Source organism: Tursiops truncatus, chromosome 5, assembly GCF_011762595.2.
Source record: "Tursiops truncatus isolate mTurTru1 chromosome 5, mTurTru1.mat.Y, whole genome shotgun sequence".
Classification (NCBI taxonomy): Eukaryota; Metazoa; Chordata; class Mammalia; order Artiodactyla; family Delphinidae; genus Tursiops; species Tursiops truncatus.
This window is the reverse complement of record NC_047038.1, coordinates 63433363-64010078: the sequence shown is the minus strand read 5'-3', so window position 1 is coordinate 64010078 and position 576716 is coordinate 63433363. Positions and strand designations below refer to the sequence as shown.

General features: G+C 38.3%; 9 protein-coding genes, 2 long non-coding RNA genes, 2 other non-coding genes and 2 pseudogenes across 36 annotated transcripts in view; 11 read left to right on the top strand and 4 right to left on the bottom strand.

Annotated features, from left to right (window-relative positions):
• PDS5A (PDS5 cohesin associated factor A) overlaps positions 1-33257 on the top strand; it is a 127276-nt gene extending 94019 nt beyond the window's left edge. For 3 of the 5 annotated variants that reach the window (XM_019928308.3, XM_019928306.3, XM_019928307.3), the window contains exons 20-34: positions 1568-1691; positions 2504-2662; positions 5130-5198; positions 6744-6880; positions 10198-10321; positions 10649-10853; positions 11357-11471; positions 15197-15329; positions 15892-16011; positions 18499-18561; positions 19299-19444; positions 20677-20785; positions 24893-25245; positions 30829-30979; positions 32075-33257. In XM_019928308.3, the coding sequence (XP_019783867.1) occupies positions 1568-1691; positions 2504-2662; positions 5130-5198; positions 6744-6880; positions 10198-10321; positions 10649-10853; positions 11357-11471; positions 15197-15329; positions 15892-16011; positions 18499-18561; positions 19299-19444; positions 20677-20785; positions 24893-25245; positions 30829-30979; positions 32075-32110 (2044 nt within the window). In that variant the 3' untranslated portion in view covers positions 32111-33257. The remainder of the gene's footprint in view (positions 1-1567; positions 1692-2503; positions 2663-5129; positions 5199-6743; positions 6881-10197; positions 10322-10648; positions 10854-11356; positions 11472-15196; positions 15330-15891; positions 16012-18498; positions 18562-19298; positions 19445-20676; positions 20786-24892; positions 25246-30828; positions 30980-32074) is intronic. The other 2 variants (XM_019928309.3, XM_019928310.3) reach the window with 2 other exon arrangements.
• A 26453-nt stretch (positions 33258-59710) lies between these two features.
• On the bottom strand, positions 59711-140951 carry UBE2K (ubiquitin conjugating enzyme E2 K). 3 transcript variants are annotated; one of them, XM_033856948.2, is made up of 8 exons: positions 140696-140951; positions 101767-101823; positions 99745-99838; positions 95517-95575; positions 85481-85563; positions 67305-67404; positions 64044-64172; positions 59711-63716 (listed from the first exon to the last, which is right to left on the bottom strand). In XM_033856948.2, the coding sequence occupies exons 1-8, from the start codon at positions 140756-140758 to the stop codon at positions 63642-63644; spliced, it is 660 nt and encodes a 219-aa protein (XP_033712839.1). In that variant the 5' UTR covers positions 140759-140951; the 3' UTR covers positions 59711-63641. The 3 variants fall into 3 exon arrangements, with proteins under 3 accessions (XP_033712839.1, XP_033712841.1, XP_073661268.1); XM_033856950.2 differs by lacking the exon at positions 101767-101823 and having other exon boundaries at positions 140696-140947; XM_073805167.1 differs by lacking the exons at positions 99745-99838; positions 101767-101823 and having other exon boundaries at positions 140696-140940.
• LOC117312495 (U6atac minor spliceosomal RNA) lies at positions 91972-92097 on the top strand. Its single transcript, XR_004526822.1, has one exon. It is a non-coding gene; the product is annotated as a U6atac minor spliceosomal RNA (small nuclear RNA).
• LOC101321695 (polyglutamylase complex subunit TTLL1-like) lies at positions 129371-130862 on the top strand (annotated as a pseudogene).
• Positions 140008-188658, top strand: LOC141278773 (uncharacterized). The gene is made up of 4 exons (XR_012331968.1): positions 140008-140020; positions 147259-147521; positions 188166-188442; positions 188597-188658. It is a non-coding gene; the product is annotated as an uncharacterized lncRNA (long non-coding RNA).
• Positions 188659-227705: 39047 nt separating this feature from the next.
• Positions 227706-273087, top strand: SMIM14 (small integral membrane protein 14). The gene is made up of 4 exons (XM_019928316.3): positions 227706-227809; positions 257760-257808; positions 267526-267668; positions 269926-273087. Exons 1-4 carry the CDS (start codon positions 227735-227737, stop codon positions 269956-269958), a joined length of 300 nt encoding a protein of 99 aa, XP_019783875.1. The 5' UTR covers positions 227706-227734; the 3' UTR covers positions 269959-273087.
• UGDH (UDP-glucose 6-dehydrogenase) lies at positions 267537-328851 on the top strand. 4 transcript variants are annotated; one of them, XR_012331962.1, is made up of 13 exons: positions 284043-284211; positions 293492-293593; positions 296092-296292; positions 296404-296601; positions 297068-297215; positions 299651-299745; positions 301254-301384; positions 301887-302020; positions 302439-302530; positions 302645-302755; positions 305239-306534; positions 307397-307497; positions 328810-328851. XR_012331962.1 is itself a non-coding variant. In XM_019928315.3 (12 exons), the coding sequence occupies exons 2-12, from the start codon at positions 284050-284052 to the stop codon at positions 305347-305349; spliced, it is 1485 nt and encodes a 494-aa protein (XP_019783874.1). In that variant the 5' UTR covers positions 267537-267668; positions 284043-284049; the 3' UTR covers positions 305350-306567. The 4 variants fall into 4 exon arrangements, 2 of the variants coding, with proteins under 2 accessions (XP_019783874.1, XP_004315118.1); XR_012331963.1 differs by having other exon boundaries at positions 328807-328851; XM_019928315.3 differs by lacking the exons at positions 307397-307497; positions 328810-328851 and adding an exon at positions 267537-267668 and having other exon boundaries at positions 305239-306567.
• Positions 314569-328890, bottom strand: LIAS (lipoic acid synthetase). Of its 3 annotated transcripts, XM_004332229.4 has the most exons (11): positions 328745-328890; positions 327468-327640; positions 326418-326511; positions 325426-325506; positions 324101-324257; positions 323957-324014; positions 321990-322118; positions 319684-319829; positions 318969-319039; positions 318134-318245; positions 314569-314910 (listed from the first exon to the last, which is right to left on the bottom strand). In XM_004332229.4, the coding sequence occupies exons 1-11, from the start codon at positions 328787-328789 to the stop codon at positions 314858-314860; spliced, it is 1119 nt and encodes a 372-aa protein (XP_004332277.3). In that variant the 5' UTR covers positions 328790-328890; the 3' UTR covers positions 314569-314857. The 3 variants fall into 3 exon arrangements, 2 of the variants coding, with proteins under 2 accessions (XP_004332277.3, XP_033712837.1); XR_002175012.3 differs by lacking the exons at positions 314569-314910; positions 318134-318245 and having other exon boundaries at positions 319684-319825; XM_033856946.2 differs by lacking the exons at positions 323957-324014; positions 324101-324257; positions 326418-326511.
• A 486-nt stretch (positions 328891-329376) lies between these two features.
• On the top strand, positions 329377-333441 carry RPL9 (ribosomal protein L9). The gene is made up of 7 exons (XM_073805163.1): positions 329377-329530; positions 329620-329735; positions 330318-330413; positions 331390-331522; positions 332387-332467; positions 332972-333086; positions 333364-333441. The coding sequence occupies exons 1-6, from the start codon at positions 329485-329487 to the stop codon at positions 333076-333078; spliced, it is 579 nt and encodes a 192-aa protein (XP_073661264.1). The 5' UTR covers positions 329377-329484; the 3' UTR covers positions 333079-333086; positions 333364-333441.
• A 5002-nt stretch (positions 333442-338443) lies between these two features.
• On the bottom strand, positions 338444-373197 carry KLB (klotho beta). Its single transcript, XM_019928321.3, has 5 exons — positions 372345-373197; positions 352405-352915; positions 349343-349611; positions 341750-342893; positions 338444-338850 (listed from the first exon to the last, which is right to left on the bottom strand). The coding sequence occupies exons 1-5, from the start codon at positions 373080-373082 to the stop codon at positions 338468-338470; spliced, it is 3045 nt and encodes a 1014-aa protein (XP_019783880.3). The 5' UTR covers positions 373083-373197; the 3' UTR covers positions 338444-338467.
• Positions 361577-361716, top strand: LOC117312494 (U4 spliceosomal RNA). Its single transcript, XR_004526821.1, has one exon. It is a non-coding gene; the product is annotated as a U4 spliceosomal RNA (small nuclear RNA).
• A 7909-nt stretch (positions 373198-381106) lies between the features above and the next one.
• LOC101336324 (bifunctional methylenetetrahydrofolate dehydrogenase/cyclohydrolase, mitochondrial pseudogene) lies at positions 381107-383387 on the top strand (annotated as a pseudogene).
• A 13126-nt stretch (positions 383388-396513) lies between these two features.
• On the top strand, positions 396514-480635 carry RFC1 (replication factor C subunit 1). 5 transcript variants are annotated; one of them, XM_033856939.2, is made up of 25 exons: positions 396514-396836; positions 413032-413160; positions 417620-417695; positions 420584-420706; positions 440777-441018; positions 441863-441940; positions 445231-445308; positions 446469-446556; positions 447589-447863; positions 448599-448706; positions 449757-449936; positions 451293-451397; positions 454989-455388; positions 456973-457082; positions 458776-458890; positions 460394-460485; positions 460694-460831; positions 471094-471189; positions 471312-471410; positions 472603-472757; positions 472884-473001; positions 475265-475410; positions 476738-476951; positions 478047-478238; positions 479259-480635. In XM_033856939.2, the coding sequence occupies exons 1-25, from the start codon at positions 396834-396836 to the stop codon at positions 479334-479336; spliced, it is 3438 nt and encodes a 1145-aa protein (XP_033712830.1). In that variant the 5' UTR covers positions 396514-396833; the 3' UTR covers positions 479337-480635. The 5 variants fall into 5 exon arrangements, with proteins under 5 accessions (XP_033712830.1, XP_033712829.1, XP_033712835.1 ...); XM_033856938.2 differs by having other exon boundaries at positions 456970-457082; XM_033856941.2 differs by lacking the exon at positions 396514-396836 and adding an exon at positions 415308-415401 and having other exon boundaries at positions 456970-457082.
• A 1659-nt stretch (positions 480636-482294) lies between these two features.
• WDR19 (WD repeat domain 19) lies at positions 482295-566323 on the bottom strand. 9 transcript variants are annotated; one of them, XM_019928324.3, is made up of 37 exons: positions 566218-566318; positions 563804-563895; positions 563451-563516; positions 560185-560310; positions 555533-555648; positions 551768-551883; positions 548175-548255; positions 546893-547005; positions 546447-546620; positions 541509-541579; positions 540876-541048; positions 540678-540792; positions 539705-539811; positions 538433-538555; positions 528743-528892; positions 524573-524720; positions 524239-524443; positions 521490-521649; positions 520953-521063; positions 517267-517376; positions 514331-514388; positions 512255-512395; positions 512092-512174; positions 511531-511614; positions 510139-510285; positions 509682-509806; positions 507285-507397; positions 505670-505738; positions 501423-501500; positions 499194-499290; positions 498390-498514; positions 495643-495724; positions 493715-493865; positions 491955-492078; positions 491115-491191; positions 490668-490792; positions 482295-482608 (listed from the first exon to the last, which is right to left on the bottom strand). In XM_019928324.3, exons 1-36 carry the CDS (start codon positions 566221-566223, stop codon positions 490681-490683), a joined length of 4029 nt encoding a protein of 1342 aa, XP_019783883.1. In that variant the 5' UTR covers positions 566224-566318; the 3' UTR covers positions 482295-482608; positions 490668-490680. The 9 variants fall into 9 exon arrangements, 7 of the variants coding, with proteins under 7 accessions (XP_019783883.1, XP_019783885.1, XP_019783886.1 ...); XM_019928326.3 differs by lacking the exon at positions 560185-560310; XM_019928327.3 differs by lacking the exons at positions 563804-563895; positions 566218-566318 and adding an exon at positions 560567-560657 and having other exon boundaries at positions 563451-563485.
• On the top strand, positions 492075-498645 carry LOC141278771 (uncharacterized). The gene is made up of 2 exons (XR_012331966.1): positions 492075-492252; positions 493432-498645. It is a non-coding gene; the product is annotated as an uncharacterized lncRNA (long non-coding RNA).
• Positions 566324-576716: the final 10393 nt, after the last annotated feature.

Genomic DNA, 576716 nt, shown 5'->3' with positions numbered 1-576716 from the left:
TCTTCAGTGTCAGTGTGGTGGTTAAGTGCATGGATTTGGAACAGAAATGTTTATCTTTTTTAAAAAACAATTTCCATTTTATTTTATTTCATTTATTTTTTTTCATTTTAACATCTTTATTGGAGTATAATTGCTTTACAATGGTATGTTAGTTTCAGCTTCACAACAAAATGAATCAGTTATATATATACATATGTTCCCATATGTCTTCCCTCTTGCGTCTCCCTCCCTCCCACCCTCCCTGTCCCACCCCTCCAGGCGGTCACAATCATTTATTTTATTTTTTAAATTTTGGCTGCGTCGGGTCTTAGTTGTGGCACGTGGGTTCTTTGTTGTGGCACATGAGCTTCGCTCTAGTTGTGGCACGCGGGCTCCAGAGCGCATGGGCTCTGTAGTTGGCAGCGCACAGGCTCCGTAGTTGGCCCGCTGCACGTGGGATCTTAGTTCCCTGACCAGAAATGTTTATCTTTAAATCTCAATTCCACCCTTTCCTATCTCTGTCACCTTAAGAAGCTTACATAAATAATATGTTTGTGCTTTAGTTTTCTCATCTGTTTAATGATCATAATAATAGTCTTTGGGTGATTGTGAGGATTGATTTAATTAATCCATGTTTGTTTTGTTTTGTTTTGTTTTAAAAACACCACTTAGAAGGGTGCTTAGCACAAGTACTCAATAACTGTTAGAAGTTTTTGTTACTTTTCTACCTATGTATTGTCTATATCCTTGCATACTCTCTTTCACTGGTATGTTCATTTCTGTTTTTTAATGTAACTTGGCCTTTTGCTACTTTATTTCCCCCCATGATTGCTTTAAAAATAACTGAACAGGGGACTTCCCTGGTGGTCCAGTGGTTAAGAATCTGCCTTCCAATGCAGGGGACACGGGTTTGATCCCTGGTCAGGGAACTAAGATCCCACGTGCCCTGGGGCAACTAAGCCCATGAGCCGCAACTGCTGAGCCCCTGCACCACAACTAGAGAGCCCACACACTCTGGAGCCCATGCACCACAACTAGAGAGCGCTCGCACTGCAACTGCGCCCATGCACTCTGGAGCCCATGTGCCACAACTAGAGAGAAGCCACAACAAAAGATCCTGCATGCTGCAACTAAGACCCAACACAGCCATAAATAAATAAATATTTAAAAAAACAAAAACAGAAAAACACTTGATTCTTAAAAAAATATAACTGAAGGGAATTGTGAAAGGGAAGTGGAAAATTTAGGAATATTTTCTCAGAAGATAAATGTAAAAATATAGCATGGGGCAATTTTAGATTATAAATTAAGGGTGGCTTGTTTATTTCTCCATATTCATGAGGTGGCTTTAAAATGAAAATTGTCTTCTGTAGTAGCCCTTTTTTTTTGAGGCATTGTATTTCTGGGATTATACTTGGGGACAGGGAAGGAGTTTTAGATCTTTTTATAGATCAGGTAATTTAGAAGAGAGGCTTTCTACCAGCATACATCCAGATAGTTACTGCAGATGAAGTAGGAGACAACCAGAAGAACTACTTGTGGTTTATGGGCTTTTTTTTTTTTTTTAACTGATTATTATTTTTTGCAGGACCTTAATTCCCATCTTACATCAGAAAGCAAAGAGAGGTACTCCCCACCAAGCAAAACAGGCCGTTCACTGTATACATGCCATATTCACAAATAAAGAAGTACAGCTTGCACAGATTTTTGAGGTATATATAATTACATAGGATGTGTTGTTGATTTTTATTTTCATGCTCTGTGGTTTGATGAAGATAGAAAGTTGGTTTTTTAGCTATTTAGTCCCACTCTAGAATATAAATTCCATGGGAGCAGGGACTCTTTGTTTTATTCAGCACTTTAGATATTCCCAGCCTTTAGATCAGACTATATAACCAAATACTACATATTGAAAGATGTTTGGTGTGTTTTGTGTTACAACATTTTACTTAATTTTAGCTTCATTGGCTCAGTGGTCCATTTAGTTTAAGAAACTATCAGTAGATGACTTTGAACCACCCAGTTTAAAATTCTGGACAATCCTACTTGAAAATTCGTTCTGTTTGCCTTTCCTGATGTATGATCCTTTGCCTGATTCCACTACTGGAAAAGTATTCCTATTATAAATTGGATACTATATGAACAGAACCCATGAACTCTTATTTTTTATGATCCATGGTCATTTAAAATGTTCCCACAGGTTAAGAAATTCAACAACATAACAAAACTATTGTACATGACTTGAAAATAATGCTGATTTGACCATGCAGGAATTTTCTTGCTTTTACTTCTACCTTATATGTGGGATTTACTTTTTTCTTTTATCTTTGTTTACCTTTGAATCTTATTAAATTTCGGTAGGTGAAATAAGAATCAAGTGTCTAATATGATTGAAGTTACTTTTGATCATCTCATTAGAACAGATTTTTTGGGGCATGATAAATTCAGGAACATTTACTGTTTCTGTACAATGTCTAGATATTTATAAAACAAACTAGTAATTTTGACTGTTTTATTTTTATAGCCACTCAGTAGGAGTCTCAATGCTGATGTACCAGAACAACTTATAACTCCATTAGTTTCATTGGGCCACATATCTATGTTAGCACCAGATCAATTTGCTTCCCCAATGAAATCTGTAGTAGCAAATTTTATTGTGAAAGATCTGCTAATGAATGACAGGGTAAGTTTCTCATTTAATTAAATTTAGAATCATAAGATTAAGACTGTTTACATCTTTATTTGTCACAGAAACAACACTTCTGCTTCTATGTATGATTCTCTTTTACTTTAAAATTATTATATATTTTACCTCCTTATTTACTTACTTAAATTTCCAAATGACATCCTGCTGTGTAGCTATTATTACTAGAACTTAACTTTTCTTTAAGAAAGAAAAAAATGAGAACATGAGATAGATGAATCATGAAGTAAAAAATATAAGTCAAACACTATGAAGGACAATTAACTAGAGTACTAGAATTTTGTTTTATCAAATATTGTTTAAAGTATAAGTGGAATTGTATTTGACTAGCTTTTTGAAATATAAATTACATTGCACTTTTGGCACTAGATTATGTATTCTATTTTAGTTATTGAAGTGTGTGTGTGTGAGCATGCACACATGCGTGCACACATACTGATGAATTAGCTTTGGGTTGGAGCTTTGGGATGTATAGCTTGGAAAGGCTCCCCAAGTGATTACTGAAACACGTGTCTGATTAAGAATCACCACTTTACCAAACAGATCTAAATTAAAGAGTTATTGAATGAAGACACAAATCAGTCTACCTGCTGGATCATTGTGGATGACTTTCAGTGCAGTACTAACTTATCCAATTTATCTAGTCTTTCTAAATGGTCCAGTAGCCTTTGAACACTCAGTATTGGAACTTAAAAAAAAAATACTTGCCAGCGCACTCCTTACTCTTTTCCCTTCCTCCATTTGGATGTGATAGGGATGCAAGAGCATGGCCAAAGCCTCATTTCCTACTCCATACATCTGTTCTTTGCACTACTGATAGATTTGGCTGGCAACAGATGTGAAATTTGACACTTCTTAGATGATGACTTGATTGTTGATAAATTCTATTTTAATATAGTTCTCTTTTTTTGTGTGTAGTAAAATATAAATAATATAAACTTTGCCATTTTATCCCTTTTTAAGTGTACAGTTCTCTTACATTATATACACCCACATTCTTGTTGTTGGGTATTTTTTGTTTAAAAAACAAACAGAAGTTTAATAACATGTGTACCTCCTGTATACACAGAGGATAACCCAGGAAAGCCAAGCAACTCTCAACAATGGCCCAAGCCACCACCTACAATATACACCCACATTGTTGTGTAACCATTGCCACTATTTCCAGAACTTTATCATCTCAGAGAGAAACTCTGTATCTGTTAACCAGTAACTCCCCATTGCCTTCTCTCCCCCCAGACTCTGGTAACCTCTATTCTATTTTCCTGCTTTATGAATTCGCCTATTCTAGATACCTCTTATCATACAATATTTATCCTTTTGTGTCTGGCTTATTTCTCTTAGCATAACAGTTTCAAGATTAAGCTATGTTGTAGTATGTATCAGAACTTCATTTTATGCCAGAATAGTATTCTATTGTATGTGTAACTTACATTTTGTTTATCTTCTATTGATGGACCCTTGGGTTTTTTCTACCTTTTGACTGTTGTGAGTAATGCTGATATGAACATTTGAGTCCCCAAAGTCAAATCTTTGGGGTATATACCTAGGAGTGGAATTGCTGGGTCACATGGTCATTGTATGCTAAACTTTTTGAGGGACTGCCAAACATTTTTCCACAGTGGCCGTACCATTTTACATTCCCAGCAGCCATGCTCAAGTCTTCCAGTTTCCTTACATCTTGGCCAACACTTATTCTTTCCTGTTTTTTTTTGATAATAGTCATCCTAGTAGGTGCAAAGTAGTATCTTGTGGTTTTGATTTGTTTCCCTCATGACTAATGATGTTGAGATTTTTTTTCATGTGCTTAATGGCTGTTCTTTGGATATTGAGTCTTTTGCCCACTTTTAATTGAATTTGTTGTTGTTGAGTTGTAAAAATTCTTTATATATTCTGAATATTAGATCTTTGTCAGGTATTTGCCAAATCCAGGATTATAAAGATTTTCCCCTGTACCTTCTTCTAGGAGTTTTTTAGTCTTAGTTCTTAAGTAAAGATCTTTGATCCAGTTTTTTGAGTTAATTTTTATATATGATATAAGGTAATAGTCCAGCTTCATTCCTTTGCTTGTCGCTGTATCTAGTTTTTCCAGCACCATTTGTTGAGGAGACTGTTCTTTTCCCAATAAATGGTCTTAGCACTTTTGTTAAAAATCAGTAGACCATATATGTGATATATGTGAGGTTTTCTGGGTTTCTGTTTCATTCCATTGGTCTATATGTCTATACTTATGTAGGTACCAGCCACATTGTCTTGATTCTCATAGATTTGTAGTTAAGTTTCAAAATCAGGAAGTTTGAGCCCTCTAACTTTGTTCTTCTTTTCAAGTCCCTACTTGGTGACTTTCTGTGGGTTTCCTAGAGCACTGCACTGTTAAGCATGAAAAACTTAATGAGCAAAATTTAAAATTTTTTTCTAAAAGTTAAATTTATTCAATTGTCTATAGTCAACAGGTGAGAAGAATGGGAAATTATGGTCTCCAGATGAAGAGGTTTCCCCTGAAGTACTAGCAAAGGTAAATTTGTGTAGGTCTTAATAACTTTTATGTTGAGATAAAGAACATTTATAGATACCCTTTTTTTTTAAACCTAACAGTTAATAAGCATTTTAAATGAGGTACTTTATTTTTAAATCAAAAGTTGTGGGCTTCCCTGGTGGCGCAGTGGTTGAGAGTCCGCCTGCCGATGCAGGGGACACGGGTTTGTGCCCCAGTCCGGGAAGATCCCACATGCTGCAGAGCGGCTGGGCCCGTGAGCCATGGCCGCTGAGTCTGCACGTCCGGAGCCTGTGCTCCTCAACGGGAGAGGCCACAACAGTGAGAGGCCCGCGTACTGCAAAAAAAAAAAAAAAAAAAAGTATGTTTCTCAAATTGTAGTTGTCATTGACTTATTTACATATAGGTGTATGTCAGCATGTTCTTTAGACCTTCCTGCCTTGCTAAGATAATTTCAGTGAGGCTGTTTTACATAGAGATTGTAGAATATTGATGCTCAGAGCACCTCAGGCCTAGCCTCATTACCAATGTCTGTCTACAGGCATAAGAATATTAACTTGGCAAAAACAGATGGCTGTCATCATATTGTAAACTTCTGATAGATGTAAATTATCCCTCAGGAAAGCTAATTTTTAAAGTGGTAGTCTTGGGATTTAAAACAAGACTTCTTCATTATCATCTTACTTGATTGATAATCTGTTTCACCTTGTAGCTTCACAGTTCGCATTTATTCCATCAGTTCCTTTTTCCAGGTTGTCAGTAAATATAGTAAATAATATCTACATTCTTTAGCTAGTTCTTGCATGTATTCCATAACAATCTTTTGAGTATAAGCCACCAAGCAATTATGGCTACAAATAATTATGAAATCTCCTAGTTTTTTAATCAAAATAGTTTTTCAGTACTACAAAAAATATTACAGTCTATCTAAATAGTTATTTTTAATCACTGTAATCAGTATAGTTCAGTTATTTTTAAACAATATATTTTTAAATGATTTGAAAAGCAATTGTTCAGGTGTGAAAAGTCTGAATTCAAGGAGCCAGACCTTGGGCAAGTTATCACAGTAATGTGTCTAAGTTGCCTTATTTATTGGAAATAAGAATACCTCTCTCGGGGCTTCCCTGGTGGCGCAGTGGTTGAGAGTCTGCCTGCCGATGCAGGGGACACGGGTTCGTGCCCCGGTCCGGGAAGATCCCACATACCGCGGAGCGGCTAGGCCCATGAGCCATGGCCACTGAGCCTGCGCTTCCGAAGCCTGTGCTCCGCCACGGGAGAGGCCACAACAGTGAGAGGCCCGCGTACCAGAAAAAAAAAAAATACCTCTCTCATAGAGTTGTTTGGGAGATTAAATCAAGTAATATATGTGTAACTCTGGGGAAAGTACCTGGCATAGATTAAACAGAATAAGTATTAGTTCTCATTGTTATTATCCTATAGGCTTGTTTAATAAAACATGTCTTCCGGCAGCTAAGTAATCTCACTAATCTAATTAACATAAATTAATCTAACCTTTAAGTGGAATTTTAAGTTGCTTTCTTTTTTTAGCATGTTAATATTTTATAGGTACAGGCAATTAAACTTCTGGTAAGGTGGCTGTTGGGTATGAAAAACAACCAGTCTAAATCTGCCAATTCAACTCTTCGGTTATTATCAGCGATGTTGGTTAGTGAGGGTGACCTGACAGAGCAAAAGAAGATCAGGTGAGATTTTTCTTCCTTTCCAGGTTTTTTTAGCTCAAGATGTTGGTAGAGCTTACGTAGGAATTATTTACTTAATATTGACTGTTGTAATTGCACTATGTGCTTTGTGTTTAAATTTTACATACTTATTTGGGGTTTATATCTGAATAATGATCATGTATTTTTCTTCATCCCTAAAGACACCTTTCTCCAGTAAATTTTTAGTAATAATCACTACAGCATTGTTACAGTTAACTTCAACATTTGAATCAGTTAAACAAATATTTGTTGAATTACTACTCTTTGCAAAACACTATGAAAAGCATTGCAGCAATAACAGATAAAATTCCGTTCCTGCCTTTAAGGAACTTACCCTAGTATAGTGATTGAACAAGTAGAGTGTCTTGATGCCACGAAGGGAATAAAAATTTCAGTGTAGGTTCAAAGAAGAAAGAGATGCAGCCTCCTAATGGTTTGCAGAAGACTATACAAGGTTCTGCAAATGCCAAAGAAAAATGTTTCATTTCTACACCTGTTCACTCTTCAAATCTGTGAGATCACCATTTCTTCTTTCTGTTCCTTTTAAGATGAAAATAAAAGCCGAATTTTTTTATTTACTAGGGTCCAGCTGAAATAACTGAAAAGTTCTACTTGCGATGGATTCTTACTTTAAAATTTTTGTTAGAGGATAGATTTAACTATGTATTTATGCTTTCAGTATTTATTGAGCACTATCATGCCAGGTACTACCAAGCCTTTTAAAGATACAATAATCTCTCCCTCTAAGGGATATGCATTCTAGTGGAGGAGATAGGAAATGCACAATTACAGTAGAGATGCTGAATGCTCTGATAAACTGAAGAAAACTAAATAAACTAAATCAAAAATTATTTTTATCGTAAAATAAGCCAAGGGTAGCTTTGCATGAACAGATTGAAGAGTAGAGATAATGAGAAGTTTTAAATTTGGGGAAACGATGTACAGTGTACAGCAAAGGCTTAATAATGAGCTCTTACAAATCAATGATAAATAGGATCCCCAATAAAGATGAAGATTATATATTACCAGTTTACCTTTAAAAAAGTGTTTGACATCACTAAATACAATAAGTACAATTTTAATTTAAGTGGAACCTCTTGTCTGTCAAATCAGCAAAAAGTTTTTTAAGCAATCATCACTCCATGGGATCAGGGAAATGGGTTCCCTCATAAATCCTGTGAATATAAATGGGCACAGTCTTGGCAGGACAGTTTGGCACTTTGTTTCTAAGTCCTTAAAAATGTTATCCATTGACTCTTTTTTTTTGACTCTTTATTTTTACACTCATGAAATGATAAAAGAATCATACAAAAATACATATACAAACATGTTCTTTCCAGCATTTTTTATCATCACAGAAGATAGGGGAATGGTTAACTGTGGAACACACATGTTATGAAATATTATGCAGATCTTAATTAGATGTTATGTATCCCATAGTTTAGCTTAGGCTCTGGAATCAGAAACTTATTCAACTCTACCTACGCTCCATTTACTAGCTGTGTGAACTTGTATAAGTCACTTTCCTAAGCCTCAGTTTCCTCATCTTACAGAGTTAAGTACACAAATAGTAGCATTAATTTTTTAAATTCCTGAATCATTTGCCTCAAAAGCCATTTGAAGGTTCCTCATTGTTACCAGTGCTCAGTTTGATGGTCATGTGGTCCAAGAGTGCCATGTTTTCTCCTCCTGTATGCTAAATAATAGTCCCTTGTGGATTCAGGGCAGCTTTCCACATTTCCTAAAGTCTTTGATTTATCAAAGCTATGTTATGTTCCTTATAACAGTTGAAGTAAGAAGACTATCCTTTCACCACCTCACTGTCACATTTTACCATTTAGGTTATAAAAGTTGACTGGGTGTGGGTGGGAGTGCCTGGACTCCTGGAGTCCCTTGGAAAACTTCCTGTTGCAAAGGAAAGTCTGCCTCAGAGACTAGTACCTGAGAGAGACTGGCTCTCACCTCCATATCCTTTCCTTTTAGATATTTGTCTGATGCCTCCCACTTTCTGGTACAGATCACCTCCTAATTCATAGCCCCCTCCATTTCATCAGACATTTGTAGGCTTAAGATTGATTTCTGTTATGTCTGTGTAAATATGTGTATGCATTTAAAAATTGTGGGAAATACAATAGATTTTAAATAAGTGATTTTTAATTTTTCAGGTTTTTTTAATATCAAGTTTTCTATGATGAATGTGAATGCCTCTTAAAATGAGAAATACAGTTCCTAATGTAAATGTTTCTTGCTAGCGTTGCAGTTAGTGCTGTTGTACGCATAAGCAGAGTTGCTTAGCTGTGGTGGAAGATCTAAGCTAGAGTGTAACTAAAAACGAAGGCAGACATAAAAAAAGAATGAAATTTTGCCATTTGCAACAACATGGATGGACCTGGAGAGTATCATGCTTAGTGAAATAAGTCAGACAAAGACAATACCATATGTTATCACTTATATATAGAACCTAAAAAATTAAAAGAAACTAATGAGGACTTCCCTGGTGGTACAGTGGTTAAGAATCTGCCTGCCAATGCAGGGGACACGGGTTCGAGCCCTAGTCCGGGAAGATCCCACATGCTGCAAAGCAACTAAGCCCATGCGCCACAACTACTGAGCCTGCGCTCTAGAGCCTGTGCTCTACAACAAGAGAAGCCACCGCAATGAGAAGCCCACGCACTGCAACGAAGAGTAGCCCCCGCTCGCCACAACTAGAGAAAGCCTGCGTCCAGCAACAAAGACCCAACACAGCCAAAAAGTTAATTAATTTGATTGATTGATTGATTAATTAAAGAAACTAGTGAATATAACAAAGAAGCAGACTCACAGATACAGAGAACAAACTAGTGGTTACTGTTGGGGAGGGGGAGGGGCAAGATAGGGGTACAGGCTTAAAAGGTACAAACTGCTATGTATAAAATAAGGTACAAGGATATATTGTACAACATGGGGAATATAGCCAAGATTTTATAATAAATATAAATGGAGTATAATCTATAAAAATTTTGAATCACTATGTTGTACACCTGAAATTAATATAATATTATAAATGAGCTATACCTGAATAAAATAAATTAAAAAATTTTAAATGAAGGCAGATAAATTTAATATCAGATAGTCACGATGATTTGAGCCTTCTGCCCTGTGTTGAATTGAAGGACTCAAAGTAACTTTCCCATATTTGTACATTATGTCATTTTAAGCATAAATTATGATAAAGACCTTAACAGTCAAAAAGGGATCAAAGAGTTTTGTGAATGATAATGGTTACAGGAAATGTTTATTTCTTTTTTGTTTGTTTATAGTAAATCTGATATGTCTCGCTTGCGATTAGCTGCTGGTAGTGCCATAATGAAGCTTGCTCAGGAACCTTGTTACCATGAAATTATAACCCCAGAACAGTTTCAGCTCTGTGCGCTTGTTATTAATGTAAGTAACAATCTTATTTTTGTCATTTACTTGGCCTTCAAAGTTAAATTTATTTACTTTCTATAGATTACAGATCCATTTGCTGTATGGATGTATGCACAAAAGGGATTGCTATTATTACTATTCTAACCAGTTAACTCCCCAAAATTGTTATTTACTCCCTCAGTATAATTATCTTTTTTATTTTTAAATGAAGACGTTAAAAATGCTTAAACTGTTTTTTTGTAAATGTTTGCCAATTTTTAAAAACTAAACTAGGGGTTTTTGTCATGGTTTTAAAAGTACTAATACTTTTATTTAAGTATTTTTGGTTTTGTGCTGCTGTAGGATGAGTGCTATCAAGTAAGGCAGATATTTGCTCAGAAGCTACATAAGGCACTTGTGAAGTTACTCCTCCCATTGGAGTATATGGCGATCTTTGCCTTGTGTGCCAAAGATCCTGTGAAGGAGAGAAGAGCACATGCACGACAGTGTTTACTAAAAAATATCAGTATACGCAGGGAGTACATTAAACAGAACCCCATGGCTACTGGTAAGTAACTTTCAAAGTGCTCAGTGTGCAGATATATCTTGTCAGTGTATCAATTTGTGGAGGGTTTTATTTCATATATTTCTATTATAGTTTATAATAACACTGGGACCTTTATAGAATGCTGTTGTTGTAGCTAAGATGTAAGTAAAATCTAAAATCCTGGTTTCTGAGTCCTAGTTATAATGCATAAAACTGTTTGGAGGAACTGCGTTTTTCCTTAGGGAATCTGTAGTGTGGCTTGATTTGAACACATTGCTCTGATGTCAGAGAGTAAAGAATTACTTTCCTAGCTTTGCCAGGGACTCAATCTTAAATTATCCTTTGTCTTCAGTAGCCTTCAAAATTGAAAAAAGTTATTTCAGTATCATCTAGATGTCATGTTGCCTCTAATTTAGAAATAACTGAGGGAAAAAATGTTAACTGAAGCGGTTAGAACGTAAATTAGGGAGGGATTTTTATAAAGGCTATTATTACTATTGTTAATAATAATGTTTTCACTTCAGAGAAATTATTATCACTGTTGCCTGAGTATGTAGTTCCGTATATGATTCACCTGCTAGCCCATGATCCAGATTTTACAAGATCACAAGATGTTGATCAACTTCGTGATATTAAAGAGTAAGTCATGTTGATTTTTAATAAGTCTAACAATTATTTTTCCTTTTTAAAAAATGCTAAACTTTTTCCTTTTACTATTCGCATTAGAATAAAAACATTTTTATGGTTTTATTCTTCTATTGTAAATTTTAAGTTTCATCTTACAAAATTGTTCCTATCTAATAAGTTCTATTTGGTTATTTTGTTTGTTTCCTGTTTGTTTGCAGTTAGCTTTAGCTGATTCTGTGACATAAGTTGATTTGGTCTTTATGTTATTTTTACCTTTGTATTAAGATGGGCTTCAATTACTTCAGTTTGATAATTTAGAAAGCCATGTAGTGAAAATTTCTCTCCTTAAAACTATACTTCAACCTCAAAAGATAATTCCTCAAAAATATGCACACACATACGAGATACTCTGTGGCAGGTCTATGGTAATACAAAATTAGATTTGTTACACTAGTCACAGAGAGATTTGTCTCTAGTGGAAAGACAGGCAGGTAAACAATTGCAAAACACTTGTTTAAGAAGTGTTTTTATGTAAAATAGAACTTTATATATGATGCAGGGTGAGTGAACAAGTACGAAGTAGCCTAGGATTGTCTACAAATGACCTCCAAGAAACTTTAAAGCAATGTCTATTTTCCCATTGCTGTGCTTTTGCTTTGCACGTTTAAATTGGTTCCCTCAGCTTGTATTTAAAGTACTATGATTTTTCTATGTGTGACATGAAGCCTTATCCCTAATCTTATTTGAGGTTGTAATCAACAGTTTATCTCTGCCTCCTGTAGCTCTTTCAGGAGACATAGGTTCTAGTCTTAGCTATCTGAGTAAAAACTTTACTTCTCTGCTTCAGTTGCCTTATCCATAAAATGCAAGATATGAAATAGATAATCCCTAAAATATCTTCCAATTCTAGTTTCTGTTTACTTAATAAATATATTTTATTTGCAAATTCTTTTTCCTTTTTTTTTTAAATAACTTTTATTTTGGGATTTTCCAGAAAACACATTCATAAAGTGAAAAAGTGATGTATGTATTTGCCTAGAACACAAGGTCTATGTTAAGGAACCTTTTTAGCCCTATTCAGTTGCAAGGCAGTCATGTGAAAAAGGGATTAGATTTGCGAGAGGCAACAGTGATGTGGGAAAAGTACTGAAGTCGTCAGTTAGGATTGAAATCACTGGCACATACTTTTTGGTTCTATCTAGCATGCAGTACTTTTGAGTATCTTTAAACATTTCATTTTAAGTTACCATGTAATCTGAAGTGTTCACTTTTCTTTTTCTAGTTAAGGTGTACAGTTTCTTAAGGTATACAGTTAGATCATTCATTGAGATGTTGTTTCTTAACAGAGGGTGTTATCGCTGTAAATTTCCCTTTTAGTACTACCAGTGCTGAATCCTATAAGTATGGTATGTTGTGTTTTTGTTTTATTTGTCTTAAGGTATTTTCTAATTTTTCTTGTGACTTCTTCTTTGACCCATTGGTTGTTTAAGAGTGTGGTTTGGGAATTCCCTGGCATGGTCCAGTGGTTAGGACTCTTCCTTTCACTGCCAAGGCCCTGGGTTCAATCACTGGTCAGGGAACTAAGATCTCACAAGCCACACGGCCAAAAAAAAAACATAGGAATGTGTGGTTTAATTTCCATATATGTGTGAATTTTCCAGTTTTCCCTATTTTCCTTCTTTTATTGACTTAGTTTCATGCCATTCTGGTCAGAAAAGATACTTTTTATTAAGACTTGTTTTGTGGCCTACCATACGGTCTGCCCTGGAGACTATACCATGTTCACTTGAGAAAAATGTATTCTGCTATTGTTAGTTGGAGTGTTCCATATATGTCTGATATCTGATTGGTTTATAGTGTTCAAGTTCTTTATTTTCTTTTTAGTTCCTGTCTGGATTTTCCATCCATTATTGAAAATAGGGTATTGAAATCTGTTATTGTGGAAACATGTATTTCTCCCTTCAATTCTGTCAATTTTTGCTTCATAGATTTTGGGGCTTTGTTGGCTAGGTTCGTATGTGTTTATAATAGTCATATCTTCTTACTGGTTTTACTTTCATCAATACAGTCCTTCTGGGTCTTTTGCAATCCATTTTGTCTAATTATAAAATAGCCACCAGCTCTCATTTGGTTACTGTTTGAATGAGTATATTTTTTTCATCCTTTTACTTTCAAATAATTTGTGTTTTTATATCTAAAGTGAGTCTCTTGTAGATAAGATATAGATGGATCTTTTTTCCCCCCCCTTAATGTACTCTGCTTCTCTGCTTTTTAATTGGGGGATTTAATCTATTTTCATTTAAAGTAATTACTGATAAGGAAGAAGTTACTTCTGCCATATAGCTGTTAGTTTTCTCTGTGTCTTACCTATTTTTTGTTACTTAATTGCTCCATAGCCTCTCGTTTTTGTATTTACAGTTGACCCTTGAACAACACAGGTTTGAACTGTGTAGAGGGTCAGCACCCCTAACTCTTGTGTTGTTCAAGGGTCAGCTGTAGTTGTTTTTTGTAGGGAAACTTTTTGATTCCTTGCTTTTGTGTATATTTTTTAGTTATTTTCTTAATGATTACACTTAACATCTTAAAGTTGTAACAGCCTAGTTAGAATAATAGCAACTTAGTTTCATGAGTATAGAGATAGTCTGCTTTTATACAACTTTATTCCACTCCCTTTATATTTTAATTGATAAAATTATATCTTTATACATTGTTTTATTTTACATATATATGATTATTATTTTATGCATTTTCCTTTTAAGTCATATATTTAAAAAGGAATTACAAATCAGAAGTTCAGTAATGCTGGCTTTATATTACCTATGTGATTACCTTTACCAGTGTTCTTTATTTCTTACAGCTTCAAGTTAACTGTCTATTGTTTTTTCGTTTCAGCCTGAAGGGCTGAGTTTAGTATTTCTTGTAAGACAGGTCTACTAAAAACAAAGTACATTAATCTATTTCCCCCTTACAGTAGTCTCTTAAGACATTTACATATACTATAGCCAAAGACGTATACAGAGATTATCATCAAATGTTTTTTCTCTCCTGTTGATGGAGTAAAACAGTAAGTCCATGGTGGTTGCCTGAGAATCATCATGGCAACTTAATAATAGGCTTTGATCCTATATTTGTCGATGTAAGCTCCCCAAGTGATTCTAATGTTCATCCTGATTTGGGATTCATTTTTACTTAGAAATTCAGGTGTCACCTTCAGACACTTTATGTATTAAATGAATATAAAGTAACAAGAAGAAAACAGCAAAAATGGTTTGAGATGTGACTGTTTAGCTGAATTACTGGTTACTATGCACACCAGCCTCATAGCATGTGAAATTCAGTTATGTCACAGTAGAATTACATACAAATCTTAGATCTTCTGCATACCTTGCAAATAGTCAAAATGGCAAGACTGTGCTGTATGCTGGTTCGCTTATCATTGCTGGATATTAATACACGTTATATCATCTAAATGTTTATTAAATACCTATAGAATGAATCTTTGCCTCATGAAACTGTCAGACTTTCTCATATTAAGCTATATGTTCATATTTGTTATTTGTGATATGATTCTATTTGAATTGAATATTATTAACAGGATATTTCTATTAATCATTAGAGTTTTCTCTGTATTATATTCTTTTATATTCAGACAACAGAACTTCCCAGTAAGCTATTAAATCCCTTAAGCAAAAGCACCTACAATCAGTCTCTTTACTAAATGAATGTTTGTCATTTAGGTGCCTGTGGTTCATGCTTGAAGTTTTAATGACAAAGAATGAAAATAACAGCCATGCCTTTATGAAAAAGATGGCAGAGAACATCAAGCTAACAAAAGATGCCCAGTCTCCAGATGAATCCAAGACAAATGAAGTAAGATATATATTAGGCCAGTGGGTATTAAGATATTACAGGAAAAAATATTATGACCCTTGTCCCACTTGTTTTTCCTAACTATTACATAATAAAATAGATTACAGAACATTTATTAAAAATACATACTTAGTTTTTACTTTATTTCATTAAATTGAATTCTATTATTTGAAGAACATTTATTACTTTGAAAAAGATATTAAAACTTCTACAGAGCACAGGAATAAGAACTAGTAAAATTTACAACTATGCTGTCTTAAGAACTTTTAGTAAGAGTTACAGACAAGTAGATATTCTTTTTGTATGTTTCCTTTAGTTTGGTTTATTGTTTTTAACACATACTTGGCATTCATGTTAAATTAAGATGAAGGGGTCTTTTTTGTTGTTGTTTACTAGGAGGCTACATAAGAAGAAATGCCAAATACAAATGCAGAATGTTCAAGGAATAAATAATAACCCCATATTATTGTTTTGATTCGATTTTATATATTGGTTAGAATTGGTACTTGTGGTTATTTTTCACTACTGAAAGGTATATGTGATTTTTTTTTTTCCTCCCTAGAAACTTTATACAGTGTGTGATGTGGCCCTGTGTGTTATAAATAGTAAAAGTGCTTTATGCAATGCAGATTCACCAAAGGATCCAGTCCTTCCGATGAAATTTTTTACACAACCTGAAAAGGTAATTTCTTCCCTTCATTTTTCTACCATACTAAACCTATTTAAATTTGTTACCATCAACCCTAGTGGCAAGTATTGGATTGTCTTGACTACAGAGTAAAAAAAAAAAAAAAAACCTCTGTGAGTTTATCAAGAAATGGGAGATTGTCTTCCAAAGCCTGAAAAATATCATTCTCACCTTACAGAGTAGAGAATACAAATCAAGCTTGGTGGTGGTGTTCCTATGTGAGCTATTCCTTCTGGATATTTCTAATATGTAAGAGGAATTTTCAAATTTCTTAAATTGTTTTCATCTCATTAAAACACTGTTAGTATTTTTTCAGACAAGAAGTAAACAAAATATTTGGTAGAGTATAAATATATATACATCTATATATGAAATAAAATGTTAGAATGAATGGAATTGGTCTTGGCAATTGACAGACCTGGATTCGAATCAACCATTTCTAATTTGAGGGACCTTACACGTGTTAACTCTTCTAAGCCTCAATGTCTTCATCTCTAAAATGCAGATGATGATAATACCTGTGAACAATTACTAATATACCTAGGTTTCTAAGAGTTTGTCACAAAGTAAGCATTTAATAAATGGTATTAATAATAAATAGTACATTTATTCTGCTGTCAGCAAATGAAGTTTTCCATGTAAGTAAATTTTTCAGCTAACTAAAGCTCTTTAAGTTTTTCCAGCTAATTTGGATTAAGAAACTTTTTCAAAAAGAATGCCTTTTATTACCCACTTTAAGGTGGTATTTTAAAGTTTAACTTTCCTGTGCTTTGTTTAAAAAAATATCCTTAATATTTTTAATTGGAAAAAATAAGGCATTTAAAATTTTCAACAAAAATTTTAATCAGACTTTGATTTAGTACTCAGAATTTACTCTGCCTGGTTTTGATAGGAATAATAAGGATTGCAAAGTTACTTCTGTTCTAATTGAATTTACTGGTCTTTATAAACACTCCTGAGTGACCTCCTGAATTTAAATTTACTTTATTGTTGACCCAGGGCTATCGTGACTGGAATAGTACCCAAATAGAATCTTCATACATCATCAAGAATTTAAATTGCTGTTTGTCACTACACCTGATTCTAATTGTTTTTTGTTTTGATATTGAAACTTAGAATGTCTTTAGCCTTCTTAATAATAATTTTTTTTTTTTTCTGTTTTAAATGATCAGCTTTCCTCATTGCCTTTTCTAATATGTTGCTTTTAATATGGTATAAATTCAGACAGGAGAAAACTAGGCATATTAAGATAGCTTAGTGAAGCTATAGTATATCTTCATGTAACAATATTTTTAGCTACATAAAAGCCTTTGTGGGGAAGAAAAGAAAGATACAGCCTTGCCTAGAATACATGCCAAAAGTGTTATTTCTTTTTATAGGCACATTTAAGCCTTCTGTTCTTTTCTGTGACACTAGTGTGAAGGTAAACTTAATAAAAGAAAAATAATTTCTTAAGTGCGATTACTTACAAATTAATGAACTTCCAGACAGCAGTAAGTCATTTTGCTTCCGTGAGACCATTGTGGTTTACTCGTGTGCTATTCCCAGGATAATTAACAGATAGAGGCACCATAGGATCAAATTGAACTCTTATACAGATGTAACTTTCAGAAGTATCATCAGTGTCCACATTTGGTTTAATTCATTTATTAACTAGTTAATATCACTGCAGCCAAAGAACATTACAATTGACTTAATTAGATTTTGATGGTGTATTTACCTTTATGATTTGGACAGTCTACTTATGGTTCTAGGAAACAAAACATTTTTAATTAAAGTAACAGATTTTTTTTCAGTAAGGATAATTTTCTTGAGATTCTGTGTGGGGTTCTTTTAGTGAATATTAAGTGCCTGATATATGCATAGTACCATTTTGGATGCTTTGGGAGCCCCAAAGAAGTAAATTTTAGGGACTTCCCTGGCAGTCCAGAGCTTAAGACTCTGTGCTTCCACTGCAGGAGGCGTGGCTTCAGTCCCTGGTCGGGGAACTAAGATCGCGTGTGCCACGTGGTGTGGCCAAATAAATTTTTTTAAAAAGTAAATTTTATAATAGAGTGGAGAACATAGTTCATTGAATAAACTGGAGACTGTTTGCCCTGAACCATATGAAAGAATAGAAATGTGTTTTATTTAAAATGTGATTTAAGGGAAATTCCCTGGCATTCCAGGGGTTAGGACTCCGTGCTTTCACCGACTATGGCCTGGATTCAATTCCTGGTCAGGGAACTAGGCTCCTGCAAGCCACGTGGCACTGCCAAAAAAAAATGTGATTTAAGTAATTTATATCTGACATTTGACTAAGTCTTGTGTGCCACTGAGTTAATTTTAAAACTAGACTTATGGTATGGTTCATGAAATATGCTTTGATGGTTTGATATGTTTCTTAGCGCAAATGAAACTGTTATGGTAAAGCAGAATACCTTGAAGTCTTGTATGGACAATAAATATATGTTTACTTTTTTTTGTTTGTTTTTTTGATAGGACTTCTGTAATGACAAGAGTTATATTTCAGAAGAGACAAGAGTACTTCTGTTAACAGGAAAGGTATTATGTACTAGATAATTGGGGGATCTTTATCTCATGTGCATATTACTTCTGCTAGTCTTAGAAATAACCTTTAAATGTCCCTCAGATTTTATAGTTCCTGATTCTTAGGGATCATGTTGTGGATTATAGCATCTAAAGCATTTGTTCTCTCAGGCTTTTTTTTTTTTGTCATGAACCACTTTAGAATTACAACCATGTGTTCTCACCAGTACTGATAGGCTTCAAGTTATTTAGAATTCACAAAGCAGATTTCCCTGAAAAATGATATAATAAATTTAGATGTGTAAGATAAAGATAATTTTAAAGTACTAATAAGTTAGACAGTTTATATTCTATAAAGGTAATATGACATCTAAAAGAGCAAAGGAAAATTTAGTATTTGATAAACAGTGTCTAAACTATTACTATATATACTCAGTAGTTTACCTGTAAGACATTTTATTGTGTCTTAATTATTATGTATTTCACTGTTTTAGGGACACTTTGTTTTGATTGAGCAACAGGAATAATTAAATATTGCATAGTTATTTTTAAGTAGAGGTAATGCTTTTGATTTGTAATTATGTTTAGATATAGTTTTACAGAATTATCATTTCTAATAAATTTAGGATTTAACTTTCCAAAGCAACAACAATTCCTGGCTGTAAGCGAAACAGTATCCCTTACATGTGTCTAAATTTGTATGTATTCGTTTCAGTAAGGTATAAAATAACATGCGTATATGTAATTTTTAGCCAAAACCTGCTGGAGTACTAGGTGCGGTAAACAAGCCTTTATCAGCAACGGGAAGGAAACCATATGTTAGAAGCACTGGAGCTGAGACTGGAAGCAATATTAATGTAAATTCAGAGCTGAGCCCTTCCACCGGAAATCGATCAAGGCAATTTTTTTCTCCAATTGTTTTTGTTACTATCACTCACTACTTGGTTCATCTTTCAGTTTCTTTTCTTAAAGCACTGTATCACAAAAATGGACTTTAGGAAACATCTTAGTAAAAAACAGTAGTGCTAAATTTTAGTATAATTAATGATGGAAATTGAGAGTGTCGTACACATTTTGAAACTGTTTAGCATTCTAAATGTGTAGAAAAGTTAAATGGAAAAACGTAAGAATTAGTAATATACTAAAACTAATTTACATGGGAGTGTGTGTGTTTAAATTTAACACTTAGGAGAACTGAAAATGTAACTCTTTAAATAAATTTAATTTATATGCTTTTTAATTTTTAACTCAAAATTAGTATAGCATGAGTAGAGATAACATTGTTAATAACATTTTCCACTTATTAAAGATTCCATGTTTGGGACTTCCCTGGTGGTCCGGTGGCTAAGACTGTGCTCCCAATGCAGGGGGCCCAGGTTCGAGCCCTTGTCAGGGAACTAGATCCCACATGCTGCAACTAAGAGTTTGCATGCCAACAACTAAGACCTGACACAACCAAATAAATATTTATTTAAAAGATTCCATGTTTAACATGTCAAGTGTTTACTGTCTTAGCTACTGCATAAAAATTTCCATCTGACCCTACTCTTACCAACACTAAATATTGAGGCTTTTAAAGATTTTATTCTAATTCATGAAATTTTAAGCATAAATTCAGTGGTGGTGTTTTAAACACATTTTTAGCAGTAGAATCCCAAAATATTAAAAAATTAACGTGGAACATCTGTGGTTTACATAGATGGTGGGGGTCAGACACCTCCCCTGTGGCCTCTTCTTGCAGCCCCTTCCCTTGCAGAGCATTAAGAACACAGACTGGAGAAAACTATACGCTCATCTGTTGTATTTTTGCTTTGTTTTAGGGTTTTCCACCCCCCAACAGATAGGCTTATAGAATAGTTGTGTTGTTTGTTCCTTGTCAACTACGCTTTCTATCTGGTGGTTTTAGGCAGTCATTTCTGTCTTACATTAGTAAGGTAAGATGGAAATCCAAAACTTGATATAGTAGAGCAGTAGTCTGTAACCACAGAAGATCTGAGTCTTGTTAACGTTACTTCACTTGGCCAGGCTTCTAAATCAGCCTAAGCCTCTTTCCTTATTGGTATAGTGAGAGAGTACACTTCCTATTCATATGGTGAAATAAAGAAGCTTTGGTTTATTTCTCTTCAACAGGGAACAGAGTTCAGAGGCAGCAGAAACTGGAGTTAGTGAAAATGAAGAGAACCCTGTGAGAATTATTTCTGTGACACCTGTAAAGAATATTGACCCAGTAAAGAATAAGGTAAATTTTAAAATTTAACAAGTGGGTTTTTCCCATGGAGATTCTTATTACAATTTTATGATGGGGTAAGAAACCCACAGTCTACACATTAATATATACTACATACTATACCTGTGTGTATACCACCCCCTGCTATACTTACTGGGCTTCCACTCTACAGAAGTGATTCTTTGTCCACTGTCTTCATTTACCAGAGTTTGTGTGGTCACCTTCTCCCAATACCTTGAAAGAATAGGAACTGAAGTGTTTTGAGACCTTGTTTCCAAAACTTCATTGACTCCCACCAGGGATCAACACTGTTTCTGTTGTCGTTTTAAGTTAAACTTAATGAGCTGACCTTTTAAAATATGTTTTTTATTTAACAGCTGCGTTCTTTGATGGTGTATCTTTTAATACTTTTAATACTTTTAATAATAATATTCCTAATTTTTTGGCAGGACAGAAAGGAGTATAACATTGGTAGGAGGATAACTTGCCTCAGTAAGAATGACCTAATACTATTATTTCTTTTTCTATAGAATCATGTTCTTGACATACTTTTTTTTTACCCCCCATATATTTATGGTATTATCAAATGTTTTAGGAGTTATCCTCAGGTACATAAAATATGGGACTATACAGTTATTCCACAGTAGCTGAACTTTTCCTATCCAAAATTATCATCTGAATTCAAACTAAATAGGTAAGGATACATTTTTTAGGTCAGTCTCTGACTATCCATACTCTTGCTGTTTGCTATCTGAACTTCATTATGTCAGTAAACTCAGGTAACAGGGAACCTCTCACTTTCAAAACTCTTAGAATTCAGAAACCAGTAGATTTAGATATTGTGGGATCCTTCTATAGAATTAAACATTGAACATAATCATGCTTAGATGCAGATATGCATATTGCCACAGATACATAAACATGCTTATAATATGTATTAAGAGGTGGTACAGGGATGCAAATATTTATCTAGTACAAACATCTATCTATAACCTTTTCAACCTCTGCTGTAGAATTGTATAGAAGATAAATTGGACATTTAAATTCTAATTTCTGAGGGGCCAAAATATTACTTTGATTGATCTGTAATATTATATTGTTCCAAACACTGTTTTAACTTTTTCATACTTCCAAAGAATGTTTAACAGATTCACTGTTGCCTGAAGAGACTGGGGTTGTATTTTGACAAAAGCCTGATAGCTTCCCAGTCAGATCTCCCAGAAGTTGATACGGTCATTTCTTTCCAGGGTCTGGTTCTCAGTCTTGCAGGCTCAAAACACTACCTTGTTGTACTGAAAGAAGATAAAGATCTAAGAGAGTGTTTCTTGGTAACCAATTTCTCAAAGAGATTGATGCATAAACCAATTTATTAGTTATGTATATAAAAATTATCCAGCAAATTGTATATCCATGTTTACAAATCAGAACATTTTCTCCTATTATTTACTCTGTGAGCAAAATCAAATGGTAATATGAAGAATGAATAAGGGAGGTGGTTAAAAGAAGAAATAACACATTAACATTCTGTGGAGCAGGCAGGCAGTACCACCAGTGTTGCCCTTTAGAGTCTTCTATTTCTTCATGCCTACAGCTGACAACTGATTTCCTCTTCATTTGGCTTTTGCATGAGTTCTTTATACATATGCACATAAATGTAATGTTCATAAATGTGTAAATATGATCATGTGCATGACATTTAATAGTCTTTTTTTCCCCTTTTAAACAGCCTTATCTGTGTGTTCCATTTTTTCTCTACAGTGTTATCATTTTCATGTTTGTATACACATAAATACTTCCTTTCCCTGTTCTTTGTCACTACAATGTTGCATTAAATTTACTGGTGATTTTATTTCTAGGGGCTAATAAGTTCTAGTAGTGGGAATGCCAGGTCAAGGAGTAAATATACTAGAGATTTTAGATATTTTCATATTGTTTTCTTCGAAAATTAGAACACTTGACATTTCTACCAGCAGGGTACTTTTTCTCTGTATACCCACTAACAACAGGTTTATAGTTCTTTTGAATTTTTTTCAGTTTAAAGTATCAAAACTAATGCCCCACTATTGTTTTAATTTATATTTCTCTGATGATCAGTATTTTTGTTGACCGTTTGGATGTACTCTTGTGTGAACTGCCTGTTCATATTTGCCCGTTTTTAAATTATCTTTTTCTTATTTAACTCAACTTTTTTTTTTTTTGGCCATGCCATGCGCCTTGCAGGAAATTCGCCAACCAGGGATTGAACCCAGGCCATGGTAGTGAAAGCCTGGAATCCTAACCACTAGGCCACCAGGGAACTCCCTAACTCAACGTCTGATAGTGTAGTAGTTCTACCTTCTTGTTAACATTCTTGCTCCCTTCCAATCTCATCACCAAATATAGCAGCCAGTGTGATCTTTTTAAAATATAATCTGGATTATGTTTGTCCTCTGTTTAAAGTCCATCAATGACTTTTATCAGCACTTAGAATAAAATCAGATTTCTTACATGTCCCATAAGGCATTCATGATCTGGCCCATGCTTGCTTCTCCTACCTTATACCAGTCTCACATCACTTCAAGTTCCTTCAATCTTCCAAGCTCTTTCCTTCTTCAGGTACTTCATGCTGCCTCTTCCATCTGTCTAAAATACTTCACTTTTCATGTGATAAGTCCTGCTTTGATATTATTTAATTAATATTCCCCAGAAGAACCAATGAGAAATTGATGCTTCCTGTTTTTTTTTTTTTTTTCTGAATGCCCTTTTCTTTAATCTCTTAGCATTTAGGGTAATCTGTACTTAAATGTTTGTTTACTCTTTAAAAAATTAGTCACCTACTATGCTAATCTGTTTGAGGACAGGAAAAATAAGAGTTTTGTTCCCCAATCTATGCCCAGCAGCCACTGCACCTAACAGGCATTCAGTTGAATGGTTTCTACTTCAAGTTTAACCACACTTAGTTTTTATTGACCCTTCTTATTTTGCCCAGGAATCTCCATCTTTCTCCAGGGTGCCTTCGCATATCTTTTCTCTGATCCATTTTGTATTGTTTTACAGTTTAAATCCTGTGGCCCACCTTACTCTTGTTCCCTTTTGATGATTTTTGTAACACGACTCTCCACATCCCAAGAGGGTGAAAGAAGTAGGAGTCATTAGCTCATCATCCTGGAAGGATGGATTTAAGTCTAGCTGCCCATGTTAAAGGCTCTGATACTGTCTCTTAAGATAGGGTTTACTTTAATGTTAATCCTCAACGTGAAACACTGATTTGTGGATTTTCTAACTTAAGATACTACTTTCACGAGTTTTCATTTAAGTAAATTTTCTTGAAACATGAAAGATTTATGTGTTTCCCTGGTCATTGAAAACATTTTTTGGGGAAATGAAAATTAATTAATTAATTGAAAAGATAAAGTCACTTTTTCGGTGAGGATAGTGTTCCTTTGTTTCCCTTGAATCAGTTAAAATTATTATAATTGACTCCTAAATATCATACATATAAAGGTCACTTTCATTCTGAAAATTATTATTCCTCCTAATGTCCATTATGTCTCATATTAAAATGGAATTTTATTACTTTGAACATTTTAGATGACAATATGTAATATATATGCCAAACAGAGGAAAAAAGAGAATGCTCAGAAAAAAGTAGAAGGTTAATGATTGATAAAGAAGAGACAAAAGTTAGAATGAATGAGTGGAGTGAGATATTAAAGAACTTTGTCACAGAACTACAAAGATTATTATAGTCAGATGCATCATAGAGAAAGAAAATAACATTGAATTATGAAAACATTCCCCCCTCTTTTGAAAAGTGATACATTAAGAGCATACCACAATAAAAAGGACCTTGTCATTTAAAATGGCTGTGAAAGCAAAACTGAGTAGGTTTTCTCTTATATAACTGCCTATGCACTTTAGTAAGCATTTATTGAGTATATTATATATGCCAAGCACTATGGTAGGCACCTCATTCAGTCCTTATCCTTGAGGAGTTTACATTCTTCATGGGATGTAAGCAGTTAATCAGAAGCCCTGGAATTCCAACTCTTTTCAAATACTTGCAGAATGCTTCTTTGTAGTATAGATCAGTGATATTTAAGGAATTTATGTTCATATAATTGTTTTCTGCTCTTTTAGGAGATTAATTCTGATCAGGCTGCCCAGGGCAACATCAGCAGTGACCGAGGAAAGAAAAGAACAGTAACAGCAGCTGGTGCAGAGAATATCCAACAAAAAACAGATGAGAAAGTAGATGAATCAGGACCACCTGCCCCTTCAAAACCCAGGAGAGGACGTCGACCCAAGTCTGAATCTCAGGGCAATGCAACCAGAAATGATGATATAAATAAACCTCTTAGCAAGGGAAGAAAGAGAGCCGCAGTCAATCAGGAAAGCCCTGGAGGTTTGGAAGCAGGTAATGCCAAAGCACCCAAACTGCAAGACATAGCCAAAAAGGCAGCACCAGCAGAGAGACAAATTGACTTACAAAGGTAACGTACACCGTTCTTTCTGAACTTTGAATTTAGACATCTGGTTTTAATCTTAGTTGCCAGTCACCCCCAAACACCTAGGCATTTGGGAGTGAAAACTGCCCCTGGTTTTCCTAAGTTATGGTGGCATTTGCTTTTATCTCATAACTTTCAGGACAACAATTTGAAGAAAGATCTCCTTTTTTCTTTGGTTAATTTTTAATTAGGATATGGTTTTTGATGTTTCTATTTATTAGCAAGGATAACATTGTCTTGGTGTCCCTCACATAGTTGCATGGGGTTTTCTAAATATAAACGGCTACCTTTTTGATACAGAGATCCCAGAGTGGAATAGATAGATGTCATGGCATGCTCTTTATTTCCACTTGTTACAGTAAATTTTAATATAAGTCAGCAACTTACCTCTCCCCCACCCTCCCTCACAGCTACTCATCTTTGATCATGTTGTGTTGGGATTTCAGATTTTCCACACTGTAACAGTGGTGCCCCAATGAGATCTAGAAGTTGGCTCCTTACTTGGTCTACAATTAGAACTTAGCTCTACACTGCTTCTTTTTCCTTATATACCTATACCTAATTCATCTCCCCCCTGAATTAGATTGTAAGATTCTGAGTTCCTTCTAGGAAAGAACCAGCTCTGATCATGTCAGGACACCCTCACCATCCTGCTTCAATATTTTTATAAAGTACAGTGTTGCTAAGGCATACGTGTTTGTAAGTACATTTTTTAAAATTACCATTTTTGAAATTTGGAAGTTTGAGGCTACTAGATTTTCTTACATTTTAAGTGTCTCTGAGTACCTTTTTCAACGTCTCATGGCAGCTGATCCAGGCCCAAACCTGACTAAGTAATGGGTGTTTCTTCTACTTAGCCACTTCTACTTTTATGGACTAAAAGTGTAGTAAGGAAAGCCAGTATTGGGGGCAAATTTATTATTTTTCTCCTCAAACCTGGACCTTTGACCTGGAACAACATACTTAACCTCGGCCTCCTTTTCTTCATCATTAAGGCAGTATAATAATACCTTCCTCAAAGGACTGTTCCAAGAATTAAATGGTCATTAAATATAAAGCACTTAACAAAATGCCTTGTACAGACTAAATGCTCAGTAATTATTTTAACCATTGTTTTGAATTCTAGTTGCTTTACCTCTTACTATATTTTTAGTTATACAAAAGCTGAACAAATTTCGTTGGAGATTGCCAGACTTCTCTTAAGGGTTTCTAGAATTCTAGCCATTCCTCACCCACATAAAATAGTACTGATCATCACACCCAGGCCACCTGAGCCACCTGACCTTACCTCTCATGTGCTGTCCTTTTGACATCTAACCAAAATATGCAGGCACTCACTTGGACCCTGAAAACGTTTTCAGTAGCAACCAACCTTGTCTCTGAAATTGAGCATTGTAAAACCCATTGCTCTGCTTTTAGTTAACACCATTTGCCCCCAAAGCATTAAACAAACCAACAAAAATGGCTTACATGCCAGAGACTGGTGTTGATTAAAAATGGCCTTGGGCCTTTTTAAAACTCTTAAAACATCTTTTTCAAGAGTGAAAAGACACCTTAGAAGTCTTAAGTATGCCATTTAGTAGATCAGTTGGGCAATGTGTTATCCAAAATATAGAATTCTTTGATGGTTTTATATTCTCAGTGAAGTTAGATGGTTAAATTTGGTGTTCATGATAACACTGTACTTCAGTAAAACAGATCAAAGACTTTGCGCACATATTTCAGAAACTTCTGGTTGAATTATTGACTACTAATTCGTGGCTAACAAAACATAGAAGGACATTCTGAAACTTTCTCCCAAGCTTCCTTTTGTCTTTTCCATTCTTTCCTGAATCTAATATACAACTCTGCCCTTAAATTCTAGCATTATGACTTCGGCTTGGAAACCTAACTTACTCCCGAAACTCTGTATTACTCATGATAGCCTCTTGCATAGGACTGAATGTATTATAGGCACATGAGCATTGTTCCTTATACTTCTCATTTGTTCTTCTAACAAATACAGACAGATTAAACTGCCAGCATTGCGCTGGATGTTGGCAGTACAAAAGTATCCAAAATGGATAGGTTCTCGCCCTCAAAGAATATATTTCTCCAGCTTGTCAATTCCAGAATAGAGCAGAAAACTTTCACTTTAAGTCTACTGATTGATAAAAGTATAAGAATTATTTTATTATTACTATGTAAAACAATGAAATTCTGACTTATGCCACAATATGGATGGGCCTTAAGGACATTATGCTAAGTGAAATAAGCCAGACCCCAAAGGGCAAATACTGTATGACTCCACTTCTGTGAGATACGAGAGTAGTCAAATTCATACAGACAGAATGAGGTAGTTGCCAGGGAGAGTGGGAGGAGAGAATAGGCATTACTATTTAATGGGTACAGAGTTTCAGTTGGAAGATGAAAATATTCTAGAGATGAATGGCAGTGATTTATGTTACGTATATTTTATTTCACTTAAAAAATTGCTACATAAGATGAATAATAGCTAACACTAATATAATGCTTATTATGAGCCAGGCTCAATTCTAAGCTCTTTGTTAACCTATTAAATGCTTAAAACATCTCTACATGGGTAAGTACTATCATTATCCCCAGTTTATAAAGAGGAGAGAACCAGGAATAGAGAGTCCATGTAGCTTTTGGTCCCTTTGCTTATATACATAGTGGAGGCAGCATTAAAACCAGGCAGCGTCACTCTGGAGTCCACACTATATTGTACTTTAAGGTAAAATTAAGTCTTAATTCTACAGGAACTATACCTGCACACAAAAGTAGTTTAACAGAGGATGCTTTGAAAATATATTTACTTCCATATTTTAAATAGCTAATGTAGTTAATATATGTGGTAGTTTCCATGAAATGGAAAATCTTTGCATATAGTTTATTATTTATAATTACTACATAAGAAGCTGGTTTATTTAAAATAATCGTAGGTTAAACCACACAACTATAGTCATCTTTTGAACCTATTTCAGAGTTCATGCAAACAAAAGCTAAAGTATTTTAGCTTCAGAGAGGGAAAAAACAAAGAGAGATCAGATGTTCTTGAATTCAAGTGGCAAACTTAAGTGAAGCCCCTAATGCTATAAGAACATTGAAAGACCGTAGTGAATATTAGGTAGAATAATGTATGGGGTATTTGCAATGGTGCTTGGCATATATATTGGTAGAAATAATAGTGATAATAAGGAAAGGTTGTTGAATGTATATTTGCCTTGCCAACCATCATTATGAAGCAAGTACAACCCTATGTTAGAGATAAGGGGGTTAGACCTAAAAAAATTACTTTCTCAGGCCACCTGGCCAGTGCTACACAGAACAGGGTTTTGAATCCAGGCTGTGTCCCTTATTAATCGCCTTACTGTACTGCTAACAGTGGCAGCTGCGGTTATGTTTCTCCTTTAAACTATGAACGTTCACAACTCTATTATTTTCTTTTTCTCTTAATGTGTAAAAGGAAATGTTTTAAGGTATAGTAACCACCAAGCGATGGAATAGACAGGCACACTAAAACAAAACTTCCTTGTTTGTGACTCAGCTGTTCTAACTATCCTTCAGCTTGAGGAGAAAACGTTGAATGGTCAAAATCCTGAAGGTGCCAGCTTTATTTTTATTTCATGGGAAACTATAGCTTTCACCTTCATACAAGATTCTAAACATACTTTTGATTAACCAAAGGTATTACCTATGATTGATTTGACATCTCACCTGTATTTTCCTGAGACCTGGTGAGGATCAGATACAGGTTAAAGCCACATGATTGAACAATTCTGAATACAGAGCTAATATAACACCTTGAATCATCCTGTTAAGGTTATCATTACACTTTGAACCATCTCATTAGTAAAAGAAGAAATAGGGTTGCCAAAGCTGAGAGCCAAGCACCACATTTCTGAGCTAAGGATGAACCCAGAATGGTAGGAACAGCTCACTTACTGCCCTGGCAACTTGAAGCATAGCCTAGAGTCCTTGCATTGTGGAACCAGATCTGGATCTGGATCACTGCACTAAAGTAGTTTACCCCCGGATTTTAAGCTTGACTGCAAGCCTTTGAGAAATAAGGCCCAGCACCCTTGTGCTTCTCTGTGGCCCTGCTTTCTAACACTATTTCATCTGTCTTTTCCTTTACCTTGCATTATTCTTCACACATTTTACTTGCTTGCTTTCTCACTTCCCTGATGGTCAGTTCCTGCGCTGGTCACAACTGTCCCTACATTAACATCTGAAAAGAGCCTTTCCTGACATTACGCTCCCTTCTTTACTCCATGTGCTCCTTTGTAGATCTGTCTGAATACAAGATGATCTCGAGGCGGTCAGTCTACACTGTATACTAGGACCACCTCCAGAAAACGCCCATTTTTATTACTTGGTATTTATACTCATCATATTGTATGATTTCAACTTTATTATTAAATAATTAATGAAAACCATTTTTGAGGCCCTAGTATCCAACCACAGTCTAGATGCTTTATGTTTGTAACCTCACTAATCCTTCAGCCCTGTAAAAGTAGGACCCTTGATAAATGGTAGCCTCTACAGTCATTTAAATACCATAGCAATCACTTATGTGTAACCCGTCTAGAATTCCTCTTACTAGGTCCTCTCACTGACAATAGGTAAATAATAATTTTTAGTATGACTCCTACTTATATACTTTATTAATTCAAGGATAGATATGTTATTCCACCAAAATACAAAAACTGTACAGAAATTTCCTGGCATAGAATTTACTTAATCTGGGAGTTCATACATTTTAACTTGTAAACTTACCTGTAGGATTTTTAGATCCCTCTGGATTTTTGCAGTAAATCTATTCCATCAGAGGGGTGTGTGTGTGTGCGCGCGCGCGTGCCAATAAATGTTCCTGTTTATATTTTGGGCTGCATTTGGAATTGTTACTTCTTTTCAGAAAATTCCTTGAATTTACCCTGTAAATTTATGAAAATCAGCCATTTGTATACTATAGTCAGGAAATAGTATCTGAACAACTGGACACTTAATGTTGGCTTCCTGAGTTTGGGAATGGAGGATTCATCATCATTTCAGTTATTTACTTGTTTTTCTTTTGTTTTTGAATTATTATTCAAATGGCAAACAATTCCAAATATTTTGCATTGAAAATGTGTTTTTATAGGTCTGCTGATTCTTGAGTATGTTTTATCTTTGAGGCCAAATTCTTCCATGAAAAAGAAAATATCAATTAACACCAGTGGAGACACAGTCCTTAAACTTGGGACTTAAGGGGAAACTGTGAATTTAAGGAAGTTACCTATAGGATAACAGACTATAGTTTTCCCATCTTTGGATTAATATGTTTTGCTTAGTATGCTTAATATTGGAGTGTTCAAGAGTCTTGGAATTTCTACTTTTTTTAAGCAAAGGATTTCCCGATTTCCTGTGCTCATTTGTATATTGAGAGTTTCCTCACATCACATCGGTTTGTATCTTAAAGTATCCCCTAAGTGTGTTTCCTCATGTATTAACAACCGTGTATTAGTTTAATATGAATATTCTTCAGTAACAAGTGAATTTTTATCAAAATAATATGAAATTTTTCAGAAGCCAAGTGCTCGGAAGTGATGGCGATTCACTTTGGGACATAGAATCAAGTCCAGGAAATTCTTCCAGTGATCTGGATCGTTTAAAAGTCTGTGAGAGCAGCCAGGAAGATACTGAGGACTCAGAGCTAGTAAAGGGAAGCTTCCTGAAGGTGCAGCAGGCAGCTTGTAGAGGATTCTTTGATATCATATTATTAAATTTTATCTATTATAACAAATTAATTTAATACTATGTAAGAATCTTAATCACTTATTAGCTTTCTTTGGTTAGCATTGTTATCTTTATTAGAAGGTATATGTTATGTTGGGGTTTGGGAATATAAGAAAACAGCCCCCTTATCTTTCTCTCCCAAGTTTGGAATTGTTAAAAAGGAGATACCATCTTAATACTGATGTGGCTGATTAAAAATGTGGAATGACAGGGAGTTCCCTGGTGGCCTAATGGTTAGTATTCTGGGCTTTCACTGCCCTGGCTCGGGTTCGATCCCTGGTGGGGAACTGAGATCCCACAAGCCACACTCCCCCCCACCCACCACCCAAATCTGAAATGACATAGGCCAGGTAACTACTAATGCCTTGCCCCTAAATTGAACAACCTCCGGCAGACCAGAACACACCTTTTGGAGGCAAAGGAGAAGAAATCTAGACAAGACCAAATTCCAGTATGCTCAGTTTTTCCTTCCCCCACCCTCTCACCCATTAGATGGGTTCTTCCTCCTCCCAGAGAGGAGTAGGTGAGGGGAGAAGAGAAAGAGACCCTATCCCACTACTTCATGCTTCCAGAGGTCATAATTTTCCCTCCCTATTAGGGAAATAGGATCAGTGGGGCATTTCTCTTAACAGAATTAAGCTAAATTTTCCTCCTTTTTTTAGTACACTAAAGAACAGAACTTATTTTGCTGCTTTTATTTGCCAGTTGTCTAGTAATTTTTCTACTACATAATTTTGAAAGTATTCATTAAAAATCACAATTACTTCAAATAGCTTTTAGTGTTTTATTGTAGTAATAAAACAGATTGGACACTGGGTAGCAATGCTTAATGGTTGAAAATAAAAACTTCTTCATTGGTATTGTGTTTTTATGTAATTTAGGGAAAGATTACTAAATCAACTAAAGTGTCACATGAACAATGAAAAAATATTTTCAGATTTTAGGTAATAACTATAGAAATTAAATAATCTGTGTATGGTTTGTTTTCCTGTTTATATCTTTTCTAACATTGCTTTCTTCTACTCCTATCCCCAAGGTAAAAAGAAAATTCATTTGCAAAGGGAGAAAATGAAGGCCAAACAGAAGCAGGCTCTAGCTTCTGCAAAAACTTGGATTCAGAATGACCCTGAACAGAAAATGAAGTTAACTTCAAAACACACTTTCTGCCTTGAAAACTGAAAAAAGCTATTACTTCCTTTTTTCACTTGACCACAAGTCCTTTGATGGAAATGTACAGCAGAAACTCTTGAGAGAGAGGCTAAAAGCAACTCTGTTCTACCCTCCCCCCAGACTTTTCTTATGAAAAGTCAATAATTAAGCAAATTGCTTAACACTTGGTTCCAGTTCCTGCATATCTGGAGTTTAACAGCATAATACACCATTAATTTCCATGCTGCAGTCTTTATTTTAAAGAAATTAATAGGATGTCCTTACACTGACAGTGAGAATTCATCAATTTTAGAGCCAGGAATTTCCCATGTTACACAAGAGAAAAATAGAAGTCTACTGAATTAATTTTTTAGAAGAAAAGAGATCAGATTAAATATTTCTTTGTTTTTCCTTTTGGAAACTTTTATGTATAATTCTTTCTGCCTGCCTACTTTTCTGCAAAATGAGATGTACAGATTTCAGTTCCCTGCTATGAAAAGTGATGTGGTGGCAATTTTATAAATGTTGCTTTCTGATTTTTATCAGAGTGAGAAAATAATTAAAATTATTATTGATTTCATATCACTTCATATTTTGATTTCCCCTCCATTTTAGTTTAATATAATTTGCAATAAATGTACATATTGTTTTTTGTTTCATAAAGCATATCACTTTAAAGTGGTTTTTACTCCTGTGATTATGTTGGAATATTTGGAATTTTAAAGGAGTAAAGACTGTCCAGCATTTGGTTTTATAATGTCTGTCACCAGATTTTTATTATTGATGTAAAAAAAAAAGTCAATTTTTTTAAATAGTTGGACTCTGGCAGCTTTGTAAGGAAAGTGGGAGGAGTTTAGGATTGCTATCAGTTTTCAGCATTGTGCTGTTGGGAAATAAGTGCTTTGCTTTTTGTCTGCCAGTCCGGGCTCCGTTTTTATGTTTATTTTAGAAAACAACTGTTGCATCAATATATTGTTTCTTGGCATTGTTCAGCATAGGTAATGTGTGCACTTTTTGTGTGCACATTCATATTTAAGTTTTTTGCATAAAATAAATGCTTCTAGATGTCATATGGTAGTCTTTTTTAATCTTTTTATATTATGTTTTCTTGTGAAATTTTTTATGTAAAAGGGCTAAAGTCATAAAGAAACAAAGAACATGATTACAGTCAACTCTCCATTATCTATATAAAATAGTGACTGCCTCAGGTTTTAGATTTTGCAGTAATCAATCATAAAATTAAAATAACGAAGGCATACCATAAGAGCTAATTCAGGAGGAACTTGAGATTGGTCCTTTCTCACGCCCAGAGTTATCACCTGCCCCCATTCTCCACTTTATGCCCTTCCCCCAAGCCCTATCTGAATGTGCTCAGTGTCCTTGCACATACCTATCATGGGTTCGAGGGCATAAACGTTTGTGTGATAACTTGGTCTTGACAGGCTGTAGTCTACGTGAGATGTAAAACAGTGAACGTGAGCTGTGTCAAAAAAAAAAAGATTATGTTAAATGTGAAATTTTCTGGTAGTAAATGTCACTTATGTTCTCATAGGTAATCAAGAGTTGGCTGTATACTGACTGAGTGAAAGATGGGTAATTCTTTTAAAATATGCATATACATACACATTTAAGTATTGGATGATGGCTAGCGAACAGTGGATACCAGTGATAGAAAATATCTTTGAAAGGGCAGAGAGCTCTACTCTTCCTTATTGCCTCTTCATAACTCTTTAGAAGTATAAAATATTGCCTCCGGCATGCTGAAAGAGTACCTATGCATAAGCATCAGAGAGGTCCCTCAAGCAATCAGTGGGCATGTTCTGTTTAGATTTTGAAGCTCTCTTAGAATCAGACAGCTTGATTCTTAAAGGCCACCAATTTGCCACCAATAAAAAGCACACTGGTAGGGCCTTCTGTCTCATTATCTCCTTTTAACTAATTACCCAGCATCATATCTGTCTAGATTACCTAGTGTGAAGTCATATTTAACATAATGTAGCAGACCATTCCCATCAGTTATGGCTGCTTAGATTTTTGCAAGAGAGGAGTTAGCTAAAAGGATCTGGTCCACAGACATATGTAAATGGCCCACCCCTGATTTTTTAATATAAGCAAGTATCTGGCACTAAGGGATGGGAGAGTAGGATGATAGACTGAGCTGATGGGGAGGGACTTGAATAAGGGAAAGTTGTCATTTTTCCTTTGAAAAAGGAAAAAGTAAAAATCCCTTAGGAATTTGGTATTCACATCTCAGAGAAATACAACACAAAGTGCAGACTTACATTTGAGAATTAATGTTAACCCTTTGTGTCTAGTTTGAAGCTTCTTGTATTTGTCTAAAACTACAAGCCAGAATTTTGTATCTCCTTTGATAAAAAGTGTGTATAATGTAAAGTAGTTTTGCATATTCTTGTGCTGCACATGGGCTGAATTTTTTAAAAAAATTTTTAAAGACTTGAAGAGAACCTTGTAATTTGTGTAAATGACAAGTGTAAAATCCTACCATAAAATGCTAAAAATATGCATTGTTTCAAATAAAACCAAGAAATGCAGCATTATATAGTAGTGTGGAACCCTGAATATTCATGAACCCCCTTGGTATGTCACAAGCTGATAAAATGTCTTTGCATATTTTGTTTAGATTCTGGAGTTTGCACATAAGGGATCAAATGCCACCTTCGAACTTCCTGACTACATACTCTGATCTGGCTTACAGTGACTGAGGGAGAACATAATAATTAATAGATGATAAATTCTTACGGACATTTGGGAAATTTTAGAAATTGTTTAAGAACTTAAAAGTGGCCTTCCATTCATACTGGCTATTGATACATCTATTTATCACAAATTCTGTATATGCACATTTAGTTCAAAAACTAGTTCACAGAGAGCAAACAGATTACATATATGTATCTGGAATAAGGTGAACAGAATGAGAAGAGAAGCTATCATGACTGGTTATGTATTTTACCCTGAATGGGATTATCTTTCCACACTTGGGATACTTCTATTCACATGAGTAACTGTCAACAGAAACCACTGGTGACCAACAAGTCTCCAACAGTCTGACGAGCTTTGCAGTGTGCCTAAATAATGGTGGCTCTGCCTACAAGAAGTTTAAAGTTTGCTACAAGCCAGCAACAGTGGAAATCAATGGAAATGAGTGTACATAAACACTCAGCCTGTAAACTAGAGCTCCAGCTTTTCATTCCCATTTAAGAGTAATAACCTTCACTTATTTTATCTTGTACCTATTTCAAAGTCCAACAGCAACATGTACAAAGTACCATTTCTAAGGAACATGGGCCAGGCTGGTTGGTGATCAGGACTTCAAATTTTGGGGTATTTCTCAAATAACGTTTTTTAATCAATGCTGATTACAACTTAAGGCACTTTCCTCCCCTTCCTTCTCTAGTCACTCCTTTCTCTAGCAAAGACCACGCATCCTTTTAAGAAACAGCACTGTATGCGTTCTTCCGGGAGAAGCTTGAAAAACAATCAACTGGAGGTCAGTTATACACAGAGAGAGTGCTGTAGTTCATGGTCCAGATCTGTGGAAGCCAGTAAGAAAGTGTAAGGGTGGGAGGTAACCATTCTGTACAGACTGGGCTTATTGGCAGGGGCTGGCATTAAAACACTAAGATGCGTGCCTTAGAAGGACTAGCAATATAAAGCAAATGGCACAACATGGGCATATATGGCTATTCAGGTGTCCATTGCCTGGACCTCATAGATGCTGTAGAAGCAGAAAATCCTTACCTTTTCTAGAGAAGTGTTAATTTTGACAACTGTTTTGAGCACGTAGGTCCCTAAAGTGGGCTGAGCAAGCCACCCGCGTCCGGATTAGCTGGACCTGATGCAGGAGTCAGTTCTCCAGACTGAGGGCCCCCTGGAAGGAGGTGACCGTAAGGGTGGGCTGGAGACAGATTAGAAGATGGCTCTTTCAGCAGCACGAACACCACTTGAGCACTTCCCTTGTACAAAACATTGCTCTATTCACAGACTCTGGAATACCTGGTCCCAGCCCTCAAACCTTGGTTGTCCACCATCCTGAGTGCACCCCCATCTTGCACAAATTCTGGTGTGTTGATAATTCCTGTGCCTTCTTTGGACAAACTTCAGGGATTGAGTGAGCTTCTCCAAGAATCAAATTTTGATGGGGACCCAGGCAGCAACCCCTAAAAGCACCCATTTTAGTTTTATTCTGAGCCTTTTTGAGAGATCACGCTGGTGGCCACCCAACCCAAAAAAAACGCCTGAAACCCTTTCCCTCCCAGGAAGGTCTTGACAGTTTTGCCATCTGGTTTCACCTGGCATGTGGTGGACTGTATCCTCCAAGATACAGCTGCAGAGACAAAAGAGTAACCTGCCCCTTTGCCACCCACCACAGGTTAAGAGCTGAAAGGCAGAAGGCTGGTACCCTTAAAAACTACCGTACTTGTGACCATTTTACGAGCAGGCTCTTTAAATGCTGTACATAGAATCAGCCCAGGAGTCCAGGGTCTCTGCATTCATTGCCCATTTGGAAGCTTGGCCTGCCCAGGGAAGCTTATAATTATGTGCAGCAGGGCCTGCCTCTTTCTAGAAGTCTATTACATCACTTGCAGTCTCCTAATTCCACCTTTTCATCACAATGGTAACATAAATGGCAATGAAGTGTTTGTTGTCCAAAGACCTGATCTTCAACTGATGCATGATTTCTCTCTTACTGATATTTTTGGCGTTGTGTTTTGAAGGTCACAGCTACCTAAATTTTACAGTTCCTATGGAAGGATGAAGGACATTACAAATATTCCACAATTAAGTAGAAAAAAGAAGAAAGCCACACAGCAACCAAGACAAGAAAAAGAAATAAAAGGTATTCAGGGCTTCCCTGGTGGCACAGTGGTTGAGAGTCTGCCTGCCGATGCAGGGGACATGGGTTCGTGCCCCAGTCCGGGAAGATCCCACATGCCGCAGAGCGGCTGGGCCCGTGAGCCATGGCCACTGGGCCTGCGTGTCCGGAGCCTGTGCTCCGCAACAGGAGAGGCCCGCATACCGGGGGAAAAAAAAAAAAAAAAAAAAGTATTCAGATTGGTAGGGAAGAGGTAAAATTGTCATTCTATGCAGATGACATACTATATATAGAAAACCCTAAAGACTCCACACAAAAACTATTAGAACTGATCAACAAATTCAGCAAGGTAACAGGACATAAGATTAACATACAGAAATTGGTTGCATTTCTTTACACTAACAATGAAATATCAGAAAGGAAATGTAAACAATCCCTATTAAAATCATGTCCAAAAAAAAAAAAAGAAAGAAAGCTTCAGGATAAACCTCACCAAGGAGGTGAAAGACTTATATGCTGAAAACTAGAAAACACTAATAAAGGAAACTGAAGATGATTCAAAGAAGTGGAAAGATATCCCATGCTCCTGGAGTGGAAGAATTAATGTTGTTAAAATGGCCATACCACCCAAAGCAATCTACAGATTTAATGGGATTCCTATCAAATTACCCGTGACATTTTTCATAGAACTGGAAAAAATAATCCTAAATTTTATATAGAACCATAAAAGACCCATAAATGCCAAAGCAATCCTGAGAGAAAACAAAAAAGCAGGTGGCATAATCCTCCCAGACTTTAGACAATACTACAAAGCTACAGTAATCAAAACAGTGGTACTGGGCTTCCCTGGTGGTGCAGTCGTTGAGAGTCCGCCTGCAGATGCTGGGGATGTGGGTTCGTGCCCCGGTCTGGGAGGATCCCACATGCCGCAGAGCGGCTGGGCCTGTGAGCCATGGCCGCTAAGCCTGCGCGTCCGGAGCCTGTGCTCCGCAACGGGAGAGGCCACAACAGTGAGAGGCCTGCGTACCGCAAAAAAAAAAACAACAGTGGTACTGAAACAAAAACAGACATATGGATCAATGGAACAAAACAGAGAGCCCAGAAATAAATCCACACACCTGTGGTTAATTAATCTTCGACAAAGGAGGCAAGAATATACAATGGAGGAAAGACAGTCTCTTCAGCAAGTGGTGTTGGGAAGGTTGGACAGCTGCATGCAAATCAATGAAGTTATAACACACCCTCACACCATACACAAAAATAAACTCAAAATGGGTTAAAGATTTAAATATAAGACATGACACCATAAAACTCCTACCAGAGAACATAGGCAAAACATTCTTTGACATAAATCATACCAATGGTTTCTTAAGTCCATCTCCCAAGGCAATAGATATAAAAGCAGAAATAAATAAATGGGACCTAATCAAACAGTATAACCTTTTGCACAGCAAAGGAAACCATGAACAAAATGAAAAGACAACCTACGGACTCGGAGAAAATATTTGCAAATGATGCGACCGACAAGGGCTTAATTCCCAAAACATACAAACAGCTCAATAACAAAAAAACAACCCAATCAAAAAATGGGCAGAACACCTAAATAGACATTTTTCCAAAGAAGACATACAGAGGCCAACAGGCACATGAAAAGATGCTCAACGTCACTAATTATTAGAGAAATGCAAATCAAAACTACAATGAGGTATCACCTCACACCAGTCAGAATGGCCATCATTAAAAAGTCTACAAATAATAAATGCTGGAAAGGGTGTGGAGAAAAGGGAACCCTTCTACACTGTTGGTGGGAATGTAAATTAGTGCAGCCACTATGGAAAACAGTGTGGTGGTTCCTTAAGAAACTAAAAATAGAGTTACCATATGATCCAGCAATCCCACTCCTGGGCATGTATCAGGAAAAAACTCTAATTCAAAAAGATACACGCACCCCTATGTTCATAGCAGCACTATTTACAATAGCCAAGACATGGAAACAACCTAAATGTCCATCGACGGATGGATAAAGACGTGGTACACAAACACAGACACACACACACAACGGAATATTACTCGGCCATAAAAAAAGAACGAAATAATGTCATTTGCAGCAACATGGATGGACCTAGAGATTATCATACTATTCAAAGTAAGTCATAAAGAGAAAGACAGGGCTTCCCTGGTGGCGCAGTGGTTGAGAGTCCGCCTGCCAATGCATGGGACACAGGTTCGTGCCCCAGTCCGGGAAGATCCCACATGCCGCGGAGCGGCTGGGCCCGTGAGCCACGGCCGCTGAGCCTGCGCGTCCGGAGCCTGTGCTCCGCAATGGGAGAGGCCACAACAGTGAGAGGCCCGCGTACCGCAAAAAAAAAAAAAGGAGAAAGACAAATACTGTATGATATCACTTATATGTGGAATCTAAAATACGACACAAATGACATATGTGTGAAACAGAAACAGACCCACAAATATAGAGACTTGTGGTTGCCAAGGGGAGGGCAAGGGAGAGATTGGGAGTCTGGGATTAGCAGATGCAAACTATTATATATAGAATGGATAAACAAAGGTCCTACTATATAACAGGGAAATATATTCAACATCCTGTGATAAACCATAATGGAAAAGAATACGAAAAGGAATATATGTATGTATGTATAACTGAATCACTTTGTGCTGTACAGCTAAAATTAACAGAACATTGTAAATCAACTATACTTCAATAAAATTTTAAAAAAGAAGAAAGCCATTGTGCAAACCCATGGCCTTCACTGCCATTTGGCTTTGGGGAGAACAGGGTTGCGAAAGTGCGAAGGAGAAGATTAGAAAGCTTTCTGGCTGTGTTCACTTTCATTTTAATATCCCTGCTTATAATTAATATTTTTTAACAGTAATAGTTGAGCAGAGAAACCCAGAAAGGGCTGGTGGCATTGCAACAATAGATTTTCTTCCCCTTAGAACAGCTGAATCATGAGAGCACTAATCTATCAGATGCAAGGAAACTTTTGCTCTGTAAATTCAGGCCTGAACCCTTGAAGGCTTGGGTTGAGTACCTCACAGTGTCAATCAAGTGGCAGGAACCAAGTGATGATGGAAATCTGCCTTAAAATAATTGCGAAGTCCAGCAGGTGTGGGAGGCCTTACCAGCTCTCCTGGATACTCAGAAGGGCAAGTGCCTCAGAGAAGCCCAGGTGGGGAAGGGGCCTCACCCTGTAGGATGCGAGCCTGGCACACAGGCCTTCATTCACGTTGGAACAGGATGATTAGGTGGAGAAGACCAGAATATTTTCCTACTTAGGAATTAAAATTAAAAGTTGCTTCCTTGGACTTCATAAAGTTCAGCACCACTGAGATGCTTTTTATTTTCCTTACTCCACAGAGCACCTTCCTTTCATGGGGCAAGATTCAGTCTGTCTCCTTGGAAATTGGCCGCTTAGTACTTTTCCCCGTAACCGTCAGGTCAGAGTGTGCTGGTCCTTCATTGCCTAGTCTGTCCTGGCTCTGTTTTAGCTATAAAGAAAGTGAGACACAGAAGAGGCTGTTTGTTTTGTCTAAGCTCTAGTCCCCCATCCCACACCCAAAGCTAATACTTAATAAATTACTAACTTATCAAAAGCTTGGATCTTTACATACACTGGCACTCACAATAATCTCATAACTACTATGTTCATCTCCATTACACATGCCATTGAAGCTCAGAGATGTGTTTAAAACAATAAGCCCAAGACTCAGCAAGAACGTGGAAATTTAAACCCACATAGTCTGACTGCACAACTCAGTGCTTCCTGCTTAAACTTTTCCACCAGGTTTCTGAGAGGCCCACAACCTCTCTGGAATCTGATGGTGAGTGAAATACAAAAGTAGAAAGAGAAGGATAATGAATACAAGATGGTGGGGAGCAGCTGGGATGATAGCACCTATTGCTTTCTGTTGCCTCCACGTACGCATTCAGCAGACAGTATCCTAAGGAAATCAAGGTAAAATTGAACAACAATCATTCAATTGGTGGATGCATGAACAAAATGTGATCTATCCATATATATCAAATTTATAAATAATAGAATACTACTTAGCAATAAAAAGGAAGGAAATACTGATCATGCTGCAACACAGATGAAGCTCAGAAACATTCTGCTAAGTGAAAGAGGCCAGACACAAAGAAGCATACATTGTATGCTTCCTTTTATATGAACTATCCAGAGAAGGCAAATCTGTAGAGACAGAAAGTAGATTAGTGACTGCCTGGGGCTAGGGTTGAGAGCAACAATTAACTGTAAATTGGCTCATGGGACCTTAGTGGAGTAATGAAAATGTTCTAAAGCTGTATCATAGTGATGGTTACACAGCTCAGTAAATTTATTGAAAATTATTGAATTATACATTTTAAGGGGGGTGTATTTTATGATATGTAAGTTGTACCTTAAAGTTTAAGATAAATGAGACATCTTCTCAAAAAAATGTTTAACTATACAAAACAAAGCAGCATCTACTTAAGTATCACATTGTTAAACCCACATTATGTCAAAAGCACCATTATTAACAATAATTGAGTTTACAGGCACACCACCTTCCCATCAGTGAGCTCCATTTCTCAGAGGGTTACTTGCTGGGGTTACTCCTGTTCTCAGTTAGGAGGGTCTGGAAACAGTTTTTTTCCATGGGACTGGCCTTATTAACCAAAGACTATTAAACATAGTCTTTTATTTACACAAAAGACTATGTGTAAACCAGAGGCCAGCATGTTCACAATGACTGATTATTTCCTTCTCTCTGCTTGGGAAGTCTCTGTGGGAAGCTGAGTTGAATGAGGTCTGGGAAGTGTAGACTCTACAAGAAGAGTTGGCTGGGTCATCTTCACGATCAGCCTCTATTAGCTGCAACTGCCTGCAGAACCTGCCTCTGCTCTGATGTACCTGGCACTGTGAGATCTTGGAAATCTCACAGGCCCTTTCACAACTCAGGTTTCTCACCTGTAAAATAATAACTGCTTCATAGTCATGAGGGTAATATACGGAGAAAACCTCACAGAATGCCTGGCCATAGGAATGCTTACATGCTCACAGCTGTTGTCACCATTCAAGCAGACTGGCAGCCCCAGCTATGGCCAGAACATCCTCGGGCAGCGATCGATGCTTCATTCTTGCTTGCTGCATCTGTTTTCCAGGTTCTGGGCCAACCACTCCACTTCTGTTAATCAATCTTTCTTGAACCAGGGAGAAAGTTTCCACTTCCTCACATTTCCATACCGTTCAGCCCCAAAGAGGCCACATTTACAAGTAAAACCTCATCATCATTTTTCAGACAGTCAGCATACTGAATGCCCTTTTTGGGTTTGGGGAACCCCCACCCCACAACTGACACCCCACGAGGCAGAGCCCATTTCCCTCCGCAGAAGCTGAAAACACCAACACTTACTTTCCTAGCCTCCCTTGCACCAAGGGCTCGGACATATGACCTGGATGCTATCAACCAAACACCTATAACCTGCTTTTGAGATGTGGACTGTGGCACTACAGAATGGGGACCATTCCACCCTAGAAATGGAGGGCAGCAGTATCCAACGCCCAGAATTGGTGGTATCAGTGCTATAGGCTGGCTGGGGTGCCTCAGGCATTGGCAGTGGAGGCTGTATCTTCACAGGACCAGTTCTATGATATTATTTTTGGCATTGCTTCTGGCATTGCTTTTGGCATTGCTTGGCATTGCTTCTCATCCTTATAAGATGAGAAACCAGAGAACTTGTACACTCTCTCTCCACCTGCACTAACTGAGGAAAGGCCATGTGAGGACAGAGCAAGAGGTGGCGATCTACAATCCAGGAAGAGGCCTCACCAGAAACTGGGTCAGCAGGCAGGAAAACATTTAAGGGGTGGGGCTTCCTCAATGATCCTGACCCCCTCTCAGCAGTAGGAGGCTCTAATGGCCTGGCTCCAGGATAGTTTTCCTCCTCTTCCCCATGGGACAGGGATTTTTTTCTTTTTCTTTTTCCAGCCTCATTTGATCTTCACCTGTACTCTGCGGTGAAAGGTTGCTCTCCTTCTCAAGCAGATACTGCTTTTTTTTTACCTGGCAGAGATGAGTTCAGGCAGGGCTTGGTTTCTTTTCCATAGCAGCAACTGCTCACCTCCCCCAGGCCTGAACTACCAAGAAAGTCTTATCTCTGGTCTCCACCGGTACCAAGTGTTCCTTGTGAGTGCCGATGGAGGACAGTGTAGAAGCGCCTACACGTAGGCATAACACTCCCCTTGTGTCTCAGGCACCTTTCTTTAGATTTCAGGCCATTGGGTTACTTCAGTTCTCTGATGGGTTGAAGAAAAGTTATGACTTTGTGGATTATCTGCCTGTTCTTGTTAGGGTGGGAACTACCCTCTTCACAGTTTTCTACATTCTAGGCAGAAGGCAGAAGCCTGAAGCCCCTAGATTTAAAATAATCAAATAAAGAAACTAAACTTCAAATATTGCAAATTTGCCATTCTACATGACAACTTGGAGTTTTTGTTTGAATTTTTTTTCTATTGAAGTCACTACAATCAACCCTGAAAAGCAAAAACACTGACAGTATTGCTATTTCTGGAATATTCTGTGATATGGGACTTTATGAATTTCTGACACACTATCCTTATGTTTAAGACTTTTCCTATAATTTGTTACAAGTTGCTTCATTCAATACTTTTCAAATTTAAAACAAAAAGTGTTCTTCACTCATCTATGAGTAAGGATAAATGACAAATCTGGGTATAATCTTTTCTGAACATTAACACAGAAAGATCAATTTTGACAATAAATTTGGAGAAGACTCAAAAAATAAAGATTGCAATATTCATTGTACATCAGACTAATATGTAGGTTCTTCCTTTATCTCAAAAAATATATTAATGTAAATTAAAACTATTAATCTATTACTTTTCCTCTTACTCTAGAATTTTAAATGATTATACATATATGAAGTTCAATAAAAGAAAATTTTCAGTTTTATTATTATTTCAATGATTACTGGAAATAATTTTGTAGAATAAAAGGTGTTAAAAAATAATGCACTTCCTCTTGTGCATTTCTAGTTGCTTCATCCATGTGGGACATGAACTGTGCAATATCAGGGGCTCCACTCACATGGAAAGAATAAATGAGGTTATGCAATAAGGCAATCTGTCTCTATATCTAATATTTTATCAAGTCTTTTTTTCTAAGAGTCAAAAAGTCCTCTCAAAGCCCTCTGTCCTGCTCTAATAAAGGGTTTCTTTTTGTGCTGTCATTATGGGTCTTTCCTGTATTGCGCATCCGGAGCCTGCGCTCCACAACTGTGCCAATCTCTGTGCTAGGGTTACAGGTAAAAAAGACATGACTCTAACCATTAAGGAGGAAAAGACTGAGATGAAAAAAAACTGTGCTAATACAGTGTGATGTGTGCTATAATAAAAGTTTACACGAAGTATAAGTGTTCTGAAAAAATTTACTGTGTCTGAATGAGAGGGAGTTCAGAGAGATGTAAGAGGGAAAGTTTCAGAAAAGTGACATTTAGTTAAAAAGGGATTTAATCAGCAGGGAGACAGGGTATTTCAGACTGGGTTGGAAGGTATAAAGAACATGGATTTGGAGGTAGTCTTAATTCCAGCTACATGATTTATTAATAATGTATATATGAACCTTAGGCAAGTCACATCTCAACTTGAGTTTCTCACCAGTAAAAATGAGAGGGATTGCCTAGAAGATCTCTATGACTCTCCCTACTTCCTACAGGGTATATTTACAGCAATCTACACTCTAGACAATAATTCCTTCAAAAGAGTAATAAAACATTTTACATCCAATGTATTTCTTTTTTTTTTTGCGGTATGCAGGCCTCTCACTGTTGTGGCTTCTCCCGTTGCGGAGCACAGGCTCCAGACACGCAGGCTCAGCGGCCACGGCTCACGGGCCCAGCCGCTCCGCAGCATGTGGGATCTTCCCAGACCGGGGCACGAACCCGTGTCCCCTGCATCGGCAGGCAGACTCTCAACCATTGCGCCACCACGGAGGCCCCCCAATGTATTTCTTGATTATAGAATCCACACATATTCTGTAGACCACTCTTCCCACAAAAAAGATAGTATTTTCCATCTCCCCAACATCTTCAATTTCTCTCTCCCTACTGGCATTTCTCCTTTTGTCACAAAGAAGTATCTGCGCACAAGTTTATCGTATCTTCGAAGAAAAGCAAACCTTCACCTGACTCTACTTGGTAATTATTTTAAACAGCCAAACTTCTGAAGTTTTAGCTCACCACTGTAACTTCTAGACTAGCTGTTAATCCTATCATATGATCAAAACTGCTCAGAGATTGCAAGAAAACAACAAAATGTCGAAAATATTGTCCGTATGAAATGACCAGCTCAAATCTGCTCCATCTTTCTGATGCCTTTAATGTTGCTGATGGTGCCTCCTTAGTTCCGTTTCCTCTGCTCCTCTTGATATTTATTTCTTCAGTACACACATAAGTCAATTCATTTGACATTCACTGAGTGCCTATTTTATGTCATGAGAGTAACAAGATCGTGTTTAAGGAGTTTACAATAAAAAAAAAAAGGAGTTTACAGGGAGTTCCCTTGCAGTCCTGTGGTTAGGACTCAGCGCTTTCACTGCTGTGGCCCTGGGTTCAAATCCCTGATCGGGGAAATAAGATCCCACAAGCCGTGCAGCTTGGCAAAAAAAAAAAAGAGTTTACAATCACTTGGGTCAACAACTAACAAGGATGTAAGGTAGGATGTACATAAGTACTAGAACGCTTACAAAGTCCTATGGGAGATGTGAGGTGGCATTTAGGGGTGGACTTGATGGATAAGATTTCAATTTATAGAAAAGGAAGAGAATCGTATCCAAAAGAAGAAACAGTAATTTTAAATGCACAGAGGCAGAAAGTACAATGTGTAGAGAAACATTACTATAGGGTGGGAATGGAAGTTCTTTTAATATAAACATATTTTTATGAAAAGAATAAATAAATGGTAGTTAAAGAAACAAAAGGCTTATAGTGAAAATAACAGTCTTTTGCCCAGCCTTTTTCAGTCTCTGGTTTTACTCTTTAGAGATAAGCTTTCTCGGCCATTTCTTTGGATATTTGCCATCGTATTTTAAAATAATGTACTTTGAATACTATTTCTTAGTTTATAAATTCTGGATATATCTACAATCTGCTCTGAGATGAAAATCTGACATTCTAAGAGCCATCCCCCTCATCTTGCAATTCAGATTTATCACTACATTTGGTTAAATTGATTATCAGTGTTTACTGCCTTGCAAATATTGCTCATAAAGTACCAAGTTGTGTAGTTTAATTGCTATATAGCAGCCCATACTGGAGTTCAAACCCTGAATAAGGCAGTTCTTAGCAGTGTTAACTTTGAGGAAGTTATTTTATCTTTCTGCCATTTCCTCATGTGTAAAATGAGCACAGGATCTACAAGGTTGTTTTAAAATCAGATTAGGGACTTACCTGGTGGCACAGTTGTTAAGAATCAGCCTGCCAAAGCAGGGAACACGGGTTCAATCCCTTGTCTGGGAAGATCCCACATGACACAGAGCAACTAAGCCCGTGCACTGCAACTACTCAGCCTGTGCTCTAGAGCCCGAGAGCCACAACTACTGAAGCCGCGCACACAGAGCCCGTGCTCCACAACGAGAGAAGCCACCACAATGAAGAGTAGCCCCCCTTCTCACAGCAACTAGAGAAAGCCCGCGCGCAGCAACAAAGACCCAATGCAGCCCAAAATAAATAAATAAAATAAAAATTTTTTTAAAAAATAAATAAAATAAAATCAGATTAAATAAATACATGTAAAAGTACATAGAACAAATACTGGTACTTAGTATATAGCCAAAAAATATTAGCTATTCCTATTACTGTGGGTTTTGTACTCGAGTTTATACTTGTCTTCCTCTTGTGCATTTCTAGTTGCTTCATCCATGTGGGACATGAACTGTGCAATATCAGGGGCTCCACTCACATGGAAAGAATAAATGAGGTTATGCAATAAGGCAATCTGTCTCTATATCTAATATTTTATCAAGTCTTTTTTTCTAAGAGTCAAAAAGTCCTCTCAAAGCCCTCTGTCCTGCTCTAATAAAGGGTTTCTTTTTGTGCTGTCATTATGGGTCTTTCCTGTATTACTCTTCCGGATTAGTTCCACTGTTTCTTTGACCCCAAGCATCTTTATTTTTGATATACTCTAATTTGCTACAGCCTATCTACAAGCAACTTCTTAAGATGGTGTGTATAAGTAAAATTTCTGAATATTTGAATGTTAAAAAAAAAAAGTTTAGGGCTTCCCTGGTGGCGCAGTGGTTGAGAGTCCGCCTGCCGATGCAGGGGACACGGGTTCGTGCCCCGGTCGAGGAAGATCCCACATGCCGCGGAGCGGCTGGGCCCGTGAGCCATGGCCGCTGAGCCTGCGCGTCTGGAGCCTGTGCTCTGCAACGGGAGAGGCCACAACAGTGAGAGGCCCGCGTACCACAAAAAAAAAAAGAAAAAAAACCTATCAGCGAGTAGCAAGTGACAATTAAGCTGCATCTTACGGAGTAGACTGGACATAAGCAACACACATCGGGTGTCACTGTCTCCCATCACCCCCAGATGGGACCATCTAGTTGCAGGAAAACAAGCTCAGGGCTCCCACTGATTCTGCATTATGGGGAGTTGTATATATGAGCATGTTATTGCCATTAACAAGCATGTTACAATGTAATAAAAATAGAAATAGAGCACACGATAAATGCAATGTGCTTGAATCATCCTGAAACCACCCCCCAACCCCCAGTGGAAAAACTGTCTTCAATGAAACCAGTCCCTGGTGCCAAAAAGGTTGGGGACCGCTGCTCTATTACATTTCTATTCATTCATTCATTCAACAAGTGCTTACTGATGACTGACCTATTATATTCTTCTATGTCCCAGGCAATGTTCTGCTAACTGGAGATAAAGTAGTAAGATAATCCCAATCCTCACGTTGAACAAAATTGAAAAGTGGGTTAATAGTAAGTGCCATAAAGTACCATAAAGAAAAATTAAGCAGGCAGGAGGAGACATGAATGGAAGTAAAAGCTGTTTTAGTTAGGATGGTCAGGGAAGGCCTGACATTAGAACAGCAACATAAATGAAATGATTAAGACGTGAGGATCTGGGGAAAAAGCATTCCAAGCAGAGAGAACAGGCTATACAAAAGACCTGAGGTTGCAAGAAGCCTGGTGTGTTTGACAAATACCAAGAGGCTAGTACATCTAGTATAGAATGCTCAAGGGAAACAAAGGGATAAGGTTGGAGGAGTAGTCAGGAGCAGACGGAGTGGTAATGTCACATAGAGTCATATTATGAACATGGTAAGGAACATGGATTTTATTCTAAATTAAGCCATTCTGAGCAGGTAAGTACTACTTTAAAATAACAATCTGGCTGCTGTGTAGCAGATGGACTGTAGGAGTTCAAGAGTGGAAGTAGGGACACCTACAAGTTTAATAGTCAAAGCAAATGTGATAGTGGCTTGGTTAGGAAAGTAGCAGACAGCAGTAAGTGGAAATCAGAGCCAGAATATATTTAAAGGTTGAGCTAATAAGAGTTGCTAATGAACATGGGCCATTAGGCAGAGAAAGGAATGAAGGATGATTTAGGAGGTTTTTGCTTGAGCAACTGGATAAATGATGTACCATTCAACCACCTAAGGAAAGATGAAGGAAGCAGCAGATCTGGGTTGTAATGGAGAGGGAAGAGGATTGTTTTTTTCTTTTTTTTGGCCACACCGCACAGCTTGCGGGACCTTAAGTTCCCTGACCGGGGATAGAACCCAGGCCCCTGCAGTGGAAGTATGGAGTCCTAACCACTGGGCCACCAGGGAATTCCCAGAATTCTGTTTTTAAACCTAAGTTTGAAATGTCCCACATAACGGTTAAAAGCACGCAGGTGAGTTGCACGCATGAGTTCAATTCCTAGACTGGATGGGGTAAGAGCCTATAAAGGCTTCCTTTTTCTCTTTAAGATGGAGACATAGAGTAAGTCTGCTACATATGAACGAGTTCTGTTCCAAGAGCACGTTGATAAGTCCAATTTGTTCCTAAGTCCAACAAAGTTAGACGAGGTACCCAATTAACACAATCAGCTATATAGTACTATACTGTAACAGGTTTAAAAATACTTTCCACACAAATAATACATAAAAAAAACAAACACAAAAACTAAGAAAACATTTTTAATATTACAGTACACTACCTTGAAAAGTACCGTAGTTACCAGCTACATCACTGCTGCTTTTATGCTTGCTTCCAGACATCCTGGGCTTGAAATAAAGATACTGTACTACTGTACTCTATACAGTACTGTAAAGTACACAAAAACACAACCACTTGCAGAGGATGCACACACGTGACAAAGTACGCCAGACACGTGAACTAACTTATAAGCCTGGACGTGTGAATGCATGTTCACATCTTTGAAAATTCGCAACTTGAAGGTTTGTATGTCGGGGACTTGCTGTAATACCCAGTTTGTACGTTAAAGTAAACAAAGAGAAATTAACAATGCAGGAGAAAGATGGGAGTAAAGTCCTTAAATAGATGAGAAGGAAGAGAGTATATAACACCAGATGCAGGTAGGAAGATAAACTTGATAATGAAAAGATTTAGTGCTCCTTGCTCTATCTCTCAATATAAAAAAATTAGTTAATTAGTTGTCAGGAATTAGAAGCTGTTGGAGATTTGAGGCAAGTAAGCTGTGCAACAGTCACCTCAGAGAGTGGAAGACTGAAATGATCAGAGAGATATAAGATTTTAGCTAGGTGCTAAAGGCCCACTTCAGAAAAGTGGTTATCAGTTCACAGTAACAGCACAACTGTTTTTCTCCAGGTAAAAAACAGCTATGCAGGTATATATAGGAGCTGACTATGCAGAGATGAAATATTGCAAGGAAGGTCAGGAAGCAAACGATAAGGGGATAATTATAGTGATGACCCATGGAATCTAAACTGGGTGAAGAAGAAGGTGAATACCAGTGAGTGTACCTGTCTCACCTTTAGGAATGTGGGGTATGGGATTAATGACAGTTACTGAACGGACTTCCCAGACCATCCAGTGGTTAACACTCCTCGCTTCCACTGCTGGGGGCGCAGGTTCAATCCCTGGTGGGGGAACTAGGATCTCACATATGCGCGGCACAGCCAAAAAATAAAAAAAAGTTACTGAAGATTTTAAATCAACCATATAAGTTATCACTTTAGATGGAAATGATCAAAACACACCAATTAAAAGACATGAGATTGTCACAGTGGATTAAAAAGCAAGATCCAACTATATATATGCTAGTGATAAGAAATCTACCTCAAAGACACAGATATATTAAAAGTAAAAGGATGGAGAAAGATGTATCATGCAAACACTACCTGCTGGAGTGTTTATATTAATTTCAGATAAAGTAGACTTCAAAACTAGGAACTGGGGCTTCCCTGGTGGCGCAGTGGTTGAGAGTCCGCCTGCCGATGCAGGGGACATGGGTTCGTGCCCCGGTCCGGGAAGATCCCACATGCCGCGGAGCGGCTGGGCCCGTGAGCCATGGCCGCTGAGCCTGCGCGTCCGGAGCCTGTGCTCCGCAATGGGAGACGCCACAACAGTGAGGGGCCCGCATACCGATAAAAAAAACAAACAAACAAAAAAAAACAACTAGGAATTGTATCAGAGATAAAGAGGGACCCTGGAAAATAACAGATGTCAATTCCTCAAGACAGAACAACACTAAATGTGTATGCATTTAAAACAAGTGAACTTCAAAACACACAAGGCAAAAATAAATATGAAAAGAAAAATACATAAATCCATCAACATAGTTGGAGACTTCAAAACTCCTCTCAGTAATTGATAGTACAAGTAGGCAGGAAATTAATAAGGACATAGATGACCTGAGCAACACTTTCAACTACCTTGATTAAGTGACATTCAGAATATTCCACTCAACCATGTCAGGTTATACTTCTTTCCAAGTACGCATGTAACACTCACCAAAACAGACCATATGTTCCATGCCATAGAGCAAATCTTAATAAACTTAAAATAATAAAAATCTGAAAAAACATATTATTGGATCCTAATAAAATTAAATTAGAAATAAATAACAGAAATATCTGGGAAACCACCAAATATCTGGAATTAAACAATATACTATCATCTAAGTAGCCCTTGGATCAAAGAGGAACTCTCAAAAGAATTTAAAAAATAATTTAATCTGAAAAAAATGAAAATATAACAGTAAAATCTGTGAGATGTATCTAAAGCAGTGCTTTATATTTTTTCTAATATAAGCATTAAGCGATTATATTAGAAAAAAAAGAAAGCTCTAAAATCAGGAACTTTAAGATTCTATGTTAAGAAAAAAGAGCAGGGACTTCCCTGGTGGCGCAGTGGTTAAGAATCCACCTGACAAAGCAGGGGACACAGGCACCCTGGTTCAGGAAGATCCCACAAGCCAAGAAGCAACTAAGCCCATGTGCCCCAACTACTGAGCCTGCACTCTAGAGTCCGCGAACCACAGCTACTCAGCCCACGAGCTGCAACTACTGAAGCCCACGCGCCTAGAGCCCGTGCTCTGCAATGAGAAGCCTGTGCACTGCAACAAAGAGTAGCCCCCAATCGCCTCAACTACAGAAAGCCCGTGCGCAACAATGAAGACCCAATGCAGCCAAAGAAAACCCCAAGAAACAAACAAAAAAAGAAAATGGAAGAGGAGAAAACCCTCTCAACTCATTTTATGAGGCCACCATTAGCAAAAACCAAAGGTAACAAGAAAACTAAAAACCAATATCCCTTATGATCACAGGTGCAAAAATTCTCAACAAAATATTAGCAAACTGAATCCAGCATCATATAAAAAGGATAATACATCATGACCAAGTGGGGTTCATTCCAAGAATGCAAAGCTGGTGCAACATTTGAAAATTAATCACCATTTAAACAGACTAATTAAGAAAAGCCTCATGATTATCTCAATAAATGTAGAAAAAGCATGACAAAATTCAACATCCATTAAGCTTATAAATAGAAGGAAATTTCCCTAACTTAATAAAGAACATCTATAAAAAACCTATGGCTAACATAATTATTAGGACAGGTTGAAAATGAAGTAAAACTGCCTCTATTCACAGATTACATGATTGTCAACATAAAAAAGTATAGCTATCAACTGAGGAGACTCTGGGGGAAACACTGGGCTCAGGGAGTAGTCAAGCTTCAATTTTATCGATGACAATTCTAAAAATTAGGGCACGGTGGAAGGAGGTGGAGAAATGGTCAGTTAGTAAGACTCAGTCAGATTAGGAATTAGTTTCTTACGGTTAAAACTCTATGTTTTAGGTCAAATAACCTTTGAGTCTTGAATTGGATGAATTAGATAAGCCAGATAAAAAGCACGATGTGATTAGTCTTGAAAAGCTCTAGAAGTTGTATAGTTACGATTATAGCTTCCTTCTTGGGATGGGTTCCTTAGGCAGTTTGTGGTGATAAAGTGTGTGACAGATCATGGAGGTCTTATAAGGAATGCTTTGGGTCTCCCTTAAATCCTGTCAGGACAGAAATAAATCTGAAAGAGAATCAATTTTTTTAAGTTTTTTTATTTATGGCTGCGTCGGGTCTTTTTTGCTGTGCACGGGCTTTCTCTAGTTGCAGTGAGCAGTGGCTACTTTTCGTTGCAGTGCATGGGCTTCTCACTGCTGTGACTTCTCTTGTTGCAGAGCATGGGCTCCAGGTATGCGGGCTTCAGTAGTTGTGGCACGTGGGCTCAGTAGTTGTAGCTTGCGGGCTCTAGAGCGCAGGCTCAGTAGTTCTGGTGCACAGGCTTAGTTGCTCCATGGCATGTAGGATCTTCCCCAACCAGCACTTGGACCGGTGTCCCCTGCGTCTGCAGGCAGATTCTTAACCACTGCACCACCAGGGAAGTCCGAGAATCAATTTTTTAACGTCATGATCTTTTTTTTTTTTTTTGCGATACGCGGGCCTTTCAATGTTGTGGCCTCTCCCGTTGCGGAGCACAGGCTCCGGATGCGCAGGCTCAGCGGCTATGGCTCACGGGCCCAGCCGCTCCGCGGCATGTGGGATCTTCCCAGACCAGGGCACGAATCCGTGTCCGCCATATCTGCAGGCGGACTCTCAACCACTGTGCCACGAGGAAAGCCCCATCCATGACCATTTAAAATTTTTTAAAGTTCTTATTTCCTAAAGGTCCTTTTTTCTTGTTAGTGTTGTATGGGTGCAAAGAATTCAATGTCAATTAAGAATAACTAGACTTTTAACTACTCTTCTGTTCCCTACATTGTTTCCTCCAATTTTTTTTTTCATCTTGGTTTCATGTTGAACGCATTTCTCAAATTTTTTATCTTAGTTTTTTGCATATGGTTAAGGGTGAGGCACTGAAAGACTGATTAAGAGTACTGTGACTATTGTTTATTGGCTACCATCAGATCATCTATCAGTTCCTTTCTTTCATTTTATTAATCTTACCCCAAACTATTTCACCTTTCTAGTCCTCTATGTACTGAAATGGCTGCTCAACGTTGCTGCACAGCTGGCATTATGGATTTCTCTTCATTTATCCCAGAAATAACAAGCTCTGGTTTGTATCTCATCTTTCTTTTGCATGGCTTACTCCTCCATTTTGGTGGAGTAGGTCATTCAAGTACTTACCAAGAAAGGGACAAAGAGAAGACAAAAAAAATCTTTGACACTTGGAATATATGAAAGTATCTTTATTCTACACTGGTACCTCTGCTGGGAATAGAACTCTTAGAAATAATTTTCACTCAAAACTTAGAAGTCATTGCTTCCCATAGCACTACTGAGAAACTTGATACCATTCTTATTCCCACTTCATTTTAGGGGCCCACTCTCCATATTCCAATCCCGTTTTTTAGACTTTCTCATTTCTCCTAATGTCCTGAAACAAAATATGCCTTATTATGGGTCTTTTCCCATTCACTGCATTCATTGTGCTGAGTGCTTTCAAAGTGAAGAGTGTCAAGTATCCTTGATTATTTTCTTGATCCTTTGCTTTATTCCATTTCCTTTAAGAAACTCCTAATAGATGTTGGACAATCTGGAGTGGACCTCTTAAAAAAAATCCATACTTTTGGATTTTTTAATCTTTCTTATACTCCTTAAACTTCAAATGTTTTAACTAATTTTTAATTTGAGCTATATTTAATTTACAAAATCTATTCTTTAAAGCATTCTGTACCTTCTTCATAGATACATAGATTTCTTACCTTTGAAAACATTCATTTTCAGGTTTTCTGTTATCAATCCTGTTTTGGTCTCGGTTATTAGTGCTGGATCAATCTTCAAAAATCTAGTGATTTCTGGGTTTGTTCGTACTTTGAAACTCACTTGGTGGGGACTCAACTTTCTCACTGGAAAATCTTCAAATGTCTGCATCCCTTTTGAGGTATTTTTCTAGGACCACTGAGTTTCTACAGAAAAGGATCCTCCCTCCTTTTCCCTTGAGACTTAATTGTCACCATTCTAGAAACTAGGAATATGCCATCCAAGTACACAGAATTTTATCTTATCTTCATTTTCAATCTATGACTGGTATCTCTCAGTCTGAAGACTTGTTTCAAATTCATAAGACAGAAATTCTCATTCCATGGTAAGAGGACAGTAGTAAACTATCTACCTACCTAACTGGGTAGAAAGGAATAGACTTTCAATCAACCCTACTTCCAGCTCAAAAGCTCACCCTTACATTCAGCAGTGTCTTTTTTCTCCCATTTCTAGGTTATTCTGAGTCTTAACGAGTAAATCAGCTTGCTTCTAAATAAGCATTCCTTCCATAATCAAATTTTTAGGTTTGAACTTCCTCTACTATGCCAAATCAGTTTCTACTCTTCAGTCTGCTTTCCATCTTCCATTCTGTGGCACTACAGATTTATACCTTTAGAAATGTCATTTCAGTGGAGTTTTAGGAGGCAGCTAGTATTAAACATTAGTGGTACCCATTACGTTAAGTCCAGGCAGCATAATTTCTAATAGAGAAAAATAGGAAACCATCCACACGTCTAATAGGGTAATTGATATGTATAATATGGTAGCCCTACTCAAAGACCTATTTATAACTATTTAAAGTATTCATGTAAAGAATTTTTAATTTTTTCTTTGTTTATTTAATTTTGGCTGCGCTGCGTGGCTTGCAGGATCTTAGTTCCCTGACCAGGGACTGAACTCAGGCCCCAGCAGTGAAAGCACCGAGTCCTAACCAACCACTGGACTGCCAGGGAATTCCCAAGAGTTTTTAAAGAACTGTGATTATCAGTTTTAAAAAGTCAAATATTGACAATTATATACTATTAATTGTGTAAAAACAGCACAGCAAGGAGACAATACTCCAAAATACTTAAGTAAACTCTAGGATGTAGAGTTAAAAGTTTTTTGAGTCTAAGGTTCCTGAAATTAGCACTTTACCACTAAAACTTTTTTTTTTTTTTTTTTTTTTTTTGCTGTACTTGGGCCTCTCACTGTTGTGGCCTCTCCCGTTGCGGAGCACAAGCTCCGGACGCGCAGGCTCAGCGGCTATGGCTCACGGGCCCAGCCGCTCCGCGGCATGTGGGATCTTCCCGGACCGGGGCACAAACCCAGGTCCCCTGCATCGGCAGGCGGACTCTCAACCACTGCACCACCAGGGAAGCCCCTACCACTAAAACTTTTAAAAATAAAAGTAAAGCAAGAGATATAGTGGATAGAAAACCCAAGTTCTCAGTCTGACAATGTCTTGTTATCTCTGGGCAAGTCAGGGCCTCATTTTTTTGTATCTGTAATTTGGAAGGGCTGTAGGATTTTCAGAACAAATTTAGAAGGCCAGGCCCAAACTGTGAGAGTTAACAAAGAAAAGATGCAGACTATTCAGAAGGCAGCATTTTGTAAATGTGATAAGAAGTGGAGTAGGAAAAGGAAATAAAAGCATGAATAGTTTAATGAAAAGAGATATGGAGGAAAGAATGGTTAGATAGTGCCAAAAAAAAAAAAAACAACAACTAAGACCTGTAGAAAGTAATAAACAGTATAAGGAGGTATCCTTGAGAAGAGAAGCAGCTTACTCAAAGGCCCAGTGAAGAGAATATCAATCTACTGAATCGAGTTGAAAGGGTTGGGGCTAGAATGTAGGACTGGCAACTTGAACAAATTAAAAGGATTACCATTTAGGGCCAAGGTCTTTGACTACACTCCCTACATGCATGTCTTCCCACCCAGACACTCTTTTCCCCTCCTACCCTCCCTTCCAAGGGAGGGAGGGTGTGATCAAGGTTCACAACCTTGATCTTTTACTACATCTTGCCTTTCTATCATAATCTCTCCCTCTCTCTTCATCTTTTAATTACTACCCCAATCTAGGTATCACAGTCTCCTTCTTTCAGTTTACTTTTGAATCTTACCTCTACCTCAGTTCCAACAGAATTTGTTTCAGTGAGTAAATGCCCCTTACCTGTACATGCACTGCAGCCAAAGTCACACTACTTTCTCAATGCTTTTGTGTATGCAACAGCCCTCCCTCAACCTAAATTCCATTACTAAGTGAAGATAAAGGTTAGGGATAAAAATAGGGAGTGAAGAGATACTAGGTATAACTGATGGAAGAGAAGTGTAATTAACTTACTGTTACAAAGCCTAGAGTTACTTAAAGAGGAATAAGCATATTGCTTAATGACCTGGAGATAACTCAAAAACAAAAATCAGAGATATTCAGAAGCTACTGTCTCTATGGATTAGTAGTAGAGGTAGGAAGAGGATCACACATTTTCCACTGTGGACTCTTCACCACTACTAATTTTTAAAAATACACGTTTATGGGACCTCCCTGGTGGCACAGTGGTTAAGAAACCGCCTGCCAAAGCAGGGGACACGGGTTTGAGCCCTGGTCAGGGAGGATCCCACATGCCGTGGGGCAGCTAAGCCCATGTACCACAATTACTGAGCCTGCGCTCTAGAGCCAGAGCACCACAACTACTGAAGCCCACGTGCCTAGAGCCCATGCTCCGCAACAAGAGAAGCCACCGCAATGAGAAGCCCACGCACCGCAACAAAGAGCAACCCCCGCTGGCCGCAACTAAAGAAAGCCCGTGCACAGCAAAGAAGACCCAATGCAACCAAAAATAAATAAATAAATTTTAAGAATGCACACTTATTATTTGGAAAAATAATTTTTTTAATGAAGAAAATCAACCATGCTAATAATCACCTCAGCAGACTATTATCCTGAATTTGTTTCCTTATTAAAATTTTGCCTTTGTTTTACCTCCAGGTCATGACATCTTAACTAACCAAAGATGAACTACCTCTTCTCCTCATATACACAGAAGTATGACATTATGCAATTAAGAACTAAAGTATCTGTAATGGAATACAATATTTAGGGCCAATTAGATTTTGCAGTCTAAAAGATCTTTTTCTATGGGTTGCATAAACCAAGAACAATGCTATTTATTCTATTCTTCCAAATATCAGAAAAAAAGTGTGCCTGGTGCATGTAAAGCAACTTCAGTAGAAGTCATGAAACCCTACAGTTGAACTTAGTTCATCAAAACATTCTATTCAATTCATACCATGAGGAGTGGTTTGGATATACTTCCCTTGGAATGAAGACCTCACTCTCACCTGAACTGGTTTTCCTTTTCATGCTTGCAAAGGATCCCTCCACATTTCCTATTTTTAAGGAAAACAAGAATAGCATTTTAGGTCTCAAAAAGCTACCAGGTTTAGTAGGCACATATAAATAACAATATTAAGGGATTGTCCCCCCCAAATAACCTGTGACTCTAGGTATCCAACTTATTTTAATCGATCTATTTTAAAAAAGGAGACTGGTAGGTCTCCTTTTCCTTAAAATTCTGTAATTCTATGAATATGGTTAGGAGATACCACTGGAACGTCATTAATCCTGTTCCTCAGTACTACTTACGACAGGAGGACATTCATCTATCAATACAATACAAATAATAATGAATGTATATAGCAAAGGAATATATATTTTTCACATACTAAAAATGAAGAGCTGAGGAATACAGTAACTAGAGAGCTGAATGTTAGCTGTGTAGGAGATAAAAGTCACTATTTGTTGCTCTTAATAAAAATTAGGTATATTCTGTACATGTAGCTAAGCTTTTACACTGTAAGGGAGAAACAGAGTACTAGGTATATTAACTAAGTATGAAACACTCTGAGTTTCTGAAATTTTGCCCCGTTTTATAGTGTTTGCCTTGTTTTATCTGTGTATCTTGAAAAAAGGCTCTACAAGTATCAAGTATCGTAAACTGAATATTTAAAACAGATTGCCCTTCTTGACTTTGGTCAACATCCTATTAAAAAGTAATTTATGATAAAAGATTAAGTAGATTTATAAAGTGCTTTAATATACTTTTACTGAAATTCAATGAGGGGAAATGAACATTACAATATGAATACTTGAGTAGATAGTATATTACTGTAGGAAATACTCCTAAAAACTTTAGAGAATTCATGTTAATTCTTTGATGAATGAAACAAAACACATACCAAGTGTTTACTATCATTTGAATTTGACCATCCTGTGCTAAGGATTAGCATGAGGACTCTCGAATTCCATTTGTTATCCTTGATTTTTAATATGTAAGGATATAGCTTGCTCCATGAAAAGAGCCCTTCATACTGGTATTCCAGTGAGAAGCAATTCCATCTCCAGGCTATAGTAACTCATAAGCCTGCTGAAAGCTGGTAGTAAATACCCTAGAGACACAAAGTTAACAATCAGTTTGCCATATGAAATAATACAAACCCTAACCAACACAGCCTCTTCTAATTATCAGTATCAATAGTGGCAGAAGTTATCCAGTATAACCCAGAACTTGCTGAAACAATTCAGAGTCCTTGTCACTGTATAGGCACCCTTTCCAGAAAGATTTGTGTGCTTACATGAAAATAAATATTACTTTCAGTATCAACTACCTCTGGATTACTCTAAATTTTGGATTAGAATCTAGCCAAATAGTGTTATATTTTCAAATAGTTTTAATTAGAATTTCAACCTATTTTAAAATTCAAAGCACTAATATAATTTATTGCATTTATCAACATATACTCATTACTGTAAAACGTGCCTAGTAGAAATATCTACTTGGTTGTTTTTCTTGTTTAAAGCAATGTGGAGGCTTAACTGCCTGTCTATTGATGAGCACCTAGAAAGAAGATATAAACCATTTTCAGGGGAAAACATGCATGCATTTATTTTTAAGAATTCCCAGTAAGGGGGAAAAAAAATTCAACATCTTTAAAAATGTGTTTATTTTTTAAAAAATCAGTTGTGTACAAAAGTGTTTCGTAGTTTTTAATTCTCAAGACAAATACCCAACCCTCCACCCCCAGCCCACCCTGCTTCAATAGTCTTTCTGGTAACCCACCCAATTTTCCCCTTACAGGAAGTTAACGGCTCAGAATAGATCCTCCTATAGAATTTATCATCACTAACAGATTGTTTAGAATAGAGATCTAGAGAAGCTAACAAGCAAGATTCTTTCTCAGTGAAGTTAATGAAAATCCCTATAATGGCAGTAGACTTCCAGCAGACACCACAACAAAGCACCATCAATTGCTGAAAGCTAAAAAATAGATATTATTTTCAATAGTATTTCATTTTCTATTGGAAAAGTCTTTAAATTACATTAAATAAGTCTCTTTCCCCCCAAAGAAATAGTCTAGCTTTTATTATGATGCCTGTAAAAAGTAGGTAACAGCAAGCACACAAGGATCATTTAACAGCACAGTGCAAATGATATGAATCCACTCACCCCCTAGGACCAAACCGATAAACTGTGCCACACCTGATTACATACAGCAGCATTGAATATATACATATATATGTATATATTCAATGCTTGGTTGAAATAACCAAGCAAAAGGTGACACATTCACAACTTACATTTAGGTGATGATCACAGGTTTATGAGGGTAGATCAGTCCAACAGAGCAGTAACAGAACAAATGGGACAAGTGAGATACTGACATTCCCCTACCCTTATGCCACAAGATTTTTGATCCATATTGCAACAGTGCAAACAGAATATGTGACATAATATGTAGACACGGCAGAAAAGTCACACTTGAAGAAAGGCTATTTATCAGTAAATACTTCAAGTTACCTTATTCCCCAAGTGACGGCAAATAGCTGATGTTAAGCATTTATTTTTAACTGGTACTAAAAGAATGGAAATGCAAATTTTTAAAATCAATGGTTTGTACCCTGGAATTGAAATTTCTTGAACTAGAAAAAGTGATTAAATACAACATCATTTTGTAAAACTCCATGAAATCAAGTTAACTGTAAACAGCTTCCTTTTCCTATCCAAACATTGTTTCCATCTAGGTACAAGAGTATACCTGGCTCCAACTCTTCCAAGCCCAAATCCATCTTTAAAACACCAAAAAAAAAAAAAAAAAAGTTTTTGTTTCCTGTGCTAACAAGGATCGTGGAACATTATTATATCCCTATAGGAGAGTTTTAAAAGCTCAAATCAGGCATACACTTAGAGCCAAGAACTGCTTTTCACATTGATAAACTTACAAAGCAGCAGTAATACGATATGCTGCATTCTGTAGTGCATAAATAAGCAATATCCAGTTTATCTGCCAATTTTTTCTTATACTTTAAAATTATTTTGCATAGTTTTAAGCACCACCAGCAATCACAAACGTGAAATACTTCCAAAAAAAGAAAAATTATGTATTTCATTCCATAGATAACTCTCCTCAGAAGCAAAATGGTCAGAATACAAACACACACATATATACTTGAACGTGTTATGTGTTTAAGTAAATCATAGTCACAATTCCAAACATTTGGGGGAGCCAACACAGAGCATCTGATTTAGTACCAGTTTCTCAAATATTTATATATCTTACCGTATACTTATTTGGGTCACAAATTGCTACTCATTCATTTAGTCATCTGTACTGAAATACTACATAACTAATTATTTGTTCTTTTAAAGGTCAGGCACATACTCAGGAAACAGACCTGATTACAGTAAAAGCCTATAGGAGTATCAGTGACTTGTAGCAAATCTGTCTGCCCTAAATGGGATAAAACTATTTATATTTTTTACCATAATTTTTGAGGCCTTCACAACTGACAAATCACAAATGATTGAGAATTATAAAAATAATTTCCATCAGGGTACCTCTTCCCTAGACCTGCACTTTTAATGTTCTTTTTCCGAACATATATAAGACCACAGAAAAGAGCAACTGCCTTTATTTCTATGTTTGGGAAATAAATCTACCTGTAGAAAAATAGGAAAAAAACAAAAACAAACAAACAAAACAACAGAAGGCGACAGTAGGAAATGTACCAGAAAAAGAAAGAGATTATCACATTAAATGTAAATGAGGTAAATTTTAGAAATGAAAAATTCATTATGAAGAACCTCTCATACAAAATATTGTACTTTTCAATTTCCTGGGCATTGGGGATGTTGAACTGTAGTTAGATGAGTAAACCCTAAGGGGCTAATGTGCATAAAAGTCATAGGCAAGGTATAGCTGCCTCCAAGAGCAAAGTATATAATGCTTGACCCTTAGTAAATTCTCAGTTCTTTCTCTCTCATTTGTCAAACCACAGGACAATTAAATATACCCTGATAAAATGGGCAAAGAGTAAACTGGGTAGAGGTGTCTGATATTTAAAATAATCCAAATATTACTAATATTACCAAGCCACCCGCCACTAAAAATAAAAATTAATTCTAACCAACAATGGAACAAAACTGTCCACATTTTCACACAATTCCAACCTTACTTCAAAAATATAAAGAAAAGTACATGGTTTTAGCTATTTAAAATAAATAAAGAAAAATCTTGTTTCCTTTGGCATCTTTAGAAAGTAACTAAACTACAACAAAAGGAGGTGATTGTATAAAGAAATTTATACTTAAGCAAACATATAGGGGAAAAAAACAGCAACTTGTGTTTAGTATGCAATAAAATCAACTACAAGAGTTTACTATTGATTAGGAAAGCCTTACAAGTTGTTGGAAGAACCTCCACATCTTAACATTACAATATATTTAATAATGGTTCTTTTATTGCTTCTAAGATTATTGAGAAGTCAAATGAAATTATGCTGAATTTATGGTTCAAAACTATTTTCCAAACACTTAACCATTATAATTTAGGATAAGTAACACTTGAAGAAAGCAAACCTTTTATAATATGACTTTCAGTATACAGCCTTACTTTAATTCACTCTGATTCCATTACATTTTTGTTATTTTTGCATTGGTCCTGAATATGTAATAATAACTGTGTTTCTACGTATAGAACAGCCTACACAAATCCATTTCACCCTTCATAAAATGGTCACATTAGTGTTTGAGCTTGCAAAACTAATAATTTTCAAACTTTTGAACTTAGAATGAAATGTAAGTTTAATACGTATAGAAAGTCTGACTATGTACAAGAGAAGGTAAAGTTTTCAATTCTCATATTATCAGAAACATCATAAAGAAAGCTAGATTTATAACACACTTCTATTCCTATGTGCATCTGAAGTATGTACAGTAAAACACCAACACAGCTTTCATGTGTCAATTGGGGGAAATGCACACAAGAGTGACTTTTAAAGGATCTGATAAAGCAATCTCTTATAAAGCCAAAATTAGGCTTAAAAAACTGCCAACAGTTGATTTCACCCTTGCAAGTTGTCAAAGAAAAATTTCATCAGTTTAAAAATAGAAAGATGTTAAATTCACTGAAAAATTAAGCTGGGTTCTTTCATTAAATCTGGGAATACTGCAACATCAAGTTTTTACTGTTTTTGCAAGAGAAACGAAACTAGCAGCTCCGTTTTTACATTATTACTTATATATGAAAGTTCTAAGAGTGAAGAATTGTGACAAAACATTCCAAATGGACAACCTAAAAATGGAGCAAGGGATACTGTCCCTCAGCACATTTCCCCACCAAAGAGAGAAATTTACTATTAGAATATTAGCTGTGTGTGGTAAGAGGGGAAAAACAGATATGGTGTCCCAGTCTGCTGACAAGGACAAAAAGGCTCTGAATAGGTCACCATCTTCAATTCTGAATAATCTCATATTTAAGAATTCTCAAATGCTTAAAATGGTGGTCTTTTCAGCTACCCATCCTAAGAAGTCAAGTACAAGCATGCAAGTAAATTCACAGGCACAGAGGATCCATGTTAAAAACAGTTAAGGTAGCTGTGATGCAACACCAACGATATGAATGGCCCTGACACACTCAAAATATTATCTTAATTATTCAACAAAATCCTGAAGCAAACTCTTGCTAGTCTTGGTACACTGCTAAACACTAAAGTAGCATGTTTTTTCCATGGTTTTAGCTTAGCTCAAAGAATTTTTACACTATTAAGTAAGAAAAAAATTAAAGTATTTCCCCTTTTTAAATTTACAGAGACGTTTAATTAGCTTTATTTACAGAGCAGAGATTTTTTTCAGTCTCCAATGGTGCCTAGATAACATCATTAGGCAAGAATGCCAGTTTAAAAGAAATCTACGCAGAATCCTAAAAATAACAGATGTTGATGCTCCTCAAGAAGGGGCAAGCTTGACTGTATCAGCAGCTCTATGTCTCAGTTACTCAGAAGCAATTCTGTTGCAGTCTCTACATCCCAAGATTTTGAAGACAAGGCCACTATTACTGCATTCTGTAGAAAAGAAAAGGGGACAAAATAAATAAATAAATAAAATCTCAAGGAAATATTTTTAAAATACTGCATCACCCACTGTCTTTATATTAAGAAACCACACCTTGTTTTTTCATTTTTAAGTTACCTTGCACTTCATAAAAAGAAGCTTCTAAAACCAATGACTGGAATCAGCCAAAAAAAAAAAGAAAGATCACTGGTTTTAATAACAAAGTTTGCTTATCAAAATTAGATTTAGGGTATTTTTTTGAGCCACTTTTGTCAGCCAAGGATTTGCAGCAATAATTTAATGAATAAGTAAAAATCAACATGCCTTTATGTACTTACCCTATCAAAGCCCATAGCACATAGGTTTTCTATTTTTTTGGTGTATTCTGGACTAGAAACTGGTGCTCCAGCATACACATGTGCCCAAAGTCGAGCTGTCTGTTTGAACATTTCGGGATTTTGTTTGTACTATATGGGGGAAAAAAATTGATTGGCATGACAATGCAGTTATAATATTCAATATAGTTAACTCATGTCCTAATTGCCTAACAACCTGATTTTTCTAAGTAAATGTAAATAAATGTAGATTCAATTTTTAAAATGTGACTGATTCACTTTCCACTGCAAACATACTATGTCACTCAAGAAAAGACTGTTTAACCTGAAGCTGTGATTCACAAGTTGCACTGAGGAAAGAAAAACAAAAGTAACGTTTATCAACTTTAATCCCCAATTTCAACAAAGTAGCAGAAAACTAATACTAAATGGAGTTATTAGAGTTGTCTCTAAACACTGTGCAGTGGCAAACATTACAGAGATAAACAGAATTACTAGCTTCTAAAATTATGTGGACATTAATAAATGTAACCAACTTCTGTATCAATCATAGCTCAGGCTAGAATACAACTTGACTTTGCTGTTTTGCTAGAGCTGTATTAGTGTACAGGGATTTAAGAAAACCCCATATGCAAAGTCCTAACTTACAGCACATGTTTTGAGATGATTATGAACTCACCATAGAGTACTTTTCAAAAGGTAAGATTTTCCATATGCATTGGAAAGAAGTAAATTTATTCTCAAATATTCTGGGACTACCATTAATTAATAAAGCCAAGTATAAATTTAAAATATTAAATTCACTTTAATATTTCTTAAGATGTTTTATACACATTAAATATTTCTATACATTAAAATGATAAATCTAGTTTCCACCATTATTAAAAGGAAATAAGTCAAACTACTGAACAGAGTTAGAAGAAAACTGAGTCCAACCTCAACCTTTGAGGCTCAGAACTCAATAGAAAATCAAAGCTCGAACTCAAGCCATGTTTCTGACTATCGAAAATGAACCAATAGCACATATATAACACGTTAAACCATAATTCTAAGCACTCTAAGGCAAATAATAGTAGAACACATTAACAAGGATATATACAACATAAGGAGTGACGAACTTTTCAAAGGAAAGGAAGAAGTTTCTAAGAGGAAATGTTTTCTTAGGCAGAGGGAAAATGGCAGACTGGGTGAAATGACATGTAGGAATGATACCATCTTGAACAGCGTGAGTTTGAAGAACAGTAAGAATTTAGGAGATGAAACTGGGTTTACAGACAGTTCAAATCATGGAGGAACTCTTCAAACTAAACAATTTGGACTTATCAAGTAGGTGATAGTAAAGCTACTAATAGGTTTTTAACAGTAAAGTGAAATAAGATTTACACTTTATAAAGCTAACTGCTATCAGTGCAGAATATGAGGGGAAGAAGAGGCTGAGGTAGGGAGCTCCATCAGAGCAGTAAAATGAGAAATTTTTAAACATGTGAATTAAGTCAATCAGAGAAGTATTACGACAGAGAGATACTGGGATACGAGAGAGAAGGAGACATAGAGAAGTACTCCAAGCCTGTGACTGGGATATATAAATAAGCTGATTATATTACAGAACGATGAACAGGTTCACAGGTTTAAGATTCTGCATTCAGTTTTGGGAATGCTGTACTAAGGTACCCATGGAATATTCATATAGAGCTCTCCACTTCCAAACAGGCTCTTGGGCTCAGGACAGAGGTCAAGCGTGAATATCGTTATCAACATACAGGTGGTAATATCAGCATGGATATGATCGTCCAAGTGAGCGTATAAAATGGAAAGTGAAAGAAACAGTGTAAGAACTGAGAAAGTATATTTAAAAGGGAGGAGAGGTAATTCCTTGGTGGTCCAGTAATTAGGACTCCACACTTCCACTGCAGGGGGCACGGATTCAATCCCAGGTTGGGGACAAAAACGCAGGGCGGCAGAGTGGAGAAAGAAGAGAAACAACTGTAGGAAGTAGGAGGGAACAACCACAACTACGAAGATGGGAAAAGAGAATAGTATCTCAGAAGTCAAGAAAAAAAAAATTTCTGGGTTAAAAAACAAAAATAACAGGGCTTCCCTGGTGGCGCAGTGGTTGAGAGTCTGCCTGCCGATGCAGGGCACATGGGTTCGTGCCCTGGTCCGGGAAGATCCCACATGCCACGGAGTGGCTGGGCCTGTGAGCCATGGCCGCTGAGCCTGTGCGACCGGAGCCTGTGCTCCGCAACGGGAGAGGCCACAACAGTGAGAGGCCCGCATACCGCAAAAAAAAAAAAAAAAAAAAAAAAAAAAATACAAGGCTCAATAAATCCTACTGGTTTAGAGCAGGGGTCCCCAACCCCCAGGCTGCGGACCAGTACCGATCCTCGGCCTGTTAGGAACCGGTGCACACAGCAGGAGGTGAGCAGCGAGCGAGCAAAGCTGCACCTGCCGCTCCCCATCGCTCGCATCACCACCTGAACCATCTCCACCCCACCCCCCACCACCGGTCCGAAGAAAAATTGTCTTCAACGAAACCAGTCCCTGGTTCCAAAATGGTTGGGAACCACTGGTTTAGAGTGTGGGTTGGCAAACTTTCTTAAAGGACCAGAAAATAATTATTCAGGCTTTCAGACAATACTGTCTCTGTCATAATTATTCAATTCTGCCACTTGTAGCTGTAAACAAATGAGGGTGGCTATGTTCCAATAAAACATTATTTACATAAACAGTCAGTCTGGCAGTAATTTGCTAACCTCTGCCTTGGAAATCAAAGATCACAACTGAAAAATATTTATTCCATTTGGCAATTACAAGGTTTTTGATAACCTTCACCATGCAACTACTCAGTGCCACAGTTGGAGCTGATTAACATTATCATGAGGGAAGGATCATCACTGAATTAAGAGACAGACAAATGGATACACACATGATAAAGCACATGAAGTAAAATGTTAATCATAGAATCAAGATGGTAGGTAGATATGTGGGTATTCACTGTGTAATTCTTTCAACATTGTGTTTTTGAAAACTTCATAATATGTTAGGAAAAAAGCATCTACCATATAAACAAACTACTGTGTTAAAAAAAATCACAAAATTAGGTTTTCACTATTAACATCTGATACAATAATCTCACAGCAAGAAAGGAAACCATTTCCAAATTTACTTTCAATAGACGTATGCTTCTGTTCTAACCACTGCAAACCACTAAAGTAAACACTCATAGGTAAGTACAAGAAAGTCGTTCAAAAGCAGCTACCTTACCTGATTTGCTACTACTGCATCTTGTGGATCATCTGGTTCTGCAGCTGCCAGTAGTGCTTGCAATGACAATAATACCGTGCGGAGAGTCATTGCTGCTGCCCTGAAATTCAAAATAGGAAGATATCCCAGTTAAGAACAAACCAAAATAGAGGTTTTCTGAATAAAACATGGAAACTACTGAAGCTAAAAATAATCTAGATTTTTATCTTAATCATATAATTAAGTCTTAGAAATTTATAATTATATATCTGCCTACCCTTTTTTTTTTTTTTTAAACAACAAATGAGTCATTCTATTTCTTAAGACACCTCAAATTGCCCTTAATTGGCTTAGTTTTTTTCGTATTGCCCGTGTTGTTGACATATCCTTCTGGTCAGCTTTATCTACTGACTTACTTTCTATCCATTTCTATAGACACAAACTTAAAATAAAGTGATAAAGTAACATGTGAAACTTCCTTTCTGTGCAATTCTAAAAACAAGATACCATCAAGCAAATATCCTTTATTTTCAAGAAAGCATAAAATTACTTGGAGGGCATTATGCTAAGTGATATGTCAGATAAAGAAAGACAAATACTATGTATGATAGCACTTAAACATGAAATCTAAAAAATAAAACTAGAGAATACAACAAAAAAGAAGCAGACTCACAGACAAAGACAACAAACTAGTGGTGAGCAGTGGGGAGAAAGAAGGAGGGAGAGGCAATATAGGGATGGGCTGTAAGAGGTACAAATTATCAACTATAAAATAAGCTACAAGGATATACTGTACAACATGGGGAATACAGCCAATACTTTATAATAATAATAAATATATATTATTTTGTAAGTATAAATGGAATATAACCTTTAAAAATTGTGTATCACTATATTGTACACCTGTAACGTATAATACTGTATACCTGTAATTAACATAAAATTGTACACCTGTAACTTATATAATATTGTACAGCACCTATACTTCAATAAAAAATGAAAGAAAATTAAAAAATCATTCTATAACATTCTAAAAAGGGAAAATTTTTTGCTTCATATACATAATATTCATGCCTCTAAATGTGTTTATAAAGCAAATATTTATCTAGAAAATGGTATCTACCTAACCAAAAAGGACTCTTAGCATTTCTGTTAAAAAATTACTTGACCACTTAATATACAAATATTTCTAAATACAATAGTGAAATAGCATAGTAGTGAACTATTTTAAAAGTTGAAGATTATTTTTTAAGATGATCATATGGTTTTTATTCTTCAATTTGTTAATATGGTGTATCACATTGATTGATTTGCGTATATTGAAGAATCCTTGCATCCCTGGAATAAATCCCACTTCATCATGGCGTATGATCCTTTTAATGTGTTGTTGGATTCTGTTTGCTAGTATTTTGTTGAGGATTTTTGCATCTATGTTCATCAGTGATATTGATCTGTAATTTTCTTTTTTTGTAGTATCTTTGTCTGGTTTTGGTATCAGGGTGATGGTGGCCTCATAGAAATGAGTTTGGGTGTGTTCCTTCCTCCGCAATGTTTTGGAAGAGTTTGAGAAGGATGGGTGTTGGCTCTGCTCTAAATGTTTGATAGAATTCACCTGTGAAGCCATCGGGTCACGGACTTTTGTTGGAAGATTTTTTTTTTTTTTTTTTTTGCGTACGCGGACCTCTCACTGCTGTGGCCTCTCCCATTGCCGAGCACAGGCTCCAGACGCGCAGGCTCAGCGGCCATGGCTCACAGGCCCAGCGACTCCACAGCATGTGGGATCTTCCCAGACCGGGGCACGAACCCGTGTCCCCAGAATTGGCAGGTGGACTCTCAACCACTGCTCCACTAGGGAAGCCCTGTTGGAAGATTTTTAATCACAATTTCATTACTTGTGATTGGTCTGTTCATATTTTCTATTTCTTCCTGGTTCAGTCTTGGAAGATGATACCTTTCTAAGAATTTGTCCATTTCTTCCAGGTTGTCCATTTTATTGGCATAGAGTTGCTTGTAGTAGTCTCTTAGGATGCTTTGTATTTCTGCTGTGTCTGTTGTAACTTCTCCTTTTTCATTTCTAATTTTATTGATTTGAGTCCTCTCCCTCTTTTTCTTAATGAGTCTGGCTAAAGGTTCAGCAATTTTATCTTCTCAAAAAAACAGCTTTTAGTTATATTGATCTTTGATAATGTTTTCTTTGTCCTATATCATTAATTTCTGCTCTGATCTTTACGATTTCTTTCCTTCTGCTAACTTTGGGTTTTGTTTGTTCTTCTTTCTCTAGTTCCTTTAGGTGTAAGGTTAGATTGTTTATTTGAGATTTTTCTTGTTTCTTGAGGTAGGCTTGTACTGCTATAAACTTCCCTCTTAGAACTGCTTTTGCTGCATCCCATAGGTTTTGTATCATTGTGTTTTCGTTGTAATTTGTCTCCAGGTATTTTTTGATTTCCTCTTTGATGTCTTCACTGATCTCTTGGTTATTTAGTAACATATTGTTTAGCCTCCATGTGTTTGTGTTTTTTACACTTTTTCCCCCTATAAATGATTTCTAATCTCATAGCATTGTTGTCAGAAAAGATGCTTGATATGATTTCAATTTTCTTAAATTTACTGAGGCTTGATTTGTGACTCAAGATGTGATCTATCCCGGAGAATGTTCCGTGTGCACTTGAGAAGAAAGTACAGTCGGCTGCTTTTGGATGGAATGTCCTATAAATATCAATTAAATCTAACTGGTCTATTGTGTCATTTAACTGATATAAATATCAATTAAATCTATCTGCTTCTATTGTGTTTCCTTATTAATTTTCTGTTTCGATGATTTCTCCATTGGTTAAAGTAAGGTGTTAAATTCCCCCACTATTACTGCGCTACCGTTGATTTCCTCTCTTATAGCTGTTAGCAGTTGCCTTATGTACTGAAGTGCTCCTATTTTGGGTGCATATATGTTTACAATTGTTAAATATTCTTCTTAGATTGATCCCTTGATCATTATGTAGTGCCCTTCCTTGTCTCTTGTAACATTCTTTAAAGTCTATTTTACCTGATATGAGTATTGCTACTCCAGCTTTCTTTTGATTTCCATTTGCATGGAATATCTTTTTCCATTCCCTTACTTTCAGTCTGTATGTGTCCTTAGGTCTGAAGTGGGTCTCTTATAGACAGCATATATTTGGGTCTTGTTTTTGTATTCATTCAGCAAGCCTGTGTCTTTTGGTTGGAGTATTTAATCCATTCATGTTTAAGCTAATTATCGATATGTATGTTCCTATTACCATTTTGTTGATTGTTATGTTTTTTTTTTTGGTTTTTCTTTGCAGTACGTGGGCCTCTCACTGTTGTGGCCTCTCCCGTTGTGGAACACAGGCTCCGGGTGCGCAGGCCTAGCGGCCATGGCTCACGGGCCTAGCCGCTCCGCGGCATGTGGGATCTTCCCGGACCAGGTCACGAACCCGTGTCTCCTGCATCGGCAGGTGGACTCTCAACCATTGCGCCACCAGGGAAGCCCATGGGTTTGTTTTTGTAGGTCCTTTTCTACTCGCATTTCCCACTTAGAGAAGTTCCTTTAGCATTTGTTGTAGAGCTGGTTTAGTGGTGTTGAATTCTCTTAGCTTTTGCTTGTCTGTAAAGCTTCTGATTTCTCTGTCCAATATGAATGAGATACTTGCTGGGTAGAGTAACCTTGGTTGTAGATTCTTCCCTTTCATCACTTTAAATATATCATGGCACTCCCTTCTGGCTTGTAGAGTTTCTACTGAGAAATCAGCTGTTAACCTTATGGGAGTTCCCTTGTATGTTATTTGCCGTTTTTCCCTTGTTGCTTTTAATAATTTTACTTTGCCTTTAATTTTTGTCAATTTGATTACTGTGTGTCTTGGTGTGTTTCTCCTTGGGTTTATCCTGCCTGGGACTCTGCGTTTCCTGGATTGGGTGGCTATTTCCTTTCCCATATTAGGGAAGTTTTCGACTGTAATCTCTCCAAATACTTTCTCGGATCCTTTCTCTCTCTCTTCTCCTCTGGGACCCGTATGATGAGAATGCTGTTGTGTTTAACGTTGCCCCAGAGGTCTCGTAGGCTGTCTTCATTTCTTGCCATTCTTTTTTCTTTATTCTGTTCCGCAGCAGTGAATTCCACTATTCTGTCTTCCAGGTCACTTATCTGTTCTTCTGCCTGTTATTCTGCTATTGATTCCTTCTAATGTAGTTTTCATTTCAGTTACTGTATTGTTCATTTCTGTTTGTTTGTTCTTTAATTCTTCTAGGTCTTTGTTAAACATTTCTTGCATCTTCTCGATCTTTGCCCCCATTCTTTATGAGGTCCTGGATCATCTTCACTCTCATTACTCTGAATTCTTTTTCTGGAATTGCCTATCTCCACTTCATTTAGTTGTTTTTCTGGGGTTTTATCTTGTTCCTTCATCTGGTACAAAGTCCTCTGCCTTTTCATTTTGTGTATCTTTTTGTGAATGTGGTTTTCCTTCCACAGGCTGCAGAATTGTAGTTCTTCTTGCTTCTGCTAAATGTTGAAGATTACTAAAGAACATGCCCATTTTCACCACACAAATTAGATAATTCTAAACCAGTCTTTTTGAACTGGATTCCTCATTTTAACCACAGAACAGAGAAAATTACTAAGTATTTTCTCGGTTTCCCCAAGGATAGTATATAAATAGTACCATCCTGGATGCTTAGGAAAAAACTTAATTTATTATCAGCAACAAATGTCTTAAGGAATGCGTCTTCTTCAACCGGTAGCAGCAACATCACTTGGGAACTTCTACAAAATGAAAATTCTTAGCCCTGTCCCAGACCTACTGAATCAGAAACTCTGGGGTGGCTTAACAGATACTCCAAGTGATTCTGATGCAAACTAATTTTTGAGAAATACTACTTCAGTGCATTACAGCTTAAAGTGAATTGAGAAAGGCTGTTCTAAACCAATATAATTAAACCAGTATCACAAACATGTCTATATTTTATCTACTAGAGAAAAATTACAATACAAATGGTTCTTAATCTAAAATGCTATCAGAATTGTCATTTATATTAAATTCCAGAAAATGCAAACTAATCTATAGTGACAGCAGATCAGTGGTTGCTGGGGAATGGGGGAGCAGGAAGGGTGGGAAGGAGCAATTACAAAGGGACACTCACTAGGAAACTTTTGTCTATGTTGGTTATGTTCGCTATCTTGATTTGTGATAGCTTCATGGAGGTATCTGTGCATTTATCAAATTGTGCATTTTTAATGTGTACAGTTTAAGATAAATCACACCTCAAAAAGCATTTTTTAAAGTTGTGTTTAAAAAACAAAGCTATCAGAATAAAAAATTTTATTGATCAACTCATCCTTTTAGAGAAGCTACAGAAATAGGAAAAACTTTGGTTATGATGTTTTAAAATTAGGTGAAATGCTAAACTAGCATTGAAAAGAAAAGAAAATTTTAAAAACTTTTTAAACCACTACACATAGTTATATGAAATGGAAATTTTTTTTTTTTTTTGGCTGCACTGCACGGCACATGGGATCTTAGTTCCCCAACCAGGGATCAAACCTGCGCCCCCTGGATTGGAAACATGGAGTCTTAACCACTGGACTGCCAAGGCAGTCCTGTGTAATGGAAATTTCTAATTCTGAAACAGGGCTGGGAAAATAGAAATTATTTTTCTAGACTAAATTTCTAAATTTCCTAAGAGTGTGCACAACTTATTTTCAACCAGAAGTTTTAAAATCTTTAGAATGGACAATATTCTTTTAAGACAGTAATCAAAACATAAAATTCCAAATTTAGTCCTTAAATGTTAATTCTTGTTCTACCATTCATTATCACTATTAACAAGATGAAATCTTTCTTACTTACTTACTCTAACTTCATTTTATATTTGGGTAATTGTACAGAGAATGTTTAAAGGCACATGCACATCAAGAGCTGCCCAGATATATCACCTTGAAGCTGACTTAAACCACTCAAAAAAGGACAAAAGTACAAAATATCACAGAAATAGGATATACAAAGCCGGCTACTCTAATATCCCAGTGGAATTAAGCATCCTGATTTAGAAATCTGTTTTTTTTCTTGGCCACACCACGCAGCAGGCAGGATCTTAGTTCTCCAACCACGGATCGAACCTGTGCCCCCTGCATTGGGACCACTGGGCCACAAGGGAAGTTCCGCAATTTAGAAATCTATAAAAATACTTTAAACAAAATATTAAGTTATATAATGTTTAATTGATCCCACATGATGCGTGGCATGGCCAAGAGAATAAATAAAATAAAATTATTTCAAGGAAATGTATCTGAATATGGAAGAAAAATCTTCAAAGAGTATTTAATTGTATATACTAAAACAACTATTAAACTCAATAATTTTAATTTACAATAAAAACAAATATGTTTACAACTCAACAAGGCAATAAACATTATTCTTTACAACTTAATGAGCTCTACTATTTACGATAGCCAGAACATGGAAGCAACCTAAGTGTCCATCGACAGATGAATGGATAAAGATGTGGCACATATACACAATGGAATATTACTCAGCCATGAAAAGAAATGAAATTGAGTTATCTGTAGTGAAGTGGATGGACCTAGAGTCTGTCATACAGAGTGAAGTAAGTCAGAAAGAGAAAAACAAATACTGTATGCTAACACATATATATGGAATCTTAAAAAAAAAAAAAAAAACCACGGTTCTAAAGAACCTAGGGGCAGGACAGGCATAAAAACGCAGACGTAGAGAATGGACTTGAGGACACTGGGAGGGGGAAGTGTAAGCTGGGACAAAGTGAGAGAGTGGGATGGACATATATAAACTACCAAATGTAAAATAGATAGCTAGGGCCCTGAACCAAGATGGCGGAATAGAAGGACGTGCTCTCCCTCTTGTGAGAACACCAGAACCACAACTAGCTGCTTGACAATCATCGACAGGAAGACATGGGAACTCACCATAAAAGATACCCCACATCTAAAGACAAAGGAAAAGCCACAAAGAGACGGTAGGAGGGGCGCAAGCACAGTAAAATCAAATCCCATAACTGCTGGGTGGGTGACTCACAGACTGGAGAACACTTATACCACAGAAATCCACCCACTGGAGTGAAGGTTCTGAGCCCCACGTCAGGCTTCCAAACCTGGGGTTCTGGCAACGGGAAGAGGAATTCCTAGAGAATCAGACTTTGAAGGCTAGTAGAATTTAATTGCAGGACTTTGACAGGACCGGGGGAAACGGAGACTCCACGCTTGGAGGGCACACACAAAGTACTGTGTGCATCGGGACCCAGGGGAAGGAGCAGTGACCCCAGGGGATACTGAACCAGACCTACCTGCTAGTGCTGAAGAGTCTCCTACAGAGGCCGGGGGAGGGGAGGGTGGAGGGTGGTGGCTGTGGTTCACCGAGGGGACAAGGACACTGGCAGCATAAGTTCTGGGAAGCACTCCTTGGCCTGAGCCCTCCCAGAGTCCACCATTAGCCCCACCAAAGAGCCCAGGTAGGCTCCAGTGTTGGGTTGCCTCAGGCCAAACACCAACAGGGAAGGAACCCAGCCGCACCCATCAGCAGTCAAGCAGATTAAACTTTTACTGAGCTCTGCCCAGCAGAGCAACAGTCAGCTCTACCAACCAACAGTCCCTCCCATCAGGAAACTTGCACAAGCCTCTTAGACAGCCTCATCCACCAGAGGGCAGACAGCAGAAGCAAGAAGAACTACAATCCTGCAGCCTGTGTAACAAAAACCACATTCACAGAAACATAGACAAGATGAAAAGGCAGAGGGCTATGTACCAGATGAAGGAACAAGATAAAAACCCAGAAAAACATCTAATGAAGTGGAGATAGGCAACCTTCCAGGAAGAGAATTCAGAATAATGATAGTGAAGATCATACAGGACATCAGAAAAAGAATGGAGGCAAAGATCGAGAAGATGCAAGAAATGTTTAACAAAAACCTAGAAGAATTAAAGAACAAACAAACAGAGATGAACAATAAAATAACTGAAATGAAAACTACATTAGAAGGAATCAATAGCAGAATAACAGGCAGAAGAACGGATAAGTGACCTGGAAAACAGAATGATGGAATTCACTGCTGCGGAACAGAATAAAGAAAAAAGAATGAAAAGAAATGAAAGCAGCCTAAGAGATCTCAGGGACAACATTAAACACAACAACATTCGCATTATAGGGGTCCCAGAAGGAGAAAAGAGAGAAAAAGGACCAGAGAAAACATCTGAAGAGATTATAGTCGAAAACTTCCCTAACATAGGAAAGCAAATACCCAGCCAAGTCCAGGAAGCACAGAGAGTCCCATACAGGATAAACCAAAGGAGAAACACGCCAAGACACATATTAAGCAAACTGGCAAAACTTAAAGACAAAGAAAAATTATTGAAAGCAGCAAGGGAAAAACGACAAATAACATACAAGGGAACTCCCATAAGGTTAACAGCTTATTTCTCAGCAGAAACAATACAAGCCAGAAGGGAGTGGCATGATATACTTAAAGTGATGAAAGGGAAGAACTGACAACCAAGATTACTCTACCCAGCAAGGATGTCGTTCAGATTCAATGGAGAAATCACAAAAGCGTTACAGACAAGCAAAAGCTAAGAGAATTCAGCATTACCAAACCAGCTCTACAACAAATGCTAAAGGAACCTCTCTAAGTGGGAAACACAAGAGAAGAAAAGGACCTACAAAAACGAACCCAAAACAATTAAGAAAATGGTCATAGGAACATGCATATCGATGATCACCTTAAACGTGAATGGATTAAATGCTCCAACCAAAAGACACAGGCTTCCTGAATGGATACAAAAACAAGACCAATATATATGCTGTCTACAAGAGACCCACTTCAGACCTAGGGACACATTCAGACTGAAAGTGAGCTGATGGAAAAAGATATTCCATGCCAATGGAAATCAAAAGAAAGCTGGAGTAGCAATACTCATATCAGATAAAATAGACTTTAAAATAAAGAATGTTACAAGAGACAAGGAAGGACACTACATAATGATCAAGGGATCAATCCAAGAAGATATAATAATTATAAATATATATAGACCCAACATAGGAGCACCTCGATACATAAGGCAACTGCTAACAGCTACAAAAGAGGAAATCGACAGTAACACAATAATAGTGGGGGACTTTAACACCTCACTTACACCAATGGACAATTCATCCAAACAGAAAATTAATACGGAAACAAAAGCTTTAAATGACACAACAGACCAGATAGATTTAATTGATATTTATAGGACATGCCATCCAAGAACAGAAGATTACACTTTCTTCTCAAGTGCGTACGGAACACTCTCCAGAATAGATCACATCTTGGGTCACAAATCAAACTTCAGTAAATTTAAAAAACTGAAATCATACCAACCATCTTTTCGGACCACAATGCTATGAGAGTAGAAATGAATTACAGGGAAAAAAACCATAAAAAAACACAAACACATGGAGGCTAAACAATACGTTACTACATAACCAAGAGATCACCGAAGACATCAAAATAGGAAATCAGAAATACCTAGAGACAAGTGACAATGAAAACACGACGATCCAAAACCTATAGGATTCAGCAAAAGCAGTTTTAAGAGGGAAGTTTATAGCTATACAAGCCTACCTCAAGAGACAAGAAAAATCTCAAACAATCTAACCTTACACCTAAAGGAACTAGAGAAAGAAGAACAAACAAAACCCAAAGTTAGCAGAAGGAAAGAAATCATAAAGATCAGAGCAGAAATAAATGAAATAGAAACAAAGAAAACAGTAGCAAAGATTAATAAAACTAAACCTGGCTCTTTGAGAAGATAAACAAAATTGACAAACCATTAGCCAGACTCATCAAGAAAAAGAGGAAGAGGACTCAAATCAATAAAATTAGAAATGAAAAAGAAGTTACAACAGACACAGCAGAAATACAAAGCATCCTAAAAGACTACTACAAGCAATTCTATGCCAATAAAATGGACAAACTGGAAGAAATAGACAAATTCTTAGAAAGGTATCATCTTCCAAGACTGAACCAGGAAGAAATAGAAAATATGAACAGAACAATCACAAGTAATGAAATTGAAACTTTGATTAAAAATCTTCCAACAAACAAAAGTCCAGGACCAGATGGCTTCACACGTGAATTCTATCAAACATTTAGAGCAGAGTCAACACCCATCCTTCTCAAACTCTTCCAAAACATTGCAGAGGAAGGAACATTCCCAAACTAATTCTATGAGGCCACCATCACCCTGATACCAAAACCAGACAAGGATACTACAAAAAAAGAAAATTACAGAGCAATAGCACTGATGAATACAGATGCAAAAATCCTCAACAAAATACTAGCAAACAGAATCCAACAACACATTAAAAGGATCACACACCATAATCAAGAGGGATTTATCCCAGGGATGCAAGGATTCTTCAATATTCCCAAATCAATCAATGTGATACACCATATTAACAAATTGAAGGAGAAAAATCATATGATCATCTGAATAGATGCAGAAAAAGCTTCTGACAAAATGCAACACCCATTTATGATTAAAAAAAACTCTTCAGAAAGTGGGCATAGAGGGAACCTACCTCAACATAATAAAGGCCATATACAATAAACCCACAGCAAACATCATTCTCCTTGGTGAAAAACTGAAAGCATTTCCTCTAAGATCAGGAATAAGACAAGGATGTGCACTCTTACCACCATTATTCAACATAGTTTTGGAAGTCCTAGCCATGGCAATCAGAGAAGAAAAAGAAATAAAAGGAATACAAATTGGAAAAGAAGAAGTAAAACTGTCACTGTTTGCAGAGGACATGATACTATACATAGAGAATCCTAAAGATGCCACCAGAAAACTACTAGAGCTAATCAATGAATCTGGTAAAGTTGCAGGATACAAAATTAATGCACAGAAATCTCTTGCATTCCTATACACTAATGATGAAAAATCTGAAAGAGAAATTAAGGAAACACTCCCATTTACCACTGCAGCAAAAAGAATAAAATACCTAGCAATAAACCTACCTAGGGAGACAAAAGACCTGTATGCATATGTATAAGACACTGATGAAAGAAATTAAAGATGATACCAACAGATGGAGAGATATACCATGTTCTTCGATTGGAAGAATCAATATTGTGAAAATGACTATACTACCCAAAGCAATCTACAGATTCAATCCAATCCCTATTAAATTACCAATGGCATTTTTTACGGAACTAGAACAAAAATCTTAAAATCTGTATGGAGGCACAAAAGACCCCGAATAGCCAAAGCAGTCTAGGGAAAAAAACGAAGCGGTAGGAATCAGACTCCCTGATTTCAGACTATACTACAAAGCTATAGTAATCAAGACAGTATGGTACTGGCACAAAAACAGCAACAAAGATCAATGCAACAAGATAGAAAGCCCAGAGATAAACCCACGCACCTATGGTCAACTAATCTATGACAAAGGAGGCAAGGATATACAATGGAGAAAAGACAGTCTCTTCAATAAGTGGTGCTGGGAAAACTGAACAGCTATATGTAAAACAATGAAATTAGAACACTCCCTCACACCATACACAAAAATAAACTCAAAATGGATTCGAGACCTTAACGTAAGACCGGGCACTATCAAATTCTTAGAGAAAAACATAGGAAGAACACTCTTTGACATAAATCACAGTAAGATCCTTTCTGATCCACCTCCTAGAGTAATGGAAATAAAAACAAAAATAAACAAATGGGACCTAATGAAACTTCAAAGCTTTTGCACAGCAAAGGAAACCATAAACAAGACCAAAAGACAACCCTCAGAATGGGAGAAAATATTTGCAAACAAATCAACGGACAAAGGATTAATCTCCAAAATATATAAACAGCTCATGCACCTCAATATTAAAAAAAAACAACCCAATCCAAAAATGGGCAGAAGACCTGAACAGACATTTCTCCAAGAAGACCTACAGATGGCCAAGAAGCACATGAAAAGCTGCTCAACATCACTAATTATTAGAGAAATGCAAATCAAAACTACAATGAGGTATCACCTCACACCAGTCTGAATGGGCATCATCAGAAAATCTACAAACAAATGCTGGAGAGGGTGTGGAGAAAAGGGAACCCTCTTGCAATGTTCGTGGGAATGTAAATTGATACAGCCACTATGGAGAACAGTATGGAGGTTCCTTAAAAAACTAAAAATAAGATTACCATATGATCCAGCAATCCCACTACTGGGCATACACCCTAGGACAACCATAATTCAAAAAGACACATGCACCCCAGCGTTCATTGCAGCACTATTTACAATAGCCAGGTCATGGAAGCAACCTAAATGCCCATCGACAGACGAATGAATAAGGAAGATGTGGTACATATATACAATGGAATATTACTCGGTCATAAAAAGGAATGAAATTGGGTCATTTGTTGAGACGTGGGTGGATCTAGAGACTGTCATACAGAGTGAAGTCAGAAAGAGAAAAACAAATATCGTATATTAACGTATGTATGTGGAACCTAGAAAAACAGTACAGATGAACCGGTTTGCAGGGCAGAAGTTGAGACACAGATGTAGAGAACAATCGTATGGACACCAAGGGGGGGATGCCGCGGAGGGGTGGGGATGGTGGTGTGATGAATTGGGCAATTGGTATTGACATGTATACACTGATATGTATAAAATTGATGACTAAGAAGAACCTGCTGTATAGAAAAATAAAATTAAATTAAAAATTAAAAAAAAAGAAAAGCATTGGCACAAGGAGAGAAAGTAATATTCTTCTTCAAGTAAAAAAAAATTAAAAAAGAAAAAGGAGGAAGCTCCCAATTTCTCCTAACATTATCATTTTTTCTTAATTTGCCGAAAATGTGGGATACATGTATATCTATAACTGATTCAGTTTGCTGTACACCTGAAACACAACATTGTAAATCAACTATACTCCAAGAAATTAAAAAATAAATAAATTAATTAAATTAAATAGATAGCTAGTGCAAAGCAGCCACATAGCACAGGGAGATCAGCTCAGTGCTTTGTGACCACCTAGAGGGGTGGGATAGGGAGGGTGGGAGGGAGACGCAAGAGGGAGGAGATATGGGGATATATGTATATGTACAGCTACTTCACTCTGTTATAAAGCAGAAACTAACACACCATTGTGTAAAGAAATTATACTCCAATAAAGATGCTAAAATAAATAAAGCTACTATGATAGGAAAAACAAACAACAACTTAATGAGCTCTCAGAAGAGTGAAGGTGGACCTTTGCCATGCCTTATATATAAAAATTAACTCAACACAGGGAACTATACTCAATATCTTATAACAACTTTTAATGGAAAAGAATCAGAAAAAGAATATATACATATATATGTATAACTGAATCACTTTGATGTGCACTTGAAACTAACACTACATTGTAAATTAACTATTCTTCAATGTTTAAAAAAATCAGAAAAAAAATTAACTCAAAATGGATGAAAGACCTAAACGTAAGACTAATTTTTTGCAGGGGGGCTGCACCGCATGGCTTGTGGGATCTTATTTCCCCAACCAGGGCCCCGGCAGTGAAGGCACTGAGTTCTAACCACTGGACCTCTCGGGAATTCCCAAGACTAAACTTATTATAAAACTCTTAGTAGAAAACATAGGGTGAAAGGTCCACGACACAGCAGTTGACCATGATTTCTTGGATATCAAAGGACAGGCAAAAGCACAGGCAACAAAAGAAAAAAATAGAGAAACTGGTCTATAACTACATCAAAATTAAAAACTCCTGTGCATAGAAAAAGAAAAATTTTTTTAAATCTTCCTAGGCAGAGAATACAGTCAATAGAGTGAAAGTCAATAGAGGAAAAGAATAGAATACAGTCACAGAATGGGGAGAAAATATTTACAAATCATAGATCTGACAAGGGAGTTAATACCTGAAATATATAAAGAACTCCTTCAACTCAACAACAAAAAACAAACCTGACCAAGAAAGGACTTAAACAAGCATTTCTCCAAAGATGATATACCAGTAGCCGATAAGCACATGAAAAGATGCTTAACATCACTAATCATTAGGAAAATGTAAATGAAACAATGAGATACCATCTCACATCCATTCAGACAGCTACTGTCAAAAAAACAGAAAATAACGGTGGCAAGGATGTGGAGTAACTGGAATCCTGTGCACTGTTGGTGGGAATGCAAAGGGACAGTTTATTCTCAAAACTGAAGGAAAAATCTAGAGCTGTAACTTTAGATTCAATTCGTAACAATCTCAATGAGCAAAGTTTTAAGTCTTCTGTATGCTTGAAAACTTTCATAATAAATGCAAGGGAGGTATTCATAAACCATTAAGAATTAATTAGCTAAAAAGAAGCCTAAATGAAAAGTTTTTAAAAGCTGAACACAAGACCAATGGCAAACAATGACAATGTTTTCATAATTAGCTGTAATAAAATTAACATTAAAACAAAACTTATTCTTTTGACCATAAATACTATAGAAACTATAACATCTTTGATGGTATAAAGAAATGTGTACACTTTTTGTTCTACATAAATTTTAAAACCTAAACTTGGTAATGTGAAAAAATACACAAACAAAAATAAAACTTTCTATTCCATTTATTTTGCTTTTCACAAACTGATTAAATTCATACTACATTAATATTTTTAGCATTTAATGTGTAAAATTAGCATAAATCTATTAAAAACAAATCCTAAAAGGCAAACAGAAGTATGAAATTTCAAAATGTGTTAGCTAATTTTAATTAATCAGTGGATAAAAATGAGTACTTTATAAATCTATCTTCAGTAAATTAATTTTGCTCAGATCTCAAAAATCAATAAGCACAGTTAATATGGCTAATATTCATTCATATGGATAGGTGGGGCCTTTAATATGTAGAGTAAGCACCAAATTGTGTGTATTGTTGACTAACTTGTCTGTTAAGGATCTTCCAGAAAATCATTAATAATCTATGTTCATTATTGAATGCTACTTAAAAATAACGGCAGCTTTTTTGTTATATTTTTTTGTTAAGGTATAATCAGAGTAAAATGCTTGACAGCTAGGTGAATTTTTATATATGTATACACCCGTGGTAACCACCAGCTAGATCAAAATACGTAGTACTTCCAGCACTCAGAAAGCCTCACTCTTGCCCCTGTTATTCACGACCCTACCTACCCACCACTGTCCTAGTTTCTATCACCCAAAATTAGCTTTGACTCATGTTGAATTTCATAAAATGAAATCATACAGTATGTACTCCTTTGTGTCTGGTTGTTGCCACTCCACATGTCTATGAGAATCATCCATGTTGTTTGTGTCAACATGCCTTTTTTTTTTTTAACTGCTATGTAGTGTTCCACTGCATGATTATAGCATTATATATCCATTCTCTTGTTTACAGACATTTGGGTGACTTGCAGTTTGAATAAATCTGCTATGAATATTCTTGTACAAGTCTTTTGGTGGACATATGCACTCATTTCTCTCGGATTTCTCTTGGATATATACCTAGGAGTAGAACTGCTGTGCCAATAGTGAAGGTGTATACTTATTTAGCTTTGGCAGATACTGCTGGTTGAGTGGCTGAACCACATTCTTACCAGCAATGCATGAGAACCATTTGCAAGTGTGTAGTGGCACCTAATTGTGATTTGAATTTGCATTTCCCTGATGACTAATGGTGCTGAGCGCAGCTTATCAACCATACAGATATTCTCTTAATGCCCGTTTGTGTCTTTTGGAAGAGCAGTATCAATGAGTGCAATTTTTATGTGTTGTCATTTTCTTCCCCAGGTAAACAGACACCTTTAGTCATAAGAGGTGTCGCAGAAAAACATAATATGGTTTCCACACAGGGTAAGTTACAAAGTTAAGAAATAACCCATACTAACATAAGTTGTTAAATATTAAAGGTAAATCACCATCCACATGTATTAATAAAGACCAAGGTTAACAAACTGTTTTCTAAGATAACTGTTCCAAATTAGCCTAAACATTGACATTTAGATATCCACTGAATGTCAATTTACTTCAGTAAAGGGGGGGATATCCACTGAATGTCAATTTACTTCAATAAAGGGGGGGATATCCACTGAATGTCAATTTACTTCAATAAAGGGGGGGGCTGACAAACCCATGGATATCCAATCTCACCTATTTTATCTGATGTCTCTGATATCTTTTAGTATTTCAATGATATAGATATGAAAAGACTAAATTCAGCTATTTGACCTGCCTTAGGAAATGGGAATAGCTGATAAAAAGTGTTCTGATACAAAATTTCAAGTTCTCTATATACACCATAATCTTTCAACTATTTATAGGAAGATAATCAGAAGTGGTAGTACTGCTGGTTTAACTGAGCAAAAAGAGAAGACAGTGGAAAATTTTAGTGTGGAGTTTTGTTTTCAAAGGGGTGGAGGTTTCATTCTGTCTGCTGAGAATAGCCTGAGTAAAGTCGGAAGCAGAAGGACAGGCTACTGTAACCGTCCAGGCAAGAGGCAATGCAACTTTGGACCAAGGTAGTAGTAATGAACTGCTGCTAAAATGTTGGCGGTTTCAACAAGAGGATTTGCAGATTTCTCTGGTATAAAGGTACCAGAGAAAGAAGAAAGAAGAAACAAGAATCATGATGAAGTTTTGGTCTTAGCAACTGCAAGGATGTAGCTGCCAAAACTTACATGGGGAAGAAGTAAATTTTGGGCTGGGGAAATAGTTCAGTTTCCAACATGTTTAAGTTTGAGATGTCCATTACATATTCAAGTATAGATGTTAAACAGGCAGCAGGACATGAGTCTAGAGTTCAGAAAATGTGAGTTGCAAGTAATATAAACAGTGAAGTTATGAAATCAGATGAGCTCACCAAGGAAATGAGTATAGACTGGAAAAAAGCAGACTTAGCCCTGAGGTATTCTCATGTACAAAGCTCCAGGAGATGAGGGAGGAACTAGTTGAGAAGTCTAGGAGTGGGAAAAGGAAGGGGAGAACAGAAGAACTGATGTCCTAGAAACCAAGTGAAAAAAAGGACAATGTCTCTAATACTGCAAATTTTCATTAATATCACTGAACAACAGAGCTATAAGGGGTCTTCGAGATGACTTTATAGATAAAAACATGGAGGCACAGAAATTCAATAAATTATGAAAAGTCACAAATCAAAAGAATGACAGAAGATAAAGTTAGGTCTAGTCCACAATGTTCAATGTTTAACAGTATGGAATACAGATCAAGAAACTGGATCCCAAGAGATGATCTACTGAGGGAGAGGCTTTACTCAGGTGTGCTATTAGAATGGAAAAACAAAACAAAACCAGCAACTCTTGTCTGTTTATCCAATTACTAAATATACCAAGTGACCCATATGCTAAATGCTGTCATCCTGTTTCAGCTTATTCAGGTTCATTTCTTTCCCTTTCTTAACAAATCAAACACATAACTTATTGTTTTCTTCCACCCCAATGTCTTTTTATATCTCGTCTTGGTTGTTCAATCCATACTGTTAGAATATGCCAGGCTCTAATCTAAGAGAAATACATAAAACAACTCATTTACTCTTCTCAACAGCCCTATGAAATAGGTATTAACCCCCAATTTTTTCCAATAAGGAAACGAAGGCAAAAGACCAGGTAATTTACTCAAGACCACAAAAATGAGTAAATTGCAGAGCCACGATTTTAACCTAGTGGTTAAACACTATACTGCCAAGATAAAATCATACAAAACATGTGAAAGCACTGTACAAATGACGATACCACCTACAAAGGTACTTCTTAGAATCTTAGAACCTTAATCGCACTCAATTAATACGTTTTAACGTTTTCGTTGTCTACGTTCCATCCAAGTCAGAGCTGATTACTACAATACTTAAATTATTTTAGTCTTTCACAAATATCTTTCTGAGATAGCAAAAAATCAAATTTACCAAAGCGACAAATAAAATCCAAGATTTTTCAAGATGGAAAGCTAGCATCTGACATTACCTAATAAATCACTATTTAAATATAGATTCCAATTTCAACTGTAACATATTTTCTCTTATGTACTTAAGAGACTTCATCTAGTTTTAAAATTATTGCCAAATAAAAGTATAATATATGCTTATGTTTTGAGGCAAGTACACATTTAACACTCTAAACAGTCTTAGAATTCATATGAGAGAGGGTTGAAGGTGAATTCAAAATCTCTTACCATTGATCTTTCAGGATATCCAAACAAATAGCCCCTGTGACGGAACTAATATTAGGATGCCATATTTTAGTGATAAACCGGACCTAGAATATAAAGCACATTTGAGTTTTAAAGTACAGAAGTAAAACATATATAGTTTAAGTAGAACTATAAGAAAATGAAATCCTCGAGCTAAAAAAAATGCTCATACTTACATCATTTTGCCTAAGTGAAGGGAAGGGTGTAGGAGACAAAGCATTCAGTGAGCCAAATGCTATCAATGACATACATTCTTTTTAAACCTTTTAATAAATGCTCAAAGAAACCCAACAATTAACTAGGTGTTTATAAATTACCTAGCATAGTGTTAGATGCTATGAGAAATTTAACATGGACTAAGATCCATTCAGGTAGATAAAGTAGTACAGAAAATCAAAATATAGATAGTAAATGGCAATTTTTCTAGAGTGAAGGGTGTAGAATAGGTTTGAAGGAAAAAGTAAGCAAAATCAGTACATGGAAACAGAAGTAGAAAGTGACTATAAGATTACTCCTGATTTTTTTGTAGCACTTTTTTTCTTAAATACTTTAAAAAAATTTTTGACAAATATTTAAAGGCCTACTATTATTTGCCAGGCACTGAGGCTCAGAGTTTAAGAAATTTACCCAATATCAAGTAAGTAGTTTACAACAGAAGATACAAACTCACACAATCTAATTTCAGATTCTGAGTGTACTTATTTAAGCATGAAAGAATAAGAAATCAACGATGTGAAAATGCTAACTCTATCATATCACCTTGAAATGAAATCTACTTCATCAGCTCTTACTTATGAGCTTTTGGAGGAGGAACAGGAGGAGGAGGAGGATTATACCTGACACATATATATGATAGTCATCTAGGTCAAAATTCTTTAACATTTAACAGATTAATTACTATGAACCAAGCTATGTTCTAGTACCTTGCAAAAATTAACTCATCAATATATGCTGTGATGAACTGGGAGATTGGGATTGACATTATACACTAATATGTATAAAATGGATAACTAATAAGAACCCACTGTATAAAAAAATAAAATTCAAAAAATATATATGCTCCAAATGTAAGCTATTTATGAAAAGAAGCTAAAAGAATTATCATGCTTCCACTTCTCTCCCTGTGACTTGTCTATACTATCTGTTCTTAATTCCTCACATATTCACTCACTAACTTACAAGCCATCTGAAAAAGCACTTCCATTCACTAATGACTTCAAAACACTTAAAACTAATGGAGACTTTCCACTCCTTGATCCTTTTTAATTCTTAAAATAACCTTACTGCTTTCAATGATATCTACTTCTTTCCATCCACAGAACACCATGTCTTTAAAGGAGACTATCATTCTTCACCTGGGTTACTGAACAGTTTTTGACTTTACTGCCTTCAGTTTTCTTCCCTCCAATCCATTCTCCACACTGAAACCAGAGAGCCCTTTAAAACAAACCTGATTCATGTCACTACTCTACTTAAGGCCCTTTAACAACTTCTCATTCCGTTTATGTAAGCCCACACTGTTAAACTGATTCTAGCCTCGCTCTCAAATCTCACATCTACCCTACATTCAATACAAGTGCTCAACAAGTCATATTTTTAAAAAAAAAAATTTTTTTTTTGGACTCAGGGTCTTCATACATTTCTTCTTTCAATAACACACCTTGATATCCTCTTCTCCTGGCTAACTCCTACTTATCATTTAAGTTTCAGCTTCCATAATCACTTCTTCCTGACCTGTCCTATAGCACCCTGTACTTTCTCCTGTGTCACAGTACTTGATCACACTTCTATCATCTCTTTCTTATTTGCCTGGTCTTCTCTAAAATGCATGGTGTCTATCCTGCTTAGTAGAGCATTCCAAGCATCTAAAGTGCCTCACACTGAATGAATGTGCAATAATATTTATTATATATATATATTTTTGGTTTGTTTGTTTTAATATTTTGGCGACGTCAAATAGCATGTGGCATCTTAGTTCCCCGACCAGGGATTGAACCGTGCCCCCTGCAGTGGAAATGCAGTCTTAACCACTGGACCACCAGGGAAGTCCCGAGGAAAACAGAATGTTAAATTACTACTGAAGATGTCAGAAGGTTTACAATTTAGGCAGATGATCTAAGGATGTGTGAATTGTTCTTGCTTTTTAAAGAAGAATCTTCAATACATGATTCTCTGAAGACTCTACATGAAAAACAAATATGCTTATATGCAGGATCAAGGAAATTATTAAACTATTTCTTTGTACTACAATCTACAGTTAGAAATAAATAACTTTGAATTTGCAGATAATCTAATAAAGAAATTAATTTTCAAGAGGCCACTCCATTATCTACCAGTACAGATGTAAGTAACTTCTATAAGTAGTTCTTTGTGTGGTTTTACACTCTTTTATCTATTCCTCTCTTTGTCATTCTTTATCATCAACTATCTCCTTTCTTAGATTTTTCACTTCTTTCTCAACTCTTAATATTACCAATGGTAACCACATATACCCCATCATTCTACGCTCAATTCATATCCATTGTATTCATCACATTCTCCCAGAGTACTACCATCCCCGACCTAAAGCAACAAAAATGTACAAAGAACTTGGAAGGGATGAGGTATAAAAGTAACAATACAAAGACATTTATTATGACCTACTTGAGTCATACTTGACTCAAATATGAGATGGTTTACAGTACTAAAATACTTATATGAATAACAATTCAAGTTTCCTTATTTTCACAAATGAAACTAATACTAGCACTGTCTGGGTAACTTGACAACACTCATTAGCTTTGAGGAGCACTCAAAGAATTTAGAAACAAAAATCTTAACACTATGTACACAGTGTTACCAGACTGAAATAAAGGAAGGGGACGATTCTTAGGGGACGATTCTTAGTTATTTATATTGGTACACCATCATCAGTAATCTTATCTCCTCCCACAGGATGCAGCCTATATTTATGCACTCTTTAGTTCAACAAATATTTTACCTTCCACCTCATGGTAGATGTGAGCTCTATTTCCATCAGGAATTTCCAGTTTCAAGTTTGGAACTCAAGGAAGTTACAATATTAAACCTGCTTTAACTAACTTATTGTACAAAAGAAAATGCTATTTTATTTTAAATATGCATGTGCAGAAGGGAAGACTCATTGAAGGCTATTAGCATCAGTATTTATACTCAATTTCATATATAAAAGTACTTATAACACAAAGGAAAAAGAGGAAAATTCACAACCTAATCTCCAATAGTAAGTTCGACAAATCACTGAGCTAGAGTTTTCCTAATTTAATGGGGTTTTCATTCGTAGAATATTATTACAACTTACTTAAAAATAAAGTATGTGGCCAACAAACACATGAAAGAATGCTCAACATCATTAATCATTAGAGAAATGCAAATCAAAACTACAATGAGATATCATCTCACACCAGTCAGAATGGCCATCATCAAAAAATCTAGAACAATAAATGCTGGAGAGGGTGTGGAGAAAAGGGAACACTCTTGCACTGCTGGTGGGAATGTGAATTGGTTCAGCCACTATGGAGAACAGTATGGAGGTTCCTTAAAAAACTACAAATAGAACTACCATATGACCCAGCAATCCCACTACTGGGCATATACCCTGAGAAAACCAAAATTCAAAAAGAGTCATGTACCAAAATGTTCATTGCAGCTCTATTTACAATAGCCCGGAGATGGAAACAACCTAAGTGCCCATCATCGGATGAATGGATAAAGAAGATGTGGCACATATATACAATGGAATATTACTCAGCCATAAAAAGAAACGAAACTGAGCTGTAATGAGGTGGATAGACCTAGAGTCTGTCATACAGAGTGAAGTAAGTCAGAAAGAAAAAGACAAATACCGTATGCTAACACATATATATGGAATTTAAGAAAAAAAAATGTTATGAAGAACCTAGGGGTAACACAGGAATAAAGATGCAGACCTACTGGAGAATGGACTTGAGGATATGGGGAGGGGGAAGGGTGAGCTGTGACAGGGCGAGAGAGAGTCATGGACATATACACACTAACAAACGTAGTAAGGTAGATAGCTAGTGGGAAGCAGCCGCATGGCACAGGGATATTGGCTCGGTGCTTTGTGACAGCCTGGAGGGGTGGGATAGGGAGGGTGGGAGGGAGGGAGATGCAAGAGGGAAGACATATGGGAACATATGTATATGTATAACTGATTCACTTTGTTATAAAGCAGAAACTAACACACCATTGTAAAGCAATTAAAAATAAATAAATAAATAAAGTATGTGGGCTTCCCTGGTGGTGCAGTGGTTAAGAATCTGCCTGCCAATGCAGGGGACATGGGTTCGAGCCCTGGTCCGGGAAGATCCCACATGCCGCGGAGCAACTAAGCCTGTGCACCACAACTACTGAGCCTGCGCTCTAGAGCCCGCGAGCCACAACTACTGAGCCCACGTGCCTAGAGTCCATGCTCTGCAACACGAGAAGCCACCACAATGAGAAACCCGTGCACCACAATGAAGAGTAGCCCCCACTCGCCACAACTAGAGAAAGTCCGCGTGCAGAAACAAAGACCCAATGAAGCCAAAAATAAATAAATAAAATAAAATAAATTTTAAAAATAAATAAAGTATGCATTGAATCAAACTTCTTCTATCCTATACTCAGCTGATTCAAAGATACATCTTCTCTGTTCAGAAGTAAACCTTCTGCTCTTCAGGTCAATAGTTTATTGCAGAGTAATAAAAAATACTCTGTAACCATGTTAAGATAAAACAATGTAAGTTTTCAACTGGGTGCAATTTTAGCTGCACAGTAGTGAGAACATGACAGTTAACGTCAATACTTTTACCTCAGAAGGCTTAAAATTAAACCTGAGGCTACATATTAAACATATGTGAACATAATTATGCAAGACATTTACACAAATATTCCCCACTCTTTCCATCATTATCTACCAGTCAAAATTCAAATCTAATATAGTAAATATCTAGAACATATTTATCAACATTAATTAGCATCTACTCCAAAAGCTTACGGCCATAAATGGGAGGAGTACCATATTTAAAAGAATACTAAATTCCAAGTATAACTAACTGGTAGAAGCCAGAGGGAGACAAATGTGGGTTGACTGAAGGAAGACCTTTCTAAATCTTGAAGTTACTTCAACATGGTATGGCTGGAATTAAGACAGTAGTGGCCTGAAGAGCAACATGAACTAGTAGCAAAAACATCAGACAGACCTCAGTTCTTATGTTTTTAGTCCATTTTTCTTGCTTTTCTGAAAAAGGTGGGAGGAGGAAGTGTTAATACAATAGTGATTTCAAAGATTAAATGAAATAATGTATCAAGTGCCTAAGACAGAACCAGAACTATGCAATCACTTTTGACTTACATTTACAGACTACAGAGGGAAATAAACACTTTTATTGAGACAATAATTTGCCCCCATTTAAAGTGCACAATTTCATGGTGGTTAGTACATTCACAGTTGTGCAACCATCACCAAAATCTAATTTTTGACCATTTCAACACCTCAAAAAGAAACTACAGGGACTTCCCCGGGGGTCCAGTGGTTAAGACTCCACACTCCCAATGCAGGGAGCCCAGGTTTGACCCCCGGTCAGGGAACTAGATCCTGCAAGCCGCAACTAACACCCGGCGCAGCAAAATAATTATTTATTTATTTAAAAAACAACAACAACAACTGGGCTTCCCTGGTGGCGCAGTGGTTAAGAATCCACCTGCCAATGCAGGGGGCACAGGTTTGAGCCCTGGTCCGGGAAGATCCCACATGTCGTGGAGCAACTAAGCCTGTGCGCCACAGCTACTGAGCCCGTGTGCTAGAACTACTGAAGCCCACGCACCTAGAGCCCGTGCTCCACAACAAAAGAAGACACCGCAATGAGAAGCCCGCGCACCACAATGAAAAGTAGCCCCCGCTCACTGCAACTACAGAAAGCCTGCTCACAGCAACGAAGATCCAACACAGCGAAAAAATGAATAAATTAATTAAAAATAAAATTAAATTAAAATAACGAATTGTATTTCTATAAACTGTAAATAAACAATTTGAAAATGAATTAATTTTAAAAAAAAGAAACTACGTAACCAACAGCAGTCACTCCCCATTCCTCCACACTCCTCCAGCCCTAGGCAACCACCAGTCTACTTTTTTTTCACTGTGATTTGCCTCTTCTAATGTTCATATAAATGAAATCATACAATGTGTGGCTTTTTGTGCCTGGCTTTTTCATTTAGCGTGATGTTTTGAAAGTTCATCTATTTTGTAGCACATATCAGCACTTTTATCACTTTTATAACCAAATGTGGTATGGATATACCACATTTAATTTTTCCATTCAGTTGATGGACATTTAGAGCACTTCCATTTTTTGGCAGTTATGAATAGTGCTGGTATGAACATTTGTGTGCAAGTTGTGTGGACACGTTTTCATTTCTATTGAGTAGATATCTAGAAGTAGAACTGCTATGTGTTGTATGAAAGGAGAGAAGGTTAGCACTGCCCTCGACAAGGATGGAAGAAGCTCTCGGGCCTGACAACATGCATATGGTTAAGGCACTGACACCTACTTTGTGGCATCTAACCATTTTTTTTTCAATAAAAAATAAATTTAAAAAAGAAATAAGTGTTGTAGAAGTAGAACTGCTAGGTCATAAGGTAACTCTACGTTTACCATTTTGACCAAAATATTTTTCAAAGCCAGCTCCAACACTTTACATTCCTACCAGTAACGTATGAGAATTTCAAATTAAAGAGGAAATTTAAGCATCAATGCTACTGTATTTTACAACGTTGCAGAGGGAAGCCAACAGACTACTTCAAGAAGGTCCTCTTAGGGTGGTAGTCACTGGTTAATGCTAGCTAATATTTACAGCATGCTTAGTCTGAGCAGGCACTGTTCTAAGTATTGTATTTCACTGAATCTCAGGTACCATCAATTATTCAATACACCATTATTTTATGTACCTTGAGAAAGAAAAAAACTCTGCCAATTAAGTTATAACATCTCATCCACTGAAAGATATATCCTGATTTCAGAGATGTTAAAAATATGAAAAAATATTTCATAGAATTATTGAAGTATTGTTTTTTAAATGGACTACTCTTTTAATCTTCATAATCCTTTCAAAGGATTTTACAAATGAGGAAACACACAGTGGTTAGATAGCTTGCCTAAAATCAAGAAGCCAGTTAAATGCCAAAAGTAAGATTTGAACTGTGGTTGATTATTTTTGTTCTTGGTGGAGTCATATTGACCGTTTCAGAGATTTTGCCCTTATTCCTTCCTCATTAGAAACAAGAAGTAGAGCACAGTGGGCCTTACAGGATCTAGTTTCTATTTAACCTCTAAGCCTCAGTTCCCTCATTCATTAAGACTGTTATGAAGACTTTCAGGAAAGGCATATAAAATTCCTAGCACAAAACAAGTGACAACTGCTACTATCATTATTTAATAGTAAAAATATAGTGGTTGAGAGCAGTCTCTCTTGAGATCTTTTCTTTCTTCCCTCATTTCCATTAAAATTTTTTTAGGCTTTGAGGTCATCCTTATCTCGAAACATTTTAAAATCCTCTTTTCTTAAATTTACAGTATTCTATAATTAAAGTAACCTCAAGTCACTACTCATTCTAATGATCACACTGACAACCAAGATTACCTAGTGGAGGGTAACTAGGGTAAGGATGAAAATTAAGTCACAAATGTAAGATGAAAGCTTAATAGTGGTCATCTCCAAGTGGTCATACTGGAAAAAAAAAAATGTTCTTTTAATTCTTCACTATTCAAATTTCTACAACAGGGGCTTCCCTAGTGGTGCAGTGGTTAAGAATCCGCCTGCCAATGCAGGGGACACAGGTTCAAGCCCTGGTCCGGGAAGATCCCACATGCCGCGGAGCACCTAAGCCTGTGCACCACAACTACTGAGCCTGCGCTCTGGGGCCCACGAGCCACAACTACTGAAGCCCGTGCACCCAGAGCCCATGCTCCACAACAAAAGAAGCCACCACAGTGGGAAGCCCATGCACCACAACAAAGGGTAACCCTGCTTGCCGCAAGTAGAGAAAGCCCACGCGCAGCAACAAAGACCCAACACAGCCAAAAATAAAATAAATAAATTTATTAAAAAAAAAAAATTTCTACAACAAACACAAACTACTTTTACAAAAGGCAAAAAAAAAAAAAAAAAATCAACCAGGCTTAAAAGGTAGAAACAACCAAAATGTCCATCGATGGTTAAAGGGATAAACAAAATGTGGTGGGTATGTACAAGGGAATACTATTAAGCCTTAAAAAGGAATGGCATTCTGCCACAACTTATAATATGGATGAACCTTAAAGATATTATACTAAGTGAAATGAGCCAGGTACAGAAGGACAAAAATCGTATGATTCCACTTAAATGAGGTACCTAGGGTAGGAAAAATTCATAGAGAAAAAATATAACAGTGGTTACCAGCATGGAATATCAGGGAGTTATTGTTCAGTAGGGAAGATGAAAATGTTCTGGAAATGGATGGTGGTGATACACAGAAAACAATGTGAATGTGCTTAAGTGCCACTAGACTGCACACTTAAAAATGGTTAAAATAGTAAATTTTATGTTATGTATACTTTACCACAATTTGAAAACATCAACCAGGCTTATCAGAAAATAGATATACATAAACAACAGGATAACAGGCACCTCAAACTGGTAGGTGACTCAACTTCACCCTGGAACTTCCACTGCTGTGTCTATATTCTTAAATGGGGCACAACCAGTAGGCTGAATGAATGAATTCTGGAACATTTTCTGAGTGACTACTATCATATGCTCAAGGGACACTATACTTTCAGGAGCCATAGAAAATACAAAGGTGTATTAAGCCGTGGTCTTTGACCTCAGGAGCACAAAAGCTAGTGAAAGATACATATCCCCAAATAATACAATACATTAATTGGTACTGTAATTGTGGTGGTACTATATAAATTACATAAAATGCTATTGGGAGTAGAGGGAGAAACATTTTGACAGGCACAGCGTAATGGAGAAAGTGATACTTTACCTAGACCTCAAAAGAAAAGTAGAATTTTAAATGACAGGGACAATGGTTCAAGTGAAAATGACAGGGAAGTGTGAAAGAATAAGCATTAACCTACAAACAGCAAATAATCTAGGCTGGAGAAAAAGAAACTCATATTGTGGGTGAGGGCAGCAGAAGATTAGGATGGAAAAAAAGACTAAGGTCAGGTTACAGGAGCTTTTAAATGCCCAGCTAAGGAGTTCAGACTATTAACAAGGAAAGAAAAGAAACATGATCAAAACTGCACTTTAGGAAGATTTATAGAACAACAGTGCAAAGAATGAATAGTATGGCAAAGATGAAAGGGTGATCAAATAATAGGCAAAACAGGCGCAGTAATAAAGCTGAATGCCTAAACTAAAATGGTGATGATAGCAAAAGTAAAGACATAAAGGAAGCAATTCAGTCAAAAAATAAGTTTAGGTTAGTTCCCCTTGTTATACACAATCCTAGATTATTGTTTCCTCTTTTAACATTCATCACAGTTGCAATGATTTGTTCATTTTTCCCCCCACTAGAACACGAGCTCCATGAAAGCAAGGACAGCAGTGTAAGTCTTACTTATTGCTATATTGGCACAAAGTACTCAAATAATTGTTGAATAAAGTCAGAGTACTCTCTTCCCTAAAAAATATACTTCTCTGAGGCAAATAAGGACTTGTATAAGGATTCTCTAAATTTGGGAACACTGTAAGTTTTTCCAGACCCAGAATTTAAGCCGTTGTCAGATATACATCCTATTCCTGTCTAAAACCATTACTAGCTGCCTCTGAGTAAGCTTACTTTCCATTCTAATTCCAGAAGCAAACCATCTGTCATTACCTGACATCTTGTCCATGCTAAATTTACACAGTAAACAACTAAAAAATTTGTAATTTTAATAAACACTAAAGTACATATTAATTAAAGGAGCCAAGAAAAAGTTCATGCACAAAAATAGGCTTACAATACCTTAGGGGGATTAAATGGATATGTTTCTGGTATTTTAATCTCTAGTTGATATCTTCCTCCTAAAAAATGGGGAAAACAGAAAGTTAACAGTGCTGCTCACCTCAAATATGTAAAGCCAAATATAGTGATAGAACTTTTCAAAACATATACTATTTTATAGTCAATTACAACAGATTCATTTTAAAGCTGAAACCCAAAAAGGAAATAAACAAAAGCACTAGTTTTTAATTTAAAGGTTATTTAAAGCATACAGAATACCCATTTTAAACTGATATTAGTTTATCAGTGAATAATTGGAGAGATGGATGAATACATTAAATCCACAGACGATCCAATGCCAAAGACTTCACTGGAACAATTACGTAGCACAGGTTCCATCTCTTTTTGTTTCCTTTAGTCCACACTGATAAGTGTTGCTAAATAACAGGAAAAAATGGAAAGAAAAAAGGAAAAAAAGAAAGAAGATAGGGAAGTATAAAGGCATAGGTGGTACAAAGAAAAAGGATACACAGATTACGCCAAAAACTGAAAAATCTACTTCTAGCTGGTTCTCTCAAATGCAAAAATGTCCCAAAGTTTTAATCTGGGACATTAAATTAAATGCCAACACTTCTTGTTAAAATTTAAAAAACAAAATTCAATAGTAAGACAAGAGGCAGGAATAAAGACAAAAACCTAGTCTCTTCCTGTAAATGGGTATACAAAGAGACTGTTCTAACCAGTAACATATAAACAGTAGGCAACATTCCATTTTGGTCTGAAGTTATCTTGAGCAACTAGCAGCTAAATAAGTATTTTTTTTTTTAAGTTTATCTAGCTTCCCATAACTAGGATATTAAAGGGGGAGGATAACTGCTTCTCAGGAAACTCTGAAGGGGGAATCTTGCACTGGATGGCAGACTGGATTTGAATCCTAACTCTACGGAACCTTCCAATTCTAAGATTTTATGATCCATTACCAAAGAATATTTATCATTCCAAAATACAGCAAATAAAACTGAGCTAGTGAAATATTTATATATGAAACTATGCCTGGGATTTGCTTCAAAATAATCAAGGGATGAATTACATCAAAGACTGGCCATGAAATGATAGTTATTAAAGCTGGCTGATGAGTGCCTGGAGGTTTTTACCTTCTGTATATATCTGAAATTTTCCATAATAAAAAGTAATAAAACAAAAACAGTAATTGTGCTCTAGGCATGCTACTGACTTCAAAATTCCGTACACTCAATTCTCAGTATATCCTGCCACTTCCTTCATTGTTAGAACAGATGAATGTGGATCTAAGAAAAAAACAAAAGAGCAATTCACTTGGTACCACTTTCTTCAAGCCCTTTTGGTGCCAATTCTTCTTTTCTTGCTTATTCCTTTTAATAGAATCCCATACTGACTAATGCACAAGTTGAACTAGATGCCTGAAGCACACAGAATACAGCAGCAGTGAAATATAAAGGAAAGAAGTAAAAAAAAAAAGAAACAAAAAAAGACAGGTAAGAGAAGAGTACCTCAAGAAATTTTTGTGTATACAGAGATAACTGTTTATATTCAGAGTTATAAATGCTAGCTTCAAATATAGGTATAATAAATTTAGCCTGAGTAATGTGTACATTCTTCTTTTTCATTCCTATGAATCTTACTTTTTTCATTAAATTCCAAATTACTGTCTCTATAACCTTTCATATAAAGTTTTTCCTTCTTGAATGTCCAAAACAATCTCTTAGGAGCAGTGTGAGAGCCCTGAAATACTATATAAATAATGCTGGACCCTAGAGTCCCCCAAATCCTATTTCTACTCCATATGCTATTGGTATGCTCTGTCTTGCATTATTTGACAACTTCAATATATAATCAATACAGCATTAACCACAGCATTATTTGATATATATCAGAGTAACACAACTAAGGGAGCTTTATGATAACTACATTATTATTATCATAACAGTTTTCACTATAAAACATTTACTTCTTGAAGAACAGCTTTTACTACTACACATTTATAATCTTTAAATGGGGAAGGGATGAATTTTTCAAAAAATACCAAGAATGATTCCATAAATTTAAAACAACTCTTAGGTACAAAGCCTCAAGAACTAAATTGTTCCTCTGCCACTGAGCCGTTAAGGCAAAAGAAGAAAATATGTACAATACGGTCATTTTAACTCAATCTGATTACTTTTAACACTACATAAAATAGCTACCTGATTTCTTAATGATGTTATTAACAATTTAACATTCCACATGTAAACTTTTGCCCTGGCTATTGAGATAAAACAACAACAACAAAAACCTTCAAAAAAAAATCCCTCAAAATTTAGCAAGAGTCCTGAGATAAATATTAGCAAAATATTTTACCCCTGTTCGTATTTCAAAAAAAGTATCTAAGTTTATGCCCTCAAATGTGCTTTTCTTAAACAAAATGAACAACTTCAATAGTTTTATGATAAAAAGAATACAATTTAAGTTTATCTACTTCAAATATATACCTAAGAAGCATATTAAAACTAATCTTATCAAACATTAATGTCTCATTTAGTGGCAGCAGCAGACATAAGCACTTAAAAATGACCAAACTTGTTTCTAACTAATGAATGTGGTATAGTTATAATTTAATCATCCTACAAATAAGTATTGTCCAATTTTTTAAAAATTCATGTACCTTTATTAAGGGTTGCTAAGAAGGTAATAAACATTCTGCCTAGTTCAGGAGATCTCTTGTTTATAAATATCAATTTACTGGAAGAGCTCCATGGTGATAATGCTACTGCCCTAATATCTTTCAAAAATACATCTAAACAACCTAAAAAGTAATTCAAGAATATTTATAATGTATGCCTTCAAGAAGAAGCTTGTATATCATTACAAACAATATCTGCTATTAAGGACGAACTTGATTTTTATAAGATAACTAAAGATCTCTTCTCCATCTAACAACTGTCAAAAGGACTAAATGAATAGCATCCATGAAAGCATCCAGATGAGGCCTGGCATACAGGAGGCACTCATAAAACAATATACAAAATTAAATAAGTCTAGCAATGGCTCATATGAACTATAAAACAGAAAATAAAATATTGTCATTTAAGATTTGGTAGAATGTGCTAAAGACATTCTAGGGTCTTTAAAACTTTGAATGAAAAGAGAAACACAGTCTAGAACGTTGAATTTTTCTGAAAAATTTTGGGTAACTGTTCATTACAGAATTGTAGAACCACTACATTCAAAGGAGACATAACCACCACTTCCAATATTCAATCAATCCTGATTTATTCAAGAGCAGAAAGTGATTAGAAACACAGGCTTTGGAGTCAATGGCTATTAGGACTCAAATCCCAGCTGTGCTGCTTAGATGTCTTAGCCAAGTTACTTAACTTTCCTGAGCTTAAGTTTCTTTATCTATGAAACAGTGATAACCGTACTTACCTCTTAAGATTGGTTATAAGGAGTGAATGAGAAAGTACACGTAAACCTCTAACAAGTAAGAACTCAATAAGTGCTACTACTACAAATTCCGTGACATGATTTCCATTAAACAAATATTTGAATGCTTATTATATGCAAGAATCTTGGTAATGCTATATAATCCAAATTTACAGTAACACTCACTACTGAAGATCTGCCTAATGAGGAAATAAAAAGCTATAAAGCTTCTTTCTGTATCTTACCACCCAATTCCATGGTCTAAAGTAGCTATAGACTTAGTTTGTAAACACAGAGTTCAGCAAAACTGTCTCCTTTCTATATGTCTTGAAACGATCACTCAAAGCTTTCCTGAATAAAGAAAATTAAATATTTGGAATACAGCCTGTATGAAGACATATGAGTAAATTACATGCTAAATGACAAACAGGGGAGAGAAGCTTTTCTTTAAAAATTAACATAAGTCAGAAATTTAAGGCAAGGTTTGTTTACAGATACCATATGAAGGGTAACTGAGAGTCCATATAAGTTAAAGTCTTAACATGCTATTTGTTTTATACTGTTAGATTCTAACATAATATAACCTGTAACTTGGCTCTTTGGAAAAAGAAAAAAATTAGCTAAAATTCAGTAAGAAAAATCAGTCTAGATAAGTATCTAAATTTATTATTTAAAAACTGCTGTATATATCCTTAAGCCAAATGAAGTTACCTTTCACGTAGTTTATAAATGCTTGAGATTATTCTGATTTAATGTTTCGGACAAGTTCTAATATGCACAATATTTTGATACAGAAAAAAGTACTTGCCTTCATATGGTGTGTCTGGAGGTCCTGCTATTTCTCCTCTTAATTCTGTAAAATTCTCATCTACAAGATCTACTTTAATTTGATTTTTGCTCGTCTTAAAAATAAACAGAAAATAAATGTTAGTTATATCAGCAAGAAAAAGGCCTATTTTTATTGAAGTATTACCTATAAAAAATTTTGAAACACGCTCTTTCATAAGCTTATCTGCTCTAGTAAAAATAATAGTCTGCTTTTCTAGAACGTAATTAGCCAATCTGAATATTTAAAACAAAAATACTAACAAATTTTAACTGCAATGTTTTTAATGACATAACACCACTTTGAACAACAGTACAATGTCTGGTTGACTTTACAGGAATGTTTTGAGAAAACTAGCAGACACCTTTATTTTATATTTGCTGAGTTCATGTGTGTTAGGTCCAAAGTGATAATTCTATTCATCTGTAGATGAACTCTGCAATTCGATACCCCCGGGCTACATGGGTTCTAGCCCCAACAGAAAATTCAAGATCATTAAAAACTATTTAGGCTATAAGCTCTCACTTAAATTTCTAGATGTTTAGGTTAACTGAAATACTACACCATCAACCAGGATGATGAAAGCTCTAAGTGTCTAATTAATATCGCTTTCCACAATAATTCCTAAAGCCTAAATGCCTCAACAGAATCTTCTAATGCCTTCCTCAAACTGTTTTTCTGCTTAGTTTACTTCAATGGCAATTACTTACTTCTCAAAACAGATTTTTGTATTTATCTACAGCTAATTATTTTGTACTTTACACTTCTCAAAGTACTGTCATATCAATATTATCACTTCAATCTCTCAATAATCTTTAACAATCCCTTCTCATAGTAAACAGTGATCATGATTCAGGAAACCTTCCAGTGGGATTCACTTTAACGCTCCCAAGTACCTGCCTGCAAATGGGCTCTCCGCTTACATTATGTAACCTACCCCAGTATCTTACTGGTCTATTCACCAAACACAATGATCCTCCCCTTTTCTCAATTTTTTAAAACATAAATCCTTAATATACAAAGCTCTCCTTTCATTTTTTGGTTAGGATTTTTATATTTATCTACATCTACTTATTTTGTACTTTACACTTTATACCTAAGTGACACATGTACTCTTATGAAAGAAAGCCCGACAAGATTTCAAAAGTAAATTTTTGCTTTTGAACCCACCTTCTTAAACTTGCTTACTGGATGAAACAGTGTAGGAATTATTGTTTTAAGGTCCCTGACTTCCTCCCCTCACCCCCAGGAGAAGATACCATCATTTTCACTTTCTCTGTACTAAACAGTTTAGTACCGAACGTTAAGTACAGAAAAAATACATAATTTAAAACTCAAATTTTAAAGATTTAATGACTCCTAATTTATCTTATCTTTTAATAAGAACATAGGATTAAAAAACTTACTTTATGCATTTTAACTAGTACTGGTTTATTTCATAACCTTTTTCTACATTTGGGATTGAAGTATTTCATATTTTTCTGAAGATAATTTTACCCCCAAATTAAATTTAATTATAAATATGCATAACGGGGAACTTCTTCCTGTGCCCTAAAAAAATCATTATCATCCTTGGTATTTTCAGAAGAGGATGAAATGTACAATTTTAGTAATAGTAAAATACTTTTTCCAGTAAGCACAGGAATTAATGTTAAAATGAAAATCATAGGCACCAGACGTTCGTTCACCGACCAATTTAAGAAACCAAAAGTGTAACTTACAGACATCTATTTTTCTCCCCTACGATTTCTAAGGGAAACAAGAGTAACCGAATCTTGCAAATCGTGAATGCTTTCAAACTTCTCTATAAGGTTCCCACAATATCCCCTTCCCCAAAAGAAGTAAATAATCCTAAAATGGCAGGATACTAAAGGACACTTACTACATTGAAGTTTGGGGAAGGGTAGAAAGAAGTAACAAATTAGAAAAGCTGCCTTCTAGATTGTCCCCAACTGTTTGTTTAGTAAAATGCTAAGTAAACAAATATTAATAAACAAATATTACCTCTGTCCTCATTCCCCCAAAATTGTAATTCAGAGAAAAGTGAGTCTTTTTTTCACTCTAGGGAAAGAACACTATTCGTGTATGAAAAATTTACTAAACAACTCAAGAAAATACAATCACCATGATGAATCCCATTATAAAGTATTCTATGTTCTAGGGTAGGGTTTTTATCCACAGATAACCAAAGATAAAAAGCAAATGGAAAGTTAAAGACAGATTTTTCACAGCTTAATTTTTCTACCACGCAACAATTATCATTTATTACATCCATACTTTAATTCAAACATCCAGTATTTCCACAATCCAAAACTCCAACCCCACTGCCCACACAAAATAACTTAAAATCCCACTTTAAGACTCAAGAACTGAAAGGGGAAAAAATGGAAAACAGCAAAATGACAGACAGTATTTTAAAAAATCATGGCCTTGGAAGTCAGACAGATGTGAGGTGATTCCCAGTTCCACCACTTATTTGTGATGTTAATTCAGGTAAGTCACCATCTAACTCTCAATTTTATTATTGTAAAATGAGAATACACCTCAGAATTAAATGAAAATTTCCTGGATAGAAGTAGCATAGTTACCCTTCTCCTAACACTATTAATTACAAAAACCTTTGATTTCAAAGCCCTATTTTATAAAATTTATTTCACAGGTCTGTTTCCAAACTAAGAATGGAAACTGTAATTTCTAAAAATAAATAAAATAATGTGTTTTCGATTTTAATGACTGCAACAACCAGGGAGGCTGAGGCTTTCGGATGAAACCTTGAATTGTTTTATCACTATACTATTTTTTCTAAGAACTGTTGGAAAGTTGCTTTACTATATTTTCTTCTCCCAACTTATCTGAACACACAGTGGGACCTCTGGTAGTCTTGATTTTTCTTACGTTTCCTTGTGGCTCCAATGCATTTCCAACACATAAAAGGAAAAGAGATGAACAAAAGCTACAGCTCCTAGTAAACAATTTTTTATTAAATATTTTATTAAGATATAACATGCATAAAGTATGCCAAACAGTACATAACACTGAAGTTAATTTGGAAGTGGTAGATAAACGAACATTACTGCTAATAAGCAACAGTGCAAAATTTAAAGCAATTCTAGTAGATTCTCAAGGCCAAGTGTCTTGATGAACTGACATAATCATCATCACAATATTCTTTCAAATAATTCCTGGGATCTACTACATGCCAGAAAGCAATCTCAACTGTCAGTGAAACAACTAAGTGACAAAACTAAGTCCCTACCCACTTGGAGCTTACATTCTCCTGGGAAAAACTAAAAATTGATAGATTTTATTGAGAAAGCACTAAGTATAAGCTACTGTTGTTTAACCTGTTTAAAACGTACTACCTATGTGACCTTGAGCAAGTTAACTAACCACTCCATACCTCAGTTTCATCCTCAGTCAATTGGGAATTATAATAGTACCTACTACATACAGTTCATGGGGGAATTTAATGAATACAATATTAATGCCTACCAAATAGTAAATGCTGAATGTATAGTAGCCATTTAACACTTCAATATGTTGACTTTTGATAATGATGTTGGAGCAGAAAACTTCTACATAAAGCAAATATTATACTTTAAAGGAATAATTTATCACTTTAGCCTCTCTTCTATTCATTCTGGAAAAAGTTTTCTAAAATATAATTTAAATCCAAATTTCAGATAAGCAAATATAATTCTAAATGACTCCTAAAGTTATAGATAATTCTCATATGCTATTAAAAAAACTATTAATTTGTTTCCTAGTCAAATCACTACTACCAAAATTCAGGAACACTGCTCATTATTATCATGTAAATAAATGTGAAATTCAATTCTTCCTCATTTGTTGGAAATGAGGCTTGTTTAACACTTGCCATTACTTTCTCATAATTTAACATAAATGACTTATGTTTCCCCTACTATTCTAGGGCTCAAGAAGAAACATTTCCACCTCCTAAGCAGTTAAAAACCTGAAACTTGGGACATTCACATTTCCAAAGCAGGGCTGACATGGAAACTAAGAGACTAGAAGAAAAATGGGAAACTGAGGCCATGGGGACACATTTGTGGTCCTTACTAAAAACCAAATTCTAGACCAGTGCTATCCAATAGAAATATAACGTAAGCCACAAATGTACTTTATTTTATTCCAGTTATTCATAAGTGATTGTATTTTTTTTAATTGAAATATAGTTGATTTACAATGTTGTGTTAGCTTCTGGTATACAGCAAAGTGATTCAGTTATACTTATATATGCTTTTTTTTAAAAATGGTAATTATATGACCATTTCTCTTTCTCTTTTCTTTTTTTTAAATTTATTTATTTATTTTTGCTGTGTTGGGTCTTTGCTTCTGTGCGAGGGCTTTCTCTAGTTGTGGCAAGCGGGGGCCACTCTTCATCTCGGTGCGCGGGCCTCTCACTATCGCGGCCTCTCCTGTTGCGGAGCACAGGCTCCAGACGCGCAGGCTCAGTAGTTGTGGCTCACGGGCCTAGCTGCTCCGCGGCATGTGGGATCCTCCCAGACCAGGGCTCGAACCCATGTCCCATGCATTAGCAGGCAGATTCTCATCCGCTGCACCACCAGGGAAGCCCATATATATGCTTTTTTAAAAAAATATTTATTTAGTTATTTGGCTGCGTCGGGTCTTAGTTGCAGCACTCCGGATCTTTAGTTCAGCATGTGTGATCTAGCTCCCTAACCAGGGATCAAACCCAGGGCCCCTGCATTGGGAGTGTACGGTCTTAGCCACTGGACCACCACAGAAGCCCCCATATATATTCTTTTTCATATTCTGTTCCATTATGATTTATTACAGGATATTTAATATAGTTTCCTGTGCTAAACAGTACGACGTTGTTATCTATTTTATATATAGCAGTTTGTATCTGCTAATCCCAAACTCCCAATTTATCCCTTCCACACCCCCTTCCCTTTTAGTAACCGTAAGTTTGTTTTCTATGTAAGTCTGTTTCTATTTTGTAAATAAGTTCATTTGCATCTTTTTTGGGGGGGGCGGGGGGCATGCAACTTGCAGGATCTTAGTTCCCCAACCAGGGCTTGAACCCGGGCCACTTCAGTGAAGGCACTGAGTCCTAACCACTGGACCTCCAGGGAATTCCCCATTTGTATCATTTCTTTAGGTTCCACATATAAGTGATATGATATTTGTCTTTCTCTGACTTACTTCACTTAGTATAATCTCTAGGTCCATCCATGTTGCTGCAAATGGAATTATTTCATTCTTTATATGGCGGACTAGTATTCCATCGTGTGTGTATATGTATATGTATATACACATCTTTTTTATCCATTCATCTGTTGATGAACATTAAGGTTGCTCCCATGTCTTGGCTATTGTAAATAGTGCTGCTATGAACACTGGGGTGCATGTATCTTTCTGTATTATAGTTTTATCTGGATATACGCCCAGGAGTGGGATTGTTGGATCGTATGGCAACTCTAGTTTTTTAAGGAACCTCCGTACTATTTTCCATAGTAGCTGCACCAATTTACAGTCCCACCAATAACATAGGAGGGTTCCCTTTTCTCCACACCCTCTGTAGATTTTTTAATGATGGCCATTCTGACTGGTATGAAGTGATACTTCATTGTAGTTTTGATGTGCACTTCTCTAATAATTAATGACGTTGAGCATTGTTTCATGTGCCCCTGGTCATCTGTATGTTTTCGTTAGAGAAATGTCCATTTAGGTTTCCTGTCCATTTTTTGATTGGGTTGTTTGGTTTTTTTGTTATTGAGCTGTATGAGCCGTTTGTATATTTTGGAAATTAAGCCCTTGTTGGTCACAACATTTGCAAATATCTTCTCCCAGTCCACAGGTTGTCTTTTCGTTTTGTTCATGGTTTCCTTTGCTATGCAAAAGCTTTTAAGTTTGGTTAGGTCCCATTTGTTTATTTTTGCTTTTAATTCTATTGCCTTGGGAGACTGACCTAGGAAAACACTGGTACAATTTATGCCAGAAAACGTTTTGCCTATGTTTTCTTCTAGGAGTTTTATGGTGTCATGTCTTATATTTTAAGTCTTTAAGCCATTTTGAGTTTATTTTTGTGTATGGTGTGAGGGAGTGTTTTACAAATGTATTTTTAAATTTTTCTAGTAATCACATTAAAAAGAGTAAAAGGAAACAGGAGAAATTAATTTTAATATTTACCTCCAATATATTAAAAATTATTTTAATATGTAATTAAAATTTCTGAGATACTTCACATTTTATAATACTAAGTCTTCAAGATTCAGTGTCTAACTTACAATTACAGCACCTGCAATTTGGAATGGCCACACTTCAAGTGTTCTAAAGCCACATGTGATAGGCAGATCCACAGAAACAGAAAGTAAAATACCGGTTTCTCAGGGAGGAGGGGAAAATAGGAAGGATCTGTTAATCAGGGATTCTTTTGGGGGTGACAAGAATGTTCTGGAATTATATACTTGTAATAACTGCACAACCTTGTGAATATACTAAAAACCACTGACTAATACACTTTTTAAAAGAGTAATTTTGGGGCTTCCCTGGTGGCACAGTGGTTGAGAGTCCACCTGACGATGCAGGGGACACGGGTTCGTGCCCCGGTCCAGGAGGATCCCACATGCCATGGAGCGGCTGGGCCCGTGAGCCATGGCTGCTGAGCATGCATGTCCGGAGCCTGTGCTCCGTAACAGGAGAGGCCACAACAGTGAGAGGCCCGCATACCGCAAAAAAAAAAAGAATAATTTTTTTTTAAACTTGAAGGAAAAGAAAAAATCACACATAGCTAGTGGGTACAGTACTGGACAGTGTAGCTCCAAAGAACCAGGAAATAATAGCCTCTCCAATTACAGAAACAGGGTGCCATTAAAATTTTACTTTCTGGACTTTTGTCATCACACTTCACACAATCTAGAATACAGAATAATTACAGTTCTGAACCTCCTAATTCCATGAATATTTATTAAGTACCCACCATTTGCAAGGCAAATAGGTACTGGTGGTAAAATCATCAACCAGAAATGTTCTCTAACCTACCTTATCCCCATAAATAGAGTTTTCATTATAAGGTATTAAACAACAAATTATATAATTTTTAAATGAAGGATAGGATATCATGAGTCATGATTAAGAAGAGGATTCCCTCAGGAAATCACCTTTAAACGATTTAACTTAGGCAATGACAGCATTTCAGGCAGAAAGTTCATCCTGTGCAAAGTAGAGGCGAGGAAGGACTTGGCATGTTTAGAAATTGAAAAGCCACCAATGTGACTAGAATACACAGAATAAAAGAGCAGAAATGAGGGAGGGAAAGTAGGCAGGAGCCAGATTACGCAGGGTCATGAAGAACAATAAGAAAAAAAAGTTGTGACAAGACAAACAGATTTGGGTCTTTTAAAACATCCTGGCTGCAGTGGGAGGGAAATGCCTGGAGGGAGATTAAAGCAGATACAGAGAAGAAGGTTAGGAATCCAGTGAGAGTGATTAGAAAGTACACTGAGATGAAGAGAAGCAGATGAATTAAGACTGGCAGGAGATAAAATTTATAGAACTTAGTTATTATATACTAAAACTGTATGATCTTAAGGAGGGAACAAGGATCACCCTACGGTTTTGATTTTCCACTGGGTGGATGGTAAAACAATAACTAAGATAAGGAAATGGGAAATTGAGGGGTCAGAGTTTGGGGAAGAGGGAAAATCAAAAATTCAGCTTTGGACATGTTGAAAAAAGATATTTACGAAAATCCAAAAGGCCAAGTAGACAGTTGAAAACTCAGGTCTAGAGTTCAGGAGTGAGCTTGGCTGAAGATATGGTGAACAAGAGGAAAATCCAGGATACTCTGTTATCACTGGCACCAAAGAAAGAAAAATGTTTCAAAGAGAAGAGCAGTTAGGGCTTCCCTGGTGGTGCAGTGGTTAAGAATCTGCCTGCCAGTGCAGGGGACACGGGATCGAGCCCTGATCCGGGAAGATCTCACCTGCCACAGAGCAACTAAGCCCGTGCACCACAACTACTGAGCCTGCACTCTAGAGCCCACAAGCTACAACTACTGAGCCCACACACCACAACTACTGAAGCCCGCGCACCACAACTACTGAGCCCGCACACCACAACTACTGAAGCCTGCGCGCCTAGAGCCATTGCTCCACAACAAGAGAAGCCACCGCAATGAGAAGCCCGCGCATCGCAACGAAGAGCAGCCCCTGCTTGCCACAACTTGAGAAAGCCCGCACGCAGCAACGAAGACCCAACACAGCCAAAAGTAAATAATTTAGAAAAAAAAAAAAAGCAGAGTAGTTAATGTTGCTGAGAGATTAATAATAATAACTAATACACCATATAAGCTGTATCCTAACTGACTTATATGTAATAATTCATTTAACCCTCACAACTTTATGTGTTTACCAATAAGGAAACTAAGACACAAAGAGATCACACACAGCTAATAATCAGAAAAGCCTGGTTCTAAAGATGATGCAGGAGCCAAGGCATATACATTCTATTTCACCAACTCTTAAGATACCATCAATTATAGGATGCCCCAGTGTCTGCCCAGTAAGAAATACATACCACCATTTACACTATGACACAATATTTACCATTTAGAATTTTTATTTTACACTTAACTCAAAGAGACTTTAGACTTTACATATATTACTATTAAGACTGCACAAAGAAAAAATAAGCAAAAATTATCTTCTTCACAGTGAAAGCCCTGAATGTGCACACACACAAACTTCCGAAAACACATACAAGAAATTGGCAATGGTGGATCTCTGAGGGTAGGAAAACAAAGAACTACGGATCTGAGGTAAATGGGAGACCATGGTGCTGTTTGAAAATTATTTTAAACACATACACATGTAACTTTCGCTCTGACTGAAACACTTTAAAAAGGCTGAGCAGCAGGGAGGTCTTTGCAAAGTGAAAAGATAAAAACACCCACTATTATTAACTGGATAGTCATGAATGGTGAGGAAATGGAGAGCATGATTAGAGAGAACTCCAAATGTTGGCTATAAAGGGGGAAGTGAGAAACAAAGCAGTAGTTTGGACGAAGAAAGAGGGCAGAAGGTGGGGTTTCTTTATAACATAGCCATTCAACAGTATGTTTAAATGCTCATGACACAGCTATGGTAGAGTTAGACGTTAAAAGTAAGGATGGCAGATAATGTAATGAAGAAGATGGAATGGGGTAGAATGGGTGAAATCCGAAATGAGAAGAATAAATGACTGTCCAAACTGAAAATCAACTACTCTTCTTAGATCCATCAGAGACTTGAAGTCACAGGGTCAACCACAGCCCCCATAACTGGAGAGACAAACGGGCAGAAAAAGACAAACCAGAACAAAAGCTCACAAGCATCTCTGCTTGAACCACTACCAGAGTATGAAAACCTAAATTGTAATTGACATTGCTGGAAACACAGTGGGGATAAATTTGAGAGTGAAAAACTCCCAGGGGGCCCTACCACTTTTGTGAATTTTCACCTCCAGGATTCCTACAAGGTTTTCACAGTGAAGATCAGAGAAAAATCCCCTCATGCTTCTGGCAAGGGAAGGGAGAAAGTAGCCATTTCTTTTATTTAGAAATAAGCCCAGAGTATTTGATTCTTCTTAACAAAGCCTGCCCGCAAGCGAAACTATTTCACCAGAGCATAACATCAATTGGGGTTTTAACAGATCTAACCAACCTGAGGGAGGGGCAATACCCTCCAGCCCCCTCTAGCCTGACACCTATAGCTACTGCAAATCGTAAACACAGCCTAAACCCTAGCTAGATAAACATAAAAGGTAACACTAAAGACCTACTTGTATAGTTCCTTTTCTAGTACATTATGTCTGGCTTTCAAGAAAAAAATTACAAGGCATACTCAAAGACAAAAAACACAGTTTAAAGAGGCAGAGTAAGCATCAGAACCAGACTCAGATATGGCAGAAATGTTGGAATTAGACTGGAAATTTAAAACTATGACTAGGAATTAGACTGGAAATTTAAAACTATGACTAATATGCTAAGTGCTGTAACAGAAAGAGTTGACAACATCCAAAACACATGGGTAATGTAAGCAGAGAGATGGACTCTCTAAGAAAGAATCAGAAGGAAATGCTAGAAATGAAAAAGATTGTAACAGAAAAAAAAAAAATGCTTTTGATGGACTCATTAGTACATAAATGTGGAGAAAGAATCAGTGAGCTAGAAGAAGTGTCAATAGAAACTTCCAAAACTGAAATGCAAAGGAAAAACACATGAAAAAGACAACAGAATATCCAAAAGGTGTAACATATGAATAATGGGAATACCAGAAGGAGAAGAAAACAAGAAATATTTGAAGCAATAACTAAGAATTTCCCTAAATTAATGACAGATACCAAATCACAGATCCAGGAAGCTCAGAGTTCAAACCAAAATCTATACCTAAGCATACCATATTCAAACTGAAGAAAATCAGAACAAAGAAAACATCTTGAAAGAAGCCAGAGGAAAAAAAACACCTTGCCTATACAGGAGCAATGATAAGAGTTACATTAGACTTCTCTTCAGATTCATGGAAGCTAGAGGAGAATAGAGTGATACATTTAAAATGTTAAAAAAAAAAAAGCCCCACCAACCTAGATTTCTATATCCAATGTAATTATCCCTCAGAAATCAACAATAAAGACTTTTCAGATAAACAAAAATTAAGGGAATCTATTGCCAGCAGACCTGCCTTGCAAGAAATGTTAAAAGAAATTCTTTAGAAAGAAGGATAATGATATCGATCAGACACTTTGAATGTATTTAAAGAAAGCAACAGCATTAGGAAAGGAATAAATGAAGATGAAATAAAATATGCACTACCCATGAAGTAATGTAGTATTATCTGGAAGAGCATTTTTTTGGGGGGGTTGTGCTACACAGCTTGCAAGATCTTAGTTCCCCAACCAGGGATCGAACCCAGGCCCCCCGTCAGTGGAAGTGCAGAGTCCTAACCACTGGACCACCAGGGAATTCCTAGAAGAGCACTTTTAAGTAAGTGTGTATGGTAATTCAAGGGTAAAGTTTTTTTTTTTTTTTTTAAAGCACAACTGCTACGCTAAGAGAAGAAAAAAAATAAAACTAGAATCATATAAAATGATCAATTAAAAACAAGATAAGGCAGAAAAGAGTGAAAGACAAAAAAAGAACAAGGGCAATAAACAGAAAACCATTTAAAAATATGGTAGGCATTAATCCAGCTATCAATTATGATCTTACATGTCAACGGTCTAAATAATTAAAATATACTGTTGAAGTAGATAAAAAACGGATTCAACTTCATGTTGTCTATAAAAAATCACTTTAAATACAAAAACACAGGTAACAAAAGTAAAAATAAAACAGACTACATCAAAATGAAAAACTTCTGTGTATCAAAGCATACAATCAACAGAGTGAAAAGGTAACCTATGGAATAGGAGAAAATATTTGCAAATCATATAAATGACAAGTGGTTAATATCCAAAATATATAGAGCTCTTAAACTCAACAACAAAAAACAATCTAATTTAAAAATGGCAAAGTGGGACTTCCCTGGTGGTCCACTGGTTAAGAATCTGTCTTGCAATTCAGGGGACGCCAGTTCGATCCCTGGTCAAGGAACTAAGATCCCACATGCTGCAGGGCAACTAAGCCCACATGCCACAACTAAACAGCCTGCATGCCGCAACTACATAGCCTATGCACACTGGAGCCCACGTGCCACAACTAGAGAAAAGCTGCAACTAAGACCACAACGAAGAGCCCGTGCACCCCAACTAAGACCCGACGCAGCCAATAAATAAATAAATAATGAATGAATGAATATTTTAAAAAATAAATAGGGAAACCATTAAAAAAAAATTTAATGGCAAAGTACTTGAATAGACATTTCTCCACAAGATATACAAATGGCCATCAAGTGCATAAAAAGATGCTCAATTCACTATGCAACTATTATTAGGAAAATGCAAATCGAAACCACAATGAGATACCACCTCGCATCCATTAAGATGGCCACTATCAAAAACACTGGAAATAACAAGTGTTGGCAAGGATGTGAAGAAACTGGAACTCTGTGCACTACTGGTGGGAATATAAAATGGTGTGGCCACAATGGAAAACAATATAATTCATCAAAAAATTGAAAACACACACACACACACACACACACACACACACACACACACACAAAAAGATAAAAAGGAAAACAGAATTACCATGTGATCCAGCAATTCCACTTCTGGGTACATACTCAAAAGAACTGCAGCAGGGTCTCAAATAAGATAATCTGCACACTCATGTTCGGGATTATTCAAAAAAGCCAAAAGGTGGAAGAACCCAAGTGCCTATTGGCAGATGAATAAATAAACAAAATGTGGTGTATACAATGGATTATTCAGCCTTAAAAAGGAAGGAAATCTGACACGTTACAACATGGATGCACCTTGAGGACATTATGCTAAGTAAAATAAGTCAGTCACAAAAAGATACTTTATGATTCTACTTACAGAGTCAGAAAGTAAAATGGTAGTTACCAGGAGCTGGGGGTAGAGGGAAAAGGGAGCTTTGTTCACTGGGTATAGACTTTCAGTTTTGCAAGATGAATACACTCTGGAGAGTGGATTCACAGCAACGTGAATGGTTAAGATGGTGACTTTTCTGCGTATTTTACAACATCACAATTTTGAAAAAAAAAGTAAAGGGACGGAGAAAAATATACTAATCCAAAGAAAGTTGTAGTGGGGATTTCCCTGGTGGTCCAGTGGTAAAGAATCTGCCTTCCAATGCAGGGGATGTGGTTCGATCCCTGGTCGGGGAACTAAGATGCCACACGCCATGGGGCAACTAAGCCTGCGCGCTGCAAGTACTGAGCCCACGCTTTCTGGAGCCCACTCACCACAACTAGAGAGAAGCCCGTGTGCCACAATGAAGAGCCCATGAGCTGCAACGTTTGATCCCACATGCCGCAACAAAGATCCCGTGTGCCACAACTAAGACCCAACGCAGCCAAATAAATAAATAAATAAATAATTTTTTTAAAAAAAAAGAAAATTGTAGTCATTTTAATTTCAGACAAAGTAGATTTCACAGCAAGGAAAATTACCAGGAATAAAGAGGGACATCACGTAATGATAAACAGGTCAATTATCCAAGAAGACATTAAAAATACTTAAACTGGGGACTTCCCTGAGGACTTCAATGGGGAACTAAGATCCCGCAAGCCGCTCGGCATGGCCAAAAACACAAAACAAAAACAACAAAAAACTTAAACTGTATGAGCATTAACAACAGAGTTTCAAAATACATAAGGCAAAAGCAATAGAACTACAAAGAGAGTTAGATGAGTCCAGTATTACAGCAAAAGACTAAAACACTCCTCTGCCAGTATTTGACAGATCCACAGGCAGAAAGACAGTAAGGACACAGCTGAACTAATTAGCACCAACAAACTGGATCTAATTGATAACCATAGACTATTTCATCCAACAGCAAGATACACATTCTTCTCAAGGTCACACAGAATATTTACCAGGTAAACCATATTTGGGGCCACAAAACACACCTTACAAATTCAGAAGAACAGAAATCATACAAAGCATGCTTTCAGACCACAATGGAGTTAAACTAGAAATCAATAACAGAAAGATAGCAGGAAAACCTCAAAATACTAAACAACACAGTTCTAAATAACACATGAGTGAAATAAGACATATTAAGAGAAATTTTTTAACATTTCCAACTTTGAAAACAAAAGTACAACTTAACAGAATTTGTGGGATTTCATGAAGTATAGTGCTTAGAGCAAAATTCACACCGAATGCATGTATTAGAAAAGAAGAAAAAACCAATAATCTAAGATTCTACATTACAGAACTAGAAAAAGAAAAAATTAAATACAAAGGAAGCAAAAGAAAAATTAATTTAAAGATTAGAGCAGAGGGACTTCCCTGGGGCACAGGTTCAATCCCTGGTTGGGGAACTAAGATCCCACATGCCGCACAGTGCGGCCTAAAAAAATAAAAATAAAAATTAGAGCAGAAATCAATGAAATTGAAAACACAAAGGAAAATCAACCAAACCAAAAGCTGGTCCTTTGAAACAATCAAGTATATTGATGGGCCTCTAGACAGGTTAACAACAACAACAAAAAAGAGCCAAGACACAAATTACTAAATATCAGAAATGAAAGAGGCCATCTCTACTAATCCCACAGACAAAGGAATAAAAGAGTACTGCGAATGATTATGCTCACATATTTGATAACCTAGATGTAGTGGACTGATTCTCTGAAAGACACACTCCGTCAAAACAAAAACAAATAGATACTCTGAATAAGGACTGTATTTATTAAGGAAGTTGAATAATTAATAACTTTCCAAAACAAAAAGCACCAGCTCCAGATGGTGTCAAAGATGAATTCTACCAAACATTTATGGAAGAAATTCCCTACAATCTCTTTCACAGAATAGTTGCAAAATACTTCCTAATTCTTTCTGTGAGGCCAGCATTACCCTAATACTAAAAGGAGACAAACACAGATGAAAGGAAAACTACAGACCAATATCTCTCATGAACAGGGATGCAAAAATCGTCAACAAAATATTAGCAAATTGATTCCAATAACATATAAAAATTATACACCACAATCAACTGGGATTTTTTTTTAACATCTTTATTGGAGTATAATTGCTTTACAATGTTGTGTTAGCTTCTGCTGTATAACAAAGTGAATCAGCTATATGTATACATATATCCCCACCAAGTGGGATTTAATCCCAGGTATATACAAGGCTGGTTCAACATTCAAAAATAGAATTAGTGTAATCCAACCAATCAACAGGCTAAAAAACAAAAACCACATGATCATATCAAAAGGTGCAGGAAAACCATGTGATGAAATCTAACACTCATTCACAATAAAAACTCTCCGTAAGTCAGGAATAGAGTGAAACTCTCTCAACTTGATAAAGAATATCTGCAAAAAAGCTACAACGAACATCATACTAATTGGTGAGAAACTCAACACTTTCCCAGTAAGATCGGGTACAATGTGAGGATATCCCCTCTTGCCACTCCTTTTCAACATCATACTTGAAGTTCAAGCCAATGTAATAAAACAAGAAAAGGAAATAAAAGGTGTACATATTGGGAAGGAAAAAATAAAACTGTCTTTGTTTGAAATAATCATCTCTGTAGAAAATCTGAAAGAACAGAGTAATTCCTAGAACAAGTAAGTGATGATACGAAGGTTGCAGGATACACGGTTAACATACAAAAGTCAACTGCCGTCCTACATACCAGGAGTAAACAAGCAGAATTTGAAATTAAAAACATAATACCGGGGCTTCCCTGGTGGCGCAGTGGTTGAGAGTCCGCCTGCCAATGCAGGGGACACGGGATCGTGCCCCCGTCCAGGAAGATCCCGCATGCTGCGGAGCGGCTGGGCCCATGAGCCATGGTCGCTGAGCCTGTGCATCCAGAGCCTGTGCTCTGCAACGGGAGAGGGCCACAACAGTGAGAGGCCCGCATACCTCAAAAATAATAATAATAATAATAAAAACATAATACCACTTACATTAACATCAGAAATTAAAAAAAGAAAAAAATACTTACGTATAAATCTAACAAAATATGTGCAAAACCTATATGAGGAAAACTACAAAACCCTGATGAATGATATCAAAGAAGAACCAAAAAAATAAAGGACACTACCCAATTTCAATACTTACTGTAAAGTTACAGACCTCAAGACAATGTAATATTGGCCAAAGATTTAACAAATAAGTCAATGCAATAGAATAGACAGCCCAGAAAGAGACCCACATAAATACAGTCAACTGATATTTAAAAAAAACAGCAAAGGCAGTACAATGGAGCAAAGACAGTCTTTTCAACAACAGTGCTGAAACAATAAGATATACACATGCAGGAAATTCCCTGGTGGCCTAATGGTGAGGATTTCAGCTTTTGCTGCCATGGCCTGGGTTCAATCGCTGGTGTGAGAACTGAGATCCCGCAAAAAACAACAACAACCAAAAAAAACCACACCCTAGGCACAGACCTTACACCATTCAAAAAAATTAACTCAAAATGGATCACAAACATAAATATAATATATAAAAGTATAAAGCATGGGTATGACTATGATTTTTTAAGATACAACACCAAAGGAACAATTCATGAAAGAAATAACTGTTAAGTAGGACTTCATTAAAATAAAAAACTGTTCTGCAAAAGACAATGTCAAGAGAGCGACAGACAAGCCACAGACTGAGAGACTATACCTGCAAAAGAAATATCCGATAAAGGACTGTTATCCAAAATACACAAAAAACTCTTAAACTTCAACAATAAGATAACAACCTAATTTAAAGATGGGCCAAAGCGGGCTTCCCTGGTGGCGCAGTGGTTGAGAGTCCGCCTGCCGATGTGGGGGACACGGGTTCGTGCCCCGGTCCGGGAGGATCCCACATGACGTGGAGCGGCTGGGGGCGTGAGCCATGGCCGCTGAGCCTGCGCGTCCGGAGCCTGTGCTCCGCAATGGGAGAGGCCACAACAGTGAGAGGCCCGCGTACCGCAAAATAAAAATAAAAATAAATTTATGCATTCTACAACTATTATCAAAAAGAGAATAAATAACAAGTGTTGGTAAGGACGTGCGAAAAGGGAACCTTTGTGCACTGTTGGTGGGAATATAAATTGGCCGCAGCCACTATGGAAAACAGTATGGAGGTTCCTCAAAAGATTTAAAAAAAAAAAATGGATCAAAGGGACTTCCCTGGTGGTGCAGTGGTTAAGAATCCACCTACCAATGCAGGGGACATGGGTTCGAGCCCTGGTCCGGGAAGATCCCACATTCCACGGAGCAACTATGCCCGTGCGTCACAACTACCGAGCCTGCGCTCTAGAGCCCTCAAGCCACAACTACTGAAACCCACACACCTAGAGCCCATGCTCCACAACAAGAGAAGCCACCACAATGAGAAGCCCGCACACCTGAACGAAAAGTAGCCCCTGCTCACCGCAACTAGAGAAAAGCCTGCGCACAGCAACAAAGCCCCAACACAGCCAAAATAAGTAAATAAATTTATTTTTTTTTAAAAAAAGGCCAAAGACCCAAACAGACACCTCACCAAAGAAGACACACAGATGGCAAATAAGCATATGAAAAGACACCCCAGTCAAGTCATGGGGAAATGCAAATTAAAGTGAGATACTGCTACACACCTATTAGAATGGCACAAATCCAGCACACTGACAAGAGCAAATGCTGACAAGGTTGTGGAGCAACAGGCACTCTCATTCATTACTAGTGGGAATAGAAAATTATACAGCCACTGTGGAAAACAGTTTGGCAGTTTCTTAAAAAACTAAACATACTCTTACCATATGATCCAGCAATCACACTCCTTGGTAATTACCAAAGGGATGTGAAAAGTTATGTCCACACAAAAACCTGCACACAGATGTTTATAGCAGCTTTATTCATGATTGCCAAAATGTGGAAGCCAACAAGATGTTGTTTAACAGGAGAATGGATAAACAAGCTGTTACATCCAATGAAATATTATACAGCAATAAAAATAATTATCAAGCCATGAAGAGACACGGAGAAAACTTAAATACACATTAGCAAGTGAAACAAGCAAATCTGAAAAGGCTATATATTACACAATCCCAACTCTATAACGTTCTGGAAAAGCAAAACTATGGAGACAGTTAAAAAATCAGTGGTTGTCAGTGTTTTGAGAGAGGGAAGGATGAACAGGCAGAGCACAGAGGATTTTTAGGGCAGTGAAAATACTCTGTACAATACTATAATGATAAATACATGTCATTATACATTTGTCCAAACTCACAGAATAAACAATACCAAGAGTGAACCCTAAGGTAAACTATGGACTTTGGGTGATTATGACATATCAATGTAGATTCAACCACTGTAAAAGATATATATGTTGGTGGGGGATGTTGATAATGGGGAAGGCTATGCATGTGTGGGGGCAGGAGGTATACGGGAAATCTCTGTACGTTCCTCTCAATTTTGCTGTGAACATGACAGCTATTTTTCTTTTCTAAGTCTTCAAGTTAAAAAAATGAGTACTAAACATTCAAGTGTTCACGATATGTAAAGAAAAAAATAGAACAGAAAGTATTTATTCTATGATTACCAACTACACAAATTTGCAGAATAAAAACTAAAAAGATTGTAAAAATGAAAAACAGCCTTTGCATGTTTCTGAGACAACTGGAGAAATCTGAATATGGACTTTATTACATGATATCGACATGTTTTGGTTAATCTGTTAGATGTAATAATGGTACTTCTGTGTAAGAATATATTTTTAAAGATATTAATACATGCTGAGAATATCAAAGACATTTATATGTGAAGCTATAGAGACAAGATAACCTAGATATGCTTTAAAATTCCCGAATAAAGAAAAGGCAAGATGAAAATTATCCTTGGGCCACTAAAGTATTTCCTAGACCTGGAGGATCCAAAATTATTTGTCAATCAATTACCATACCCACAGACACAACAGAGGCTTAAAATAAAAAGTTTGAGAGACAAAAATATTAGAATATTAACTGTTAAATAATATTAATATATCTAAATAACTAGAAGTTTAATTAGTTCATGGAAATGAAAGGCATTCTGTCAAAGTTGAAAGTTGTTTGTTAAAGTTTATGCAAATAAAAATGAAGATAAACATAAAATGGAAGCACAAAGTTACCAATTCCAACAATAAATTTACACGTTGCTGAACTCTTCAAATGTGTCACCATGTATCTTAAAATCAAAATCCAGGGCTTCCCTGGTGGCGCAGTGGTTGAGAGTCTGCCTGCCGATGCAGGGGACACGGGTTAGTGCCCCAGTCTGGGAGGATCCCACGTGCCGCGGAGCGGCTGGGCCCGTGAGCCATGGCCGCTGAGCCTGCGCGACCGGAGCCTGTGCTCCGCAACGGGAGAGGCCACAACAGTGAGAGGCCCGCGTACCGCAAAAAAAACAAAAACAAAAATACTCAAGTAATTTCTTCAGAAATATCATAATAAAACACTACAAAATAAAAACTTATTTTAAATTTTTATCAGTTAATGGCATTCTCTTGTCAAAATCTAAAGGACTATATAAAACTCTCTTACCAACTAATCAGGTGTCAGAAGGCTGTTCTTAGATCTCTTTTTCAAAAGTCTTGTGATTCTGCACAAGCTTTCCTTTACAACATCTATCATCACACAGAGCTAAAATAACTTTTAGTGTGTCTGTACTCTTGTTTGTATTTATGAAAGTTCATAAACTTGTAGACAAAAAATACTGCTTGCAGTATCCGTAAACAAAGGATGTTGCAGCCATCTAGCATTCAGCCACTGCACCCAGTCCTGACAGTGTACCCTTAGGGGACTCAGGATGGAAAAAAGCAGGATACATACAGGCCCTAAATAGTTAAGGTGCATATCAAAGGAACGATTTCAATGAGTCCAAACTCTCCCATCTTCCCATACATAGAAAAGTGTTAAATTCATTACCCTGAGATGTCTGGTTTTCTTTAATTAATGGTAATCTTTTGATGTTCCGACTACCTGGTTTTTGTTGCAAAACTCCTGTAAGTCCTGGCTCCTCCCTTACCTCTTTGGACCAGTTCCTCAGAGCAATCTGAGAGGCTATCTTCCAGGCTTAAGTCCTTGGAAAACCCGCCAAACAAAATGCAATTCTCAACTTCTAGGCTGTGTATTTTTTTTCAGTCGACAAACTAGAAGTTCCTATGTTTTCTGAATATGTAGATGCATAGAAAAAATTATTAAAGGTTCCTTCTGAAAGACAGGATTAGGATTGAGGGAAGGAAGGAAGGAAAGGGTGGATGGGTAACTAAAACTTTTACTCTGTATATTTCTGTTAATTGAAAAATTTTAACAATGAGACTCTGTACCCTTAAGTAATTTAAAACAACTTTTCTTTTAACCTTCCAAACTCCTATGTCACCTAAGAAAATTTAAGAAGGAATTTTAAAGGGTTCAAACTACTGACAGCAAAAAGGAAAAAAAAAACTAAACAACTGAACCAAACAAAAAGGAAGAAAAACGATGGAACCAGTGACTCAATGAAATAAAATAAAATAAAACCAAAAAGTCATGGGCTCAACTGATAAAATACAGAATAAGTAAACTAAAGGCAGGAAAGAGAAAGGAAACTAAAAAACGAGATAAACCGGGACTTCCCTTGTAGTCCAGTGGTAAAGAATCCACCTTCCAATGCAGGGGACGTGGGTTTGATCCCTGGTTGGGGAACCAAGATCCCACATGCCGTGGAGAAACTAAGCCCACGTATCACAACTACTGCGCCTGCACACCCTGGAGCCTGTGCAACACAACTAGAGAGAAGCCCAAGTGCCATAACGAATGCCACAATGAAGACCGGATGCAGCCAAAAAAAAAAAAAGGTAGAAATAAATAAATAAATAAAATTTTTAAAAACCTTTAAAAAACGAGATAAACCAAAAAAAGATATAAACCATATCCTGTGTTTACTACACATTAAAAACAGATCATAAATAATAAGTGAAATGTAATATATTAAATAAGAGATTTTTTTTTGATGTGGACCGTTTTTAAAGTCTTTATTGAATTTGTTATAATACTGCTTCTGTTTTATGTTTTGGTTTTTTGGCCATAAGGCATGTGGGATCTTACCTCCCCCGATCAGGGATTGAACCCACACCCCCCTGCATTGGAATGCGAAGTCTTAACCACTGGACCGCCAGGGAAGTCCCAAGAGATTTTTTTTTAATACCGAAACTGACAAAAATTTAGCAACCACTCTCTAAAAAGCCACCTGGTTCTCAAACATACATTCCACTTTACAAAAAATGATCCCACACTGTTTCAAAACAATGAAAGGGACAGAATGATTACAAACACGTTTTATAGGACAAACAATGGCTTTGATCCCCCAAACTCAGCCAGCACAATTCTGAACAAACACAGGTTAGTCTCACTAAAAAGATACACAATTCTCAACAAAATCTTGGTTAACATACCATAACAAACTTAAGTACTATTCACTATGACCAAGAGGGGTTTATTCCAAGAATTCAAGAATACAATTCCATGAAAAATTTTATCAAAAAGGTATTTGGAAATGCCTTTATTTGACAAATACAGATGTTAAAGTAACAAAGGATATATATCTAAAACTGAGGCAAAACTATGTTTTCCTTAAAAAAAGGGATAAGAATATTTGCCATCACTGCTACTACTTATAGTAATCCTTCCATCTAAACACAAACTCTTTTATAAAATCAAACATAGACAAATTTATTTTGCATAAACTTTTTTTTTTTTTTTTTTTTTTGCGGTACGCGGGCCTCTCACTGTTGCGGCCTCTCCCGTTGTGGAGCACAGGCTCCGGACGCGCAGGCCCAGCGGCCATGGATCATGGGCCCAGCCGCTCCGCGGCACGCGGGATCCTCCCGGACCGGGGCACGAACCCGTGTCCCCTGCATCGGCAGACGGACTCTCAACCACTGCGCCCCAGGGAAGCCCCCATAAACGTATTTTAACCACAATAATTTCAAACAGAAACCAATCTCAAATTACTTTCACAGCTATGACTTGATGTCCCCTGCCTCCAAAACTGTGAGAAAATGAATTTGTTTATGCCACCCAGTCTATGGTAATTTGCTGTGGCAGCATGGGCTAAGACATCCACACACTGATTAAAAAATGAGAAAAGGGGACTTCTCTGGTGGCGAAGTGGTTAAGAATCTGCCTGCCAGTGCAGGGGACATGGGTTCAATCCCTGGTCCGGGAAGATCCCACATGCCGCAGAGCAGTTACATCCGTGCGCCACAACTACTGAGCCTGCATTCTAGAGCCCACAACTACTGAAGCCCACGTGCTGCAACTACTGAAGCCCGCACGCCTAGAGCCCGTGCTCTGCAACAAGAGAAGCCACCGCAATGAGAAGCGCCGCTCGCCACAACGAGAGAAAGCCCACATGCAGCAATGAAGACCCAATGCAGCCAAAAATAATAAATTAAAAAATTTTAAAAAAAGAGAAAGAGGAAAATCATTTGTTGCCATAGGAGGTGACTATTAAACCAAATCTATACTCTGATAATAAACAATTTTCATCCCAGTTAATGATGGAAAGCTCTTCTTTCTAGAAGAATTCTAGCTAGGTAAATATGAAGTTGACAATTAGGAAAATCAATGGATGATGATCCTTTTCAGGTGAAAGGATACTAAAGAGTAAGATATTTGCAAAGGACCAAAGCATTAACTTCAGTTTACTTGCGAACTGCAAAAGGAATAAAACGTACCTTCACAAAGAGATCTTGTGGCTCTCACCTTAATCAAGTGATTACACAATTGACCCGACATCACGAACAGTGAGAAAACCTGATATTACACATATATTAACATAATTCAATATGAAGTACTGACATTACACTTGGAGTCTTGCCAAAAATGTTTAACCTGATAATCCAGTCAAACCTTTATACCTGAACTCCCAGTTGGTAAGAAATACAAATTAAAGCATCACCATGAGGAAATCTCCAGGATTAAAAATGGAGGTGTGTGCAGGAGAACCATCATAAATTTTAAAAGACTAAAAACTACATTCAGGGAATCCCCTGGCTAAGACTCAGCGCTTTCACTGCCATTACCAGGGTTCAATCCCTGGCTGAGGAACCAAATCCCGCAAGCCAAAAAAAAACCCCCAAACAAACAAACAAAAAAACTACATTCATATGCAATGTGTAAACCTTAAGCGGATCCTTCAAAACAAAAATCCAAAAAACTATAAAAGACATTTTTTTAAGTAACATGGGAGATATGGAAAAATATGAATATTCGATACTAAGGAATTAACAATTTTCTTACGTAGAATAATGATACTCTGGTTATGTAAAAGAATGCTATTTAGAGGAGATGCATGCTCAGCTTTTGGTAGTGAATTATCTTCATAACAGCAGCATTAACAATTGTTGAATCTAGGCAGTGATGACAGAAGCATACATTCTTTCAACTCTTCCACTTGAAAATTTTCTTAATAAAAAGTTAAATGAATTATTTGTTTTATTTTTTCTGCCACTTACTTGCCCATAGAATGTCTATTTCATAGAACTTGCTCAAGTTCACTGGATAAACTAGGGCTTGGTCAAATGTTTATCTAAATAAACAATGTTTTTCAAAAAAAAAAGTTAAATAAACAGATAAAATGGAACAGTTAATTTTTCTATCTGACTTTTAAAAAAAGGTTGTATTAATGGTGAGAATATGATGAAATGGGCTGCCTCATACAGTGCCAGTGCTAGAGCAATTTACACCCAACTTTCTAGAAAACACCTTGGTCATAAGTTCAGATACTATGACCTAGTAATTTTCTTCCAGTAATCTATCTTAGGGAAATAAACTCAGATTAAAAAGTATTATGGGGGCTTCCCTGGTGGCGCAGTGGTTGAGAGTCCACCCGCCGATGCAGGGGACACGGGTTCGTGCCCCGGTCCGGGAAGATCCCACATGCTGCGGAGCGGCTGGGCCCGTGAGCCATGGCCGCTGAGCCTGTGCGTCCAGAGCCTGTGCTCCACAACGGGAGAGGCCACAACAGTAAGAGGCCCACGTACCGCAAAAAAAAAAAAAGTATTATGGGACGTCCCTGGTGGCGCAGCGGGTTAAGAATCCGCCTGCCAATGCATGGGACACAGGTTCAATCCCTCGTCTGGGAAGATCTCACATGCCGCGGAGCAACTAAGCCTGTGCGCCACAACTACTGGGCCTGCGCTCTAGAGCCCGCGAACCACAACTACTGAAGCCCGTGCGCCTAGAGCCGGTGCTCCACAACAAGAGAAGCCACAACAAGAGAAGCCACCGCAATGAGAAGCCCGCACACCGCAATGAAGAGTAGCCCTCGCTCGCCGCAACTAGATAAAGCCCGTGCACAGCAACGAAGACCCAATGCAGCCAAAAATAAATAAATTTATTTAAAAAAAAAGTATTATGTAAAGATATGCCTTTCAGCAGGAAAGGCTATAACAAGAAAAAATAGAAACAACTTATAAATATTTGACAAAAGAATGGTTTAGTCAGGCACTACTAAATATTAATATATAAATACTATTTAATTCTAATACTCAAGTTAAACACTAAATATTTAAAAAGAATATTTAATGCCCTGAAGAAAACACAAGATATATTAAGAGGAAAAAGATATAAAACAATATACATACAAAGATCTTGATTTGATTAAAAGGATGTTTATATCAACAGCTATCTGTGGTTGATGAGAGACTGTTGCCTAATTTGTCATCTTTGTACATTTCTTCTCAATTCTCATAGAAGAGCAAGGAAACAGGATTAAGAATGCCTGTGTTCCCGACAAATACTAACAGACTGTAAGCGCTTATCCCCATAATCATACTCTTGATTTTGTCGTTACCTAAACCTGCACCTTCTCCGAAATCCACTTCAAGTTTCTCAGATTCCCAACCTCCGTGGATCAAATAAATTCACTTTGGTACTCCAAACCCAGCTATTAGCTGGCTTCATCAAAACAGAACCACTCTCCCTGACTCTCCCTCATTATCAGTCACCTTTAAGGTCCTCACTTCCTGCTTAGCCAGTTTAGATTCCTTGGGCATTCATTATAATCACTCCCTTGCAAATACTCTTGACAACCTTGATACCTTTCTTCCTGCAGTGTACTCATATGGCAAAGCCCTAATGCTAATTAAACTCATTCTCCAATAAACTAAAAAAAAAATTTAAAAAAACTTCCTGTGTCTGCCCCAAGCAGCACTGCTGGGGGAGGGAGCAGGGAACAACCACCATTAAGTGGTCTGATGTTCAAGTGAAAACCACAAATCCCAAATAGAAACTTAACATTGCCCTAAGTGTCTCTGCTCCTATTAAAGATTAATCCTTCCACTTATGTTAGGAACACCACCCCCTGTTCTTCTCAAGGACTTTGCACCTTCAGTTACTCCTCTCTCTAGCATAATCAATTTCTCCCATCCATCAACATACAAACATACTCTAATATCTACTAGAAATTTTTTTTAAAGATCTCTGAAGCCATGGTCTTCTCCAGCTCCCCCTCTTCTCTCCTTCCCTGTAAAAGCAAAACTCCTTTAAAAAGTTGACCATAGTTGCCAGTTCCTCATCTCACTCCTCTTAACAATCCACCCCAATAACACATGCACACCATTCCAATGAAAATATTCCAGTCAAGGTCACAATGATCACACTGCAAATTCAACGGTCATTTCTCCCATTTAAGCAGCATGACAAAGTTGACCACCTTCTTCTTGGAACTCTGTCTTCTCTTGGCTTCAATGACACCATGCTCTCCTTTGCTGGTTCTCGTCAATTCAACTTCAACATGTGCTACAGAACCAGGACAAAAACCAGATTTTGTCCTAGACCCCTCCTTTTCTAACCAAATTCTCCTAGAGTTAAGTTACCCAGTCTAAGCAGCAAATTATACCATCTATGTATCTATGATGCCAAATCTCTCTTCAGATCTAACCTCCAGACTCACATAACAACTGCTTAAATTCTTATCCTCCCCACCTCCAGTGTGCTCTTCCCACTCCTCAACTCAGAAATTAGCACCACCATCCATCTAGTTGCAAAGACAAAAATCTAGGTGTTTTTCCAGCTTCTTCATTATTTCTCTACACCATCAGCAAGCTCTGGTGACTCCACTCTTAAAACATAACCCAAACACTTCTCTTAAGCCTCCTCTATTCTACCCTAACCCCAAGCTACAATCATCTCTTGCCTAGGCTACCTAGAAAGGCTTCCCGAGTTCATTCCTGCCTCCTATCCCCAACCCCACATGGGAAGTGCCTAACAAATTTCCTTCTCCTTCCTTACTAACAAAACCCTCATTTTAATTGGGGAGCAATGTGCTCAGCTAATAAACATTTCCTAGCCTACCTTAAACCAAGAAGTGATTATGACACTGTGGCGAATAAAAAAATAAAAAGAGAGGTTACTGAATGGAACCTCAGATATCTCTTTTAAAGGGAGTGAACTCAGCTGGCGGTGCCTGGTGCCTTTCCCTTTTTACAATTCAGATAGGCTGCCTGGTCCTCTGATAGCCATTCTGAGAGTTTAGGGACAAGGGTCAAACTCCTAAGAATAGTAACCTGAAAGTTAGAAGTAGATTATTAACACTATAAAGCCCCTAACCAAACAACTTTGGGATACTTCCCCTCCAGACTTTTCCTATTTATTTCAATCACTACTACTGTTTCTTTTGTTACATCCAGCAAAACTCAACCTTTAAGTAGTAAACGTTTCCTCACTATCTTCAGGGTCAATTCATTCCCCACAGCAGCCAAAGTGATCTTTTAAAAACACGAATTCTGTCGTTTGCTTTAAATCCTCAAATGGCTTGTGTGTGATCTGGCTCACACCTACATCTCCAACTTCATCTTGCACCATTCTCCTCCCTCACCCACAATACTCCAGCCACAACAACCTCCTTTTGGTTGCTTACACACAGCAAATTCATTCCCACTTTAGAGCTTTTACACTAACAGTTTCCTCTGATCTGGACTGTTCTTCCCCAGTGACGTGCTTTTATCATTCAGATCTCAATTTAAGTTTACAATTCTAGGATAAGCCTTTTCTGAACACCCAATCAAAAACAACCAATTAATTTCATCTGGACAATATTATTATACAGCTCTGCACTGCATTTATTACTTATTTGTCTGTCTTCCCTTATCCCACTCATTACTATATCCCCAACACATATCATGGTGCCTACCATAGAGAGAGTCCTCAAATATCTGTTGAAGAGCTCTTGGTACTGATAATACAAAGATGGATGAGCCATGATGCCTACCCTTGAGAAGCTTGGAGTCTAATAGGGAAAAACAACTTCAAATGATTAAAAATTACAGATTTCGGTTTAAAGTCCCATGGGAATTGTATTCAATGCTCCCCCACCCCAAAAAACTCTAAATATGTATATATATGTACATAAATAGATAAAAAGAAAGGAAAACCAAAGTTAAGATGTATCTCTGTATATGTGAAATATTTCATAGACAAACATTTTTTAAAGAAAAGAATTATCTCTGGGAGTGAGATTACTGATAATTTTTACTTTATAATATAGTTCCCGGTATTTTTCAAAGTTTAATAAGTTTCTTACTTTTATATTCACAGAATTTTGACTATTTATTTAAAAGAGAAAAGCAATTAAATGGTTTACATTCTTGACTATATAATTATTAGCTTTCTATGTGCATGTAAGAGTTGATCATCCTAATATATGACTAAGTTAATTCCAATTTATCCTCCCAAGTATTAGTTTAAGGGTTATTCCCAAGGAACTCTTTCCCTGAGTTTAGGTTACCTCACCCTCACAGTTCTCCTTACTTAAACTCAACAAACATAACTAGCTGTTCAATGTCTCACCATCTTACTGGACCATAATTTACTCCGTAACAGCATGGACCATGTCTAGCTTATTAACAAACACAGGTGGCATTCAATAAATATTTGTTGAATAAATGAAGAAAAATGTAGAGTTAACTAAAGAGTTTAAACTAAACCACAGGATACAGATGATGTCATATATAATACTAAATAGATGCCCCCTGAGATCTTCAAAGGGGAAAACTACAAAATAAAGCAAAAAAGATTCTCTTCCCACCATCTTATTTCCCCAGTTTTGGGCTTGGACAGTATACCATCCCAATTCAGGACCTGACTACATTATCAACAGAAACCCAACTTCACTGGCGGCCACCTTTATCAACATATTCAATTCTTCCTAGTACCAGAAGCAGGATGAAAGGTATTACTTTCATAGTGCTTGGGGATTAGCTCCCTGGAGCTTAAGAAATACTGAACCTCATTCAGGAAAACAAATGCCTCCTGCTCACCAGGCAATGTGCTAAGCAATGGAGGATGGAAAAATCAGTAAGACAGGTCTATGTCCTCAATGACACACATTCACAGTTCCATCAGACAGATGGAGATAAAGCACGTAAGTAAACACCTAAGGATATAGTCAAAGTATGACCAAGCCAAGAGACATTAAAAAAAAGTCTGACATATATAACCTTCTAAAATCTCATCTAGCAATACACACTAAATTCTTGCACATTTGTACCAGCAAGAAACTGGAAATAACCAAATATCCAATGCACAGATGCATAAACTGCAGTATATTCTATACATATATTTTAAAAATAAAGGAACTAGTACAGAATGATTTAAGAAAAATGAAGCACAAAGTGTTTTATATCACTGCTGAAAAGCAACAGTATCAGACAACCCACAACTAAGTACACCAATCCCAAATAGGATGGTTCACATGAAACAAAGAAACCTAAAAGTAAAGCACTCCACAGTCACTTGAGAGAAATGGCTACATATGCTAGTTAGCCCTGCATTTGTAATCACTAGAAAAATCCACAATCACACAAAGACTAAAAATAATGAACAGAGTAACACAGACCTGTCCTAAACCTAGGCAAAGAGCACTTTCAGCAATAGCTCCAAAAGATTAGACACCTATCAAAGATTTGGGTGGGGGGGGGGGGCAGGTGTGGCATACTTTAAATGTTACTAAGCCTATTACATTTCAGGCACCATACTGGATGCTGAAGAGAAAAAGATGAATAAGAATCCTCAAGGAGCCCAATGATCTAGCAGGAGCAAAAAGACATATATACAATTACCCAAAATATAATAACTGCTCTAAAAAAAAACCCCAACAAAGTGATACTGGAGAAAAAAAAGTAAACTGTGGGTTCAAGAAAAGCTTATCAGGGACTCCCTGATGGTGCAGTGCCAATGTAGGGAACACGGGTTTGAGCCCTGGTCCGGGAAGACCCCACATGCTACAGAGCAACTAAGCCCGTGCACCACAACTACTGAGCCTGCACTCTAGAGCCCATGAGCCACAACTACTGAAGCCCTCGCACCTAGAGCCCGTGCTCCACAAGAGAAGCCACTGCAATGAGAAGCCCACGCACCGCAATGAAGAGTAGCCCCCGCTCGCCACAACTAGAGAAGCCCACGCGCCACAACTAGAGAAAGCCCACGTGCAGCAACAAAGACCCACTGCAGCCAAAAACAAATAAATAAATTTTAAAAAAGGAAAAAAAGAAAAGCTTATCAGAAATGGCATTTTAGGAGAAATAAGTTTTTCAAAAGGCAAAGAAAGGAGGTTAAGGACTTATTCCAAGCAGACAGAACAACTCAATATAGCTAAAGGCTGGAGGGAGAGTGAGGGTCTGAGGTATGTTCAGGCATACAACTTAAGTTGAGACTTGACAGGAAATAAGGAAAGGTAGGCTAGAACAACAGTAAAAAGGTTTTGACTTCAGGCAATAGGGCGTAGACAATGTAAAGGAAAATGACAAAATAACGTTTTAAAAATTAAATCCAGGGAGGCAGGGCTGGGCCGCGGTGCGGGGCCACCGTCCTCTGCGCTCCTGGGCGTTCCTCCGCGCTGTGAGCCCCACAGGAGGAAGTCACAGGAAAACAATCTGACATCAGATGAGAATCCAAGTCAAAACTGGGTGAAACTGAAGAGAAGTTGGACGTTCCCACTGGCTCCTTAAGTACCTATGGATTATGGCAGGAAAAGTGAAATGAGTCACTGATATCAAGAAGTCATCGCTGGGCTTCCCTGGTGGCGCAGTGGTTGAGAGTCCGCCTGCCGATGCAGGGGACACGGGTTCGTGCCCCAGTCCGGGAAGATCCCACATGCCGCGGAGCGGCTGGGCCCGTGAGCCATGGCCGCTGAGCCTGCGCGTCCGGAGCCTGTGCTCTGCAACGGGAGAGGCCACAACAGTGAGAGGCCCACGTACCTCAAAAAAAAAAAAAAAAAAAAAAGAAGTCATTGCTGATAAATAACTCTGAAAAGACAGGATGGGTCCAAGTGACAGAAAACGAGAACTGGAATTTTTACTGGAAGAGCAAGCAAACCATCCGCAATGTTTTTAGTGTCAAAACTGGCTACCAGCTCTCAAATGATCAAATAGTCAACCATTTCCCGAACCACTATGAACTGATGCAGAAGGATCTGATGGTGAAAACCATCAAGAGATACTGGAAAGAGCTGGAGAAGAAAGGGAGTCCTTTAGCAGAGAAGGACGAAAGTGGGAAACACCTCTACCTGGACTTCGTCCCTGTCACCTACATGCTGCCCGCCGACTACAACCTGTTCGTGGAGTTCAGGAAAAGCCCTTCTAGCACCTGGATCATGAAACCTTGTGGCAAAGCTCAGGGAAAGGGCATCTTTCTGATCAACAAGCTCTCACAAATCAAAAAGTGGTCCTGGGACAGCAAAACATCTTCGTTCATGACTCAGTACCAAGGAAGCCTACGTGATCTCTCTGTACATTAACAACCCGTTACTAATCAGCGGCAGGAACTTTGACCTGCGCTTGTATATTCTGGTGTCTACGTACCGCCCACTGCGCTACTACATGCATAAACTTGGATTTTGCTGCTTTTGCACAGTAAAATACACCCCGAGTACCAGTGAGCTGGATAACATGTTTGTTCATCTCACCAACGTTGCCATTCAGAAACAAGGGGAGGACTACAACCACATCCACGGGGGCACGTGGACCGTGAACAACCTGTGGCTCTACCTGGAGAGCATCTGAGGCAAGGAGGTGACCAGCAAGCTGTTCAACGAGATCCACTGGATCTTCATGCAGTCCCTGAAGGCCGTGGCACCCATGATGAACAACGACAAACACTGCTTTGAGTGCTACGGCTACGACATCATCATCAACGACAAGCTGAAGCCCTGGCTGATCGAGGTGAATGCTCCCCATCCCTCACTTCCAGCACTGCCAACGACCAAATCCTTAAGTATAACCTGATTAATGACACCCTCAACATCGCGGTCCCTAACGTTGAAATTCCAGACTGTAAATGAAACAAGTCACCCCCAAAGGAAGTCCTTGGCAATTATGAAATTCTGTATGACGAGGAGCTGGCACAAGGCGACAAGGCTGACCAAGGGCTGAGAAGTCCACCGGGCCAGTCGCTGGGGCCCAGAGGGGGCCGATCGAGAGACTCCAGGACAACCGTCCTCACAACCTGGAAGTGACCTCTAGTGAGATCAAGACTCCAGCCTGGACTTGTCACTGCACCCACCCTTGCTGAAGACCTATTTTGGAAATTTCCTTTTTCTAGAGCTTTTTTCCTTTCCTAAACCCTGTAATAAAGGCACTTCTTTGGAAGGTTAAAAAAAAAAAATTAAATCCAGTGGCATGGCGCCAGTTGAATTAGAAGTTGGGACAGACCAAAGGCAGAGAACTAAATGTAAATAAGCAAACTATTTTAATATAAATAGTCTATCTGAGAAATGAAAACCTGACCTAAGATGATTCACAAACAACGCAAAAGCGGAAACAAAGACTCAGGAGATAAATGGATGATGGAGGACGACGCAATCAGTAACTTACAAAGGACAGTAAGAGAAGTTGAAGAAAAACCAGAAAAGTCGTATCAGAGTAACCGAAAGGGGAAAGCTCTAAGATGGAATTGGAAATGTGGAAGAAAGAGGTACAAAATGGACAATTGCTGAAAAGTTACTTTTTGTTTCACAATTTAGAAGATATTGGTAATGCCTGAAAAAGTAGTTTCAATATGATATGATAGAGACAGAAGAAACCTGAGTACAGAAGTTAAGGAATGAATTAACTTTTAAGAACCAAATACAGGAGAATATCTTTATGATAACCAGAGTAGGAAAAGATTCCTTAAACAAAATACAAAAACCACACCATATAGGAAAAGACAGACAAATTTGGCTACTTTAGAAGTAAACTCAGTAAGATCAAAGATACAATAAAATTAAGTGAAATAAGCCAGCAGAACAAATAATGTATAATAATCAAATTCATAGAGAAAGAAAACAGAATGGTAACTGCCAGGGGTTGAGCACTGAGAAGTAAGGAGTTAGTGTTTAATGGGTACAGAGTTTCAATTTTACAAAAAGCAAAGTCTTGGAGATGGATGGTGGTATTGGTTGTACAGCAATGTGAACACACTTAATGCCACTGAAATTGTGCACTTAAATATATACAGGATGAGGGACTTCCCTGGTGATCCTGCAGTTAAGACTCGTCGCTCCCAATGCAGGGGGCCCAGGTTTGATCCCTGGCCAGGGAACTAGAGCCTGAATGCTGCAACTAAAAGATCCTGCATGCGACAACGAAAATGCCACGTGCCACAACTAAGACCCCAGTGCAGCAAAATAAATAAATAAATATTTTTTTAAAATACAATGAAAAGTTTTATGGGGCTTCCCTGGTGGCGCAGTGGTTGGGAGTCCGCCTGCCGATGCGGCGGACACGGGTTCGTGCCCCGGTCCAGGAAGATCCCACATGCCGCAAAGCGGCTGGGCCCGTCAGCCATGGCTGCTAAGCCTGCACGTCCGGAGCCTGTGCTCCGCGATGGGAGAGGCCACAACAGTGAGAGGCCCGCGTACCGCAAAAAAAAAAAAAAAAAAAAAAAAAAAAAAAGGGTAAGGAATGCAAACACTAATTTTACAAAAGAAAGCCTTATGGCCAATAAACACAAAAACATGCTTAATATCTCTACTGACAAGGAAAATGAAAATTAAAATAAGCTATCATTTCATATCCATCAGACTGACAAAAATCTAAACCTTCCAAATGTCAGGTCCCTAGAATTCTTACTTACTTCTAGAGCAAGTGTAAATTGATACAATCATTGGGAGAATAATGATGCAATATCAAGTCATGTAGAAGATGCAAATACACTCAGATCCTGAAAGTCTACTTCCTATAAAACCCTTATGTGCCCAAGAAAACAACTATAATAATGTTCAATGCATCCTTTTTTATAATCTCTAGAAGTTGGAACTATGCGCCATCAATAAGAGGATGAATTTTTAAAACTGTGACACGAAATACTCTACATAGTAGACACTTGAACAACGAGGGGGGTTAGGGATACCGACCCCCTGCTCAGACAAAAATCCAAGTATAACTTATAGTTGGCCCTCCATATACCCAGTTCCTCCACATCTTCACATTCAATCAACAGTGGATTGTGTAGTACTGCAGTATTTACTATGGAAAAAAATCCGCATATAAATAGATTCATGCAGTTCAAACCCATGTTGGTCAAGGGTCAACTGTAGTTTAAAACTGAAGAACTAAAAAAAAAAAAAATTTAAAAAAATAAAATTGAAGAACTAGAGCATATGCATCGTCACAGATAAATCTCAAAAAACAACGCTGAGAAGAAAAGTTGCAGGAGATGTAGAATATTATAAACCATCTATGAAAAAAAAATTTTTTTAAGTTTAAAATACTAAAAAGTGATTTTACACTCAAAAATACTGTGTTTATCAATAGTAAAAACAAAAATATGAATGGGGGGATATACTCAACCCCAGCATAGTGGTTACTTAAAGAAGGAAAGAGAACAGAATGAGCTTTGTCTGTATGTTTTGTTTTATTTCTTGGGGAGGTGGAGGAAGGGCTAAACCCAGTATGAGTTAAGATCTATTAAATCTGGACCATGGATATAAAGGTGTTCATATATTATTTCTTAACTTCTAAGTCTAAAATATAATTTTTTTAAACATCTTTAAAGATAATGGATAGGAAGCAAGCAGCAGATATGATTATACTCTATTCTTTCCACCATAACCAGTAAACAGAGTCAGAGACCTGGTTTTAAACCCCTGTTCCACCAAGTTACTCGACACTGAGGAAACTTACTTAATTTCTTCAGAGCTGCAACTTTCTAATCCATAAAACAAGAATAACACCCATCTCATAAGGCTGTGATATATATAAAATATCGGATAGTAGACATTCAACTACAGGTAGTTACTGTTTTAAATTTGCAGTAAAGGCACTTCCCTGGTGGTCCAGTGGGTAAGACTCCATGCTCCCAGTGCAGGGGGCCCGGGTTCAATCCCTGGCCGGGGAACTAGATCCCGCATGCATGCCACAACTAAGTAGTCCACATGCCGCAACTAAAGATGACGTGCCACAACTAAGACCCGGAGCAGCCAAAATAAATAAATAAATGTTAAATTTGCAGTAAAAGTAAAGAACGAAGGGAGGAAAAGGACAAGGGTTTTGAATGAAATGAACTTGTCTCACCTTTTCAGAATTACATAACAGAACATACGACAGATGTCACATGGATGTGACCACGACTTTCTAGTTTCCAAGACCCAACTTTAAAATAGGGATTTTACAAAGGAATTCAAGATTACACACCAGAGGATTAGCATATGGATTCCATGGTCCAGTTAAAGAAGACCAGAGCCATGTCAAGAAGTCCAAAATAATCCCATTACTCCATATTATATGAAAGGCTCCCAAATAATTTACTTCTTTTTCACTCAGAAAGGTCATTTTAACACAAACTTCTCTCCAATTTATAACTGTCTCCTAAAGAAAGACTAACCAACATCTTCAGAACAAAGCCCACATACATTCTTTTGTATTCCCCTTGGCCACCAGCCCCCAAAGGTTATTTGCACACAAAGAAACAATATCAGAAGTACTAAAGTCCCTCATCATGCTATTAAGCCTTTTCTGGAGGCAAATTCCCGTAGAGCTATCACTAAACCATTGAAGGAAACCTTTATGGTCCAAGGACAACAATAAGCAGAGTATGAAAGTACAGTTAATTTTGACATCTTAGCAGCTATCCATTTACTGAATGTTCCAAGCACTGCTCTAAGCACTGTAAAGCCTCTCTTGATCTCCCTATTTACAGATAAGAAAGCTGAAACAGTCAGTGCTGTAGGTATTAAGCAGAAAAGCCAGGACTGAACGCTGATCTAATTCCAAAGCCCACACTCTTAATGACTAAGCTAAACTCACTACATCATGCTTGGGGAAGTAAGTATCTCTGCCTCCTGGCAGACTTTTCTCACAGTAAGAGAGAAAAGCAAAATATATTTAAATACAATACTCAATATTGAACTGTCACCCACTGTTGTACTTAGTTTTATTAGCATTCAGCTTTTATATTGTTTATGAAAAGTATAGTCCCATAAAGCAACCATATATAATGGTTGGAGTAAACTGGTATGCCAAAAGCTTGGGTGAAGTTCACCATTAACCAGATCTGAGTCACTGAGCAACAATCAATCTCTCTAGGCCTCAGTTTCCTGATCTTATAGATGAAGTTTTTGACCTAGATCTAAGGTCTCTTTCAACTTTAACATTCAACACATTTTCTAAGACACTGTTAATGCATGCTTTGAACAAAGACTTTGAAAGTCATCTTTTGAAAACCTTTAAAATGAAATCATATAGTATATGCTCTTATGTCTATCCTTTTACTCAAATATACTCAAAGCAAAAAACAAAAAAACATACTCAGGGCTTCCCTGGTGGCACAGTGGTTGAGAATCCGCCTACCGATGCAGAGGACGCGGGTTCGTGCCCCGGTCCGGGAGGATACCACATGCCGCAGAGCGGCTGGGCCCATGAGCCATGGCCGCTGAGCCTGCGCGTCCGGAGCCTGTGCTCCGCAACGGGAGAGGCCACAACAGTAAGAGGCCCGCGTACCGCAAAAACAAAAACAAAAACAAAAAAAAACATACTCAAAGTTAGTCTGTGCTATTAAAAACCAAGAAAATGACTGGAAAGGGGTGGGGTGTGGGGATTCTGATGGTGCTGGTAATATTAATATTCTGTTTGTTTTGGGTGCTGGTCACACTTTATTGTATGTACTTTGTATATTACCATTTATTATTTTGATATGAAAAAGGTGGTTTTTTCTCCAAAGAAAACTTATGTGTTCTAATTCCACAACTATGTTTGTGTATATCAGAGCTGTGTAACCTTTTTGTTATAAATATATAAATGTGGTGCTTTGTGACCACCTAGAGGGGTGGGATAGGGAGGGTGGGAGGGAGACACAAGATGGAGGAGATATGGGGTATATGTATATATATAGCTGATTCACTTTGTTATAAAGCAGAAACTAACACACCACTGTAAAGCAACTATACTCCAATAAACATGTTAAAATAAATATATAAATATATATATATTTATATATACACACATATATATAAAAATGTGTTTCTTGCCTAATTTTGTCCATAACCCTGCTCCCTAGTTCCAGTTCAGGCATCTACAGAAGAGATCATTTACTTGTAAATTACAGTATTCCTGTAATTCCTTTATGACTGTCTCCTGAAATTCGAAGTCAGTCTTAACTTTCCTTTGGAACCTAGCTCAAGAACCTCCCTACATACACATACCCTCAGAACTCCCATAGCATTGATTTTTTGCATCTAACATTTTTATCTTCCTCCAACCAGGTAAGTCTTTTAGGGCTGTTGTCAATATGCTCAATAACTGCTGATAACATATTTACTGAGAAATAAGAATATATATTCTTTACAAAGGGGTGACCTGCAAAGGGATCCCAAATGCATCTAACTCTGTGCCTGACAGACAGAGATCAAAGCCTTTATAATAACCAAAAAAAAAAAAGAGAGAGAGAGAAGAGAAATGCACCCCAAAGAGTATTACTTGGACAGGCTTTTTGTTGTTTTTTTTTTTTTACCTCAAATCTATAACACTTTCCTTGCTCAACCTACACCCAGAACCTCTTAAGGCACACTATCTAAATAAGTTAAACTGATGTATAATTTACATAACTGTAAAAACATACCACTTTTCTATTAGTAAAAAACTGTTCAAATTCTGGTAACATTAGTTTATAGCAGGAAATTTCAGCTTTTTCCTTACATCAAAAAGGAAAACGTTTAAAAGAAAATGATGATAATTAATTGATAAGGGTCAAAGTCTTAAAACAAAAACAGAACATTCAAACCTAGTAGAGCCATGCTATATAATTTTTTGTACCTTTACTTCCCATTCATTCAACTTTTAGAGAAATTATACTACACATCCTACCTAGTTAACAGTCTTAAATGTTCTTCTAAAGAGTTTTGTCTACAGCAGTGGTTCTCAGCATTTGGCAAAGTCTGGAGACATTTTTAGTTGATATGATTGGCAGGGAGAGGGTAGGGAGGTGGAGGGAGGATTGCCTGTGCTATTGGCATCTAGTGCTATTAGTCAGGGATAGTGCTAAACATCCTACAATGCACAGGAGAACCACCCACAACAAAGAATTCATTATCTGCCCCACATAGTGCCAAGGTTGCATGGTCTATAGAAATCAAGAGACTTTCTTCTAAAGATTTGCAACTAGTTCTACACAGAATAATCAAATATATAAAATTTAAAATAAAAGATACAAAAATCCATTTAAATACTTAAGGAAAACGTATACAATAGTAGTTTTCATGAAACCAATTTGTTAATGCCATAGATTTAAATATTCCCTATGAGAATCCTAGAAAATCCTAGCTAGCAAAGTGCAGCTACAATATGAAAAAAACTACAGGTACCATACAGCACAAGAACAAGCAAGAGTATGTGCACTGATTTAAGGGCATTTTACTTCACTGAACATCAAATTTAAAAATATTTTCCATATTGAAATGCAAGTAAACCTTTAATTACAGGTAACACTTATTTTAATGTTTAAACTAACAAATTAGGTTGTGTTTAAATCCTTTAATCAGTAATACAAACCAGGTTCAATTATTTTTAAATAATTAAAAGTATGCCTACCTTTGGCAAGTCATGACAGCATAGTACAATATAAACACAAGCAGACTTAGATCTACATCTCAAAGCTACACATTTGCGGACAAATAATTTAACTTCTCTGAATCTCAATTTTCTCATCTAAGAAATAAGAAATCTAATTCAAAGACCTGTTCTTGAGAATTAGCAATAATGTATATAAACCAATGGAACTGAGAGCTCCTCTACAAATGGTGGTTAATTGTTAATCCAATAATAATTGATAGTAAATAATAATACAACCTATGAATACAGATTATAGTTTTATTCTATCCTCATAAGCAACAACTCATTTATGTAATTCAACTCAAAAAATAACCATAAAATGTACTTTAAATCAATTTTCCATGCCTAGCAACTTTGAAACATTACTTAAAATTCACACTCAGATTTAAATAAACCTGACACATAAAGGACAGACTTCCAAACACAGTTTCAGGAAAAAAGGCCTACATGGTTTATTTATTTTGAGTAAATAAAGTATTAGCATGACTCAAAATTCAAAAGGGATCTTTTGATGCCTGTTGCCCAAGACACCCAATGACAGAGAAGCAATCAATGTTACCAATTTCTCATTAATCCTTTCACCTATACAGACAAATACACTTATTCTCCCACTTCTGATACAAAGGGTGGCCTCCTCCCACTATTCTGCACTGTGCTTTTCACATTTAATTTATCTTGGAGGCTGTATTTTAACTAACAACACGCTCCAACAGTGGCCACTTAAAACTTCTTATGGCCCGAATTCAGCAAATGTCAGCTATCTTTACTAAGGCACTTAAAAGGGGAAAAAAAAATCCTTAAAATCAATCAGGAGTCTTAGTAAACACAAGCATATGAAATAAACTTTGGTAAAATGGAGATTTACATGAGGAAATACTTGATTAATTGACCAGCCACTCAAATACTGCATTTACCTACATAAAAAGGAAACACGTGGACGGTACTACAAGTTCTTCAATGAGTTGAAAATAATCAACATAATCCACTTATAGAACTGGACCTAGTAAAATATCAATTAAATAAAATATTGGCAAAAATAAAGCTATTTACTGGTTATATATTCCAATATCTGACCCTTTCCTAAATGTTCTTTTCACTTACTTTCTGGAATAAGTTTCATTCCAGATTTATAAAGGTACTGTCCTTAAAAAAATAAATTTTCCTGTTTGTATTTTCTGTTTTCTTCCTCTGAAACACTATGTCACTTGAAGCAAGGCTTCATCATCCCTTACTCAATATAGAGCTGTATTATTTTAACAATATGTATTACTATAGCAATACAAGATTTCTTTTAAGCATCAATTTAAGTACTAAGAATATCACGGTGAAAAGTCAACTCACATAATGCAGAGACTATATGAATTATAAGAGCAGTAACTTACCACTTTTAATTAATAGAAAATAACGCATTAAAGTCTTATATTAAGTGTCAGGCTTGTACAACCGTATCATAGAAGAAATGTTTTAGGCTACTGGCAACAATATTAGCTGCAAACTTTCATTAGGAAGATATATGTCAACTGTCCTGGAATATATTTTCTTATTAGAGAAAAACTTAGAATCACTGTTTCACTGTATATCAGTACAGGCATTTACGACTCTTTTTCTGCACTGTACCACAAAAATACAAAGTCATCCTTCCATTCAGAGTTTTGGCACTTGAACAAATACAGAGGTCAGAGTACATACACATGCTCTGTAAAACCAATCATTACTTATATACTATTACATTCAGTAAATCTGCTAGGATTTGGCATTTTTAAATAATTTTAAAGAATTTTCTCCATGTCTAACTGGAAAAATACATAATCACTTTAGACTCCAATAAAGTTCAACTGCTATCAGACTTACGTTAATAACTCATCACATACTTAAAATGCTGAATTTCACAAATCATTAAGATCATTAAAGTACCAATGTAAGAGTAAAATACAAATAGCAATAATACATCCAATAATGATATGTGACATCTTGAAAATAACCAGTCAGTATTTTTAAACTCCCTTTGTTGAATCCAAGGAGGAAAACAACCTAGCATTCTTCTTGATTTGGGTATGAAAAAAAAACTGTACTGATTCGTTCATAATTTTGAGTCAAATTACTAAAACACTTTAAATATCTTACATTAATAAGTGCGGCTAATACAAGAGTATCTAAAATTTCCAAAGGACTCAAGAGCAGGTTAAGACAAAAATTTTTTAATCATTTCAGATATAAATATGTTGGGATAAACCTACTTACTTAAAAAGGAAATATAACAATGTATTAATCTGCTGAAACCTCATGTTTTTTAATAGGGATGTTCTTCAAAAGTAAGAATCAAGTTAACTATGAGGGACAGCATAATGACAACTATGAGGGACATCATGGTGAAGTTTCATGGCACAACACAACAGTGTCACAGAGGCACTGTCTTGGGACACTCTGTAACTTGTAGACAGTATTTTGAAATAAGCTTCTCGTACACTCCATTATTTTATCCTAATCCTAGCTAAAAATATTTAAATGCCTTTAATACACCAAACAACTTGCCTTTACCCAGTCAAAAAGCTTTAGATGTCAATCGAAAAGAGGCCTAGATGTCGGGGTAAGTAGAAATGAGATAACGGTCTAATATGGAATTAATTTCCTATCTCAGGTGAAAATTCCCTTATCCCCCCACCCCCACTCAAAGAAGACAGCACCCCATTATGCCTTCTCTTCTCTCCCAATACCGAACTGAGAGGGAGTAACTCTGAACGTCCTTCTTTCATCAATACCTAAGGACTCGCATCGCTCCTTCCTTAAGGAAAGGACCGTGGCGGCCAGACCAGTTATAACCCAGAATACCCTTAAAAAGAGTGGGCCTTTGGGCAGCGCGGCTCTCCGGATCCAGTTACCACCTTTCCCCTTCCCCCAACCCACTTCCCGGGCTTTCTCAGGCTCGGCCTGCTCCCTCCCCACCCTACAGCCACACTTCCAGCTGTTGCCACTGCCTTGGGGCTCTCTCTAGAGCTCACACCCCGCCGATAAGCGCCCCTCCTCCATCCGCCCCCCTAGCCGTATTCCTCCCCAAACCACCCGCCCGCGAGACCGTCCATCCCAGGGCCCTGGGAGGGGAGGGGAAAACGGCGGAAGGAGGGGGAGACTGCTGCTTCCCCACAAGCAGAAGGGTGGCAGCAAAGCAGGCCACCCGGGGGTTACCAGGGATATTGGGGTCGCCACTGGAAGGGCCCTCCCGCCCTGGGCTGAGGTGGGGGACGTCCGGGAGTTCATTTCTGACCTCCTCGCTCTTCAGCACCTCCTTGAACTCCCGCTTGATTCGCTGCACCGCGATGTTGGCCATGTCTCCGCCCGCAGCTGATTCGTACCCGCCTCCTCCGCCACCGTTACGACCACCGCCACCGCCGCCACCTCTTCCTCCACCGCCTCCTCCCTCTGCGAGTCACACCGGTGCACACGAACGCGGCCAACGCCACCCCTGCCGCCGCGCTCTCCTGAGCGTGGAATCACCTCCGCGCCCGGCCACCAAAATGGCGCCGGGTCCGCGCATGCGCACGACGCTGACCCGGCCGGGCGGCGCAGCCGCTGCCGTCGTAGCCCCTTACGCCACAGTCGCGAACCCGCGCCGCGCTGCGCCGCGCCTCGCGTCTCTGCCCGAGCTGCGGCCGCGTGGCTCCGCCCTGCCGGCGTTTGGGGCCAGGAGGGTGCGGCTTCTGCGCCGGCCGGCGCTACCCAGGCCTCCCCGGTCTTCTCCGGCGCCTCCTCCTCCGTACGAACCAATGTGATATGGTCGAGGCTTCCAGAATTTAGCCTCTAACCGAAGGTTCGAATCCAACCTGACCGGTTCACGCGGCCCCACTCGGCTCAGAGCGCCGCCCTGACTCAGCCAGACCCAGAACCCACGGGATTAATGTAGTCGTGTGTGTCTAGTGTCTGAAAACACTGTCCCGGAACTCAGTCCGGCCCATTTTCTATTGGTAAAGAAAATCTACTGCGGTTCGTTTTTGTTCTGAAGCCATTATAATACTGTTACTACAATCATCCCAGGATCTTTCCAGGTATAACAAATCATTAAATTAAGTATGGTCATTGTTGGGTCTCAGTTGTATCTAAGACCGCTTACTCCACAGAGATGCCTGAGAGTTCAGAAGCCGGATGTTGATCTTTGACCTACTTAGATAATTGATGTCAAGCCGTGGAACTAAAACCATAGTTTTTAAACTTGAATGTACATCAGAATCCCTGGAGAGCTTGTTTAAAAACAAAAAAAAAAAGATTGCTGGAGTGTAGTGTGGGCCTAATAATTTGCATTTTTAACAAGTTCCCAGGTGCTTCTGCTCCTGCTGCTGGTTCAGGGACCACACTATGAGAACCACTGAACTAAGCCCTGTAAAAATAGTTTATAAAGTGAACAATGGAGAAATAGTTGCTTCTTGGGGACGAAGGGCAGCTTCTGTAAGCCTAGGGTCTACAACAGTGTCTGGAGCTAGTAGGCAGTCAATAAATATTGAATGAATAAATGAGTAAAGATAAGAGTAAAATGTTTTAAGTGGAAAGTAAATTTGAAAGTGGTTGCTAGGGCTTCCAGTAACTAATATGGTTTTGATGCTGAGGGATGCTTTGAATAGAGAACATTTTGTAATAAGTAATAACGTTTATTTAGAAGTTTATATTTCTTGCATTTCTTTCACCTAACCAATCAGTAAAGTGTCCTATTAGAAGAATATCATAAATACACCGTCTTAGCAAAAATTACCAAAATTGTGGCAGTAGAAAAGAAAATAGCCACTGGGGGTGAATCATTCAGTGGAGGCACATGGCAAAAAAGAATTTATTGAACTCCTGCCGCGGGAACCAAGAGAGGATTTTAAATTCCAGCTCTCCTCCATACCAGCTCTCTCGGCCAAACTTGGTTTCCTCTTCTGCAAAATAAGGAAGCTGAATGAGATGATCTCTTTCAAGTTTTAAGAGTTTAGAAATCTAAAACATCTCGAAACATTCCCGTAAATGGACTAATTAACTATAAAACCCTTCCAGCAGAGCCCCCTAGTGGTCCTAACAGGAACCGACTATACATGTGGGTCATGGCCCAATAAATTATTGGTATAATGTATAAATCATGCAATGCTATGTGAATTTGTGCTAGTACATTAAAAATAGTAATTTCGAAGTGTGCAAAAATTTTTTGAATACTTTACATTTATCACCTTCATTCAGTCCCCAATATTAATCTTGGAACTTCAAAGAAATTTACAACACTCAAATCACTGGGAGACTAATTAGAAGGGTATGCTAATTTCTTTGAGGAAGAGAGGTTTGGTAATTTTTAAATGCACATAATCATTGGTCCTGAAATTCCACTTTCAGTCCATTTTTACAGTCCTTCCAGAGAATGAGGCAACTGCATATAAACTGACCTGAGACGATCCTCAAAATACATTCTAAGGGAAAAAGAGCATTATGCTAAAAGCAATGTGGTATCCTGGATTGGACCCTAGAACCACAAGGACATAATTAGTGAAATCTGAATAAATTCTGTAATTTAGTTAGTAGTATTGTAGCAATGTTAATTTCCTAGTTTTGACATGGTACTATGATTGTGTAAGATTCTAACAGTAGTAGAAGTGAGTAGAGTATACAAGATTCTCTAAAATTTTCTGTAAATACAAAATTATTCCAAAAGAAAAATTTTATTTAAAAAAACCACTATTCAGTCCAGATTGTGTGTAGTATACCACAAAGTATGTGATGGAAGAAAGGAATATGCTTGTGAATCCATAAAATATCACTGGAAAAATACATCAGAAACTGACAGCATCATTGTAAAACAACTATACCCCAATGAAAATAAATAAATAAATAAAATAAAAATGTACAGAACATTAAAAAGAAAAAAAGAGAAACTGACAGCAGTGGTTATCTCTGAGAAAACAGCTTAAGTTCCTTGGGGAAGGCAAAGTGGGAGACTTTTCATCATGTATCCCATTGTAAATTTTACCTGTTCAAAACTAATTTTTAAAAAATGAGTTTCCAGTAATGCAGATTATAAGCTCTTCACTATTATGATCTAGTTCTGATTGCTTACTTCATTACATAATAAATTAAACAAATAATTATTGAATGCCTACTATGTGCCAGGCATAATCTAAGCCCTGGAGGCATACTAGTGAACAAGACCAAAAAAACCCTCGAATCGTAAAAGGATTTGCATTCTAGCAAGGATAAGGAAAAATTCATCTCAAAGTATAGTCTGGAGGCACCTGGGGGGCCCCTGAGATGTCTTCAGGAGTCAATGTGCAATGCCCAAACTATTATCATAATAAAACTAAGATATTATTTGCCTTTTTACTGTGTTGACATATGCACTGATGATGTAGAAGCAGTAGTGTGCAAAAAATTACTAGTAATAATTTTACTAATGCTATACACTCACTATTTGAAAATGCCAGTTTCACTTTAGAATGTCTTCAGTGAAGCAATAGAATTTTTTAAATTTATTTATTTTATTTATTTTTTTTTTTTGACTGCGTTGGGTCTTCATTGCTGCGCGCGGGCTTTCTCTAGTTGTGGTGAGCGGGGACTACCCTTCATTGCGGTGCGTGGGCTTCTCATTGCAGTGGCTTCTCGGAGCACGGGCTCTAGGCACGCGGCCTTCATTAGTTGTGGCGCATAGGCTCAGGCTCTAGAGCGCAGGCTCAGTAGTCTTGGCGCACTGGCATAGTTGCTCTGCCGCATGTGGGATCTTCCCAGTCCAGGGCTCGAACCCATGTCCCCTGCATTGGCAGGCGGATTCTTAACCACTGCACCACCAGGGATGCCCCAGAAATTATTTTATTAAACTTCAACTTTAAAGTACGTGTCAATATTCTATATGATACATGGGAAAGGTACATAAAGGACTTCTGCATACCAAAGTTCATAGTAAAGCACTTGTGCAAATGGTTGCGTTGCAAGCTGAACTTAGCCACTTTTTTCATGGAACACCATTTTTACTTAAAATAATGATTGAGACAAACTATGTTTATTAAGAGTTGGGTATTTGGCAGGCGTTTTATCAAAAATGAACAAGGTAAGCCTATCACGTCAAGGAAAACAACTGGCAGAATTTGTTGAAATGATAAAATTCAAGCTTTCAACTGAAAATTAGAGGGTTTTTTTTTAACCCATAAGAAAACTTTTTAATATGCGTCTTATTTTTTAACAAATTATATACAGGAAGTTCTACACATATAATGTATGTACATTATAAACCACACAGATATTTTTTAAATGATACAAAGGCAAATAGGTTCTAATATTTTCTTTTCCTAACTCCTAAGGCTTAGAAAATTAGAGTTTTAGAAAACATATCTGCCACTGTGACTTGACAGCTTCCCAATATGCTTAAAGACCTTTCTGATTAAGTTGGGTGATATTAATAAATGTGATTGCTAGAAATTATGCAATGAAGTATGTCAACGTTTGGAAGCTCTGCATAAGTTAGTGAGGCAATAGTTTCCAAATGACCAATGCATGATGTCACAAAATCATGCATGGGTAAAACATCCATTCAAGGATCAAGACAGACCAATGGATTTTAATGTAACAGAATACAAAAAGTTCATTCATAACATTTCAGATTCCATATTGTACCTAACCTTTGAGAAACTACCATTTGCCTAGATTTAGTTATCTGAAAAAAGTTATTAAAATATTCTTTCCCTTTCCAACTACGTATCTGCGTGAGGCTGGATTTTCTTCATGTACTTCAACCAAAACAACATGTGCAACGTATTGAATGCAAAGACATACATGAAAATCCAGCTGTGTTCTATTAAGCCAGGCATTAAAGAGATTTTGTTTGGGAAATATAGTTATTTTTCACTGAAGTTATACTATTTATATAAGCATGTATGGATTTTATTATAGTTATTAATAAATGTTTCAATAACTTCTCAGTTTTAATTTCTAACACAATGTTGTTTAACCCACATAAACAAATGCTTTTTGGAATCCTCAATATTTTTGAAGAGTGTAAAGGAGAACATCTGAGTATACCGTGCTGCTTAAGCATGAGATTTAGATCTAAAAAGTTTCCCAATTTCAGAATATATAATATATGTAAACATTATTTATGTGAACGTTGTGAAATTGGCTTTAGATGGATGGAGGAAAGTTCATCTGGTAACTCTTCTGATGTCTCTAACAGAACAATGTGTTTTGATGTGTTGAAGCACATAAAAAGAAATGTGACAAGGGATAATTGTGCTTAGCTGACCCCTGATAATACTCGCCTACATTGGAACTGTTCAAGTCTTCCTTTTTGTAGCTTCTGATAGTTACTATTACTGCTCTACAGATTCAAATTTCCTGTTCTAAATGCAGAGCAATATTTTTTTTTTCCTACAGCCCTTTCCTGACCTTGTGTTTTGCCAGCTTTTTGAGACTTTTTTCTTGCGTCTCTTACCAATGCCTATTCTATCCAAGTCTGTCATTTAACTCTCTTTTTGAAACACTCAGTCATAACTCTAAAGTCATTTTGCATTTTTTCTCCTCTTTCACTGAGTCCTTATGGTTCCCATCTTGTTAGCTCCTCTCCTTGTTACCCACCCCAGCTGGGGTGAGGAGCTCTAGCAGCAAGAGTAGAAAGCAGCATTTAGATCTGCAGTCAAACTGCATATTGATTGTAATGCACACTGTATTATCCCAAATATAGAGAATAGATCAGAAACCCCACCATTGTGGCTTTCAGAATATCTGCAGCATGGAGTAGAAAGCTTGTTTCAGTAGCACAGAATATGCTTCCTTGCCTTAAATTACTTATTGTTCCTGTCATGCACAGAAGTTCGTTAGGTGGGAGGTTTTTTAGGAAAGGACCTCATAATTCCACTCTGTCCAAGGAATATGCAGCTACAACTGGGACATGGCTATAGGACCTTCATACTCCACAGTCAATACACCAGCCACCGTTCTGGTAGACTGCCCTCTGCTGATCATCCCATTTGTTTTTGCTGAGTTCATGAATTCCTTTCTGTCCGCTAAACCAGAGGCCTCTCTTTTAGAGCCTAGAATCACTGGAGCCCCAATGCAAAACTCCCAATCCTCCAGAAGCTACTCTTCAAAATCCTCTTCCTCTGGTTGTCTCAAAGGCCATGAACTAGTCAACATGGGACTTCCTGCTAATTAAAATCCACAACTAGCTTCTACCTACTCAGCCCCTCAATTATGTCAATTATTTTTTTTTAATATTTATTTATTTAGTTGCGCTAGGTCTTAGTTGCGGCACTCTGGTTCCTCGTTGCCACATGCGGGATCTGGTTTCCTGACCAGGGATCAAACCTGGACCCCCTGCATTGAGAGCATGGAGTCTTAACCACTGGACCACCAGGGAAGTCCCACTTATGTCAATCATTTATCTTTCATTTAGAATACAGATTTTCACAAATCATATAAGCCTCATCAAATTAGCCAGATATTCTTTGTTTGCTCCTCCAAATCCACTCTCCAATGTTTTCTACTTTGTGTGCCTAGATGCTGGAAGTATGGGCTACCAAGTAGCTGTTACATGTAGAAAGCTTTCTTACCATCTGGATTCCAGTTGAGCATGGCCAGTGGAAGGCTCTGGCAGGAGATGAAGCCAAGGGTTAACAATGCTACCTTTCCCTACCAAAGCCCGCAGTTCTGATAGCTGTTTCCTTCAACTGCAGCTACAGCTACTGCTATAGCTCTTTCAAGATCCCAGTAATCATGCTCCCCTATCCTTTCAGGCCCGGAGGTGCCAAGAGCTCCCTGCTGTTGTTAGCCTTTGCCAGCTTCCTTTAACTTTTGTAAACAGTCTCTTTTTTTTTTTTTTTTCTTTTGCAGTACGCGGGCCTCTCACTGTTGTGCCCTCTCCCGTTGCGGAGCACAGGCTCCAGACGCACAGGCTCAGCGGCCATGGCTCACGGGCCCAGCCGTTCTGAGGCATGTGGGATCTTCCCGGACCGGGGCACGAACCCGTGTCCCCTGCATCGGCAGGCAGACTCTCAACCACTGCGCCACCACGGAAGCCCCATGTAAACAGTCTCTTAACAAACCCTTCTCAATATCCACCGGCTTCCAGCCAGGATCCTGTCTGATACACCAAGGTAAAACCGTAAGTTCTTACTCTCCTGGATGTTGTTATTATTGAGAAAAATTGCCTGTTGATCTCTCCTGCTCTACAGCCTCTACATCAGGATTACTTAGAGGAGCTCAGAGTTATAGCTTTCCCCACTAAGGTGAAACTCTGAAGGGCCAACTGAGGTATTACCCTAAGAACAATAGATAAATATCTTTCCCTTTATTGGTGCTCCCTGTAGTGGCGATTCACACCGACTTCCACCTCTTTATAGCTGGGCATTTCAACTGTGTGATCCTAGGGAGTGACTCCTTTCCAGGGTGAACAATCCAGCTTTATCTCTTTCCCTAGAGGCTTAGGGAAGCATATACAAAAGAATTCCCCCATACCCTCTGAAGTTAGCAAGCACCATGACTCAGACACTCTCGGGAGACCCTACAGTAACATAATGAAAATCATAATTGAAAGCAGCAGGAGACATATTTATCATATAAATATCTCAGCAAAAGCACTGTGCTCAGCATTTTTTTTTAATTTTAAATTTTATTTTATTTATTTTTTTATACAGCAGGTTCTTATTAGTCATCAATTTTATACACATCAGTGTATACATGTCAATCCCAATTGCCCAATTCATCACACCACCATCCCCACCCCCCAGCAGCTTTCCCCCCTTGGTGTCCATACGTTTGTTCTCTACATCTGTGTCTCAACTTCTGCCCTGCAAACCGGTTCATCTGTACTGTTTTTCTAGGTTCCACATACATGCGTTAATATACGATATTTGTTTTTCTCTTTCTGACTTACTTCACTCTGTATGACAGTCTCTAGATCCACCCATGTCTCAACAAATGACCCAATTTCGTTCCTTTTTATGACTGAGTAATATTCCGTTGTATATATGTACCACATCTTCCTTATTCATTCGTCTGTCGATGGGCATGTAGGTTGCTTCCATGACCTGGCTATTGTAAATAGTGCTGCAATGAACATTGGGGTGTATGCGTCATTTTGAATTATGGTTGTCCTAGGGTATATGCCCAGTAGTGGGATTGCTGGATCATATAGTAATCCTATTTTTAGTTTTTTAAGGAACCTCCATACTGTTCTCCATAGTGGCTGTATCAATTTACATTCCCACGAACAGTGCAAGAGGGTTCCCTTTTCTCCACACCCTCTCCAGCATTTGTTGTTTGTAAATTTTCTGATGATGCCCGTTCTAACTGGTGTGAGGTGATACCTCATTGTAGTTTTGATTTGCATTTCTCTAATAATTAGTGATGTTGAGCGGCTTTTCATGTGCTTCTTGGCCATCTGTAGGTCTTCTTTGGAGAAACGTCTATTTAGGTCTTCTGCCCATTTTTGGATTGGGTTGTTTGTTTCTTTAATATTGAGGTGCATGAGCTGTTTATATATTTTGGAGATTAATCCTTTGTCCGTTGATTCGTTTGCAAATATTTTCCCCCATTCTGAGGGTTGTCTTTTGGTCTTGTTTATGGTTTCCTTTGCTGTGCAAAAGCTTTGGAGTTTCATTAGGTCCCATTTGTATATTTTTGTTTTTATTTCCATTACTCTAGGAGGTGGATCAAAAAAGATCTTACTGTGATTTATGTCAAAGAGTGTTCTTCCTTTGTTTTCCTCTAAGAGTTTTATAGTGTCCGGTCTTACATTGAGGTCTTGAATCCATTTTTAGTTTATTTTTGTGTATGGTGTTAGGGAGTGTTCTAATTTCATTCTTTCACATGTAGCTTTCACATGTAGGTCCAGTTTTCCCAGCACCACTTATTGAAGAGACTGTCTTTTCTCCATTGTATATCCTTGCCTCCTTTGTCATAGATTAGTTGACCATAGGTGCGTGGGTTTATCTCTGGGCTTTCTATCTTGTTCCATTGATCTTTGTTGCTGTTTTTGTGCCAGTACCATATTGTCTTGATTACTATAGCTTTGTAGTGTAGTCTGAAGTCAGGGGGTCTGATTCCTCCCGCTCCGTTTTTTTCCCTCAAGACTTCTTGGGCTATTCGGGGTATTCTGTGTCTCCATACAAATTTTAAGATTTTTTGTTCTAGTTCTGTAAAAAATGCCATTGGTAATTTGATAGGGATTGCATTGAACCTGTAGATTGCTTTGGGTAGTATAGTCATTTTCACAATATTAATCCTTCCAATCCAAGAACATGGTATATCTCTCCATCTGTTGGTATCATCTTTAATTTCTTTCATCAGTGTCTTATAGTTTTCTGCATACAGGTCTTTTGTCTCCCTAGGTAGGTTTATTGCTAGGTATTTTATTCTTTTTGTTGCAGTGGTAAATGGAAGTGTTTCCTTAATTTCTCTTTCAGATTTTTCATCATTAGTGTATAGGAATGCACGTGATTTCTGTGCATTAATTTTGTATCCTGCAACTTTATCAGATTCATTGATTAGCTCTAGTAGTTTTCTGGTGGCATCTTTAGGATTCTCTATGTATAATATCATGTCCTCTGCAAACAGTGACAGTTTTACTTCTTCTTTTCCAATTTGTATTCCTTTTATTTCTTTTTCTTCTCTGATTGCCATGGCTAGGACTTCCAAAACTATGTTGAATAATAGTGGTGTGAATGGACCTCCTTGTCTCATTCCTGAGCTTAGAGGAAATGCTTTCACTTTTTCACCATTGAGAATGATGTTGCTGTGGGTTTGTCATATATGGCCTTTATTATGTTGAGGTAGGTTCCCTCTATGCCCACTTTCTGGAGAGTTGTTTTTAATCATAAATGGGTGTTGAATTTTGTCAAAAGCTTTTTCTGCATCTATTGAGATGATCATATGGTATTTCTTCTTCAGTTTGTTAATATGGTGTATCACATTGATTGATTTGCGTATATTGAAGAATCCTTGCATCCCTGGGATAAATCCCACTTGATTATGGTGTGTGATCCTTTTAATGTGTTGTTGGATTCTGTTTGCTAGTATTTTGTGATTTTTGCATCTGTATTCATCAGTGCTATTGCTCTATAATTTTCTTTTTTTGTAGTATCCTTGTCTGGTTTTGGTATCAGGGTGATGGTGGCCTCATAGAATTAGTTTGGGAATGTTCCTTCCTCTGCAATGTTTTGGAAGAGTTTGAGAAGGATGGGTGTTGACTCTGCTCTAAATGTTTGATAGAATTCACGTGTGAAGCCATCTGGTCCTGGACTTTTGTTTGTTGGAAGATTTTTAATCACAATTTCAGTTTCATTACTTGTGATTGTTTTGTTCATATTTTCTATTTCTTCCTGGTTCAGTCTTGGAAGATGATACCTTTCTAAGAATTTGTCCATTTCTTCCAGGTTGTCACTTTATTGGCATAGAGTTGCTTGTAGTAGTCTTTTAGGATGCTTTGTATTTCTGCTGTGTCTGTTGTAACTTCTCCTTTGTCATTTCTAATTTTATTGATTTGAGTCCTCTCCTTCTTTTTCTTGATGAGTCTGGCTAAAGGTTTAGCAATTTTGTTTATCTTCTCAAAGAGCCAGGTTTAGTTTTATTAATCTTTGCTACTGTTTTCTTTGTTTCTATTTCATTTATTTCTGCTCTGATCTTTATGATTTCTTTCCTTCTGCTAACTTTGGGTTTTGTTTGTTCTTCTTTCTCTAGTTCCTTTAGGTGTAAGGTTAGATTGTTTATTTGAGATTTTTCCTGTTTCTTGAGGTAGGCTTGTATAGCTATAAACTTCCCTCTTAAAACTGCTTTTTGCTGCATCCCGTAGGTTTTGGATCATCGTGTTTTCATTGTCATTTGTCTCTAGGTATTTTTTGATTTCCTCTTTGATTTCTTCAGTGATCTCTTGGTTATTTAGTAACGTATTGTTTAGCCTCCATGTGTTTGTGGGGTTTTTTATGTTTTTTTCCCTGTAATTCATTTCTAATCTCATAGCATTGTGGTCAGAAAAGATGCTTGATATGATTTCAATTTTCTTAAATTTACTGAGGCTTGATTTGTGACCCAAGATGTGATGTATTCTGGAGAGTGTTCCGTACGCACTTGAGAGGAAAGTGTAATCTGCTGGTTTTGGATGGAATGTCCTATAAATATCAATTAAATCTATCTGGTCTGTTGTGTCGCTTAAAGCTTTTGTTTCCGTATTAATTTTCTGTTTGGATGATCTGTCCATTGGTGTAAGTGAGGTGTTAAAGTCCCCCACTATTATTGTGTTACTGTCGATTTCCTCTTTTGTAGCTGTTAGCAGTTGCCTTACGTATTGAGGTGCTCCTATGTTGGGTGCATATATATTTATAATTGTTACATCTTCTTGGATTGATCCCTTGATCATTATGTAGTGTCCTTCCTTGTCTCTTGTAACATTCTTTATTTTACCTGTTTTTTTTTTTTTTCTTTTTTTGCGGTACGTGGGCCTCTCACTATTGTGGCCTCTCCCGTTGCAGAGCACAGGCTCCGGACACACAGGGTCAGCGGCCATGGCTCACGGGCCCAGCCGCTCCGCGGCATGTGGGATTTTCCCAGACCAGGGCACGAACCCATGTCCCCTGCATTGGCAGGTGGACCCTCAACCACTGTGCCACCAGGGAAGCCCACATTCTTTATTTTAAAGTCTATTTTATCTGATATGAGTATTGCTACTCCAGTTTTCTTTTGATTTCCATTTGCATGAAATATCTCTTTCCATCCCCTCACTTTCAGTCTGTATGTGTCCCTAGGTCTGAAGTGGGTCTCTTGTAAACAGCATATATATGGGTCTTGTTTTTGTATCCATTCAGCAAGCCTGTGTCTTTTGGTTGGAGCATTTAATCCATTCACGTTTAAGCTAATTATCGATATGTATGTTCCTATGACCATTTTCTTAATTGTTTTGGGTTTGTTTTTGTAGGTCCTTTTCTTCTTTTGTGTTTCCCACTTAGAGAAGTTCCTTTAGCATTTGTTGTAGAGCTGGTTTGGTGGTGCTGAATTCTCTTAGCTTTTGCTTGTGTGTAAAGCTTTTGATTTCTCCGTCGAATCTGAATGAGATCCTTGCTGGGTAGAGTAATCTTGGTTGTAGTTCTTCCCTTTCATCACTTTAAGTATATCATGCCACTCCCTTCTGGCTTGTATTGTTTCTGCTGAGAAATCAGCTGTTAACCTTATGGGAGTTCCCTTGTATGTTATTTGTTGTTTTTCCCTTGCTGCTTTCAATAATTTTTCTTTGTCTTTAATTTTTGCCAATTTGATTACTATGTGTCTCGGCATGTTTCTCCTTGGGTTTATCCTGTGTGGTACTCACTGCGCTTCCTGGACTTGGGTGGCTATTTCCTTTCCCATGTTAGGGAAGTTTTCGACTATAATCTTTTCAAATATTTTCTCTGGTCCTTTCTCTCTCTCTTCTCCTTCTGGGACCCCTAAAATGCGAATATTGTTGCGTTTAATGTTGTCGCAGAGGTCTCTTAGGCTGTCTTCATTTCTTTTCATTCTTTTTTCTTTATTCTGTTCCACAGCAGTGAATTCCACCATTCTGTCTTCCATGTCACTTATCCGTTCTTCTGCCTCAGTTACTCTGCTATTGATTCCTTCTAGTGTAGTTTTCATTTCAGTTATTGTATTGTTCATCTCTGTTTGTTTGTTCTTTAATTCTTCTAGGTCTTTGTTAAACATTTCTTGCATCATTTCAATCTCTGTCTCCATTCTTTTTCCAAGGTCTTGGATGATCTTCACTATCATTATTCTGAATTCTTTTTCTGGAAGGTTGCCTATCTCCCCTTCATTTAGTTGTTTTTCTGGGGTTTTATCTTGTTCCTTCATCTGGTACATAACCCTCTGCCTTTTCATCTTGTCTGTCTTTCTGTGAATGTGGTTTTTGTTCCACAGGCTGCAGGATTCTGTGCTCAGAATTTGATGCAACTACACTTTATTCTTTTTACAGTGATTTTGATGGGGACTTCCCTGGCAGTCCAATGGTTAAGACTCTGCGCATCCACTGCAGGGGGTGTAGGTTGGATCCCTGGTTGGGGTACTAAGATCATGCATGCTACACGGTGCAGCCAAAAAATAAAAATAAAGTCTTAATATAATTAATTTTAAAAAGTGATTTTGATGTGTTAACAGTAGTATGAGTTCTTATACATCTCTAACCTATTAGCATAACATTTTATTAAGTTGACATTAGGAAGGAAGTTAAAGAAAAAATAGTTTAAAGTAGCATTTTGTAACTTAGTATTCCACAGTTTTGTTTCTTTTTTGTTTGTTTTAATAAGTTTTTACATTTTTTAATATATATATTTTTTATTTTTATTTTTTAGCTGCGTCGAGTCTTCATTGAGGCATGCAGGATCTTTCCTTGCAGTGCACAGCCTCTTTCTTGCAGCACCAGGCTTCTCTCTAGTTGTGGTGTGCACATTTTCTCTTCTCTAGTTGTGGTGTGTGGGTTTTCTCTTCTCAAGTTGTGGCTCACGGGCTCCAGAGCACATGGGCTCTGTGGTTTGCAGCATGTGGGCTCTCTTGTTGAGGAGCACAAGCTTAGTAGTTGTGGCTTGCGGGCTTAGTTGCCCTGCGGCATGTGGGATCTTAGTTCCCCAACCGGGGATCGAACCCACGTACCCTGCATTGGATGGTGGATTTTTTACCACTGGACCACCAGGGAAGTCCCAGTATTCCACAGTTTTGTATTCTTGATTAAGGAAGCTACATTCTTACATTTCCCAAATGAAAAGTACAGGAAAGCACTTAGCTACTACAACAATTAGAGTTTCAAATATGTGTAGACTAGTATGTAGACTGAGCACACTTACTGCTAAATAGAATTATTTTTTAAAAACACAAAGCCTTATTCTTCACACTGGATAATTAGATTTTTAGATTTCTGTCATTTTATTTTATTTTTTAAATTAATTAATTTATTTTTGGCTGTGTTGGGTCCTTGTTTCTGTGTGAGGGCTTTCTCCAGTTGTGGTGAGCAGGGACCACTCTTCATCGCGGTGCGCAGGCCTCTCACTGTCGCAGCCTATCTTGTTGTGGAGCACAGGCTCCAGACGCGCAGGCTCAGTAGTTGTGGCTCACGGGCCCAGTTGCTCTGCGGCATGTGGGATCTTCCCAGACCAGGGCTCGAACCCGTGTCCCCTGCATTGGCAGGCAGATTCTCAACCACTGTGCCACCAGGGAAGCCCCTTATTTTATTTTTTAAAATAAATTTATTTATTTATTTATTTTTGGCTGCATTGGGTCTTCGTTCCTGCCCGTGGGCTTTCTCTAGTTGCAGTGAGCGGGGGCTACTCTTCATTGCAGTGCACGGTTGTCTCGTTGTGGTGGCTTCTCTTTTTGTGGAGCACAGGCTCTAGGTACACAGGCTTCAGTATCTGTGGCTTGCGGGCTCTAGAGTGCAGGCTCAGTAGTTGTGGCCCACGGGCTTAGCTGCTCTGTGGCACGTGGGATCTTCCCAGACCAGGGCTCGAACCCATGTCCCCTGCCTTGGCAGATGGATTCTTATCCACTGCGCCGCCAGGGAAGTCCCAGATTTCTATACAGGTTCTTGCTAGGCTTCCTTGCAACCTCTCATCTCAGGCTTTTTTATTTTTTGAAATTTTTGTGAAATATACAAACATAAAATTTACTCTTACCCATTTTTTAAAAATATTTATTTGTTTTTATTTTTGGCTGTGTTGGGTCTTCATTGCTGTGCGCAGGCTTTCTCTAGTTGTGGCAAGCAGGGGGCTACTCTTTGTTGTGGTACACAGGCTTCTCATTGCCGTGGCTTCTCTTGTTGCAGAGCACAGGCTCTAGGCGTGTGGTTTTCAGTAATTGTGGCACACGGGCTCAGTAGTTGTGGCTCGCGGGCTCTGGAGCACAGGCTCAGTAGTTGTGGTGCAGGGGCTTAGTTGCTCCATGGCATGTGGGATCTTCCTGTGCCAGGGATCAAACCCATGTCCCCTGCTTTGGCAAGCGAATTCCTAACCACTGCACCACCAGGGAAGCCTTACTCTTACCCATTTTTAAGTGTGCTGTTCAGTGGCATTAAATACATTCACATTGTGTAACCATCACCACCATACATCTCTGGAACTTTTTCATCATCCCAAATTGAAACTGTACATCCATTAAAAAATAACTTTCCATTCCTCTCTTCTTGCAGCCCCCAGTAACCGTTATCCTACTTTCTGTATCTATGAACTTGACCATTCTAGGTACCTCATGTAAGTTGAATCAGACAATATTTGTCCTTTTGTGTCTGTCTTATTTCACTTAACAATGTTTTCAAATTTCATCCACTCTGTAGCATGTATAAGGATTTCCTTCCTTTTTAAGACTGAAAAATTTAAGATTCCATTGTACATATATGTCACATTTTGTTTATTTGTTCATCATCCATCAAAGGACAACTGGGTTTTTTTCATCTTTTAGCTACTGTGCATAATGCTGCTATGAACATGGGTGTGCCAATTCTCTCTTTGAGACCCTGCTTCAGATCTTTTGAATATATACCCGGAAGTAAAATTGGTGGATCGTTTGGTAATTCTATTTAATTTTTTGAGGAACCACCATACCATTATCCACAGTGGCTGTGCCATTTCACATTCCCACCAGCAGTTCACAGGGGTTCAGATTTTTCTACATCTTTGTCAACACTCATTACTTTCTGTTTTCTTGGTAATAGCTATCCTAATGGGTGTGAGGTAGTATCACATTGTGGTTTTGATATGAATTTCCCTAGTGATTAGTGATGTTAAGCATCTTTTCATGTGCTTATTGACATTTGTATATCTTCTTTGGAGAAGTGTCTATGTATGTCCATTGCTTATTTTTGAATCAGGTTGTTTGTTTTGTTGTTGTTGAGTTGTTGGAGGTTTTTAAATATATATATGTATTTTGGATATTAATCCCTTATTCAGATATATGATTTGCAAATATTTTCTCCTATTTTGTGGGTCAACTTTTCACTAACTTGATAGTGTCTTTTGATGCAAAAAGTTTTACATTTTGATGAAGTCCAATTTTTTTTTTGTCACCCATGCTTTTGGTGTCATATCTAAAAAAATCATTGTCAAATGCATTGTCATAAGATTTTCCCCTATGTTTTCTTCCAAGGCTTTTATAGTATTAGCTATTTTATAGTTTTAGCTGTTTAACTGTCTTTGATCCATTTTGAGTTAATTTTTGCATATGGTGTAAGGTAAGGGTCCCACTACATTCTTTTGCACGTGGATATCCAGTTTTCCCAGTATCATTTGTTGAAGAGACAGTCCTTTCCCTGTTGAAGGGTCTTGGACTTGTCAAAAATCATCTCAAGCTTTTAACCACAGAAGGTTATTCTTATCTTTCTTCCCAGGCAAAGCCATATATTTGAAGAAATGACACTATAATTATCAGTATTTATGGATGCTCAAGTAACTATGACACAAGGGGTACATGGAGAAATAAGATATGGACTCTGGTCCTGAAACTATCAATTTGTTGGGGAAGATAGAGTATCTCATTAAAAGACAACTACAAATACAGGATAGCACATGCTAATTTTAAAATAAATGACACAGAAATTACATGTCTCGAGAGTTCAGAGGTTGTGGTTTTAGGAATGGATTTTAAATATGAAGTTACCAGTATGTACACAAATGTTCATAGCAGAATTTTTCATATCAACCAATAAAAATAGAAACAATGCAAATGTCCATCAGCTGATGGATAAACAATATGTGGATATATATATACACACAATGAAATAGTATTCAGTAATTAAAAGAAAGAAAGTACTGACACATGGTGTAACATGGATAAACCTTAATAACATTATGCTAAGTGGAAGAAACCAGTCACAATGGACCACATATTGTGTTATTCCATTTTTATGAAATGTCAAGAATAGGGAAATCCATACAAAGTAAATTACTGGTTACCTAGGTATGGAGGATAGTGGAGGAACAGAAGGGAGGAATGGAAAGTGACTGCTAATGGGCATGGCGTTTGTTTTGGGGGTGATGAGAATATTCTGAAACTGATTATGATGGTGATTGTAGGTTGAATCGTGTGGTATGCAAATTGTATCCCAATAAAGATGTTATTTGAAAAATAAACACAAATAAAAAACCTCACCAACCACATCTCTCTAGGGAAAAATACGAATTTTATCATATGAGATCATATACATCTCAATAAAGCAGTTAATAAAAAAGAAAGAAAAGATAGTAATCCAGAAAGAACTATAGTCTGGGCCAGATGACCTGTTTCTCTTAGGTTTATATAATCCTATCAGAAACAGTGCAAAAGAGTGTGAATTTTTAATATCTGAGGCAATGAGTAATTATTGAAAGTTTTTGATTAAGGTAATGAAATACTAAAACTGTGTTTTAGGAAGATTGATACTGGCAGCTCTCAGTAGGCTGGACTGGAATGGAGAGGGACTGGAAGAGGGAAGCCTGCTTGGGTGGCTGTTAAAATATTCTAGAACAGTAGTTTCCAAATTCTGTCCAACAGTGTCCGTATCACCTAGGAACTTGTTAGAAATGCAATTCTTGGTTCCCACCTCCGAGCTAGAATCAGAAACTCTAGATTAGGGTCCAGCAATCTGTGTTTTAATAAATCCTCCTGGTGATTCTGATGCAGGAAAATACTGAGAATATTTCTGCTCTAAGAGAAAAGTAATGGGTATCTGAAAGAAAGTGGTAATAATGTGAATGAAGAAAAGCTTATGATGTGTAGGTAATATATTTCCAGCCAGCTATTTGAAAATAAAGGCAAGAGGAAGGAAGGAAGCAAAGAAAATTCACAGATTTCCTTTGGTATCATTAACAGAAATAAGGAGGCGAGAAAGAGATGCAGGTATAGGAAGAAGACAAGGAGTTCAAATGTTTACATTCTGAGCTGATTTATGAAGCGAACACTGTTAATTGCCTATCCAAATTTATTTCCCTCACCTGCCCCATCCTCCTTCTTAGCCAAGTCCCTTTTTGTTCAAGCGTTCATCCTCCACGCAGCCGTGTGCTCAAGGGAGTCTAGGTCCCTCCTAAGACCTAAACGGCGACCTAATCTTAATTAGATTAGGCATAAGCATGTGCCATAATTCTGGCCAGTGAGCAATGAAGGGAAATCTGTGGGGGGTCTGAGATAGAAGGAGCTTTCTTCAAAAGGACTTAAAGCAGGGTCATTCCTTTTTCCCTGCCTCTGGGTTATAACACTGAGGTGGAACTCATGACTGTGAGGGTACTATTTAACAGTGATCTGGAAGTTCTAAACAGTTCAAAATTCCAAGGAATAAAAGGAACATTTTGAGTGCTTAGTTAGTGTTAGGCATGCTTCAGGTACTTTACACATGTGATTATGTTATTAAAATGTAAATTAGGGCATCCCTGGTGGCGCAGTGGTTGAGAGTCCGCCTGCTGATACAGGGGACACGGGTTTGTGTCCCGGTCCGGGAAGATCCCACATGCCACGGAGCGGCTGCGCCCGTGAGCCATGGCCGCTGAGCCTGCGCGTCCGGAGCCTGTGCTGTGCAACGGGTGAGGCCACAACAGTGAGAGGCCTGCGTACCGCAAAAAAAAAAAAAAAAATGTAAATTAACTTTTAATCTATAATAACCTCATTTTGCAGATGAGGAAACTGAAACATGGCAAATTAAGTAACTTGCCCAACACAAAGTTAAATACTAGGAAGTGAAAAAGACAGGATTCCCATAGGTCTTTGACTCCAGAGCCTACACCCTTAACTTCAATGCTTAAATTACAGTGATCAGAAAACAAGGGACAAGATTATAATTATTTGTACGTGCTCTGACTGTTTACAAAAGAAAGAAAAAGTATCAATTGGAAAATTTTTTGGAAATATTGAATTCAGTACATGTAAAAAATTAATTAGTGTAAATCTCAACTAAATAGAACTGGGAGATCAGAATAGGGAACTCTCACGCCCTGCAATGATAACAGAACCCAACAGGAAGGAGGAAGACTCCTTTTTTTTCCCCCGGCAAGGACTCAGCCAGTGAAAAGCTATGGACTCTCTGTTTACTACAACCCTCCCAAATCCTTTTGCATCCTATAAAAGTGTTCTCCTTCCCTTGCCATGAGGGGGACTGCATATGGTTGCAGATCCCAAATTGCAATCCTCTGCTGATCCCAAATAAACCCATCTTTGCTGAAGAGATATCTGGCAGAATACTTGTTTTAGGTTAACATTTTGGTGGCCCATATAGGGACCAGAGAAGACCCCAGAAGACTCTGGGGCTGGTGAGCAAAGAGGTGCAGTTCCTACAAATTGAGCCCATTGTACTCACTGCTTTTGTCACCGACCCTGAAGCTTGGAGGTACATCTTTCTCCAGGATCCAAGCTCACACCCTTTTTGCATTTTGAAGGTCCCCAGGTTTTTAAGGTTTTTTTCTTCCAAGTTAAGTCCTGGTTCTGTATTCGAGTACTTGTTTGGCACTTTGTTCTGATTTTTAGATCAGACTGTTTGAATCAAAGGTGGCTGACAATGCCTTCAGCCCATTCCTTTGGAAACAGGGGCTGCTTCATGGAAACTGTGCCAGGTTTTTCAGCTGGAAACTGGCTTTAAAAAGCCTTTGGTCTGGCTCCTCCAGGACCAAGCTGTTTCCTTAGAATTGACTGTGATTAACTTGCAAACAGTTTGAACTGAGCTGTTTGAACTGTAAGGTGTTTGAGCTGTTTTAAAATTATTCTTTAGGGACTTCCCTGGTGGCGCAGTGGATAAGACCACATTCCCAATGCAGGGGGCCCAGGTTCAATCCCTGTTCAGGGAACTAGATCCCGCATGCATGCTGCAACTAAGGAGCTGGTGAGCTGCAACTAAAGAGCCCACCTGCCACAACTAAGACCTGACACAACCAAATAAATAATAAAAAAAATTTTTTAATAAATTAAAAAAAAATAAAATTAACCTCTGAGAATTGAAATCCAAGTTATCTAAATATTTTGAGGGTGCTCCCTCCACAGGTTTCCAGCTGATTTTATGTTTAAGAACAATGGTCCTTGCCATGCTCATTTCTAACTAAATGGACTGACCTGACCAAAGGCAATTTAGAACATCAGTGACCATTATGGGGAGCTCTTGAAATTCTCAAACTTAATTTCCTTAAAACCAAATTTAATTAAAATAGCTCAAAAATTTCAAGAACTGAGTGGAATGGTTATTTCATCTGGTATTTTGAGGCTTCCCAACATTATCAGGAGTCTAAATTTGCCTCTGTAAAATAAAATTTTAAGATGAAATAAGGCAAACAATTAAAGACAAAATGACTCCCAAAGCTTCAGGCTCTTCTTCCTTGGCTTCTTTATTTCAGGCTCTGCCTCCAGTGCCATCTTGTCTCTCTCCTGCTCCACCTCTGGTGCCATCTTCCCACTTCCTTTCTATGCCACCTATACCTCCTCTATACCCTCAAATTCCCCCACACAAACTCTGTCACCAAACTTCCTCTTTTCTCTGAAACTTTTCCGACTCCCTTTTCCTCTGAACTTGTCAGAACCTATCCCTTTAAAATTAAGCCTTCTGAGGATCCAAATGCCAAATCCTTCATTTCTTGTATTCCCTAGACTAAAACTGAACTGCAAGCCATAGTCAAATATTTTCCCAAAGTAACTGAAGATCCTCACAGATTTGCTGAGGAATTTAATATTGTCATTCAAACTTATTGACCTGGTTTTTCTGACATATATCAGCTAGTTCATATGCTTATTGGTGAAGGACAGGCCCAGCAATTAGATGAAAACTGCTAATTGGGAAAATCCTGAAAGTTCTCTAGAATTACAACCAGGAGACCAGTCTGCTAACTTACTATATAATCAGGTTTGGGCAATTGCTAGGCAACCTCACCAAGCAGTTCCTAGAACTTTTCCAAAGCCCATTGATTGGAACAAAATTCAGGCTTGCACACAAAAGTCTGATGAATCTGTTCATGTCTACCACAATTGATTTCATATTATTTTTGAAAATCGGGTCTTCCATCATATGTTGATTCCACCTGGGTAGCTTTTAATTCTATGTTTATTAATTGGCCAAACCAGGACCTTTCCCTCTAGTAAAAAGGACCAGGATGGAATGGAAAACTATATCCACTCCATATTTAGTTAATCTGTCAAATCAGCTCTCTCACACTCTAGATGAGTCACCTGAAAGGAAGACCACCAAAAATCTGAATCTTCAACTGCAGCAAACGAATGCTTCTAAATGAAACCAAAACCCTCCTAGTTTCTGCTATTATTGCAAGGAGCAAGGACATTGGAAAAGAGAGTGTTACAAATGTAAGCACTTTAAGTGTCTCCAGTCCTCTAATCAGCCTTTCCAACATCCTCCCAATTCTCAATGACAGGGTTCTGAGGAACTACAAGGGTTCTTCCCAATTCTCCCTTTTAATTAGCTTGGAGAAACATTTCTCCAGATTGGGGATTAATCTCTTTCAGTTCTAACTGACACTGGAGCCACACTCTTGATGCTTGACCCCACTGCTATAAAACAGCCCCTGCCTCAGAGTACTAAAACAGTTCAAATAGTGGGGATCACTAATGAACCTCAAGAGATACCTGTCTCTGAACCTGTTCCCATTTGTTTAGGCCCTTTGAGAGATACACACCCTTTTCTCCTAATTTCTCCACCCTTACCCATTTATTAGGCTTGAGACTTCTTAGAGAAATATAGTGCCAGAATTTCTCTCTCCCAAAAGTACGAAATAATTCTAGAATTTGACAGTAGTTATCAAAATAACCCACCAGGTGAATTAAATGATCCTTTGACATTTTTAATTTGTTCTATCTCTGACAGTACTAGAACAGATTCTGGAAGCACCTTCCTAATGAACAAAATTTCCAGCTGATGTTGGCAGAATTCATAGCTCACTTCCCATCCCCATTCAAATACATCCCTCAAAACCTCTTCACAGAATTAATTAATACTCTGTGTGTAAAGGAGCCCTTCAAGGCATACAGCCAATAATAGAAGATTTTAAGGCTCACAGCCTCATTATCCCTTGTACTAGCCACTGTAACAACTCCCAATTTACCAGTGAGAAAACCTAAGGGCTGAGGGTACAGGTTTCTCCAGAACCTCCAAGCAATAAACAACATCGTTATCAACACCCTGTTTTTCACAGCCTCAATACTGTTACTAACTTGCATTCCCACAGGATGTAAATTCTCTGCTGTAATTGATTTATGCAGTGCATTCTTTAGTATTTCAGTTGATGAAGCTAGCCAATATCTTTTTGCCTTTGCTTGGGAAGAAAAACAATTCACTTGGACAGCGATGACTCAGGGTTTTACTGAGAATACTTGTGTCTCGAAGATCATGAAGGCTGATTTGGATGATATAAAGTTCCCTAGAGGCCCTGCTTTGTTGCTGTATGTGGATAATTTGCTCTCCTTCTCAAGCCTCCTCACAGGAAGGCAGCATTCATTTACTAAATTTTTTTTTTTTTTTTTTTTTTTTTTGCTGTACGTGGGCCTCTCACTGTTGTGGCCTCTCCCGTTGCCGAGCACAGGCTCCGGACGCACAGGCTCAGCGGCCATGGCTCACGGGCTAGCCGCTCCGTGGCATGTGGGATCTTCCCGGACCGGGGCACGAACCCATGTCCCCTGTATCAGCAGGCGGACTCTCAACCACTGCGCCACCAGGGAAGCCCCATTTACTAAAACTTTTAGGCTTAAAAAAAAAAACAAAAAAAAATTAGCTTTAAAGGGACATAAGATAGCCAAAGAAAAATTACAGTTTGCCCAAACCCAGGTTTGATACTGAGGGCATCCGAAATCAAAACAAGGGTTCCACCTAGATCCAGATAGATTTCATGGTGTTCTAAGTGTCCCCAAACCCAAAACTAAACGCCAACTGCAAGGTTTTCTTGAGCTATTTGGTTATTGCTGAAATTGGATTCCAAATTTTTCTCTTATGGCAAAACCTCTATTTTACTAAACAATAACAACCTCGACCCAATTTTATGGGAAGAATGGGACCACAGGCTTTAAAGGAGAGTTTGATGAACCCACCTGCCCTGGGCATCCCAATGATCAGATTCCCCTTTTCCTTTTTGTATATGAAAGGTAGAGACTTCCCTGGTGGCGCAGTGGTTAAGAATCCGCCTGCCAATTCAGGGGACACAGGTTCGAGCCCTGGTCCGGGAAGATCCCTCATGCCTGGGAGCAACTAAGCCCGCGAGCCACAACTACTGAGCCCACATGCTGCAACTACTGAAGCCTGCGCTCCTAGAGCCCATGCTCCACAACAAGAGAAGCCACTGTAATGAGAAGCCCATGCACTGCAATGAATAGTAGCCCTGCTTGCCACAACTAGAGAAAGCCTGTGTGCAGCAGCAAAGACCCAACCCAGCCAAAAATAAATAAAATATAAAATTACTTAAAAAAAAAGAAAGAAAAATAAAGTAATGTCCTTGGGGTACTCACCCAAAAATACAGGGACCACCATCAACCCGTAGAGTATTATAGCCAGCCATAGGGAACACACGGATACCTCCCTCATTGCCTTAGAACAATTACAGCCACCGCCCTGTTGATTAAGACCAAGAAAATCATCGTGGGATCCCTTTTAACTATTTTTATACCTTATGAAATAGAAATTCTCCTGAATTCTTATCACACTCAACATTTCTCATCAACCACATTACCTCCTATGAGGTCCTTTTGTTAACTGCTCCTCACAAAGCTCTTTTACAATGTAGTGACCTTAACCCTGCTACTATTTTCCCCTTTGTCACTGATGAAGTCCTTCACAACTGCTTAATGCTGATGGATCACCTCCTGACTCCTCATAATGATCTACAAGAAACTCTTGTAGGTAATGCTGACTTTTTATAGTTCACAGATGGTTCTTATTTAAAAGGTCAAATGATGGCAAATGTTGTGCTGGGTATACTATTGCAACTCCTTTGATGTTGCTGAAGCAGCATTTTTACCTAAGGCTACTTCAGCCCAACACGCTGAATTATATGCTCTTACATGGACTTGTATTTTAGCCAAGGATAAAACTGCCTGTATGTATACTTATAGTAGATATGTTTTCAGAGTAACTCATGATTTTGGAATGCTGTGGAAGCAATGTGGCTTCCTTCCTTACAAAAATAAAAATGGCCCCTAAGTTCAGGAATTATTAGATGCAATACTTTTACTTGCCCCTTTAGCTATTAATTACTAACATTTCAGGGAATTCTAAACTTGACTCTTTGGAAGGTAAGGGAAATTACCTTGCTGATATTTCCACAAGGAATGCTGCCCTTAAAGGGACCAACAGCAGCCAAAGCTCTGTCATTGTCCATAGGGATATTACCCCAAATGATAACTTCGAAAAACTGGCTAGAAGAGGCCAGCAATTGGCCTCAGAAAAGGAAAAACAAGATTGGAAATTCAACAATTGTTGGTTTGATAAAAAAGAAAAAGCTCTGGTTTGGACTAAATAACAACCCAGTCCTATCAGAGACTCTAAAATTTCCACTCCTCACCACTGGACATGAATTAAACCATTGGTCTACTGACAAAATGATAGCCTTCTTTTTTTTTTTTTTTTTTTCGCGGTACGCGGGCCCCTCACTGTTATGGCCTCTCCCGTTACGGAGCACAGGCTCCGGACGCGCAGGCTCAGCGGCCATGGCTCACAGGCCCAGCCGGTGCATGGCATGTGGGATCTTCCCGGACCGGGGCACGAACCCATGTCCCCTGCATCAGCAGGCGGACTCCCGACCGCTGCGCCACCAGGGAAGCCCCATGACAGCCTTCTTGAATCACCATTGATGGGAAAACATTAACAGGGCCACAAAAAGTGCCTGACTCACTTGTCCCATTTATCCGAAGTACAACCCAATGAAGTCTGTTTGTACTGCTCCCAGACGTTTTGAAGTGCCCGATGGACCATTCAAGTTCTGGCAAATGTATTTCATACAACTTCCTCCTTCTCATGGATATAAATATATTTGTAGTCATGGTCTATTTGTTTTCACACTGAACTGAAGCCACCATTACAGTATCATACAGAATAGTTTCACTGGCCTAAAATATCCTCTGTGAATGAAGTGACGAATAAATGAATGGCTGTCATAAGCCCACGTGGTCATTGGCTCTGAAACAAAATTACCTCAGTTTGAATCTCATCTCCCCACTTACTAGCTGTGTGATCTTGGACAAAATGACTTAACCTTTCTGTATTTCAGCTCCCTCATCTGAAAAGGCTATAATTGTTACCTTATAGGATTGTTATGAAGATTTAAAATCTAGCACAGACTTCTCCTTCCTGGGAGAAATGGAGCAGATGTACTTTTCCCTATTCCTTCCACTAAATGCAACTAAAATCCCTGGATATTCTATATAAAACAAAATATAAGGAGACTCTAAGAAATGTAGAGGGAAAGCAGACCAGCTAAAGATGTCAGGACCCAAGGAAGAATATAGTGGTGAGTTCCTTGGGTTTTCTTTTCACCAAATATATTCCAGTCTGGATACTGGAGAAGCCAGCAGCCTGGAAACACCAATGGTTGCAGACAGAAAAAAAAAAAAAAAAAAAGCCCCAAGAGAAACCTGCTGTCTCCAGCCAAAGGACCAGGAAAGGGGCAGTCTAGCAAAACAGAAAACCTTTAAACAATAACTGCTTTACTTTAGGCAAACATCACAGAAAAGAACTGAGGCTCCACCCACACAATCTCCCATAAAGGCCCAGTGGGGAGCCAAGACTTCCACTCTTTCCAGGCTGTAATGAGTCATCCCACACCCCCTGCCAGGGTAGTAACAGAGAAAGCCAAAGGGAGAGCCATGACTTTCATCTCTGCTTGGTGGTAAAGACCACCAGATCCTCCCCGCCCCAGCTGTCAGTGGAGACCTTATGGGGAGCCTGGACTTTCATCCGCACCCAAGGCACCCATCCTCCTCCTTGCCCAGTGATGTCAGAGTAAGCCTAGTAGACAGCCAGGACTTTCACCACCTCTCAGTGGTAACAATGCCATATGCCCCTCCACGGAGTTGGCAGAGGCCGCAGAGGGAGCCAGAACTCCCACCCCAATTCAGCAGTAATGAAATGCCCCTCCCTCCACCGAGGGTATCACAGAGGAGAGCCAAGACTTCTCACACCTGGCAGTGATGAGGTAGCAACCTCCTTTACCCACCAGAGCAGCGTCAGAGGAGCCTTGCTAAAACACAAGCTCTAAATAAGATCTAGAGTCTTATTAGAACATCCCAAATGCCCAGGTTTCAGTAAAAAAATCACTCATCATACCAAAAACCAAGAAAATCTCAAAGCGAATGAGAAAAAGACAATTAACAAATGCCAACACCAAGGTGACACAGATGTTAGAATTAGTTAACAAGGATTTTAAAGCGGCCATCAATTGCAATTATAAGCATACTTGAAACAAATGAAAAAATAGAAAGTTTCAGCAAAGAAATAGAATGTCTTAGAAAAGAAATAGGTTATAAAGGAGACCCAAACGGTAATTTAGAACTAAAAAATACAATAACCCAAATAAAAATCTTGATGGATGGGCTCAACAGAAGAATGGAAATTTGAAAGAAATAACCTAGCCTGAACAACAGAGAAAATGGATTTTTAAAAAAATTAACAGATGAAACCTGGAGATATATGTATACATATAGCTGATTCACTTTGTTATACAGCAGAAACTAACACAACACTGTAAAGCAATTATACTCCAATAAAGATGTAAAAATGAAAAACAACAACAAAAATTAACAGAATCTTGAGGACCTGTGAGACTATAACAAAAAATCTAACATTCATACCATCAGAGCCCTGAAGGAGAGGAGGCAGACAATAGGGCTAAAAAAGCATTTGAAGAAATAATGGCTGAAAATCTTTCAAATCTGGCAAAAAAACATAAACATGCAGTTCATGACTATATGACTGAACTCCAAACAGGATACTTAAAGAAATTATGTCAAGGCACATCATAATCAATCTTCTGAAAACTGAAGACAAAGAAAAATCTTGAAAGCAGTCAGAGAGAAATGAAACATTACCTATAGAGGAGAACAATTGGAATAATAGCAGATTTCTCATCAGAAACCACAGAGGCCAAAAAGAAGGCTCACAAAACTTTTGATGTGCTGAAAGAGAAGAACTGTCAACCCAGAATTCTGCATCCAGAGACAATATCCTTCAGAAATGAAGGATCAATTGAGACAACCTCAGATGAAGGAAAACCAATAGAATATGACACCAAATTCACCAAATTAAACCTACCCTAAGACAATGGTCAAGGGAAGTTCTCTTCTAAACAGAAAGAAAATGATAAAAGAAAAAATCTTGGAACAACAAGAAGGAAAAAAGGGCTTGCTTCCCTGGTGGTGCAGTTGTTAAGAATCCACCTGCCAATGCAGGGGACATGGGTTCGAGCCCTGGTCCGGGAAGATCCCACAAGCCACAGAGCAACTAAGCCCATGCGCCACAACTACTGACCCTGCGCCCTAGAGCCGGTGCTCTGTAACAGGAGAAGCTACCGCAATGAGAAGCCTGCGCGTTGCAACAAAGAGTCGCCCCCGCTCGCCGCAACTAGAGAAAGCCCATGCGCAACAACGAAGACCCAACGCAGCCAAAAATAAATAATAAAGTAAATAAATTTATTTTAAAAAATGAAGGAAAAAAGAACACTGAAAGAGCAAAAATATAGGTAAATACAGTAGACTTTCCTTGTCTTGGGTTTTCAAAGTTATGTTGGGCAGTTGAAGCAAAAATTATAACACTGTCTAATGTCATTCTCAATGTATGTAGAAGAAATCATTAAGGCAATTATAAACTGGGGAGAATAAAGGTACATAAAGGGAGGTAAGGTAAAATGTCAACACCAATAAATTTTCTCCATATGTGTGAGAAGATGACATATAACTATGCACACACATTGTACTGATGTGAAATTCCTGGTTTTGTTGTTGTTCAATAATTATATGAGGTAACCATTGGGAAAAACTGGGTGAAGCATATGTGGGACTTCTCTGTAATGCAACTTCCTGTGAATCTACAATTATTTCAGAATTAAAAGCTATTAAAAAGTTAACATACAGGGACTTCCCTGGTGGTCCGGCAGTTAAGACTCCGCACTCCCAGTGCAGGGGGCCCGGGTTTGATCCCTGGTCGGGGAACTAGATCCCGCATGCAATGGGAAGAATACCTTTTAAAAGATATTTGTATAGTGAACAGCCTTGGAAGAAAGAGATAGTGTCTTCCTCTGGGGCAGAGGGCAGATTTGTTTCCTCTGCAGTATAATCAGACAATAATATGATACTGTCACTCTCCAAGGCAAAGGTTGGGCAGATTTGCTTGCAGCCCATTATAAAAGATTGGGAGGGGTTTTTTGTTTTCTGTTTTGGTTGGGGGGTGGGGTACAAAATGAGCTGTATGAACAAGAAGCTTATGCAGCCTGCTATGCTGTGAGTAATAAAATCCTCTATCTGTAACCTGGGAGTCTCATGTCTTCTGCTAGATCCATGAACTGTGTGGGCAAAATCTGAGCCTCTACAGTTTGTAACACTATGCACAGAGGTGAATTCTGGGAAATGTAGCTTAGCTAAATTGACAACACAAATCCAATGCAGAGGACCAGAGGGAGAGAGGGTGCGGGGGGAGGAGAGACACAAATGTGGCAAAAAGTTAGCACATGGTGCATCCTGAGGAAAGCTATGTCAGTATAAACGGTACTAGTCTTTCAACTGAAATTTACAAAATAGAGGAAAAAATTCACTCAGACTGCTATGTGAGACAGTAGAGTGGGAAGAGTTGAAGCAGGGGTATTAGTTAGGAAGTCTCAAACAGCTATCCAAATCACAAACCAGAAATCTAGTAATAATACTTCGGTCAGGACCTAGACTAATAATCTCCTAAATGGTGATCCTGCCTTGAGTCAAGCTCTCTACGAGTCATCCTTCATCTTGCTGCCAGGATGATTTTCAGAGATCTTTCTCTGACCAGTCATTTCCCCACTCAAAACCCTCTCATCCAGGGCAAGGTTCAAATTCGTGTACATGGCATATATGGCATCACAATCTGTACCTCACACTCCATTTACACACTGCACTAGAACATTGGTCATCTTTGTTTCTACACACATCATGTTCTTTACATGGCGTGTCTGCTGTCTGGAATGTCCTTTCCACCTTCTTGCTGCATACTTATTCACTCTTTCATATCTGTGACTGCAACATTCACTGGTGTTCTGTGACACTTTCCTGAACCTCACAATGAGAATATCCTCTTTTGCACTATTTCACTCCCTTGCACATGCTTCACTTGTTTCACACATCACACACTGTTGTATTTTTTATTGACAAGGCTATCTTCCCAACTAGGCTTTGAGTGCCTTAAAGTCAGAGACTGACTCATAGTTATAATCCGATGCGAAGGACAGGCAATATGTGTGGCAGCTGTTCTAGAACAGTTCATTGAAGTGAACTGAAAATCCTGCCACATTAAGAGAATTTAGGAAAAGCAGAGCAGACATAAAATGCTGAACATAAACTTTGCAGTAGCTGAATCCTAACATGCCCACCCAAAGAGTCAGCTCTGAGTCACCTCTTTTGAGTTTCAAAATCACATAAATGAGGCTTCCCTGGTGGCGCAGTGGTTGAGAATCTGCCTGCCAATGCAGGGGACACGGGTTCGAGCCCTGGTCTGGGAAGATCTCACATGCCGCAGAGCAACTAGGCCCGTGAGCCACAACTACTGAGCCTGCGTGTCTGGAGCCTGTGCTCCACAACAATAGAGGCCGCGATAGTGAGAGGCCCGTGCATCACGATGAAGAGTGGCCCCTGCTTGCCACAACTAGAGAAAGCCCTCACACAGAAACGAAGACCCAACACGGCCAAAAATAAATTTAAAAAAAACCCAAAAAACAAAAAACTTGTATGACCAGCATATATAATTTTTTAAAAAATCACATAAATGAAGCAACTGAACGTAGAATCTAACCACTTACTTTGAAGAGGGTTTCTTGCTAGTTATTTGGGGAAATACAAAATTATGTAAATATCTTTTTTTAAATAGAAAACCTGTGGATATTCAAATCAAGTATTAAATTGCAAGGCTATCTTATCTCTCCAGAGAGAATGAATAACTTGCAAGGGGGGAAAATGGTCTAAACAAAATTTCTATTATTAATATACAATAGTATTTCTTTTTTTTTTTTTTTTTTTTGCGGTACGTGGTCCCCTCACTGCTGTGGCCTGTCCCGCCGCGGAGCACAGGCTCTGGATGCGCAGGCCCAGCGGCCATGGCTCACGGGCCCAGCCGCTCTGCGGCACGTGGGATCCCCCCAGACCGTGGCACGAACCCGCGTCCCCTGCATCAGCAGGCAGACTCTCAACCACTGCGCCACCAGGGAAGCTCTACAATAGTATTTCTTATTTTTCCTGTATTATCATTTTGTACTTTCTGAGAGATGGAACTCAATTTCTATTTCTACCATTTAAACGGGCTTCCATTTAAATCTAAAAAAAGCCGAATGCAGAGAAACAGAGAGAAGAGTGGTGGTTACCAGGGACTGGGGGATATGGGAAATGGGGAGATATTGGTCAAAGGGTACAAACTTCCAGTTATAAGATTAACAGGTTCTGGGAATCTAATATACAGCATGGTGATTATAGCTAATAATACCATATTATGTACTTGAAAGTTGCTAAGAGAGTTGATCTTAAGTGTTCTCACCAGAAAAAAGAAATGGTAATTATGGCGCAGGATGGAGGTGGTAGCTAACACTATGGTGATTATCATTTTGCAATATATAAATGTATCAAATCATCAGGCTTGTACACCTTAAACTTATACAGAGTTCTATGTCAATTATATCTCAATAAAGCTGGGAAAAAAAGGCCTTCACTTTAACAATAAAGTTGTTGAATTGCTGTCTGATACTCTACATTTTAGAGAAAATGTTATAAATAGAATATAGTTATTATTTCATAAAAGAACAGCTATAAAAATGCTTTGAAATAGGTAAAATATTTTTAAAAGCAAGGTTTTGTACTAAGCTGCCTATGATGTATTTTAATAAATTAATCCCAAAATACTAACTTGTAATAATAGTGTTTAACAGCACTAATACAGAAAACTGATGTTCTGAGCAAGAAGAACGAGGAACAGAAGTTGTAATGATAACAGATGACAGAGGAAAAAGCAGAATTCATCAGCTCCTACTTTGCTTTCATTTTCCATCACTGAGAACTATCCTCAAATTGGAAAGGGTAGGACCTACATGGGAAAGAGGGAATTATTATTATTATTTTTTGGCCGCACCATGCAGCTTGTGGGATCTTAGTTCCCCGACCAGGGATTGAACCTGGGCCCTCTACAGTGAGAATGCAGAGTCCTAACCACTGGACCGCCAGGGAATTCCCCTCATTTTCTAAAAAAAGAAACTGTAAGCCCGTGAGCACATTTTTCCTTGGCAAAATTCTGGAACGGATAATTAAGCAAATGCTTTGTGAATCTTTAGAAAAGTGGTAAAAACAAGGCCCAGCTTGAATTCACTAAGAAATAGGTGGATGTTGCTGATAGGTTTCCTACTCTCCCTGGTCTGACCCCTGCATGGTCGTACAAGGGAAGAAAGTGGGCCTTGGAGTGGAATGAGGCTGAATTTCCAAACACAGCTCCACCACTTACCAAAAGTGAGGCTTGGACACAAGTTCTCTGAGCCTGTCATGTAACCCAAATGTAATGGAGCTTCTTTGGGCTAACTCTGCTCTCATCCAGGGCCTTCTTGGAGACCAATCTCACACACATGGTCTTACCACAAAACAACAACAACAATCCAAACTTTGAAGGCATTGATAAATAATGGGGATTATATTATATATGACACATCAAAAACTTCATAAAAATCCCCTTATCTAACCTGACCCTTTCCCTAAGTTCCCCCTAGGGAATCTACATCATCTCCTTCACTTCTAACTCCCTCAAAAGAACAACAACAACAAAGATACTCCACAGCTTCTCCACTTATACATCTGCTTTCCCACCAGTCAGTAAAAGAACAATACTTAGAAAAATATGTGGTTAACCAAAACCAAACTACATCCATGTATGCCCTAGGGAGCCTGAATTATTCTACCATAGCAAAAATTAAAATAATAATGCCTACTTCACAGAGTTTTTGAGAGGACTATATTTAAAATAATATATGAAAAAGGCTTAGACTGGTCACTCAGTAAGTATTCATCACTATTATTTTTCATCACTACTCTCACTACTGTGGTAGATCAAGAAAATGGTGTGAACCTTGTTTTTTGAGGCATTTGACAAATCTTCACAAGTAAGGAGGGCTGGATGATAGCACAGTTTGTTGGAAGTTCAAATGATTTCTACAAGGGTGAAATAGAAGTGTCCAGCAGTTTGTCAAAGCCCTCCATAGCCCCATCCTGTTAATCATCTTCATGAATCACTTAATATGAATGAGCATACTGGAAGCTCATTATCAAGTTTACAGATAGTACAAAATGGGGGGTGTTTAATAGGTGATAAGCTAAATGACGGAATGAAGAATCCAGAAGATCTAAAAAGGCTGATCCAAAAGGTAATTTAATACGGGTTAATGTAAAACTGAGTTGTGTGTTTAAAAAAAACCCTGCTGCTTAAAAACAGAATGGTGAGGCTTGGATTTACTTGTATATCAAGTGAAAAACAAAAACAAAAAAAACCCCAGGAAAGTCTTCTTGACTACAAGATCAAAATGAGCATTCAGTATTGCATGAAAGTTAAACAGCAACTACAGCCCTACAAATAGAATGCAAAGAGAGGTGTCTGATTTTGAGTTACATTCCCACTTCCTGTAGCATAGAGTAGTGGTGTCATAGCCTCAAGATCCCAGCTTCTAGTCTTGGCTCCGAGCAATCATTACCTGTGTGACTTTGACAAGTTGGTGAACCTTTCTGGGAGCTCCTTAATCTTGAAATTCAAGAGAAGTAGGGAGGAAAGTTTAGACTAAATTATTTGTTATTGTTTTTTACATCTATTTATTTATTTATGGCTGTGTTGGGTCTTCGTTGCTGCACACGGGCTTCTTATTGTGGTGGCTTCTCTTGTTGCAGAGCACGGGCTCTAGGCATGCGGGCTTCAGTGGTTGTGGCACACAGGCTCCGTAGTCGTGGCTCACAGGCTCTAGAGCGCAGGCTCAGTAGTTGTGGCGCATGGGCTTAGTTGCTCTGTAGCATGTGGGATCTTCCCGTACCAGGGCTTGAACCCATGTCCCCTGCATTGGCAGGTGGATTCTTAACCACTGTGCCACCAGGGAAACCCCCTGGACTAAATTATTTCTGAAAGAACTCTGGCCATGAAGTTCAATTTCAATTATTTAATTCAAGTAGTTTAAGTAATTTAAACTAATTTACCTTAGGAGATTAACTGCCACTTTAGATATGAGGGATATATTAGTGGTTATAAGTGATATAAACCCAACTAAAATTATTTTAGGTAAAATGGAAGTATATAGGCTCTCCGAATGTGAAGAATGGTTCATGAAATCATGAGAATAACAGAGAAGCTGGACTTCAGGAACACTGATGTCCACACAAAGAGAATTTGGTTCTGAGGGAAGTAAGGTTTGAAACTGGTTAGCTGATGTAGATGGGAAAGTCAGCCTGGAGTGATAATTTAGGGAAAAAGGGAGAGGCAACAGGAACTAAGCTTTGTTGAATGTCTACTATGCGTCAGGTTCTACACTAATCTATTTCAAGTATGCTATCTTCTTTAATCCTTACTTTTATAGAAACTGAAATTCAGAGTGGTTTAAGAAACTTGCCTGAAGTTAAGTAGTAGAACCAAAGAAATGGCAATGGCCAATGTAGTTTTTAGTGGTGTGGCCTAAAGATGCTTGACTAACAATGTGCTTGTAGATGTTGCTTAATGATGCTAGCATAGGGAATTCCCTGGCAGTCCAGTGGTCAGGACTCCAAGCTCTCACTGCCAAAGGCCTGGGCTCCATCTCTGGTTGGGGAACTAAGATCCCGCAAGCTGTGTGGCAAGGCCAAAAATAAAATTAATTAATTAATTAAAAAAAATAATGGTAGCACATTTATAGTGCTTACTGTGTAAAAATAACTATTCTAAGTGCTTTATGTATGTTAACTTTTAAAAAAATATTTTATTTATTTGGCTGCACCTGGTCTTAGTTGCAGCACTCGGGATCTTCACTGCACTATGTGATATTCTTCACTATGACCAGAAGGGGAAGTCAAATACAGCAACATTTCAAAAATGATTTTCTCTTTCTCTTAGTTATGGAATAACAAGCTTCTTATTTTTTTACTTTTCAGTTTTTTTCAATTTACTTCAATGAAAAAGTATTCCCTGTATTCAGGAAAAACCTACAGCTTTAAATATATGTATATTTCTTTTTTACACTTATAATTGTCTTGCTTCTACCCTGGGGTGGACACACTCTATTTTGAAGGTCAACATTGCATTCTGGGATTGAGTTGAAAAGGTCATTAACTAGGAGAACAGTAGAAAACAAACACTGCACCAAGGAATTGGGACATAATGCTTCTCTCTAACATCATGCACACATTCTAGATACGAATAAGGGTAAAGGTGAAAAGCAAAAGGAAGTACGAATGCCAAATGAGTTTATCCCCATTCTATTGGTAAGAAAGAATAGGTTAATTGATATTGGGTAGACAATTTGAAATCTCTGCCTAGCAATTGAGACCTAAGAAATTATCTAATTCATACTCATTTTGCAAATGAGAAAACTGAGGCCTGGAAAAGTTTGCCTCCAGTCACATAGCTTATTAATTATAACAAGTTGGAGTAGAAAGAGCATGGGCTTCTAGAGTCATATTCTGGCTCCACCACTCCCTAATTGTGCAAATTTTGGGTCAGGTTATTTAACTTCTCAGAGTCTCAGTCTCTTCATTTTCAAAATGATAGTAATCTTACCTATTGCAATTGATTGTTGTGAGAATTAAATGTATAAGTACATAGCTAATCCCAAATAGACAGTTGGTGTTCAATAAATTTTATCTTCAAATTCCTTCTGGTTATTTGCAAAGCAAGGTCACCATCTATAACTCGTAGAGATTGTACAGTATACTGCTTTGAATAAAGAAATTTGTAAGACTCAAATATTGAAATGATACCCTTGTTATAAAACAGTGGTGCTGGAAACATTTTAAAGAGTATGCAGGACAAAGAATTAAACGTATTAAAAAAATTTTTTTAATTATTCTTATTTTTAAAATATTTATTTAGGCTGCTCTGGGTCTTCATTGCAGCATGCAGGATCTTCGTTGCAATGTGTGGGATCCCTCAGCTGCAGCATGCGGGCTTCTTAGTTGCGGCATGTGAACTCCTAGTTGCGGCATGCATGTGGGATCCAGTTCCCCCACCAGGGATCGAGCCCGGGCTCCCCTCATTGGGACCGTGGACTCCCATCCACTGGACCACCAGGGAAGTCCCCATATTTTAATTTATATATATTGTTAATACCTATGATGGTTAATTTTATGTATCTATTTGACTGGGCCACGGGGTGCCCATATATTAGGTCAAACATTATTCTAGCTGGGTATGTGAGGGTGTTTCTGGATGAGATTAACATGCAAATCAGTAGACTAAATAAAGCAAATTTCCCCCTAATTTAGAGAGTGGGCCTTATTTAATCAGTTGAAGGCCTGAATAGGGCAAAAAGAGTGACCTTCCCTCAAGTAAGTGAGAATTTTTCCTGCCTACAGACTCAAACTGAAACATCAACTCTTCCTGGGTCTCTAGTCTTCCAGCCTTTGGAATGGAACTGAGACATTGACTCTCCTGGTTCTCAGACCTTTGAACGTGGACTGGAAGTACACCAGCTCTCCTGGACTTCCAGTTTAACTACTCACCCACCCTGCGGATCTTGGGACTTGTCAGCTCCCATGATTACATGAGCCAATGCCTTGTAATAAGTCTCTTTATAATTATAAATAATTATACACACACATACATCCTAACGGTTCTGTTTCTCAGCAGAGCACTAATATCATACCAGAGGTATACACGTGCACATACCTATTCCTCATGTTTTCATAACAGTCAACAAGTAAGTATCCATTTCAAGGAATGCTTATGCAAATCCACAAGAAATTGGGAAATACTGAGCAACAGTTAACGTCTCACATCTGATAAACCTCTTAAGAATATATCCGCCTCTCTGAGAGCACTGCTCTTCTCCAGAAGAACATGGCTAGTTCCAGGAGAAGTAGAGGTGACTTAGGAGCAGCAGAACCAAAGAATACATGTCAATCAACTCATTCCTAAGAGGGTTACCTTGAGGGATAGAAAGTTTGAGCAACTCTTTTTTAAACTTTCCTATTCGTGGTGGCCTCAAGCAACCAGCTTTTGCAATGCTCTATCTATGGCATTCTTTTTAGTGGACTTGGCAATATCATGGATCTGTCTCTTCACTGGTTGGTGACTGGTGGCAGCTGGATAGGGAATCCATTAAATAGAACACATTTTTCTAATCCTTTCATACGTTTGGTGTAAGTGCTATCATCAATTCAACATTAAATCAATGTTTTATGATTCTGGCTTTTAAATCGCTAAAATAGGGATAATAATGCCATCTATATATTTTTAAATATGGTAGGAAAATTATAAAAAGTAAAAACATTATAAAGTATTATAAGTTAATACTTTTACTTTTCAGATGTGTTGAAATGGTGCAAACACAAAACATTGCAAACACTAGAAGGCACTATTTCTCTACTGAGGCAGAAAATGTTCTACCACAAATTTCTTGTGTACTAAACTCCTTCTCTTGTCTATTTCCTTTTCAAGAACAAAAAGTGCAGTGTGAGAAGCTTTAAAATATACATTTCTACAATGTACTAAGCAGTGTACAGAAAAGGGAAAAGGAGAACTAGTGATATAAAGGACACAAAGAAAAAACGTAAATCCAATAAAAAGAAGACAGAAACAAAAAAGCTGCAAAAGACGATAAAGGGGAAGACAGATAATGAGAAGAAAATGAGGTCAAAGCAAGTTTCTTTCTTTTTTTTTTTGCGGTACGCGGGCCTCTCACTGTTGTGGCCTCTCCCGTTGCAGAGCACAGGCTCCAGACGCGCAGGCTCAGCGGCCATGGCTCACGGGCCCAGCCGCTCCGCGGCATGTGGGATCTTCCTGGGCCGGGGCATGAACCCGTGTCCGCTGCATCAGCAGGCGGACTCTCAACCACTGCGCCACCAGGGGAGCCCAAAACAAGTTTCTTTATACAATATAATATGGGAACCGTTTTCCATGTCATAACTCTTTGTCATGTTATATTTAAAAACCCTAATTTATAATTAATCAGTGGCTCTCTAGGTCTGTGCTGTCTTCCCTTTCCAATCTTCTCACCCATCCTGTTTCTCTTAACTGCACCTTGCAGGGAGGATACTGGGAATGCATCAGAATCTATAATGAAGACAAGAGTGACTGAGGGGTTTGGAATTAACCGTGGAAATGCGAGTGCTGTTTTGATAGTACTGGCTTGTAGGAAGGAAAGTAGACAAATGTCCTACTTATCCCTCCCTAAAAAAATTGTGTCTGAACAGTTGGTTCAGACTTACAAAAAAAATTGAGGGGATTGTGAATAATGGAGAACTAAACAGTCCTGGACTATTTGGTTAGAGGCTTTTTTAAAAATTTAACTTTTGGGACTTAAGGTTTCACAATAGCTTGAGGTTCATTTGTTGTTGTTGGTGGTGGTGGTTTTATTTTTCTCTCTTCCTCTGAAAGGATGCCTTCTTCACCTTTTAAATGTTTTTTTAAAAATATTTATTTATTTATTTTGGCTGCACTGGGTCTTCGTGTGGCATGCGGGATCCTTAGTTGTGGCATGCAGACTTCTTTGTTGCAGCATGCATGCGAGATCTAGTTCCCCAACCCGGCTCCCTGCATTGGGATTGCAGTCTTACCCACTGGACCACCAGGGAAATCCCCACCTTTTAATTCTTGACAATTAAAGGAATCCAGGAGGAGGCAGCGCAGAGCTGCCTGGCTGCTGAGGATCTGACCTAGTTTTAAAGAGTGATCTTGAGGTTGGCTTCTACTAATCTATCTTTGAAATCAACTTAGAAAAGTAAACAGGAACTGAAAGTCACATTTGTCAAATCAAATATTGTACATTTAAGGGCCAAGGCAATCATGTTTGATTGAGACTCAGGAAATTTTACTAACTGTGCTTTGAGAACAAGGAAATCGAAGTGCCTCATTTAACACATTTAGATTGGAGGTTAAAACCCCTGGCCAAACAATTTCTCAGCAATAAATACTCTGTTAAGCTATGAGCTCTCAGAGAATCATGTCTTGCATCTTATACACCTCAACTTGTTTTTGTACTCACAAAGCCTAGTATATATCAGGCACTCAATAAATGGTAGTTGAATGAATGAACATGAAAACATTCTCCTGGAGTTAGGCATTCAGGCTATCAACTGTTTTGTTTTGTTTTGTTTTCCTCCGATCTTTTTTGTCCTTGCTTTCATTGAACCATGCTCTTATGTTGGAAAGTATTAATTAACAATCTCTTTCTCACCTCTTATCAGGAAGAGTGTTTGAATCCAAAGAACATAATTGAGACTAGTGCCAATCTCTGAGTTAGAGGGAGAGAGGAGACTTTAATAGCCAGTAAGTAAATTTGTGGTGCCCTCAAGTTCCTTGGAGGAGTAGGAAAAAAAATTGGGAAGTTATTAACTCAACTGGGGGTCTTGATGACAGAGGACACATTCTTTCTTCAGTATGAATTTAGACTTTGATGCCTTCAAGAAAAATCATTAATGCAAGTCCTTGGGAGATATTCTCACCTCATATATGACCAAGGGACTGGCAGTGTTAATGCTCACCTAGTTGAAGTTCAGAAAGTTCTTGTCTAGCAAGAGAAAATTAGTATTGATGTGCAATATAGTCAGTCTTCTTATAGTGATTTGTGCTGCCTTTCTTCTGCTCTTGTAGTCCCTCTTTGAGACCATAGGGCTAGACTAGGGAAGATTAAGGGAGAAGGGTCCAGGGGATGAATCTCTTCCTATGGAAGGAACAAGAGCAGGTTTTTCCCCGCCCAGGAATAGGGTGGGGTTTGTAGGACTGAGTATCTTAAAGAGGGGGTACTTGGGGTAGGGGAAGGGGCAGAGCCTGGAATTTCCTGTTAGGAATGGAGGGGAGAGCCCAAAGAGGACTCCCTCCTAATGAAATCTTTGGGTGCTTTCCCTTTTGGAATGCAAGGGAAAGTTGAAGTTAGTTGATATGTTAACTCTTGCCTCTCCTATAGTATGATTTTCTATATAAATAATTAATTCCTATTCCAGCAGAGTCTGTTGTATTTATATGTGGAGGCTGAAGGGACAGGGTAGTGAGAAGGAATGGGCTCTTCTACCATATCCTTTTTAAGCACTCCAGTAGAGATAGGGTATAAGCCCAGCAGGTGGACTGTGGCTGTTGACTAGAGACCTCAAATCTTTGCCAAGTGGACCTCTTCTCATGATATGAGTGATCCAAGAAAGACCAACACAGAAGTGAGCCTTTACGACCTAACCTTGAAGTGCCATACCATCACTTCTGCCATGGTCACATAGACCAACCCTGATGCATTGTGGGAAAGCATTACAGAAGGGAGTAAATACCAAGAGACAAGGATCATTGGGGACTAGCCTGGAATTTGGCTACCGCAGATGAAATTCCTAAATTTATTTGATCATAACATCTTTTTTGAAAATAATAATTTCCTGGGGCTGTTATTCTATGGAACACATTTTAGGAAATGCTTTTATAGGTAATGGAAATCCATTGGAGTTTCTACAAGATTATGACATGAATCTATCTATGGTTTGGAAGATTACTGGCAGAAACATGCTGAATGAATCTAAGGAAGAGGAAAGATTAGAGAGATTCCAGTTACGAGGTTTTACAGTGTTGTAGATGAGAGGTGATGGAAGTGGGGAATGGGAATTGGGGAGGAAAGGAGGAACCAAGGTGAGATATATTGTGGAGGCAGAAACAACAGAACAATGTGATTGCGAAAGAGGGAGGCATCCAAAATGACTTGGATTTCTGGCTTAGGTGATTAGGACCATAGTAAGTCCATTAACTAACATTGGAAATACAGAATGAGGATCAGGTTTGGGAGAAGCTTTGATGAACTCACTTCGAGATATCTTGAAATTTTGTGTAAGTAAGCCTATTTACAGTAAGGAGCCTATTTACATGAATACATCAATTAACACATTTTGGGCCACAAACAACAAAAACCCCTATTCAAAATGGCTGAAATGATAAAGACAGTATTCGGCTCACAAATTGGAAATCCAGAGGTGGGATTGGCTTTAGGGGCGACCTAAAGTGTCTCCAGTTCCATTTCCCAGTGATTCTCTTGGCTCTGCTCTCTTCCCTATGTCAGCTTCTTCCTTAGGCTGGTTTTTAAGAAAACTGCAACTATTCTGGCCTCACACCTGCACATGACTATACTGGAGAAAAAAGGGCCATCTCTCCCCCTGAACTGGTCTTTCCTCATTTGTCAAAGCCAAGATTGAATCTTATGTCCAGCATTAATCAGTCCCTGAGGCCAGAAGAATTCTTTGTGCTCATGTAAACCAATTACTGGCAAGGTGGTTGGATAGGATTCTTAGACCATAGAATCATTCTTAGACCAATGAAACCTGCCTCTGGAACTAGGGTGTAATGGATATAGAGGAGATAAAGTCCACTGGAATGAGTCCAGTAGGCAATTGGAAATGTGATTCCAGAGCACAAAGAGTTGCAGATTTGGGAATCATTTGCACTGATGTTAATTTGAAGACTTGGCAGAATTTGAGATCATGTAGGGTGACATTGTATGGTAAGAAGAACAAGAGAACGTTGAGGAGCAGTTACATTAAAGGGTCAATGCTTAGTGATGGCAGCCAGCAAAAAAAGTGAGGCGTGGCCAGAGAGGCAGGTATTTGTGGAACCAGGGTAGTAACAGCTTCTCTGTAGCCATGAGAGAGGCAAAAGAGTTTATTTTTCATTTGTTTTTTCTTACCTCTCCAACTCAGTAGTTCTTCATAAGCAAATATGCCATGTCATTTATTTCCTTTCCTCTCTCACAATGTCTTTCAAAGTCTCATATATATGGCAAATGCTCAGTAATTATCTGTTGATTGATTTTTTTTTTATGATGGAAAATTTGGCTAAGAAAGCACATTTTATGTATAGGGAAAAGTGTAACCAAAAGCAAGAACATTTGAAGAACTCTGGATTTAATTAAACTCAAACATTGGTGTCATATTTAAAAAATTGTTTTTGAAACTAAAAGTTATTTTTGTGCTAGTAAAACCACTAGGAAGCATCTCCTGAGTATGCTGCTGTCTTCAGAAACATTGTTTAAAACATTTACTAAAAATATGACAAAATTTTTTAAAATGTAAAAGTTTGCATTTGGAAAAAAGTCCACCTTATGTAATGTGAATTTAGTGGTTCTTCTGTTGCTTTTCTCCTCTCAGAATATGAGTTTAAATGTGTACATTTTGCATATAAGTAAGATAAGGGCAAAGAAGCACCTCTTTATCAGACAGTTCAGCCTCTGTTTTAAAAACTTTTATTTTGCATTATCTAATTTTATCATGCAATGCCTTCTCAACATTTGTGTAGGCAGGGATTGTTTTGCTTCATTGAAGGGAATGGGCACCTGATAAAATCCCCAGCACACTAGGAAGCATCAGGAATCACACTGGGAATTAATGAAACTTTTGATTTATTGACTGATTGATTCTTTAAGATTCTAGCGTCTATGCCATGCACAGTTTACAATTAACACTGGATGATGATGATAATGGTGAAGAAACTATTTTATAAAAGTGGAAATTTAATTGGCGCTGTGACCTATAAATTATGCACAACTTATATAAAAAAAGAGGTAGAATAAATTCTTTATGCTGAATTCTGCATTTGAAGTAATCACTTTTGGGTAACTAAAGTCTAGTAAGCTGCTTTATTTTCAGAAATTCTTTCTCCATTGTTGCCCCTAGCCACTCAGCACAGGTCATGAAACAATGGCCTGAAACAATGTAGAGACAAGAGTTTTAGAGAACAGAGATTAAAAGCTCTGGCTCTGAAGTCAGAAAGTTGGAGTGGAAGTTTTAAATTCCAGTTTTAAATTTCTCAGTTTCCTCATCTGTAAAAAGGTAATAATGTTATCTATTGCATTATTGTGAGAATTACACACAGCGTGAAAGCCGGACATCAAAAATGTTCAGCTATTGCTGGCTAGTGACTGTTAGGTTTTATTTTAGACTGTCCCTGATGATCTATCTACTCCATTTGCAAGTAATTCGTGGACATAGTCATCCATAATTTAATGGCAATTGCTGCTTATGTGATTTCCAGTATTTGGGTGGAGAACTATTTATCAAAGCCAAGGACTCTGTGTTCTGTTTCTGTGTCATGTTTATTCAGTCATTAAGTAACCACAGTGTCTTGTCTTTGGCCTTATATTACTCAGTATCTATGATTTAATTGTTGAAAATGATATCTGGACCCAAATTATGTTTGTAAGTCAGGTCAGTCTTCCAGTAGAGAAAGCAGGCCTCCGCCCATATAGATCATCTGCTCAGAAAACTGCATCCTAGATTTTGTTCCTGGTTCAAATACAAATCCCTGGGTTTTTATAGTTTTAGAGTAAGACTTCTTTGTTCTTATACTGTACTTTCAAACTATTGCCAATATAATCTCTTTTTCATTCTTGTCATTTGGATCTAACTGATCTTATGCTGTCTCAAAACTTTTGCCCTAGCCCTAGATAACTTACATTCAAGAACTGAGAGTTCTGTGGGAGGTATCTGTTTCCAACTTCTTCCCATTTCAATTCATGTTGGATGCTACAAAGTATTTCATCAGACATACCAACTTATTCATGAATACCTCTCCTTAAACTTCCCCGGAGTCTCATTTAATTAAATTAATTAATTCGTGTATTTATTTATTTATTTTTGGTCACACCATGCAGCTTGTGGGATCTTAGTTCCCTGACCAGGGATTGAACCCCGGCCCACAGCAGTGAAAGCACAGTCCTAACCAATGGACCGCCAGGGAATTCCAATCAGAGTCTCATTTTAGACATAAACCATGGTGTCCTTAGCTCGGAGTTAGGGGAGACTGTAGGATTATATGTTTTAAATATCATAAAATCATTCGTTGGAATCTGACCATACTCTTGGCCAACCACACTGTGATATCATAGCAGTTGAAAGTTTAGCCAAGTATTTTAATTTCAAATAAACTTCTATGTGTTGAAGATGGTTCTGACTGGAATTGGAGCAGCCAGTGTTGACTCTCCTCTTAAGTAGTGGCGGGTCTAGAGTCGAAATATTCTGCCTATTATTTTTTCTCCTAATTAGGTAATATTATATCCTTTTGTCATCCTTTCTTATCTTTTAAACAGAGCCCCTGATAATAACCTAACCTGTATGGGCTTATTGTCTTAGAATACTTTATTTAATGTGTAATATCTATACGTGCACTAACAGTAGTAGTTAAATAGAGTTTTATTGCTAAAGAAGATTCAAAGGACTCAAAATGACAATGCTTGTAAATTTACAGTTTAAGGGCTTCCCTGGTCGGTCCAGTGGTTAAGATTCCGTGCTCCCAATGCAGGGAGCCCAGGTTTGATCCCTGGTCAGGGAACTAGATCCACATGCCACAACAAAGATCCTGCATGCCGCAATGAAGACCCAGCACACCCAAATAAATAAATAAATATTTTTTAAAAGATAAAACTATAAATTTACAGTTTATTACAGGAAAAGAATATATCAATGACATAAAAGTAAGGATTGCATCCCTGCAAATGCTGACTCACTGTAAGGGGTCCAGAGAGGCCAGGTCTTGCTGCTTTGTTCACCTTCTGTAAGAGTTGAGGTCAGATGCAGTGGTTGGGAACCACTGATGTGAACACAGAATACCTTGAAAGCAGAAAGCCCCAAATGGAGTCTTAGGTGGAGTTTTTTGTATTTTCTGGTCACATAGACAAATTCCTGCCAAATAACCTGTCTCAACAGCAGAGCTGAAACCAGGTGTAAAACACTGATCTCACTGATATTAATAATCAATGTTGACAAAGTGGTACAAACTGCAACTACCCCGAAACTCCTCTGACCCATGGTTACAAAACAACACCGTTAATGAATATGTTTCATGCCTTGACCAGGGTCAGTGCCATGCAGGAACTTTAGCAAAACAGTTCAGGCTGATTCCTGACCTGTTGAAGTAAGGTTCACAGTAAGGTTTACCTGTCACAGTAAGGGTCACCACCCTAATCTGTGGTCAAGACCTTTCTACGACAAAACAATTATCCTTAGTTTGACAGAAATTAACTTGCCTTACAATCAGAATGCACACACAGATTCTAAACATTTGCAATAATCAGTGAGGAGTTGGTACAGATTTAAACAGAAACTAAACCATTCAATAAGAACAGCATAACTTTTCTCATACTTTCATAATGATTTTATAATTCTTTTGCCTCCCTGATCTATAGCTATCTGAACTTTAAGGAATACATCTGCTGAATGATTAAGAACCATGATCAATCTACCATTAATTAAGTTAACATCTTCCTTAGGCTAATTCTTCTCCATAAGAATAATGTCCTATGAAACAAAAATCAAAAGACATAGCCACATTAGTATTTTTCTATGTAGTCATAGTTAGAGATCTCCTTTTTCATTCATTTTGAGAATGTAGACTATTTCTGGATGTTTGTTTTTCATTCAGCTCACTTCTTGGCTCTTCAAAAGGGAAAAGGTTTTTTCAGGGTCTTTCTCCCCAACAGGCATTGAAGTCCAAGCTAAGACAGAATATTATTCTTTTGTTTTAAGCCTCATCAGAATTGCTGGATTTTCCCTTTTGTAAAACACATTTATTGGCTCCTTTCCTCTCAGCAATAGTTTCACCTCTCTTTCATTAATCATTAATTTAAATCCAAACCTTTCCTCCCTGAAATAGATCCCTGTGGTTCAACCACTGGGCTAGTCCATTTGACTTGTAGCAAGATGAGACATGGCTGGATTTCCCTTTCAGTCCATACCTAATTGTAGGGGGTCAGATTGGGTAAGTAGAGAAAAGGGAGCTATCCTGTCCACCAGCAACAAAACATTGGTACAGTTAGCCCCAATGTGGCAAAGTGGGGGAAGGGATAATCTATCCCACCAATCTCTTTGGAATTCTTGCATTATGTTCAAATTAATAGCAACAGTATCTTGTTTTACATTATCAGCCTCTGGAGCCCTTAATTACACACCTAGTCTAGAGACTACGAATTTGGCATTTGTTATGGACTGAATTTTGTGTAACCCCCCCAAATTAATATGTTAACCCCTACTCCCAACGTGATGGTATTAGGAGGCGAGGTCTTGGGGAGGTAATTAGGATTAAATGAGGTTATGAGGGCAGAGTTCTCCAGAATGGAATTAGTGTCCTTATAAGAGTCACGTGGGAGCTTGCTGCTCTCTGCTCTCTGCCTTGTAAGGATAGAAGCAGGTGCAGTTTGCAGCCTGGAGGAGGGTCCTCACCAGAATCTGACCATGCCAGAACTGTGATCTCCAACTGCCAGCCTCCAGAACTGTTGTTCATAAAGCATCCAGTCTATGGCACTTTGTTATAGCAGCACAAACAGACTAAGACAGCATTGAAATCAAGAAAATTATGGAAGACTTGTATTTAAATTCCTGCATCATTCCTCATTCTCTTTTCCCTACTTCCACTGTAAAAGCATAACAATTTATCTAATGGAGACATGACGTTAGTCAACTTCGTGTTAAGTTGCAAAATACAAACTATAGGTTTGTAGACCAATCCTTCAATCCATCGTCACCCCTACATCTTTTTAAGCAGTTGTGTTTAGTTCAATTGTCTATTAATCTACCACTTTGAGGGTGATAAAGAATATGATAAGTCCAGTCCACTGAACGTAATGTTTCTTTGCCCATTTTAGTACCATGTGGGCAGAGAAGTGAGTGTCTTGATCCAAGGAAATGTGACTAGGAGGGCCAAACTGGTACGATATTTTTGTTCTAACATTTTTTTTTTTTGGCTGCACCACGTGGCATGTGGAACTTCTCCGACCAGAGGTTGAACCCATGCCACCTGCAGTAGAAGTGCAGAGTCTTAACCACTGGACCACCAGGGAAGCCCTATTCTAACTTTTTGATAGTATTGAAAACATTGGCTTCAGTCACTGGGTATGCAAAGCCAAACCCAGAATATGAATCAGGTTCTGTCAATACCCATCTAAGTTCCCCTAGGGCAATAGATAAAGGGTCAATATTACCTACTTGCCAGCTATGAACTGGACATTCTCCCTTGGGAATACTTCCCAGGGCTAATTGCAAACACTGCTTTTCTGATAGCAAACAGAATAATTATTATTAATGGTTTAAGCTTCAGTAAGGGGCACTGGTATATTTGTCATTTGGTCCATCGATGCATGGTTTGAATTCCCCCATGTCAACTCATTTCATGGACCCAGGTTGCCACTTCAAGTGGTCAAGCTAAGTCATCAACTTGTTGATTCCTTGCATAAGGCTTCTTTGCTGAGCATTCACATGTCCCACTTTGGTTTGCTCTTAGAATTTACATAAAGATTTTCAAAGAGCAGTACCCCTTTTATCATCCAGTTATCTATGGCCCACTTGCCAGACCAAATTGCATATCCATTGGTCAAGAGTCAGTACACACTCAAAAAATAGGACATTTACTTGTATCTAATTCTTCTATCACTGACAGGAATACATCCTATAATTTAGCTCCCTGGACCAAGTTGTTCTTATTTTCCCTCATGAGAATTTTACTATCTGCTGGACACCAAACCACAGCTTTCCTTACTGAGCCATGACCTTCAATTCTGGAACATCTATCTGTGAACCAGGCAAATTGCCTAATATCCTTGAAAAATTGGTTGAAGTGAGGGGCCCAATTCCACAACAGCAGCAGGCAAAGCCAGGTGTAGGTTACTCTAAAGGCTCCCATTTTGCATCTTCAACTAGTGTTGGCCAAAAAGTCGATGAATGTATCATTTCTTTTTAAATTTTACCTAATAGAGGAGAAATTTCCATTCAAACATACCTACACCAATTATACATTCAGGTAGAGGTGATACTTTCACATAAATTTAAAAAATCATACATTCTACATTTCTTTTTTTTTGGCCACACTGCACGGCATGCGGGATCTTAGTTCCCTAACCAGGGATCGAACCCGTGCCCCCTGCATTGGGAGTGCAGAGTCTTAACCACTGGACCACCAGGGAAGTCCCATACATTCTAAATTTTAACCATATTTTAATTTTCATTCCTTTTACAGTAGCATGCCATATCCCTTAAATTAATTCTATCACCCTAAGGGGCTGATTAGCAAGCCTAACCAGTATTGTACATTGTGCACATATATTCAATGGATCTAAAAGTTTATTCTTTACTCCCAAGCCATTTTATATAATCTTGGTGTTCAACTGATATACCAAATTGTCATCTTGAGCTGAATACTGTGAGAAAAAAGAGCTCATAAATCAGTGGCTGGATAAAATACCCTATAGACAAACATTTTTAAATTAGGGGTGGAGGTTGCATAGACCACTCGACTCCATTAATTACACCTTTGGATTTCTTATTGATAGGAAGGATTCTCAAAGATTGCGAGTATGTAAAGCTGTAATAGGATTTGATCAGAGAAACCACTGGGAATAATATAGTATTTTTTATAGAGATTTGACCTTACACAATTGTGGAAACTGGTTAGATAGTTTATGTATGGCTTTTGCTTCTAGGTCTGGTGCTGGACCTGATGCTAGCATGGCAGGAAGTCAAGAAGGAAAGATGGACATGAAGTGGGGAAGAACAAAGACAAGCTGGAACCTGCCTTGGTCCCTTACCACCTCTAAGCCTCTAACCTTAGTGATTCAGATGACCTGCAATAGAAGCTAGTATCCTTCATTATGAAGCTAAATGTACAGTTGACCCAGGAGTAGAGTTGGAGAAACTGATGAAGGAGATCCAGCAGGAGATGGATTGCTGTGGACCCAGCTGCTGCCTCACATCTCCAAAGTGAGTCAAAAAATCAGTGACAACCTGTGTGAGCTACAGCAGTACCTGATACTCTGCACTGACCCTCTGAGTGTAAAAAGATGACGACAATGGTGAGTTGTATGGTATGCGAATTATGTCTCAAAAAAGCTGTTTTTTTTGGTTTTCTTTTTAGATAGCTGCTGTTTTACTGCTGCCTTCTTAAATCTCGCACAAAACGTCTTTTATTGTCCAGGCTAACCTTGTAAGTATGTAGGGGAGGGAATTTCTGGGAATCATAGCTCCGCTTAAATAAATTACCACTGTATAAACCTGCTGCAAATGTTTTCTGTTCGGTTATATAAATTTTTTAATTTAGTTAATTAATTAATTTATTTTGCTGCACTGGGTCTTCGTTGCTGCACGTGGGCTTTCTCTATTTGCAGCGAGTGGGGGCTACTCTTCCTTGCGGTGTGCGGGCTTCTCATTGCGGTGGGTTCTCTTGTTGCAGAGCACAAGCTCTAGGTGCACAAGGTTCAGTAGTTGCGGCTCGCGGGCTCAGTAGTTATGGCTCACAGGCTCTAGAAGGCAGGCTCAGTAGTTGTGGCGCACGGGCTTAGTTGGTCCGTGGCATGTGGGATCTTCCCGGACCAGGGTTCGAACCTGTGTCCCCTGCATTGGCAGATGGATTCTTAACCACTGTGCCAAAGTCCCAGATTATATAAATTGTGTTTAAAAATGTAAACTTTGAAGCTAGATGGAGAATCCATGCTCTAATTCTAATAAATTCATCATTGGATGTCAGTAAAAGGTTCTCTATCAATATCTTTGCACTTTAAAAAATGGTGTGCTTATAAAGGTAATTATAGGACTAAATAACATGGGAAAGCGTTAACTAGTACTAAAAGTTATATTTGTAAATACTTACACTTTTTTTTTTTGTCCCTAAGAATAATACAAGCTATCTATTATTGTACCAGGAATCGTTATTTTTCAAAAAGCAAATACAGGGCTTCCCTGGTGGCGCAGTGGTTGAGAGTCCGCCTGCCGATGTGGGGGACACGGGTTCGTGCCCCGGTCCGGGAAGATCCCACATGCCGCGGAGTGGCTGGGCCCGTGAGCCATGGCCGCTGAGCCTGCACGTCTGGAGCCTGTGCTCTGCAACGGGATAGGGCACAACAGTGAGAGGCCCGCGTACCGCAAAAAAAAAAAAAAAAAAAAAAAAAAAAAAGGAGTACATATTGTATGAATCCATTCATAATATATAAAATTCTAGAAAATGCAAAATAATCTGTAGTTACAGAAACTAAGATCAGTGATTGCCTGAGGGGGAGAGACTCGGATGAAGAGGAAGGAGGGATTACAAAATCAACACTTGGGTGTTCTACATAAATTAGTTTCCTTGGTTGTGGCAATAGTTTGATGGATGTATACATATGTTAATTCTCATCAAATTGTACTCTTTAAACATGTGCAGTTTCTTATAAGTTAATTTTATCTCACTAAGATTGTAAAAAAAAAGAAATCCTTGATCTTTTGCACAGAGTTATAAAAACTTCTTGGTGAAAATTGGTATAGTTTTAGTGAACCTCACTTCATACAGCAGACTTATTTATGAAAACTTGCAGTAAGCTAAATATGGATAAACAAAGTAACATTTTTAAGCATCAAGGAAGTTCTTTATGCAGAGAATTCTTTTTTTTTCTTTTGAATTAAAAAATTTACATACAAAATTGTGTGTAATTGTGAGTGTGTGGGTACATTTCTAGGAGATTTTATACACCCATAAGTTCTTGTAACTACCACCACAGACAGTCTAGAAAACAGTTGAGCACCTGAATGAATTCCCTCCCGCTGCCCCTTTGTATTTACATCATTTTCCACACCCAGTCTTGCCTACCACTGACCTGTGTGCATTATATCTGTTCCTATATTTTAGCTTTTTTCAGAATGTCATATAAAATGGAAACATACAGCATGTAATCTTTTAATATTGGGTTCTTTCACTTAGCATAATGCATTTGAGATTCATCCATGTTGTTGTGTGTATCAGTAATCCATTCCTGTTTATTGTTGAGTAGTATTCCATTGTGTGGAAGAACTACAGTTTATTTATCCATTTATCTATTGAAGAACAAGTGGATAGTTTCCAGTTTGGGACACTTATGTATAACAATACTTATACAGAGAATTATTTTACAAATTAAAAACTCTTTGCAGTGTAAATAATCGTTATTTCCTTTAATAGTTTTGTAAAATTTAGCCTCTAATGTATCAAACTTCCTTCAAGAGGGGCACCTTTTTTTTTTTTTTTTTCTTTTGGCTGCGTTGGGTCTTCGTAGCTGCACACGGGCTTTCTTCATTGCAGAGAGCGGGGGCTACTCTTGTTGCGGTGCGTGGGCTTCTCATTGCGGTGGCTTCTCTTGTTGCGGGGCACGGGCTCTCAGTGCGCGGGCTTCAGTAGTTGAGGTGCATGGGCTCAGTAGTTGTGGTGCACCAGCTTAGTAGCTCCGCGGCATGTGGGATCTTCCCGAACCCGTGTCCCCTGCATTGGCAGGTGGATTCTTAACCACTGCGCCACCAGGGAAGCCCTGGAATCTTTATATCTTTTATATCTTGACCTGGGTGGCGGTTACATGGGTATTTACATATGTAAAAATTCAAGTTGTATACTTAAGTTTTTTTTTTTTTTTTTTTTTTGTGGTACGCGGGCCTCCCACTGCTGCGGCCTCTCCCGTTGCGGAGCACAGGTTCCGGACGCGCAGGCTCAGCGGCCATGGCTCAGGAGCCCAGCCGCTCCGCGGCATGTGGGATCTTCCCGGATCAGGGCACGAACTCGCGTCCCCTGCATCGGCAGGCGGACTCCCAACCACTGCGCCACCAGGGAAGCCCTATACTTAAGATTTTTAACGTGGATTCCCAGTTGTCCCAGCACCAGCACAGAACTCCACACAATGGTTTGCTCATAGAAGGCGCTCAATTTAATTGAACTGAACCAAGACTGCAACAGCAAGACCTGTCCTTCTACAAGCACTCAATAGGTGTTTGTTATCATTGCAGACTGTGATGACTATTTGTGGACTGTGAACCTTCTTCCTGGTCCAAGAAACATTTGCCTGGAAGTCAGTTACATAATGATTAACTAAAGCTACAGTTATTCCAAGTTAGTACTTTCTCTTTTTCTCCTTGAGATTTTTAACTCAAAATGGAAGATTTGGGCAGGAAATGGAACATGTTTTCTTTTTACAATAGGTCATGTTCATGATTTCGGTTTTATCAAAATATTGGTTGTAGATAACTGTGCTATGATGTCTCTCATTTCCTTTCCACCCTTTCTCTGCTTTAAATTAGCTTGTCTGTGCCTCTTCCTCCAAGAGTTTGCTCACATGTGATATTCCCTTTTCAGCCCCCAGCCCCCAGGAGTAAACTAAGCTAGGCCAATTGGCTTTTCTCTCCCCAGAATTTGGAATTGGGATTTAGAAACCCCAGAAGTCTCTTTGGCTGCTTGAAATGGGTAATATAAGGCTGGTACGGGTATGAATTGTATATGCATTTGTGCATATATGTGGTAATGGGCCATTGTCTAGGACCATGCTATACCATGCAGTACCACTTGACTCTTGGGAATCTTTTCACCATTCCAAACAGTAGAAATAAAGAGTGCCCCACCACTCTGACACCTCCCTCTCTCAGCTTTCCCTGCTCTCTCATGTCTCTTTTTCTATTCCCTAGCAGCACCAGGACAATGGTTTGGCAATTTTTAGTCCAGAGGCTATCACCAATCTCAACTCATTGAAGCTGATAATGGTTCAGAGGGTTCAAGCACCCCTACTTTATTAGTGATTCTTTTGGTGACTCCCTCCCCAGTCTTAGAGAAGGGGAAAAATCTCTACCCTCTTTCACAATGTAAGGAGAGGAATAACCTCTCTTTAGAACACTGTCTTCTCCCCAAAAGGCAACCTTCACTTGTTCTGTCTTCCCCTTATGTGAGGGAGGGGAGAGTGGTGCAGGTAGTGATGATTTTCTTAACTGGTACCTCTCACTGGGCCCAGTGGGGAAGGGATAGACTCCAAAAGCTGATGGTTCTTCAAACATAGAATAGGTAGCATTGTGTATTCTTAGCTTTGGGCTCAAAAACAGGATCTAATTTCACTTAAAATGAAAAAAGTCCCTGACATAGACAATGATATGAGTTGGACTCCTTTCCAATGCTGTTTCTTATAATTAGCAGCATAAGTGAATCATTTCTGGTAGTGACTTGCAAATATGTGCATAAGACAAATTTTACAAGTTTCAGTACTGGTTGGTTTTTTAATAGTCTAGTTCATTACTGTTTACAAAGCATTTTCACACATATTGTGCCATTTAATTAAGTGTCTGGGCTGTCACTGATCCACAACCCTATCCAGAGATTACACTGGAACCTTCCAGAGCACCCCTGATATCCTAGTTTACTTTCCAATTACCTTTCCTCCTCAAGGTGCATAGCCTCCTTTCCAGATCCAAAATAATTCTAGTCAGAGCTGATCATAGATTAAAGCCTGTCTCAGGAAAGAACATCTTTTCATCAATTTTATTCTCCCATTAATTTGGGATTTAGGTTATTTTTAACAATTGCATTGGAATCCATTTCAGGATTTTTGTACTGTCTGCATATCTACCTTTATTTATCTTTGTTACAATATAAGAAAAAGCACAAGGCCCTGTGGAATTCCTGGGCTTCTTGACCCCTCCATGATTCTATTTCCTCTTTTTTTTTTTAATGTTTATTTATTTATTTGGCTGCACTGTGTCTTAGTTGTGGCATGAGGGATCTTCCGTTGCGGCATGTGAGATCTAGTCCCCTGATCAGGGATTGAACCTGGGCCCCCTGCGTTGGGAGCATAGAGCCTTAGCTGCTAGAACACCAGGAAAGTCCTATTTCCTCCTCTTTTTAACTCTTACAACCTTTGCTAGTATGCCATTTGGATTGTGGCTGAAGCTAAAAGAATGTGGATTTAATCACATAAAGAGATAATATAATGGTTAGGAAGAGGCATTTAAAATCCTCCTGTAATACTTGGGGGTCCTTCAAGATTTACAATCCTAAATATCACATTAGGAGAAAAAATATCCTGATAGCAGAAGGTGATATCCTTTTAAACTTTAGGGAAAAAGATTGAAATACCTTTGTGACGGATTAGATGGAGATTGGGGAATAAAAATAGACATAGTTTAATGAATTCCAGAACTCAATTATCTCTTTGTGTGTGTGTGTGTGTGGGTGGGTATGGGTGTGTGGGTGTGTGTGTTTAAAATGCTCCAGAGGATGAAATAAGTAATATTTCTAAAAAGAAGAAATGTTGAAGCGCAGTTGGCAACAATACTGAAGCTATCACATCTGTTTCTCCACACTTATTATTAAACATTATCCCCAAGGTCAGAGCACAAATAGTTTGCCTTGTATTTATTTCATCCTAAATGTCTTTCTTTCTTCCCATAAAATTTCTGAAGTCTTCCTTATTTTCCTTCAGGAGGCCCCCTTCTTCAATTTTTTATTACACAAAATCTTGAAAAATCATTCTATTACTTTCTTAAAAATTGGTACATAGGATATTGTCAATATATCAATTACTATATAGCAAACAATGAATATATAAAATCTTGTTTGCCTTTGAAGTTTTAAATTATGAAAATACAACTCATGTTCTCTAGCTTCAGGAAATAGTAAGATAGCAATGAAATGTCAAACTTTTCAAAATATAGGAGTAATTTGATTTATTCCTATGACTATAAAAGTGAACATGCTTTCTCAAGATCTATTTCTACTGAATTTAAGTTGTATAACTACCTTCAACAGTGAAGGTTTTACACCGAATAATAAAACAGCTCTACTGTGAATTTGAACTGCCTCATTAACTTTACTGGAGTAGTATTTTTAACCAAAATTAATTCCAAACAAATTAAGAGTTTAAATATAATAAATAATTCAGAAGTTAGAAGACATTTGAACTAAATATTTATTAAATGTTTGGATCTGAATGTTCTTTGTAGGCCTCAGGATTTTCATATTCATAAATGTGCCCCTAGTGCCCAACACACAGTAGGTATTCAACAAATACCTACTGAAATGAAGATAAGCTTCTAGCTCAGAAGTAAAAAACAAACAAACAAACAAGACTCTCAAAGGAAAATAGGAAGCAATTGACTAAATTTTTAAAATTTAATCTTAGTACATTAAACTTATAATTAATAAAATGAAAAAGAAGATAGTGAAATGTAAGAGTATTTGAAGAAAATTTGAGAGATGAAAAGTAGAAATCTTTATTTAAAAAATTCCATTTGGGCTTCCCTGGTGGCGCAGTGGTTGAGAGTCCGCCTGCCGATGCAGGGGACACAGGTTCGTGCCCGGTCCGAGAAGATCCCACATGCTGCTGAGCCTGCGCGTCGGTAGCCTGTGCTCTGCAACGGGAGAGGCCACAACAGTGAGAGACGCGCGTACCGCAAAAAAAAAAAAGAAAAAAAAAAAATTTCCATTTATAATAGCATCAAAAAGAATAAAATATTTTGGAATAAACTTAACCAAGGACGTGAAAAACTAATACACTGAAAACTAGAAACCACTGCTGAAAGAAATTAAATACACAAATAAATGGAAAGACATTCTGTGTTCACAGATTGGAAGATTTTATATTACTAAGATATTGATACTATCCAATGATACTATAGATCAATGCAATTCCTATCAAAATCCCAATGACATTTTTTTTGCAGAAATAGAGAAATTTATCCTAAAATTCAGATGGAATCACAAGAGATCCTGAAGAGCCAAACCAATCTTAAAAATAAAAAGAACAAAGTTGAAAATCTCACATTTCCTGATTTCAAAACTTACTATAGAGCCATGGTAATCAAAATAATGTGGTACTGGCATAAAGATGGATATATATATAAACACAAATGTAATAGAATAGAGAACCTAGGAAAACAACACTCACATATATAATAAAATGATTTTTGACAAGGGTACCAAGATCACTCAATGGGGAAAGAACAGTCTTTTTAAACAAATGCTGGGAAAAATGAATATCCAAATGTAAAAAATGAATTTGGACCCTTACCTTATACCATATATAAAAATTAGCTGAAAGTTGATTAAAGACCCAATGCAATAGCTAAACTATAAAAATATTAGAAGAAAACAGGGGAAAAGCCTCATGGCTTTGGATTTGGCAATAATTTCTTGGAGATGATACCAAAAACACAGGCAACAAAAGAAAAAATAAATTAAATTGGACTTCATCAAAATAAAAGATAAATTGAACTTCATTGAAATTAAAAACTTTTGTGGACATTATCAACAGAGTGAAAAGGCAACTCACGGAATGAGAGAAAATATTTGCAAATCATGTATCTGATAAGGGATTAATATCCAGAATAAAGAACTCGTACAACTTAACAACAACAACAAAACAACCAATTAAAAAATGGGCAAAAGGGACTTCCCTGGTGGCACAGTGGTTAAGAATCCTCCTGCCAATGCAAGGAACATGGGTTCAATCCCTGATCCAGGAAGATGTCACATGCTGTGGAACAGCTAAGCCCATGTGCCACAACTACTGAGCCTGTGCTCTAGAGCCCGTGAGCCACAACTACTGAGCCCACGCACCACAGCTACTAAAGCCCGCATGCCCTGGAGCCCGCACGCCGCAACTACTGAGCCCACGCACTGCAACTACTGAGCCTGCGTGCCTAGAGCCTGTGCTCTGCAACAAGAGAAGCCACTGCGATGAGAAGCCAGCGCGCCACAACGAAGAGCAGACCCTGCTCGCCACAACTAGAGAAAGCCTGCGCGTAGCAACGAAGACCAAGTGCAGCCAAAAAAAAAAGAAAGAAAGAAAAATTGGGCAAAGGACTTGAACAGATCGTTCTCTGAAGAAGGTATACAAATTGACAATTAGCACATGAAAACATACTAATTATCAGGAAATACAAATCAAAACCACAATGAAATACCAACTCACACCCATTAGGATGGCTAATATTAAAAAACAAAAACAGAAAGTAACAAGTGTTGGTGAGGATGTGGAGAAATTGGAACCCTCATGCACTGCTGGTGGGAATGTAAAATGTGTGCAGCTACTGTGAAACAGTATGATTATTCCTCAAAAAATTAAATACAGAATAACCATATGATCCAATAATTTCCCTTCTGGTTATATACCCAAAAGAATTGAAACCAGGGGCTTGAACAGATATTTGTACAGCCATGTTCATAATAGTGTTATACACAGCAGCCAAAAGGTGGAAGCAAGCCAAGTTTTAATCAACGGATGAATGAATAAACAAAATATGGTGTGTGTGTGTATATATATATGTAACATGGATGACCTTAAATTATGCTAATTGAAATAAGTCAGTCATAAAAGGATAAATATTGTACAAGTCCCCTTATATGAAGTACCAAAAGTAGTCAAATTTACAGAGACAGTAAGTAGAATGGTGGTTTCCAGGGACTAGGAGGAAAGGAGACTGGGGAGTTACAGTATAACAGGCACAGAGTTTTAATTGGTAAAGATGAAAATGTTCTGGAGATAGATGTTGGTGATAGTTGCACAACAAGATGAATGTATTTAAAGTCACAGAACTGTACACTTAAAAATGGTTAAGATGGTAAATTTTATGTTATATATATTTAACCAGTTAATGGATTGACTTGTGTCCACCCAAGTTAATATGTTGAAGCCCTAACCCCAATTGTGACTATTTGGAGATAGGGACTTTAAGGGCATAAGTAAGGTTAAATGAGGTCATAAGGGTAAGTCCTAATCCAGTAGGAATAATGTCCTTATAAGAGAAAGAGAAACCAGGAGTGCCTTTGCATTGGAGGAAAGGCCATGTGAGGACAAAGTGAGATGGTGGTCATCTGCAAGCCAGGAAGAGAGGTCTCACCAAAAATCAACCCTGCCTTGATCCTAGGGATTTCCTGCCTCCAGAACTTCAAGAAAATAAATATCTGTTTTTTTTAAAAAAATAAATTTACTTATTTATTTTTTTTTTGGCTGTGTTTGGTCTTTGTTGCTGTGTGCAGGCTTTCTCTAGTTGCGGCAAGCAGGGGCTATTCTTCGTTGCAGTGCGCGGGCTTCTCATTGCGGTGGCTTCTTTTGTTGCGGAGCACAGGCTCTAGGCGCACGTACTTCAGTAGTTGTGGCACATGGGCTCAGTAGTTATGGCTCGTGGGTTCTAGAGCTCAGGCTCAGTAGCTGTGGCGCACAGGCTTAGTTGCTCTGCAGCATGTGGGATCTTCCTGGACCAGGGCTTGAACCTGTGTCCCCTGCATTGGCAGGCAGATTCTTAACCACTGCACCACCAGGGAAGCCCCTAAATAGCTGTTGTTTGAGACATCCAGTCTGTGCCATTCTGTTATGGCAGCCTGAGCAGACTAATAGAACCACAATTTTTTTAAGTTAAAAAAATTATTAATGATATTTTGAATTGTAAAAATAATGCAATGATATGAAAAAATTCAAATCATACAAAGGGTAAAAAAATCATAAGGAAGCCTCTCACCCCATCCCCAGAGTAACCAATGCCAATAGTTATAAGAATATCTTCCAGAATGCTTTTATGAATATATAAAACATATATTTATATTATAAACACTTTCTTCTTCTAGCAAGAATCAAAGTAGGGTCTGGTTCAGAAAGGGAAGATACCTTCAAGTTTGTTAATGCCTAAAACATAGTTTAACATATTCATCCATTCCATCCATTGTATATTTAGATTATTTCTAGATTTTTTTCCCTCCATCATAAAATGTGATTAACTTCCTTATAGTCACTTAAAATTATTTCTGTTCTCGAGTTTTTTAGATCCTAACATACAATGCAACATTTAGCCTTTCCATTACCATTGTTTACGTAGGTTATTTCCCTATTTTTCTCCCATCATATAAATGTAATTCATATCTCTACAATGTTACTCTTTTAAATTATTTCATTAAGTTCCTAGTAATGAAAATCGGTCAACAGATGTGATACTTTTATGGAACTTGGTATATATTGCCAAACTGATTACTTGCCAACTTACATTTCTACAGCAGTTTTAACAGTACCAATATTAGATACTCCTCTTTAAAAATATCTCCCTCTCAGGCTTCCCTGGTGGCGCAGTGGTTGGGAGTCCACCTGACGATGCAGGGGACACGGGTTCGTGCCCCAGTCTGGGAAGATCCCACATGCCGCGGAGCGGCTGGGCTCCTGAGCCATGGCCGCTGAGCCTGCGCGTCCGGAGCCTGTGCTCCGCAACGGGAGAGGCCACAACAGTGAGAGGCCCGCGTACCGCAAAAAAGAAGAGAAAAAAAAAATCTCCCTCTCTGCTAAAAAAAAACTCCCTAAAGTAGTAGTTAAAAAAGGAAATCTTAATTTGCATTTTTGATTACTACTGAGATTGAAGATTTTCAAATATCTATTAGTCATTAGTATCTCCTTTTTGTGTGTAAACCATCGACTCATACTCTTTACTCATACCTGTATTAGAGGCATTAATATCTTTCTTATTGATTTGTATGAGTCCTTCATACATTAAATTACTCCTTTATCTATCAATATTTATTCCAAATATTTCCCAGTTGGTTTCTGTCTTTTAATTTTATGTGTCCATCCAACAAATATTCACTATCTACTATGTTCCAGGTACTATGGTCGGAATTCTACGTTATTTTCTAAATTACTTTATATAGAGAATTACACACATACTTTTTCATTCTTCCATTGTTTAAAGTTTTGAAAGGTTGAACTTAGATCAGGGCAAAAACCCACATATGATTCTGTATCACTGTCTGCGTGTCAGAGCTGGGCCTTTCTATCTCTCATGAGATTGCAAGCAGATGTGGGGCAAGGAGTCATTGAATGCTTGTTTGGGGTTGCAGGATGAGCCCAATCAAGGTAGTTCACTCACATGGGGGTAAAGTGGTGAAGCTGTTGGTGGAGGCTTTTGTTCCTCTCCACATGGGCCTCTTCATACACAGGTCTGCTTGAGTGGAGTTTCGTGGAGCCTAGCTTCCTCCAGAGCAAGCAATCCAAGAGAATGAGGTGGAAAGCTGCAATCAGTGCCCTTATGACCTAGCCTCAGAAGTCACACACCTTCAGCTGTATTCTACAGGTCAGAGTAGCCTTCATTCAAAGGGCTGGAGGAGTATATATTTCCAGAGTGGAGAATCACTGGGGGTTTTCTTGGAAGCTAGCTACCAAAGATCCTAACATCTTGATTTTCCTGTAATTTACTTTATAAAGCAAATACTGATAATTTTGCAATATTGTGTACCAGTCCAATTTTGCAGCATACTGTTCTTTTAAACACAGCTGTGTTTTCAAACACATATGTGCGCATGGGTGCACCCAAGTATTTGAGACTTTCTGTTCCACAATTAATGTTCCACAGATTAAAGACCCTCTATTACAAGGTCAGCCTATGAACTTCATTAGGGCACTAGATTCCACTTCAAACTCTGAAATTTGAGTAAACAGAGTTCAAGAGTGCAGAGTAACAGCCAAGTAGCTGGACTTCTATCTACTTGTAATCTGTTAATTAACTAGGAAACACTTTGAGTCTTACCAGAAATTTTCATTTTCTAGAAAATTTTACCTGCTTTAATTAAAAAGCTCTTCTCTTTGTTTACCTACCTTTATCTAGAACAGGATTTTCTAAGTCCATGTGGCATTTTATGAATATTTTATTTTAAAGGCACAGCAATTATTCCCACGTAGGTTATTCTACAAGAACTCAGGGCACAAGGAGACTTGGCAAAATAAGCAGCCAGACATCCCCAAAAGATTGTCCTCGGGTCTTGCCTCCAGCTTAGTCCCAGGTCCCCTCCCGGATGCCTGTTACCACATATGCTCTAGAGCTGTTCTGTCTCATACGGTGGCCACTAGCCACACCCTACACTTGCAATATTGAAAGTCTGAATTGAGCCTTGCCCTAAGTGTAAAATACACACCCGATTTTGAAGATTTAGTATGAGGTAAACATTAGTATGTCATTAATAATTTTTATATTGATTATATGTTGAAACTAATATTTTGGATAATTAGGTTAAATAAAGTGTACTATTAAAATTTTAAAAAAAGCTCTAGCAGATGATACTAATTTGCTGAAGGTGATTCAGCTAGTTCAGGTGATTAACCAAATACTGAGGTAGAAGGCCAGGTTAGATGAAAAGGTCAACTCAGGGTAAGGAAGACAGTTTCTTACAGCTAACCTTCACCTCTCCTGCAGGATAGGCAAATAGGCACCTTCGTGAAATCTTTGTTTGGAACTCACACTTTCATTTTACCACTAGTCCCTCTTTAAAGTCTGTCAATTCATGGACCCAAGAAAACAACAGAGTAGCCCTTAAGTTTTCCCAAATTGGGAAATCTCTTGGGCCCCAGTTGTTTAGCAGGGAAACTAAGAAGGTTAGAATGAGAGAGTAGGAAGCACCAACTTAGTTTACAAAGAAATGAGGTTCTTACACCACAAGTATTATCCTTATTTCAATCCCTAAGGTCAAAGCAACAAAGGTTTAAGCTGACTGCCTCCCAGTTCCCCACTATCTCTGGATCAGCCTTTAATACTCGTCTTGAACTGATTTTTAGTCAGCTTTCTGGATGCACTGTTAGGGAGGGTACAGGGGAATAACTGCCACGTTTGACGTACTGTTGTACATATAAGACTAAATCCTGATCCCCAATTTTCACCTGGGCCTGAGTGATCGAAAACAATCTCTACATGTCTCAGAAGACATCAACTTGCGCCCACGTCTACCAATACCCCCGCTATTCTAAAGACTCCGGCCGAGGAAAGCCATCAGCTTAGGCAAAGGGAGACACACTGCAGAGGACGTTGTCCACGACAGACGACACAGAGGACACACTGGCCACTTCAACAGACACGTGGCCTTCCCTCTCCACATCAGAACGCTCGGCTCCACCTCTCCCACCCGGAACTACAACCCCCGCGCTCCACGCCCGCACGAACCGCGTGACGCTCGCGCCCGCCCCGCCTACCCGGACCTACTGGGCAGGCGCAGGGCGCGCGCATGCTCGGCAGGCCGGCTGCTGGGGGCTTCGGGATGCTGCAATCTGTTGCGCCGCCACCCGCGGAAGCCGGCAGATCCGGGTCTTGTGGCTAAGAGTGACGTGGTCAGTCGAATCAAAACAGAGGAGGGGAGGAAGCAGCGGCCAGGAGCGGCGGCGGCAGGGACGACCGGAGCAGCTGCTGTGTTCCGGAAGCTTCAGGCGGTCTTTCTGCCGAGGCTTGGTCCCGGCCCCCATCTTCCCCGCCCTATCGGTTGTTGTCTGGGCGGGTGAGTGTCTGCCCCTTCTCCCACCGCCGTTTGCCGGCCCACCTTTCCCTCACCCCGGTTTTTCCTGGTGGCTACTCAGGCTCTGGGGGACTGCGGCAGCTGTGGCAGAGCGGGGCTGCTTCTCGGGCTCGGTGCGTCCCCGGCTGGGCTGGCGACTCTGCACCTGGAGAAGCCCGCTGCTGCTGAGCCCGCGTCCCCCGGCGAAGAGCGAGGCGGAGAGCCTGAAATTTGGCTTTCTCTGCAGGAAACCAGAGTCGGGACTTGGCAGGGAAGTGGACGGTAGCCAGGGATGGTTTCATTTTTAGGGCAAGCAGTAAACTCGGGTGGAGGCGTATAATGGAGTAAAAAGAAGAGAGAGAGTCGTAGCTGGAAGGAAAACCCCACAAACCTTGAAATTCACACTATATAATTTACCTCTGTTACTCAGCCTTTGCCGGGTTTGATGAAGTCACTAGGATACCTCCTTTGTTGTGATTAATGAGACTAGAGAGCTGCCGTCCAGAAAGCGGGAGCTTTTAGCCCTTACTGTGTTGTGAATTTGAAGGATTCCATTTTTCTATTTGTTCAGTAAGTGGAACCAGAGCCGACAGTAAAGAGGTAGCACCCTTTATTGGAACAGATGAAGTGCGATAAACTGGTTACCAGAGTACCTGAAGTCTTATGTTGCCATTTAAAGCCAGTTTTCCAAAGTGGCTGTTTCTGTGTGTTTTTTAGCCAAGATGATGTTTGTTAGCCGTAGAGAATCAATAGGATGTTTTCAGTTGTCCTAGTTTGCAAAATCGAAGATGCGGCCTTAAGAGAATGTCTTGGCTTTGCAAAAAGTCGGATGAGCTTCCTGCACGTAATACCTGTGTTTAAAGAGATCTTCCAGTTTTTGTGTTATTGTTAGAAACCACTGGCAGCTGTACGTAGAATAACTTGGCGTAAGACCTTTCAGACGTAGTCTCGAGACCCTTAGGAGGCGTTCTCGCTGCCCAATCTGTGGAGCTTGCAGAAGGCTTGTGTTCCCTTCCACTTTAGATGACCGGCCACGCAGATTCCTCTAGTGTAGCTTGCTTCCAGCCCTGCCGCTCTCCGCACTTTTCCACCGCAGGAACGAGACCGGAAGACCAAACCTCCCTTTTGTCCTAACTTAGTTTTAAAAAAGAATATTTTTCCCCAGAGAACTCATTAATTGAGGTGTTTCTTTAGCAAACGGCAGGAAAGAAAAACAGAGCTATGTGCTAAATTGATTGTCACTTATCAAATCCAGGTCTTAGGAATTTAGACTACTCCCTTGAAGGGTATGTCCTTGTGTGGCATAACATGGACCTCTTCCTAACAAATTTCTTCCTTCCTTGTGTGCAACTGGGATCTTTTTTTCTTAACACCACAGTTGGAATCCTGCTGATTTACACACAAACGAAATTATGTTTTCTTGAAGTTCTTTTTTTTTTTACCTTTAATGCTAACCTATAACTGAATATTTTTGTTTATATGAAATAATTTGTGATAATTGGAGAAAATGTTGATTAAAGCAGATAAGCAAAAAAAAGAAGAAAATAAGTCATCAATATTCTTGCCATCCAGAGATCACCAGAATGTCAGTAGTGGTTTTATATCCTTCCAGACTTTTTTGCATTTATGTATTTTATACAAAAATGGTATCATACTGCATATGCTTTTCTGTAACCTGCTTTTCCACATAGTAGTACTTCATTTTTGAGTAACAAAGTTTAAATTTTTGCAGATAGGGACTTGTAGACCTTAACTTTTAGGGAATATTCACTGTATGTTTGCCACACCATAATGATTAAAATCGTGCTTCTAAAAGATTTCCTTTCAAATCTCTTATGATGATATTGTAAGATTTATGAAATTAATATGCACTGTGTGACAAGGCTTTGCTTGTTTAACTCTTGAAAGAGCAGGCACAGAATAGCCTGAGATGACAATATGGAAGTTTAAAAAGTTTGTTCATTTAGTGATCTGATTCAGGTAAAGGTTTAGTTCTATTCCATAGCTGCTATATACTCATATACTGACCTGCTGTCCAGGCTTCTGGGAGTAAGATCCTAAAAGATTTTGCTTTACTTTACACACTTAATATTCTTTATTAACATTGAGTCTTCGATGTATGCCCATTTAGTCCAGTGCTTTATCAGTGGTGCCAAAAGAGAAGAAAGTTTCCCCTTCACCTCAATTTCAAAGGATAAGTACATACTACAAAGTGTCCTAAACATGCTAATAACGTATTGGGTTCTGTTAGTCATAAACTTAGCTAAATTTGCCTTAAATTATAGTGTTCAATATATATTCTGGATTTGTCCACTTCTTCCCATCCCTACTGCTACCACCTTTGCCAGCTAACCATCTCTCACCTGGCATACTGCAGCAACCTCCTGGTCTCCCTGCTTCCACTTTGGCTTTCCCCTTGCCACAGCCTAAGGGATCCTTTAAAATGTAAATCAGATTGTGTCACGCCTCTGTTGAAAAGCCTCTCATCACGTTCGGAATGAAATCCAAACTCTACCAAGGTTTGCCAGGCAGTACATGTTTTGGCACTGCCTTCCTCTCTTATCTTGTATCCGAATGCCTAGATTAGTACCCAGGAGCCTGGTCACGTGGCACTAGCATTGTCCTAGGAACTTGCCAGGCTTGTTCTTGCCTCAGGGCATTTGCATTTGCCGTACTGTGTGGATTAGATCTTTTCCCAGATCTTCCCATGGCTGATTCCATCGTGTTATTCAGGTCTCAGTTCAGCTTCTCCTTCACGGAGATTGCCCCCACAATTATCTCACCGTTCTCTCTTCTTTATTCCATCACTGTCTGGAATTTCATTATTTTTTGTATTCTGCCTCCTATACTAGAAGTTAAACTCTGGGAAGATGGGGACCTTGTCTGTCCTTTTCACTGCAAAGTAGGTGCTCAACGCATGTTGGTTGAATGAATAAACCTGAACACACCTGCATCACTCTTGAACGTACTGTCTATTTTAAACCAGTTCTTTCTATGGAAAACCCCTTATTTTCAGCTTCTTTTTGTAGGGCTGTACCTTGATTCTCCAACTTCAGTAGTTCCTGATGTTCGGGCCAGAGAACAGTCACATTCTACTTTAGACCTATGGAACTAATCCGTGGGAGGAATTGGTCCCAGGTATCTGAATTTTCAACAAGCCCTTTAGGTGATTTGAATGCTTGTCAAAGTTTGAGAATGTGTTAATATTTTAATGGCTTTTCTCTGGGAGATTTCTTCTTGCTCTATAGTAGTAATGATAGCTGTCATTTTGGGGAACACTTTGTGTCAGGTACTATGCTAAAAACTCTAAGCATGTTTTTCATTTAACTGTGGAGCAATTCAGATGTAGGCATTCCAGCTCCCACTTTACAAATGAAAGAACTGAGACACAGTAAGTAGCAGAAAGTTGGATTTGATCCCATGTCTGTTTTCTTAATCACTGTACCCTACTGCCTCTGAACTACAGTGTTTAGAACTGTACACAGTACTTTGGTTTTGATAGGCCATGTTTTTGTTAAGGCCAAAGTAATGTTTTTTGTCCTGTTTCCAGTCGTGTCCTTAATGAAGTCCATTGTTCTGTTGGTCTTTTTGCCTGAGGTTGCATAGCTGGTAGATGATCTCAAGAAACATTCTGCAAAGGTCTTCTTGCTTTGTTGTATTGAATTTTCAGAGCCTACCAGGTTTAAAGTAAATTTGGATTATTTTCTCCTTCCTATGCATTACCTTGCATTCCACACCCCAGAAATCCATCTATCACTTTTTACCTGCTGGTGTAGTCATTTGAATTCTTCCTACATTTTTTAAATTGATTTGGGTGTTTTAATATTTGGACAGCCATTGGATCATCATAAAGTGAATAGATTTCTCACTGCAAGACCTCTTTCCAAATGAGTAAAAAAAAAAATTGATTGATGCATTAATTTGGAGCAGTTAATCCAGAGAAATACCAGTTGTCTTTAGTCTCTTCCTAGTCTTGAAGCCTGACTAACTATGTTTATCTGTCGAAGCTCAGGTCATACATGACCTTTAGCAGAGCTCTATCCTAATCCACCTCAGGATTCTGTAAAGAGCCCTTTGTGGCTCCCATCACTTCACCTTCCATATTATCAGTAAATTGTCTGTGGCTCTCTGGCCTATTCTATTGGGAGGCCCATGAGGTCAGGGAGAACCAATTAAGCAATCAGTAGGCTTGCTGATGGAATAAATAAATGAAGAAAAATCACAACTCTACCTGCATCTATAAAAAGCAGTACAATGCTAAAAGGAAGTACAGTATTTGTAATAATCTTTTCCCATATAATGTAATAAGACTTAGAACAAAAACTTCAATAAAAGACACTGAATTGTCTAAATTGATAATTAATAGTGATATATTAGTATACGAGTTGTAAAGATTTTGAAGAAAATTAAAGACTCCCGACTGTTACATTGTGGCTTATATTAGGATTTTTTTAAGATTGTAAAACTTCTTAGACAAATATTACTGCAGGCTTGTGAGTAAAGGTATTCTTTTGGTGTGTGTTTATGTGCATATTCATATTTTGGCCCATACAAAAAGTGCTAATCATCTGAAATGGTTGGGCATATGTCAGTAGATCCTAACGTAGGTAAAGAAAAGCTTGGGCACTTAAAAGGCATTTTAAAAGAGGGCTGAAAATTATTTGAGTCTGAAATTTAAAAAATGTTACCTGTCTGAATATCAATAGCAATGGCATTTACTATTCATGGAATATATATGCCAGCCTCTTTACTTTCTTTACATACTTTATGTTTAGCTTACACATCGGCCTTCCAAGTCAGATATTGTTACCCCTAATTTACACTGGAGGAAACAGGCTCTGGTTAGGTAAGTTGCCCAAGGAAAAGCCACTGGGACTGTTGGGATTCAAACCCAATTTTCTTTGACCCAAAATTCATATACTTTATATTACAACAGTGTTGACCAGTCTTTTTGTCTTACACAATCATGGAAGTTACAACAAGTAAACCTACTTGTTCTGGCTGTCAGAATATGCTAATAGAACTGCGATCATGAATTGTTTTGTTCTATTTAAGCCTAAATTGGATATGCATTTCTAGTAGTCCCTCTTTCTTTTTTTTTTAAACACAAGACATGCTTGTTACTGAAAAGCTGCAAAGGATAGTAATATATAAAGCCAACAACAAAAGCTATAATCCTGTCATTCAGAAGTCATCTCTGTACATGTATTTCCTTCCAGTCTTTTAAAATTCATCTTTGGTACAAATGAGATGTAATACTCACATAAGCTTGTATTCTTTTTCGGGCGTTGTGGAGGGGGTTAACATAGTGAGCTCTTTACTGTGGCCTTAGAAAATTTCTAAACTTGATTTTAACTGGCTGCATTTTATAAGATATTTTGAATAAACTGGTTTACTCGAAGTTTTCATTTTATGTTGGACATGAATGTAGTTTCCAGTTTTCACCATTATAAATAATGTTGTGGTGAACCATGGCTTTAAATAGTCAACCAACCAGTCTAATTATTTAAAAAGTCATAATTGGGCTTCCCTGGTGGCGCAGCGGTTGAGAGTCCGCCTGCCGATGCAGGGGACGCGGGTTCGTGCCCCGGTCCGGGAAGATCCCACATGCCGCGGAGCGTCTGGGCCTGTGAGCCATGGCCGCTGAGCCTGCGCGTGCGGAGCCTGTGCTCCGCAGCGGGAGAGGCCACAACAGTGAGAGGCCCGCGTACCGCAAAAAAAAAAAAAAAAAAAGTCATAATTATGACATTTAAATGACTTGAAATGTGATTCAATCATAGTTCAGCAAGTATATATAGCATACATATACTTGTAATCCGAGAAAATTTACATGAGAGTTTTTAATAGAGGTTGCCTGTGAGAAGAGAGTACCTTTTACTTTTGCTTTTTTTTTCAACTTTCTGTATTTGAATTTTAAAATTAAATGTGATTGCTTTCAAAATTTAAAAAAAATGTTTAACTCCTTGGAAAAGTGTATATTTTTCTATACTAAAACCAATTTTTAGGTGTGTAGTAGGGCTTATATTTTGTTTATAACATTTTAAACTTCATTGCTTTTGTTTTGAAGAAAGTTACCTTCTTATTATTTTCATATTGAATTTTCATTTCCTTTTTTAAATTTAGGTTAAAGAACAGATGTGAGTCTCAGTTTTGTAAAAATACAGAATAAAGCTGGGTTTTGCTCGACTGCACTCATTGACAAGTATTACAGGTGCAGCACTTTCAAATTTTAACAGCTAATAAAGATGCTTCAAATCAAGTTAGGGATATAGTAAGCATCTTCTTCGTAAATGAAGACTTAGAGGACAGTGTTCTGGTTACTGTCTTGTTTTATACTTTTAAAAAACAGTAATTTTTTCCTATAGTATGTATTTTGTTGCTTTGTACTCTGGGCAAAGGTAATATAGAAGAAACTGACTTGCTTGAAATTTAGAAGACTTTTTTTTCTGTGGTGCTTACTCAAGTTTCATTTTTTTAAATAACATTGCTTTCTTTATCACAGAGGTTCTAAGCGTTTTTCCTGTCATCATGAATGGCATTGATGTGCATCTACGTGCAGATATGTCATCTAGGCTGTAGCATGGGTGAGAGAAGCTGTGAGTTACCTGAGTTGGGAGAGCAGTAGCCATAACTCCTTTCTGCTTCCAAAAATCATATAGGCAAGGAAGTGAATGGGAGTGATAGTGAGGAAAAGTCTTGATTCTGCTCTAGCTTATTTGAATGGTGTAAATCATTCACAGATTTGTAACATCACTTGTGATATACCTCAGAATTTCAGAACATACTAGTATTTTGTAATACAGCTATTGAAAGCTGTTTTTTTTTAACATTTGTAAGTAATTTATATCCACTATGACTTGGGGTCACAGAATATGGAATTTTTATATCATCTGTTGAATTTTTCTGTTTCTTATGAAACACAGCCTTTTTTCCTGAGTTTAAAAATTTTTATTCAGAATATGACTAAGTAGTACTCGAGTAGAAATTTCAGAAAATACTTTTAGAAGATGAAACTTTGGGTTAAGATATTGAGTATAAACAAAAATGATTCAGTTGGAAAGTTTTCCTTTGTTTGACCATTTATAATAAATTTTACCCCTGGATCTTGAGAGAATCTATGAGATTGTTTAAGAGCAAAGAACAGCTAGGGAAGGACAGGAAATTGTAGGTGAGGGACCAAGGTTCAGAACAGAAGACTTCTTTCTTCCCTTTTCGCTTTTATGCAGAAGAGTGATAGCTGAGCCCCAGGAGAATACAAACACCCCAAAGCAGTATACAGAGAACTTGGGCTGAAGGTTGAAGATACATTTCAAATCTAAGGGCTTAAGAGTTAACTGGCTCAGAGCATTTTACAGTTTATAAAGCACTCTTACAAATTCTCACTTGATGAACAGCCCTTTAAAATGAATAGTTTCAATTATCACTCTTGTTTTTTATAGATAATCTGAAGTCACAGAGAGGCTAATTTATCAATTTCTCAGTAGTGCTGTAACTTAAGTCATTTATCTGAGATATATTCTTTCTGCTATCCCATGCTGTTTTTAGCAAGTGTTGCCTAAGGTGATTCCTAGAATACAATCAAATACAGGTAAGGGAAAAAAGGGTCGCAGAGGAAAGTAAAGGTAATGTCTAAGGTGTAGGAAAATAGGGTCACATTAATGGGGAATTTCCAGAAAAGTGGTGGCAGCCCTGGGGTAGACCTTTAAGAGTCCTCTTCTGCAGAGACATCAATGAATTAAGGAGGTAAGGAAATTCTAAATAATCTTGAAGGGTTCAGCTTTTAATAAACATGGGATAGAAGTTAAGTTGGTTAAGTAGTTCTCCTTTTGATCTTTCTCCAGAGAGATTATCACAGAAGTCATTTGTCTGTGATATTTATTTTGGCCATTAATTATATACTGGTATGTGATTATATTATTATATGAATGAATTATAATTAATAATTAACTTGATAGCAAGCTCTTGGAGGTGGAGCATGCCTTTTATTTCTTCTGTATCCTCCTCTGAACTCTTCTGCTAGTTACCTAGTCCCCTGGGGACTTGTTAGATATATCCTTTTCAGGAAAGGAGAAATGAGAGAAGACATGGGTTTGAAGCCCACCTCTACTGCATGACTTTGGGTAAGTCACTGACACTCTCTGGGCCTCAGTTCTTTCCTCTTTTTTATTTTATTTATTTATTTATTTATTTATTTATTTATTTATTTATTTGCGGTACACGGACCTCTCACTGCTGTGGCCTCTCCCGTTGTGGAGCACAGGCTCCGGACGCGCAGGCTTAGGGGCCATGGCTCACGGGCCTAGGTGCTCCGCGGCATGTGGGATCTTCCCGGACCGGAGCACGAACCCGTGTCCCCTGCATTGGCAGGCGGACTCTCAACCACTGCGCCACCAGGGAAGCCCCGAGTTCTTTCCTCTTTAAATGAGTGGATGAGAACTGGTGCATCCCAGAGTTTTAAGAGTAACACTTGTCAAGTTTTGGTTTGTTGAATATAAATAAAGACTTAGCATCCTCTAATCTGTACCTTATCTATACAGTGATATCTTGCACAGGCCTCCTGGTCATACTGACCTTGTTTCTTCTATACATTCCCATTCCCATTCTATGAAAAATGAACATTTTGTTGTCATTCTTTCTAGCGTGCTCTAGTCTCTTCCTTTGGAATAGTCTGCCCCCAGAAAGAGTATCTATAAGTTTTTTGTTATCCTGTAAAAATGTTTTATGGTAAGATTTTCAGAGGTGGTTTTTATTGTAGTTTTCTCTTGTAAATAGCTAATTCTAGATGGGCCTGTTGATTTGAAAAAAATGTACAACGTAAGAGCTGTGAGATGAGTTTATTCAGTGTCTTACTGAGGACTGTAGCATGGGAGACAGCCTCTCAGGTAGCTCTGAGGAACCGTTCCAACGAGGTGAGGGAGGAGCTGGTGTGTGTGTGTGTTTATGCAGTCAAGTGAAAGGTTACTGCTAGTCACAAGGATCAGATATCTCAATTTTAGTGCTTTTCTGTGCATGAGAAGATGCAAGAATCTGGGGTCATTGGAATTCTTCCTTAGATATGCATTTTTGACTATCTAGGGGCCCATAAATCCAAAACGCAGAATGCTTCATCCTAAATTCTTTCAGTGTGTACTTATAGGTCAGCAATGGTTGTGGCTAATGATTTGATCATTATAGAACTGGAATGGTAGGCAACATTCTTTGTTTACAAACAATATAGGGTCACCCTATTGGATCAATTTGGGAGTATTATAAGGAATTTGTTACTGTAATTGCTTGGCTATTAATGTGAATTTTAAAAATTTGTCATGATAGGGACTTCCCTGGTGGTGCAGTGGTTAAGAATCCGCCTGCCAATGCAGGGGACACGGGTTCGAGCCCTGGTCCGGGAAGATCCCACATGCCACGGAGCAACTAAGCCCATGTGCCACAATTACTGAGCCTGCGCTCTAGAGCCCACAAGCCACAACTTCTGAGCCCACGCACGGCAACTACTGAAGCCCATGTGCCTAGAGCCTGTGCTCCACAGCAAGAGAAACCACCACAATGAGAAGCCCACGCACTGCAATGAAGAGTAGCCCCTTTTTGCTGCAGCTAGAGAAAGCCTGTGTGCAGCAACAAAGACCCAAAGCAGCTAAAAAAAAAATTTAAATTAAAAAAAATAAATAAAAATTTGTCATGATAGAATTCAGTAAGTCTTAACTCCTAAGCATAAAGAATTATGGTATTTAAGGTACATAATAGGGTTTATTTCAACATTTAATTTTTAAAAATGACTTTAACTTCCCAGGCATAGCTTTACCGTTTTTTAACAAATAACAGTTGACTGATTTGAACTTGAGTCTGCATCCTTTCCTTGCGCTCTTCCCATCAGAGAATCAGAGATGCAAATGTAGTTTAAGAGAAAAGTATGTCACTAGTAAGAAGTATTAGGAAGTTGGTTGATGGTTATCTCATTTCTGTACTGCTCTAAAGTTGTGTTTATAAGAGTGAAACAAATATACCTAGCATGATTGGTCATATCTGACAGATGTGGAATGAGTCTTGGTCAGGAATTTACATTGTGACTTCCTGTCCAAAATCTGGCTCATACTGGATGGATGTGTGATCATGGTCAAATTGCTAGCTTATCTGAACCTATTTTCCTCGTTTTAAAACGGATAATTTTCCTGCTTTGACTTTGTCGGAAGGGCTGTTGTTAAGATATGAAAGTAGTTAGAAAGCTACAGGCAAATATAAACTATTATTAGGTATGGCTACGTTTGATTGAGATCCATTTCTGATAGAAAGAATAAAGCAAATGAATATGTTACAAAAAAGTATTGTATACGAGTGAATTTGAACACCTTATTGCATTGAGATGTTGAGTCAGTTGATAAAAGTAATCCCAACAACTAATTATAGCATATTAGTACATAGTACAGTAATGATAGTATTACTGAAATTGATAGGCAAATATTTTGTTTAATATGCAAGGTAGCCAGAGTTTTGGGATAGCTCTGCTCCTTTGGTTAATCAGTTTTCTGGGTAAAAACTTGGTATCAGAAAGCTATTTATAGAAAAAAAATATTTTTTAGAGGTAATTACCCCTTTGATATAATTGGGAATAAGATTAAAAATAGACAGCAAACTCAAGTGTAGTCTCCCTGAATGTCTGGGGGGCAGTTCCAGCAGTTTCTCGCACATATGTTTCACTTTCTTGGTTTTATAACTTTGGAGCTTTAATCAATAGCATTGATGCTTTTTAGATAAAAATGCATAGAATGCTTCTTCTGAGTTCCCCATTTCACTGACCAGCATTTCTATTTTCTGTCTTATAAAAACAAATTGCATGCATTCTAAATTATTACTCTGTATTTTGCCCTTGCTCTGGGTTTTTATTATTTTTTAAGATTTTTGTTTTTGATGTGGACCATTTTTAAAGTCTTTATTAAATTTTGTTACAGTATTGCTTCTGTTTTATGTTTTGGTTTTTTGCCCGTGAGGCATGTGGGATTGTAGCTCCCCAACCAGGGATCGAACCCGCACCGCCCGCTGCACTGGAAGGCGAAGTCCTAACCACTGCATCACCAGGGAAGTCCCTGTTTTTAATTTTTAAATGGGAAGAGTTTTGATACTGTTCTTGATCACTGTAAAGATTTGGCTATTTGGAAGAGTGATTTTATCATAAATCACCTTCTTAAAATTACGGTAGAAAGATAGTTTTCATTCTCTGACCTTGAGTTAGGTTTGGTTATCCCTACTTTCTCAAGAAGAGCCCTATGTTTGCGTGGGGAGAAAGAAGAGTTTTTGTTTTGTTTGTCTATAAAAATGTATTTCTAAAAAACTTAGGTATGTTTGAAATTTTTGGTACTAAAAGGTAGAATAGTATCATGCATCCGTATGTACCCATCAACTGGCTTCAACAGTTATTCAGCTTATGGCTGTTTTATTTCATCCATACCTCCCCCTTTGGACGATTATTTTCAACTGGATTCCAGGCATAAAATCTCTTTTAACTGGAAATACATAGTGAGATCTCTCAGAGATAATGACTCTTTTCAGATGTGTCAGTTGACTTTGTAATGTTAAAAAAAAATTAGTAATTCCTAAATAACATTTAATCCAGTCAGTGTTCAAAGTTCCTGGTTGTTTCACAATTGTCCTTTTGCTAGGTTAGTTTGAATCAGGGTTCAGACAAGGTCTCTATATGGCATTTGATTGTTAATTTCTTAAATTTCTTCAACTGTAAGCATATCCCTGCCATCTCTTAAGAGTTTTATTTATTTTTTACCACTTATTTATTGAAAAATCTGAGTTTTTCTCAGTTTTGCTGCATCCAACATTTTTCCTGATTTACAAGAGTTAATATCATTATATGATATTGAAAGATAAAATATACAAAATGAAAACTAAAATCCTGTCACCCAGAGATACCCAATGATAGTTTTGGTATGTTTTCTTTCAACTTTTTTGAGTGTGTTTTTTTTTTTTGTGGTTTTTTTTGCGGTACGCGGGCCTCTCACTGTTACGGCCTCTCCCGTTGCGAGCACAGGCTCCGGACGCGCAGGCTCAGGGGCCATGGCTCACGGGCCTAGCCGCTCCACGGCGTGTAGGATCTTCCCGGACCGGGGCACGAACCCGTGTCCCCTGCATCGGCAGGCGGACTCTCAACCACTGCGCCACCAGGGAAGACCCTGTGCTTTTTAAATATGTGCATGTGCTTTGCTTATTTTTATATCCTATTTAATATACTTTTGTGTCGTGTTTATTTCCCCATGTCATTATGAAAGAAAATGAAACATTTGACTGCATAATACTTCACAGTATGTGTCATAATTTAAATATTTCCTTTTAGCCAGAAATTTAGATTGTCCCAATTTTTCACTATGATAAAGCTATGATAACCATGTTAGTACATAAATCTTTGTATTTCAGATTTTTAAATTTTTTTTATTTTTTTGGTCGTGCTGCGTGGCATGCGGGATCTTAGTTCCCTGACCAGGGATCGAACCCACACCCGCTGCAGTGAAAGTGTGAGTCTTAACCACTGGACTGCCAGGGAAGTCCCTCAGATTTTTTATAAATGAAAGAACCTTAGAAGTGGAGTTATTCACAGGACATGAACATTTTTTGACTTCTGGATTCGTATTGCCGTAAAAGTTATAGCTTGTGATCTCAAATGCAGTCTCCACTTTAAGAATCTGTTTGTATATGCTCCATGTTATTAAGATGTCTTTGCTTGTATTAATGGAATGTGTTTTTTTTTTAATTCTTTGGCTCTTTTAATTGTATTTGAGAATTTTTTTATGCACACATTTTTATGTTGTAAGTTTGTTGATATTTTTCATTGTGTGTATCTTTAGGAAATTCTTCCACTAGAGGCCAAATAAATATTCACCTAAATTGTCTTCTGGAATCACTGTTGGGTGTTTTTTCCTTCTTAATTGCTAGCAGATTTTCCTAGGGACCATTTATTAAAATGTTGATCCCATCCTCATTTATTTGTAATTCAAGTTTTGATATATAAATATATATATGGTTGGTATGTTCAGAAAATTCTAGAAAAAAGAATTGATTTCCTATTTACTGGGTTGTAATATTATCTCTTATCTCTCTCCTCCCTCCACCCTCTTTTTTCTGCCTTCCAGCTATAGTATGTATCCAGATGTCTTTGATTCTGAATGTGCCTTGGGAAAAAACCTGAAAGAAAACTAGTCTCATCTTCATCTGTTTTCTTTTATTTTCCTTGTTTCATGTGTATTTTTAAAATGAATTTAAAAATGAATTCCCCCCCCCAAAAAAAAATTCCCATTTGCTTTTAAACTCAATTTACCAAACATTACCAAAACATTATACCAACATTAGTAGTTTGTGATATATACTCTGTTGTTTCAGTATTTTGATTCTCTTAATTGTTAAAGCTTCCACCAGAGAATGAGTAGAGGAAGGGAAAGGTAAAACATTGAAAACTGATTTTACAAAGAATGATTACCCAGATTTAGGGCAAAGGTTGACTTTAGAAGTATCCATTGTATGGTCTGTTTATATACTTGGTCATTTCTCACTGATAATGGGATTTGGTTTATTTTGTAACACATTCACTTACAGAGTTTAGAATACCTTTTTGTATATATTAATTCTAACCAAGAAATTCAGTGATGATGGAAGGTCAGATAGAGGGTTAAAATAATTTAGCATGTTCAGTTCAAGAGAAAAATTGAAATGTAATTATTTGTCTCTAGAGCTAATGGTTCTGGTACGGGAAGAACAAGACGCTTACTCTAAGGTTATTCTTTTTAAAAGTTAATAGTTTTTGAGTAATTCAGAAGATACAAAGCAGTATACAGTGAAAAGTTTCTTTACTACTTCTGTCCCCTGAATGCTTAGGCTCTCTTCGAGAGGCAACTAGTTATATAATTATTTTTTAATACTAAATTCTTTTTTTCCCCCTAAATTCTTATGGTTTTAAACCGTTCGCAAGCATCCATAGAAGAAAATTTATCTGTGAGTTATTAATGCAAGGAAGTTCGGCATCAACCTTTAGTATTTATTTTGGATAGAATCTTTTGTTTACATGTGTATGTAAATGTTTACATATACGTACAAATTTATGTACCCATATGTAAATATGTGATTTGATTTAAAAAGTAAAATATAGAAAATTAGGAAAACAAGAAGAAAAAACATCTGATAACCTTAACAGAACCAAGTATAATCGATTTAATGTAGAATACTTCTTCCCTAGGTTTAAATTCTAGACACATAGTAATTTTACATACTTTTTTTCCCATAACTACAAGAATTTCACGTTGAGCATACTAGGTTTCTGACTCATTTCTTATGAAGGATATGAATTTCTTAGTTATATTGCTCTTGGAAGCTGGAGCAGGGAACTAACCCTTATTGAAGACAAGAGGAAATGAGAGGTTGGCAAAAGTAGGGAGGTTAAATAAGGGTACATATTTTTATAATTCAACCTTGAGAAAAATAAAGGAAAAATCAAGCTGTAGTATTTCTGGGTTCTTAGAACTGATTGCTCTTCTTTTTTTGATTTTTTTTTTTTCTTTTAAGGGAGGATTGGATCTGAGATGTGTAGAGGATAAGCTGACATTTTATTGTTTTGAATGCTTGCATGGAAAAACAGAAATGCCTAATATACAGTACTCTGCCTCTAATCAAAATTAATTTATAAATTTCTTGGTAGAATTTCTTTGAGGGCAATCCTCTAAAGTTTCTGGAGAACAATGAATGTTTGTGGAATTAGTAGTACGTTACCCAGGACTTGGCGGTCCAGTGGTTAAGACTCCACTCTTCCACTGCAGAGGGCGCAGGTTCGATCCCTGGTCGGGGAACTATGATCCTGTATCCCATGCGGCATGGCTAAAACAAAAAAACAAAAATAGTACATTACCCAGTATTACTAACTTAAGTAAAATGTCAGTGCTGATTTTTTTTTTTTTTTTTTTTTTTTAGTGCTGATTTTTTTTTTTTTTTTTTTGGCGTGCTGTGCTGCATGTGGGATCTTAGTTCCTCAAACTGGTGCCCCCTGCATTGGAAGCGCAGACTCTTAACCACTGGACCACCAGGGAAGTCCTAATCTATTTCTTTTTATCATTTATAAGGACTTTCCTAGGGTCACCTGGAAGTAGTGGTAGTCTGCTTTGTCTCCTCTGTTTTGTAGGCTTTCCTTGTTTTTTTTTTTGTTGTTGTTTTGTTTTTTTAATGTCCTTGACAGCTTTGAGGAGTATTTGGTTAGATATTTTGTAGAATTCCCCTCAATTTGGGTTTGATTTTTCTCATAATGAGATTTGGTATTATGGTTTTGGGGAAGAATACCACAGAGGTGAAATGCCCTTCTCATCACATCATGTCAAAGGGTATGTGATATCAACATGACATATCAACATGATGTTTACCTTGATCTTTTGGTTAAGATAAGGTTTGCTAGGTTTCTCTACTATAAAGTTACCTTCTTCTGAATTCTGTTCTTTAGAAGTGGGTCACTAAGTCTAGTCCACGTTCAAGGGTGAGCGAGGGTTAAGCTTCACCTCCTAGAGGGTGATAAATCTACTAATATTAATTGGAATTCTATAAGGAAGATTTGTCCCTTTCCCTCCTTCTACTTTCCCCTCCTCTGTGAGAGTATTTTAAAGCAAACCACAGATAACACACATCATTAATAAGAACGTTTTTATAGTTCTTGATACATATTGCCAAATCCCTGAAGGGTTGTAGATGTTAACTGTAGGACTAGCAATGTATGACTGAATTTTCATGGTACTTTTTTGGTGTTTTAGGTGAAAGTTTACATTTTTTTTTAGAAGTGAATTTTTAAAAAAATTTATTCATTTTTGGCTGCTCTGGGTCTTCACTGCAGCGCACAGACTCTTTGTTATGGCGAGCAGGCTTCTCTAGTTGCGGCACGCAGGCTCTGGAGTACATGGGCATAGTAGTTGTGGCTCGTGGGCTTAGTTGCGGTATGGGATCTTAGTTCCCTGACCAGGGATCGAACGTGGGCCCCTTGCATGGGGAGCATGGAATCTTAACCACTGGACTGGACCAGCAGGGAAGTCCCCAAAGTTTACATTTTAATTTGCATTTATTTGATTTACTTAGGGTGACCTTTTTAAATGTTTGTTAATTAGCTGTAGCACCTCTTTTGGGAATTATCTTTTCCTTGGTCTTTACCTATTTTAAATATTTTTTAGAGACTTTCTTGGCTATTTTAACTCTTTTGTCTCATAGACTTAAGAGATTTATTTACCATTTTGCTCACTGGCCCTTCTTTTTTTTTTTTTAATTAATTAATTAATTAATTTATTTTGGGCTGTGTTGGGTCTTCGTTTCTGTGCGAGGGCTTTCTCTAGTTGCAAGCGGGGGCCAGTCTTCATCGCAGTGCGCGGGCCTCTCACTATCGCGGCCTCTTTTGTTGCGGAGCACAGGCTCCGGATGCACAGGCTCGGTAATTGTGGCTCACGGGCCCAGCCACTCCATGGCATGTGGGATCTTCCCAGACCAGGGCTCGAACCCGTGTCCCCTGCATTAGCAGGCAGATTCTCAACCACTGTGCCACCAGGGAAGCCCCTGGCCCTTCATTTTTAATCATCTTCAGGGTTTTGTCTTTTATTCAGATCTCATGACCACATCATTCATAGTCCTGTTGTATTCTTTTAAAATTTTTTCCTCCTTCTGTTACATTTACCTACGTATATGATAAGGAAATTTGCTAGCTGTTGGTAAGGCAAGAAGTAAACAAGTAAGGCTATTTTAGGTAAAAGTCATGTAATGGTAGTTCCATTCCAAATTAATGTGAGAACTATTGTGGGTTAATCTAGCATAATTTAGCAATTATCTAGGATTATTTGCTTTAAAAATTCATGACTGATTCTCCCAAGCATTTTATGTTAAAAGTACTTTTAAAATATTTACTATTTTGCAGTGTGTTACAAAAAACCCATTTCAACCCATTTGAAAATTACTTTTATAATCTTGAAACCTATGTTGACATTTTATTATATTTTGGGAATTTTTGTTATCCCTAGGTATTTGTAAAATACTTTCTTTTAAAAAAGCATAATTTATTTTAAAGAAGAAACTTAGGAGATAACAGCTTCTTACAAAGATATATCCCAAACCAAATATTTGCTTCTGTAAGAGGAACCAAGATGAACTTGCACACACACATACAAATGTATTAATGCTTTCCCCCCTAAATCTTTAATGGCTGGAAGACTTTTTTTTTAACTTCATGTTAGTCCTTAACACATATGGCAACAACAAATAGCTCTAAAATAAAAGCTGAAGTAAAAGTGTCAAAAGAAAAATCCAGGGTTTATGTTTATCCTTCAGTTCTTCTAGCTTGTCCTTGGAAGAAGTTAGTAAGTTAAAGCATTAAAGAAAATGAAAATACTCTCCAATTAATATTTCACATTGTCATTGGATGTTATTTCCAAATTGCTCTCTTGTGATTTTAGATCTATTATTCTGTGATTTGCAGTTCTGTTAACTTTTTAGTTAATAGTCTGATAGATATTTAAATAGAAAAATTTGTCAAAAGAGACCCTTATAAATCTGGGTTTGGAGCCATCTAGAAGAAAGGGAAGCAAATAATGTATAACAAGTTCTCAATCTTACTATGACATAATGGACTAATAATACTCAGTAATATAAAGAGCTCCTAAAATCAACTAGACAAAAAGAGTTTGAAAAAGAAGAAATACAGATGCCAATAAACTTGAAAAGATGTGCAGCCTCATTAGATAGAAGATAAAAGCAATGAGACATATTTTGGGGGTCTGACATTCTGGCAAAAATTTTTTTTAATGTTATAGCCATATATTATTATACTATTAGTGATAGTAATAATGTATGTAATTACGATGCTATGCAATTCGTGATATGTACTATGTGCTATTGATAGAAATAAAATTGGTAAAGGCTTTTTGTGAATGCCCTTAGACCTAGAGATTTCATTTTTTTGTACTTAGTCCTACAAAAATATGGGCACAAAGATGTTTGTTGCAACATTATGTTAACAAAAATGTTGGAAAGGCCCTAAGTTATCTCTACTAAAGGAATGCTAAAATTGTATGTTTGTGTTTTGGAGTATTATGTAACCATTAAAAAGAATGAAGTAGAGCTTTATATATTGGAAGGTCTCCATGACTTTTTATGTTATAAAAAAGCAAGTTGCAGAACATGTATAGTATGATCTCATAAAACCTATTAAAATGATGGGTATAAATACATATAAAAAGACCTGAAAGTATTCACACCTGGCTGTTAACTATGGTACCTCTTGGGAAAGGGAGTAGAATTGGGGAGATAGGAATGGGAAGGTTGGTATTCGTCATTTTACTCTCTGTGCTTCTAGGGATACCACTGATACTAAATATATAACACTGGTAATGTTGCTGTTTTACGAATATTTGCTACTAAGAGTATTTGGCCTAATCAAGAACCACTTTTGAGAAGTTTATTTCCCAAGGAATCAATCCTGTATATAATAAGCATGCAGTTCCATGGCATAATCCTAGAAAACACAGTAGTAGAACTACAGTATCTACTTTTCCACCTTTTCCAAAGTTATAAATAGGCAGTTAAGTTTGACTCCCCAAAGGTGAAATAAGGTAGGTTAAACCCACCCAGCATGAGCTGGAGAGTTTAAGGTTCTATCGGCAGGTAATGAATTGGTTAACAGCACTGGAAAATTCCTTCAGCACATACAGAAACAGGATGACTCAACTGACTTATTACAGCTGAACTCTACCAGGAAAGGTTTGTTAGTTGTAGTTGAAGGAAGAAATGACCTGGATCTGAGGGATATGGGGAATTAATTGCATTTGCCCTCCCAAGATACAGAGTGGATTATTTTACTGCTTTCCTGTGCTAAGAGTTGTTTAGGAGTGGATGGTTTGAGAGCTTTTGATGTATTTTGTCCTTTATGCTGCATAGAAAGTCATCTGTAAACTGTTGCTTAATCTACCCCCAGAGTCAGATTGCTATCACAAATATTCATTATACTGGGAAAATACTGATAAGTTAAATACTTATTATGGAAAATCTTAAAACAGAAAAAAGTAGAAATGTATAAAAGCTCTCCTGTACCTATCACTCAACTTCAATAATTATCAACTCAAGGCCAGTTTTATTTCTTCTATGCCCGTATTTACTTCCCTCTCTCCTCTCCAGGATTATTTTGAACTTTTTCAGTGCACTATTCTTATTTTTATGACTTAGGCCTTTTGTGACCAATTGGAATAAAGCTGGTTGTCTTCAAGGGTCAGACCCATGTCTTTGACATTATTTAGCATTGTTCTCACATTAGGGATATATATTGAGGAGGTGAATAACTCCTCTGAAACATGAAAAGCAAAAGCATTGTTTTAAGTTACTTTCTATCAAAAGCCTCTTCTAGGCTGATTTATCAGAATTCTGACTCAGTAACCCGGTTTTGTCTTACTCAGGATAGAGCAGCTTCTTAATGTCTTTGGACAGCAAAGGATTTAAATGTGGGGTGGGATTGGGTGAGTTTTTTGCTCTAGTGCTTAGCTGGTGGTATGCATTGACACTTGCTCTGAGGTCCGAGCCAAAAGAGGACTTTCCATTCTGTTTTTTTAAAAAGTAATTTTAAAGTGGAAACTATTAACTGAAAACTGTATAGTACTTAAAACAGCTCAAGTTTACATGCAGAAAGTTTCACAGAAGCATAGCACTATTGAGCAATATCCTGTTTATAAACGCGTTTTCTCATTTTACTGGAGGCTAATTAAGACCAACAGATACTTTAAATTCTAGCTGATATACATGTTCCTGGCATATACAGATACAGAGAAAATAAACATTGTCCAAAATTCAAAAATATTTATTCATTGCTATGGCTTAAGCAATGAGGGAGGTGTTTAGAGACAGAGTGATGACTAAAATAGGTTCCTGCCTCCACGCTGTATTTTTTTTGGGGGGGGGGGCGGTGGTAGTGGTGGAATCTAATTTTGTAAGTCAAATGGATTAAAAAGAGACTTAAAATACCTGTTTTACAATTTTTATGGGTGATAAAAACAAGTCTCCCTTTATAAAAGTCAGTTTGCTAGTACTTTGCATTTCTGTATCCAGGGGCTATATAGAACTGGATAGACAGTGGGCATTTTAGTACTTGATTTAAAAAAACTTAGGACTGTATCTTTTAATTTCAACCAACATTTTAGTGGCCTGGCAAGGCATTGAGAGGGAGGAAGGACCAGTATCTGTAAGTGGATACTTGCATATGTCCACACCCAGCACAGTCTGAGCCCTTGTTTCCTTGTGGACAGTTTGAAAAAACAATTGAGAAAGACTTTCAGGGGTGAACTTTATCTACATATAAGGGTAAATTATGTATTTTTTCAGGGTTTTCTGTGTTGGGTATGTACAGTCAGTTGTCTAACATGAAGGCTTATCAATTAAAAAAAAAAGTGTGGACACAGAGTGGCCTCAGACAAAACTGTGAAGTAGTCAGAGTTTGTGTTTGGTATTTCCTACCTTCTGGAGAGTAAAACTCTCCAGCTTAGGTTGCCTGCAACTCCACTTCCTTCCCCTTCCAATCCCACCTGCCCTTAACTCAGGCAAGAAGATATTAGATGGGAAGTAGGATTTCCCTGACTGTTCTGCAACTAGTTTTCACCTCAGTGTATCTTGGATGTTTCCCCAAATCATCACATAGAAATTTGACTCATTCTTTTTAACAGCTGTATAGGATTTCAGGTACTCATACTATTGTTTATTTAATTAGAGCTATATAAATAAACACTTAGAATTACCATTTTTTGCTCTTATAAAAAGTGTTGCAGTGACCATTCTTATACAAAAATTTTGCATGCTTATTTGGATATGGATATCTAAGTTATCTACATAAATTTTCCAATTTTCTGATAAAAGTGTTTAGATTTGCACTTCTTCCATTTTGTATTTGCTTATTGGCTCTGTTTTCCTGTGAACATGCTCTTTGCTCCTTTTTTTCTGTTAGATTGCCATTTTCATATTGATTTTTCAGTTATCTGTAAATTAAGGAAATTAACCCTGAGATGTGTTGAAGTTTTTTTTTTTTTTAAAGTCTTTGTCTTTTTATTTTACAGTATATTTTTGGCTTATAGAAACTGTATATCATTTTTGGCTGTCAAAATGATTGATCCTTTATAGGTTCTTGGATTTATGTTCTTCTACATGTATCCCAGTGGTCTTCTTGTAGTTACACATTTGTGACTTTTTTAATTAAATTTTTTCCATATTTTAAAAGTTTTAATATATAAGTACATAGTCATTATAAGAAATGTTTAAAAATTGACAAAATGAATGGCTGTCCCCCAAATTATATTCTCTCCCCTAGAGCTAACCACTCATTAAGTTTGATGTATTTTCTTCCAGTCCTTTTGTATGCATCATACTTTAGTTTAAAAAAATAGACAACTACTCCACCATTTCTGAATAGTTATGGTTTAAGATGGCACCTTTATCATATTCTAAATTCTAAATAGTCCATGGTTTAAAATAGCACCATTTTAGAAACACAGCTGAAGATTTTGGCTCTGATTTTTACTAAGAAATTTCAGACAGTAAACTAGGAAATTTTTCAGAGTGACAATATGTATAAAATCAAACCTTTGGATATGTAATCTCACAGAAAACTATATTTCAGATTATTACACCTGTGTCATATGTACAACACAGTAGTCCTTTGAAGGTCATGTTTTCTGGAATAAATGACTTTAATTTTCTTGTCCATAAATAACAAATAAGTAATCCTTGCTTAAAAGATTCAAATAACAAAGGAACATATATGATTCCATTTATACGAATTGTTTGTAATAGGCAAATTCATGGAGACAGAAAGCAGGTTAGTGGTTAACTAGGGCTGGGAGGAAGAGAGGGAAGTGAGGAGTGATTGCTAATGGGTACAGGTCTTGTTTTGGAGTGATGAAATGTTCTAAAATTGTGGTGATGGTTGCACAGTTCTGTGAATACACTAAATATTGATTAGTGCACTTTCAGTGTCTGAACTGTATAGTATGTGATTTATCTCAAAGAAATTGTTATAAAAAATCTAAGTAAGACATGTATATAGATATAACAATAGTAAATATTTGAAGAATAACTTTTATAAATATTCCAAAAATAAATAACTAAAATAAAACAGCACCTTTACACATTATACATTCTGCTAAAATCATGGCGTCCGTTTGTCAGCATTCTCTTCTGATCCATTGCTCTAGTTGACTATTTCTGTGTGTGGCCTCATTTAAAAAAATCACTCATACATCTAGAATTTGTTTTGGTATAAGGAATGAGGGTAAGGAGTCAGCTTTCCCCAATACCATTTATGGAATAACTTGTCTTCCCCTCCAGTGATTTGATGTGCTGTCCTCAACCTATAAATTTCTATAATGGACGTCATCATCACTGACCTATTGAAGGAGCATTTTGACTAGGCTCCCTATGTTGTCTTTAGCTTCTTTACTGTCAGTTTTCCATAGTGCAACCAAGGTGATCTTTTAAAAACACACAGGCATTAAACCTTATGGACTTCACATTGATCTTTGGATGAAGCCCTAATCTTGAACATCGCCTGGAAAGCTGTGTGTGGCCTGGCCCATTGACCTCTCTGGTCTCATTTCAGACCACTCTTCTTGTTGTCTGGATTGCTGTCTGAATTCCAGCACATCGTGCCTTTCTTTCAGTTCCTTCATCAGGTTATACTCTTACTCACTACAGGGTCTTGCACTGCTCTTTACTTTGTGTCTGGAATGCCTCCAGCCCTAGATCCCCATACCTTCCACTTCCACCTTACCCTATTGTATTCCAGTGCATCCTTCCACTTTCAACTCAGCATTAACTTCTTTAGTAAAATCTTCCTAACTCCCTAGATAAGTTTAGAACGTGTACATACTCTATAGGCACCTTTTATCTTTTTTTTTTAAAGTAAGAGCTTTATTGAGATATTCGCATACCACACAGTGCACCGTTTAAAGTGTACAGTGGTTTTTAGTACATTCATGGAGTTGTGTGACCATCACCATAATCAATTTTAGAACATTTTCTTCACTCGAGAGGAAAGCCTGTACCAATTAAGCAGTCACTCCCCATTTCTCCTCAAGCCCCTCAGTCCTGGACAACCACAATGATTTTTTTTTTATTGTGATAAAACATACATAAATTTCACCTTTTTAACCATTTTTTGAAGTCTGTAATTTAGTGGCATTACATTCACAGCATTGTACAACTATCTCCACTATCTGTTTCTAAAACTTTATCACACCAAACTCTTAAGTTATTACTTATTAAGCAATAACTCCCCATTCTGCTCTCCTCCAGGTCCTGGCAACCACAATTCTACTTTGTCTATATGAATTTGCCTATTCTAGATATTTCATATAAGTGGGATCATATGAGTCCTTTTGTGTCTACTTATTTCACTTAGCATAATGTTTTCAAGGCTCATCTGTGTATCAGAACTTCATTAATTTTTATGACTGAATAATATTCCATTGTATGTATATGCTGCATTTTGTTTATCCATTCATCAGTTAATGGACATGTGAGTTGTTTCTACTTTTTGGCTGTTATGAATAATGCTGTTATGAACACTTAGCATACAAGTATCTGTTTGAGTCCCTGTTTTCAAATCTTTGGAGACAAATAGCTAGAAGTGGAATTGTTGGGTCATTGATAATTCTTATGCTTAACTTCAGGACCCATCAAACTGTTTTCCTGAAAGGCCATTTAGGAGGTTTCTAATTTCTCCACATTATTTATTTCCTTTTTTAAAATTAAAGTCAAAAATAAATAAGTAAATAAAATTAAAGTCACCCTAATAGGTGTGAAGTGATATCTCATTGTGTTTTGTTTTGTTTTAAATTATTTATTTATGGCTGTGTTGGGTCTTCGTTGGCTGTCCACGGGCTTTCTCTAGTTGCGGCGAGTGGGGCCTACTACTGTTCGTTGCAGTGCGCGGGCTTCTCATTGCGGTGGCTTCTCTTGTTGCAGAGCACGGGCTCTAGGTGTGCGGGCTTCAGTAGTTGTGGTGCATGAGCTCAGTAGTTGGGGCTCGCGGGCTGTAGAGCGCAGGCTCAGTAGTTGTGGCACACGGGCTTAGTTGCTCTGCGGCATGTGGGATCTTCCTGGAACAGGGCTTGAACCCGTGTCCCCTGCATTGGCAGGCGGATTCTTAACCACTGCGCCACCAGGGAAGCCCTGCATTGTGTCTTCGTTGCTGCACGTGGGCTTTCTCTAGTTTTGGCGAGCAGGGGCTACTCTTCGATGTGGTGCGCAGGCTTCTTATTGCGGTGGCTTCTTGTTGTGGATCACGGGCTCTAGGTGCGTGGGCGTCAGTAGTTCTGTTACACGGGCTCAGTAGTTGTGGCTCGCAGGCTCTAGAGCACAGGCTCAGTAGTTGTAGCACACGGGCTTACTTGCTCCATGGCATGTGGGATCTTCCTGGACCAGGGCTCGAACCCGAGTCCCCTGCATTGGCAGGTGGATTCTCAACCACTGCACCACCAGGGAAGCCCCCTTTGTCCATTTTTAAATTGAGTTGCTTTTGTTATTGAGTTAGAGGGGTTCTTTATATAGTCTGGACATTAAGCCATTGTCAGATATATGATTTGCAAATATTTTCTCTCATTCTGTGTGTTGTTTTTTCCAGTCTTTTGGTCTATTTATCTTTTATAACATTTACAAGTTTGCATTTATAATTTTTAAAATATTTAGATTAATATCTGTCTCCACTATTAGAATGTGAACACCCTTAGGGTAAAGACTGTATCAGTTTTTGCTCACTTTTATATTGCTAATGCCTAGCACAGGTGCTAAATATTTTTTGAATGAATGAAGGTCTTTTAAGTTAATTTACGAGTTCCATTGATTGCCTATTCCATCTTAAATATCTGTAGTACTCCATCTTGTTACTCTTATTTTTCAAAATCTTCCCAGCTATTTCCTGGCTTTTATCATGTTCATTCATGTAAATTCATGCCCTTCCTGCCCCCCACATTGGTATCATTTTAGATAACTCGTTTTTTTCTTTTAGAGGGCTTTCTTGGTAGGATAAAGGCTGCAAAGTTGCCATAGTCAGCTTAGGCTGTTATAGTAAAATAGCACAGACTGAGTGGCCTAAACCAGCGGTCCCCAACCTTTTTGCACCAGGGACCAATTTCATGGAAGATAATTTTTCCACGGGGGGTGGGGAGGGATGGTTCAGGTGGTAATGTGATCCATGGGGAGCGGCAGATGAAGCTTAGCTCACTCACCGGCCACTCACCTCCTGCCATGCGGCCTGGTTCCTAACAGGGCGTGGACCAATAGCCGTCCCGGGGGTTGGGGACCTCTGGCTTAAACAACAAACATTTATTTCTCACAGTTCTGGATTCTGGGAGGCCCGTGATCAAGGTGTTGGCAGATTCAGTGTCTGGTGAGGAATCTCTTCCTACTTTGTAGATGGATGCCTTCTTGCTGTATCTTCACATGTTCAAGAGAGAGAGATATCAGTCTCTTCTTTAAGGGCACTAATCACATTTATAAGGGCTCCACTCTCATGACCTCATTACCTCCCAAAGGCCCTGCCTCCAAATACCATCCCCTTGGGGATTAAGGCTTCAACATACGAATTTTAGTGGGGACACATTCAGTCCATAGCAGTACTGCAGCTAACAAAGTTTAAGGATTTGGTAATTAAGCAGACTAGGGCTCTAGTATCATCAGCTTCACAGATGGGGCCAGTATAGAGTATCTGAAGACATTTGCATTTACAGGAAATCAGTTTGATGGTAAAGTGGTAGCCAATCATTTGTATAGATTCATAATTCATATAAGATTAGTAATAAATTAATAGATTTAAGTCATTAATAAATATGAACTATACTTAATTTAAGAAAACTGTTATGAATCTATACATACGTGAATTCTTTATAGTTCAAGAGAAAGAGTAATTCTGAATAGTAGTCTTATGATATTTTTTCCTTCCTCCTAGATTTAAACAGTCAAGTTAAATCAAGCTGGGTAATCATGGCAGAAGGTGGATTCGATCCCTGTGAATGTGTTTGCTCTCATGAACATGCGATGAGAAGGCTGATCAATCTGGTGAGATGAACAGAACAGTCCTATTCAGAACTCAACTGTACCTCTCTGTCTTGTTTTTGGGAGCATGTTGTTTATTGGAAGATTTTCATCTGATGGGCACTAAAAATTATTTCATAATTGAAATTCCACAGTGGTTTAAGTCATAATGGTTAAAATGCTTGCCAGCAGTTCTTTTATTAGAGATAAAAACAGATTGCTGTCTTTATTTATGGTAGATGTTTGTTGGCGAAATTCACCATCATGGGTGGGAAACACATTTGTGTAAAGGCTTTTCTGTTCCGTATTTTTTTTTTTTGGCCACACCATGTGGCACGTGGGATCTTAGTTCCCTGACCAGGGATCGAACCGACGCTCCCTGCATTGAAGTGCGGAGTCTTAACCACTGGACTGCCAGGGAAGTCCTCTGTTCTGTATTAATGCATATGATTTTTGGCTATACGGAGCTTGTTTACCTGATAAACTGCTATGAAGTCACACTTCCTCTTATGATATAGTTCAAATCCTACTCCAACAAATGGCATGACAATAAAAATCTCTATAGTTTATTTCCAGATCCAAATCAATTATTTGACAGAGGCAGATTTCTGAACAACAGGCTTTGAGTGTAGTGAGATTTCAACTGTAGGTTTTTATAGACTTTTTTTTTTTTTTTTTTTTTTTTTTTTTTTTTTGCTGTACGTGGGCCTCTCACTGTTGTGGCCTCTCCCGTTGCGGAGCCCAGGCTCTGGACGCGCAGGCTCAGCGGCCATGGCTCATGGGCCTAGCCGCTCCGCGGCATGTGGGATCTTCCCGGACCGGGGCACGAACCCGTATCCCCTGCATCAGCAGGCGGACTCTCAGCCACTGTGCCACCAGGGAAGCTCCTTTATAGACTTTTAAAGCTTAAATACAGGGCTGTTTATGTACTGTACTTTATACTTTTTATATACAAAAGAAACATTTGACCATTATTAACAATAAAGTACAATTGACCCTTGAACAGCATAGGTTTGAACTCTCAGGGTCCACTTACATGCGGATTTTTTTTCAATAGTAAATACTGCAGTACTACACCATCTGCAGTTAGTTGAATCCAAGGATGTAGAACTGCATATTTGGAGGAATTGCGTTTACTGAGGGCTGACTATAAGTTACTGACTATAAGCGGATTTTCAACTGTATGGCGGGTTAGCGTCCCTAACCCCTTCGTTGTTCAAGGGTCAACTGTATATTATTATTATGTTATACATTATAACAACATTTTGCTGTTTTAAAATACTCTTGTACCGGGGTATATTATTATAGGCCAGTTAATAAAGGCAGGTACAAACATTTGCTGGAATACTTGAATAAGCAAGTTTTCTGCTCACTCATTGTCTGTGTACAGTGATCAGAAGTACATTGATTGTGAATGATGTTCCTTCGAGAATTAGCATATACTAGGACTTACGATCCTTAAGAATGCCTTAGAGGGATAGAAACAAACTAAGAACTTATAAATTAAATCAGACTCTTGTGAGTATAGAAATAAAATGGCAATGTCATATCTCTGGTAATTGATGTAAAAATAGATTAATCTGAGAAGAGTTTAAAAAATATTTTCTCCTGTTTATGAAGTTTGAGCTGATAGTTTTTAATGTCTTATTTCAATCAAACATAAGGCAAATTTTTTTCAAATTACTCTGATATTAGGAACAAAAAATAGACTTGTAATTTAATTGTGGTAAAATTTCCCAGTAGATTAGTTTTTAATAAGGGCTACTACCTCTTTTTGTTTCTTAGTATAGTATTTTTTATTTTAACATGCTTTATTCTATTAGCTTTGCTGCTTTTTAAGAGATGACTAAAACTAAGCCCTACTTTTTTAGGATTCCCTGTACACTTTACTTTAGTAGATTGTCAAGGAAGCCATGTTTAGCTTTTTTTTTCTTTTTCTAATGGGCACACTAATTCATGCTTGATGGGACGTTACTTATAGCATTCTTGGTTTGAAATACTTCGTAATTGTGTGAAAATAGATTTTAGATTTTTACAGATCTTTTAAAAGTCCACATTTTTTAGTGTAGGGTGGATATTTTCACAAAATATAAATTACTGATGGATGATCCCCTTATGTATAACATGCTGATAGCAGTATTGAAGATTCCAGAGGGAGGAGAAACTCATTTGATTCATAAAGGAAACTTGCTGGCAAAGTTTGATAGATGTTTGTTTGAATTGAATTGTGCTTTTTAATTTTTATTTCATGTGTATTTCTTCTTCTTTTATTTAAATTCAGAATCAAGCAGCATTTTTGGATCCTATCTACATTGTTGATATTTAAGTGGTTTCTAAACATTTTTCCTAAGAAGTATCGTTAGAAATATGGTCTCTAAATTCAGAAATTCAAAGATTTATGATTAATACTATTTATTGTAGCATTATTTATAGTAATAAAAAGTTATAAGCAACCTTAATGTTGACTAGTAGGACAGTGGTTATATCATGGAAATTCATATGGTAAAATCTTGTTTACAATAGTTGTCTTTGAAAAATATTTTAAAACAAGGGAGATGTGTGTTATATGAAATGAAAAAAAAAAAAGATGTACAAATGGCGTTTAGTAGATCTTGCGTTTGTGTACACATACACATACACCCACACACCCACCCATTTCATGTACATGTGTGCATAGGAAGAAAGACTAGAAGAGAGTACACCGAAATGTTAAAAGTGGTTATCTCCGGATTCTGGAATATGGGCTGAGACTTCTCTTTTATACTTTCTTGTCTTTTCTGTGATAATAAATCTTATAATCAGAAAAAGGTTATCTAACAAAAACTATCAGTATTTTCATTTAAATGTCGTTGTATTCTTTTGTAATATGTCAATACTAGACTTTTCTACCTCTCATGCATCCATTATCTTCTACTCATAATTTATAGGACCTTTTTTCCCCAGTATCTGTTATCTTATTACCCTGTGGAACTCTAAGTCTACAGCCTATATTTTATTTTATTTATTTATTTAAATTTATTTTTTTATTTATTTATTTTTGGCTGCGTTGGGTCTTTTGTTGCTGCGCGCGGGCTTTCTCTAGTTGCGGTAAGCGGGGGCTACTCTTCGTTGAGGTGCGCGGGCTTCTCATTACGGTGGCTTCTCTTGTTGCGGAGCACGGGTTCTAGGTGCACAGGCTTCAGTAGTTATAGCATGCAGGCTCAGTAGTTGTGGCTCATGGGCTCTAGAGCACAGGCTCAGTAGTTGTGGCACATGGGCTTAGTTGCTCCACAGCATGTGGGATCTTCCTGGACCAGGGCTCGAACCCGTGTCCCGTGCATGGGCAGGCGGATTCTTAACCACTGCACCACCAGGGAAGCCCCAGCCTATGTTTTAAAAGCAATTTATCTGAGGGTATAATTTTTCTATATTAGTTATAACTACCAGAATTTAGATGTCTTCATGCTTAGGAAGCTCATAGATACAATAATACTGTGTTATAGTATGATAACAGTGCAGAGATTTATTCTCATTTTTTTAAAAATGGACATCTAATTCATGTTTGTAATAGCGTACCATGTCATTAATTTCAAGTTCTAATTCGGAATTTTTATTATTTTTGACCTTATGTAATAAAATTGGATTTTCTTGTGTATGATGGATATTTTCACACAATATAAATTACTGGTGGATGATCCCTTATGTATAACATGCTGATAGCAGTATTGAAGATTCCAGAGGGAAGAGAAACTCATTTGGGGAAACTTGAGGATTTTAATGATTTTTTTATGGTTAGCTCATTAGTTGTATGCTGGGTTGCAATTTTTGTTTTGCCTGTTCTGTGGAAATAGATGGGCTTTGCCAAGGGATATATTCAGCTTAGAAGCAGTTAAGATTTTACCATTAGTTCCTTTCCATTTTAATAAAGTTCTGTTCATTCACAATTTAAAACTAATTTATTTTCCTGATTTAGTAATGATTTCAGTTAAGGTTCTTCACTATAAGTAATAGTTTTAGGTGATTTAAGCAGAAAAGGACATATTAAAAAAATATTATGTGGCTCACATTGGATAACCTGGCATGGAAAATGAATAGGATCAAAGGGAATGTAAATGCCAAAACGAGCCCATGCTCCAAAACAGCCCAGCCAAAAAGCGGCTGCTCCTGAATTCCAGACTTTTGTGTATCCAGCTGTTGATGCAACATCTCCATTTGGACAAATAGTAGACATTTTGTACTTGATGTGTGCATAACTGAACTTTTCTTGTCCCCAACCTTATACTTCTGTCTTCTCTATTTTTTTTTTTTTTTTTCTTTTGGCCACTCCATGAGGCTTAGTTCCCCGACCAGGGATTGAACCCGGGCCACGGCAGTGAAAGCACCGAGTCCTAATCACTGGACCGCCAGGGAGTTCCCTGTCTTCTCTATTCACTCCATTATTCTGGTTGCTCAGGCAACAGCTTTTGTGTCATCTTTTACTCTGTTCTTTCAACCCCATGGCTAATGCAGAACCAAATCCCTTTGGCTCAACCTTAAAAATATATATCCAGAATCCAGCCATTTCTCACACCTCCAGTGAAACACCCTGGTCTAACCTACCATAATCTCTTGCCTAGGTTATTGAAATTAGCCTCCTTGTTGGTCTCCTTGCTTCTACCCTCTTGCCATCTCCATTTTCTTCAACTTTAGTCTCACTACAGGAGTTGAAATGATCTATTTCCGATAAGTCAGGTAATGTTCCTCCTTTCCTCAAAATTCTGCAGTAGTTCCCCATGACACTCATAGTGGAAAAAAAACAAAATTTATGTGGCCCTATGTGATCTATCCCCCTTCACTCCCCTGGTTCCCGTTTGCTCACTTTGTTCTACCGTTTCTGGCTGCCTTGCCATTCCTGAAAATACAGGTCACATACAAAGGATCAAGTGTCTAAATGGCTTTTAGACTTTTCAATAGAAAAGAAAACTGGAAGGCATTAGCACAGTGACTTTAAATTCTGAATGGAAATTATTACCAATCCATCATTCTATATCCAACCAAACTATCAAATAGGAGGAGAGTCTTCAAAATTTTTACCTCATGTACCTTTTCTTAGCTGGTTACTAGAGGATGAACTGTTTTTCACCAAGATGTAGGCATAAACCAAGAAAGAAGAAATTTCGAGTGTAGAAAGCAGTAAGTAGATCCAGCATATGAGAGAGGCAAAAGTAATTTCCAAGATGATGGTTAATGGAGATCCCAGGATAATGGTGAAGGGACATTCCAGGGTTATAGCTACCCACATGCTTTCTTGATAAAGGAAGCTGTTTGTATACCCCAACTGCTCACCCAGCCTAGTCCTTCATTAATAAATATGAACAGAAAAGCAAAGAGTTGAAGGAAATAAAAGGACTACAATGTGGTCGCAGGTACAGCTACATTAGAAGACAAGATGAAATAGTTAGATCCTTCTAATATGAAAAGTCATTATGAATGTATAGCTATAAATGCAGACCCATACAAGTATGTTATGCTGTTCTTAAGTACCACCAGCAACATGATTTTTTGAAATGGTAAAGTTTCAAAGTCACCAAATTCTTGGTAGAGTCATAAACAAAACTAAGTATAGTCTTCCCTTGACTTAAATGTGAAAGTCCAGTTAAATTCCTCGATAATTCTGTGTCGAGTATAACCATCCAAAAAATACTTTGTGTTTTTCTTTGAAATGGAATTAGATTATATTATAGGCTCAAGTTTTTCACTTAGTGCATGTGTGGCAGGACCTTTGAAAGTTAGGGGGGATACAAGCCAGTCACAACAACCAAAGAACTGCCTCTCAGATATCCGTATGCCCTAGTACTGACGCATTTGAGAACCTTTGAATAGGGGGGAGAATTAGGGTTTATTTAAAAAAAAAAAAAAGAAAAAGGAAAACCAAGTAAGCTGAAGGCAGGCAGGAAGAAAGAAGAGAAGCATAGTTAATAGAAAGCATAAAGTAAAATATTATGTGTGAGTGGATTATACGTATTAGTAGAGACAGGTTGGAGGTTTTAAATGCTGTTATTTATCAAGGGAGACAGACACTGAAAACAAAATCTCATAGATAAGTGATAAAAGGAGCAGGGGTGTAGGGGAAGCTGTCCCAAAAGAATGTGATACTCTTAATCTCAGACAAAATTAATTCAAAGCCAAAACAGTTGAACACAGGAATACTACTGACAAAAGAGAGAATCCATCACGTCTGGGACAAACTGTTTATGTCCCAAACAACAGAGAATGCAAAAACAATTAGAAATAAAAGAAGAAACATGTTTTAGGAGTATCTGAGAAATGTTAGTGAAAGCCATAGAGATGCCTTTGCAGGTTAAGGTTAGAGTATGTGTAGGTCAGGATAATGTTTGTAAATGCATAGAAGAGGTTCCAGGGAATATATCTCAGATTCATAACAGTGGTTTTATTGGGGAGAGTTTGAAGGGAATGTAGGCACTATTTTAAACCCACAGAAATCCTCTGATGTCGATCCTCCTTTTACAAATGAGGACACTGAGGTTTTCCCAGGTATTGGAGCCGGCCAGGGAGTGGCAGAGGCACATTCGAGCTTGGCATTAGCTCCAGGCCCTGTGCTGTTTCTTCGGTACCATGATCTGCTCTGCTTCCTGTCAGTTTCCTTCAGGTACCTTAAAAAAAGCACTATATTTGCAGTCAAGGAGGTGGTAGAGGGATAGGAGAAAACTGTGGAAGAGAGACTCTTCACTGTATTTTTACCTTTTAAAACTATGAGAGTACATTACCTATTCAAATATTAACTTAAAAATAAAACTTTGTAAGCATCTTCAGAGGTATTATAAGCAGGACAGTTCTATAGAAAAACTAGTAATCACAGACTTTTTCCACTGAAGAATAAAATTTTTGAATGCACTGTTATGTGATTTGCAAGAAAATATATTCTACCATGTTTAGCTTTTTAATAATTTTAATAAGACTGTATTCTCATCTTACCTTTGTTGATTTCTAAATTGGTACAATTTTTTCTCATGTTAAAAATTTGTATGTCTTCTAAGGCTAAATGGACATAAACAGCAATTCAAACTCCTTACTATTGCCTCACCAGTTCTATGTACATTTTGATTATTTAACTGCTAAGCTGTACCAGTACAAAGAATATAAATCTGATTTTCATGCATTTTATTGTATTGGGTTGACCAAAAAGTGCCTTTGGTTTTTAAGTAAAAATAAGAGACACGTTTTTCATTTTCACCAAGAACTTTATTGAACAATGTAGTTACCCTTTTGTTCCACTACCTTCTGTCATTTTTCAGCCAACTTCATACTTCCATCTTCCCAAAACTTTTTTTTTTATAAATTTATTTATTTATTTTTGGCTGTGTTGGGTCTTCATTGCTGTGCGCAGGCTTTCTCTAGTTGCAGCGAGTGGGGTTACTCTTCATTGCGGTGCACAGGCTTCTCATTGCGGTGGCTTCTCCTGTTGCGGAGCACAGGCTCTAGGCGTGTGGGCTTCAGTCGTTGTGGCACGTGGGCTCAGTAGTTGTGGCTCGCAGGCTTAGTTGCTCCGTGGCATGTGGAATCTTCCTGGACCAGGGCTTGAACCCGCGTCCCCTGCATTGGCAGGCGGATTCTTAACTACTGCACCACCAGGGAAGTCCTTTCCAAAACATATTATCTTTTTGAGCAAAGAACTGTTCCAGGTTCCTTTTACGGTCTTCCAGGGAATGGAAATTTTTTTCTATTAAGAGAATTTTGTAAAGACTGAAATAAATGGAAATTTGAAGGTTCAGTGTCTGGTGAATACGGCAGATGAATCAGAACTTCCCAGCCAAGCTGTAACAATTTTTGCCTGGTCATCAAAGAAACATGTGGTCTTGTGTTATCCTGATACAATATTATGCATTTTCTGTTGACTAATTCTGGATGTTTTTCGTCAAGTGCTGCTTTCAGTTGGTCTAATTTGGAGCAGTAGTTGTTGGAATTAATTGTTTGGTTTTCCGGAAGGAGCTTATAATAGAGGACTCCCTTGCAATCCCACCATATACACAATCCAACCTTCTTTGGATGATAACCAGCTTTTGGTGTGGTTGGTGGTGGTTCATTTCACTTGCCCCACCATCTCTTCTGTTCCACATTATTGTACATTATCCACTTTTCCTCACCCATCACAATTTGTTTTAAAAACAACGTTTTCATTACGTTTCAAATGCAGAAATATGGTCAAGAAGGTTTTTTTCTGCTTGACTTAACGCAGAACCCAAACATCAAAGCGATTAACATAACCAAGCTGGTGCAGATGATTTTCAGTGCTTGATTTGGATATTTTGAGTATGTCGGCTATCTCCTGCATGGTATAACGTTGATTGTTCTCAATTAATGTTTCAATTTGATCGCTATCAACTTCAACTGGTCTACCCGACCGTGGAGCATCGTCCAGTGAGAAATCTCCAGCGTGAAACTTCACAAACCACTTCTGACATGTTTGATCAGTCACAGCACCTTCTCCATACACTGCACAAAATCTTTTTTTGCATTTCAGTCGTTTTTACCTTTCTTGAAATAATAAAAGCATAATATGCCGAAACTGTTGCTTTTTTTCTTCCATCTTCAATATTAAAATGGCTACACAGAAGTTCACCAGTTTTGATGTCTTTTTTTAAATGCACGTTGATATGAGAGCTGTCACATACAATCTAAAAAAATTGTTTCGAATGAAGTTAAAGACAACTAAGTACTACTAGAGCCATCTTAATGGAAAAGAACGAACGAACTTTTTGGCCAACCCAATATATCTGCAATATGGACTTTTAAAGCAAATGACTTTTAAAGCAAATGACAGTTCAAGGTTAGTAAGACTGCAGTACAAAGAATGCCCATTTTGGGGTGCTCATGACAAGTAAAGCTTTACTTATTCTATTGGCATGTTTCCTTCCTATGATTTAATTACACCCTTGGGTTACACAGGTATTAGACTGTTTTTAATGCAGTTGTATTTTGCCAGGTAAGTGTTTTGCCAGGATTTGTTTGCCAGGTTCTGTTTGTCTCAGGAATGTTCAGAAACATTAAAAAATGGAGGCATTATCTGACATTACAGGCATTTTTCTAACCTAATCTAATACCCTAATTAGAACTTTAATGTTTTACTCATTAAATACTGGCTAAGAAGACTTAAAGAGGTGGATAAGAATATACAGTGAGTCCCTTTCAATTAAAATCGGATATCTTGGGAGACTTCCGGGAAGATGGTGGAAGAGTAAGACGTGGAGATCACCTTCCTCCCCACAGATACACCAGGAATACATCTACACGTGGAACAGCTCCTACAGAACACCTACTGAATGCTGGCAGAAGACCTCAGACCTCCCAAAAGGCAAGAAACCCCCCACGTAACTGGGTAGGGCAAAAGAAAAAAGAATAAACAGAGACGGAAGGATAGGGACGGGTCCTGCACCAGCGGGAGGGAGCTGTGAAGGAGGAAAAGTGTCCACACACTAGGAAGCCCCTTCGCGGGCAGAGACTGCGGGTGGCGGAGCGGGGGAGCTTTGGAGCCGCGGAGGAGAGCACAGCAACAGGGGTGCGGAGGGCAAAGCGGAGAGATTCCAACACAGAGGATCAGGGCCGACCGGCACTCAGCAGCCAAGAGGCTTGTCTGCTCACCCGCCGGGGCAGGCGGGGCTGGGAGCTGAGGCTCGGGCTTCAGTCAGAGCACCGGGGGAGGACTGGGGTTGGCACCGTGAACACAGCCTGCAGGACGTTAGTGCGCCGCGGCTAGCCGGGAAGGAGTCTGGGGAAAAGTCTGGACCTGCCGAAGAGGCAAGAGACTTTTTCTTCCCTCTTTATTTCCTGGTGCGAGAGGAGAGGGGATTAAGAACGCTGCTTCAAGGAGCTCCAGGGACGGGCGCGAGCCGTGGCTAAAAGTGCGGACCCCAGAGACAGACATGAGACGCTAAGGCCACTGCTACCGCCACCAAGAAGCCTGTGTGCGAACACAGGTCGCTATCCACACCCCCTTCCGGGGAGCCTGTGCAGCCCGCCACTGCCAGGGTCCCGGGATCCAGGGACAACTACCCCGGGAGAACGCACGGCGCACCTGAGGCTGACTCAACGTCATGCCGGCCTCTGCCGCCGCAGGCCCGCCCCGCACTCCGTGCCCCTCCCTCCCCCGGCCTAAGTGAGCCAGAGCTCCTGAATCAGCGGTTCCTTTAACCCTGTCCTGTCTGAGCAAAGAACAGACGCCCTCCGGCGACCTACACGCAGAGGCGGGTCCGAATCCAAAGCTGAGCCCCTGGGAGCTGTGAGAACAAAGAAGAGAAAGGGAAATCTCTCCCAGCAGCCAAAGAAGAAGCAGATTAAAGCTCCACCATCAACTTGATGTACCCTGCATCTGTGGAATACATGATTAGACAACGAATCATCCCAAATTAAGGAGCCGTGTGGATGAAAGGCTCTTGGTGCTGCAGCCAGGAGTTAGTGCTGTGCCTCTGAGGTGGGAGAGCCAACTTCAGGACACCGGTCCACAAGAGGCCTCCCAGCTGCACATAATATCAAACGGCGAAAATCTCCCAGAGATCTCTATCTCAACGCCAGCACCCAGCTTCACTCAACGACCAGCAAGCTACAGTGGTGGACATCCTATGCCAAACAACTAGCAAGACAGGAACACAACCCCACCCATTAGCAGAGAGTCTGCCTAAAATCATAATAAGTCCACAGACACCCCAAAACACACCACCAGATGTGGACCTGCCCACCAGAAAGACAAGATCCAGCCTCATCCACCAGAACACAGGCACTAGTCCCCTCCACCAGGAAGCCTACACAACCCACTGAACCAACCTTAGCCACTGGGGACAGACACCAAAAACAACAGGAACTACAAACCTTCAGTCTGCAAAAAGGAGACCCCAAACACAGTAAGATAAGCAAAATGAAAAGACAGAAAAACACACAGCAGATGAAGGAGAAAGATAAAAACCCACCAGACCTAACAAATGAAGAGGAAATAGGCAGTCTACCTGAAAAAGAATTCAGAATAATGATAGTAAAGATGATCCAAAATCTTGGAAATAGAATAGACAAAATGCAAGAAACATTTAACAAGGACCTAGAAGAACTAAAGGTGAAACGAACAATGATGAACAACACAATAAATGAAATGAAAAATACTCTAGATGGGATCAATAGCAGAATAACTGAGGCAGAAGAACGGATAAGTGACCTGGAAGATAAAATAGTGGAAATAACTAATGCAGAGCAGAATAAAGAAAAAAGAATGAAAAGAACTGAGGACAGTCTCAGAGACCTCTGGGACAACATTAAACGCACCAACATTCGAATTATAGGGGTTCCAGAAGAAAAAGAGAAAAAGAAAGGGACTGAGAAAATATTTTAAGAGATTATAGTTGAAAACTTCCCTAATATGGGAAAGGAAATAGTTAATCAAGTCCAGGAAGCACAGAGAGTCCCATAGAGGATAAATCCAAGGAGAAATACGCCAAGACACATATTAATCAAACTGTCAAAAACTAAATACAAAGAAAACATATTAAAAGCAGCAAGGGAAAAACAACAAATAACACACAAGGGAATCCCCATAAGGTTAACAGGATCTCATTCAGATTTGATGGAGAAATTAAAACCTTTACAGACAAGCAAAAGCTGAGAGACTTCAGCACCACCAAACCAGCTCTACAACAACTGCTAAAGGAACTTCTCTAGGCAAGAAACACAAGAGAAGGAAAAGACCTACAATAACGAACCCAAAACAATTAAGAAAATGGGAATGGGAACATACATATCGATAATTACCTTAAATGTAAATGGACTAAACGCTCCCACCAAAAGACACAGATTGGCTGAATGGATACAAAAACAAGACGCATATATTTGCTGTCTACAAGAGACCCACTTCAGACCTAGAGACACATATAGACTGAAAGTAAGGGGATGGAAAAAGGTATTTCATGCAAATGGAAACCAAAAGAAAGCTGGAGTAGCAATTCTCGTATCAGACTTTAAAATAAAGACTATTAGAAGAGACAAAGAAGGACACTACATAATGATCAAGGGATCGATCCAAGAAGAAGATATAACAATTGTAAATATTTATGCACCCAACATAGGAGCACCTCAATACATAAGGCAAATACTAACAGCCATAAAAGGGGAAATCGACAGTAACACATTCATAGTAGGGGACTTTAACACCCCACTTTCACCAATGGACAGATCATCCCAAATGAAAATAAATAAGGAAACACAAGCTTTAAATGATACATTAAACAAGATGGACTTAATTGATATTTATAGGACATTCCATCCAAAAACAACAGAATACACATTTTTCTCAAGTGCTCATGGAACATTCTCCAGGATAGATCATATCTTGGGTCACAAATCAAGCCTTGGTAAATTTAAGAAAATTGAAATTGTATCAAGTATCTTTTCCGACCACAACGCTGTGAGACTAGATATCAATTACAGGAAAAGATCTGTAAAAAATACAAACACATGGAGGCTAAACAATACACTACTTAATAAAGAAGTGATCACTGAAGAAATCAAAGAGGAAATCAAAAAATACCTAGAAACAAATGACAATGGAGACACGACAACTCAAAATCTATGGGATGCAGCAAAAGCACTTCTAAGAGGGAAGTTTATAGTTTATAGCAATAGAATCCTACCTTAAGAAACAGGAAATATCTCGAATAAACAACCTAACCTTGCACCTAAAGCAATTAGAGAAAGAAGAACAAAAAAACCCCAAAGTTAGCAGAAGGAAAGAAATCATAAAAATCAGATCAGAAATAAATGAAAAAGAAAGAAATGATAGCAAAGATCATTAAAACTAAAAGCTGGTTCTTTGAAAGGATAAACAAAATTGATAAACCATTAGCCAGACTCATCAAGAAAAAAAGGGAGAAGACTGAAATCAATAGAATTAGAAATGAAAAAGGAGAAGTAACAACTGACACTGCAGAAATACAAAAGATCATGAGAAATTACTACAAGCAACTCTATGCCAATAAAATGGACAACCTGGAAGAAATGGACAAATTCTTAGAAAGGCACACCTTCCAAGACTGAACCAGGAAGAAATAGAAAATATGAACAGACCAATCACAAGCACTGAAATTGAAACTGTGATTAAAAATCTTCCAGCAAACAAAAGCCCAGGACCAGATGGCTTCACAGGTGAATTCTATCAAACATTTAGAGAAGAGCTATCACCTATCCTTCTCAAACTCTTCCAAAATATAGCAGAGGGAGGAACACTCCCCAACTCATTCTATGAGGCCACCATCACCCTGATACCAAAACCAGACAAGGATGTCACAAAGAAAGAAAACTACAGGCCAATATCACTGATGAACATAGATGCAAAAATCCTCAACAAAATACTAGCAAACAGAATCCAACAGCACATTAAACAGATCATACACCATGATCAAGTGGGGTTTATTCCAGGAATGCAAGGATTCTTCAATATACGCAAATCAATCAATGTGATACACCATATTAACAAATTGAAGGAGAAAAACCATATGATCATCTCAATAGATGCAGAGAAAGCTTTTGACAAAATTCAACACCCATTTATGATAAAAACTCTGCAGAAAGTAGGCATAGAGGGAACTTTCCTCAACATAATAACGGCCATATATGACAAACCCACAGCCAACATCGTCCTCAATGGTTAAAAACTGAAAGCATTTCCACTAAGATCAGGAACAAGACAAGGTTGCCCACTCTCACCACTCTTATTCAACATAGTTTGGAAGTTTTCACCACAGCAATCAGAGAAGAAAAGGAAATAAAAGGAATCCAAATCGGAAAAGAAGAAGTAAAGCTGTCACTATTTGCAGATGACATGATACTATACATAGAGAATCCTAAAGATGCTAACAGAAAACTACTAAAGCTAATCAATGAATTTGGTAAAGTAGCAGGATACAAAATTAATGCACAGAAATCTCTGGCATTCCTATACACTAAGGATGAAAAATCTGAAAGTGAAATCAAGAAAACAGTCCCATTTACCATTGCAACAAAAAGAATAAAATATCTAGGAATAAACCTACCTAAGGAGACAAAAGACCTGTATGCAGAAAATTATAAGACACTGATGAAAGAAATTAAAGATGATACAAATAGATGGAGAGATATACCATGTTCTTGGATTGGAAGAATCAACATTGTGAAAATGACTCTAGTACCCAAAGCAATCTATAGATTCAATGCAACCCCTATCAAACTACCACTGGCATTTTTCACAGAACTAGAACAAAAAATTTCACAATTTGTATGGAAACACAAAAGACCCCGAATAGCCAAAGCAATCTTGAGAACGAAAAACGGACCTGGAGGAATCAGGCTTCCTGACTTCAGACTATACTACAAAGCTACAGTAATCAAGACAGTATGGTACTGGCACAAAAACAAAAATATAGATCAATGGAACAGGATAGAAGGCCCAGAGATAAACCCACACACATATGGTCACCTTATCTTTGATAAAGGAGGCAGGAATGTACAGTGGAGAAAGGACAGCCTCTTCAATAAGTGGTGCTGGGAAAACTGGGCAGCTACATGTAAAAGTATGAGATTGGATCACTCCCTAACACCATGCACAAAGATAAGCTCAAGGTGGATTAAAGACCTAAATGTAAGGCCAGAAACTATCAAACTCTTAGAGGAAAACATAGGCAGGACACCCTATGACATAAATCACAGCAAGATCCTTTTTGACCCACCTCCTAGAGAAATGGAAATAAAAACAAAAATAAACAAATGGGACCTAATGAAACTGCAAAGCTTTTGCGCAGCAAAGGAAACCATAAACAAGACCAAAAGACAACCCTCAGAATGGGAGAAAATATTTGCAAATGAAGCAACTGACAAAGGATTAATCTCCAAAATTTATAAGCAGCTCATGCAGCTTAATAACAAAAAAACAAACAACCCAATCCAAAAATGGGCAGAAGACCTAAATAGACATTTCTCCAAAGAAGATATACAGACTGCCAAGAAACACATGAAAGAATGCTCAACATCACTAATCATTAGAGAAATGCAAATCAAAACTACAATGAGATATCATCTCACACCAGTCAGAATGGCCGTCATCAAAAAATCTAGAAACAATCAATGCTGGAGAGGGTGTGGAGAAAAGGGAACCCTCTTACACTGTTGGTGGAAATGTAAATTGATACAGCCACTATGGAGAACAGTATGGAGGTTCCTTAAAAAACTACAAAAAACTACCATATGACCCAGCAATCCCACTACTGGGCATATACCCTGAGAAAACCATAATTCAAAAAGAGTCATGTACCAAAATGTTCATTGCAGCTCTGTTTACAATAGCCCGGAGATGGAAACAACCTGAGTGTCCATCATTGGATGAATGGATAAAGAAGATGTGGCACATATATACAATGGAATATTACTCAGCCATAAAAAGAAACGAAATTGAGCTATTTGTAATGAGGTGGATAGACCTAGAGTCTGTCATACAGAGTGAAGTAAGTCAGAAAGAGAGACAAATACCGTATGCTAATACATATATATGGAATTTAAGAAAAAAAAATGTCAGGAAGAACCTAGGGGTGAAACAGGAATAAAGACACAGACTTACTAGAGGATGGACTTGCGGATATGGGGAGGGGGAAGGGTAAACTGTGACAAAGCGAGAGAGAGGCATGGACATATATACAAAATGTAAGGTAGATAGCTAGTGGGAAGCAGCCGCATAGCACAGGGAGATCAGCTCGGTGCTTTGTGACCGCCTGGAGGGGTGGGATAGGGAGGGTGGGAGGGAGGGAGACGCAAGCGGGAAGAGATATGGGAACATATGTATATATATAACTGATTCATTTTGTTGTGAAGCTGAAACTAACATACCATTGTAAAGCAATTATACTCCAATAAAGATGTTAAAATGAAAAAAAAAACCATAATCAGTACTGAAAATGAATTAAAAATGAGACATAAAATGCAAAAAAAAAATCGGATATCTTTACCATGTTACATACAGTTCTGTGTTTCATTACTTGTTAACATGGGAATATGCCTATGGATAAATATGGGTTTTTATTGATGTAGTAGTATACTACTACTAGATATGTAGAAAGATGCCAACACAAAATCATAGTCTAATTATAAATCATTCTTTTAAGTTGTAGGTTTTTTGGTGTGTGTCTCCTCTGAGGTTAGTTTTGTTTTTAAGGAGGTATTTCCTTATAACTGATATATCTAGTTGTTTGGGTTTTTTTTAAATCACTTATATTTCCTTACAACCATAAAGATGGCCTGGCGAGAGACTTTTTCTGTTCCCCATTTGCAGAATTATTCTGTTTTTATCCTCTTCTGCTCTCTTGCCAGCTACTTCTCCTGTTCTCCTTGACTGGCTGTCTCTTGGTATACAGTTTCTTCTATTAATGATAGGAGTTCCAGAAAGAACAGATGGATTTAGAAATGTGAATTTAGGTTATGCTTTGTGTTTTTCCTCCTTTCTGTTGTAAACTAAGGTTTGGAATGCAGATAATCCCCCTTTTGTTTGTTTGTTGAGCTCTGTATTTCAGCTCTAATCTAAACCATGTAACTGAAACTTCTGCATCTCTAATTTACTTACATTTGTTTCCGTATTAAAGTACTGTAAGCATGTGATCTGGGAGATCATTGGTCAGATTCCCCTTACAAGCCTGAAGGCCTTGTAAATTGTGACTAATGTCCACTGTACTTAAATAAGTCACGTTAGGTAAGACCTATTATTGGCCTTTTCCTGGAAGATGTATGCCTGAAAAGTTTCTTGAGAAACTTCTCTACCCAGCAAATATATCTACTGTTAGTATATTTTCCTATTAATTTATATTTTTGTAAAATGTTTATTAATATGAATAATATACTAATGTTTTTTCACAAAATCAATACATTAAAAGTAAGCCCAAACTTCTCACTCACTTCTCTATATCTGGCATGTTCCTACTTCCCTAGATGAATTTGGTATGCACCTTCCCGGATCTTTCTCACAAATAAACATTTAGATACTATGGTATATATATTTTATCCCCAATTTAATATTATTTAGCAAGTCCAAGGAATAAAGGAGAGGGACATTATTTTATAGAGAAAAAGGAGTAAGTTGGGAGGTGTTGTTTTGAACAAAAACCCATTGGAGAAAAGTGAGAGCTCAGGGTGATGATGGCTTCTCATTGGCTGAGTTGCTGGGGTAGTCAGTTTCTTGTAGGAGATGCAGTGTACATCTTTTCCTGTTGGGGCCTGTGATTGATGATCTTCTGTTGAGGTCTGTAATTGACAATTCTTCGTGTAATTGACATCAGGTTGTACTGTGTGAGGGGACCCCCTTCTGGCCTCCTTCACAGAAGTGAGGTTATGTTTTATTTAAAAGATAAAATAGCGGGCTTCCCTGGTGGCGCAGTGGTTGAGAGTCCGCCTGCCGATGCAGGGGACGCGAGTTCGTGCCCGGGCCCGGGAAGATCCCACATGACGCGGAGCGGCTAGGCCCGTGAGCTATGACCGCTGAGCCTGCGCGTCTGGAGCCTGTGCTCCGCAATGAGAGAAGGCCACAACAGTGAGAAGCCCGCGTACTGCAAAACAAAACAAAAAAGATAAAATAGCTAGTGCATGTCATCATGTCACAAAATTCAAGCAGTACTAAGTGTAGAAATGGAAAAGTGAAAATCTCCCTATGTTCTCCAGCCTCTCATTGCCACTTTACTGATTTTAAGCTATTTACAATTTCTCTTATATTCCCGTTATTATGGCTGTATAACAAATTACCCTAAAACTCAGTGGCATAAGAAAAACCTTTCAATTAAGTTAACAAACTGTGTGTCTAGAGTTCATACAGAGCACAGTGGAGATGGCTTGTCTGCTGCATAATGTCTGGGTTCTTAACTGGACGACTGAGGGGCTGGGAGCGAGAAAAGCATCTGGAGGCTTGCTCACTCACTGTCTGGCAGTTGATGCTGGCTGGTGGCTGAAACCCTACCTAGTACTGTCAGCCAGAACACCTACATACGGCCTTTTCATGTGGCTGCTTGGCTTCCTCACAGCCTTGGAACCTCACAGCTTGGTTCCAAGGGCAAGAAGCATCCATCCTGAGAGGATGGGGGAGGGAAAGAACCATGCAGCCTGGATACTTTTTATAACCTAGCCTAAGAAGTCACATACAACACTTCTACTATACTTCTGGTTGTAGCAGTCCTGAACCTGCTCAGCTTTAAGAGGAGGGGGAATAGACTTCACCTCTTTTTTGAATTGAGGTATAACTGACAAATAACAGTTTCAGGTGTGCGACTTGTATATATTGGGAAATGATTGTCACGGGTAAGTCTAGTTAACACTTGTTTCCATACACGGTTACAGTTTTTTTTCTTGTGATGAGAACTATTAAGATCTACTCTCTTAGCAACTTTCAAATATGCAATATGTTATTACTTAACTATAGTCACTATGCTGTGCATTACATCCCCATAACTTAAATTATTTTGTAACTGGAAGTTTGTACGTTTTGACCCCCTTCACCTATTTCACTCACCTCCCAACCCCCCCACCTCTGGCAACCGCCAATCTGTTCTCTATATCTTTGAGCTTGATCTTTTGTTGTTGTTTTAAATTCCTCATATAAGTGAGATCATATGGTATTTGTCTTTCTCTGACTTATTTCACTTAGCATAATTCCCTCAAGGTCCATCCATGTTGTCGCAAAAGGCAAGATTTTGTTCCTTTTTAAGGCTGAATAATAATTGCATTATATTGATATATATATATGATGGATATATGTGAGGTGATACCTCATTTGTGGTTTTGATTTGCATTTCCCTGATGATTAGTGATATTGAGCATCTCTTCATGTACCTGTTGGCCATCTTTATGTCTTTTTGGGGAAAATGTCTATTGAGATCCTCTGCCTATTTTTTAATCAGATTGTTTATTTGGCTATTGAATTATATGAGTTCTTTATATATTTTGGATATTTAACCCCTTATCTGATATATGATGTGCAAATATCTCCTCCCATTCAATAAGTTGCCTTTTCTTTCTTTTTTTTTTTTTTTTTTTGCGGTACGCGGGCCTCTCACTGTTGTGGCCTCTCCCGCTGCTGGAGCACAGGCTCCGACGTGCACGCTCAGCGGCCATGGCTCACGGGCCTAGCCGCTCCACGTCATGTGGGATCTTCCCAGACCGGGGCACGAACCTGTGTCCCCTGCATCAGCAGGCGGACTCTCAACCACTTGCACCACCAGGGACGCCCGCCTTTTCATTTTGATGATGGTTTCCTTTGCTATGCAACAGCTTTTTAGTTTGATGTAGTCTCACTTATTTGTTTTAGCATTTGTTTCCTTTGCTTTGGGAGTCAGATCCAAAAACTTATCACCAAGACTGATGTCAGGGAGCTTACCACCTATGTTTTCTTCTGGGATTTTTATGGTTTCAGGTGTTACATTCAGGTCTTTAATATATTTTGAGTTAATTTTAAACCATTTTTGAATTAGGAGACTCCACCTCTTGATGGGGAGTGGTAAGATTCTGGAAGAGCGTGTGTGGTTAGAAATACTGCTATGACTGTTTTTAGAAAATACAGTCTGCTATATATCTCTTTCTAGAAATTTGTTTTCACATAGAAGGGATCATAGTATATTTACGTTTCTGCAACTTGTTTTTTTTTCACTTCATTTATTTTTTCATATTAGCAAATTTCTTAGTTCGGGTTTCTATAACAGAATACTGTAGACTGGGTGGCTTATAAACAACAGAAATTTATTTCTCACAGTTCTGGAGGCAGGACGTCCAAGATCAGGGTGCTAGCATGGTTGGGTTCTGGTGAGAGCCCGTCATCCAGGTTGCAGATCTTGTATCCTTATAGGGTGAAGAGAGGGCAAGAAAGCATTCTGGGGTCTCTTTTATGAGCACACTAATCCCACGCATGTGGGCTCCACCCTCGTAACCTAATCACCTCTGAAAGGCCCCACCTCCTAATACCATCACATTGGGGATTAGGATTTCAAAATATGAATTTTGAGGAGACTCAAACATTGAGTCCATAACAGCAAATCAGAGTCAGCCTCATTTTCAAGTATCATGGTATTGGAATTTTGTCTTTCCTTTTAATGATACTTACAATATGTGAATATCTAAATTACGGACACTTGAAATAATGTAGAAATACAGAGCAAAATGTCAGAGTCCCCCTTCCTCTTGGCCCCCACTCACATATCCCATTTCATGACATTTATTGCTCTCTTAGCCAGATGTTGCATTGAGTTTGTGGACAGTCATGTATCTATATCTTTATATATAATCAAAATAGACTGTACCATAAAGGTATAGCATATAAGTTATGTTGTTGTCTTGTCAGTGGCCATAAATTACATGATGACTTTTAGTTCAATAAATTAATTAAACTCAAATTTAGAAGGTATTTTTGTAGGATTTGGGAAACTATATGCATATCATTTGGGCAACCTATTAGTGTTAGACATTCAAAAACTATTTTCAAAATACTCAGACTTGGGCTTCCCTGGTGGCGCACTGGTTGAGAGTCCGCCTGCCGATGCAGGGGACACGGGTTCATGCCCCGGTCCGGGAAGATCCCACATGCCGCGGAGCGGCTGGGCCCGTGAGCCATGGCCGCTGAGCCTGCGCGTCCGGAGCCTGTGCTCCGCAACGGAGAGGCCACAACAGTGAGAGGCCCGCGTACCACAAAAAAAAAACAAAACAAAAACTCAGACTTGCCTTTAACCTGATTATTTGAAGTCTTCAGGCTTAAATGTACATGGATTATTGTGGTCCTTCCAAGTTATTGAATATTTTTGTTAATATTGTAGGAAAATATGTAGAGATGCTACTTAGTCATTAAGAACTAAATGTGATCAAACAACCCAATCAAAAAATGGGCAGAAGACCTAAATAGACATTTCTCCAAAGAAGACACACAGATGGCCAAAAGGCACATGAAAAGATGCTCAACACTGCTAATTATTAGAGAAATGCAAATCAAAACTACAATGAGGTACCACCTCACACCAGTCAGAATGGCTATCATTAAAAAGCCTTCAGGGAATTCCCTGGTGGTTCAGTGTTTGAGACTCCAAGGTTTCACCGAGGGCCTGGGTTCGATCCCAGGTTGGGGAACTAAGATCCCACAAACCACGTGGCATGGCCAAATAAATAAATAATTAAGAAGAGAAAATAAAAAGCCTTCAAATAACAAATGGTGGAGGAGGGGGTGGAGAAAAGGGAACCCTCCTACACTGTTGGTGGGAATGTAAATTGGTGCAGCCACTATGGAAAACACACAGTATGGAGGTTCCTCAAAAAACTAAAAATAGAGTTGCCACATGATCCTACAATCCCACTCTTGGGCATATATCCAGACAAAACTATAACTGGAAAAGATACATGCACCCCAGTGTTCATTGCAGCACTGTTTACTATAGCCAAGACATGGAAACAACCTAAATGTCCAACGACAGATGAATGGATGAAGAAGATATGGTACATATATACAATGGAATACTATCCAACCATAAAAAGAATGAAATACTGCCATTTGCAGCAACATGGATGGATCTAGAGATTACCATACTAAGTGAAGTAAGTCAGAAAGAGAAAGATACCGTATGATACCACTTATATGTGGAATCTAAAATATGACACAAATGAACTTACCTACGAAATAGAAACAGGCTCACAGGCATAGAGAACAGACCTGTGGTTGCCAAGGGGGAAGAAGGGATAGGGGAAGAAAGGATTGGGAGTTTGGGATTAGCAGATGCAAACTATTGTGTATTGAATGGATAAAGAAGATCCTACTGTATAGCACAGGGAACTATATTCAGTATCCTGTGATAAACCATAATGGAAAAGAATGTGAAAAAGAATGTACATATATATGTATAACTGAATCACTTTGCTGTACAGTAGAAATTAACACAACATTGTAAATCAGCTATACTTCAGTAACATAAATTTAAAAAAAAAGAACTAAATGTGATCAGATATAGTTAGGTTTTAGCTGTCTCCCAGTTGAAACACTGGGCTTCCTCAGTGGTGTGATTATGCAGGAATAATTGAATTGAATGTACTTTGTATTTTGTCATTTCTTTAAAATTCCCCTCCTCTAATTTGGCAATGTATATCAAAATTTAAAGTGTACATACCTTCACTATAGCAACTCTACTCCATATTCTAAAGAGATTAATCAAGTGTGTAAGACTGTACTTATATGAACATTCACCACAACATTGTTTTTCATATACAAATTTGGAAATGATGCAATTAAATGGAATGCTGTGCAGTATTAAAAATTAGGGGGAGCTGGGTTTTGGCAGTCTAAGGTTATTTCAAGCTAACCTGTTACTGTGAGCTGTGTGAGGTCTGGTCAGAGGACATTGACCAACTGTTTAACACCTGATTTGAAAGTACTTTTTTGTTGTTGGTTTTGGAATTTCACTTTTTGAAAAAATAGTAGTGATAAATATGAATAGGCTTATTTGTACAAACAGGCAGCCCTTTCCTGCATGTTGCTATAATCCGAAAGCATTCTGTGGGCCATGACCTGAGTTTTTATGTACATTTTATATTTAATTTTATATAATATTAATTATGTCATTTAATACTCACAATGACATTAAGGTAGATAACAGATTGTATTTATCTCTTCTATAGTTTGAAACTCTGCCTAAGAAAGTAACAGACACAGAATTTGAAACCAGATACCTCTGACTTTAAAGCTTCTCTTTTGAACCACTGTTCTGTACCACACTGTTTACCAGTCCACAGGTAGACCCGGTGCATGGGAAAGAAGAGCACCTCCAATATACATGAGGTTCTTGAGCAGACATAGAAAAACAGCAGATAAGTTCTTGTTTAGGTGCTATCTTAGTTTGCTCAGGCTGCTCTGGAAAAATACCACAGACTGGGCAGCTTAGACAACAAGTAATTATTTCTCACAGTTCTGGAGGCACTGGGAAGTCCAAGATCAAGATGTTGCCAGATATGCCAGGGTGATTTGGCTCTTTTCTTGGTTTTCAAACAGCCACCTTGCTGTACCCTCACATGGCACAGAGAGAATGACGGCTCTGGTCTCACCCTCTTCCTGTATGGGCACTAATTCCATCACGGTGGCTCCACTCTCATGACCTCATCTAAACCTAATCACCTCCCAAAGGCCCCCATCCCCAAATTCCATCACTTTGGGAATTAGGGCTTCAACATATGAATTTGGAGTGGTGAGGGAAACACGAACATCCATAGCAGGTACCTTTTGATAACTCCAAAGAGAGACTTTCTGTTTTTTGTAATTTTCTTCAAAGAATTTCTCCAAGGTAAGCTTCCTCATAGAAGTTCCATTTATCTGCTTTTTGTCATTAGAGTCTTATTTTGATCTATGGTTTTTCCATCAGCCTCTGACAGCCAAGGTTCTATATGAGGCTTCCTGGATATCCTAAGAGACTATTTTAGGTTCTACATTTTCCCTAACAGGAAATCTCTGCCAAGACTCTTGTATTCTTTAAATCTCTGTTTTCTGCCTTTTTCCCCAAGGAAGAAAAACGTTTCTTCTAATCATACTATGTTGTCTCTTCGATTTTGAAGCTAACTCATCTAAGGAACTTTACATGGCCATCCTGGTTAGCTGGGGAAGATCCCAGATCTTCCCTGGGATCCTGGGATCAGTGTTAGCATGAAGGTTTACCTAGGCAGCAACCATTGGCTGTAGATAGTCCACATGTAGTTCCCGCCACTCCACTGTAATACAGAAAATACTTGAAGTTTATGGCTCCATCTTGTAGATACTGCCATGCCTGTTTCCTTCATTTATTATCCTTGGTTTTCTTTTTTTTTAATTGAAGTATAGTTGATTTACAGTGTAGTGTTAATTTCTGCTGTATAGCAGAGTGATTCAGTTCTATATATATATATATATGTACATTCTTTTTCATATTCTTTTCCATTATGGTTGACTGCAGGATTTTGAATATAGTTTTGAAAATAGTAGGACCTTGTTTATTGGTTTTCTTTTAGTTATGTTTGCTTTCATAAATGGTTTCCTTTTGGAGTAGCCAAAATCAGCATCAGTAGTCCCACTGTATTCTTCAAATAAGTCAAGAGAAAACTGAGATGCACTGTAAGTTAGGTCTCTCTGTTTAAAGAGTTCCATCAAAAGACTCTCTTGTTTTACTAAATGTGTTTTTTAAATTCTTTAAAGACTATAATTTACCCATCGTGTTTGAATCTGACATACTGAACCAACACGCTGGTTTGGGTAAAACACTAAGTCCTGGACTAGAAATGTGGTCATGATACTTTGGCACCTTATTATTCAGAGCCTGCAGCATCATCTGCTTGTGAACATGTAGAGTGTAGCCAGGAACCCATAGGAGATCAGCCAGAAGAGCAGGATCTAGCTCCAGCTCTTGGTGGAATGTCCCAAAGATTCACTGCAGCTTGGGCTAGAGATGGAGTGCTTCAGTCAGCCAGGCTCCCAGTGAATAATTTCTTCTCATTCTTGGTCATGTGTGTGTGTGTGTGTGTGTGTGTGTGCTCGCGCGCGCGTGCGTATGCGTGTGTGTGTATGCATGTGTGAAGGCACTTTTTAACAATTTTCTTAAAGCTGAAAAGGCTTCTGCCTGCATGGCATGAGTTATAATTTGACCTGCTCAAAGTCGTAATTTGACCTCCCACTCTGTGGTTCCCCTTACCTAGAAAAAAATCATTTATGAACCAACACAGCTACCACATAAAGCTGACATCATTTCTGTATTTACCAATTGTGAGTGAATTAGTTTTCTAGAAACTTGTATAGCAGGACAAATTGTACATTACCGTTTTTTTTTATCATAGTCCCAAAGGGAAGCCTACTCCTTCTGGTGACACCTAAAGGGAAAGAGATCTCTTTTAGTGCTGAAAGAAAACATTGGCTGTGTTAATCTTAGAGGTTATTAGGTAATGACATCTATGGTCATTTTCACTTTACTCTGAATTTGCTTCAGTTCAGTTTTATATCAGTTGATTATCAACTCACTGGAGTATTCTGTAACCATGCAAAATTGTGAAAAACAAATTGTGGTTGGTTACACAGTGTTTAATGATATGTTAACTAAAATTATGATACAAAATTTTGTATGTTGTAAAGTAGAATGGAATTGAGATTAAAAATTTAGACTCTGGAGTTAGTATTGGATATGTTAGCCAACCTCTCCCAAACACGTTTCTTCATCCATAAAGTAGGAGTTATAGCACCTGCCTCCTGCTATTGAATGTGAAGATTAAATAAATTAAAGTTCTTAGTATAGTCTCTACCACATAAAAGTTCCCAGTAAATATTTGTTATTATAATGATTGTAATTATATGAAAGTATGCATATTTTAATGCTAGAAAACATAATGATAATTGTACTAAGTCAGTGAATTAATCCATATTAATTTCTAAGTATTCTGTAATTTTATTTTTATTATAATGTAATATAAATAATAAATTATTTAAATTATAATTTAAAGTAATATAATTTATAAATTTATCATTAAAATATATTTCTATTTAAATGTATTTCTAATGTGATAATAAGAAGGTACCCCTATTCCACATTGATAAAACATATAGGTATCTGTTATATGTCTCAGAATTGGAGGCAGTCAGACTAATGCCATTAACAGAAAACTGTGCTGATTTGTGCATATCTAGAGAGCATTTGGTTCTGAGGTTGACTAAATACAGCAGCTAAGTAATACTGCTTACACGCCCCAGCCACAGTGGCCTTGTGGTTCCTCAACACCAGCTCGCAGGCACCTTTTCATCTAGGGGCCTTTCCTAGTTGTTTACTCTGTCTGGAATTCCTGAATGCTCATCTCCTTGATCTTTTACTGCTATTATTGTGTAGATAGTCCCTTAAGTGTTACTGCCTCTGTCTGCCTAATTTAAAGTGGCTACTGGACTGCCACTGTATGCCATCCTACTTTCTCTGTGTGGCTCTCTGACATTTTTATAATATACTTGTTAATTGTGTGATTTTCCCCACAAGACTGTATGATCCATAAGACTAGAAACTTCGCCTTTTCAGAAACTTTGTCCTTTTCACACCATATCCTCAGTACCTGGAACTGTACTTGGCATGTAGTAGGCATTCAGTAAACATTTTGAATGAATAAGTAAATAAACGATTGTTGCATTATAACTAGACATAATTAATGAGCATCTCACATTTCTAAATGAACACTTTTATATAGCTACACAAAAATGCTTGTTTTTTCTCATATTTCATGGGTATTTCCTAGATGTCTTTAGCTGGTTGTCATTATCAGTAGTGTTGAGTAATTTAAGGGCCAGATAGTAAATATTTTAGGCTTGGAGTCTCTATGGCAACTACTAAACTCAGCTGTTGTAGTGAAAGCAGACATAGACAATATGTAAACAAATGGGTGTGACTATGTTTCAGTAAAACTATTTATAAAAATAGGCCTCCAGCCTACAGGTTTTAGTTTGGTGACCCTGGCTATAGACTACAAACCCACTGCAAGGGTGTGGGGTGAAACCCAGATCTGCCAGCATCACAGGGAGGTCAAAAACGAACACAGTGAGCATCTTATCTGGTAGACCCACATTGAGAAAGGAGGATGAGACTGATGGAAGCATGAAGAAGAAGCCTAGAGCTGGTGGTGTGGCCCTCCGTGGAAGTAGATTTGTGAGGAAGTGGATATGTAAAGACTTGGGGGCTTTTCACATGGAAATCATGTCATTTGTAGCTATCATTGAGCTACAGACAGCCAGCAAGTCAGACCTGAAGACAAGGGCATCAGTTCAAGTAGAGCTATAGCCAAAAGCCAGGGCTGGCACTTGAGTTACATAATGTACAATGAACTGATAATTCACTGGTCATTTTAATCACAGCTGTAGATTTTGGGATATGCTGTGTGACTGCTAAATACTAAACCCAAGAAAGTTATTTTTACTCCTTATTTGGTATCTTAAGTAATTAGATAGTACTTGTTCAATCCAAAGACCTAATAAATCTTTTTGTTTTACATTCGCTACAATGCTACTTAGAGGTGGAAGAGTAATGGGAAAAGATATATATATGCTTATAAAAATGTAAGGACATCTCTGGAGAGATTCACAAAAAAACCTGAGTGCTGTGGAGGCTGAAGGACAGAAGAGAGCAAGAGATTTACCTTGCATAGAGTATCCTTTTGTACTTTTGAATTTTGTACTGTGTATACGTATTAGTTATTGGGAAAAAATTAATAAAACTTAAAGTATATGTAAAGTAGGAGGTTCATTAGGTCTGATTTGTGACCCAAGGGTCTAGTAATCTTTTTTTTCAATTTCTTTAGAATGTGTAATTTTTTACAATATTATTAGCTATAGTCACCATGCTGTACATTACATTCTTATAACTTATTCATTTTTTAACTGGAAATTTGTATCTTTTGACTGCCCTTCACCCATTTTGCCCACCCTCCTCCCCCTGCCTCAGGCTACCACCAGTCTCTTCTCTATATCCATGAGATCTTTGTTTTTAGATTGCACATATAAGTGGATCATACAGTATCTTTCTCTGTCTGACTTATTTCACTTAGCATAATGCCCTTGGGGTCCATCCATGTTGTCGCAAATGGCAAGATTTCCTTCTTTTTTATGGCTGAATAATACTCCTCTGTGTGTGTGTGTGTGTGTGTGTGTGTGTGTGTGTGTGCGCGCGCGCACGCGCGTGCGTGTGTGTGTTTATCGATTCATCCATCAGTGGACGCTTAGGTTATTTCCATGTCTTGGCTATTGTAAATAATGCTACAGAAAACATGGGACTGCATTTATCTTTTCGAATTAGTGTTTTTGTTTTCTTCGGGTAAATACCCAGAAGTGGAATTGCTGGATCATATGGTAACACTACTTTTAATCTTTTGAGGAACCTCCATACTGTTTTCCATAGTGGCTGCGACCAATTTATATTCCCACCAACAGTGCACAAAGGTTCCCTTTTCCCACGTCCTTACCAACACTTGTTATTTATTGTCTTTTTGATAATAGCTGTAGAATGCATAAATTTTTAAAGAGGTTTTGGATTGATTCTTTTCATATTTAAGAAGGTTTAAGGTACCCAGCATATTTTTACATTAATTAAGATCTGTTTTCCCATTCTAATTCAAGTAGAACTACTTTGGGGACTTCCCTGGTAGTTCAGTGGCCAAGATTCCACGCTTCCAATGCAGGGGGCCGGGGTTCGATCCCTGGTCAGGGAACTACATCCCACATGCCGCAACTAAGAGTTTGCATGCCGCAACTAAAGACCCCGCATGCCACAACTAAGACCTGGTGCAGCCAAATAAATAAATATTTAAAAAACAAAAACCAAAAAACAAATAGAACACTTTTAGTGATATACACCAAAGCAAGCCTGATCATCTTAGAGAACAACTTACAAGATGATTTGTTCTGTTAATTCCAATAATTGTTTTAGATGAGGTCATAATTTGTTTGGCACAGTAATAATAATAGCTAACGTTTCTTCTTTCTTGGGTTGTTACGACATTTCATATGCACTGTGTATTTTAATTCTCACTTGTACTCAGATATAGGTAATATCATCCCCATTTTACCAGATGAGGAAACTAAAGCTTAGAGGTGTTAAAGAATTCACCCAAGGTCTTGAAACTCTAGAAAGTTGCAGAGCCTGACTTTAAGTCAAGATCTGCCTTTTTGCAGAGCCCATGCTTAACCAGCTAAGCACGACTGCTCTGTAGTTGCTTCCCCAAACAATTGCAGGTTATGCGTTAACTGCTTTAATGGAGAGGGGGTGTCATTATAAAGTAATGAGGCTGAATTGAAAAGTTGCATGTTCATTCAGTTTACTGTGTATCATCTCTTTTAAGATTTATGAGATGATCATTTCTAAACATCCTAAAAGCCCTCAGCATAGGGTGAACATTCATAAAAGGATGATAGGGCTTCCCTGGTGGCGCAGTGGTTGAGAGTCCGCCTGCCGATGCAGGGGACGCGGGTTCGTGCCCCGGTCCGGGAAGATCCCACATGCCGCGGAGCGGCTGGGCCCGTGAGCCATGGCCGTTGAGCCTGCGTGTCCGGAGCCTGTGCTCCGCAACGGGAGAGGCCACAACAGTGAGAGGCCCGCGTACCGCAAAAAAAAAAAAAAAAGGATGATATATGTTTATTGATAGATGGGTTTTTACTTTTCACTTATCTTTAAAATTCATAATCATATGTTTCCAAAATTAAATTGTATATAAAGATAGACATTGAAAACTTCGGATCCCTTCTCATCAGAGCCCACTCCATTCCTCCATCCCACCCCCAACTCCTGTGGTATCATTTTTATTAGTTTCTTCCTTGTCTAACCACTGTTTATGCAGATGTAAGAAAAAAGGAAAAAAAAAAAAAAGCCTTCCTTTCAAAGGTGCATTTTCTACAAAGAGAACCTATTTTTTCTATTAGAAGCAGAGGCTTCTAATTTTCAGGGAGAAAAAAACCTTATTAACGAAGTTTACTCTTTTTCTAGTAGCTCTCCTCTACAGTTAAGTGCTTTTCCTTTGGGAAGTCTAATAACATACGGCAGCAGGAGTTTCTGTCACAGGTGACTTTTTTTTTTTTCTGAATTTTAAATTTTATTTTATTTTTTATACAGCAGATTTCTTATTAGTTATCTATTTTATACATATTAGTGTATATATGTCAATCCCAATCTCCCAGTTCATCCCACCACCACCACCCATCCACAGGTGACTTTTAAAAATTCCTAATTTAAATAGGTGAATTGCACTAGATCACAGTATATTTGAATATTATGTTGAGGAGAAAATAATCCCCCCAAACTGAACAGCCCCTCAATATATTCTATGTTTTTATCTGATTTTGAAGGTGTGATATATACTGTAGTAGCATTCATTAAAAAGCAAAACATGATCTTTCTAATAAATAGTATCCATTTTTGGTTAAGTCCAGTGGCTAACTTTCCTTTCTTCTTATTCATTGTAGTTGAGGCAGTCCCAGTCCTACTGCACAGACACAGAATGTCTTCAGGAATGTAAGTAATGATGGGACAGGAGGAGGCTTGGCATTGGGGGCAGAATTAGAGACCAGAATAAGACTGAATTTCTTGCCAGAAATTATTCTTACAGTTTGCCCTTTAAGGAAATGGTTCTTAGTAATGTATTTCCTACTTAAATATTTAATTTTTTAACTTAAAAAATTTGTTTTTTGGTCCTGTCACAAAAACAAAACCTGTTCATTGAATAAAATTATAAAATCACAGATAAAAAAAAAAAGAAAAGGAAAAACTTCCAGAATAATAAAAGATGACCACTGTTAACAACTTGGTGTAAATGCTTCCAAGACCCTTTTTTGGGCAAATACACGTGGAACAGGGCACTTCTGGCTCGTTGAACTGAACACCGAGGCTGCTAGCACAAACCCCTCACTCTTTCCCTACCATCGATTTGCATCCATTGGCAACTTTGAGAATTTGTGAGTGAAGGCAGGGGGGGCCATTTTTTCCCAACGTTTGGAAGCTTTGGAGACATTGGAGTCATTCCTTTGGCTCTGACATTAGGATTCTCAAGACGGTAAGGGCAGTAGGGAGGTTTCTCCATGGCTTTATGGGCAATGGTGATGGTAAAGTGAGAATCAGTGCAGGAAGATGGATTCCGCATGGTGAATGTAGCTGACAGACTTATAATATGAGGCATCTTTTTTTCAGGACAGACATAACTTGAGGGATGCTTTGAGGGGAAATTATAGCCAATCCAGTCTTATACCATAATAATTTGACTGTAAGAATGGAAGTATGACGTTTACAGGATGGTGAAGCCTGGCACAATTCAATTTCATATATACTTACAAATACAGGATCACTTTGTATATGTTGTTTTTCACTACTGTATTGTGAGTATATCAGCATGTATTTACCTTAAAAATATTTACTGACTAAATAATAATTCATTATGGGGATGCACCAGTGTTCAAATAATTCCCTTTTGTTGGAATCTTAGGTTGCTAATATATTTTTGCTGTTATAAATAATGCTTGAACAAACATCCTTTTGCACATTTTAAGGCTTTTGACATATTGCCAAATTGCATTTATTAATAAGCTAGTTGCTTATACTTCACATCTCTGAAGCTGAGCACCACTTTATTATGTATGTGAAACTAAAACAAAACACAGTAAGGTATCATTATAAAGGAACTTGTTAGTACATTATTAATTACTGGTATTACTGTGTGAACTGGGTATCCCATCAAATTCTGTAAATGTAACAATTTAGAGAAACAGGAGCTAGTACAGTGCCTGTCCCAAAGTAGAAACTTTGTCAGAATGTAGTCCTTTGGTGCAGCAGGGTAATAATTATATGCCTCTGGGCAAGAAAGTAATGGGCAGACTTGCGTTAGGTTTTGGGGATGATGGGTGGTGGTTCCCCAACTCCAGATTTCTTTATGTTGTCTCTTCAGTAGCGTTCATTAATCTGCAGTGTGCCCTCTGATAAGCGTCGTAAATTTTTGCCTCAGCAGTAAAGCTAAAATGTGTTCTTCTAGTTGAAAATAATCTTATTGAACTCCTTATGGGAAAACAAGTGTTTATTATATTTGTGGTATTTGTGACCCTCGAGCCAGTCCCACCTGTAAACCAAGTATACTCTTATTTCTGTAGGTGAAATTTCACTTCTTTAATCCAAATATAAAGGCACAACTCTAGAGCTTGAGTATTAATTCAGTTATCTTGGCCAGTCGTTGCACCCCGCCCCAGTTCTTTTAGCATTTGGTGGAAATCCTTTCTAACAGCCATGTCTTTAAATGGTTTAAGCAGTTGTTTCCTCTGAGCGATATAATTACTTTTCTGTGTATTCTAAATTTTCACGAATGAGATTATGCTGTTTTCATAAAATATATATTAATCGGGGGTCCCCGCAACCCCTTCTTCTGTTTCAATAATTTGTGAGAATGGCTTACAGAAGGCAGGAAAACAGTTTAATTACTATTACCAGTTTATTACAAAGGATGCAACTCGGGAACAGCCAAATGGAAGAGATGCCTAGGGCAAGGTATGAGGAGAAAAGGGGTACAGAGCTTCCCTGTCTTCTCTGGGTGCACCACCCTCCCAGCTCGTCCATGTGTTCACCAACCGGGAAGCTCTGTGAACCCTGTTGTTTAGGGTTTTTATGGAGGTTCCATTCCATAGGCATGAATGAGTAAATCATTGGCCATTGGTGAATAACTTGGAAGCTGGAAGTTCCAACCTTCTAATCACTTGGTCAGACTCCCAGTGAGTCCCCATCCTGAAGCTTTCTAGGGGCCCACTAAGAGTCACCTCATTAACATCAACTCAGATATGGTTGAAAGGGGTTTATTATGAATAAGAAAAGACGTTCCTGTCACCCTTATCACTCAGGAAATTCCAAGGATTTTAGCAGCTTTCCGACAGGAACCAGAATGAAGACCAAATATATGTATTTCTTATTATATCATAATATCACAGTATCCATTGTGCCTGCCATGATGTGCTGCATGTATTTGAGATGATTTAATAGAATATGAAGCTCTTTACTTCATGTGGTAGCAGAATCTAGGTGCAATCTGTGAACATATCTAGTTGCTGCATGATTCTTTATATTGAGCTACATTCCACTTCATCGTGATATTTACCCACAGTTTTGTTCTCTAGAGCTGCATAGAATGAGTCTGCCCACTCTTCTGAAAGACTGTCTTTCAGATAAAGAGTTGTGGAAACCAGCTCTATTGCTAATTTAATTTTGGAGTAAATCAAAAGATGGGTAGATGTTCTGAGGATATTGTAATTACTGTATACAACTCCAAAATCACAGGGTTAAAGCCTGCTGGTGCACTGTCCAATTTCACTGCTGTTCTGTTTCTGCCTTTCCCACTGGAAACCTGTATACATTTATAGAAATAATCCCTCGGGATCTGCCAGCTCTTAGAGCCTCCCTCTCTTTCATCTTCCTGGTGTCCAGCTAAGTTAATAGCTTCATTGTGAATATTCCATTTGACATCTTATTTGTAGTACTTTTTCTTGTAACCAAAGACTTAACCCTTGAGCAAAATGGAACCCTGTATTTTGGTGTACAAAGTCCTTTTACATTTTTATGATTTGACATTTTTCTAGACCATAGAGTAAAAAGTATTTACCCTTTTAAGGCAATTAATTCCTAGGCAGTGAGGGGAACAGACTTTATATCCTGCATGTGATTGTGCTTCTTTTTTTTTTTTCCCAGTACGCGGGCCTCTCACTGTTGTGGCCTCTCCCGTTGCGGAGCACAGGCTCCGGACGCGCAGGCTCAGCGGCCATGGCTCATGGGCCCAGCCGCTCCACGGCATGTGGGATCCTCCCGGACTGGGGCACGAACCCGTGTCCCCTGCATCGGCAGGCGGACTCTCAACCATTGCGCCACCAGGGAAGCCCAGATTGTGCTTCTTAATATCTAGATTACTTGGCACTACGTTAATATTTAGAATATTTAGTGCCAAACAGTTGTCACAATAAAAACCATAGTGGTCAGCTCATTCAAAGGCCCTTTCAGCTCTGTGTGTTGACTTTAAAATAGCTGCTCCTGGTATTTGTTTGTATTAGCCGCATGCTGTGTCGGGGAGTTTGAGTAGCATGCCTGTTCTGAGACTTCACGAAGAAGTAGATCTTGTCACAAGGGACTGTGAATAATCACAGAAAGCCTATAGTGACCCCATTCATCCCTATTCCTGGATATTTCAAAAAGTCTAAGTCAGTTCAGATACCCAGTGTCTCCAATCCTAAGACATTTTAGGTTTACTGTTTTTGCTTCATTCAATTTAATGTTTTTATATATGGTTCAAAAATCAAGAAGTTAATTAGTGTATAGTGAAAAGGTGTCTTCCTACTCATATTCTCCCATCTAACCATGTCCTATCTCTAGGTATTATTGGCCTTCTATGTAGCTTTCCAGAATTTCTTTATGCATGTACAGGCAAAATATATATTATTTGCCCCCCTTTCTTAGTACACACTGTTTTTCACCTGCTTTTTTTCTCTGTCAAAAAATAGCATATCTCATGGAGACTTCCCTCAACATTGTTTTATAACTTCATAGTATTCCATTTTACAGATATACCATAATTTCTTTTTTTTTTTTTTTTGAGAATTACATTTTATTTGATAGACTTGCTGAGGACTTAAGCCTGGAAGACAGCCTCTCAGATGACACTGAGGGACTGCTCTGAAGAGGTAAGGGAGGAGCCAGGATATATAGGAGTTTTTGCAAGAAACCAGGTAGTAGAAACATCAAAAGATTATTGTTAATTAAAGAAAGACAGGGACTTCCCTGGTGGTCCAGTGGTGAAGACTCCAGGCTTCCACTGCAGGGGGTGTGGGTTCAATCCATGGTTGGGAGACCAAGATCCTGCATGCCATGTGGTGCAGCAAAAAAAAGAAAAACAAAAAGAAAAACAGACATCTCAAGTTAATGAAGTCAGCGCTTTTCTTTGTACGGGAAGATGCAAGAGTCTGAGTTCATTTAAATCATTCCTTGAATACGCACCTTATCAATGAAAAAAAATGATGCCTGCCAATTCAGTAAACAAAGGATGTTGTAGCCATCAAGCCCTCAAGCCCTCACATTACAGCTGCCTGAGTGTGAGCCCTGAGGGAACTCAGCATAGAAATAGGATGCCTGCCATCAGACACTGCAGCCACCACCAGCCCCCCATAGTGCACCCTGAGGAGACGCAGGATGAGAAAACATGGGAGAGAAATATACCATAATTTCTTAATCAGACACTCTTGGCAGACGTTTAGGTCTGTTTCCAGTTTTTTGTTAATAACCTTGCACTGTTTGTCCGTGTGAAAGTACATTCTAGAGCCAATCTTAAGTTTGTGCTACTGCTGTAAACAGAAAAACATTGACTGTGATCAAGAGGTTCGACTATAATTGGTTCCGCTATTGTCCTTTATTCTGAGATGGGCCTTAAGTTATTAGAGAATAAGAGAAATGCTCTTATCAAACCTGGGGTGTCAGGTCAAACCTGGGAAGTCAGATCAAACCTGCATCCATTTGGCCTTTTAAGTGGAGAATTCTTCTGCATACTACCGCCCTGCAGAAATTTTAGAGGCACCCTTACTTTTTCTTCCTCCTACCATAACCAGTCCAGGCAGTCGCCAAGTGTTGTGCTTCTTTCATCCTGTTACCATTTGTGTCTGACCCTTTTTCATTCTCACTTCACCATCTTATCCAGCCTAGCTATTCACACAAGGAATTTTCTGCACTCAGTCTTTTCTGTGTTCTAGTTGATCCTAATACTGATTTTAACTAGAGCACAGATTGATAATGGTTGATGTTTTTTGAATACCTACTGTGTACCAGGCACTGTGCTGCTTTCCATGTACTGACCATTTCTCTCTTCTATCTTTCTAACTACCCTATGAGGTGATTGTAATATTTCCATTTCACAGATAAGGAAATCGAGGCACAAAGATTATATATCTAAGAGGTGGTGGAGTCAAACAGCTATGAGATGGTCTCAGATCTTAAAAAGTTAATGACCTAATTAGGAGAAGTAGGAAACCATTCCTTCAAACTAGAAGTGCTACACTAGTCTAGAGAAGAAAGGAAAGAGTGGGCAGAGAAAACGGAGACTTTTTTACAGATGAGAGAGGGGTGTAATTAAATGAGATTAGTTGTAATATCATGCCAGATGGGGAAGAATAATCAGTCCCCAGAAGGACTGAGTTTGCAAAGTTGGCAAGTGCTGTTAGCCACACTAGCATTGAACTATTGCATCAGATTCGTTTGGAAAGCTTTAAAAATATTGTTGATTCCTGACCCCACCCCTGAGCTGCTCCTGAATTAGATGATGTGAGGCAGGGCCTTGGAAACTGTGACATTGGTATCATCACAGGCTATTCTGATGGGCAGACAGGCCAGGGAACCACTGGCTAAAGAAGGAAGAAAGAATGGGGTTGACTAGACCAGGGGATGCTTTTTCTGAGAAATGGTAAGAGGTAATATTGATGAGTAGGGCCACATCTGATGAGGAAAGGCCAGGCTGAAGAGTTCAGAGTTGAAGCAGTAGCAGTGGAAAGTGAGTCACTGGATTAGCCAGCAGAGATGTGTTAAGAGCAGTGTTTTTTAAGCAGACTTTTTTGGCAGTAGTATGCAGGAAGGAAAGGCTGCAATAGGAACCAAGCTAGGAGACAGTTATGGGGAACTAGGAGTTGTATTATCACTATGAGAGTCTTAAAATGGAGCGGGCATTTTGTCAGGGTTGCTTTGTCTAGAAATAGGCATTAGTAAATTTGTGGTAACTCTCTGAAGCTTCACAATCTTTTACCTGTGAAGAGTATCAAAAAGTAAGGGACCCATTTTCCAAATTGAATAACGTAAGAATTGGCGTTGGGCTTACACTTCTGGTCTGTACAATTAATCAAGCATTTTACTTCTGAGAGGGCACTATAAGAAGTGATCATGTATAGAAGGCACAGTTATCTTTCTCTGACTACTTTTAAATAATCTAGTTTTACCTAACAGCTAGTTATGAGTTTATCTATCAAAATTCTTTTAAAATCTGTATTTTCCAATTTTTATTTTTTTAATTTAATTTTATTTTTTGGCTGCGTTGGGACTTCGTTGCTGCTCGTGGGCTTTCTCTAGTTGTGGTGCGTGGGCTTCTAACTGCTTCTCTTGTTGTGGAGCACGGGCTCTAGGTGCATGGGCTCAGTAGTTGTGGCATGCGAGCCCTAGAGCATGTGGGCTTCATAGTTGTGGCACTCGGGCTCAGTAGTTGTGGCTCACAGGCTCTAGAGCATAAGCTCAGCAGTTGTGGTACACGGGCTTAGTTGCTCCACAACATGTGGGATCTTCCCGGACTAGGGCTCGAACTCTTGTCCCCTGCATTGGCAGGCGGATTCTTAACCACTGTGCCACCAGGGAAGTCCCTGTATTTTCCAATTTTACTACCCACAGGAGTAGTAATTTTCAGGGATCTGTCTTCTAATGTGATACTGTCAGAAATTATGACAGCAAAGAGGTTAAGAGCACAGTCTATGGAATGAGACCACTGTATTTAAATCCCAGCTTTGCCACATGCCAACTCTATGACATTGGGATTTAACCCCCACTTTTCCTCAGTTTCCTCATTTATAAAATGAAGATATGATAGTACCGACCATAAAATAAGATTGTTGAGGAACTCCCTGGCAGTCCAGTGGTTAGGACTCGGTGCTTTCACTGTGGTGTCTGGGGTTCAATCCCTGGTTGGGGAACTAATATCCCACAAACCTCCAGGTGTGGCAAAAAAAAAAAAAATTGTTAAAAGGGATTAAGAGAGAATGCCTGGTTCAAAGTAACAACTCAACTTTTAGCTATTATTTAGTAATAAAAATAATAGTATTTGATTTTTAAAAAAATACCATTCTTGGAGCAGCTTAAAGGACAGAATTAGAGGAGGCAAGAGTAGGTATGGGGAGATCAGTTAAGAGACCGGACAAGAAGTGATGGTAGCTTGAGCAAGTGTGGGCACGGAGCTAAAAGTGGACAGACTTGAGTGATATTTAGGAAGTAAATATTTACTTCCTAAATATCACTCGACAGAAACTTCACGATGGGTTAAATAGAGGGTCATTGAGGGAATAAAAGGTGTTTTCATAGGTTTCTGGCCGAGGCAGTTGGATGGATAGAAATCCAATTTGGTAGGGCATGGAGGGTGGGGCAGGGGAGATGCTCGTGATTTTAGTTTGGGATATTGAGTATGTTAAGTACGAGGTGGGGTTCAGGTACATTTTTAAGAAGCATTGGCTCTACAGTACACCACAGTTTAGGAACTGTTGATATGAATATTTAAAAAAAAATAGAGAACTACTGATGTAGATAGATAATTGGATACTGGGTTTGAAGTTCAGGGAAGTTGGGGCTGAATATAAATTTAGGTGTGGTCTGCATACAGAAGGTAAGTGAAGCCACAGGTGAGGATGATAGTATGCAGAGAAAGAAGAGAAGGGAACCTAAAACTGACCATGAGGAATTCCAAAATTTAAAAGCCAGGAAGAGGAAAATGAGCATGTAAAGGAGTGGCTAAGTGTTAGAAAGAAAATCTGGCAGTGGTAATGGCACAGAATACAAAGGAAGAAAGTCTTTTAAGGAGAGCATGGTCGTGGAAAATGAGGACTGAAATTACCCATTAGGCTTAGCAGCCTGCAGGTGTCATAGGTGACCTTTCAAAGAGTTGTTTGAATGTTGATGTAGGTAGATGCCAACCTAAGGAGTGAATGGGAGGTAGTGAAGTGTAGTTGTAAATATAGACCACTCTCAAGAGGTTAGCTTTGATAGCTGGACAGAGAAAGAGGTTGAGGGAGGGATATATATATTTTTTAAATATGGGAGAAACTTTTTCATGTTTAAGTGATTATGGGATGGCTGCAATGGAGAAGAGGGTGTTGAATTCACAAAAGAGAGGATAATGGATAAATTTCTGCAAGAGTGATGGGATCTAAAACTTAAGTGGAGAAATTGGTTTTTAGTTATGAAGGGAGGCACATATAATAGGAGGGAACAAGGAAAGGAATGAATATGGATATAGAGGGGGGAAATGCTGATTTATTGTGTGATAAGCATTGCAAATTGATGACCCCTGAGTACTGTGGTACTTGTTCCTGGAGAAGTGATTGGGTTGGAACAGAGACTAGGTTCCTCTCCAGTCTGCTCTTGGGATAGCTCAGCTCTTTGCTTGACTTTGTCCCCTTTGGCCTCAGCAGTGCCACCTCGGCCCTGGGCCCGTGGACCTCAATGTAATGCATAATGCATCTGCTTAGTTTCAGAATCTTGTCTGGATTTCTTTTACTTTTTCCTGAGGCAGTGAGACCAAAACCAAACATTTATACATAGTCTTGACAGGCTATTTAAATCTAATCTTCTAGAATTTTCATTTTTGATACTTTGAGTTCTCTAATATACATTTCATTTATTAGAAATTTATTAAGTTCATACCATGAACTAGGCACTGTGCTAGGTACTTAAATAAATATTTAAGATATGGCTGCTTTAAGGAGCTGGAAAGACTGATACCTACCCAGAAACCTGACTTTTTTCTCTTGATAAAGGCATAGACTATAATATCTAGATCTGAATCCAAATTCTTTTTGCAAAAAAGAATGCCAAATTAATATCTATTTGTTTGAGAATGTCATAAAGGGATATTAATTCATAAATTATACAACGTGGATGTCCCCTTTTCCTTAAGCTCTGTTATTTTTTCATGCTACTTCTGTAATTAAAATGCATAATTTCCTCACCCCTAGAGTGTTTTAACCGTGTATCATGTGGTCTTAACCTGAGTTCTGTAGATCTCAGTATATCTATGGATTGGTGGCTTTGTGGGTCCATGAATCTTCTGCAATTATATGCAAAATTGTTGAATGTGTATACATGGATTCTTATAGTGGAAAGAGTACCAGGACCCCCTTTTTTTATCAAATTCTCAAAGGATTCTATTGCCCCAAAATATTAAGAACTACTATACTATTAAAAATCTTTATTTAATAGGCTCTGGCTTATGAGTATTTTACACCATTTACCATTTAGATTTCCTCACAGGAGGAAAGGGAAATTGAAGCTGTAATATTTAATAATTCTTAAAATTACTAATGCATTTTTTATATAATTTTTCAAGTTGCTATTTAAACATTAGGATTTGTTTTTACATTTATCTAACAGTATTATAATTTTTCTACAGTCTTTGTTGCAAATACATTTTCTGTTTGTCTTTAGTACCAGGACCCCCTAGTGATAATGGCATCAGTATTACTATGATCTTGATGGCCTGGATGGTTATTGCAGTGATCTTGTTTCTACTGAGACCTCCTAATCTAAGAGGATCCAACCTAACTGGAAAACCAACCGGTCCTCATAATGTAAGTGTTGTGGATTAGAAATGTTTTGGGGTGGGGGGATGGGTGTGGTCTGGGAAAGGGGAGGAGTTTGTTTTGACGGAAATATCTGAATTAGCAAAAGGAAGATTTAGCTCACGGAGTAAGTTCTTCCTGTGTAGTCCTAGTAAATCTTGAAACCCCAAATGGCTTAATCTTCGTGGAGTTACATTTAGAGAGAAGTACAGACCAGTAGCCCCCAAATCATTTTAAGGTGAATTCCAGTCTTTACTCATGTGAGAAACATAAAAGTGATCCAGTTCATAATAATCCACAGCAGTATTTCTCAAATCTCAGTCTTCCACTACCCAGTTCTATCCACCTCACAGTTGATCCCTTGCCTTGTATGCTTCCAGCTCCCTCTCCCCAAATTCTCTTACTAGCTACAGTTCAAATGTTTCTACACACACATTCTTCATTTTCTCCGCTTCTGTCCTCACTATCAAATACAACAGAGACACTGAGCCTATCTGGCTAAACCTGTTTTCCCATCCTATTTCTCTCAACTTCATTCTTCCAGTTCTGCATCACAATAGGTCAACTGAGCTGGCAAAAGGAGAGGTAGGAATCATTCATGTTGATAATCTTGATAGTCATGATTACAGCCATTTTTAGAACCTAACTGAAAGTATGATAAAGTGACCCAACAGGGAATTTTTGATAGAGCCTCCATTAAAGGATTCCTTTAATCATTTTCAGAACCAGTGTTTATATTTTTTTCTTTCCCATTTGATTTGGATATTACGTCTAAAAATATTTCCATGACAGATTTACTTGTTGAACACCAAATTATCCCACTATTTCCCTTCTCCAACCTAAAATAATTGCTTCTTTTCCCCAATCCTTCGTTGTTACTATTAAAAAGAAGTTTGGTTAGACCAATTGCTTATACAGGAGAAAGCAAATGTGCAGTGTTAACTGGTCAGTGCTTTGGGGTTTTTTAGGATTAAAACATTTATATATGTAGCATGCTGACTTAAGAAAGAAGGCATCATTAACACTATATAAAATGCCTTAAATTTATTTTAGGAGGGGAGGGTATCCATAAAACAGCTTGTATATTGTCTTGATAAAGTGCTTTCTCCTAAGCCTTTTTTCTTACTTTCTGTGCACAGTTTTATTACTTTCATATCAAAAAGCAACATCCTCAATGTTTGGAACTAAAGAAACCCAACTCAGTTAGAAGCCATTCAAAAGTGACAGTCCCCTGAACCTTAGTTCATTGTAGACCAGCAGTTCTAAAAATAATAGTCCCACAGTTCTAGGAATAAGCAAGAAAACATATTGACTAATTCCAAGTAGAAAAATTCATTATCCTCAACTAGGGCCTCATATAGCATGTCAGAGTAAATAAATGGAATCTTCCTGAAGATTCCTAGAAGGTCTGCTCTTTCCTTTACAGTTCAGAAGCTTTCTATTACAAGTAACAAAAATCTGTTCAGGGGCTTCCCTGGTGGCGCAGTGGTTGGGAGCCTGCCTGCTGATGCAGGGAACATGGGTTCGTGCCCCGGTCCAGGAAGATTCCACATGCCACGGAGCGGCTGGGCCCGTGAGCCATGGCCACTGAGCCTGCGCGTCCGGAGCCTGTGCTCCCCAACGGGAGAGGTCACAACAGTGAGAGGCCCGCGTACCGCAGGAAAAAAAAAAATCTGTTCAGCCTGGTTTAAGTAATTGGCTTTATTGGTTTACACATTAAAAAATCCAGAGGTAGGATTAATGTTTAGAAAGTTTAACAGTGTCATCAAAGATCCGGGTTCTTTCCTCAGACCATTAGCTTTATTCCAAGGTGGGCTCCCTTTCTGGTCCCTATAGGGCGGCTGCCAGTTGCAACTGGTGCCACATACTTCCTCATTGACTGACATTCTGTAGTGAGAATTATGTCTTTAGCTTCACTTTGATTGTACTGTACTTAGTCACCTTAGCAAGAGGGATGAGAGTACCTTGATTGGTTTAAATATCACCTCTGGAGCTGTCAGGGAGAGCACTTTTACCTAAGTCAATATCACCGTTACAAAATTTTCCTTTCTTCCATGCTACAAGGAAGAAAGAGACAAACATCGGTGAATCACAGTGTTAATCTAGTGCTCCCTTGTGCAAAAACGTACAAGAGGTCCAAATAAGTATGTGAGTTGGGATGGGAAGGTGAGGGGCATTGCTGCTCAATTCTTACTGTATGTGTTAGACTGGTTGCACTGGGAGATTTAAGAAGTCAATTTCATAATTCCTCTCTCTTTAATGCCAGGGACAGGATCCACCAGCCCCTCCTGTGGACTAACTTTGTGGATATGGGAAGTAAAAATAGTTAACACCTTGCACGACCAAATGAACGAAGATGACCAGAGTACTCTTAACCCCATTAGAACTGTTTTTTCTTTTGCATCTGCAATATGGGATGGTATTGTTTTCATGAGCTTCTAGAAATTTCACTGGCAAGCTTATTTTTGCTTCCTGTGTTATCACCTTTCCTATATTTGAGTAAATGATACATTAAAAAGTTACATGGGGCTTTTTTGGTTATCCTAAACTTAAACATTCCATTCATTCTGTTTGTAACTGTGATCATACTTTTTGTGATAATTTCTGGCCTGATTGAAGGAAATTTGAGATCTCTACATTTAAATATTTTAAAATAGTTTTGATGGGTTTAAAGATTGTTTTTTAATAAGGTATTTATAAAGTTACTTGGGGTTATCTGAGATTGTATGAAAGAAAATTAGAACCACATTGTATTTACACTTAACCTTGGTAGTTTATTTGTGGATGGCAGTTTTCTCTAGTTCTTGGGACTGTGACAGCCTTTGGAATATTTTACAAGTTACAGCTGAAATCTGTATCATCCACTACAACTGGCTTATGTGGCAAAGAAAAGGAGGAAAGAAGAAATGAAGTAATTGTTTACTAAGTTTTTATTCCCATAAAAATGTCTAATATAAGAAAACTTAAACATGATTTAAATATGGTGGATGATTTACAGTCCATTATATGAAATTTGTAAGCCACTGTACACTAGCCTTACACAGTTCATGAAAGGAGGAAAAAATTCTTTCTGCATTTGCCAGGTGTAATCTATACAGTAATAATTTAAGCTATAATTTATTTTTGAAGTGGGTGCCTCTCAGGAAGCTGCTTTTCTGTTGTAAAACTTCCCTGTTAAATGAAACTATCTTAAAGCTGTATTGGGGGCCTGTTTGGTTACTGATATTTGAATCCTGTTTACTTATTTACTCTATTATTTTCTTTGAAGAAAAAATTTTGAGTCTTGTTATCTTTCTGACTTTAAACAATATTTAATGAATTCTTGATTTACTCCAAGGGAAAAGGAGGAAAATGAGAAACATCAAGGATCTTTTTTTTTCTCAACCTCTGTCTCATTCTTGTTTGGTAATAGGATGGATTGGGGTGGGGAGGAGCATTAATATAAGTAAAAATTTGAAATGTGAAAAAATGTAAAAGGTTGCATTGTTTTTTTTTCAGTTTGATAGAAAATGAATACAAATGGCATAAAAAAATTCTGCATGACCTGTGTGGTTATGGAATTTTTTCCTAGCAAGTGATTGCAGATGATTTATGGGGGCTGGAAGATATTTTGCTATCAATGTAAGGATTTTCCCCCACTAGATCAGTTTAGCTTTTAGCTGTATAGATCTGAGAAATTACTTGTATGAATTGAATAAACTTCTCTGTATCATTGTACTGTTTAATAGAGTCTCTGATACAATTATGTGATGCTCATAGGGTATTTTTTCCCCTTTATTATGATTATATTCTAGGCTATAAACACTGTAAGGGCTTCATTTCATTATATAATCCATTATTGACTGCTTGCATTCCTCCTGTGCATCTTGGCTTTGTCCTCAACTTCTTGAAATAATATAACCTACTCTTAATTACTTGTGTTAATTGAGAGGTATTGTAACACAGGTAAGTCAAATCCTGGATAAATGAACACCATAGATTTAAGGGTTTTTCTCTCAATATGGCCTATTGGAAGCCTTCCCAGCTCTACAGCTCTTAAAGCATTTAAAGCAGAGAGGCAGGAATGGCTTAAATGGAGCTAAATCCCTATAAGCATTCCTTTTTCTGTCCTTGCTCCTGAACTTTGAAGGCTAGCACATATGTCCTAACGATCTGCTGTCTAAGCTGCTAGAAGGCTAGTCTATGGATATGATACTGATGTGTTCACTGAATCTGTGGCTCACAAATAATTAAGAATTGACTTTGGTTGAAGAAGTGGCTATGACATGGAAACAGAATATGTAGCGTTAGCTAGAGACCTAGAAATCTGGGTTCTTGTTCCTAGTTCTTCATTTCTGTCACATATACTTAATTGACATTACATTAGAATATTAACGTTTTCCTATATGGACCATCTATTTAATTAGTAACAAAAGTTTTTAGTGAAGTATTAAGTCTTGGTTTTTTTGCTTGTAAAATTTCTCTGCACTCCTGACAAAGACGGTGTGCAATAGCACATAAAGTATTTCTATTAACCTAACTAGTAATTCATATTATTCTCTTTAATTCCTAAAGCTTCTACATGTGGCCTTTTTATTGAGCACACTCTTACTCATTACTTGGCTTGTAAACATTCACCTGAACTGTGGCTACTGTCATTTTTAAATAATCTGGAAAAAAGAAAGATAAAGCTTCACATTTTAATCACTTTTGGCTCTTAAACATTCCACAAATGCCATTAAGAGTTTATTTTGTTTTAGAGTTATTTAATGTTCTTTTATGCAAAATAATGATTTTTTGCTTTCCACGTGGAAAAAGTTAACATTGGAACTGTGTATAGTAAAAGATTTTATCATGTATTTATCCAAGCACTATCCCATGGTCAGCAAGTCATATTTTAAACTACTTGCAGAAAGTTTCAGAAGTAACTATTAAATACAGCTCTTCCATGGTTACTTTTAGTGTCTTTGTGGTATGCGATATTACAGTGTTTATAGAATTATCTTTATCTTACATCTTCAAAGGAACCTCAGAAGTCTGTCACCCTGAATCAAAGTCTGTCACTCTAAATGAATATGTGCTAAAATTTGACGAGCTCAGCTTAAGACACAGAATAACAACTTGAAGGAGAAATGGAGAGAGTTTAAGTTAATGGGTTAAATTTTTGTTGTTGCAATAGTAGGTTTAGTCTTAACATTATAATATTTCTAAATGAAAAGTCATATGTATTTGTTACCATGTCTGATGATTACTTTGTTAAAAGCAAAGGTGGTCATGTGATGTACCAAATGTTAATTGCTGTTTTTAAATGTTTAAATCATGCCAAACAAATCATGTCTGTGCCATCCAGGGTTTATTGTAATCTTTTACTGAGTACTTGGATTGGGATAAAGGGCTTGTACTATGCACTTTTTATTAATGAATAAATAGAAAACATTAGTAACACTCACTGTTATCTGTTTGGCTTTTGTGGGAAGAGAAGTGAGCATCTCTTGCTTAGTAAAATGTTAACATCCTTTATTAACCAGTTTCTTTGTAAGACTTTTTACCCCTAACTAAAAATTCCTAAGATGAACTTTGAGTTACAAGAAGAATATTTATGTAATAACAGTATGGGGCCAGTATTCAAAAGTAAGGATTCTAAGAATCTCTAGGAAATTAGGTTGCAATTACATTTCTTTTGCTACTTTTTATTTCTTCCTAGAATACAGGTTCAATAGACATTTGCTTTGAGGGTATAATATCCTATGTTAATTATTTGAGCGGACATATGTTACTCAAAAGGAGCTAGACATGTAACTGTACTGAAAACACCCAAAACTGAAAGTTTGTGTTTGCTCTATGACCTGGAATGCATCCAGATACTAAAGATCAGGGACTTACCTGGTGGTCCAGTGGGTGAGACTCTGCACTCCCAGTGCAGGGGGCCCAGGTTCGATCTCTGGTCGGGGAACTAGATCCCACACTCATGCCGCAACCAAAGAACCCACATGCCACAACTAAACATGCCGCAACGAAGATCCCACATGCCGCAACTAAGACGCAGCGCAGCCAAAATAAATATTTAAAAAAAAAAAGATCATTAATAACCATACACATAAAAATAGTATAGTTTTTCTGGTATGATTATGATGTCAATGTCTGTGTGATACTTAAGTGTTAAAATAGCAAAATTTGTGAAATATATAACTTCCTGGAGATAGTGACAAAATCTCAGTCTAAACTTTGTCACTGTATGTCAGTGCATATCTGAATCCCCAGCAAAACTGTTTTCATTAAATGGCTCTGCAATACTAGTTTTCCACCCAGAAGATGGAATTCTAATAAAATAAGTTTTTGATCCCTGCCATTTCTTCTGATAGTTTTCTCGACTCAGAATCTCAATTTATAAAATTGGTTCTCCCCCACCCCCCAAAATGTTCTGTAAACACCAACCATGATTATCTCCCATGTTTAGGTTTTTTAAAAACTGGAGTTATCAATGTGATTTTTCCTCACAAGGAACTTAACCCTGCATATCTTTTCTCAAACAAATTGATTACATCTGTTCAATTAACATTTCAACAAGTGTTTATTTTTATTGCTTAACTGTTTATGCTTTAAAATGGGTGTTATTCAGGACTAGATTATAGAAACCATTTTAAGCCATCATGCTAAATTGAGATGTCTGTTGATAGGGAGGAGGGAGATGTCTGGAGGTAGGGAAAATGTAGGGATGCACAACAACACGTGTAGTTTTAAGAATAAAGCAACTTTCATATCAAGTATGACTTATTATTCCCTTAAAAACTCTGCTTAAAAAAAACTGCTTATTTTTAGAAAATTTAGGAATCAGAAAAAAGTTATTTATAATCCTTGTGATGCCAGAGGTCTGACCTCTTAAATATATGGTCCTACGCCCTACACTGCTCATAAGCTAAACTCAGGCTATGTCTTGATAATGAAAGGATTTAAATTGCATTGTTTCTATTCACTTTGAAAAACTGAGCAGAATTAAAGAACTTAAGTACCGCATAGCAGACTCAGCATTGTGGAAAAATCTGTGTTGTTTTTAAAGAAATGTATCTGTTATATAGTCACTCATCAATTCAGTGACAAAGAAAGACATGCTTTTATAATACATACAAAAGGCATTACCCTAGACTGAATGCAGCTTTCACTAACTAATTAGTATGTAAACATCAAACTTTGGAAGTCTGGATGTCATAAAGGGGATTCCTTACAATCCAGTAAGTACAATTTTGTGGTTAAAACATACAGGACGGGGACTTCCCTGGCAGTAAAGTGTTTTAGTAACACTAAGTCATGACTGTGCTTTCTTTCTTTAAATTTGACGTTTAAGATGACCTTGGAGTGGGGAAACAGGAACAGAACTGCTCTCACTAAAAGTGGGAGACTCCATACGTTAATTTCACTTCCTCTTAGGCGGCACTTACATCTTGCATGCTCTCTGCTATATATCATGCACAGACATCTCAGATCCCGAATTTGGCAGGAGTATTTGGAAAATGTGCCTGGAGGGCCGTCCCACTTCTCTACCCAGGGATCAGGACGGGGATCACTAACTGGTCCAGTCGTGACGGGACTCAGCATCCTTTTGACGTGAGGCGCCTCCTTCCCAGAAGCGGCGGGTCGGAGGTAATGACTAAACCCTGGGCCGCAGGCCCGGAGGGTGCGGCGGACCCATGGGACCGGAAGGCGTGGGAGTGGTGTAAGCCGCTGGCCACGTCTGGTCCACACAGTCTAGGGGGCCGAAAGACGAGGCAGGCCCTCTAGGCTGCTGGGGAGACCGGAAAGGGGGCCTGGACTTTCCGGTCCCCCTGGGCCGCAGCCTCAGAGTATGGCTGACCTGGCGCGCACGCGGCACCACCTCATAGCCGTGAGGCAGGATGGGACACAGGGAGGGAAGAGGGGGCCAGACGGCAAGAGCGAGCTCTAGACTACCAGGAAACTAGACCCTGACCTAGGCGTAACTGGGAGGCTATCCCTCGGTCCTCGGCCGACCTGCGGCGCAGACAGCTCAGCCCAGCGCCGCTCGCGGCAGGGGCGGGGCCGCTGAGCTGGCCCGAGCGGATTTGCCCAGGCTCGGCCGGGGGGTGGGGTCTGCCCCTCCCAGCGACGACTAGTCACGCCCCCGTATCCACCGCCCCTGGGCCCCGCAGGAAATAGGGGCGGGCCCCGGCCTACAGTGGCGGGAGGGGGAGCAGGGATGCAGCGGAGGGCCAAGTCCGGGAGGACTTGGCTGCGGGGGAATGAAGCCTCCGCCTTCTCGGGTGGAAACCTTTAAATACAGGCTCGGGCCCGGGACTCGGGGTGCGGCGCTTGGCAGCCCGAGAGGGGTGTGCGGTGAGGGGAGATCAGACGGAGCAGGGCGCGAGTGCTGAAGCTGCGGCTGCGCGGCCCAGAACGAGGAGCTGTCCGAGCGGTCGGGGTTGGAGCGGTTACCGCTCTCTGTGCCTGGAAGTGGGTAAGCGCCTTTCCCGGGCTGGCTCCGCCACCCCGTGGGGATGCTCCCGGGTCCCGGCGGGATGTGGAAGGAGACGGGCGGGGTGTGCGCGCTGCTCTTAGTCGCTCCCTGCGCTTGGTCCCAGGCTCCCAGTGTCACGACCCCCCGTCTCCTCTTTTGGGCTCTGGGCGGGAATAGTCTTTTGGGTCTGCTGCCCTGGAAGAGGGAGAGCTTGGGCTCAGGACTCGCGAGTCTTTCCATCCGCTTCTCTTTCTGCTTTTCCCCACTTTCCGACTTAAATGAGATTTCCCTGGCGCCTCTGAAAGCCGAACGTCCACCAAAGGAAGTGGTCCTCTGGTCAGGGACCCCATTTTGGTCTCAGAATCATAGTCTTTTGTTTGTGTTTAGAATCTGCTCACATGGAGGGCTGCTGATTTCCTCACGTCGCTCGTCTCTCTTCTTAAGAAACTAAAGAGAAAACGAACCAGAGAGCCCTTCTGAAGGCGAAATCCTAAGACATTGATTCTGTCGTGACATCTGTATGGACTGTCCTGGAATCCATTGTTGGCCGCCACACTGTATAATGGCTTTATTTCATATTAGGGAAGGCCTTTCTTGGGTGCTTCAGGAGATTGCGTTTGTGTGAGACCTTGAAAAATTATTCCTCTTTACATATAGGAAAATAATTGAGTAAGGTCGAGAATTCTGGTATATAGAAAAGAGGGATTCACTGGTAGGGAACTTTTCAGGGATATACAGAGGAGTAGCTGTTCATTGACTGCCTGCCCTCAAAGACACAGTGAGTCTTTGAGTTTCTTCAAATCCCCTATGAAATGGACAACAGTAGTCTAGTCTGTTTCTTGGGGGATGCGGGGAGCGGGGGGTGGTTCTAGAAATGAAAGAGGTTACTGTCTGCTCTGATATGTGCTTGTTAGTGCCCAGCATCTAGTTTAAGGTAAGGGATAGACAACCCTGATTGAAAGGATCTCATTTCTTCTCCTATTGCTGTACTACTCCTTTCTCCAACATAAAATCTGTAACCAATAAGCATACTCCATCTTCTCTCTTGCTATTTCCACAGCTTTACATGATACCCTTTAGATATGAGGTTAACAGTCTTTCTCACTGATTAAATATTTTTCCCGGGGCAGGCATCTGTTAGTATTTAACTTTTGGAAATATCTAAGATGATGTGTGAAGTTGATGTATCCATCTGTAATGTCCATTGCCTTAGATACTGGGTATACTGAAGAGGGGTGGAGGTGGGGGGATTATATTCAGTTTAGATTGTAATAGGAGCTTCGCTATTTGTTAGCCACATCTTTTAGGCTGAAATATTGATCTGAATTTGTAAAATTTTAGATGAAAAGTAGTTTTGGAATGGCCTGGTTTGCTGTGACTTTCCCAAAATACAGAGGTAAAAACTCATTTCAAACTGACTCATTCAGTAAGCAGACATTCTCATTTCCCTGACAGCACAGTAGAGGGTCAGAAGGTAAATAAAAGTAGAAATAGAAAATGGAATCAGAAGATATCTGTGTCAGGCAAAGTATATCACTAACACTGTATCAAGCTCCGTATTAAAGCTTATTGAAGATTTTGTTGAAACTTCCAAGTGGTAATTTATTTGGACTTGCACAGATTGTACATCTAGCTTCTTCAGTAATTTTCCCATTGTCATCTGCGAGCCATACTTCATACTTCATGTGAAAGAGCAACGCAGGGATACGCTAAAACACATGCAGTTCTATAATACAGACCCACCTGCCATCAATAGTTTACCCCAGCTGCCGTCTGAAAGGCAAGCTGAATATGGTGTGGCAACCAAGGTAGATAAGTAGTAGCTCTGAGAAGACATGCTGAAGTTCTACCTAAAGAAGAAAGATTGATAGGATTGTGGACAGTCTGCAAAAATACTCTGATCGAGCATCTGAGATAAAGATATTCAAATACCAGTCTTCATCTCAAAAAGATAGGCCCTTATTGAGTTACTCATTCAATTAATATTTATTGAGAGCCTACTGTTCTAGGTGCTGAGGTGAACAGCAGCAGAGAAGTGTTAGCCTGGGAGTACCTTATAAAACTCTTGAGCCCAAGAGTTCATCATGGGCTCAGCCCATGTTCTGGTTCAGCCATGTTCTGGTTGAGACTGAGGGCATAGACTGCCCTTATAACCTCTTGGCTGTGGATTAAGTGGTAACACCACAAGATCCTCTGGTCCAAAAATCCTTTGAGATTTTACTTTTTAGGTATTCCAGATATACTGGTTTTGATTAGAGAGGCCACCTATCCAGTAAGGGGTTACTGTTAGTGGTAGTCCAGGTTCATGACAGTTCAGGACTTGATCTTCAGCCTTGCAGATCTGGAAGGTTGTTTTTTTTTTTCCCTCCCACAAGCCTAAGGGTTAATGAGGCTCTAGGTAACTTATGATGACTAAGCTCATAAGAGACTGATGGATACTCTAGAATGGAAACTTGCTATTACAGTAGGGAAACTTTATTCCAGTGTCTGGAATACTTATGTCTCAAATCCAGGCCATCCCTTTCTAGTATTATGATTCCTGGCAATCTGAACTCATAAGGCATAGTGGAATCAGAACAAAGAATTTGGGGGGAATATGCCATCCAAGCATTGGGAAAGCTTTTTTCTTGCCCCACCTCTCTGAAACCAGAACACTTCTGACTTCCAGATTCTGTGTCACTCTTTAGAAGCGCTGAAATAAACACTGTGTCATTCTTATTCATATTCTTTTTTTTTAATCAATTAATTTATTTTTGGCTGCGTTGGGTCTTTGTTGCTATGCATGGGCTTTCTCTAGTTGCGGCGAGCAGGGGCTACTCTTTCATTGCGGTGCGTGGGCTTCTCATTAAGGTGTCGTCTCTTGTTGCAGAGCACGGACTCTAGGCGCGTGGGCTTCAGTAGATGTGGCACGGGGGCTCAGTAGTTGTGGCTCACGAGCTCTAGAGCGCAGGCTCAGTAGTTGTGGCGCAGGGGCTTAGTTGCTCCGCGGCATGTGGGATCTTCCCGGACCAGGGCTCAAACCCGTGTCTCCTGCGTTGGCTGGCGGATTCTTAACCACTGCGCCACCAGGGAAGCCCATCATTCTTATTCTTTTTTTTTTTTTTAAAGATTTTTTCCATCATTCTTATTCTTTTTTTTTTTTTACATCTTTATTGGAGTATAATTGCTTTACAGTGGTGTGTTAGTTTCTGCTTTATAACAAAGTGAATCAGTTATACATATACATATGTTCCCATATCTCTTCCCTCTTGCGTCTCCCTCCCTCCCACCCTCCCTATCCCACCCCTCTAGGTGGTCACAAAGCACCGAGCTGATCTCCCTGTGCTATGCGGCTGCTTCCCACTAGCTATCTATTTTACGTTTGGTAGTGTATATATGTCCATGCCACTCTCTTGCTTTGTCACAGCTTACCCTTCCCCCTCCCCATATCCTCAAGTCCATTCTCTAGTAGGTCTGTGTCTTTATTTCTGTCTTACCCCTAGGTTCTTCATGACATTTTTTCCCCTTAAATTCCATATATATGTGTTAGCATACGGTATTTGTCTTTCTCTTTCTGACTTGCTTCTCTCTGTATGACAGACTCTAGGTCCATCCACCTCATTGCAAATAGCTCAATTTCGTTTCTTTTTATGGCTGAGTAATATTCCATTGTATATATGTGCCACATCTTCTTTATCCATTCATCCGATGATGGACACTTAGGTTGTTTCCATCTCTGGGCTCTTGTAAATAGAGCTGCAATGAACATTTTGGTACATGACTCTTTTTGAATTATGGTTTTCTCAGGGTATATGCCCAGTAGTGGGATTGCTGGGTCATATGGTAGTTCTATTTGTAGTTTTTTAAGGAACCTCCATACTGTTCTTCATAGTGGCTGTACCAATTCACATTCGCACCAGCGGTGCAAGAGTGTTCCCTTTTTTCCACACCCTCTCAGCATTTATTGTTTCTAGATTTTTTGATGATGGCCATTCTGACTGGTGTGAGATGATATCTCATTGTAGTTTTGATTTGCATTTCTCTAATGATTAAAGATGTTGAACATTCTTTCATGTGTTTGTTGGCAGTCTGTATATCTTCTTTGGAGAAATGTCTATTTAGGTCTTCTGCCCATTTTTGGTTTGGGTTGTTTGTTTTTTTGTTATTGAGCTGCATGAGCTGCTTATAAATTTTGGAGATTAACCCTTTGTCAGTTGCTTCATTTACAAATGTTTTCTCCCATTCTGAGGGTTGTCTTTTGGTCTTGTTTATGGTTTCCTGTGCTGTGCAAAAGCTTTGCAGTTTCATTAGGTCCCATTTGTTTATTTTTGTTTTTATTTCCATTTCTCTAGGAGGTGGTTCAAAAAGGATCTTGCTGTGATTTATGTCATAGAGTGTTCTGCCTGTGTTTTCCTCTAAGAGTCATCATTCTTATTCTTAATGCCCCTTTTCTAGGCTCCAAGCTGATCATTCCCTTTGCCCCCTCCCCCTTTTTTTTCTTCAGTGGAGTTTATTAGATTTTAGCTAATATATTAATGACTTGATATGGTTACTTTCAGCTGTGTTACCTTAAGTTATTAAATTATAGCCTCATGGATTTTTATGGTCATGCTTTCCTGAAAGGGGCATTCAAGACCCACTTCCAATTCATTTCCACCCTGAGACAGTTTTTACCTCTCACTACTTCTTAACACCCACGTTTTTGTGCAACTAGGCAGATCTCACTTCTTTGGACTCATTTCTTTCTCTTTTTTTTTAATTAATTTATTTTATTTTTGGCTGTGTTGGGTCTTCGTTGCTCTATGTGGGCTTTTCTCTAGTTGCGGCGAGCGGGGCTACTCTTTGTTGTGGTGCGCAGGCTTCACTAGTTGCGGCGTGTGGGCTCAGTAGTTGTGGCTCACGGGCTCTAGAGTGCAGGCTCAGTAGTTGTGGCGCACGGGCTTAGTTGCTCTGTGGCATGTGGGATCTTTCCGGACCAGGGCTTGAACCCGTGTCCCCTGCATTGGCAGGCGGATTCTTAACCACTGCACCACCAGGGAAGCCCTGGACTCATTTCTGTATATAAGTCCTTATTTATTTCCTTCCTGTCATCTGGAATGCCCTGCCCACTTATCTTTCCTTTTAAATCCTACTCATTCTTTAGGTCAAGCTTAGATTTTACATTTACCTTGATATAGATACTTTCTTATTTTGATTTTTCCCCCCTCTGGACTTTAACCCTCACTTTGTCATTTAATTGATTATACTGCCTTGTGTAATTTAACCATGTTACCTGGATGCAACTAACTCCATTTTATCTTTTAAGTCAGTTTAAAAGTCACCTTCTCAGAGAGTCCTTCTTTACCCTCACTAAAATAGTCCTTTCTCCATATACAGTCTTTCTCTTTTAGCTACATGTTTATTTCCTTTATGTGGAATTTACCGCAACTGCCATTATTTTGTTTGTGTGCTTTCCTACTAGAATATAACTATGTAAATGTAGGAGCTGTATCTGTCATGTTCACTATTGTATCTATAGTACGTAGAACAATAGTGGCTGTTACATAGTGGGGTCTTTAATAAATATTTTTCAGTTGAATTATTTGCTGAATAAATTGTTAAGTACTTGAGTGTCAGGACCCATATTATTCTATGGCCAAATTCTCTGCTGTGCCCACACAGTAAATCCTTAAATTGGGAATATTAATTTTTCATGAATGAGAAGAAGGGAATAAGCCTGAAGCAAGTTGAAGCAATTTTTCTGAAACCAGATGCCAAGACTTTTCTGCTGTAGAGGTGGGGACGGCAGCAGTGAATGCTGGAGACAGATCTTTGGTAAGCCTGCTCCAGGCCAGCTGTCCCTCCCACAGGTGGGAGCTTTTCAGAACATCCGGCTCAGTCTTAGCCACTTAGCAATCCCAGTGCAGTCTATCTCCCCATGCATTCTCCTCATGTATAGGGCACTTGAGGCCTGGAGAGTGTGAAGGGCAGAACTGAAAAGCAGAAGAAGGGTGAAGAAAGATATATGGTTGCTAAACGTAAATTTTTCTAGGCTCAGTGTTTTTGCTAAGGTGAATCTTGAAATACTGATAAAGAGGTTGCTTGTAGAAGCAAAGTAGAGGGTAGCAAAGTAGATGTGGATGGAGTAGGTGTGTGGCTTCTGAGTGTTTACCTTGTTATAGAGATTTAATGAATTTTTTTTTTTTTTTTTTTTTTGGCCGCACGGCCTGGCTTGTGGGATCTTAGTTCCTTGACCAGGTATCGAACCTGGGCCCATGGCAGTGAAAGCGCCAAGTCTTAACCACTGGACCGCCAGGGAATTCCCCAGATTTAATGTTTGAATCATATGAATTATTACCTATTCAAAATAAAAATACATTTAAAATATTTCTTTGTATGTATATTGCTAAGAATATTTCTTTCTTTTGGGGAATCATTAGATTCCAAATTCTGTTCATATTTACTGGTTTACTAAAATTCCGTTTCTTTTAGGTTATTAAAAAGTCATTAGAGGGGGGCTTCCCTGGTGGCGCAGTGGTTGAGAGTCCGCCTGCCGATGCAGGGGACACGGGTTCGTGCCCCGCCCCGAGAAGATCCCACATGCCGCGGAGCGGCTGGGCCCCTGAGCCATGGCCGCTGAGCCTGCGCGTCCAGAGCCTGTGCTCCGCAACGGGAGAGGCCACAACAGTGAGAGTCCTGCGTACCGCAGGGAATTCCCTGGTGGTCTAGTGATTAAGACTCCGCTATTGCACTGCCGGTGGGGGTGGGGAGGGGAGGAGGGGCTGGTTTTCGACTCCTGATCTCGATCCCTGGTCGTGTACCTAGGATCCCACAAGCCATGCGGCCAAAAAAAAAAGTCATTAGAGATCAGACTCTATGAGTTGATATCTGCTAATCATAACTACTAAAGATCAATTTATAAGCCAGATTACTTGCTTATTAACACAGACCAGGATACTTGTTTGGGTTGTCAGCTCATTCTCTTCCAGTTGGGAACTCTTACCTAGAGAACCAACCAAGATTAGAGTGTTGTTTGATTAATACAGATTCAGACCAAAGGGAATTGGATCATCTTAATTATGTGCTTTGTGTATCTTTTTTCATAATAGGGATATACTTGCCAGGCATTGTAATTAGATCAGCCTTCCAGAGTACCTTCTCTGATCCATGCAGGAATATACTAACAAATGCTTAAACTCTCCAGGACAAAAATTCTAAGAATCTTATCAGTTTGACCGTTCTCGTTCTCATTACTGAATAAACTGAAATTCTTACATATAAGTCAGTCCCTTGTCATTTTGTATTCGAGTGAATCAATTCACTGGTTTTTGAAAAACCCATCAAAATCTGTGTAACAGCTTTGCTAACTACAGAAATCACTTTCTTTTAACCATCTCCTGGTTTCTGATTAAAGTTGAAATAGAGTTTAAGATCATCGTCCAGTACCTAAAAATGAATTGCTGAAACCAAATTGTTCAGGGAACATAATCTCAGAGGCAAATTCTGGACTTAGGAGCTCATCTTAATATCTGTCATTTTAGTCTAAACTTGTTGTAAAGCTGACCTTTGTACACCAGCATTTAGTTAAGCAAGAATTGCACTGGTGTGTTCACCCTTGAATTTTCCCTCAGCAATCAAAGTTACCCTAGAGTGTTAGAAGATTAAGTAAGGTTTTATTTTGCTTCTTGACTTTCTATATTAGTTCATTATAATCTTTGTGACACTTCTTTAGTAATATCAGTTACTATAATTTTTTCCATATTTCATGCTGGTACAGCTGAGAACAGGCTAGGTCATCCAATTGGAACATTATTTTTTTTATTATCATTGTCTTCATAATTCTTAATGAGTGTGAATGTAGGAAATCTTTCCAGTATCTGTCACCTTGACAGTTTTTATAAAGGGTGATGAATGTGCAGTGTGATTTCTTTAAATTTTCTGTTCTCAATAGTTGGACGGTCTTACTGTTTCCCTTCTAGTACAATCATGTTTGAAATTAAGAAGATCTGCTGCATCGGCGCAGGCTATGTTGGAGGACCCACATGTAGTGTCATTGCTCATATGTGCCCTGAAATCAGGGTAACAGTTGTTGATGTCAATGAATCAAGAATCAATGCATGGAACTCTCCTACACTTCCTATTTATGAGGTAAACCATATTAAACAATGCTTTGTTCTTATGCTCTTTGTTTTCTTACTCTTTTTGCTAAGTAATTTACTTTTAATATAAAATTCTATGACTTCAACTGATAAGAAATTAAATGAAAAAACATAAATACACAATGTTATGGACATTACAATTATAATTATGTCAAATATGCCCAGAGAAAATGCCTAGAAAAAAGTAGATTGAATATTAATAATGGTTATATTAGTGAAGTGAGATTATGGGTAATTTTCTTATCTTCTCTATTTTCTAATTTTGTTTGTTAGTATGGTTACCATATGGTAATAGTACAATTAAAAAGTGACATCTGGGGCTTCCCTGGTGGCGCAGTGGTCGAGAGTCCGCCTGCCGATGCAGGGGACACGGGTTTGTGCCCCGGTCCGGGAAGATCCCACGTGCCGCAGAGCAGCTGGTCCCGTGAGCCATGGCCGCTAAGCCTGCGCGTCTGGAGCCTGTGCTCCGCAATGGAGAGGCCACAGCAGTGAGAGGCCCGCGTACCGCAAAAAAAAAAAAAAAAAAAAAAAAAAGTGACATCTGTAAAAGTTAAAAAACTGTGGATGTTTATAATATTAATTCATGTAAGTATTATATTTTTGGGTGATTGTATTTATATCAGGTAAACCTTGGATGAATAAATGGTGTCTTTCATATTCAGTGTTTAGTATCACAAATTTGTTTAAATTGGAATTTCAAAATTTCTGTGAATTTAGAGAACTCATAGTTAGGAAAATATGCCTCTATTTTATTAAGCAGGGTTCCATTTTTAAAAATTTTCACTGTAAAATGAGTTCATGATATTATGCTTTTGACATACAGAGAAGCACTTGAAAATTTGAGGGTAACATTTTCTCTCTAACATTAATATATTCTTTTCTCTTTTTTTTCTGAAAAGTTTTATTATTTATACAACTCTTATCAACCATAGTCTTTAAGTGATCTTTAGAAGGGGAAGTCTCTGTAAGATGAATCTGCCTGCTATTTATAGGCCTATGAATAGAAATACATGAAAAAGTACCCATAGATTAGTAGCCACTTATCACAGATTTACCAATATCTGAATCAGACTTAGGATTAAAAAAAAAAAACCCTCTGTGTGTGTGGTAGCTTCTGTTTATGCTTTACCCTTTCTTCCTCTACCAGATTAACTTCCCATAATAGTTATTTAAATACCTCAGTGTTATAGTATTTCTTTTCCTGTTATATAAACATAACATTACTACTATATTAGGTCTTGGGGAATTTTTAAAAACATTTTAAAAAACACTTTGGAAAGATAACTTGATTAAGAGTTTTATAATTCTGATATCCATAAAAGGGCTGCAAGTCATCTGAAACCTTGTGAGCCATATTTATATCCAGTCATTCAGTAATTAATTATGTCAGCAGTATACTCTGCTTTTCAAACACAAAATGTACCAGAATGGCTAAAATTATCACTACTGCTAATACCAAGTGCTGACAAGGATTTAGGGCAACTGGAATTTTATACACTGCTGGTCAGAGCGTAAATTGGTATAGTCGTTTTGCAAAACTGCAGCAGTATTTACTAAAGCTGAAAATAAGCATCTCTGACCCAGAAATTCCACGTGTAGGTGTATATCCAACAGAAAGGCATACATTTATGCGCCAAAAGACAGGTATTAACAGTACAATTCATAATGACCCCAGATGGGAAACAACCTAGATGTTAATTAGCAATAGAATGGATACATAAATTGTAGTGTAATCCTGCAGTAAAATACTATACTGTATTTAAAATCCATGGAACTACTTCTGCATGCAAGCATATGTTTAAATTCTCACAAAAGTAATGTTGTCAGACACAAAGTAGTCCATGCTATATAATCCCATTTGTATAAAGTTCAAATATAGGCAAACTAATTTCTGGTGATGGTATTCATCATGATGGTAGTTTGAGGGGTTGTAGAGACTAGGAGAGGGCATACTGCAGGCTCTGATTTACTGTTTAAGGTTTTTGGGGTTTTTTTTGGCCATGCTGTGTAGCTTGTGGGATCTCAGTTCCCCAGCCAGGGATTGAATCCAGGCCTTGGCAGTGAAAACCCAGAATTTTAACCACTAGCCAGCAGGGAACTCCCTGTTAATGTTCTTTTAATTCTTGTATGGATAATGGTTACACAAGTGTGTTCACGTGTGAAAATTGAGCTATACACTTTTCTATACTAAAATATATGCACTTTTCTATATTTTTGTTTTACTTCTATAAAAATTTTACATAAAAACAAAATAAAAAGGTTATCTTGAGCTAGAAAAAAGTATAAACTATAATATATTGGATTTAGACGTTTTTCTTGGAGAAAACAAAAAAATTAGTTGGCCAGGCACATTCCCTGGCCAGATTCTTATTATTAGTACTATTTCTATTATTTGAAATCTGAAACTCTTTTTCCTAAGACTTCAGTGCTTTAAATTAAAAATAGTGTGTTTGCACAGGTATTATGTAATAACCTATAAGGGAAAAGAATCTGAAAAAAGAATAGATACATATGTATGTATAACTGAATTGCTTTGCTGTACACTGGAAAGTAACACAACATTGTAAATCAACTATACGTCAATAAAAATAAATAAATAAAAATTAAATTAAAAGAAAAAGAATTTAAAAAAAAAAAAAAGTGTGTTTGGACTTCCCTGGTGGCACAGTGGTTAAGGATCTGCCTGCCACTGCAGGGGACATGGGTTCGAGTCCTGATCCGGGAAGATCCCACATGCTGCGGAGCAACTAAGCCCGTGCGCCACACTACTGAGCCTGCGCTCTAGAGCCTGCGAGCCACAACTACTGAAGCCCTAATGCCACAACTACTGAGCCCATGTGCCACAACTACTGAAGCCCATGAGCCTAGAGCCCATGCTCCGCAACAAGAGAAGCCACCACAATAAGAAGCCCGCGCACTGCAGCGAAGAGTAGCCCCCGCTCAAGGCAATTAGAGAAAGCCTGCACGCAGCAACAAAGACCCAACGTAGCCATAAATAAATAAATAAATGGGAAAAAAAATAAAAATAGTGTGTTCTACAGATATAGAAAACAAACCTGTGGCTACTAAACGGGAGAGGGAAGGGAGGAGGGACAAATTAGGGGTAAGGGGTTAACAGGTACAAACTACTGTATATAAAATAGATAAGCAACAAGGATATACTGTATAGCACAGGGAATTTTACCCATCATCTTGTAATAACCTATAATGGAGTACAGTCTGCAAAAAATACTGAGTCACTGTGCTATAGACCTGAAACTAACACAATGTTGTAAATCAACTATACTTCAATAAAAATAAATAAAAACCAAAAAACCCCAAATAAAAACAACAGTAAGCCACAAAAGAAGTGAGATGATCTGAATTTGCCATGTTATACTCTTGTTACTTTTTTATTTTTTTTATATTTTTGCGGTATGCGGGCCTCTCACTGTTGTGGTCTCTCCCATTGTGGAGCACAGGCTCCGGACGCGCAGGCTCAGCGGCCATGGCTCACGGGCCCAGCCGCTCCACAGCATGTGGGATCTTCCCGGACTGGGGCACGAACCTGCGTCCCCTGCATCGGCAGGCGGACTCTCAACCACTGCGCCACCAGGGAAGCCCTCTTGTTACTTTTTTAAAAATTAAAAGTTAAATTCCTCCAAAAAAGAAAATAGTGTGTTCTACATTGATATTGAATCCAGTTGGGATATATAGTTATATTAAAAGAGCTAAGAGCTAAGATGATTTTTTTTCCACATCTTACTTGTTTTTCTCAATAACCTAGCTTTTATAAACAAAGAAACAAAAGTATTTCTTGTTGTTTCACAGTTTTATTTCATGAATAAATTTTTTCTTCTTTAAATCTCTTTAAATAGAATATAAAAGATTTCAAAGTCTAGCTAGCACTGTGCTCATTAGAGGCAACTTCTGAGTTCTCAGAACTCTAATGTCCCGTAATTGTATTGGCTTTATTTAATGATTGTAATTATTTGGTCTTTAAAGTCTTATTTTTATCTCATTTTTAATCTGTCTACTCCACAAAATTAGATGATGACAACGGAAGCAGCTATTTTAGTTCTGCACTATTTAGTTGTAGCCTGCAAAGGAAATGGAATCTTTAAAAAAAAAACAACCCAGCTCACTTTGGAGGTTAAAAATATGGCACTGCTACTTCAAAATTCTAGAAGGAATCTTTTTAACAAGTAGAATGATTTTCCTCTTAGCAAATGACTTTAGGCTTATAATCTTCATGTGTCTTTCTTACACATCAGTTGTTAAAAGAAATCTGCTTAAGAAATTTATAAATCTGAAGAAAATAAATGATTTCTGTAGCGTGTATTTAAAAAGACAAAACAAAACTGTGTGTCCCAATTATCCATTTTCAAAGATACGTTAGGCCTTTGTTCCATTTTTTGTTTATTTTATGTTGTAAACTAACTATTCCTGCACATTTCCTTGGCCATATAGGAGATGTAAAATGTTATGTGAAATGTCAAACAGGAAGAACTATAAAAGAAGAAAAACAAAGGGCAGGTTTAACCAGAATTCATGCTGCTTTCTGAATTCCTTTATTGAGTAGCTTATAGATATTGTTACTACTTGTGATTTTATACTGATCTACCTTGGACAAGGCAAAGAAATATTTTTATTTCCAGAGAAACCTTAGATACCTTTGCGGTTAGCCTCCTCCTTAAATTTGTATTCTATTATGCATTAAAAAACACACAAACAAGGGACTTCCCTGGTGGCGCAGTGGTTAAGAATCCGCCTGCCAATGCAGGGGACACAGGTTCGAGCCCTGGTCCGGGAAGATCCCACATGCTGGGGAGCAACTAAGCCCATGCACCACAACTGCTGAGCCGGTGGAGCCTGTGAGCCACAACTACTGAAGGCCGCGTGCCACAACTACTAAAGCCCGTGCACCTAGAGCCCATGCTCCACAACAGGAGAAGCCACTGCAGTGAGAAGCCTGCGCACCACAACAAAGAGTAGCCCCTGCTAGCTGTAACTAGAGAAAGCCAGCAAGCAGCAATGAAGATCCAATGCAGCCAAATAAATACATACATACATACATAAAATTTAAAAAAAATACACAACCAAGCAGATATTTGTTTTCAATGATATTATAAAAATCTATGGCATTGATTTTTCATTGTAAATACCAATTTTTCATATCAGAGAGTCTCTTTTGGTGACTAATGTTTAACTCCTGGTTACTGATAAAGAAAAGATAATTAATATGTAATCATAATATTTAATGAACTTTTGAGTACACACCCTCCTTGATAGTTGTTCCACCCTCACTCCATTCAGTCTGAAACTCACTAGACTAATTGGAGAAATTTTTTTTTTGGCCTTACCCCGTGGCTTCTGGTATATGACCAAGGAATTCCCAAGATAAATATTTAGAAGGAAAAATGATCAGACTTGATTGTTGATTCAAGAAGGATGAAGTAGAGGAAGGAATCTAGAATGATATTCAAGAATTCAGGGCTGGGGAATTCCCTGGCAGTCCAGTGGTTAGGACTTAGAACTTTCACTGCCATGGCCTGGGTTCAGACCCTGGTCAGGGAACTAAGATCCCACAAGCCATGCAGCATGGCCAAAAAAAAAGAAATTCAGGGCTGAAGATGTAAACTTAAGATTATTCAGGAAGTTAAAAAAATAAATTATGCAGGCAGTAGTTAAAATCAGAGTAGTTGAGCTCTCCCAAGAAGAGCCTGTAGAGAGAACAGAGCGTGGGGTCAAAATGCTAATGTTTGATGAGAGGTGGAGGAAGAAATGCCTTAGAGAAGCACTGAAGAGTAGTTCAGAGAAGGTGAACCAAAAACCAGAAGAGTTTTAGTAGTGCAAGCTCCATAAAGATGTATATGTTTTGATTATGAGTGATGAACACAGTGACCAGTACTTAGTAAGTGCTCAACAAATATCAATATTTGCTGAATGAATGAGTAAGCTGTCAATTCTGCCAAACACAGGAGAAATAAGAACAGAGACATACTCATGAAATTCGGTATTATGGGGGCCATTGTAACTTTTACAAGAACAATTACAAAAGGTAGGAGATTGAAGTGAAAGAGTGTAGAAAATGAGTAAGACTCTTCTTTTAAAAGGTTTAATTAGCAGGAAATAAAGGGGGTGGTCACCGGAGAGGGACACAGGGTAAAAGCAGTGATTTTTTTTTTAAATTTATTTTTGGTTGCGTTGGGTCTTCGTTGCGGTGCTCCGGCTTCTCATTGTGGTGGCTTCTCTTGTTGTGGAGCACAGGCTCTAGGCGCACAGGCTCAGTAGTTGTGGCTTGTGGCTCTAGAGCGCAGGCTCAGTAGTTGTGGCACATGGGCATAGTTGCTCCATGGCATGTGGGATCTTTCCGGACCAGGGCTCGAACCCGTGTCCCCTGCATTGGGAGGCGGATTCTTAACCACTATGCCACCAGAGAAGTGCAAAAGCAGTGATTTTTAAACATATTTTTTCCTATGGTTGATAAAGAATCAAGCATGTTAATAAACTAAGGTAGACAAATCACATAGAGAAGGAAAGGTCAAAAGTATAAGAAGAAAGGGGCTAATTGATGGAATAAAGTCTAGAAGAATAGCAAAGATGATGGGATCAAAAACACAAGAAGAGGAATTGGCCTTGAAAGCCTTTTTCTCAGACTGGAGGGAAGTAAACAAGGGTGGATGAAGATACTGTTTTGTTGGTGGGAACAGGAAATAAAAGTGACTGAAACGTTGGTCATCTCAATTGAAGGTGGGATGCCAGCTACTCTGAAGAAGATGTAGTGGAGGTTGGAGTAGTAATCTCAGAATGAGAGGACAAGTAAAAAGGTTACCAGGCTACATTGAAAAAACCCAGCTAAATGTACTTAGGGTCCATGAATTTATGTGTTCATTGTGGTTCTTTCTAGTCTTATAGGCTTATATTTTATGGGTCAAAACTATGTTAATAAAAAAGTAGTCATTTTTACCACCTGAGAAGTAAATAGTAATGACTATCAGATGAAATATGGTAATAAGATATTCAAAGTTTTACTCAGGGAACAGCATAATAGAAACTCTTAATATTTAACAATGAAGGGAATTCCCTGGTGGTCCACTGGTTAGGACTCCACACTTACACTGCCAAGGGCACGGGTTCAATCCCTGGTTGGGGAACTAAGGTCCCACAATCTGCACAGTGTGGCCAAAAATACCCAAACAAACAAAAAAACCAATGGAAACATTCTGTTTTGTGTTGCCATATTTATTGAACAGTCATTGCTTTTTTGTTAACTTTGTTCATTAAAAAAAAATGTAAAAACTACTTCTAAAAAGCCAAAATGGATAATTTGCTTTGCTTTTTCTGAGTAAAATGAAAGCTAATTTTATCCTTTGAAAGGATTTTTCCTCCATAAAAAGTGCCATATAAATTCTAAATACTAGTTATGAAAATTACATAATGAATCTAATAAGAGGTAGAACCTATATTATCAACTGCTTCTGCATCCAGTTTGGATATCTACAAATATCCCATTGATTTTAACGGAATAATGTAGTTGTTCATTTTGAGGTCTTATTAAGACTTAGTATAAATTCTGCGTTGCTCTGATTTTAGGTTACTTTAATTTAAATGTTAGAAGATTATATAGGATTGAATTAAATCTTCTCTGTAAAATTCCAACTCCATAACCTTTTACTCTTATTTTCTAGAACCTAGTCAAAATAACTAAGAAACCAGTTGCCATAATTAGTGACACTATATTCATGGTGCAGTGGTTCATATATTTTGCTGGTCCTGTTATACATTTTAGCCAAACTAATAGAAATTTTGAATTTTCATTTTACACTTTCTCTGATTGCTTATGTTAAAAGTCCACAGAACCATGAAGAAAAGCGAATTACCTCTGGATATAATTCTAGACCTATGCCCCTGAATTGACTTTTTACTTTGCTATATAGTTTTCTATACATCCATAATATTTTGGATATTATTTGAACCTTCTCTCCCAGGAGAGAAAAAGGTCTGTTTTGCTTTGGTTTTTACGAATTCTTAAACATGTCCTTCCCCTTCATGGTTTATTTGAATCAGAATCCAAGTAAGAGCCATATATTGCAATAGATTTGTATCACTCAAGTGTCTTTTAAGATCACTATATACATATATATAATATATATATATTATATATAAAAATATGTAATATATATTATATATATATATATTTTTTTGCCTCACTGCACAACATGTGGGATCTTAGTTCCCTGACCAGGGATCAAACCTGTGCCCCCTGCAGTGGAAGCACAGAGTCCTAACCGCTGGACCTCCAGGAAATTCCCTAAGACCACAATTTTTTTTTTTAATTGATTTATTTGGTCGTGTCGGGTCTTAGTTGCAGCACGTGGGTTCCATAGTTGTGGCTCCAGGGCTTCTTAGTTGTGTCTCACTGGCGCCTTAGTTGCGGCATGCAAACTTTTAGTTGCGGCATGCATGTGGGATCTAGTTCCCTGACCAGGGATTGAACCCAAGCCCCCCCGCATTGAGAGCGTGAAGTCTTATCCACTGTGCCACCAGGGAAGTCCCAAGACCACAGTATTTTAATCTCTCTTTGTTTTTCTCTTCAGTTTGTTTATTGAAGAAACCAGGTTGTTTATCCTGTAGATAAACAGATTTTGCTGATTGGATTGGTCTTATCAGATTTAGACCTGATTTTTTGGGGGGGTGGAGGCAAGAATACTTGTTAGGTGGTGGTGTACAGCTCAAAATTCTCAATTATATCTCCTGTTAAATTGTATGGGAAAAGTAACAAATTTTTTAATAGAAGTGTTTCTTATAATGGGACTTAGAAAAAATATATATTTATGTGTAAAGACTGTTTCACAACCACTCTGAATGGCCTGTATTCTATGGCCTGAATTCTTGGGAGTAAAAACCTGTATTCTAGTGACAATGCAAAATCAAATGTTTGCTTGAAACCACAAAGACTTTTGACTTTTCTGATGATTGTGTTGATACTTGGAGTTAATTGTTAACTCTTATGAAGAAGTCCAGAACATGGAAAAGAATGACATGCATTAAATTAATCTGCTGCTTTAATTGTGGCAAGTTCAGGTTTGCTTTATTTGTTACATAATGTACACCTGATGGCCTTCAGTACCAGTATAATCTTTGATTTTTCTACAGAGGTGTTATTTGAGAGCAAATCTAGACCTTTAAATTACACATGACCTTCCCCTTAATGAATGTAAGTCATATGGGTTATCTCATATGACTGGTAAAATGTATGTACAACTTCTTTTCTTTTTTCTTTTTAGCCAGGACTAAAAGAAGTGGTAGAATCCTGTCGAGGAAAAAATCTATTTTTTTCTACCAATATTGATGATGCCATTAAAGAAGCTGATCTTGTATTTATTTCTGTAAGTATTTTCCTTTGCTGTGTGAGTTTTTATGTATTCTTGTCTATATAGAAGTTTCATTGTATTTTAATAGTAAAGCCATTGATATTAAGCCACAGCATTACTTAGTATAGAGTTGTCCAATTGAATTTTGATTATCACTAACTTTATCCAACACTTCACCAAACTCTATAATCATCTGATCATTTCAGATCATTGAACAAATAAGTTCAGAGAAAGTTTCTAATATGAGATCTAGAATTAGGAAGTGCTGGTAACATGTGAGCATGTGTGAGCACATATGGTGATAGTATATGTATTTCATCATTTCTTGTTTCCACTGCGTGGTGGAAGTGAGATAAAAAGAATCAGGTAAAGTTTGCTGCAAACTTACAGGCATCTCCTATTTAGATGAGTTTATGTTCCAAAAGTCATTTTAAATTAATTATTTAGAACTTGGCATATGTTTGTTAGGTTATTAGGCTAGTCCACAGACACCTTCAGCTCATAATAGGGCTTAACTGTTTTACCTTTGTAATGAAACAAGTAGAATGAATGCTTGGGAATACCCTCTGATAATTCAATATTTGAACCAAGGTAACTTTTTTCTTGCTGTCCTGGTAACCATCTACTCAAATATTCTGTGTGTGATGGTATAGTTATCACCAATTGGTGGCTGAGCTAAGGTGTTATATGACTCAAGACCTGTACAGCCTTAAGGAATAAAGGGAAAGCCAGTGGTGTGAGCTTTGACTGGGTTCCATGAGATAAACACCATGGGGTCCATAAAGCAGAGATGATGTTGAATTGATTGTGTGTTGAGACAAAAGCAGTACTGTGAAGAAATAGGAACTCCAGAAGAAAGTAGTAATGAAACCCTTGGTAAAACTGTGTTACGAATTCAGTCTCTCTTTTTAAAAATTACTTCAGAGAAAATTGGTGCCACTTCTATGACTCATCTACCCAATCATCTACTTAAGCTTGCAGGAGGTTAGGGTAGAGGCATAGAAAAGGAGAAATTATTTTGGAGTAGCTAGATGCTTGGAGAAAATCAAGAAGTTACCTTAATCCAACATTTGGATAACCATAGCCTGGAATAGGAATAGGGGACTTTTCTATATGAAAAAAATTTTTTTAAGTATCTATTCTTAAGGCAATAGAGTTCACCTTAGTGTGGTCTGGCACAGATAGCTGATTTTACGCTTGCTTCTCTGCCGATCTAGCCTGAGCTGCCTTAAATCTTTCCAAGCTATTACTTTGTGGGCCTGTTAGGGTAATTTATTGTAGTATAACTCCTACCTAGTTCCCATTATTCTCTGCATCAGTTTTGTTTTTTTTTTTAATGTGCTTGTTGTGTACTTTTCATTGTGGAAAACACCAAACATACAAAAAAATGAAACCAACAATATAGTGAACCCCATTGTCAACAGTTTTCATGGCTGATCTTGATTTATTTACTACTCCTCTCCCTTTCCTCCCACCCCAGATTACCCAAATTATTTTTAGGCAAATTCCAGGTAGAAATAGTTTTATACCATTGAATCAGTTTTCAACCGTTATCTTCAGAGCTCCTTTCCCAGGGAAGCCATCTGATCATCCCCATCTCTGGCATGTTTCACATTATCTCATTAACCATTTTTGCCCTTCTGTGTTCCACTGCACCCTTACTTCCACGTCTAGGTCTTTTCCTAAGTTGTTTCATGTGTATAAACCACTTTTTCCTCCTGCTTTTTACACCTCAACCCAATCTTCACGTTTTGATTTATTTTGGCTTGATTCCTTTATTTAGTCTCCCATTAAGTTATAAGCTTGTCAAGAGAAGACACTTAGTGCTACTTACTGGTTCAAAAATTATTCCTACATAGAATTTTAGACTTTTCAGAGTACTTTCATTTTTACGAGAGTGTTATAAAGCTTGTGTGTTAGATTTTAGAGAGTGTGTTATTCTCATTTTCCAATGAGGTCATTGAGACAAAGGCAGCCAAACTTCTCCAAGTTTACATGATACAGCTAAGCCAAAACTAAGCCTAGACTCTGGACTCATGAGCCAGAGCCTAGACTCTGGACTCTAATGAGCCAAGAAAGCATTTGTGAATGATACTGCAGACATTTTAAAAAACCTATTGATATAGACCTATAAAAAAGGATTAAAAAGGAGTTTAAAGTTTAGTTTTAAAGACCAGGATGATATATTACATACCATCAAGAAAGGAAGAAAGAGAAAACTTACATTTCATTTCAGACTGTGAACTCCTTTTGGAGTCTCTTTCATCTTTATATCTGCAGGCTTAGCTTGGAACCTGCCTGCCCTGATTCTGACACGTATATAGTAGCTTCTCAACAGAAATGTACTGAATGAGTTCTCATAAAATATTATTTCCATGGAACTAATAGAGGGTGAAACCAGGGCTCCTAATGATGTTAACTTCCCAGTTGACTAGTCAGTTGATGGTCCAGGGCAGATCTTGAAATCAGTGAATATCTCATACTCTGTTCTTAATCCCGTGTACTTTCATCAGGTGAACACTCCAACCAAGACCTACGGAATGGGGAAAGGCCGCGCAGCAGATCTGAAGTACATTGAAGCTTGTGCTAGACGCATTGTGCAAAACTCATACGGGTACAAAATTGTGACTGAGAAAAGCACAGTCCCAGTGCGGGCAGCAGAGAGTATTCGTCGAATATTTGATGCAAACACAAAACCTAACTTGAATTTACAGGTATAAAAAAAGGAAGCATTAGAATCTGGCTCTTCTTATGTAGATATCGATGCTTTAAAGTTGTCCGTAATTAATTCTAGCTTAAAACTTTCCTTTGCGTTGGGAGTCTAGGTGCTGTCCAACCCTGAGTTCTTGGCAGAAGGAACAGCCATCAAGGACCTGAAGAACCCAGACAGAGTACTGATTGGAGGGGATGAAACCCCAGAGGGTCAGAGAGCTGTGCAGGCACTGTGTGCTGTGTATGAGCACTGGGTTCCCAGAGAAAAGATCCTCACCACTAATACTTGGTCTTCAGAACTTTCTAAACTGGTTGGTACACAGCACTCAACTCTCTATTAAATTTAAAGCCAAGGACTTATTTCTGTTAACCCTGATAAGCTACATAGGTACTTTCTTAATATTAATAAAAAGATATGCTTTTGAAGATAATATTCTTGTATATTATGAAATAATATTCACAAGGGGATCAAATATTTGGGTATAAAATATTCTGGAATATGTAAAAGAAAATAGTAATTGCATTACTATTAATGTAATTAATTAAAATAGTAATTTAAAAAATCACTCTTTCCCTTCTTTTACCCTTTCTTCATCATCTTTCTTCTCTAATTTAAAACATTTTCCCTTACCAACCCACCCATTGCCTCCGCAAATTGAGCCCATCAGTAACTTTTATATCTCCCTCAGTAATTTGGATCAACTCAATGAAATATAATACAGATATATAAAATTTTTATTTTAGCTCATCGTATTCTTCCTTTTTTTTTCTTTTAAGGCAGCAAATGCTTTTCTAGCACAGAGAATCAGTAGCATTAACTCTATAAGTGCCCTCTGTGAAGCAACAGGAGCTGATATAGAAGAGGTGGCAACAGCCATTGGAATGGACCAGAGAATTGGAAATAAGTTTCTGAAAGCCAGTGTTGGTAAGTTGAAATTTTTCTGTACATAAAGTAGGTTCATTTAGCTAGGTCTCTAACTTTAAGGAAGCCTTTGCTTAACTTAAATGCCCTTAAAATAATGATTCCATTATACATGTAGGCTTCAGCCTATTAGGAACTTTCTAAGTGAGGCAAGTGTTACTTATATTGTTTAATAATTACTGACTGATTGGTAGATAAACATAGTTCAATGTTTTAGGAGGAATATATTAGTATTTTGTTAGAACATTTAGGTAGAATAAGTTTGGGAGACCACATAGGAAATCATGTAACACCTTACTGAAGCAAATAGGAAAAAATTCCTTATCATTTGCTTTTCCTACTAATACAATTATGGAAATGTGACCTTGGTGAACTACAGTCAATCCTCATTATTTGTGGATTCCATATTTGTGAATTAGCCTACTTGATAAAATGTATTTGTAACCCAGCGTCAATACTCATGTGGTCATTTGCAGACATGAACCGAGCAGCAAAAAATTTGAGTCACCCAACACATATATTCCCAGCTGAAGTTGAATAAGGCAATACTCATACCTTCTTGTTTTAGCTCTCATACTGCAAATATGTGCTCTTTTTGTGGTCTATTTAGTGCTGCATTTTTGTGCTTTTTTTCCTGTGATTTCACTGTTTAAAATGGCCCCCAAGCATATTGCTGAAGTTTTGTCTAGTGTTCCAAAGCATCAGCAAGCTAGGATGTGCCTTACACATGTGGTTTGATAAGCTTCATTCATTCAGGCATGAGTTATAGTGCTATTGGCTGTGAGTTTAATGTTAATGAATCAACAATATTTTTAAATAAGGTGTCTTTAAACAGAAATACACATAAAACAAGATTATGTTGATCAGTTGGCAAAAATGTGACCAGAAGCTCACAGGAACCTAATGCTGTATTTCACCTAGGAGCGGTGCTTCAGTATTTGCTAATTCAGCGTTTGTGGCAAATCTGTAGAACATAATTACTGAGTTTAACAAGAACTGACGATGTTTCTTTTGCATAAAAGTTAATAAGATTGATGTAAAGGTAAATAGAGGCTTTTACAGATTGGGCCATAGACAGCCTTTCCTGTATTTCTGGGGCTTTATGACATTTCTCAGTACTGATTTCCCTGGCCTTTTGTATCTTTTTGATATTTTCTCCTAGTGGCCATTTAATAAAAATAGCTCCTATTTACTGAAGGCATATTATGCACCAAGTTCTGAACTTTATATATCTTAATTATTAATCCTTATAACTGGGACTTCCCTGGTGGCGCAGTGGTTAAGAATCCACCTGCCTTTGTTATACAGCAGAAACTAACACAACACTGTAAAGCAATTATACTCCAATAAAGATGTTTAAAAATAAAAAAAAAAAGAATCTGCCTGTCAGTGCAGGGGACATAAGTTTGATCCCTGGTCCGGGAAGACCCCACATGCCATGGAGCAGCTAAGCCTGTGAGCCACAACTACTGAAGCCTACACACCCTAGTGCCTGCGCGGCAGGACTACTGAGTCTGTGCCCTCTAGGGCCTGCATGCCGCAACTGCTGAGCCCGCATGCTGCAACTACTGAAGCCCGTGCGCCTAGAGCCTGTCCTTAGCGACAAGAGAAGCCACTGCAATAAGAAGCCTGCGCACCACAACGAAGAGTAGCCCCTGCTTGCTGCAACTAGGGAAAGCCCGCGCGCAGCAACAAAGACCCAACACAGCCAAAAAAAAAAAAAAAAATCCTTATAACCTTTTACATAGGTGTTGGTATTTCTAGAGATGATTAAGGATTGGGGGAATTTTTGTAACTTGCTCAAAGTCATAAAACTAATGAGTGGCTAGATGTTTCTGACTCCAAAGCCCACGCCAACCCTCATTGTATACTGCATTGCAGTAGAACAGGGGTGGGCAAACTACAGCCCCCAGGCCAAAATGCGGCCCACAGCTTGTCTTTGTAAATAAGTTTTATTGGAAAATAACTATGCCCATTTGATTACATATTGTCTATGACTGCTTTTGAGCTACAAAGGCAGAGTTGAATAGTTGTGCCAGAGACTGTATGGCCCATAAATGCTAAAATATTTTTTACCTGGCCTGTAAAAGTTTGCCAGCTCTATGTTAGAGTTAGAGATGCAGGGCAGTGATACCAGCTGAATGAAGGGAAAAAATAGAAAATATAGCCACAATAAAACTTAAGCTAGAAAGTGATTTATAATTATTTAAGATTATTTAAGATTATTTATAATTATTAGGAAATTATTTATAGAGTTGATTAGTTGCTTGCAAATTTCATACAAGTTATAAACCCATTAATTTCCAACATTCAAATTTTATTATTAAAAATCCAAGCATAGGCCCTCTGATTAGTATGACAAAGAAATTTGTAATATGATTTAGTTGTTTGGTTCCTAAATGAAAATATTATCTTTTTTTTTTTTTTCCTTTCTTCAGGTTTTGGTGGGAGTTGCTTTCAAAAGGATGTTCTGAATTTGGTTTATCTCTGTGAGGCTCTAAATTTGCCCGAAGTAGCTCGTTATTGGCAGCAGGTATTAATCTTTATAGTCAACAGCTTATGATTAACTTCTAATTAAAACATGTCACCCTTTTCTGTCAGATGTTTTTGATAGGATTAATTTTTTCCAGGAACTCAATTATTATTATATTCAATATGTTCATTTTAGGTTTATTTGCTGGGGTTCTGTGTTTATAATTTGTCTTTTTTGGTAATCATCTATGATGGAAGTGTATGATAAAACAGTATTCCTTCTAATTTTAATAACTAAATTTGCTCCCTGAGTAAAGCAAGAAATATTACTTTTTTTTTTGGTGAAATATTACTTTTAATTATAATTCTTCTCTATCTTGAAAGGCTAAGATAAAAGTAAAGGCAAAAGAACCTCTATTGTCGTGCTTCCAAGTGGTTTGCATATGTTGATATTTGTTTTGTCCCTTTGAGATTCACAGAGCTAAAATTAGAGACCCTTCTCAAACTGGAAATAGAGTTAACATTTATTGCATGCTTACTCTGTGCCAGGCACTCTTTTAAGCACTTTACATGTAGTATCTTAGTCCTCATCGTTAATATTATCCCTCACATATAGATGAGGAAGCTGAGGCTTAGCAATGTTAAGTAATTTGTTCAAGATACCAGCCAGTGTATGTAACTTTCCCAAATATTTTTTCCCCAAGTTTACAGTTTTTCAGATTTCAGCAGTGAGTAGGAATGGAAGGAAATTAACATTTTTAGGGAAATGTACACTTTTAGGTTCATTTCACTCAATCCAGTATGATGGCTTTATCTTACTGTCCGTTGTGGGGAAAATGCAGATAAAGGCTTGATTTTCGAAAACTTTCGGCTCATTTCTCAAGCTCTCAGGCTCTGAGACGGCTTCTAGAAGCTTAGAGCCTTAAAAAAAAGTCTTTCCTTATATCCATCTGGTCACCAATATGATGTCTTGTTTGTAAATTCTTAGGAGAGTAACAGATTAGGTGATCAGAGACTATGTTATGTTTTACTCGTAACATTTAGTTAAAAATTTTGCCAGATGTTTGTGCTGTTATGGTTCATCCAGAGGCAGCTATAACTCTGTACATAGTTTGACTGTTCTCTGTCCATTTTCTACTCACACTCAGTTTTGGTGAGGGGTGGGGGGTAAGCATATGAAGGAGTACTTTGGGGTTTAATTGCTTCCACAGTGTTTGGAGAAGTTGGCTATGTGCATTTTTTTAGGTGGACTCATGGCTGGACCTCAAATGGGGTTGAAATTTAGCTGTGCTCCCCACCTTAACATCCATCCCAGCCCAGTGCATGGAAAGTTAAGCCAAATGAAAATGAAAATTTTCAGGCAGGCTATGAGGAGTGGGGGGTGGGTAATTCTTTCTTTCTTTACTTTTTTCAGTCTGCAGATACTAAAGAGGTTGTTAATCTTTGTCTCCTGTTAATTTATAAGGCTTGTATTCATACAAGAGTACTCACCATAAAGCTGTGAGCAGTGTATGGTACAGGCTGCACCTCTTCTAACTGATCCTTGCATAATTGTCCTTGTTATTTCAGGTCATAGACATGAATGACTACCAGAGAAGGAGGTTTGCTTCCCGGATTATAGACAGTCTGTTTAATACAGTGACTGATAAGAAGATAGCTATTTTGGGGTTTGCATTCAAAAAGGACACCGGTGATACGAGGTACCAGTTCTTTGAAATATTTCAACCTTTTTGAGAATGTTAACTCCTCATCTTATCCTGATTTTTTTTTTTTTTTTTTTTTTAGGTAAGAAGTGGATATATTTAGAGAGAAACACACTCCACAGACAGAGTGTGGGCCATCTCAGAAGGCGAGAAAGGCCTTATCCTGATTTTTTGATGGTGGTTGTGTGTGAAATACATGTATGTATATAGTATAAAGAATAAAAATAAAGTGGACATCAATATCTTCACAAGAAATAGAATCTCACCTGTATATTAAACCCCTTAGGTATTAGAATATATGCCATTTATGGGACTTCCCTGGCGGTCCAGTGGTTAAGACTCTGTGCTGCCAATGCAGGGGCTGTGGGTTCGATCCCTGGTTGGGGAACTAGGATCCCACCTGCATGCGGCATGGCCAAAAAAAATAATAATTAAAAAAAAAAATTTAGAATATATGCCATTTAAAAGTGCAGCAATACTGATTTTTTTTTCCCTTCAGAGAGTCGTCTAGTATATATATTAGCAAATATTTGATGGATGAAGGCGCACACCTCCATATATATGATCCAAAAGTACCAAGGGAACAAATAGTTGTGGATCTTTCTCATCCAGGAGTTTCAGAGGATGACCAAGGTAAGTAGGCTTTGAGTCTCATGTATCACTTTGAGTTTGGGCCCCCAGACTTTGTTCTCTAGAAACCTTTGGTTGTTCAGTATTTATCATTTATATCATTGGTAGGCCCCTCTTTTCAACCTTATTTCTCTAAAATTAAACTCTCAGACATTGTTTCATCAACTTTGATTTGAAGTAATCAGCTGTGGGTTAGTCTAGTGATTTTTCCAACATATTCTAAAAAGTCCCGGAGATTCCAAGGTGTTGCTTCTGGGGCAAAATTGGGAGTACTCCAGGCCCCCCCCATTACCCCTACTCACACTTCAACCAGACCATTCCACTTCTGTCAGACCCTCAACTCCTCCAGCAATCTTAGTGTTAAAATGCATAATTTCAAATCACTCCTTTCTTATTCCAACTTTCTGTTGGGCTGTTATAGTGGCCCGGCTGGTGACCATTTCCAAGGACCCCTATGAAGCATGTGATGGTGCCCATGCTGTTGTGATTTGCACTGAATGGGACATGTTTAAGGTGAGGTGACAGTAGTGAGATTAAGGAAAATTTTAGAGGTGTTCTAGTACCATTTGGGGTTGAGTATGTGTTCCCATACATGCTCTACTTGTTTCTTTGGTTCTGTCTTTACAGGAACTGGACTATGAACGCATTCATAAAAAAATGCTGAAGCCAGCCTTTATCTTTGATGGACGACGTGTCCTGGATGGGCTCCACAATGAACTACAAACCATTGGCTTCCAGGTAAGCACGATCCTGGATTGGTTTTGTTTCATTTGTTTGGTCATTTCCTTTTTAAAGGCTTTGAGTTTTAGAACTTAAAATTTTTTTTCATTTAGCAATAGCATAACTCTGGGCAACATGTCAGTCAATTCTCTGGGAAGTTCTGTGGTATTTGTGAAGTACTACACTCCGTCCTTAAAATTGTGATCTAAAGGTCATTCAGTGTTGGTCTTTCTTACATAATATCAGTTGCCTATCATATGGGGCCAAGATATACCTTGCCTTAACTCATATAAACATCAAATAAGAAAATATACACATAGAAAATTTTTTTTTTTTCCTGGACCCTCTAAAGCTACTCTGCTGCACTGTCTGCATCACACTGACCCGCTCTGAGGCCAGGTCACTTATTCCTTTATGAATGTTTTGAAAACTGCAATATGCAATATAGTTGTCACATGTTGGTATAGGATCCTATGCCTCTGGGTGCTCAGCACTGTGCTGGTGCTGTGAGAGGTCTGAATGAAAAGTATGGGAGCTGCAGTGGTGCTGGCCCTCTTTTAATTCAGAGTTTGTCAGTTAATTATGGAACATTTAGAGAGCTGAAACAAACCTGCACAGTACATTTTATGTTGCATCCATTTCAGTTCTACCAGGGGCTCCAAACGTATTAATAAGAGGGAGCTACTTTCCATTTCCTCAGAGCAGAAATGGAGTAGGAGGCTTGGGGGGCGGTTGGGAGGATAAAGAAATCTGCCGGGAGATTGCTGTCAGCATAGTCCTGAATCAGGGCAGAGTGCAGCAGTGTTTAGAGCTGGCTGTGTGCGTCTGCTCAGCACCAGCTGTCTTGGAGAGGTACTGATAAGCCTTCATCCACTGTTGAAAATATCTGATCTGGTTCTCTTAACCTGTCACTGACTTGTTGAAGATCCTTCTTATTTAGAATTCAGTGCCCATGTCTCATTCATGAGAGATTAACTTGCAAGAAAAATCAGATGACATCCTTGTCTGTTCACACTCCATCAAAGACCGTGGGGACCCTTTTTTTTAAAAAAAATAATTAATTAATTAATTAATTTATGGCTGCATTGGGTCTTCGTTGCTGCATGTGGGCTTTCTCTAGTTGTGGCGAGCGGGGGCTACTCTTTGTTGCGGTGTGCGGGCTTCTCACTGCGGTGGCTTCTCTTGTTGTGGAGCACGGGCTCTAGGCATGCAGGCTTCAGTAGCTGTGGCACATGGGCTCAGTAGTTGTGGCGCACAGGCTTAGATGTTCCACAGCATGTGGGATCTTCCTGGACCAGGGATCGAACCCATGTCCCGTACATTGGCAGGCGGATTCTTAACCACTCTGCCACCAGGGAAGTCCCCCTGGGGACCCTTTTATCCTACTCCTCCTTAGTGAGTAATGTGCCTTTTTCGCAGTCATGACTGAAACTCAGCAATGTTATTTTTTAAAGATTATTTGCAGGCACAGACACATTTTCTCTCATTCCTGTTTTACTCATCTAAAGGAGAAGATATGTAGAGGTATATATATTTAAAATGAGTTTGAGTTCTTATAAAATTAACTTTTCCAAGTAAGGACTAAAAAAACAATTAGACTGGAATTACTAAATAAAGGGAATTTATAAGCCACTAAATAAGATAATTGATGAATATAAAGCAGAAGCCCTTTGTGGTACGAGTCAGCATTAAATATTAATTTTTAATTAAAAAGACATTTATGAAGATTGTTTAGTATATTTATCTGTGCTGTGTGGAGAGGAGATAAACTTATGACTATTAAAGAAGCAGTTTCTTTAAAGATAAGATTGATTATTTTGGATAGAGGGGAAAAATTTTAAATGTAATATGCAAAATGAAAATTGACTACCGTTGATTTATTGAAGGTTGGCTCGCATGCCTGATACTGTGCTGAGCGCTTTATCTAATTGAATCCTTACCACAACTCTTTGAGGTAGATGGGTAACACCATTTACGACGAGGAGGAAAGACCTTTGAGTGTTTAGGTTAACAGCACTTATCAGTCAGGATTCCAGCTGGAGCCTTTCAGACTCTGAAGCCTGAACTTCTAAAAAGCTATGCTGTTATAGCTTATGCAAGCTTTTTAGAATGAGGGAAACAGACATTAGAATAGAGTTTGAAAGAATGTGAATTAACTGGAATCCAGTCTATTTATTGCTTTCACATGTGCTACTGAAACAATCGTGGCAGGTGGTTCCCTATTCTGTTTGAGGGGGTCTGGTGTGGAGAATGACAGAAGTCAGTGTGCCCTGTTATGAATATGAAAGGGGGAATGCAGACTGACTCTAGAAACATAAACAGTGTGGAAGGAACCAAAGATCTTTCATAGCAGCCCAGATGACTTGAGAAACTTTTTCTGCCTTTAAAAAGAAAAAAAGCATTTAGGTTTTAGCCCTTATTATACTACATTACAGAGTTTTTACATTTAAGTATTGTAATTGTTAATAATTTTCTTTCTAAAATCTTTTTTTCCCCTCTAGATTGAAACAATTGGCAAAAAGGTGTCTTCAAAGAGAATTCCATATGCACCTTCTGGTGAAATTCCAAAGTTTAGTCTTCAGGATCTACCCAACAAGAAACCCAGAGTATAGACATTGCCATTTTTATTTGTAATTTTTTTGGTACTTCAGGATAGCAAATACCTATCTGATATTAAATGGTAAATGAATCAAGTGCTTTTAAGGAAACAAAACTATTTTTTTAATAATCAAATTTATACTAGCTGTATGGGAATTAGCATATCTGGTAATTATGAAACTAGAATATTTTTTACATATTTTTATAATATTGTTACCTCAGTGATTGGATGCATAGCAAATAATTGTGTTGGTTTTAATGGTGTCGATTTTTGTAAAATTAAACTTCAAACACTTTTTACTTTATAAAATGTCTTTAGGCAGCACTTGAATATCACATTGTAATGGGAATGGCATGCTTCAGTTTTTCTGATCATTGGTTTATCTACTTGTCCTTAAGTATGTATTTTAAACCATGAAATGACTATGCTAAATATTGGGCTAAACCTGTTAACCTTTCCAAAAGTGTCATGGAAGTTTAGAGCTTTCTGGATTAATTGGGTAAGATGTTTTCCATGCCATTTCTTGTCTCTCTGAACTGAGGAGCATGCAATGGACAGAATGTGGCCTTTGAGCTTTTTTTTTCCTATGCTTCCATGTTAGAAGTAACCCTACAAGTATGGTTTGGTTATTGTTCTTTTGTTCCTTTTGTTTTAATGAGCTGTGTTGTTGGTTTTCTAGTCCAAAAAGATCATCACTGCCCACTTCCAATCAATCCAAATAAGACTAAAAGGCAATATTTTTTTTAACATGAAGAGAAAATCAGTGTAGTGAAATGAAAATCTATTTCACCCCACTTCTTGTTTTTCCTCACTGATCACTATGTTTTTTTAGTCCAATATTTGTTACTTTTACTTTGCATTTTCTTCCTGTAACTCATTGCAATTTCTCCCTTTTTCTTTAAGTAATAAAACCAATATAATCTCATATATAAACTTAAAGAAGTAGATTTTACAAGTTATGTATAGCATAATCCTAAAATAGGGAATTTTGTGTCTTCAACTACTTTTTTTCTTATGTCTCTTTGACTTATATTTGATTTTCTCTTGTGTTTATCATTATTGAAATATGTCAGATGTCCATTTGATGCTTGTGCTCTGCTGAGCGTATACAAATTGAGTTAAACAGTCTTATCCTTTAGGAATTTTGCGGTTCAATAAGGATACAGAGACAAAGATGAGGACAGAGACACCTATAGAGGTATCAAATACATAAATAAAATATTCTGCATAAGCCACTGTGTGGGTTATTTTTTGTCTAGTGCAAGTAACTAATAAGTCATGACAGTATGACATTAGACAGGAAAACACTCCTTACTTTTTTGAGATAGCGGAATTATATTGTTCTTTCAAATGATGCAAGAAAGCGAGGGAATTTAGCAAACAGACCAGGTATTGGCAAACTAAATCCCATTGGCCAAATCTGGCCAGCCACCTGTGAGCTAAGAATGTCTTTTACATTTTTACATGATTACATTTTAAATGGTTATATATTGCTATCTGGTCCTTTAAGAAAAAGTTTGCAGACCAGAGTGAAAGAAACAAAACACCAAAAAGATAAATGCCAGAGTATTTGAACATAAGATGATCCCTTGCTCATAAGACTTTGAAGTGAGGATGAGCTTATTAAGTAGAATTTGCTTTACATTTTTGCTTGAAAATATTTTTGTATTGTGCTTAATAATCTTGTATTCTAGTAAAGGGATTATAACCCAAAGATGTCTTGCTAAAACAGATAGAATTAGGCACTGGTTTCAAGTTGCAGGATGCTTCAATGCCTAGGATTGATAAGTAAACTGATAAGTAAACATGTAAAATACAGTTACTGATTAGAAGGTAGGAGAACTGGTAAGTGGAAGAAAATACAAAAGACAGTTCATAGAGCCATGTAAACTGGCTCTTTGTAATGGAGAAAAATCCCCCAGTGACTGGGCAGGTAACTTACAGCTATTTGAGGCCTTTGTATGAAAAGTTGGAATAAGATGGTTAGCCTTGTTCTCCCCTATTAAGAAAATTAAAGACCATGTGTGTTTTAAAAGCTGATACAAGATTTCTGTTTTTAGGCGAATTCCCTGGTGGCCTAGTGGTTAGGATTCCAGGATTTCGCTGCCGTGGCCCGGGTTCAATCCCTGGCTGGGGAACTGAGAGCCCACAAACTGCACAGGTGTGGTAAAAAAAGATTTCTATTTTTATTAGCTAGTACTTTATGTGAGATTATTAACTAGTAATTAAAATTGAAAATAATACATGGACATGATTTTTAAAAATTCAAATAGATACAAAAGAATATATAAAAAAGTAAAATCTGTCTCCCACAATATGTTCTCCAGAAATCATGTGTTATTCCACTTAAGACTTCCAGCTTTAAATCCTGACTGCATTATTTTCCTCATCCGTAAAGTAGAGATAATTCATCTCTAACTCAGCTGTTATGCGGATTACATGAGATCAGTGACTACACAGAGATCTTACTGGCAGTGGCCGGCAGGTGATGGGCACTCCCGTTAGGCCCACTGACCCAGAGCCACATGTAGGCTCTGGAGTCACTAAGAGTACAGTAATTAACACAGCCTTACAGGGCAGGCACTACACTGAGTGGTTTAGGTGCATTTTCTCATCTATTCCTCATGTAAGGCCTTTGAGGTAAGTTCCATCCCATTTTCAGGTGGAGGGCAGAAGGCTAGAAAGATTAAGTAACTTGCTCACAGTCACGACCATTTGAATAGGAGCTTTTCTTACTTGAAGTTGAAAGCATCCTAATTTCAGAGGTATTATTATTAAGAGTGGGCACTTGTGACCTTAGGCAGACTGATGGGATAGCATCCCAAGGGAAGAAACAGATGATGGATAGGGCAAAACAGCATGAGCGGCAGCAGAGAAGGATGTAAATACTTGCCTTTCCCCCTCCCAGGGACTCCCAACTACTAGAAGAGGGTCTGAGGTTCTGCAGGGGGTAGGGATGGGGAAGAAGAGGAGCGAGGTTCAGTAAGACAAACTATTGAAGTTAAGGTCTCGTTTTCTATGTAAGTTCATTTGTACTCACATTTGAGTAACCCTATTTAAACTATTTCAAATTGGGTGTCTGTGTACCCACTATAAGGCAGATGCTGTGTGGTGCTAAGAAATGGAGGGCACAGATGAATGAGAGCAATTTTGTGGAGAAGCTAAGACACATGCAGAAATAACTGACAAAATATGAAAACAGCCATAAATGATAAAAACAAAATGCTATCTGGGCACTTGAAGTGGGCCTTAACAGACAAACATGATCTTGATAGGGAAAGTGGGTCAAATGAGCACGTCAGCGGCAAAAGCAATGGGAGCAAAAAGACGCCTGCAGGAAAATTCAGACTGGTTCTAGGGAAAGCAAGTTGCTTTTTGTTTGGGGTTGGGAGCATGAAGAGGAACAGCTGGAGAAGACTGGAAGTTTAGACTAAGGACAGATTGTAGAAAGTCTTGAACTTCAGGCTGAGTTTGGGCTTCACTTAATAGTCAAAATGGAGACACCAATGGTTACACAACATTGTGAATGTACTTAATGCCACTGAAGTGTAAACTTTAGAACTGTTAAAATGATAAATGGAGGACTTCCCTGGAGGTCCAGTGGTTAAGAATCTGCCTTCCTAATGCAGGGGACGTGGGTTCGATCCCATGTCGGGGAACTAAGATCCCACATGCCGTGGGGCAACTAAGTCCGCGCCGCAGCTACTGAGCCTGAGCCACAACTAGAGAGCCCGTGTGCTGCAACTACTGAGCCTGTGTGCTCTAGAGCCTGTGCGCCACAACTAGAGAGAGGCCTGCATGCCACAACGAAGATCCTGCGTGCCGCAACTAAGACCCAATGCAGCCAAATAAATAAATAAATATTTTTAAAAAATGATAAATGGAATCACCGAAGGTTTTCTTTTTAAAATGCAGTCATTTTCTTTCTTTTTTTTTTTTTTGCGGTACGCGGGCCTCTCACTGTTGCGGCCTCTCCCGTTGTGGAGCAGAGGCTCCGGACGCGCAGGCTCAGCGGCCATGGCTCACGGGCCCAGCCGCTCCGCGGCATGTGGGATCTTCCCGCACCGGGGCACGCACCCGTGTCCCCTGCATCGGCAGGTGGACTCTCAACCACTGTGCCACCAGGGAAGCCCTGCAGTCATTTTCTTAAAAAAAAAAAAAAGATATCTGTTAGTCATACTAAAGGACAGACTCAAACTTGCTTTCCAGAGTTGCTGCCCCAAACTAGATGTTACCATCTAGTTTATTCATACATTGACACTGTATTAAAGTTTTAGACCAAAACCCAGGCATGAATATATCATTAGTGCCAGACTTGCAAAATAATACTTACAAGGGACCTTTAAACTTCAGAGGATAAGTTGGATACAGTGACCTCTTGCTGTCTTCCTCCCTTCCTTTTCCTGAATATAGTCCAAAAGATCACTCATTGTAGATCTGCATTTTACAATATACCACTAGTAACAAGGCAGATTATTTTAGGTGAACATACATTTTTCTTAATTTTAATAGGCATTTATTTTAAAGGCATTAGAATAAACATGACTTACAAATTATATTAGTTAGTATATAAACTTGACAGCTCTAACAGAGACCAAAAATGATAGTGTTTTAAACAGAAGGGAAACATATTTCGCTCAGACATGGAAGTCCAGGTCAGTGGTCCACAGCTGGCAGAGTATTTCCATAGTCATCAGAGGCTCAGACTTCATCACTTGGGCTCTGCCACCCTTTACACAAGTCTCCTATCTCATGGTTCAAGATGGCTGCTCCAGCTACAACATCATGTTCTCATTCCAGCCAGCAAGGAAGGGGAAAGAGAAGGGAAAAGTAGGACCCACCCTTTAACAGCACATTCAGAAGTAGCACAAATCATTTATGCTCACATACCATCGGTCCCAACTTAGTCACATATCCACAACCGGCTGCAAAGGACTCTGGGAAATACAATTTTTAGCAGGATAATCAACCACACGCCAGCTAAATATTCTACATGAAGTTTCACTTTAAAGGAATTTAAGTTTAGAAATTTAGTCAATTGTAAAAAAAAAAATTAATATATAATACTATAGTTCCCATTCAGATAGGGCAAAACTTTGTGACGGTTTTACATGAATGACTGGAGTTTAGGAAACAGTGGTAGGTGATGTATTTTAATTAGTAACACTAAACATAGTGTTTGTTAGTTTTTCTAACACTAATGAGCAAGCATACATAATGGCAAACATACAGATGTAAAGTGAATATTAAATGTTACTTGTTCTCTACCAATGATTTTCAAACCATGACCGACCCAAGCATCCAGAGATGCTTCAGGAATTCAGCAAATGATTGATTTAAATATAAACATAAATACATATATACACACATAGATAATTATATATGTAAAATTATCTACAAAGCTACTATTAAAAAGACAGCAAGCCGAGTTCTTGGTCAACATGGCAAACTGAGCACACATTTATATCCTCTCCCTTCTAAGGACACCATTAAAATTACAGTGAGAGGGGGAAAAGCCATAATCCAATAAAGCAAAGAGAATAGGAGGGGGCCATCAGTGGTCAAGAGATTTTAAATAAATTTCTGGAAAGCCTTGAGTGGATAGATGTATACGGACTAAAGAGAAGAGTTGCTTCCTGGAATATTGATGTGAGGGCCAGAGGAGGAGGCCCTGCCCAGCAGAACAGCAGAGACTCTACCCAAAAGGAGGTGGGAGAGAGAGGGGCACCCACCAGGGCCTTAACTGTAGGTCTTTAACTTGAACAGTCAACCTTCTCATCTCATCCACCTCTAGAGGCACAATGACAGGCAGCCTGGCATTTACACCCATGTGATTACATCTTCCAGCCCCCAGGGTCAAGGGGAAAAAAAAAAAAAGGTAGGTGGAGGCAGGGTGAAGTTTCTTCTCTAAAGAAATTGATTCGACTGCCTGGGGAGAACTATAACAATGAGTACTGTTCTCCACCAGAACAAACCCTAAGTCCAATACCAGCTGTCTGCAAGTCTGCCCTAAAGCAAAGCCAGCAAGTCAAAGCACTGTCTGCACTTCTGGGTTACGTGCGTTGAATTAACCACATGCACTATTTTCATTCTCTCCTGAAATCTCACTAAAACGGCAGTAAAGAAATAAGAAAGCTGTAAATAGATAAGGACAAAGAATGAGAAAGGAGGCACCAGTAGATGAGAGATGTCAAACAATTTTTAGAAAGTGGACCAGCGGAGGCTAAGTAACTTACTATAAAGAGCAAGCAGAAACTTCAATGCCCACATAAGGGACTGCCTTCTAGATGTAGGTAACTGGTCCCTGAGAAGATCACAAGAATTAGAGGCACCACATACCACAACAGGTGGGGTTTAGGTGTGGGGCTAAACACAGGGGACTTTGATGGAAGGCTGTATAAGGAAGAGTTGACTGCACCCAAGTCTCTACCCTACCCACACCAAGAAACTCTCTTTGCCACCCCTTACTCTCATGGGATATTAGAGGTTTATTTTCAGGAGGAATAGAATTAGAAAGGTTCAGCCTTGGGGAGGGTGTTAGTAAGTTGCCAGACTGGAAACGAGGAAACTAAATAAAAGCCTGCCTATGGAACAGAGACCCACGCTCCCCTAACCAGCTTGCTTTTACTCATCTGGCTCTGAGTAAGCAGGCAGCCAAATTTATAACCCTCAAGGCAGGAGACTTGAGGATTATAATTATTATTTTCAATCCTGACATTTGGGAGTCACTCATTGAGAAATCTAGCTCATGCCCCAAACACGCTCCAGTGGAGCTCTATCAATTAGATAGCTCCCCCCACCCCAGCTTCCAAATAGCTTTAGAGTGGCTCATCACTTAGTATGTCTGTACAGCCAAGGAGATGAAGGAGAGCCACACAAAAGGCAGAGACCAAAACAAACAAAGGAAACAGAGACAATGCTCAATGCAGAGAATGACACTATCCTCAGAGAGAAAAATGGAAGAACTTGTAGCTAGGAAACAAGAACAGAATGCTATTTAAAAGGGGGGAAAAAAATCAGAGAACTGCTCTTGAAAATTAAAATGTGGTGGCCAAAATTTTAGCAAGAGAATAATTATCAAATGAAATTTTCATGGAAATCCAATACAAAATAGATTAAATGGTATTTTATTAGCACAAATGTATGTGTGGCTTCTGAGTAGCTGGGAGTCCCCACAAGGATGAAGGGCATGTACTCAAATCTCTCTCAGTGGCTGCTCCTGCTATTCTGCTCTACTCATACTCTGAATCTTTCTTTGGGGTGTTATTCCCATTTTTCTGCCTAAGTCCACTGGAGCTCATGCTTCTTAATGCAGTAATACAAATAATATCTCTAAAGTGAAGATATTTTCAGGGAATTCCCTGGCAGTCCAGTGGTTAGGACTCGGCACTTTCACTGCTGGGGCCTGGGTTCTATCCCTGGTCAGGGAACAAAGATCCCCCAAGCTGCATGGTATGGTCCAAAAAATAATAATAATAATAATAATAATAGTAAAGATATCTCACCAAACAGGAATTGGGTTTTAGGGTTGGCTGATTCAGTGGCTGGAAAGGGGACAGTGACCCCTGTACTAATTGATTTCTTAAAAACCATGTGTATTTGTCACTTTCACTTTCTTAAAAATACTATTGGTGCTACAGAAAGAAAAAGATCAGACATACTGAAATGGGCACATGCCAGATTTTAACACATTGGAGACCACTGATGCATTAACTTGTGCTGCGCGATCAAGAAATTTTGTATAGGCCACCTGCCATGTCTGTGCATTTAAATACACTTCTTTTTAATGCATCATTGTTTACGAAGGTCAAAGCTCTGCCTTGGCCTTTTAAAATTCAAGCCTGTCCATTCTTGTACATTTATGCAAGGGACTACACCTCTACAGCACCCACTCTCTACGCTCAAATGTCCAGCAAGATCCAGGCATTTGTTCACATATTCTAATGAGTGAATGAATAACAAATTCAGAAGATACTATTTGTGATTCCACTTTGAAACAAACATTTCCTGCTAATCATCTTTCAGGTTTTTGGATTAAATTTAACTGGAGAGTATGCTGAGATTACAAGATGTTTTAAATTTTAAAAATAATTTATCATTATTTAGCTGTATCAGTCAGGATTTTTCTCAATACTATATAACCAAAATAAAACAAAGGAGTAAGTAGACTGTTGAGGCCTGACAAAGACTGCAAACGTCATCCATGACTCCCAATTTCACATATGTATCAAAATAGCTTCATCTTATCATTCACTATTTTTATGTGTAGTTGTTACAAATCTAAAACCTTGACATACATTTGTGCTAATAAAATGCCATTTTAATTATTTTACATTGGGATACCAAACATTTCATTTGACAAAATGACTCTTCTGCTAAAATGTTTCATTACCAACTGCCTACACTGTGCAAAATTAGGAAACATCAGATTATGTTACAAAATCAGAGTCTGAAAAGTAATCCATTTTTCCGGTGAAATAATAGATTTTGAAGGAGGGTAGTTGCCGGAGATGTTAAAATGGAAAGTTGATGGGGTTAATTTTACACAGCAAAATTTGTTAGGATCTATAAGGAAAGTGAGTCAAAGTATATATGGCTCCCTGAGTTAAATTAAAATGTAACTAATTTTCAAAGTTATGCATTTTATAAAAAAAAAATTAGTTCACTTATTTAAAACTTCAAAACAAAATTGGCTATCCAAATTACGTATTTTATAATATTGCCGTCTAAGTACTTCCTTTGTGAGATGTAGTAGAAAAACAGGATTCAGAGTCAAAAGATGAATTTGAGTTCTAGTACTTAGGAAAGAAATTCCTCATTCAGGTCATTACTATGATAGAACACAGCCACCTCACCAGAGTGGTGAGAGGAATGAAAGGAACAAATGGATAGTGCATGTGATGTAGCAAACTATTATAAAATGAGAGTTAATATTTTATTTTTAGGTTATATTTCCCCATCTTGGACAACATCATGGTCTTGGTTTAATAGAGGTCCTAAATAAGCAATCAGCATAAAACTCTTCTGTAGGTATAAAGTAGTCATATCAATGTGAAGAGTCAACACTGAAACTCTTAAGTCTTTCTACATTATTCCAACGATGTTATGCTATTATGCAAAGGACATATGCTACTTATAAGTAAACAGATACAATCTCAATCTATTTTGACTTTCATCACAGTATGTCATTTTTCAGAAATGAAACGTGACAATGATGTATAGAGGCTTAAAAGATTTTCTACAAGTTTTTAATGTATTGTTTAAACTACACTATTAACAGTAAACTCTTACAAAGATGTTTTATGATTACATCATAACAAGCAATTGTTTACTGGGACAAAGAAGATATGCTAAAAGACAAATGAATTATTATAATTAAATATGCACAGCTTATTGATATCTTTCGTAAAACAAAAAGACTGGGATATATCCACTGAAGTTTAGGCATTCTGCCATCACTTCTGTTACCAACTGGAGTCAAAGTTTTAAAATTCCTGTGATCTTGAATGTCTTGTTAAGTGTTAGAGGGCTTTTGTTTTTCTTTTAGCCACCAGACTTTTCAGGAAAAATTCACCTATTTAGGAAAAATAAAAATACATTAATAGCAATTTAAAGTAAACTTCAGAATAATTATACTTCAGTGTTTCCCTTTAAAGAAGACTTTTGTATTTATTGGTGTTTTTCTCTTCTCAAATCTCAATGGCAATAATTTTCTAACCACATATATCTTTGGTACTTTCCTCAACCATAATGCTTAGTCATTATTCTTTTTCTTTTAAAAGAGCTTTTTTTTTCATAAATTTATTTATTGTTCGTTTTTGGCTGTATTGTGTCTTTGTTGCTGCACGCGGACTTTCTCTAGTTGTGGTGACCGGGGGCTACTCTTCGTTGTGGTGCGCGGGCTTCTCACTGCGGTGGCTTCTCTTGTTGTGAAGCACGGGCTCTAGGTGCGTGGGCTTTAGTAGTCGCAGCATGCGGGCTCAGTAGTGTGGCGCACGGGCTTGGTTGCTCCACGGCATGTGGGATCTTCCCAGACCAGGGCTCAAACCTGCGTCCCCTGCATTGGCAGATGGATTCTTTTTTTTTTTAATTATTTATTTTATTTATTTATTTTTGGCTGTTTTGGGTCTTTGTGGCTGTGCGCAGGCTTTCTCTAGTTGCAGTGAGTGGGGGGTACTCTTCATTGCGGTGCACCGGCTTCTCATTGTGGTGGCTTCTCTTGTTGTGGAGCACGGGCTCTAGGCACTCGGGCTTCAGGAATTGTGGCTCGCGGGCTCTGGAGTGCAGGCTCAGTAGTTGTGATGCATGGGCTTAGTTGCTCTGCAGCATGTGGGATCTTCCTGGACCAGGGCTTGAACCCGCATCCCCTGCATTGGGAGGCAGATTCTTAACCACTGCACCACCAGGGAAGCCCAGCGGGTGGATTCTTAACCACTGCGCCACCAGGGAAGTCCCTAGTCATTATTCTTAAAAAACTTTTTCTATCACTACAATTTTTACCATTACTCTTTCTAGTAAAGAAATATTATAAAGGGTGACCCTATTGTATCTGTGGGCTGCTTCTGTGCATTTATTCCACTTCATGTGCACCATCTATTCCTCATCACCGACAAAGTATTGCTGTTGGCACAATTCATTTCAGAGAGCGATTCTGCTACATTATTAGCCCGGATCTGATGTTTATAAAACAGACCTTGCTGCAGTTGAGCAGATTCATTTGATGGCATCTCTTTAGCTTATTCCCCTCTAGGGAAGCAAGAGCTCTCATTTATAATGGGCTTGCTTTCTCTCCACCCCCTAAGACGTGCCTACGCACTAAGTTAGCTGCTTAGAGGGGGCCCTTTCACTTTTCCAGTCATTAGGGTTCCATTTAGTCTATCACTGTTATAGCACGGCTCAAAGCTTATTGGCAGAGTTCAGCACTGCAGGCCCGACTTTATGAGGAGTCTGATGAACTTCTCTGCCATCTTAATACATGAGTAGAATTGTGATGATTGTATCTGTACACAATCACCAAGAATCCTAAGACTCATAACCTTGCCAAGTAATGGAGAGAATAATCCGTGCTGCCCCATGCCTCATCTAAATCTGGTAAGAGTAGAACCATATTATCACATCCTAATCCATCATCTAAATCTAATACTTTGACCTTTTACTGGTAATTTTAAAGGAATTAAAAAGTTTATAATTCACTTCCTCATAATTGTTAGAAATTTTCCTTACCAAAAACAAAAACAAACAAAACAAAACAAAAAACAAACAAAAAAACCCAAACCAACAAAATAAAAAGTCCTTTCAAATGACATTATTCTACTCTGACCACCCTGGAAGCTGATGTTGGTCCTATCCTTTATATATATTTTTAGCTTGCCAATAGTGCTCCTTAAAGAATAAATCACTTATCATTATTGGTTTCCAAAATTCCCACATCCTGTCAGTCAGTGTTGAATCAAATTCTTGGGTTTTATAACTAAGATAAGCTGTTGTTAGTTCATTAAAATGTCTTCAGTTTCTTTACAGGAACACACTGAATATTACTAACATCGGAACATTAATTTTTACAAATAGAATTTATGCCTAATTTTAACACATCTAGGATTTAGACTCCACTATGTAAGTCATTTAAAAGATCATTAATAGTATAACATGGTTTGGACATACCCAAAAAACAACTAGCTGTTTATTCTTGTAATGGCCATTACCACATGACTTTATCTCTTGAAAAAGGCTTTTAGGACTTCCCTGGTGGCACGGCGGTTAAGAATCCGCCTGCCAATGCAGGGGACACGGGTTTGATCCCCGGTCCAGGAAGATCCCACATGCTGTGGAGCAACTAAGCCCATGCTCCACAGCTACTAAGCCTGTGCTCTAGAGCCCGTGAGCCACAACTGCTGAGCCCACGTGCCACAACTACTGAAGCCTGTGCGCCTAGAGCCTGTGCTCCGCTACAAGAGAAGCCACCGTAATGAGAAGGCTGTGCACTGCAATGAAGAGTAGCCTCCGCTCGCCAAAACTAGAGAAAGCCCGTGTGCAGCGATGAAGACCCAACGCAGCCAAAAATGAATAAATAAATTAAAAAAAGAAAAAAAGAAAAAAAGAAACTGGCTTTTATTTTTATAAGTCAGCTCAAGCTACTGATCAAAATAAGAGCCGAAATTACAGAGGTAAAAAAATTGCATTGTAGGACTTCCCTGGTGGCGCAGAGTGGTTAAGAATCTGCCTGCCAATGCAGGGGACAGGATTCAATCCCTGGTCGGGGAAGATCCCACATGCTGCGGAGCAACTAAGCCCGTGCACCACAACTACTGAGTCTGTGCTCTAGAGCCCGTGTGCCACAACTACTGAAGCCTGTGCACCTAGAGCCTGTGCTCCGCAACAAGAGAAGCCACAGCAGTAAGAAGCCCATGCACCGCAAGGAAGAGTAGCCTCCGCTCGCCGCAACTAGAGAAAGCCCGTGTGCAGCAACAAAGACCCAATGCAGCCAAAAGTAAATAAATAAATTAATAAGTTAAAATAAATAATTGCACTGTAGATAATAAAATTACACTAAACATTTCCATAGGGAAAATAACCTTATGGATTTTTTTTCCTGTTGCTTCTGGGAGGAAAAACACAAAGATATTAATGCAAGCAGCAATGTTGTCAAATAGATACTTACCCTTACGGAGCAAAGTTCCTAAAGATATTTCAGGAAAAAAAAATTTTTTTTCTTCCCCACAAAAGACAACCATAGCTATTATCATTTTAATGTGGAAAATTACAGACTAAATAGAACCATGCTCTGCAGTCTAACTTACCTGCTTTATATGAAGAACGCACCAGAGGGCCACTTGCAGTATAATGAAATCCAAGTTCATTTCCTACTTTTTCCCAGTATTTGAACTTTTCAGGAGTAATGTATTCTTCAACCTAGATTTAAAGAATTAATTCTAGATTCTTGAATTTTCCTAAATCATTTCGGTTCTATACAAAAATCTACTTGTTGGCTACTCGGTCAGAACGTAATTATAGTGAAATTAGAGAAGGGGGAAACATATCAATTTGGAATTACATTAGCTATTCCAAAAGGGAAAGAAAATGAGACTATTTGTAGAGATTATATATCTGTATCATTCCTTTATTGACCAACAGGTACAATCAAAAATTAGTCACACCTATTTCTATAAGATTCCTGACAGAAAAAAAAAAAGATTCCTGAGGACAAGACTGTGTTACTCATCTTGTATCTTCTGCTCGGCACTGTGTCTGGCACATGGTCACTACTCAAGAAATGTTTTTTGAATGAATGAATAAATGTCCAATATAGAAATAGGGAGACCTACTTTTCTTTCTTACTTCACTTCTGGCTCTCATATAATTCTAAAACAAATCACAAGATCACCAAGTGTGAATGAACACAACTTTCCAACTTAAAAATTTTTTTCCTGTAGGTCACTTAAGTTATACAACTTGGGGGGCAGCAAATAAATGCCAGTGTAGCTGCTTTATGCAGATAATAAAATGGAAACTGGAACTTAGAAATATACACGGAACACTACACTAAAAAGCCAGCAGCTTCTTAATTTTACCTAAAGAAAATAAAGATTTAATTCAGATTACCATTAAACATTTGGCAATTTATGGTAGTTGTACCTTAAGGTGGCGCTTTGTTGGCTGCATATATTGTCCTAAGGTCAAACAGTCCACATCTGCTTCACGAAGTACTACAGGAAAAAAAGCACACGTTACATAAGCAGATGTTTCTACAATGCTAACTGTATGCATTGTTGTAAAGAGCAGCTTTTAATTATTATTTGAACTTATTACTCTTTGAACCAATAAATAACTGTAAGTTGGCCAAGGATCTTCAGGTAAAATAAAAGCTTTCATATTTTAAAAGTTAAGAAGCGCAAGAATCACAAAGCAAATGGATTTAATGGACTAAGGTTCAGCGAAGTCCAAAGCACACCATGTTGTGTAACGATTCTATAAGTAAGCACTTCCTCAAAGGCCTGAATTCATCCTAGTCATCTTTGGATTGTCAGTGCTTGACAGAGCTCCTGGTACCTGGCTGGACTCAAAAACTGTCTAATGAGTGAATAAGTGGACAAAATCATGTTTTCAGTTGATGAAAGGGTAAGAAATAAAATGGGATGCAAATTTCATATCCTGAGCATCCTGTACATCATTACATAAAGTTTTAAGAAAACATACTTCCTTTCCTGCTGTTTACAACACATACTATACATATGTTCTCACTGGCACTTTCACTGAGACTATGGAGAAAGCATTAACAGGTCCTTCAAAGTGGAACTCCTGCTATTACTCAAATTAAATGGAAAAGAGTTTTCATTTTCAATTTATTTACCTTTCATCATTGCATATACTTGCTCGTCATTCTCACCTAAACCCAACATTATAGATGTTTTAGAAATAACATCAGGTCGAACTTTCTTGGCATGTTTCAGTATGCGTAGAGACTGGTCAAAATTGGCCCGGGGATCACGAACCTTCCTTGAAAACAGCAAAGCTGTTGTCAGCATGAATAACCACAAGCTCAACTAAGTACATAATTATGCAAGCAACGTGAAAGACCAGAAAAGTACATTCTGGACATCATGCTACATCATATGGTTCAATGGTAACATTTTTGCACAAATTTCTAAGTGCTACTTTAAGAAAGAAAATCAGGCTTCACTAGGCCCCCAACTCTGTTGACTTTTCAGGCCTTTCAAGCCTGGGGCAGAGAAAATGAGAATGGAAGTAATGAATGAAATAATTCATTTTATGAATTACTCATTGAGAAACCAGGATTCCGAAGCTGAGAATAAGTGATTAGAAGAGTAGTCAAGAGAGAAGGGGAAAAAAGTGGAAGAAAATCTCGATACTGAACAAAGAAAAAACCATTTAACCTGAACCATTTCAGAGGAATGAAACTTTTATGTTCATTTCTAAAGACTAAGCTGCCCTCTGCTGGTAAGTATATAGCTTGACATCTCTTAGGTAAAAAAATACATGATTCTGGAATTTTCACTGCAAAGGATAATGTTTTTTATTATTTTTAAAAATTAATTAATTAATTTAATTTTTGGCTGTGTTGGGTCTTCGTTGCTGCGTGTGGGCTTTCTCTAGTTGTGGTGAGTGGGGGCTACTCTTTGTTGCGGTGTACTGGCTTCTCATTGCAGTGGCTTCTCTTGTTGCGGGGCACGGGCTCTAGAGCACAGGCTCAGTAGTTGTGGCGCACGGGCTTAGCTGCTCCGCAGCCATGTCGTATCTTCTGGGACCAGGGCTTGAACACGTGTCCCCTGCATTGGTAGGTGGATTCTTAACCACTGTACCACCAGGAAGTCCTGGATAATGTTTTTAAAATGAAAACAGAGAAACTGGCACCCACTGGTGGTGGTATCATGAGATATGACAGGGTTGGAACAGGCTGTGTGCTAGACTTCAACAGGGGCCAAACCAACATGGCTTAAATGGATAAGGCCCAAAGGACACAAAGTTGGTGATGTTAAATCAGCCTTCATTTGAATTCTAATGTACCTTTATTCTGTGTAATTGATTTGTTGTTATGGTTGTTATTTTTAATCAGAGACCAGTTCACAGGGAAGAGAGGAAACAAATTAATAAATTTTAAAATAATCACAGAGACTTCTCTGGTGGTCCAGTGGGTAGGACTCCATGCTCCCAATGCAGGGGGCCCAAGTTTGATACCCAGTCGGGGAACTAGATCCCACATGCATGACACAATGAAGATCCCTCATGCAGCAACTAAGACCAGGTACAGCCAAGATAAATAAATAAATAAATATTAAAACACACACACATACACACACACAATTGATAATAAGGAAATTACTTTTTGGAAGTTATTTCTCCACTGAATTCAAGTCATGCTCCCTAATATATTTATGATTTAGTGGAAATGCTGGTTATTGTTTATCCTACTTCTTTCTTTAACACAGAATAATGTGTAGAACCTAATAAAATCACTATCAAATGCTTTACTAAAATAATGAAAATGAATTATTAATCTTGCCCCAAATTTTTCATTTTTCTGAAATATGAAGTTACTTATTGATGTAGAATAACAATCTGTAATTATTCCTAACTACTAAAATCATTAGGAAGAGTAAGACAGCATAGTATCTACTTTTTAAGAGAGATCTGAAATACATCTGAGTGTACTAGGTTTTTCTTCAGCATCATTTACTGCATATATTATTGCCAAGTGGATGGTTAAAAGACTTTTTTTAGAACTACAATCAAAGCAATTGCTCGAGTAAGTTTTTCTTCTTGAAAACTGTTCTTTGAAAAAAACAGCTCGTTGGTACCTGCAATGATACTTTACAAAAAAAAAAAAAGAAAAAAAAGATGCTCATTATGTGTGTGTGTACCAAAATGTATACACACATGTATAAATATATAAGTATATATATTACACTTAGATGTTAGTAATTGATACTACTTGGTGGAAATATTATGGGTGATGTTTACATTCTTTTTGTTGGCTACATTTTTTTATTTTTCTGCAATAGACATATGTTGTTTTTGTTTAAAAACCGAGTTCACTTTATAAAAGCGAATTACAAAGTTCTCCCCTGAAACAAGTGAGAAAATGTAGCAGATTCTGACCCTCCAAACTTCCCAACATTACTCTGTATATGAAATCACCTTTGTAATTCTGGAACTGTTTCTACATTATGTGCATACACATCTAATCCTGACAGAGCAACTTTTTCTATTGCTTTAAGATCTCCTCGGAAATCAGGGGTGAGACATTCCACAAGGATTTTCGGATTCCTAGGGTGAAAAAGAGATAAGTGTCAAACTGAGGAAAAGAACTGACATAACTGTTGCTCAAAATAGGAGCCACCAGTACTCATTCAGTATCAGTTTCAACACGGTAAGCTTTAGAACCTTGCCAAGAATAGCATGAACACACAAATGTTTATATATGAACTGTTAAATGAAAAACAAACAAAAAACCCCCCAAAAAACCAAACAAACCTATAACATCAAATAATGTGCACACTGTGGTTAAAACACATATGCATGTAAATAATGATCAGAATAAATTTTGGTAAATTTTGGGATTATATAGAATTTTAAACTTTATTAAGTAGGTATTAAAAAATTGTTTAAAGGAATTCAAATATAAAACATTAAATATAAAATAACCATTGTATTTTTTTAGAAAATAAATTGGGATATCTCTTATGTGAATGCAAATATTAATTCCTTTAATTCTGCATTCTTTTAAAATTCATGAATAGTGCCCTCCTCGCATCCTCTAGACAAATACTTCACAAGTGCTCTGACCTTTAAAAACTATCTTCTGAGTTGCTGAGTCATGAGCTTTGCTTAAATGAAATACAAGCTAAACATTAATCTTCCTATTTATATTCTGGCTATATTTATGCATTCAAGCATTAAAATATGAACTAGGTCATAAAGCTGCTCCCTTTGACAAGTAGTAGAAATGACTGGGAAACTAAAACTTTTTCACAAACCCAACTGCAAAGTTTTTTTTGGAGCTGTTTCATGCGAGAACAGATGTAGAAAGGACCACATACACACCCTCCCATGGATACAAGAGATGTTCAAAGAACACATCTTGTAACCTACGGTTTTTTTAACTGCAAGTTGAGACTCATTAGTAGTTTGTCAGATCAATTTTGTGGGTGGCAAACAAAACTTTTTTTAAATGAACTGTAAAAAAATAAAATAGAAAATATTGGGGGAATCACTGAAAAAATATTTACTGAGGGTGCTAGACTAGTACTGAGCTGTAGAAAATAAGCATAGGACTTTCCTGGTGGTGCAGTGGTTAAGAATCCGCCTGCCAGTGCAGGGGACATGGGTTCGAGCCCTGGTCCAGGAAGATTCCACATGCCTTGGAGCAACTAAGCCTGTGCACCACAACTACTGAGCCTGCGCTCTAGAGTCCGCAAGCCACAACTACTGAAGCCCGCGCACCTAAAGCCCATGCTCCACAACAAGAGGAGCCACCGCAATGAGAAGCCCACGCAGCACAATGAAGAGTAGCCCCCGCTCGCCACAACTAGAGAAAGCCCGCGCAGCAATGAAGACCCAATGCAGCCAAAAATAAATTAATTAATTAAAAAAAAAAACCTCCTTTTTAAATGCTTTTTAAATACATAGAATTTACATGTTAATAAAATGTGAGTTATGGGTAAAATTCCCAGGGCATATCAATAGTGATAAAATTTATATCAAGATTACATATTTTAACAATGTGGGAGTTTATCTCATCCTAACTTCTTCTAGATGATGGTTTATTTAAATCAGTGCTAGGAAGATTAGTTTTATACTTCTCATAAAATTACTCAAAGTTTAGACTGATACTCAAATATGAAGGAGGGGCTCTATGGACTAAAGGTCCATGAATAAGTTTGTGTCCCTACATCCCTAAAATTTCTGCGAATATGTATCTGTATGTTTGAATACGACTTTTCTGGAGAAAAGACCACATAATTTCCAGCAGATTATGAGACAGGTTTATAATCCCCACAAAAGGTTAATAACCACTGCTTTAAGGTAAAGACCTAAAATAAACGGAATTTACATGGATCAAAAGTCCTTAAATTACACAAGCAAATGCAAAAACAAGTAAGTACCTTTCCTTTAAGTAAGACACAGTCTTTGCAAAGTGCTCAGCTCCTCCATCAGGCATATCTAGAAACAAAAGAGTCCATTGCTTAAGATGATGTCATAACTTGATAAGAGCCAATTTCTGGAAGAGGTAATGACGATGCACTAACCATCTCGATCCACAGACGTCAGGACTACATAATCCAGACCCCACTCTGCAATTGCCTTTGCAGTATTGTAGGGCTCATTGGCATCCAGTGGAGGTGGATTTCTTGCAGTCTTAACAGAACAAAATCTACAACCTCTTGTACATGTGTCACCCATCAACTAGAATAGAGATGTTACAATTTAAATCAAATAAACAGATGACTTAGAGAATGTAATGTTAAGGGAATAAAACTGCAATGAATGTATAAACTTTGATTCTGTTTTTAAGAAATTTAAAACATTCAAAGCTAAACAATACAGTTAAGGAATACAAACATATATGGTAAAACTAAAGAAAAAGAAAGGCAAGGGATAAAACCAGAGATTTCCATTATGGAGTATTCAGAATCACTCCTTCCTTCAAGAATTGACATTGCATAACTTAGATAAACTCTCTGGTTGGCTCTGTATTATTCCAGAAGGAGCTCTATCTCATAAGAATCCCCAGCTCCTCGTCTAAATAGTCTCTTGCTGATATAACTCAACAGTTTATCAGACATTCCCCAGACAAGTATGAACTTTCAGTTGCACATAATTTATATTTAACCCAATACTTCAATCTCCAAACTCCTCTGTATAAATAATATGGTAGATTGCACTGTTAATCCCATTTCTTACTCTATCATATTAAGATTATACATCTCACCCACTGCCATGTAACTTGCAGGACCCGCCTACTTGGGGAGGAAGTTATGTCTCTACTCCCACTCATGCTTGGCTTGAGTGGCTTATTTTGGCCAATAGAATGATAGCAGCCATGATGAAGCAGAAACCTCAAATGTGCATGGATGGCTTGCCCTCTTGTGCTCCTTCCATCCTCCATGATAAGAATATGCCTTGGAGAGCCACCGGTCCATGAATAAAGCTCTCTAGAGCAGACCTGAATCCAACCTACTTCCTGGAGTCCAGCTTAGCCCAGTCAAGAACAGATGAACACAGGCCAACTGAAAGTCCCATAAGGGAGAAAAATAAATGCTTATTATTTAAGGGGCAAAATGAATAACAAGTTAAGCCAACATGAAGAACATTTCCAAAAATTAATAGAAGAGATATGTCAAGGCAGCACATGATTAACCATCAGGTAGATGGAAGAATCAATAACAGACTTATTCAGAGAAGGGTGAGATCATCACAGGCTGGATTATTCTGTCGGGTTTTTTCCCACATTTCTCATAAACTCATATGTAACAAGAAATCTGATCAGAGATTCATAATGTATATTTGTAGGAGAAAGACATAAAACATTTCCTTTCAGTCTCTAGACTTTAGAATTTGAGGCTGGGCTTACCATGATTGTGGCAGTGGCAGTGGCATGTTCTCCGCCCCCCCAACACTCTCCAATATTGGGACATCGAGCTTCCTCACACACCTGTGGGTAAAAGGGAACTGAGTACCGTCAGGTTGAAAAAACTTACCAACTGAGCAAATTAGTCAACAGGCATGTTTACACTATCCATTCTTCACAGCATATTTATGAAGAAATTCACTATTCAAAAATGCTGTTAAAACTGTCGAAGTATATAGATATTAGGATTCCATTTTTAAATTAAAAACGATATGAAGGGGGCTTCCCTGGTGGCGCAGTGGTTAAGAATCCGCCTGCCAATGCGGGGGACACGGGTTCGAGCCCTGGTCTGGGAAGATCCCACATGCAGCGGAGCAACTAAGCCCGTGCGCCACAACCACTGAGCCCGGGCGCCTAGAGCCCCGAACCCCATGCACCGCAACGAAGAGTAGCACCCACTCGCCGCAAGTAGAGAAAGTCCACACGTAGAAACGGAGACCCAAAGCAGCCAAAAATAAATAAGTAAATTTTAAAAAAACAAAAACAACAAAAAAAACCTATATGAATGTATATATTTTACATGTGCAAATAAAAAGCCCTGCAAGAGTATATGTTGAACAGTTAAAGTGGTATAACAGTTAAACATTTGAGATTGCACATAGGATGCTTCACATTTAATATACCCTTTCCAACAAGCATGTACTTAATTTGTAATATAAAACACACAAAAACCCTCATTCCCGAAACTGCAGAAAAAAATTTTTTTTGTTTGTACTGTTAAATGAAAGGTTAAAAAATACAATTACTTTTTGTTTCTTTTGCAGGGAAAATAATCTTTAAATGTATTTCCATTACTGAGAGTAATGTATCACCAAACATCTTTATTTACTTTCCTTGCTATTTTTGATATGTATTTTATTAATTTTTAAGTTACATATATATGGAAAAATTATGGCTTCTGGTAAAGAGGGATATTTAACCCTCTGATAACTTACTGTATGAAGATTTAAATTCCGCAACGTATTTTTCAGTTTATTGTAATTTTTCCCCATGGGAATCTCTGTCTTTAGCCATGGAGGTAGTCTTAACCTGAGGAAAGCCAAATATAACTATACATTAACAAGTATGTTCCCAAATAATCACACAGCTTTGAAGTTACTCTGCTCTATTACAATTCCTAGTTAGGAATTTTCCCCCCATAATCCTGGATTAACTCTTTTAATTTCTGCCATAGGAGTAATAACAGAGAATGAAATCTAGATTTGCTCAAACCACTTTCGAAAACACCTATAACTGTGTCTAGCAGGGCACTGTGCTCATGTCTACTTTTGCAAAGGCACAGAGTAACACCAACCCAATAAAAAAATGAAGAAGCTTTTGAACATCTCATTCCCTAAAAAATAATACTGACAAAAAGTTCTAAATTTGTTCAGATTAAGGAGAGACCCCCACAAGTGGACTTTCTGCTCTACATTCTAGATTTTGATAGTTATTAAGTGGAAAAAAATCTAAAATTTGGAGTGAAGACTACATTTCCTCAGGTTCCCTTTGACTTCCACCCACTTGTGATCTATAAGTTGCTAGGTAAAGTATCTCCCAATACAATTTGCTCTCTGCACTAAATTCCCTTACAATTCTTTTAAACTAAGGCATGCTATCCATAGAACATATGTACATTGACTAGGCGAAGCAACAAGTTAGATCACCGACACCCAGTAACAATGAAAAACTTATTGAAGTGTAATAGACTAGTAACAAGGTGATAATCTTTGCTCTCTGAAGAAATTTGTTGCTGGGTGGAAAATGGGAGATGGTGGTGTAGGATGGCTAAGTCCTAGGAAGGTTAAAGAAAAACTGTCAGGGCAGAGAGAAAAGAAATAGATTCCAACAATCTCACCTATTCTATGTTTGTTATCACTTCTTTCTAATGATGTTTAGCTAAATTTAACAAGCTGATTAAAAATATACCCTAGGGCTTGGTTATATCTGAAAATGATGCACTATGAAGAAATGGGACATTAAAATTACCTCAAAATTTCAATTACCTTTCTCCTTTCTGGCGTTTTAAGTCTCCTTTATATTCGTCCCAGGTGCTCTTGTCTGCTAGATCACCAGATACAAAATCTTGAAGGTCTGGTCCATTCTGCAAAAATTTCTTTTTTTTATCTGGCAAGGAACTTACTTCTCTGACTGGACTGCATAAATATCTTCCAAATACCTAAACAAAGGGTTCATTATGACATGTATTTAGTGGGGTTTGGAATAACTTAGTTTTAACCTATTTTAATACCTAAAAGGAAGGGTAAAACCCAGAGAACTGATTCAGAAATTATGTCAAACTATTTACAAGCTCTGTGTAGGAGCTGAGAATCTAAGATTAAGGAGGACCCAAGGGGAACAAACCAAACCTAAAGGAGAATGGGAGCTGACCATTTCCTGCTGGATTTAGAATAGATTTGGAAACCATTGGAACTGGCTAACATGCCACACTCTTCATGTAACCCATTTAGGTACTAAAAGTCTGTTTTTCAAGTTTAAATTGCAATAAGGAAGAAGACGCTACAGCTTTGAATTTTCTATTCCTGACTTGAGTCAAGGACGTTTAAATGAAATTTGAAGTAAATCTCTCTGCTTTGGACTTTGGATAAGCATATGTGTTAAAACGTAGAAGTGCTCAACTAGTTTCACAGAACTTGAAGAAGGGAAACCAAACCTAATGTTTTAATTTTCTAGGTTACATTCTGTGTTTAAAGAAGGAAGTCACTCAATATGTATTTGACCATAAGAAGCCATTGGCTTCTAGATCTGAACACACACGGACAAGACAGCCAAAACACTATAAAATTCAAGTCAGTACTTATTAAGCAAAAGAACCTTCAAGAATTAAAAAAAAAAAATACAGTGCCTATTAATGTTGCACGATTGCTATTGTACTTGCCCAGGTCTCCCACTCGAGTCTAGAGCATAGATTTGGGTTCTAATTGCCCAAACTGGTGTCTAGTACACAAGAGCTCAACACAAAGCAGTAATCTGGAGTGCTCACCGCAGTGGTCCTATAACGCTCCAATAAATAGAGTACAAATCACTGATACGCAGAAAAAAAGCTCTCAGCGCCAGCCAGAGAGACCTACAAACAAACCAGTACCAGAGACTTAACCTCGTTGGGGTGTCGGAAGAATTAAATTAGATACCACAAGAAAAATGTTTAGAACAGTACGTGGCTCGAAGTAAACACTCAGTAAGTGCTGGCATTATTGGGCGTTCTAAAGGGATGGGAGCCCCCTCCCGCCCACGCCCGCACCCTGCTCGCCCCGCAGCTCACCCGGGGGCCCACGGTGCGGACCGCGCCCCCGCAGCGTAGAGACATCTCTCTTTTTTTTCTAGCAGGGCCGAGCGATCACTAATTTCCGGGAAAAAAAGATGGAAAAACCGTCACTCGATTTATGACCGACAAGCTGAGCCACACCTGACCCTGTGGAACCTGCGCTGCTCCGCGATTGGCTGCTTTAGCCTAGTAGCGTCGCGCGCTTATGACGCAATACGCAGTACTCCTACGGCCTATAAGAACGTGATGACGAAAGACGCTCTCTCTTTGCCGCATCTACTGCGAGGTGAGGTTGGTTACTGTAATCGGTGGGCCTTGGGTATCTGAAGCCATCGGCTCAGGGAAAGCCAGCGGCGCCAGTCTGGTCCTCGGAAGCCCTATTTTGGTTGTCTCCCCACGCGGCGAACGCCATATGAATTTGGTGGCGATGGCATTCGAGCCCTGTGCTGGGCTTTTAGGCCTACTCCCGCTCCTCAACCTTGCCGGGATGGCGCCGGCTTGATGGGAGTCCCAGGGTTGCGTTGAGCGGGAGTTGGCCCGTTAGGCTTATAACACCCGCAGAGGAGCTGCTCCTTCCAGGCCAGAGCGTAGTGGGGGCCGCTCTCCCTGCTGGTCCTCCCGTATCCTTCCCGGGATTTTTGCCTGCGGTCTCCGGTAGGAGTGGAGGTCCGTGTATCGTAGTTTGGTCGAAAACAGGTCCTCTGCGGCCTTCTTACCCCAAGTGTTTGTATTTCAGAATGAAGACCATTCTCAGCAATCAGACTGTCGACATTCCAGAAAATGGTACGAGACTTGGTGCTTGCATTTTTCTTACATCTTTACTACACGCTCTATACCTTGTTCCGAGACCTCACGAATACGTTCTCTCCTAGTCGACATTACTCTGAAGGGACGCACAGTTATTGTGAAGGGCCCCAGAGGCACCCTGCGGAGGGACTTTAATCACATAAATGTAGAACTCAGTCTTCTTGGGAAGAAAAAGAAGAGGGTGAGTTTTTGTTTTTTGACACTTCAGTTGCTTGTTTGGAAGGTTGTGATTTAAGAGCATCAAATTGGGTTGCTTTTAAAATTATGGAATTGAGGTTCAGTGTTTTAACTTAAAATTTGATGTCCAGAAGCGTAACTAGTTTCGGTGTTGCTGCTTCAGTGAAATTGGAAAACGAGATTCTGAACAGAGTGGGTTATAAAAGATCAATACTAGTAGTTGTCATTCGTATCAAGTGCTGTTACAAGTTAAGTTTATTTTTCTTCTGATTGTTTTGTAAGAATCCTAGGAATGCAGCAGTAGATCTTTTAAACCTGGTATTTTAGTTTTCCAGGAGTGAAGTTTGATGCAGCTTCTACAAAACTTGTGTTCTGGGTTTTCATTCCTCTGTGAAGTAGTAGTGTACCTGTAATGTACAGTAACAAAAATGTTAATTGAGGGCTTTGTGGTTTAATTTTTCCTTGAAAATCGTGTTTTAATTTGGGCAAATACTAGAATCTAGAGTACTTACTGTGAATAAATGGACTTTTTTCCAAGCCTACTTACTACCAGAAAGAATTTTCTAAAGTTTTTGTTCTGTTACAGCTCCGGGTTGACAAATGGTGGGGGAATAGGAAGGAACTGGCCACTGTTCGCACTATCTGTAGTCATGTACAGAACATGATCAAGGGTGTTACACTGGTAAGCAGGTTAACCAGACTACTTTGTTTTGGAAGGGGAGGTTTTTCAGCTGTGATTTACGTATGCAACATAAATGTCTCCTGCAGAGAATAGATTATGCATGTAACTTAGTGAGTTATGTGTACTTACTAAGTACGTGGGAAAAAGTGTTCTTGGCAAATGTGTTTAATAGGCATTCCTGGGTCTTAGGATTAAGTGATGTGAGTAAAGATTGAGTGATAAATAAGAGTAAAGACCAGATGGTCTTAATAGTATGCTGATGGTGTTTTTTCCACACAAAATAGGACTCATCTTCGGGGTGAATTTTTTTTTTATATATAAAAAATGTAACATACAGGGTAGGCTTTGGTTTCTTGTTTTATCCCTGTCACCACCAGGACCTCTTGTAGGGATAGAAAAAGGTGGACCTAATTTCTGAGCTCCTTGTCCATTTCCTTAAAAACATAACAGGTTAGGTTCCTTGAGGGCAGGGGGCCTGTCTTGGTGTCATCAGTTCTTGGAATCTGGCGTACCTTAGTAACTCAGTATGTTAGCTTGATGTCCAAGATGAAGGGCTTCTCCTTTAATGGGAAACTAGCATTGTTTACTGTGGGCATAGCAGGTGGTAAAATACATGCTTCCTTAAGGAGCTTCACAGTCCAGTGAGGAGACACAGAAACACATGTTTTTGTGTAAAATTGTTGTAAGGATTGGTATAGGTGATACATTTTACAAAACCTTGACAATGAGTGCTGCGTGAGAACTGTTTGAGTTTCTTTTGTCAGGAAGGAGGAAATTTTCCTCTAAAGTCTCCATTGATAATTTCTAGAGATTTGGTCATCCTTTTCTAGGTGCAGGGAGGGAGACAGCCTTGACAAATATGTAAATGTTCCCTATAAAAGGGCAACTCCTTGGTTTTCAGAGAAAAACTGGAAATCCTGTCTTTCAAATTTCTCAGCATTGCTAATAGTTTGTTTATTTTGTTTATTTAACCTAGGGCTTCCGTTACAAGATGAGGTCTGTGTATGCTCACTTCCCCATCAACGTTGTTATTCAGGAGAATGGTTCTCTTGTTGAAATCCGAAATTTTTTGGGTGAAAAATACATCCGCAGGGTTCGGATGAGGCCAGGTATGGTTTAGAAATTTTCTTTCTACTTGTGAAGGCTGGTATTTTGGGTTAGCTATAAATAAGACCAGATTTATTTCAGAATTATCCAGTTTGATTATGGCTTTGTATCATATTTATACCAGTTGTGGTTCCTCAAGGCTTACATTTGGGGTAGTTTGCAGGCCATGGGAGCTGTGATTGGTTTTGCAAACTGAAATCCAAAAAAAGACCCATTTGAAAAGAGGTTAATACCTAGATTTCCTAGTTTCAGGTCTCAGCTCTCAGTGTCAACCTTGGGCAGATTACCTCTATGTAGCTCATTTTACTCATCTGTAAAATTGGGAACATCTCATGATTAAATGACTTGAAATTGAAATGCGCTTTAAAAATAGTTCTTGTCTGATGCATAGTTAACACTGAAGCATTAGAAAGTTTTAAAACTTAGTGCTCTTGATGCTTTTTGATTCCGTTGAATTGTGGGGGTGGGAAGAAGGGATTGTACCAATTAATGGCTCTACAGAAATATTACATGATAGTTGCTATGGTCAGCAGTACTTAATGAGAACCCTGAGGTGAAAAATGAGCTTTGAGGGAAAGCAAATACACAGTAGAAGTAAGACTGGATACAAATCTTTGTACAGCTAAATCCTACTAGCTGGATACCTTTTTCTCATATTCCTTAATTGAATCATAGTCTGTAATCAGTCTGGGACAGATTCATTCAAGCAGGAATACAAGATTGGCCCAGATAATACAGATTCTGTTACAAAACAATTCTTTTGGTGTGTGGAATTTTAAATGGAATAAATTGCTACTTAATTTAAATATTTTAAATAATGCTACAAATCTTATGTTGACACTATGCACATGCTCTTACCTTTTTAGGTGTTGCTTGTTCAGTATCTCAAGCCCAGAAAGATGAGTTGATTCTTGAAGGAAATGACATTGAACTTGTGTCAAATTCAGGTTTGTATGTTTACTGTGCCTGATTACGCCCATAAAATCTTACCTAAATCTTGTAGTTGAATACATGATATATGTTCTTTTAGTGAGCTTTTTTTTTTCATCCGTTTATTTTACTTACAGTGTTCCGTGAGGATTTTGTAAAGGCACTGGTCAGTCAGTTAAAAACAGATCTGGGAACTCTGTGTACAGAAAAACAAACATGTGAAGGCACAAAAGAAAAGACTCTTAAGTACATTGGATATTAATAGGGACAAAAGGACTCAAGTTTAATTTGTTATACCTCTAATAGAGCAATCAAACATAAGTAACTAAATAAAAAATATTACGGGAAAGGAGAGAGAAATGAGATAGACAAAAAGATTGGTGAGTTTTTTTAAATTGTGGGACCCTAATAAACTATCCCAAAGATACTTGGGTTTTGAGTATATAGCATATAATAAAATACTTGCTTATGATTTGGGTTTGACTGATAAAATAATTGCCTTATCTTTTTCACTCTTACAGCTGCTTTGATTCAGCAAGCCACAACAGTAAAAAACAAGGATATCAGAAAATTTTTGGATGGTATCTATGTTTCTGAAAAAGGAACAGTTCAGCAGGCTGATGAATAAGATCTGAGGTAGGTTCTTGTAATGTCCATATAAATTTTATTAACTGCTTTAGTTGGGGGTCTTAATTGATTAAGAGACTTAAACTGGAGGTGTAGCAAAGGTAGAAAATGGAGACCTGCATTCTGGAACACAGTAAATTTGGCAGAATAAGAGATAGAATTGACACATTTTTACTATGAACCAGTAAGTCATAATTTTAAAGTATGTTTTAGATGATTCAGAGTAGAACTTTTCTGGGCAAGGATATTGATGGAGATTTACTGACATTTTCATTTCTTTTTACAGTGATCCAGTTACAGAAACCACAAGAGGCCAGGCTCATATGTGATATTTTAAAAATGAATAAAAGCTCTTTTGACTTGAGACTTTTTCTTAAATTGATTACCCTTTCCAACTATTTGGCCAGTAAGCAGCTAAGTAAATTCTAGTGTGCTAAGAACAATAACAGAAGGAATAGGAGGGTTTTTTTTAGTAAGACTTAATGGGAGAAGTGGTTTGAAGGAATAGCAAGGGTATTTCAGGCAAGAGGAATATGGGTAACAGTGACTGGCAACACTGTGGTTGTTCATTATTGGATGAAGAAATTTGGGAGATGTCCTGAAGGTATGTGTAATTTCGCAGAGGCACGAATTTGAATATTTGTGAGGGCAAGTGCCTGAGTTGCAGTAACCTTGTGTGAAAAAGCAGCTGAGAAGTAATACAGTCTTAGTAAGAATTAGAAGATGGAGTTAATTTATATTCATGATAAACATGGTTGCTGTGGCCCAAGGTTCTCTGTTTTAGCGTAATTCCAGCCGTTTACTCCTTTGTCCTAGTCCTTGATGTCTAAAAAAAAATTACAACCCTTCCATAGTCTCTTCATTCCATGTGTCATGCTTTAGATGCACTACTGTACTAGACTATCTTAATAGGATTGCCTCTAAATCTCTTCTTTGATAGAAACTCCAACTTTCTGATTTCTCAGGCAAAACTTAACATTCAAGTTTGATTTCTCTAACATCCTGTGTGTCTAGTCTGTTAGAAAAATCTGTGGGCTGTGCCTTCAAAGTAAGGTATGTTCAGGGCCTAAGCAAGGAAAAATAAAACCCATTTGGAGCATAAGGATCTTAAAAGATCTTCATTTAGATAAATGAAATTAATTTTTACATTGAGTTAATAATCTTTGGTTTGATAACAATGGTTAAGTATTTAAGAAATGGATGAAATTGTAAATGCAAGTTTGGCTTTGAAATATTTTAGATGAGGTTTGGGGTAGGCATTGGATGGGGTTCTAGGTCTAGGGTTTCAATACATTGATATTTGTTGAAGCTGAATGATGGGGATTCATTATACTATTCCTATTTGCATAAAGTTTTGAAATTTTTCACAATTAGAAGATGAAGCCAAACCCTTTAAACTGATCCACCCTTGCTCCTCCCTCCCCCATCTGTTCTCAGTAGTAGCCAGAATGCATTTTTCAAACTCCCTCATAACCTTTCTGACCACACTGACTGAGCTGACCTTCCTGCTCCTCAATACCACTGCCTTAAAGCCTTCAAGTTGTCTTTCCCTTTGGAGTGACAGGTTATCTTGAAGTCTATAGTCCAGTGTTTTCAGTGAAGCCTACGTTGACCCTCCAATTAATTGTGCTCATTCCTTATGCCCATCCTAGCATACCCTTGCCCTGCTAAACTTGTTGTCCATTGTATTTATAATGTAATATTAATAGTTTACTTTGTTATGTATTGATTGTATGCTTTTTTCCTGCTAGAGTCTGACCTTCATGAGGATGTGGTCTTTTCTATCTTTTCTACACTGGGATATTCCAAGTAAAGAACCTGGAAAAATGTCTGGCATTTAGCTGTTTGCTGAGTGAATGGTTCCCAGATTGCCAGGGATATTCAAGTTATGCAGATTCAGTAATAGTAATGGGACTAGAAAGATGTTTTGGAAGGTGTTGACAGAATTTGAGGGTTGAGGAAGTAATTTCCAAGTGGTAACATTGCAGAGGGATAGAGAGGTGTTACTGTTGAAGAGTGTCAGCATATAGGCGGTAGTAGCAGCTGTGGGAGTAAGTGTGATGCTCTCCAAGAGTGAAGTGGGTGGTGTGAGACCTTCACAGCATTACTATTGCAGTCTGGTTGTAGCTAAGGAGTTATTTCCATTCAGTAATTTGGGTGTGGTAAATGAAAGTCTAGTTCTCCCCAGGGAATACCTCCACGTTTTCTTTGTTTACTATGGATAAGCACATGTGTGTTTTTTCAGTTTTGAGGTGTAGGAGTCCACGTTGTATAATCAGAAAACATACTCAGGAGTAAGTTACCCAGTTGGCACACGGTTTGGGAGGATGGGGGAGGCAGTGTTGGGGCACAACCCAGTTACAACACCAAACCCATTCACATTCCACAGTTCTTAAAACTGACCAGATTGTTAGTTGAATATAAATAATCAGCATAAACCGGTTTATTTGGAATAAATTACATCGAGAAAGTACTGACCTCATTTTCCAGAGGCTCTTTAAACACCATAGTTGTGATATTTCCATATGTATCAGACTTTTTAGTGAAAGGTTACATTGAATACAACAGCAGTGTAACAATATACAAAGTAACACAAGCTACATTTTAAGATGATTTTTTTCCAAGTCTCAGAAAAGCTTAAATTTAAAGATCTTACCCTGTTAAAAGCTATCAACAGTTCCTAATTGACCCTTTATGATTTTAAAATGAGTTTAAGAAAAACCTGAATAGTAAATATAATTGATCATGAGCCAGTTTTAATGTTTACCTAGGGACTTTCGTATGATGATGGCTTAAACCAGTGGTTAAGACTGCACTTCCATTTCAGGGGGCAGTGGGTTTGATCCCTGGTCAGGGAACTAATTCCCATATGGTGTGGCCAAAAAAAAAAGTAAAATAATTCCCAAGTGGCCAAAAAAAAAGGGAAGAGGGTAAGCATTGGGTTAGGGACTTTACTATTTGCAAGAATTTATGGCAAGGCAACAAGTTTAAAAAAGGGGGTCACAAGTCAAGCTTAAGCACTAAATGTAAAGACATAAAATAATGCTGTTGAGTGGAGTTACAAACAATGAATACAAGATACTTTAGTCAAAACACAAAGTAGAGACCATAAAAGCAAAGTCTTAATTCTAAAGCTTTGTTATTCCTATGACTGAATATGCATTTCTTTTTCAAAACCTTGGACGTTAGAGGTTAAAGAGTTGATGAGTTGCTCAACTGATAACCATAAAATTAAAATAATTGACTAGTTTTTGTGTATAGCCTCAAGGCCAATAACTAAGTGGTTCTCAAAAAGAAAATACAAAAAATTCCTTGCATAACCTAAAATCTGCTAAGTTTGAAGGAGGGGTGCAGTTGGAACAAGGAGAATAGAAGAACACATCTGCCAAATTTTACTATTTGAATTTGGTCAGCCAGAGATAGCAAATTGATGTCTCATCACTTTTGCATTTGTTTGAATTGACCAATTGTTATTTGTATCTTTGAAACAATGCTGTTATCAACTAGTATCTCAGTTATGTAGGAAATAAGAGCTTTCCTTTGACTTTTCTTTTAGATTTATTTATATTTACTTATTTTGGGCTGCGTTTAGTCTTCATTTTTTTTTAAATGAGTGTTTGCTCCTTTTTTAAAAATTCATTTTTTGGCTGCATTGGGTCTTTTGTTACGCGCGGGCTTCCTCTAGTTGCGACGGGGCCTACTCTTTGTTGTGGTGCTCGGGCTTCTCGTTGCAGTGGCTTCTTTTGTTGCGGAGCACAGGCTCTAGGCACAAGGGCTTTAGAAGGCAGGCTCAGTAATTGTGGCACACGAGCTTAGTTGCTCTGCAGCATGTGGGATCTTCCCAGACCAGGGCTTGAGCCTGTGTCCCCTGCATTAGCAGGTGGATTCTTCACCACTGCACCACCAGGGAGGTCCCTCCTTTGACTCTTAAAGTTAAAATTCAAGGAGAGTAGACAATGGTTAGTTATTTAAATACTGACTCACTTAAAGAAAGAATGTGTATAAATGGGTTTAGATTCAGGTTTTCTTCCAACATTGAGAATACAGTGAATGAATATTAAGCATAGAGTTCAAGAAAGTCAAACTGCAAATTCAGGTTTAAGAATTTGCTTAATCCTAGTTTCAAAAGTTGCAATGTAAGAATAGTTTCCACTTATGCAGACCACCAACGTTCTGAATTGTGTCCAAAGAGACACAGTTGAGAGGTCCAGATATGGCTGCAGTCTACAGGTCTCTGTGTGCATGTGTCAGAACAGTGAAGCACTTCAGGGGAGAGAGCAAGTCTTATGGGATAAATGGTCCTTTGGTAACTTGATAATTTAAAACTTTTCATCTTTTTAGAATGTTTTAATTTTCCTAAGTATGATACATCTTGTCACCTCAGAAAATTCAAGTGAAGAATAATGTCAATTTGTCTAAAGAAGTTGCTGTACGTGTACGGTGAGGTTGAGTGACTTCCCTGTCATCACAGGCAGTTGGGTCTAGCTGGGTTTTTTTTGCGCGGTACGCGGGCCTCTAACTGTTGTGGCCTCCCCCGTTGTGGAGCACAGGCTCTGGACGCGCAGGCTCAGCGGCCATGGCTCACGGGCCCAGCCGCTCCGCGGCATGTGGGATCTTCCCGGACCGGGGCACGAACCCGTGTCCCCTGCATCGGCAGGTGGCCTCTCAACCACTGCGCCACCAGGGAAGCTCTCTTTTTAATCTTGGTCATCTGATATTTAACGTAAGATGAGTTTTGGAAATTAAATGTTATTTTTTAAAAGTCATTTGGAAAAAGACCTCACAAAATTAGATGTTTTGTGAGTGCTTAATTTAATTTTTATTGAGAAAAACTAAGGGATTGATGTGCTACAGTCTATATTGTAACCGGCTATACACAAGCACTACTTACCCTATTTTTTCTTTCCATTTGAGAAACACCCTCACCAAAGGGGAAAGCACCTTGTTAGAAGTGACAGAATTTATCACCGACTATCCTGTGTTAAGAGTTAAATCTCTGCCATGGAGTTAACAAAGTTGCACTTTTTTCAAAACAATTTCTTTTATCATAAGTAGCTATTGGTATTCCTAGGAAAAAACTGTAGAATAATGATAGGAAACAGCTCATCAAACTCCATGAAACAATGTATCAGATAATCCTCATACCTTACCTTCTAGGGAAGCCTTTACCTTAGATCCAAGAACTGAATTCACTGATGTTAACACATAAGGGAAAATTTGAACCACATAGCGGAGACATTTATTGTCATTACCTTGGCTATCACTAATATCTCAAAACTTGTTTTTCTACAGTATAGGTGTATCTTCTGTAAGTTACCAGTGTATGGAACTGGAGTGAATTTTTTAAACTTTTCCATCATGCAGACAGAAATATGGTAGGATCAGCTTAGCTAAGAACTCTCATGGCCTTTTTTTAATGGTATGTGTTGTAAGTTCTTTGCTTTCCAAAATTTTCTTCTCTTTCGCTTATGAAAAACGGTAATTGATAAAAGTAGAACCAGGGTGGAGAAGAAACAACATCCAAAGAATATCAGTGGTTTCTTCTGTACAAGAAGTAAGCAGACAATACACTCTGTGTTTCTTTGAGTCTGACTGCATCTAGGACTACTGTTCTTAGAAAGGAAGCCATTGTTGCTGATCAGTTCGTTGTAAAACTGGATTGAGGATTTAGCTTTGAAATCAGATGTGAAGAATCCAAATCTGGGTCTAGATTTTTCTTCAGTCAGTTTGAATACATAATAGCCTTTGATTTTGATTTTATCAATCAAGTATGCTGAAAAATATCAGAAATGAACATTATTAATCATAAGTGGACTATAAAATGTCTTTGAATAAGAATTTAGTTTTCATTGAAACAATCTGAAACTCGTGCCCATAAAATGTGATTTTCATTAAAGGTTTTTTTGACATTCTTTTATGATCTTAAGAAGATGAAAATATGTGTAATGCTATAACTTTAAAAAGAAATTTGAAGTAAAACTTTGATCTATAATAATATAAAAACACCTGGAGGAAAAGCAGATTTAAGAATTGGAGCCATGAAGCTCAAAGGACTTACTGTTACTTTTGTTCCTAGTGTCAAAAGTAGAAAAATCTTGCCTGTTTGGCCTGATTTTAAATCTCACATGTGCCCTTTGTGCTGCCCAATAACTACACTTGGTTTCACCAGCCATTTTACTCTAGCTCTCCTCAACTTTTTTTAAATAAATATATTTATTTTTATTTTTGGCTGTGTTGGGTCTTTGCTGCGCGTGGGCTTTCTCTAGTTGTGGTGAGTGGGGGCTACTCTTCGTTGTGGTGCCTGTGCTCATTGCGGTGGCTTCTCTTGAGCACGAGCTCTAGGCACGCGGGCTTCAGTAGTTGTGGCTCGCAGGCTCTAGAACACAGGCGCAGTAGTTGTGGCACACGGGCTTAGTTGGTCCGCGGCATGTGGGATCTTCCCGGACCATGAAGGTGCAGTCTCTCCTGCATTGGCAGGCGGATTCTTAAACACTGTGCCACCAGTGAAGCCCTCTCCTCAACTTTTTCACACCTTTCTGTCCTCAAACTGATAGACCCTACTCTGTCATCCTTGCTTTGAAGTGATGACCTTCCTCCCTACTTCTGCTGAGCTAAAGCTCTCAGGAGAACTTCAGTCTCCTATAATCACATCTACCCACCTACTGGCATCTGCACTGGTACTCTGCTTTCTCTCCTGTTACTATGGATGACCTATTCATGCTCCTGGAGGAAGCTGACTTCTCCACTTACACATTCACTAAGTTTATTCTCTACTCAAGGACATCGCTCCATTGTTCTTTCTCTTTTCTCATGTATTTTCCCTCACTACTGGATCATTTCCATATAAATATGCTATAACTTTGGTATCTTAATAAGCAAAAACAACCTCCCTTGATTGCACATCCTCTAGTTATCTTTTACAGCATTGGCTCCTGTTTAGTCTTTTTTTTTTTTTTATACTGGTTTCTCAGGGCTCAGCCCTCTTCTCTATGCTTGCTTTCTTAGTGATCTCCTTCAGCTTTATTGTTTTAAATACATCCATTTGCTCTTGATTCCCAAATTTGTGTCTCAGCCCCAGACCTCTCCTCTGAACCTGAGGTTCATATCTTGTTAGCCTACTTGACATCTCTAATTGGGTGTCTAAGAGACATCTCAGACTTAACCTTTGCACAACAAACAACTCATCTCCAAAAACCTGTTCCCCAACCTGATAAATGGCCACTCACCCTTTTAGTTACCCAAGCCAAAATGTTGGAATCATCTTTCTTCTCTCATACCCACATCCAATCCTGTTTGACTACCTTCAAAATACATCCAGAACCTGGCCAATTCTCACCATTTCCACTCTTAATAGCCTGATCCAATCCACTGTTATCCTTACCCAGACCAGTGCAATTCTCTGTTTCAATTCTTGCTCCTTTACAGTGTATTCACAGAGAGTAACCAGAGTAATTCTTTTAAAGTGTGAGTTGGAGCATATCACCCTTCTGTTTAAAATCTCCTAGTCTTCCTATTTCACTCAGAGCCACAGTTCTTACAGTGGCCTACTAAGCCCTACCTGATTTGCCTCTTCCCTTACCTCCTTGACCTCATCTTCAGTTACTTTCCCCCTTGCTCATTATTTTCTAACTATCCTGACCTCTTTCCTGATCCTCAAATAGGCCAGGCATGCTCCAACATCAGGGCTTTTGCATTTGCTCTTCTCTTACCTGGAACACTTCCTTAACTATCAGTTTGCTGCCTCACTTCTCTTTGAGGATCTTTGAGGTTCCCAAGCCACTCTATTTAGAATTGTAACAACTCTCCTGTCTCCCACCCTGAGGCACCCTCTTCTCTGCTGTTTTTTCTCCACAGACCTTTTCACCCCTGACATGCTATATCTTATACTTGTTTGTTGACTCTTATTCCAGAAAAATACAGGCTCCATAAAGGACAGTAATCTTTATTTTTGTTCAGTGGTGGCATAGTGCCCAGAATAGTTTTTGCCCAGACCAGTTTTTGCCCATACTGGGTACTCAATAAGTATTTATCAAATAAATGAATAAATTTCTAGGAACTTTTGCAGCTTCAACAAATTGATCATGAACATTTAAAAATAATATTTTTTAAAAATGTGATACTAACTGATGCTGGGAGGAGTATGTGAGATAAGCACTCTCAAACACTGCTGTTTATAATATATGATCCAATAATTCCATGTTGGAGAATCCATCCCAAGGAGATCATTAGAAATGAAGACAAAAATTTATATACAAAGATACCTATTTTTTAGTAGTTGAAGAAACACCTAAGTATCAAACATGAGAGAGGTGGCTAAGTACACTGAGATATGTCCCTATAATGAGATATTAAGCAACGATTAAAATAATGTTAACAAGGAAATTTTAATGACAGAACACATTTATAATGTGATATTAAGAAAAAAGTTGGCTACAAGACTATATTGTAGTATGAGCTCAATTGTATTAATGATATCTAGTCAGCACGAGCCTAGGCACTTTTTTCGGGGGTGTAAGATTTCAGGTTTTAAAAAATATTTTTCTGTACTTGCCAAATTTCCCATAATGAGCTGACACTGTCTGTCATTAATGAGCCTATTCCCCTCATTCTTCTGTTCATATTATCTGGGAATGTCATACTTCACTGTATCTGAAATAGCCCCCGAACCTCACCTTTCAAAGCCTCCTGAATGTATTTCTCTAAGTAGTATTTTCGGAGTTCATCATTTTCCAGAGACTGGTCGTCAATGCCACTGGCCGTGATGTAAACATCCACGTCTCCATAGTTCCTCCGGATCCACTTCAGCACCTTGCGCTCTCCCCAGGGTATCACGGCCAGGCGGGTGGGGGAGCTCAGGCAGGTGATGTCCTGCAGAAACTGGATGTCCCTGTCCGCGTCGTAGTTGCTGCCGTTCTGCCGCTCATGCATCACGAACCTGGTGGTGAAGTGGTTCAGGGCGTAGAAGTCTGCAGTGCCCTTGACCAGCCTCCTTTCCTCCTCGGTGAACTGAGGCAGTGCGGAGCGCGTGAGCCCTTGCCTATTCTTGGAGGTGATGTACTCCCTCATGGCCAACGGGTAGTCCCCAGTCTTGAAGAGGGGTTCTGCGAACCAGGCGATTTCGAACTGGAGGAAGCGCTCGGCCGCCTTCCAGTGCGAGTCCGCATAGGGATTGGCGGGTTCGGCCCAGTCCGAGTGGAGAGACAGCGACACAACCCCGCGCTGTGCAGGCCTGTACTGCTGGTCGTAGAGGTGCCAGGCCAGGGCGTGGGCGATCATCAGGTGGTGGGCTGCCCAGTAGGTGTCATTACTAGAGCGGTCGTAGATGTCACTCAGCCGGTTAGGCTCGTTGATGGTGATCCAGAGCTTCACGAGGTCCCCCAGCTCCTGGAAGCACAGGTCGGCATAGTCCTGGAAGGCCTTGGTGGTTGACCGGTTCAGCCACCCTCCGCTGTGCAGCAGAGGTGCGGGGAGGCCTAGGTGGGCGTGGGTTGGATAGTACAACGTGACCATTGAGGAGATGTTGAGCTTTAGTCCCTCACTGACCACACACCTGTAGTACCTCAGAGCCTGTCGGTTAACCGTGGACAGGTTGCCAGTGGGAAGGATTGAGGGCCAGTCCAGAGCAAACCTGTAGTGGGTGACTTTCATTCTTGCCAACATCTCAAGCTGTCTTTTGACACTGACAAAATCCGTGCATTGAGCTGGTCGTGTTTTCAGCCTCACTCCTTCCACTCGGTGCAACAGTCTGTTGCCTGTCACATTCCATACATACAGGTGAGGATCGCTGAACTGTGGGGAGGAAGCCACCGACTCTGGCTGTGAAAAACAAGCACATTCAGGTAAAGCACACCCTGGCAGACAGACTTGGCATACATCCTCTGAGAAGAAGAGCCTGATCTTATTTTGCCTCTCACTGACAACAGAGAAAATAAATGATGCACATGTCCTTCATAACAACATATGTCTTCCTGCTATTCTGGCGATGTCCTGATGGGTTATCCTCCCTCTCAGCCCTTGAAATTTACTGGGGAGACCGGAAAATGTAGAGAAGGAACTACACCCAGGGCTTGCCTTGGAAAACAAGTTGTCTTTCAGAAAACACTGAGAAGGGACTTTGCTGGTGGCACAGAGGTTAAGAATCTGCCTGCCAAGGCAGGGGACATGGGTTCGAGCCCTGGTCCGGGAAGATCCCACATGCAGCAGAGCAACGTAGCCTGTGCACCACAACTACTGAGCCTGCTCACCTAGAGCCCGTGCTCTGCAATAAGAGAAGCCACCGCAATGAGAAGCCCGCGCACCGCAACAAAGAGTAGCCCCTGCTCGCGGCAACTAGAGAAAGCCCATGTGCAGCAACAAAGACCCAACACAGCCATAATTAATTAATTAAAAAAAAAAAGAAAACACCGAGAAGCTGTTTTCCAGTTTGTCGGTCCTAAAAACACAGTAATGTAGTAGGGGTCTCTCATGTGATTCTGTTCAAATGCATCAGGAAATTGGCTTAGTCCTCTCAGTTAAAAGGAGTCACAAAAGATGGACCTTCCAAACCCTGCCGTAAATTGAAGGCAAAGTTAACATTCCAGTTGTCGAGGATTTCACTGAGATAGGCACTTGGGTTTAGAGGGGACTGGTTGACCCCAGCCACGTTTCCTAAAAGAGGACAGTGGGACAGTGTGGGGAATGACCCCTTGCATTTGCTGAAGGCATCTCTCTAACGCACCTGATTTGAAAAGTCCCAGTGATATCACATGTGCATCATTCTGTTTCTCCCCCACCCATGTGCCTGTGAGAACAAAGCATTTATTCATCTAAAGGGAGAATACGCAACACCCTCCTTACATAAGGTACTTGAACTATGAAAAGAGAGGACCCTAAAATAACCGTGAGAAGCTCCCAAGTTGACTCTTGGATCTGATGGCGTCCCATTCCCTGCCCCTCCACCAGGGAGAGAGCCCTGGATTCCTGTTCTAATTCTGTCCCTTTAAAACTTAAGGCTTGGCAACTCTGTATAGTGACAGAGCAATCTCACGCACCTCACGGGTGTGATCTGGGCAACTGCTCTGTCAACTCTAAAGCACTCTACAAACATAAGGTACTTATAACTTGGGTTTAGTTTTCCTTGCAATAATTGCTGGCTAGGCCCTTGAGTCTCAATTAAAAGAGAAAAGGGCTTAAGAAAAACATATCCAAATTCAAGCTTAATTAAAAAAAGTAAAAGTTCTGAACTTGTTTTAAAGTGCTTTTTCTTCCCATGACTGAATTTAAACACACCTGGAATAAATGGGTAATTAACCTTTGGTAAATATTTTCCCTCTAATTGTTTTCTTGTGTGTCATCTTTCATAGTCTAATTACAAAATCATATCATTCCCACTTGCCATCTGCCAGCCAGTTATCTAAAACATTAAACTGAGAGAACATTGATCATGTGAGCATTAAGGTAAATCTGTATATAATTATTTGAGTAAAACCCTCCTAGCCTAGATGGTCAGTTCCAGTGTTTTGAAATCGCAGAGCATCATGATATTGAAAGGGTATTTACAAAGGGAAATCCTGCCATAAGGTAAGGCAAGATCAAATGAAAAATCTCTTACTTTTTTTTTTTTTTTTGGCCAAGGCACGGTTTGCAGGATCTTAGTTCCCTGATGTGGGACTGAACCGGGCCACGGCAGTGAAAGCGCCGACTCCTAACCACTGGACTGCTAGGGAATTCCCCAAATCTGTCTTACTTTTAAAAATATCCAGAAAGCATTAGTCTTAGCCAGTGTGTGATTAATCTGCCAATAGATATAGTTAAAGTATTGCACCCTGATCTCAACCCTGGCTCCCAGAGCTTGGTTCTAAAGTTCTATTTTCCACTAAAAGGATCCTGGGGTTTTTGGAGTAATGGCTTCTTCCAGGTCTGGGGCAGGAAAAGAATGAAGTGATGCTGGTACATCTTGTGCCAGAAAAATAAGGAAGTGCTTAAAACCTAAAAGGGAAATGTCAAAAAGACACAGGAGCAGCTTGAAAGAGTCCCATTGGCCAAATTTGAGAAAATTTGAGTAGCAAAAGGCCCAATGAAACAATGACAACAATGAATTATAACACATTGAATTTAAAAGAATTCACCTAATAAATATAGAAGGAATAATCTAATTAGAAATTCACCATTTTGCAATCTACAAAGTAATCATTAATTCAGGCAAGGTTATTGTATCAATGTTAAGACCATTGGTTAAATGTTGTTGGGGAACAGGATATTTATATGGTCTCAAAGTATCACCATCAGATTAATTCTTAATTACAAATGGAAAAGGTACTTTTCAGTTAAGAGATCTGGCAAATGCCACCTTAACCAAGAAATCTGGTGACTATTACTTCAACTAATGTCTTCAGTAATGAAACAAACTGATTTTATGTGCCTCCTAATTTGATGTATGGGAAATACACAACATCATCTATGTAGTATTATTTCCAGAAATGCTTAACTAATCTAATAAAGAAACAGAGAAATCCATGAAACACTCTACAAGCAACTGGCCTGAACTCTTCAAAAATGTCAATACCAAGAGATTAGGGGGATTGCTCTGAATTAAAAGGCTAAAGATACACAACAACAAATATGTGTTCCTTATTCATGATTTTTAAAAAAAGGTTTTTTTAATCTATAAAGGACATTTTGGGGACATTTAGGAAAATTTGAATATGGATTATATGTTGGATTATATTGAATAAATATTAAATTTCCTGAGTATGATAATACTATGAGATAGGAGAATGTCACTGTTCTTAGAAGACATATGCTGAAATATTTGGGGGTAAAGTATAATGATGTCTGCAACTTTTTAATGGTTCTGAAAGAGTGAGATAAACCAAACATGGCAACATGTTAACAATCAGCCAGTCTTGATGAAGGGAATATGGGTGTTTATTGTACTAGTTTGAAATTTTTCAAAACAAAATGTTGGAGAAGAATATTGAAGGATGGGCTTCCCTGGTGGCGCAGTGGTTGAGAGTCTGCCTGCCGATGCAGGGGACACGGGTTCGTGCCGCGGTCCGGGAAGATCCCACATGCCGCGGAGCGGCTGGGCCCGTGAGCCATGGCAGCTGAGCCTGCACGTCTGGAGCCTGTGCTCCGCAACGGGAGAGGCCACGACAGTGAGAGCCCCGTGTACCGCAAAAAAAAAAAAAAAAAAAAAGAATATTGAAGGAAAAAAAGGTTGGGGGCAAATAAGATGTGTGTGGGTAGGCACAGCAATATTTTTAAAATGTTACTTTCACTTTATTAGTCTTCCTATAGAGAACATCTACTCTTTTGCCTACCCACCATCTTTTCATACATCATCTGGCTGAGTTTTCATAATGCACCCTAATTTTTCTTGGCGAGCCACTCATCCTCACTCCTGGTTTAAGTTCAAGGGACGCTGACTCCTTGATGGGCTCCAGGTGTGAGCAAGAAACCCAGGCCTGATTGATCACAGAATTACTTTCCCCTGACCCAAGTGATCAGCTCTTTCTCTGAGTAATAGGAGTAGGGTCCTCAGAGGGGGCAGACATTCACAGTGTCAAACACTGGGGAACAGATGGGTCTTCAGAGGAAGCAGGAACTTACAGGTTGGGTCATGTACAGGCTGGAACTCTTGTCTCCCCTGGGGCCTCTCTTTGCTGGGTCTGGAATTTTGGAAAATATAAACCTACTTGAAGTGGTATGGAAAAGATGGCCTGCCTGTGCCATGTGGAGGAGGAGATAGACACTGGGTAAGTAGGTGGCTCTCCAGGGGACACAAACTGAAGGTGAGTCACTGTGTTTATATTACTCTCTGTATCTTTCCCCCTTTTATCACCTCTGAGCCTTTACTAAAGTCTTATTTAAATATCGATAGGGGTTGAGATTCATAACTTTGCCCACTAATGGTTTGGGCCCTTTTGTCTGGTCCTATCACTTGCACATCTTGTTTTTCCATATGCTTCTAGAATACAGGTAATAGTGTGGTATTGTGGGGTCTTATAGCATAATGGTCAGGAGACAGACAAATCTGGGTAACCCGGACAAGTTATGTAACCTACCTAAACTTCGGTTTCTTTGCCTATAAAATGAGGTTTGGTTTTTTTTTTGAATTTTATTTTATTTTGCAGTATGTGGGCCTCTCACTGTTGTGGCCTCTCCCGTTGCGGAGCACAGGCTCCGGACGCGCAGGCTCAGCGGCCATGGCTCATGGGCCCAGCTGCTCCGCGGCATGTGGAATCTTCTCGGGCCGGGGCACAAACCCGCGTCCCCTGCATCGTCAGGCGGACTCTCAACCACTGCGCCACCAGGGAAGCCCTTGAATTTTACTTTATTTATTTTTTATACAGCAGGTTCTTATTAGTTATCTATTTTATACATATTAGTGTATACATGTCAATCCCAATCTCCCAATTCATCCCATCACCACCAACCCCCCTGCCACTTTCCTCCGTTGGTGTCCATACGTTTGTTCTCTACAGCTATGTCTCTTAAAATGAGGGTTTTAAGATTAAGTAAACAGGGACTTCCCTGGTGGTGCAGTGGTTAAGAATCTGCCTGCCAATGCAGGGGACATGGGTTCGAGCCCTGGTCCAGGAAGATCCCACATGCTGCAGAGCAACTAAGCCCCTGTGTCACAACTACTGAGCCTGCACACCTAGAGCCTGTGCTTTGCAACAAAGAGAAGCCACCACAGTGAGAAGCCTGCACACCACAACGAAGAGTAGCCCCCGCTCACCGCAACTAGAGAAAGCCTGACCGCAGCAAAGAAGACAAAACACAGCCAAAAATAAATAAATTTTAAAAAAAAGATTAAGTAGACAGAATGCACATACATACAGCGGTTAAGTGCTTGGTACATAGTAGGAGCTTCAAAAAATAGTTATTATTATTTTGGAAAGAGCATTGTGCATCTGGGGGCTTGAAGTTTGCCTGCTACAGTTCTGCCACTATTTGTGTTACCTTGGGCAAGTCACTTAGGTCTCAATTATTAACTGATGGGTCTTACTTTCCTCAGCTATAAAATGAAGAATTTGGAGTAAGAGGTTTCGAAGGGCTCACCTGGCTCTAAAAGTTGACCTTATTCATGCACTATGCATTGAGCACCTGCCACGTGCCTTACATTGCTCTAGTAAGGCATACAGCAGGCAGCAAAGCCTCAAACCGCTCCACCCTCTTGAGGAGAAAGTTTGCATTCTTGTAGGGGAAGACAGGTGATCAGTAAGAAAAATGTGTAAAGTGGTTATCAGGGGCTGAGGGTGGGGGAAATGGGGAGATGCCGGTTGAAGGGCACAAACTTCCAGTTATAAGATTAACATGTTCTGGGGGCCTGTTGTACAGTATGGTGACTATAGTTAATAATATTGTATTACATACATGAAAGTTGCTAAGAGAGTAGATCTTAAATTTTCTCACCACAAAAAAAGAAATGGGAATTGTGTGTGATGGTATGGAAGTGATAGCTAATGCCATAGTGGTAACGATTTTGTAATATATAAACGTATCAAATCATACTCCTCAAATTTACACAATATTGTATGTCAATTGTATCTCAGTAAAGCTGGAGAAAAAAGGGAAATGTGTAATGTACATAGTATGCTAGAGAATGATGAATGCTATATAGGAAAATAGAGCAGGAAGGGGGAATGTGCACTGATAGTGATGGAGTTATGCTTTTTGGAGTGGAGGGAAGCCTTATTGAGAAGGTGATATCTGAGTAAACATCTGAAGAAGGTGAGGAATGAGACAAGTCAGGAGGCCCCACTGGGGTATAAAGACTTCATAAGGCAAATAATCCAAATTTATCAAATAAGAGGAATCACTTAAATAAAAGGCCACTAACAATTTGCTTTTGACAAAACAAAAATCTAGGGAATTCCTGGCGTTCCAGTGGTTAGGACTCCGTGCTTTCACTGCTGAGGGTGTGGGTTCAGTCCCTGGACTAAAATCCTGCAAGCCGTGCAGTTCAGCCAAAAAATTTTTTTAAAAATCTATAAAATTATTTTCCTTTAATTTTGACACTACTAACAAATGCCTCTCACAAAAATGACTGTAAGGTCACTCTAGACTGTATACAACTTGAGGGCAGTATGAAAAGCTCTCAGTAAGCATGAATTCTTCCTCTTCCTTCCTCTTTCCCTAACTTCCCCTCATAACCTCCAGGTGATCATGGTATTTGATATTGTCTGACAGCTATCTCCTAGATGTCACTGAGTAAAGTGAAAGAAAATATTGTGTACTATTTGCACCACTTTATAGTTAATTTGTAAGTAGCCACTTACCTTAAGGACAGATTCAGTGACGCCCCAGGAGAAATCACAGGGAAACTGACCCTGCACATCTGGTGTGGACTCTTTCAAAGTGAAACCATTTTCTTGTATGATCTGTTTATAGTAATGTGCTGAAGACTTGGGCTTTCTTTCTTTTTGTTTACTATTAAAATCCACATAAAATAATCCTCGGCGAGTGGTGTAAGCATCCTGCCATTCAAAGCCATCCAGGAGGGACCAGGCAGTGTAACCAAACACTCGTATTTCATCAAACTTGATTGCTGCACAGAAGGAAAAAAGCAGAGGTGTTCAGAGGACTACACACTCTGGTTCATGTTTACCACTTCACTAATGACATGCCAGGGGCAGCATATTGTGAAACCAACCTTTTTCCTAAATTTGCAGGCCCAATATATCAAATAGAAAATTAATTTTTATATTTGAAAAGGGGCAATTATTTTCATCTAGAGTGGTCTTCTCAAGTGAATGACACAGTTAAAGGATAAAATTTAAAACATTCCTGAGGCTTAGTGTGCAAATGTGTGTCAGAGGACTTCCCTGGTGGCACAGTGGTTAAGAATCCGCCTGCCAATGCAGGGGATGTGGGTTCGATCCCTGGTCTGGGAAGATCCCAGATGCTGCGGAGCAACTGAGCCTGTGCACCACAACTACTGAGCCTGCGCTCTAGAGCCCACAGGCCACAACTGCTGAAGCCGTGTGCCTAGAGCCCGTGCTCTGCAACAAGAGTAGCCACCGCAGTGAGAAGACTGTGCACCACAAAGAAGAGTAACCCCCGCTCGCAGCAACTAGAAAAAGCCCGCGTGCAGCAATGAAGGCCCAATGCAGCCAAAAATAAATAAATAGCAGTTGAGGATTTATAAGAAGAAAAAAAAAAGTAAAATACTGAATTAAAATAGTTAAAAAAAAAAAATCTGTGTCAGAGGGCATGATGATTTCCAGAACCCTTTGGGACCAATGTAGACGTCTGCTTGTGACCAAGAGTTTCTCATTTCAACCTTGGGCTGGTTCACATTTGTGGACAAACTATCTTCTGTGAAACAATCCTCAGGGACTGAAATATCAGCTTTGAGAATGAGCATGTGTGAATGTAGATTTAAGGAGGAGAAAGAAGCACAGTGATGTAAGAGAACAAGAACTGACTGGGCCGAGGGGCAGGAGGGGAGAGGGCTTGCTCTACTGTGCTCCTGGGATGGGGCTATTGGGCAAGTTTCTCGATCTCTTGTTTCCTCATTTGTAAATAGAGAAGTTTGGAAAAGATGATCTCTCAGGAACTTTCTAGCTTTAAATTCAGTAACTTTTAGGAACTAGATAAAAATGAAATATGCAATAAAAACAACAAATACCCCAATCAATCGTGAACCATTTTTCTTTTCTTAAAAGCTTTCATTTTCTCATGGTAATGTCTCATTTCTGCACTTTGGGGGTTTTATCACTGATATTCTTTTCCTAAAAGGTGGAGTCAATGTCAAGGGAACTGATGTCAAGAGATTCTGATGTGGGACTTCCCTGGTGGTCCAGTGGTTGGCACTCTGTGCTTCCACTGCAGGGGGCGTGGGTTCCATCCCTGGTTGGGGAATTGGGGTCCTGCATGCCACATGGCACGGCCTAAAAAAAGGGGTTCTGATGAAATAAGTATGTTTCAGCAGGCCCTGGTTCTAGTCTCTCTGGTGTCGTAGGGTCCTGAGGAGTGGTGGAATGGTAACGCCTGGGGAATGACACCACTTTTGCCAAAGTGCTTGGCATTTGGCCCAGGCCCTGTGGGCAGAGTCCTCTGCTCTGGAGGCCCCCATGTGCATGTGCCCCGTGGCTGGGCAAGGCTCTGTTCCATGTACTCCTCCTGCAAGTTGAGACAGCACATTTTGCTCTCCCTGAGGACCCTCCCCGAACACTCTCTTCTGCAGAACAAGGGAGTTTTCTCCAAGCTTGTGGCATTTTTTTTTTCTTTTGGCCATGCTGTGCCACTTTCGGGATCTTAGTTCCCTGACCAGGGATCGAACCCGGGCCCTCAGCAGTGAAAGCCGTGAGTCCAAACCACTGGACCTCCAGGGAATTCCCTCCAAGCTTGTGACTTCTAAAGAGAGCTACAGAGTTGTAGAAAGGTCCACTGAGGATTCCTTTATATAGGAGAGAAATGGAGCCCAACTCTGTAGGAGACAGAACATCAGAATTCGAGCTTGTCCTCTGCTCCATTATTTCAGTCAGCCACCTGCAGATGTCACTACCTGAGTAAAGGAAAAGGAATGAGGGGATGGTCAGGGGTTAGAGAAATATCCAAGAACAATAGAAGTTGCTCACCTTAGCCATTCATGGCTCATTCATTGTCTTCAGACTTTTAGTCATTGAGTCATGTAGTAGAGTAAAAGGAGCACAATCAAAAAAAGCTTTCAGCATCTTAGACTAAAGTACTACTGTTAGAAAACTTTTGACATGTCTCCTTTAGCATTATGTCCTTTTAAAAGGAATGAAACAGCATCCTGTTGCCAATTAAGGATGTATCTACAGTCTAAAATTATTGTTTTCAAACCTTTATTTAAAAGGACACGAGAGTGGGACTTCTCTGGGGGCGCAGTGGTTAAGAATCCACCTGCCAATGCAGGGGACGTGGGTTTGATCCCTGGTCCGGGGGGATCCCACATGCCACAGAGCAACTAAGCCTGTGCACCACAACTACTGAGCCTGCGCTCTAGAGCCCACGAGCCACAACTACTGAGCCCACGTGCCGCAACTACTGAGGCCCGCGTGCCTAGAGCCTATGCTCCGCAACAAGAGAAGCCACCGCAATGAGAAGCCCGCGCGCTGCAACGAGGAGTAGCCCCCGCTCTCTGCAGCTAGGGAAAAGCTCATGCGCAGCAATGAAGACCCAACGCAGCCAAAAATAAATACGTTTATAAAGAAAAAAGAACGAGAGTCACGTTAAAAAATTCTGTCAACATTGGAAAATAGAGAAGTCCCACAATGACCGGAACAACAATAATCATATATTCAAAGGTGACTTTAAATACTCTATAGCATAAGTATTCAAGACAGTTGTTTTGAGCTAATGTGCAACCAACCTTGGAGAACCTGGTTGAGGAAGTTCTTCATCATGTAGATGGCTGTGGTATCCTCTGTTTTCACATGACTGTCTGTGAACCAGCCATTCTCAGTGATCAGGATTCGGGGATTGCCATATTCCCGTTTAATCCAGTTCAGCACGTCTCTTAAATTGAGGGACACATTTTGTCCCATTTTAGCCATGGTGTTGTAGGGCTTGAAATTGTTGGGTCCAAAGGAAAAGGCAAAGAAGTCAGCTGTGCCCCTCACCTCATTCTTCTCTGCTTCAGAGAAAAGGGGTAGAATGGAGAACAACTTCTTTTTCATCACCTCTGGATAGTTACCATCCCCGTGGATAGGGTTGGCAAACCACCCGAGCACAGAAACCATGGATTGTTGGCACTTGAGTATATCCATTGTGTTTTCTGATCTGTTTGGTTCAATCCAGTGGGATCCCAACGTGATTGATAACAGACCCTTCTGATGTGGGCGGAAATTTCTATTGTAGTTATGCCAAACTTTCGAATGAGCCTAAGAACAAGAAAATATTGTTAATCTTTACTGTCCTTACTCAAAGGGTTGTGACTTGGCTGATAGAAGGTCTTCTCGTGGGCAAATTAGTGAAGCGTCGGGTGCTGCAAGGGAAAGCTGCCAGGGAACGCTGATGACCGCAAAGTCTGCTCTCTGTTCACTTCCCCTGTGCTTCCAACCTAAAGCCTCCCCTATAGGATTACCGAGAGGCCGGCAGAGAGCTCTTGTCCCAGCTCCATCTTACTTCTCCTCTCCCTGGCTCCCTTCCGGGCTCTCTCGGGGCTGGGTACAGGTGAGACACTATGTGGATTATAGGGTTTCTTCCTCTGCATAGAAAGACTCAGAGCAGTGCTCTTTCATTGTTCTACAGAGTCTTCTTTTGGCCCTAACTTAGAAGTCCAGGATAATACAATTTCTATATTCTGTAAATGGATAATAATAGAGCTCACCTCCTAGGCTTGTTGTAAGGATTGAATGAATTAACGCACTCTAGAATGGTGGCTGGCACACAGTATAGCTCTATATAAGCCTTAGCTATTATTACTATTATTATAAAAGGGTGGCAGGCATGGCACAACTCAGAAAACCAGTGGAAATAGTGTAGGATTTGGCATCAGCACAGTTGGGCTTGAAGTTCAGGTATTAACTATAGTAGCCTTAGATAAGGCACTTAACCTGTCTGAAATCTCTTCGTATCCTCAGCTGTAAAAGGAAGTTAAAAATAATAATACCCTTTGTAAAGTTGTTGTTAGATGTAGAGCTAATGTACATATTAAATATGTAGCATAGAATAGAGCACCTAGGAGCTACTGCCTAAAGATGGATGTTATTATTATTGGTCCCCCTGGAATTTACATTTCCTGTTGCATTCACTTAAAACACCCTGGGAAGAGATATGGGAACATAGGTATATGTATAACTGATTCACTTTGTTATAAAGCAGAAACTAACACACCATTGTAAAGCAATTATACCACAATAAAGATGTTAAAAAAACAAAAAAAACAGAGCCTCACGATCAGTTTCCAGTCTATTTACTAGGTACTTACTGAGTGCTGACTCAATGCCTGTCTTGCCCTGCCCTGAGAGGCTGAAATAAATGGTGCAGGGATTTGCTCTCAGGAGCCAATAATCTTAATGGGAAAATAAAACTAAAATGTATGAAAGAGAAACATATAAAACTGAATAAAATAAGACACTAAATTAAGGCAGAGGCATGGTTCAATAAAGAACCATGAGCTAGCTGTATGGTTCTTAACTTGAGGACTCCAGTTAAGGACTCAAGGCCAGTTAAATGCGCAAGGTCTCCTTCCTGCCTGGCCAGCCAGAGTTTGCTCCTTTATGTATCTGCCTCTCCTCCTCTCAGCACCTGACTTGCTTGTCTCTTAATGGCTCTTCCCAGGACTGCTAATTTCTCCTCTAATTGGGTGTTTCTAAAACAAGGGCACAAACCCTTACTGTTTTTAACCCACAAAGTCTGCTTTCAGTCTTGTTCTTTAGCTTTCCTTTTGCTCATTGGAGATGTTTTATATTGGGCTGAATTATCCAAAAGTGCCTTTTTGAAGGTCAAAAACAAAAAAATACAAGCAATGGCTCAAACTTAATAGATCCTGTGGACATTAAAAATGTTCCATAAACTCTGTTAGGTGGGGAAAGATAGACATTAATGTAAGGGCTGAGGATTCCAAAACTGGTGTCTCCTTGTTTTATGCAAGAATAGCTAATTTAAATAATTCCATGAAAGATTTTCTGAAGAAGTAGATGCCTCAAGGTATTACCTCTATCTACCTGTTCTTACTCCATTTTCATTGGAAGATCCTGGAACCACTTAGCACCCAAATGTTCCCAAAGATCCTTACGAATGTCCTTCTCAGAAAAGTGTTCAGGCTGTAGCCTCCTCCCCTGCCTCCACCCCTAGGTTCCAGCTTCTGAAAGGAATCTCAGGGCAGCCCAGGGCAGATTCCACTTTAAGTGGTCTCAGCAGCTCTTTCTGGACTTTTCTGGGGCTGGAATCATAGCAGAAAGTCTTTTTTTTTTTTTAACACATTTATTAGAGTATAATTGCTTTACAATGGTGTGTTAGTTTCTGCTGTATAACAAAGTGAATCAGCTATACATATACATATATCCCCATATCCCCTCCCTCTTGTGTCTCCCTCCCACCCTCCCTATCCCACTCCTCTAGGTGGTCACAAAGCACTGAGCTGATCTCCCTGTGCTATGCAGCTGCTTCCCACTAGCTATCTATTTTACATTTGGTAGTGTATACACAGCAGAAACTCTTAACTGCATTTTTCCTGATTTGAAACAAAAGTAATCATGCATTACTAGAATTCACAGGGAGGCATTCTTTGCTTTATTCTAAGCGGTCACTTAATCCCTTGGTAGCCTCAGCGCTTTCAACCATAAAAGCCGCACTGAGTGATCAGTACGCCTCTTCAGGGTGGGTGTGTATCTCTTATGTGTAAACTGTGAAGCACTAAACACACGTAAGATTCTGAGCCATAAACTAGCTGTCTTGTGAATATGATGCCATCAGACACTAAAGGGAGAGTGAGATGAAATTAGTATAAATGTAATAAACCAGTCCTAATAGCAGTTAACCGGTTCTAATAGGGAAAAAAAGCAGGGGGGCTTTTCTTTGAAATGGATATTCTATTGCATATTTCTGTAACTATATGAAAGATGACCTAAGCTGTGATGACAGACATGTACCTTTGCAATAGCTTTCCAAGCGAGTTTTCTGGAGATATATATCTCTCCATATATCTATATATACATGTGTTTTTATGCCCCAAGTTGACCTTGGTGTTTCACAGTGTCTCTTTCACCTTTGCTGCTATTTGCATAGGCTATCAAGGTATCTAGGGTTATCTTTGCTCTGGGCTGAAGACAGCCTCTCCATCCTCATGTGGAGAATGTGGGGGAGGTTCTTTGTGCAGCACTTGTAGTTATAACCTGATCCTGTTCGCCAGGTAACAAGGTAAAAACTATTGCTCTGAGGCAGTGAGTTTGACATAACTCCTGATGAAACTGGGGTATCTATGCATGTGCTTTGGTCCAATGCTCATAAAGGAGGTCTGTTGGGGAAACTGAACTGGGGTTGGCGGGGGAGTGCAACCTGGGCCCTGCAACCTTGCACAACAGTCATTCTGTGATTTTCCAAGGTTACCCTCTATCTTGTACAAGGCCGTCTACCTTTGGAATGATTGATTTAAGGGAGCTTCAACCTTTGTTCTTTAGATTCAGTAGCTTAAAGGGGAAGTCAGCTTTTTCTTTTTGAGGCAGATAGCAGGGCCTAATGTCATTGAGAGACAGCCAGGGGCCTAATATCTCATTCTGTTCCCTCTTCTAATCTAACGTAGCAGCTCTTTGATGCCCCTGGAAGTCCAGACTCAGATAAGTTCTGTGGATGATAGGAGGCAAATAAGATAGCTGGACAACTTTAGACAAAGATGAAGAAGGGGTCAAAGGTCAGGGAGATGTGGTGGAAGGGACACGGGTGGAAGGCAGTGCTTTGGAAGGCGTGCATTGAAGAAACCTACCTCATCACACATGTCTGTATTTAAGGAACACCCAATCATTTGTCAAAAAATAAATTTTTGTTAAATTTTCAAATCTGTGCACGAATTTAGCCACATTTTGGCTGAAATATTTTCATGTGAACTATAAACTTGTTTATTGTTAAAGCTATTTAATAAAGTATTAAATGAAAATAATTAAAGAAAATATACTTTAAAACTCCACAGAGCAAACTGTTTTCATATTTCTGTGTTCCCCCCAACTTTTCCAAATATATTTCCCAGCTAAAGTCACTCTAACATTTTCCATGTTATTTTTAGTTTTCATAATAATCTTCGTATAACAATTCATCAATCTGATGAAATATGATTTACTTAGTCATCTCCCTCTTTTCATAAAAATTAACTTGTTTTCCTTTTCCTGCCATCTTTCCTTCCTTCTTCCCTCCCTTTACTTACCCTCCTTCCCTCCCTCCTTCCTGTCTTTCTCTTTCTCTCTCTTCATGCCTTCCTTCCTTCCTGTCATAAATAATGTAGTAACTAACTTTGGTCATATAGCTTTTAATTTGTTTGAATCCTTTCCTTTTTTGAATCCCAGGAATGAGCTACCTATTTTTTGAATTGTTTTGCATGTTTCCAAATTGATTTCCATACATTTTGTCCTTCACTGAGAGTGTTTTCTGACCACCTGCTTGGAATCATTGATTGCTCTTTCGGGGGATAACTGGCCATCATGAATGATATAAAAGTGCTACTCACCTGCTTGGTACCACAGGGGACAGGACCCGGGTCTTGAAAGCAGGACACCCAGGCTCTAGTACTGGCCCTGCTACTAATTAGCTTTACGGTCTTGGATCAGTCAATTCCCTCTTAGCAGCCTCAGTTCCCTCCTTCATTATACTGAGCTAAAAATAAACACTCTAGAGAATCGTTGTGAACATAGAATGAGGTAATACATGTAAAGACCCTACGAAAACCACATGAACCTAAATTTGAAGGACTTTGAAAGAGCAAGCTGAAAATTATTTAACCTGCTGTGCAGAACGGTGGGGAGTTGTGTAGGCTTGAGGGGTGTTCACAGATGGCGCTCCCTGACCTCTCAAGGCTCGCAGCTGACCGCTTTGTCCTCATTTATTTTTTTGCTGCTGGTCAAAATTATTCATTGTTCATTTGGGCTAGGATTCATTTCAGTTTGATTTATTATTTAATTTACTCAGCACTTCTTTATATTAAGTATCAAGTTTTCTACTAGTTACAATTGCTGCTCTTCCAGATTATTTAACATTCATTCATTCCACAAATATTTATTGGGTGCTTAAGATATGTGAACTTTATTGTTCATTGCTAAAAATAAATTATGTGATTGTCATTTTCTTATTAATTTTTTGATAATCTTGAAACTCTCTTGGAAACAATATCTTACCCTCATTATTCTTAGGAGAGAATTTAAATATTAACAAAAGTTACCACCTTTCATAAAGAAAATATTTACCCATTCTATTTTTAATGGTTTGAATTCATATTTTCTATGGTTGGACTAACTTAGTAACGATCATATTAAAATTCGTTTTCCTCCTATTTTCTTTTCAATCATTATATTTTCAACTTATTCTAACAAATCATCTATTGCTATCAATTTGCCTAGTGTCAGGATTTCCGCATAGAAATCATGTAAAAACTAAACTCTAATATATTTGTTCCTTAAAAAAAGTCCTATTATTGTTATAGAATTCTAATTTCAATTATAATATTACTAAACTAAACCAATGCCTGAGCCAGAATCTAAACCTGGCAACACAAAGGGAAAAAGGTCTAGAATAAAGTTCATAATTTATTAAATGAAACATCTGTGGGTTTTCCCAGATATTAGAAGGGCACTTAGAAGACATCAATATCAGTAAATTGGTACCTTACTGAAGTTCAGGTTCTTTGCCCAAGGAGAACAGTTGCATGCCAACTTTGCAGAAGGTGAAATGACATTTTAAGCTTTCTGTTAGTACTAAATTAACAATAGTGATCCTATTAGTAATCTTTTTAATGCAAAAAGACTGTATCTCCAAGTATAATTGAAGCTAAAATGACCTGGGTTGGAGACTTTAAGCCTTTCCTCAGGATTTAGGAATAAAAAGTTAAAGACAGTCAATATAGAAACCACTCTGAAAATTACAAATAAATTTGTACAGAAACAAAAATAAGACCTACCATTTTGGGGCCTGCAACAAAGGCAGACTGACCATGAACCTAAGGAAGCTGAAACTTCAGGACTCCTCACTCGCCTGAGTCCCCATGAAATGTGGTGGGAGGGTGGGGAACCAGGTAGTGATTGGAAACATTTCTAAGTAAGTATCGATATTTCTGATAAATTCCTTGAAGAGACCTCAGAAAATAAGGAATCTGAATCTCCAAGACCACAGTAATTTGTTGTAATATTTTTCTCATTCTAAATAGATGTTTACTTTTGTACCAACTTTTGTGTCCATAATTTTGAATTTTTTCCTTATGTAAGTCTCAGGCCCATGCAACATAGATCCACTCCTGGCCTACGAGCTTCTTGAGTGCAGGAACTGTATCTCTTTTGTTCACAGTTATACATACAGATGTCCAGGGAAGAGCCTGGCATAGAATACTTGTTGAATAAATGCCCACTATGGATCAGCTAGTTTGTTGGTGACCTGACATACATTGTTGATAATACAGCCTCTGCAAAGCAGGTTTTTTTTTTTTCCCCATTTTAGAGAAGAAACAAGTTCACAGAGGCTAGGTAGTCATGGAGACAGGATGTGAATTCAGGCCTCTCTGATCATTATACTAAACTATCGTGCTTTCTGTATGTCCCACCAGTTCTAAATTTTGAGTGTTGGGGAAAGGCCATTTGACATGAACCACAGCATACTGTTTTAAAATTATATTTTCTTTCGGCTGTACTTGGTTATTAAAAGAACTAAACAGTCCTAGAATGAGGGTCCCACTCTCACCTGTTGAGAATAAAATATCTATATGTGTCTGGAATTTAGGATCACCTAGAAAGTTCATGGAGGACCTGCCAGCAAATTTGAGGTATTCAGAAAACCATGTAGTTGTCCAAGTGTCTAGTACAGCATGTAACATTTATGTGTAATTCCCTGTACCTCTTTCCTAGAACCAGCGATGTTGACATTGGATATTGTCCTTACTGGCGTCAGAGGCTAAATGAGTCCCTTAGGAACCATTTCTACACTTGACTGTCTTGACCAAGGATGGTGATCATTACACCCTTGTCAATGTTAGACTGAAAGGGCAGGGACGCTGTGGTTGCATAGCAGTTAGCCCAGCATCGCCTTTGAACAAATCATAATTAAATGGTCCTTAAAGATGAGTGAATTTCATGATCAAATATAACAGAATAGTGGTTAAATTACAGAACCATAGAAAATTTACAATATAAACAGTAATAAGAATGAACATATATTTAGTGCTAAATGTGCTGAGCACTATTCTAAGCACTTTCCATGTACTATCTCATTTAATCCTCATTTAAATCTTGAGAGGTAGGTACTATTATTATTTCCGTTTTATAGGAGAGGGAAGAGAGGTTAGGTAGCTTACTCATAAGCAAAGTCAAGCCCAGGCTGTATTGCTCCAAGTTCTGTGTTCTTGCCTGCTAATTAGAGATAGAAGATGGACTCTAGAGATCATTTGGTCCAATTCTTAAAAACTATCTATTATAGATAAGATGCTGAAGCAAAAGAAATAAGTGACTTGGGAATTCCCTGGTAGTCAAGTGGTTGGGACTCTGTGCTTCCACTGCAGGGTCCCGGGGTTCGATCCCTGGTCAGGGAACTAAGATCCCACAAGCCGCATGGCGCGGCCAAAAAAAAAAAAAAAAGAAAAAGAAGTGACTTGCCCAAGGTCTCAGTTAGTGCAAAGCCAGAATTAGAACTAAATCCTTCAGCCTCTAGATCACTGTGATTTCTGGACATGATGCAAATTAAATTATGAGCTTTTGAAACACACTTTTACATCTTAGACTCAAAGGTGATTGAACAGGCTGTGCAAATGCAAGGGTATGTAACAGACATGGCACAAAAACAAGGGCCAGTACATTGAGAAAGCCATCTGACACTGTTTGGGTGCCAGGACCACTCTAAGAGACAATCTGAGAGTCATGGTTTTGATTATGTCTTCATCCAATTCCCTCAGTCCCCAGTCAAACAGTTCGTCGGCATTACCTTCTGTTCTGCTTAATTATTTTTCCCCTTCAAGAAATTATACACATCAGCAAAATCAAGTTTAGAGAAATTATTTTTACTTATCTCTTTCCTTCAACCCATGGCTATTTTTAAAAAAATAAATTTATTTATTTATTTATTTTTGTCTGCGTTGGGTCTTCTTTGCTGCACGTGGGCTTTCTCTAGTTGTGGCAGGCGGGGACTACTCTTTGTTGCGGTGCACGGGCTTCTCATTGCGGTGACTTCTCTTGCTTCAGAGGACAGGCTCTAGGGGCGCGGGCTTCAGTAGTTGTGGCACGCAGGCTCAGTAGTTGTGGCACACGGGCTCAGTAGTTGGGGCTCGCTGGCTCTAGAGCTCAGGCTCAGTAGTTGTGGTGCATGGGCTCAGTAGTTGGGGCTCGCTAGCTCTAGAGCTCAGGCTCAGTAGTTGTGGCACACGGGCTTAGTTTCTCTGCGGCATGTGGGATCTTCCTGGACCAGGGCTTGAACCCACGCCCTCTGCATTGTCAGGTGGATTCTTTTTTTTGTTGGAGGTAGGAATTTTTATTAATTAATTTATTTATTTTTGCTGTGTTGGGTCTTCGTTTCTGTGCGAGGGCTTTCTCTAGTGTGGCAAGCGGGGGCCACTCTTCATCGCGGTGCGGGGGCTTCTCACTATCGCGGCCTCTCTTGTTGCGGAGCACAGGCTCCAGACGCGCAGGCTCAGTAGTTGTGGCTCACGGGCCCAGTTGCTCCATGGCATGTGGGATCCTCCCAGACCAGGGCTTGAACCTGTGTCCCCTGCATTAGCAGGCAGATTCTCAACCACTGCGCCACCAGGGAAGGCCTCAACCCATGGCTATTATTTTATCCTTTTCTTCACTCTTCATTCATTTATGTTGATTGATTGCTTAAATTCAAGTCTATAAACACTTACTTAACAAACACAAGGTAGCTCTGTGCAGTGGCAGTATCATAGCCAATGAGGTTTATCCGAGGCATGATTATTGCTAATTGAAAATTTTCCTAATACCCTGCCATGAAGACTTGAAATATAGTTGGCATTGGCAATTTTTGAGAGTCTCTATGGAGACTGCTTAAAAAAAAAATGCAAGTCACCTTAGTAGGCATTTAGAAAAAATATTAACAAGGTAGCTCCTGCCTTCAGATGAACTCTGACCTCTAGTAGGAGAGAGAAGTATAGAAATAAGTAGAAGACAAACAGTATACATCTACATTTCAATTAATTAGAAATGATAACAAAAGCTTAATGTAGTAATATTCAAATTTGTTAAAAAAATGACTATATGTATATGCTTATATATACATAGAAAAATATTTGGACGTTGAACAAGCTGCTAGCAGTTGTTACTTCTAGGGTATTGGATTAGGGAGTATGAAAAGAGGAGAGCTTTCCTTTTTAACTTTATGTCTTTCTGTGTTGTTTGAATGTTTTGCAGTAAAAATGCATTATCTTTGAAATTTAAAAAAGTCATGAGAATTGGTTGAAACAGATGGTTTCTGTCAGTGAATTTAATTGCTCTATGCTATTACTCTTCACTTTCTCTGAAGTTCCAAAAATCTCAAAGGAAAAGAAAGAAACTTAAATTAAAAGTTCTGTTATTCTGGATTTCATTATGTATTTTTACTCTGGAATAATACGTTGATATTCAAAGGTAGAAGGAGGAGGCGTACAATACACACATGATTAACATGGAAGAAGAACTGATAACAGTAAACCCAGCTCTTTATTTAAGATTCAGTCACATAATCTGTGGTCAAGATATGATGCTATAAAGAACCAATGAATGGAATCCTCCAAATACTAAAAGATCCTGGTTTTCATCAGCCTTAAGGCTCCCCCAAACAAGTAGCACTATTAGATCACCCAGGAAGTCACTTTAATTACTTCTGTGATTCACTGTTTATTGGTTAGTAAGTTAGAAGGTTCTGATCTATTCTCAGCATCCCTCTACTTTTCAGCAAGAGGATTGCTGTTAATGTTCAATAATTTTAATTACTCCTTTTTAACATAGACTATTTTCTAATATTGAGTTTTCTCAGTAAGATTTTTTACATGCAATTAAATGATACATGTATTATATTATAAACGAGTGTGAAGTTTCCCTCAGTTCATAATTTCGTCATATCTAGCACTGTTTCCACTACTTACAATATTTTCTGTTCTCCAGTTGGGCCTAATTTTCCATGTATGAGAGTGTTCATATCAAATTAAGCTGTTTAAATACGATCATAATGGTATTCTCTGAACATTTATAATTACATTTATTTAAACCTGTTAATCATTCACTGAAGTATAACTTTTTCTACTTAATGATTAGAAAAGGTAAATACTGCTCTCTTGAAGGTTATAAAATACCAATTGCCATCTACAAATAGTTTTTTTTTACATGACTCTTCTGTCTAACAATGGTATTCTGGTTATTGAAACTTTTTAGCAATTCTTATCCGAAAGCTGTTTTTACCTTTTATTCAAATTTGATTAGGAACATCTACAAGAATACTAGTTTTAACTTGTTTGATCATTATTTCCTATATTTTGTTAGAGGTGTCTTAGATCCTAATGAAGATGAGTTGGGATAATAATATAAGTACTACGGGGAGTTCCCTGGTGGCCTAGTGATTAGGATTCTGGGCTTTCACTGCTGTGGCCCGGGTTCAATCCCTGGTCAGGGAACTGAGATCCCAAAAGCTGCGTGGCGTGGCAAAAATATATATATATATATGTATGTATTTATATATATATATGTACTATGCATTAGCTAATTAAATGAATAATTGTTTTAACATTTTTAAACTTTAGATGGCGTCGCAGAGGACACACATATGTGATTTCACAGCACTTTAATGGGACACTAAAGTTTTGAGCAAATAAAAAGTAAAATCATGGGGACAAAGGAAAAAACTAATGGTTAATGTATGGGTCAGTGATAAATTGTTCATAGGTTTTGTGGACAAATAAAACATGTAGATAGATTTTTAAAAATAGATCTTTATTGGAGTATAAATGCTTCACAGTACTGTATTAGTTTCTGCTATATAACAAAGCGAATCAGCTATGTGCATACATATGTCTCCATATCCCCTCCCTCTTGCGTCTCCCTCTCACCCGCCTTATCCCACCCCTCTAGGTCATCGCAAGGCACTGAGATGATCTCCCTGTGCTATGCAGCTGCTTCCCACTAGCTAGCTATTTGACATTTGGTAGTGTATATATGTAGATGCTACTCTCGCTTCGTCCCAGCTTCCCCCTCCCTCCCCGTGTCCTCAAGTCCATTCTCTATGTCTATGTCTTTATTCCTGCCCTGCCATTAGGTTCATCAGTACCATTTTTTTTTTTTTTAGATTCCATATATATGCATTAGCATATGGTATTTGTTTTTCTCTTTCGGACTTACTTCACTCTCTATGACAGACTCCAGGTCCATCCACCTCACTACAAATAACTCAATTTCGTTTCTTTTTATGGCTGAGTAATATTCCATCATATATATGTGCTACAACTACCATATGACCCAGCAATCCCACTACTGGGCATATACCCTGAGAAAACCATAATTCAAAAAGAGATGTACGACACTGTTCATTGCAGCACTATTTACAATAGCCAGGACATGGAAGCAACCTAAATGTCCATTGACAGATGAATGGATATACATAGATTGTTTTGGTCTTTTTTTTTTCTTTTTGCGGTACGCGGGCGTCTCACTGCTGTGGCCTCTCCCGTTGCGGAGCACAGGCTCCGGACGCGCAGGCTCAGTGGCCATGGCTCACGGGCCCAGCCGCTCCGTGGCATGTGGGACCTTCCCGGATCGGGGCACGAACCCATGTCCCATGCATCGGCAGGCGGACTCTCAACCACTGCGCCACCAGGGAAGCCCTGTTTTGGTCTTTAAATAGGGAATATGAGTCAAATATCTATTGAGTCTGCATCAACACAAGTGGCTGCAATGGAGTTGTAGGCTGTAAATTGTTTTTCACTGAGCCTAGGTAGCTGATTCATGTCATTAAACCTGCTAGCTTGGATTCGGACAGATGAAATTTAAATTTTGGATCTGACACTTATTATGAGTAAAAAACCCACACTTGTACAGCTTTGTAACCTCAGGCAAATTTCTGTGGGCTTCAGTTTCATCAACTATAAAATGCCTATAAGAATATCTACCTGGCAGGGTTGATGTGAGAATTGAATGAGCTAACATATATAAAGTACCTAGTACAGTTTCTGACAATACATTAGGTGTGTGAAAAAAATTCTGCTTAAAATAATAGTTATTAAGAATAGTATGATAGAATGTCAAAAAGTTATCTGTAGTAATTGTCTCAAGTCTCCATTTTAAGACTTAAGACCAATCTCTGTCCTTTATGCTCCCTATTTCTGTGTTCTTTTTTGTTTGTTTGCTTGTTTTTGGTGTTGGCGGGGACGTGGTGGAAGGTAGCAAGTAAGTTTGTTTTTAACCTTCTCACTGACAGAAAAGCTTGGGCTAGTTTTTTAGCTACAAGATTTAGCAAAAATTAATTTTAATGTATTATTGTCTTGCAACCCAACTTTAATAAGGGAGTTTTTAAAAATTCCTTTTTTTTTCATGGAAAAAAACGTTTCTGACGATCCTTGAAGACTTTGCTTCTGTCTAACCAAGGCAAGCTAAAAATGCTCCAGCTAGAAACTCCATTTCAAAATATTACACTTAGTCTTCAAGATATTGGTAGGGGGGTTGGGCCAAAGAGGTTTAAAAATGACATTTGATCTGTTTAAATGTGCCTGTGAAACACTGCAACCTTCTTGTTCAAGAAAGCAGGGACTTCCCTGGTGGTGCAGTGGTTAAGAATCTGCCTGCCAATGCAGGGGACAAGGGTTTGAGCCCTGGTCTGGGAAGATCCCACATGACGTGGAGCGACTAAGCCCGTGAGCCACAACTACTGAGCCCACGTGCCACAACTACTGAAGCCCGCGCACCTAGAGCCCATGCTCCACAAAAAGAGAAGCCATAGCAATGAGAAGCCCCTGCACCGCAATGAAGAGTAACCCTCCCTGGCTGCAGCTAGAGAAAGCCCACGTGCAGCAATGAAGACCCAATGCAGCCCAAACAATAAGTAAATAAAAAATAAATAAATTAATAAAAAAGAAAAAAGAAAGCAATGGCAGCTGTCTTTTGCCAAAGAAGGCTTAGCTATAAATCATGTGAATGCTGGCTTTTTCACAGCTATTTTTGCAGTTTTAGCACTAAATTTTGGTTAAGAATTTTGACAAGTCCTTAAGAAGTGTACTATATAAAGATGATTGTTTTCTTTTCTTTTCTTTTAAAAATACAAAATATTCTCATTACTTTCTTATGTATTTTTTGCTTTTGTCACAACACGTAAAAATCGAAAGAATAGTATGATGACCCCTCAAAACACATCTCTCAGCTTTAAGGATGATCAACATTCTGTACCTTGTTTTGAGATGGGCTTTCAATGTAAACTTTTTAATAGAAGCTGGTATACACAGAAATTGATTTGCATGTTCTGAAAAGACTATATGTTTATGCCAGTATCTGGGTTGGTGTGCGTGTGTGTGTGTGTGTGTGTGTGTGTGTGTGTGTGTGTGTGTCTGAAGTCCACTTTTATTCAATTACAATTTTAAATACTTTCTGGGGCAAGGCAGATCTCCCTTAAATAGAAAATAATTAATATTATTTATTGAACACCTAATACATAAGCAGCTGCTTGTGACCTTCTCTGAGGAAATGACGCCAGTAAATGCTAAGACAGAGTTCCTCAAAGAGGTGGAAAAATAGGGAATAAATCAAGTCTTATCGTAGGCTCAGGAACAAATGGGTGAGGCCTTGACCTAGAGTAGAGTTTCCCAACATTTCTTGTCCTGAAACCCTCTTTCACAGTATTAAGAAATCTCTTGAGCTCCTGAGGAATTTAAAAAATCATTTCATTATTTGTGTGTGGTATACAAACAAGTGTTGACATATATTTTATTTTATATAAGTCTATTTCTTTAAAGATTGTACTGAAAAGTTTATTTCAAAGAAGTTTAAAATATTCAGAAAATAAAATACTCATATATAAAATACTCATATACATAAACATAAGTATTGGCATTTTCCCATTTAATAAATATTTTTATATTTTTAAAATTATTTTAATTACATAAGAAAAAGCATTTTATGACACATTTTTAAATGACACAATGTGTTTGGTTTTACGACTGAATATATACTAAAATGCAGAATAAAATTTACATATTCAGTGGTCTTTTCCAAGGCTGGTACACCTGCCTCTTTTTGTATGGGATATGACATTGGGCATAACAAAGATGAACATTTTTTTATTTTAAATGTTACATATTTATTTTAAGGATATTAGAAAATACTGGTATTTCGTGTATAATAATAGTATATAAAATTTCCTTTCAAAATAACGTTTTTTGTTTTTTTTTGGCCACACGGTTTGTGGGTTCCCTGACCAGGGATTGAACTCCGGGACACAGAAGTGAAAGCACTGAATCCTAACTACTAGACCACCAGGGAACTCCCCTCAAAATAAACTTTTTTTTTTTTTTTTTTTTTTTGCGGTACGTGGAACTCTCACAGTTGTGGCCTCTCCCGTTGCGGAGCACAGGCTCCGGACGCGCAGGCTCAGCGGCCATGGCTCACAGGCCCAGCCGCTCCGCGGCATGTGGGATCTTCTCGGACCGGGGCACGAACCCGTGTCCCCTGCATTGGCAGGCGGACTCTCAACCACTGCGCCACCAGGGAAGCCCCAAAATAAACATTTTTAAAGAAAACTGTTTTAATAAATAATAGTGCATGTGGTACTTGGATATACAAACAAACAAAAAAGCCAGCAAAAAAGCCAGCATGAAGTGATGCACAAAATACCCAAACTTTGTGAAACACAGTGTTATGGCATCAAAAATGGATAAATATTTATATATTTATAATATTGCTTCTATAACATTCTGTTTGGATTCTTGAATTTTGCTCTTAAAAAAGTACAAGCTTTCAAAAGTAAGTTTACTGTTTTGTTCATAAATAACTATATAAGAGAAATAGTTTGGGGCAACTCTTTCAAGTATTTTACAAATAACACAAAGTTAGTAGGAACAGTCTTTATTCCCAAAGTGTGAAAAGCCAAATTAGATACAATCATCAACACTATTTCCTCATTTAACATTTTTAAAAGAATCGTTTGTTCTCTAAAAACATCCTGATATGGCATAAATTAGAGTCTATGTATGCGACTTACAGGTCTGGTGAAAATCTCCTTGAGTCAATTTTGTAAAACTGAGGCAATTTTACATCCCTCATACTGATTCTATTTCAACCTTCTTGTTTTTTATGCTTCATGTCTTTAACCAGTTGCCAATTTATAGGTTTAAGTCAGTGGTTTTCATGGGAGGGAAGGGGGAGAAATTTTATCCCACCCCCCGCCCCCAACTCCAGGGGACATTTGGCAACGTCTGGAGACAATTTTTGTTGTTGTAACCCTGTGGAGGAAGGTGCCACTGTCATCTAGGGGGGAGAGGCCAGGGATGCTGCTAAACGTCCTGTAATGCACAGGACAACTCACGACAAGAAAGAATTATTTGGCCCAATATGTCAATAGTGCCCAGGTTGAGAAATCCTGGTACTATGTAAACAATTCACATCTATGAAAGATAATAATTTAAAACCATGAAGTGGTCAGAACTATCATGGAAGCTGGCAGTATTTAGTGGAGAAATAAACTGAATGAGTTACCATCTTATGAGCAATCTCATATCCTCCAACCTCCCTGCATGTTTACTCAGAGGCTCTCAGATATTTCATTTTAAGGAGGAGGGGATGGAATCTATAAATTTCAGTTATTATGCATATTTACTGCTTTAAAAATAGAATAAAAACCGACACCATTATTGCCTTTACTAATGTGAAAACTTGTGGCTCTGCTGCTCTGAGGCACGAGTGCATAGGCCAAACAGGCTAGGATCTGTCTCTGGGGTTTTAAAAACTGAACTTGGGAGAGAGAACGCTCCTCTACAAAGGAGAGAATGAGGAGAACCCACAAGAAGAAATGGACATGAGAGACTGAGATAAAGGGCTTCTGAGAGTGTCCTGGTTACTGGGTCCATTCATCCCTGTGATCTGGTTGCTGGAAAATGCACATTTTTGCTTGAGCCAACTTGAATTAGGTTTCTGTCTCTTGCAACCAAGAGTCCTAACTTATAAACACACCACTGGATTAATATAAGCAATATTTCAAGAATTAGCAAGAATGCAATGAAATATGAATTTTGAACTTGAGATTGGCTCTTTGATTACAAGGTTTAAGATAGAAATCCTAAACCACTCATTCCTCAAATCTTAATACCTATCATGTACCTAATATTCTGTGCTACATGCTGGAAACATAAAACACATGAAAAATAGTCTCTCCTTGCAAAGAACTCTCAGACTAGTTGGGGGAGATGGAAAAGTACCATATGAAAAGACTGCTATGATAAAAGCAAGCACATTTTACTATGGGAGCCCTCAGGAGGGACACTAAGCCTAACGAGTCAAGGAGAACTTAGAGCTGGTGGCTGCCTAAATTGAGTATTGAAGGACATTAGATAGTTAAAGCAGGGAGTAAGGAGGGTGTTCTAGCTGGATAGAGAGTTGGTAGAGGCTGAGTGGAGAGGAATAGTAAGGTAAAATTAAGGCACTCCTAGTCATGCATTATTGTGGAGTGTAGGGTACAAGGGGTCGGCATTAGTGATGGGGACGGGAGAGGGATGGGGATGGCCCGGAAGGAGGGAATGGAGGCTGGGGTTGTGTCTTGAAGATCTTGATGAAAACTTGGGACTTTATCGCTAAAACTTTGGGAAGCCACTAATGGATTTTATGCAAGGGAGTGACATGATGCTTGGTAGAAATGTCACTCTGTAAATGGAGATAATAATAGGTACCTGGCAAGGTTGTTGTAAAGATTATAGATAATGTATAAAGCTATGATTACAGTGCTTAGAGATGGTTAAGGCCAAAAAAGTCACCCTCTTTCTGTTCCAAATATTGTAAAAAACTCAGAGTGGAGCATCTATTAGTCGGGGTGGTTATGGTAAATTTCTACCTGAGAGACTTGCTCTAGGTGCCACCAAGTCCACATAAAGTGGAGTCTAGATTCCAGGTCAGTCTCAGGACTGCCTAGACCATTTAGGTTTCCTGCAAACCAGGACATTTCAGACTGAGTTGGCGTTTTCAGCATCATCCTGGAGCTAGAAACATTGCAATAGGCGCTGTGAAATCTTTTCAATATCTGAGGATTGGGGAATAAAGTGGTCTATAAACCACCCATGAATTTAGTTTTATATTAGTTTTTTTAACTCAATAAATATTCTTGGACAAAAAACTAGTCCTAAAGAATGCTTCTTCTGGGTCACAAGGTGGCAAAATGAGGAAGAAATACTTCATTGCAACATAAAATATCAAATTAATCTTTTCTATGTTAGAAGGAGGACAGAGAGGGAGCAAGTGAGAAAATCTAGTTCACCTCAGGCCGCCAGACTATTGCAAGATTTCTCTCTGGTGCTGTAAGCCACTGGGTTATGCAGCAGAGTTCACTTTCTAACTAATTACAAGGGACCCCTCATGCTCCTTATGTAGGTTTTTGATTTAGAAACTTTAAAGGGATGAAAGAAATTATTTGGAAAACATAATAATTTAAAAATGTAATCCATCAATTTAAAACTATAAAATTTATCTTACTATCAGAGAGTGTTAATCTTGTGTTAGAGGCAGAGTTTATCTTAAATTAGAGGAAAATGAAAAACATCTGAAAATATAGCTTTGATAGGATAAGTTTGGAAGCAGTATCTATTTGTTAGTTATAACTTTTTCTTGTGTATTTTTATCAGTCAGTTTTTAAGGCTTTAAATGAATCACTGAAACATATTCTTCATGATAATTCTAATTGTTAACATTTTTCCAGGTAACCAAAAACTTAACAATTTAGAATATTTTTCTTTACACAAAAGTTGAATAAGCATATATGTGCATGTATTTGCATAGATAACTTTAAAAAGACTATATAAAATACTACTAATACTAGTTTTCTTGAGGTTGGGATTATCAGGTGGGGAGGGAGGGAGAAATTTAAGCTTTTCATTGTGTACCCTTTGGTACAATCTGATGTTTCTCAGTTTACACAAGCATGTATTGTTTTAATAATTGAAAGAACTAAATAAAAGGAATATTTTTTCTAAAATATATATCATAACCTTCATAGTTAATAGCTATAATTTTTCTCCCCTTGAGGCCTATTTGCCAAATCACAGTATACCCACATATTAATAATATGTTCTATATACAGCTATATTCAAAGCTATGTAAATGACCTTGAGATTGTAATGCAATCTGTTAACTGCAAGGGCAGATGTGACTGAACCATAGTGCAATGCACACGTGTAATAAACCAGAAAGTTCAAAAAGAAAAGAAGGATTAACATATTTTGTATGTGCAAATTTAGACATGGAGTAATTTTATGTTCCTATACATTTTTCTGTTTCTATATATTTAACATTTGATTATTAAAAAATCAAATTACGTCTCGTAGCACATTATGAAACCCTACTAGTAAAGCTTTTTTCATTTTCAAAAGGTAGCAGGTGTCCAGGGTAATTTATTTTTCCCAAGCAAACTATTTAGCTCAAAAAGTGAAGTCTGATTCTAGATATTAGCCTCAATGTGAGATGAAATCTCTTGAAAATTCCTGAAAGATTGCTCTTTTAAAAATATTCTTAATAGAGGCATCCAATGTTTACTAATGTTGTAATTTATAAATTCCATGTTGACCACAGCTCATTTTACTCTGTAAACTTGGGCAAGTTATTTAATCTCACTAAGCTTCAGTTTGCTCATCTTTAAAATGGGGATAATAATAGGACCCAGTTCATAAGGTTATCATGAGGATTAAATGTGATAATGCATGTAATATGCTTAATGTCATCTGTGGTAAATAGTAAGCACTCAATAAATATTAGCTATTATTTTGCTTACATTTTCACTATTGTTTTAATCATGTTAGCATTTCCCAGCATAAACTCTAGCTTTTGAAATATGCTCCTTTAAAACACTTAAAGCATATTCTTCCCAGTTTTTATGGTACTAGTTTAATTTTAGCTCCTAGAACAAATAATCTCATCTTTTCTGCCATGTAATACAAATAAAACCAACTGTGAAATACATTTATTTCAATTCCTGCATTTAATATGTATCATCACTTAGCTAACATTTATTTAGCTTACTATTTCTAAATATCACTAAGAATAGCAAGACTAACAACAAATACATATTTGAAATGGTCATGCCTTAATATAAAATTCTGAAATTGTTGCATGTGGTCAGAAAAGGGTTTCAACAATTAAATTTATAGAGGACTGGTTTTCCACAGAATGAAAGTAAACTCACATTCTCATGCTCTGATGTATAACAGTAGATTTAAAAATAGTTAATTTAAAAAGTGCAATATTTAAGGAAAATAATTGGATTAATATATTAATAATAGCTTAGATAGATAAGACATACACTAAGAATGAAATTTGAGGATAGAACTTGTGAATTAGACTAAAATTAATTGAGTTGATTTCAATAAAAAGAGTTATTTAAATAGAAGATACATTTCTTAGAGTTTCTTTTAAACTCCTGCTCTTTATCCTCTGAAGCTATAATAAGTCAGCTGTACAGTACCTTGATCAGGTTGTGTCCCACGGTGTAGACAGCTGCTAAATTTCCCTTCTCTCCAGGGGCATGGATACCTGTCCCATACCCATGCCAAGCGACTAGATATGGGTTGTGAATTGTAATCCAATATTTGACTCGGTCCCCAAACGTCTGGAAGCAGTATGTGGCATAGTCATTGAAGATATCTATTATGGTTTCATTTTTCCACCCCCCATATTTTTCTTGCAGCGCCAAAGGCAAATCCCAGTGGTATAAAGTAACTATAGGTTCAACGTTTCTAAGTACCAGAGCATTGAGAAGAGTATTATAGTACTGGAGACCTTTTGCGTTAGCAGCTGATACTGTTCCATTGGGGAAAAGCCTTGGCCAGGAAATTGAAAATTGATAAAAAGAAACGCCTAAAAAATCCAGGGCTGATAAGTCTTTTTCCAGAAAAATGTAACTGTCACTGGAACTATTTGTGCCGTTGACATTTTTAAGGTGTGTATGGATGAAATGATCCCATATAGAGGGTCCTTTTCCGTCTGTCTTCCAATTCCCTTCCACTTGAAATGCTCCAGTCCCAGCACCCCAGAAAAAGTTTTTAGGAAAAGTGTCATAGAGAAACAGCTGACTTTCATTTACCGGACTAAAATTAGGATTTTTAGACCATATAGCTCTTCCGTCTCCAGAGAATCCAGTAACAGCTCGAAGGAGAATAAATGCTGACAGGATGACAGATCTTTGCAGTCCCCCGCTGGACATTGTTTTCCTATAGCGTATGTTTCTTTCATCGGTGCTGAAGAAAATCCATTCATTCCCTGGAGATCATGCCGCACAGCCTGGCTTCATTTGCCACTAGCTTCTCGACTGTCTTATCAACGCTTCAGTAAAAAAGCTTGTGATTGTAAAGCTCTGTCAATGATTAGCTTGAACTGTGAGACTTAGGATGGGTCATGGAGAGCAACGTAATTTGAGGGAGGGGGCTCTATTACACTCACCAACACGTCACCTTCTCTCTTATTATTGGAAAAATTAGATGGAAATGCATGTGACAATAGTTCCAATGTGTAACAAACACACATTAACAGTGAATAAAATGCCATAGTTTCTTTGTAGCCTTTCATATGGATCCAAATCTTTTCTGAATGTTTTGGACATTATTGAGTAAAGTGTATATCTTTTCTATTTTTATAGTTTTTGAGTGGTAATTTTATTTTTCACATTTCAGGAAAAACAATCTTATGGACAAATAAATAGTATTCCTATATGCCCCAAATAAAGAATTAAAAAACATAAGATATTACACTTCCACGAAAATTACAACACATCTAAGAATAATCTTATTAAATGCTATCTATTTTAAGAAAATTATAAAAGTGTCTTTATAAATTAAAAAAAGATGAATGAAGAAATATATAACACTGAAACATTGAATAATTGTTTGGGTGGAAGCATTGAGTCATTTCCAATTTAATTTATACATTTAATGCACTTTTAACCAAAGTCCTCTAATCCCAAATTTTAGTTCAACAAAGTTATTGTGGGGGTTCACTTAAAGAATAAATAGGCAATCATTAAAAAAAAAACTGAAAAAGAAAATAGTGAAGCTGTTTACTACCTTCAGATATAAAAACATTAAAAAACAATTTAAAGAGCATTGTCTGCAAAAAGAATAAATAAAAAGAAATATTACAGAATCTATAGCCTCCAAATAACCTTGAAAATAGTTAAAGTTTTAAATATTTGAAGCATCGCATACTAATGAGAGGCAGAGTGCTTAATAGTTTGGCCCCTGGAATTAGACTGCCAGTCATACAGCTATGCGACTGGGGACAAGTTCTTTCACCTTTCTGCTCCTCAGTTTCCTCTCATGTAAGATAAGGCATAATAATAGTATCAACTGCCTGAATTATTGTGAGGATTAAATGAGTTAATACATGTAAAGCACTTCTAGCAGATACTGACACATACATAGTAAGTGCTCAGTGAACATTACTTATTTTTATGTGAAAGGTAAGGATTATTCAGGAAGTGATGCTAGGATTTAGCATAAGAGACACTAAGTTCTGGCTCCTGCCTACATTTTTAGCTTCATTTCTCATCCGTTAACCACAAGTAACCCCCTTCCCTGCAGCCATAACAAATAACTTCTAAATAGCTGTGCACACATTGATCAGTCCCTGAGCCTTGGTACGTGTGCTCTCTGCTCTCTGCATAGGATGTGTTCTCTCCCCTTCAACTAGCTCATGTCTACCTGTTTTTCAAAACTTCAGTACCTCTTCTGGAAAGCCTTTTTGACTCCCCAGTTTGATTTTATTTATTTTAAAATTTAGATTAAAAATTTTTTTTAGTTTATCAATCCTCTTGTGAAAAATCTTCACAATCGCTGCAAATAAAGTCACTGCAGAATCTACTCCACCTGTGTCCAATCTCCAGCTCTCATTATGCCAGTGTTAACATTGGCCTTACAGTCTCCTGACTTTTCTTCATTCTGTTCTTGCATTCCTTTTGCTTGAGGTATGCTTCTTCTTATACAGGCCACGTCTTGCAAGTCTATGTCTGCGTTCATTTTTTGGGGTGTAATCTAAGGAACTGTAAATCAGCTGTCTTGTTACCACCAAAATAGGTTCTGAATCCAAATACAAAGATGACATCTGGTGTGGTCTTGTACATTTTAGCTAGTTTTTCTCGAATTTCTGTCTTAGGTACTGTTGTGTTCCCAGGAAGAAGGATGTCATTGACCAGTTGTTTCTGCTGAAGTAGTCATTTGGTTATGAACTTCCTGGTCCAGATAGTTACAGTGTCATTCATGCTGGCAGTTGATCCTCAGGCAGCCAGGGAGTGAAAAAAGCCAGTTTGATATGATTTAGATGGATATTCTCTGTGTCCCCATGGCAGCCCATGCTTTTGCTATTTTGACACTTAACATACAATACATTTATTTGTATCCTCTGTTTGACTGTCATCTCTCTCTCTTTTAAAAATATGGACCGTTACTGTTTGGTTCCCTGTTGAATAACTGGGGCCTAAAGTATTTGTTGAATGTACCTATGGTATACTATGTATACCTCTATCACTGTATTTATCACATAATCCGGGAATTCTTTGTCTCCCTTACTAGACTGTAAGAATATCTCTTATCTAAAATTTTATCATCGCTTATCAGAGTAAATGCTTAATCACCGTCTGTTAAGTGAATGGAGTTGATGCAGTTAATTCCCTATTTTATTTGGTTTTTTTTTTTTTTTTTTTTTTTTTTTTTTTTTGTGCTACGCAGGCCTCTCACTGCTGTGGCCTCTCCCGTTGCGGAGCGCAGGCTCCGGATGCGCAGGCTCAGCGGCCATGGCTCACGGGCCCAGCCACTCCGCGGCATGTGGGATCCTCCCGGACCGGGGCACGAAACCGTGTCCCCTGCATCGGCAGGCGGACCCTCAACCACTGCGCCACCAGGGAAGCCCAATTCCCTATTTTAAAATAAAAATTTTCCAGGTTTGGGACTTCCCTGGTGGTCCAGTGGCTAAGACTCCACGCATCCACTGCAGGGGGTGCAGATTTGATCCCTGCTCGGGGGACTAAGATCCCGCATGCTGTGTGGCGCGCCAAAAAAAAAAAAATTCTAGGTTTATTGAGATTTAATTGACGTATAACATCGTTTTAGCTTAAGGTATACAACATAATGATTTGATATATATGTATATATTATGAAATGATTATTAAAAATAAAAAAATTTAATGTAATAATTTGAACCCTCATAAATATATTTATTTCAAAAATATATAGCCACAGACATTTAAGATGGTAAATTTTATGTAATGTGTATTTTACCACAATTAAAAAAAAGTATATATATATAGGGAATTCCTTGGCAGTCCAGTGGTTAGGACTCTGCTTTCACGGCTGAGGGCCCAGGTTCAATCCCTGGATGGGGAAATAAGATCCCACAAGCCATGTGGCACAGCCAGAAAAAAAAAAAAAAATATATATATATATATATATATATATATAGAGAGAGAGAGAGAGAGAGAGAGAGAGAGAGAGAGAGAGTAAGAGAGAGCCACCGAACTCTAGAATAAAACAGAAATAAATATGAAATTATATAAATATATATTTTGTATGATCTTATGTATATATGATCTCATATAATTTATAATTAAAATATTTGAAAAAATAAAAATTGGAAGACTAATAACAAACTTGAAAAATGAGCAGATATAGAAAGAAAATGGCCAACTTTTTGTTATATAAGTATTTCATTGCAAATCAGTAAGAAAAATACTCTAAATCAAATAAATGGGCAAACAACATGAATGAAAAATATACAAAGAGGACTGTGTAGCTAATGAAAAAAATTTAAATGACCAATAATTAAAAACACATACAGGGGCTTCCCCAGTGGCGCAGTGGTTGAGAATCCATCTGCCAATGCAGGGGACACGGGTTTGATCCATGGCCCGGGAAGATCCCACATGCCGTGGAGCAACTAAGCTCGTATCCCACCATTACTGAGCCTGTGTTCTAGAGCCCGTGAGCCACAACTACTGAGCCTGCGTGCCGCAACTACTGAAGCCCGCGCGCCTAGAGCCCGTGCTCCACAATGAGAGAAGCCACTGCAATGAGAAGCCCGCGCACTGCAACAAAGAGTAGCCCCCACTCGCCGCAACTAGAGAAAGCCTGCATGCAGCAATGAAGACCCAACACAGCCAAAAATAAAAACAACAACAAAAAAAACACATACAAAAAAACTATATAATATTTTCTTTTATAAAATTAGCAAAAATAAATATAAGTAATGAAAATCAATGTTGATGAGATTGTAGGACATTGCTGCTTAGAATATAAATTTGTACAATATTCATGGAAAGCAATTTTTCAATATATCATGAACCTTAGATTTTTGTCATACCTTTTAATCTAATAACTTCAGAAATGTATCATAATAAGTTATTACAAATATATAAAATGCTATATGTGCAAATATTTTTATAGCAGCATTATTTATGACAGAAGGAAATTAAAAATAATTTAAGGATTTATTCATGAGAATAATTACCTAAAGCATGAAATATTCATTTGGTGAAATGTTGTAGAGTCATTAACATTTTCAAAGAATATATAGTAACATTAAAATGTTGAAGATAAAAAACTAACTGAAAAAATCCAGATAATAAATTGAATAATAGTATGATTATAATGATGTAATAAAAGCTATAACCAATACATAGAATTATAAGAAAATACCCACATTTTACCATATTGTGTTTGGATGGTGAAAAATAGGTTATAATTATTTCCTTTATTTTATATATTAAAAATTTTTACTTTTAATAACAAAAATGAACATAAAAAGTCAGTATTAGATATAAAACTTTATTGATGAGAAATTAGATAGTTTCCTGCTAAGATTAGGAACAAGGCAAGGATTTCTACTCTCACCACTTTTGTTCAACGTCATACCAGAAGTCCTAGCTAATGTAATAAGACAAGAAAAGGAAATAAAAATTATTATTTTTATAGATCGGGAAGCAAGAAATAAGACTGTCTTTATAGATGATGATCATTGTCAATGTAAGAAATCCCAAAGAGTTAACTAAAAAAAAAAAAAATTCTGGAACTAGTGAGCAACTATATCAAGGTTGTAAAGTACAATTTAATATACAAAAATCAATTGTTTTCTTATTTACCAGCAGTGGACAATTGGAATTTGAAATTAAAAAGATAATACCATTTACATTAGCACCAAATAAAGTTAAATACTTAGGTATAAATCTAACAAAATATGTGCAAGATCTATATGAGGAAAATTACAAAACTCTGATGAAAGAAATCAGAAAGATCTAAATAAATGGAGAGAGATTCCATGTACATGGATAGGAAAATTAAATATTATCAAGATGTGAGTTCTCTGTAACTTGATCTATAGATTCAATGCAATCCCTAAAAATCCCAGCCAGTTATTTTTATGGATATTGACAAATTGATCCTAAAGTTTATATAGAAAGGCAAAAGGCCCAGAATAGCCAACATATTATTGAAGGACAATCCAGGGACTGATGATACTTGACTTTAAGACTTTCTCTAGGGACTTCCCTGGTGGTCCAGTGAGTAAGACTCTGCGCTGCCAATGCAGGGGGCCCGAATTTGATCCCTGGTCAGAGAACTAGTTCCCACATGCCTGCCACAACTAAGAGTTTGCATGCCACAGCTAAAGGTCCCACATGCCACAACGAGGATCCTGTGTACTACAACTAAGACCTGGCACAGCCAAAATAAATAAATAAATATTTAAAAAAAAAAAGACTTTCTCTTAAGCTACAGCAATCAAGACAGTGTGATATTAACAAAAGATACACAGAGAAATGGTACAAAATAGAGAGCCCAGAAATACACCCCCATAAATATGGTCAGTTGATCTTTGACAGAGGAGCAAAAGAAATTCAATGGAGTAAGGATAGCCTTTTCAACAAGTGTTGCTGGAACAACTGGACACCCACTTGCAAAAAAATGAATCTAGTTAAAGACCTTACACACTTCACAAAAATTAACTCAAAGTGAATCACAGACCTAAATATAAAGTGAAAAACTGTAAAACTTCTAGAAGATAACATAGAAGAAAATCTAGGAGACCTTGGGTTTGACAATGACTTGTTAGATATAACACCAAAAACATGACCCAACAAAGATAAAAATTGACAAGTTAAATTTCATTTAAAACAAAACAAAACAAAACAAACAAAAACCCAAAAAACCAAAAGCTTCTGTTCTGCAAAAGACATTGTTAAGAGAATGAAAAATTATCCACACATTAGGAGAAAATCTGTGCAAAACAGATAAACATCAATAAAGCACTAGTATCCAAAATGTACAAAGAATGCTAAAACTCAACAAAAACAATAATAAAAAAATCCAATTAAAAAGATGCAGAAAACCTGAACAAACATCTCAGCAAAGAAAATATACAGATGGCAAATAAGTATATGAAAAGATACTCTGCATTATATGTCATTAGGGAATTGCAAATTAAAACAATGAGATACTGGTACATACCTATTAGAATGGTCAAAATCCAAAACACTGACAATACCAAATGCTGGCAAGGTTGTGGAGCAACAGAAACTCTTATTTATTGTTGGTGGGAATGCAAAAACTTATGGACGATTTGGAAGGCGGCTTGGAAATTTCTTACAAAACTACTTATAAGTTTCTTACAAAACATACTCTTATCACACTATCCAGCAATCATACTCCTTGGTATTTCCCCAAATGAACTGAAAATTTATGTCCACACAAAAACCTGCACGTGAATGTGTGTAGAAGCTTTATTCATAATTGCCAAAACTTGGAAGCAACCAACATGTCATTTAATAGGTGAGTGGATAAACAAAGATGTGTAATATCCATACAATGGAATATTATTCAGTGATAAGAAGAAATGAGGTATTAAGCCAGGAAAAGACATGGAGGAGCCTTAAATGTACATTACTAAGTGAAAGAAACCAATCTGAAAAAGCTACATACTGTATGATTCAAACTATAATATATGTTAAGCTGTAAAAAGATCAGTGGTCCCCAAATACTGGGGAGAGGAAGGGATGAATAAGTGGATCACAGGGGATTTTTAGGGTAGTGAAAGGAATATTTTCTAGGATACTGTACTTCCCTGGTGGCACAATGGTTAAAAATCCACCTGCCAATGCAAGGGACATGGGTTCGAGCCCTGGTTCAGGAAGATCCCTCACACCATGGAGGAACTAAGCCCATGTGCCACAACTACTGAGCCTGAGCTCTAGAGTCCGTGAGCCACAACTACTGAGCCTGCATGCCACAGCTAAGCCCGTGTGCCTAGAGCCTGTGCTCCACAACAAGAGAAGCCACCACAATGAGAAGACCGTGCACTGCAAGGAAGAGTAACCCCGCTCGACACAACTAGAGATAGCCCACGTGCAGCAACGAAGACCCAATGCAGCCAAAATAAATAAATAAATAAACTAATTAATTTAAAAAAAAAGAGTGAACCCTAATGTAAACTATGAACTTTAGTTAGTAATATATCAATATTGGCTTACCAATTATAACAAATATACCACACTAATGCAAGATGTTAAAAATAGGGGAAATGTGTGGGGAGGGAGTGATGGAGTGTATGGAAGCTATAATTGCTCAATAAAAGTCTTTTAATTAAAAAAAATTTATTGACAAAGGGAAGTTTTGAAATGTGTACTGAGTATTTTTTAAAATTTATTTTTATTTAACTATAGTTTATTTACAATATTGTGTTAGTTTCAGGTGTACAGCTTCAAATTCTTTTCCATTATAGATTATTACAAGATATTGAGTATAGTTTCCTGTGCTAAAAAGTAAATCTTTGTTGTTTATCTATTTTATATACAGTGGTATGCATCTGTTAATCCCTTACTCCTAATTTATCCCACCGCTTCCCCTTTCCATTTGGTAACCATAGGTTTGTTTTCTATGTCTGTGAGTCTGTTTCTGTTTTGTAAATAAGTTCATTTGTGTCATATTTTAGATTCCACAAATAAGTGATATCATATGGTATTTGTCTTTCTCTTTCTGATTTACTCTACTTAGCATGATAATCCCTAGGTCCGTCTATGTTTCTGCAAATGGTAGGGTTTCATTCTTTTTTTATGGCTGAGTAATATTCCATTATATATATATTATAGTATATATTATTATATATATTATACATACTATATACATAGTATGTAATATATACATTATATATATAATGGAATATATATATCACATCTTCTTTATCCATTCATCTGTTGATGGGGCACTTAGGTTGCTTCAATGTCTTGGCTTTTTTTCTTTTTCTTTTTTTAAAGAATGAAAGAGAGGGCACTGGCCATGGCTGCAGCGTCTCTTGTATCCACTTTGGCCACCCTGCTGCTCCAGCCCAGCACAGAGCTGTTGCCTCCACCATCGCCACTTCCAGCAATCAGCAGTCCAAAATGAAGCTGTTGTCAATGCTGGAAGGAAACTTGCCAAGCAGATCAAGCAGGAAGTGCAGCAGGAGCTGGAAGCGTGGGTGGTGTCAGGCAACAAAGGACCACACCTGAGCGCGGTTTTGGTTGGCGAGAATCCCGCAAGTCACTCCTCTGTCCTCCACAAAACCAGAGTAGCTGCCGATGTGGGAATCAACCGTGAGACAATTGTGAAACCAGCTTCAATTTCAGAGGAAGAACTGTTGAATTTAATCAATAAACTAAATAATGATGATAATGTAGATGGCCTCCTCGTTCAGCTGCCTCTTCCAGAGCACATTGATGAGAGAAAGATCTGCAATGCTGTTTCTCCAGACAAAGATGGTGATGGCTTTCATGTAATTAACATAGGGCGAATGTGTTTGGACCAGAATTCCATGTTACCAGCTACTCCATGGGGTATGTAGGAAATAATTAAGCAAACTGGCATTCCAACCCTAGGGAAGAATGTGGGTGTGGATGGAAGGTTAAAAAATGTTGGAGTGCCCATTGCAGTGTTACTACACACCGGAGGGGCACACAAACATCCTGGAGGTGATGCCGCTGTCATAATTTCTCATCCATACACTCCCAAGGAGCAGCTGAAGAAACATACAGCTCTTGCAGATATTGTCGTCTCCGCTGCAGGCATTCCAAATCTGATCACAGCCAATATGATTAAGGAAGGAGCAGCTGTCATTGATGTGGGAATAAATAGAATTCAAGATCCCATAACTGCTAAACCCAAGTTGGTTGGAGATGTGGATTTTGACGGAGTCAGGAAGAAAGCCGGTTACATCACTCCAGTCCCTGGGGGGTGTTTGTCCCATGACAGTGGCAATGCTAATGAGGAATACCATTACTTCTGCGAAAAAAGTGCTGAGCCTTGAAGAGCGGGAAGTAGTGAAGTGTAAGGAGCTTGGAGTAGCAAGTAATTAACTATTGTGTCTTCTGTGTCATGCACAGCACTCCAAGCTAGTTCACAAGGAAAACCAGGCCGATAGAAGTGCAATATTTATTCTACTTAAATGGTTTAAAACAATGCTTTGTATTTATTTGTAAGCTTAAATGGGTGGATATTTGCACACATAGTTCTGCAGTTATCCACCAGGGAGCATGCCGCTATCGTGCAGGATCATGCGATCCAGCCAAGAGAAGCCATTAACCTACTGATTAACAGGGGGACACTGTCACATTGAGAATGGCTGCCTAACTTTGTCAAGCCACTTCGGTTAAAATTTGTCTTTTTTAGGAGGACAGCTATGCTCACTAGACCACCAACGCTGCACAAATTTGTCTTTTCTACAATTGCATTTCCCAAGTGCTATTCCAATAATGAGTTGATGCTCACTTTAGGTTCCGAACCTCTTGAGTTCAACTGGTCAAGCCAAAGGAAAAATGTTGCAAGAGAAAATTAGGGAAAAGGTAAAAAGAAAGAAATGATGGTAATTGAGTGGAAAAAATATTACCCTAATTTAATGTATGTATTGATTGATAGCCAGAAGAAAAACTACATGTTAATAGTCTCCTAAACTGTCATTTTGTAGCTTAGTCATTAGGAAAATGTTTGGGGTTGTTTCATTTGCTATTAGCCCTCGTTTTATGTTTGTTACTGTTTCTGAGGTCTCCCCATTTTAGTTTTCTAGGATTGACAGTCTTATTTTATAAATTAGTCACGTGTGTGGTCATACTTGACTTTCCTACATCCTTCAACTTCATTGTCAAAGTTTTATACTGGTGGGGGTGTCTGTATGGTTTCTTTAGTGTATCTTGAAACCTGTATTTGGACAACGTAACTTGGGCTTGATGATCATTAGGGCAGCTCGTATAAGTATGCAACTTACTTTTCCACCAAAGAACTGTCAACAGCTGCCAGCTTTTCTCTGATGCACCTGTTGGCTTTCCTCGATTGATTTCTGAGAACTTGAGTTAATACTGAATTTAATCAGAATTTCTGATTAAAGGACTTTTTGCTTCATTTTGTTTTTTTAAATGAAATACTCTGACCGGTATAGAATAATAATAAAAAAAAAAGAATGAAAGAAAAAACACATATGAAGAAATTTTATGATGACAATGACTTAATACTGAGATTAAAAATTTCTAAATATTTATGAAAACAGACTATGAATTCATGAAGTATTTATCATGACTTAGTGAATCAGGATAGGGCATCATCTTTCCTAAACAATTATCAAATATTTATTCAATATTTTACTCATAAAATGACCCATCTTAGGTCCTAGGAGAGAACTATATATATGTCCCTGCCCTCAAAGAGTATACAGTTTAGTCAAGGAAATAACATAATAAAAACCATAAAATGTCTAAGAATATAAATAACGTCTGCCAAGTACCAGGTTAAGTGGGACAGATATACACACTCTAGGAATTCTACATTCAAAACATCACTTCATAATGCTTTGTACAAATGACAGAATTTTACTGCTGGAAGGGTCTTTAGAGATCATCTAGGTCAGCCCTTCGTTTTATAGATGAGCGTTTTGAGACCAAGATATTAGAGGCCAGAATTCATCATTTAATCACTCATCTATTCATTCAACAAATCTATCTATCTCCTATGGATCAAGCACTTTGCTGGAGGCTGGAATTTAAAACTGAAGATGTCACAGTATTCATAAATCTTATAGATTTGTGGCCACCTGTAGAGGAAAGGCCGGCTGGACACTCTATTCTCTACTCTATATTCAATGCTGTGGAAGGGAGAGCACACATTTTGGTGTTTAGCTGGCATCCTCTGCCACAGGAGAGTGCCCTGATCAGATCTGCACTCTAGGAGAATCACTCTGGCAGGGAGTGGGTAATCCTGGGGGCAGGGAGATTGGTTAAGAGGCTCTTCTGTTAACCTGAGTGAAAAATGATTTGGCTTGAACAAAGGTAGTAGTAGTGTAGGTGGCGAGAAAGAGACAAGTTCAATAACTAGTTAGAAGGGCTTCCCTGGTGGCGCAGTGGTTAAGAATCCGCCTGCCAATGCAGGGGACACGGCTTCGAGCCGTGGTCCGGGAAGATCCCACATGCTGCGGAGCAACTGGGCCCGTGCGCCACAACTACTGAGCCTGTGCGCTAGAGCCTGCGAGCCACAACTACTGAGCCCACGTGCCACAACTACTGAAGCCCATGAGCCTGGAGCCTGTGCTCTGCAACAGGAGAGGCCACCTCAATGAGAAGCCCGAGCACCACAACGAAGAGTAGCCCCCACTTGCTTCAACTAGAGAAAGACCGCGCGCAGCCGCGAAGACCCAACGCAGCCAAAAAAAAAAAAAAGAAAAAAGAAAAAGAACTAGTTAGAAGATAATATCGACAGGCCGCAATAATCAATTGGATGTTGAGACTGAGTTTAGGAGAAGAAGGAGCCAATGGTGACCCAGAATTCTGATTTGGGCAACTGGGTAAAACAGAATACAGAAGACTTTGGAAAGAAGATGGTGTTTCAAACATTTTGAGTTTGAGGTATGAGATATCTGATGACCAGGTAATATTTGAGAATAAAGTTTGAGGAAAGATTTTTTTCTGAAGGTATAGATGTGTGCACTATCAGTATATAGACAATAGTTGAAGTTTCAGAAATAAATGGAGATGCATCACACAACAAGAAGTGAAAAAGTAGTTTTTCTCAAGTCTTTAAAAACATTTTTATTGTAGTAAAATATATGTAACATGAAATTTACCATTTTCACCATTTTTAAATGTACAGCTCAGTGACCTTAAGTGCATTCCCATTGTTGTGCCACCATCACCGTCATCCATCTCCAGCATTCGGTCACCTTCCCAAACTGAAACTCTGTACACATTCAACAATAACTCCCCATTTTCCCCTCCCCTGAGCCTCCAGCAATCAACAATCTACTTTCTGCATCTATATGAATTTGACTTCTCCAGGTATCTCACATACATAGAATCACACAATACCTGTCCTTTTGTGTTTGTCTTATTTCACTTAGCATTATGTTTTCATAATGGTTCATCCACTTGTAACATGTGTCAGAAGTTAATTCTCTTCTAAGGCTGAACAATATTCCATTACGTGGCTATACCACATTTTGTTTATCCATTCATCCATTGATGAACATTTGGGTTGCTTCTAGCTTTTGCTTATTGTGAATAACGCTGCTATGAACGCGAGTATATAAATACCTGTTAGAGTCCCTGCTTTCAGTTCTTTGGAGTGTATACCTAGAAGTGGAACTGCTGGATCATATGGAAATTCTGTGTTTAATGTTTTGAGGAATTACTGTACTGTTTTCCACATTCTCAATTTTTGCTATGCATCAGAATCACCTCTTGAGTTTTACAAAATACATATGCTCAATCTCCACCCCTGGAGCCTGATTCAGAAGATCTGAATAGATACCTGACTTCCGTTTCTTTTTAGAATTCAAATTCTTTAAAATACTAGAAACAAATTATTAAGAGGTGATTTAAAAGAGTAAAAATAAAAGAATATGGAGTAAAAAGCTGAAGTCCCCCCTGTTAACATTTGGAGTCTATCTTTACACACACACACACACACACACACACACACATACACACACACTTTTTGTACTTTTAAAAACCATAAGTATGATCACACACCATACACGGTATACTACAACATGCTCTATTTTCTTTTTTAAAAAAATAAATTTATTTATTTTCTTTTATTTATTTTTGGCTGAGTTGTGTCTTCGTTACTGTGCGCGTGCTTTCTCTAGTTGCAGCGAGCGGGGGCTACCCCTCGCCGTGGTGCGCGGGCTTCCCACTGTGGTGGCCTCTCCCGCTGCGGAGCACGGGCTCTAAGCGTGCAGCCTTCATCAGTTGTGGCTCACGGGCTCTAGAGCGCAGGCTCAGTAGTTGTGGCGCACGGGCTTAGTTGCTCCGCGGCATGTGGTATCTTCCCAGACCAGTGCTGAAACCCGGTCCCCTGCATTGGCAGGTGGATTCTCAACCACTGTGCCACCAGGGAAGCCGTCTATTTTCTTAATAATTTATTGTGAAACTCTTTCTATGTCAGTACACATGAATCTAGCTCAATGGTTTTCAATAGATGCATAATATTCCATGGCATATATGCACCTATATATTTTATTTATTTAACTATTTACAAACTGGTAAACATATAAGTTTTTCTATTTTTTCTATTACAAACAATTCTGCAATTAATAACCTTGAATCCATAACTTTGCATATGTGGGAGATACAAGAGATTTGCTAAAACTGGAGTTGTTGGGTTAAAGAGTATGTACATTTTCTATGTTCAGGGATATTTCCCAACTGCCTTCAGAAAGGCAGTAGATACTTTCAAGCTCCTACCATTAGTGCATGAGGGCCATTTTTCCCTATTTTCCTCAGTATTGGGTATTATCAATAGTTCTCTTTTTTGTCAATATGGTAAAAAAATGTCATTTCAGTTTTGTATTCATTTGGGTTTCTCTGATTACTAATATTTTCATATTTTTATTGGTCCTTTGAATTTCTTCTTCTGTGAGTTACCTTTTCATCTCCTTTGTTTACTTTCTTATTTTTTCTTTTTCTAAAGAATTAGAGGAGGAAGCTCATTTTATATAAAGTATTAAATCCCTTGTCCTATGTATATGTTGCAAATATTTTCTCCCAACGATCTAAGTCTTTTTAAAAACAGCTTTATTGAGATATAATCCCCATACCATAAAATTCATCCACTAAAAATATACAATTCAATAGTTTTTAGTATATTCAGAGTTGTGCAACCATTACCACAATCGATTTCAGAATATTACTGAACTTTGCTTTAAAATATTTACATGTGCAAAAGGCTTTCACTTTGTACAATCAAATTATTCATTTCCTTTTGGGTTTCTGGGCTAGGAAAGCGGTCCCCACTCCAAAATTGTAAAGATATTCTCCTATATATTGTTTTTAGTCCTTTTATAGTTTTGTTTTTCATGCGTGATCTTCTTAAAATTAATTTTTATTTTTATTAAGGTATTTGCTCCCATGTCCCCTCCCCTAATTTCAACTCTGTAGCTGTTTGTCTAGAATTTGTACATCACCACATCTGTATTTTGCATAATACTCAGGTACTGCTATCTGTCAATTCATTAGTTTTAGACTATCTATTGATGTCCTTTCATGGTAGATAAAGATTTAAGTTTCTGGTATCACCGTTTTCTGTTGGTTAAAAAAATTACCTTTTTGTTAAATTGATATCTAGAGTTTACATTATTTTTTACATAAATATAATTCATTGCAGAGTACTGTAGTATACTATGATTATGTTCTCTCTCTTTCTTTTTGTTTTTCTTATAGGTTAATAATTGCCTTGTTTTTCATTTGCTTAGTTGTCTGTACCTATTGCCAAGTTCCCACACCTGCCAATAGCTCTTAGTACAAGGTCAATCTCTTCTATTACTAGCTTCATTCTTTTTTCTTGGAGTTACTCCTCCTGCAGACCTTTGTTCCCCTCTATCTACTGATGCTCTGGGCCTGCACCATTCTGCCTCTTTGTCATTTTGGGACTTCCCTTTGCTGACAACTTAGGAATTCCTTTACCTTTTCCTAGTTTGGATTCCATTACATGAATCTCATTCTTTCATTTTTCCTGGTTTATTCCCTCCTTGTCATGGAGTAAATGTCCCAGTAGCTTTGTCCAGAGGGCACAGTGATGACAGCCTTTGCTACGCGTGTCTCCTAAGTGACACTGCTGCAGTCCAGACCGCTTGCCCTCTCTCTACACCTGGGGCACACCTGGGGATTCCCCTCCCTTTTCTTTTTCTGTGCTAGATTGCCTTTTTCTTTACCTGATATCTTCCTTTTCGTTTGCCCCCTCATTTTGATGAAGCACATTTTCTAGTAGTTTCCTGAAAAAAAGATACAGAGGGAATACATTTTGGAGGACGGGAGGGCGGATTTCATGTCTTCCACCCCCCCACCCCCACATTTGTTTGGTTGTTTGGCTGGTTTTAGACTTCTAGGTTGGGGATCATTTTCATATAAACTTTCGAAAGGAGACAGAGGTGATGCTTCCTGTGATGGTAGAAGCTGATGGGCCACTTCTAGTACCACTAGTAGTTGAAGCAGCCAGCTCCACGTTCCCCGGACTGACTCCAAATTCCTAAGGGTGGGAGGCCTTGGCAGTGGCAGGGGTCGTGAAAGCAGCAAGAGTAGTTGCAGTTTCCAAGTGTGACCTTAAAGCCAAAAGTCTAGCGATGGTGTCTGGCTTCATTTCTTAAACCTCTGCGTCTCCAACATATTAAGTACTAAATTCCTGTAAAAAACCAAAACAGTACTCTTTTCTGAATGAAATATCCAGAGTGATTTCTGCTTCCTATACTGTTGGTCAATAGATGAAATGTTCGTTTCTGTGATTATGTCTGTAAATACTCCATACATAGCTGTTCTGTATTCTGAATCGCTAGTTATTGGGAACCTAAATCTGTTTTTTGTTGTTTTTTGCTGACTCTCACTCATGGTGCTGGTGTTTGGTCGTCTTTGATTGTGAGTAGAGGCTTTGCCGTGGTGAGGAGGTGAACTATACAGATAGCTGAGGGAAGAGCACTCGGCAGAGAGTGAGTAGAGAGTGAAAAGTCCTTGAAGCAGACGCATGTCTGGCACCTTCAAGAAATAATGAAGAGGTCAGTGTGGCTGAGGTGGAATGACTGAGAGTAGTAGGCAGTAAGTATAGAGAGGTAATAGGGCCAGATGGTGCAGGGGAACAGGGAGGAATTTGTCTTATACCCTTAATGAGAAGAGGAGCATTAGAGAGTTTTCAGCAGAGAGTGACATAATCTAACTGACATTTGAAAAGAATCAGTCTGGTTGCTGGGTTCAGAGTGTACTGTGAGGGGAACAAAAGCTGAATCAGGGCAATCAGTCAAGAGATGATAACCAGGTGAGAGCTGATGGTGGCTTGGACCTGCATGGTACTGGTAGACGTAGTGAGATTTGTTAGGTTCTGGTTATGTTATTATTATTATTTTTTTTTTCTTTTGCGGTATGTGGGCCTCTCACTGTTGTGGCCTCTCCCGTTGCGGAGCACAGGCTCCGGACGCGCAGGCTCAGCAGCCATGGCTCACGGGCCCAGCCGCTCCGCGGCATGTGGGATCTTCCCAGACCGGGGCACAAACCCGTGTCCCCTGCATCGGCAGGCAGACTCTCAAGCACTGCACCACCAGGGAAGCCCTGGTTATGTTTTGAAGGTAGTACCAACAGAATTTGCTGATGGCTTGGATATGAGTGTCTGTGTGTGTGTGTGTGTGTGTGTCAGAGAGAGAGAGACAGAGAGACAGAGAGACAGAGAGAGACAAAGTAGGATTGCTTCAAAAATTTTTGACCTGAGCAAATGGTAGGATGCTATCAGTTGAGATGCAGGTTTGTGAGGGAAGATTAGGAGTGTAGTTTTGGACAGAGTAACTTTGATATGTCTATTAGACAGCCAAATGGAGATGTGAAGTTGGAAAATGGATATATAAATCTGAAGGTTACAGGAAAAATCAGCAGTTGATAGAAATTTGGAAGTGTCAGTATTTATATAGTATGTAAGTCTATGAGATTGGATGAAATCACCAGGCAGTGAGTATAGAAACAAGCCCTAGGGTAATCAAATATTAAAAGGACAGAAAATTAGGAGCAATGAACATAAGAGTCTGAGGACTGACTATTGACGAAAGAAGAAAACTAGGAGACTACAGATGTCCTTGAAACAAAGTGAAGAAAGTATTTCATCAAGAAATACTTCTCATGAAGAAATGTTTTGTTGAAATCATAAATATTTAAGTTCCAGGTTATTAATAATTTATTAATGTTATACCTTCAAGTTTTTTTTAAACAAATGATCTTTTTTTTTTTTTTTTCCTCTGGCACGCGGGCCTCTCACTGTTGTGGCCTCTCCCGTTGCGGAGCACAGGGAGAGGCCACAACAATTGGGCCTCTCCAATCTGTGACAGTTCCTCCATCTTTCATGGCTTTGCTTTCATGACCCTTCATAACTGTTGCTGAATCCTGGTCAGTTAATTTGTAGAAGGTCTCTCAGTTTTGGTCTGTTTAATGTTTCCTCATGATCAGATTTAGATTATGCACCCATGGTGCAAGAAGGGAAGAGAGGTGAAATTCAACTATAGTAATGGTTTCAACATACAGTAATGTTATGTTTTTGCAAATCATATTCTTAGACTAAAATAAACATTTTCTGAAAAATGTTTAGGGAATCCCAGGTATTAGTGATACTCTGTATTTACTTTACCAGTTATAATGCTTCCCACCATCCCGGAGCTAATGATAATATTTATAGAAAGGCATCAAACCAGGTAAAATATTTTAAAATAGAGTCCAAAGCACTTGACTTTGTCTTAAAGCAAGGTTAGCTCTTCCTATAGGAAGTAGCAATTTAAATGCATATGTTAAAAGTATTGTTTACATCCTTTTTGTGGCAATGAATCATACGTCATATGAATAAGATTTTGCTGTATATTTTACGGAAGATGAGAATTTATGGGAATTCCTTTTTCATGCGTCTTTTCTATTCTGACTTGTGTTCATTTACAAGATTTTTTTTTTAACCTCTAATATACACTACTCTGTATAAACAGTGATTACATTCAATTCTGTTTAAACTGCATGTTGAGAAAGATGACCCGTGAGATTTCAAGGAAGTTCAAAAATGTTTTTATTGCAAACTTTGTTGAAATATGAATAATAATTCTAGGTGTATCTTATTATAGAAGCTCAGATTCTCAAGAGTCTTAAAGGTCTATAATATCCAAGTATGTGGTCATTCTTACTATAGCAGCAGTTCTCAAATAACTTATTGTAGTTTCCTTTATTTGCTACGCCTCACATTATTCCTATGAAACAACAAAAAAATTCTAGAATTACTTTGATTTGTAGGACTTGGAGAATGAAAGATTAGCCTAATCGTAAAATCTACCATAGCTACAAAATACTGTTGGCATTCCTGTTACTCTGTCTATAAACACCTTTAAAATTGCCAATGAATATTTTAGGGAGTTAATTCACAATTTGAGATACATTACATATATAATCAAATGTGTATGTCAATAGTAAAGTTATATGCTTTTTGTTAAATTTTCTTTTTTAAATGTAAATGTTTCTTCTAACTTAAGTGAAGAGACTGATTTATTAATGTAACAAACTTTATTATTTGTAAAATATCATCAGTCAAGTTTATATAAATTTAGATTACTCAAGAATAATCATATTAATGATTGACCATATTAATATGATTAATATGATAATCTTAATTCATCCAAGAATTAAGATAAATGACATAGTGCTTAATTTCTTAAGTCCACTTTAATGGTGACAGATTATGACTTAATGATTATATTCATAAATGGATTACAAGGTCAACATCATTGTTCTGGATCTCTGCAGGTATCACAAACACAGAAAAGGACAAGCTGCCTAATGGATTGTTTTCTATAAGGAAAATGTTCCAGTAAACCCTGACAAAGCAGGACATGCTAATATTTATCTAGAGGGCAGAAAGTCACATTTGTTGTTGCACAGTGAAAATTCGATTGATTTCTGCCGATTTATAAAAGTCTATGTGAAAGACAATGTAACTATTGTGCTCTTGAAAAGCATTTCCAAGTGACTCCAAGTAAAGAGTTATTCCCATCACACAGATAAGTTAACTAAGGCACAGGCATTAATGCTGAGAATTTATACTGCCCTTTGCAATTGTTTTTCACTTATATATGGCAGTAGTTAGTTAGATTATAAAGAATGACCAAAATTCAAGTCATGCGCTTTCTAACACACAGCTTTTGAGTCATTTTGGGGAGGGCAATGATTTAACTCCCTGTATATGTTATGGAAAGAGAACCAATTATTATTCGCTTAATCCAACTATTCACACATTTAGAAACATACTAGTAGAGATGTCACTGTCAATATTCTAACTTTTCAGGTAAAGAGTTCTTCAGGGAATGTCAACAATTCTTCTACCAGTGATATATCCCTAAGTGGAGGAGGGAAAGAGATCCCTAACTTTCACAAAATTGGCTTTGTTTGAAGCCCTTTCTTTTAAGGATTAAGAGAAGGCCAGTGAGCATCAGGTGATCAGATCCAATACATAATATATCCCTTAAGATGGGTCTTCTCTGTGATAGGTCTCAAACCATTATTAAAAGAAAAAAATATTTAAAAATATTTTAGGCTTTTAGAGATGCCCTTAATTCTGGAAACTGCAGTATTTATTCAATTGCTGTGTTATGTTACCAGTGTTACTCTACAAAAGAATTATTGGTCTTATTTATTCATCAGCTGGTTTCAGAAACATTTATACCAAGAAGAGCTGAACTAAGGAAAGCATGAGTAAGGAAAACATGAGCAGACAGTTTTTATGAAAATACTTTCAAGAAAACATGCAAGGAATCTTTGTTAGCTAATGTTTACATCACCGAAAAATGACTTTCTGGGCTTCTCTAAAAAAACTATCTAAAAATCAACAGCCCTGTTTTGTTGTATTCTTTCTTTGTGTATCCTCAGTTTCTTAGAGATGCATTATTGTAGTCTTTCAGTTAATAGTGAGAGATGGGGAACTTCCCTGGTGGTCCAGTGGTTAAGACTCTGCACTTCCACTGCAGGGGGCACGGGTTCCATCGCTGGTCGGGGAATTAATACCGCTTGACACAGCCAAAACCCCCCCCCCCCCCGAGAGATGGGAGTAGTTATGACCTATTATCATTTTATTCTCATTGTTGAAGAAAGGCCACACAGAGATGGAAGGGGCTGGTTTTTTGCCTGGAATAAATTCAAATTAGACACTGTTATAGACTAGTGCCCTGTAAAGGTTAAAATCCAGATGCAGTTATTATGCAGAAACAAACCTAACAGGAGACTCTGCTGCTCTCCTACAGACAAATTAAAAAAAAATCATGTTTGGTAATCTTTTCAGCACTCTTCATATTTCTCTGCCATGGGAAACCAATGAGTATCATATTTTGCCACAAAACACATAGCAATCTTTTTTTTTCTTTTTTTGGCCATAAAATACAAAGTGTAAAATGATGGGATCATAGCAATCTTTTGGCCTGAAGTCTCATGAAGTCTTTCTTTATAGCACTTACCTTATCTGAAAATACAGAATTTATTTTTGTCTACTTACTTATTTTTCTCTTTTCCTCAAAAATATGAACTTTAGGGAAGCTGGGACTGTCTGTCTTGTTTACTATGGTTTCCCAGCATGCACATAAAAAAGTGCCGACACACAGCAGATGTTCAATAAATATTTGTTGAATGATGCATCAAAATCACCACAGTGGAGAAAATAAGCATGAATATTCTGTTCCTGCTTATTTTTTGTTACACTTTGGGTTCTTTAAAACATTTCTGTTTATCTATTACTTTACAACAATCTACCCCAAACTTAGTACCTTAAAAGAACAATAATCTTATTATGCTCACACTACTGTGGGTCAGAGAATTTAGGCAAGCCTTGACTAGATGATTTTTCTACTCTACGTAGTGCTGACTGGGGTCACTTAGTGGAATTCGACTAGCAGCTGGTATGGTGGGTCCAAGATGGTTTCACTTACAAGCCTGGTACCTGGTGGAGATGGCTGTAAGCCTGGGCTCAACTGGCCCCTTCTCCTGCTTTACATGGTGGCTCAGGGCTTCAAGAGAGCAAGATGAGAGTTGCTGGTCCTCTTAAAGCTTACATTTGGAACCGTCATAGTATCATTCCCACCATATTCTTAGATCAAATCAGTCACAGGTCAGCCCACATTTGGGGAGAAGTATCAAAGCATATACAGCCGTTTTAAATCTGGAACATTAAAAAAAATTTTTATTTTATTTATTTATTTATTTATGGCTGTGTTGGGTCTTTGTTGCTGTGCATGGACTTTCTCTAGTTGCAGCGAGTGGGGGCTACTCCTCGCTGTGGTGCGCAGGCCTCTCACTGTGGCAGCCCCGCCTCTCGTGGAGTGCGGGCTCCAGGCGCCCGGACCCCAGCAGTTGTGGCACGCGGGCTCCGTAGTTGTGGCTCATGGGCTCAGTAGCTGTGGCTCGCGAGCTCAGTAGTTGTGGTGCACAGGCCTAGCCTCTCCGCGGCATGTGGGATCCTCCCTGACCAGGGCTCGAACCCATGTGCCCTGCATTGGCAGGCGGATTCCTAACCACCGCACCACCAGGGAAGTCCTGGTACATTTTTGAGATAGAATATTTCCAAGTAAATGTTCCTAAAGAGAGCTCCCCTGGTGGCGCAGTGGTTGAGAGTCCGCCTGCCGATGCAGGGGACACGGGTTCGTGCCCTGGTCAGGGAGGATCCCACATGCCGCGGAGAGGCTGTGCCCGTGAGCCATGGCCGCTGAGCCTGCGCATCCGGAGCCTGTGCTGCACAACGGGAGAGACTGCAACAGTGAGAGACCCGTGTACCGCAAAAAAAAAAAAAAAAAAAATGTTCCTAAAGAAAACAATCCAATGCCACGGGGCAACAAAGCCCGTGCGCCACAATTACTGTGCTTTAGAGCCCACGCGCCACAACTACTGAAGCCTGTGGGCCTAGAACCCGTGCTCTGCAATAAGAGAAGCCACTGCAATGAGAAGCCCGCTCACTGCAGTGAAGAGTATTCCCCGCTCACCGCAACTAGAGAAAACCCTTGTGCAGCAACAAAGACCCAACGCAGCCAAAAATAAATAAATAAACACACAAATAAATAAATAAATTTATTGAGGAAAAAAGAAAACAATCCAACAAATTCAGTTCAGTATCTTTCTGGAAGTTATAGTCTTCTGACTTAATTCTCACCTGAATTCAAGAAAGGCTTCAAAATACTAAAAAAGGAATGCAAAAGTTTAAAGTAATATAATGTAAAAGATATGTAAAACATTTAATATACATCTTATTTGCTTATTTATAACACAATGAACATTGTAAATTGGTTTAGGTTCTCTTAAGTTATAGGCAAAAATTTATGTGATGTGTCTGCTATGTACAGTTTTCTGGGGAGTAGCTTCGTAGATTATTGATTTCTCAAAGGATCTAATGACTCCCCTCCTCCCCAATCAAGTATTTTCCTGAGTAAAATTATGGTGTAGATAAGTTCATTTTTGGAACCATCTCTCTTGATAATACCTAACCTTGTGTAATAATAATGATAATAGCTGACTTAAAAAAAAAGATTATTATCTGCTTATGTGCCAGGAGCAGTTTCATAACCTTATGAAGAACATAGTACTATTATCCTTGTTTTACAGTTGAGGAAACTTGAGGCATAGTAACTTGCCCATGGTTACATAATTAGCATGTGGTGGGGCTAGGAACCCTAGCATATTGGCTTCCGAGAGTCCCATGCAATGAGGCCCTGTTCATAAGCTGTAGTTTACTCCTTTGTAAATTGGGGATAATAATAGTAGCCAGTGTCATTGTGGGTATTAGACGAGTTAAACTGGGATAGTCCATAGCTGCATGCCTGGCACATACGACAGTGGGCAGTTAATAAATAGGAGCTCTCCATGCTTAGCCTCTGTTTTATTCCTGAAGACTTTGCTATCTTTCACTGTAGAGATATGGGTGTGATAAAATGCAAGACGGAACAGGGGGTGGGTGGATAAGGATTTGAAAGTCTAGGGCCAAAGCTGGAGATATTGCTCTTCCCATTAAACTCCTTAAGGCCTCATGTCTTCTCTTAAAATTGTATGCAAATGTCACATGCTATTCCACAGTTCAGTTGCTTATCTATTAATATAAAACTTGTTTACTCCAAAGCTTTCGGGATCATTGTTCTTCTAGGGAGAAGATGTACCTTGTTTATGTCTTGGTTTCACACACCCCTTGGAGGGACTCAGCCACGCAGGTTTGGGAATTTGGAGGCCTAGATTCCCAGCTAGGACCCTTAGCTTGTTTGGGCCTTATATTTTTCACTTATAAAATGGTGTGGGTAGTAATGACTATTTTATCAAAGTCTTTTTTGCCCTGGAATTATACAACATAAAATTGTCCTAAATGTGTTTTCAAACTGTGGGTCTCCACTTAAAAGTAGGCGAAAAGACCAATTCGACTGGTCAAACATTAAAAAAAAAAATCGGGGTAAGTACTGTTTGGTGAAATTTTTGTTTCAGAATAGATATTAAAAAGTAATATGTGAAACGTATACCTAAAAGGTGTCTTACTTTGGCTGGTAATAGAAACATTTTAAAGCTACATTTAAAGGAGGGGGGCATTGCATTCTCTAAACGTGCCCGCCCTCGGGGGAAATCAATCTCAGAACCTCCCCACTTGAGAGGCCCTTAGAGAAGCGGAAGACGCAAATCTGGGCGCGGTCCTGGGCCCTGCCTCTCCTCGCGATTGCGGCGGCCTACGGGTCTCGGGGGCTGCACCTGGGCCCACGTGGCATCTCCCGCCTCCCGCCTCCCGGCCTGGGCCCACAGGAAGCTGCGCACCTCGTGACGTCATCACAGGGCGCCGCTGCCTCGACCTCCTTCCACTTCGCGGGAGAAGTTGTTGGCGCGAATGGATCCCGAGTCGCGGTAACGGATTCCCCAGCCGGCCGGCCTGCCCGCCCGCGCCTTCATCCGTGGGCTGCAATGGTGAGCCCCCGGGGGAGGCTATGCGACCAGGGGGCTGGGGAGAGTTTGCAGGCTGGGCGTGGACCTGGCATTCCTGGCATGGAGGGTCGGGGAGGATCGCGATGCGTGGCTTCGGAGGGGAGCGAAGGCAAGAAAGGGGCCACAAACTAGGCACTGGTCTCACAGCTTTCCTTGCACCGCGGGCTTCAGCTCTCAGCCGCAGCCAGCGCTCAGGGCTCTTGGTGCTGCGCAGCAGTTTTTTCCACTCGTGGGGGAAGGGAGAAAGGAAGGGAGTAATGAAGGTGATTTGGGGGCTCAGCGGTACAGTTGCTTTTCCTGTTCAGTGTTGCCTCGAACCTCGGTTTGAGTCCTGCCTAAAGCGTTGACTTCAGGCTTTGGGTCTCGAAGGAGAAGAATGTAACAGACTTTCCTTTCTAATGAAAAAGTTGTCTTAGGCCTTCAACTTTCATGATTAACAGCTCAGCGAAATGCTCATCACAGAGCCGTTTTGAAATCGATGGCATGAGAAGGATGTTTTATTTTGTTTAGATGAATTCATAGAAATCAAAGGGATAACACGGTTTACCAGGAGAAAAAACAAAAAACCTGGTAGAAACAGCTGTAATGCATTTGACAGCTGTCATCGCTTATCACCTGATGTTAAAAGTAATCTTTAAAAAAAACCCTTCAGTGCATTATACCACCTCCCTATAATGATCAAAATTGCATTTTGGACTTCAGGCACTATGGTAATTGTGTAAAGTTCATGAGATTTGGAGTCTTGAAGGTGAGAGTGAGGCAATGTTTTGGTCTTGCTCTCCCATTTAATGGTTAAGTGGTTCTGATTAAGTAAATATCTTAACTTTAAGCTCTTAAATCCTCTGTTTCCTTACCTGTAAAAGGGGGGAAATATAGCTGCCTTAAGTGATTGTCTTGAGCATTAAACAAGATAATAAATGTAAAGCTTCTGTTCTGTTTCCTGGCATGTGGTAGGAAGTATACAACTACGTTACTAATGATCTAATTTTCTCAGGAAGGACTCTATGAAACATTACAAAGAGTTTTAAGGGACATCAAAGATGCCTCTGATGTTGTCAGTTATGGTGAACAACAGCTTATTTATTCAACTTTTGATTATTCAGTTACTTTAAATGATTGGTTCTTTTCCCTCTTAGTACTCCTGTTCATAGTGCATAGGAAAAATAAAGCCCTTCTCAGAAAACAAGTGGGGAAAAGGTTCTATAAAGTACATAAGAGTTTTGGATTATATTAGTGTTTAATTTAGTCCTTCTGTCTTGTAGTACAAAAATTAGCAGAAGCCTAGACCAGAATTCTGTTCAACCTATGCTTATTGAACACCTATGCACAAGTTATATTGTACAGTAGTTCTTAACTTTTGCTTGGGTCACAGCTTTCTTTGATGTTGTGGTGAATGGTATGCAAGTTTTCTGCCCACAGAAATACATATGGATACATACACACCATTTTAGGGGATTTGCATATCTTCTGAAGCCCTTCTACAGGTGCAGGGTTAGCAACTCTTGCCCTGGGAGCTGCATCTTTTTCTCAAATCTTTTCCAATTAAAGTTATCAAAGGAATAACATACTGTATATCCACAAAACGGAATACTACGCAACCATTAAAAAGGAGAAAACTTTATGCCCTGATGTGAAACAGTTGCCAAGATAAGTGAAAAAAGAAGGTGCAGGACAATATGTAAAGTATGCTACCAGTTTATGTAGGAAAGGAGAGAAAAGAATATGCCTATTTTGCTTGAAGATGTGAAGGATACACAAGGAACTAACTGATAACATTTGTTGCCTCTAAAGATGGGAAATGTGTGTCTGAGAGGCATGGTGGGAGGGAGACATTTCACCCATTTGAATTTTTGAACCATGTGAATATAATGTCTGTTAAAGGAATCGAAATGAAATTAAAATAAACAGAATAAAAAGTAGCCATGTAAATGATTTGAATTGCTACGAGGATTTAATTATTTGCTCAAAATGTGAATAAAACTTGAAAGATGCCGTTTTTAAGAAATCAACATATATAATTCATTGGCTGGCATAGTTATTTATTGAAAATATGCATAAGTTTGAATTAAACATGCATGAGACTTAAGGGAAAGCCTTTTTGAAGAGCTGTCAAAGAGAGTCTGACTACATCTAAGCTGCTTCATTGCAGCATTCTGGGGGAGACCTTTCACATTGTAGTTTACTATGTGAATGATCTCCCGGAGCAGTGTTGTCACCGTTTTATAATGTGTTGGGTTTTTGTTGCTGCGCGCGGGCTTTGTCTAGTTGTGGCGAGTGGGGGGCGACTCTTCGTTGTGGCGCGCGGGCTTCTCATTGCAGTGGCTTCTCTTGTTGCAGAGCATGGGCTCTAGGCACGCGGGCTTCAGTAGTTGTGGCACCTGGGCTCAGTAGCTGTGGCTTGTGGGCTCTAGAGCGCTGGCTCAGTAGTTGTGGTGCACGGGCTTAGTTGCTCTGCGGCATGTGGGATCTTCCCTCGAACCCGTGTCCCCTGCGTTGGCAGGCAGATTCTTAACCACTGCGCCACCAGGGATGTCCTGGAATTGTTTTCTTAATTTCATTTCTGGATTGTTCATTGCAAAAGTATAGAAATATAATTGGTTTTAGTATATTGATCTTGTGTCATGCAACCTTGGAGAACACATTTTGTAGTTCTAATAGTTTTTTAGTGAATTCCTTAGGATTTTCTCCATTTAAGATCGTTTCATCGGCAAATGAAGATAATTTTTCTTCTTCCTGTCCAATCTAGGTGCCCCTTTTATAATTTATTTTTTGCCTAATTAGTTTTTTTTTTTTTTTTTGGCCACAGTGTTGAATAGGAGTGGCAAGAAGGATCTGTCTTCTTCCTGACCTTAAGGGACTACATTCTAACAAATTACCTGTTGTTTTTAAAGTATAATATAATTTTAACTATTTTAAAATTATTTCATTTCTCTCTTCTGTGCTGCTATCAATATACAATATTAGTCAGATGTATAATTTTGCATTTAAGTGGTTTTAAAGATAAAAGATTTTTACATTTGGATAGGTTTTGTGAAGTGTGTTGGTGATAATCAATTTCTGCTTGTGGATTTGGTGGAGGACTTAAAAATATTAATCAGAAATATTTATATTTCTTTACTTTCAAAATAGAGAAGTAAAGCCAAAATGTAATATTTTGGTAGCTACCCCACAGAGCACTGCAGTACTTATTTTGCATAAAATCCTGTACTTGTCAAAGTAAGTGAACACGGTGGCATGATTTGCTTTCTCTTTGCATTTTTGGTAGGCACAAACAACTTGTTGGTTGGTTGAGCCCATTAGCAGTGGAAAAAAGTTATAAGAGCTGTTTGGTTATACTTCAAAGTTGATATATATCAGCTTTTGTACTTTGACTTTTTAAAGTTAAAAGGTCATTATGATGGCTTACTTTGTGCAGGTTTAGGAGTATTTACTGCAAAAAAATTTTTTTCATCTCTATTAATAGATTTATAATCAACCAAGTTAGAAAATTCTAAAAAATGCATGATTTTTTTGAGTACCAGCGAGGTCTGGTACTTTGTTTTGACTTATGCATATTAAAATTGCATTTGGGTTGCCTGATAGGCGATGCTTCTCTTTAATAGTGTTGTAGAATTGTTAGTTACACCTTAGGGTAGGAGAGTGCAATAAATCTTTTTTTTTTTTTTTTTTTTTTTGCTTACACTTAAGAGCATTTAAATTTCAAAACTTTTACTAGAAAATGCCTTGTCATTCACAGTTTTTTCATCTGTGAATTAAAGTTAAAGAATGTCATAGATTTGTTCTGTGGATTAAATTAATTTTTTTAAGTGTTTAAATCATTGTCTGGCACAGAGTAAGTCCTATTTAAGGGTTTGTTAAAAAAGTAAATAAATGAAGCCCTAAATCAGGGCACTGGCAACAGAAATAGAGGAAAGAAGACAGCAGTATTTGGGAGATTAGGTTGGGTTGGTTGATTAGGTGGAGGGTCAGAATGAGGAGGAAAAACAGTGCTCATTTTTCTGTTTTTGGTTAATGGTGGTGCTATGCATTGAGGAGGGAAATAAAGAGAGAGAAGCAAGCCTCTAAAATATGGACTTAGTTTTGGACGTTATGAGCTGGAGGCACCTTTGGGGCATTTGGTAGGAGTGGAGATGACAGACTATCGGCTACATGGATATGGAGCTCAGAGGTCTTGAGTCGAGACAAGATTTAGCAGGTAGCAGTGTGTTTTTAAGTGGTACTGACGTTGAGATGGATGTGAGTTAGCTTGTGAATATGTGAATCAGAAGTTTTTAACTTAGGGTTCATGGAGAGCCATTAATAGGCTTCAGGAAAAAGCCCTGAAGAAGAGGAAGTATTATACTAAAAGTGAAAGTGTTTTTGCTTTTTGTAGCCACAATATTGTAATATGACAAGAGAGTACTATATGATAGAAGTAATAATACACAATAAGTGTTAATACCCACTTAAAGTTTCTTAAAACAAAGTGCAATAGGTAAAGTGATGGCAAAAAAATTAGTCTCAAATAAAGATTATTTTAATACACAATCTTTAAAAACAAATTTACCATGAATTTCATTTTACATAATTAAGAACGTCTCTTTCTGAGCCCAGGTGTGAAGGTCAGTGACCTTAGGAATAACCACTCATGTGTTCAACCATTATTAATTAAGCATCTGCTTATCTGAGCTGTTGGCCCTGTACTTGAGATACAGAGGTGAGTAAGCTAGACAGGCCTGCTGTATGGAACTTACAGCAATGTTTTCAAACTCAGATTACTATGACTATCAAAAGTATCTCCTACTAATCATTTTGGGACCCATTTCAGGTGTTGCTTCTTTTGGTCAACTGTCCCTGAGGCTCTCTGTGTTAGGGGCTCCTGGTGCTCTTACAGTTTTGTGATTTAGCTCTGTCTTAGCACTGTTTTGTATTTAATTCTTTATATATTAATTTATCTCCCAGGTAGCCTCATGAGGGCATTTTCCTGTTTGTGTTCACACAAGGACCAAATGTATCAGGAATAATGAGAATGGAAAGGCCATATTGCTAGTTGTGGAGTATGGCTACTTTTGCATAGATCCTTAGAATTATGGTAAAACTATGAGGGAGCAGTCATGGTCAAGTAGAGAACTATGAAAGGGATTTGTAGTCAGAGGACTAGGTTCCATTCTGTTGTGTCATCTCTTCTAATCCCCACAGGAATCCTGTGGAGTAAGTGGCATTACGAGGAAAGTAAGCGCCAGAGAAATTAAGTAATTCATCCCAAGTGTCTGGAAGTAAGTGGCAAAACTGACAAAAAGCTTTTTTTTGTCTGACTTAATTCCACTTACTTACCTATAAAATGGAGATAAATCATTCTATTTGCCTTTATACCTCACAGAAACATCAGAAGAGGTAAATCTATGTCCAGTAGCTGTAAGTAAAAGTGTGAAAAACTTAACTTGTTACTATTAGCTGTGTGTGCTAAAATTTGTTTTAATTTTTATGTAATTTTTGCCTAAATCTTTTGTCTTATTTGAACTGACCTGTTCAATTAGTAACTATTAAAAAAGAAAGTAAGAAGAGTGAATTACTACTCTCTTTTGGTTCCCGAAATAAAACTATTTCTTTCACCATTTCCTTTAGAAATGAAATTACTGGGACAAAGGGTATGCACATTTAAAATTTTGATAGATATTGTTAGATTGTCTTGGAAAGGTTATACCAATTTTTACTTTTTTTTTTTAACATCTTTATTGGAGTATAATTGCTTTACAATGGTGTGTTAGTTTCTGCTTTATAACAAAGTGAATCAGTTATACATATACATATGTTCCCATATCTCTTCCCTCTTGCGTCTCCCTCCCTCCCACCCTCCCTATCCCACCCGTCTAGGTGGTCACGAAGCACCGAGCTGATCTCCTTGTACTATGCGGCTGCTTCCCACTAGCTATCTATTTTACGTTTGGTAGTGTATATATGTCCATGCCACTCTCTCGCTTTGTCACAGCTTACCCTTCCCCCTCCCCATATCCTCAAGTCCATTCTCTAGTAGGTCTGTGTTTTTATTCCTGTCTTAGCCCTAGGTTCTTCATGACATTTTTTCCCTTAAATTCCATATATATGTGTTAGCATACGGTATTTGTCTTTCTCTTTCTGAATTACTTCACTCTGTATGACAGACTCTAGGTCCATCCACCTCATTACAAATAGCTCAATTTCGTTTCTTTTTATGGCTGAGTAATATTCCATTGTATATATGTGCCACATCTTCTTTATCCATTCATCTGATGATGGACACTTAGGTTGTTTCCATCTCTGGGCTCTTGTAAATAGAGCTGCAATGTACGTTTTGGTACATGACTCTTTTTGAATTATGGTTTTCTCAGGGTATATGCCCAGTAGTGGGATTGCTGGGTCATATGGTAGTTCTATTTGTAGTTTTTTAAGGAACCTCCATACTGTTCTCCATAGTGGCTGTACCAATTCACATTCCCACCAACAGTGCAAGAGTGTTCCCTTTTCTCCACACCCTCTCCAGCATTTATTGTTTCTAGATTTTTTGATGATGGCCATTCTGACTGGTGTGAGATGATATCTCATTGAAGTTTTGATTTGCATTTCTGTAATGATTAGTGATGTCGAGCATTCTTTCATGTGTTTGTTGGCAGTCTGTATACCTTCTTTGGAGGAATGTCTATTTAGGTCTTCTGCCCATTTTTGGATTGGGTTGTTTGTTTTTTTGTTATTGAGCTGCATGAGCTGCTTGTAAATTTTGGAGATTAATCCTTTGTCAGTTGCTTCATTTGCAAATATTTTCTCCCATTCTGAGGCTTGTCTTTTGGTCTTGTTTATGGTTTCCTGTGCTGTGCAAAAGCTTTGCAGTTTCATTAGGTCCCATTTGTTTATTTTTGTTTTTATTACCATTTCTCTAGGAAGTGGGTCAAAAAGGATCTTGCTGTGATTTATGTCAGAGGGTTCTGCCTATGTTTTCCTCTAAGAGTTTGATAGTTTCTGGCCTTACATTTAGGTCTTTAATCCATTTTGAGCTTATTTTTGTGTATGGTGTTAGGGAGTGATCTAATCTCATACTTTTACATGTACCTATCCAGTTTTCCCAGCACCACTTATTGAAGAGGCTCTCCTTTCTCCACTGTACATTCCTGCCTCCTTTATCAAAGATAAGGTGACCATATGTGCGTGGGTTTATCTCTGGGCTTTCTATCCTGTTCCATTGATCTATCTTTCTGTTTTTATGCCAGTACCATACTGTCTTGATTACTGTAGCTTTGTAGTATAGTCTGAAGTCAGGGAGCCTGATTCCTCCAGCTCCGTTTTTCGTTCTCAAGATTGCTTTGGCTATTTGGGGTCTTTTGTGTTTCCATACAAATTGTGAAATTTTTTTGTTCTAGTTCTGTGAAAAATGCCAGTGGTAGTTTGATAGGGATTGCATTGAATCTGTAGATTGCTTTGGGTAGTAGAGTCATTTGCACAATGTTGATTCTTCCAATCCAAGAACATGGTATATCTCTCCATCGATTTGTATCATCTTTAATTTCTTTCATCAGTGTCTTATAATTTTCTGCATACAGGTCTTTTGTCTCCTTAGGTAGGTTTATTCCTAGATATTTTATTCTTTCTGTTGCAGTGGTAAATGGGAGTGTTTTCTTGATTTCACTTTCAGATTTTTCATCATTAGTGTATAGGAATGCCAGAGATTTCTTTGCATTAATTTCGTGTCCTACTACTTTACCAAATTCATTGATTAGCTCTAGTAGTATTCTGGTAGCATCTTTAGGATTCTCTATGTATAGTATCACGTCATCTGCAAACAGTGACAGCTTTACTTCTTCTTTTCCGATTTGGATTCCTTTTATTTCCTTTTCTTCTCTGATTGCTGTGGCTAAAACTTCCAAACTATGTTGAATAAGAGTGGTGAGAGTGGGCAACCTTGTCTTGTTCCTGATCTTAGTGGAAATGCTTTCAGTTTTTCACCATTGAGGATGATATTGGCTGTGGGTTTGTCATATATGGCCTTTATTATGTTGACAAAAGTTCCCTCTGTGCCTACTTTCTGGAGGATTTTTATCATAAATGGGTGTTGAATTTTGTCAAAAGTTTTCTCTGCATCTATTGAGATGACCATACGGTTTTTCTCCTTCAATTTGTTAATATGGTGTATTACATTGATTGATTTCCGTATATTGAAGAATCCTTGCATTCCTGGAATAAACCCCACTTGATCATGGTGTATGATTCTTTTAATGTGCTGTTGGATTCTGTTTGCTAGTATTTTGTTGAGGATTTTTGCATCTATGTTCATCAGTGATATTGGCCTGTAGTTTTCTTTCTTTGTGACATCCTTGTCTGGTTTTGGTGTCAGTGTGATGGTGGCCTTGTAGAATGAGTTTGGGAGTGTTCCTCCCTCTGCTATATTTTGGAAGAGTTTGAGAAGGAAGGTGTTAGCTCTTCTCTAAATGTTTGATAGAATTCGCCTGTGAAGCCATCTGGTCCTGGGCTTTTGTTTGTTGGAAGATTTTTAATCACAGTTACAATCTCATTGCTTCTGATTGGTCTGTTCATATTTTCTATTTCTTCCTGATTCAGTCTTGGCAGGTTGTGCATTTCTAAGAATTTGTCCATTTCTTCCAGGTTGTCCATTTTATTGGCATAGAGTTGCTTGTAGTAATCTCTCATGATCTTTTGTATTTCTGCAGTCACTTCTCCTTTTTCATTTCTAATTCTATTGATTTGAGTCTTCTCCCTTTTTTTCTTGATGAGTCTGGCTAATGGTTTATCAATTTTGTTTATCTTCTCAAAGAACCAGCTTTTAGTTTTAATGATCTTTGCTATCGTTTCCTTCATTTCTTTTTCATTTATTTCTGATCTGATTTTTATGATTTCTTTCCTTCTGCTCACTTTGGGGTTTTCTTGTTCTTCTTTCTCTAATTGCTTTAGGTGCAAGGTTAGGTTGTTTATTCGAGATGTTTCCTGTTTCTTAAGGTAGGATTGTATTGCTATAAACTTCCCTCTTAGAACTGCTTTTGCTGCATCCCATAGGTTTTGGGTCGTCGTGTCTCCATTGTCATTTGTTTCTAGGTATTTTTTTGATTTCCTCTTTGATTTCTTCAGTGTTCACTTCGTTATTAAGTAGTGTACTGTTTAGCCTCCATGTGTTTGTATTTTTTACAGATCTTTTCCTGTAATTGATATCTAGTCTCGTAGCGTTGTGGTCGGAAAAGATACTTGATACAATTTCAATTTTCTTAAATTTACCAAGGCTTGATTTGTGACCCAAGATATCATCTGTCCTGGAGAATGTTCCATGAGCACTTGAGAAAAATGTGTGTTCTGTTGTTTTTGCATGGAATGTCCTATAAATATCAATTAAGTCCATCTTGTTTAATGTATCATTTAAAGCTTGTGTTTCCTTATTTATTTTCATTTTGGATGATCTGTCAATTGGTGAAAGTGGGGTGTTAAAGTCCCCTACTATGAATGTGTTACTGTCGATTTCCCCTTTTATGGCTGTTAATATTTGCCTTATGTATTGAGGTGCTCCTATGTTGGGAGCATAAATATTTACAATTGTTATATCTTCTTCTTGGATCGATCCCTTGATCGTTATGTAGTGTCCTTCTTTGTCTCTTCTAATAGTCTTTATTTTAACGTCTGATACGAGAATTGCTACTCCAGCTTTCTTTTGGTTTCCATTTGCATGGAGTATCTTTTTCCATTCCCTCACTTTCAGTCTGTATGTGTCCCTAGGTCTGAAGTGGGTCTCTTGTAGACAGCATATATATGGGTCTTGTTTTAGTATCCATTCAGCCAGTCTGTGTCTTTGGTGGGAGCGTTTAGTCCATTTACATTTAAGGTAATTATCGATATGTATGTTGCTATTCCCATTTTCTTAATTGTTTTGGGTTTGTTATTATAGGTCCTTTTCTTCTCTTGTGTTTCTTGCCTAGAGAAGATCCTTTAGCATTTGTTGTAAAGCTGGTTTGGTGGTGCTGAACTCTCTCAGCTTTTGCTTGTCTGTAAAGGTTTTAATTTCTCCATCAAATCTGAATGAGATCCTTGCTGGATAGAGTAATCTTGGTTGCTGGTTTTTCCCTTTCATCACTTTAAATATGTCCTGCCAGTCCCTTCTGGCTTGCAGAGTTTCTGCTGAAAGATCAGCTGTTAACCTTATGGGGATTCCCTTGTGTGTTATTTGTTGTTTTTCCCTTGCTGCTTTTAATATGTTTTCTTTGTATGTAATTTTTGACAGTTTGATTAGTATGTGTCTTGGCGTGTTTCTCCTTGGATTTATCCTGTATGGGACTCTCTGTGCTTCCTGGACTTGATTAACTATTTCCTTTCCCATATTAGCGAAGTTTTCAACTATAATCTCTTCAAATATTTTCTCAGTGCCTTTCTTTTTCTCTTCTTCTTCTGGAACCCCTATAATTCGAATGTTGGTGCATTTAATGTTGTCCCAGAGGTCTCTGAGACTGTCCTCAGTTCTTTTCATTCTTTTTTCTTTATTCTGCTCTGCAGTAGTTATTTCTACTATTTTATCTTCCAGGTCACTTATCCGTTCTTCTGCCTCAGTTATTCTGCTATTGATCCCTTTTAGAGTATTTCTAATGTCATTTATTGTGTTATTCTTCGTTGCTTCTTTCATCTTTAGTTCTTCTAGGTCCTTGTTAAATGTTTCTTGCATATTCTCTATTCTATTTCCAAGATTTTGGATATCTTTACTATCATTATTGTGAATTCTTTTTCAGGTAGACTGCCTATTTCCACTTCATTTGTTAGGTCTGGTGGGTTTTTATCTTGCTCCTTCATCTGCTGTGTGTTTTTCTGTTCTCGTTTTGCTTATCTTACTGTGTTTGGGGTCTCCTTTTTGCAGGCTGCAGGTTCGTAGTTCCTGTTGTTTTTGGTGTCTGTCCCCAGTGGCTAAAGTTGGTTCAGTGGGTTGTGAAGGCTTCCTGGTGGAGGGGACTATTGCCTGTGTTCTGGTGGATGAGGCTGGATCTTGTCTTTCTGGTGGGCAGGTCCACGTCTGCCCACACGCCAGGTGGCATGTTTTGGGGTGTCTGTGGACTTATTATGATTTTAGGCAGCCTCTCTACTAATGGGTGGTGGTGTGTTCCTGTCTTGCTAGTTGTTTGGCATAGGGTGTCCAGCACTGTAGCTTGCTGGTCGTTTAGTGAAGCTGGGTGTTGGTATTGAGATGGAGATCTCTGGGAGATTTTCGCTGTTTGATATTACATGGAGCTGGGAGGTCTCTTGTGGACCAGTGTCCTGAAGTTGGCTCTCCCACCTCAGAGGCACAGCACTGACTCCTGGCTGCCGCACCAAGAGCCTTTCATCCACATGGCTCAGAATAAAAGGGAGAAAAAGAAGAAAGAAAGAAAGAAAGAGAAAGAAAGGAAGGAAGGAAGGAAGGAAGGGGATAAAAGAAAAGTAAGGTAAAATAAAATAAAGTTATTAAAATAAAAAAATAATTATTAAGAAAAGAATTTTTTAAAAAAGTAAAAATAAAACGGATGGATAGAACCCCAGGGCAAATGGTGAAAGCAAAGCTATACAGACAAAATCTCAGACAGAAGCATACACATACACACTCACAAAAAGAGGAAAAGGGGAAAAAATAATAAATCTTGCTCTCAAAGTCCACCTCCATAATTTGGGGTGATTCGTTGTCTATTCAGGTATTACACAGATCCAGGGTACATCAAGTTGATTGTGGAGATTTAATCCGCTGCTCCTGATGCTGCTGGGAGAGATTTCCCTTTCTCTTCTTTGTTCGCACGGCTCCCGGGGCTCCCCTTTGGAATTACCCCGCCTCTGCGTGTAGGTCGCTGGAGGACGTCTGTTCTTCACTCAGACAGGACGGGCTTAAAGAAGCCGCTGATTCGGGGACTCTGGCTCACTCGGGCTGGGGCGAGGGAGGGTTACGGAGTGCGGGGCGAGCCTGCAGCGGCAGTGGCCAGCGTGACGTTGCACCAGCCTGAGGTGCGCCGTGCGTTCTCTCGGGGAAGTTGTGCCTGGATCCCGGGACCCTGGCAGTGGTGGGCTGCACAGGCTCCCGGGAGGGGAGGTGTGGAGAGTGACCTGTGCTCGCACAGAGGCCTCTTGGTGGCGGCAGCAGCAGCCTTAGGGTCTCATGCCCGTCTCTGGGGTCCGTGCTGTTAGCCGCGGCTCACGCCCGTCTCTGGAGCTTCTTTAAGCAGCTTCAGCGCTCTTAATCCCCTCTCCTCGCGCACCAGGAAACAAAGAGGGAAGAAAAAGTCTCTTGCCTCTTCGGCAGGTCCAGACTTTCCCCCCGGACTCCCTCCCGGCTAGCTGTGGTGCACTAACCCCTTCAGGCAGTGTTCACGCTGCAAGTCCTCAGCTCCCAGCCCACGCCTGCCCCGGCGGGTGAGCAGACAAGCCTGTAGGGCTGGTGAGTGCTGGTCGGCACCGATCCTCTGTGCGGGAATCTCCCAGCTTTGTCCTACACACCCCTGTGGCTGCGCTCCCCTCCGCGTCTCCCAAGTTCCCCACCTCCGCCACCCGCAGTCTCCGCCCACGAAGGAAAGGGCTTCTAGTGTGTGGAAACCTTTCCTCCTTCACAGCTCCCTCCCACTGGTGCAGGTCCCGTCCCTATTCTTTTATCTCTGTTTATACTTTTTTCTTTTGCCCTACCCAGGTACGTGGGGAGTTTCTTGCCTTTTGGGAGGTCTGAGGTCTTCTGCCAGCGTTCAGTAGGTGTTCTGTAGGAGTTGTTCCACGCGTAGATGCACTTCTGATGTATCTGTGGGGAGGAAGATGATCTCCGTGTCTTACTCTTCCGCCATCTTCCCCCTCTCCCCCCCCCCCCCCATTTTTACTTTTATTAGCAGTGTAGTATGTGAGCATGTTTCCCCACAACTTTGACATATCTGGGCATTATCAGTCTTTTAACGCTTAGGGAAATATAATCAAGTTCTAATTTATCTGTTTATTATTTGTGAAGTTGAGCATCTTTTGTTATGTTTGTTGGTTATTTGCATTTCTTTATAATTTGTCTACTGGTAGCTTTTACTCATTTTTCTACTGGGTTATTTTTTATTGATTTGTAGGAGCCCTCTTATATATAACATGTTGTAGATATTTTCTTGTTAGTTGCTTATATTTTAACTTTGTTTATGGCATCTTTTGTTTTATTTTTATGCAGTCAAATCTTTCTTTATGGGTGGTTTCTAGCCTTCATGTTCTGCTTGGAAGGACTTCCCTTTGCTAAGATTATAAAAGTAAACTTAAAAATTTGTTCCTTACTAATATACTCAGCAAGAATTATTCTGTGCAGGTAAGAGTGATGTCTAGATCCATTATTTGGGAGTTCGATTAGTCACTAGTCTTCGAAGACCTGGAATACCAGGCAGGGAATGTGAATTAAGAGTAAGGTGGAGCTTCCCTGGTGGCGCAGTGGTTGCGAGTCCGCCTGCCGATGCAGGGGACACGGGAAGATCCCACGTGCTGCGGAGCGGCTGGGTCCGTGAGCCATGGCTGCTGGGCCTGCGCGTCCGGAGCCTGTGCTCCGCAACGGGAGAGGCCCCAACAGTGAGAGGCCCGCGTACCAGAAGGAAAAAAAAAAAAAAAAAGAGTGAGGTGAAGTCACACTACAAATTAAAGTCAAATTGGTGACTTTGGCTCTTAAATGTTCATACAGCAGATGGCTGCTCACACTAGAGATAATCCCTAAAAAGGTGTGAGTAGAATCGCTTTCATTCTGATGTAAATTCTTTTCCAAAAGTTTAGATTTTTAATGTATATTGAGTTAGATCAGGATGCTGTAATTTAATTTTTCAGCTGCCATCAGAGTATAAGGGCATGGGGAGTGGGAGAGTAGGGTAGAATAAAGGGAAAGGAAAAGAAAGGGGTTGTGAATAGGAAGAATTACTTAGGGAGGAAAGGTGGCAACAATGCTGAGGATTGGCAGTATGGAACAGACAAAAATCAGAGAGCTCAACGTTACCAACAGTTCCATTTCCTGAATTATATTTTGTTTTCTTCCTCTTGCTTTTTTAAGTATTTGTGGTTCCAACACAGATGGAAAACCACCATTGACTTTAAGCTGATTATTAATATTTAGTTTTGATATTTCCATGGTACATGTGTGCTGTGTGAGTGTATGTGTGTGTGTGTGTATGTGTTTGTATGTGTTTAAAAAATCACCACTGTTTGAATGAAGACTCACTTGGTCATTTCAAAAGTGAAACTCCAATGTGAAACTCTCATTTCCTCCAGAAGCAATAAAGTAAGTAGTTGTTAGCCTCAAACTCAATTCTTTGCAAATTATATGGAAGACTGTGGCTTTCTGATTCCTCTAACTTTTCTTTAGCACCTGACACAAATGTCTGAGTTTCATAACTGAGGTATCCATTCTGCAAACAGTATTTTTTATTTATTTTATTTATTTATTTTTTAACAGTATTTTTTAGACTTAGATTTTATTAGGATGGATTTGTGACTTTTTTATATTAAGAAATTTACAAAAGAGGGTATAAAACTAGGGAAGTCTGTAACCTTTCAAAAAAAATTAACATGTCTGTGTACCTCATTTATCTGTTTTCTTTATTGCCTTAACCACAAAGCTGTGTGTGTGTGTGTCTTTGTATAACACACTTGTTTGGGATTTTTGACATTTTAAGGGTTTGACAATTACTGCCAGGATCTAGGAGAAAAGTTGTTACCTTTCTTCCACTTGGTAAGGTACTTTTAACAGGCATTTTCCTCACTACAATAGAGATAGGTTGGAACAGGTAAAAAGAATTGAAGACTCAGGCTTATGACCATTAAGGATAGGAATAGGGAAAACAATACAACAGGCTCTTGAGCCCATCCTTTGGAATTCAGATCCTAAATTCTCACTATACTTTGTTCCTTATACCCTTGCCTGTGAGCAGAGACAACTGTAAATGGAGATGTTTCAGTGACATGAAGGGATAATAGTTCATAAATGAGAGAGAAGGGAAGTTTTTACTGAGCCAATATTGTGACAGATGCATGATTAATCCTCATAAAGTGTAGAGAGTATTAGTCTCACTTTACTGATGAGAAAACAGATTAAAGTAACTTGCTCAGGGTCACCCAGCTAGAAGGCACTAGAGCAGAGATTCATACCAGAGGTTTCTCATTCTAAGGTCTATTCCCTGTTCTCTATACCACAGTTTCTTCAAAGCTAAAATATAAAAGGGTAGGGAAGAATATGTATGCGAAGGATAAGAAAGATGAGTGATATTAATTGTAAATTACATTGTAAGTGTTTCAGTATGATTAATTTGATTCTGTTGTTTAACACGGGGTAGAGTAATTGAAGAAAGTATTGTCAAAATTTTTTCTTCAGAATTTGGAAAAATCATGTAAAGGAAAATAATTTCAAGGTTCTTAGTTATTAAGGTCTTAAATGATCAGGGTTCTGAGAGTTATTCTTCTCTCAAACTGGAGTATAAATCCCATAGGCGGGACTTCCCTGGTGGCACAGTGGATAAGACTCCGTGCTCCCAGTGCAGGGGGCTCGGGTTCGATCCCTGGTCAGGGAACTAGATCCCACATGCATGCCGTAACTAAGGAGCCTTGGAGGTGCAACTCAGGAGCCTGCCTGCCGCAACTAAGACCCAGTGTAACCAAATAAATAAATAAATATTAAAAACAAAATCCCATAGGCAAGGATTATGTTCTTCAACTCTTTGTCTTTTCACCTACTATGCCCGAGATGATGGGGTATGTGCATACATGATCAATAAATGCTTGTTACTTGCCTCTTTAGTAGTTGTGCTGTCGTTAGGAAAAATTTCCTTTGTTTATTTTTGCCCTATTTTTGGCCAGATTCTGAGAATTAATATTACTTTTCATTAGGCACACTAGTTTTAAATCTTTTTTTGGGGGCGGGGGGATGCACACCACGTGGCTTGTGGGATCTGAGTTCCCCAACCAGGGATTGAACCCGGGCCCTCAGCAGTGACAGTGAGTAGTCCTAACCACTGGACTGCTAGGGAAGTCCCTGGACACATTATTTTTAACTGAGGTAATTTTATCAGTTAACTTTTGCATATAGAAAGAATGCTGCTGCACACGTGGAACTATCTCATTATGAAGAAATTACTGAGAGTAAACCAGTGTGTGTGGAGAGTTGTTCCTTTTTACAATTGAAATTAGAATTTTGTGCAGTTAATGTTTGTTTATGATTCTCCTTTTTTGCTTCTAGGATATTCGAAAATTCTTTGGGGTTATACCAAGTGGAAAGAAAGTTGTAAGTGAAACAGCAAAGAAGAATGAGAAAACGAAGTCTGCTGAAGAAACCAGAAAAGCGAAGAAAGGAATAAAGGAAATCAAGGTCAGTTTTCCAGATACAATATTGAATTGTATAAAATAAACTCAGTTCTGAGATTTGATATATTTGGAGTCTCGAGTAAATATAGATTTCAACTCAGCAGAGGAAGAAGAAAAGTAATAAGGTATTACTTATTTCTGGTTAATATATCTTACTGCATTCATAGCTTGGTGTTTTCCTTCACTAGACATGGAACCCTTTTTAGTTGTTAAAACTTTGTGTTTTAAGACCAAAATTTGCTCATAAAGACAGGAGTGCCAGGTGAATGGTATTGGGCTTCTGGTGAGGGAAGGCTTTGGAGGAAAGCTTTATTCTTTTTCCTGTCCTCCTTGGGCCTCAGAGAAGTTAAGATATAACGTCACTATGAAAAGCAGGCAATGACTACAATAGTGTATTTGAGTTAATATTGTTCCACTTTGTGTAAAATGTAAGCATTCTGTAACTCTACAGGTCTGATTACCACCACCCCATCCTTTATGCCCTAATTGGCATATGTCTTATATCGACATATATTAATACTCCACACTCAGTGTAATAATTATTGCTGTAAACTGACCTTATTTTGAAGAAATTAAAAGAGGAAAATTGATTTGTAACCACGTGTGGTGATGGATGTTAACGACTTACGATCATTTTGCAATATATACAAATATCAGATCTTCATGTTATACACCTGAAACTAATATAATGTTACATGTCAATTATTTCTCAATAAAAACTTACCTTAAATTAATAAGATAAACAAAATTAAACAAAATTTTAAAAATATGTAAGATTAAAATTATAAACAAATACATATAATAATTTAAAATAAGCAAACCATCAAAATCATCAATAAATTATAATTTAAACACATATTTTTTTTATTTCTTAGATGAGACTAAAATAAAAACCTCAGTTTTCTGCTCTGCAAAAAAATAAATAAATAAAAGGAGAATTGATCTTTTATACTTAACTATGTATTTGCTGCTTCTAGTGCTTTTCATTTCTTATTGAAGATCTGAATTTCCATCTAATATCATTTTCTTAAAACCTGAAGAATTTTTTAAAGCGTTCCTTGTAGAGTAGATCTGTTGGCAATGAATCCTGTAAGTTTTTGTTTATCTAAAAATGTCTTTATTTTGCCTTCATTCTTGAAGGATATTTTTGCTGGATATAGAGTTTTGGATTGACAGTTTGTTTCAGCCCTTAAAAATGTCGCATTCTTCTTTTGGCCTCCATTTTTTCTGGTGAGATGTTAGTGGTCATGTTGTATTCTCTTGTATGTAATGTATTATTTTTCTCATGCTGCTTTAAAAGATTTTCCCTTTATCTTTGGGTTTCAGCTTTGCCCATGGTATACCTGTGTGTGATTTTCTTGTGTTTATACTGTTTAGGGTTTCTGAGCTTCTTGACTCTGTAAATTTATATCTTTCTTCAAATTTGAGAACTTCTGCCATTATTTCTTCAAATATATTTATGCCTCATTATCTCTCTCCTCTTCTTATGGGATTCCAATTATATACACATTACAATTTTGGAATTACGGGACTTCCCTGGTGGTCCAGTGGGTAAGACTCCATGCTCCCAGTGCAGGGGGCCCGGGTTGATCCCTGGTCTGGGAACTAGAACCTGCATGCATGCCGCAACTAAGAGTTTGCATGCTGTAACTAAGAAGTCCTCACGCCGCAACTAAAGATCCCGTGTGCTGCAGCTAAGACCTGGTGCAGCCAAAATAAATAAATAAATATGGAAAAAAAAAGAATTTTGGAATTGCGTCACAGATCATTGCAGCTTATTTATTTTTATTCTTTTTTTCCTCTGTACTTCAGATTGGATAATTTCTCTATTACTGTCCTCAAGTTCTTTGACTCTTCTGTCATCTCCAATTTGCTATTAAGCCTATACAGTGAATATTTTGTTTTAAGTATTGTATTTTTCAGTTCTAGCATTGCCTACTAATTCTAACATCTGGATTCATCTCAGTTTAGTGCCTTTTATCTTGAGTCTGTGGGTCATGTATGAGTCAGTTTGGGCTACCATAAAATACCGTAGACTGGCTGACTTAAAACAACAGGAATTTATTTTCTTACAGTTCTGGAAGCTAGAAGTCTATGATTAAGGTTCCAGTCAATTCAGTTTCTCTCGAGAACTCTCTTTCTGGTTTGCAGATGGCTCCCTTCTTGCTGAGTCTTCACATAGCCTTTCCTTGGTGTGAACACGTGGGGAGAGAGGTTGAGAGACAGAGTGAGTGAGTGTATGCACGTGAGTTCTCTGGTTTCACTTCTTATAAGGACACTAACTTGTCAGATCAGGGCTCTACCCTTATGACTTCATTTAACCTTAATTACCTCCTTAGAGACTCCATCTCCAAACACAGCCATACTGGGGGTTAGGGATTCAATGTATGAATTTTGGGGGGATACAAGCTTTCATTCCATAATATTCTGCCAATGGTCCCCCAAAATTCATGTCCTTTTTGCATGCAAAATACATTTATTCCATTCTAAAGCCCCCCAAAGTCTTAATTCAGTGCATCACCAGTTCTAACGTCTGAAGTCCAAAGGCTTATCTAAATATCATCTAAATCATATATGGGTGAGACTTAGGTATGATGCATCCTGAGACAAAATTCTTCTCCAGCTGTGAACCTGTGAAACCAGACAAAGCATGCGCTTCCAAAATATAATAGTAAGACAGGCATAGAATACACATTCCCATTTCAAAAGGGAGAAATCAGAAGAAAGAAGGAGTGACAGGTGCCAAGCAAGTCTAAAACCTAGCAAGGCAAATCCTATTTGATCTTGTTTGATGAAATATCTGGGCACCTTGTGGCCCAGTCAAGTTGACAGATAAAAGTAACCATCACAGGTCACATTTCCTATTTCTTTGTACATCTGGTTATTTTGGATTTACCTTGCATAGTGTGAATTTTACAATGTAGGAACTTTGGATTCTGTTATTTCCTCCAAAGAGTGTTAATTCTTTTAGTTTAGCAGGCAGTTAACCTGCCTGAACTCAAACTCCAAACTCTTGTCCACTCTGTTATGGGCAGCATCTGAAGTCTTTGTTCAATTTTTTTTAACCTTAGCTGGGCACTTCGAGTTTTTCTGTGCATATATAGTTCAGGAGACAGCCGCAGATTTGGGCTAAGTTTACTGACAGAATTTGGAACACCCCTTCTGTGGCTCTCTCCCTCCTGGGATACCCCTTTCTCTCACTTCTGAATTATTGTCATTGTTTCTAACCCTGTCCTCTAGTCTGGTGGTGTATTTGAATTACAGTGGTTTATTCATCTCATTTTCTTCCAAGCTAGTTGATTGTGCTTAAGTTTTTTTTTTTTTGTGCTTAAGTTTTTGAAGTTTTATTATAATGGATAGAAACGTATTTCTACCTTGTAATTGATTATAGTCAGTTTTTTTGCTGTCTGCTTTCTTGATTTTTGTTTGGGAAAATTTGAATGTGTTAGAAATGTGATGTATAACTACAAAATATATAAAATATATAAAATATAAAATACAAAATATTAGTAATACCTTATGAATATGTTAGAAATGTGTATATAACTAAAAAATATAAATATTAATTACCCTTGCCTTGGTTTTATTTAGTTTTCCACCAGGCAATGAGTAGTGATAGGCCCACAACTCCTTAGCTTTTATTTCTGTCTCAATTTTTCATTTTCAGGAAGCACTTGCCTTGTAATATCTGATATCCTTTTACTCTTTGTTATACATGGGTTAGTGTTGAAAGTGGAAATGAATAATAATATAGCGTTTTCTACGATCCTGCCTTTGCCATCTGATGCAATTATTATCCGGCTTATTCTCTCCCCTGCTCCTCCCCCCGCCCCAAATTTTATTGAGAAATAATTGACATACACCACTATATAAGTTTGAGGTGTACAGCATGATGGTTTGACTTACATATATTATGAAATGATTACCACAGTGATTACCACATGTGGGTGCAGATACCCTTTCAAGTTAGTGTTTTGTTTCCTTTGGTTATATTCTCAGAAGTGGAATTGCTGTGTCATATGGTAGTTAGTTCTATTTTAAATTTTTTGAGGAACCTCCATACTGTTTTCTATAGTGGCTGCACTGATTACAGTCCCACCAACGATGCACAAGGGTTCCCTTTTCTCCACATCCACACCAGCATCTGTTATCTCTTATCTTTTTGATGATGGGTCTGGCCTGTCCTTTAGCCTAATTTGGGCATTACTGACATTTGGGGCAGGATAATTCTTCGTTGTGGAGATAATTCTTCGTTGTCCTGTGCATTGCAGGATGTTTAGTAGTATCCCTCGTCTACCCACTATATGCCAGTAACACCCTCACCCCAGTTATGACAAGCAGAAATGTTTCCTGGGGGGGCAGCGTTCCTCTAGTTGTGAACTATTGAGCCCAAATCTAATGAGGAAAAAACAGCTAAGTTATATGGTCTTCTCTGTGTTCTAATTATACTGTGATGTTTATAGGTAAATCGTTCTTGTAAAGAAGATGACTTCAAACAGAAGCAACCAAACAAGAAAAAGAGGATCATCTATGATTCAGGTAATATTTCTTTTGAGGAGCTTTCAAGTTTAAAAACTACTTTATATCTGTTAGAACAGTGTTTTCCAGACTGATGTTCTGAGACACACAGCTCTCTATGATGTTAACAGGTGCTGTGAGAAGAGGGTTCTATGTTCTAGTAAAGTTGAAAACAACTTTATTACACTACAGAATTTATCAGAGCCGAAATATGTTAATATATTAAAGTTTTGTTCGGGAGGGGAGATAGTATATACAGCATGTCTGAAACTTACTTTGAATATGGTATGTTTATTTTTTTAAATATTCATATTAACTTCTCTTTCAGCTGAGGTTATTAGAAACTGAATTTGAAAAATAGTGCCGTAAAATGTTGCTTTAGAAACAAAGATCTAAAATATAATTTTTGTGCTTTTGATCTGGTCCTTTTTTGTTGCAGTTAAAAAGGAACAAACACAATTTAAAAACTTTGAATATACAGTTGACCCTTGAATAATGCAAGGGTTGGGGCTTCAACCCCCCTTGTAGTTGAAAATCTGCATATAACTTGACTCCCTGCAAAACTTAAGTACTAATGGCCTACTGCTGATCAGAAGCCTTGTCAATAACATAAAAAGTCAATTAATACATATTTTGTATGTTATATATATATTTTTACTATATTCTTACAATAAGTAAGCTAGAGAAAAGAAAGTGTTATTAAGAGAATCTTAAGGCAGAGAAAATACCTTTACAGTACTGTACTGTGTTTTTGATACCGTAAGTTTATGTCATCTGTTTACAAGATGAATCATCTCTTAGTACCTACATCAACATTGTCTAATATGATACAAAAGACTGTAGATGTTATATGTATTACTAATGCTAGACATCAAAAATGAAAAGATAATGTGAAAAGGAAGTTCGTATTTATTTACAGATACAACGATTCATACATTAATAATGAAGAAGCAGCAGTATGATTGCTTTATGGTAGCCTAGTGTTGTTGATACAATTGCTTCATGATAGCCTAGCCTATGCACTAATGAATGAATCTGTTATAAAATTTTGGCATACAGTATTACAGTCATATTCATAATACAGTATTGGAAACATTGTTACATTAAAAAAAACTCACCTGTGATGATAGATAGGCTGATATGCAGTTTCTCCAGTTATAGAGAAGCATACTGTATAGTAATGTGATTCTTTGAAAGCAAAATTACAAAACAGAAAACTAACACATTAATTTTATATTAAAGATCACCTTATACCTATGTAGGGATAGACTAGTATCTACATATATTTTATGCATTCATAACATACTTTTTAATTAACTTTTTCGATATTTCTAGGCTACGTGGTTTGTCTCTTTTTTCAAATTGTTGCAAATCTCCAAAAGCTTTTCCAATGTATTTATTGAAAAAAATCTGTGTATAAGTAGACATGTGCAATTCAAACCCGTGTTCAAGGATCAACTATCCTTTTAAGATAGGGAACATACACTTTTATGCATGCCTTTTATGATATGTTAAAATAATAGTAGAACTCAGGAAGTTTTAGGTTTTGCTTTTTTTGGAGAAGATCTATTTGGTATGAATTCTTAAAGTTAGAAATGTAACCTAAGGAAGCATTTATAGATTGTTAGGATTTTGACAGTGGTAGCAAAGATTCTGACTCATTTTCTAAAAGTACTTGAGTGTTTATCGTGAGTCTTTTACTGCTGTATAGAATTGTAAAGAATTTGAAATAAGTACATATCACCATTTCTCAGGAGTTTCCATCTTTTGGGAGAGTGGAAATTTAATTGTTTGATACATTTTAGAACAATATGAGACAGGATTTAAAAATGCATGGTGAGAGGAAGAGGAAGGACACTAAAGTTTCTGAAACTCCTCTGTTGTGTACCAGACGTATACTAGGTATTTATACTTTGTCTTGATTTATATTTAAGTGCTCTGGGTGATTAGATTGTGGTAGACAGAATAATGGCCCCCAAAGATGTCCACACCCTAGTTACTAGAACCTGTGTATATGTTAGGTTACGTGGCAAAAGGGAATTAAAATTGTAGGTGACATTAAGGTTGATAATCAGATGATCTTAAAGTAGGGAGATTATCTGGATGGGCCCAATGTGGTCACAAAGAAGAGGAAGGCAGAAGAAGAGATTTAGAGAGAGATTGACTATGGAAGAAGGTTAGAGAATTAGAGAGATGGCAGCATGAGAAGGACTTTGCCTAATGTTGCAGGCTTTGAAGATGGAGGAAGTGGGGGCCATGAGCTAAGGAATGCTAGCAGTCACTAGAAACTAGAAAGGTGAGGAAATGGATTCTTCCCTATAGTATCCAGAAAGGATCACAGCCATCCTGATGCTTGATTTTAGCCCAGTGAGACCCAAATTGGATTTCCAACCTCCAGAACAGTGAGATAATACATTTGTGTTGGTTTGTTGTTTTTTTTGGCTGCTTCATGCGGCATGCGAGGTTAGTTCCCTGACCAGGGATAGAACCCGTGACCCCTGCAGTGGAAGCACGGAGTCCTAACCACTGGACCACCGGCGAATTCCCCATTTGTGTTGTTTTAAGCCACTAAGTTTGTGGTGATTTGTCACAGCAGCAACAGAAAAGTAATACAAAGGCTTAACACTGGATAGAAGGCAACCTATGAGAATTTATAAAAGAGATTTGCCTTGAAAAGGGTCTTGAGGAATTGGTTAATAATAACCGCTTTAAGGGAATTCCGTGGTGGTCCAGTGGTTAGGACTTGGTGCTTTTACTGCTGTGGGCCCAGGTTTGATCCCTGGTCGGAGAACTAAGATCCTGAAAGATGGATGGCACAGCCAAAAAACAAACAAAACAAAAAAACCCACTTTAAAAACACACTATATTATACTATTTCTTTTCAAAGTTTTAATTTTCCTCTCATTTAGATTCAGAATCAGAGGAGACAGTGCAGGTAAAAAACTCCAAAAAGCGACCAGAAAAATTGCCACTGTCTTCTAAACCTGCTAAAATTCGACACCAGGATCCTGTTACATACATTTCAGAAACAGGTAAGGGTACCGAATATGTTTATTGTTTTAGAAAAAAGCGCAGTGTGTGTTATGTTCTTGAGCTTCTCGTTGGTATCTAAATGTACCTCCTTCACTTTGAACTGAATTTCTGTTGCCTTTTTTGGTTTGTGGAATTATATTTACCAGGGGAAGGTTGTAATTATCTTTGGCATTTTCTGTGAGTTAAGGGCCAATTACAGGGGAATTGGTTCTTAGAATTTTTTTAAAGTGCTGTATATTGAAGCATATATGTTGAAGCTCTGTCTTGAATCATATATTCAAATATTATTGGGTTGTTTTAAAACTTTTTAATGTAAGTTTTTTTATCTTGGGTGTTAAAGTCATAACAATCGAAGTATATAATGACTATTCATATTTGTGCTTTATAATCTAGCACAGATGTGACCTAAATTCCTTATATTCTCTGGTGACACGAAAGATTTTAGCATTGGCTTTAAAAAAAAATGATTGTTATTGTATTTATATTTATTTGAGCTGTTTTGAGTGGTCAGAAAATAAGACATTTATAAATGTACACTAATCTTAAGATATCATAGTATAAATAATTGTTTCATAGATAGTATTCTTTTATGGTGAGGAACCCTGAATTATATTGTCATCTTAGGAAAAAACACTTAGATGGGTTCATTATAAAGTCATTTAGATTTTAGCATTGTTAACTCCTAGAGGAGACCATCTTCAAATTCACAGAACCTGTTTTATCAGTTCCTATATAGAAATTGCTTAAAGGGGCCATGAGAGCATCTGATACCTCATTAGTTTGTTCATCTTAAGGAAAACCTCTGACACCATTATTTTTAGCACTCTGCTACTTGTATTGCTAGTGAAGTGAATACACCTGGTTTGAAGAGACAGGGTAAAAACCACAATTATTTTGACACAGCATGTTACAACTTACATTCAACAGACATTTATTGATTGTCTTTTCTGTCCTAGATACTAGGTGCTGGGATACAAAGATGATTAAAGACTCCTAAGTACTATAGGAATTGCCTGAGGCTGCAATATACAATAGTCAGGGAGAGGGCTTCATGGAGAGGGTAAGATTTGATCTAACCCTTGATGGATGAGCCCATGATGGAGGGAAAGAACATGTGTGGTTAACAAGATGGGATTATTTAAAGCACAGCATCCAGCACAAGGCTTGATGTATTCGCAGGACACTGAAGAGATTGCTTGCCCACATGATGAGGAATAATGAGAGGTGATGAAGCCAGGTTAGGGAAGATCTTGAAAGCTAGGCAGAGGAATTCCACATAGCAGGGAAAAGGGAACCATTAAAGTTTTTGAACAGATATAGAATGATGAAAATAGTATTTAAGAGTGATTGCTAGTATTTAAGAGTGATTGCGAGTATTTAAGGTGGGAAGGAGAATAGAAAAATCATAATTGGGGAGGCTGAGGCATTTATGGTAATCTACGAGTGAAGTAATGAGAGTCTTAAAAGTTAGCAATAGTTAGGGACTGATCTATAAACATTTTGGGGATGAGTTATAGGTTAGGTTTTTGGATTACCTATGGGCTTCATTCAGCCATGCTATCTATGGTTTACTATTAGGATAATTAGAGAGCTGATGTTATTAGCATGCTTACATGTAAAATTTTTTTATTTTTTAACATCAGCTTTTTTTTTTTTTTTTTTTTTTTCCTGCGTACGCGGGCCTCTCACTGTTGTGGCCTCTCCCGCTGCGGAGCACAGGCTCCGGACGCGCAGGCTCAGCGGCCATGGCTCACGGGCCCAGCCGCTCCGCGGCATGTGGGATCCTCCCGGACCGGGGCACGAACCCGTGTCCCCTGCGTCGGCAGGCGAACTCTCAACCACTGAGCCACCAGGGAAGCCCCTAACATCAACTTTATTGAGATATAATTCACATACCATACAATTAACCTTTAATGGTTTTTTTAATATAATTAAAAATTTTTTATTTTATTTATTTATTTTTGACTGCATTGGGTCTTTGCTGCTGCATGCGGGCTTTCTCTAGTTGCAGCGAGCGGGGGCTACTCTTGTTGCGGTACGCTGGCTTCTCATTGCAGTTGCTTCTCTTGTTGCGAAGCACGGGCTCTAGGCGCGCAGCGTCAGTAGTTGTGGGGCGTGGGCTCAATAGTTTTGGCTCGCGGGCTCTAGAGCAAAGGCTCAGTAGTTGTGGTGCACAGGCTTAGTTGCTCCGCAGCATGTGGGATCTTCCCGGACCAGGGCTCAAACCTGTGTCCCCTGCCGATTCTTAACCACTGAGCCACCAGGGAATCCCCACCTTTAATGTTTTAATGTTATTGGAATTTGCTTTCATGTATGGGCTGTTACTTGAGAGTATGAAGGTACTCATGGTAGATAAATTGGTCAATAAGTAGGGAATGAAACAGGAAAGAAGTCCTTGAGTTGTAGAAGGAAGCTGAGACTGGAAGGTCAGAAGCCCTGCCTGGAGGGTACATCCTTAGTTCCCATCTAACAGCTGTGTGACTGGGCTAAAGGGCAGTGAGTCTGTCTCCCTTTCTGTAAAGTAGAAACACTAACTGAATAGGCTAGTTGGGAAAAAATGGGATGATGCATATGAAAGGGCCAGACCCAGTGCCTGAAACATAAATAACAGGCTGTCAAAAGGAAAAAATAAAAATGAAAGAAGCCCACAGATGAAGCTTTGTAGGCTCTCTGAAACATTTACATATTTGATAAAGTTGTTCAAATGACCAAAGAGAAAATCTAAGTGACATGAACATATTTTCTGGAAGCTGAGATAAATTTCTTCATTATGGCCTGTGGCAGATTGACTCTTGAACCTTTCTGTTCTGTTGCTAAATATCTGTTCAGGCACGTTGTGCAAATGCGCTCTTCCATTAAAAGGCTCCCTCTTACATCTGGCCACCTTTGTCAAGTTTTGAATATGTGGGAGGGATACTAAAACCAGTATGGTGATAGGTTTATTATGTAACTGAAGGTGGTGTGATCAAGCTTTCCAGTGACACCCTGAAAACGTCAAAGTTAGTGTGCAGACAGCGATGGCCTTCAACTGTGGATCAAGGCTATCGTTATCTTGTGATTTTAGGTACACAGAAGGGTCAAACAATTTAAGCTCTGATCACAGGTTTTCTTTAACATGGGACTGTTTATTTCAGACCAGGTATTTTCGAATGTTATTTTCTGAAAAGATAACTAACTATCATCTTATCTGAAATTTTTATGACCATTAGACAGTATTTATATTACCCTGCCAAGGATATGTACATGTGAAAGTGAATGTTGTCATCTTGTCTTAGCAAAAATTCTTGGGGTACAGTATATCTATCTCATATGATGTTCAGTATTACATAGTATTCTGCTTTTTCCTGGATTTGAGATACAGGAAAGAAGTTAGCTGTTTTTTTGCCTGTTTTATCTTCTCATACTTTTTTATGCCTTGGAATGATAGGTGAATGGGAGAAAAGCCCTTTTCCTTCCCATCATAAAAGAGAATGAGACGGTTAAAAAGAAGTCTGCAATAAAATTAGCATAATAAAATCAGAAATATAATGAGTTTCACAAAAAGAAAAGTGCAGCTTCTTGAAATTAATAAACTAACTAGAAATTTCTTGACCATAAAATAATTCTTTTATTCTTTTTTTTAAAGCTAAAACTACATACAAAATTTCAATGCTGATTATGAATAAGTATTCATATTGTAGAAATAAATATTTATCAGTATATTGGGACTTGCCTGGAGGTCCAGTGGTTAAGACTTCATGCTTCCAATTCTGGGGGCATGGGTTCGATCCTTGGTAAGGGGAACTAAGATCCCACATGCCACGTGGCCAAAAAAAAAAAAAAAACCCACAACAACAATTTATCAGTATAAGGTTAAATAAAATATTTGTGGTAATAAAATTGTACTTTTTTTTTTTTTGGAGTTTGGAGCTTCTTGTGGAAAAGGATTATATGATATGATTCAGTTTTAAAAACCTGTTAATTCCAGAAGAAACAATTTTCTTTACTATTCCATATTTTATCTTTTATAAACCAACTGTTTTTTTTCCTTACAGCATAGCATGCGTAGTGTTTAAGAACATGAGCTCTTGAGTAAAACCTCCTGCCTGGGTTAAACCTTCATTTACCTTCCCTGTGTCTTAGTTTCCTTGTTTGTAAAATGGGGTATTACTAGTACCTACATCAGAGGCCTTTGTGCTTGATCAAATGAGATAATGCTTGAAAAGCAATTAAAATAGTGTCTGTCACATTACTGAAATGCTCAGTAAGTATTAACTGTTATTATTATATTTTGACCTGATCGTACACCTACATCTGCCTTTAAGATTATGCTAAAGACATTTGCTTTTGCTTAGATACTTAGGGCTTTTTTTGATTATATAACTGTGCTTTAGAAATTTAGAAATTGTATTTGGCCCACTTATGTTATAGATGTTCTTTGTCCAGTATGGGAACTACTACATATGGCTGTTGAGCACTTGAAATATGATTAGCCGAAATTCAGAATGTTTTACTTGTGAAGTATAGATTTCAAAGACTTACTACAAAAAAAAGGATAAATTATCTTATTAATAATTTTTTAGCATTGATTACATGTTGAAATAATAATCTGAATATGTTAGGATAAGTGAAATATATTATTAAAATTAATTTCATCTGTTTCTTTTTCCTTTTTAAAAAGGTGGCTTGCATTTTATTCCTGTTGCACAGTTCTTTATAAACAATGAGAAACGTACTTAGGAAATAACCTTACTTTATTTATTTATTTTAAAATATTTATTTATTTATTTACTTTGGGTGTACTGGGTCTTAGTTGCTCCATGTGGGCTCTTAGTTGTGGCCTGTGGACTTCTTAGTTGTGGCATGCATGTGGGATCTAGTTCCCCGACCAGGGATTGAACCTGGGTCCCCTGTGTTGGGAGTGCAGAGTCTTACCCACTGGACCACCAAGGAAGTCTTGGAAATAACCTAACTTTAGAAAATAACCTACTAAGCAACTATACTCCAATAAAAATTAATTTAAAAAGTTAAAAAAGAAAAGAAAATAACCTACTTAACCTACTTCAGGTGCTTTTGGTTGTACTATTACACAGTTCTTTAGGCTATATTGTTATACAGATCTTTAGGCTTATCATTTAGCTCCATGACACACTTTTCATCATCACTTTGTTTGATTAAATTTGTCTTCTATTATGTATTGATTTTTTTAAAGATTTTTTTTGATGCGGACTATTTTTAAAGTCTTTGTTGGATTTGTTACAGTGTTGCTTCGGTTTTATGTTTTGGTTTTTTGACCGCGAGGCATGTGAGATCTTAGCTCCCCGACCAGGGATCGAACCTGCACCCCCCTGCATTGGAAGGCAAAGTCTTAACCACTGGACTGCCAGGGAAATCCCTTATTGATTTTTAAAGTACTTTAACTACATTAGTTTCTCATATTACAGGAAAAGAAAAAAAATTGCTTATACATATCTTCATAGCTAACCATTGACTGTAGTAAAATGTTCTTGTAGGTTGGTAAAAATCCAAATACTTGTCGTACTGGGTAAATATGTTTACTTTTAGTTGTTTAATGAAGTGAGAGACCTTGAGTTTTGTTTGACACAGGTGACCTTTTATTATGCAGTTTCATCAGGGGCTGCTTGTGTTTGGTTGAAAATGGTGGGGCTTTTCCCAATCTTGAGAATTGTTTATGACGGGTAATTTAAAAAAATTTTTTATTGGTGTATAGTTGATTTACAATGTTGTGTTAGTTTCACGTGTACAGCAAAGTGAATATATGCGCATATATATATGTCTCCACTCATTTTTAGATTCTTTTCCCATACAGGTCATAACAGAATATTGAGTCTAGTTCCCTGTGCTATACAGTAGGTCCTTATTAGTTATCTCTTTTATACATAGTAGTGTGTATATGTCAATCCCAATCTCCCAATTTATCCCCTCCCCACTTGCCCCCTGGGTAACCATAAGTTTGTTTTCTACATCTGTGACTCTTTTTCTGTTTTGTAAATAAGTTCATCTGTACCATTTTTTTGGATTCCACATATAAGCAATATCATGTGATATTTGTCTTTGTCTGATTTACTTCACTTAGTATGACAATCTCTGGGTCCATCCGTGTTGTGGCAAATGGCATTATTTCATTCTTTTTTATGGCTGCGTAGTATTCCATCATATATATGTACCACATCTTTTTATCCACTCCTCTGTCAATGGACATTTAGGTTGCTTCCATGTCTTGGCTATCGTAAATAATGGTGCAATGAACATTGGGGTGCATGCATCTTTTCAAATTATGGTTTTCTCCAGATATATGCCCAGGAGTGGGATTGCCAGATAATATGGTAGTTTTATATGTAATTTTTTAAGGAACCTCCTTACTGTTCTCCATAATGGTTGTACCAGTTTACATTCCCACCAACAGTGTAGGAGGGTTTCCTTTTCTCCACACTTTCTCCATCTCTCTACCCTCTCTTCAGCATTTGTTATTTTTAGACTTTTTTTTTTTTTTTTTTTTTTTTTTTTTTTTTGCGGAGCACAGGCTCAGCGGCCATGGCTCACGGGCCCAGCTGCTCCGAGGCATATGGGATCTTCCCAGACTGGGGCACGAACCGGTGTCCCCTGCATCCGCAGGCAGACTCTCAACCACTGCGCCACCAGGGAAGCCCCGACTTTTTTTTTTTTTTTTTTTTTTTGTGGTATGCAGGCCTCTCACTGCTGTGGCCCCTCCTGTTGCGGAGCACAGGCTCCGGATGTGCAGGCTCAGCGGCCATGGCTCACGGGCCCAGCCGCTCCGTGGCATGTGGGATCTTCCCAGACCGGGGCACGAACCCGTGTCCCCTGTGTCGGCAGGCGGACTCTCAACCACTGCGCCACCAGGGAAGCCCTATAGACTTTTTAATGATGGCTATTCTGACTGGTGTGAGGTGGTACCTCATTGTTGTTTTGATTTGCATTTCTCTAGTAGTTAGTGATGTTGAGCATCTTTTCATGTGATTTTTGGCCCTCTTTATGTCTTCTTTGGAGAAATGTCTAGCTAGATCTTCTGCCGGTGTTCTGATTGAGCTGTTTTTTTTTTTGTATTGTATTAAAAAAAAGTCCAAACAGGAGCTGTTTGTATATTTTGGAGATTAATCCCTTGTTCGTTGCTTCATTTACAAATATTTTCTCCCATTCTGTGGGTTGTTATGACCGGTAATTTTTATTGAGCATATAATTCCATAGGCTGATAGTGTTCTTGAAGTTATAATTATTTTGGGGACATTAAGTGGGAAAAAGTTGGGAATGTGGTGTTCTCCAGGTTACCATGTAATATCAGTGACTTGTGACTCGGGAAAATAGCAGCAGAAAATATTATTGGGGAATGTGTGTGCTAATTTTTAGTGACATACAGCTTTGTGTACCAGATAAATAGGAATAGATTTCTGTATAGGATAGAGAACTTCTCTTAGATATTTTCAGGGAAACCCAGTGTGGCTGAGACAGAGAATTTCCTTGAAGTGAGAGGAAACCTAAGAACTGTGTATTATATTTCTTTCATTATACTTGTTCAAAAATTAATATGGATTTAAAATCAATATTAAAAAATTAATAATACTATTAATATTTATAGTTTTTATAAGACTATAAAAGAAACTAAGTTTAGATTTTTGAGGATGAGTATTTAGATTAATATTATTCAGAATTACCTAAGTAACACATTCTCACTGAAAAAGAAACAATTCAGATAAAAAATGTTCCATTCCTTCGTCCATCCCTTTTGCCCTACATAGCTATATAAATTTAAAAAATATATATATATACACACATGTATATTTACATATATACACGTATTTGAGAGTGGCATCTTGTAACATCTCTGCAACTTGCTTTTTCATAACTTAATGTCTCCTTCCCTTCCTCCTTCCTTCTCTCCTTTTCTCCCCTCCCTCCCTCCCCACCCCTCAGCCTCTCTCTCTTTCAATACAGAAAGATTCCTATCTCATTCTTTTAAACTTCTGCATAGTGAATTTTAATAGTATGCATTTAATTTTTCTCATACTCTTATTTTGGATATTGGATTATTGATGTGAACATACTTGTTTATGCTTCATTGTAATAGAACATATTTAACCATCAATAAGTGGACAATTCACAATGAAGAATATTATCACTTAAAAGAGAATAGAATTTCTTGAGGTTAAGTGGCATTTGTTTTAAGGGTGTAGTTTATTCACCTGTATTATGAAGAATAGAAGGGGGTTCCACTTTGTGCTTCTCAGGTCCAGAAAAGGGACTTTATGTTTATCCTTATTAAATTTTTTTTCTGAAAATTTTTTTCTGAAACTCTTACGTTTTTATCTTGTTAGCTTCCAGGGTTTTGTATTCTGATTCTGTTATCTTTTTTTTTTTTAATTTTACATTTGAATAGTTTCATTTAACAATATTAAATTCTCACTGATTTATTTATTTAACAAACGCGATTGTTCACTGTTTGTGCCCAACAGCATACTGGACAATCTATGAAATAGATAAGAGAATAAAGTTCAGCCCTGTCTTCAAGGGCTTAAATTCTACTGGGGAGATAAGCCTTTTACATAAAAATTGTAATACAAGGAAACAATTAACAGTGATAAAAATATCTTCCAAGGATATTTGGGCATGAGAGAGGTAACTTTTATTTTGGAAGTTCAGGAAACATTTCCTGGGAGAGAGAGAAATTTGAGATAAACGTCAAAGGTTTTGGTAGGATTTAACATGGAGATTTAGGTATTGTGTATACTAGAAAGGAGAATAATGTGAAGTTTGGAAATCAGTAGTGCTATTTCATGTGCATTATTCACTACTTTCTAACTTATAGAAAGAGGAAAATCTACTTTAAAAAATTCAATTTATAAACTTTCACAGATTTACTTACACCAGATTAATACTACCTAGTATTGTATCGTACCTTGTATTTTCTTAATTACAGTATCATCTGTGTAGGAATCTCTTACTTTACTTGAAACCTCTGTGTCCATGTGAAAGGCAGGGAGAATTCGACCTTAATAATGTTAACATAAATTTTGTCTTGTATACTATTATAAATTTTTTTCAAAACACTTTTATACTGACTTCATGGAATGGAATAACATTATTTATTATATGGCTTATATTTCCTATCTGTCTCATTTGATCTTCAAAACTACCTTATATCAGAGCTGACTTGCTTTAAGAAAACTTACTCTCAAAGAATCAATTTTCAATCTAAGGTTGCACAAAGCTTCAGTGTGAAAGAATCCTGTAGTTCTTTGGATGCCCCTCATCCACTTATTTTTTATATCATCTGATTTCATATCTTCTACAGATTTGATGAACCTATCTGTGTATTTCTTTCTGAATCATTAGTAAAATTGTTTAGTATTAAGGGACATGTAAAGAAACCTTTTTCAAAATTGACATGATCGAATATCAGCATCCTGGATACAGCTTTTCAGTTTCTTCTGAAGAGCTTTGCAATTAGTTATGAATCTCAGAAACCACTGTTACGTATCTTGTATTTCTCCATCTTGCCATAAATCAGTGCTTCTTAGTCAAGGGTGATTTTGCCTTGCAGCAAAAAATCTGGCATATCTGGAGTGCTATTTTTGGTTATCACAACTGGCGGATGCTGTGGCATCTAGTTGGTAGAGGCCAGAGTTGCTACTAAACATCCTACAGTGCACCAGAGAGCCCCCTACAACAATTATTTGGCTCAAGATGTCAGTAATGCAGAGGTTAAAAACCCTGCCATAGCCTATCGGAAGACAATTTGGTAGATGCTTTGTTACAGTCCAGACATCCCTGTTTCTAATATTCATCTCATCTACTAGTCCTAAAGAATAAATGACGGCTCAGGCCAGCATAGTTTAATCTCAGTGAACCTCTGTCTGCTTCTGTTAAATACTCTCTTTTTGGTTTTTGTTTGTTTTTTATTTTAATCTTTTATTGAAGTATAGTTGATTTATAATGTGTTAATTTCTGCTATACAGCAAAGTAATTCAGTTATACATATATGTACATTCTTTTTCATATTCTTTTCCATTATGGTTTATCACAGGATACTGAATATAGCTTACTGTGCTATACAGTAGGACCTTGTTGTTTATCTATTCTATATATAATAGTTTGCATCTGCTAACCCCAAACTCCCGCTCCATCCCTCCCTCACCCCCCTCCCCCTTGGCAACAACAAGTCTGTTCTCTATGTCTGTGAGTCTGTTTCTGTTTTGTAGATGAGTTCATTTGTGTCATTTTAGATTCCACATATAAGTGGTATCATATGGTATTCGTCTTTCTCTTTCTGACTTACTTCAGTTAGTATGATAATCTCTAGTTGCATCCATGTTGCTGCAAATGGCATTATTTCATTCTTTTTTATGGCTGAGTAGTATTCCATTGTGTATATGTACCACATCTTTATCCATTCATCTGTCGATGGACATTTAGTTTGTTTCCATGTGTTGGCTGTTGTGAATAGTGCTGCTGTGAACACTGGGGTGCATGTATCTTTCTGAATTATAGTTTTGTCAGATATATGCCCAGAAGTGGGATTGCTGGTTCATACGGTAGTTCTATTTTTAGTTTTCTGAGGAACCTCCATGCTGTTTTCCATAGTGGTTGCACCAACTTACATTCCCACCAATAGTGTAGAAGGGTTCCCTTTTCTCCACCCCCTCTTCAGAATTTGTTATTTGTTGACTTTTTAATGATGGCCATTCTAACTGGTGTGAGGTGATATCTCATTGTAGTTTTGATTTGCATTTCTCTAATAGCCATGTTGAGCATCTTTTCATGTGACTGTTGGCTATCTGTAGATACTCTCTTTTTGCCCTGCTCTTGATATTGTTGTGTAGAACTGTAACCAAACCTTTCTCCTTCTATATTTCTGTAGTTGGGGATCTGCCTTTCTCTTTTTGACAATTAGGACTCCACTTCTCCTCTTTAATCTTTAGAGACTTCTTCCATTTTATATGATGATTCAAGGTCACTGATATCCTTTAGCAAGTTCATTCCCAAATTCACTTTGACTGAGGCATCATTATAAGAGCTAGGTGCTTTCTTGTAGTCTTTTTTCCCTAGTTTGCTCTTCAGTCCCCTTTCAGTAGTGCATATTATGAGACCTGAAAAAAAATTCAGTGGCATATGAAGAAGGAGAACTGAAAAGGACATAGTGAATAATGAAGCACTAGAGTATCTGGAATGATTATTGAGTGTCTGAAACATCTTTGAAAATGAACAGACTGTTGTTTTCTGGTGACACATATTTTGTTGTCAGGTACTTGTGAAAGTATGAGAGATACAGGATTGTATTTGAGAATGCTAAGGAAGTAGGATTATGTTATGAAAATGTCATTAAGCACTAATAAAACAGTATACAGGTGATTTATACTTGGTCTTAGCATAGAAACCAGCATTGTTATGTCCTCTCATGTGCGGGGAAGTGGAATGTGAATGGAAGTGGTGAATCGCATTGCTGAACCACTCCCTTAACTCTTCCGGTCAGTCGAGTTTTCCTTCTGTTGCCGGTTTCATGCTTTAGAGTTGTAAGAAGCTCTGGATAATGTACCTGTGGCTAGTTGTCTAAGCCCTCCCTCCCCTAACCCTGAACCTCCTTTTTCTTTTCCTGTGAGATGCAGTGGAGATGGAGGAAGGAGGTGACTAAGTAGTAAAATGTTCCACTTTCTTCTCCTGCATTGTTTTCTTAGTAATTGAAACCAGCTGTGACTTTCCATGGACTGTTCTTCCTGCTCTGGGGAGGACTCTATGTGGTAGATAACATCACAGCACAAGCCAGTACTTTTTTCTCTTAATGATAAATATCATTACTTAGCTACCTCACCAGACCTCACGAATTATTAAGTAATTTTATTCTTAAAATATAACTGACTCCATTTGATTCTAAGAGGATTTATTAGTAAAGAATCATGATATCTCTAAATTTCTTGATTAAGGATGAGCAGTTTCAGTTTTATTTCATTATACTGAAATATATCTGATTCACCACATAAATCATTCAGTGATTCACCCCAGAATGTCCGATTCTCACACCCCATAAGTGGTGCAAAGATGATATGTGTAGTTTCTTTTCCAACCACTTAATTAACAAATATTTATTGAAGACTTGGAATATGCATATGAACCTTTCTCTATGTCCACACCAAAATGACAGTTTGGATTTTTGACTCAAGGAAGTATTGAAAAGGAAGTTAGTAGAAAAAGGCTCTAAAGACTCAGATTCCCTTTTTAGTTTTTGACTTGTTGCAAAATAAATTATTTTTAATCTCTGTAACCAGATTCTTCTAGGATGGTCTCCATTAATTTGGTTTCTGTGTATTTCACACTGAGGGAAAAAAATTAGAATCCCAAACTCTCAGCAGTAGGAACTTCAGAATTAGATTTTTTTAGAGACCTGCACATTATTTTCTTGCTCTTTCATTTGTTATCCTTTTAAATAAATGAATGTATCTAACTCAGAGTGGCAAAGCAATCTTCTCTTCCAGGCAATTCCTCTGCTGTATGTTGGATAATGCTAGTTTACGTGGTGATTCTTACCACATTTGAGGTTATGTTGTATATAAATAAAAATAAATGGTGTTTTTATAAGGAGTCAGATATCCTGGGGGGAGGTTCTAAGTGTTCCGTTGCCCATGATTTTCAACTAGGTCACAGAAATTTGACTTAGATCTATTTATCATTATTTTAAGTTAATGTGAAGAAGAGAACACAGTTTTGCCTTTGGCTTCTGACAAGGCAGAACAAATTTAGGCTCATTAGGAAACAAGAACAAATGTTAAAAAAGAAAAACAACCATAACTTTATTTGGGATGTTTCATGTCTACACACTGTGTAGAATCGTAAAATACTTATTTTACATAAGGATGGTCACAGCCTTATAGTTACAGGTTCATGTAACTATAAGGACTGTGGAGAAGTTCACAAATCACAGGGCACTAAATAAGCATTAAATCAAGCAAGTCAATATTTTTTTTTCCTTTTTGCATAACTGTATTTCACTAGAATTGCTCCTGCTTTCCAAGGGGACTTGGAGAACCATTTATTTTGTGGTTAGTAGAGAACAAAGCACCTTGTATATAATTTTTGCTTAGTACAGTGAAAACATACTTGAAATTTCATGCAGAATATTTCCATATTTTTTCTTGAAAATTACATTTTTACTCAGTATTTATGAAAATGTTTATAAAGTTATGTCTGTGTTTAGATGTAGTGTATTTTTGGGATCTGTAGCTTGAAGACATTGTTAACTTTAAACCCATTGTAAAAAGATCTCTAGTAGAGAAGGCTATGGAAAGAAGCTCTCTTTTAGGAGTGATGTTTAAGGCTAACCTAAAGAACAAAGTGATGCATTTTTGGTTTTTTGCCAGCTTATTTTTACTGTTTTCATAATTTTTTTTTGAGCTTTGAAATTTGGGCTTAATTTTTTATGACGGCATGAATTCATTGTATGACTAGATCACAATGTATATATAGCCCTTCCAGTTTTAATTATTTTTGTTGCCTACATTTTTAATGTTTTTAGTAGTGTGATGAATATATTTGTATATAAATGTTTGTCAGCACCTCTTATTATCTCTAAGAATTACTATGCTAAAGGTTATGAACTTCTTTAAGGTTCTAGATATATTTTGCCAAATTGCTTTCTAGAAAAGTCATACTGTTGGGTTGACCAAAAAGTTCGTTCGGGTTTTTCGTAAGATGTTACGGAAAAACCCAAACAAACTGTTTTGGCTAACCCAGTAGTTTACACTTTCATAGTTAGTGTTTATATTAGTACAGACTTATCACATTCTCACCAGTATTGAGTATAGTAGCTACAAAATCTATGTGACTATCCACAGATTTTTCACAACTATAGAAGGGAAAATCTTAAAAGAGTTTGTCTGGTCCAACATTTTGCAGAGGACAACGAATCCCAGATAATTAATCAAAATAACAATAGAAAGCCGAAGTCAGGTTAGCATTTTAGTTTTCTGGACTTCTGGTTCAGTATTGTTTTCACCAGAGAATACTGCTTTATTGTTTATTGAATGTTTATTATAACATGGCGAGGTACTATACTGGGCACTTTGATTTTTAAAAATCTAATCTTTCCAATAACCCAAGTGGTGAGTGGTTTGAAACTTTACCATTTGTAGGGAAGAGGAGCTAAAGAAGAGAACGAAGGCAGTCTTCAAACACTGAATGGGAAAAAAGATTAATTAGGGAAAATAGGTGGAATTCACAGGGAAGTGTTTTGGCTTAATGTAAGGAAGAACTTTTCTAAAGAATACAGTAGTGCTGTTCACCAAAGAAAGAGGAGGTCACGTTGAATTACACTGCTCCATTTTGAAAGTATTTAAGCCCAGTCTGCGTTTGCCAGGAATGTGGAAAATGGAATCCATGTATGGAATAAGAGAACTAGTTGACTAAAGATGATGCATTATAAAGAATGTGGTAGAGTACCTGGCATGGAGTTTAATGCTCAATAATGATAACTATTATAAACTAATTATATCATAAATTAGATAAAAAGATACCATGAAGTCCCTGAAGCTAGTGACAGAATAAGCAGAGATGCTAATAAATAATGAAAGAAGTAAGCAAAGAAAAATGGAGAGGAGGGAGAAACTAAAGCCAAACCTCTTCTGTCTCAGAAAGCCAAGGGGACGGAGAGTTTCTAGGAGATAGTCAATTTGTTGTAAAATATTAGATGTAGGTTAAAAAGAAAGAGAAGTGTAATATACAGATAAAAAAGATACGATGAAAGAAATGAAAAATCACCCACAATCCCCTATCGAGAGATAAAAGTTGATAACATTTTATTCTTTTCAGATCTTTGAACATGAATTTCAAAGCATATCTATAAATATATAGATGGGTAGATTTAGATATATCACTAAACTTCTTGTAATATCTCTTTTATCATTTAATACACATATGAATATCTTGATGTCAGTAAATATGGATATGCATTATAATTTTCTGTTGCTGCATAATTCATTACATGGTTGAACATAATAGTAGGTATTCAGGTTATTTGTTTTCTCACTTTATAAACAGTGTTCACTTATCTCTATCTTTGGTGCAACTGTCATAGTTGAGGCTGTCTTTTTTGCCTAAACTGTATTAGTCCCTTAATTTTTCCTTCATCTTTTCTTGCCCTCTTGCAGTCTGTTCTCCATACTTTTTTTTTTTTTTTTTGCGGTACGCGGGCCTCTCACTGTTGTGGCCTCTCCCATTGCGGAGCACAGGCTCCGGACACGCAGGCTCAGTGGCCATGGCTCACGGGCCCAGCCGCTCCGCGGCATGTGGGATCTTCCCGGACCAGGGCACGAACCCGTGTCCCCTGCATCGGCAGGCGGACTCTCAACCACTGCGCCACCAGGGAAGCCCTCCATACTTTTGAATGGACAAATGCCATGATAAGCATTTTTGTACATATATCTTTGTGTACGTGTTCATTTGTTTTGTTTTTTTTTTGGCCTCGGTGTGCAGCATGTGGGATCTTCGTTCCCAGACCAGGGATCGAACCTGTGCCCCCTGCAGTGGAAGCGCGGGGTCTTACCCACTGGACCACCATGGAAGTCCCTGTTTTTATTTATTTATTTTAAATTTTATTTATTTAACTTATTTATTTTTGGCTGCGTTGGGTCTTCGTTGCGGTGCGCGGGCTTCTCACTGCGGTGGCTTCTCTTTTTGCAGAGCCCAGGCTCTAAGCCCGTGGGCTTCAGTAGTTGTGGCTCGTGGGGTCTAGAGTGCAGGCTCGTTAGTTGTGGCGCACGGGCTTAGTTGCCCCGCTGCATGTGGGATCTTCCTGGACCAGGGCTCGAACCCGTGGCCCTGCATTGGCAGGTGGATTCCTAACAACTGCGCCACCAGGGAAGACCCCCTGTTTTGTTTTTAGACTAGTTAGTTAGGAGTGGAATTGCTGGGACTTTCCTGGTGGTCCAGTGGGTAAGACTGTGCTTCCAATGCAGGGGGCCCGGGTTGGATCCCTGGTCAAGGAACTAGATGCCACATGCATGCTGCAACTAAAGATCCCGCGTGCTGCCATGAAGATCCTGCATGCAGCAACTAAGACCCGGTGCGGCCAAAATTTAAAAAGATTAAAAAAAGAAGTGGAATGGCTGGGTCCAACTAATGGGTATGCATATGTGAGGTTTTGATACATGTTGCAAGATTGCCCCCCCATAAAGATTTTTTTTAATTTACTATTTAAAAATACCATTGCCTATTGCGTATGTAAAGGTCCCATTTCCCTACACCCTTGCCAACAGTCTTTTTAATCTGATGGTCTTAGAAATTCTCGATCTCACTAGATTTCATGCTCATCTGTTACCTGTGAATATTTATGAGATTGCTGGAGAAAGCGTTAAGCTAGGGATTGCAAACATCTACAATACCATTGTTTCCCTTTCGAGTCTATACCAGATATCAGTGATTGATCTAGTTTGAGTTAATTGCTTAAGGACAGTTACAATATTTTATATACTAAGGAAGTTCTTGAGTGTAGGGGAAGAACTATAACAGAAAAACATAGTGGTTGACTTGGTCCATTCAGTTCTGGGATTTTCTGTCATACTGCTTGTACACATGTTACTGCTTTGGGCATTTTTAAAGTGAGGGAGAAACTAGTAGAAGACTGTCATTTTGCAGATACAATTTAATTTTGTCCTTTCTCCATTAAGGAAATCCTTTTTTCCCAGAAGTACAGTTGTTGAATTCAAAACAAACCAAGTAAAAATTATAAAATTTAATAAGCTCTCGATAAGATTGAAAGTCTTGTCTTGTATATACTAGATATGCTTTTAACTTTGCACTTACTGCCTAAGGAGATATATTGGATATCTATACTTAGGAGGTTCCAGTTTTGTGGCTTTCTTATTTTATTTTATTTTTATTAAAGCCAGGATATCAGCAATGTTATTATTATTTGTTAAAATAAATAAATTTATTTATTTATTTTTGGCTCCATTGGGTCTTCGTTGCTGCACGTGGGCTTTCTCTATTCGCGGCGAGCGGGGGCTACTCTTCATTGCAGTGCGTGGGCTTCTCGTTGCAGTGGCTTCTCTTGTGGAGCACGAGCTCTAGGTGCACGGGCTTCAGTAGTTGTGGCTCGCGGGCTCTAGAGCGCAGGCTTAGTAGTTGTAGCGCGCAGACTTAGTAGCTCCGTGGCATGTGGGATCTTCCCGGACCAGGGATTGAACCTGTGTCCCCTACATTGGCAGGAGGATTCTTAACCAGTGCGCCACCAGGGAAGTCCCAGCAATGTTAATTTTGTTTTGAATCTTCTTTTAAGGGCATTTCATATAATTTGTTTTGACTGCTAAGGTAGAATAGTTTGTTGTTGAATGCTACTGGTTTGGTTATCTACAGCTTAACTGTGTCTAGGGATTTAAAATAGACAAAGCTTAAATTATAAAAAATTGGATTTCAGTAATATAACAATTCATTATGCTGTTATTTTAGAGAAGAGGGAAGGAGTTTCAGATTATATTCTCAGTGGTTACTAGGACTGTTATGAGTGATTTGCATGGCTATGGTGCCTAAGTGGAATGGGGATAATGTCACCTAGCCTTTGCAGAACCATCTGAAGCAGATGGCAGAGGCAGAGAAGGACTCGTCATGTAGGGAGAACAGATATATGAGTGACTAAACTTAGTCTGTTGACTCTTGTCAATACGTGGATTGAAATCTGGTACGTGTATCAAGCCTTGGATGTGCTTAGAAAGATTGATGAATGAATTTTTAATTTAATCTTGAAGGTAGATTGGCTATAGTTGAAGATAAGAAAACAAGTATGCTTTAACTAAAATCTTTGGTTGCAGGTTAAGAAGAAAACCTAGCTTGTTGTAAGCAAAATGGAATTTATTAGAAGGCCATTGCTGAATGTCATTGAATGCAAAAATAAACCTTTAGCACCTTAGTTTAAACACATTAGTTCAGCAAACTGATCAAGGGTAAGATTCACCCCACCTTGTTCAGGTGCTCACTCCTGGTCCAGTTTGTGATGGCAAGGAATATGGAACCATCTAATAAATATATCTGTGGTTATTGGAGGCCCTTGGAGGGTGGAGTGGGGTGTAAGTCCTTAGGGAAAGTAGGCTTATAGTGAACTGTATGGACATCCTCAGAGGTGTCTACTCTGCTCTTGCTTTAAATAGTGGATTACTTTTTACATTTAGTACTCAGAAACCTGTAAGTTATTTATGCTTTGTAAAGTTTATAGTTTAATTTTAATATAAACATAATAATTAGAGAGTAAGGCTAAATCCTTTTTGATTTTTACATATCTTGGATACTTTTTTGTTTGAGATGGCAGCACCTAGGAACAGCACAGTGCTTGGCACGTATGACCCTTAGCAAACACTAGTAGTTGAATGAGTACTTGAGAGGAGGTTAAGACCCATTCATGTGTGGCCTTGAACACCAAACTTATAAAGTGAACCCTCCCTCCCCCACAGTGACCTGACCTAGTCTTCACGGCTGCCTTTTAGATTTTTCTTTTTATTGGATTTCTTTTGTTAATTAGGCCAAAGTAAAAAGATTTTTATCTTGTGAATCACTGACTCAAACAAAAAAGTTTACTGAGGCCCTTTTGAGGTGCATTTTTGGGGTCTTTAATTATCTATGCATTGTCATGAATGCTTAGAAAGACTTTTTTTTTTTGTGGTACACAGGCCTCTCACTGATGTGGCCTCTCCCGTTGCGGAGCACAGGCTCCAGACGCGCAGGCTCAGCGGCCATGGCTCACGGCCCAGCCGCTCTGTGGCATGTGGAATCTTCCCGGACCGGGGCACGAACCCGTGTCCCCTGCATCGGCAGGCGGACTCTCAACCACTGCGCCACCAGGGAAGCCCTAGAAAGACTTTTAAAACCAGATGTTCAATGGAAACTTTTTGGAAAGAAAATGTTACAAGGCAAAGTGTTTATAAAGTCTTCAATGAATGGTTAGATATTGCTAGATACTCCACCTTCGATGTATAGCTAGACTTTGACAACTTCGTAACATCTCTGCAAATACCACCCTAGTCCGAGGCTTCAGCATTTCTTCTGGAACTGTGTAGAATATCTTCCTAAATGGTCTCCCTGCATTCGCTTTTATCCCTTGACAGTGTGTTCTCCAAAGGACGTGACTTAAGTTGGATTACGCACAACTCTGCTGAAAATTCTCTGGTGGATTCCCATTCTAAAATAAAACCTAAAATTCCTTCTGTGATCTACAGAGTTCTATGGGATTTGGCCTCTACCTCTCTCACCTTAACTCTTGTGGTGTACCCCCTTCATTCTGCTGCAGTCACAGGGACCTCCAAGCACACTCAGTTTAAGGCTTCTGCACTTGTAGTTTTCATTGCCTGAACATTCTTGCCTGAGGTAACTTCATTTCAGGGCTCTGTTCAAAGAAGCTTTCCCTGACTACCCTATCTAAAAGAGCACCCTTCATCACTCTCTAATTCTTTCATTCTGTCTTACTTTTTTTTTTTTTTGCGGTACTCGGGCCTCTCACTGCTGTGGCCTCTCCCGTTGCGGAGCACAGGCTCCGGACACGCAGGCTCAGTGGCCGTGGCTCACGGGCCCAGCCGCTCCGCGGCATGTGGGATCTTCCCGGACTGGGGCACAAACCTGTGTCCCCTGCATCGGCAGGCGAACTCTGAACCACTGCGCCACCCGGGGAGCCCCTGTCTTACTTTTCTTCATAGCACATATAACTTGACAGTATATGTTTATTTATTTCTGTATCTGTTTCCTCTTCTAGGTTCCAAGCTCCATGACGGCAGGGATTTTGTCTTTTTTATTCGCTGCTGTATCCTCAGTGCCTAGCACATAATGGATGCTCAGTAATTATTTGTTGAATACATGAGTAAATATACACGTTTGTGTACTCTGGGTAGTAATTGGGGGAGGTGGTGTATTACAGACCTGGCACTGGTAAATGTGAGGATAACTGTTGAATTTAGGAGATAGGAAGAAAAGAAAATCATTAGCATCCCATAGCACTTGTATATTTTTTATAAAGTTGGTGGAAGTGGTTGCTTTTGTAATTACAATTGATATTTTATCAAGCCATATTTGGTCATATTTCATTTAAGATGAAGAAGATGACTTTGTGTGTAAGAAGGCAGCCTCTAAATCAAAAGAGAATGGAGGATCTCCAAATAGTTATCTTGGAGCATCAAACATGAAAAAGAATGAAGAAAACACTAAGACACTAAACACTAAGAATAAGCCTTTGTCACCAATGAAGCTTACCCCCACATCAGTGCTTGACTATTTTGGAACTGCAAGTGTCCAAAGATCGGCTAAGAAGATGGTGGCAAGCAAAAGAAAAGAGGTGAGTGTTCTACAGGCAAGCAAGAATGTTCAGGATTTGTACCCGTTCAGTTATTAATAAGAGGTGAAATTGGATTTTATGAATAGACCAGCATTTTATTGATGAAAACAATTTTCCTATGATTATGGGTAAAATGTAATTGCTATTATGTTGGAGGACGACCAAGTTAGAATATCACACATTTAAGTTTTTAATATTTGAAAGTGAGAAAAGATCATTTAAATCATAAGAATAAATTGTGATTCTTAGAATTTAAATACTCAGAATGCAAACTCATTTTACCCTTGACCTCAGACAATATAATTGTTCCCAAATGAGGTCATGAACACATAACTTAGAATAGAGCCTCCCTATGCTATACTTGTGACCTACTCTGTTTTGGCTGATGTTGGATTCATCTTTTCCTGGACATTTAGGAAACAAATACAGATAAGTTAGTGAAAGTAGTTCCCTGCGTGGAAGCCTGCCGAGCAGTGTGTGTGTTGATTTCATTAGTACCTCCATTAGACAGTGTAATCTTTCTCATATGTTGGTGTGCCAATGTTCTGGACTACTTCTGAAGCGAAGACATTAGTCTCTAGGGTTTTTTTTGGGTACTTCTTTTGAACATTTCAATAGAATTAAGTGAGAATCATCTGTCTGTAGCATATTTGCTTGTTAAGAAATTGGATGTGGTCACGGAGTAGCCATGAACATAATTTTTTGGCTGGTGTCCATTGAGTCTGTTTCATAACTGGTACATTTATCTCTCATTGGTGTATTTACTTAGCTATAGTTAAGAAAAAGCACCTTACTTTGAACTTAAGGTTTATGCTGATCTTGCTTGATTTTCCTTGAAATATAGCCTTCACAAAATGCAGATGATTCCAGATTAAATGATGAAGCCATCGCCAAGCAATTGCAACTTGATGAAGATGCAGAGGTATTAGCATTTTCTTTAGATTTCATTAGCACCTTGATGTTGTCACTTGCTATTTAGTCTACCCAGGCAGGCAATTAAGATAGTTCTAGTTTCATTTTGGATTGAGCCTCATTGTAAGAGTTATGTGTAAAATAAGTTAAAATCTAATACTATATGAAAATCTAAGTTTATATGAAAGATAAATGATGAGAGCAGGGGATAACTAAAGATTTATTATTAGATTTCTTTGAATGGAAGCCTCCTTTAGAATAGTTAAAATAATTTAACTTGGTCATATCTCTTCTCTTTCCCCTCTGGGCAATCTCATCTACTCCTCTGGCTTTAAGTACAATGCATATGCTGGTGATCTCTAAATCTATCTTCAGTTCAGTGTGCCCTTTGTAGTGAACCTGTTATATTCATTCAGTAAGTATTTATCGAGCACTTACTGAGTGCGTGGCACACTTCTAGGTGTTAAGAATACTGAAATTAAAAAAAAAAAAGTCAGATCATTATAAATGCCACGAGGAAAAGTAAAGGAATAGATGTTTGGTGTGATCAGTGGGGTTATGAGTGTTCTATTTGAAATACAGGGGTTAGGAAAACCCCTCTGAGGAAGTGACATTGGGGCACATAATTCATGATAATGGTGAGCCATGGGGCTTCCTTCTACCTGGAGGAAGGTTTCCTCTAAACATAGAGAATAGCAGGTGTAAGCATCCTGAGGTAGAAATGTTTGAGTTTGATGAGTTTGGAAGAAATGGCCAGCAGCAAATCCTGTTATGTCATGACTGGTCTTTGGTACCTACCAGAAGGACTTGGGATGGTAAGGAGTTCGGATTTTAGTCTCTGTGAGATGAGAAGCCATTGGAGTATTGAATAGAGAAATGACATGACTTTTGATGGCTCTTAAAAGAAAATTATTCTGGCTGCTCTGAAGCTAAAGAAACCACGGTGGGCAAGAACAAAAGCAGATCATTTTGGAGACTGTTAGGGTAGGGGAGGTGAGAGAAGATGTTGGCTTGTACCAGGATGGGGGTAACGGAAGAGGTAGTGAGAAGTGGTCATCATCTGTATATGCTTTGAAGGTGCAACCTTCAAGTTGTTGCAGATAGACTGGACGTAAGGTATGAGGGAAAGAGAAGATTTAAAGGTGACTCCATGTTTTTTGGCTTGAGCAGCTGGGTGAATGGTGATATCACTTTTTTTTTTTTTTTTTTTGCGGTACGCGGGCCTCTCACTGCTGTGGCCTCTCCCGTTGCGGAGCACAGGCTCCGGACACGCAGGCTCAGTGGCCATGGCTCACGGGCCCAGCCGCTCCGCGGCATGTGGGATCTTCCCGGACCGGGACACGAACCCGTGTCCCCCACATCGGCAGGCGGACTCTCAACCACTGCGCCACCAGCTAAGCCCTGGTGATATCATTTATTAAGACTGGAACACTGGTACAAGAAAATCAAGAATTCTGTTTCGCACATAAGTTTGAGATGCCTAATAGGCTTCCAAATGGATATGCAGAGTGGGTAGTTGGGTAGAAGAATCTGGAGCTCAGGGGAGAGGTCTAAACTGAAGATGTTTATTTGGGATCATTAACATTTGAATGGTATTAAAACCAATGTAACTAGATGAGATCATGGGGAGAGAATGTAAACAGAAAAGAAGTCTCAGGATTGAGCTCTGGGGCACTGTTAACAATGAGAGGTCAGGAAGAGAAGGATGATCCAGCAGAGGAGATTTAAAGAAAGTGGCTAGTGAAGTAGGACAATAAGGAAAGCTTGGTTATTTTATGTAAGCCAAGTGAAGAAGGTATTTCAAGGGGGAGTGTTGTCTCTGTCAGAGACTTTAGACCTTGGTACCTGCTCTTTGAACCTCCTTCCTGTTTATTAGCTTAAGTGCCACTTTCTCATATTCCCTAAACTATGTTAGAAATCCCTCCTGTATGCCCTGTAGCTACTATTAACGTTTATTTGTGTCTTCTTAAATTGCTATTTCAGTGTCTTCCTGTATGTAGACTTTAAACTCTACCTACCAGGGCTGTTTATGTCTCAACTATTGTGACATCAGTGTTCATCTTAGTGTTTGGCAAAGAAGAGGCTCTTTTTTTTTTTAAAACATGTTTATTGGAGTATAATTGCTTTACAATGGTGTGTTAGCTTCTGCTTTATAGCAAAGTGAATCAGCTATACATATACAAAGAAGAGGCTCTTGATAACAATTGTTTTGAGAGAACAGTATTCTAGTCTTCTGAAATAGTAATACTGACTGTTCACGTTTTATTAATTTGGCAGTTTATAGTTTGTGTTTTCAAAATCTTTTTCCATCTTATTGACGACACTGAATTTTATAAACTACATACAGATATCCACATGACTCAGGGTAGGACAGATGGCCTAGGTAAAATCATGAAGTGATTTTTTTAGGGACCTGACTTCTTATCTGTCTGAAATACTGGAGGCTTACCCTGTCCTTTCCAAACCAGGTGTGGCAGTTTGTATCACAATCCTCTGTTTTCCCATTTCTATCACATTCTTTCAGAATCCTGTTTGGGTCCTGTTTCTCATATATAATGAGAAATACATTCTACTTCCACACGTTCTCTTCTGGAAGAGCTCCATTTTACTGAAAGTAAAAATATTTGGAAATAACAGCGAGGTGAATGTCTGCGTGTTAGCATTTTAGGAAAACTTCTGATATAATGACTTAAATTTTCAAAAGTCAGGACAGATAAATTACTACTGTGTTGTACCCCTGAAACTAATGTACTATTAAGTCTACTGTACTTCAATTAAAAAAAATATCAGAACAGATACATTTGAATTAGTAATTGAAAATAGAAGTTTGATGATATTAGTGATAGTTGCATTAGTATGTATCTTACTGTGTGTGCAAAGAAGGTATATAATTTTCTTGCTTTATAGATTCATTTCTTTGTGTGCCCCCCACGTCCCCCACATGGCTATTGTTTTTCTGTTAGGATAGTGATTCTCTCCTGAACTCTTTTTAGAGTTTAAAATAAATAGAGATGAGAGATCTGTAAGTGTTGCATTGGGACCATTAAGAAAAAGCTAAAGACTTGGAACTTTATGCTCAATTTATCTATCAGGCCTGCAAAACTAGAAATATATGTTCTGCAGTCTAATTTGGCTTCACGAAACAAACTTGTGATACTCAGCTATTAAGTGAAAAAATGTCCTAGTTACTTTCTGGGAAATGTTTTTCCAGTTTCTTTTAAGTATCATGAACCACACATTTTAAAACTTTTCATTTACAAAAAGAAAAAAAGCAGCTCACTGTGTTGACACTTTTTACAGCTAGAGAGACAACTGCATGAAGATGAAGAGTTTGCCAGAACATTAGCCTTGTTGGATGAAGAACCCAAGACCAAAAAGGTGGTGTTTTACCAGGCTGTTTGCACTCTGAATATACAGTACAGATCAGTGTGCCCTTTCAGACCTGTGTAGTCTAGACTCTGGAGATATAACCATGAATAACTCTGCTAGAGAGAAGCTAAATTATTTTCATTTATAAAAATGTTTTTGGAGAAGCTCATTGAGAAACTTCTTCTTCCTAAAGGAAGGTTGATAGAGCCACAGCCAACCAAAACCCTTCTTCACAAAACAACAAGTTGTAACTTTTACTTACTGTCTGTCACAAAGGGGTTCTCATGTACTTGTTCAGAGAATAACATTTATAAAGATTCCAATGGAATCTAAAGTTTAATACCTTTAATATTAATTACTGTCTTTTTAAAAACATAATTTTGCTGTTTCTAGTTAGCTAACTTTAAGATCTGTATTAGGACAGTCTCAAATAATAATGAGTGTATTTTTGGGACTCTCTAAAAGCATCAAGATTTTTTTCTTTAAGCACTTGATCTCCAAATAATTAGCCTTATTTCTGCTGAATCACATTCTATTAATATTGTCATTATCAATACCTGACTAAAAGATTTTACAGCAGGCAGGTATAACACAATAGGGTATGGTGGGAACTCTGTCATTTGAAATGCCTTACTTCATCTAAAGGCATTTAAATTAGAATTATTTTAAAAATATGCTGTGTCATGCACCCCAGCTTGTGACCTCTTTGTAAAATGGAGAGTTTTGAAGGAGCAGTGAAGAGAATGGACATTTTTTTCTCTTGAGAAAATACTCTTTATTTTTCTTTTGATCTTTAGATTGTTTTTAATTTAGTCTTTTGGGTTTAGATTTTAGTTTTTAACTGCATAATGCTAACAATTTGAGACTGGAGATGAAACCAGCAGAAACAAGGCTTTCATTTTCAGACTCACAAGTGGGGAACAACTGGCATAATTTTTTATAGATGTATTTTTTATACCCTTTCATCTGTTTCCTCATCTGTAAAATTAAAAGTACTAAAACATGTTTCATTTGCCCCAGAAATTTTGTGTATAAATGAATGAAAATTTATTGTATTGTTCCTCTACTTTGGAAGATGACCCTTAATGTTTGGTTGATTTTAACAACATATTTTGTGGTGACAGTTTTCCTGTTATTTGTCACATTTGACACTTTTTACGTTTTCTTAGGCTCAAAAGGACCCAGGAGAGAGAGAGACGTTTTCATCTGTGCAAGCCAGTTTATGTAAAGCAGAAAAACCTAAATATCCTCATAAAGGTAAAACTAGCAGAAAAAAGTAAGCTGGAACATTTATCTTTATCGAAGATAAATTGAATAATTGCCTGGTATTCTTAGATAGATACTTCATAGGAGTACTGGAGCATGTTCTACTTAGATACCTGGAAAGCTGTTTGGATATTAGTTGGTGTAGAATGCCTGTCTGCTCTGATTGCGAGAAATGTATCATAGCTCTTGGCTTCATGTTTATTTCCAAGTGTAGTGCAACTGTGTGGACTTCAATACATGAAGACAAAAGACTAGATGTTTCAGGCTCATAGAGTTGGCTCATAGTTATCCAGGTCATCCGAAGCTCTTCTGCTGGTTGTCTGTAGGTTTTCGGTTTTTTTTTTAGTGGTCCTGATATCTAACCATCTGTTAATATAGATGGGCTTAATCTTATAAGTATATCTGTTCATATAATTTTAGTCTTGAAATCCCAAGATTCTTTCAGATTTTATTACAAACAGAAATTTTTATGTGACATATTTTAATTAGCAACTTTTCTGTGTGAATTTCAGATCATTGACGTTTATCTGTGGAATAAAGTCCATGTTCTCAGATGTAGTTTACCGTATTATTTCAATTAGTGAGTAATTTATATTGAAAAAGGCAGATCTCTTAATTTGAACTGGTTATACAAAGAAGTAATATACAGATGTTTAATTTTTTTTTTTTTTTGTGGTATGCGGGCCTCTCACTGTTGTGGCCTCTCCCGTTGTGGAGCACAGGCTCCGGACGCGCAGGCTCAGCGGCCATGGCTTACGGGCCCAGCCGCTCCACAGTATGTGGGATCTTCCCGGACCGGGGCACGAACCCGTGTCCCCTGCATCGGCAGGCGGACCCCCAACCACTGCGCCACCAGGGAAGCCCCGAAGAACTAAAATCTTAATGTGCATGTTATGAAGTCACCATATGACGTTGTGTCCTACTAAGATTATTCAGTTGAAAAATGAAAAAATAATCTTTATATTGGGTATCATTTTCCCAAAACAACAATCATAATCTTTTCCTTCTTCCTAATAAAAACAGAACAATTTTCAGATGACAGAAAGAACTGCAGTCCTAAGAAGCAAACTAAATGTGAAAGTTCAAAAGAATCTCAGCAACATTCCAGGTCATCCACTCATAAAATAGGAGAAACTTCTTCTCCAAAAACCAGTTCCAAGCTGGCACCACTGAAAAAAAAAGAAGAAAGTTCTAATAAAGAAACAGAGCCTATGGCCTCAAAAAGAAAAGAAAATGCCATTGAGTTGAAAGAGACAAGAACTCCTAAGAAAATCAAAAGTTCTCCAGCTAAAAAAGAGGTATAAGTTTTCTAAAAGCATATCATTTGGGGGCTGTGTGTTGATCTTGGTTTGATTGTTTTCAAGTTTTATTTCTAACTTTATAAGTCATTATAGTACTTTTTTTAAAAAAAATAAATTTATTTATTTATTTTTGGCCGCATTGGGTCTTCGTTGCTGCGTGCAGGCTTTCACTAGTTGTGGCGAGCAGGGGTTACTCTTCATTGCGGTGCGTGGGCTTCTCATTGCGGTGGCTTCTCTTGCTGCGGAGCACGGGCTCTAGGTGCACAGGCTTCAGTAGTTGTGGCACGTGGGCTCAGTAGTTGTGGCTCGCAGGCTGTAGAGCACAGGCTCAGTAGCTGTGGTGCATGGGCTTAGTTGCTGCACGGCATGTGGGATCTTCCCGGACCAGGGCTTGAACCCGTTTCCCCTGCATTGGCAGGCGGATTCTTAACCACTGTGCCACCCGGGAAGTCCCCCTTTTCGTTTTTTTTGCTTGGGGCTGGCAACTTGGCTTATACACCCAATCTACCCTGAGGTACGTGCCTTTAGAGAGAGTCAAAAGGTTTGAGAAGGGCTGATGGCAGGGATGTTTATAAGCCAGGCACGTGTAAATTGGGGAGTACCTCTGTAGCTAAAATTGTTAATATCAGGACCAAACACTGAAGTGACTTAATGTTTATTTATTGATATGTATTTTTAATTTTACATTAAATTTGCATGACTTTATTCAGTTTCCTCTCCCTCTCCCCAAAGTCTATAAGTCCTGAAGATTCTGAAAAGAGACGAACTAATTATCAAGCTTATCGAAGCTACTTAAATCGAGAAGGTCCCAAAGCTCTGGGCTCCAAAGAGATACCAAAGGTAAGAGTACTGAGAGGATATGTCATGGCCTCTGGCCTGTGGGTCCATGTATGTATTTACTATGTTTATAGTAGCAGAGAATTAATAATTAAAAATGAACAGAAAAGCCTTAGTCACCATCTTTACGAATTAGGAGATAGGCTACGGCAGTCATAAGATTAATGCTCTTTGCCTTCATGGTACTTATGGTCTAACTCAGGAAAGAGACATTAAGTAAATTGTGATATGTACCATAAGGGAACAATCCGAGATTCTTTTAGGGGGTGTAACAGAGAAACCTGGCCCTAAGAGGAGTTGTAAGTGGGGGAAAAGTATGACCAGGTTTGCATTTCAAGGAGAGCACTCTGGCTGCTGAATATAGAATGCAGTGGAGGGGGAGGAATAAATATAGGGAGATCAGTTAGGGGAGGTGGTGAGAAATAATAGTGACTTGTCCAGGCTAGTAGCAGTGAAAGGGCTGAGAAGTGAAGTAGCTTCAATGGAAGAGGCAAAATCTGTAGGACTTGGCTCTCTTTGGCGCATGTCTTTTGTATTATCAAGTTAACTTTCCAATCGAGATTATGTGCTATTGCCTTTAAGTTGCTCGTAGGTTGTTAGATTTACTATCATAGGGGAAACAGCCAGAGAGAAGGGCAGGAGCTCAAACTTGTTTAGTTTTTTCAGAATTGAAACTTTCATTTTTTAACAATAGCAAGATATTCTGTAGGTACATTGCATCTGGTTGTTAAAGTGTTACAAGTTAACTAGTAGTTTAAATTAAAAAAAATGAAAATAGTATGAATGGATAATTTTAATACACTTTCCTAACCACGTTGGACGTATATTTTTTTTGCTGGTTTTATAAGTTTATTAAATGTTAACCTACATAAGAATTTCTCAGGATTTAATTTGTTCCTGCTTATTTGTTGTAAATTTCCTGTAAATTTTTTCATGCTGAGATTATTTATGATGTCAAATGAGAAAAATCAACTTCCTGTAGCTTTGATGCCAAATATTTCTTTGGAAAGCTGCCATGTAATTTCCTCTCTGCTTGAACACTTTGGTTTTTAGGGAGCTGAAAATTGCTTGGAAGGCCTTACGTTTGTAATCACAGGAGTGCTGGAGTCCATTGAACGAGATGAGGCCAAGTCTCTAATTGAGCGTTATGGGGGAAAAGTAACAGGAAATGTCAGCAAGAAAACAAACTACCTTGTCATGGGTCGTGATAGTGGTCAGTCCAAGAGTGATAAGGTGGGTACTGCTGTGTTCTCAGCACAGTGAAGTAGGCTGCTTGCCTTGGCGGGCTCTTCATGTGACCATATGTAGTATAATGTCCTTTACACGGAGTGAGATGAAGGAAAAAAATGGAAAAGTAATTTCTTCACTACATTATTTCTTCTCCACAGAAATGTTGTTTGGCTTTGATCCTGGGATTTTGGTTTTCCAGTTGAAGGCACAGTTCCTATTTACTTGGCTTTCTTAGCGTACTATTCTAGTCAAAATCTTGTTTTGAAGATAGAAGCAAATGAAGTTTTCTTCTTTTTCTAGTCCTAAGTATACCTATATATGCTGCTGTGGACTCCATCTTAAGTTTTTTAACTGGAAGATCTTTTTATTGGAAGGTCTGTTGGGTAGTATTGCATTTAGTTCCAAGTAATAGAATACCTGACTAACTGTGGTTTTGACAAATAGCTGCTTATTTCCTTACCTTATGAGAATTGCAGAGTCAGGCAGTTGCGGGGGATGGTTCAGCACCTCGGTGATGTAGCTAGACTTAGTTCCATCCTCCACTTCTGTCTTCATGCACGTTGCCTTGTGTTGCAAGGTAGCTGCCACTCTCAAGTTCACATATAAGGCAGGAAATAGGGAGCAGTGACAAGATGTTATACTAGCTGTGACTGACCTTATAAGAGTTTCCTGGAAACACCTCTTACAGAATTCCACTTAAGTCTCATTGGCCGGAGCTGTCACATGGCCATTCACAGCTACACGAGAGGTTGGGGAGGATGAGGACTTTTCTGATTCTCAGACCAATCATAAGTCATCACTTGGAGATGGACACATTGGAGTTCTGTTAGCAGGGATAAGGTAGAGGAGAGTGTCTGCCAGCCGATATGGCTTTGACCCTAGTGGCTTTGACCTTTGTAGGGCAGAGGGAAAGGTAAAGCAATCCACGGAAGTGGCAGTGTGATACCTCAGGTGCCAACCCACCACTCTTAGAGGAGGTATCTGTTATTTTCTTTTTTTTGCGGTATGCGGGCCTCTCACTGTTGTGGCCTCTCCCGTTGCGGAGCATAGGCTCCGGATGCACAGGCTCAGCGGCCATGGCTCACGGGCCCAGCCGCTCCGCGGCACGTGGGATCCTCCTGGACCGGGGCATGAACCCGCGCCCCCTGCATCGGCAGGCGGACTCTCAACCACTGCGCCACCAGGGAAGCCCTATTTTCTTTCTTTTTAATGATACTTTTTCATGCACATGGTTTTAGAAAATATTCCAGTGTTATCTAATTTACAAATGTGGTTTTTCACCTTCTGACAAGTCTGGGAATCATATTTTTTTTTTTACAGAAAGTAATGGTTTCAATGATTTGCATTTTTAATTAATAGGCAGCAGCCTTGGGAACAAAAATTATTGATGAAGATGGCCTATTGAATCTGATTCGAACTATGCCAGGCAAGAAGTCCAAGTATGAAATAGCAGCTGAAGCTGAGGTTTGTATACAATGAACTTGACTTTAAGTTGGTGTATAGCAACTTCCCTGTTTCATAGAGACATTTCTTGGCTGGATGCAGGTCTGTGGGCTAAAAAATTAACTTTTCCTTCTACCACAAATGAACTTACCTTATTTCCTTTTGAGTGGTGGACTGTGCTGTAGGCTGTTGTCTTTGACGTGTTTCCTTACCTTTCTCAAAGGAGTATGAGGAGGGAGAGGGGACCTTGTATTGCACTTACCATATCTACTTAAACCGTCCATATTTTCCATATTCTTGCAATAACATTGTGCAAAGGTTCTTGCTTAAGAGTTCTTTGAAGGATATACTATAGGTATCAGCATGATAATATTTTCATTTAGAACTATATTAGGACTTTTCCAGTTGTGACAGAAACCGAGCCGATATTAGCTTTAGCAAAAAGGGAAGAATTTTGACTCACATAACTAAACTCTGGGCAGTCGAATGCAGGAACTACTGCATGTACAGACTGCAGTGCTTTTAGGACCCTTTCAGTTTCTGTCTCTCTACTTCTCCTAGTGTTAGCTTTATTCATTTCCACTATATACAGGTCTTTTCCACGTGTAGGACACAGGGGTGCCAGCAGCCCAAGTTAAATGTCCCCAGCTCTGTCATCCAAGTGGTGAGGTGGTCTTCCGATTTATTCCAGTTGGAAAAATCTTGGAGAATGATTTGGACTAGCCCGTCATCAGTGTCCCCTAATGTTGACAGCTTACATAGCCGTAATACAGTTATCAACACCAGGAGGTTAACATTGATGCCATGCTGTTAACTTCACAATTCCCCCCCGTTATCCTTAGGATCCCACACTGCACTGAGTTGTGTCTTCTTAGTCTCCTCCAATCTATGATAGTTCCTTAAGTCTTTCCTTGTCTTTTTATGACCTTGATTTGATGAGTACTAGTCAGTTGTTTTGTAGAATGTCTCTCAGTTTGGGTTGTTGATGTTTTCTCATGGTTAGATTGAGGTTATGCATTTTTGGCAAAGAAGACCACATAAGTGATACTCTGTCCTCCTCAGTGTATCGTATCAGCTGTGCATAATGTCAGTATGTCTTATTACTGGTGATGTTAACCTTTGTTACTTGGTTAAGATGATTTCTGCCTGCCTTTCCCACCAGTGAAGTGACAGTTTTTCCCCTTTGTAACTGATAAATATCTTGGGGAGATACTTTAATACCTTGTTGTTCCTCAAACATTCACCCACTAATTTTAGCACCCACTCACTGGTAAAGAGGCACTTTTTTTTTTTTTTTAACATCTTTATTGGAGTATAATTGCTTTACAATGGTGTGTTAGTTTCTGCTTTATAACAAAGTGAATCAGTTATACATATACATATGTTCCCATATCTCTTCCCTCTTGTGTCTCCCTCCCTCCCACCCTCCCTATCCCACCCCTCTAGGTGGTCACAAAGCACTGAGCTGATCTCCCTGTGCTATGCGGCTGCTTCCCACTAGCTATCTATTTTACGTTTGGTAGTGTATATATATCCATGCCACTCTCTCACTTTGTCACAGCTCACCCTTCCCCCTCCCCATATCCTCAAGTCCATTCTGTAGTAGGTCTGTGTCTTTATTCCCATCTTACCCCTAGGTTCATCATGACCTTTTTTTTTTATTTTCTTAGATTCCATATATATGTGTTAGCATACAGTATTTGTTTTTCTCTTTTTGACTTACTTCACTCTGTATGACAGACTCTAGGCCCATCCATCTCACTACAAATAACAATTTTGTTTCTTTTTATGGCTGAGTAATATTCCAATGTATATATGTGCCACATCTTCTTTATCCATTCATCTGTTGATGGACACCTAGCTTGTTTCCATCTCCTGGCTATTGTAAATAGAGCTGCAATGAACATTGTGGTACATGACTCTTTTTGAATTATGGTTTTCTCAGGGTATGTGCCCAGTAGTGGGATTGCTGGGTCGTATGGTAGTTCTGTTTTTAGTTTTTTGAGGAACCTCCATACTGTTCTCCATAGTGGCTGTATCAATTTACATTCCCACCAACAATGCAGAGGCACTTTTCTTTTTATTGAGACATTATTCACACATCATAAAATTCACCCTTTTAAAATGTATGTTAGTGGTTTTTAGTATATTCACAAGACTGTGCAGCTGTCACCACTGTCTATTCCAGAACATTTTCATCACTCCCCACAGAAACGCTACACCCATTAGCAGTCACTCTTCATTCCCACCCCTGGCAACCACTACTCTACTTTCTGTCTATGGATTTGCCTGTTCTGGAAATTTTCTATAAAGGGAAACATGTAATATGTGGTCTTTTTTTCTGGCTTTTTTCACTTAGCATCGTGTTTTCAAGGTTCAGCTATGTTGAAGTATAAATCAGTGCTTCACTCCTTTTTATTGGTGATTAGTATTCCATTGTGTGGGTATACCACATTTTGTTTATTTGTTCATCTTTTGATGGCCATTTTGGGTCGTTTCCATTCTTTTGGCTATAATAATATAATTATTTGTATGTATAAAATATAATAATGCTGCTATGAACATTTGTGTACGCGTTTTTGTGGAGAAATTAAATATTAACTAGTCAGAAAACAAATTCTTAATCCTTTACCTTTTTTTATTTTTTGCTGTACGCGGGCCTCTCACTGTTGTGGCCTCTCCCGTTGCGGAGCACAGGCTCCGGACGCGCAGGCTCAGCGGCCATGGCTCATGGGCCCAGCCACTCCGCGGCATGTGGGATCTTCCCGGACCAGGGCACGAACCCGTGTCCCCTGCATCGGCAGGCGGACTCTTTTTTTTTTTTTTTTTTTTAACATCTTTATTGGGGTATAATTGCTTTACAATGGTGTGTTAGTTTCTGCTTTATAACAAAGTGAATCAGTCATACATAAACATATGTTCCCATATGTCTTCCCTGTTGCGTCTCCCTCCCTCCCACCCTCCCCATCCCACCCCTCCAGGCTGTCACAAAGCACCGAGCCAATATCCCTGTGCCATGCGGCTGCTTCCCACTAGCTATCTACCTTACTGCGTTTGTTACTGTGTATATGCCCATGACTCTCTCTCGCCCTGTCACAGCTCACCCTTCCCCCTCCCCATAACCTCAAGTCCGTTCTCTAAGAGGTCTGCGTCTTTATTCCTGCTTTACCCCTAGGTTCTTCATGACATTTTTTTCTTAAATTCCATATATATGTGTTAGCATACGGTATTTGTCTTTTTCTTTCTGACTTACTTCACTCTGTATGACAGACTCTAGGTCTATCCACCTCATTACGGCAGGCGGACTCTTAACCACTGCGCCACCAGGGAAGCCCCTTTACGTTTTTTTAAACTGATTTTATAATACTTACTACTTTCAAAAAACTAATATATTCTCATTTTTAAAATTGTATTTGGGTGCTTTTTGGTGTGCTGTTAATTTTTTTAAGGTTTGGAAGGTGGGGATTTCCACAAATAGCAGGGTCCATTGTGAAAAGACAGACCCAGGTTGGGTAGCTCATTTGGATATCTTAGATTGCCCTCTAGAGTACATTTAGAAGGATAGAAATTCTCTATATCTCATCAGGTTTCTTTTTTCCTCCAATTTTTAAGATGAAGAAAGAAAAATCCAAATTGGAAAGAACACCCCAAAAAAATGACCAAGGAAAAAGAAAAATTAGTCCAACTAAGAAGGAATCAGAATCTAAAAAGTGCAGACTGACTCCCAAAAAGCAAAGCTCTATAAAGTCAATAAAAAAGGAAACAAGTATGTTTCAGAGAGGCCTGGACTTCAAGGAGCAGGTGGCTGAGGAAACAAATGGTGACAGCTGGGCTAGGAATTTGGCTGATGACAGCAGTGAAAACAAAGTGGAGAATTTGCTCTGGGTGGATAAATATAAGCCATCCTCGCTCAAGACCATAATTGGACAGCAAGGTGACCAGAGCTGTGCCAACAAACTCCTACGCTGGCTCCAAAACTGGCACAAGAGTCCGTCCGAAGATAAGAAACACGGTGATTTTACAGCTTCATTCATTTTTCTGTGTGTCTGTCACCATGTCATTGCTCAGTGACACATGTGTTAGGAAGTGTAGTAGTTGGTTCACTGATCTCTCAGCAAGCATTTATTGAGAGCCTGCTCTGAGCCTAGGTGCTGTGCTAGACCCCGGGAATGCTATTGTGAACAAAACACAGTCCCCTTTAAGGCACTCCCGGTCAGTGAGGGAGACGTAGGTAAACCAGTAATTAAAATGTATTGTGCTAAGTACTGTTACAGGGTTAAGTATAGGGTCCTCAGGGGGTGGAAGTGTGTGGTCAGGGATTCCCATCCCTAGAGGAAGAGATATCTAAGCTAAGACTTGGAAACTAAGAAGGAGTTAGCGAAGTGAAGGGAGGGGAGTGTCGGGTGGGAGAGCATACATGTACCAAGGTCCGAGACATGTGAGAGCAAGACCCCTGAGAGGGCCAGAGAGACTTGGGAGGAAAGGTGCAAATAAAAAGCTGAGGCACGCTTACCGAGTAGGCAGCCTGAGAATCCCAGTAGCATGTTTACTTTTGGTAGGCACGGAAAATGAACAGTTGCAATATATATTTAATGTCCAAAGTGTTTATTATTGGAACTGAAGTTTCCAATCACAAATGTTAGTAGTGTTGTCTTGAGCTCCAGCCACAGCCCTGGGCGATACTGTGTGAGAAATAAGAAGGAAAAATTTAGTGAGCATCATAGTGAATTCCCAAAGCAATGACCGGGTTATTAATGTCTAGGTGGTCACTAGATATTGGCCAACAATGCCAGTTTATTTTATTTATAACAGATAATATAATTGTAATAATACAGCGTTAAACTTAAGCGGACCCCTTTTCTCTTTCCAACACCAAATAAAAGGTGGTATAAGTGCTTTGTGTACCTAGAGAAGACTTTTTAAGGCTTCGGGTGAACTATAGTCCGTTTTCCCGTGCCTGAAGTAGGTTTAACCATCTCTCTCTCAGTCCTGGTATGTGAATTGAGAACCCATTATGTGCCAGGTCCCCATGTGATAAGGGGAGGAGTTGAGCTGGGCAGGATAGTTGCAGATACAGCATTTTCAGTTCATTGTTTTTGTGATCATGTAGGTGACTGTGCTTGTTAGTATTTACTGAGACATGCCAGGCTCTGTGCTCAGCATGTCCATCCTCACAGCATGCCCACTAGACGCATTACTATTGTTACCCTCATTTTACAAAGGAGGAAACAGACACAGAGGGGTTAAGTCACTTCTGAAGTTCTCCCAGCTGCTGGTGAGCGGTAGAGTTAGGATCAGAGCCCAGGTAGTGTGCTCCATGACCTGTGCTTTTGTAGGAAAGGAAACTTATAAGATTATTGTTTCAGATCAGGGTTTTAAAATTTTCGTGTTTTATTTTGAGTGGAGGTGAGATAGGGAGTAGAATTTCACTAAATGCTCTGGAAACTGTTGTTTATACTTTGTAAAAAATATTCTGCAAATTTCGAACTAAACTGGAGGTGCTTCTGATGCTAACTTTACGCAGTTATTCCTGCCATTCCTGCATTTCTGTTAGGTAGTAGAGGTTAACATTCTGGAACTTCTTTCTTCCTAGCAGCAAAGTTTGGTAAATTTGCTGGCAAAGATGATGGCTCCAGTTTTAAAGCTGCATTGCTCTCAGGCCCTCCCGGTGTTGGCAAAACAACCACAGCTTCTCTGGTTTGTCAGGTGGGTATTCTGTCCTTACTTTTCTAAAATCAAACCTCTAGAATTTGCTTTGGTTCTGGGCGTATTTGTCATTTTCATCCTTTTTTAAATATTGGTAATTATAATAATAGGTGATATTCACTTGTGTGCCAGACAGTGTGCAAATAAGCCCTTGGGTGTATAATCTTATAGATAATATGTCTTGCAGACTCTTATAGATACAGATATCTTATATACCCTTGTAGGAAGAATGCTGTATACTCAATATAGGTACTGTTGCCATCCTCATGTGACAAACGAAACAGGCTTATAGAGGAGGGTGGTGGCACAGTGTGAACCCAGGTAGTCTAACTCTTCACTGCTATGGGATCCTGCCTTTGCTCTTGTTGTCTCTACAGCTGCCATATCTCTGGACAATGAGAGGACGAGGCACTAGAGCCAAGCAGGGCTCATGTATCAGTATGCTATGAAACGATACATGAAATAGTATCAGCATAATAAAATGAGAGGTTTTAAACTTACTTTAAATTTATTGCTGGATTGGGACTTCCCTGGTGGCGCAGTGGTTAAGACACCATGCTCCCAATGCATGGGGCCTGGGTTTGATCCCTGGTCAGGTAAATAGATCCCACATACATGCTGCAACTAAAGAGTTCACATGCCGCAACTAAGGAGCCTGCGTGCCGCAACTAAAACCCGGTCCAACCCAATAAATAAATATATATATATATTTTAAAAATTTATTGCTGGGGCTTCCCTGGTGGCACAGTGGTTGGGAGTCTGCTTGCCGATGCAGGGGATGCGGGTTCGTGCCCCGGTCTGGGAAGATCCCACGTGCCACGGAGCGGCTGGGCTCGTGAGCCATGGCCGCTGAGCCTGCGCGTCCAGAGCCTGTGCTCTGCAACGGGAGAGGCCAGAACAGTGAGAGGCCCGCGTACCGCAAAAAAAAAAAAATTATTGCTGGATTTCCCAACCCTCTGTTGGATAGGCTGGTGGTTTCATTTAGTCTTTGTTGTATGGACCAGACCATAAATTTTTAGTTGGTGTAATAACTATATATTTTCTACTCTATTATTTAACATTTAAAAAAACAAAAATTTTTTCCCTAGTCTTTACAATTGTGAAGATGGCTCTTTATTCCCTTTATTATTATCATTACTTTTTTGGGAATTGAATTATGGTCTTTCATAATGCCTTACGATCAACATAATGATCAATTTTGGGAAATAAGTCCAAATTACTTTTCACAATTTGACAGGAAGATTGTGTATCGGGATAGTTTGACAAAGAATGATTTAACTGTATAGTTTATCTTGAAGAGTCAATAATTACTTTTTGTTATCCTAATAAAGATTAATTCTAGATCTACTATTGAAATTTTAGGATGGTTATATTTAATTCTTTTGGGGACTTTAAGAAGCAAACTTCTTAAAATTGCTTGTGTTCAAATATACTCTTCCAGATTAGTGCTATGTGAGCTAAGGTTTTAAGACCAAACTTGTGTGTGTTTACATGTGTGTGGTATGTTATGTATATGATATTTTTAAAAAATCTCTTAGTAATGTGAGGCATATTATAGTTCATCTTATTGTCTGTTAGTATCCTACTTTATCTTTTCACCCATGGTTACTCTTTCTTTCTTAATTGCCTTGTTTTTGGGGGGTGAGTGATTAATTTGCATTGTGATAGTAATGGTGTCCAATATTTTGATTAGGAATTGGGATATAGCTACGTGGAACTGAATGCAAGTGACACTCGGAGTAAGAACAGTTTGAAGGAGATTGTTGCTGAATCGCTGAATAATACCAGCATCAAAGGCTTTTATTCAAGTACGTGGATTTTTAAACTGGTTTTTTTTGGTGGAGGGGAGAGGTTATGTAAGAAAAACAGGTTAATTTCAATGTTCAGTAACCAGTATTGAACATTACTATGTGCCAGGCACCCTTCTAAGTCCTAGAGCTAATGAGAGAATAAGAAAAGCCTCTGACATAATTCTGATAGGACACTCGTTAACTTTTTTTTTTTTTTTTGCGGTACGCGGGCCTCTCACTGCTGTGGCCTCTCCTGCTGCGGAGCACAGGCTCCGGATGCTCAGGCTCAGCGGCCATGGCTCACGGGCCCAGCCGCTCCGCGGCACGTGGGATCCTCCCGGACCGGGGCACGAACCCGTGTCCCCTGCATCGGCAGGAGGACTCCCAACCACTGCGCCACCAGGGAAGCCAGTAGTTAACTTTTTTTTTTGGTCAGGTCTTAGTGGTTTCTGAGAATGTGATAAAAATGTATATGTGGACACATTTATGCAGATTTTAGAGGATTCAAAAGTGAATCCTGTGAAGAGAGAAGGTTGATAAATAATACAGTGCGATGAGAGAAGAGATAAAGGCTGTAAGTGAAGGAATGATTCTGTTTGAGACATTGGGGAAAACTACCAGTAAAAGGTGACGTTTGTTCAGAGGGCCTTGAAAAATGAGAAAGGGAATAGTTTGTGGGTGGAAGAGGTTATTTCAGGCAAAGGTGGTAGAGGAGGAGAAAGGACATAGTGTGAAAGTGCCACTGTGTTTCAGGTTGTAGCTAGTGGTCTGGCATGGCCAGAGTTTATGTGGAAAATAAGATACCCAAATTACAGACTATACTGCATATTTAGAACCTACAGTATATTGCATGGTCACCTGAATGGTAGAAGATGATAAAAAGAATTTGCTCAGGAAATGTCACTCTTATACATGATTGGGGGGAGTATAAATCAGTACAGCTCTGGAGAGCAATCTGACAGTATTGCTCAAAGTTAAATTATACATACCCTTTAACCCAGAAAATCCAGTTTCTGGAAATTAGCAACCGTTATACTTGTATATGTGCAAAATGACAGATATATAGGGGTATTCATTGCACACGATTCATAATAGCAAAAGATTGGAGGCATTTCATATTTTATCAGTGGAAAGTGGTTAATTATGATGTATGTGTAAAATGGAATATTTAAATAGCCTTTAATAAATAAGGTGTTGTGTATGTGCAGATAAGGAACAGATCACAAAAACATATTAAATGATAAAACCAAGGTGTATATTTTTATGTACACATGTTTTTAATATGTATAGAATGTCTCTTAAGGGATATACGTACAGGAGACTGTTCCCATTGTTTGCCTCTAGAAACTGCATATCCTAGGAGACAGAGGTGGGAAAGAATTTCTTTTCACTGCTTACTCTTGTGCCTCTTGAATTTCACGCCATGGACATGTGTTACATAGATACATTTTTAAAGCAGCCGTGTTTGAACAATTGTGATTTTGTTTGTGTCCCGTCCCATTGCTTCTCAACGTGGGGCAGGTGGAGCAGCCCATTCAGTAGGCACGAAACATGCTCTCATCATGGATGAAGTAGATGGCATGGCCGGCAATGAGGACAGGGGAGGAATTCAGGTAATGAAATCACCGTATTTTTGAAGTTTTACTGTTGATTTTTATTTTTTTAAAAAAATATATATTTAAAGAACTAATTATCATGCTGTGATATTTACGGCAATTCAGGCATGTTGCTGAGGAGGTTTTAAAACCTAAAATACATACGTTGTGTGGTATTTTGTTGTTCTTTTATAAATTGTTTTTATGTTGCAAATTTTCCTTTCAGGAATTAATTGGCCTGATAAAACATACAAAAATTCCCATTATTTGTATGTGCAATGATAGAAATCATCCCAAGATTCGATCTTTGGTTCATTATTGTTTTGATCTTCGTTTTCAAAGACCTCGGGTTGAACAAATTAAGGTATGATAATTGGAATATTTTTCTCCATCACACTGTCCTATATATTTTTGGGTCAATTTTTTTTTTTTTCATTTCTAAATCTTGACAATATATTGTGTTGTCTAGGGTATGGGAAAGGGTATTTTCATATGTTAATGACAGATGTATAAATGAGTACAATTTGGGGAGGAACTATAGCTATTACAGTTTTAACATAAACGTAACTTTTGAACCAGTGCTTTAAGTTCCGAGCTTTATCATGGCATATACACAGAGAAAAAATGATTTCTTTTTTGTTTGTTTTTTTATACTGCAGGTTCTTGTTAGTCATCAGTTTTATATACATGAGTGTATACATGTCAATCCCAATCGCCCAATTCAGCACACCACCATCCCCACCCCACTGCGGTTTTCCCCCCTTGGTGTCCATACGTTTGTCCTCTACATCTGTGTCTCAACTTCTGCCCTGCAAACTGGTTCATCTGTACCATTTTTCTAGGTTCCACATACGTGCATTAACATACAATATTTGTTTTTCTCTTTCTGACTTACTTCACTTTGTATGACAGTCTCTAGATCCATCCATGTCTCAACAAATGACTCAGTTTTGTTCCTTTTTAGGGCTGAGTAATATTCCGTTGTACATATGTACCACAACTTGTTTATCCATTCGTCTTTCGATGGGCATTTAGGTTGCTTCCATGACCTGGCTATTGTAAATAGTGCTGCAGTGAACATTGGGGTGCATGTGTCTTTATGAATTATGGTTTTCTCTGGGTATATGCCCAGTAGTGGGATTGCTGGATCATATGGTAATTCTATTTTTAGTTTTTTAGGAACCTCCATACTGTTCTCCATAGTGGCTGTATCAATTTACATTCCCACGAACATTGCAAGAGGGTTCCCTTTTCTGCACACCCTCTCCAGCATTTGTTGTTTGTAGATTTTCTGATGATGCCCATTCTAACTGTTGTGAGGTGATACCTCATTGTAGTTTAGATTTGCATTTCTCTAATAATTAGTGATGTTGAGCAGCTTTTCATGTGCTTCTTGCCCATCTGTATGTCTTCTTTGGAGAAATGTCTATTTAGGTCTTCTGCCCATTTTTGGATTGGGTTGTTTGTTTCTTTAATATTGAGCTGCATGAGCTGTTTATATATTTTGGAGATTAATCCTTTGTCTGTTGATTCATTTGCAAATATTTTCTCCCATTCTGAGGGTTGTCTTTTGGTCTTGTTTATGGTTTCCTTTGCTGTGCAAATGCTTTTAAGTTTCATTAGGTCCCATTTGTTTATTTTTGTTTTTATTTCCATTACTCTAGGAGGTGGATCAAAAAAGATCTTGCTGTGACTTATGTTAGAGAGTGTTCTTCCTATGTTTTCCTCTAAAAGTTTTACAGTGTCTGGTCTTACATTTAGGTCTCGAATCCATTTTGAGTTTATTTTTGTGTATGGTGTTAGGGAGTGTTCTAATTTCATTCTTTTACATGTAGCTGTCCAGTTTTCCCAGCACCACTTATTGAAGAGACTGTCTTTTTTCCATTGTATATCTTTGCCTCCTTTGTCATAGATTAGTTGACCATAGATGCATGGGTTTATCTCTGGGCTTTCTATCTTGTTCCATTGATCTGTGTTTCTGTTTTTGTGCCAGTACCATATTGTCTTGATTACTGGAGCTTTGTAGTGTAGTCTGAAGTCAGGGAGTCTGATCCCTCCAGCTCCGTTTTTTTCCCTCAAGACTGCTTTGGCTATTTGGGATCTTTTGTGTTTCCATACAAATTTTAAGATGATTTGTTCTAGTTCCGTAAAAAATGCCATTGGTAATTTGATAGGGATTGCATTGAATCTGTAGATTGCTTTGGGTAGTATAGTCATTTTCACAATATTGATTCTTCCAATCCAAGAACATGGTATATCTCTCCATCTGTTGGTATCATCTTTAATTTCTTTCATCAGTGTCTTATAGTTTTCTGCATACAGGTCTTTTGTCTCCCTAGGTAGGTTTATTCCTAGGTATTTTATTCTTTTTGTTGCAGTGGTAAATGGGAGTGTTTCCATAATTTCTCTTTCATATTTTTCATCATTAGTGTATAGGAATGCAAGAGATTTCTGTGCATTAATTTTGTATCCTGCAGCTTTACCAAATTCATTGATTAGCTCTAGTAATTTTCTGGTGGCATTTTTAGGATTCTCTATGTATAGTATCATGTCATCTGCAAACAGTGACAGTTTTACTACTTCTTTTCCAATGTGTATTCCTTTTTTTTCTTTTTCTTTTCTGATTGCCGTGGCTAGGACTTCCAAAACTATGTTGAATGATAGTGGTGAGAGTGGACATCCTTGTCTCGTTCCTGATCTTAGAGGAAATGCTTTCAATTTTTCACCATCGAGAATGATGTTTGCTGTGAGTTTGTTGTATATGGCCTTTATTATGTTGAGGTAGGTTCCCTCTATGCCCACTTTCTGGAGAGTTTTTATCATAAATGGGTGTTGAATTTTGTCAAAAGCTTTTTCTGCATCTATTGAGATGATCATATGGTTTTTATTCTCCAGTTTGTTAATATGGTGTATCACACTGATTGATTTGTGTATATTGAAGAATGCTTGCATCCCTTGGATAAATGCCACTTGATCATGGTGTATGATCCTTTTAATGTGTTGTTGTATTCTGTTTGCTAGTATTTTGTTGAGCATTTTTGCATCTATATTCACTAGTGCTATTGCTCTGTAATTTTCTTTTTTTGTAGTATCTTTGTCTGCTTTTGGTATCAGGGTGATGGTGGCCTCATAGAATGAGTTTGGGAGTGTTCCTTCGTCTGCAGTTTTTTGGAAGAGTTTAAGAAGGATGGGTGTTAGCTCTTCTCTAAATGTTTGATAGAATTCACGTGTGAAGCCATCTGGTCCTGGACTTCTGTTTGTCGGACGATTTTTAATCACAGTTTCAATTTCATTACTTGTGATTGGTCTGTTCATATTTTCTATTTCTTCGTGGTTCAGTCTTGGAAGGTTATACCTTTCTAAGAATTTGTCCATTTCTTCCAGGTTGACCATTTTATTGGCATAGAGTTGCTTGTAGTAATCTCTCATGATCTTTTGTATTTCTGCAGTGTCAGTTGTTACTTCTCCTTTTTCATTTCTAATTCTGTTGATTTGAGTCTTCTCCCTTTTTTTCTTGATGAGTCTGGCTAATGGTTTATCAATTTTGTTTATCTTCTCAAAGAACCAGCTTTTAGTTTTAATGATCTTTGCTATCGTTTCCTTCATTTCTTTTTCATTTATTTCTGATTTGATTTTTATGATTTCTTTCCTTCTGCTAACTTTGGGGTTTTTTTGTTCTTCTTTCTCTAATTGCTTTAGATGCAAGGTTAGGTTGTTTATTCGAGATATTTCCTGTTTCTTAAGGTAGGATTGTATTGCTATAAACTTCCCTCTTAGAACTGCTTTTGCTGCATCCCATAGGTTTTGGATCGTCGTGTCTCCATTGTCATTTGTTTTAGGTATTTTTTGATTTCCTCTTTGATTTCTTCAGTGATCACTTCGTTATTAAGTAGTGTATTGTTTAGCCTCCATGTGTTTGTATTTTTTACAGATCTTTTCCTGTAATTGATACCTAGTCTCATAGCGTTGTGGTCGGAAAAGATACTTGATACAATTTCAATTTTCTTAAATTTACCAAGGCTTGATTTGTGACCCAAGATATGATCTGTCCTGGAGAATGTTCCATGAGCACTTGAGAAAAATGTGTATTCTGTTTTTGGATGGAATGTCCTATAAATATCAATTAAGTCCATCTCGTTTAATGTATCATTTAAAGCTTGTGTTTCCTTATTTATTTTCATTTTGGATGATCTGTCCATTGGTAGAAGTGGGGTGTTAAAGTCCCCTTCTATGAATGTGTTACTATCGATTTCCCCTTTTATAGCTGTTAGTATTTGCCTTATGTATTGAGGTGCTCCTATGTTGGGTGCATAAATATTTACAATTGTTATATCTTCTTCTTGGATCGATCCCTTGATCATTATGTAGTGTCCTTCTTTGTCTCTTGTAATAGTCTTTATTTTAAAGTCTATTTTGTCTGATATGAGAGTTGCTACTCCAGCTTTCATTTGGTTTCCATTTGCATGAAATATCTTTTTCCATCCTCTTACTTTCAGTCTGTATGTGTCTCTAGGTCTGAAGTGGGTCTCTTGTAGACAGCATATATATGGGTCTTGTTTTTGTATCCATTCAGCCAATCTGTGTCTTTTGGTGGGAGGATTTAGTCCATTTACATTTAAGGTAATTATCGGTATGTATGTTCTTATTCCCATTTTCTTAATTGTTTTGGGTTCGTTAATGTAGGTCTTTTCCTTCTCTCGTGTTTCCTGCCTAAAGAAGTTCCTTTAGCAGTTGTTGTAGAGCTGGTTTGGTGGTGCTGAACTCTCAGCTTTTGCTTGTCTGTAAAGGTTTTGACTTCTCCATCAAATCTGAATGAGATCCTTGCTGGGTAGAGTAATCTTGGTTGCAGGTTTTTCTCCTTCATCACTTTAAATATGTCCTGCCAGTCCCTTCTGGCTTGCAGAGTTTCTGCTGAAAGATCAGCTGTTAACCTTATGGGGATTCCCTTGTGTGTTATTTGTTGTTTTTCCCTTGCTGCTTTTAATATGTTTTCTTTGTATTTAATTTTTGACAGTTTGATTAATATGTGTCTTGGCATATTTCTCCTTGGATTTATCCTGTATGGGATGCTCTGTGCTTCCTGGGCTTGATTAACTGTTTCCTTTCCCATATTAGGGAAGTTTTCAACTATAATCTCTTAAAATATTTTCTCAGTGCCTTTCTTTTTCTCTTCTTCTTCTGGAACCCCTATAATTCGAATGTTGGTGCATTTAATGTTGTTCCAGAGGTCTCTGAGACTGTCCTCAGTTCTTTTCATTCCTTTTTCTTTATTCTGCTGTGCAGTAGTTATTTCCACTATTTTATCTTCTAGGTCACTTATCCGTTCTTCTGCCTCAGTTATTCTGCTCTTGGTCCCATCTAGAGTATTTTTAATTTTATTTATTGTGTTGTTCATCGTTGTTTGTTTTATCTTTAGTTCTTCTAGGTCCTTGTTAAATGTTTCTTGCATTTTGTCTATTTCCAAGATTTTGGATCATCTTTACTATCATTATTCTGAATTCTTTTTCAGGTAGACTGCCTATTTCTTCTTCATTTATTAGGTCTGGTGGGTTTTTATCTTGCTCCTTCATCTGCTGTGTGTTTTTCTGTCTTCTCATTTTGCTTATCTTACTGTGTTTAGGGGTCTCCTTTTTGCAGACTGCAGGTTCGTAGTTCCCGTTGTTTTTGGTGTCTGTCCCCAGTGGCTGAGGTTGGTTCAGTGGGCTGTGAAGGCTTCCTGGTGGAGGGGACTAGTGCCTGTGTTCTGGTGGATGAGGCTGGATCTTGTCTTTCTGGTGGGCAGGTCCACGTCTGGTGGTGTGTTTTGGGGTGTCTGTGGACTTATTATGATTTTAGGCATCCTCTCTGCTAATGGGTGGGGTTGTGTTCCTGTCTTGCTCGTTGTTTGGCATAGGGTGTCCAGCACTGTAGCTTGCTGGTCATTGAGTGAAGCTGGGTGCTGGTGTTGAGATGGCGATCTCTGGGAGATTTTCGCCATTTGATATTACGTGGAGCTGGGAGGTCTCTTGTGGACCAGTGTCCTGAAGTTGGCTCTCCCACCTCAGAGACACAGCACTGACTCCTGGCTGCAGCACCAAGAGCCTTTCATCAACACGGCCTAGAATAAAAGGGAGGAAAAGTAGAAAGAAAGATACAAAAACAAAGAGAGAAAGAAAGAAAGGAAAAGAAAGGAAAGAAAGAAAGGAAAAGAAGGAAAGAAAGAAAGAAAGAAAAAGAAAGAAGGAAAGAAAGGGAGGGAGGGAGGAAGGAAGGACGGATGGAGGGAAGGAAGCAAAAAAAGAAAGAAAGAAAGATAAAGTAAAATAAAATAAAGTAAGTTAAATTATAATAAAGTTATTAAAATAAAAAATAATTATTAAGAAAAAAATTAAAAAAACAAAAAAAACTGGATGGATAGAACCCTAGGACAAATGGTGGAAGCAAAGCTATACAGACAAAAATCTCACACAGAAGCATAGACATACACACTCACAAAAAGAGGAAAAGGGGAAAAATTAATAAATCTTGTTCTCAAAGTCCACCTCCTCAATTTGGGATGATTTGTTGTCTAAAGGAGGGAAGGAAGGAAAGAAAGAAGATAAAGTAAAATAAAATAAAGTTATTAAAATAAAAAATATTAAGAAAAAAAAACAACAAAACCTGGACGGATAGAACCCTAGGACAAATGGTGGAAGCAACGCTAGACGGACAAAATCTCACACAGAGCATACACATACACACTCACAAAAAGAAGAAAAGGGGAAAAAATCATAAATCTTGCCTTCAAAGTCTACCTCCTCAATTTGGGATGATTCGTTTTCTATTCATGTATTCCACAGATACGGGGTACATCAAGTTGATTGTGGAGCTTTAATCTGCTGCTTCTGAGGCTGCTGGGACAGATTTTCCTTTCTCTTCTTTGTTCTCAGAGCTCCCAGGGGCTCAGCTTTGGATTTGGCCCTGCCTCTGCGTGTAGGTCGCTGGAGGGCATCTGTTCTTCGCTCAGACAGGACTGGATTAAAGAGCAGCTGCTTCGGGGGCTCTGACTCACTCAGTCCGGGGGGAGGGAGGGGTGCGGATGTGGGGCGCGACTGCGTCGGCAGAGGCCAGCAGGACGCTGCACCAGCTTGAGGCGCGCCCTGCGTTCTCCCGGGGAAGTTGTCCGTGGATCCCGGGACCCTGGCAGTGGCGGGCTGCACAGGCTCCCTGGAAGGGTGGTGTGGAGAGTGACCTGTGCTGGCACACAGGCTTCTTGGTGGCGGCAGCAGCAGCCTTAGCATCTCATGCCCATCTCTGGGGTCCGCGCTGTTAGCCGCGGCTCACGCCCGTCTCTGGAGCTTCTTTAAGCAGTGCTCAGCACTCTTAATCCCCTCTCCTTGCACACCAGGAAACAAAGAGGGAAGAAAAAGTCTCTTGCCTCTTCGGCAGGTCCAGACTTTTCCCCGGACTCCCTCCTGGCTAGCCGTGGTGCACTAACCCCCTGCAGGCTGTGTTCACGCCGCCAGCCCCAGTCCTCTCTCTGGGCTCCGAGCCTTAGCTCCCAGCCCCGCCTGTCCCGGCGGGTGAGCAGACAAGCCTCTCGGGCTGGCGAGTGCTGGTCGGCACCGATCCTCTGTGTGGGAATCTCCCCACTTTGCCCTCCGCACCCCTGTGGATGTGCTCCCCTCCGTGGCTCCAAAGCTCCCCCCGTCCGCCACCTGCAGTCTCCGCCCGCGAAGGGGCTTCCTAGTGTGTGGTAACCTTTCCTCCTTCACAGCTCCCACTGGTGCAGGTCCCGTCCCTATTCTTTTGTCTCTGTTTATTCTTTTTTCTTTTGCCCTACCCAGGTACGTGGGGAGTTTCTTGCCTTTTGGGAGGGCTGAGGTCTTCTGCCAGCGTTCAGTAGGTGTTCTGTAGGCATTGTTCCACGTGTAGATGTATTTCTGGTATATCTGTGGGGAGGAAGGTGATCTGTGCGTCTTACTCTTCCGCCGTCTTCCCCTCGTCCATTTCTAATTTTATTGATTTGAGTCCTCTCCCTCTTTTTCTTGATGAGTCTGGCTAATGGTTTATCAATTTTGTTTATCTTCTCAAAGAACCAGCTTTTAGTTTTATTGATCTTTGCTATTGTTTTCCTTGTTTCTGTTTCATTTATTTCTGCTCTAATCTTTATGATTTCTTTCCTTCTGCTAACTTTGGGTTTTGTTTGTTCTTCTTTCTCTAGTTCCTTGAGGTGTAAGGTTAGATTGTTTATTTGAGATTTTTCTTGTTTCTTGAGGTAGGCTTGTATGGTTATAAACTTCCCTCTTAGAACTGCTTTTGCTGCATCCCATAGGTTTTGGATCGTCGTGTTTTCATTGTCATTTGTCTGTAGGTATTTTTTGATTTCCTCTTTGTTTTCTTCAGTGATCTCTTGGTTATTAATCTCATAGCGTTGTGGTCAGAAAAGATGCTTGATATGATTTCAATTTTCTTAAATTTACTGAGGCTTGATTTGTGACCCAAGATGTCAGCTAGCCTGGAGAATGTTCCATGCACAGTTGAGAAGAAAGTGTAGTCTGCTGTTTTTGGATGGAATGTCCTATAAATATCAATTAAATCTATCTGGTCTATTGTGTCTTTTAAAGCTTCTGTTTCCTTATTTATTTTCATTTTGGATGATCTGTCCATTGGTGTAAGTGAGGTGTTAAAGTCCCCCAGTATTATTATGTTACTGTCGATTTCCTCTTTTATAGCTCTTAGCAGTTGCCTTATGTATTGACGTGCTCCTATGTTGGTTGCTTATATATTTATAATTTTTATATCTTCTTCTTGGATTGATCCCTTGATCATTATGTAGTGTCCTTATTTGTTTCTTGTCATGTTCTTTATTTTACAGTCTATGTCATCTGATATGAGTATTGCTACTCCAGCTTTCTTTTGATTTTCATTTGCATGGACTATCTTTTTCCATCCCCTCACTTTCAGTCTGAATGTGTACCTAGGTCTGAAGTGGGTCTCTTGTAGACAGCATGTATATGGGTCTTGTTTTTGTATCCATTCAGCGAGCATGTGTCTTTTGGTTGGAGCATTTAATCCATTCACGTTTAAGGTAATTATCAATATGTATGTTCCTATTACCATTTTCTTAATTGTTTTGGGTTTGTCTTTGTAGGTCCTTTTCTTCTCTTGTGTTTCCCACTTAGAGAAGTTCCTTTAGCATTTGTTGTAGAGCTGGTTTGGTGGTGCTGAATTCTCTTAGGTTTTGCTTGTCTGTAAAGCTTTTGATTTCTCCATCGAATCTGAATGAGATCCTTGCTGGGTACAGTAATCTTGGTTGTAGTTTCTTCCCTTTCATCACTTTAAGTATATCATGCCACTCCCTCTGGCTTGTAGAGTTTCTGCTGAGAAATCAGCTGTTAACCTTATGGGAGTTCCCTTGTATGTTATTTGTCGTTTTTCCCTTGCTGCTTTCAATAATTTTTCTTTGTCTTTAATTTTTGCCAGTTTGATTACTATGTGTCTTGGCATGTTTTTCCTTGGGTTTATCCCATATGGTATTTGCTGTGCTTCCTGGACTTGGGTGGCTATTTCCTTTTCCATGTTAGGGAAGTTTTCGAGTATAATCTCTTCAAATATTTTCTCTGGTCCTTTCTGTCTCTCTTCTCCTTCTGGGACCCATATAATGTGAATGTTGTTGCATTTAATGTCCCAGAGGTCTCTTAGGCTGTCTTCATTTCTTTTCATTCTTTTGTCTTTATTCTGTTCCACAGCAGTTAATTCCACCATTCTGTCTTCCAGGTCACTTATCCGTTCTTCTGCCTCAGTTATTCTGCTATTGATTCCTTCTAGTGTAGGTTTTGTTTTTTTGCGGTATGCGGGCCTCTCACTGTTGTGGCCTCTCCCATTGCAGAGCACAGGCTCCAGACACGCAGGCTTAGTGGCCATGGCTTACGGGCCCAGCCGCTCCGCGGCATGTGGGATCTTCCCAGACCGGGGCACGAACCCGCGTCTCCTGCGTCGGCAGGTGGACTCTCAACCACTGCGCCACCAGGGAAGCCCTCTAGTGTAGTTTTCATTTCAGTTACTGTATTGTTCATCTCTGTTTGTTCTTTAATTCTTCTAGATCTTTGCTAAACATTTCTTGCATCTTCTCAATCTTTGCCTCTGTTCTTTTCCCAGGGTCCTGGATCATCTTCACTATCATTATTCTGAATTCTTTTTCCGGAAGGTTGCCTATGTCCACTTCATTTCGTTGTTTTTCTGGGGTTTTATCTTGTTCCTTCATCTGGTATATAGCCCTGTGCCTTTTCATCTTGTCTATCTTTCTGTGAGTGAAAATATGATTTCTGGGATATATGAGGTTTGGGAAAGGTAATATCCAAGATCCACAACGACTCTTCAGTTCCACAATTTTACAAGCTCCTAGAAGATTGGAAGTGTCGGCAGAACCTCATCATAAAGCGGAAATCTTTTCAGATGAAAGCTTTGTAGAAAAATGCCCCATAAGATCTCCAGTCTTCAAAGCCTGGAGACTGAAACTTATAATATCCTTTGGGAAAGTGTCATTTTATTTTTTCCGTGTTTTCTGGGTCAGTTTTTAAAAGTACCTGATAAATATTTTTTAAAAATCTGATTATATGAATTAAAAAAAATGAGTGAAGATTCATTCCCCTTTGTCAATTTCAGGGTGCTATGATGTCTGTTGCATTTAAAGAGGGTTTAAAGATCCCCCCTCCAGCTATGAATGAAATAATTTTGGGAGCCAATCAAGATATCAGACAGGTAAATGAGATATATATTATATAACATTGATGATGATTTTGAATGGATGCCTTCAGTGTTTTGGGGATGGGGAGTGGCAGTATTTTCCTGTCTTAACAGTGTCTTACTTGTGATTCTTTCAGGTTTTACACAATCTGAGTATGTGGTGTGCACGAAGTAAAGCACTAACCTATGACCAGGCTAAGGCTGATTCTCTTAGAGCCAAAAAGGATATCAAATTGGTAAAATACATTTCCACTTCTTAAGTGCCAAAGCACTTCTTTTCCTGTTAGTATTAATTTAATTGAAATAGTTATTATAGTTCCTTGAGACACCTGTGGAACCTATGGATATTTATAGTAAGAGATATAGACAGCTGCTAACAGTGTTTCTAATTCAAATGAAGTTTTCCTTACTGGACTGTCAATGTAATTGTAAATTTTGAGAAAGGGAAGTTTTATGCCTGAGTAGTTATGAAATGGCCTTTCTAGAGTCCCTTATATATGGATTTCATGTTTTGAATGGTTTTGGAACTGGTCAGAATAATCTTGTTTCAGTTGGCTTATAGTTTAAATGACCTCTCTGAAACTACAGGTCTGTATCAATTATCTCTGTTGTTTCACCTAGTCACCAGTCAGAATTTATTATTACAGTTAGAGCAATGACTAAACAGTATTTTTCCCCTCCCTTCCTCTTTTTAAAAAATCAGTAAACATTTTCAGAGCCATTTTAGGTTCACAGCAAAATCGAGATTGCCTGCATGTCCCCCTGTATAATGTCCCCCACTGTCAACACCCACCACCAGAGCGGCACATTTGTTACAATTGATGACCTACGCTGACACACCATTATCACCCACAGTCCATAGTTTAACATTAGGGTTTGCTCTTGGTGGTGTACATTCTGTGGGTTTTGACAAATATGTAGTGGCCTTTATCCACCATTGTAGTATCATACAGAATACTTCCACTGCCCCAAAAAAGCTCTTTGCTTTGCCTGTTCATCCTTCCCTTCCCCCAGCCCCTGGTAACCACTAATCTTTTTACTGTCTCCATAGTTTCACCTTTTTCAGAATGTCATATAGTTGGAGTCGTATAGTATGTCATCTTTTCAGATTGACTTCTTTCACTTAGTAATATACATTTAAGGTTTCTCCATATCTTTTCATGGCTTTGTAAGTCATTTCTTTTTATGTGGATATGTTTTCAGTTCACTTGGGTAAATACCAAGGAGCGGAGTTGCTGGATGGTATGTTAAGAATGTATTTAGTTTTGTAAGAAACTACCGAGCTGTCTTCCAAAGTGACTGTACCATCTTGCACTCCTACCAGTAGTGAAAGAGAGTTTCTGTTTCTCCACATCTTAGCTAGCATTTGGTGTTGTCAGTGTTTTGGTTATTGGTCATTCTACTAGGTATGTCCCTCTCTCTTTTTAGGGCCCATTTGATGTTGCCCGGAAAGTGTTTGTAACTGGAGAGGAGACTGCTCATATGTCACTTGTGGACAAATTAGATCTCTTTTTTTATGATTATTCAATAGCACCCCTCTTTGTCCAGGAGAACTACATACATGTGAAGCCTGTAGCCGCAGGGTGAGTGTTCAGAGCTAATGAGGGGTAGAATTAGTACCCCTCCAAGCCCTACGAAGGCCAGATACCTGGGAGGGAGGGGTGTGGAGTGTGGACAATGGTGTAATTTGGACTGGTTTATTCCTGCAGGGGTGACATGAAAAAGCACTTGATGCTTTTAAGCAGAGCAGCAGACAGCATATCTGATGGTGACCTAGTGGACCGTCAGATCCGGAATAAGCAAAACTGGAGTCTTCTGCCCACACAGGTAAGCATAGGGCTTTCCTTAAAGCTCAGACCCTGCTTTAGTTAGAACAAAATAGCTTTTAGCTCCTGTAATTATTTGAAATACCAGATAAACATTACGTCTCTTAATGGCAAAAAATATAATCTGTTATAGATTAAAGTACCTTGTGGTCACTATTATCTATTTCTTAATCTACTCTTATTTTTCAATGTTTTTAATGTAAATGGACATATGGAACTAGGAATGTCAGCTTTTGGTCATAACTAAGATGTAAGTCAAAAGTTTCATTTGCTCTCTTTTACCTTAAGAATCCATTTCTTTTTTGTCATTCTTGGCTCTCCCAGATTGTTACTAAGTAGCTCATCCCTGAAGAAATGCAACCAGGGCAGGTTCGCAGCCATTTTTCTGATATATGAATTCTGATTTTCTTTATTCTTCCTTGCTACAGAGGCAGCTTTGTATTGGGTACTTTATTTAGGTTGATATCTTTTACTCAAAACAGAGTTTTGCAAACTTTCATCATTAAGACTGGTTATTTATTCTTGAGTTTTGCATATTTATGTAATATTGACCTAACAAGCAAGGGACTTCTGGAGGTCTACTCTTCTTTTAAAGATTCCTTTCTCTTATGTTTTAAAAGTGTTCATTTTTTTTTGTACCTAATAATTATACCTATGAGAATTTATCCCGAAGAAATAATGTTAAACACAGGAAGAGCTTAATGTGCAAAAATACTTCTTAAAGCAGGGGTCCCCAACCTTTTTGGCACCAGGGACCAGTTTCATGGAAGACAGTTTTTCCACGGATGGTGGGGGTGGGGGGATGGTTTTGGGATGATTCAAGCACATTACATTTATTGTGCACTTTATTTCTATTATTGTTACATTGTAATATATAATGGAATAATTATACAACTCACCATAATGCAGAATCAGTGGGAGCCCTGAGCTTGTTTTCCTGCAACTAGATGGTCCCATCTGGGGGTGATGAGACTGCCTCAGCTCCACCTCAGATCATCAGGCATTAGATTCTCATAAGGAGTGCGTAACCTAGATCCCTCACGTGCACAGTTCACAGTAGGGTTCACGCTCCTATGAGCCACCACTGATCTGACAGGAGGTGGAGCTCAGGCAGTAATGCGAGTGATGGGGAGCAGCTGTAAATACAGATGAAGCTTCGCTCGCTTGCCCGCCGCTCACCTCCTGCTGTGCAGCCCGGTTCCTACTGATACTGGTGTGTGGCTCGGGGATTGGGGACCCCTGCCCTAAAGCATTAATTTTGATAGCAAGAAATGGGAGAAAATCTCCATGTTCAGCAATAGGAGTCTGATTAATTATGGTAAATCCTCTTGATGGAACATTATGCAGCCTTTAAAATTACTTGTAAAGATGATCTAATATAAAAAATACTTATGAGAGAATATTATTAGAACAAAGCAGGACACAAGATCTATGTATGATTCCAACCTTTAAAAAAGTAAAAACCCCGGGACTTCCTTGGTGGCGCAGTGGTTAAGAATCCGCCTGCCAATGCAGGGGACATGGGTTTGAGCCCTGGTCCGGGAAGATACCACATGCCATGGAGCACCTAAGCCTGTTCACCACAACTACTGAGCCTGTGCTCTAGAGCCCATGAGCCACAACTACTGAAGCCTGCACACCTAGAGCCCATGCTCCACAACAAGAGAAGCCACCGCAATGAGAAGCCCATGCACCGCAGAGTAGCCCACACTTACTGCAACTAGAGAAAGCCCACAACGAAGACCTAACACAGCCAAAAATAAATAAATTTATATATATAAAAAAGGTAAAAACCCTGGATATAGAAGATATCCAAGGATACCTTTAAAAAAAACTTTTCTCAAGTGTCAGTTTACTTAATTCTCTAATTATTAGATTTTCCATGCTTTGATCCACCTGGTTTATTGATATCTTACGTTGAAGACAATCATATTCCTCTTAAACAGTTTTTTCTATAACACTGGCATTGTGAGGTTACTGGTGTATGTTGAGATCAGTTGGCTGAGGAGTCTGTGTTGGCTAGATGATCTGTGAGGGCCATAACATATTTTGGACCAAGGCATTTACTGCAATTAATTGTTTTCTCAAGTTGAAGTTTCCCATACCAACAGATGAGGGAGAGAGGGAAGGGGCCTATCTTGGAATTAGGTACCGGGAGCAATGTTACTGCATTTTCCGGAGACTGCTTGGAAGCCAACAGCTGCTAAAGAAGCAACTTAACTCAGTACTGAATTTAACTTGTGGACTGCAATTAATTTTTTCAGGCCATTTATGCCAGTGTTCTTCCTGGAGAGTTAATGAGGGGGTACATGACCCAGTTTCCTACCTTCCCAAGTTGGTTGGGGAAGCACTCATCTATGGGCAAACACGATCGTATTGTTCAGGACCTAGCATTGCATATGAGTCTCAGGTAAGCGGGGTATTACTCTATGTGTGGCATTTTATCAGGGTAGTATATCTAGCCTTTAATAAGGATAGCATGAGTCACAAAGATTTGTGTTTTAGTTTTGATTTCATTACTAACTAGATAAGTGAACATGGATAAGTTCACGGCCCTGAGTTTTATTATCTGTAACTGGTATGACACTCGTTTTATTACTTAAAAGGATACTTTGGAGAATAAAGCCAGATGGTAGATGTGCCATAATGTTAAGATAAGTTTTAAAGCTATATAAATCTGAGGTACTGCTATTATTTATTGTTATTGTGACAGTGCCTATTACTAGTAGGCATACATAATATATTGGCCTCCAAATAAATTAATAGGAAAAAGGGAACTATTTAAATACATGAACTAGTTTTTGCCTCCTATCCTAATAGTAAACTGACCTAGTCATTTGGGACAGGGGGATACAGTTTAGCGTATTACAGAAGGTGGATACTCAGATGATTGAAAACCAATGTCCTTGGAGAAGTTTAAGGACGTTCAAAAATTCTTAATTTTGTTAAATTTTTTACAGTTTAGAAACTTAGAAATGTGCTTGCATACAAATATTAAGTGAACTTTAGGGATTCATTTTTAACCATGAAGAACTACTTAAGCAATCTTATTTTCCTTTCTAGTCCCTGGAAAGAATATTAATATTAGTCTAACCTTAACTTTTGTTTAAAACTGAACTGAGATGTTCCTTTCTTCTGTTCCTGTAGAATTCTGCTTCCTACTATGATCCCTCTTCGTAGTTTATGGTGTGGGTCATTTTTTTGCCACCCCATGTTAGTTTTCTATTGCTGCTATAGCAAATTACCAAAACTTACTGGCTTAAAACAACACAAATTTATTCCCATCTTGAGATGGGAAGATTACCCTGGATTATCTGATGGGCCCAAAGTAATCGTAAGTGTTTTTACAAAAAAAAAAAAAAAAGGAGTGGTGGAGGTAGGCAGCAGCATCAGTCAGAGAGATGTGAAGATGTTGCACTCCCAATGCTGGCTTTGAACATGGAGAAAGGGACCATGAGCCAAGAGATACAGGTGGCCTCTAGAAGCTTTTCCCCTGCTCTTCTCATAGCTCAAGCTGAAGGCCTGTCTCAGCTCCTTTCCTATTCCCTGCCCCCACCACTTTTTCAAGGTGATGTATCACTTTGCCCTGGGGTGTGCCTCTTTGACGTTTCCACTATATTTGTGTAGATACATCGTGTAGATACATTAACATTATTAAAAGTGGATTAAACTCCAGCAGACTATGAGTTGGTGGTAGTTTGCCATCTATTACAGTGTATCTTTTGTTTTGGTTTAAGAACTTACTCCAGCAAAAAGACTGTAAATGTGGATTATCTGTCGCATATAAGGGATGCACTTGTACAGCCCTTGACCTCACAAGGGATAGAAGGAGTACAGGATGTTGTTGCTCTTATGGACGCGTATTATTTGATGAAAGAAGACTTTGAGAATATCATGGAAATTAGCAGCTGGGGAGACAGACCTAGTCCCTTCTCCAAGCTGGATCCCAAGGTAAATTGTGTACCCCACTGGTTCTCCATCATTTTGTAATTACCGTGTTACTAGGAGTACTTCAGAGATGTTTTAGATGTTTTTAAAAGTTTAATTTCTTTTCTTAAATGCTTTTTACTTATGGTCTGTGCTTTCCAAAGATACTATTTGAGTACAATATTAAGAGTAGACTTTGGGATTTGACTTTTATAATTTATAGTTTTATCTTTGCCTTATCCTGCATGGAAAAGCAAGGTGTGAAACCTGAGGAGCAAATGTAGATGTATTCCTTACAAGGATAGGCAGATGAGCCTGGGGAAGTAAAAGTGAGGTGGTGGGAATGCATTATGAAAAGAAGTGTTTACTGGCTGAGCATTTTTAGACTTTTTCTTGGTCTGCCTAATCTGTGTTTTAGTGTATTTATTACAGTTGGACAATCTATTATGTAATGATGTATCCCCTACTTTATATAGTGAACATGAAAAAACTAAAGTGACGTAACATGAGTTTGTGGTATCTAATATGTCACCCTTGTGCTTGTTTACTTGGTGCTGTTCTAGAAGACATGTTCTCTGTGGCTTGTCTTCTCTAGAATTTTGACCTGACTACGGGTATGACTATAGGTAAATTCTCACAAGAGACATTCGTTGTTAGAATTTGTGGACTAATTCTACAGTTAGGTTTAGAAGCTTGAGGTTAAGGCTTTTCAAGTTACTATTTTATGGTAATTAAAGGACAACTTTAACTTGTACTTTATTGTAAGCCTTTTTTGATTTATTGGTTCACTGACTAACTTTGCTTGTCACTTTGTAGAACTGCAGAGAACACTGAATAGAAAAAAATTGATGACTTAAAGTGACTTTTAAAAACCTGCCTAATGTTCCCAAATACTGATTCTTATTTTTTGAGTCATGGCTCTATTAAGAATTACATGAAAAATATGGAACTTCTCCATAGGAAAATGCATATAGATATACTTACATGTACATGCATACATATTTTACAAACAATTTCAAGGGGCTCCTAGGGTCTCTCAGAGCCTCTAGGCCTACAGAGTTTAAAGGGGTTGTTTGGCAGTTAGAGTTTTAAAAACCTCCCTCTATTCCTTTTGTGTAGGTGAAAGCAGCCTTCACGAGAGCTTACAATAAGGAAGTCCACCTTATTCCGTATTCACTCCAGGCAGTAAAGACACACAGACACAGCACAGGCCCAGCGCTGGATGCTGAATACAATGAAGAGTTAAATGAAGATGACTCTCAATCTGATGAGAAAGACCAGGACACTTTGGAAACTGATGCTATGATCAAGGTAGTATTTTCATCTGCAAATAGGAGAAGCTATGATACTCCCTCAAAATAGCTTATCTTGTGTATAACTTGCCTTTTGAAATTATTCAGAGCCTGTTTAGCAAGTAACAGAGGAAGCTGAAAATACTTTGTTTTGTTCATCACAGTTCCGAGGGTGAAGAAGGTGTAGATTTCATTTTTATAAACAGTCAACTTCTTATAACAGTGGAAGAGCCAGACAGCAAAAAAATAGGCCATCATATTGATGGTCATATGCTGTGTTGGAAAAAGGACTATTTTTTTAAATTTGCCATTGGTGTGTGCTTTACCCACAGACGTATTTTCATAGCATAATCAAGAAAAGCATTTTTAATGAAACCATTTCTCCTTTCTGTTATTTATTTTTTGCTATAGCTGTTGAACTGCCCATAGAAGTTTCCCAGAGCAAAACATCCTCATCTTTTGCTAGGAAAGATTAAAATTATTTATGGTATCAGCCCCCTGTTTACCATTGGCTGAGGCAAAGGAATCTAGTTTGTATCCTCTTCTGTCCTTAGTGTGTGTGTGTTTATCATTCTTGCTCCTTGATTCTGTTTTGTATGTGCAGGGGTGGGAATAGTGGCCTTCTCCAGTGTGGCTCTCTAGTCTTGTGTAGACATAAGAAGTCTACTCCCTCCCCTGCTCAAACTGAGTGTGTTTGGATCTCTAATCTGAAACTGAAAGAAAAGGAAATTCTTCATGAAAACATTACCATGTGTGTAAATTATATCTTGCTTATTTTGTCTTTCCTAAATATATCGGTGTTCTGGGGAACATATCCTAGTTCTAGAGTCTAAATAGCTTTTCAGTAGTTCAAAGCTACAGCTAGCCAGTTGTTATTAGTAAGCTCATCGAGGGTAGCTGTAGTTCAAGATCTAGGTGTTTGCACCCTTTCTTCTTATTAAGTTGCAGGTAAAGATTTGCTTTCTTGTAGAGATGAACTTATTTCATTTACTCATAAACACAGCTACTAACTATTTTGTACATCTTTCCCTCCCAACAGAAAAAGACAAAATCTTCAAAGACTTCAAAATCAGAAAAAGAGTCCAGAAAAGGAAAAGGAAAAAGTTCAAAGAAATAAAACCATTTTTCACTGCTGACCGCTACTTTTTACTCAACCTGCTGACCAGTCTAGCTGGTCTTAGAGAATGCCTTGTTTTTCCAAAGGAACCATGTTTTAGTGTAATGGGGCAACCTCATGGTCCCATTACAAATAAACGGTGGTACAGCTAGAAGGATGTAAACAGTAGGCTGATGTACACCTCTTATAGAGGTTGATAGGACTGCTTGGGTCCTCCACTGTCCCCTGTCAATCTAATGAGATTGTACTTCAAAATGACTGTATATTCAGAATTAGAAACTACATGTGGGCTTTGGAGTCAGATTTTTAGTTAACAGTAATATGTCTGGGAACAGAGGTACTAAGGCGGCTTTTGTAGGCTTAAGAATTTATCCTAATGGCCATTATACGACCGATGCCGATTTTTAAAAAAAGAGGTAGGTAGTTACTATTATGTGGAGAAATTTTGTAAATAAAATACAAAACAGTCACCACCTAGAACTGGGTATTCTTTGTACATTGTCAAATACCTTGCAAAATAGAAATTAGAAATAAAAATGTTTCACATGATACATGTACAAATTCTTAAGATTGTCATCTTGTACAGTAGGATACTATGTTGGTATATTATTTCCTTATTAATTTGCAAATGATTGGATACAAAAGCTAACTATATTCCTACTGACCTGTTCTGTGAAACATAACTTTGGCAGTTGAAGAGTCAGAACTCTAATTCCCAACTTCATTACCCCATGAGTGTCAACCACACCTCTGCTGTGAATAGAATTTCGTGGAGAGGGCTCTTTGTTATTATTAGAGGGTATTGTGGCTGCAGAAAGATTGTCAGACATTCCTAGCCTTCCAGAGTTTCAACTCATTAGTTTAAAACCAGTAGGGCCTAGGCTGGGTCAAACTCTTATCCTTACTCTGGTTTGGGACTAAATGAACACTGGCTTTTGTTTACTTTGTCCCTGAGGGATTCAGTTCTGTCCTGACAGATTCCACAAACCCTACTGGAACTTTAGATTGTACCTGTAACTGTGCTTGTTGACGGGCCTGAGGCTGTGGAACTAGTCTGGAATTTGGGTGTCTAGCAATTTTTAAAATCTTGTTAGTAAATGCTCAAGGGTATGTGCTACTTCTGCAAGGTATGTGCTAAAAGGAATGTAAAATCAGGATTCTGTTCCCTGCCTTTAAGGAACTGATAGTCTTGTTTGGGACGCCAGACAAAGTTCTTGAGACATTTAAAATGTATTTACCAGTGTGAAAAATGTCTTTCATGTAGATTAAGTTCATTATGGGAATAAAATGTTGCCTTAAGCCTTTGCCTACTAAACCACGTCCCTCTCTTTGTTAAAAGCCCTGCTTGAAACTTCTGCTTCAGTGAAGATTTTCTTTTTAATTAATTAATTAATTAATTTTTGCTGTGTTGGGTCTTCGTTTCTGTGCAAGGGTTTTCTCTAGTTGTGGCGAGCGGCGGCCACTCTTCATCGCAGTGCGCAGGCCTCTCACTATCGCGGCCTTTCTTGTTGCGGAGCACAAGTTCCAGACGCGCAGGCTCAGTAGTTGTGGCTCACGGGCCCAGATGCTCCGCGGCATATGGGATCCTCGCAGACCAGGGCTCGAACCTGTGTCCTCTGCATTAGCAGGCAGATTCTCAACCACTGCGCCACCAGGGAAGCCCAGTGAAGATTTTCTTGATTGACGACTGCCTCACCTCACCAGCGGGGTGAGCATAAATTTCTTATGCATATTTTTCCATTTCTATTGCTTTTTGATATGCAAGTCATATCTGCCTACTTGCTCTGTGCTTTCCAGGAAAGGGACTATTATCTCCTTGCAGCCAGAACAACAGATAGTGTCCTTTACTTGTTCATTATGATTTGGAGCAACCAGTAAATCCTTATTGGAGCCACTGGATGCCACACATCATCCTTGCAGCATAAAACTGTATACTTGCTTTCTTTGCAATCCATTGAGTCTTGGCCATTTGGTAGTCTATAACAAACTACTACTTTATTACTAATACTACTTCGTCCGTCATTTTTTAAGTTTTGTCAGTGTATTATTTACAGCAACATTATTGGGCCTCTTGAAGTTATTAATAAGGAGCACATAGTTATGTGTACTAGGAGTATCTTCCTAAATAAGTTCTGGTACAATTATGCTCATTAGTGAATGTCTGAGGCCCATAACTAACTCCCAAAATATAATGTGCTTACCCTTACAGATCCCAAGTGCCTATGGCTCTTATTATTCCTGTAACCTTACAACATCCCTCAAGTGATAACACAAAACAAAGGGACCACGGGTGGGGTTAATGATAATGACTTGTATCACTTAGGAAGGCCAGAGCCTCTAGCCAGCCTTTGGGAAGGAAAAGCATAAAGCTGGAGGCGTGCATATGGATACCTGGATGCTGTAAAACTTTACTGGCACTTTGGGTTCTACCCTAGGCTCGTAGGTACCTCTGTAATGCTCAGAATGCTGGTGGCTATACTGTAAAATCATATCATCTGATACATTCAGAGTTAGTTAGGCTACATGATTCTGTCAGCTGCTCAGACTTTGATACTTTGGCTTTGGATGGCAAGGAAGCATATACTGATATGTATAGTATTGGGTGTGTGTGACATGGGAAAGGAACCCTCCACCCACCTTGGGGAAGATTCTGAATAATGTACGTCTTCAGGGGAAGTCAAATGATTTAATTTTGTGACAGGAATTCCATACTATGTAGCATAATGACTCAAGAAACATAAGCTTATAGTTTCATTCTTTAAAAATGCTGATTTTACTGATTTTTGATGTTTTTATTCTCAGACTGATTCTGCTAAATAGCCTTGATTTGTGTAAGCCTCTCACTTCAAACTTTTTAACACTGTTAATATCTGTGCTGCCCAAACTTCACAGTATGGTTTAAAGCTACCTTCCTTTATTTCTTTTGCTGTCTTTAAATCTGGGAAAACATTACAAATATCTAATCAATAAGTTTATTTTAAAGGAGGTATTTCAAAATAGAAAAGATATCAAAAAGCTGAATATTTACAGTTATGTCGTAGGTTACTATTAACAGTATAGAGCATAGACTATGTAAGACTCAGAAGAGGAAATGTACAAAGTATAAACAGCAATGCTCTATGTCACTGTTTCCCACTCTGCAGAAGTTGAAAGTGGTGGCCTGGAGAGGTGACCTTGTTTTTTCTGTATTCGGGATGGACCATCTTGAAATCTGCCAGGGGTAGAAACACAGCCTCCTGTGGAAAAATGGTATCTTCTCAGGACCATAATACCTAGAAAGGATAAAAAAATAAAAAACAAAACCCCATATGCTTTTAGAAGGGTTTCAAGTAACTACTAGCATTTAGTAATAAAGCCAAGCATAATAAAGAAGATTTTTTTGCTCATTTCTGGAATGTGGAGCAGGATCACTACGTTCAAGTAAGAAATTCCCAGTCTGTAATCGAGTGTCAGTCCTGGCTTTTCAACTGACTAGAACTGCATGGGCAAGCTGCTGGACCTCTGTTATAAAGTGAGGATGATGATAACAGCCACCTTACTGAGAAGAATGAGAAAGTGCAAAGTTAGTTAGTGCTCAGCAACTCAACCCAAAGAGGCCCATACCAAGACAAGTTATAATTAAACCGCCAGAAGTTAAAGACAAGAAGACGTACAGGGGAACCCCCTCCCCCCTCATAAGACTGTCAGCAGATTCTTTTGGCAGAAACTTTGCAGGCTAGAAGAGAGTGGCCTGATATAGTCAAAGTGCTGAAAGAATAAAACTGCCAACCAAGAATATTCTACCTGGGAAAGCCATCCTTCAAAATTGAAGAAGCGAGGAAGTTTTCCAGGCAAGGAAAAGCTAAAGAGGTTCATCACCACTAGACTGGCCTTACAAGAAATGTTAAAGGGACTTCTTTAAGCTGAAACACAAGGACACTCATTAATAATACGAAAATATATGAAATTGTAAATCTCAAAGGTAAAGGTAAATATATAAATTCAGAATAATCTAATGTTGTAATGGTAAGTACTTATAAACCTAGTGTGAAAGTTAAAAGACAAAATAGTAAAAATAACTGATAATTTGTTAATGGATACACAAGATAAAAAGATATAAATTGTGACATCACAAACAATGTGGATGGTGAGAGTAGAAATGCATTTGAACGTAAGTTGTTATCAACTTCAAACAGACTGTTGTATTTTATGTAAGTCTCATGGTATCCACAAAGCGAAACCTATGGTAGACAAAAAGGAATCTAAGCATATGACTACAGAAAATTGTCAGATCACAAAAGGAGAAAAAGGATCAAGAAAAGAAGGAACGAAGGAATTACAAAACAGCCAGAAAACAATGAACAAAATGGCAGCAAGTCCCTGTCTATCAATAACTACTTTAAATATAATTTATAAATTCTCTGATCAAAAGACAGAATGGATAAAAACCAAGACCCATCTATATGCTGCCTGCAAGAGACTCACTCAGCTTTAAGGACACACAGACTGAAAGTGAAGGAATGGAAAAAGATTTCATGCTAATGGAAACCAAAAGAAAGCTGGAGTAGCTATACTTAGACAAAATAGATTTTAAAACAAAGACTGTAAGAAGGGACAAAGAAGGCCATTATATAATGATAAAGGCATCAATCCACAAGAGGATATAACGTTTGTAGATATTTATTATTTACATTAGCAGCACCTAAATATAAGCAAATATTAACATATCTAAAGGGAGAAAGAGCAATACAATAATAGGAGGGGACTTCATTACCCCACTTTCATCAGTGAATAGATTTTCATTTGCCAGAAAACCAATAAGGAAACATTGGTCTTAAATGACATGTTAGACCAGATGGACTTAACGCATTTACAGAACATTCCATCCCAAAGCAGGAGAATACACATTCTTCTCAAGCACACATGGAACATTTCTCCAGGACAGATCATATGTAAGGCCACAAAACAAGTCTTAATAAATTTAGAAGACTGAAATCATATCAAGCATCTTTTCTGACCACAAAAGTATGAAACTACAAATCAGTTCCAAGAAGAAAACTGGAAAATTCACAAATACATGGACATTCAAACATATTGCTCAACAACTGCTGGGTCAAAGAAGAAATCAAAAGAGAAATAAAATACCTGAGACATGAAAATGGAAATAGAGTTGGCCCTCCATATCTGTGGGTTCCATATCCACAGATCCAACCAACCATGGGTCAAAAGATTCAGGAAAAAAAAAAAAAGTACCAGAAAGTTCCAAAAAGCAAAACTTGAATTTGCTACATGTTGGCAGCTATTTACATAGCATTTACATTAGGTAATATAAGTAATCTAGAGATGATTTAAATTATACAGGAAGATGTGCATAGGTTATATTCAAATACTACACCATTATATATAAGGGACTTGAGCATCCGTGGATGTTGGTATCCACTAGGGATCCTGGAACCAATCCCCCACGAATACTGAGGGACAGCTATACAGCATACCAAGTCTTATGGGATGCAACAAAAACAGTTTCTAAGAAGGAAGCTCATAACAATAAACACCTGCATTAAGAAACAAGAAAGATCTCAAATAAACAGCCTAACTTCACACCTTAAGGAACTAGAAAAAGAACAAGCTAAGCCCGAAGTTAGTAGAAGGAAGGAAATCTCAAAGAGCAGAAATAAATGAAATGGAGACTAAAAAGACAATAGAAAAGTTCAATGAAACTAATAGCTATTTTTTTTTTTTTTGCCCAAAAGATAAATAGACAAACCTTTAGCTAGAATCACCAAGAAAAATAGGGGACTCAAAATCAGAAATGAAAGAGGAGATATTACATTCAATACCACAGAAATACAAAAGAGACTACTATGAAATACTATAATGCCAGCAAAATGGACTAGAATGCCAGCAAAATGGACAACCTAGAAGAAATGGATAAATTGCTAGAAACATACAACCTTCTAATACTGAATCATGAAGAAACAGAAAATTAGACCAATTACTATCAAGGAGATTGAATCAGTAATCAAAAACAACCTGACAAACAAAAATCCAGGACCAGACGGCTTCACTGGTTAATACCAATTCTCAAACTTTTCCAAAAAATAGAAGAGGAAACACTTCCAAACTCATTCCATGAGGCCAGCATTACTCTGATACCAAAACCAGACAAAGGAACTACAAGAAAGAAAATTACAGGCCAATATCTCTGATGAACATAGTTGCAAAAACCCTCAACAAAATATTAGCAAACTGAATTCAATAATACATTAAAGGAATCACACACCACAGTCAAGTGGGATTTATTGGAGGAATGCAAGGATAGTCCAACATCCAGAAAATCAAGATGATACACCACATTAACAAAATGAAGGATAAAAATCATATGATCATCTTGATACAGAAAAAGCATCTGACAAAATTCAACATCTGCTCATGATAAAAACTTTCACAAAAGTGGGTATAGAGGGAACATACCTCAACATCATAAAGGCCATACAGGACAGACCCACAGCTATCACACTCAATGGTGAAAAGCTGAAAGCTTTTCCTCGAAGATCAGGAATAAGACAAGGATGTCACTCTTGCCTTTAGGCAAGAAAAAGAAAAAAGGCATTCAGATAGGAAAGGAGTAAGTTAAACTGTCACTATTTGCAGATAACATATTATATATAGGAAACCCTGAAGACCACCAAAAAAGCTGTTAGAATAATAAATTCAGCAAAATTGCAGGATACAAAATCAATATACAAAAATCTGTTGTATCTAATAATCAACTATCAGAAAGAGAAATTAAGAAAACAATCTTATTTATAATTGCATCAAAAAGAATACAATACCTAGGAATGAATTTAACCAAGGAGGTGAAAGACTTGTGCACTGAAAAATTATAAGACACTGATGAAAGAAACTGAAGATTTATAAATAAATGGAAAGATTTTCTATGCTTATGGATTGGAAGAATTAATATTGTTATAGTGTCCACACTACCCAAAGCAATCTACAGATTCAATGCAATTCCTATCAATTTCCAATGGCATTTTTCACAGAAATAGAACAAACAATCCTCATGTTTGTATGGAACGACAAAGACACTGGACAGCCAAAAAGCAATGTTGAGAAAGAACAAAGCTGGAAGCACCACACTTCCTGATTTCAAACTATATTATGCAGCTATAGTAATCAAAACAGTATGGTATCGGTATAAAAACAGACACACAGATTAATGGAACAGAATAGAGCGCCCAGAAATAAACCTGTGCATATATGGTCAATTTATGACAAAGAAGCCAAGAATATACAATGGGGAAAGGCAATCTCTTAAATAAATGGTGTTGGGGAAACTGGACAGCCACATGCAAAAGAATGAAACTGGATCACTATCTTACACCATACACAAAAATTAACTCAAAATGGATTAAAGTCTTGAACATAAGGCCTGACAACATAAAACTCTTAGACGAAACCATAGGGAGTAAGCTCCTTGACATTGGTCTTGGCAATGTATTTTTGTATGTGACACCAAAAGCAAAGGCAACAAAGCAAATATATACAAGTAAGACTACATCAATCTAAAAAGTTTCCATCAACAAAATGAAAAGGCAACCTATGGAATGGGAGAAATATTTGCAAATCATATATCTGATAATTTGAGTTAATATACAAAATATATAAAGAACTCATACAACTCAATAGAAAAAAAAATCCAATCAAAAAAATGGGCAAACGCTCTGAATAGACATTTTTCCAAAGAAAACGTACATATGGTCAATACGTAAATGAAAAGGTGCTCAGCATCACAAATCAGGGAAATGCAGATCAAAACCACGATGAGATAGCACCTCACACCTGTTAGAATGGCAGCTGTCAAAATGACAAGAAATAACAAGTCTTGGCAAGGATATGGAGAAAAGGTATCCATCGTACACTGTTGGTGGGCATGTAAATTGATGAAGCCATTATGGAAAACACTACAGAGATTCCTCAAAAAGTTAAAAATATAACTACCATATGTTCCAGCAATTCTACTTCTGTGTATTTATCTGAAGGAAACAAAATCACTATCTTGAAAAGGTATCTGCACCCCAGTGTTCATTACAGCATTATTTACAATAGCTAAGACATGGAAATGACCTAAGTGTCCACTAATACTGGATAAAGAAAATGGCACTGGATAAAGAATATGTGGTACATATGTATACATGTGTATATACATATAAAGAAGAAGGAAATGCTGCCATTTGCAACAACATGGATGGACCTTGAGGACATTTTGCTAAATGAAATAAGAGAAAGACAGATACTGTATGATCTCACATGTTTAATTTTAAAAAAACCCGACTGAACTCATAGATACAGAACAATCTGTTGGTTGCCAGAGGGTGGGGGTGGGCAGAATGAAGGTGGTTGAAAGGTATAAAATTCCAGTTACAAGTAAGTCCTGGGGATGTAATATACAGCATGGCGATCATAGTTAACAACACTGTATACTTGGAAGTTGCTAAAAGAATAGGTGTTAAAAGTTCTCAATTAAAAAAAATTGTAACTGTGTGGTGATGGATGTTAACTAAATTACTGTGGTAATCATTTCACAGTATAAACATATATCAAATCATTATGTTGTACACCTAAAACTAATACAAGGTGATAATTATACCTCAAAAAAAGTTGTGAAATATTAAATGTATATTGTTTTAAGATGCTAAATATGTGATAATGTTATGTGGCAACAGAAAAATAAACATATCCCAATCGTAATTTGAGTAAGATTTTAAAACAGAATTTGACAAGCTGATTCTAAAATTTTAGAGAGAAATGGAGAGAAGTAAGAGTAGTCAAAACAGCCTTGGTGGGGGCTTCCCTGGTGGCGCAGTGGTTGAGAGTCCACCTGCCGATGCAGGGGACGTGGGTTTGTGTCCCGGTCCGGGAAGATCCCACGTGCCACGGATCGGCTGGGCTCGTGAGCCATGGCCACTGGGCCTGCGCGTCCGGAGCCTGTGCTCCGCAACGGGAGAGGCCACAACAGTGAGAGGCCCGCGTACGGCAAAAAAAAAAAAAAAACAGTCTTGGAAAATATGACAAAGTTGTAGGATCCACAATACCTGGCTTTAAGATACACTATAACGTCACAGTAATGAAGACAGTATAGTATAAAAATAGGGGACAAATAGAGCAATGGAAAAGAAGAGAGGGTCCAGAAGTAGACCCATATTTAAAACCCAGCTGATTTTCAACAAAGGCATGCAAGCAAGTTCAATGGGGAAAGGAAAGACTTTTCAACAGATGGTGTTGGAAGACTGGATATCTACTTGAGAGGGAAAAGAATCTCAATGCCCACCTCATACTGTAAACAAAAATAACTTCAAGATGGATCACAGACCCAGAGCTTCTAGAAGAAAACACAGGCGAATATGCTCCTGACTTTTGAGTAGGCAAAAATTTTCTTAGACACAAAGTAATAAAAGTAATAATAAAATGAAACATTGATAAATTATAATTCATCAGAATAAAAATCTGCTCATCAAAAGACCATTAAGATATATGTATAACTGATTCACTTTGCTGTACACCTGAAACGAACACAACATTGTATTGATAAATCAACTATATTCCAAAAAAAAAGACCATTAAGAAAAAGAAGTGGGAAGCCACACAGTGGGAGAAAATATCGGCAAAATAAATCTAAGATTTATATCTAGAATATACAAATAACCTTTATAACAATAATAATAAGACAATACCCAGTAATAATAGGAAAGGAACAGTCTTTTCAACAAATGATGCTGAGACACCTGGTCATCCACACACAAAAGGAAATTGGGTCCCTACCTCACATCATACACAAAAATTAAATGGATCAAAGACGTTAAGTGTAAGAGCAGCAACTATAGAACTCTTAGAATGAAACGTAAGTGTCAATCTTTGTGACGCTGGGTTAAGCAGTGGTTTCTTAGACATGACACCAAGAACACAAGCAGGCAAAGGAAAAAAAAATAAACTGGACTTCATCAAAATAATAAAAACTTTTGTACATCAAAGGATGCTATGAAGAAAGTAAAAAAATACTTCCACAGAATAGGATATTTGCACGTCATGTATCTGATAGAGGACTTGTACCTAGAATATATTAAGGATTCTTACAACTCGATAAAAAGACAAAATACCCAGTTAAAAAAATGGGTAAAGGACTTGAAGACAGGTCTCTAAAGAAGATATACAAATGGCCGACAAGCACGTGAAAAGATGCTCAACATCGTTACCATTAGGGAAATGCACATCAAAACCACAGTGCGATACTACTTCACACCTACTGGGATGGTTATAATCAAGCATACAGACAACAGCAAGTGTTGGTGAGGATATGGGAAAACTAGAACCCTTGGGTGCTGCTGGCAGGAATGTGAGAGACTGCAGGTGCTACAGAAAGCAGTTTGGAGTCCAAGGAACAGCCAAGAGGCCAGTGGGGCTGCAGCGTAGTGAGCAGAGGAGGAGGCTGGGGCAGTTCGTGTCGAGTCTTTTAGGCTCTTTATTTTTGCAGGTGCAATAAAAAGTCCCCCTGAGGAAGGGAACCAGATACACTGGAGGGGGACTGAGAGGACTTGCCTATGGACTGGGGGATTGGTGGTGTCCACATTTCCATCCTGATCAGCTGGTAGGATGGAGCTGCTGTTTACTGATGGATTGAAGATTGCGAGAACAGGTTTCGTGTGAAAACCTAGGGTTCCGTTTTAACTATGTTTAGTGCTGTGTCAGGGACTAATCTTACTTTTTCCTTTTAATTAAAGAATCTTAAAATTAAAGAGTTTTTGGCAGGGGCTTTTGGCTTTCCACCTGGAGACTACCTTTCCCTGCCTCCCCTTGCAGTATGTGTGGCCCTATGAGTAAATTCTTGCCAATGGAGTGAGAGTGGAAGTGGTATTGTGCTGCTTCCATGCAACAAAAATGACACTTGGAAAGAAAAAGAAATGGGGAGTTTTCAAGCCTCTGGAAGCAAAAATTTTTACAATATATTCTCCTGAATTACAGAACTCAAAAACCCCACTGTTAATAGCTAGCTACAGTTTTAATGGACTGGTTAAAAAGAAGCCCATGTGATTTGATAATATACATTTTGGTTGTAATCCATGATGCTGCTTGGCCAAATAACCTTTGTCACCATGGAGACTGTACAACCTGTGCTTTAGCTTTTTTTTTTAAGTACATCAAAGGTTTGTTTCAAATCTGACAAGTTTTGTTCGTTCAAATCTGACAAGTTACATGATGTACAAAAAGGAGCCAATGGCAAAACACACTGTACAGCTGTGTCCACCCCGTGGATCTCGTGCCCTGGGAAGGTAAGTGGATGGTCTGACTTACCTGCACATGCCACTCACTGCTCCACTTCTGTCCGCAGGTACTGGGTACAGTCTGAGATTTTTTTCAGCTGAGCAAAGTTTAATCTTTCTGAACACATAGGACATGTGCTTTCAGTGTTTAACATGCTGTTTGGAGAGGGAAAGACAGAGTAGATTAAATATTCCTTTACTTTTGGGTTATTGTGATGTGAAAACCAACTATTCCTTTCTACTTCTTAGTACATGTTCATCATGAGACTTAAGAATTAGGAATATTCAGTCTCATGCAAAATCCCCTTTAAAGAAAATGTTCTCAAAGATCACAGAAGGTTCTTCCAAGAAGACAATTTGAGTCTTTAGAGATTTTTAAGAACATGAACACATGAAGAGACCTCAGTATAAACGTGGTTGAATAAAAGGCCTATTATTCGATAAATCTGTATGGCTGAGTGAAATGATGTGCACTTACATCTTGAATTCTGAATACAGTGCAGGAAAGTCGCAATGTGGACACACCGTCCAATCATCCTTTAACATATGTCGACCCTGGAAACAGTACGTTGAAGAATAAAATTCATCTTTATTTTTAAAACTCCCCCCATTATTCAATTATAATACATGGTTACAGTTAAAAGCCAGACAGACCTCTAAATTATGAAATTATTGATATTTCACATAGGTGGGTAATTAGAAAGAAATGGCATCAAAAGGACTAAAGCCAAATTTATCAGATTCATGTATAAAGAGAATAATCTTCAATATTGTGACACTACCTAGATTTATTTTCCTTTAAAATAAAGCTTACGTTAGCCTAGTGATGAACAAATAATCTGATATTTAAAAATTTTCTAATAATAGGTCTTAATATTAAAGTGTACAATAAAGGCCATCACTTATTAAGTGCTACAGCATGCCGGGAATTGTACTAAGGCTTCAAACACGTCCTCTCGTCAACCTGCAGTTTACCTCAATAGGCAGGTACTGTTAACTGACGGACCTAGCAAGGTAAAAGCAAATCGCACCAGGTTATGTAACCAGTAAGTGGCAGAAAGACGATCTAAGCCTAGGACCATCTGATCCCCAAGTGTATGCTCTCCTGCCCCACAGTGCCTTCCTGATACTAACTTAGGTTATTATGTGCCTTGAATATAACTTTCAACTTTGTTGACCATGAAATTGTATGCTAAATGTTGCAGGAAGTTTGAGGGATAAGATTATTTCAGAAGTGAAGAAAGTACTGACACACAGCAAGTATTCAAATGGGCTATAGATATATATGCAAAGAAAGGGAAATGATACAGAAACTTACTGTTGCAATGCAATATGGGATGTTATTTTTACATCCAGGACAGAGGAGTTCACACTCTGGGAGAAGAAATTCGCAGAATGGACATGGGGTTGTGGCCTCTTCTGTCTCAGACGTATCGGGTCTCCTGTGAGGAAGAATCACATGAAATGCACCTACTTCTTCACAGTCAGACTCTGAGACTAGAGATACACACTCCGGCCCACGGAGGAGGGAGAGGAATGAGGACTGCTCAGGCTGGCGTTCCATGGCCACCTCTGGGAGCTGGAGTTCACAGCACATTATGTGGGAGAAAACACGGGTGGGTCTGGCTGTCTCGTGTCTTCCTTGTCACTGGAGTAGTGAGCTTGCTGCTTCTCTGTCTTTCCCTTTGTGTACTGAAGTCGTAAAGGCTGTCCAGAGCTGTGCAGCACAACTTTCTGTGACAATGGCACTGTTCTAATTCTGCGCTCTCCAATATGGTAGCCATGAGCCACATGGAGCTCAGAGCACTTGAAATATGGATAGTGTGAGGAACTAAGTTTTACATTTTATTCACTTTAATTTAAATTTAAATAGCCACATGCAGCCAGCAGATACCGTATTAGACCTCATAGCTAAGAGTACTCTTGCGCGGGGAGAGAATAACCAGCGCCTCTTCAAGCTGGCACCTAGACTGGTGTGGCACGAAACTGGGGGATAATTGTGCTCTAGCTTTTTCTCCCCACCTCACTCTTCCTGATGGCAGGTATGTTGGGTCAGACTGATTTGGTCTGAAGCTACTTAGGCTTATCAGCTTTGAAAAAAAAAAGGGAGTGTTCCGTGTAGCCCCTGTCCAGGTTAGAGTTCCCTGCCATGAGCCCAGCTAACAATAAGTAGTATTTGCTTCCCTTTGCCATTACTGGTGTAGCCATCTCCCTTGGCTGAGATGAGAGAGTTCTGGGTCAAGATTCAGGTACACCTGAGCTCCCTGGTCAAAACGGGACTAACAGGTACCCCAGATGTCATGGCTATGAACAAGTGGTAGTACAGAACTACTACAGGATTGCAGGTAATTTTTCTTCTTGTAAAGATGAGTGCTACTTTCTCCTAGTTTTCCTGTTGAAAACCAGGCTTTCTGAAGTGAGGATATGCCTTATGTGCCTTTGGAGCTACACAGGATTTCGAAATGAAGTCTCTTGGCAGTAGGCGGTATAATTACCAGGTTTCTTACACTGAGAAATACCCACTCTTTGTCTGTGGCAGACACGCTGTTTGCTGCCTCCCTAATAGCCATCTTTCCTTCTTCCTTGCCAAGAGAACTTGGTTTTTACTCAGCAGTATGCTTTTCAGCTAGAGGTAGCCACGCGGCTGAGTAGTGAGATGTAAATGCAAGTCCTGGGGGTGGTGTCCTTCCTAACTAAAAAGGCAAAAGACCTTTTCATCTTTTAATTTCCCTCCTTCTTTCTGCGTTGAATGGGGTACATGATGTCACCCCACCATGACAACCACCACTGTGCAGCCATGAGGAGGAAACTTGTGTGCTCTGGATGGTAAAGCCAAAAGGCAGAGGGATCGGTCCTTGGTGACATCGGGACACGGCACCACCAGCCCTGGGCTACGATGCCTTGTGCGTGAGTCACATAAATCAGATAAAGCCGTCGTTGGGTTTCCAGGTGCTGGTAGCTGAGTACAATCCTAATTGCTACCCCCAATCTGTGTTCTTGTTGAGCCCACATAATAGCAGCTACGTTCTGAAAGATACGCTTGTGAAATGCGATTAGATGGTAGAAACAGCCGCCTACCTGACCATTGCCTCGATCTTCTTTTTGTATTTGACATCTATCTTGTTGCGGTACTCGGGCCTCATCAACATGGCTGCAAAGCTGAAGGCAGAGTTCTTCAGGCCAGCCCTGTGACACTCGATCACAGTAGACGTCAGGATCGGCACGATGTCTGCAACGCAAACGGAGGAGCAGAAAGAGCACGTTGCCTCTACTAGCGTGATGCCAGGATTGCACCTCTCTAAATTTGCTTTTTCTGACAAAGAACCAGAAGTGGACTGTTTAACGAGGAAAGGGCACGGCAGTGGAGTCAGGTAACTGCTCACCACAATGTCTTTCCCGTGATTATACTGTGTTTTGCCTGTAACACCAGGACCCACACTCCCTTGAGGTAACCTTTTGCGTGCGTCCTTCCCCGCCTCTGAGAGAGTTTTGCATTTGACAGGACTGCTGATGAATCGGTGGGGAGATTAACAATTTCATGCACTAACCTCTCTGCGTGCACCTGTTTCTTCAGGACAGATACCTAAAAGTCAAATTACTGGCTCAAAGAACGTGACTTTAAAGAACAAATACTCCTAGCACAAATTGTGCAACTGCTTTCTAGAAAGGCCACAACAATGTCCATTCCATCCCACCAGCAGTCATGAGAATGCCTGTCCTATCACACCCGTTGCCAGCATGGTGAACAATTATTTTAGTCTTTTTTATGTAACAAAAAAGAACACATTTAGAGAACAGGGGTTGGTGAATTATGACCCGTGAGCTAAATCTGGCCCTCTGTTTCTGTATGGCCCATTTGCTAAGAAAGACTTTTACATTTTTAAACGACTGGAAAAAAAAATCAAAAGGAGAAGAATATTTTGCGACATGTGAAAGGTTTATGAGGTTCAAATTTTAGTGTCCAAAAGAATAAAGTTCTGTTGGAACACAGCCATGCTCATCCATTTATGTATGGGTCACGCCGAAACGGCAGAGTTGAATAGTGGCAACAGAGACCACGTGGCCCACAAAGCCCCGAACATTCGACATCTGACCCTTTACAGCAAACGTTTGTTGACTCCGTCATGGAATGTGACAAAATCTAATCACTGAAAAATGTTATAATGACAAGTCTTTTAGAACACTGGGACCTTTTTCAGAGGCAATGGTCTACAGTGGTTGAGAACACAGAGTCAGACTTACTGGCTGACAGTATGGTCTTGGGCAAGTGTTACCTCACTTCTTTTGCCCCAGTTTGCTTATCTGTAAAATAGGGAAAATAACAATAGGCCATTTGTGTGCAATCTTGAGACTGTTTTCCTTGGAAGGATCTGCCTGAAACTGGGATCTGGGAACTTGGATTTTGGGAGAGTTCCTGCCATTTCCAGAACTGAGAAGAGTGGCTGCCTGTGCCTGACCTTTTTGTACAAACAATAGGGTTTATGCAGAACACCTGCTTTCTGGGAGTCTGAAAATTTGGTACATGCTAAGCAGGGGATGCTGACGTGGCCAGCTCCCCAAGACCACCCCTGGGTACCGAGTCTCTCACAAGCACCCTGGTAGACACCACCTTCCACGTGCTGCCTGGAGGTGCTGAGTGTGTCCAGTGTGACTTTACTGGGGGGGGGGGGGGTGGTGGCAGGGGGGCTGTGGACGCTCGCCCCTGACCTCCGGCCCCCCACCCCCCGCACCTTTCCCCTCTGCCGATTTTGCTTTGTATCCTTTCCCTGTAATAAATCTTAGCTTTAGCACTACTATATGTTGAGTTATGTGAATCCCCCTCGTGAATTTTCACGCCTGGGGGTGGTCTTGGGGACGCGCGCCGGTTACACCACTTCATGGGGTTGCTGTGAGAATTAAATGAGTTACTATGTGTAGAGAAGAGCGGCTGGCAGAGTCCGTGAGGATGATCTTGGCGTGCCACAGTCGGGCAGACATGGGGACAACAGGCTCCTCTCAGTACTCACGTGACGGAAATTTGCTGATGTTGTTGGCCACCCGGATAAGCATACGTGCCCCTTTCATATGATCTCCATTTTTAACGTGAATCTGAAATAAATGATAAAGTTTACTCTTCTTAGAGACTTTGATTAACCCTAATCCATGTTTCATTCACCCAAATAAACAACTCCTTGACTGTGACCCTGAACGGGTGGTCACGGGCTCCTTGCAGCCTTACTTTAATGCCACTTGGGGTTTCTCTCTTACTTATCCTCCTTCCAGCAGCTGCCACCTGGCCCCCTGGCCTCACTGGCCTCACCCCTACTCTACACTCAGCTTTTCACTTTGCCTGAGACCACTCAACATGAGTTCAAATCCTTGGTCCATCTCTTACTGGCCATTATGGGAGGACTAACAAGTTGTTGTGAGACCTGAAAGCTGAGTTATGAGTTAGGCAGGAGAAAGGATAGGTTGTTATAGGAAGAGGGCGCTGCCTGTGTAAGGGAAGGGGCAACGATGGTTGGAGGGGCCTGAGCTTAGGTAAGTACGAGTGGGATCTGTGATGAAAGGAGGGGGTCCACTTAGGATGACATGAGGCTGGGGAGTCGGCAGGGCCAGACCACAATGTCACTGCTGTCATCCAGTGAGAGGAGGCGGTCCACAGAGGGCAGGCAGTGGGGATGGAGAGAAGTAGACAGACGAGGAGTCAGAACTGATGATATCTGGTGAGAATGTGAAGGGTGAGTACAGAATAACTCCCAGGCATAACATCCATCCCGTCTAAGCACGTGGATGATGGTATAATTTACTGAGCACTGCAATGTAATTCATAAATACTAACTGAATCTAAAGTCACCCTCCACTGACTCCCTGGCTACCTGGCTCAGCCACCCATGTGCGAAGGCCCCAGGCTGTCCTTCAGCCAAAGCCCCTGCCTCAGCTCTGGGGAGGAAGCATCCATCAAAGCCAAGTCTCCATTTCCCCTGAAATGTGGCTGACTTTCTCCAGTCCTTTGTGTCAAAGAGGGCTGTGACATTTTTACATCAATTCTTATGTGATAAGGTCTAATAGTTTCCCTTTTGATACCACAAGCAGTTAAAAATCTTGAAAATATCTGGTGCTTGAATAAGAGACTAGAGCAGAGGGGAAAAGTCACACGGGTGCTCTTCAGTGGAAGGGGAAGAGGATGTCTGGTCCAGTGGAAGTGATGGGCCAGCTCTTGGGGCCGGAGGAAATGAAAAAGACTCGAGAACCATCCCTATGGCTTTTAGTGGAAGAAAGCCCTGGTCCTGGAGGGCTTCTTACAGCAATCCCTATTTTTGTTCCCATCTTCCACTAACTTGTTTCTATCCTCCCCTCCACCCCTAAAGGCTGGATTCTGTGCCCCAGCACATTGGCACCAGCACTGATGTCTGAAGCTGAGAAAGTCCTCCCTCCCCCTTTGTATTCCTTTCTGTACGAGAGAAGGGACCCCATGCGGCTCTGAAGGGAAATACACTCCTGGTGGTTGCAAGTTGGAATTCTAAGTTTTCTCTTACAATCAGGACTATAGACCTATGGGGCCTAAAATGGTAGCCACTAGTCACATGTGGCTAGTTAAATAAAAATTAAGATTATATAAAATTTACAGTTCAGTTTATCAGTTGCACTATCTGTATTTCAAGTGCTCCACAGCCAGGCTAGTGGATACAGAACACTTCTAGCACTGCAGAAAGTTCTATTGGGCAGTGCTGTTATGGACCATAATAAGGATCTAAGCCATTCATAACGTGATTGCTGTAACCTAGAAAGCTTCGAAATTGCATAAGCTCTTGTGGTCTGGCCTGAAAACCGACTTAGCATTAATATGGAAAGATGTACTTTGACATAAATGAAAATTTGGAAAAGTATGTAAGTTGGCATCTACCTGTATTTTTACAAAGATATGTGTCTGTATATAACTATGTGTGTGTGTGTGTGTGTATATATACACACACATATAACATTTATGTAAATTATAAATAGAAGTATTTCAGGTTTGCATGTTCTATTTCGTTTTTATTGAAAATCACTGATTAAAAAATATCAGTGATTTTTATGGACATACATATATTCCTAATGGAAAAAAAGGGTGCACACATTATTTTACAAATATGGAGGATATATACAACACAGTGTTAACAACTGTTATATCTGGTGATGGATTTAAAGGGGGCAAGTTATTTTTTCATTATACTTTTCTATATTCTCTAAATTTTCTCACTGAATATCTATTTTATATTCAGATGAAAACTAAATAGTATTAAAACACAGTGAAATTGTATAAAATCCACTATCCTAGAATTAATAAACTTAGGAAGCTCTGGTTAAACAAAAATGTTTTCCATAAATCTTTTTTTGACCAAGTAATACACTTATATGCTTCAAAATCAAAACAGTATAAAAAGATATACTATATGGAGAAACCTGTTCTCCCTCTACTCCCCTGACTGGGTTTGGTGCCACGCCTCCTCTGCTCCACGCCTTGATCCCCTTAGGAAACTATGTTTCCTAGGCTTTTTTTAAAAAGTATATTTCTAATTTTATTTGCAGTGAAAACATATATATATATTTCTGCCTTTTGGTACACAAAAGGCAGCATATTGTATAATTATTCTGTATCTTGCTTTTTCAGTTAACGCTACAGAGATCTAGGAAATGGCTCTAATCCAATGGAGAGGTGCCCAGAACGAAAGCCCTTCAGGTGATTAGCGCACCTGGCAGACTGTGTCCCAAGTCACTCAAAGGGCCTCACCTTCACTAGTATGTAACTGTGCAGAATCATGAGGTTGGTGGCCATTTCAGAGGGAATTTTGATCTTCTGAGATTTAAGTTCTGCATACATGCTGAAGAGAACGTCATGTGCATTCCGATAGTTTCCTTGAAAATAGGTGGTAAGATGACATTACTGTAAAGGATGAAATCTGAGGACTTTCTATGGGCCACCATTTTACAGGTGGATTTTGTTAATCATCTTATTAAGTTACTAGGTAATAAAGAATGACATTTAATTCCATATTTTCCAAAATTGTATTCCATATTTATGAACATTTAAAAGAATCAGCTTGCAAAAATCAGTGAAGATGTCAGACTAATTCTAATTCTGACTTGTTCAATGAGTATTTACAGAGCATAGACATGAACAGAACCATTCTAGAGATTCTATAAACAGTCCCTGCGTGTTATAAAAGACTAGGTCAATAAGAATACCACATCGTCTTCCACCTTGTAATATGTTTTATATTGTTAAGGCCAAACACCTGGGATGGAAAGAAAGTGTAGTGAAAGTGCAGGGGGGTCTGTGGGCTGGAGAGGTCAGAGAAGCCGTCGTCCAGGAGACAGAACTGTGAGGAGGAGAGGAACTAGCACCGAACATGAGAAGGCTTCAGTGGGGCTGTTCTGTGATGGTGAATGATTTTACTTCCCTGAAGCCCAGAAATGGTCATCCGCCTAGCCTTTTGGGCTCAAAGCAATCCTAGATTAGAAATGGACAGAGAAGGGACTGGAGCTGGCTTCTACTACTTGTTTGAGGAGAAAAGCATGCCTACTGGGGACCTACCTGCAGACTGCTCTTCCCTGGCAATGATGATGGCAGTCCGGGCAGCTTCTCGGTACTGCTTCAGGGCCATGTACAAGCGGAACAGGTACTTGGCATCCTGACATACAAGCCGTTAGAGAAACATCACTTTCTGCATTTGCTAAAGGGAGAAACATCTAAAATTTTGCATTTCTGTTAGAATCACATTCACTTTCCAGTAACTGAGGGTTGAAATTTTTTTTTTTTTAAAGAAGATGTTGGGGGTAGGAGTTTATTAATTAATTTATTTTTGCTGTGTTGCGTCTTTGTTTCTGTGTGAGGGCTTTCTCTAGTTGTGGCAAGCGGGGGCCACTCTTCATCACTGTGCACAGGCCTCTCACTATTGCGGCCTCTCTTGTTGTGGAGCACAGGCTCCAGACGCGCAAGCTCAGTAGTTGTGGCTCACGGGCCTAACTGCTCCGCGGCATGTGGGATCCTCCCAGACCAGGGCTCGAACCCGTGTCCCCTGCATTAGCAGGCAGATTCTCAACCACTGTGCCACCAGGGAAGCCCAAAATTGTTTTTTTTTTTTAAAGCCAACAAATAAAGAATTATTTATCGGGCTTCCCTGGTGGCGCAGTGGTTGGGGGTCCGCCTCCCGATGCGGGGGGCGCAGGTTCGTGCCCCGGTCCAGGAGGATCCCACGTGCTGCGGAGCGGCTGGGCCTGTTGGCCATGGCCGCTGAGCCTGCGCGTCCGTCCGGAGCCTGTGCTCCACAATGGGAGAGGCCGCAGTGGTGGGAGGCCCGCGTACCGCAAAAAAACAAACAAACAAAGAATTATTTATCAAGTATTTATTCAGGGTTTAATATGTGCCAGGTAAGTATTCTAAGTATCCTTAGAAGTAATAACTCGGTTAAATCCTCATACCCTCCCTGGGAGGAAGGTGCGATTTTGTACTAATTTCATTGATGAGAAACTGAAACACAACAGCACCTCTCCAGAGCCAGGATCTGAAGCACAGTGGTCTGGCTTCAGAGTCTGCGTGCTAACCCTAGTCCATAGAGTTCTCTCTCATGTGCTTCAAACGGAAAGGTGCTCTCATACAATGTAGCAACTTCGCAAGATTTCAAAAATTTTTACACCTATATAAATTTCTCTGGCCTATAAAATTTTCTTTGGCCCATTTTCCATTTCTATGTTAACTCTAAACAATTTCACATACTTGATGCTGGTGTGCTGATTATCAGAATAAGTGGACATAAGGTGAGGTGATTCGGCACAGTTTAAGGGCCTGTGCCCTTTGGCAGATTAACTTAGCCTCCCTGGGTCTCAGTGTCTTTATCTGTAAAATACAGAAAATGGACTCAGGGATCAGGATGGCTACAATCCAGCTATGACATTCCAGCACCTTGTATCCAAATCACTTACAACTGACCCTTGAACAATGCTGGGGTTAGGGGACGCCGACCTCCACGCAGTTGAAAATCAGTGTTTAATTTATAGTTACCCTTCGGTATCTGCAGTTCCTCTGTATCCTCGGATTCAATCAACCTGAGATTGGGTAGTACTATAGTATTTACTACTTAAAAAAATCTGTGTAAAAGCGGACCTGTGCAGTTCACACCCGTGTCGTTCAAGGGTCAACTGTACTCGAGTTTCCTTCACAAGCAGATCCCCTTAAAACACCAAAGCAAAAGTGAAAAAAAAGGCTGTAGGGACATTCTGAAAGGAGTCTGTCCTCCTTAGGACTGAGAGAGGACCAACTTCTGCACAAAATCCAAGAGTCACCTATTTCGAAAACGTGTTCTTAATGATTTATTTCTATTTTATATTTTCAGTGAGTTACTTTTACGGTAAATAGGATTTTTATTAAGTCCCCAAATTTCTGAAATATGAACAAAGTACACTGATTTTTAGCGATTAGTGCTAACTCATGGTTTTAGTAATCATTTTCATAGTTCCTAGAATAAATAAAACTCTATAACATTTGAGAAAAATTGTGGGTGGTGAGGATTGTTACCCAGAAGGGCGTGGCTATGTTTCACAGGGGGGCAATGCCAATTTCAAAGTGAATGTACACAATATCTAAAATGCAGGGTCTGTCTAGATGACCTAAAGCTGCACCCAGAAAGAAAACTTTTTACATCTATGATGCAAAAGCCATAACAGATAAAAACAGGGCAGAATAAAGTAAAACCATAAAACCATATGTAAGTAAAACCATAACTAAGATACTTGAGAATCTCAGTGGCGAAAACACTTTAAGTACCTTAGGCATGCCATCACTCTCCCCCATAAGGTGGTCTATCAGTTGACTGGTCAGCAGTTCATCTTTGGCCTGACCAACCTGTTTAGGAAGAGAAACAAACAATATAAGTCCAGCATCTTAAACTTAGGAAGGGGCGGTCGTGGACGGCGGGGTGGAGGGGGGGAGGACAAATAATCTACTGAGGAGACGAAATTTAAAAATTGTGTAAAAATACCTATAATCAAGTGCCTGAAACATGATGTAAGCTCAGGGTGTGTCTTCATTCATTTGCAGAGTCTCCATTAATAAAAATCCATCCTTAGAAGCTATAGCTTTTCTAAGTTGCCGTATCAAAATACTGTGGTATTGTTTTTTACACACAGAGAGAATGTACTTCTTGGATGTTTCAATAAAAACTTTCTTAAGATAAGTGACTGTGACATGGAGAGAATGCCATCTTGAGCACAGGAACTGGGCCTTATACAACAATATACCTCCAAGTGCCTCATCTCCAGCAGCTCCCTGAGAAAAGGCACTTGCATATGGCTACGTGTAATTTAAAGTAGAAATAAAAGTACGGCCAGAGGGTCCCAGAAGAGGGCAGGCAGCTGGAAATGTGGGGTGCAGTTCTAGAGAGGACTTTGGCCTGGAAATCTGGATTTGAGAGTCATCTCCATAAAGCTCAGACTTAAATCACTGCCGTGTTGATCAGGAAAATTATTTATCAAATTGGAGGATGGAAATGTATTAGATTTAGATAGTAGGAATAGTTACTGACAAGATTAGGCGGCTTAAGAGTCTTGTGTCTCTAAAAAAGAGGTGAGCCAAGAACCCAACTGGAGCTCAGCCGAGGAGAAGGAACATTGAACAGCGCAGTCACATTAGCAATACAGTGAGAAAAGCTACCAGAAAAGAAGGGAAACTCATTAGGGACAGAGCAACATGTTGGCCTAGCTTGCCACCCCTCCGGGAAAGTGTAAGGAAAAGTTCGGAAGTTCTTTGTGCAGGAGAGGAAGGATGAGATCAGCTGACTTGAGCACAGAAGAGGTCGCCGTGAACCTGTGGGGGACAGAGGCTCTCGGGCTGCAGAATTTCTGCACACTCCACTGACCGTGGTCGTCACCAGTGTAGGAAAGCTAAGCTTTGACCAATCTGTTGCCTCTGCTCTCGCCACTGCTCTAAGGAAGGAAGAGAAGGTAGAGCTCATCACCTCGATGGCTTTTGTGCGTGGCTTTGGGTGAATAAGCCCGTACGGAGAAATGGTTAAAGCAAGGGCTTTGGGGTCAGCCTGCCTGAGGTCAAAAGATAACCTGTGTGATCCAGAGCAGGTCACTCTTGGGACCTCAAAGAGGATAAAAATAATACCTAACTCACAGAATTGTTGTAAGGATTAAATAAGTTAATACACAGAAAGGGCTTGGACTGGTGCCAAACAGGCAGTGTTGCCAGCTAAAGCAAACAAAAAATATAAGATGCCCAGTTAAGTTTGAATTTCAGGGACTTGAGCACACCCAAGACATTAGGATAGATGGAAAGGGGAGCCAGCAGGGAACAGATGTGGCCACTCAGAATTAAAGTTAAAAGAAGGGTGGAGACAGAATGCTGAGGACACTTCCACTGACGGGCAGAGGAGCCAGAGAAGGAGGCTGAGAAGGGACCATCTGAGGAGTACCTGGAGAGCAGAGAAGCAGTGTTCTAAGGGAGTAAGAAGCTCGAGAAAGATGCGCTGTAATAGCGTAAAATGCTGCCATAACATGGGGTAGGGTGCAGGCTGAAGGGACATCCGTATTTAGCAAGGATGAGATCAGAGGGGACCTTTTAGAGAAGGTTTACAGAGGGGTGAAGGCAGAAGCTGACTGCAAGGTGAGCAGGCCCCCCACAAAGCTAACCGTCGGATGCTGTACAGACCCATCTTTCCCATCCCTATCGTGGGTTCTCTCAGGTGATGATTCCCAACTAGGGGTCTATTACTGCCCCCCCTTCTCCAAGAAGGTATTTCAGAACTCTGAGGTGTAGAGGATGGGGGTGGGGGTGAGTGAAGCATGAACATTTTAAAGATGTTCTCAAATGATTAAGGGCTATGCCTTCTGGTTGAGAATCAGCAGGTACCAGTGCACAGGTTGTGAGAAAATGCATGTTACAAGTAAAGGTGATTTATTTTTTTCAGGGGAGGGGTTTCAAGGTGGAAAGAAGATAAAGGGATAAAGGAATGGGAAGGAAACTGATATCACCTGCATAGTAGTTTCAATAAATATTGAGTGTCCACAATGTGCTAAACACTCTATAAAGAGATGGGCCTTTGACCTTGAGGAACTACTAATCTGAAGGGGGTTAACTGTAGCAGTAAGTAAGGTTCAGAGTACTTACAGGATTCTAAGGAGGGTGAAATTTCATCCAGAGGACAGTTCAGGAAAACTTTACAGGGAGTGGCGTGTGAAGTGGGTCCTGCATGTTGGGTAGGAGGCAGGGGTGCAGGAGGGAGGGCGTCCTAGGTGTGGGTAACAGCAAGAGCAAAGGAGCAATATCAAGAAATTATTGTTGGGGGGTTTCCCTGGTGGCGCAGTGATTGAGAGTCCGCCTGCCGATGCAGGGGATGTGGGTTCATGCCCCGGTTCGGGAGGATCCCACGTGCCATGGAGCGGCTGGGCCCATGAGCCATGGCCGCTGAGCCTGCGCGTCTGGAGCCTGTGCTCTGCAACGGGAGAGGCCACAACAGTGAGAGGCCCGCGTACCGCAAAAAAAAAAAAAAAAAAAAAAAGAAATTATTGTTGGAGAAACTGGAATCCCAATACATTGTTGCTGGGAATGTAAAGTGGTGTAGCTGCTTTGGGAAACAATTTGGCAGTTCCTCAAAATGTTAAACATAGACTTAACATGTGGCTTAGCAGTTCTGCTCCTAGGTATATACCCAAGAGAAATGAAAACACATGTCCACACAAAAACTTGTACACAAATGTTCACAGCAGCATTATTCATAATAGCCCCAAAGTGGAAACAACCCAAATGTGTATCAACTGATGAATGGATAAATGCAGTGTGTACACATTCAATTAAATATTATTAGGCTTTAAGAGGAATAAAGCACTGATACACGTTACAACAATGCATCTATCTGATGAAACGACTTGTATCCAGAATATATAATACAGTCCTACAAATCAGTAAGAATGAGATGATACAATTAAAAATTAGAAAAAAGATCTGAACAGAACTTCATAAAAGAGGATATTTGAATGGCTAATGAACACATGAAAAAATGCTCACTTTCATTATTCTTTTGAAAAATGAACTAAAACCATACGAGATACCACTGCACATCTATCAGAATAGTTACAATGAAATAGACTGATAAGTGCTGGTGAAGACGGGAAGCAACTACATTCTTTTACATTGTTGGTAGAGTGAAACTGGTACAACTACTTTGAAAAAAATGTTTGGCAGTACCTACTATTGCTGAAGATATATATGCTCTGTGACCTAATAATTCTATTCATGGATATATACCCAATAAAACTGAGGGCTTATTTATGTACACAAAAAGACATGAACAGCATTATGGCAACTTTATTCATAATATGCCCAAACTGAGACAACCTAAATGTCCATTAACAGAATAATGGGTAAAGAAACTGTGACAGTCATATGGTGGAATACTACACAGCAATGAATAAGAATGAACTATTGCTACACATGATAACACAGATGCTTTTGCAGACTTAATGTTGACTGAAAGAAATTGGACACAAAAGAGAACATATGTATGGTTTCATTTACATGAAATCCATAAACGTGTAAAACCAATCTATAAGAATAGAAGTCAGAATTGTGGTTACCCCTGGTGGGGAACACTGATTGGGAGGCAGCAGTGGGCCTTCTGGGGAGCTTGATCTGGATGGGGGTTACACAGGTGTACACAGATTTTATTTGAAAAGACTAATTGAGTTGCATATTTAAGATTCGTGCATTTTACTGTATGCAAGTTACACCTAAAAGAAAATGCAAAGGTTCTTATCTTTTAGAGATAGATTTTGTATCCACAAACGAAATGATATGATGTCTGTGATTTGCTTTAAAATAATATAGGGAAAGAGGGTGGAGGTATGAATAAAATATGACTGGCCACGTGTGGACAGCTGTTGAAATGAGATGATGGGTATCTGGGGGTTTGTTATGCTGTTTGGTCTACTTTTGTAAATGTTTGGAAATTTCCTCAAAAAGTTAAAAAAATAATTAGCATTCATGAAAGTTTCATTCCAGAGTTAACTTACAGTTTCAATTGCCATTTCTATTGCTGCATTGTCTTCTGAGCTTGGACATTTCAGCAAGTGTTTAAGTGCCTGAAATGAGAATTGAATAGAAATTAAAAATTTTCAGACTGCTTTCACTTTGGGAAAAACAAAGTTTTCACACAAACAAAGTAATCACAGTTTGTGAAAGTACCTTCATCTTAACCAGGAGCTTGCACAGTGCTGAGTCTTAAAATATATACTTAAAAGGCTGAGTGTAGTTTAAAAAGTGGAAGGATCCAGTTGACCCTTTGAAACATCTAGTTCTGATTTCAAATGAAATCAGAATGAAAAATGTGCCCTCTTTAGGCAGGAAGAGTTAATTATTTTCATTCATTTATTCACTCAACAAACATTTACTGACAACTTGCTGCTCTGTATATGAGACTGTGCTAGATGCTATGGAAAATACCAGGCCGTCTCTTTGTATCATGTACAATCTAATTGGAGAGATCTATGTGATGTGATGAAAATATAATTATTATAATCAAATATTTTAAGCCATAGTTGTCTAACTCCTGAACGCCACACCACCACACCTATGAAGACGTTTAAAGTTATAAAAGTTTCAGAGACAAATGGGCCGTATTGCCAGTTGGCTTTATAGGTGGTCTGAAGAAGAAAAGATGATTAGACATGAGGATGATCTTGAAGATAACACAGAGGAAAAGGACTTGAAGATGGACAGGTCTGTGGAAGGTGGGGAAGAGGGCAAAGAGGAACCCAGGTGGAGAACAGGGACGGGAGAAGGCTAGCGAAAGCGTGGGATTCTTCAATGGAAAAAGCTAGATGCCAGATTGGGAAGTTCAGGCTGGTTGGTCAACTGTGGAAATTCTCTTGAGTGCCAGCTAAGGAGTTTAGACTCAGTAACTAAGAGGCCAGAACAGCAAATTGATGGCCTGAAGGCTGAATTCACACACAGACATGTTTCTTTGGCCAGCGAGATGTTATACAAATATCTGGGCCTATATTTTAATATTGACCCAGACTTGTGTTTCTTGTGAAAAAATCCTATGATCTGAGCTAGTAGGCCCAAACTCCTGAATGGCAACACTTTTTTGGAGGTGAGAAACAGCTGTTCCCTTCAGACAAAATGCGTCCCCGTCCAGCAGTCCCTACCCTGTCACTCAGTAAACGCACAGCCTGACCCTGCAGCTCACTTGTTTACGTCCCTTGCTTGAACACCGTAACCCCTGCTTTAGGGGCTCTTTGTCAGTCAAAGTTAGTACCATTTGGGGAACAAAATAAAGGATGAGTTATAGACAGAGAAGCTAAAAACGAGGAAAACAGGAAACCATTGCCATAATCTAAAGTGAGGTGACCCAGGTTTGGATTACATGGATGGTAGTTAGAACGAAAAAGAGAGAGCTGTGAGAGAGGTTACGAAGGCAGAATGTGACTGGATGTGGGAGAGAGGGGAAGAGTTTAAGGCTGACTCTGAGATTTCAAATCTGGGTGTCTGGGAGCGTAATATATTTTAAGATATTACTTAAAATAATTTCGTTATTTTAATGATTATCATTATTTTAATATCATTATTTATTTTATCTGATCATTCCTGTGGAGTCCAAAGTATGTTTTCTTGGCAAATACTCACTCGTGAATACTGGCCACACAGCAAGAAGAATTTTCCAGCCTGAAAATGTCTTTTCTCTCCTTCGAAATATAAGGCAATGCTTTGATAGTCCTCATTAGTAGTGTCTTCAGAACCTACAACAGAAATTCATTGAGTAAAATATCTGAGCAAAACTTGTTTACCTCTTATTGCTAATCTACAAATAGGATCTAAAAAGAGGTGATCTAAAAAGAGGTGATGAAAACCTTTTAACAGCAAATATTATTATCAGTGTCTTTTTCATCACAAAACACATTCACCATAATAACCCCACATATCAACTCTGTTCCATCTTCTTTTCGCTCTAAATAACAATCAGGAGAGGAAGTTATGACGCTTTGTGAGAAGCTGGGTTACGGTTTGACATTACCCTTAGTGACTTTTATCTTTCTTTAAGAGTCTCAATCTTATTTCCTAAAACGAGGAACAATCCAGGATTTCCCTAGGGTTTCAGAACAATCAGGAGCAAAGTTAACCATAATGCAAATGTAATCCATCTCCTTTCTCCAGTGCCCAGTTTAAACAATAGTCTGTATGTATTTGTCAGACAAGGGAGATGATACTCAAATGGACAACAGATGCTATATAAAGATAATTACTGTTTTTCCTTTTTTAAAAAAATATTTATTTAATTAATTTTTATTTGGCTGCACTGGATCTTAGTTGTGGGATGTGGGCTCTAGCGCCTTGACCAGAGATCAAACCCGGGCCCCCTGCATTGGGTGCGTGGGGTCTTAACCACCAGGGAAGTCCCTTTTCTGTTTTTCTTTTACAGGCTTAAACATATTAAGCACAGAAGACCCCAAAGCTGCTGGAATTCCAATTCATTGTTTATGTTTACCCATGGGAGTTGGAGGCCCAGTAGGGCACCAAAGTATAAGAACAGCTCTGTGTCTCCAGACCAAGGCAGATATGGAGTTTATAAAAGAAGGGAGTAAAGAAAGGTGAAGAAAAGTGTGTTATGTTTTGGGAGTGGGAGGGCATATGTGTGTATATGTGTGTGTGCATGATTTAGGATAAGCCACATCCTTCTGAAATTAGAAAAACTTAAATGCTTTAGTGCCATGATGATTTGCAATTGTTAGGACAGAAATGTCATCTGTCATGTTAAACATTAATATTGGTAATGTTGCTTTTATCTGTATTTCCTTTTTTTCTTTAGCTCTTTATTTTCTCCAATTACTTGAATGACTTCCTAAGATATTAGAAGATGCTTTTACCTATTACTTCCCTTGAAGACTGAAACAAACATTTTCTCATGAATCCCACCAACAATTCTTACAGTCATTTTGTGAATTGTAAAAAAACGAAATAACATAACAGGACAAATATTATAATTCCACTTATAAAAGGTACCACGAGTAGTCAAAATCATAGCGACAGAAAGTCGAACAGTGGTTATGAGGCTGGGAGGTGAGGGGAATGGGAGCTATTGTTTAATGGGTATATAGCTTTAGTTTAGGATGATGACGAAGTTCTGGAGACGGATGTGGTGATAGTTGCACAACAATGCGAATGTACTTAATGCAACCAAACTGTACACTTAAAAATCGTTAAAATGGTAAATTTACATTATGTATATTTTACAATAAAAAAGGAAAAAAAGAAGAAAAATCACACCACAAATAATGTTATACATGGCCCATGAAGTGAAAAATCTGAAAATTGTTTCAGTAATTTCTAAGAATAATTACAAACATGGGAAGAAAACGTATAAGCCAGTATTCTCAGAACATAAAATTTTCTTTTGTACTTTCAAAATCTTTAAAAACCACATCATATATTCTTTTTTTTTGCGGTACGTGCGCCTCTCACTGTTGTGGCCTCTCCCATTGCGGAGCACAGGCTCCAGACGCACAGGCTCAGCGGCCATGGCTCACAGGCCTAGCTGCTCCGCGGCATGTGGGATCCTCCCAGACCGGGGCACAAACCCGTGTCCCCTGCATCGGCAGGCGGACTCTCAACCACTGCGCCACCAGGGAAGCCCCCATATATTCTTAATTTATAACTCAATTAAAAAAATTTATGAAAACATTTACTTTTTCAAAAATCATTCTTCATTTCCTATTACCTTCATCTTGGAACCTTGCTTTACCAGGTTCCTTGAGCAGTAGCAGGATTTGGGAAATCTGGCCTCTCGCAGAAGTCACCCAAAACACCTTAATTTTTGAAAATGGTCTTATAATTCCATCTCATCTTTAAGGTATAGTAGGGATCTTGAAATCTAACAAGTTACATATAGCTGGTGTGTGTGTCTGTGTATAAATGGTGTGTGTGCATGTCCTTGTGGATATACAAATCTGATCATTAGACCATAAGAGTCAAAGCGTTCCTTTGATAAAGTCTTTAAGAGAAATTAGGGAAAAAAACGATATTTACCGATAATGTCCGCATAGATTTCCATTTTGTTGTGCTGCTGAGCCAGTGTGAAAGCTTCATTATTACATTTGGACATAACAAGAAACTGGATGGCAGACCCATAGTCACCTAGCTGTAGAAAAAACCTGAAACAAAGTACTTTAATGAATTTGACTCATTTAAAAGAAGTTTGTCATTTACAAAATAAGATATTTTTCAACCTGGAGAAACCACTTAAAAGTAAAAATGTATTTGGTAAACTGCAGTTCTATACCATATGTTTATATTTGGAAAACACACTCTCATACGTTGACCACAACAAACAGCCTTTGAATTTAAACACTTAGATATAATTTAAAAAAAAAAACCCAAAACAGAATAAGTATTCCATTTGAATTGATTTTTTGATAAGAGGAAGTGGGGGCTCTCTTTTAAGGTTCATTTTTGGAAGTCCAAAAATATTAATGCGTTATGTTACCGGGCTACCATCTTGGCTCCATCCAGGGACTGGGTTTCTCTGACAATACTGACAGCCTTTTCTGGATTGTTGAGGTGGTCCAGGTAGATGCGGATCACGCTGTTCCACTGTTTTGCATTCTCATAAGCCACAACAGCTTCTTTGTATCTATAAGAGATACTTATTTCAGACAAACTTTCTTAACACTGTCACATTTGGGGAAAAAAATGTCAATAATTGTTTGGGACACTTTTTTATTGATGGTGGTTGCTTATTTTTCTTGAACAACTTCATTTTTTATCAGAAAGAATACCAGGAACCATTTCACTAAAATACGTTCTTTTCAGAGGTTTGATAAACTAACAGTAAAATACCAATTTTACTGTTTTCTCATCTGAACCATATATATATACAATTTTTTACATTTTATTGTTTTTGTTAGAGTGGAAAGATTATAATAGTAATACAGGCTTATTTTAGAAAACAGAAAATAAGGAATTTTTCACAATTAGAGACATAGCTTAACAGTGATATATAAAATCATTGTGTGTTGACCTCTAGACGGAGCTCAAGACTTCTGTTCAGTCCCCATGAGCTCTCTAGCTCTTTCCGTTTTAACAAGACACTTAATGTATATCTCTTTCTTAAGGTTACTTTTCTAAAAGTAGAAGGAAGTAACCTTTCAAAATCTCTTAATACATATTGTTAAATAACTTTCTAAAGACTTTAGAAATTTACAGTCTCATCAGTCATGTAAAACAAGTGCTTTTTGACAATATGGTTATTAGTTTAAAACAAATCTTTTCCCCAATATGATAAGTTAAAATGACATACTGTTTGCTTTAATTTAATTACTGTTAGTGAGATAGAACTTTTTCACGTTTGCATAAAATATAATTTCATAACTGTATTTCTTCCTTGTCTTTAGCCCATTTCCTCCTAGTGCCTTTGAGTTTCTTGTATTAAAGTTCCAGGAAATATTTGTATATTTAGGATACCAACTATCCATTGCTATATTTTAATACTGTTCTGTGGCTTAAACAGTGCAGCCATAGGTATGAACTTCATGTTTCTTCCCTTTTCTTTTCCTCTGCATCTGTAAGTTATCGTCCTTAATAAAATGACTATTGCCTCACTTCATTTTCATGCCGTATTATATCAAAATTTCAACTTCTAATATTTAACCCTCAAGTAAAAATGAGATTTTAGTCCATATATGAATACATAAAGGACTGACTGAGGTATATCGAAGTGTGGGAAAAATTTAATAGTCTGGCACTTCAAGCCAGGTGAGGAGTAAAGATATTTTCTGTCTTTCTGTGCTCTGCCTTTCTTAGAGGGTTGCAAATATCAAAAGTTAATTTATAAAAACATTCTTTTAAATTTGTATTAAAATTGAGAAATTGTACAAACCTTCCATCTGCTTCTTTAGCTTTGGCATACTGCAGGTGAATCTTTGGTGAAGAAACATGAGGCAGAAGTTCACCAACTTTTGCCCTAGAAAGGTAGGTTTAGGAGAATAATATCAGCACTACATTTGCTCTAAAAGTAGCTTCCTACAATCAGATATTCATTTTTAGGATTCAAAAAACAGTTATCGTGATCTTTAAAAAATCTTGGCCTCCTACAGGTAAAAGATTTAATTGCTGTTTCTCCGGCCCGCAACCCCACTAGCCCACCCTCTGTGGGAAAATGAAGGTTAGTTCATTAACTCTTTGGGGACAACAGGGCTTTTTTATTCTAGCAATTTATCTATCAGGTATTTCCCCATATTAAACCAAGAAAATGTGCTGTTCTTTGAAAAAGGAACTATTAATGTAAACTCATCTAAAAAGAAAAAGAGGAGATGGAAGGAAGGCCCAGATAGAGGCAACAGTTGTACAGCTGGGAGGAGCAGCAAGAAAACCAGTGGGGAGATCGTCGACACACATTCATCTCCACACCTGCTCAGAACAAATTTTAGCAAATTCTTACCAGTTCTTACAGCGGATGTAAACAGATGCTGCTTTGTCATAGTAGAGACCTTTTTCATAGAGTTGAGCTGCTTCTGAAAATTGCTAAAATAATATGAGATTATCAAAATACTAAATTTATTATGTATGAGACCACATGAATATTTATTCACAGAAAAGTCTACCTTCATATTCTCCAATATGGCTCCACAGTCTCTTTTAAGGACCCTGCTGGGGTGCTTGAGGGCTAGGCTAACCCCTCGGCGGATGTCTCCCATTCTTATGGACATCTGGGCCACGCCAGCCAGACATACCTCATCATGTTCCTGAAATTAGAAGGCAAATAACTAATGAATCAGACCCTAACTTAAAATGATGTATTCTAGCCAAACAATTTAAATCTAAAATGAGCCCAAAGGTTATGGTTTACTTTCATTAATCTTTTTCTGGCAAATCTCAAGATTTTGAAATAACATTTAGTCTTTTTTTTAAAAATCATCCGTTGTAAAGTTATATTTTTTTCTTTAGAAGTCTAGATCTTTTGTGCTCAAGACCAAATTTTTACTGCCCCTTTGTCGTAATACCTTGCATTTCTTTGTATGTCTTCTTGGTATAAAATTTTACGTGAGAGGAAATATACTGGGCACATAGCATAAATGCTATGTATGAATAACATTAAGAAAGAAAATATTTATCAAACTGAAAATTTCTCTACTAGGCCTGATGAAACATAAAACCTTTATTTATTTATTCTGTGACAGAGGAACTGAATTTTATATTTTATTTAATTTTAAATAACTTAAATGGCCACATGTGACTAGTGGTGACTGTCTTTAATAACACAATTAAGGACGAACTTAAATAGATGCAGCCAAACAAAGAAAATGTCAAAACCCCAAGAGATAAATGAACAAAGGATATAATCAGGCAACTCATAAAAAAACATACAATTGGCCAATAAATAAATAAAACATGCTTGACTTCACTAATAATCAAACACACACAAAGTAAAATGAAATACCTTCTTTTTTTTTGGCTGATCAAATTGGTAGAGATTGGTAGTGTTGAGAATGTGAGGGAAACAGACCCTTTCCTACACAACTAACAGCTGGATGAATTACTACAAGTTCTTTTGGAGAGCAATCTAGCAGTACAAAAAATTAAAAGCACACATTTTATGACCTAGAATCCCACCTGTAAGAATATATCCTGCAGAAATACTATTTTAAGTAGCTAAAGATATATATACTAGGTAGAATATTCACTGTGGTGTTTTTGATAGAAACAAAACCCTAAACAACTACAATATAATCAATAAGGGAGTGGATGAAAAAACCATGGTACATCCAAACAATGAAATTATAGAAGCTCTTAAAAAATTAAAACATTCATAATGTATTGATTTGGAAAGACCATAAAGCAAAATGCTGCTTTTCACAGAATGTATTCTCAGTTGATCTTTGCTGAATGAATGGAAGTGAATGATTTCATTTTTAGTAAAAATCCCTATTATATACATATCTGTATGCTTAGCAGAGATTCTGGATGGAAATATATAAAATTAAGGAGTGTGGATGGAGGAGAGAACGTTGGACTCTCACTTTGCAGGTTAACATACTTTGGTGATTTTTCAAATTGACTATACTGAAATTGTATTACTTCTGTAATAAAATGCTAGATATAATATAGAAAAGAAAAAGATTCTCAATCTTGACATCACCTAACTTAAAAACATCCATTTTTATCGCAAAATTTAGCTTCTGGAGCTAAAATTCTGGGATCGTCTGGGATGGGAGAATGGACTGGAATGGTGGGTAAAGTACATGCTTACCAGGTTCATCATAAAAGATACAGCATAAGGAATGAAATGGCAGAACAAACTTTTATGGACTGGGAATTCCCTTTCAAAGTGGTTACTGAAACTTTTTAAGAGTAAAAGGAACAGCTTTATGAAAATCAATAGCTAGCCTGTAACTGGGAAGGGATAAAAATCATACTCCCAACCTTAACATGAAGCTCATAATTAGGGTGTATGGAAAACATAGCTTTTTCAGACTGATAAAAATATTGTCAACTTCAGTTTTTAAGAGTTCAGGGTTTTAAAATGATTTAACCATATCCTTGCAAAGCTGTTAATAAACTGAAAAAAGGCTCACCTGCTATATATGGAATAAATACAATGCAAATAAGATTATTTTTTAAAGGAAACTAACAACAAACCCAAAGATAATTATGCATATCTTATCTTTATTCAAGGTTACCTTATTATCACCTGTTATTCCTTTCTCATAATGAGCCAAAGCATTTACATAATCACCCCTGAAAAAAAAATGTGAATTTTAATACACATTCAAGTATCTTATTTACATATACAAGATTTAAAAGATCATCTGTCACTGAATTGCTTAAGCACATAAAAGGTGTGATATACAACATTTATACATGCATTCTTTCAAGTGCAGTCCATTATTTTGCTACTTTAAAAATAATTATTAAGCTAGATTTTGCTAAGACTGTAAGGTACTAACTTTGCAGTATGCTAGGCATTTTGGGGAAGTACATTAAATTTTATGGGTCACTTTTGCTTAATTATCTCCTTTGGGGCACTAAAGACAATCATGTGACCATAAAAAAGAATGTTTTTTCCAAACACCCAATATTTATAAGTACAATATGTATTAAGAGAATCTGGGTAGAAATGAAGGAAAACACTGGGGATGACAGTATTAAGGGCCCTGGTTCTTATTCTGATTAGAAGTATTATACATGAAATAAATAATACCACTCCCTATTCCCATGACCAATGCTAACATGGATCTGCATACCTAGAAGTCATATTTATTATCTCAATTCATTTTTATTGCTTGGAACAGAATGGACCAGTGATTTACTTAAGATCAATTTGGAGATCCATTGTCCTCTGAGAAATCACCTCCTCCATAATAAATTAATCAGCTCTGAAAATGGCATTATTTGAGCTCTACCTTATCAGCTTAGACCAGTTATTCAACCTCTCTCATCCTCACTCAGTTTCCTCATCTGTTGGTTACAAGGAATTTTCTGGAAGAGAAGCCAATTGAGAACTTTGTTTTGGACAGCCCAGGGCTTCATAGTCAGCAGTGTTCCTAAGTGCGAATTTCTAATACTTGGACCCAATTACATCAACACAGCTAGAGATGTCTCCCGATAGTTCCTCCTTCAGGAGCCTGAGGTTTTCCTTGGGCAAACCCAGTTAGGAGATGCTAAATTAAGACTTCGGAACTCTCACTTTATTTTTATGGTATTTTAGTTCACTCACTTTATTATTATTTTATTTTGGAACTCTCATGTGGATCTAGCTCATTATTCTAGTGCCAGACTGGAGAGCTAAATCCCTCCCACAGGTGACAGACTGGTCCTGCTTTGATCTAATCAATGTCTTGGATGCAGAATAAAACAGACTGATGGAACTGAGCACAGGCCTAGGGCCTTAGCATCAAAATCAGCAGCTGGTGGCTACTGGGATATCGGATGATGATGAGATATACTTAGTTCATTACTATTATCACAAGGGAAAGTCTCCTGATTTTGGGGGCTGGGGTGTGTATCTAGATCAGGGTCCAGGGGTCAGCACAGAAATAGCAGTGAAAGTTTTGGGAATTGGTGGCTTCACGGTGAAGTGTTGAGCAGAAACGGTTAAAAAATATCAAAAACATCACAGGCTTTCAACTGGCTCAGCTCATCTGACTATAACGAGACAGTTTTTGAGGGTCTGCTACAAAAACTTTGATTCTCCTGAAAGAAGAGACAATGGAAGTTTTCTGGATGGTTCCAGGGCTTACTTTGGTGTTTGTCCTCTGACAGGAGATGGTGGGTCATCTCCCAATGTATTGACCCTTTTCTCTTTACTCTAAGACCCAGTCACTCTCAGGACAGACACGGAGGGCCTTGTCCGTTGTGTTATGTACTAAGATTCCTATTTGACCTTTTCAAAATATAGATTAACTGTATAAGAGGCAGAAATGTGCCAAATTTAGATCAAGGTTGACTAAGAAGAAATAAAATCTCCAAAAGTTTTTATTTGCAAAATGGAAAATTTTAAATAAGGTATCTTGGTTAGAAATGAAAGAATACTTTTGATGGAATAATTTCTACAACTATTATCTGTCAAGATTCTCAATGAATCTAAAGTCTATAGAAAACAAAGTGGAACTATATAAAAATTTTGTTTTAAATGCTAGAACCATATTTTCTTTGTTCAAAAAACAGTATTCTTCCCATTTTATAGTTTTTGAAATTGGAATGTATCCTATAATAAATGTCAACAGAAACTGTCCAGCTGTGATGTAACTGCCATTGCACATATACCTGTGAACTTGTATTTGCAAATGAATTATTCATTTTTTGTCTCTGCAGGTATCTGCATTAGTGGCATTAACCATAGCTGAAGGTGAGTTTACAATTGGATCTTGAATGCCTCTAAACTTACACTTTTATGCAGCATTGAAATAAAAATGTATAGTCTGCCAATTAAGACTACTGACAGTTAAGACCATCTAGCAATTAACAGCACTAGAAAATTCTAAATCTCTCAGAATGGATTATGGCATTTTCAAAGGTAGGAAAGATCTGTGAAGCCTATTCATCATGCATCATGAAGGACTATTATTCTAGCCCTACATACCCACCTGTGAAAAGTTTCTGGCTTGATTTTCAACATTAACTGTTGAATTTTTATCTATGTGCAATTCAATTTACAAAAAAAAAAGTACAAATTTAAGCAAATAGAAGTTGTAGAACAAAGCCTGGTATTTTTCACTGTGCCTTGAAATCACACTGCAAATCCTCAAAGTGTTCAAAGAGGTCAAGGTCATGCACTTAGGTTAAGAAAAGCAGAGTCATCCCAATGTTTATGTGTAACTGTTGTTGGCCGAATGTGATTCAAAATAATATTTAGACTCTAAATATAGAAAAGGCTTAGACCCAAACTTAGGCTTTGATGCTGAAAATGCAAGTGGATAAATACATGGATAAGACATCATTAGTTAGAATAAAACTTTTTGGATGTATAATTAATATGGCTTTTTCCACCTAAGAAGCAATTATTAAATCAATGGATTTAATTATTAAATCAATGGCCTTATAATGAACAGCTGTTTAGAATTGAAGATATTCAATAATTAGATACTGACTGAAACATATAAAGACAAGTACTTACGTGAATTCAAGCTGAATAGCATATTCTTTTGATATAAAAGGTATTTGGTCTGGGGCTAAACGCTTTGCCAGTTGTAGAGCACTGTCCCAGTGCTGTAAATCCCTTCTCATCTATTAGGAAGAGAGAGATATTAATTTCAAATAGCAAAGTATTCTGCACAGTCACCATATAGTTTTTAATAAAAGTGATTACAGATACTTTTTGTTTAAAAAATGAAACTTGGTCTTTCCAAAGACAATAAATTACTATAGCATACATTCTCAATGCAGGTGACAGAGCCTCCAAAAGGGTGAAAATTGGTTCTTGGAGACCAAAAACATCTTGGCTATTACAATGGTTTGTGGCCCTCCAAAACTCAATCCTAAACAAAATCTTATTCTCTTTAGTAGTTAATTTTTCTCCATAGGAAAAAATTAAATTGAATTAAAATTAATTCAATCAGCTAAATTAAAATTAATATTTCTTCTTAGAGGGGAGATAATAAAGAAAAAGTTGAGAAATACTTTACTATAGGAACTGATGTTATTTTCTGAGAAAATCTGAACCTATATCATGAGATGAATAGTAGCAAACATAAATAAAACGTGAACGTGTCTTTCTCTCTGGCTCCCAAGGTCTTTTATATGTGTCTGGTACATAATTCCACATATAAACTAACCATTAAAGATTAAATCATTAATTTTTTAGAGTTCATTCCTCACTTTATTCACTCTTTGTAAAGAATTAATAATGGCTAACATTTTGTAAGTGCTATTTTCTGCCAGGTACTGTTTTAGGACATTAGCCTATTTACTCTTCACAACTAGGCTTTTTGTAATGAGCTGCTCTTGTGCCCATTTTAGGGATCCAGAAACTGAGGCAAAGAGAGGGAGTTTTGCACACAAAGTCTCATTGTTAGTGTGTGGCAGGGCTGGGCAGTAGGGCTTTGCTTCCAACCTCTTTACTTAGCTAACCTATCAGTCTTCAAAGTGAGGTTAAAGGAACAACAGGGTGCAATCACCTCTTTCCGTTGTGAAGCCATCACCTTAAATCCTTTATAAATCCAGCAGCACACAAGTGTCCACAGCTAATGCAGAAGAGCTGGGATGACATCGTTGCCCTCACTCAGTGCAGCCATGTTCCTACTTCAGTGCTTACCAATCCAAGTTCTGAAATTTCCCAGGGTGTCCCCAATGAGCTCAAATAATGTTGTAATATTATCTAATTTTTTCTTAAAACAAAAGTAATTTACTTCACTTAAAATTTTAAAATGAAAATTTGCTATAGAACAATTTGAAAAGAGAAGTTGTGAAATCAACAGCAAATATGCTTCCCTCTATGTGGTTGTAGAAATGCTGGCTGGGGTGAAATAATGTGAGTGTCAGCAGCCACCATCTCTGTCTTTACAGCCCTTCAGGCACTGTTCCAAAAGACCTAATCTCATAATTAAATCTTTACAACACCTTGTGGGCTAGATATTGTTATCCCTCCTTTAAATGGGATCTAGGGCACAGAGAGATGAAATAACTTGTCCAAGGTTACACAGAGCTGGGATCTGAACCCAGCCACATCTGACTCTAAAGTCCACGTTCTTAACCACTACTCTACACAGCCACAGCTCTCTCCTTCCTTGCGTTGAACTAGGTCCTTCACTCATTTCTAATCCTTCCCCTGCAACACTCACCTCTGGGAAACTGGTGATGATACACAAGCCTTAACGCCCTCTTCATACACAAGAGAATTTCACATAATAAATAAAAGACAAATGCGCCTCAATTTTCCCATTTGGAAAATAGAGAAAATAATAGTATTATTTCACAGGACTGTTGTGAAGGTTAAATGAATTTAAAATATGTCAATGCTTAAAAAAGTGCCTGGCACATGTGAGCACTCAATAAATGGTGGCTGTTCAGAGATAAACCCATGCACCTACGGTCACCTTATCTTTGATAAAGGAGGCAAGCATATACAATGGAGAAAAGACAGCCTCTTCAATAAGTGGTGCTGGGAAAACTGGACAGCTACATGTAAAAGAATGAAATTAGAACACTCCCTAACACCATACACAAAAATAAACTCAAAATGGGTTAAAGACCTAAATGTAAGGCCAGACACGATAAAACTCTTAGAGGAAAACATAGGAAGAACACTCTTTGACATAAATCACAGCAAGATCCTTTTTGACCCACCTCCTAGAGAAATGGAAATAAAAACAAAAATAAACAAATGGGGCCTAATGAAACTTAAAAGCTTTTGCAAGCAAAGGAAAACATAAACAAGACGAAAAGACAACCCTCAGAATGGGAGAAAATATTTGCAAATGAAGCAACTGACAAAGACTAATCTCCAAAATTTACAAGCAGCTCATGCAGCTCAATATCAAAAACAGAAACAACCCAATCCAAAAATGGGCAGAAGACCTAAATAGACATTTCTCCAAAGAAGATATAGAGATTGCCAACAAACACATGAAAGGATGCTCAACATCACTAATCATTAGAGAAATGCAAATCAAAACCACAATGAGGTATCACCTCACACCAGTCAGAATGGCCATCATCAAAAAATCTACAAACAATAAATGTTGGAGAGGGTGTGGAGAAAAGGGAACCCTCTTGCACTGTTGTGGGAATGTAAATTGATACAGCCACTATGGAGAACAGTATGGAGGTTCCTTAAAAAACTTAAAATAGAACTACCATATGACCCAGCAATCTCATTACTGGGCATACGCCCTGAGAAAACCATAATTCAAAAAAAGTCATGCACCACAATGTTCATTGCAGCTCTATTTACAATAGCCAGGACATGGAAGCAACCTAAGTGTCCATCGACAGATGAATGGATAAAGAAGATGCAGCACATATATACAATGGAATATTATTCAGCAGTAAAAATAAACGAAATTGAGTTATTTGTAATGAGGTGGATGGACCCAGAGTCTGTCATACAGAGTGAAGTAAGTCAGAAAGAGAAAAACGAATATCGTATGCTAACACATATATATGGAATCTAAAAAAAAAAAAAGGTTCTGAAGAACCTAGGGGCAGGACAGGAATAAAGACGCAGACTAGAGAATGGACTTGAGGACACGGGGAGAGGGAATGGTAAGCTGGCATGAAGTGAGAGAGTGACATGCACATATATACACTACCAAATGTAAAATAGATAGCTAGTGGGAAGCAGCCGCATAGCACAGGGAGATCAGCTCGGAGCTTTGTGACCACCTAGAGGGGTGGGATAGGGAGGGTGGGAGGGAGACGCAAGAGGGAGGTGATATGGGGATATATGTATATGTATAGCTGATTCACTTTGTTATAAAGCAGAAACTAACACACCATTGTAAAGCAATTATACTCCAATAAAGATGTTAAAAGAAACAAAAAAACAAATACTCTTAAAATAAACATATTTGTCTATAAAATAAAGAAGAAAGAAAGAAAGAAAGAAATGGTGGCTGTTTTTATTTGTGTGCGTTTTTGTAAGTTACGGAATCTGTCCTCTCTGGACACAGTCTGACTTTAAAATTATTTGGTAATATTACAATACCATGCCTTTTATGGCTCCACAGAATGCAGAATGAAAATATTTCTAAAGTTAATGAATACTCAGGAATTCTTAAAGCTGAAGTCTGAATTCCCGGAGGGGGAAGGCATGTGGTATCTGTTGCTGGGAGATTTTAACTCTACAAAAGGTGAGAGCCGTACCTCCAGGGCAGCAATGGGACAGCTGGATGCCAGGTACAGGTCCTGAGCCAGGTTGAAATCATTAGTAAACATGGCAAGATGTCCTGCCAAAAGATTGTAGTCCTCTATTCCCTACAAATAAAAGCAGTTTTAATGAGAAGAAATACAAGGGTTTTTTTTGTTTTGTTTTGGGTTTTTTTTTTTTGCGGTATGCGGGCCTCTCACTGCTGTGGCCTCTCCCCTTGCAGAGCACAGGCTCTGGACACGCAGGCTCAGCGGCCATGGCTCACAGGCCCAGCCGCTCCATGGCATATGGGATCTTCCCAGACCGGGGCACGAACCTGTGTCCCCTGCATCGGCAGGCGGACTCTCAACCACTGCGCCACCAGGGAAGCCCAATACAGGGGTTTTTTATTTAAGGACTGTACTTAGGAGGAAGTGGTAGTGGTCCATCAATTAATGTTTATGAGTTAGGTAAGATTAACTGCAGAAATTTTAAATGTTTGACTAAACACCATTTAAATGCTAATCTGATAATTCCCATAAGATGCTGTTTACCTTTATTTGTTCCAAGGACATCACCATGCCAACGTTTCCAATTGTTCGATAAACACGGATTGCAAACTCCACTTCCATGTGGTGTAGACAAGCTCTGGCCAACTCATTCCAGGCAGCATGATCATTCAGAATCTTGCACATTTCCCAAGCATCAGAAAACCTAGCAGTTGAGTACATAAGCTTAATCAGGGAGCTCTATTTGCCCCGTATTAGGCAATTTTCAGATAGTATATAATTTAATGTTATGCCCTAGATAAATTTTGCAGAAACATTTCTTAATCTTTAGTCATTTTCAAGTTATGAAAAGCTACATAAACTTTTCTTCCAGTTTTATGCAGATGTTTTTTCTTGAATTTCTTGAATTAATCTGAATCTATTCTGTATAACCACCTTCCCTCATCAACAACTAATTCTGTTTATTTATTTTTGGTTTACTTCACACACAGATGAAAATTATTTTTGTTCTCACATAATTCTAATAAAATTAGTACTCTATCCCTATAAACTGGGAACTTTAAAACAGAGGTCAGCAAACTATGGCCCACAGCTGCCTGTTTTGGAGAATAAAGTGTGAGTGGCACACAGACACTCACCTGCCCGCTCTTTACGGACTGTCTTGGCTGTGCTTGCACTGCAACAGCTGGCCTGAGTAGGTGTGACAGACCCTATGGCCCTTAACGCCTGAAATACTTACCATCTGGACCATAACAGAAAAAGCTTGCTGACCTCTGGTATAAAACTTAACCATAAATGCCAGTGAGACTTTTTGTGGAACCCCTACGTTGATGAATATGTTACGCCTCCCCCTCTATTCACTGATGCATTTTTCCATCCAACACACATTCACTGAGCACCATTATGTGCCAGGAACCAAGACGTAAGGCTCAAATGCAGATCACTGTCCTTTAGGCAGTCATACTTGGGGAAGGTGGAAGAGTCAGGTAAGAAAACAGATGACTATGACACAGTATGACAAAGGTACCAGAGTGCCTACAATATGTGAATCTTTGTGCTAAGTGCTTTGTGTAAATTCTCTCGCTGGATCACCCTAACGACCCTATCCACTATGTATTATTATTATTTCTCCTTTAGAGCTGAGGAAAGTGAGGCTTAGAGGCCTTAAAAATCCAGCCCAGGTCACACAGTGGTAAGAGATAACATGTGCTAAACCACTCTGCACACTGGATCCTGGCTCTGAGGCAACACATCGGAAAGGCCCTGACCTAGACTGTCAGTGGTCGGGGCTTCTGGGAAGGCTTCCTGGAGGAGGAGAGCGCTCCATTGTATGGTGAAGAATGAAGAGTTACTATCTACAGAGACAGGGAGGGGCAGCCCAGGATGAAAAAGCGGCTCGTGCCAAGGCAAGAAATCATGAAAAATACTGAATCCAAGCAGTCAGTGCACAGAGAGGAGTGGAGGAGTGGGGACAGATGAGGCTAGTATTAAATCATCATGAACCTAGCATGTCATGCTGAGGTCCCCGAGAAGCAGGGGTTTCTTCCTAAAGAAAACAGGAAGTCACTGGAAGATCTTTACCAGGGAAATGACAGGATCAGATTCACATCTTCCAAAGTGTGTAGAGAATAGATTAGATTGTAATGAGGCTACCATAAGAGAGAGCAGTCAGGAGTGGTTCCGCTATACACTACTCCACGTGAGGGCCTGAGTTAAGGTGGGGGAATAGCAGAGGACAAAAGGACCTGGTGTATGTGTGTGTGGGGTGTGTGTCTGTGTGTGTGTGTGAGGGTGTGTGTGTGTGTGAGGGTATGTGTGTGCGTGAGGGTGTGAGTGTGAACGTGTGTGTGAAGCTGTGTGTGTGTGAGGGTGTGTGAGGGTGTGCATGTGAGGGGGTATGTGAGGGGTGTGTGTGTGTGAGGGTGTGTGTGTGTGTGAGGGTGTGTGTGTGAGCATGTGAGGGTGTATGTGAGAGGGTGTGTGTGAGGGTGTGTGTGTGAGGGTGTGTGTGTGAAGGTGTGTGTGAGGGTGTGTGTGTGTGAGGGGTGTGTGTGTGAGCATGTGTGTGTGAAGGTGTGTGTGTGAGGGTGTGTGTGGGTGTGGGTGTGGGTGGGTGGTAGGGCATGTGTACAATGTGATTAGGGCAGCGGGGGAGGCTGGGGAAGATGATGAGGCAACTTGAGGAACTCATGGACTCCCAACTACCTATGACTGGGAGGCAGTGGTAAACAGAGTTTTAAGTCAAGGATGCACATTTTGGAGTCAGCCTCGTATAGATGGTACTGAAACCATCTTTGAGGAGATTCACTTTGGAAGAATAATTAGAGTGAGAAGAGAAGAAAGGAGCTCAAGGGACCCTGAGGAAGAGCAACATTTAAGAGATAGTGAGAAGAATCAGAACCACAAAGAAATTCACAGTGGCCCTAAGAGGTGAGAGGAAAAAGCAGGAAAAGGAAATCTTAAGTAAGGTAAAATCAAACTTTGTTATGATGAAATTAAGAGTGTTGAAATAATTACGTTTATTAGAATTTCACAATAACTGTGCTATTTGGGTGATGGGAAACCTTTTTGTTCTGAAGGGCTTTTCTTGGAATAAAGCACTGATAGTGTTGTACAAAAGTACTTCCCTTAGAATTTATATACATTCTCATATCCATCATCTTATCTGAGCCTCACAATAATCCTGTGAAGTAAATGAGGTAAATACTATTACCTCTAACTATTTTAATAGAAGTTGACCTTTAAAATCACAAAAGCAAATGAGAGGCCCCACGAGAAGTATTTAAAACCATACCTCTTTAGCATTAAAGTCTGCGTCAGCATCTGCCTCAGATCATTAAGCTCCACATCTTTTAAACTGTGGAGCAAGCTGTGGGTGCTAAGGTAGATGTTGTTTATTTTTCCACTCTGTGTCTGGCAGGTCAACTCTCCGTTATATAACAGCAAAGGTTTATGACAGAAGGGAACTTTGGTGCCACCAGCCAAAACGACCTTGGATCCTATATTATAAAACAGACATCTTAATGCTGAAAGCTAATACTCAGCACACACATCAGAAAGGCATGTTTTAATTTCACTGCAATGGAAATGTATTTCTCAGTAAATGTACAAAAAAAGTGATTAAGTACCTTGTATAGTGTCCTTGTGAAAGACATAAGTGTACACCTTATCATCATCGTAGGCAATAAACACACCTTTATCCATTGGCCAGTTTTCCCAAAGAACACCTTTAATGGTTGGTGAAAAATCTGGAATCTCATAGGTAGCATCATTAACCTACAAAATAAGGATTTACAGATTTGCCCCAGGTCTGCACTTAAACCACTATCATTTGCCTTGGTAGGAAGGAGCCTGTCTACAGCCTTAGCTGGCAAAGCTTACCAACCCACATGCAACTCAGCAACATCCCAAGATAAAGGAAGAAAAGTTTCTTTTCCCGTTCCTAGAGGTCTGGCTTGAAAAAAACCTGTAGTTATATGGAAAATCAAGGATTTTATCTAAAATTTGGTGAATTTGCAGGAAAAACTACAAGTCTGGACACAAAACTTCAGGTTAAGAAAAAAAGTTGAAGTTGTTCAAGATGATGGAAATTTAAACTATGAACACATTTGTGCTTAGAAAATTTTCAATAGTACTGGGTACAGAAATGCTCCAACTAGAGAAGAAACATTAATTTGTATATGATTTGAGATTTAAATAAATTACACTCGGTATGTTTTATTTCAAAAACTTCTCTACAGCGCAATTCCAACAAACATAAACTATAGTTACAGTAATATAAGCTATTAAAAAAAAAATCAGTCCACATATTCCGATTCCACATATTCCTCAGGCAGATAGGCTTACATATATCCTCAATGTGAAGCTAAGAAACACCTGCCTCCTCTCTAATCTATCTTCCTCTCAAAATAAGAATGAAATATAAAATTCCTATAGATAATAATAACTAATATTATACAGCCATACAATACAGTACGGCCACTATTTAATATCCACATGTGGCTCTTAAGCACTGAAATGTGTCTAGTCCAAATTGGGATGTGGGTAAGTGTAAACTACCCACCAGATCTAAAGGAGTTAGTATGAAAAAAAGAGTGTAAACATCTCATTAATAATTTTTATGTTGATTACATACTGAAATGATAATATTGGGTTAAATTAAAAATCTTATTAAAATTAATTTCACCTGTTTTAAAAAATGTGACTAGTAGAAAATTTAAAATTATGTATGTAGTTCAAATTACATTTCTATTGGATAGTGTTGCTTACCAAGAAGTGTACTTATATTTAATTATACTTATTGTACTTATATTTACTTAATTTACCTTATAAATTACTTTTTGTAAATTATACTTACTGAATTTAATATATAGAATTACTTTAAGATATGTAAGTATATATATAATTTAATAGTTTATAATTTAATATATTGAATTCTAATCTCTTACTCTATAAGACAGATTCTATTATGCCCATTTTGCAGATGAAGAAACAGGCACACAGAAATCTGCCCAAAGTCACACAGCTAATATGCTGAAGGGTCAGGATTTGAACCAGGCAGTCTGGCTCCACAGTCTATGCTTCTAGCCACTATGTCATACTGACTCTCAGTTTGTAAGGATGAGCACACCAGTGCTAGATGGTAGAAATGTTTTAAAGGGGGTAACCATTTGTTAAATGCTTACTATGTGGCAGATGCTGTACTGAAAGCTTTATGTGCATTATCCCATTTAATTTTTATACAATCTACAAAGTAGGTACTGGAACCATTTTCATTTTATAGATGCGGAAACTGGGAATCCAATCAAAGTGAGAGCCCTGGAGGAAGCTGGCCTAGTCTCACACCACTGATACCATGTGCTGACTGTGTGACCTTGGACAAGTGACTTACCTTTTCTATGCCTTAATTTCTCCACCTGTAAAATGGTAAGATAGGAGTATTGATCTCTGGGGCTGCTTTAAGGATTACAAGAAATCCCTGATATATGTACAGCATACTCAGCATGGAAATATTAGTTGTCATTATTACTAATCTCAAATCCAGGTTTGTCTGTCTGCCCATGCACTAAACTACTATACTCTACTGCCTCTGTTTATGAACTTCCTACAGTATATCACAAGTCAGCCTTTATGGGTATATAGGGAGTGATGGGGCGCAAGGTTTTCATTAGGGCACATGTAAGAAAAAAGCCATCTCTCCCAACTCTAATGTATGACAGGAGTCACTTCCTTGCCATCCACACAGTGAGGGAAAAGAGGTTGAATAAATGTACACATGAAGAGAAATTGCGAGTATATATGGGAATTTTAAAGAGGAATAGTTGTGGTTTGAATTATTATATACTTTCATATATGTACATCACAGAAGCAATGTTTTTCTCACTTTGAAGTTGGATGAAAAAGTAAGCTGCAATAGTAGCACACTATGACAGGGTGAGTGTTAAAAAAAAAACAAACAAAAACAGCACAGCACTCTGGTCAAGAGTCCAAGGGCCTTAGCATAGCTTCCTCTTGTGTCTGAGGTGTGGGGAGGCTCTGCACCACAAGCTCTCCTTTCCCTTCCCTGCCAGGCTGGCCTTACTCCTAGGCAAGACTGGGTATTATTTAAAAGAGGGACTGCTCCTGTGGGTACCACACGCCCCTCAGATATCTTATCCAACAACCTAAAACTCTAACCTACCAGTGAGACCCTAACTTGGAAAGAAGTTCACACCCAACCCCATGTTGGGTTAGGGAGGGGCTATGCCCTCGTGGAGTCATTCTTTTGTGCGGATTTGTTTCACCAGGGTTTTTGTTTTTAACTTAGCTGAGTTTCAGGTTAGACTTGGAAAAGGGATTGGGGATGAGCAGCAACAGGTGACAAAATTCTGGAATGTGAGGATTTTAAGTTGTGGTAAAGAGGGCAGAGCTTTAACTAACCCCTGCTAAATAGCTACCCTATGCCTGATAATATGTTTGGAAAAATCAGCTCATTGAAACCTCATCCCAACCCCAGGAAGGAGGTCACATTAGCCTCTTTGACAGAAATTATCAAGGAAAGGAGAACTGTAAAAGGAGAAAGAAAAAAGCATCAACTTGTTCGGGACAGGTCTTACCCCTGGCCCTTCTCCGAGCCGTCAGACCCCACTTCTCACTCTCAGTCCTGTCAGATGCCCCGCTGCACCCTGCTACCCTCTTGTGCACCCTGTCTAAACAGCAGACTCCACCTGGGGTGAACCCACATAGGAAGCAAGGCAGCTTAACTCCGTATACCCTGTTCCAGAAAGGAAATCTCTACAGATTGAATTTCCTTATTAAGTAGAGGGAACGCAAGGTCATCTTTTTATTTAGGTCATTTTTCCTCATTTGTTTTGTGATCGAGAAATGGGTTGAATAAGAACTAGAATATTAGGAATTTGGCATAAATAATTCAGACACCCATGGAAACCTGTTACATTTGTCAAAGAAAGAAAAGAGAAAGAAAAAAAATGAAGGGAAGATAAAGAAAGGAAGGGAGGAGAGGAAGAGAGAGACAGAAATGGAAGGAAGAAAGTCTTTATATCTAGGAGAGTGTATTGTGAGGGGAGAGCTGTCTTCATTGAATCATGTCTTCGCTGTGGTGAAGCACAGATGCCTAGGGAACAGTTATTAAGGGTGGGTCCAAGAGCAGCTGTAGGCTGTGTGAACTGTGACCAGCAACATACAAATCATTAACTGGATATCAAAAATAAATGAAAAATTCAAGTATAGTAGATAATGTAAAAACACAACATCTCCTTTATCTAAATCTATTCTCAAAAAAGTTAAGGATGTTTAAAAGTAAGAGTAACTAAGTCTAAAAATGGGTTCATCTGTTTTCAATCACCTAATACAAAAATACCTTTCCTTTATGTCAGGATCTTTAAGGGAAGAGGGAAATCAACTGAGGTGGACAAAAAGGACAGAGAACAGTCCCTGCCCTCTGAAGCTACTGCATTTCTAGAGAGAAAACTCATGTACCTGAAGATACACTGTAATACTGTGCAGTAAATAAGGTTAAAAATGGTGCAGAATATAACAACTATTCTTTCCACTAAAAAGTCTCTCTGAAGATTTTTAACACTGAAAAATGGCAAAATAATGGAAAAACTTTTCTTGATGTAAATAGTCATGAAAACGGATCACAAACATGATATCACAAACATGATAACAAAGTACTACAATCCATGGCAAGGTTTAAGAGAAAATGATCTTATATATGGAATATATTTTAAAAACACTTTTTTCTTCATATGTTGCATTTTTTAAAGACAAGCATTTGAAAACTTTTCTTGACTTACTGGACAGTAGACATATCCATCACTTTTTTCATCAATGAAAACTAATCTGGTCCCATTTGGGTCAGGAAAAATCTTTTTCACACTGACAGGATGTCGATAATCATTAACAAATTGCCAATCTTCAATGTAGAAATACTGAATGACACCAGTCTAAAAAAATACAGTCATAGAAATAAAAGGTTGTCAAGAAGATACAGACTTTCAGCATTTATGTTAAACATATTTCCTAACTTAAAGAAAAAAAATGTCGTATTTTTGATCAAGGAAGAATTTAAGAATAATATTTACTATATGAGTCAAGTACAGACCCAAGAAAATAAGTAAAATGAAAATGCACATGTGATTAAACAGTCTATTAATTCTAACATTCTTAGTGATATTAAAGCTTAATTGATTTTTCAGATTTTCCACTTGCAAGAAATACCCTTATTGTTTAAGAGTGACTTTCAAGTCATGTTACTTTAAATATTTTTGCTGTTAATTAATAGATAAATTAGAAAATTAAGTTTAAAATAAAAAATAAACCAAAACCCACCAGATACAATCAATTGTAGTTCTATATGTTAGCAAAGAACATGTAGACATCAAAATCTAAAAATATATCATTTACAATCACTCAAAAAAATTAAATACTTAGGTGTAAATTCAACAAAGCATGCATAGGATTTGTGCGCTGAAAACTAAAAAACACTAATGAAAGAATTAAAGAACATTTGAATAAATGGAGAGGTGTACTGTATTCATGGATTGGTGCCATAGTAAACATGTTACTTCTCCTGAACTTATATATAAGTTTAATATAATTCCAACAAAAATCTCAACAAGATTTTTTTGTAGACGCAGACAAGATTATTCTAAAATTTATATGGACCGGCAAAGGAACTACAATAGCTAAAACAGTTTTGAAAAAATATAGTGGGAAAATTAGTATATTAAATTTCAAGACTTTTTTTTATAGCTACAGCCATCAAGATTCTGTAGTATTGGTGGAGGGATAGACACATAGATCATTGGAATACACCAGAAAAGCCATATTATTTGTTACCAGGGATTAAGGATGAGGTGGGGGCAGGAGGAAAGTGGATGTGGAGATAAAACAGCAACATGAAGGATCCTTGTAGTGACAGAATTGTTCTGTATCTTGACTATTAATGTCAATACCCTGGTTGTGATATGCAATGTAATATTACCATTGGGGGAAACTAGGAAAAGGGTTTATTAAGATCTCTCTGTATTGTTTCTTACAACTTCATGTGAATCTATGATGATCTCAAAATAAAAATTTTAATTGAAATAAAAACACATAATAATATCTTAGATTTCTATTCAGGCCAAGATGGAATAACAGACGTGATTTAACTTTCCCACCCAAAATGACCAAAAATAACAGACAAAATACATGAAAATACAGTTTTTAAGATATTGGAATAAGGCAACAAAGGACAGTGATCTCTGAGTGATGGGAAATAAACAAGGTAAGTCCTGTGAATGCTCCAGCTTTCGCCTTGAGAGAGTTTTCAAGCCATGGCAAAGGGAGGGAAAATGCAGGTGGAGCGTGATTCCCTGAGGTGAGGAGATAGAGCTGAGAATCCAGTGGGGGCAGGGAAGGAGGCGGCTAGACTTTGTAGGGTATAGTACCAGAGAGGAGAAAGCTGCACTGAGAGAGAACCTTGGAGATCTTCAGAGGGTCTACCTTGAGTCTTCAGCAGAGAACTAATCACTGCATAAATATGAGAAAACTGCTGAAGCCAGGAAAAAGAACCATCCAAAAGGATGAGCGTGAACAGTGACTGGCACTCACACAGGACTGGGAAGAGTGACTGCTCCCAATAGCCAGACTGGAAAACATAATTCATGGGATATTGGGTAGAGTATTCAGGAAGATCTCGCCTCAAAAGTGGGAAGTAATCAGCTGTAGACTAAGCAGTGTTTCACATCTACCTAACAAATCACAAAATCAGACTCAAAAGGGTCAAACTGTTTCCAAGCAAATTAACTGCATCCCAGAACAGAGCTGAAGAGTATTTTTAGGAATACAAAAACATCCAGTACCTCAAAAGGTAAAAGTACCATGAGTGCAAAGAAGTAGGAAAACATAACCCATATTAAGGAGAATAACTGATCAATCAAAACTGACCCAGATACTAGAATTAGCAGACAATGTAACTACAACAGTTAATATCACTGCATGGCATATGTTTAAAAAGGTAACCGGAGACATGGAAGATACAAAAACAGACTCTAATGTATCTTCTGCAGGTGAGCTACCATGTCTGAAATGAAAAATACGATGGATGAAACTACTGGCAGATTAAACATGACAGAAAAAAAGGCTAGTGACCTTGAAATACAGCAGTAGAAATTATCCAAAATGAAACTGAGAAAAAAAGAATAAAAAAATTTAAAGAGCATCAACTGCGGGATAATTTAAAGTGGTTTAATATATGTATAATTGGAGTTTCTGAAATTGGAATGCAAACAGAGGGAGAAAAAAATATTTGAAGAAATAATGGTTGAAAATATTCCAAATTTTATTAAAACTATAAACCCTTGGATTCAACAACCTCAAGCACAAGAAATATGAAGAAACTTACATCAAGACAGATCACAATCAACTTGCTCAAAACCAGTGATAAAGTATTAAAAGAAGCCAGAGGAAAAAGACAGCTTACACACAGAGGAACAAAGATAAAGATGACCGATTTCTCATTAGAAATAATGCAGGCCAGAAGACAGAGGAGCAACATCTTTAAAGTACTGAAAGAAAAAACTGTCAACCTACAATTCTATATCTAGCAAAAATAGTTTTCAAAAATGCAGGTGAAATAAAGATGTTTTCAGACACGAAAGCAAAAGAATTCATCACCAGCAGACCAGCACTACAAACAGTGATAAAGGAAGTCCTTTAGTGGAAGGAAAATGATACCAGCTGGAACTATGGATCCACATAATAGAATGAAGGGCACCAAAAATGGTAACTATATGGAGAAATATATAAGATATTTTTAATTATGTAAATCTCTTAATTGATTGTTTAAACAAAACTAATATCAGTGTATTATGGGGTTTATGACACCTGCAAAAGTAAAATGTATGACAGCAACAGCAGAGGTAGGAGGGGACACATACTATTCTAATAAATGAACTTATACTATTCTCTATACCTTACAAGGTATAATGTCACTTGAAGGTAGCCTGTGATAAATTAAGGATGTATACTACAAAACCTAAAACAACCACTGAAATAAGAGTTGTAGCTAATAAGGTCAATGAATGAGATAAAATTGAATAGTAAAAAATACACAATCCAAAAGAAGGCAAAAGAAGAGGAAAAAGGCAACAAAGAAGAGATGGGACAAATAGAAAACAAATAGTGAGATGGTAGATCGAACCTAAACACAGAGATAATCTCATTAAATTCAAAAGTCTAAACAACATAATTGGACTTCCCTGGTGGCGCAGTGGTTAAGGATCCACCTGCAAATGCAGGGGACATGGGTTCAAGCCCTGGTCCAGGAAGATCCCACATGCCGTGGTGCAACTAAGCCCATGTGCCACAACTACTGAGCCTGAGTTCTAGGGCCCGTGAGCCACAACTACTGAGCCCATGTGCAACAAATACTGAAGCCCGCACGCCTAGAGCCCATGCTCTGCAACAAGAGAAGCCACCGCAATGAGGAGCCCGCGCACTGCAACGAAGAATAGCCCCCACTCGCTGCAGCTAGAGAAAGCCCACGTGCAGCAACAAAGACCCAACACAGCCAAAAATAAATAAATAAATAAATTTATAAAAAAATAAACACTGTAATTAAAAGGCAGAGTTTGTCAAATTGTGAGAATTAATATGGTGCCTACAAGAAAAATATTTTACATATAAAGACACAAATGGTTAAAAATAAAAGAATGGAAAAATATATACCAGGGTAACATTCTAAAAAACTAGAATGGCTATATTAATATCAAGCAAAATCAATTCCAGAGCAAAGACTATTGCCAGGGATAAAAAGGGTCATTTCAAAATGATAAAGGGGCTAATTTATGAAGAGAACATAACCATCCTAAATGGTTATGTACCTAATAACAGAGCTTCAATACACATAAAAAAAAAATTGACAGAACTGCAAAGAGAAATAGACAAATCCACAATTGTAATCTGAGTTTTCAATACCATTTTCTCAATAATTGACAGAACAAGTATATATAAAGTTGCAGAAGTCTTGAACATCATCAACCACCTTGATCTGACATTCTAGAACAGCATATCCTTTCCAAATACACAAGAACATTTACCAAGATAGATCACACTCTGTACCATAAATTAAGTCCCACAAATTTAAAAGGATTCAAGTCATACAAAGTATGTTCACTGACCATAACAGAACTAAATCAGAAACCAATAACAGAAAGATCTCTGTAGAATTTCGATTGTTAGAAAACTAAACACTGGACTTCTAAATAACCCATGAATCAGAGAAGAAATTAAAAGAGAAATTGTAAAACATTTTGAACTGAATAAAAATAAAACACAACATATCAGAATTTGCGGGATGTTGCTAAGATAGTACTTAGGGGAAAATGTCTAGCACTAAGGGAGTATATTAGAAAAGAATTGTCTCAACTCAATGAACTCAGCTTCCATCTTAAGAAACTAGAAAAAGAACAAATTAAAGCCAAAATAAGCAGGAGAAAAGAAATAAAGATCAGAGCAGAAATCAATGAAACAGAAAACAGAAAACAACAGAGAAAAATCAATGAAACAAAAAAGTTGTATTCTCCTAAAAGATTGATAAAACAAAACTGATAAACCTCCAGGCACACCAATCAGGAAAAATGACACAAATTACCCAAATCAGGAAAGAAACAGGTGATATTACTACAGATTCTACAAATATTTAAAAGGATAATAGGGAATATTATGAATAATTTTATGCCTATACATTTGATAATTTAGATAAATGGACAAATTCCTTGAAAAACACAAACTACCAAAGCTCACTCATGGAAAAAACAGATAACCCAAATATTTTGATATTGATTATAGGAATTAAATTTATAGTTTAAAACCTTCCCATAAAAAAACTCCAGGCCTAGAAGGCTTCGTAGGAAAACAGCTCCACCATGGCACCTGGCTACTTTGCAATGCCACAGAGTCAAGGCTCAACTGTAGTCTGACCCATGTCTTGGCAGAATCCTCTGTTATCTTACAAGGAACATGGTGAGATGGGCACTCTTGTGAAAATCTGTCACTGAATCATTTCTCATCCACCTCTCTGTCTTGTGGGAGACTTCCATGAGGAATTTCTCAGCTGCTTCCCTGGTTCCAATGATGTCCAATTCATCTTGGATTGTCCAATGCATCTTCCTTAGTGTATAGCTGTAGAGTATAAACTGCTTAGTTGTAGCAGAGTTGAGTCCTCCACCACAGAGGACATAGAAGAGCATCTGACCCCTTCGGTTTGGTATTATACTGTGGCACTAAGGATGTGGGGAGCTCTAATAACATGATCTTGCCTTTGCTGTATACATCTATTTGGGACTGCTTCCTCCTTACCAGCTGAATCTATGGAAGTGCAGCAGGCAAACCTAGCAGGTACTACTCAACTGCTGCTAGGAATTGCTTGATCACCCAGTAGGCTTCACTGGCACATTCTTTCAAACATTTAAGCAAAAAACAAACAAAAAACAAAACAAAACACTAATTCTAATCAACCCTTCCAGAAAATTGAAGATGACTAACTCATTCTATGATCATTACCCTGAAACTAAAATCAGACAAAGGCATCATAGGAAAAGAAAACAGCAGACCAATGTACCTCATGTACGTAGATATAAAGATTTGAAATAAAACTTTAGTAAATGAATTCAACAATGTATAAAAAGAAGAATACATCATGATCAAGCGGGGGTTATCCCAGGAATGCTGGGTTGGCTTAACACTAGAAAATTAATTAATATAATCCACAAATTATAAACAAACTAAAAAAGAAAACCCATGTGATCATTTCGATAGATGGAGAAAAAGCATTTGATAAAATCCAACATCCACAGAAATTCTTAGTAAACTAGGAATAGAAGAAAAGTTCTTCAACCTGATAACAGGAATCTGTAAAAGACCTACAGCTAACATCATACTTAATGGTCAAGAACAAGACGAAGACATCTACTCTCATTGCTTCTATCCAACAATATACTGGAATAGAAGGCAGACTGAAAAGGAAGAAGTAAAACTATATTTATTAGCAGATAACATGATCATCTATATGGAAAATCCAATGGAATCTACCAAAAAAACGCTACTAGAACTACTGAGTTTAGTTAGGTTTCAGGATACAAGATGAATATACAAAAGTCAGTTGCATGTCTATATGCTAGAAATGAATAATCAGAAATCGAAATAAAAAAGCAATACCATGTATAGGAGTACCCAAAATACGAAATACTTAGGTATAAATCTGAAACAAGATGTGAAAGACCTGTACACAGAAAACTCCAAAACACTGCTAAGAGAAATTAAAGAAAATCTAAATAAATGAAGATATATATCTTGTTCCTTGGTGGGAAGACTCAATATTGTTACGATGGCAGTTGATCTGTAAGTTCAACAATGATCCCAATAAAAATACCAGCAGGCTTTTTGTAAAACTGGACAAACTTATTGTAAAATTTAACTGGGAATACAAAAAGCTGAGAATAGCCAAAACAACTTTGAAAAGGAAACACAAAAGTTAGAGGGCTAACACCACCTGATTTCAAGACTTATTATAAAGCTACAGTAATCAAAACAGTGTGATACTGATGTAAAGACAAATAAACAGATCAAGAGAATGAACAGAGAGTCCAGAAAAAGATCTGTGCATTTATGGACAATTGATTTTTGACAAAAGTACAAAATCGACTCAACAGAATAATAGTGTTTTCAACAAATGTTGCTGGAACAACCAAATAGCTATATGCAGGGAAAAAAACCTACAATACTTTGATCCATATCTCACAGCATAAACAAAAATTAACTCAAAATGGATCACAGACCTCAATGTAAAACATAAAAGTTGAAAGCTTCTAGAAGAAAACATAAGAGAAAAACTTTGTGACCTTGGGTTAGGCAAAAATTTCTTCGATATGACACCCAAAGCAAAACCTATAAAAAAATTAATTGATAAACTGCACCTGGTCAAAAATTTTTTAATTCTCCTCTTTGAAAGACACTGTTAAGAGACTGAAAAGACAACTCACGCACTGGGTGGAAAATACTTGTGAAGCACATATCCGATAAAGGACTTGAATCCAAAATGTGTGAAGAACCGTCAAAGCTCAATAAGAAAACAAACAATCCAATTAAGAAATGGTCAAGGGCTCCCCTGGTGGCGCAGTGGTTAAGAATTCGCCTGCCAATGCAGGGCACACAGGTTCAAGCCCTGGTCTGAGAAGATCCCACATGCCACGGAGCAACTAAGCCTGTGTGCTACAACTACTGAGCCCATGTGCAACAACTACCGAAGCCTGCGTGCCTAGAGCCTGTGCTCTGCAACAAGAAGCCCATGCACCACAATACAACTACAGAAAGCCCGCGCGCAGCAACAAAGACCCAATGCAGCCAAAAATAAATAAATAAATTTAAAAAAAAAAAGAAATGGTCAAAGAACTTGGACACTTCACCAAAGATATACAGCTAGCAAATAAGCATATGAAAAGATGTTCTACATCATTAGTCCGTTAGTGAAATGCAAATTAAAATCATAATGAGGTATCGCTACACACTTATTAGAGTGGCTAAAATGTAAAAGACCGATCGTATCAAGTGTGAGGATGTAGAGGAATTGGAGCACTCATACACTGTTGATGGGAATGTAAAATGGTACAACCAATTAATTCAGAAAAGAGTCTGTCAGTTTCTTAAAAGGTTAAACATACACTTGCTATATGACATATCATTCTACTTCTAGGCATTTATCCAAGAGAAAAGAAAGCATATGTCTATACAAAGACTTGAACACAAATTTGTTTATAGCAGCTTTATTTGTAAATACTCCAAACTGGAAGTAACACCAATGTCCATCCATAGGTTCATGGATAAGCAAATTATGATATATGCATACTGTGGAATACTACCCAGCAAGAAAAAGGAATGAACTATTGACACACACACCAACATGGATGAATCTCAAAATAACTATACTGAGCCAGACAAAAGGAGTGCCTACTATATGATTCCATTTATACACAACTCTAGAAAAGACAAACTCATTTATAGTGACAGAAAGCACTGAGTGGGGAGGGATGGGAAGACGGAATCATAAAGGGTCATTAGAAAACTTTTGGGGGTGATGAATATGTTCACTATTTTGATTAAGTTGATGGTGTTTTCACAGGATATACATATGTCAAAACTTATCAAATTATAGACTTTCAATAGTGTGGTTTATTATATAACAATTATACTTCAATAAAGCTGCTAAAAAACCCCGATATTTTCAGAATCACTCAAGAATGAGATATTTTATAGGAAAAAAAGATTTTGTAACTGTGTGTGGTGATGGATGTTAACTAGAGGGTTACCATTTTTCAATATGTACAAATACCGAATCATTATGCTGCACACCTGAAACTAATATAATGTTATATGTCAATTATACCTCAATAAAAAAAAGAAACTGAGCTAGAGATAAATGCTACGTTATTGGCAGATTACTACACTTTGAGTTCTTACTTCACAATGCTGTGTGGCACAGTGGGAAGAGTAGATTTTCCATCAGAAAATATTGCTTGTTAAGTCCACCTCTACTACAAACTTACTAACTTCTCAATCTTCAGTATCCTTATCTCTAAAACTTTTCTGCTTATATATTTATGACTATATTTACTACTTATTTACCATATCATTTACCACTTTACCTGATACATGAAACCTACCCTACTTGTGTATATAGCTCAAAGACTCATTATTTTAGGTCAAACTTAAATTTAAAAAGTCTCTCTTCTGGCAATAAGCATGTTTTAAAATATGCTCGGTTTAAAAAACAGTATGAGAAAATGGAACCTTTGAAACAATGAATAATTGTTTTCTAATGTGGAAAACAATGCTTTTTTTTTTTTAGACCAACTTCACTGAATTCTTCTAGAGGCTAAGCAAGGTAAGAGGTATGATATGCTTTGAAAAACTCTGAAAACTTTTTACAAATATAAGATGCTATTACTAAACTATGTTTTATGTATATGTGGCTAATGTAATATTTAGGAGTACAGGGTATTGGTGGTTCAAAAGACAAAAAATTGAAGTGGGATTCTCAATATTCAAGTAATTTTAATTAAATGCCCACTAAATGTAGGCACTGGAGAGCTAAAGTTGAATGACGTGTTTTACATTTGTCATCAAATTAAATCCTTAAACCATCTAGATAAGGAAAATGAGGCTGGGAGGTGTCAAGCAGGAAGCAGCAAGTAAGAGAGCTAGTATCTGAGCCCAGATTGTCCAGACTCCAAAGCCGTTGTGCCATCAAAATTGCTATAGTTACAAAAGCACTTGACACTGGCAAATCACACCACCTATGTGCGCTACATAAGTATATAATGTTTGTAACTGCACATATGATATCTATATAATAGATGTATATAAACACATATATAAAAACAAATTACAAGGTAAAAATGAGAAATTCCCCCATGTCCTATATTAAGGAAGACAATACGTACATCTGTACCATAGATGAGGAAATCACCAGTTAAGGCATGACATAAAATACGGCATTTATCATCCACTGCTGGGAAAAGTCGAGTCTCACGTTCTTCTTGAGTATCCAACATTTCACTTTCTATCTAAAACGTAAAGAATAATAGTGGATCATAGATTTATCTGAATAAACCTGGTTTGCAACATCTAAGGGGTAGGGGAGAGTCTTTTTCTTAAGTTCAGCTAAACATTCAGACTCACCAAACTATCACAGACCAGTTTACTCAGAAAGATATCAGGAAGGAACCCAGCTTGCCAGCAGGGCGCATTAAACATCCCTTTTAATGGGAATAGTCTCCGCAGCAGGCTCTGCAATTGTCTAGTAGCTAGTCTCTTTGGCTTCCCAGAAGCAAAGAGCCAAGAAACAGATGTGGGAGATGCCCTGGTTGAGAAGTCCCATATTTCAGGGGCCAATATCTCTTGAGCAACTCAACAGGCACAGTTTCAAGATCCCCACAAGTGACGTGCCCAAATACATGGGTCAGTGCATTCCAGGAAGCCAGACGTATGGCATTCCCATCAGTTTTTACAATTTACTTATAGTTCCTCCTAGATGCAGTCTACACAGTCATTTTTACCATAAGCAATGTTGTGAGTGGCACAGCTGAAACTCTGTCAGGTTTCATGGGAACAGAGCTTGGGAGTCAACTGAACAGCTCGTGCAGAAGGGTAAGGAGTTCTGTTAATCCTTTATCCACATCTGGGTTTCTAGCTAGTCTGTCATATGGTTCTTCTTTATTTTTTTTATTTTTTAAAAATAAATCTTTATTTTAGAATGCTTTTAGATTTTCAGAAAAGGTGTGAAGATGGTAGAGTTCTCATATACCCCACACTTGGTTTCCCCTATCATTGACACGTTACATGAGTATGGTATGTTTATTACAAATAATAACGAATATCGATACATCATTTATAACATAACTCCATACGTTATTCAGATTTCCTAGTTTTTACCCTAATGCTGTTTTTTGTTTGTTTTTTTTAACATCTTTATTGGAGTATCATTGCTTTACAGTGGTGTGTTAGTTTCTGCTGTATAACAAAGTGAATCAGCTGTACATATACATTTATCCCCATATCCCCTCCCTCTTGTGCTCCCTCCAATCCTCCCTATCCCACCCCTCTAGGTGGTCACAAAGCATATGGTCGCTTCTTGACCAAAGTTCTTGATAATAAAACATTAGGCTGTTCATCACTTACCTGAGCAGGCCTCAGGACATCAAAATTATACTTACCAAATGTAACTGGACTTTGCCTTCAAAAAGTGCAGCTGCATAGTCAGAATGAAGGCAAACGCTGGCTACTGTCCCCAGATACTCCACATCTTTCAATTTTTTAACAGCTGCAGCAATTAAAACAAAACCAAACACATTAAAATATAAATAAAATGATCTAATTAATGATTTGCAAATAAGTTTTAAACGTGTGCCTTTGCAAGAATATTCCGAACCTAAAATTTTTATTTTAGCCATTCTAAAGAAAATCTTAGTTGCCATATAAATTTGCCTTCAGGAATTTCATAGTGGTTCACACGAAACAAAGTAATGTAAAATAAAATCACATGCAAAACAACCAAAAATTAAACCTTAGTGACAATAAGCTTAATAGAACATCTAAGGATAATTCTCAGGTTGGCTCTGTTCCTGAGGGATATCTGACCTCCAGTGGGGAAAGGGGTGGAGAGGAGGAAGGAGGGGAAGAAAAAGCAAGGCTCCCTTCAGATGCTAATGGTCATTTTTCAAAGAATAAAGTGGGGGAGGGAATCAACATTTACTAAGTACCCACCAGACCAAGAAGTGCCTAAGAAAGACCGTGTGCAAAAGCAGATCACACATTTTATGTCATTTAATTTTCCTCATAAGTAGAAGAATCCTCATTTTCCAGATAAGTAAACCAAGGCTCAGAGGGGTAAAGAATTTGTCTACAGGCACCCAGCTAAAAGGGGCAGAAGGGAATTTGAACCCAGGGCCCAATTCTAAAGATCACACTCTGCCCCGCTATACCATGGTGTCTTCACAACAAAGGTAAAGAATAAAACCTTTCCAAATATTATGCAAATTTTTTAAAAGATTTGCAAAACCATTTAAGCTAAGAAAGGGATGTCTGAAGAAAAGGAGTGAAAGACTTGGTCTTAAAAGAAACTATCAGTGCTTCCCAAATAAAAACAAATTATATGCTAGATAAGAAAACAACTGGATTTAGACTTGCCGTTCTCTCCAAGGACATAAAACCAAGCTCGATTATTCATTCCCACAGCCAGATGATAAAGCCCTACTGCTACAAAGTTGGGTTCCACATCCACAGAAACTGTGACTGGTAGCTCCTATAATAGAGAAAAATAACAGTAGTTAACCGTTGAAACTGTTTTGATTTTATTAATAAATAAAAGTAACAGCATTTTCATACTCCTTCAACAGGGTTGGCTATGGTGACTTCAAGGAGGGAGGTGAGATATGCAATCCTGGTGCTGCAGGCATCCCCGAGGACAGGGAGCTTGGTCAGGAAAACATGGAGCGATCCCCTCTGGGTAGACAGTGCCAGCAACTGACCATCATCTGTCCAGGACAAGGTGCCCAACCCTGAAATAATGGACATAATAAAGGATTATTCAAAAACAGAGATACTGTTGCAGGCAAACAAGCAACTCTCCTCACTTAAGCTGCCAGAAGCATAAAAATCTTCAAATTTTAAAAATAGTTTAGTCTTTATTTAGACTAGGACATTCATCATGGATTGGCTTATGGACATGAGCCCTGATTCATTCAACACTGGCTCAAAGGGAAGGTATGTAAGAATTTAGTTTTTGCAACTGGATTTGGGATAAAATGCACTAGAAATCTTTGAATCAAAGTGGACTTATATGCTTCTAGGCAAGGAGTATGACTCAACATAATTACTGAAATAAGGAGGCTATCTTAGGGAACTCTAGTGAAAGGTGTTAATTTTATTCCTTCTATAATTAATGCAAACCATACAGTGACACATTACTCTCTGTAATCGAAATGATAAAATGTCATTCTGCTACAGAAAAATCAGTACCTTTATTTTCATCATCCAGGTTGATTATAGCATACATGTCTTTTAATTCTGCCAAGTCATGGATTTTAATGCTGAAAAAAAAAAATGTCCTTTAAATATGACCGCTAAGTTAAATTGTTTTTCTTCACAAACAATTATAAGCTATGGAACAGGTCTGTGCTCTTCAAAAGAAGGAGGATCCACTGGGTTAAGGTAAGAAAATATTAAATTTTCTACATTTAATTATATTTTATCCTTTAAATTTTTGTTTGTTTGTTGAGTTGTGGGGTAGGGTTGTGCCCTAGTTCTCTAATCTACAGCTTCAGGGAACAACGAGGTTTAAGTTATCCTGAAGAAAAGTTTGAGTAGGAAAACATTCCCCTGAGCAGTATTGATTGCTGCAAGCTGAAACAGGTTTCTCTTTGCAATGTGTCCTCCCCCCCGCCCCGCCCACTCCAAGAGTTCTTTCCTACTAAAAGAAGTGACGTATAATAGAAAGAGCATTCAATTTGGAATCACAAGGCCTAGGTGGAAAGCTCTGAAAAATGCAGGCATAATGTTACTTCATGGGGTTATTGGGAAGAGTAAGTATGCTAATGCGAATGAAAGCTGTGTAGCAGGATGTCGGGACCCAACGGTTGCAACATTTCTTTCTTCCTGTCTCCCTTCCCCTCTCCTTCCTTCCTCCCTCCCACTGTTTCCCACTTATATATTTTTCCTTTCATTTAAAACATTAAATGTTTTCATTTAATTAAACTTTTAATTTTGATATAATTATAGGTCCACATGTGGTTGTAAGAAGTAACAGAGAGATTCTGTGTAACTTTTACCTTTTTCCCCAATGGTAACACCTTGAAAAACTATAGTATAATATCATAATCAGCATGTTGACATTGATAAAACCCATGAATCTTATTCAGATGTCCCTGGTCTTACTTGTAGAGAGAGAGAGAGAGAGAGAGAGAGAGAGAGAGAGAGAGAGAGAGAGAGAGAGAGAGAGAGAGAGAGAGAGGGAGAGAGAGAGAGAGAGAGAGAGAGAGAGTGTGTGTGTGTGTGTGTGTGTGTGTGTGTGTGTGTGTGTGTGTGTGTGTGTGTGTGTGTACATATATCCACTCTTTTTTAGGTTCTTTTCCCATATAGGTCATTACAGAATATTGAGTCGAGTTCCCTGTGCTATACAGTAGGTCCTTATTAGTTATCTATTTTATATATAGTAGTATGTATATGTCAATCCCAGTCTCCCAATTTATCCCTTCCCTCCCTTCCCCCCCGGTAACCATAGGTTTGTTTTCTACATTTGTGACTATTTCTGTTTTGTAAATAAGTTTATTTGCACCATTTTTTTAGTTTCCACATATAAGCAATATCATATGATATTTGTCTGTCTGACTTATTCACTGAATATGACAATCTCTAGGTCCATCCATATTGCTGCAAATGGCATTATTTTGTTCTTTTTTTATGGCTGAGTAATATTCTATTGTATATATGTACCACATCTTCTTTATCCACTCCTCTGTCGATGGACATTTAGGTTGTTTCCATGTCTTGGCCATTGTAAATAATGCTGCAATGAACATTGGGGTGCACGTATCTTTTCGACCAACAGTGTAGGAGCGTTCCCTTTTCTCCACACCCTCTCCAACATTTATTGCTTGTAGATTTTTTTGATGATGGCCATTCTGACTGGTATGAGGTGATACCCCATTATAGTTTTGATTTGCATTTCTCTAATAATTAATGATGTTGAGCATCTTTTCATGTGCTTTTTGGCCATCTGCATGTCTTCTTTAGAGAAATGTTTATTTAGATCTTCCGCCCATTTTTTGATTGGGTTGTGTTCCCTATCTTCTAAGTTGTCAAATTTCTGAGTATAAAGTTGTTTGTAGTATTCCTTTCTCCTTTTAATGGTTTTCAGGTCTGTAGTGATACCTCTATTTCAGTCCTGATATTGGTGATTTGTGTCTTCTATTTTTGTCATCCTTGCTAGAGATTTATCAATTTTTTCAAAAATTCTAGCTTTTTAATTAATTTTTTTCCTACTTTTTAATTTTCAATTTCTGCTCTTTCTTACTTTCTTCCTTCTTCTCTGGGCCTATTTTGCTCTTCTTTTTCTAGTTTCTTGAGGTAGGAACTTAGCTAATTGATTTGAAATCTTTTCTTTCCTGTTTATGAATTTATACTATAAATTTTCTTCTCAGAAATGCTTTAGCTGACTCTCATATATTTTGATATGTTGCATTTCCATTTTCACTAAGTTCTATGTATTTTTTAATTTGCTTTGAGATTTACTCTTTGACCCAAGAGTTATTTGGAAGTAGGCTGTCTACTTTCCAAGCGTTTAGAGAATTTCTTGTTGTCTTTCTGCTACTGATTTCAAGCATGATTACATGATGGTTAGAGAACACATTTTGTATGATTTCAATTTCAATTTGCTGAGGTTTGTTTCATGGTCCAGGATATGGTCTACCTTGGTGAATGTTCCATGGGTGCTTGGAAAAAATGTGTATTCTGTTGTTGTTGGGTGGAGTGTTCTGTAGATGGCTGCTAGGTCTGGTTGGTTTACAACACAGTCCAAGTCTGTTGAGAGTTTAGCTAAGCTACACCATGATGTAGCTGCCTTGGCATCTACTTTGGCCACGTGGCTTGCAGGGACCTTAAACTAACACTAGTCCTTCCTGCACATGCATGCCCTACATAGCAGCCCACAGTCACAAGCAAATATAAGTTCCTTATGTGACTTCACCAACAGTCCTTGTGACCAACAGCCTCCCCTGCCTGGAGACCTACCCAGCTATTTACCATTACTGTTGCTTTTCTTTTATTCTTGATGTTCCAAATTTCCTTGTCATCTGTTTTCTTCTATCTGAAGAACTTCCTTCAGCAATTCTTTTAGAGGAGGTCCACGGGCAGTAAATTCTCTTCATTCTCCTTCATCTGAGGATGTCTTTATTTCATCTTCATTACTGATGGATATTTTTACTGGATATAGAGAGAGGTTTCGTTAACAATTCTTTTCTTTCAGCACTTTAAGAATGTTGTGAGTTTCCTTCTGGCCTCTATGGTTTATGGTGAGAAATCTGCTGTCATTCAAAATGTTCTCTGGCTGTTTTCAAAATCTTTTCTTTGCCTTTAGCTTTTAGCAGTTTGATTATGATGTGTCTGGGCCTAGATTTCTTTGGATTTACCCTTTTGGGGTTTGCTGAGCTTATATAATATATAGGTTTATGTCTTTTGCCAAATGTGAGAGTTTCTGGCCATTATTTCTGAGATTCTTAAGACAAAAGTGTTAGACTTTTGGTAGTTTCACAGGTCCCTGAGGCTCTGCTCATTTTTCTCTTTTCCAATCTTTTTTTCCTCTGGGTCTGAATGGATATTTCTATTGCTCTACCTTCAACTTCACCAACTCTTTTACTCTGTGATTTCCATGCTGGTATTACATACACTGCATTAATATTATTTTTTCAGTCCTAGAATTTCCATTTGGTTCTTTATAGGCTCTATTTCTTTCCTGAGACTGTTCCCATGTGCTTTGAGAATGCTAGCCCTTACTTCTTGGAGCATTTTTATAATAGCTGCTATGTGCATCATCTTGGCATTGGTGTCTTTTGATTGCCATTTCTCAAGTGAGTTGAAATTTTCCTGATTCTTCATATGTCAAGTAATTTGGGGTTATACTCTGGACATTCTGAATATTATGTTAGGAGACTCTGTCTTGTTTAAATCCCACAGAGAAGGTTAATTTTTTTTTTCTTTTTTTAAGCAGGCAATCAGCCCAGTTGGGTTCAGGCCACACATTTTAACCAGCCTTCTGTGGGTTATGATTTCAATGTCAGTTCCACTTCCAAAGCCTTTGTAGTGGTACTCGGATATGTCCCTGTATGCCCTACTCTTTGGCCAGTATAGGTCATGGGCTATGATCTATCCCTTATTTCAGTTGTCAAAGTCTTTGGTATGTGTTTAGGATGTGATACACACACACAGCTCAGGGATGAACCTGGGAGTTCATAAATATCTTCACAGGTTGCTTTCCAGAGTTTCTCCTTCTCCAGGACCTCCCTGGTATATTCTGGTTCCCTAGGGCTCCCCTTTTTGGTCTTCCAGCAGGAAATCTGGGGCTCTAGTTGCTCTCCTCTGCCTTGTACCTCCTACAACTGTGCCTGCAGCCAAGTAGTGAGAGGACAGAGAGAAAAATAAATAACAAGGGTATGCCCCACCTTCTCGGGACCACAGCTCCTCCAATTGGAGAGGAAGTTACCCTCCATCAGAGTTTTAGGTGCCTGTGGGTCCTTTCTGTCACTCCCATGGTGAGACTGCTTGGTGGCTGGGGCATGAGAGAAGAAAGAAAAAAAAAAGAAAATTGGGGGATTTCCCCAACTTTCTCTGAGTGTTAGGAGTTCTCTTTCCTGCAACTTGAGCCAGAACTAAAGGGCTTCTCTCAGAGTTCTCTCTCTCTGCCCAGTGCTTACATCCAGGGTCCAGGCTTCAGGCTGCCTTGAGTCCTGGCTGAGAGAGACCGGAAGACAAATGGGAGACTCACGGCTGGCTCAGTGATATTTCAGACGCCGGCCTTCTTCTCCAATCTGCCTGCTACTGTTTACTTTTCAGAGTCCTTAAATAGCTGTTCCATGGATTCTGTTCAGGTTTTATGGCTGTATTCAGTGAGAGTGACAGGGTGGAGTGTGCTTACTCCATGTTACCCAGAAGTGCCTATTTTATTTTTAAGATTATTTTCAAGCATACTCCATTTTAGGTTCTGTATTTAGTATGCATTTAGTATTTTAGGTATTACCCCGAGTGTTAAAGGCAGAGGTAAAGGCATGTTAGGAATTTTCAATTGCAAACGTATTTTAACAGTGCAACTATGGTTGACAGATTCACATTAGTTAACAATGTCTTGTTGAATCTCTTGAATATTCCTTATATAAGCTTTCCTGGGAATATGTGAATATAACTTACCAGTTATCACCACATGTAGCAGCTTTGTTAAGGGTCTGTGATACTGCAATACTGGTTAGACTATCTTTATGGTCACGAGCCTGAAATATCTCTTGACCGATCTCTCGAATATGAGTGGAAATGACCACAAAAATTCCACGTGAAAAACCAATCAAGATGTAGCCATCACCATACCTATAGCAACGAAGGCAATAATACAGTAAAAAGGAAGATTATCATTTGCAATACAGTAAATAAGCAAATACCTTAAAACTAAGGAATTAGAGAATATAATTTATCAAGGGCCTATTTGTCAGATAATATGCTAGGTAGTTCCACATAATAAATCATAGACTATAATCCAGAAAATATTACATAGAGAAGTGAAAATGCTACAGACAAAAATTAAATATAATTAGTAAGGGAAAACACAGGGGTATCCTTCTGTAATGAGCTTTTGTACATACCAACTATAGCAGACAATGTTGCCATAGCGCTGCTGAAACTCCAGATCAATTGGGCTGTCTGGTTCATTCAGATTAAAAAGAAACAAAGTTTTCTTGCCAACCACTACACTTATCTGCCAGAAAAGAAAAGAGATTATGAAATGAATTACTCAGCACTTCATGAAAAGACTAATAAGCAAATCCAAAGAGCATAAACCTAATTTAGAAAAACAATGAGCCAAATTTAGCATGTTAAATGTTATAATTAGTAAGGTAACAATGTGACTAACTCAAAACATTTGTAACATTTTACTAATATACAGTCTGGAAAGGATCCTTGGCTTCACATATATGCAATACACCCTTGGAAGTACACTAAAATAGCTCGATGGAATAACCTTTTACAATTCTCTGTACCTCTAATATGAGTCCTGTGCAGTAAAGGAAGGTAGGTCTGACATAGTTCCATTGAAACTGAATTCATATCCAGAGTATAGAGAGTCTTCTATCCTAAGGCTGTCTGATTTTGATTTGGGGCTATCTGGGATTACAGGTCCACACCTGTGTGGATAATCTAGCTCGGCTTTTTATATCATCACTCTTCCCATCACCAGCAGGGCACTGGTCAGTGTGGCTAGACTACTATCCCGCTGTTACAAGTTGGTACTTAACTATAATTCTCAGTTGAGGGTCTAACTGTGTTGGGGAGAGAAAAGAGTGCATTACTTATTTGGGCTCATTAAGGGTAATGGATATATATATGTAAAGAGAAACACTTTGATATATTTCCTTGATTCTAAGACGCTACCAGTTAGGAGTTATTATCATTTTAATAATAGCTTCTTGAGAAATAAAGGAACATTACTTCATTAAACATATTCTTGTTGACTGTGAAAATCATCTGGATTTCAGAATGTTAAAATGTGGCAGGGAAAACAATCTAAGGTATTAAAAAAATAAAACTGTAATTTCCAGAGCTCTGGTCCCCACATCTGATAGAGTGAAAATTAAAAAAAAGAGAAAAATCAATACTCTTGCTTTTCAAGGTGCCCCCACTGTTGTTGCTACCATAAGAACAAGAAGAGCAGCCAGTGTAACAGGAAACTGTCCTCACTTGCTGTGATATTAGGTGGCAGCAGAAAAAACATTTAGGCCTGAGAAACTGGGGCCTGCATTGGTTTAATAAGTGAAGGACTATAATTTATTTATCACTATAGATTCTGAACCATACTAGAAAAGGAGACAGAATATCCTAAAAAATTACCAAAATAATTTGGGCCTGGATTTGATTTAGAACTCTTACCGTGCTTTCAGCAGTGGAGGTTCGGTCATCAGTCTTCATCATGGAAAACTGCATGTTGCTAGGCTCTGCTCTCACTGGTGTCTGCAAGGGTGAAAATACTATCACTATGAATAAACCCCAAACTCAAATTCATTCTATTACTAAAACAGGTAACTTGCTTTCATTTCTGTTACAGGTTGGACTAACAGCCTGAAAATCCTACTGCTACAAACTTCTAGAAATTCTGGATGAAACTGAACACATATCTTATTAAATGGCTAAGATAAGCTTGAAAGAAGGTTAGGAGATTTCCAGGGACCATAAGCAAAGATCAAATTGAAAACCAAAGTGTGTGCAGAAACTGATGCTGCAGATATCCAGAGCAGCAGCTGGTAAAGGGAGACGATAAGGAAGCCCATTTGGCTCAAGCTGGGCTTTGGGTCAGAAAAAATTCTTTTAAAATCAAAGACTTTCCCTCCTATGCTCATTGTGGTCTAAGGTCCAAAGTTATACTTTGAGTGGTCTAGAAACTCCCTGCAGTGTTTGGCCAAAACGAATCTAAATCCTCTTCAAAGGCTGCAAAAAACTTCCACAGTCAAGCCTTGCTGGAGATGAGCTCACAATTCAAAATGAGAAAACTCAGAAACAAACAATGGATCAAGAGGAAGAGTCACCAGATCTAAAAAGAACAGAATTATCAGAAAGATATCATAAATACATTTAAATGGCTAAAAACATAAAAGGACTCATAAATATAAGAAAAGACAACACTTTCTTTAAAAGTCCAGGCAGATTTTAAAAAGAACTACAAAGTACTTTCTACAAATAAAAAGTAGAGCCATTAAAATAAAGACTCAATGGGATGGACAGAAGATTAGACAAATTTGAAGAAAGAATAAGTTAACTGATTTGAGGAAATTATCCTGAAGATTGCAAAGAGTGACAAAAAGAAACTATGAAAGAGAGATCAAGAGATGTAAGAAGATCCAACATATGTCTAACAGTTGCTCTGGAAAGACAGAATAGAAAGGGCGAGAGGTGAATTTCAAAGAGATAATGACTAAGAACTTTCCAGGATTGATGAAAGACAGCAATCTTCAGATTCAGGAAGCAAGACAAGTCCTCAGCAGGATAAATAAAGATAAATCCACACAAGTTACAATGGAGTGCTCTGCAGAATAGCCAAGTCAAAGCAACGCAGAGAAAATACCAGACAAAACAATACTTATAACGTATGTTTTGTTTACTGCATCATAACTTAAGTAGTATGCCAAATTCTGGAAGCATACTTCTTGGGGATTAAAAATGGGAAATAGTTGTCTTGTATGTTTATAATGGCTCAGTGGTAGTGGCTTCCTTGGATGTTATGTGTGGAAAAGTATTCTAAGGTCTTGATTCAGTGAAGAAAAAAAATGCCAATATCTACTGATGATGTGTGATATGGATACAAGAGGGGGGACCTGTAGCATTCTAATTCTAAAGGACTCCAACATAGATGGACCAAAATTACAAGGTTTCTAGAAACTATTTTTTACAGTAATGCTATATATATATATATATATATATATATATATATATATATATATATATTTTAACATCTCTATTGTAATGTCATATTAACCTTCCTTAAGAACCACTGTAATCATGCTATGGTCTGCTCAACATGATTGAGTTACTTCTATCTCACTTTCAAAGCTTTCCAGATACAAGAACCAACTTTCTTCTTCAGACTTATCTTCTATAAATTCTCAAAGTCCAAATCTTCAGTCAGTCCAGTCTGGAATAAGCCATGAACAAGCTGTAATAAGTTTTTCCTCTTATCTTTGTTCTGTTCTGCTTGGAGTGAATGACAGCAACTGCTAAATGTCTTACAATACCCATTAAAACAAGTTTTAGCAGGGCACATGATCACCTAGGTAGACTAAATTTGCAGCTTCCCTGGCAGCAGCAAGGTGTGACCATATAACTAGGTTCTGGTCATATGATATGAATGGAAATTATGATTGCATCTTCCAGATTAGGTCGTTCACAAATTTCTTGCACTCCACTTCTCTTTTTTCCTTGCCTGGGGCTGAAATGAGGTGCTGGTATGTTTGCTTTAACCATGTACATGAGGGCAAAACACCCTAGAAAATGGCAGAACAATAAGATGGAAGGAAGGGAGGGGAAGGAAGGAAGGGGGAATTTATACAACCTTGAGAAGCAGAGATACATAGATGACATGCTTACCCCTCTCTGTTTTATGAGAAAAAAAAGAGGAAAAACCACCCAAACTACCATATTCTTAGAGTCCTTGTAATTTTGGGTCTTGTTGTTACAATAGTTTAGCCTATACCCTGACTGATTTAGATCATCTTTTCTCTTACAGATTCACAATCCAACTTTCATTTATCTCCTCTATCTCACAAATGTTATAGGACTTGTAAGCTATATCACACAATTTGATAATCATATAAGATGATATATGTTTTATCATGATTAGTTTTCTCTTCTTGAGAGTAGGGGGCCTATGGTGGGCAGCCTCTAAGATGGTCTGGAACGATCCTCACCTCCTGGTGTTCATGTCTTTGTGTAATCCCCATCCCGGCCCCTCAGTGTAGGCTGGGCCTAGTGACTCACCTCTAGAGAACAGAATACAGCAAAAATAATTTTGAGATCAGGTTATTTATTAACGATTGCAGCTTAAGTCTTGAATGACTATTCTCACTCTCTTGCCAGCTGCTTTGTTGTGGTCCCCAGTCAGGCCTTCAGATAAGACTGCAGTTCAGACTGATAAAATGATTGCAGCCTCATGAGAGACCCCTGAGGCAGAAGCACCCAGCTTAGCTGCAGCTGGATTCCTCATCCACAAAAACTGCAAAGCAATGTTTTTTGTTTTAAACTGCTAAGTTTTGGGAGTAATTTATTATGTAGCAATAGATAGTTAATATAGGGCCATATTTCTTATTTCTTCTGTAGTCATATTTCATATTTCTTCTATAGTACATAGCACAGTGCCATGTAACTAGCAGGTATTCAAAGCACGTCAATATTGCTCTAGAAGTAATAAATCATAAGCCAAGTCATCCAAAGTGAAATTTTGCCACTGGTGAGCTTCTATAGCTATGGGTAATACAAATTCCCTTGAGAGGAGCCTCTGAAGATCTAATCAATCTTGGGAAATTTGAACATCAGTAAAATCTAATCCTAAAATTAAATTTAATTAGAATTAGTTTGGAAGCAATTTAACATATCAGCTAAAGGAGTGGGCTTTAGAATCAGGCAGTTGGTTACATTACCTGACTCTGAGTTCAGTTGTTAACATTTACGCCATAAAATACATATATAAAATAAGAGTTATTTCACAAATATACTGTTTGACTATAACCACAGAGCCGATAATCCATGCTAATAACTAGCCAATGGGAAATGTACAAAGGAGGATATTTGGATAAAGTATTCATATTAAAGAAAAATGTCCTAATACATTAAAAAAATTTGATGTTTAGAATGTGAAGTTATTGTATACATATCTCACATAGAGATTTTAAAATTTTATAGATCTGTTTGATAGACAAACTTTGTTTTGGAAGAAAATTTGAATATAGCAGACCAAAGAGATGTTACTGTATTACCTGTCTTATTGTATCACCTTCTTGATTACTAACTGTAATCATTTTATCTTCACCACCTAAAGCAAGCATGTTTTCTGCATTCCAACATCCACATGTGATTCTCTTAGTATGCTTTCCTGAAAAAGAGATGTACATATTGATTTCTCAAAAAAAATTTTAGATATCCATGATGTTAATCTGAAAGTTTAGGTAATATACTATGGAAATTAAACAGACAAGAAATTTAAAATCTCATCAAAGCAGTTAGTGTCTAAGCAACCTTATTTAAAACAGTTTATTACCAAGTTGTAAATCAAGATAAAGGCATATGAGGGCAATCATGTTTTCCAATTTTTTATGTGCATATGAGCATAGGTCCTAACATAAAAAAGACATTCCACCCCTTGACAAGTTTGTTTACCATATAACCAAACCTATCACATTAATGTCTTAAGCACAAAATGTGCTTAAATCTCAAAGCACTGAAGCTATCTCTACTATATTCAGCTTCACAGTGTGGGAGACCCTTAGCATAAGCAGATTCAACATCAGTTTTGACCCTTCATAGATAACTAAAGGACATACAATGATTCATGATTAACACTGAGGTACAAATATGAATGCACCTTAGTGAGACTTGTGTTAAGAATTGACTCATTTAGGTGGCACAGTGGTTGAGAGTCCGCCTGCTGACGCAGGGGACACGGGTTCATGCCCTGGTCTGGGCAGATCCCACATGCTGCAGAGCGGCTGGGCCCATGAGCCATGGCCGCTGAGCCTGTGCTCTGCAATGGGAGAAGCCACAACAGTGAGAGGCCCACGTACCGCAAAAAAAAAAAAAAAAAAAAAAGAATTGACTCATTTAGCTAGTGAGGGATATTAGAGCCACTAAGTATCAGGATGTTTTTTTATTGAGCAATCCAGACAGTGCAAAAACCACATTTTGGAGTGGAAATTGCATGCTTGACACTGAGGGCATTTGTTGAAGGTCCTGGGATAGATAAATACTCAAGAGCCCCAAGGTTAATTAAGTATACAGATTCTGGAGGCAAACTGCCTATTTTGAATAAGTGGCTCCACCACTTACTGCAAAACCATGGGTAAGTGACTTAACCTTTCTATTCCTTAGTCACATCATCCAAAAATTGGGGATAACAGTAGGAGCTCTTTCATAGGGGTTGAGGATCAAACGAGTTAAAGCACTTAGAAGAGTGCCAGGCATATAGGAAATGCCATATAAATGTTAGCTATTTTAGCTGTTATTGAGACAGAGATCATGTTTATTTTATTCATGTACCCCATACAGAACTTAATACAGTATGTATGCAGAAGGCAGGCTCTAAATAAATAGTCGTTAAGTGAGTAGACCCTGAGGCCAGAGTGTGCCAGAGTGTGTTAGAGGCTCAGGTAGGAGGAGAGTATAGCTGTGAAGTCCCGGAAGATGGGTAAGAGATGAAGTCAGAGAGTCGCCAAGGGCCAGGTCACAGAGGGCTTGGCTGGCCATAGTGAGGACTTTGACCCTGGGTGACATGGAGAGCCACTGGAGAGTTCCGAGCAGAAGGCTCACCGTGGCCTCTGGGCTGAGGATATTCTATAGCAGGGCAAGATCTGAAGCAGGGAGACCAGTTAAGATATTCCAGAAATTCAGGTCAAAGATGTCTGAGCCCCACACCATGGTGGCAGCAGTAGAGGTGATGAGAACAGTCTTGATTCTGGAGATATTTGGAGATAGATCCTACTAGATTTTCTGGCAAATTAGGTATGGAACGTAGGAGAAAGATAAGGGTCAAGGATGATGGTAAGGTTAGGCTTAAATATCTAAAAGGATGAAATGCCATCAATGAGAGGGAAAACTATTGGTTTTGGTGGTATTAAATTTGAAGTGTTTACTAGAAATCTCATTGGAGATGTTGAGTAAGCAGCTGCATGTATGAGTCTAGAGTTTGGAAGAGATAAATGTGGGACTATAGAGGTAGTATTTCAAATCAGAAGACCAGAGCACAAAAGTGAAGGGAACATTCAGAGAAGAGACTGGGATATAGGAGATTTTGCTGATCATAGATTAAGTGGCTTAAGTGGTACACTGGAACTGAGTGTCGGAAGTAATGGGTGTTAGAAGGGAAAAAAGGAGTACATAAAGAGAGGTGGAAAGATGCCAAAGACAAACTTCTTTCTATACTCAAGAAAGGGAGAAGAAAATCTCTCCTTTTCTTCTAGTGCTCAGAATTCAGGTTAACCTTAACCTCACTGATAACAGTTAACATGTTTTGTGTGCTTACTTAACATTGTTCTGGGCACTTTACACGTATTGACTCACTTAATTAGTATTAACTTACAGCTACCATACTATGGCCACTGAAATGTAAATCATGTTACTGGGAGACTGGCAATATTAGGTATACTGTGAACACTGAAATTCATGCATGTTAGAAGCATGCAAAGTGAGAACTGCCTATATCTAGTCTAATTCAAGGAAATAAATCAGAGCATGACGAAACAAGGTAACAGACATTAGCTACTGTAAAAACCATGCATTCGTGCAGCTGCTATTGGAAGTGAAATGCCTTAGTTTTAGGAAAGTAAATTATTTCAAAGGAAAAAAAGCAAAGCCACAAATCACAACTAACTCTGAAAGAGGCAGCTAAAGGACCTAAAATATATAATTAGCCTGAATCTTTTCCATTTTACACAGTGAATTAAATTAGCTGAGAATAGAATCAATATTCATATTAAATACAAAGATCACATAAAATCATGTATATATGACAGTTACTGACACAAAATAATCATGCTTTGACAAATTATTTTCTTATACCTCAAGTGTCAAAATTTCTAGGGCTTATAAGTTAACTGGTAGAATATACCTGTAAATGAAGTGGGATATAGAAAATGCCTATTTAAGTCAAACAAATTAATTTATATGGTGAAAGCAGAGCTTTGTAACTCAAAAGTTTTTAGTTTAATTTTTCAGATGGATCAATGACATAACTGTTTAGCTACAGCACTAAAAATATTCCTATGAAAGATATACATATATGTGAAAATAATTTGAAATGAACAAGTGTCCTTAATTGAAAGGCACTTTCTCAAGTATTCTGTGGGCACTATTATCTCCAGGATTTGATTCTTTCATTAGTGGTACGTTATACTGGCCACCTGTATGTAATTAAGCCCACTGTTTCACCATTCACCAGCATGATGTTACAATAATTGAAAAGAATCCATACTGTTTCCTCCTGGGGAGTCCCAGGGCAGATGCTAGGTGACCAGAGGCTGGGGGAATCAGACACTGAACCAAGAAGGTCAAAGGATTAAACACGCATATCATCCAGTCATATACCCTGAGGGAAATATAACTCGAAGTCAACTCCTAGATTAAACTGGTGTTTGGAGAGAGTGAGGGGTCGGAATTAGGAATCTGGATACTCTGTCCAAGAAGCCACCAAATGTTTTAGCCCATCTACTAATGTGTTGATATGCATCTGAGCTATTCCATGCCAGAGGCACAATGTGGGTGAGAAAGGGACAGATAGAAGCCATGCTATTAATGTACTGGTGTCCAAAGGCACAGGCTCACCCTAGGGCAACCTGTTACATAGCCTGGGAAATTCTTAGTAGGTAGTGAAGATGGATCTTCTAGATTAGATAGATGTATGGCTTAACCAGGGAAGTCTTCATTTTAAACTACAAAATTTCTCTAGCAATATCAGGGAAATCTGAGGTGGTAAAATTTCCATTTATGTAAAGCATCTCAAATATTTAGCAGTGTTTCCAGCTACAACCTACCAAGGACAGGAATCTTTCGAGATGTCTGACGATTATAAATGAGCAAATTTCCTTTAACAGTTCCAACAGCCAGGAAACTTCCAAATTTTGACCAAAGAAGGAAAGACAATTGATCCCTGTAACATTAAGATACAAATTACTAAACAATTCACAATTATAACCCCCTAAGTAGTCCTTTTAAAAAGTACTTCATGAATAGTTTTAACATCTACGTAGAAGCTGAAGTACAAAATTACAACTTAATGCTTTAGGACTATGAAGAAGTGCTAAAGACATTCTGAGACACTATAAAATGGTCTTAGGTGAGTGAGACTTAAAATACAAATGTATGATGAATATAGGCTTCAATTCAGTCATGATGGAATCTCAAATTTCATCAGATGACTCATGATGAGTTACTTATTAATTTGTCTACTAATGATAGTTGTAACTCTAATTGTGGTAAAAATCTTCATGGATGATAACATCTTATGCTTTAAAAAAAAGTAGGGTCCAACTATACGATATACTAAATTGGAAAAATCATTGGGAATTCATGATTCATGAAAAAGGACATACATTTTCCAGCTCTGCTAAGAGTAGCTCAGAAGGAGGTAGAAGGCACGTTTGCCTACCACCAGTTCTTACTGTGCATTCTAGGATCCATAGGTTGAACTTTTTTTTTTTTTTTTTTTTTTTTTTGCGGTATGCGGGCCTCTCACTGTTGTGGCCTCTCCCATTGCGGAGCACAGGCTCCGGATGCGCAGGCTCAGCGGCCATGACTCATGGGCCCAGCCGCTCCGCGGCATGTGGGATCTTCCCGAACTGGGGCACGAACCCGTGTCCCCTGCATCGGCAGGCGGATTCTCAACCACTGCGCCACCAGGGAAGCCCAGGTTGAACTTTTATACAATCCTCTACTAAAGGGAATCAAGACTCCTTGGAGAGTAGCTCATTTATATATTGAGGAAAGAAATCACAATGGATCTAGAAAAGTGGTTATGAAAATACAATCCCAGGACCAGCATCATCACCTGGGAACTTCAGAAATGCTAGTTCCCAGATCCCACCCCTGTCCTACTGCATGATAAACTGGGGGTGGTGCGCAGCTGTCTGTGGTCTCATAAGCTCTCCAGGTGATTCTGATGCAGCTAAACTTTGACAGTCACTGATAGATCAAGCTACTGTTTTCAGAAAGCAACACAGCTCTCAAGAATGTTGAGGGCAGTAATAAAAGGACAAAAGAGTCAGCTTAAAGGGGACTCCTCTGGCTAAATTAGAGGAATTTGAGCATTAAAAATTACATATTTAATTGAAACAAGTTAAGTTTGTGAAAGGCCATAAAACCTAATGATACTTGGAAGACAAAAATTCACTTAAAGCATAGGAAAAGTTAGTTGTAATAATAAGTGAATGTAATAAAATGTTTAGCTAAAAATTAATTTTAACAAGAAGTATTAATATACTGGGCTGCTAGCTTTCTTCAATTGAGTATATATTTACAATTATTGAATATATTAAGTATACAGTATATTTTATAAAAGATATTAAGTACATACTTTATAAAAGATAAATATGCATTTGTCTCTCAGTTTAAGTAGGTACAGCAGCCCTGAGAATATGCCTCTCAGATCTCCAACTATAGAAAGTATAACCGACCAAGGCCCCCAGCTGCTAGGCATTGGAATCCATCACCTCAACATGCTGGGACCACACCTTCCCATGGGCTGCTCCCAGACAATGATTGCGCATGGCAAGGGTCCTGCTGAGGCCCATTCCTGGGAGGCACAGGACTCCTTTGATGGTAACCTTGGCTCAGACTGGGCCTAGCTGAACTTTTCAGAACTGTGCTGCGGTCCCAGATGTTTCTACCCCCCCTTTCTTTCTTCCCTCTCTCCTTTACAAGGGTCTGACGGCTCTTCTAACTTCTTCTCCCTCTCTGTTCCCTCATAGATATTTCCTGTGATAAACACCTTACACATTTAATCCCATTTTGGAGTCTGCTGCTCAGAAAACATGAATTTAAAAAATTGGAGTGAGCTAAATAGTACCAGAGAAAAGAGGAACTATATGACAAGAACAAGGTCGGATTAGCAACTGCGGTCACATATAGTAAGAGTAGTGTAACAATATTAGTCCAGTCAATAGTTGATCAGTACTAACAGTCACAGAACAACCAACTAGAAAGAGGGTTAAATAGTGTATTCCAAGAAGATCAAGTAATCAAATGTCATCAAAAGAAGAGTTAACTGAATGGGCTTTATCTTCCTCTCTTAGGAGATAAGACGTCTAAAAGGTCCTACAAAGTACAGTAAGATCCCAAGGCATACATGTTTCCAATTATGCTAACCGATGAGGCCAACATATAATAATAACACATATTTCTGGCCAAGAAAAATGTAATGAATATATTATTTTAGGAAAATGCACCTGGCTACAAAAAAAGGCAACCTATGTGAAAGGCATAGGTTTGTAAAATTCTGGCTGATATGACAGTTGAAGGTCAATTAGAAAAGAAGCTGAGTAGGGTGACTAGTACTCAGGTGTGAATGGCCTTGGGAGAAGCAACCATGTCCCATGATCCAACCAAGAATCAATTGGTTTATGAACCAGACGTTGTATTCAGAGTTTCTCTGAAAAGATTGCTGTATCCCAGGTAAAAAACTAAATGATTACTGCTGTCGGCCTAGGTAGGATCAGGGTAAGTACCACTATAATCTTAAAAAGGTATAAAAAATACATTTAGTAAAAATGATGAAATAAATTCAACCCATTGTGCTAACATAATAATTCAAGATAGTTAAGTGGCATTGCAGCAAGTTTTGTAATAATTATATTTGATGCTTTGTGAATTATTTGTGTTTGAAGTGCGCAGAAGAATCTAATCAGATTAAATTTGTAAATGAAATTTTAATTGTTTAAAGGAAACTTAAGTTTGCAAAATATTTAAGAAAATTTTGCAAACTTGATATTCAGAATTGTTAACTATCGTGATGTATTAGATTGATCATTAACAAAAAAACAAATAGTAGTAGGTATACCTTTCTATAGCCAAAGGCCTTTAGACATTAAATATTAATAGCAACAGTAAAACACCCTTAATTTTACCTTATTGATAATTACAATAACATCTACTGTTCCCTCAGTTCTTATTTTGGTGCCTGGCCACTGCATACAATTAACTATCACAACAATCCTGAGATGATGTGAGAAAATGGAAGTGGGGGAAGATAAGACAGTGGGAGGCAGAGCTGCCAATTCGAAACACCTGGGATTAATTATGCATTTTTCTCTGGGTCAGGATGTGGCCTCACTGATGCTCAATTTGGTTCAAGAAGCAGTACTTGATGTTTATAAACATCCTCTTGAATGAAAGCACACAGGGTGTGTAAAATCCTTCTGAAAAGTGATGTACCGAAGTGTTAAAGGACAGAGCAAGAAATGAAGGTTCTCAGACCTAGCAAGACTTGATGTTGGTCAGACACTATTGCCTGTGGATGCATGTCTCGTGCGTCACTTTGGAGGGTCAAGAGAACCTGCGCTAAGGTGATGTTTGGTCCTGCTCTGTTATTCCTTGGCATGTAAGCTGGAAAAGTATAATCTAACCTTATGGTATGTGTGTGATCTCTTCCTGCCCACCTGCAGGCCACATGATGCCATGAAGCAGATTATTATTACTATACACTCTTTACATATATGAAGAAATTGAGGATTAAAGAGAGGTTAAGCAACTTATCCAAGGTCAAAATTGCAGTTTTAGTTGTAAATACCGATACGTTTTTCTTTTCCATATGGCAAAATGGTTTCCATTGGAATGGTTTCCATTCCAATAAATTGCAGAGACCTGCAATTTATTCTGTCTGCCCAGGATTTTTCCCACTTGTGAACTTCCCCACCCTCACTCCACTCTTCACTGGGTAGGATTATCAACCCCATGGCCCTGCCTACCCTATTCAGAGACCTTCTGAAGAAATGAGTGGACACTAGTAATGTGATAGGGGTATGTTCTTTCCTCTGGCATAACTTGCTGTGAAGAATGGTATAAGCTGATACCTGCCAGTAGCCATCAAGAGTCTGACTTACATATATAGGATGGATAAACAACAAGGTCCTATTGTATAGCACAGGAAACTATATTCAATATCTTGTGATAAACCATATTGGAAAAGAATATGAAGAAGAATATATATATGTTTAACTTAATCAGTTTGCTGTACAGCAGAAATTAACACATTATAAATCAACTACACTTCAATAAAATTTAAAAGAGAGAGTCTGACTTAGAAGAAGTCAATACAGAGAAAGGAAGAGCCGAGAGATGGAGACAGTCTTGACTACATCATTAGAACCCCTAGATCCAGCCATGCCTGCAGCCAATCCCATCTCCAGATTTTCCCATATACGTTTTCTCTCTTCTTTGGACATTTTAGTCTGTTCCATTGAAAGCAACTTTTTAAGAAGTCATATTTTATAATCATAACAACTCTATTCTAATTAACTGAACAAAATTAATAGGATTATATATAACAATTAAAAAAGAAATGAACTTTTTCCTTTATAAGAAAATAACTCATCAATGCATCTTTATAATGAAAGTAGTATTTGTAGCATCAAATCTGCAAATAATGATATTTCTAAGTGAAGATTTAAAATATAAAAAAAACTATCCTTACCTCATGCCACTGTCTAACTGGCTGGTTTTGTTTGTGTTGGCATCCCACAGATAAATGCAACTGGATTTCTCAGCAATCACTGCTAGGATATCTCCATCCTTATCCCAATCCATAGCAACACAGTTACTTTTTAAAAAGAGAGCAAAACATCACTATGCATTTTTTTTAAGTAGGGAAAGAAATTTAAACACTCAACTATTTGTGATTTTTGTCTATAACAAGACCATTCAATCTATTTTTGAATACGTCATAAACTTTCTAAAGTGAGAAATATAACTCACCATTCAGTGCCTAGATAAAACTAACACCAATTATATCGTTGTTGAGGGAATAGAAACATTTTAAATATCATTTTCATATACTATATTAAATATAATTATACCTAATAAGTTAGCAGATTTTCTCAACACCTATAAAGAGCCTGGCCCTTTGGTAAAACAAACTCATCAAGCACCTCTGGAAAGGAATCACACCTGGAATCAAGAGAAAATTTGTATGATCAACTTTCGAAAGGTTATTTCAGATTTACAGAGGGAAAAAGTAGGTACTGATAAGAAGTGATGTTATATCTAGATAAACTGTGTATTGAACAGATCAAGGCTGGGTAGACGTACGACTGCAAACAACAAGAAAGACTTGAATTCTGAAATAGTAAGAAAGTTTATTTTTATTTCATATCTTAATAGAATGAGTGATTCAATTAAGATAACAAAATAGTTATAAATAGGAAATGCTCTATTTAACATGTTTCTTACTGTTTAAAATTACTCCAAATGTCTATTATAATTTAAGAACTTCCTTGAAGATTAACCTTTCCTTCCTTCTCTGATGCTATATTTCATTTGGAGACCCTCTGTTCTTGGGTATTGGCTAAGCCATACTCAGCTTTACATTTAAGACAGCTGGGCATTACTTAAGTTATTTTATTCTTCGAACTGTTAAAATATGTTCTGGGGGACTTCCCTGGTGGTCCAGTGGTTAAGACTCCATGCTCCCAATGTAGGGGGCATGGATTCGATCCCTGGTCAGGGAACTAAGATCCCACATGCCACACTGTGTGGCCAAAAATTTAAAAAATTAAAAATAAATAAAATATGTTTTGGGATCTCAATTTTCTATAATATTTTCAGGATTTTGAGAGTGTGGAAGAGGAAGGCTTTCAAATTGTTGATAAAATCATCTGCCAAGTAAAGACAATATATAATGGCATTTTATTTATGTGGAGATCTTTTGTCAGTCTAATTCAACTATGATGAATACAGCAAAAGAATTCATAAGTGGGCTTCCCTGGTGGCACAGTGGTTGAGAGTCCGCCTGCCGATGCAGGGGACACGGATTCGTGCCCTGGTCCGGGAAGATCCCACATGCCGCGGAGCGGCTGGGCCCGTGAGCCATGGCTGCTGAGCCTGCGCACCCGGAGCCTGTGCTCCGCAACGGGAGAGGCCACAACAGTGAGAGGCCCGCGTACCGCAAAAGCGACAACAACAACAAAAAAGAATTCATAAGTAAAAAAATAAGGCCATTGTGTAACCAAAATAGATGTCACAGAGATTATGCAATAAAGCTCATACAATTTACTCAAAGAAGTTCTTTTACTAAGTGCTTCTTACTTTTAGACATAATTATAACTAGCTTGCCCTCTGTTTCCTAGAATAGAGAAACCAGAAGCAACAATTAAGAGAGCAGTGAGATACAGATGGCCAACAAACACATGAAAAGACGCTCAACATCACTAATTATTAGAGAAATGCAAATCAAAACTACAATGAGGTATCACCTCACACCGGTTAGAATGGGCATCATCAGAAAATCTAAAAACAACAAATGCTGGAGAGGGTGTGGAGAAAAGGGAACCCTCCTACACTGTTGGTGGAAATGTAAACTGATACAGTCACTATGGAGAACAGTATGGAGGTTCCCTAAAAAACTAAAAATAGAACTACCATATGACCCAGCAATCCCACTCCTGGGCATATACCAGGAGAAAACCATAATTCAAAAGATACATGCACCCCAATGTTCACTGCAGCACTAGTTACAATAGCCAGGACATGGAAGCACCTAAATGTCCATCAACAGAGGAATGGTTAAAGATGTGCTACATATATACAATGGAATATTACTCAGCTATAAAAAGGAATGAAATTGTGCCATTTGAAGAGAAGAGGGTGGACCTAAAGACTGTCATACAGAGTAAGTCAGAGAGAAACAAATATCATTTAATATCGCTTATATGTGGAATCTAGAAAAATGATACAGTGAACTTATTTGCAAAGCAGAAATAGAAACACAAGATGTAGAGAACAAACATATGGATACCAAGGGCAGCAGGGGTGGGATGAATTGGGAGGTTAGGATTGGCATATATATATACACTACTATGTATAAAATAGATAACTAATGAGACCCTACTGTATAGTACAGGGAACTCTACTCAATGCTCTGTGGTGACCTAAATGGGAAGGAAATCCAAAAAAGAGGGGCTATATGTATACGTATAGCCGATTCACTTTGCTGTACAGCAGAAACTAACAACATTGTAAAGCAACTATACTCCAATAAAAATTAATAATAATAAAAAAAAGAGAGCAATGGGAAATGCCAAAATGGTGGCATTAGGTGGATGGGAGAGAAGTAAAGCAACCTGATTTGCAAAGATGGTGGTGATAAAAGCAGAAAGCAGATGTGTATTTAAAAAGGCTGGCAGCATAAGACCATTTAGGTGAGGGACTCTACACATCATAATAACCACTAAGACTATCAGTAAAATAACTACTACAGGGAATGATAACACTGAATCATTAAAAATGCTTATGTTATGCTTACTGTAATCTAGAATGACTTCCTTAAAATAGATAAAATAAGGCCTTTGTCCTTTAAGAAGTATGCAGAAAGTAACTGTTAGAGAGGAAATACTACAGCCATATGGGCTTATCTTATCTGCATATACACACACTAAAGCTTGTTTATAATTAAATAAGAATTATTTCACATGGACTCATTTATAATTCTGTCTTACAGCTTATCTGTGAATGTATGAGTGTTTATAAACGTTAAATTCTAATTCATATGCTATACATATACATATTTCATTAACTGTTTATGGTATAAAAAACCAAATCTCTTTGCAAATGGAGAAGGCAAAAGAGGAGATACACATTAGATATAAGTTATAAAATTCTATTTGATTATAGTTTTAAGACAGTGTTTTTTTATTTTTTAGGCCACAAAGCTTGAAAAAGTTTTTGATCTACCACTGTACTTACCCAGATAAGTTGATTTCACTTCTTTTTTGACCATGGCGATCAAAGATTTTCACAATATGATCAGCTCTAAAAGCAATCAGAACACAAAGATACGATTTAAGTGTTTCTTATTTCTCTAAAGAGTTTTTTTATACACCCAACTGATTTTATTTTCTCACGATAGTTTCATAATTTATATGTAAAAAGTTATTACCAGGGAAAAGGTTCTATGAATTGTGATGTTAATGGAAATATATTACTTTTCCCACCATTCAGTCATCACCCAAGAATTTCTACTGAACAGATAGTGTAGTTAGGTGGGCATACAACCATTTGGAGTCAGGACGATTTACCAACATTCACTGATTTCTTACCCTGTTACTGCAAGGTAGTTTCCTGATGTTTTCTGCCAGGTAAACTTTATTGGTGTGCCAAGCCAAGTCTTTTCTAGCAGTGAGAAAACACGCTAAAAAACACAATACAATTTCTGTATTTTCAAAACATACAATTAAGCATTGGTCAGAAAAGATGTCAAAACATGATAATGAAAACAGTAGGATTCAGGATGGTGAAGGCTTATGCTAGAGCTTACCCAAAAGAAGTCAACAATGTAACAAACAAAATGACCAATCAACCAACCAACCAAATAATCACAATCTGATCGGTAAAGTATGGACCTCAATACATATGGGAGCATTTACTATATAACGTTTTTGCTTTTGAATGTCTTCGAATATTAATTTTATAAAAATGTATGGCTTTAGTGTTTTATAGCTATTAAAAATTTAAATAATTTAAACTTGAACTTAGCTAATTATTAATAGCATAGATTTGGGGAGATTAAATTTAACAAAATTGCTATTAAAAATATTAACTCTGATAGAAATACAAAATGTCTATATTTTCTTCAAAATTATTATTTTCCTTTCCCCATCAGTTACATTTACTTTATCATTAAGTGTTTAATTTGGCTATTGGGTGGACACTTTTTCAACTGAAAAATCATTCTTTTCACTTAGACAATAAAGAACTGTGTATCCAGTATGGAAGCCACAAACCACATGTGGACTTGGAATTTTATTGAGGACTTGAAATGTGGGCAGTCCAAATTTAGATGTGCTGTAAATATAAACTACACATGGGGTTTCAAAGACTATAAAGGAGAGAATGCAAACTATCTTCACTGATAATTTTCATACTGATTACATGTTGAAATGATAATATTTTGGATATACTGGGTAGAATAAAATATATTATGAAAAGTAATCTTACCTGTTTCTTTAAAAACATTTTAATTTGGCTACTAAGATTGTTAAATTACATTGGCTCACATTATATTTATATCAAAACAGTGCTGATCTAGAACATCTAGGAACTTAAGAGTTTGGGATGAATAAATGTAGATTTTAACATTAGGTTAAATTACAGGTTAAACAATGATGCCTATATCTAGGCATGTGAAGTTTAGAGACTACTGCAGGTGGCTTGACAGTCTGAATAGCAACACAAAACTCTTCAAATGGTCAAAATTGAACAGCAATCACAGGCATTTACTATGTTAAAGATTAAATCCACCTGTACTGAAAACAGGTGCGCTAAAATCACAGGTGCATCCAAGTTTTGTGAAGCATGAAGACACCCTTAAAGAAAAAAAGAGTATAAAAGCATCTTACTTTTGCAATTTTATGACCACATTGCCCTGGAACCCCTGCATGGAAGTGAGGGGTCCCTAAACTTGAATTTTACCAGCTTCATGGTAGACCTCCTCTGGCTGTGACCTTATAAACTATTTTTCTTCAAAGGAGGTTTACAGACACTCCATACACATACAATGGACCAGAAAAGGTGCTAGCTTCACAACCAGAATACCAACGTTTATATTTGGCTTTTTATTTATTAGCTGTAGGGCTTAAAGCAGGTCGATTAAATTGCCTCAAACACAGAATTCTCAACTGTAAACCAGGAATAATAATATCTCCTTACTTCTGGTACTTCATAAGTCGTGAAGAGCTTTAGAAATGAGTTAAGATTACCAGTCTGTCAACTGCAATCTCCACATTAATAGCCACCAGAACTTATAAAAATTAAGCTTTCCATTTCTTTGCCGGATCAGGGCCGGGGTGTGTAAGGGGATATTGCTCGGTAAAGCGAAGGGTGAATGATCTGTAGCCAGTGACCCGGCAATGGGGATCACGAGAAGCCCAAGCCTAGAAACCGTGCGTGCAGAGGATGACGCTCTAGAGCTTGAGACCTGCGTGTGCAGATTTCCCCGTGAATAATGTACATCGCCACCAGGTGATCTGTAAATTGCACCAGTCACAGGCAATACAATTTGGGATTATTTTTTCGCAGGCTTTTCACTCGTTTTAAGGCGCTGAGCAGTCGCGCGGCTTGCCAGGTGTTTAGCTGCAATAAATGAGGCAGCTCCTGACACCCGAACGAGTCAACTTCACCGCGACCCTCCAAGCGCTTTCACACAACTCGTTCTTTCTACCGTGCGAAGTTTGGGTTCTCTTCAGATCCAGTCTGCTCGTTTCCAGCCGTGGCGGGGTTCCCTCTTCCCGCAAAGCACGAACCCCAGCCGCGGTCCCAGAAATGAGAGGCCTCCCTCCCCGCCTTCTCCTCTTCAATTTTCCTTCCTATTCCCTTGTTCCTTCAACTTCGCCCCTGCGCTCCCATCCCCACTTCTCACGCACTCGGGAGGACGAAAGGAGATCACAAGCTCCTATCCTCAAAGCGACTCTTGGCGGGCTTCTTCCCGCTCCCCCGGGGTTCGTAAGTTATTTACCTTCATCTCAAAGCTCGAGCAGCCGCGCGATCTGGCAAGTGCGCAGGCGCACGCAGTCTCCTTCAAGAAGGCTACCGCGTTCCCGTCTCCCAGGAGACCGCGCGAGCAATGGCCAATCAGCGAGCGCCAGCTGAAAACAGTGCCTAGCGGCGACCTCCGCGAAGAAGAGCGGGAGGTGCGGACTGAGATCACGTGAAGCCCGCGAAGCAAGGCCCAGAGAAGTTGAACCTCGCGAGGGTTTGCAGCGCCCTTGCTTTCTGGCTGGGCCCTGATTGGATGCGACCCAGGGGAGGCTGACTCTATGAGACGTTGGAAAGCGCCTGCGTAAATTTCGGCCCCGGCTGCTAAGAAGTCAATAGTAGCCAGAGGAGGGCGCTGAGAATTTCAAGAAAAGAAAGGAACTGAGTGTGGATAAAAGGAGGGGGGAGTTGGTTCATGGGGCAATACTCTTAAGCAATCCACGCAAAGAGATCACTCTGAAGCTATTCAAGGGATGTTAAAATTGAAGACTGATTTCTGCTGGGGATATATTTGTATCTTCAGATGTTTAAATTTGGGTGCAAGACCTGCACGTTTAAACGGAGATTTTTTTTTTTTTTTTTGCGGTACGCGGGCCTCTCACTGTTGTGGCCTCTCCCGTTGCAGAGCACAGGCTCCGGACGCGCAGGCTCAGCGGCCATGGCTCACGGGCCCAGCCGCTCCGCGGCATGTGGGATCCTCCCGGACCGGGGCACGAACCCGTGTCCCCTGCATTGGCAGGCGGACTCTCAACCACTGCGCCATCAGGGAAGCCCCGGGAGATGTTTTTAATAGGTGACTGAGTGAAGGAGAAAAAGGTTAGAGAAGTAGAAATTCAGAAATTGTCCTTGTAGTATTTAAAACAGAGTGAATGGGACTTTTTTAGATTTCGGGAATGTGAGACGAAATTTTACTTTTACCTTTAGGGCCTGAGAATTAAACTGACATAAGACCAATTAACAGGGGAAAAGCATACAAATTTCTATGTATTATGTTTACCTGATATGAGAGAATGAGTTAAAAAGAAAACAAAAATCCCACATCAACATATTAATTTGGGGGGGCATATCCCTCTATTTTTTGCCCCTATGTATACCAATTTTACTATGTATTTATAATTATGGTATTTATGTGTATATTTAACACATTTATTTAGGTCAAATAATGTAACACATTTATTAGGGTGCTTAGTACTGAGCAGTAGAAAAGCGTACAATCCTAATAATTTTAGTTTCCCCATACCAAGAAAATCAACTTTTTCCACTCCTTCCACTGCTTCTGAGGCTGAATCATTTACAAAAATTGGTTCTCTAACTTTACTGTGTATCTGGTAGGTTTAGTGGGTGTCAGACTCACCTAGAGGGCCTGTTGAAACACAGATTGCTTGGTTCCACCTGGAGTCTCTGATTTAGTCCTTCTGGGGTTGATGTGGAGGATTTGCATTTCTAACACATTTTCAGGTGATGCTGATTATGCCCATCTGTGGATTACACTTTGAGGCCACTGTTCTCTCCATATTTGTTTCCCAAAGCCTCTCCACTTTTTTGTCCTACGTGTTATACTAAAACCAGTCTGTATTCCTTTTTATGTTGATTAAATTTACAAAGCAACAAATCTTTTCCAAGTATATGCCTCTGAAAGTCACTTTTCAATTTATTATTTTTAAGCTGCAAGGAGCATTTGGTATTATTTTAGATAAAACAGGGATCCTAATTATTGCCTAGTTTTTTGTTTTTTATTACTCTGTTTTTCTCATTAGGCTAACAGAATAGGCAGGATTTCAACAGGTGGATAAAAGAGAAAGGATACTTAGAGATAATGAGGTACAAGGTGGAAGATGCAGACAAACTGATTTGAACCCAGTAACAACCAGTTAGTAACAGATTATGTACTTAACTTTCTCAGCTTCACTTTTTTTTAATTGAAACATATATTTGACATATAGCGTGGTATAGATTTAAGGTGTACAACATGTTAATTTGACACATTTATATACTGTAATATGATTGCCATTGTAGCAATAATTATCAGCTTCACTTTTCTTTCTTTTTTTTTTTTTTCTGGCTGCACCTTGGCTTGCAGAATCCTAGTTCCCCAACCAGGGGTTAAACCTGGGTCATGGCAGTGAAAGTGCCAAGTCCTAACCACTGGACTGCCAGGGAACTCCCCCTAAGCTTCACTTTTATTATCTATAATGGAAATTGAAAATTGATAAAAATATTTTTAGTTGTGGTATTCTTCTGGAAGTTTTTGTATACCTTGGAAATATGTGTATCCTTACCTGAATACAAAATTTTATGTAAACTATTTGGGAAAGAAGAGAAATACAGCTTCCCATTCTAAAATTTAAGAACCAGGAACATGATTAAACCTGTACATCTGGGAAAGGATCTGGTGTCCATTTGTGGGGAGAGATTCACTGAAGAGTTAGCCAATCTGTTATACAATCTATGGGAAGGGGTAATTCTAGAGTGCACAGAGCTATTTTTTAAAATAAACTATACAACTTAAAATTGATTCCTTATTTAAGTATAAATAAATATGTTATTATAGTAATCTTCAGGAACCTCTAATTTATCTGGAAAAGTATGGCATTATGAGAAAGTATTTGTCAGAATCTGCTATAAAAGCTGGTAAAAATGGTATGAAGCTTCTCAAACGGATATTGAGAAAAATGAATAACATGTTATAATATCAGAAAAACGTTTTTCCAAAGAGAGAAAGAGGAGAGCTTCCAAGGTGAAGAGAAAGGGGGATAGCATGGGATTGGGGATGGAAAATAATGACATTTAACACTAAGTACAGATAAAGAAACTAGGAAATTTAGGTGGAATTCAGATTTTAAAGATAAATAGATATAAATTCAGAAAGTTTTTATTGCATACTACACTTCCAGGAAATGCCAATATTGTTTGATCATCTTATAATTTGCCTCCAGTTTATCATTTACACTTCCAAACTTTAAAATGATAGCCATTTGAGGAAATAATTTCCTACCAATATTATATAGAGGGCTTCCCTGGTGGCACAGTGGTTGAGAATCTGCCTGCCAATGCAGGGGACAGGGGTTCGAGCCGTGGTCTGGGAAGATCCCACATGCCGTGAAGCAACTAGGCCCGTGAGCCACAACTACTGAGCCTGCGCATCTGAAGCTTGTGCTCTGCAACAAGAGAGGCCGCAACAGTGAGAGGCCCATGCACCACGATGAAGAGTGTCCCCCGCTCGCCGCAACTAGAGAAAGCCCTCGCACAGAAACGAAGACCCAACACAGCCAAAAATAAATAAATAAATTAATTAATTAAACAAAAATTATATAGAAAGGAAGTCTAATAAGCCTAACAATACTAGAGAAAGATAGTGTATTCAAAAATAATATCTGGGGCTTCCCTGGTGGCACAGTGGTTAAGAATCCACCTGCCAACACAGGGGACACGGGTTTGAGCCCTGGTGCAGGAAGATCCCACATGCCACGGAGCAACAAAGCCCGTGCGCCACAACTACTGAGCCTGCGCTCTGGAGCCTGCGAGCCACAAGTACTGAAGCTCACATGCCTAGAGCCTGTGCTCTGCAACAAGAGAAGCCACTGCAATGAGAAGCCCACACACCACAACAGGGTAGCCCCTGCTTGCTGCAACTACAGAAAATCCGTGCACAGCAACAAAGACCCAACAGCAGCCAAAAATAAATAAATAAATTTATTAAAAAAAAATATATATATATATATATAATTGAATATTCAAAATTAAGCCAATTATTTTTGTCTAGTTCTGTGCCAAGCATGATTCTAGATGCAGATACATGGCTATGAATCAAATAGCCAAGGAAATTAAGAAATTAAAATTAGTTCTGGGAGGTGGAGTCAAGATGGCTGTGTAGGAAGACATGGAGTTAGCATCTCCCCACAACTAGGGCACCTGCCGGCCACTGGTGGGGGACTCTGCTGCCCATGGAGACGGGAGGAACCCCAGAGTGAACCAGTGTGGTGTAGGGAGACTGAGGGGGTAGGAGAAGTGGAGCCCAGGGGGGATAGGTGCCCCTGAGACCAGGGAGATCAGGAGAGGCAGGTGGGAGGGACTCTCCGGGAAGAGGGGGAGAGGAGTAGAGGGTGATCGCCTGGCCCACCAGGCCAGGGAGCCTGCTGAGCTACCAAGCCAGTACTGCCCCCTCCAAAGCCCCATACAGGCCGTGTGGGTCCTGGGGGCAACAGGAGGGAGGCTAGGAAGATGAGGAGAGGCAGGTGGGAGGAGCCCTCCAGGAGGAGCGGGAGAGGAGCAGAGGGCGCTGGCCTTGTCCACTCGTCCTGGGAAGCCTGCTGGGCTCCCAGGTGAGGGCCCCTGCCCTCTGAGACCAGGGGAAGGGCACACCTGGGCCCCTTCTGTTCCTTGAGCCTAAGCCCCACCCCCCACATCCCCCAGGGCCTTTTCCAGCCCTGTGGGTCCTAAGCATTGGCCCTGCCCTCCACCCAAACCTCCACCCTTGCTTAGGACCCACCCTCCACAGCCAAGGTCTTCCCCCCTCCCTTTTTTTTTCTTTTCCCTCCTCCTCTTTTTTACTATTGTGGTACTCATGTACCTTCTGGTTGTTGATTCATCTCTATTTTAATCTTTATATTCTTCCTAACATATCTGTTAGTTTCCTAGTGTAATTTTATTTTTTACTTTGTTATTGTTCTTTTTTTTTTTTGCCACTCCAGGCAGCTTGCAGGATCTTGGTTCACAAGCCTGGGGTTGGGCCAAAGCTCCTGCGGTGGGAGCTCCAAGTCCGAACCACTGGACTAACAGAGAACCTCAGATCCCAGGGAATATTCATCAGAGTGAGGTCTCACAGAGGTCCTGATCTCAGTACCAAGACCCAGCTCTACCCAATAGACTACAAAGTCCAGTGCTGGAAGCCTCAGGCCAAACAACCAGTAAAACAGGAACACAATCCCACTCATAAAAAAAAAAAGAGAGACAGCAAAAAAATACATCACAGATGAAGGAGCAAGGTAGAAACCTACAAGACCAAATAAATGAAGAGGAAATAGGCAATCTACCTGAAAAAGAATTCAGAGTATGATAGTAAAGTTGATCCAGAACCTCGGAAATAGAATGGAGGCATGGACTGAGAAAATATAAGAAATGTTAACAAAGATCTAGAAGAACTAAAGAACAAACAGAGATGAATAACACAATAATTGAAATGAAAAATACACTAGAAGGAATCAATAACAGAATAATTGAGGCAGAAGAATGAATAAGTGAGCTGGAAGACAAAATAGTGGAAATATTTGCTGAGAAGCAGAATAAAGAAAAAAGAATGAAAAGAAGACAATCTCAGAGACCTCTGGGACAACCCTAAATGCACCAACATTCAAATTATAGGGGTCCCAGAAGCAGAGAAAAAGAAAGGGTCTGAGAAAATATTTGAAGAGATTATAGTTGAAAACTTCCCTAACATGGGAAAGGAAATAGTCACCCAAGTCCAGGAAGCACAGAGTGTCCCATATAGGATAAAACCTAGGAAAAACACACCAAGACACATATTAATCAAACTAACTAAAAATAAATTCAAGGAAAAAATATTAAAAACAGCAAGGGAAAAACAATATATAACATACAAAGGAATCCCCATAAGGTTATCAGCTGATTTTTCAGCAGAAACTGCAGGCCAGAAGGGAGTGGCAGGTTATACTTAAAGTGGTGGAAGAGAAAAACCTTCAATCAAGATTACTCTACCCAGCAAGGATCTCATTCAGATTCAATGGAGAAGTCAAAAGCTTTTCAGACAAGCAAAAAGCTAAGAGAATTCAGCATCACCAAACCAGCTTTACAACAAATGCTAAAGAAACTTCTCTAAGCGGGAAACACAAGAGAAGAAGAAGACCCACAAAAACAAACCCAAAACAATTAAGAAAATGGTAATAGGAACATACATATTGATAATAACCTTGAATGTAAATGGATTAAATGCCCCAACCAAAAGACACAGACTGGCTGAATGGATACAAAAACAAGACCCATATATATGCTGTCTACAAGAGACCCGCTTCAGACCTAGGGACACATACAGACTGAAAGTGAAGGGATGGAAAAATATATTCCATGCAAATGGAAATCAAAAGAAAGCTGGAGTAGCAATACTCATATCAGATAAAATAGATTTTAAAATAAAGACTGTTATAAGAGATAAGGAGGGACACTACATAATGATCAAAGGACCCAAGAAGAAGATATAACAATTGTAAATATTTATGCACCCAACATAAGAGCACCTCAATACATAAGGCAAATGCTAACAACAATGAAAGGGGAAATCGACAGTAACACAATAATAGTAGGAAACTTTAACACCCCACTTTCACCAATGGACAGAGCATCAAAAAAATATAAACAGGAAAATATAAACAGACCTATCACAAATAATGAAATTGAAAGTGTAATTAAAAATCTTCCAACAAACAAGAGTCCAGGACCAGATGGCTTCACAGGCGAATTCTATCAAACATTTAGAGAATAGCTAACACCCATTCTTCTCGAACTCTTCCAAAAAATTGCAGAGGGAGAAACACTCCCAAATTCATTCTATGAAGCCACCATCACCCTGATACCAAAACCAGAAAAAGATATCACAAAAAGAAGAAAATCATAGACCAATATCACTGATGAACATAGATGCAAAAATCTTGAACAAAATACTAGCAAACAGAATCCAACAGCACATTAAAAGGATCATACACTATGATCAAGTGGGATTTATCCCAGGGATGCAAAGGATTCTTCAATATACGCAAATCAATCAATGTGATATACCATATTAACAAATTAAGGAATAAAAACCATGTGATCATCTCAATAGATGCAGAAAAAGCTTTTGACAAAATTCAACACCCATTTATGATAAAAACTCTCCAAAAAATGGGCATAGAGGGAAACTACCTCAACATAATAAAGGCCATATATGACGAACCCACAGCAAGCATCATACTCAATGGTGAAAAACTGAAAGCATGTCCACTAAGATCAGGAACAAGACAAGGATGTCCACTCTCGCCACGCTTATTCAACATAGTTTTGGAAGTCCTAGTCATGGCAATCAAAGAAGAAAAAGAAATAAAAGGAATACAAATTGGACAAGAAGAAGTAAAACTGTCACTGTTTGCCAATGACATGATAGTATAAATAGAAAATCCTAACGATGCCACCAGAAAACTACTAGAACTAATCAGTGAATTTGGTAAGGTTGCAGGATACAAAATTAATGCACAGAAAGCTCTGGCATTCCTATACACCAACAATGAAAAACAGAAAGAGAAATTAAGGAAATACTCCCATTTACCATTGCAACAAAAAGAATAAAATACCTAGGAATAAACCTGCCTAAGGAGGCGAAAGACTTGTACTCAGAAAACTATAAAACACTGATGAAAGAAATCAAAGATGACACAGATGGAGAAATATACCATGTTATTGGATTGGAAGAATCAATATTGTGAAAATGACTATACTACCCAAAGCAATCTACAGATTCAGTGCAATCCCTATCAAACTACCAATGACATTCTTCACAGAATTAGAACAAAAAATTTTACAATTCGTATGGAAACACAAAAGACCCCGAATAACCAAAGCAACCTTGAGAAAGAAAAACGGAACTGGATGAATCAGGCTCCCCGACTTCAAACTATTCCACAAAGCTACAGTAATCAAGACAGTAAAATACTGGCACAAAAACAGAAATATAGATCAATGGTACAGGATAGAATGCCCAGAGATAAACCCATGCACATATGGGCACCTAATTTATGACAAAGGAGGCAAGAACATACAATGGAGAAAAGGCAGCCTCTTCAATAAGTGGTGCTGGGAAAACTGGACAGATACATGTAAAAGAATGAAATTAGAACACTACCTAACCCCATACACAAAAAATAAACTCCAAATGGATTAAAGACTTAAAGGTAAGATCAGACACTATAAAACTCCTGGAGGAAAACATAGGAAAAACACTCTTTGACATAAACCACAGCAAGATCTTTTATGACCCACCTCCTAGAGTAACAGAAATAAAAACAAAAATAAACAAATGGGACTTCATTAAACTTAAAAGCTTTTGCACAGCAAAGGAAACCATAAACAAGACAAAAAAAAAACAACCCTCAGAATGGGAGAAAATATTTGCAAATTAAACAATAGACAAAGGATTAATCTCCAAAATATACATACAGCTCATGGAGCTCAATATCAAAAAAACAAACAATCCAGTTAAAAAATGGGCAGAAGACCCAAATAGACATTTCACCAAGGAAGACATACAGATGGCCAAGAGGCATATGAAAAGATGCTCAACATCACTAATTATTAGAGAAATGCAAATCAAAACTACAATGAGGTATCACCTCATGCTGGTCAGAATGGACATTATCAAAAAATCTAGAAACAATAAATGCTGTAAAGAGTGTGGTGCAAAGGGAATTCCCCTCCTGCACTGTTGGTAGGAATGTAAATTGATACAACCACTATGGAAAACAGTATGGAGGTTCCTTAAAAAACTAAAAATAGAACTACCATATGACCTGGCTATCCTACTACTGGGCATATACCCTGAGAAAACCATAATTCAAAAAGAGACATGTACCACAATGTTCATTGCAGCACTATTTACAATAGCCAGGACATGGAACCAACCTAAATGTCCATCGACAGATGAATGGATAAAGAAGATGTGGCACATTTATACAATGGAATATTACTCAGCCATAAAAAGAAACGAAATTGAGCTATTTGTAATGAGGTGGATAGACCTAGAGTCTGTCATCCAGAGTGAAGTAAGTCAGAAAGAGAAAGACAAATACCGTATGCTAACACATATATATGGAATTTAAGAAAAAAAAATGTCATGAAGAACCTAGGGGTAAGACAGGAATAAAGACACAGACCTACTAGAGAATGGACTTGAGGATATGGGGAGGGGGAAGGGTAAGCTGTGACAAAGTGAGAGAGTGGCATGGACATATATACACTACCAAACGTAAAATAGATAGCTAGTGGGAAGCAGCCGCATAGCACAGGGAGATCAGCTCGGTGCTTTGTGACCACGTAGAGGGGTGGGATAGGGAGGGTGGGAGGGAGGGAGACGCAAGAGGGAAGAGATAAGGGAACATATGTATATGTATAACTGATTCACTTTGTTATAAAGCAGAAACTAACACACCATTGTAAAGCAATTATACTCCAATAAAGATATTTAAAAAAAAAAAGAAAATTGAGTTATTTATAGTGAGGTGGGTGGACCTAGAGTCTGTCATCCAGAGTGAAGTAAGTCAGAAAGAGAAAGACAAATACTGTATGCTAACGCATATATGTGGAATCTAAAAAAAAAAAAAATGGTACTGATGAACCTAGTTGCAGGGCAGGATTAAAGAGGCAGACATAGAAAATGGACTTGAGGACATGGGGTAGGGGGGGCGAAGCTGGGGCGAAGTGAGAGTAGCATCAACACTACATCATACACTACAGAATGTAAAATCGTTTGCTTGCGGGAAGCAGCAGCATAGCACAGGGAGATCGGCTCAGTGCTTTGCGATGACCTAGAGGGGTGGGATAGGGAGGATGGAAGGGAGGCTCAGAGAGAGGGGATATGGGACGTGTAAGCATATGGCTGATTCACTTTGTTGTGCAACAGAAACTAAACCAGTATTGTGAAGCAATTATACTCCAATGCAGAGCTATAAAAAAAAAACGAAACCAAACCAAACAAACAAAAAATTAGTTCTGGGTCCATGACAATTTAATGATTCCTATTCTCTAGGGGAAATGTTTTGTATTACTCTCCGGAGTTCATATTGTAGTTCTTAATCCTGACTGCCATTAGAATGACTTGGGGGTCACCTGGGGTGGCGCAGGCTCAACCCAGATTTATTGAAACAGAATTTCTAGAGATGAAGCCTATCTTTTATTTCTTTCCTGCTCTGTCTCTGTCTCTCTCTAATTCTGTGGTGTACAGAGGTGAGAACCATTCGTTTATTTACATTTGGACCAGTATGCCAAATGTAAAACAGCAGATGGAACGCCTGTTTTGTTTCTGAAAGTGGAGAGCTAATTCTGGTAAAAGCCTATGCTCACTAATGTAAAATGGCTCAGTTGCTCTGGAAACCAGTTTGATGGTTCCTTAAAAAGTTAAACATAGGATTACTTATATGAATCAGCAATCCCACTCCTAGGTATATACCCCAAAGAATTAAACACAGGGATTCAAACAAATACTTGTACACATATGTTCATAGCAGCACTATTCACATTAGCCAAAAGGTAGAAACAACCCAAATGTTCATGAAAGGATAACCAAATTTTGGTATACACATACAATGGAATATTGTTCCAAAATAAAAAGGAATGAAGTGTTGCTACATTTCATGCTACAAAATGGAGGAATCTTGAAAATATGCCAAGTGAAAGAAGCCTGACATAAAGTCACGTATTGTATTATTCTACATGAAATAC

Coding starts and splice junctions, on each gene's coding strand:
- LIAS (XM_004332229.4), bottom strand. CDS start 328,789: ATGTCTCTACGCTGCGGGGGCGCGGTCCGCACCGTGGGCCCCCGG. Junction 325,507..326,417: donor GGAATTTAAATCTTCATACA/GTAAGTTATCAG, acceptor TTTTACCCACAG/GTGTGTGAGGAAGCTCGATG. Junction 324,258..325,425: donor CTGCCACTGCCACAATCATG/GTAAGCCCAGCC, acceptor TCTCTATTCTAG/TTGATGGGTGACACATGTAC.
- WDR19 (XM_019928324.3), bottom strand. Junction 541,580..546,446: donor GCTACATGTGGTGATAACTG/GTAAGTTATATT, acceptor TTTTTTTTTCAG/CATTAAAATCCATGACTTGG. Junction 540,793..540,875: donor TAGCCAACCCTGTTGAAGGA/GTATGAAAATGC, acceptor TCTCTATTATAG/GAGCTACCAGTCACAGTTTC.
- RFC1 (XM_033856938.2), top strand. Junction 413,161..417,619: donor AAGGAATAAAGGAAATCAAG/GTCAGTTTTCCA, acceptor TGATGTTTATAG/GTAAATCGTTCTTGTAAAGA. Junction 475,411..476,737: donor GCATTGCATATGAGTCTCAG/GTAAGCGGGGTA, acceptor TTTTGGTTTAAG/AACTTACTCCAGCAAAAAGA.
- RPL9 (XM_073805163.1), top strand. CDS start 329,485: ATGAAGACCATTCTCAGCAATCAGACTGTCGACATTCCAGAAAATG. Junction 330,414..331,389: donor TGATCAAGGGTGTTACACTG/GTAAGCAGGTTA, acceptor TATTTAACCTAG/GGCTTCCGTTACAAGATGAG. Junction 331,523..332,386: donor CAGGGTTCGGATGAGGCCAG/GTATGGTTTAGA, acceptor TTACCTTTTTAG/GTGTTGCTTGTTCAGTATCT.
- UGDH (XM_019928315.3), top strand. CDS start 284,050: ATGTTTGAAATTAAGAAGATCTGCTGCATCGGCGCAGGCTATGTTGGA. Junction 296,293..296,403: donor AACCTAACTTGAATTTACAG/GTATAAAAAAAG, acceptor TTGGGAGTCTAG/GTGCTGTCCAACCCTGAGTT. Junction 301,385..301,886: donor AAGGACACCGGTGATACGAG/GTACCAGTTCTT, acceptor TTTTCCCTTCAG/AGAGTCGTCTAGTATATATA.
- UBE2K (XM_033856948.2), bottom strand. CDS start 140,758: ATGGCCAACATCGCGGTGCAGCGAATCAAGCGGGAGTTCAAGGAGGTG. Junction 95,576..99,744: donor TCCAGACACACCATATGAAG/GCAAGTACTTTT, acceptor CCCATTTTTTAG/GAGGAAGATATCAACTAGAG. Junction 63,717..64,043: donor GTGCTATGGGCTTTGATAGG/GTAAGTACATAA, acceptor TCTTTTCTACAG/AATGCAGTAATAGTGGCCTT.
- KLB (XM_019928321.3), bottom strand. CDS start 373,082: ATGTCCAGCGGGGGACTGCAAAGATCTGTCATCCTGTCAGCATTTATT. Junction 352,916..372,344: donor TGGGACACAACCTGATCAAG/GTACTGTACAGC, acceptor TCTTGTTCTTAG/GCTCATTCGAAAGTTTGGCA. Junction 349,612..352,404: donor CCTCAACCAGGTTCTCCAAG/GTTGGTTGCACA, acceptor CCTTCTGTGCAG/CAATCAAGTTTGATGAAATA.
- SMIM14 (XM_019928316.3), top strand. CDS start 227,735: ATGGCAGAAGGTGGATTCGATCCCTGTGAATGTGTTTGCTCTCATGAA. Junction 257,809..267,525: donor CACAGAATGTCTTCAGGAAT/GTAAGTAATGAT, acceptor GTTTGTCTTTAG/TACCAGGACCCCCTAGTGAT. Junction 267,669..269,925: donor AACCAACCGGTCCTCATAAT/GTAAGTGTTGTG, acceptor CTTTAATGCCAG/GGACAGGATCCACCAGCCCC.